Source organism: Pholis gunnellus (genome assembly GCF_910591455.1).
Source record: "Pholis gunnellus genome assembly, chromosome: 20".
Classification (NCBI taxonomy): domain Eukaryota; kingdom Metazoa; phylum Chordata; class Actinopteri; order Perciformes; family Pholidae; genus Pholis; species Pholis gunnellus.
In genome coordinates, this window is record NC_136547.1 from 15,591,656 (window position 1) to 16,105,012 (window position 513,357).

A 513,357-nucleotide genomic window follows, 5' to 3' on the forward strand; every position below is an offset into this window, starting at 1 on the left:
CTCTCTCTCTCTCTCTCTCTCTCTCTCTTTATTAATGATAGCAGGAAAAGGTCACATGATAAATGAGTGGCAAAAAAAATTCAGAGTGGGTCAGACTAGTGGGTTGCGGTTCTGAGTGGGGGCCCCCACCCCACTGAGAGAAAACAGTGTCCCCATTATGAATACTTCTGAATTACATTTCTACAACTCTGCAGAGAGAATTAAAGCGATTGCATAAAGATAAGTGGAAAAAGACAAAGAAAGAGAGAGCATGGAGTTAGAGATGGAGGTAAAAGAGTGACTAATGGGAGATCAAACAGTGCAAGTGAAAGAAAGAGAAAGGCAAGAACTGAAAAGAGAGGAGATGGGACAAGAGAAAAGAAAGACACCCCCCCCTCCACCACCTCTCCACACCCCTGAAGAGATGGAGTCAGGGAGTATATGAAAGAGAGAATTAGAATGTGACGGAGAGATAGCAGGCAGAGAGAAAGACTATTTGTCTCCTCTCTTGACACAATGGGATGATAATGCATTTTAATGACAAGACCTGAGACTGGTTTTATGAGGGGACGGACACTCACTCACACACACACACACACACACATACACACGTACGTACGCACGCACACACACACACACACAACAAGGGCACGGAAGCCATCACCCCTCACACCCTCTTAGCATATTCCTCGGTCAGAACCGAGGAAGCAGTTCACCGCGCTGGACATTATTCCCTGTTCAGACAGGCAGGCAGGGAGGGAAGCAGTTCTCAGTGAGAAATCAGCAGGAAACTATGGGAGAAGGCAATTTAGAAGCAATCAGAGGGAAATTTGAGGCGGATTAGGCCGAGGGCTTATAGGAGCGGGGACCCGACGCTGGATCCATCTGTCTATGAGAGGCCTTCATCAGCAGTCATCTCCTAGCTGGCCAAATCAATCTATTCTCTCTCCCTTACCTCCTTCCTTTCTATCCACTCTACTGTCCTTCCCTCTCTTCCACTTATCTCCCACTCCCCTCTTGTCCCACTCCCCAACATTTTACACTCAGGTTCAGAGAGACGGTCTTACCAAGAGCAAACTGCAAAACAAGAAAAAGGTAGGCGGCCGGTGTGTTGCTCAAGAGCAGATCAACAGCCAGGTGCCCATTTGATGCGCTCCCGAGCGCATCATAGAGCAGACGTTCAACCTATGATGTGTAGGCCGATAACCACTAGGCCTCTTTACCACAACCATTTCCCTCGCTCCCTTTCTTCCATTTCCTTAGTGAGAAAAAGGTGTCTGTGTGTCTGTCTGTGCTTATGTCAGTGTATGTGTATGCATGTGCTTGATCATACAGGCAATATGTGTGTAAATGATGAAGTGGGAGTTAATGTGAAATCTGTGGCAAAGCACAGACTGTACCTTAAAAAGATTGTCGGGCACACAGTAGCTATCTACTTCGAAATGAATTGATTCAGTCTCCAGACACTATTCGCCCAATTTCCTATATTATCTTCTTTCTATCATTTATCATACATCAGTTATCATTGAGACTCATTTATGAGGCCTATTTCATCTTTAGAGAATTCTCAGATGATAGAAAACTGATCTCTTCTGCTTTGGTATTACTTTTGACTGGCCCAATCTCAGAGCGGGCAGAGTTGAAATTGCTATAATATTCCCTCAGTTTCAGCGTGTTGCTGGCATAGTACTTTGTATTACAACAGGACAGTCATAGGGTTGATGAACAAGAAAAAAAAAACAAGTTCACTTTAAATGTTTAAACTCTATAAAGGAAACCTGTGACCTCTCGCAACACAGTGCTCACGGGCAAAGCACTGTAGTGCAGAAGGCCAAAGCCAGGGCTGCTCAGTAGTAGACTCTACAATTAATGGAATTTGAATTGCGATGACAATTTTGGCTTCCCACTGAGCCGAATTGACTGCTATATAGACGATTAAAATGTGTCCCTCGCTCATGTAAACTTCGCGGCTTATCAAATCTGCTTACTAAACAGCCATCCACACATTAGAGAGCAGATAGGCAAAACTAAAAGGCACTGAATTCGAGTGAAGAAGAACCTGAATTTTAAGTCTTATTTTGATGCAAAGATTTGTACATTAGCAGGAATGTAGAACAGCGTAGAAGGGAAAGCAGTGCTCCGACTATTTAATCTGCTCGCGCTTCACGTGTGTCTGTGTTTGTGTCTATGTGTGTGTGTGTAGTTGGAGGAGCTCGATAAATATAAATATTTAGTTTTATACCGGGTTTCGCAACGCATCCTTACCTCCAGATGACGTTAAACACGAGTGTCCGTTCTGGGCTGCTGTAGAAACATGGCGGTGCAAGATAGCGGACTCCGTGGAAGACGACCTGCTTCCTAGGAAGATATAAATGGCTTTTTCTAAGCTAAGGAAATCATAACAAATCTTAGTTATGGGTGTTTATACACTGATTAACACATAGTTATGAATATTATATTACATATCTGCCAATAAACCCCCCCTAAATGTTACACACTGTCCCTTTAAATCAATGAATAATCAAGATAAATAATCGTCATCTCATTATTGATCAAAATAATCTGGATTATTAATATTAGCCGTACCCAGTAGCCACCAAAACACGGCTGTGACAGCAATTCCCAAGTGCTAGTGCGTGCATTTGATTAACCTCTAATTGCAGCAAGCCCCAAGCTGTTAAGACTAATAAAGTTTTTAGTTAATCCTTCTTGTTATATGAAACAGTTTGACTAAACTGTCATCCACATTTTCCAAAATTAATTGGGGAAAAGTAGCAGAAAGGATCAAGTAGATTCTACTTGATCCTTTCTAAACTTCTACTTTACTTACAGTAAATGAGTTTTAATTGTGTTGTATTCATTCGGCCCTCTGCCATCCCCTCATGATGCATGAGGTTTACACACACAGATATGATTTGGTATATTTTCCGATATATATATTTTTTTTTTATTTGTAATAACAGCTTCATTGGAATCATTAATGTGGCAACAGATATGTGCTGCTAACATAATACAATCAACTCATAGCAATATAATTTCACTCACAGGTAATAAACAACAACCACAATGTGTTTCTGGACAATTGGTGCAAAGAGAACCAAAGCATATCTACTGTGCATTATCATTAAGTGTTTTAAATGTATTCTCAGTTGGCCATTCACAGCTACAAATGATGAACAACGCTTCAATGTGTCTAGCCGTAACAAACAGTGTACATCCTTCTCTACGTGATGATTTGAGCTAAATGCCGGTGTCATTAGCAGATGTTGGCTCATAGCTGGGAGGCACTGGTCATGCTTAACGGTTAGCGTTAAACTGCTAACGAAGCGCATGTGAAGCCATGCATACATGACATTTATTACATGAAACAACAACACCCGGGTGCTGCTTAGAGCAAGACACTGATCCCTCGTTGGATAATGCATAATTACCCCAGACGTTGTAGAACTGGTGCAGAGACACACTTACACGTACATGCACACACACACCGACACACTGATGCGGGAGGAGTCACCTTAACATAAGCACAGAGACACAAACATACACAGCCAATCACTGACTTAAGACAATCAAACTTTATCAATACTACATTAGAATAATTTACAAACAAACACAGGTCACATTGTGTCACACAAACACACACTCATGGTGAATCATGGTGGAGATGCTTTGATCGAAGGCACATTTCTTATGCTGTGTAGGCATTTGTGGATAGCATGTGGAGTGTGTTTTTATCCAAACCACCTGACAATACAGTCACACACACACGGTTACTAAATAGATCTCTCAGGGGAATTACACCCTATTTTTTATTACATAAGTGCTCAAACATTTTTCTAAATTGCCTTTGAATCCATCCCATATGTTTTGAAGCCACACACTGAAATTCATTAGCATTTATATTAAAGAGCTTAGTTGCTATGTTGCTATAAAAAGACAACGTAAATGATATAAAAGATAATGAGTAAAATAATGGGCCTGATTGAGAAAATAAGTGGTTGCGATGTTGTTTTTTTACAGTTTTATAAGTTGGGAAGTTTGTAAATGCTACAGAGGAATATTATTGTCAAGATTAAATGATATTGTTTTAATATCCTTAACTTTTCATTATTCCCATTCTCCTTAAAGAACAGCATCTAGGATGTAGGCAGATCTGCATGTTGCTCAGTCGTAAACATTGTTTTGTTATGAAAAGGATTCACAGACAGCAGTCACGCTCGGAGTTAAAGAGATCCCTATTTCTTTGTATGCCTTCAGGCTACAGTGATAGTGATCTCCTGCTGAGATGGAATTAGCCTTAAACTCATTTGCAGTGCCGTGACCTGGATTAGGGGAAAGGTGGGTCATGGCAGATATGCCATTGTCCTTATTAATATTCAATCAAACAATGGAGGCCGATATGCTAGAAAATCAAAGGCTCAGCAGGTGGGGACTCGTCTGAGTTCTCTTAGCATTGAGAAAGAAAAAGGATTACTGTGGTGATGATCAGTATGGCCACTACAAAAACTACTGAAACCACAAAGCACTTTCAACAACTTATACAATGCAACAATGAAAATATAGAGAGTAAAAGTTGAACCTGGTTGCAGAAATAAGTCAATGTAATACACAGTAGTCACAGTGCAGTATAATATTTTCTTGGTTTAAGAGAAAACGCTAACTTCTTTTTTTTTCTAAAGGAGAAAAATAAATAGTCTTTTTATATTCATGCTTCCATCTCACGTGCAAAACAACAAATCCAAAAAGTTAGCGGCGCACCTTTTGTAGATGACAGTTACATGTGCCACCTCTTAAATGAGACCGCTTAAATGACTCCGAGAAGCAGATTGCTTCCAGTCAACTCCTGCCTATATACAATAGATCTGCCGTGCTGCATAATCATTATTAAAGAATCACCGGATGTTTACGCGAGACAGAGGAGGGGAAAATAAGAGAGGTAGTGAAACAGAGAAGGAGTGTGCATAGCATGCGGAGGCCATTATTTCTGGCGTGCTCCAAGGCTGGGAGAATTAGAAAATATCATTCTGTCAGGGTGATTTGATAGTGCGATGAAAAATGTCAGAAGTGGAGATGACAAATCATGGTGCTGAGGAGAGGGGACTGGGAGACAGGGGATGTCATTTGTCATGAGTGCCATTTGACTGCACCCCTCTCCTCCTCCTCCCACCCATCTGCCTCCTCTTCCAAAGCTCACCCCTTCTATCGCCCCCCCCCCCCCCCCCCCCCCCCCCCCCACACACACACACACACTTCTAAACTTCCTCCTCTTTTACCTCGTTCGTTGTCTGCCTGTCTCTCCCTTCCTTTCCCTTTTCATTGTAATGATCTATTTGAACACATTCTACCTCATCTTTCTTCATCCTCCCTCTCATGCACCCCCCACTCTGCCTGCCCCCCCCCCCCCAACATTACCTCAGCTTTCCATCTACTAGCATTAACAGCAGTACAGTAGTTCTAACTTTGTAAAGATTTAACCCATTTGTGACTCAGCGCACAAGGAATGATATTTATTTATATGTTTTGTTTTCCCATCCTTGTCTCCGTATCTTTTCCCCCCTCATCTGCAGTGGCATTCAGAGTAAAGCGCATTCATAGACGGAAGCACACACCCACACTTCACATAAATACAGACACACGAATGCATGGTCAAAATGCCAAGCCTGGTGACATTCCAGCATTTTATTTTTAAATTAAAAAAAATGTGACATGTGGCAACTGACCCGAAAATCTGAAGAAAAAAAAGCTCTTTGAACGGATCACACACTCCAGTGTAACATCATTTGCAGTGATTATTAAGAAAATTCACTCATACTCCTTTTTCTCCTGCTGATTGTGTCTCCCTCATTGCCTTCAATTCACCCTCTCTCTCCTACGGTACACCGTGCCCTCCCTCCCTCCCTCACCCGTCTTTCCCCCTTGTTCCCCTCCTTGGCCCATCAAACCCCTCCTTCCACTGTAGCCTCAAGGTGCTATGTATCTGTGTGTGTATGAAAGAGAGAGAGATGCCGAGAAAAAGAACGCGCATACATGCATGCATAAATATGTGTAGACATGGGTGTATGTGTAGATCGGCTATTCCTATACAGTATCTGTGTGTGCATATATGGGTATGAATATCTATGTTCAATTTTGTTTCAGGAGGGAGGCAGGGTGTGTGGGAGGGGTGGGGGTGGGGTGTTTGCTTTGTTGGGTCTGGCCATCCTCAGTGTAGCGTGGTCTGTAGCACCGTCCAGGGCCTTAATGCTGGGGTAATTAAGGAACAGCTTCAAGGTTGCATGGACACAAGACAATCCAGGCCTAATGAAGTATCGATCGGCCGTATAGGGGCCCATGCTTGGACTAAGACAAGCTGACATTCATTTAGAGCAGGGCCACTGCAGGGAGAGCAAACACACACTCACACACACACACACAGCACACATCACAAAAGCAGGCTGATGACAATATAAGAGACTCAACGGCACTCGGTTTTAATCACATGGGAAACAATGAAGAGCCTCGTTTAGAGCCGCCGGGTTTATCTGTGTGCATATAAGTGTGTGCTCACATGTGTGTGTGTGTGTGTCCCTCCATCTCCCTATCACACTCTGTACAACCAATAGGAGTCTCAAAGCAATCTCCCAGTGAAAACAGTACTGATTATACCAATGATGATTATGGTGATAATGATCGTCCTACCATCAGCCCGGTCTTTACTGTCTGTTGTGAATAAAGAAAACGTGTCACACCTTACAATCAATGTCATCACCATCTTTTTTCGACAGGATGGTAATAACCCAATTCAGATTTTCTCAACCTATTATATTTACATTTTAATTTTCTCACATTTAGTGAAGTCTGACAACCTCATCGAATGCAATCTGAGCTCGGGCTGCACAACATGATACCCATATGGACTTTTGTCAATTACTGTAGGTGGATATAGATCTGTCAGCGGAGCAGCTCCTGAATCTACATTGATGTCATCATCACAAGTGTTATCTTTTCTTCAATAAAGAGACGATAGACACATTTTTTCCCCTTGTGTTCTGGACAGTTGGTCGACAGCGTTAGTGAATCACAGTGAGTGAGCAGGTACATTTGCGCTTTCAGAGTCTTGCTCAGGGACACTTTGACCCGACACATGGCGGCTGCCGGCACAGTGGCCAGAAATCACATTGGCTTTTTTTTTGTTCTTTTTTTTTTTACGAAATTGTCACCATTCATACCTGCCGTTTCAAAAAGTATGACATATACTCTTGATACTTTTCCCCAAAAAGCTTAACGTGTGCAGCAGGACTCGGCTGGACTTTGGCCTGTATCTTTCATTCACTGCTGCATGCTGTCTACTCACAGGCCTGCGTATTATATTATATTCCAATAAAGAAAGTTTTAGCCGTCAAATGTGACTTCACTCTATAGTTGCAACAATGACTTGCTGTATAGAAACAATCTGTGTACCGTGTAAAAACACAAACACAAGTAATCAGAAATCTATCATCACATATCAATCTGACTGACCTTAACTGACTCCAACTGTGTCTGAATACATATACATGAATGGGTGCGTGCGTGTGTCTGTGTGTGTGAGCAGCCATAGGGTCCACTGTTACAGTTCCCACCTCAGCCAGAGGCTTGATGATTATGTCTCTGATTGACATATGCTTGGATTCACATCTATTGGCCTACTTCTGCACTGATTGAAGACTTGACTTCTCATCTCCAGACAACTTTATCAAGGCAGTAATGGTCAGACAATCAGACTGACAGACAGAGACAAAAGAATAAAGAGGAGAGAGAGAGAGACAGGGACACAGAGAGGACGGGTTGAACATGAATGATCTTGATTGTAATGGGTATAAGTGCTGTTTTTCTTGAAAACGTTGATGCAAAGACCCTAAATCTCCCTCCCTCCCTCTCTCTCTCTCTCCCACTCTCTCTCTGTTCACACACATACATGCATAAAAAAACATGTTAAACCATGGCAAAAAATAATAATCTGAGTACAACTTTGCCATTATAACATTCATAATTGCACAAAAACTGCACAGCTTGCACTCTTTACTCCCACAACAATAGAGCTACATGTTCAGTGCATATTATTTCTCGTCCTTGCATTCAAATGTATTTAAATGAGAGATGTTTAGATCCACTCCGCGCTGGCATAACAGTCCAATGCTGAGACCAAGTTATATCTACAACCATGATTTTGAGGACATAACCCCACTCTCACCCCCGCAGTCCAAGCAACTTTTAAACCTGCCGTTAAAGCGCTGACTTCACATTACCATGCCTCCCCCCCCTTCCCTTGATCTGGCGGCGTACTGTGAATTTTTGAGCAGCGCCAAAATGCTCTCATTTTAACTGATCGCTCCAATCATATGCAAATGTGGCAGGCAGGTGGGGGGATATCTTTCAGCGGTAATTGGCGGTTTTCTAATGGAGACTTCGGGTGTCAGTTGGAAATATGTTTTAAGCCTTAATGAGTTTTGACGGGTCAGATCAGAAAGCGCCTGGCACGCAACTGTGTGTCTGTGTGTACATGCTGGTGTGCGCCTGTGCACGTGTCTACGCCGCCACGCAGAACCTGATGCATTTTTAAACAGCGCCAATTACCCCACATAGTGAGTTTCACTGAAACATTTTTATTGTGTAATACCCGGCACGTATAGAGACATCAGGATTCATTATACTCACAGTCGCAGCCAGGTGATATCCAAGGTAATCCAGAACAAAAGGGGGGAGCGACTCAAAACGGATGCTAAATGCAACTGACTCGGGAGGGTCAAATATAACCTTTCATATGATAATAACATGCACTCACACCGTCGCAACTTCGTAGAACTCATTTCAGATGTTTCATAAAAATGTAAAAATAAAATAAAGGATACTTGATCAGAGCGTTTTAAAAAGCAAGTAGCCTTTTTATGCGTTCGGGAAAAACTAACATTACACAGATACACATATGATAGGACTGATATCATATGTCACGGATGCATAAACATCAAGCCTGGCTGTTATAAATTGATTCAAAGGTATGTCTGTTTCTGTCCGTAAAAGTTTAGTATCCATAGCCTAACCGTGAAGTTTTGCCACGAAACATCCAACAATTATTCATTTTGCATTGGTCAAAATGTATGAACATCCGAAATCTCCCATTAATATGCATGTGTCGCTATCCCTTCAATTTACAAAGCAACTTATCATTTTGCCCGGCAATAAAAGTGCAGCAGAGGCAACAGATTGCCGTGACACTCCAAGTGGTTTTAGATTTATTGTGCATAATAAACACATGAGCAGGTTTTGAATGAAATCATCCCATGCATCTACATCTAGTTTTACTTTATCTGTAGTGGGTGCATGTATAAACGAACGGCTGAGTAGACGGCGGTACTTCTGCACTCTGATAGATCATAAATCATGTGAATTATAAATCATGGTTTGTTTGGACGTAGGGGAGGGGGGCTGAGGAGTGAAACTGCTGTCCAGTTTATAAAAGTGTGCATTAATAAGAGACGGCCTGCTGGGTGGTCGTAAATACAGAAACATGAGGTCGCAGCTGATGATTTGGATTTGGAGAATCAGATGATGACTGATTCTGCAGAGGGAACGGCTGCGAAGGTTTCTTCTATACTGGCATCACGGAAAAGGACAAATCTAAAACATTACGTAGTCTTTGGATGTGTTTGTGACCAGCAACAGCTCTTTCACAAAGCTGTAATCCCAAGAGAACAACACTGTGACTTAGTGGACTGAATATGACGAGTTCAGTGTGGTTATTCCCTTTTAAAAGTCACATTGATGGTCAGAAGGACGGGATTTGTTTTCTTGTCGATGCATGTGTCCTGTGTCTTATAGTTCCATTTTACCGTTAAGGTAAAAAAGGGTTTTCTTTTTAACTCCTGCAGCAGGACTTTTCTGTGCTCCTCAGTGAAATTCATTCATCAAAACGTTTTCTCCGGGTTCTCCGGCTGTCTGTAGCAGTCCACAGACATGCGGCTTAGGTTAGTTGCTGACTCTACATTTACAGGTTGAATGTTAGCGTAAGAGTCGTTGTCCTATGTTAACCCCCACACCCTGAATAGAATGAGTACAGATAGTGGATGAATGACTGTAAATGAATTGCTAAACACTATTCTTAAAGTTGTTGAGGAACATTATATCACTAAAGACTGCAGCCTGCAATCAAGGCTCTGTGCAACTGAAGAGTTCAAAGCGTGTATTTAGCAGTACTTTGCTAAACAAACCTCCATGTCAATTTATGCCATGTGGAAAAAGTAGGACAGCATAATCCTTAGCACAAACCCAATCTGGAAGATCTGAAGAGTGCGTGATTAATTCTTTGGTATTAATCATGTAATTCTTTCATATAAAACAAAGCTTAAGCCTTATTTGCTAAGATATTTGACCTTGGCAGAGAGTTAAGACATTACAGCTTGGATTTAAAATGCATCTAAAGATTAAAAATGATGGTTGACTATTACTGAAGATTATAAATCCAAGGAAAATTGCTTTTTCATTATGAAACAAAACTGATTTTAGAAGGGAGCTGCAGGGTCAGGTGGTATATGAGGTGACAACGTGAACTACAATCCCGCATACATTTAGTGATGGATAGGAAGTTTAGATGGAAGACACGACGGTCCTTTGTGTTTTGTATATATATTTTCATAATTTGCGCCCCCCCCACCCCCCCACACACACATTTCTCTCTTTTACCCAAGCATGGAAATTAAAGTAATACCCTTGTAAGAGAAACAAGATTTGTTCTAAATTTATGCTTCACTGCTTGAGGCTACGCGGCACCTCAGACACAGCGAGTTTATTTGATCTGCGCTCGTTGAGGGGAAAAAATCCTTTATGACTATCAAATGTGTCTCACTCTTTCCCCGTGAATCTTGTTTACCATTGCTGCCGTGTGTTTATCTGTGAATGGAAATGACTCTGGAGACACCATGCACTTCTTTGCCCCGACAACAACACATATTGCTTTCATTTCATGGTCTTTACAGAAAGTGGGAAAAAAGCAAAGTGAAAGTACAAGGTCGTTTTCAAAGACACCAGTTTTATAATTCATGCTGAAGATAGGTGCGGGTCTTCAACTTGAACCAGGGGCCTCGCAAAATCTTTTATTTCAATTCAATGGTCTCACAGTTCATATCTCGGGGGGGGGTCCCTTCAATAGGAACCCCTGTGTTCTATTCACAGAAGTATAATAATCAAACTGATCATTAAATAAGTAAACAACTTCCCACAGCACAAGAAACACTAAAGCTCTTGTTCAGGTTATACAACAGTCAATAATCTCATTGCTTTTGAACTGCCACAAACTGCATCCCACACACTCATTATAACTCACCTGTGATCAGCCCTGTGTTGCATAATCCAAACACACACACACACACAAACACACACACACACACACACACACACACATAATCCATTTGATGTCAATAACATCTTCACCGAACCTTTGATAAAATGGCCGACAGCAGCCTGGTTTTATAAAATGTTGTCATTTTATCTGTTTTATTCATCTATTTCAACATTTAGTTTTTTTGGGGGGGATTCTTGCAATCAATCAATAGTTGTTTTGTTTTTATAATTTCACTTGAAAAAAATTAAAGTTCAGTACATCTCTCTCAACATCACAGCCTTTGTGATAATGAATGGAACTAAACCTAACGAGAAACCACCCGATATGAATACAATACAGGCAGACTAAGTGTCAGAAAGACAACTTACCACTACATTTGAAGATACATTTGGTTTCATTGGCCTTGATTCATGTGTAACCTTTGGCTTGGTGCATTATAAGCATAAACCTATGAAATTGTACTTATTTGGATTGAAGATTAAATAACTGCATGTTAACATGAAGATGATAGATTTAGTTTTGCATTCAGCTGATGAGTTTGATAATGACAGAATATCGTTGTTATCATAGTGGACGTTATTGTTGTGCTCCTCCGTCTCTTAGGCAGTCAGGGCTGTAAACAGAAGGATTAAAGATTACGTTGGCTGGTAATAGGGTTCCACTTCAAGGAATCACTGGGAAACGTCACTTAACCTATAAATTGCAAAATTTCCATTCAAATAATGGAACCCTGTTTTTGTTTGAATTACATTTTTTGTATTAATTTCTGCCGTTTGTAACTCTCAAAGTGGTGTTTCTCTCAGATGTTGGGGGTTGACTTTGAAGGATGGGGCGTTTGCGGTGTAAAGAAGCGAGGCCTGGCCTCTGAAGCAGATGAGCCCAGGGGACAGCTCGACACGACACGCACAAACAACTTGTGTTGACCTTGTGGCTCTGGGCAAAAGGCCTTCAAGGTATATATGCAAACGTGCGCAGACGGCTCAAAAAGAAGAGTCTGCTTTTGAAGTGAAGTGTGTGTTTGCTAGTGTGTATGTGTGTGTGTGTTTGTGTGTGTGTGTGTGTGGGTAGGGGCAGTGTGCAATTTTCAAAAGCAACCAAGGATACCCATAGGCCTGAATTCTATGAAGCTCTTTGATATGAGCATCTCAGAGTGTTTATAATTACAAACAAACCCGATCATGATTAAAACATTGCTACAGAGCACAGAGGTGGCCAGGGAGAACTGATCTGACCCAGACTGTGTGTGTGTGTGTGTGTGTTTGTGTGTACATGTACCTACAGTATGTGTGTGTGTGTGTGTGTATGTGTGTGTGTGTGTGTGTGTGAGCATGAGCTTGGCATCGCAGCAACAGGGGTGGCCTTAGATCTCCCGTTGACATCATCAACTGTCGCCAACGTGAAGGCGAGCCGTAAAGACATGCGATCAGCATGTCACACCTGGAGGGCTGACAGCCAACAGCGCTCATGTCTCTCAGCATGTATATTACGTGTGTGTGTGTGTGTGTGTGTGTGTGTGTGTGCGTGTGTGTGTCTACGTGTGTTTTTCATCATGGCCATGTTTCAAACAGAGCATGTTTCAAAGGGACGACTAATCCTCAGAAATGAGGCATGAGATCAATATTCCCATGTTTAATTGGATGCCGACTGATTTGGCTCAGAAATAGTCGGCACGACATCCTTCTGTCATGGCAATAGAGGCCCACATGTCTGCCAATTTGACTCAGGAAAGCGTGGAAGAAAAAGGGAGACCAACAGACAGGCAGACAGACAGAGAAAGTAAAAAAAGAGTGGAATTGGGACTTGACTTCAAAGTGTTAGGACATTATGATTGCTCCAGCCATTTAAGGAGTGGTTGGGGAAAGAGGAACGCCTCAGGGGGTCGTCCCATCATCATATGCCCCACTTGCCGCTGTGATTTGGTGATTTTTGTCCGGAAGCCATGTTTTGAGAGGAGCAGGAGGGAGTTTGGGAGGGGGTGGGGGGGGGGGGGGGGAGGGGGGGGGGCTGAAGAGAAAGGAGGGGAAGAAGCCAAGGACAGAAGGAGTCAGGAGATGAAGATGGGTGGTTGGGGAGGAGTGTCCAGGACCACTGTCAAATGGTTGAGGTGTTACCATGGCGACAGTAATGAAGGGTCTCAGGACACCCTCGGGGGATGGAGGAGGAGGGGCCTGGGCGGGGGCGGAGGAGGGAGACGGGTGAGTGATGTTGAAGAGGAAGAGGGGGGTAAGAAGTTGAAAGCTGGAGAGGGAGAAAATATATAAGAGGCCTGCAGGCCTTTTTTTATGCTCAGACAAACCTGACTATGTTGACACACATTATGCTACAATGCTGTCATGGAAATGTACTCTATGATGTGATGTTAACATTCACACATCACATAATTCTGTATAAACTGTTCAGAAAAAGCACAACTCTGGTGTGCTTGCACGGTTGTCCGCAATGCATTTGCCACAGCACACTGAATAAAATCTGCTGAATACCCGGGTTATTTGGAGTAAAAAGTAATCATGCATGTGTCAATATGTTTGGATTTAAACTGGATTAAGTCTCGTATAAATGTGAAATCTATCATTGCACATTGTAACATCAGTGGTAAAAGAGAACAAATACACAAATTCACTTTTAATAGCCAACCAAAATTAGAAGCACTGATTTACTTTATTCCCAAAGACTATTTTCAGAGAGCCGTCTCCCTTCACACCCGCCTCCTGTTCTCACACCTGCTGCTGTTATAATCTTATTTTGTTTTCAAGGCTCTCACCTTTGCACGATTCAGACCGATTCTATTTTCACACTAATTATTGGTTGTTTACTACAGGCCTAAAATGTATAACTATGGTCATCTGATAAACAACAGTATGACAACAACTTTCTTTTAATGAGTATTTAATAGTATTTATATATATGAGTATTTAATGAGTTATTTAAAAAGTTTCTTTGCGTTTTACAAGTTGCTGGCTTGTACAGGCACAAAGAGACATGTAGTACAAACATGCTCACAGCTTACATTATCAAGCTTCGAGGGAAGCAGTCCTTAACAAGAATCAGACCGTTTCCATGCTTAGTTAACATAATGAACATACTGTAGCTATCGGCCCCATGAACTCTGGCTCTGGGGTTTAAGAGGGCCGTGGTCCTGCTGCTGGTCAGTTTCCACATGTCAAAGGTAGTAATAGGTTTTAATAAGCCCGCTTCTCCGGGTGAGAGACTAAACTTCTAAATCTGGCACGGGCTGAGAAAGATGAAGAACCTCTGGCTTAAAATAAGCATGACTTCTTCAAGCCAGGGTGACCCACAAATAAAGTGTCTGGGAAAATGTACCCTTTGTAAACATGTTGTATATAGCATGTGTGTTAGATCACAGGGCGCGAAGGGACATGACAGCCGTTAACCGTGTTTCCAATAAATTGTCAGGCAAAACGTTTGAAATGTCTCAAAACTAATGTGAATTAGGCGTTTTTCCATCAGCTGGTTTGGAGCAAACAAGGTTTCCAGCCGGAAACAGAACAAGTCGCCTTGGCCATCGAACCCATCTACAATAGGAACATGGAGAGAGGTCTTCGGGAATTAGTTTGAATTAGGCAAGCTTTAATTTTTCTGTGTAATGTTTCATGCTGACCAGAGACGAAGAGGAGCATTAACCCGTAATGGGAATATCCGGGAGGATGCCGACGGCGGATACAGCCAGTCAGTCATGTGAGTTAAGTGTTCGCTATGTCAGAACTGATTTTATAACTAATTCGCATGAACCCTTTTTCAATAAAAGATAAATCAATCTCAAGAAAAAGAAAGTGATGTTTCCATACAGCTTTTCTAATGCGATACCTCTGAATGGAAACACACTATTGTTACCTCACCATGTGATTTGTCACTGTGGTCAACAAAGAGCAATGCTTTAAAATATACATTTTGTCATTTCATCTATATCTATTGATATAATACATATTATCTAATAAACCTTAGTTTGATAGTCAACAAAAAGTACAAGTTTAACTTACTGTCTCTGGCTGCAGACTTGTGATCCATAAAGATGATTTTATAGAAAAACTAAATACAAACTAAGCTCATGATCAAGATAAACATGAGTTTTTAATGAACGCATACAACTCTGATTTATAATTTACACTTTCATCTGCAACAAACTTTTATCAGTATGCCTGTACAGTAGAGGGAGATTAAAGCCTCTAGCTTACCAACATTGCATCTTATGATTAGTAATGTGCTCAAGTATCTCTGCCCAGAGGTGAAACAAATAAATAGATGTAAAATAAACACACAAACACAAAAAAAGAAGAGCATGCTATTGCAATAATATGCATTTTTATTTGATATACTGTAATGAGATGTGCATTTGTTGCTGCCTGTAAAGCCGTCTAAGAGCCAATAATCTTGCCCTGGAGGAGATCTTTAGCTGAACTTGAGCTGATCTCACTGTGTGATCTCAGTAAAAGTCTAAACAGATCCACACGGCTCTGTGCAGCCTGAGATCCCTCATCGCTCATCGATCGAGTGATCAATACCTGGACATGTGGGTATTGACGAGGGTAATGATGATAGCTACACCACCGCACAGCCACACACACACACACTCTATGGAAATACAGTATGTACACACACATACCTCAGACTGGCTCACACTACACACACTTGCAGTCTTACCAAACTGACCTCAAAAGGCAACTTCGGAGCAGAGAAGGATTTAAGCTCACATGAGTTCTTAATGTGTGTGTGTGTCTGTTTGTCTGTGTGAGTAAGCCTGAATATACCGTGCACGTACAGGTGCAGTGTGTGTGTGTGTGTGTGTGTGTGTGTGTGTGTGTCATAACAAATAAACAGCACAATGGTTATTATAGACTTTCCAAGGCACCGCTTTATTTGCTCTATAGTGACCCTGACATGGCAGTGAGTGACATTCATCGACTAGCTGACCCAGACGGACTCAGACCATAAGACGTGAGAATTTGAATCCATCAGTCACTTTCTTCCTGCTTTTATTTACTGTGACAATAGATTCCCCCAAATAGAAGAAGAAAAAAAATATGAATGCCTGCTGCTGCTCTTTAAGAGTCCATTGAAAACAGTTGGCCTCAACTACCAGTTTAGACCAAAACTGGGTCATGGGTCTGTTTTTGGCAGGTCCCCACTGGACAAAAGAAGCAATATATTTTAATGAGTCCCAGCTCCATGATAACAGATTAAACTACTCATTTTTGTCCTGGAAAGTTTAGAGACCTCTGCTCAGAACGGGTCAAATAGGATTGAGTTTTAGAGCGCCGTTTTATCCTACTTGGAGCACTGGACTAAAAAGGCTGAAGCATTCGGTGCTATCCAGTGAGGACGTTTACTGTTCTCCTTCATGTTGGAATTGAATTTAACAGTTATACAGCTCAACTCTTTCATCACAATTCCTCCAGGGAACAGGCTTTTGGTGGTGACTGGCAGAAGTTAAATTAAGGAATCTAAATCACTTTTCTTTTCAAGTTAAAACAAGCCCTACAAATGATTTAAAAACAGTATTTCACCCTGCTCTAAAAAATAAAATGTAGAGGTAAATTGAGATTTACAGAAGACGTGGCAAAATTAAACATATTTGGGAGGTGCAAAAGGTGTGCACTCATCACCAATCAGAAAATGTCCTCACAGTGAAAAAGGAGGGCACCTTAATTCATTAAAATAATCTCGGCGTGTCTTCATGTTGGTTTGAGCCGTGACACACATCAAGGCATTGTTCAGGGAGGCCCAATAAAAGCAACACTGACTTAACAGGCAATTGTGTCTGTCTTGCTGCGAGCGCACTCTTAGTCACGGACAGTGAGTTTATTGGGCGGATCAGTGTCAGGAGCACATGCACACACACACACACACACACACACACACACACGCTGCTTTAATAAGTCCACACTTTAATTTAGGCCCCGTCACTACAATGAGGCTTCCAACATCAGACAGCAAATTGTTCTTGTTCAATGAAAAAAAAACATCCTGTCTTCTTGTCTGGAAAGAAAGACTGGCGGACAAAACAAAACAAGGAGGGGGGGGAAGACAGTGAGTGTGCAGCCATGTGTGTGTGTATTAGGGCATGGATGTGTTTGTGTGTTTGTGTGTATGTGTGCACGTGCGTGGACGGAGCAGGGACAGGGAGTTGCAGTGTGTGCATCCACCACATTGCACACCTGGTGCTTCTACATATTTATACACGCATGTGTTTGTTTCTGTATGTATATGCATATGAGTGTACTTGTGCAGGTTTTCAAACTATCAGGCGGGTGTGTAAGAGCACTCCAGGCAGGAGTTTGTGTGGGTGTGTGTGTGGGGGGTGCTCAATGTCTCTACAGCCTCTTGAATATGTTCAGTTAAATAAGCCGATTGTTCTTTAAAAGCTTAATCAAACCCTAATTAGCATAGCTGTAATTGCACTTGCCTCGTGGCTGTGGCCCATTGACATGGATTCCCATGTTAATTATTGTAATTGCCTCGCTAATGCTATGAATACTTCAAAGTTATGCAAATTGTGATGATGAGTAATCCACCAAGTGTTTGAAATGGCTGTCATTATACACACATGCGCACACACACATGGCATGGACCAGCTGATTGAGAATTGTTGGATGTGTTTCTTTCTAATGGTAACACTCACATTGACACTCAGGTGAAGATATAACACACAGACATATTCAGACTCATTGAACACACGTACACTAGCACACACAAGTTAAGACAAAAGGGACACACACAGGCACTAACATTAACTAACAACCCCCCCGCCTACACACCATCGAACACTCAGATCAAAGTGTTAAATCATAAAGATGAGAAGCTCTCAAAGAGTCTAACACTTCAAGCAGGGTGGTGGTTGTATTAGTACAAAGAATTAATGAGGGCGCACAAATACACTAACCCTCTCACTCACAAAGTCACACACACACACACACACACACACACACACACACACACAAACACACTCTCCATGGCAGAGACGCAGCATGTTGGACTATTCTATGGACTAATTACCCTTGGTTCATCTCTCTCATCTCTCTTACTCACTCACTCACTCCCTCACACACACACACACACACACACACACACATCAATGAAGGCCTGTTGACTGCTGTAATCCCATGCTAATACTCCAGGGAGTCAAATCAATGTGACCCCACAGTCTTTGTGCATAAAGCGGTGCTATAATGAGGTTCGTGTTGGAACACGACGCGTGTGCACACACACACAAACACTTGCTTTTGCACAAAGGTTGATCTCGCGCTCTCTCTCTGAAGATTAATGACTAAGTAAATGGATGGTCGCTATAAAAGTGTGCGTGTTCGTGTACTGAAAATGTAAGAAGTCCATTTGCAAAACATAACAAATGTCAACAGTGTGCAGCTGCAGGCAAAGTGTCTGACCATCACAGACAACATTTTCACACCCATTGAATTGATGCTTGTTCAACAGAACAGAAAGTTCGATAGACAACAAAGTTAAAAACAAGACCGACGTTTCTAACAATATACAGTGTGCTCTATTTCTAAATAAAATGCATTCCTAAACTGAATTGCATATGTCATACTAAAGCTCTATTGTATATACATTCAAGTTCAAGTGCATTCTTTTCACATGTGCTTTTCAGTGAGCGCACATACAGCCGAGCATATTTGCATAATGTGTACTGTAGTCATTTGGTCACTTGCAAATACAATATCCCAGACATGCTTAGAATGGATGGTTAAATTAGGGACCAAAGGGCAACAAGTTTTCTTACCCTTGTGTTCATAAATTAAATTACATTCTGGTGCTTAGAATCACATTCCCAGATTGCTTTCACAGGTTTCCTAAACAACTGTATATATATATATATAGTAAACCACTCTGTACTGTACATTGATTAACGTCGGATGTACAATTTCCTGGATGTAATGAATATAATATCATGCTTTTACAGCTAATTCTGTTTTCTGTAGATGAAAGTACTTCTTTATCACAACTCTTCACACAATAGTATCTTGTGTTGCTATCATATTGACATTTGTGTAATGTCATCTCAATAGCGGCAGCAGTATTCCAACAGGAATGGTCACTGTGGTGTAGATAGAGACCGCAAAGAAAGAGGGCACACACATATATCCACTACATACACACAAAATCATATACATACATAGACACATGCGTCACCCACCCACACACACACACACACACACACACACACACATAGTGACACAGTCCACACGGACAGCTCCCAGGAGAGTGCCACTACAACTTCCACCACTTTATTATTGGTCAATTTGGAGGCTTCTTTCACGGGGGTGACATGGCTTAGGAGATGTCACAGCCCAACCAATCAATACCACTCTGAAAGCTCAGGACCCACAGCCAGAGTGTGTGGTTGTGCGTGCGTGCGTGCGTGCGTGTGTGCGCGCGTGTGTGTGTGTGTGTGTGTGTGAGTTGCTGAAAGCTGCAGCAGCTGCGGCTGGACTCTCCCCTTCTGACCTGTTTACCGGACAGTAATTACATGGGAAGAGACGTCCGTCCAGCTCCTGCTGACCAGCTCAACTAATGAAGTAACACACAGACGGATAGGCAAAGATAAGGGCAGTCAGGAAGACAGGACAGACAAACAGATGGCAAGATATATGGATAGATACAGAAAAAGATAGTATCTGTGTACTTGTGCTATGGATGCTTTGTTCGCAGGCCTGTGTGTCTGCATATGCGCTTGTGAACGTGTGCATGTGCATTCATGTACGTCTTGCACATACCTATGTGCGCTTACTTTTGCCATGTAGCCTGTGGCAGGATAGGCCTGACTAGTGGATGAACAAGCCTCACAGCATGCAATCCCCGGCGTGAGTTTCCTTGACAAACCTATTGATTCCATGGATTTCCACCCAAAGTTGTGATAATGATACATCATGGACGGATTTGGCAGGACAGACTGCTGGGAGAGGAGGTGGCAAAGCAATTTGCAGCTGTAAAGTCTAAAGGGGGGACTCTGATTACTAATACCCCAACGAAAGAAAAAGAGAAGGAGAAATATATCCCTTCATCTCTCTGTCCATCCCTCTATCCCGCTCTCCTTGGGTGTCTTGTTTCCTGGTGTGTCGATATGGATGTATGAATTTGTTACAGATGGTTCTGGCACAATGGATTGGCTTTGCTGCTTTGTTAAGGATAAGGGCTGCGCAGGCATCATAGACTTTGCTGTGTTTAGCGTGTGAGCAGCAAGAATAGAGCTCATAGATAAACCCATTGTACGTATGTGTGCCGTTTTTCTTTTCAAGGCTCAGAGCATCTTATCTTAGCGGCTCAATCCCGAGGTGTTTTGCAATATTAAAACTATATTTCACTTTCGGGCTGAAAGGTATTTTAAATAAATGTATGAGTTCTTCTTTCCCCACTACACCGCTGTACATTGTTGTACATCAGCTGTGAGATTTAACAGCACATACTTTTTTGGAGTTGTAGATTCCAGAAGTGATGCAATACGTTCAGTGTGGCAAATCACTCTCCTTCAGGATATTAAGATGAAGGTTTCTAGGTATGACACAATGTGAGCTCCAAGTTTAAGGTGCATCATTTCATGTAGTTTTTGTTTGTATCTTAGTTGTCTGGCATGTATGGAACAGGGGCAGTTGTGCTCCAGCCAGGGCAGGTTAATTTGAGTTTATAATGTAATTCGGAGAAAAACCTTACAGTATTGGAACATAATCCCCATGAGTGAAAGTATACCCGAATGACTTTTAATTCAGAGCTCCTGAATAAAAATAACTATCTTTTAAGCCTCTTAAAAATGCAGAAAAATTACATTTGTGATGCGCCGGTGCAAAAACACAAGTTTGCATGAAAGGCAATAATTTAAGGCCCATATTTCACTCTGATTAAAAACCTAAGCAGCGATTATAGCGTCTACTCAGCAATCTTCTCTGACATCAAGGCATGTTTTTTCCTCATTCTAATCCACTACATTATAATTATTCAGTCATTTCAACTTTCATAGGGGAAAAATAATCATCTTTTGGTTATGCAAATGATTGGGCCGTTGAAAAGGCCTTCCTTGGCAGATGGCTGGTATTTAAAATGGGGTATGTGGTCATTTGGGTATTTCTGTCATAAAATAGATCTTTGATTTAATGAAATAGGGGCTTAGGCTCATTCTGAAGAACAAACAATACAATTACTTTATAACCACCATCTCTGATTAGAGTAAGTATATTGTGTCTGTGTGTACATCCATGTGTGAACACTTCCGTTCTGCTGCATTTTATTCAACACTTGGGTGACCCACATACACATGCTTAATCACAATTTGCTTAGTATCTGATTGCAATTATTGATGTGCCTTGTTATTTGTTCACCCTCAATCACTTCTGCAGTGTCATCTGAAATTCATTGCAAAACAGATTGTAGAACAGCACTTTTCTTTTTTTCGTACTCTTTCCAAATTATGAAACAAAATGGTATAGACAAAGGTGCTGTTTTTTTTCCTCTTATATTTAGTCCTCAGTCATAAAAGAACAAAGTCTCCAACCCCTTTGTCTTTAACAGAGAGTCTAGCTGCCAGTTGGTTATCCAATCCCCAGCCGTTACAGCCAAATCAGGATAATAACACCTCCCTTTATACCAAATGACCGCAGCGTGGGACTGCCAGCTAAAATTAATTCCACCTCTGACCAGAGGCGAGAATACCCCACTGCTTAACCCCCTCTACACACTCACACACCCACAAACACACACGTAAGCTCTTACACACACACACACACACACACACACACACACACAAACACACACACACTTAAGCACTTACACGCACACGCAGGCTGATGCATGCATGCACACAAGCACAAATACTGAATATGGAGCAGTCCTCATTTGCACTCGCTGCTCACTATTCAGTCTTGATCACAAGCCTGACAGCAGACACCAAGCTGCAGCATTTGGCCCGAGCTGTTGTGCGTTTAAGCAAATCGGTTTCTTCTTCTTATCCGTCTCTGTAATCTAACACTAAACTTTAAAATTATTAAATAACAAACGAAAAGTTACAAATTGCATACAGATTGGGGAGACGAGCTAAATGTGGCCTTCTTGTGTCTTTCGAGTCAAACATCAAATGATCAAGACGAGTCACAAAGACGCAGCCTGTCATCTCAGACCTTGATTTGCTTTCACATGGACTGCTCACCAGAATGGAAACTTTTAACTGTCCCAAAACGCCCATGTTTGAAAACTATTCATACAATGCATAAACTATATAAAAAGCACCAACAGGATATTCTGTGAAGAGGTACTGTATGCTGCTGCTCCTGCTCAGCACAAAGCCTGTTAAAATGTCTACGTATTGAATGGAACACTTGATACCACAGCATTAGCTCCCCTCTCCAGCAATATTGATTTACAACATCGATATAGGCTGGCTCCCTCTTAATACATTTAAACTCTAAAAACAGCAATATGTCACAGCTACTTGACTGTGATTCTTCAAAATAAACACGATGTTCTAAAAACACTGCATGATGCGTGTCTCTTTAGACCCTTGGGTTTTGTTTTATTCTGGCTGGTTGTTAAGTGACCTTTTGTTAACTCATATTTAAGTGACATTCGTTCTCCTGTCTCGGGGCACACTTTGTCTTTGTTACCAAGTGTTGAAACTATTCAAATTTCTATGTTCTTCATGCTTCGCACAATCATCGAACCAATAGAGGCTCTGCCTTCTGCGGCCTTTAAGGTGTTTATGCGCAGACAGAGGTAGCAAATGATCAAGATTCATTGCTGTTCATTTGTCTTCACAAAACCAGAGGAAAGGAGTCCAGCTGCTGCCAAATTTGATTCAGGGCTCGGTGATTTTCTGATGAAGATTTAGAGGATATGAGTAGTGGGAGGTGACTTTTAGGATTCTAACTTGTTTATATGCATAATTAGACGCAGGAAGCCACAAACAGAATTATTATACGATTATGTTGTGTGAGAGCATGACTCTAAACTATGATATCAGTCAGGTTGGGAAAACGTGTGTGTGTGTGTGTGTGTGTGTGTGGTGTGTGTGCGCCACCCAGGCGTGTATGTGTTATTTCTAGGGCAAGTCTAAACTCTGTCATGTTGATTAGCTGTAGGTGTTAACACACTAGATGCTGCCTCCTCTCATTCTCTTTCTGACTGATCAATGTCGCTCTCTGTCTGGCTTCCTCTTGATTTCCTCGCTCCTCTCCATTCTCTCTTTGTCTCTCCACTAGATAAAGCCATTTTATAATTATATATTTTTTTTATTTTATTTTTTTATTTGTTGACCAAATACATTTTGTTAGAGACTCAGACCATGAAAAAAAAATATTTAACTGTAAAGTGTGTACGTGTATAAAGATTTTGGGGCACAGTTTTGTGATGATATTTCAAATTGTTGCTAATTGTTCCTTTTCAGCTGCCAGAGGGTTACAAGCATGCAGGCGTCAACAGATTGTATCCTCTCAGCTGACAGCCTCCCACCAACTGCCTTTGTGCCTCTGCCACTTGACATCTCCATCCGCTGTGTGTGATGATGTAAATAATTACACTCAATTAGCACTTAATTAACAATGCTGAAACAAAAGGACAAGTCCCTGGGCGCAGCTCGTCTTCTCTCTCTCCAGCTCACTGTGCATTGCTCTCTCTCTCTCTCGCTCTCTCTCGCTACACACACACACACACATCAGGGAAAACAAAACATGTCAGCTTTTGACAATGTGCCATCTGTCCTGGAGCCAACAGATAGGCTTAGACACACGCACACACAGATACAGCCCCTCAGCGCCCATAAGACATGCAGAAACACTAATCGGGTCCTTAGGCGAACATAATTACAGCTTGCCATGTTAATTACCTAACAATTAGCGGCCGTCTCTTCCAAGGGGCAATCAATGAATTAGCTTGTGATTCCCATGTTGAGTTGGCAGAGAAGCCCTCCCCATTCACGCTCTCCTCACTTCTCCCAATTACTCTTTGTCACTTTTTCTACACTCCCACACATACTGTACATGTCCAATACATAAGGTATATCAGCATCTACATGGCACAGAAAATAGGAATTAATTCACACTGTGCCCAATTAGCTTATTTCATATCCCAAGGGTGGATTGTAAAAACGGTTTGCACCTTCAGTTAGCAAAGTGGTCAAGAATTCCATTTCCCCTTCTCTATATGCACCTAACGCCTGAGGGCAGCAGTTTAAAATTCAATGTAGAAATAGGCTGAGGGAAGAAACGGTAAAAAAATAATCACAATGGAGGAAATTGAACAAATTGGGTGTCTTGTATTGCTCTTTGTCTTTGTAATTCCCGCTCGTTATCGAATGAATAATGAGAAAATCTTGCTGCTGTGATGCGAAATATGAATCTCAATGCCAATTTTGATTGGAAACAAATTGGTGAAGCAGGTGCAGTGCTGAGACTAATGATCAATAAAAAAAACCTCATATTTCATCATTTTTAGAGGACCAAAAAAGCTATCAGTTTGAAAAATGTGCACCCTTTACCAGAGAAATCATCCATCACTGCTCCTATTGAATTTCCCATATTAAAACTCCAATATGGAAGTCATATAGGCTGATAACGCTATCAGATTGAAAATTGAGAAAAATTCACCTCCTGCCGATAAATGTATACCAAGGATTAGTGCACTTGGATGGTTGCTTCCTCAATAAAAAAGCAAAGCAAACGGTTGACCTCTTAGAAGGTAAACAAACCTTTTGCTTTCTCTTGTTGCACTCAAGCCAAGTCGAGCAGTAACAGCATAACTAAAACACTCTCTATGCACCACCGAGCTCCTATATGTGCAAACCAACAGCACACGTATAGACCCACACATTATTTGATGTATATAATTGAATTGTGCCTCTTTCTCTCACCCTTATAGAAATTTTTATTACTCTCATTACTCTTCATATTGCACTGGATATTACTGTGGATATTAGAGCAGTACAGATTGGCCTTTAGCTTTTTTTATTACCGAAATCTGAGGCTGGCCACATGCGTTGGTAATTCATTCATCCTGATTGCCTTGTGTTATATCTATATGTTAGTGCAATACGTATCGGCCTGCCTGTTGTAGGAGCTGCTGGTGACATATATTATATACCATGAAATGAAGAAATGACTGGCATATACTTATTTATAAACATCCTGCTAAGTAGGGCTGAAAACATTCCAAAATGGACACACATTCTTTCTTTCTCTCGCCCTCTTTCAGCACCACCATCACAGACCACAGTGGCCACGCTAGTCCAAGCCACAGACAGCTCTCTAATGGGCCCGGCTGTCTCCTTCTTAATTTGCTGAAATTGCAAAATCAATAGGTGTAGTCGTAGCCGCCCGCTCCCTGTTTTAGTGGGAAAAGATAAAGTCTATGGGAAGGCAATCTTCACTTTCAATTTGCTCCCTGTTCAGCATCGAGGCCGAAGTGCTTATCACTCTACTTAAAGAGACCGTATGCCTGTCTCGTGGTGGGAAGTACTGGTGGACAGGCAAGAGTTCCATTCAGTGTACCGGACAGCTTGAAAAACACAGTCACAATCATAATTTTCTGATCTGCAGTACAGCCCAAATAATATCTGCATTATTAATTATTGTCTGTTGTACAAATTTGGACCAAAATACTTTGGAAGCAAAAATAAGTTGTAGGTTAAATACTGGTCGTTTTTTAATCTTTCAGTAGATTTTGGATTGGACTGTGGATTCAACTTCTATCAATATAGATGCTCCACCTACAACTATTGCTCTCTGGATGTGAAAACTTCAATGCAAGACTCTTCTGAACTCTAAGGCGGGGGGGGGGGGCGGGTCTTCTAATTCCAAGCTCACAGGGATTATGTGACAACATCTTGGCTAAATCCTTTACTGTAAGATCTGTTGCAATGTGTCACTGGAATTCTAGTTTTCCATGAGAGAGCAATCCCAACATTCAGAGACAGAGTCATCACCTGCGCTGGTGTTCAATGGTTGACTGTTTTAGTGCATGTCATTACATTAGAGCGGGCTTTCATGCATGTGTTTGAAGATATGGCTCTGAGGATAGATGCATGTGAATGCACATTTGCAAGAGAGAGTGTAGATGGTGCGCATTTACGTGTGTGTGTTTTCAGAGACGTGTGCTCTAAGCAGCTCTTGTCAGTAGGATCTTTTGTCTCAGCGAGCCTGGTCGTCCTTTCCTAATCTCCTCTTGATGCTGCATTTACCCATAATCCTTTCTTTCATTAACTGCCCTCCTCGTACAGCGCCACCTTTATTGCAGTCTTTCACTTTCTAATTGCAAAGAGACAAGAGCAGGGGGAGGTGTGTGTGTGTGTGTGTGTGTGTGTGTGTGTGTGTGTGTGTGTGTGTGTGTGTGTGTGTGTGTGTGTGTGTGTGTGTGTGTGTGTGTGTGTGTGTGTGTGTGTGTGTGTGTGTGTGTGTGTGTGCTGTAAAGAGAGCCTGGCTGGCTGGTGGATGCATTCAGAGCATCTGCATCAGAAGTTGTATTTGCGGAGGCCAGACCATAACTGAGGGAAAAGGGAAGGACAGAGGGTGTGGGTGGGGTGGGCTTTGTGGTTGATTGCAAAAATAATTTCAAATGTTGTAAAAAGAGCTTAAAGAAATTTTAATCTTGATATTAAGAACATTATATGACGGAGTTAAGAGGGTCACCGCCATGGCTGCTCTTGGCAGGAAATCCATAGAAATTAGAAACAGGATTTTGATGATGAAGATGAGACAGGAGGGGGGTGGGGGGGGCAGTTAATGTGTGTGCTTGTAGTACCACCATTATAAGTACAATCGTACCAATTCGCAGAATTTTCTAATTACTTTGCGACTTCAAAACATTTTTCAAATCATCCCACATTATAATACAATAAGCAGATTTACCGGAAGAGAGGAGGAGAGACAGAGGGAGAGAGAGAAAGAGCAGCTACAAGAGAGGAGAGGAGAGGGGAGGGAATAGAAAATGTTTCCAAAACATCCACTGGTGGGTTGCATTTTAAAAATTTTGTTTTTGTGTTGTTAGCACGAAGCAAAAAGAAGGGAGGGTGGAAAGGAAAAAGGGGGAGGGAGAGGAATAAGAGAGGAGAGAGGTTCAATTTTGAAAACACTCGTACTGATGCATATTTATGACCGTGCGTCATAAATGCACTTTATGATAAGGCAAATAATTCACACAGCGCATCACAGACATCACTTTAACATATTCTATAAGCAGAGTTAAAGAACGCCTTGTTTGCTGTTTCCCATTTCACAATAACGCTTCCAACAATAGCCCCCCTCTCCGTCCTCCCCACCTGCTCCCCCCAGCCCGTCTCTCTCTTCCACCAATGAAACAGCGGCTTCAGTGAGGCCTATACTTGGTTACACACTGGCCCCTATTGGTAGTCTTACCACTCGGCCAGATCTAAAGTGATGCATGCAAATGGGCAGAGTTGCATTTCTACAAATGGTCAAGCCATTTTTATTTTGTGTATTTGAGACTAAAAGTAGCATCTGTCACATGATGCTATTTTTATTATGTTGTGATTACATTTTTTAAATTAAATTGACAAACGACAGGATATAAAGAAAGGGACTGCCACATAAATGATACGGAAATGACACTTGAATTCGTATATATGGTATGTTTTTTTTTTAATGTTATATCTCACTCATGTATTGAAATGAATAGTTTTAATATTGATTTTCTTCCCCTCATACTGTCATTTTCTTTTTCTTTTTTTTCAACCCAGACATAAATATTTGTTCAGGTCTGAGGGAATGAATATCACTGTCAGAAACATGGAAATTGATCTCAACAGTAATATCCCTCAATTAATGTTGGGAGTTCTCTTTTTCCAGGGAGGAACAGTGCGTCAGTACATTTCTGCAGCTAAATACATGATTATACTTAAGCCCCTGTAGTTAGGTGTGCCCAATTTCCACACACTAACACAGAAGGAACACAAGGTCACACACAGAGAGTCGGGGAGGAATGGGCAGAAATGGAGGACAGAGTGAAAGACGAAGAAATTAAGTTTTTTGTTACACCGTTTTGAAAGACATTCTAGATGAGTGATCATGAAATAATGAACTTGTTCCCCTTTCTTTGGTGATGGACTCATATTTACATTTACCATAAACATCCGGGATTTAGGAAGTAGAAGAAAAATACCAGAAATTTCACAAACTTCAAAACATTTAAAAAAATTCAACTTTCTCATTATAGCCTTTATTATGGCATATTTATATTTCTGCATTTTGGACCTTTAGCTGAACGAAACAAGATATTTGAAGATGTCACCTTCGGGCATGGGAAGTTGCAATGGGCACATTTTAAATTTGTTTAAAAATCTCATTAAAATGATGAATTGAAATAACATTAGGCGATTGAGAAAGGAAATAAACGTGAGTTGCAGCTTCAAACTTAAATGGCAATTTAGTGCGAGATGATAAGGATTTTGCAGCTGTGGTAACTTTTGTTTTAATTTCCAGGATTTTTGCATTAATGGGAAGAAGCACCTTGATTTTCTATACACTCAACTCACTTGATTAGAAAAAAAACAGACATTTCTGCCGAGATATTTAATCTGAATGGTTTGTCAATTGATTTTCCAGAAAATATACTTACAACACCATGCATGTCAATATCATTATATGAAATTATATATACTGGGATTTAAGATTTGCTCCATATTGCCCCATCTTTGTCAAAATAAATAGAGGTCTCTAAATCAAGAAAAAACGTATGCAACGTTTTTCTTTTTTTCAAAAATGTAAAAGAAATAAGATTGAGAGGATTTTCAGGATTATTCTGTAAAGTTGAATCAGCCCTATTTAGTCCACAAAATACTTTCTCTGCTTTAGTTTTATTTCCACACTACTTTCAAATTACTACCACAATAATCTAAAAAGGTCCAGAACAATTTCTTAGTCATTATATTTCCTCTTAAGACATCTGCTGTGAAACTGTTCCGACAATAATAAAGATTTCTGACTGTGGCATTGAAAGGCAGACGTAAACAAAAGCAATGCAGAAGTTGTCAAAAAGGCCTTCTTTCATGCACGGCAGTGAGATTGCATTTGTCACCACACATGCAAAGGGCACACACACACACGCACACACACATTTATCCTCAGCTTCTCACACCGAACAAAAACACCAAATGTATACATCAATACAGCCATATATTTGGTTTGCTCTGACAGCTTTTCAACAGTTACTCTTCCCTATGCAAATGAGTCGAGTCTCTCCCACTCCCAATCGTGGTGAAGTGATATGAGCCGCTGAATATAAATGATTGGGAATGATTGATAGACCCTCCCACTTGCCGCCCTCCACAGACAGATAGAAATTCAGACAGACATATGCATCTCTCTTGCTCCTTCCTTGCTTTTTCTTTCTCCGTCTCTCGCTCACGCCATCTCTGTCTCACCCACTCCCTTGCTAATCCACTCAGTCACACAGTTATACACGTAAAAACATGCTAATTGTCAACAAGTTAGAAACCATTAATCATGCTTTAACTCAGCCCTGTGAGCCAGGATAACCAGTCAATAATAAAACTCATGCACTCAATATCAATCTCAGTTTAGGTTCCAACCAGTCTCAAAAACTATGTGCAATCTTTGCTATAATTAGTATATATATAAAATATTTCCCCTGTCGTAATTTATGAGAGAAGCCGACAGAAAGAACAACGATATTTTGATGACTAGCTTAGTGAGAAGTTGAACATCAACTCTGCAGACTACAGGACATGACCGGTATACATGAATAAATCAACTCAATGGACCATGAGAGTTTTCAATAAGTCACTGCAGCCATTTTAAATCCCTCAAGGTGTCAACTTTCCTCCACATTGAGCCTTAACGTGTGACAAGTAACTGCTGAAAAATCCATCCAACTGGTTCGGCACCATCCCGACTGACAGCACAACTCACCTGACTGTTCGGTGCATTCAATTTGACTGCAGCTCTACCGTACCTGTGCATGCACTTGCTGGGATCTTTTCCTGACAAAGCAGCAAAGCTATGAAGAAACAAGACCCGTACTCAAGAGGGCCAAACTCGAGCAGGGGGCCTCTTTAAAACACACACAAGAATGAGAGCGTTTACAATGAGAAAGAAACCACACGGCTAAGACTGGGAATATACAATGAAGAGAGAAAAAATAAGAGATAAGGCTATATGGTACACACGGCATGCCGACGCAGACAAACACCAAATATCTACAATAGAATGTATTTACCCGACTGTTTCCATCCGTTCCCTTTCCCAAATGCCCGACTGGCCAGGTGTGTGTATGTCAGTGTGTGTGTGAGCTACCGTTGGAGGGTCTGTGTGTGATTTCTTTCAGACAGGAGACTGGAAATGGGGTAGAAGCCATTACACTGAGAGAATCACCCAGAGCACCCCGAAATGAGGGGCAGGGGCCTGTCAGCACGCATGGATGTGTGTGTGTGTGCGTGTGTGTGCGCGTGTGTGTAGACAGGGTCCAGCCGGTGACCTTCTTCCAATGAGCCCCCCATGATTTATTTACTGTGCCCTTATCCAACCTCTGCCTGCACACACACACACACACACACACACACACACACACACACACACACACAAACACATGATTTCTAGTATTTCAGCGATAAGCTAGAATCTGCAAATGTGGCTTTTTTCACTCAGGACAGGACAGGCAGGAGAAAATGGTGTTTGGTGCGAGGAGAACAGATCTGTCACCCTATCTCTTACTGCAGTAGCATCTTATTTTCCCCTCCATTTCTCGTCTCTCTCTCTCTGTCCTCTCCTCGTTTTAGCTCCTTCTCCAGAGCCAACGTCTGCCTCTCACCCTTATTCTCCCATTCTCGCCCTCGCTGCGCCTTCCCCTCTCACATTTTGTACCGCCCCGCCCGGACGAGTCTAGATGCCATCTCCCGCTTTTCACCCTTTCCTTCTTCTTTTCTCTTTTTCTCTCTCATTCATTCGTTTCCTGTCTCCCTCGTTTTCCCTCTCTCTGTCTCTCTCTGCGAGGGGGGTGGGGTTTAGCTGTCGTGGAGCGAGATGAATTTCAGATTGCTGTCGGGCAGCACAGAGCGCTCTCATTGGACAGAATAAGCCAGGGAGGAGAGGCAAAGGCTCCAGAAAAGAAGAAAAAAAAAATGACAATTTTTTTTTTTTCATTGGCTGCATATGACCATAATTGCACCCCCCCCCCCCCTCCCCCACTCTGTTTCCCTCTCTCAGCAGAGCAGCAGCAGGCTATAATTTGAACCACCGGAGCCAATTATGCAGATTAGCTGGCCCCAGGTTGACCAATGACCTTCTCCCATCGTTTACATTTGTTTACAATATGCAAATCACCTCTGGGTTCAAAAACTTGCTAGAGGGTGTCAAAACACCTATAGGCTAACGTTGTACTGCCACAAAAACACCTCACCCCCTGGCAGCTCCCCCACGCTCCCCCACGAGAATGAACAAGCGCAAATGAAACAGAAACAACTTAGCAGGAGATGCTGTTTGATGAAGTGTTTGCGGTGTTTTGTACAATGATGACTTCAATTAATATCGCAGGGTCTTGTGCTGAACTTCATGGCACCAAGTTAATTCCAATATGTAAAAAAAACTCTTGTAATCTTGCTTTGTCTTCACATCCTCTGCTCTTTCCTTCCTTCCTTCTACACACTAGCCTTCTCTTCCTTCTCTTCCTCCCTCCCTCCCTCCCTCAATCCATGTCAACTTCTCTCCATTCATGCCCCTCCTTCCTTCAGCCCCCTCCACCACCCACCTCCCCCCGTTGGTACAGAGATGGAAGCTGGTCTGTCTAATTAGCTGTATGGTTTACCTTGGCTCAGTGGGGCCTGGCTGCCTTAGCCGGGTTTAAACAGGGAGATGGACGGGCTGAAACGCTGAAACCCTAGACTGTAATTAGAGACAGGCTCACTGAGGGCACACCACTGCTGACACAGAGCCTCTGTTCCACCGAGCGCACACACACACACACACACACACACACACACACACACACTAGGGAAAGCTTGGAAGGTGAACACACACACAAGCTGGTGGCATACATACACACAAAATGCATGAAAACAAAAGGTGTGGGCATTAAGTGCACCCATCCATCCAGGCATGGTCACTGGCAGAAAAACACACATCCATATGCAGAGAGCTGGCGTGCACTCCTGCCAACAAACAGGAGTGTTTCTGTGTCCCTGACACACACACTCCACCGTATGGTTCGAAATATACATGAGTGCTCTCATTTGGTTCCATCTTTCTTATTCCAACTCATATTTTTGCGGTTTATTTTACTGTGTTACAGCAAGATGTCCCCAAAACACAGTACCAATTATGTCTTTCCCCTCACCTCATCTATTCTAGCCTGCTCTCCACCACTCTGTCCTTTTTTTAATACTCTCTTGCCCACCCCCCCCCCCCCCCCCCCCAAACCATCTCATCCGATGATTTATTACATTTTTTCTTATGATTTTAATTGTCCCTCTATGATTGTATGCTTTGTGGTAGGACCCATTTCTATTTTCTCTCGCTGGGCAGATTAAAAACACACACCACCGCAAAACGGCCAAAGACAAGACACACACAGTCAATGTCACACACGAGCATGCATGCACGTCTGCAGCTGGAAGTGTTGTGTTTATTCCCCTCAAAGTTAACTTCATCAAAACAAGGAACAAAGAGACAGAGCCAATCAATGAAATTCCTTAATGAAAACTGAAATGCATTTTATTCTTTTCTAATTACACGCATTGTAGCTTATAATTGAAAGGGGTGTATCAGGACTTGAGATTACTTCACACTTGTGCATGTGTGGCTCTCTGGCTCTCTGCATGTGTGTGTATTGTTGCAGTGTATGTGTGTAAAAGGAGTCAGAGAGAGACAGGCATACAAAGACAAGAAGATGGAGCTGAATGTGGAGACAAAAGTGATATCAGGAGAGGACAGAGGGAGAGGGTAAAATGAGAGACAAACAGAGAAATATGAAGCAATGGATTGTATCAAGATCTATTTTTCTCTGGTATTATACTGCCCCCCTCTGTTCATGCACAGAACAACAGTTACTGTCAGTCTGAGGCGTGTGTGATGAGACCTTCTGTCCCACATCTTTTCAACTAACAGCATTCACACAAACTAAACAGTCACACTGCATCAAGACTACATGGGTAACTTTGATTTGAGTTCATAGTTTGACAGTATAAACTAGATTTGGTTGAGTTTATTGACTTCCCAAGGGAAAGATCTTGGCAGAGAACTCAACAGCGAAGACAGAGTCATCACGGAGGAAAAAAATGTGTGAAGCCAAAAGAAAGATTGATTAGACTTTATTTTTCTCAATACTTTTTTTTCCCTTTTTATCTGTCTAAAAATGTGGTGTTTTGTCATGAATTCATGTCAGCACAACAAACCTGCTGTTACATTTCATTGCCAAATTGTGATTGTTGTTCTTGAGATTAAAGTGGACCGTTGTAAAGAGAGCATGTACTTACAGGTGTCATAGTGTTTTAATGTGTTGTGACAACTGCAAGGCACTGCCATCAACATTGTGCATACCGAAAGTACAGACAGACACCTCGTATTCTTTTAGGCGTCGTTCACCCGCAATCAAACAGAGGATGATTAAAGAAAGGTAGATCTGATGGGCCTGTGAAGGAGCGTGTGTGTGTGTGTGTGTGTGTGTGTGTGTGTGTGTGTGTGTGTGTGTGTGTGTGTGTTTGAGAGTACTGTTTGCCATCTGGCCCTAACTGCCCCACAATAACAAATGTTCCAGCTTTCTGATTGGGCAATTAAAAGCAGCAGGGGCACTGTGTTGACGGGTGAGAGTGTGACATCCATCATCTGAAACAATCGGCCCCTACCAAGTAGAGGTGGGTATATATATATATATATATATATATATATGTGTGTATGCGTGTGTATGTGTGTGCATGAAATGGGTTCTTCAAACTAACCCAAGCCCCCTGTGTCTTTATAATAACTCCATGAAATCAAACACACAACTCCTTATTCCCAGGTGATGCACAGTAGCCAGTGGCATCAAAAAAGAAGAGGAATAAAAAAAGAAAATCAATAATGACCATGTGACCAAACCAGGAAATGCTTGGATAAAGGGCCAGGTTTGGTAGAAATCTCACGAAAAAAAACCTCATGGACACACATGACTGCGGTAGAGTCTGCTGGTTGCTGAACATGAGGTACACCCGTGTTACTGTGTACTGTCATGTTGGCAGTTACTGCGAAAGAACTATTGGGAATTTTCAAGGATTTTCCTGAGGACCTGAGCTGAGATTTCTTGTTGCTGGCATCTAGAGGCCATTAGAGGAACTGTAGCTTGAGGAACTTCACTTCTATCCCCCATCACGCTAACATGCTGACGGATTCAGTGTTTTTAGCTGAGCTAGACCAGAGAATATTTGGTTAAAACAGATCGGTGATGTTTTGCCTTCATTACTCTCCTTGAAGTTTGCTGGAAGTGCTCTGATTAATTGGCATGCAGTTAGCACACTAGTCATAAATGAGTTTTAATGAAAACTCAACTCCTGGCATTTGCTCCCAGTGTTCCTCAATACTGCTGTGTGGTGGATCTAATTTAGAGTCAAAAGTAACTGATAAATATTTAGAGATCCTATAAAGTGTTAAATTTGATGTGGTGGTAAGGGGTAGACTGATGCTATCATAACTTAAGTATAAATTATATAAATAGATCATTGTATAAATCTGTTAGTTTGAAGATTTGCTATACCTTCCAAAGATCAAGAGATATGGAGCCACAAATGAAGTCCACTTGATTACGCCGTCAACTATGATCTAAAAGCAAACCATCATTGAGAGTTGATGTGTACTTATTATAGAAACTGTGTGAAGGAAAGTGCTCCCAGACACAATGAACAGAAATAAGTCATATGAGCGAATATTACTAATTTGACAAGTTTCGAGTGCGTCTTTGGTATGCAAAAGATGTACTATATTTAAAAATTAAAAATAAGTTCATAAGATTCAGTGCATATCCATGAAGGACTTATACTTTCTGCAATGCATAAATGAAGCTCAGTATCAAAGTGGAGCCTTAGTCTTAGCTGTTGATTGTCTAAGAGCATAATTAATACAGCAACTAATCCAATGTGCCATCTAGCCAACCCAGAAACGTCCAATCACATTTGCTGCTTCAGCTGGGGTTTGAAGCTGCTCAAAGCCTGAGTCCTCAGCTGAGGAGCTCTGAGACCACTGAGTAAGGCACTAATCATGACACCATTAACTAAGAAAACACTGGGAATTAGTCAGATGAGGGGAAAGTTGTGCTTCTCCACAGAGCTTTTGTTTAGTTAATTCCCTGTTGACAGCCAAGTGCTCCACTTGCCTGGAGAAAACTTCCTTGAGAGGGAAAGATTACTTTTTATCCCTAATTAAGGCAGCTTATTTGCATAGCTCACCAAGTCATAATATATGTTAATGTGCATTTACATTGGAGAGCGCTGCGTAGGCAGTTAATGTGGCCTAAATATGTCCATAAATATTATTTTCTAATGTTATTTTAAGCCTTATCGTGCATCTTTTATATATATATATTATATGTTTACTATTTCTCTTCATGGTGTTCTTAGTCTCTCAGGTCTTGCTCAATTACACTGAAGTATGGATTACTTACAGCAACTCACATGGCATCTGCAATCAGAATATAACTCAAAACATAACCCAAATCATTGAAGTTGTAGGTCTGTGGTAGATGTGGTTGGGGTAAAATGTAAATACTGTTCAGTGTTTGGGATGAGGACAAGATATTCCAATGCAATTTGCGTGTGTGTGTGTGTGTGTGTGTGTGTGTGTGTGTGTTTACTTTGCCAGCAGACCATCCTGCAGACCAATCAACCACTGAAGAGGAAAGTTTCAAATGATACTATTAAATGAGAGGAAGAATATCACAACTGTGTTTTCAGTGAATCTCTCACGGACTGAACAAATCCTAATGCCTAACGAATGCAGCAATGGAATAGAAGGACCTGCCTCATGTCAGCAGGTTTCTGCACAACTGGGTTTGTTTGGAAAAAACACTCATCTTTATCAGCAGAAAAGGAAAACAATAAAGCTTTTTGTACCAGAGATGCATATGTTGCAGTAATCATAAGTGGCCACAACGTGGAATGTCCTAACTGGCCGCGAGCAATGCTTTGAGCATAACTTTTGTCGGACACAAAAAGTGCACTCGGTAGAGTGCAGATCTACTGCAGGTCTACTTTTTGACACTACGTGTGTAAACGTGCAGTTAATGCCCAATAAAAAAAAGGCAATCCCACAACCACGGGAAGTTCTTGAGCATGCAGCCATAGCTGACCACACAAAACATTCTGCGGTCTGCTGCAACAGGATGAAGAATTAGCCTTGGACAGACACGGAGGTGCACAACATCGATCAGCGATCGCGTGATTCTCCTGGCGAAGATAACAAACGCGTCACATAGTTAACATAAAGCTGTCAACACCCTTCCAGAGCAGTCAAGTTAGCAGTGATAAAGACCAAAATGTATAGTATATTGGGCAACCAAATTGGTAGGAAAGAGTAGAAAACACAAAAAATAAAAAATAGATTCAATTTTATAAGAGGAGCACAGAATTGCGGGTTGTTGATACTAATTGACTCATTCTATTCATTCCTATGTCTCGATTCCACTGAAGTAAAGTGGATGCAAGGTCTATGATCTTTCCCTTCTCTCTGGTCATTTGCAAGCCTCACTTATCTTTCCCTGAGTGATTTCATTTGGCTTTGAGTGGTTCTGAGAGGAGAATAACAGCAGATGAGGCCAACTTAAAAAACCAGGTATCTCAGAATTTCCTGTCCTCTTTATGGATATTAAGTTTAGTATTCTCAAGCGAGCAAGGCTCTTCTGAGCTATCGCAAATGGTAAAAAGCTGGGGCATTCTGTTTTTACACAAAGAAAGAGAAGAAGGGAGGCAGAGATGGGGAGAGCAGCAAATGCGGTACATGAAAACAATAAGCACTTCCCTCTCAATCTGGGGTAGTGTCAGAGCGGTTTTCTGGTAATTGGCTTTGCCTAAAAAGATGGGGAGATTGAAGAATGCAGCAAAGATGATAGAGAAAGAAGAACAGGCCTTCATTTTACAGAACATGGGGACAGGAGCACTAGAACAACAACCGACCGTTTTCTCCTCGAGTGCTCTCTCGTTTGATTACCCCTCGTGCCCTCCCCTCCACTTCTCTTCCTGCCCATGAGCAGTGATTTGTGTGCCTTTCTGTAGCATTTGGGTTTCAACACCGGGAAGTCTGAGCCACAAAGGGCAATGTGCATGCATCTGTGTATGCGCTTGTCCACAGCTACAACTAAGAGGATATGCGTGCACTCGCTTCTGTGCATGCCTGCACAGAAGCGTGACCGTGTGTCCACAAACTTTTCTGTTTCCACCCATGTGGCAGAGTTAGAGACCATATTCCATCTTCAAAACATACGGCAGCACCGTCAAATGAGTCACCCCTTTCATCTGCTTCCACTGCTCTCGGTTACTCCAGCTTCCACGCCTTGCCTAATGGATTTTCAAATGCAGGTACACGATTTCTTTCAAGACTTGACAGGCATTTTCCTTTGTGTTTAGAGATGGGGATCAGGCCCTGAGTGGTTCGCTGGTGATGGTGTTGTTGAAAGATTCTGCATACAGAGTAGAAACATTTTCCCTGAACTTGTTTGGAAAGGCCAAATGTGAGCCTGCATGCACATTTTTCACATCTGGCCAAACAAAGGTAATAAAAGCAACTCTGAAATACTTCTGTCTTTCTCATATGTACAGTTTTTGTTTGTTGTGGGCTATATTCTTGTATTGAATAGTGGACTGCATATAAAAAGGTGTGTCAGACAGAAGCAGAAGATGACTGTTCAGGATCTTCTCTCAGTATTTTTTTCAAAACGTAAATTATCAGAAAAAGTGGAAAAGCACAAATCCCATTACTGATGGTTACAATTGGAGTTTCACAATGCAGGATAACAGCTCCTATCCGGCTTTTAAGCTAGATCTTACTTAATATTATTAAAAGTACAGATTCGCTATGTTGTTATAAAATAATAATTTTGCTTTGACAATTTCCTACATTTTGACTACCTTCTCATAATAAAAACTCATTCTAATACGAGTCATTTCAAGTCTGGAGAAAACAATGAGTGTGGTCATTTTGCTCAACGGTTTCTTCCAGAATGTTGCACTACTATGCAGTAGACTCTAGAATATGTGCAGACATCATTGACTGTAAATGTATAGCATGAAGCCATTATGGTCAGCATCAGATAAGCTGTGACAAGCTGACTTGCGGTGCCAAATTCGTGTTAAAACCTGGATGTAATTGACTGTGATTTCCAACTGCCCTCTCTAAGCCAGCACGGCACAGTCTCCTAATTAACTAGAGAGCACTGACAGCCTGGTGCCACCTCCATTTGGTCCCCACTTGAAACGAGTGCCATGTCCTGAGGGTTCCTGTCAGACCTCGTGCTCCGTGAATGGTATGACATGTCCCTTCATGTCTCCAGTCATATCTCTCTCTCTACTATTTTCTTCTAATCATGCTCAGGAAGAAAACGAGAGTGCGTTTGGCTGGAAGGAAGAAACAGACTGCGTCTAGTGTACATGTGTGTGTGAGAGATATAAAAATGAGAGAGAGAGAGAGAGAGAGAGAGAGAGAGATGTTCATAATATTGTCGTCTTATCTGTCTCTCTGTACTTCATTATCTGCTTGGCCTGGGGAGTGATGTCTTCCTAAATCAGCACTGCTGCAGCCTGCGGGCTGCCACCACCGCCTTCACACTTATTGCAACACACAATCAGCAACATCATTTATTACACACACACACACACACACACACACAGACAATTAAAACCTTCAGAACTCCTGAATAATAAAAGGCAATATACATGCACAATCTGTTGAACACATTCAGACTAGTAAAGGAAAAAAAGGCAGGGAGCTGTCGCCCTGATGCAAGGCTTGTGAGGCAGACAGAAGAAAGAAATATGAAGAAAATGTCCAGTACGTATAGTGGAGCAACCATCTAGCAGATAGGAGCGTGTCACTAATGGAATAACTAGATTGGTAAAACCCCATTAATTGTGCTGAGGGTGATGAGGTTTAATTGAGAACAAGGACCAGGTCACTCAGAGAAAGGCTTTTCAATATTTTTATGAAGCTGGAGGGGGAAATTACAGCAAGATGATGTTGAGGCTCATTTAAAGGGCGAGTCCAACCTTACACAGTATTGACGTAGCTCAGCTGGTGGATTAATATCTTTAAAGCTTTCAAAGTATATTAAACTCCTAGTCTGTGCCAGTTTAATGAATTCCACTTTGAGAATAAATAACCCAGTAGCGATGATTGGCTACATGCTGGCTACAATGTTGCACCTTGTTAGATCTACTGCTAGGGAGAATTAAACTATGAGTTTAAAAGGAGCTGTATTTAACATTCTCAATATTATTATAGCAGCAAACAACTATTTGCTATGTAAAGATATAGTGGAGTAATGTCTACCTGAGCAAAAGAATGAAGTCGCTCCCCCTCTGTCATGTTGTTATTCAAGCTTCTTTTAAAGCATTTTTAGTGCATGTGAGCGTGCTCCACTGGTTAGCTCACGGCCGCTGTTCTGTACTGCTCTGATACAGCAGCTACAGCTGATAATGACGTCCCGAACAAGTGTAGCACACATCCATCTTAAATGGGGTCGACCCGAACAGACCCAAAGAGAGAGAGAGAGAACACCAACACTGGCAGCTGAATTATGCACCACCAATTATTGAGTAGCCACAGTCAAAAGGTAGCAATACTCCCTGTTGTGTTTCAAAATAGACATTTTCCTTCTGCAATAACTATGACCGGACTCAGGTCCCAATCAGATATCGGACACTAGGAACCATGTGGACCCCTGGAGTATGAAATAATAATGAAATAAAACGATTCATTATGGATTCATAAAAAATGAAACATTTTATATAGAGTAAAGAAGTGTAGATATCTGCTCTCATATTGGTATCACCTCTCAAGAAATGGAAAGATGATACATCACTATGAGCACTAACTGAACTTCAGCACACAATGGGTTTTTGGGCTCAATTAGTTTATCGATTTAGGTGACAAAGAATGACGTTCTATTATAATTTCAGGATGAAATATCTATTTTGAGCAGTTATATCTAATGCTAGTCATTCCAAAGGGGGTGAAAAGAGCTTGAGAAAGCGTCCAGTGGAGCAGCTTCAGTTTGTCTTGATGATATATTGATAAAACCTCACTTGTCTTTCAAGCTTGGAGAGACTTGTGTATCTTAACGCTGACCTGTGGGAATAGCATGTGAATTTAGTTTCACGTTACAATGTTGCTTGTAAGTGAAGGGTGCCCTTTCCCTGCAGGTTGCTCTATGGCAGTAAAGAGTGCCAAGGTTGGACCACTTCACGAGTAAACTAGACCCTGCTTGATTTATTGAACGTTACGTTCTTGAATGCAGTGCCACCCAATGCCATTCCCCAAAAATGTCTCATTCCTGTGCACCAACTTTGCATTGATCAAAAACTACCCGACTGAGTTCAGACAATATAATAAGATGATTGTCATTAACGGCATGAGGAAGACTACAATACAGAGCCAATATGTATACAAAATGTTGGGCTTGACTGGGTTGTAAAAAAATGTATTAAAAAGGAAGAGTGTGTAATATTTAGGGGGATTAATTGGCAGCAATGGAATATAATATTCATAACTATGTTATAATCAGTTTTCGTTAGCTTAAAAAAGCCATTTATTTCTTCCTAGGGAGCGTCTTCCACTGTCATGTTTCCACAGCATCCCAGAATGGACACAAATTGAAGGACTGATAAGCCCCGACGTTAATATTAGGACTTTAAATTGTTTTGATGTCACTTATTATCATGCTGCAGCGCGCATTTGCTCTGCTCTCTCTGTCGGGCTGAGCTCCTCCAACTACACACACACAGCACAAGCAGAGAGGCTGCCGTGGTGAAGTGAACCAGGTGAAGTGAAGGATACTTGTTGACGGCAACTACGCTTGTTACTGTACGTGCAATAACAGATTTGCGAGTAAAAAGCCAATACTTTATCAATACATCTGTGAACATGTAAAACGGAAGTTAAACCTAATTCAATCGGCCAGCGCCGCTATGTTTATACAAGCACAGCACGCACGATCGGCCAAAAACTTCATTTATTTTATTAACATATTACAACTGTTTCCAGTGAAATATTAATGACTTTATATAGTGACTTTGTTGTTGTAAACATAACTGTAATGTAATTGTAAACATTACTGTCGCTGCTCTAGAAACAATATTTATAATTTTTCTGAATCCTGTTCTGAATTGTCATGTAGAAAAGCAGAGTATTGATAAGAGTAGCTTATAGCTGTACTGACATCCTAAAGATAACTCTACTTACCTAAAGGCCACCGTAGTTCTCCAACACGATTACAAAGGCAGGGCTGAGCAGAGAGGTAATTAGCTGGTTGCAATCTGCAACACATCAGTAGATGTCATTGCGTCTTACACACTGGGCCTTTTATTCTTGAATTGAGTGATCATCCGTATTAAACATATAACTTGATCTAAAATTAGGGCTGAACAATTAATCCAAATTGTATCCAAATTGCATGATGGCCCACTGCAATTTTTAAATCTCAGGACGCACAATTTTTGTTAAAAGCGGAATGTCTTTGAAAATATGATTATAAAATGAAATATTGTTGTGCTGCAGAGAGGGTCTGGCATACACATCATATTCTACAGATTTAAAAAAAAACGTTTGTTTGGTACAAACCCCCGCAAAAATCATAACGTTATCATTTGTTTTTTCAATGAAAATGAGAATAACGATGTAAAAAATGTAATTCCATCTAATATTTTAAATTCGAATTAGATATTGTTTCATAATATTTCAGCCCTGTCTAAAATCTCTATCTATCTTGTCACCTTCCCTTGTGATACTTTTTAATAAAAGCCAGAGCACCACTTTTAAGTTTAGACACGTTTGTTGTTGTTGTTTTAAACCCACCGTTAAACCTTGGACAACCTATCGCTCTCCCCACTGCTGTGACACAGAGTACACTGACGTTGGCACTTAAATTTAGGAGAAGGACTTTTGTCCTTTCCTGACAACTGACTCTTGAAGTCCCCTCAATTACCCTTCACTAAACCTGGATTTACAGAAAGACATTTGTCAAAAAACTGCAAAAACATCCCTCCAGAGCAGAAGTATTTAGTGTGTTTTGCTAAATCTCTGTGCCACACTGCAGGATCCGTCGAGTAGTTTGAGGTGCATCACAATCAGCCTAATTGGACAGGTGTTTGCAAGCCATTATGATACTAAACCGTTGTGTCAGTAGAAGAGCCCCAAAACAGCAAGATGCCCCCAAAAACCTGCTGAAGGATTAGCTCGGTTGTTAAGATGGGAGAGTCGGCTTTTACGTGTCAGAGTTGAGAGAAATTAAGATAGGGGAGAGAAACACAGAGCGAAAGAGAGGGAGGGAGATTAAAGAAGAGCAGCACTCTCAGTGTGTGGTAAGCCACAGTCATCTCTTGTCAGCCACCCCTGGTGGGAGTATATGTACCCCACACAGAGAAACAGAGACAGACATTAACACTCCACTCAACCTCAAACGACTCATTTACCCAAAGAATTTATATACACACACATACACACACACACACACACACACACAGAGAGAGAAAACAGTCACTTGCGCCCTTTTACAAGTGGAGTCCATCAACATATGCAAAATAGGTCTTTAAACATAACTGCACATTTGCAACAAAAATTGCGGTCTTTGTTAATTGTGATTTATTTATTAATCTAGTTGGTCCTCAGAGCTAAAGATAGCGTATTTTGTTCAACCAACAGTCAAATACATCTCATTTTAAATGATATGAAAACAGACAAAAGCAGCAAAGCCTCACATTTGACAACCACAGTATGTTTGGCAGTTTTGCTTGATAAATGACTCAAACCACGAATAAATTATCATAGTAAGTTTTCATCATCCAATATAAACTTTTAGCATTTAGAAATAATCCCTCATGATTTAATCGAACCCACAAGTGATTCCTGAAGCAATATAAGAGTCAACGTAAGGGGTGAAAGGTCAAACTGGAAGATAAAGAAGTTCTCTCCTTGGAGTTATAGAGTGATCAGGAACACACTTATCCACCTCTAAAGAGATGTACACAAATGCATACTGAAACACACACACAGTAACACATATCTCATCTTATTATTGTATGATGCACACAAGCCTGGAGTGAGGCACTCATTGAATAGATACTTACTGATTTCACCTAAATTACATTTACTGTAGGGCCATTTCAGACTCTCAACAACTCACTCATGTCACATCTCCATTACAAGCACCTAAACCCTACCATGAACACACACACACACACACACACACACACACACACACACACACACACAGCTTCAATCTTCAATGCGCCACATGCACAAACGCACAACGTACCCTCTCCCCACCATTCCAAGCTCTCCTAAATGACCTCATGAAGTAGGGTGAGGCTCTTCACACATCTAGCAACAGTGGTGGAAACAGAGCAAAATATCCCCTCATTGATCGGTTGACGACACCCATAAGGTCAACAAGGCAGCGTTCACAGCAGGCTGAATGGCCCGAAAAAGGTCCTGTTGACAACCGATGAGCAAGTGAGAAACTCTCAGTACTCCAATGAGATGAGCTAATAGCTGGTGAGTAATTTCAAGCATTGGAAGAGAGATTATTTTTCTTCTTTCCTTTATGTCTAGCATAACTCATGTGTCTGGTTTGTCTGATAAACTGCTGATCTTTGGTAATTTGATGCAATTTAATAGGACTGGTTTTTATGTAGTTATTGATCACATCATTTATACAGTACAACCCTTAAATATGTGCTCTTTTCCTGTTCAAGTCCTGCCCCAGGCCTACAATAATGTTGCCTTTCTGTAACCATTGGCGTATAGAGTGGTACAGGGGTGACACATTTGTGTAGGCCATGCCTGGAAGTTAGCATCGCACTTGCCAAAAAGGCAATGGGATTTTTCCATCTGATTTTGGATTCATAAGTCTATGATGCATTTTGTGCAGCAAGATAATCTTCACAAATAAACACCACTTGAATGATGTTTGAAGCATGAATGCAATCAGCAGAAGTAAAAAGCTAACGCTAGGCTATAACTAAACTACACCCTGGTCGTATGAGAGCAAGTATACAACAAGGCTGTAAAGGCGGACTAGTCGGCGGCGTCTCATTTACCCACTTGTTAGCAACCACCTTTATTAAAACATGTAAGAGCTTTAAAATCCACCACTGGGGTATTTACTGACGCAATAGCTGTCCACATAAACAGCTGGCATTTAACTAGCACCATACATACACATGGTAACGCAATTTTCTTTCCTTCCACCTTACCCATGTAACGACAGTGCTCTGTTAACATTATGCTCTGCCAACTTGCTGCTCATGCTGCACAGTGTTAGCATCTCTCTGCCACGCATAATCAACAGTCTCTGTTACTACTCTGACATCTTCAAACTGCTCTATAAATGCGAGTTTGTGGCAGGAAAAACAAATCAGAGGATAATTGAGCATTGCTTTTTTGACGGGTAGACGTGTGATTGAAATGTTTAGAGGGATAGAATAGTGACCTCAAATATAATTGAATATATAACAAAGTTCACAATCTTCCTCAGTATCTAGTACTTTTGGCTCATGTTTTGGGTATGAGTGATGCTGGAGATGATCTAGAATATCACAGTAATGGTGTGTTTGGGTCTTGGCAGAAAAAGGGTGTTGCGATCATATCATTTCCTGCATGAATTGCATCACTGCTTTGCTATTTTGCATGGAAATCAACCACAGTTGATTTTTATATTAACTTCAATTATGTTTCACACATAAAACTGATATAAATTTGATAACAGCTGGAGACCATTTACTGATGCACTGTGTATGAACATTCATCATTTACAATTAAACGTAGCCACTATGTACCATTTTGAATCAACATGGGTACTTTTTCTATCAATGGAACCTCTAGCCATTTCCTAAATGCTCTTAGTAAGTAAGTATCTGCCAAGAAAAGAACAATGTCATTTGTAGCAAATACAAAGGGGTTCCTCCTGATTCGAGAGGCTGGAAGCTATTGATATCTTATAGCTCTATCAGCTCATGACTTTCTGCATTTTCAGTGAAGGTAGTTGTAATATCACCATAACTTCAGAATGTGTAATCACGCGCCCTGCAAGGCACTTTTGTTCAGGTTTTGGCAGATGAACATTTGACATCTAATTCACCATGTGTTCATGGATTTAGATTTCCTGGATACCCAGGATGTATTCATTTCTTTGTGTGCGCGTGTGTGAGCACATGCTAGGGCATCTGTGCATTGTGTGTGTTTGCATGCATGTGTGTCACTAGGGTAATTAGAAATAGGAGGACGGGTGAGATCAAAGCAGGCACTTTACACTCTCCGTTTCAATTCTGATGTGAGTGTGTGTGTGTGTGTGTGTGTGTGTGTGTGTGTGTGTGTGTCAGCGTGTGAGTGCGTGTGCGCTTGTGTGATGATCTCCTCCAAGCTTTGATGCTGTAAGCTCCGCCGGTTAATGTACTACGGATAAAAATACTACACCATGTAATCTGGCATTTATCCCTCGAGAGCAGAAGCCCAAAATGTGACACATGTCAAGAGTAAGGAGGTATAGAAAAAAGGGGAGAAGAAGAACAAGCGGGGGGAGAAGAGGAGGAGTCATGGAAGTAAGAGACCAAAAGACTTTTAGTTCTTCTTCCTCTGCTCAGATGATTCAGAGATTGACAGAGATTTTTAACTGTGCAGAACATTTTCCATTAATTATTAGAATTAATTCAGCATAGTAAAATGAAATACAACGCTAAGACAGAGACACCCAGTTCCTTAGAGATGCATTACAAGTGTCCTTATAGACTCTTCAGAGCTAATGCAACACATTACAGGCGGCAAAGACGGAGCCAGTCCTCGAATTGAGTGACATGAACTTTATGTATTAAGAGAAGAGATCCACATTTTTTTATCTCTCTAATGTTAACTGTGACAGGTTTTGATATACGTGTACAACTAGGGCCCAAGTTCAGCACATAAATAGTTTTGCAATACTGCACACACACACACACACACACACACACACACACGTATACACATTATATAATATGCTGATGTATGCTTGCATTCAGAAACATAACAACTTGGTGGTCTCATAATTCCCACCAGGACAGCTCAAAATAGAAATGTCATCCCATGATGACCATCATAAGGCTATACTGTACCAATGATTTAGAGTAAGCTACAGTTCAACACTGAACCAGTGCTCACTTATTAGTGGAGAGACAGGGAAAGAGTAAGCAATGCCATTAGAACATACAGTAGAAGCAGCATCTGTGATGAGAAAGAAGCTCACTGCACCTGCGCTGAAAAGGCATCGCAGCACAACACAAGAACGCCAATGTGATCAAATGTGATGCTTCAGCAAAGAGTAGCCTGCACAATATCTCAGAAACTGCACCGTGACCAGTGTGCGACAGCGTGCTTACATCCACCGTAAGCGAGGCAGGAAACGAGCCGAGCTGCCACAATAGCAACAATAACACAAGACTTCATAGTCCACCGACACCTCGGGACTATTGCTGGTTAGCATCACAGCAAGCGTCCAAATGAAACATAATATATACATGCAGTTCCTTACCTGTTAGAAGTGATGTAGTCTGGATATCTAGCAGCAGTATGTTCCTCTCGGGTCGATAAAGTCAAAAGTTAGTAAACTAACATTATTGCTTTGCATGGCACCTGCTGAGGCATCACAAACCTTCGGAAGCATTGTGCACCTTTTTAAATGTTGTCCTTTTCGTTTCGCCGTGTCCTTAACTCGTCTCCTGAAATCCTCCATGATGAATGTTACGTCCGACGACGGCCCAACGATGGCCCCCGCGTGACTTTTACCCTCACGGCAAAACTCTTTGGTGTTCTTGTAGAATAATACGAAAAAGTAATTTAAAAAGTAATTTTACATTACGTGTGGCTCCGTGGATTTAAATGTCCAAGCAAATCACGGTAACGAAGAATGCGGACGGGTGGAATGCAGCTTTTAGCTACTTTTGCTACTTTTTTTAATTACCTAATTACTTGCACCTGTTCTCTTTCTGCTATTAAGTCAGAATGGCTGCTTTGAAACTGGCCTATCAAACAATCATGACAAAAAACTAGACAAATTAAAACCAATTTCAAAAAGAGGCTCTATGTTTCATTACTTATTTATTACGTTTTTATGAATTTAAATGAATGAATTTTTTTAATTTATAATTTTAGCTGAGGTTAAACTAATTAAAACATTAGCAATTGTGATATTAGGTTTAAGTTCTGCTTTTGTTAATACCAAAAAGGACATTTATTGCAATTTAACTCTTTATAGGAATATTTTGACATTTCTTACTGAGGGTTACGTGAAAAGTCAGTTTGTTTGTAGTATGGTACGTTTTTATTGTAGTTGATTATGAGGCTATCAGCCTGTAAACAAGGGAAAACAGGCAGCCTGAATCTGTCCAAAGGAAACCAAATCCGCCCACTAGGATACATGTTGTAGTGACAATCAGCCGTTTTATGGGGGTGATGTTAAGGCCAAACAAATAATGCTAATGCTAAGGTCTAGTTAGCTCATTGCGGACGGTTGTTTCACTACTAACCATACAAACGTGTGGTATCAATCTTCTCATGCAACTCTTGGCAAGACAGCGCATAAGCACATTTCCCAAAATGTCAAGAGTTTCCAGTAACTAACTATTTAGTAGCAATGGGCAACCACACGGCAGGGCCAGGGGAACCACTTCTGAGGCTATGTAAAGTCAACAGGAACTATTACGTCAAATTCACAGTGAACGACAGCGTTGTTGAATAGATATTCTCATTCAGCAGGTTGGGAATAGGGAGGACCATGTCTTAAAACGTTGGCAGGCGAATAAATGAGCATTGAGGTCTATCTACCTGAGATAGAAGAGACCTGTGCTAATGAAGAGGGAAATGAGAGAGCGAGTGTGTGAGTGAGCGAGACAGCCAGTGTGTGGGTGTTTGAGGTATCAAGTGTGTGACTGAGCGAACAAGTGAGGGAGAGTGAGCCTCCACAGAGCTACCTATCAGGGATGGGAGAAAAAGATAGTTAGGCGTGAAGACCATACGTCAATGGGGCCTAATTGAGCGCTTCTCCTTCCTTCTCCACTTGCTACTGACACATCGCCCCAGGGCCTATTGGGAGATCGCCGGCTTCACGTCACGTAGAAAACGAGAGCGATGGATGATAAGGGGAGCAGAGGATAATGCTCGCTGTTTCTCCTTCCCTGGGTTCTCGCCCACAGCCCTTGTGACTTCAGGCTGATGTTTCCCTAACTTTTGAAGAAGCGAAGTTTGCCAACTCAGCTTTCTCCTAAACACTGCAAATGGTTTTGGCCTGAAGGCTCGAGTAGCAGAATTGTGACCACAGAACTGCTCTATCAAATACCTGGACAGGCTATGAAAACCTGGGCAGAAGATTGGAAGAATATACTCCTCTTTAGCAAGACACTGAAACTGAAATTCTAGTAGAGTATGTGTTAATGGCAAAGATAATCCAAAGGTTGTCTCTGCTCAAAATGTGTAACCCGCGTAACTAAGAGATATCGAGACATATTTACGTCATTCACCCTCTAATAACAGCTGTCATTCCACCAGTTGGGGAATCTATCTTTTCCTTCTCGTGTTTCAAGTGGTCATGTCTGCTGCTAGAGATGAGGTTGAACGTTCATGTCCCACATATTTCTTTGGGACAGACCACCAGTGAAGATAAATACAGCCTTTGAGTCCAGTAATGTGGCATGACTCATTTAAGGTCACCAAAATAGACTTTTTTTTGGATTTTCCTATACTTAGGGTCATGCAGCACAGACAACGCAGAATGACATGTCCTTAGAACTGTCTAATGAATAAGTTAACTGGTCATTTATATTGCTGTTTAACATGCTTGCTTTGTTTGTAAAGGTTATATAAGACAAGATGAGTCTTAAAGACACTGCACTTACCCAGTAACAGGAGTTTGTTTTGTCCCAGTGCTACCTACAAATGTTTTAAGTCACATATGTATTGTTACAAAAGATATAACAGTTTGCAACCATGTTAGTTTGGGTAAATAACCCAACAGTGTTATGAAAAATAACTCATTAAATTATTAACACTGGGTCAAAACAACCCATTGTCTTTGGAGGTTTTCTACCAATGGTAAAGTTAAATCTGTATTGCAATAAGGGTTCATTTAAGCAACATTAAACTCAGCTGATCATGATGATAATAAATAAAATAAAAATCGCATTTAAACTGATACCTGAATAAGGCCTCTGAAAAAAGACACAAGCTATTCAACCAATTTATTAGATTATTTTCAATTGGAATAACTTTCATACTGTCATATCATTACAGTGTGCGACTATGGAATGAAAGCTTCCAAACATAAATGCTGAATACATCATAGAACAGATTTTGTCAGACCATTTGAGCAATGAGAAGCAGGTGGAGTGCAGAGCAAGGTTGAGAGGTGTGCACACAATACACACTCACATACATAGACACACACACACACACACACACACACACCTACACACACACACACACAAACTGCTTTGTTCCCCCGGGTAGACCATGGAGCCGTCAAAACCACTCTGATTCTGAATTAGCTCTGATTGGCTGTCATTGCAGTGTGTCCCACACAGCTGAGACCACTCAAAACCACACACACACACATACACACACACACACACACACACACACACACTCACACAAACACACTTTTATGGTCTGGGTATCATGTTTCACTAAACTGCTGAGTTCTCTAGGCTGTAACTAGGGCTGTTTTAGGAGCTGTGGTTGAGTATAAATGTGTGTGTGTGCTCACATCTGTCTATATGACTGCAGTAAATGCATGTATTTTATTTATTCCAATTTTCAGATGGTTTGGCAGTTTGTCCTGCCTTTTGCAACCTTTAGATATTCTCTGAGGATCTACACTAGGCTATAATACATTTTGACATATTTCACATATTTCACAACAACAATCTACCCGAACATCAGTTCAGTGCAGTTCAGTATCTGGTGAAATGGTTCTGTGTCACCACTGCAGAATTCATGCAAAAAGTCTTGGATCTGTTGAGTGAACTTCTCAAGAGAGAGTAAAGGAAAGCATTTGTTTTAACATTGTACTCATCTATTTAATTAAGAAATGATATGGATGTTCACATAAACGTTGCTCTGACACCGCAAGCATGCATGCTAAGTAAAAAGCGGGTCCAAAGAAAGCAGACCCGCCCACCTCCAAAGGGATTCACAGTGCCAGCAAAGACTTGTGTGGCTAAATCAGCGGGGTATACCGGTCTTGCTAGCTCAGTTTGGGTTGGATGTCCATCCAACAAGCCTACTTCTCTGGTTAGAAATGTGTCTTGGTAAGCATCATTCCTATTCTGAAACTCAAGCTGGGAGCAGCAAAAATAAGCAAAAGAGAAAGTGGGAGGAGGTGTAAAAAGAAGAAAAAAAAGAGAAAAGATTCTATTAAAATGTGCAAAACCAAAGCTGGATTCCATCTATACAGGCCTCGGTGTCAGGTTTCTCTATGAAAAGCAGCACATCTATCCAAAAGGGTGCCACTAAAAACGGAAAGCAGTACTCTCTAAGAAAGAGACACACGTGCAGTAACATGCATAAACAAACTCATCAATGCACATGGTCATGCGCGTAATATGTGCGTGTGTGTGTGTGTTTGTTGTAGGATCCTGTATGGATCCTACAACACAGGCATGCAAAGTAATCTCAGGAAGCAATTTCTCTTCTAGTGCGGCGTGGTTCTTTTTTTATTGGTGATGCATGACTAACCTCTACTGGCGATATACAAGACTGCACTCATCATATTTATAGGTACAACTCCCAACCAATAACCTAATGTGTGCCCACTGGTGGTTTGGTCACTCTAGTTCTCAATACACCAAACTTTTCACAATGATTTTTACAGTAATTACCTGTATTACACCTTATATTTACTCCAAATAGTAAGTAATTAAGTATGTGATCTTTGAAAATAGTTCCTCCTCACCATCCTGTCTTACCACAAACCGCTATTAAAACGTCTGGAGCTGGAGAAATGCACATGTATTATTCTAGTTTTTGAAGGGTTCAGCTTTTATGTTTGCCATCACAAGACTTTTAGTCAGAATTATGATTTAAGCAAACATTTGACATCTTGGTTGGCAGTTCAGTCGAGCGCCAACATCAACATATTAACCATGTATATCACATAACTGAAGCAGTAACGAAAACAAAAGAGGAATTCACATGGTAAACACAATGGGCCATAGTAAATGGTTCAAACAGGCAAATATGGGACAAAGGAACATCTCCGACAAAGTCCTGGGAAAATGTTAGGGAATGTGGGAACATTTGCTTATTTATTTTACCCTCCCCCCTACAGCAGTGTCAGCAGCACCGCTTAAAGCCATGGCTTACATAGATAGTATTAGCTGTTGGATGTAGCATTGAATCAATTGCAAGCCCCACTTAGCCTCAGCGAACCTTGATTTAGACTCACTGTATACCGGTGAGAATAGATTGGAATGATATACTGTATGAAGACTAACACATTTTATATTTGTGGTGGTGAAGAAGAAAATCCTCAGTGCTTTGCTGTATAGACAATCACATAAACTGAAACTTTACTGTATTTGCTTTTATTGTATTGCAGTTACTAAACCAGAAAAATATACAATCTGAAAAAACACAGTCAGTATAGGCACAGAGGACGCTGCCACCAGACAGCTTACTTTCAGCTCTCTTTCCACCACACAAGCAACCCCTTAAATTGAACACAGAGTTCTTTTCAAGGAGCAAACCCTAAACCCAAGGCTCCAATTTGAGTTTAAACAACTAGTGTTTTTCATGTTAGACAACACTTGCATTTAAATGACAAAATTCCAATCCACACTTTCAGGGATGGTTCATGGATTATATGGAGCAGCATTGCCTCCAGGGGCCAATAACAGAGATTTGTTTGGGACCAATTTGACGGTCTATTAAACCAGATTATTCTGTTCAGCCATGGTTTACACTGCACCTTTAAACCCATTTGCAGTGTCTTGCTAAAATAACACAAGTGCCACTAGAGGTCACCATTTGTGAGGTTTTAACATATCCTGTTGCACGTTTGGTTGAAACGAGTTCATGAGGGAAGCTTGTTATGGGTGCAATTTGAATGGCCTTCGAGGTTGGTGAATGGATCTTAAGTTAAATTGTATTTACCTCTGGTTAATGCGAGACTACTTGTTATTACAGAATAATGTGCTAAGCAAACAGCTGTGGAAATTTAGTGTTTTCAAGCAAAGTGTTGAAATAATACTAGCAATATTAAACTATGATTATACAGAAAACATTTATGCTATTTGATTTTAAGCCAAGGCCTTCTATTTTAAATACTGATTTATTGTTGCTGCATATTTTTCTAAAGTTTCTCTGTGCAAATCAAAAGCTATGTGAGGTCAGAATGTACCTCAGCTGGAAGGAACCATAGGGTGAGATAGACGGGAACTAATTTCAATCCACGAGAGTCAACCCTTCCTCAGCAGCTCTCTGACGTTTAGCATATTATGTTGCAGTCTCTGACGTTGCTGTTCAAGTTGTTGCAGAATGAGACAAACCTTTCCTCTCATTCATATGTCCTTCCTTCTCTTTGCATTAGGTTCTTAAAACAGTCATCAAACCAGTTCTGAACAGCATCACTTCATTTGTTTGTTTGGCTATAAATTCAAAATATTCAGAGGCTTTGACATGAATGCCGCCTCTGTTCATCAGTTATGGGTGATATGGTCACATGACATTAACACTGGCTGCTTTGTTTGATGTCACATGAACGTCATGTATCTTCATGCTGCTTATGTAGTCTTCATTTTCTGGCCCTAAAACAGTTATTCAGTTGAGCAATTATAAAATTAAGACAAAAAACACAAAACTGTATTAAAATGTAAAGAAATTTGAACAAATTTGGTAAAAATGGTGGTCCTGGCATCATCATATCTCCCAGATCAACACTGTGAGCAACAGCACGTTTCCCCCATAAGTCTGTAGATAGGTGGTCCTTTTATTCACACTGAAACTAAAATACTACCTCCATGTCACACCGCACCCTTCAGCGTATCTCTCAGGTGCTTAAAGTGTGAAACCTGCATACACATTTGGATGTGGCAACTGATTTAGGATAAGGTGGTTTTCTGTCAACCCATCTGCATAGTGGCTGGGACTTTTGCTAACTCACATGAGCATACAACATAATACATTAATACAGTGCTGAACTGGAACAGCTGGTTTGTGACGGCATTGTTGCTGCTGCGAACAAAGTCAAGTTGGGCGTGTTCAGTGAAGCCGACACCCCTTCCCGTTAGTATGCATAGAACTAGTTATTTCATTTTGATGACACCTTCTAGTGACATTTCACAGGACTGCCGCTGACGGAAATACCCTAAATCCTGTTTAGCAACAGTGGCAACAGATATAACCTCAGGGACGTCAATGCGTTTCAAGGAGCAAATAAGTTTGGGATGTATCTCAGAATTATTCCAAAGGATCTGGCTGAGGAAGTCTATCAGGGTTGAGAACGTCTGCTAGGTTCTGTGAGGACTTCTTTAAGGGTTGTGGGTAACCTGCTGGTTTGCCAAGTTTCAGCACATGGGAGAAGTTGGCCCTCAGGGCTTTCTGCCAGAATGGGTTCATTTGAACCCAAATCATGATATGTTTCTATACCTAACCAAGTGAGTTTGTTTACTAAAACCAAGGAGAATTCTGGCATAAAGGGCTTTCTCTCAGAAAGCCCTGAAGTCAAACTTCTTCCATGTGCCAAGTTTCACAAAGGACACTCAGGACATCCGATACTGTCAATCCCCCACCACTAGAGGGCCCAGTTTGACAACAAAAGGAAGCATTATTATATTATTCAAAGTAGTTGTACTGTATTTTTAAAAAAAAAGAAATGTATTATCCATTAAGTAAGTCATTTATTTGTCATGGTACAATACTTTTGTATTTGGTTATTGTTTCAAATAAACTAACACCACTCTTAAACTTGGTAGATAATATAGAAATAAAAGGAACCAATATAATAGTTTTATAGTCATACTCAGACACACAGCAATAAACTTTCAATTGAATCATTGAGCCGTTAGATCTGGGAAACGTAAGAGGAAACAAATGGGAAAAAAAGCATAATGAATTATTAACAACAGGTGTGAGGCCCAACCTGCTCAGCTGACGGGAACAAGGAAGCAGCCCCCAGGTGAAGGAAAAACCTGTTGGGTTGCTCTTCTGTTTGGGAAACCTTTGACTTGCAAAGAGAGATGCAGGTAGCAGAGCTGTAGCAGAGCGGTTAAGTGTACAGTACTCAACTCCAGGGCTCGCAAAAATGATGCAAAAAACCTTTACAGGACTGGTCCTTGTAGCTTTTTTCAGTGTGGCATGTTTTGTTGTGCTTCTATATACCAACGGAGACCACACTTCATATATTTTTTCAAAGCAACTTCAGATTTTAAATGGAAACCACACACGTTCCCAAGAGGTAAAAGAACTTCTTCAAACCACAACTAAAGTCCTAAGTGTCACTCACGCAGAGACACAGACGCCAACCACTGAGAGCAAGCCTTTGGCACGCTGCCCTGACACCCCTCCAGACCTTGTGGGTCCATTGCTTATAGAGTTTGATTCCAAACGGACTTTGGATGAGGTGAGAGGACTGATCGGTCCTACACTTCGGGAAGGAGGACGGCACAAGCCACCAGACTGTATTGCCCTACAGAAGGTAGGTGAAGGAATGGAGAGAGAAATCAATATTTGAAGAGAATAATTGGAACAGTTTACCATGATTTTAGATACTTGGAATCTATTCTACTCAAATGTCAAAACTTGTAGGTAAACTTGTAAGTAAACTTGAGTGAAGTAGGTCTATTTGTATAAAGTAAGAACATAATGATAGGTAAATCAACAACGACTTGTAAGGCTTATTTTTGTATGTCCACTATGTCTATATACAGAGATCAGCACAGTGCAAATGGTAGGTGCATTATTACACAGATGATTGACAGGTTTTGACACAGTTTTATTCCATCGGACGCAATGTTCCTGCCATAAGAGCTCACAGATCCTGCTGCTGTGTTTGCACATTGCTGTATTTCACCATGCAAATACAGTGAAATCATTTAAGAGTCATTTAAGTCTCTCTTTCATGTGACTCAGGCAACGCCCATGAGCCTGTCGTGATACTGGGCTTGTATTTACGTCAGTTTTTCTCGGGTGTGTATTTAGCATTCAATTCTATATCTAACACATGGTGACGTGTTATCGATTGCTTAATTTTTCTTCGTTCTATTTACTCTTCTTTGAAAAAGATTTATCTGAAAACAGAGAGGATAAGTTGCAGTGCACTTTATAAGTAGGCCCACCATTTGAACTCACTTAAAAAATACTTCCCCACATTCTATAATTCAATGCTATCAGACGTACTCATATTATAAGGGTTTTATGGATTTTACACATTTTATAAGTTTAATTCACTAAAAGGAAAAACACCAAAATCATGATTGGGTTAAAGCCAACTAACTTATTTCATTTGTTTAGGTGGCGATCATCATCGCATTCCGCAATCGGCATGAGCACCTTATTCATTTGCTGCATTACATCCATCCTATATTGATACGACAGCAGTTGGACTACACAGTGTATGTCATCAACCAGGATGGAGAAGGCGTGTTCAACCGGGCTAAACTGATGAATGCAGGCTACGTGGAAGCAATGAAGGAATACGATTTTGACTGCTTTGTCTTCTCTGACGTGGATTTGGTTCCGATGGATGACCGTAACTACTATCGATGTTTTGACAATCCTCGACACTTGGCTGTGGCTATGGACAAATTTAACTTCCACTTACCCTACGGCAGTTACTTTGGTGGAGTGTCTGCGTTGTCTAAGAGCCAATTCTTGAAGATTAACGGCTTCCCAAACACGTACTGGGGCTGGGGTGGGGAGGACGACGATATCTACGGCCGAGTTCACTACCGTGGCATGTCCATTTCTCGACCTGACGCGGTGAAGGGAAGGTACAGGATGATCAAACACAGCAGAGACTTGCACAATGAGGCTAATCCAAAGAATCCTGGTAAACTGAGGCAAACCAAACTAACCATGGATAAAGATGGACTTAATTCTCTCAAATACACAGTCAAGGAGATTAAGAAGGATATACTGTACACTTATATCAATGTGGATATTGAGGCTCCGCTAAAACATGGTAAATGAATGAGGATGGAACCTGTGGCTCTTGGACTGCTGTTGACCATAGATTCATTGGTGGTTCAGTCTCAAACAAAAGTTCTTAAAACCTCTCGGGCAACTTGGTGTCTTGGTGTAGGGTTCTATGCAAACCCGTGTGTGTGTGTGTGTGTGTGTGTGTGTGTGTGTGTGTGTGTGTGTGTGTGTGTGTGTGTGTGTCTAAGCGAACTACAGTGTACATAATAAATACCAAGTAGAGAGGTTCTTTTCAGTTTTTTCTCAGTTGCTTTGGCACAATCCTGACACAACACACACACAATTGAAATGTAAAAGCACATGTTTCTTTAAAGGTATACTGTGAAGCATGGAGCTACTCTTAGTGATGGATCCAGAGACAATAACAGTCAACAGTTTGCTCAAGAAGAAGGAACGATGGCGGTTTGGACAAGTGGACACATCCATTTGTTTTGTATGCATTACAAAAGAAAATATATATATATATATATATATATATATATATATATATATATATATATATATATATATATATAAGGGGTATTCTATTTGTATTGCGTCATTTACACAATATTTTTCTAAATGGTAATGATTTTGTATTGAGACAATTTTCTTCACTTTACAATACAGTAACAATCTTTTTGTATTTGACATTACTGTAAGTTCTCAATGAACATGCGTGCCAAAATGAAAAGGGGAAAGATGCACAGGTTGATGTATCCTATTTATTTTAGGAAGATGGGTTTACTGCTTTAAGTTGTACATGGGCTTTTGCCACAAAGTCGTGTTCTACATAACACATGTGGTGATTTAACTTTGTTTTGTGAACTGTAATAATGTTTGAGAAAATGTCCTAAGCTATTGAGAAGAACTGTAATGACATGTATGGCCACTATGGTCCAGCACTGAGCTTGCCCGTGAACATCAAAACTAAATGAATCTTGTAATAACGATATGTCTTAACTATAAGCGTCTTTCAAGTCACCCAGGGACACTTAAGAAATAAGGCAGTCAATGACAATAAAAGATGACAGTGGAAAGAAAATGTTGTATGCTTGCTCAGTGACATTTTGCTTGCAAACCGGAACATCCCTAACAAACATTATTTACCATACCACCACTCTATACACTATAAAACAATATTTCACCAAATGGAAAGTTTTCTGGCTGTCAGTTGCAGTTTTGATCTTTGCTGGGGTGTATTAAGTTCTGCAAGGCTTCTGTTATAATTGTCTTGGCTCATATCAGGTAACGTGGATTAGAAACACTTGTTGTAACCACAGTGAAAGCAGGAAAAGTATCCGAAGTAACATAATAAGGGCATTTCAGAAATGACGTATGTAGTTGTTGTTTTTTCTAATTCCTTTTATTTTCTAAAATAAGACTTTAAACTGTGTTCCAGTTTAGTTTTCTGTGTCACTTACACTCTTCCTCCTCAGGGTTAGAAAGAGCTGGAATGACCTGTTTGAGTACAGTCTCCAACTCATATCAGAGTCAGGTTCCCTTTCTAGCAACAGTTACAGTTGGAGGCCCTAGGGGTTAGAGAAATATGACCTGACAAGCCAGTCTTGCAGTATATCTTTTAAAAAGAGTATTTTACAGCCCAGAAAATACACACTTACAAACACAAGCAAACATATGGAGTGTGTAGCCCTGTCTGCCCAATCTTCAAAGGAATTCTTCCGGATTGTTGCTCTTGCACCTTACTGTCTTCAATCTGTCCGTGTTGAACTTCCCTCCATCTGTCTGTTGTCACCTGTCTGTCTGTCTGTCTTGAAATTGCCGGTCGACCCTCATCTACCTGCATACATGTCTTTTATTGTTGTTTAGCTGTGTCTGACTGACTTATACATCATATACCCTGCATGCTTTTGTTTTGTGCCTCTGGCATGGATGTTTTATAGTGTCTAACAATGCAGCATAATGTCTTTAGTCCATGGTTTTATTTAACATCGTAATCTCTAATTTGATTTGCTTTGTGTGTTTTGAATTTGAGAGCCTCTGTGTTGCATGTCTTGTTTGTACTTGACAATGTAGTATAAGAGTCTCCTGAATGATGATACTACTTATATAGTATATTTTCACTTCTTTCATTGTTTCTGCGCGCATTGTAAAGGGTCAATATTGCATAAATTTGTAAATTTAATCTTATATTCTGTTTATAGGTTTACTTTGTAACATCTGCCTTGGGACTACAGATGAAAAATAGCCTCTTGGCTAACTCTGGCTCATTTACAGCAATGTGTGCATTGTCCCTTGTCAAATAAACCAATAAATACAATTTATTGGGCTACACATCCCACTTTGGAAGGGGGACCAACTAATGTTAATGTTAATAATAAAGATGTTAATCTGGTAATTCCTTTCAAGTGTTCAATAGGGGAATTTATTTCTGAAATCAGGATACATAATAGCTGCACATGTGCGTCTCACAAAAGTTCAGTTATGGGAAAATGTATCAATGTTGAACGCTAAATTCAAGAAATTGTACTGTGTATCACACCATTAAATCACTCTCCTGACCTTGTATCCTTCAATGGGATTTATTTTGTAAAACATAATTTAATTCATATTCTACTTTGCTGCTCACAAGGTCCCATTCACTTTGGAACACATGTTTTCTGTCGCTTCATCCCTTCAAAGTCGGAATTTGTCATTTACCGGTAAACTGGTACACCCCACATTTGGCTGTGGTGCTAAAGCCATTCCCAGTGTCCCACTATTCTGCATGCTCCCGTCTTCCCATTCACAGAGGCAACAGCTTGTCTGCTGATGAATTATTGACAAGTGAAAGGATTACACAACAATGCCCTCAGAGGAACCGTGGCGTCATAGGAGAGGGAGCGAGAGAAGATGCGGTGGGGTAGAGGTATAGGGGAGGAAAAATGATGGTGGTAGTGGAGGTGATGCTGAGGGCTTCCCATGAGGTTGCAGAGGTGAAAACCGGTGGCACGAAGTGGAACCTCTAAATGACTTGTTGACGTGTGCTAAACGCCTGACTACAGTGTATGTGCTTGTGCACTACAACATGTAGGTTAGTGTGTGTTTTTATGTGTATAAATGTTCAACTTCAATCACGGTTCTCAGACACTGTGTCAGCAACCCCCCAAACACTCGCCCATCCTCCTTCCTGCCCAGCCCCCTCTTTTCATTGGTTGACCTAGTGGAGTTACTATGGGAACGACTGTAGAGAAGCTGCCATGAGAAATGTGGGGTACAGCTTTTGAATGGTGCTTAGTGCTCCATCACACACACACACGCACACACACACACATTTAACAGGGCAAGGAAGCCCTATACCTATCATCATATAATTTTTTTGGAAATATCAGTACGACTCTACTCCATGATAGTATTTTTCTCCACCAGCATCTGCATTTCAATTCTAGATTCAATTTCTGTTTATATGCAATATTATCTTCTATAAGATAAATGTCTATCTACTGCACTACTTTGCTTGGTAGTAAAATATAAACACCTAATTGAACACTAAAACAATATAGTTTCGTTAAAATGTCCGTAGCTTCAAATTGAAAATCACCAACTTAGCTTTGAACAAAACATCTTAAAATCAGCTGAAAGACATCCAAACATGAGCTGGAAAGTAGCTTATTACAACACACCCATGACTGATGATACAATAACCCAATGAAAAAGCACTCATACCGCTCATTTTAAAGACCATGCTACTTTTTAAAGAAGAAACAGCACCTTCCTATTCTTAAAAATAAAAAAGTAAAGCTTATAAGCAATAATTCACATAACAGTACAATTCACCCGTGTTCCTTCTCATGGGTTTGCCCATTATTTTGCCACTTCAGCCTCTTCTTGTTCTTGTGTAGCTTAGTTTAGCTGGGGGCTAATATCAGCTAATGCTAGCAAACAATAGACAGGTATTGCAGTACATTACTGAGTCAGTTTGCAGATCTAATGACTCTTCTCTTCTTGTGTTACTAATACAGAAAGCTTTAGCTGTACCATTATGTCGTTATTGCCACTTACGGCTGTTGTTCGTCAAAAGCTACACCAGCTGGCTAAAAGGCTTAATTCAAGACCATTGAAGCCAGACAAACCCTCACTCATATCTCGTTCTCTCACTTTTCCTTTGCATTTCTTTCTCACTCCCTCACAACTTTGCTCTCTTCAGCGGCTCATATAAGAGACACATTTTTCAGCACAAACTTAATCCTCCCTGTAGTGCACTTTATACCAGATTCATGCACCAAAACAAACACATACACACACAGGATCCAACATGGCTCACAATGAGGACGAGTGTCCACATCCAGCACACCGAGCAGCAGCAGATTAATGATGAGATCAGCCGAGGCACACGCGTGCGCGCACCAGCGCACACACCATTCCCACTGTCAGCATCACTAGCTTTGATCTGGTGGGCCGGTACAAGTGAGTGTTATGGTCTTACGTAAGGCTTTTACATAAACCTCAGTGTGCAGAAACAGAGAGAGAGAGAGAGAGAGAGAGAGAACTGGATAGAGGGAGGGGGGTTTGCTGCACCATTACAAAGGGGATTCGCACTGCACCAAATCCTCCTCCCACTACACATGCATTCGCACCCACACCACAACAACATATGAGCTTTCTCCATAACAACATGTGTCTTCCCCAAAACAATGAGACCCTCCCTTGCATCTATATTCAGGACACATAGAGGCAAACACACAGGTTCCATATCCACAGGCAACATCTGCCTGTCTTTGTCATCATTTTGGCTGGCTGTCCCCGTCTGTATGCATCTTAACCCCACTGGAGACCAACAGCAGACAATGAGACATCCATCAGGCTTTCATCTCAGCAATCAATAGAATGTATTGATAACCTATTGCTCCCAAGCCAAGCAGACCTCGCTCCACGTGTGACGCCACAACACAAATGCCACATGCTGCACATCAACAAAAGCACCCCTGTTTCGCACCCTCGCTCACTCCCAACCTACTCCTTGGAGATTCAAGCCACCAGGATGTGGGGGAGGAATGATGGAGGTGGGGTGGGGTGGGGTGGGGGGGGGGGGGGGGGGGGGGGTGATGAAAGAAGGACTCTATTTGATTTTGTTCTAATTATACGTCTGACCTTGAAGTGTATGGATTATTGTGTAAATGCGGTTACAAAGAGTCAGGAGCTCATCTATCAGCGCAAACAGTTTTATTCATTAAATATGAAAAGTGGAAAGATTTCACACTGTGAACAGACAGACGGTTAACAAAAAAAAAGGAAAACATAATGTGCTTTTCCATCACAGCAAATGACCACATAAAGGCCCAGATTTGTAATCAGAAGGAAAGGAGAGAAGCGTCTACAAAAACAATAACAAGGAACTGATCCAGATGGCAATATGACGGTCTCTGTGGTTGATGTGTTTAGGCCAGTGCAACGGATCAAGGTACCCAAACGTTGCTTTTCACTGTCGTACTTGGAAAAAGTGGAGAAACAAGTTCTACTAAAACACCAAACTGCAGCATGTGGGACAAAGATTTAATATTTAAACAAAAACCTGTTTAACATATGATCATTCCCTGTCCAGTTCATAGCGCCCTACTTTCTCTTAATCTTACCAGCAATATAATTTCATTGGTGACAGTGTCATAAAGTGAAATTATAATTTTTAGACTCTCAGGGCAACTGTTTTGGTTAACAATCAACAAGCGTCACCACAGCTGTTTACAAAAAAAAAATACTCTTTTTTTAAATTATTTTACCAGGAATACTTTAAAGGTTTAAATTGTTGCCCATTTCAATCATCCCAAAAACATCCATCCATCACTCTTTTGTCAATCAGTACTCCAAAGTAGGGAGAATGACAGCTTGCATACTAACTCTAAAGAGCAAAGAGCACAGTGTAGGATGAATGGACGTGATCCTTCTCTTTTATCGGAGGAGGAACACACTTACTGTAGACCTGGGTTCAGGTTACCCCATGGCCTGTCCTGCACTACACCACTAGAAGGTTGAAAAGATATCTGAACCTGGAACGGTGTTGTGGATCAATCATCGCATTCTAAATGAGACAGAAAGCTATCATGATCTAGAATGACCCTCAAGTGTCGGTTGGTATCGTTGTGGTTAGGATTAGAGAAAACTTGCATCATCTCGAATGTCTTTCCCCTCTCTGTAACTGAAGGGTAAGGAACACTCTGCTCTCTTTAACTTGTCTCACTGAATCACAGACAAAGGCCTTTCAGAACTGCAATACACCCCCTCGTTCTTAAAACAAGTGGTGCTTTGCGAGGCTCAACGAAGTCATTTTTCAGAGCGCGGGGGACTTAGAAAACAGTAAACGCCACCATTTGTGTTGCCCCCACAAAGGAGGGACAGAGAGGAAAAGAGACCAACACAGCTGACCAATGATCGCCAATGATACCAAGCTACATTCAGATTCACACACAGCTGTACAATGTTTGCAAGTACAACAGCATAATAGAGTGAGGGTGAAGCACTCTGAGCTGCTATAGCGTTAGTCCCCAAGTTTTGCTTTGCATTTGTTAGCTGCGATCCAGTTTATGTGACTCAGAAGTATGTTCTTTCTGGGTCACATCCTATTTTAAAACACTTGCAGGCATATTCTGGCTCTCTAAATCTGGCAGACAGCAAGGATGCCTCCCTGTCATCCACTCACAACAGCTTGTACAGTATGTTAGTAGTAAAGAACAGAAAGCAGAGCATTAAGAAGATGGTGCAGTCACAGTTTAAGATCCGAGCAGTATGACTTATGACGAAGGAGTCTACTGTATAGAAACAGTAGAAATCCAGTGAAGAAGAAAGTACTAACTTTAAAAAAAAAAATGGTTGTTTGTGCACGTGTCCTTGGAGAAGAAAGTCATCCAGTGTAGCTACGAAGACAGTGCCAAAGGTTGAACCGTGTGTGTAACTAAGGTCATTCAGTAATAGATGATGTTCCCTGACCTTCGTGCCTTGCATGTGTGGCACTGCATGCGGAGAGGGAGAGAAAATGTTTGTGTGCCTGTCTGAAATTGTATATGTTTGTGTGTGTGTGTGTGTATATTGAAGCATCAGTGCAAGGGATCCCTCCTGGTTGAGTATTGCGACAGTTCTGCAGGTTTTTCATTGGTTATTCAACAGTTGTAAATCCCAGAGATTGACATCCTATGGATGCACTTTGAGTGATGCAGTGCGGTATAAGTGAAATCCAGATGCAACAGGCTGAAGCCAAACTTAGTCCGTCCACAATAATAATAATAATAATAATAGACAGTCAAAACATAGAGGGTCTCCCCCTCCGAAAAAAAGAAAAGAAGATATTGTGAAGCCTTCTGTCGTGCAACTTTGCCACATTTGTTGCTGCAAAGTAGGTAAATAATAAAACCAGATCTCAGTGTTCATTTGTATTTTTGCACATACAGTTTAATAATCAGTGTGCAGTCAGAAAAAAAAAAACATCTTCAAAAAGCAAAAAAACAGCCAAACAAAAAATGGTGGGTTATTCCAGGCTGTGGGTCTCGTTGAGTCTGTTTCAGGGAAATGAGGAGGATTTTTTTAAAACTTTGGCTCTAAAATCAAAAGATTAGGAGGTAATTTGTTACAGATTAGACAAGAGGACAATTTTAGAAAAAAGAACATTGATTAGATTAGGTCCGTATAAGCAAATTATGTTATGCCGTGTGGTGTTCCATAACAAAAATGTAAAAGATAAAAGGTGCTCTGCTTTTTTCCTCTTTTTTTTGCAGTGTGCAATGAGCTGTCAAACTCTCAGCAGGTCAGGAGCTTTTCCAGGAAGTTACAAGGCAAATGTGTCTATGGCGAGTCCATGGATTGTCAAAAGTCAACCTCTTAAGTTCCCGTGAGGGCCGTGAAGTGTTAACCCCGCTTTTTGAGTCTCCTCGTGACTTTCTCAAGTGAACAAAACCACCTATTCTATCCCAGCCTGTCGTCAGCTAAAAACACTTGAGGAATGAGAGCTTTTATGATTTCAGAGGAATTTATAGGCTGTTAACTCTACAGCTCAACATTTTTCTTGGTCTGGGTCTTTTTGGCTCTGCATCAACAGCACTGAACTGATGTACACTCAAGTCTTTTAGTAAGCGGGCGAGAATCCCCCTATTTGACAGGTGCTACTTCTTGTGGGCACTTCCTCTGGTTGTGCAGCCGGGTTTGTTTCCAGAACGACGGACTGGCACCTTGGATACAGGGATTCTGGTGCGAGCCGGGGGAGGTTCCTGGGTCTTTGGTGGAGGGGATTCAGCCTCTAGAACAGACGAGAGGGCTGACTGGCTTACAGAGTGGGGGGGTGGGGAGGTTTGCTTGCTGCTTACTGGGATCTTGGATTCCCGAGGAAGGCTTGTGCTGCCTTTCATTGACTGGAAGGAGGAGGAGGAGGAGGAGGAAGGAGGAGTTGTTTGGGAGGTGGGGCTCAGTTTGTATTCAGTGGACGGAGAGGGAGTACTGTTTAGATCTTCATCTCCTTCCTCATCCTCTCCTACCTCTTCAGGGTCATTGTAGAGGTCGTACAGGTGGTCCCCGGAGCAACTATCGCGTGATAGGGCCGTCCTCTGGTTACGCTGCAGCCCGCTCTCGTCAGGTGTCGCTGTGGGCGTTGCGGAGGGTGTGTCCCAGTAACCCTCATCACTGAGTGGCTCTTTTTCTCCGGGTGATGTGGGATGACGGCCGTGTGTGTGAGGGATGGGGGGTTTAGCTGCCCGGCCTCCTGTTGCACCAACTACTGGAATCTTACTGAGCCCCAATGCCTTCACCGGGGGTAACTTGCGGTCTGCGCTCCTGTGGGCTGAGAGCAGGAGGCTGCTGGCGGGGTTGGACGGGGCACGAGGGGGATACGTAGAAGTCGGGGTGGTAGAGGGAGTTTGATGTGATCGAGGCAAAGCAGGGGAGTTGTCCCCTGTTGAAGGCAGCATGTGCCAGAGCCCCTGCATGTCTGCATCGTCCACTCCCTCTGGACTTGCCATTTCTTCCCCTCCGCCCATGTAGGCCACCACACCACTACCAGCTGGGTGCTGCTGTGGTGGAGGCGGTGCCCGGGCCCGGGCTGGGAGGGAAGAAGAAGGCACTGAGCTTGTGGGAACAGAGAACATGGGCTGGGTCAGGTGCGACGGTAGCTGGGGTTTGGTTGGGGAGCCACGAGACGTTGCACTGGTGATACCAACAGCTCTCCCAACGCCCGCTCCCACACTCCCGCCTCCTCCCCCACTGCTGCTGCTGCTGGTGCCACTGCCCCCGTTACCCGCTGGACCTTCCTCTTCCGCGTCAGCAATAATGTCACCACAGCCTGTCAGTGAATCAAAGCTCTTGAGGGATGTGACGTCAGTGAAGAGGAGAGAGCAGAGGCGGTCCACCGAAGGTTCTGAGGGTGGGTCACCCGTGCTGCAGCGATCCAACGGGGGTGTAGCGAGCGAGGGGGTGAGGCTGGATATTGAGGCTTTGGCTTTTTGGATGGGCGGGCGCAGTGGCGAGTCAGTGGGTGTGTAAGGAAAGGGAGAGTCTGGCTCAATAGATTGCCCTGGCATGGCAACACAGTGTGGGGGTGTCATGGTAACACTAGTAGTGGGAGTCTCCGGGTTAGGTGATGCCTCCGCATTCCCACAATCCACTTGGTGATGATGCGGAGGGGGTTCAAGGGTGAGCGTAATATCCTTCACCATTTCAGAGTCGGCAATATCCCCATCCTTCTCCGGCTTCCGCTCCACCTCTTCCCCCTCACCCTCGTTTGTTTTTTCCTTGCGTCTCCATCGCATGCTGCTAAAAAAGCCCTTTAGGCCCCTCCCTCTTCTAACAAGCCCTGCCCCTCCATTTTCACTCGACCTAAAAGTCCCACGTCGGAGTAGAGAGAAGAAACTCAGGGATTTGCTGAGGGACCTCACCGGCCCTGCCTCCAGGATAGCGAGCCCTTCCCCTCTCTGTCCATCCGCATCGTTATTAGAGCTCGTTAGTCCATCGTGGGTTTTGCTCCGAACGAGCTCTACCGATGCCGCCGAGCCATTTCCATTCAAAGAATTCCCATTGTCAGAATTCCCGTTGCTCCCGCTGTTTGTTGCCCCTTTGTTCCTGAAGGAGAAGAAGCTGGCCATGCCAGACCCGGTGCGCCGCTTTCCGAAGAGTTTGAAGGCAGCTTTGTTGATCTTCCCCGTGGGCTGGGGGTCACACTGAGGGGCCACAGGAGGCTCCACACACTCCGTCTGCACCTCCATTATCTAGCACTCTATCGTCTCCCTCAAGCTCTCCAGCAGCCTTTCTGTCCTCTCTCTCTCTCTCTCTCTCTGACCACACATACACTCACCCTCTCTCTATCTCTGTCTCTCTCTCTCTCTCCACCCTGTTGGCTGGTGCTCTTTCACTCCCACTCTGACTTGCTCTAACGCCAGCCTGCTGGTTTTCTCTCTCTGCTTGCCTCCCTCCCCTCCCTCTCTCTCTCTCTCTCTGTCTCTCTCTCACACACAGGCCCACACACACACATGCTGCTCCTTACTGTATCCATGGCAACTGGGTGGGCTAAGCAGCTTTCGTCAGACACGTTGGCGGGGCGCCAGTGTCTGTCCTCCACACCCTCCCCCCATCCTCATCCTCCTCTCTTCATCTACCTTCCCTGTCACCAATGCACTGTTTGCTCTTTTCTTTTAACTACTAGTTCATAAGCACCACATTCACTGCTTCCATCCATCCACCCCCTGTATGTGTGTCTGCGTGTGTTTATGTGTCCTAATGTGTTTGGTAAGCATGTAAAGATACACACCCATTAATGAATCACGACGGATTAGACACAGGCTCAATATGTTTATGAGCTTTCTGGATCATGAGACAGAGCGGAATGGCTAATTATAAAGACTTCTCACATCGAATCGTTTGGATTTGATGTTGTTTATCAATGTCTGTGGAAGAAAAATCTAACAAGTCAAAGCAAACTAGCACAAGTTTAAGTTTTTAATATTTTGAATAAGTTCTTAGCAGATTAGTCATACTGTGAGGTAAGTCATGTCAAAGCTTTGCGCAAATGGTAGCTTGACATTATAAATTTATCAGCATTACTTACTTGACCCAGTCCTGCGTGTATGGCTGTGAATGTTTGTGTGTGTGCGTGTGTGTGCGTGTGTGAGCATGGAAAAGCTCAAAGTAAACGATAATAACCATGTCAGAAGCCTGTATTAGAGGACTCAAATACAAGACCTGCTGATCAACAGTATGAGTGGGCTTAAGCGGGGATATGGATTTAGAAAAAAGCATTCCAGTGCTGTTGTGCGTGCACACACACACACGCACACACACACACACACACACACACAGCTCAGACATCCCTCAAATACAGTTTGTTCCAGACATATTGGCCATATGGCCCCAAGCCCTCATCCATATGGACACACAGTACCAGGTGTCTAAGAGCTAACACAACTGTCATCCTATCATCCTGTGTGTGTGTGTGTGTGTGTGTGTGTGTGTGTGTGTGTGTGTGTGCTCGCGCGCTTGTCCATGTGTTTGTAACCACTTATGCAGCCAACAGCACAATCTTTCTTTTTACATTAGCTATACTGTAAGCATCTACCATGGCAACAAGCAGAGTTTCTGTGGGCATGTAGAACAATGAAGTGTTCACTAACTGGAGGAAAAAGCAGTGTTTTGCCTCGTTTTCCTGTTGTCTTAAATATACATAATATATACGTAAAGTGTTTTAGATTTTACACTGTGTTAAGGAAACAATGATTAAACAAATGGGCAAAGATAATCTCTGTCTTCATTGAGTTGTTAAAGGATGCCCTGTAAAACAAAGACGAGATTTTAAATGGGCGATCCCCATATCTCTCCTGTTGAGCCATCGTTTATCTTTACCAAAATATATGTCATCCTCGTCTGCAGCTGATTCACCAGAGTTCCCTGAGCGTGTTCCACTGTGGGTGCTCTTTTAACTGCCTATTCTATCCTCCCAACCCCCCAATGAATCTCCCTGATACCCCGACCCACTTACAAACCTCCTCTCCCCTCCTTCCTTCCCTCCCCTGCTCCTTTTCTCTCTCCTCCTCCTCCTCCTCCTCCTCAGTTGCTTAGGGCACAGGCTCTCTTCTTCCAGCCCACTGCTATCAAACAATGTCTGCATTCATCCGCCCGAGGCAACACACACACACTCACAGACATGCTCACACCCACACAAACACATTTTGAGGGCTTCCCCAGAGTGGAGCGCTGAAGCATATCTTCCTTGTGCTGGCCCCCAATAAGAAAGATAATCTGTCCGCTCAGCCAACAAGTCAGTCACCCAGCCTGTCTGCCTGCCAGTCAGTCAGTCGCCTAGTGTGCAGGTTTTCAGGTACATCAGATACTCAAGCAGAATGCCCCACAGCCGTGCTAGCGGGTCAGCCGGCTGTTGGATGGACTTGAAACTGACTCTAAGCAGCAGATGGCTGGCCAAGACTGTAGACTTGTGAGTGGGCTCAGTTATCACATGATGAGACAAAGGATTTTGCTAAGTTCTTATATGGTGGAAATGCACATTGTCATTCTGCTTAAATCATTCCAACATCAGTAGGGCGTTATATTTGTATATTCAGGTAGATCTTGCAGCCTGTACTGGCCTTCATAATCTATTTGACAGTGCTGAATCAGGTTGGATTTGGTGGGAAAGCAACAGAGTGTAGAGGACAATACCTATTGACATTAACCCTTACACTTTGAGATAAATATTAGGCTTAACTATCAGAAAATGAAGATGCTACTCCCCTATGTAACGGTGGTCCACAAGCTTATTGTGGTCAATTCTACACAAACGCTAAAGAAAAAGTGCTTTTGTCACAACCAAATACAAATTTATTTCTCTAATTACTGTGAGCAAAACTATAGACACATGCACACAAGCAATAGAGGAAGCACACACCCTATACATCCCCCCCCCCACCCCCCAGCCCCATCTGTCTAAATAGGGTTCCCATTTCAGCCCCCTGAGTGAAGCTCAGTGCTAAGTGGGACAGTTAGAGGACATTTTCTCTCTCTGCCTCTCTTTCCTGCTTACTGTGTTTTCCAACAACGTGGCTTGTCTGAGTGTGCGTGCATAGTGTGAGTATCCTTTGCACTATATGCCTGCATGTGGCTGCTGAATTTGCTTTTACACTCTCCATGCTCTGCTGGCGAAGAAACAGGAGGCAAATGTTGATGCACTGTTAAAAGCACATGGGTGTATGTGTGCGTGGGAGAGGGAATGCATGAAACAATAGATTGATTGATGGACGACTATATTATAATAAGATACTGAACAACAGACGTATTCTTCATCTGGTGAGTGAATATGAGTTCATTCAAATAATATTCACAACCTGATTTTCCTGTATGTCATTATTTGCAATTAAAATAAAGGTGCACAGCCTAGGCAAAACAATTGCAGAGATGCAAAATGTCTAGCTTAACGAAATGCATTTGTCGTTTTTCTTCACTGCAGCTTTAGTTTCAGTGCACTCTGCTCCTCCTTGTCAAGCCTTTAAAGCATTCTACTGTCACCACATCATTCAATATCTTGATTTATTAAAGCTTGTTTCCTTGTCATTCAACTTTAATGACTGACAAATATGAGTTGGCCAATGCTGTCAAAGGTGAACATGATGCTACGAACACGTTCTACTTCACCACAGTGTTTACTTTGGCAAGGCAACTAACAGGTTACTGCGTCACCAGCCTGCGCAGGATAAAAACACCGGCTCAAATCATAGCATGCTACGTGCTAAAATGCATTCGGCAGGTCAATTGTCTGATATTCCCGCGACTGTACATGCTGTCACTCATACAAGGTAATAAGGGCATGACAAATTCAATAATCTTTGCCTCAATGGGCAATGCCTCACTCACCCTAACCAGTAATGTCAGCAGGTGTTTTAACTTTAGCAGATGATGAAAAACACCTGCTATGAACTTTTTTAGCTGGCGTGTTGTCACAAGAATAAATCAAGATGCGTGGCAATGTGTGACACATGTCAAAGATGAGACAAAATCAACAAAATAACATGTCAGCATTATAACAAGGCACAGGTGTAGCTGCTTGTCCATCGTTGGTCGGTTACACAGTGCAAACACACACCCAGTGTGTTCAGATCACACACACATTCTTCATTATTATCACTCTGTGTCCTGTTCATCAAGTTGTTTTAGGACACAGAGTCTTCCAGCTCCAGATTAAGCAATAGTGTGTGTGTGTGTGTGTCGGCGCACATGTTCATGTTTGTGTGTAAAGTATTAAAGCCTGAAGGATTACCCCCCCTGTGCTCTGTTGTTACTTTAGTAATCAACAGGGAGCCGTTCTAAGTGTTGTTGAGCCTTCTAAGTGCAGACTCCCCAACACTTTTACATTCCAAAGGCTGTAAACAATGTCTCTATGAGCATGTGGGCCCAAAGAACCCAAACTCAATAAAATACTCCCATAGTAGATGCATAAATTACAATAAAATAAATAATAATAATAACCAGAATAATTGTCTAATCCAGCTATGTTGATCTTTTCAATTAAATATTTTCGGTGACAACTTTTTCTGCACATTATTGACCGTTTTCGCAGCAGACTGTGGCTCATCATAGCATGAAAATCACATGTGTAAGTGAAAATATTAATGATGGCTCTGTTCCATTTAGGTTTACCAGTTCCAGAGTCCTGGTTTTATGTATGCCGGCTCAACACCTTCGCTTTTCCGACAAGTCCAAATTTCTGCCATGAAAGAGCTCTATACTCTCTCAATAATCAAAGAGCAAAAAACCCAAAGAGATGCGTCATGTAGCAGAGAAACACAAGTGAGTAGATGGATAAGTGTAGTTGCACTACAAACACACATGTGCATCCTGCATGTGCAACATCTACATACAGTGTGTGTATACGGTGAGCATATCAATGTGGACTCTCTGTATATGGACATTTTGCATGCTACTAGCGTTTATGTTGAGTGTAGGTACAGTAGTCCCTCCTTGTCCTCAGTAGTGTTCTCCCAGCATGGCGTGCAGTACTCTTCTGAATGATTCAAAGCCCTGGGAGAGCCCCCAGCTACTCAATATTTAATGTGAGGTAACATGCACAAGTAGGCTACAGGAAGACCTCTCCAACAGAGATGGTATTGACATAGTGTTAGAGGTGCATTAACCTGACTTACGGCTTTGTCAACATTACAAATAGAAAGCATGCATCATAGAAAGCATGCGTCACCATTGAAAGCTATGACACCTTAAGCAAATAATGATTGTTCTTATTAGTACTTTGATGTTGAAACTTGAATGAACACACCAATGCAAGCAACTCTAATAAATAAACCTACACTCGAAACAATTTCACTGTAAAATAATGGTAACTTACTGGCAGTAGGGACGCCAGTAATTCACGTTTTCTTTACGGTGAAGCTACCGTAATTTACTTTTACGGTATCTTACCATATATTGGATCACGTTATGTGATAGTAGGATAACTGGGTTTTACTGTGATTTTAAGGTATATGCCAGAATGTTACCGTTTATTTACAAAGGGTAATGCACCCCAATACTTTTGCATTTAATTCCCAACAAATAAAAGAATAAGAATAGACATTCTTCCAGGGATAGGTAACTACAGCTGAACAACAGTAGCATACCACTCCAGGGATAGGTCGATACCACTGAACAACAGTAGCATACCACTCCAGGGATAGGTACCTACCACTGAACAGTAGCATACCACTCCAGGGATAGGTACCTACCACTGAACAATAGTGACATACCACTCCAGGGATAGGTAAATACCACTGAACAACAGTAGCATACCACTCCAGGGATAGGTCGATACCACTGAACAACAGTAGCATACCACTCCAGGGATAGGTAAATACCGCTGAACAGTAGCATACCATCGGCCAGTTTAATTTCTCGGCGTCACTCCCTCAGACACTGAATTAAAATAGCATTAAGAGTGAAACACTGAATTAAAATAGTATCAAGAACAGTGTAATAGAACTGCATCACAGTCTAGCTTGTTAACGAGTCGTATACACATTTATAGTTAATTTGAACTGCATGAACTCACACATGAATGAAAACAATAAAGAGAGAGAACACCTTAAAAGAGGACTTGACTGCAGCGTCTGGCTGGTATCCTCAATCTCTGATGACGAGTGACTGTAAAACAAACAAAACGACATATACGACATCCAGGATAAACACACTTAAAATAAGCTTTGGGTGTGTAACTGTGGGTTCGCATGTGCCTCACATATGTTAACATATCAGTGCACTGTGACTTGCCTAAACGATGAGCTGATTACATTAGGTGACGAAATGAAGCTTAGACAATGGACTAACGTTAAACTGAGTTTGATCTGGTTTTAATGTTGCTCCTGAGATTACACACAGGTAACGTTACTGTTAGCGTTACCTCAACTGTTCATCGTCTTGAACACACGTCGTTGATTTCTGGTCCCCTCTACATTTTGATAATCGTCCTGTTTGCGGTCCTACTGTCGGTTCAATAATAGCACAAGTAAACACAAGTTAGGTTACTAACGTTACATTGTAATTGGTGATTAACTTTATTTATGTTAACTTAACTTGCTATGCTGTTAGCTAGCTAACTTTTCTAAGGCTAATTGAGCTCGAGCTAGCTAACATTACAGAGCTAGCTATCAAGCTAATATAACGAAACAGTGAAACATTATCTAAGATGTTAACAGTTCAATAATCATGAAGACAAAACAATATTGGACACTTTGAATTTCGGCTTATAAGTGTAACTTTACCTCGACTCCTCGGTTGATCTCCACATGGCTGCTCAGAAGGATGAACTGAAGCTGTGCTCCAAAGTCACGTTCAGGAGCAGTCGATCACGTCTTGAAACTCAACAGTGACTTTTAGGCAATGAACAGTTTGACTAATAAAAAATATTCTATCGTCATTACAGACACATTAACCTACAATAGACAGTACGATGTAGATGGATTGTGATTCACTGAACTTGTATAGAGAAGCATATTTCCATCACTTCACAGAAAATACTGTATTATGCTGATAAATTACAGTAGTCTGCTGTTATGGTTAATTTACATGTGAGGGATGGACATTTAACTGTATGTTACCGTTATTATGAAATACTGTAAGATACTGTTTTAAATCCACAGTAAATTTACAGCAATTCATTACAGTGTAACACTGTAAGTCAGAACTTGTTTGTGATTGAGATAAGGCCTAACAAAGCCTTGTTTGCACACCACGTTAATCAAACTAATGCATAGAAATGTCTAATCGAAAATGACGGTTAAATTGAACAGAAAAATAAGAAATTAGAGAAACCTTTGCGAGAACAAGAGAGTTGAAATATGAATGAAAAGTGAATTTAAGGTGGGCTAATAACCCTAATCTTCATTTTTCTAAATGTGTTTACTCTGTGCGTCACTTATTGTGTCCTTTTTCCTCTGATTGTAAAGAGAAAGGAGCTTTGGAGAAAGCTGACACACACTGCACTGCCAGTCCATCTTTATTGCAAGTTGTTGTAGCTCCTCATTGACATTGGTTCGTCTGAGGCGAGTGGCCACTTTGTCTGATTGCTGTGTGAATGTGTGTGTGCAAGCACAAAACTCTATTTATTTATTTACAGTATGTGAGGACGATAAAGAGAGTGGCGTTTCAGAAGAAACTAGTTCACTGCCAGTGCTGCCAGCACAAATTCCATAAAGTATGTAGAAGCACATAAAGTGGGGCCTCTGTTGTTGTGAAGTTAGCTTTGTTCCAATCAAATGAATGTAGATTATTATGAATTTGCAAAGACACACACACCTACAAAGACACAGTCTTTCTGCAGAAATCTGAGAGGAGGATATTTGCCTGTACAGGAAATTCAATCCAATAAAGATCAAATCCTTCCTGAGCTCCGATAAGAAGAAAATTTGCAACCTCGGTCTGGAATGAATTTATGATGGTCTTTAATAAAAACTGAGCCAACACACACACTCTGGCTTGAAAATAAATATGAAATTCAGACCTAAATTAACAATCCACATCCCGAGGGCAGTTCATCCAACCTGGTTAAAATAAGGGTGTATAAAAATGATAACGACAAATGACCAATAGGATTTTGGGATCAATGCACTTTAGTAAATCGGATTAGCTAATCAATGAGAGATGTAAAATAGGATTAAATGATCAATGAGGATGACAGTTAACAGCTGAACCTCTTCAGGGTCTGATCGTTAGAGTTTATTTGTCCATTGTGACAGTAATAGCTAAATGATCAGTGACTATATAAAAACTGCATTTAGTCAGTTAGAAGTAAAGCCAAATTGTGGCTCAGCATAGTTTCCAGCGCTAGATTATCTTTACTGATGTAGAATTTGATGTTTTATTTTTTTTCAATCAGTCACATTGAAGCAAAATCAGCTCAGGTCACAAATCAGATTAGGCTGGTTTCAAGCCTTTGGACCAGATGAAATATTACTGGTGCCAAAAAAGAGATTTTCTGTGGGTTTTCATGTGGAGAAATAAGAGTATTTGTTGAGAATATCGAGGTCATATGTTTAGGATTATATAAAAAGATGAACAAACTAGAAGAGTCACTATTTTTTTGGATGAATTTATTCTCTTTTTCTATTCATTAGTTCTCTATAGTGCTTTTCAACATTCATAAAAAAAACAAGCTTTTTTTCTTTCTATAGGTGCAGTATATGACATAATAATGACGCTTTCCATTGAGATTTAGACTATACACACATACAACTTCATTCATTCTGCCCATTCAGGACCATTGCGTAATCAGCAGGTTATCACATACAGAACGACGGCTTCGCCTTGCCACGCGCGCACACACACACACACACACTTTCAGTAAGCCGCGCCTTTCCCTCAGCATCCCACAATCCCCCTGTTTGGTCTCAGCAGGTCATGCGTGCCACTCCAAACTCCAGGCTGACAACCGCCGGCTCCTCTTTGGCCGACTCGCTGTTGTATGTCCCTTCCAGCTCTCCGTAGCTCTGCTTCCTGCTCTCGGTGCCGCTGCTGCCCTCCACTGTCTGCTCCGTGTCGGTACTCTCCGTGGCCTCCTCGCCCACCTCCTCTTCCTCCTGCTCTTCCTCCTGCTCGTCCTCCTCCTCCTCCTGTCGCTGCACCTCTTTGTGGTTTATGGGCGCCCCGAGAATGAGGGAATCGGGACGCGGCGGGATGCTGTTGGAGTTGGAGCGCTGATCTCTGGTGGGCGGAGGAGGGTCAGAGGTCACAATGGGGGTGACACCGAGCTGGTGGAGCCGCTGGAGAGACGACAAAGAGAACGACGTTTTCATTCAGAAATGCAACTTGTAAATGCAGTCATTTACTCTTCACTTGGTATCATTGATCTTGTTGCTGTTTTAGTTTTTTGTGAAAGCTTTTGTCTAAGTTGTCTTTAAGGATCCCCCATGGACACGAGATGGTGCATCTTAAGGGATTATTCCTAAGTAAGAATTTCCAATTTCCAAATAGTCTCTTTATAGATAATGACGTGTGTATGAACTCACATTCTCCAGTAATTGCAAAGTGCTCTCGGCCTTGCGGCTGTTCTCCCTCAGAGTTAGAACGGTTTTGAGGATAGACTGACGAGGGTGCATAGACCGGTCAAACTGGTGGTACATGTTCCTCCAGAACCTTGGAAACCAAAAGCATACGTAAGATGTCAGGGCCAATTGAAGAAAGGCATATGAAATATGTAACAATAGCAGGGGGGGGGGGGCCTGTACTGACTTGAAATGGTAGGGCATAGTGGAAGGCTCCAGCACGGGGTGTGTTTCAGAGTACGCAGTGCTGTAGAACGGATTCAGGTAGTTCTGTTTTTCACTCATTAGAAATGCCCACAGTGAGTGGGTCCGCTCTCTCAGCCTGAAATACAAAACAGCAGTTAGAGAGACACATAACACATTTAAAGACGAAGAAGGTTTTCAAATTGATTGATCTACTCTCTTGCTTTCACAAGTAAAAACGTACTTTTAGCCACTATTTAGCTGGTGTTTGACTCGCATACATCTGGACTCCCATTCATTGTTTCGACCCAAGTTCTCCCATTCATTATCATCCAACTCTCAACAATGCCCAACACTCATTTGAAACCATTGTTCCCAGCCACAGTTGAATCACAAATCTAAAAAGGGTCACTTAGGCATTTTTCAACCTGGACCATATTTTCCCCATGATTTTGTGTCGAAGTGACTGATGCGGGCAAGGATTTTTGAAATTGGTCGAGTAATGAGGGAGAACGCTGCAGACGGCAGCCGATAAACGGGCAGTGATGTTATCCTATTGGACATAACTGAGAGCAACCAGTTCAATGTGGCTTGATGGTGTGTGTCTGTTGCATGTACGGTGCATTTGTCAGAACTACGCGATTTACAATCCTCAATTGTGTTTGGTTTAGCCCGATACAGCACATGGATGTTTCCCACACAGGACAAAGGTGGGGCCCTTCTGGCTGTTCCAAAGTCGAGGCTCAAAACTAAAAAGGTGACATAAGGCTAAAAGAATCACTAATCTCTTTTCAATCACGTCCTAAAACCCATTTTTACAGACTGGCTTTGATGTGATGTCGTATTTTTACTGCTTTATTTAATTATTCTTATTTTATTGTATTTTCTTTCTTTCTTTGCTATATAAATAAAGTTATGATAATTCTGAAGGTTTGAACACACAGAAAAGTATTTGAAAATTCGATGTAGAATTGAGCGAGCACAGAAGTGTTATCCTTTATGTCGTTATCTGTGCAATAGAAGCAAGGCTGCACAGAAAAAAATGAACTTGGACTCACCGCAAGTCCTCTCTCTGTCTCTGATTGTTGCCAAGGAAGTTCCCATATTGACAGGAGTGGACGTGCTCATGAATCTGCAGCAGGAACCACTCGCTGAACTCAAATGCCTACAGGGGGGGGGGGGGGGGGGGGGTTATCATTAAATGAATACAATACGCACACTGCATATAAAACGCATACGTCTGCGTAAATACAGCACACGTCACGTAGCTCCCACACACCTGTGGGAACTGCTCTGTCAGCTGCCAGACACACTCCAGGAACTGAGTGAAGATGGGGGACACCTCCTTTGGATCCCCGTCCAACTGGTCACACCTAAGGGTAAACAATTCAAACACAGTAATAGTAACATGATAACCATTAAAGAACTAAGTAGTATAAATAGTACATACGCTGGCTTATTTGATCCAGTTGAAGCCTCACCTGTCGGCATACTTGTGGCCAAAGGAGATCCAGTCTTTCTCTATCAGCACCTAGACGACAAGTGTGAGGAAAGAGCACATTTGAAGCCAGAGAGACACTAATTAGCAGAAGAGTCGGCTCATATTATTTCACTAGTGCCAGACTGTGTGTGTGCATATGTGTGGTCGGTACCATGAAGCCCTTGACAGTGCGGTAGTAAGGGTCCATGAGCAGCGCCCCCAGTGAGCAGACCTGGGATGTTCTGTCCCATCCGTCTGAACAATGGACCAACACACTGGCTCCTTCCACCGTCACCGCCTGGGGTCAAAAGGTGAAGACAGACAGCAGAGGATTATGGCATTTAAAAAAAAAAAAATTATATTAAGATATAAAGATAGTAAGCAGTCCTTGACGAACTAGTGTAGTAGGGCCAGTGAGGTTTCGGTGGACAGACAAGTTTGAAAGAAGACAAAGATGATATATAATAATTGCTTTTATTGAGTGCTTTAAACCTTTGGTATATGCCGAATATTACGTTCAGATAAACACTTGCATATCTTCAATAAAAACAATGTTAATGTGCAAAGAAATTCATATCTAGAGAATCTAAAATCATGGAGCCAGGAAAGGGGAAACGCTCTACCTTGCTGAGGAAGATAGCTGCATCTATGACAGCCTTGATGTGCCGCAGCCAGCCGCAACTCTCCAGGCCAACCAGGTGGTCGCTCATGGAAAGAGACCGAGTCCCAATCACTGAGGAAAGAAACGTTCATCGACTACTTTGTTACCATTAAAGTGCCCCTTTATAATCTACGAAAAATGCAAAGGACATTTGTGTTTGTGCGGCAGCGTGTGTTAAACCTTCGAGCAATTTCTGCAGGCTGGTCCTCATTACGTGGATGTTTTCAATGCCAACAAACTGGAAGCGGATGTTGGAGTAGTTATCCTCGTTCTCGTAGCCTTTGCCCGCTGCTCGATTAGCTAGCGCATTCAACTGCGGCACAGAGAAAACACACAAACTAAATCATCTGCAACTCTGTCTTTCAAAACGTTTATGTAGCATTGAACCCAGTTCTACACACACACACAGCACATTTAAAGCATTTTTCAGAAGAAGGTTTCGGTTCGGCTGCTACCTTTGGCCTGGTATCCATGACGTAGACGAATCGGCTGTTGTGATTGGCCTTGCTGATGGCCTGCAGCATGCTCTCATCCTCTAAGCACCGCGCGCTGAACCCAGAGAGAGGCTGACTGCATCGACACACTGCCGCCTGTCAGGGTGAAAAAGAGTACGCTGATGAGAACAAAAATAATAAGTACTGCTGCTAAATTATCAACTAAAGCTGTAGCTTAGTAGCTGGAAAAATGTTGGCGTAGTCGTGACTGGTGAGGAGTCTGTGTGCGTCGTGAAAAGTCGATTCTCTTTTGTTTATTCATAGCCTCAGAGACCAAGGCAGTGCACACTCGAGGAAAAATAGTTTTCATCTTAAAATATTAAAATCCCCGCCACTGGTGTAGAAAAGAAAAGTACAGAGTGGACTGACTTAAATATTATTTATTTCCCATCTTGTATAATAGATTATTTAAAATGATTTTTTTAATCTCATTTTACCTTTTATAATGTGTTTCTGTCTCGATGCTTTTATTGTTTTAAGTGCTTTAAATTGTCTTGTTGCTGAAATGTGCTGTATAAATAAACTTGCCTTACATTTGGTACTACGCCCATCACTACCTTCCCCATGAAACTCACCTACAACTTAACAACTACACCTCCCATGAGTCTGCCAAAGCCAAAACAAAAACTAAATCTTTATTAAATCTTTATCAAACTGAAAAGGAGTTCAAATGTACTTTCTTAGTTTGCATTATGGACAGAAAACAGCAGTCTTTCAGCTTTGCAATCCTAAATAGATCAATGATAATGACTTATGTTGTTTTGTGTTACAGGATATAAGCTGTGCTATTCCTCACACTATGAAAAACACCAGATCAAGTCACAGTGCCATTGTTTGATTACAGAGTGTACACAGTGTGTTTGCATAATCAGGTGTGTCCACGTCAGAAAGAATGCGGGTAGGAGGACTGCTCTCTACTCAGACTTGTAGTAGTACTCAGACTTTACTAGAATGCCATAAAGCAGATTTCCATGTAATGTGCTGCCATTATTACGTAATCGCATCAAAATGTGTCTAGCACATTCATGCAACCGAGGTAATACAGCCTTTCATTTACATGAATTCTATGGCCGTTCCTCTAGCACGACACTGTGGCAAAGCTTTACATATTTCTACGTAAGACATTTAGAAAATCATTATTATTAATAGTAAGATAATGGTAAGTACACTGCAGCACTGACGGAAGAACACTTTCTTTTGAAAACCAATACTCGACCACACCTGCAGTCTATGGTAATTCTTATTTTCACATTCTCTCTACAAACCAAATAAAAGAAAATGTACGACACAACTGTAAAATGATACTCATACGGTACCTTCTTTTCTTGGTAGAAGTATGTGAGTACAGGAAAGCGTCCTTTGCTTCTGAACTTGGAACTCCCCACAATGATGGGCTTACTGGCTGTGATGGGAACATACAGGTCCCGTGGATATGTCTCACACACCTGGAGAACCAAACAACACATGCACACGTCACATACTGCCAGACGTCACCTGATTTGCGAGCATCAGAATTAGTATTACTCTGAACCGTGAAACATGGTACCTAAAATCATTAGGTCGATAGTTTTAGTAGTAAAAAGCTAATTATTGTACTCTTAAAAACTAATCTGTGCGTAAACATGTTGTGTTACATGTTAACAGTAATGGGACACATGCGCCCTCTGCTGGACATGTATGCATAATGTTTTCATAATGTGTTATACTGTCTAACTTGGTTCATACCATTACATGGTATGACCCGATTTCCTAAAATACCACCACACCCTTTATAGCCAGGTTATTACAACATCGAGGTGCCTTGCCTAATGTTTGAGCAGGCAAGCCTAGAACATGTACACAAAACACAATAACGTATTACCAAGTGTCTGAAAACACAACTTTACCATATGCATGATTATTTTTATTGATTTGTTTCCCTTTGTAATCATGTGACGTCAGCAAACTGTCTAATCCGTTGTCTTTGTTGCAGGTCGTGTTTATGGCACACAGAGCCGTGCCAAGGTTCAACAACAGACAGGAAGTCTAGCTTTAACTACTTTTTTTACTCAGTTATTTTTTCCTCATGTTTTGTTTCATCAATTTCTGTGCTTAAGCACATTTTACATAAAAGTCTTAACAAGACATACCATGAAACTGTAGAGACTGTGTGTGTGTGTGTGTTCCTCTTTTTCTCAGCACACAAAAGAAGCATTTATATCTGCAGCATCAGATGCAACAAAAATAAAGCACCAGGAATTGCCAAAATATTCTCCTCTTGAGGATTTGTCTCCAACGGTGTATTTCAATTTGGCGCTTCAGATGAAGAACACTTACGGTTGACAAGATACAGCTTACTATCTACCTTGTAGTCTCGGTTGACGTTTGTGAGCTGCCATTGGTCGCAGGGGACGCCCATCCTCTCAAACTCCGCCCCGAGGTCGATGATTTGCCACCCTTCCTCTCTCTGTTGGTCGTTCTGTTTGGGGTTGTAGGAGAACGCGTAGAGCTCCTCGTAGGATACTGCACCAAGGAAAAAGGGAAAGCAGAGAAGGAGCCTTAACGAAACTAAACGACACGGACGGACGGAGAAAAAGCACACAGACGAGCTGAAAAACCCACCAGGCCGCAGGAGACGCAGCAGCGAGCTGTAAATGTCGTGGCAATCTCTCTCTCTCTGTACCACGAAATGAACCAGCCTGAAGTTGCGACACTGGATGACCAGAGGACAGCCTGTGGTGGTCAGGGAGAGCTTCTCCACAGACGCTATATGGTGGTGCAAAATCTGCAGAGGGGGGGAGAAGCAAAGGGGCAAAAGAGAGGGACAGTTTGAATGAACTATGGCGCCTCGTAGGTTGTCAGTAGTCTGTATGTCCCTGGATACATCTAGATAACGGACTCCTCCTTATTCATTATCGGCTTTGGATACAAGTATAAACAACCACATTCAAAAGACATGAAGAGATGGTCAACATTATTTTCTGCACCTTCAGTAATGTCCTGTACACTAAAAACTATTAACTAGTGTAACACGCTTACCCACAAGTAACCTCAAACAAGATGACTTATAAGAAATAAGTTGGTTTACAAAGCAAAGCCAGAGTGTGAACGTTTAACTGTTTAAAAATGCCCAATTATACATCCTGGCACTTGTTCACCTGCCGCACACCTACATCTGTCATTAGGACGAATGAAGAGCATCTGACACCCATGTTCAAATCTTTGTAAAAAAGGAGCTTTTGTTAAATGGGCCTTCATGCCTGCTGTAGCATTTGAAGCTCCTAATAAAGATCCGTAAAGTAAATAAGAACGAGGAATAAACATTGAAAGATGCGCGAGGATTTCAGGAACAGGTACTTTGAACAGCAGTTTGCCAGATATTACCACATAATCATAAACGATTTGAATGCCACCATGACGTGCATCACCATGTTCTATGAGGGCACTGGCATCAGCATTGGTAACGACCAGTGAAACACACGCGCCGTTTAATATTGTATAAAGCACAATAGCATTCTAACTCTCTCTCTCGCTGACCAACAGACTAATTCTGCCTCCAGGACTACACACACATACAGTACGCTGGCACATGTTTACAGGCAACCTCCACGCAACCATAGCGCCGAATACACGCAGTGTACAGTAGGAGACAACGCTCGACAAGATACCACGGACAGAGAGGAAAAGAAAAACGTTCCCTTTTCTCAGCATGTAAAGCAGGAAGGATGGTGGGGAGGAGGTCGTGGCCCAGGATCCGCTTCACACAGCATTTTGGACCATGCCAAGCTTTTCAGAATGCAGACCAGAAAGTCCAACCGACAGTACTATTTCCACTCCATCATACAACAGGACACAAAGAAGTTTGACATTTCTTCCGTTGCCAGTGTAACAGTAAAAGAAAAAGGTGACTGTCAACTAATCAGGATGGCCTACCGACTGTTGCACCCAGACAACAATAACCCAGTGAGTTCTCACGGTGCGGTAACAGTAACAATTCTCTGTCTGTCGGAGGAAGAAAACCGGATACCTTGCGACTTTATAATGAGGCGTTTCAACCTCTACCCAACTTCCTCTTACCACACACACAAGCTTGCAAATCATCTCCTTTTGCCCAACACACCACCACCACCACCACCACCGCACACACACACACAATCCACCGGGTTGCAGACTTCTTTGTGGCGGTCACGTGCATGTCTCTTTAAAACTGGCTGCACATTCAGAGCCAAAGATTTCTGACGGAAGCAGCAGCAGCGATGATTTGGCAAGAAGCTACTGACAACATTACGCCACATAAGTCCTTCCAGGGTGTGTGAGTGCAAACATTGTACAGTACAGACTAAATGTTAATAAATAGGCTAAAAGCAAAAAGGTGGGGCACATGGAGTAGCTTGTTTCCACTGTAGACATCCTCCCAGTCTCCCTATGACCCTGCACTAGTGTGTCATACAACACTCCGCATGGTTGGCCTTACTGTAACCAAAAAAGGTGAATTGTGTAAGCAGCCTCCACCGAAACCACTCACCCAGATCTCCTGAGCGGCAGACGTCGAGTTGTTTGAGCTGCTCTCCACAAAGATGAGATGTGTCGCTGTGAGGTACAGCGTGCCATTGGTGGATTTGTTGCTGAAGCGATCCAACAGTCGCACCTGCTCCACCTGCAAAGACACACACACACACAAACCAGTAATAACAACATTAATGAGCAGTTCATGGTTCTTAAACGTCTTCAGCTGGGTGGATATACTGAAAAGGAAGGAAGGAAGGTGGGGTCTTGCTAACAGAAAATGGCTGTAAGTGGCGCTTGGCACCGGCTCCAGCTGGCACACTACCTAATCCGGACCACCTGGGCCCAACTTTCAACTGCCAGTCCCATTATAGAGCCACAAATGATTTCTGGGCCGTGGAAGAAAGTCTAATTATGGTTTTTGACTGAACATTGCGACCAATGTGATGTCAATGTGCACGAACCATCTGGGTCCTCATATTTTGTTTGACCAATTGCTGGCACCTCAACTCAAACGCAACTATTTTATTCCTCTATTTTCTCCTCTCCCAGTTATTGAAAAAGTATTCTCAAATGCTGCAGGTGTGTCGCCTTGCAGTGAGCCCAACTCATCCACGCACATAAACCAAGCAACATGTACTCAAGTCACACTTTTTCACTGGCCGTGAAGAAGAAAAAAAAAAAAGAAGTAAGCCGATCGTTACTGGCGACCTTTACCCTGTGTCTAATAGGCTAGTTTGACAGTTAGCAGCGACTGCAGAAAACAGTCCAAATAATCCATGATTCAGCACATTAGCAGTTCTCTGGTTGACTCAGACATCCTCTCCTTTGTTTCCGCTTTCCGGTCGTTCTCAGATACGATGAAATATTTGAGCCTGTCTCTGTCTCCCAGCATCCAACGGGACTCAGCTTTGGCATTGACGGGCTACTCCGCACATAGAAGTCAGGAATGTGTGTGTGTGTGTGTGTGTGTGTGTGTGTGTGTGAGTGTGAGTGAAACAAGTGAGTTAGTCACTTAAGAGAGTTGTTAATGTTTAATATCACGCAATCTCAGCTACGCTTCAAAGCACTTTGAATATTCACCAAATAGCTTGGAAATTGCATACTTTTTTTTCTCAGCTGACAACACATGTTTGCTTTCCTCCGCTGTCTTATTCAAGCAAACAACCCAGACGATTTGAGACAACAGGGCCACACCCAGTCTGCTTGCAAACACACCCACCTGATCCCGGCACATGACTTCCCTCATTCTATAGGACATGATGTATGACTATCCTGGAGCCTCCAAAGTCAGGTCACACGGCTTCCTTTCAACATGCACACCCTTCACATAATCACACACGTATATATGTATGTGTGCATATTTTAGGTGTGGGCCTAAAGCATGTCCCAAACTGGGAGCTATAGCAGCCTATGTAGGATATGTGTCGTTCATTTCTAGGGAAAGCCACCTGAGCCATTGGACACGGACACATGTTTTTTGTGTTGCTGTGTTGCCTTTGTGCTCCCAACATTCTGGATTTGAAGTAAACAATGATTATGAGCTTTAACCTGAAGGTATGGATCTCCATATTGGGTGAACAGTGTATGCAAAGCATCCTCGTAGTCGCCAATAGAAAACGGTTTTGTTGTTTTACGGGTGTGCGTGTGTGTGTGTGAGAGACATAAAGGGGCTTCCACTTGCATGTCGTTGTGCGACCCTGTCTTGTGACAACAAATGGACCTCGAACAATCAATCACTGTCTGAAGTATCCAACCCACAGACATCAACAGCCACTTTGTATCGTTTCTAGTGATGCTCTGCAAGGCCTGTCTGGTCTTCAGTAAGGGATTCCACAGTTTGGCAAAGCCCCAATCTTTGGTAGTTTTTAGGAGAACTGTCCAGATCATAAAAAGTGATTTAAAAACACAAACACTATCAGACATACGGGTATGTAGGCTACTGTGTATCTGATGGGTCCATCAATATGCCGTCATGGTTGAAGTTTGGTTTCAATAAAAAGGACTTGCAAGTAGTAGCTATTAGCAGTACAGGAAGAAAAACACACACACACAGCTCATTGATGCTCGTCACGTCTGACACTGGCTGCACCTCGTCGTGCTATCAGATCCACACACATTCAACGCGAGCCTTAACTTTGATATCTAGTGCACGTAAGCACACGAGAGAAAGCCCAACTAAGACGGGCCGAGCAGCTGACTTGTTTCCTATCCGTTTGCGATTAGCTGGAACTGTTAGCTACCTTTGGCGTTCGGATGTGCTCCATTTCACCGAGTCGGAACAGCTGTCAGCGACCGCAGAGCTTCACACGACGACGTACGGCGATGAATGTATCATTGATAACTCGTGGGCACAATTTGGTGCACAAATTGCGGGCGGTTTTGTCGGAGGCATACGATGTGTGTTTATTGTCAATTATTTGTACTCCTCCATCCGCGTAAAGATCCTGGCAATAACATCAGCACTTCACGTTGCGTACTTTTCAAAGTAAAAGCACGACTTCGTGTAACAACGTGGATCAAGAATGTATCCCACTAAGATGTATGTTTACGTTTGTTTTGGCACAAGCACAACGTTACCATTTAGGAGAGTGCGCCATGCATGCAAATACACTGAAGTAATAATGGTATTCAAAATAGATTTTTGTACTCATGCAGATCATGTAATCTTAAGGCCCCCAATTATTTCAGTTTATACTATTGTACCGGGGCAGTGGCCCGCTTTGCACACTTTGCAGCCTTTGATAAGATAAAACAATGATAACAAATTGCAAGGTAGAAAAAATATAGCAAAAATAGAGTCATGAGGGAATGAAGTTAGCAAGTATTACACAACAAACAAAAGTGTTTGCAATTAGTACAAGTGCAAACAGGAAAAATAAAAATGTAATGGTATGACAGATTCGCTTAATGTATATCACCATATATAAGCAGTATAACTATAGCTAAGACAGTTTATATCCGGTGTAAAACACAACTGAGTGAGTTAGAAAAGACTAACATTAAAACCAATAGAATAAAGAATAGAAATCTTTCTCAAATAAAATGGAGCAAGTTTATAATATAGAAAAAAATGACAAGTGGCAAAAAAATACTACAAAAAAAGAGATGGTGTGTCAGAGGGAAACAGTATTGTGCAGATAGGGTTTGAACATTATTTTACAAATACATGGGTGTTACCTGACCTGTTCAGCCTACTCTTTTCACAGGTCTCAAAAGGCGTGTTTTATTTTGAAAGCAAGGTCGGGTTTTTGTAAAGGGGTTGGACCTTGGTACCTTGCGCATGTGTGAGGCATCACGCGACACAAAAACAGCGTTTGGGACGATGGGGAATGTAGTTAAAAAAAAAACTTTACCCAAAATGCAATAGCTTTCAGGGAAATACCAGGCGGGGAATAGGAAAAGTAACACCATGCGAAAACTCATCCTGCGACATTTGACAGCTTTACAAATCTAAAAACATATTTGAGGGGCGCGAAAACACAACAAGACAGCTGAACATTTCCGGATTTGTCAATAGCATTATTTGGCGAAAAGCCGACATTTTGTATTGTGTGTTCAGTAAAGGCGACAGCGCGGATTTGGCCCTCACGCGGGCATCGTTCAAAGCTAACTAGCGCGTTAGCTGCGATGCTGGTTTGCTCCATGAGCGCCATCACGAGTGGCTGAAGACCGAATCGACAGTTGGTGTTTGAATGAGTACCTCGTGAGACAAAATGTCTGGCTTTAACTTTGGATCGGGGGCTCTTGGTTCCACCAACCCTGGTGGCGGATTTGCATTTGGGGCCCCAGCCAGGTAATTATACATTTCAAAAAGCCGACTTAGCTAACGTTAGCATAGCCCGAGTTGACCTGAGGTTAGCAGGTAACAGTTCTCATGACTTGATAACATTGTCTCGGTTCCTGTACGTTGTCTTTAAAGGTACAGCCGTTGGTGAAGAACATTGCTCTGGAAGTGAGGGTTGTTGCATCGTATAACGTTATTAATCAAACGAGAGAGACTATGAATGATTATTTTCCGTTCAAAGTTGTGTTCTTCTGTTGAGTAACGCTACTCTGCGTTTTGCCTCATTAGTGCACCTGCGGCCAACACGGGTGGCTTCTCGATCGGATCTGCTCTGGGATCAGCAGCCACGACCCTTGCCGCTCCCCCCAGCACCACTACCCCATCTCTTGGTCTTGGAGGCTCTCTCTTTGGTCAGAAACCTACTGGATTCTCTTTCAACACGCCTGCCTCAAGTAATAATGTCACACAGATAAAAGACAAACTAATTGCAAACAGTGACTTCCTGTTTGATTAACCTGTCTGCTAGATGCAGCCTTACATCTTATGTTATATGCACCGCTTATATTGTGATGTTCTCTTTTAGGCGCCGCTGCACCCACTGCAGGCCTTACGTTAGGTATGTTTGTGTTTCTGGGATATTTCTGAAGTAAGCTCTTGGAAAGTAAATACGGGTTATAACCTTTATTTCTCTGTACTTTCTCTCAGGTGCCCCAGCCGCCATGGCTGCGTCCACCGGCTTTAGCTTGGCCTTCAACAAGCCCACCGCCTCAGCGACACCCTTCTCCCTCACCGCCTCTTCCGCCCCGTCGTCTGTCTCTGCAGCGGCAGGTTTATCCTTTGGCTCTGTGCTGACGTCCACGGCTCCACAGCAGCCCGCAGCAGGCTTCGCCCTTGGTCTTGGCGGCGCAACAATGACCACAGCAGCAGCCTTGACGGGCCCGTCGCTGGGCGCGAGTCTCTTCTCCAACACTTTGGCGACGGGTGAGACGCAAACAGACGAGGTTAGAAGTAGTTCTCAGCCACAATATTGCACTGTGTAACCCAGTGTTTACGTTTACTTGGTGTTGCAGGTTTGGGTCAGACCACTCTTGGAGGAGGCGGGTTGACGCTGGGTTCTCTGTTGGCTGCGTCCACAGCAGTATCGGCGGCTCCGGCACCAAGCATGGGCCTGGGTGGGGTCGACTTCAGCACTTCCTCCGAGAGCAAAAGCGACACTTCTGGAGCCAATGCAAAGTAAGCATTGTTATTCATTAAATGGGAACACTAGAATTGTTCAGAACTGTACATGCTATATAGTGAAATACTATAAATAATATGATGAGAGGCTTTTAGTGGCTTCATATCCTGTTATGTATACCTGAACGGCAAGATTCATGACGAAATGCGTTCTCTTTCTCCCTCAGGGACAGTAAAGCGTTGAAAGATGAGAACCTGCCTCCAGTTATTTGTCAGGATGTCGAGAATTTCCAGTAAGTGTTGGTGTGTGTGTGTGTGTGTGTGTGTGTGTGTGTGTGTGTGTGTGTGTGTGTGTGTGTGTGTGTGTGTGTGTGTGTGTGTGTGTGTGTGTGTGTGTGTGTGTGTGTGTGTATATAATGTCACAGGATTTGATCCAGTGACCGTCAGGTCACATGCACGGGCACATTGTTTGGAGGAATTGTTACGTATTTGTGTATAGATCCAAATAATAACCTGTTTTATCAGTGGTGTTATTGTACCAAAATAGACTCATTTAGCCTGTGTGTTGTAAACTGGGCTCACCTTTCGTATGTCCAGGAGTTTTACCACAAATCCACATTTCACGTTGATTAAAAAACCCCCACAAATTGAGTAATTTCCAATTCTCTTTATTCTTCTTTTTTTTTTTTTATAGAAAATTTGTGAAAGACCAGAAACAAGTTCAGGAGGACATCAGCAGGATGTCATCTAAGGGCATTTCTAAAGTCCAGGATGACATAAAGAGCCTCAAACAGCTTCTCTCTGTCAGTGCCAGCGGCCTGCAGCGCCAAGCTCTGGCCATCGACAAGCTGAAGCTGGAGACAGCGCAGGTAAGAACAGTACACAGTCCTGACACATTTTAGATCGACTGTCAATGTGAGCATACATCACAATCATGTCATGACATCACATGTTGCATATTTTTAATTGCAAACTACTATATAATTTACAAGGAAATGCTCCAGTGGTACACCAAGATGGTTATGTGTTATTTTTATCTTAAAGTATATTTTTAGATAAATCTAGCTATAGCAGAGGGGACTCAAAATGAGAGGAACTTGATTGTCTAGATTGTTGTCCGTGTCTGAGGAGAGTGATCTCTTTCAAAGAGATTGCATCCTGAAGAGAGAGAGAGAGATATAAAATTGTGTCTCTTTGCTTTCCTCTTTTCCTTTGTTCTCAAGGAGCTGAAAAATGCAGACATAGCAATACGTACACAAAAGACTCCCCCTGGACTTCAGCATGAGAACACTGCTCCATCAGAGTAAGTAAGCCACCAGAAAGTAGTCCCTGAAGCAAATCAAAGGGTACAGCAGTGTCAGCTTCTTGGCATGTGAATGTGATATGCCCCTCCTGGCTAATATATCAGGTGTTTTCTATACATAACGGCTTCATTCGCCTTTCTGGATTCAACAGTGATTCATTATTTGAATTGTTTTCTGTGTTTAGTTATTTCCGTAGCCTGGTGGAGCAGTTTGAGGTGCAGTTGCAGCAGTACAGGCAGCAGATAGAGGAACTGGAGAACCACCTGACCACGCAGAGCAGCGGCTCCCACATCACTCCTCAGGGTAAGAGGACTTCTGTCTTTGTCATTTCCAGGTTTTAAATCGGCATTGACTAATATATTTTGCATAAACATTAAAGCCGATGATGGTGTCATGTGAAAGCGGTTGCTCACAGTGACAAACGGCAAATTCCTGATCTGCTTAGAACCAAGTTTAAACACACACATTAACGTGGAATTATAAAGACTCTCATTTCTGGTTCTTTCAGACCTGACCTTGGCCATGCAGAAGTTGTACCAGACGTTTGTAGCACAGGCTGCCCAGCTCCAGTCTGTTAATGAGAATGTCAAGGTCAGTTCTTTCCTAAAAATGATGTCCACATTGTCCAGATTCACAGCAAATTCTACTTCAAATGTATACACCATGTTAATCCTAGCCATCTTTTGTTTTACCCTTTGTTTGTATCTGATATCATAGATCTTGAAGCACCAGTACCTTTCCTACCGCCGGGCCTTCCTCGAAGACTCGACGGACGTCTTTGAATCCAAGCGGGCATCTAACAGGAAGTGGCAGAGTACTCCGCGGATCACCACTGGGCCCGCCCCCTTCTCCAGTGTGCCCAACGCTGCAGCGGTTGCAATGGCAGCCACGTTGACCCAGCAACAGCAGCCAACTCCAGGTCTGACTGCCTACAAGTTCTAGAGAGTTTTCCTCTTCTCACCTTAAAGTACAGGAGGGAGAGGAGAGACGGATGTTTAGAGAGGACAGGATGAGTGTTTTTTTTAAGGATGGGAGTGGAAAGGTCAAAAGGGGGACGGAGGAGGATTAGAAACAATTAAAACAACAAAAGCCTCAGCTGGTCCCGAGCTAACGTAGCTGTACTTTCTCTGATGAAAGAAACGCCGAGAGAAAGGCACAGACGAGATACATTTGTTACTTAACTCCGACAGGAAACCTTTGTACTGCCTTACCATCTTGTTATACTTGCACTTGAAAAAAAAAAAAGAGAGAAACTTCAAACCTACAAATGTCATACAAACCCTTTCAGTAATGCCAAGGACATAATAACGTACTTTACCTAATGTCTCTCTTTGCCCTCTCTAATAGTTAGAGCAGGTATATTATATATATATATATATATATATATATATATATATATATTATATAACGGGAGAAAAAGTCCAGCGATCTCAATTTTACTCACTTGAATCTTGAAGTTATGATTAGAGTTTTATTTAATGAATGCTTGAATTGAAGGTGGTCGTGTGAGGGGGTTAGACGCGTTAGTCGCTTGCTGTGCGATTAGGTCATTCAGATCTCTGCTGTTGTAGTTTGTTTTTGTTTAAGATTGTGTCTGGGTGATCAGTTGGTCCATAAGGTGTAAATTCATTATAAGGTAGCTCCTACTCTCTTCAGTCTAAGTGTCGAGAGCTCCCATTGATCACATGGCATGAGCTTACTTTACTGAATATACAGGACTCCTTTTTAACGCCATTGTTCATTGAAGCATGGAGTTTCTCTGGTTCGGGGTCTTACAGGACCCACCTTTATAAGCAACCGTACACTTCAATAGTTAAACTAAAGGCAACAGCAAGTACTATTTATTAATAGAAATGTAAGGTATATCCCTTAAATGTTCACATGATACATTATTTCCATCATCTGCCAGTAAAAACAAATATATTTATAAAGATTATCCAACACAGTATTATTATCCAGCATATGCAGACAGGTGAAGACTGATGTTTTTATTTCACATACTGCCTACTCACAGATTGGCATCAGAGGTGTGTTGGGTTGTTTTTTCATATATATATATATATATATATATATATATATATATATATATATATATATATATATATATATATATATATATATATATATATATGAAAAAACAACCCAACACACTAATGCTATATAACCGAATGAAGCTAGTCCTATTGTTTCAGTCATGTTAGCGCTCCATGGCACACAAATTCACTTTTATTCAACATTTTACGACTTTATTAAGAGTAGTGTCCGTAATGGTTGTTGCCACATCTCTGAGGTGTTAAACTAAATGTCAGCCTTTTTTGTAGGCTTTGGTTTGTAGGCCGTTTTACTGGTGTATCAGGGCACTCACTTGCTATGAGCTAACTAAGCTACTATGTATATTAGCATGTCTCTGCTGGCTGTTTTTTTTTTTCTTTTCTTGTAAAGTGTAGAAAAAATATAATTTAAACATTTGAGAGCAACATTTTAATTGGATGGGGTTGCAAAGGCAGCATGGTTTTAAATTCCTCACATTTTAATTTTGTATCTGCACATTTTTGCTTAGACTCACAGACAATGTATGTGGCTTACTTTTCAGTGTAGTAATATTTGAACATTCACATACCGTTGCTCTCTTAGCAGGACATGCAGTAGCTATTCTGAATTAGCATCTAGCTAATTTACGTACGTGCCAAGTCGGGATGGGAATAATTTACCATCCATTGCTTAATCCCAATTTGCAAAGAAGAGCCCCTCATGAACAAGTCCTATTGCCACAGTCGGTTATATCCACCCGTGTGGTAGAAGTGCACACTACCGTGGTGCCTGCTGAAGATACTTTTTTCTGTATTGCTTTTTATATTTTATTTCATACAAAGCCAAATCCATTTCTGATCATTTGTTTATTGTAACACTGTTTTCTGGGTATGCGAGCTGTCTAAAAAGGCTGCGTTGCACTGTAATTTATTTCAAACTCATAACAAATCTGTTAACCCCAGAGTTGGGTATAGGTTAAAGATTGCCTTTTCACTGTCAATTCCCATTCCTATTGCCAAATAGTGGTTAATAACTAGTATTTGACTCGTTCATTTCATTGACTAAGCCTCATCACAAATGATTGTCTTAGTCTCTTCAGTATTTATTGACCTATTTATTTCTATTTTATTTAATGCGTGTAACTCTTTGTGTAATTGGAATGACATAGTGGCAGGTGGCCAGTACCAAACACTAACCATGCAGCTGGATATACTTTGGGGGCGTAGATCGATTATTTTCGGCCAAAGGCTCGATCGGATTTGTGCCACAGAAGGTGAAAGGTGCCAAAAGACTCAGGACTGAAAATATATACTATTTAATAACCTGAACTGTAGTTTAAGCGAAGATATTGTCTTTCCTTTAGTGCTTTTGCTCTGTCTTAGAATGGAAGTGAGGCTCATGACCTTCTAAAATGGCCCCGGTCTCTGTCACGTATTGCTGGCCTTAACGAATCGGTGTGCTCATTGTTGTGAACAAATAGCTTACGTTTGTTTATGTTGAAGGCTCATTTTCAAAAGCCAACAGTGGTAAACATAGTTGGCATTACCTCACAGTTCAATACTACATCTGGTTGGTTCGGTTGTCTGTTACTTGATTTAAGCTAGATCACCTAAGGGCTACTGATCAGAGTAAAAGTAACAAGTGATTTCAGGTATTTTATCCAAGGCGCTGGTACTCTGTACGGACTTCTCTTTCTTGAGAAACTTTTGTAGAAATTCTACTTGGTTTGATTTCATTGGTTGAGTCCAGTTTGTTTGGCGGTTCAGGAAGGAGAGTGGTGGTTTCTGCTGCTCACACTGGTCCTTCGGTACCAGTAAGTTGCCAAACAAGACCCAGACAGACTGGTCAGGCTGTTGTGTGTACGTCTCTTTATTGCTTGGACTGTTATTTCCCACCCTTTTATGATGAAAGGTCTTTGAGTTGTATAGATTGAGATACTGGTGAGAATAGTTTTGTGCTCCGATATAAACTGGTGAGTTCGCTCTCCAGCACTGATCTGTATATTGATGCTAGACACAGTGGTGCTCGGTGAACCCAACCTAACTCCAGTCCTCTGTTAAACAACATTTTGTAGGATTGAGATTCTGTTGGCCAGATTCCCGAGTTGTCCAGAATTTGACAAATGACTTTTGTGTTATTTAGCTTACACTTTACCTTTTTTAGTCTTCCAAATCTCTACAGATGCACTTGGCACAGTAATGAAGTTTGGATGATGTAATACTTATTGATCTGTCGAAGCTGTTTGGACCTAGACGGTGATGGTGGCTATTAAGCCAGCGTGTTGGGTATCTGCTCAATATCTGTCAGTAATGTGTGTGCAAATGCTGACTGCTGTATTTCCTTGAATGCCGTTAGTGAAGGAATCAAAATGTGAATTTTGTATTTTTTTGGCGTATGATTGACACGGTACTAGCGCCAAAATTTGCCTCCAGTGCTCAACTCAATGTGAGTTATTCTGAAACGGAATGTTTCAGAGTTGTGTATATGGTATCTTACTCTTTCTGTGTGATGTTGAGCTTCAGCACAGCAGTTCTCTAAAATGAGTCCCAATGTTGGAAATCAGCTGTTGGCTGTCACAGACTGTTTTGAATGTTTTTATTCTCTCTTTATAGTTGCCGTGTGACCATTCATCATATGCTTACATTTAGCCTTTTTTGCAGTGGTTCATGTGGCTTGCAGGAGGTACTGTTGTGTTTTGGGGGATCTTTGTGATCTCTGAAAAGCGCTACATTTGCGAATGTTCATCTGAAAACTAGACTGAATCTCTCTACAATGTGTTAAAGAGTCACGTAGGTCAGACTTGATCCAGCGAAGAAAGGTGTTTGTAGCCTGGGATCATGTGTAGACTTATCCAAGGTGCAGCGTTTGTGTTTAATAAACAACCACCCGAAACATGGCTGTTACTTCTAAGAATACACTGGTGAAAAGTGTTTGAACACAAACCACGGAAGGTTATTCAGGATGGCCCAAAACGTGACCCCCATTGACTTCCACAGGCGGACTGTACCATGTCACTGAGTTTCCTTTATTTTGACCCGTTCACACTGAGGCAGCCTTAGATGCCAAATCCACCTTTCTTATCTAAATCTCGAGTGCTTTTACTTGCAGATGAATGTTTAAACCTATATAACCAATGCCTGTTGATACAGTATATCTAATATATAATATGGTGTGCCTTTTTTAATCTATACTCAATAATTGTGTTTTTTGACGTATGCTAGTTCATTCACTCTCAGAAATCTTAAAAAATTTGGAAACTTGTCAAATGCAGTAGCAGTTAGCAATTAACGATCAATCCTGTTCTAAACTGTTTGTTTGTGTTTTATGTAAGTGGAATTGCATATTTGACAATAAATCAATTTTTAAACAAAGAAACGTTTGTCCTTGTTTCTTTTTGACTGAAGTTGTTTTAACAATGCAGACTAATTGGAAACCTTATCAAATTTTATGACTTAAAAGAAACAAATTGCACAGAAGTAAAATAAGAGACAAGTTTCTGAGTGAAAGAACTAGCAGACCTTCTCCACAGTTTGTCAGCAGCATGAACACAAGTACTACTATGTTAAATTGCTTTTGTACAATCTATTGCAGACGTTCTGTATTTTTACAGATGCATTTAAAAACTTAAAAAAAATATTGTATTGGAAACCTACATATCTATAATTATTTTTTTTACCTTCACCACGCACACAAAATGCATTAAGAGGAGTAAAGCCTATGCTCTCTCTCTGTGCCTTAGGGACCCAGGCACCCTTGGGGGCAGGGTTTGGAAACCCCTTTGCCTCGGCAGTGGGCACTAGCTTGGGCTCTTCTACCCTTGGAGGTATTACCTCTGCCTTTATTTTTAAAATGAGTATTCCCTTTTGTTTCGCCCTTCCCTTGAACAGTTTACCATTTCCCACATGCCTCCTAGCTCTTGCCAAGCAGCCTTTCTGTTTGAGGTGTTTGTGTTCTCCTGTGTGAACGGTAGGGTGTGTGTGTGTGTGTGTGTCTGTGTGTCTGTCTGTGTCTGAGAGAGCGGTGCAGTTGTAGCTTGGCAGTGTTTTTCCTGTTCTTCCTTGTGCAAGAGTTGAAGTGCGTTCACACCACAAGTAAACTGAGCAACCACTTGCCACAGGTCACTGTGCCTTTTCACGTGACCGTTCTTTTTCCTTAATGAGGAGATATGTGGTCAAAGAAATTCCCCGAACTGTTATAATACAACAATGCTCTATCTTTTGGATGTCAACTGGCAAATCTTCTTGGCCACAACAGCCAGTTAAGAGTAACTTGGCAGCGTGGTAACAAGTGGTCTGAACGCACACCATGTTGGTGTCATAGTTGGTGTATTTGGTAAAAAAAACGTTCTCATGTTGTTTTCTTCCCTGTGGTCTTTGCTTTGCCATGCAGTGTACTGTGACTGTGAGTACTGTTTTGTTCTCCAGTCAGAAGTAAAGCTGCGTGTAGGGCTCTGTTGATTAGGTTGTGGCATTTGATTTGGGTAATTCTGTGTCTAATCAGATAGGTTTTTGTTAAAATTTTAGCTTTTTGTTCAAACTTTATATATTTTTATTTATATATATATACATATATACACATACACACACATATGGATGTTTCCACACTTCTGGATAAAAATACAGTAATTGAAGGATGTCAAACCAAATTTCAAGGGCTCTTACATAAACAAAATTCAAAGTATGACAGGCCAAGGTTGCAATTTGTTGACTCTCTTTTTTTTGGGGGGTTTCAAATAAAGGTTTGAACAGAATCTAAAATGTAAACCGAAAACTCTGATTTGACATGGAATGGCGCAGATATGTTTGCTAACGCCACCCTTTGTGTGCTCCCGAGCCAGTGCTCCTTTAGAATTAGATTCATTCCTAGTGTGGACTGTGTGCATAGCCCAAACTGACTTCCATGTCACTCTCTCCCACAGGTTTTGGTGGTGGGCCAGGATTTGGTGGGGTGGGGACTGGGGGGTCTTCTTTTGCCTTCTCCACCAGTAAGCCCACAGGAGGCAGTCTGAGTGCAGGTACATACATATTGTTCATACCCCCCTCGCACCCGCCCCCCCAAAAAAAACTTAGTACAGTCCTGAGTAGTCTTGTGTCTGCACGTGTCCCTCCTGAATTGAGATGTTCCTCTGAGCTATTATCCTCTGAGGTATCTATTTCATCGGAAGCGGTCGGACGAGCTTCCTGTATCAAGCTACTCGGAGCAATGTACAGATACATTATAATACGTTTCTCTGGTTTCCTCTCTGCTGTAAGTAGGTATTGCCGACAGCATGCTCCTTTATATAGTGTGGTAAGCCTTTTACACAAGTTTGGTGGCAGTTTGGCCAACAGGTTTTGGGATACGGGGTGTCACACCACGTGGACAAAATCTGTTCACAACTTGAATCTGTGTATCATATGGACATCCTTTATTTGCTCGATTGCTTTAGTTTTCTCTTAACATTTCTTATGTCTTCTTTTCTTTGTCCTGCGTCCCCTGTCTCCTGCTTTTCTAGGTTTTGGTAGCAGCAGCAGCTCGGGCTTTAACTTCAGTAACCCTGGCATCAACCCCTCGGCCGGCCTGACCTTTGGCGTTTCTAACCCAGCTGCTACAGGCTTTGGCGCAGCACCCCTCCTCCAGCTCAAGAAGCCCCCCGCTGGGAATAAAAGGGGCAAGAGATAGAACCAAAAACCCAAACCCTGTGACTGACCGGCTGACTAACGGGTATGTGGCGGGTAAGGCCTGGTCTCCCAAAAGCATATAAGGGCTTTATCGATCACCATCCAACGACAACACAAAGAACTTAAATCTGACTGTATTACTTTGGTCTAATCACTACTCGGCCACTCTGAATACATGTAGTAGACGGTGGAGTGTATGGAAAGATTCAAATGGTGTTTGCATCGTTTTAAACCTGATTTTGTGTCGACTCTATTATCTGTAGCGCTGCAATGCTTTTGGGAAAGCCAGCCATGGACAGAGCTGGGGTCAATTACAAATGGTTCAGTTTTCTGTGAGGACTTGCTTTTGTCTGAATATTGTACAAGACCGATGTGTTTTTGTGCTTTGAGGTGGACAGTGCAGTTGCTGTCGGATCGCATAACTGCACTTGAACGCCTCTCAAATGATGACTCGGCCTCAGCCTCGTCCAGGGAAGGAGGAGATAGCGTGAAGGGAAAGAAGTTCAGTTGGTTTGGAACAGTGTAGCCGCTGCCTACGGTGTCAATCGGAACTATTATCTGATCCCAGATAGTTGTTTTTTAGGCACAGGAGTGTCCAGGGTGGGTTTTTGGGGAAACAGTTTTATTTTTATATCAAGTGGAGAAAGAGATGACATATGGGAGGGGTAAAGGGCACTAGCACCTTGGGATAGTCCATTATCTAGTCCATGTAACCGGTGTTGTTTTGCTGAAGTCCATCCTTCTATCATTGTTTAAAAATTACTTTGAATCTGAAAGGGATTTTACGAGCAGATTCTAGCTACGCAAACTTCTACATGTGCTAGAATAAATGTGCACTCGTCGGTGTACATGACCTGGCAGTGATCCTGTGAATGTGCATGTGTGCCTATTGCACAAGTATGAATTTGTCTCTCTGGTCTGTCATCATTGCTGTCTTCTTCTGAGTGTCGGGGATGGTTGAGATGTTCTGCTTTTTTTAAATTGTCCATTTCTGTTTCGGTTACCAAATACTGGTAGTTGTACTATTGTTTTCTAATCACAATCTGTGTAAACTTGTATTTTCAAGAAGCTGTTTAATAATAAAATCTTCAAAGGATGTTTTGCCTGTTTATGGCAACACTTCAATAAATGTGCGTGTTGACACAGAATGGTGTCTGTCATGTGTTCGTCAGAATCTGTGTCACCTGGTGAAGGACAGTTTGGACTTAAATCTCACAATGAAGACAAGAGTCATGGTTGCGCCAGTTTTTACCACTTTTATGTCAACATTGCCATAGTCTGTACCCCTTACATCTTCCTTGGCAAAGTGTGTAGTGCCTATGTAAAATTGCAGACATGTTTTGAAGTTGTGCTGAATAAAAAAATTTTTTAAAAAGCCATGCAGATTGTCAGGTTTACCAGTTGTGGTCCCATTCTCTGACTTAATGGCGAATTGTCTTCAATTTCATCCTTTTATCTAACAGAACATAATACGTCCAAGCTTTCCTTCTCCATGACACATTATTTGTGTTAAGAGTGTTGTTTTTTTTAGCATTCCATTTCTCTTAAGTGGTATGGTACATAAGAATGTTTTTTATTAATGTTTGGAAGAGTAATGTTGAATTATTTCAGTATTGTCATTTTTTATGTCAAACAGGGTTTAAAAGTGAACTGTTCCTAACACAAGGGGGCGATATTGCGCTTCACGCGGCATTACAGCTACCCTAAAGAAACACGAGAAGAAGACTGTTGCTATGCGACGACGCTGCAATCAACATATTTTAGCCGCGTGTATTTTTCACACATTCATTATTCAACAATCCAGGTAACGTTAAAGTTTTTACAGTTCATTCAAAATAATGTCTTTCGGTTATGTGCGAACATTTGCCAACTTTAGGACCGTTAAGTATATGTGTGTGTGTGTGTGTGTGTGTGTGTATATATATAGCGTTAGTGTTTATCTTAATCGAGCCAATGAGACCTACAACAATAACGCTGGTTAGTAGGAAGTAGAAATGCTTTATTTACCAGTTTCTACCACGTCTAACGTTATAACTTCCGGTTAGCTGTTATAACGGTAACAAACACGGAGTCCTTCTTTGTTTCAGTAATTAACTTACTGTAAACTGCTAAACCTTCCGGGTGTATTTAGAGACATAACGCTGATAATGTGTTCGGCCTTTTACTTTCTTGCTGGCTTCTTCTCATTAAATTAACTCTAACGCTACCGAACTAAAGACAACTATTGCCATAAGAACGGCGTCGTCTCCTGGCTCCTCTATTATACAGGTGTGAATGCATCACACTGTTCTGTATATTAAAATGAGGAAATGCACATACCTGCAGATTGTCAAGCTTGTATCTCTTTGTAAAAGCTTTCACGGTCTTTACCTCCACATCCCTCTCAAACCTGAAACGGCACCATTATATCCGAAGAACCACAATTACATTTTTATGTTAATAGTGTGGTTATTATCACTGCCTAAAGTTTTAAGTACCTAGCGAGCTGCCACTTTCCCCCCATAGATTTGCTATCTGCTAATTGGACTATATTGCAATGTTTTATATTGCAGCCATGCCTCTTCCAGACACAATGTACTGTGCCCAGCAAATCAACATGCCTCCCCAGCTGCCGGACATCCTCAAAAACTTCACCAAGGCAGCCATCCGCACACAGCCCAAGGACCTGCTGCTGTGGTCTGCAGCGTAAGATTTAATGTGTGTCAGTGGTGGTTTGGTAGAGGGTTAGATGTGATTTATTTCCATCTTGATATCTCGAACACCATAAACAGTGTCTCCAGGCAGCATCACAGGCCCCCCTTTTCACCTATGCTGCTCTCATCTTTGCATGTATTGGCTGTAATTGAACCTCAGGGGGCTTCCGTGTCACTGCGGCGGTTAAACTATCTGACTTTCTCCAACTAACATAAAAAAAACAGAAGTACTAAATGGAATTTATATATAAAACGTCTGTTTGTTTTTTCTTCCCCTAAGGACAGTCATATCATCTGTTATTTTATTCGCCAATGTGGCTTGGCAGTGTTTACAGCAAAAGACAGTGAAAAGAGCCATATGGTGAAACAAAAACAAATGAAATGTCTCCTGGGTTACAAGATGTTTGTATGCTATCAAAGCAACACCAGGCTCTGTCGCTTCTCCGAGATAATCAAAGTCAAGCTGCCTCGAAATTCACTGCAAAACTATTATTTAGAGTTATTTAAACTGTGAGGTAAGATGAGCCAGTTTGCCCTTTAGTACAATGGGAATAAAACTGAAACACATGATTTTAAACTGATAATCCTCTTGAGAACTCATTCTAATGCCAATTTATGCATATTTTCACATAGTCTGCTTTTATCACTTTATTTGATTGGCATGGTTAGGAACCAGGGGAGATGAGTGGCAAGCAGGGTAAAGCTAAGCATACGTTTATTAATATATATGTGTGTGTGTGTCCTCTCAGATACTTCCATGCGCTGTCTGAAGGAAAGCCTCTGCCTGTGAAGGATAGACTGGAGATTAATGCCTCACATAAGACAGACACTGGGCTCACTCCTGGTCTACTCAAGACTCTCCACAAACAGGTGCTTCCTCTACAGCAGGACCACACCTGAAATAAATGATCACATAATCTTCATATTGTCGCTGTTGGAAGAAACACAATGTATTTTCCAGTTTGTTCTACTGTTTTGAAGCTGAATGTCCTGTTGAGGTTACATTTTTACTTCTTTCTTTTTTTTGGTGCATCTGCGTATTGCAGTGATGCTGTTTCCCCCATGTGCATGATTATATAGTTTAATGTTACCGTGAACCTATTTCACCTCACCTGGGGCATCTACTGGGATCTTAAGTGTGGTGGGTTCATTAAAATAACTTGATAGTTCATATTTCCTTAAAGGCCAACACTTAAGCAGCAGTCTTCACCTTGTCAGGTTGTTTTTCTGTCTTTATGGCAGCAATATTAGTATAACAGAGTTATTCATTTATTAAAACTGTTTAATTTACACAGTTTGAAAAAAGAAAAGTCTGCTAAGTTTATGGCCACAAATCGACCACGAATACAAAATTGTATTGTCTGTGGACATTATAGTAACACAGCGGTAATGAACTCCTCCTATGCCCTTATATCCTTGCTGTGTCCTAATTACATACATGAAAGTCCACCATCAGTAAAGGCAATCCTGCTTGATAGACAAAGGCTGTCTGATTCCTCGTTCAATAATGCAGTTTATTTCAACAAATAGTGCTGAATAATAACTCGTGATTCATCTGGTAAACTAGATAACCTCATTTATTTTCTCCCCCCACCACCACCACCACCTGCCACTCCCTCCACCCACTCCTAGCTGACCCCGTGTGAGACATGCAGCAAGGAGGACCTGCAGAAGAAATGGAAGGGTCTGTGTCTACCCGAGGATCAGCTGGAAGACCTGCTGGTGCTGGGCAGTTTTGACTCTGACATCGACTGGATGGAGTTTTTCGCGCTGGGCTGCGGTGCTCTGGGAGGGGTAAGATGTTATATAAGGCCAGATATAGATGCTAACACCACTTTATACCACTTCCTTTGAGCCTTAAAACCCACTGTGAGGCCAAGCACAGCTGGAGACCCTAAAAGATTATTTTTTCTTTCTTTTTTTGGTTCATCTCACAGTCCAGTCTTCTAGTGTTTAGACTAGATCCAGACATCTGTGATCCAGACTTCAAGGCCCATCAAGGTCCCCAGGCTCCCCAGATAAATCATCCTCTGACTACTTGAATCTTCGCAATGCTTTTAAGTAAATGATTTTGTTTCAAAGTAGCAGATAGAGCAGAGACAAAGAGAATACGTTGACGCACAGACAACTTGGCAGATGACGACTTTGCAGCTCAGCACTAACAACACAGTGTGCCCAGTGTCAGTAGTTTTGGAAAGGATGCTGCTGTGTGTGAGACTGTTGAACACTTTAACCACATGAGGGCAGCCATGTTCTACATGTTATTTTTTGTATTTTTGCAGCGTGTGCTTGTGATGCTCAAACGGGACGTGGTCGTCCTTGAATGCTGAGGGTGTGTTTTTGTAGCTTTGTGTGCCTATTGTCTGCTTCTCTGTGTTTCTGCAAAAAATGTTCTCAGACCCTCTTGAGTTCCCTTACTTTTGCCTGTGAGATCCTGACGGAGGACGGCGAGGGCGGTGCCGCGAGGATCCCGTTCACCACCTTTGTCAAACTCTACACCTACCTGGCTCACCTGGACGATGACATGACGAAGGACCACATCGATAAGTTCCTGAGCAGCCTGCAGGCACAAGTGTAGGTGCTGCGTGGGTGTTGTGTTGGTGTGCATGACAACTACTCTCACCTTCATAGCTGTCAATATGCTTAGAGGAAGGAAGCCTTCCTCGCTACATCGACATGCAATAAGCAGGGTGGATGTGGGCGGTGGAAAATTAGACTAGTTCATATGCATCACCGATAGAGATGCTACCTACTTGTCTTTTGTCAAACCGCATATTTGTCTCATTTGAATCAGTTCTCCTTGGATTCAGCTCCAGTCAAATCTCATGCTGTCTATGAAGATGGTCAGTCATAAGATAGATACAAGTAATAACTTGTAAGGTATGCTGCCAATATGTTTTCTGCAGTGATTACTTTGGACTTGCCCAACATTTCGGCCTGTGTGTGTGTGTGTCGGTAGGCTAAGACACACAGAGCGTTTGAGAGCTTAGCCAGATCGCTCGGACTCAGATGACGCCGTGAGATTGTAATATTCACTCTTGTGAAAATCCTTATGCTGCTGAGTAGAGCTGTTGCACTGATAAGACTGGTTTCTCTGCCCGACAGCGACAAGCAGAGCGGCATGATTCAGGTTTCCAACTTCAACATCAGGAGGAAGTGAGGGAAGAAGAGACAGAAAGCAATGGACGGACAGGAAGGAAGAGATAGAAACAACAAAACAACAGTGTTCAATTAATAAATGGGCAAGCTTATGCTCCTTCAAGCACAGCTGTTGTTTCATTACCTAGAAATTGGCCCCATTAATTGTTAGCGTCAGACACAGTGGATTATTATTCGTCATTGTCCAACAGAAAAAAGCTGCTATTTTGAGTCAGGTTGAAATCCTTTAATGAGCAGCAAGAGAGGCACAAAGCTGCCTTGTACAAACTGTCAGGTGGAGTGTGTGTGTATGCTTTTTACTGCCTGTTCCCTTACGTCTGGGTTAGCCAAAGTTAATTTATCATACACACAACCGATCAGCTGGCAGCCTCACCGCATTTGGCCTCTGTGCTGGCGTATTAATTTCACCAAGCAGACGAAAAAGAGGAGAGGTATGGAGATAAGCTCTGAGGGCACAAGAGCGTGATTTTCAATGCGTGTTAGAGATCTAAACCCCCCGTGTTTAGTTCACTGCTCCCTGCAATATTGGAAATGGGCAAATTCAAGTGCACACAGGGCCAAGGAATCTCTGAGGCGCACATAGAAATATCATGACCTTTATATATTATATATATATTTTCGACATATGGCTTTTTATGATTTATTTAAAAAGCAATTGACTATGGGTGTTTTCAACATAATATACTATGACTTGTTTGGACATACTATACTATAACGTTTTTGTGACATTTAAAAAAATACTTTAATATGACTTTTTTCTATACTAGCCTGTTTATGACATTTTTAAACGTACTTTTCTGTGACTTTTTTCGACATTTGTAACTATGACTTCTTTTAACGTTTAAACGTACTTCCCTATGACTTCTTTCGACTTGCTATACGATGACTATATTTGACATACTATACTATTACTTTTTTGTGACATTTAACAAAATACTTTATGACTTTTTCTAACGTAATATTCTGACTTTTTATCACATTTTTTTGTCATTCTTTACTATATTATACTATACTGTGACCTTTCTTTACATACTAAACTATTCATTTTTATGACTTTTTTCGACTTACTATACTCTGACTATAAAATACTATATACTATGACTTACTTTACTATATACTACATACTGTGACTTTTTTTGACATATTATACTATGACTTTTTTCAACATACTAAACGATGAAATCGTATGACTTTTTTTTTACATACTTTTTTTCATGTACAATACTATGACTTTTTTGAGTTAAAAAAAAAATACTTAATGTCTTTTTTCGACATACTACACTGTGACGTTTTTTGACATACTATACTATGGCTTTTAATGATTTTTCTACTACTCTATGAATCCTTTTTGGAAATATAATAATACTATATACTATGAGCTTTAAAATTGGAAAACAGGATGTTAGACAGAAACATCTAATGTGTATTACACCTGGGATTTGAACCGATGCAGGTTAAGAATCAAAGTTATTTTCACAACATTATATACCATAACTTTTTAAAATGTACTTTACAAAACATTTTTTTCGACATGCAATTGTTTGACTTTATCCGACATACTACACTCTGACGTATTACTTTTTAATTAACTTAGTTAAACATACTTTAATGTCACATTTTTCGACATACTAAACTATAACTTTTTGTGACTTTTTCAACATACTATAGAAAACATTTTTTCGACATTCTGACTATGACGTTTTTATGACTTTCTTCGACATACTAAACTCTGAATTCTTATGACTTATTTCGACATTCTATACACTTTACTGTGACTTTTTTGACATTTGTATGGCTTACTATACTATGCCTTTTTTATTATACTTTAATGAATACAATACGAGGACTTTTTATGGCATACTATACTATGACTATTTGATGACCATTTTCATGACCATACAGCACAGCTTCCACAACTGTGTGCTCCATTGTTTTAACTTGAATTATGATGTCATTACAAAGATGTCTGTTGCTTATCAATCTCTGCTCCAGGGTGGACCTTGTTGCACAACCCTTATTCTTTCCTCAAGTGTTGCTCATAACATCACATCTCCAGAGACCTGATGAATGTAGCAGAGCAGTGTGAAAGAGCCAGAAGAAGAGAGAGTGGACACGGAGGCTCCATTTTAGCATTGCTCTCGTTAGCTGTTGTGTAACAGGTTTCAGGGTAAGAATGAGGGAAAACATGATTCATGCTGTATTCTGAAGTTGCAAAACACAGATGTTTCATCACTCAGTTCTACCACTGTATTCAGAACAGCTGTACTCACTTTTCTTCACACCATTTACGAGGCAATTGGGTTGTATTATACGGATTGTACTGTTCAAAGGTATTTCATAGATGTCTAACAACATGCTTTGTTTTAGGGAGCTCCAATGTGGGATGATAAAACCTCTGGACTTCAGCCATTGGGAGGATATGGACTCAACTCCTTCTTATCTTTCAAACGTCACCAGAGAAACATCGAGAGCTGATTAAGAACGACGAAAGACAGAAATGATCAAGCTTTATGTGTAACATTGAAAGCTGAACCGAATCCTAAAGGATCGTTCGGTGGGTGCAGGATGCAGCATGTGTAAGTGAAAAGAATATACAATCACTTTGTATTTCAAGAGAGAAGTTGGAGGAGTTTTCCACTGATTTCTACACATTCTGGGATTTCAGTATCCTGCGGCCTTTAGAGGGCTGACATCTTAAGACACCTCTGAAGTGGCTTAATTTCACGGCTTCACCATTACAATGATATGTGTGTGTGTGTGTGTGTGTTAGGGGTCTTATTTGCTTAACAGTATAGATTTGATTCTATGTCATGTTTTTTGTGTATTTATTAGTAATACTGATTTCCCTATAGGGTCTAACAGCATTTGTGGAATATGATAACAATACATGAAGTTCATTTGTCCAGGCTGTATTCAGGAGTTGTTCTTACACACATGAACACACTTCACAAAAATAATCTAATTAAGGGTCATTTGTGGCTGATTAAAATGAGTAAATTACCCCTTGTGGACTATTAAATTTCTTCAACTGGAAGCAAACCTTTCTCTGTCCTTGATTAATGTGTTTATGTGATTAAGTGTTGTCCTATAGTTTATGAGTAGACCGTGTTGATTGTCCTGGCGTCATTATCTGATTAGCAATATGAAGTGTTTCTAATCAAGCTATTGATAATCACTACATTAGGCCTTTTGCCATGAAGTGGAAAACATGTTCAGGCAAATCTTAGATACAAGCAGCCCCGTTAAAAACCTTGTTCTAAACACTCAACACATTTTTGGTCACTTTAACATCCCACGCCTACACAAACCTAAACAGTTCAGTGCTTGTGTCAAGAGGAGACTCATAGGAGATCTTTGTATGGTACTCCTGCTTCAGGTATGCCATAGAAGAGGCCATGGTGTGTTGGGGTGTTTTGGCTGCTTGTGGTCTTTGGGGGTATAAATAAACGACTGAATGGGGGAAGGACAGCAGGAGCTTGCGTAAACCTACCCAACCAGGACCACGGTAATTTGCTCATTAGGTGCATGCGGGACGCAGGCATTTCTGAGCTATACTAAGAAAGACGATGCTAGAGAAGTGTATATATGATCAACTTTGAATAAAGACTTGTTCTTTGAATAAAGAATAAAGAAAAAAAGGCTTTCACAGAACTAGTTTCTCAGTGAAAAGGAACATTTTGCTGCTAATTATGTGGACATCCATTCTGTACTGATGATCAAAGACATATTTAACACAACCACTTCTGTGCACATTCGGCTAAGTGAGCCTGTCCCACCGTGCCTCAATGTTCGAGCAGCCTCAGCATGGGAGCTTCTGACTAGTAGACCCAGGGGCAGATTTAAAGTGGCTGTTAGAGTTGGGTCCTGACGACTGGTTGAAAATACCCAAAATGGCAACACATATTTTATCAAATAGCATGCAACAAAGAGACATACAAGACATCACCAGTCATACAAAATACTAATTAAACCTAACAGCGTTGGAGTACCGAGCTCTTGCTAAGTATAGTCGTTTAAAAAAGCCTTGAATATATAATAGAGCAGTAGCTCAGTATAGACCAGTACATGACACACACATACACATTTACAGAAGGGTTCTAGTGATTATTTGTCTTCTGTGCCCATTTGACTCTGCAAGTGATGACGACATGTGCACATAATAGAAGGTGATGCGTGTACATCAATGTGAACACAACAAAACTAGCCATACTACAGAACTCTACAATAACACTATATATTGCTGTGCAGCAGCAAGTATGGGGACATTGTACATGGGACAAATGGGATCATGTCTTCATATCAGCAGGCATCATCTGCCCCCATACTTGAATGAACCACAAATGTCCCGTCAGCTGTGTGTCGCTGACACTGGCCTCGGACCTAAAATGAACCTGTGAATGATCTAATGCAGCTAAAGAGTTCTCCTATATCAACCACCGGCCTTCTTAAGTAATTCATCATTTCCTTTCATTTTGCCAGCGATAAGTGTGGCCCACTAGCCTCACTTAGAGTGTCAAATAAACACTGTGAGCACTAGTGTTTTATTTCAAGTCATAATACAGCTGCCTTAACTTCATACAAAGCAATACAAAACTGAAATTGATGCGACGGGGAATAATATTGAGTAATATAAAAAGCAAACATGACTTGTAATGTGGTTAACAGTGTATTTGCAATGTTTTCAATTACATTTTGCAATATTGAGGCATCGAGAATTCTGTTGAATTCCTGCAATTGAATTGACTAATTATTCAGTTGTATCTTGTTAAACACTAGTTTATCACCGAGCAATATTATCCAATTTCCTTTTTACTGGCAGTGTTATTTGTTCTACTGCTCATTTCACTGAGTGGCCCTCGAAAACACAGCTTTGATACAGAATACATTATCAATAAATTAATAAAATATGAGCAACTGAAATCTTTCATTTTCACTCCAATAAAATGCGTCCGATTTTCAATCATGTATTTTACATTAAACTCTTAAAATGTGAACATTTTTACGTCAAAATGTTTCTTTGAGGATTTCAATATATTTTATTAAAAGTATTTATATATTTAGTAGGTCCACTCATCTTAAAGTTATGTGTCTAACAAAACAGCCTTGCAATAAATCCTATGTTCATTAGTGGATATAATGGTGGGTTGTTGTTATTTAGGAGATGTGGATTCAACTATATATCTATATTTTGTGGTTTATCGGAGTTGTATTCTGTTACACTGAGAGGGTTTTCTAACACATTATGTCTCCCCATTTTACATCAATAAGTAGACTAAGTGTAAGGAAATATTTTAGTGCAAATGCAAATAATGATGCGGGCATACTGACGATACCGGTATCAGAATAACACACTTCACGATACAAGATTTAGTGTGTTACAAGCCAGCTTCAACACATCAAAAATGGTGTTAACAACCTTCACACTAACCCTATACTCACAAAAATCCTTTTACCTCACTAAAATGTCAACCGAAGATGGAAAGTACTATTTTATCCCTACCTCCTCTGGTGATTGTGTCTGTGGCTTGACCAGACAGTAAAACATCTCACAGATATATATATATATATATATCTCTGGAAGTGCTAACACTGACTGTCACCCGCACAGCAGGAGACTGATACCATAGAGATGGAAGAGCCACAGGAGAGCCGGGCTCTCAGCTGGGGGTAGATGAAGGTACAATAATAATGGGTACACACAGGGACTGTTATGCACTCGGTTGTTCCACAGCAGCTGGTGTCAGCAAATTGATGTTATTAATTACTGATAGAAAAGGGAACATTCCCTGTAAATCAGTCTGTTGCCTGCAAGCGGAATATTTCGGAATGTAGATGGACACACGCCATCCAGTGACAGCAACTTATGATAATGTCTTTCTTTGGTGGTGACAACAACCAGATATATAAAAGCTTGGGTAACATCAAAATAGCAGGTGGTCAAACAGAGGTGGCATACTAATGCCTTTTCTATAGTTCCCTATTTTGGGGTTACTATTAGCCTAAATCATTTTGTAGTGTAGGATCTGGTCATGTTTTTTTCTAAAAAGATTATAAAAGATCTCGGTCGCTTATATTTTTGCCCACTAGATGAAAAACATTTATTTTCAATTAGCATGCATTTTCCATGAGATGTAACTGGTTATGTACACAAGCCAAACTCTCTCCATAGGTCAGTGCCAAGTAATGAAGCCCGATCTATGTCTCTATTATCTTAACTGGCCAGTGGCCAAGAAAATTAGAGAGAGAGAGAGGGAGGGAGAGAGAGAGAGAGAGAGAGAGAGAGAGAGAGAGCGAGAGAGAGAGAGAGAGAGAGAGCGAGAGGGAGGGAGGGAGAGGCTGAACAGAACGCAATGAGGGTGTAACTGTAAATCAACTCAGAATCGTAAATGGTCAATAATGTAACCCATGTGCCATACTCATTTTAATAATGCTCGTCCCTTAATTGTAACATAATCTGCCTTCTCTTTCTAAAGCAAAGTGACGATCTGTAGATATTCACATGACTCATCATAGGCGCTACAATGCTGGTTTCCCCTTGTGGGCTTTTATGAATCAGATGTAGAGTACCATCAATTCATGCACACTGGGGTTTTTCCCCTAAAGGGTTTTTTTTTTCGTTTTTCAGTTTCACTTGAAACTACAACACAAAAACGTGGTAGAAAGACGCAGAAACTAAACCATTTGCAAAATCATCATAATGTAAATAATATAAGGAAGTCACAAATCCCATATTCTAAGAATATTAAGGTTTACTGTAGGGTTGGGTTCAGCAGATAGATTAGAATTAATCTCGAGAAAGAGAGAGACAGGGGGTGAGAGAGAGAGAGAGAGCGAGAGAGAGAGAGAGAGAGAGAGAGAGAGAGAGAGAGGTCCCAGTCCCATCTAATCGGATTAGGCGACTATAGGTTACCAGGCTGCTGTCTCTCTCCGCCCTACATGGGACGGTCGTGTGCGCAGCACTCTTACTATCTGCTGGAGCGCCACTTTTTTTTTGCCAAAACCCGGAACGTATTTCCATTCACGTGTTTTTTGACCGAATAGCTGCAACTACAACGCAACGTGGTTTCGTTTTGGGTTCGCGCGAAAGAAGATTTCACTTCGTGGGGCGTTCAGGGTCTCAAACGTGCATTATGTCAACTCTTTGAAAATGACTAATCGTAACTGCACGCGCAACATGCTTAACTAGAAGGCCCATAGCGTACCACGGGTCAATGAGTTTGTGTAATTTAGGCTCCCATAGACGATACAAGTTACTTTTTTTAAGGGCAAGCTGCGATAGTTTGGTTCCGCTCTCCAGTCCCATGCCAGCGCCCCGCGAGCCAGGCTGCACTCTACCCCGAGGACAGTGCCCTAGGCTCGGGGGTTAGATGGTGCTGATCACGGACGACAGGGATGGAGGAGGCGTTTCGTCGGTCCGGGTTAAACAGCTCCATCAGCAGCATAAAGTCGGGGGAAACTTCATCCAGGTCCACCCGACTGTTGTCGAGGAGCCGCTGTCCAAATCTGACGACGAGAACTACCTGGGCTCGTGCGAGGAGGACGACGAAGAGGACGACGGCGGCGAGGAAGACGATGATGCATTCGAAGAAGTTGACTTTGAGGACTTGGAGGACTGTCGGAGTATCGCGTCGGACGACTCCTTCTACCCGCCGGACGACGTGTTCGCGGACTCGGAGCGCACCCCGTCTCCGGAAAGCCCGGAGCCGCTGTCCTTTTTCCAGGCGTGCTGCACCAACAACGCGGCTATCGTCCGGATAATGATGCGGCATGGAGTGAAGGAGGAGGCGGTCAACGAGAAGGATAGGAATAACAGGGTATGGCATGCAGCCCACTAGGACCACTTTTGAGTAAGCTAAACTTCACACAAGTAGCGTGATTTAGCTACTGTAATAGATTACTTTTTACTTTAACACAAAACAGACGGACTAAAGTTTTTAGTTCAGTAAAGTTAGCTGAATTGACTTTAATTTAACATGGTATTTTGTATGGAGAAGTTATGCAGCAAGTAGGCTTATGAAATGGTCTTGCTCAGGGGCACTACATCTTTTTTGTCTATTTAGTATCAAACTTTCTGGCCTCTCACTGAAATCTTAATTGCAACAATTAACAAACAATCAGTTAACAATCAAATATCCCCATGGGACTTAAAAAAGAGATGTGGGTTGAGTAGAGCCTGTTTGTTACCAGGTTGCCAGTTGGCTTGAGCAGGCCACATTTTAAATCTTCCACATGTTTTCTATATTTCCTTGGTTCCAATCATATTTATAAACTCACACCTCTACCCTGAATCATTTTTCATACCAAACTGGTATTTGCTGACAGGTCTGTCCATGTGTGTGTTGACTGACCTCAGTTTTGCAAGAGGGAGGAACTTCAAGCTCTATAAAAACACAGAAGTCTCACGGTTAGCAGAACACTCAATCCTCTGTGTGTGTGAGAGAGAGAGTGTGTGTGTGTGTGTGTGTGTGTGTGTGTGTGGTCTATGAGTGTGCGTCTGCATTTTCTTGCTCTGGATTTGGATTCCATGTGGTAGTCCGATGGTAAACACAGTAAATACCAATGAGAGGATGGCAATAGTGTGTCTGAGAGCAATTCAAAACCGTAGTAGCTACAAAATAATGACCGAAGATGCGTTTTAAAGCCATGAGTTAGTTGACTGATTTTGCAAACATTGGCATCAATAGCAATGTGTAATCGTTTATGTACAGCTTCGATCCGTTGACTTTAAATGATATGAACAAATTCATATTTTTCACTAAAGGCAATTTATCAAAAGAGTTGCCGCTTATTGGAAAATGATTGGACATCTTGTCCGCTGTGCAATCAAAGCACGCGTCCCCTTTATGTGCATCGCTTCACTCCTGCCAAAGTCCTGCAGCCCATGGGCGAAGAGATGAATCCATAATGATGGAACGCCAGACTAGTTTTCATTCATCTGGACATTTTGCTAATAATAATTGAATTTACTGGCAATAGGCAATATGCTGAGGACGGATATTTGGCCTTGTATCTTGTATATTTTTTTTTTTACCATTTTAGCCCTTTTTCTCATGACCAGCACTTTCTTTTTATACCTTCACATGTGGAAGATAACTGTAGTTTTCTACCATTGACAACCAAAGAGCTCCCGTAGAGAAGTTCGTAGAGTGCCATTGCAGTTTGCTTCGGCATTCGTGTGTGTTATTCATTTACTTTTCTCCTTTGAAAAAATTGTCCCCACCCATCTGTGTTTTCATATTACTGAGCTTACATCACAAATCTGCGTCTCTAACCTCGAGGCTACCCCCATCCATCCGAGTCCATCATCATCGCTCACCATCTGTCCCCCTCCTTATCCCCTCTGTTCGCATGTAACAGCTGATGAGGTCATGGGAGGGAAGAGTAGTAATGACATCATTGGAATGCAAAGATTTCTCTTCTCCTCTGTGTGACGTGCACAATAGATCGGATTCATTTGGTTGGCACGCCAAAAATGCTTGGATATAGCTTGTGTGTGTGTGTGTGTGTGTGTGTTTTACCCGTGTGTGTGTGTAGCAGTGAGCGCCAGTTATGTGTTTGCGTAGATAACCAGGATGTGTGCTGCAGTGCATTCGCCATTTGCTTTGCGATGACCTGCGACCTCAGGGATGTGCACGGACCCAGACACAATGCAGTTTAGGAAACCCCTCCAGTAGAAACACATGTTGATATGAATCTGTTAAGCTCGTTAGTGCTCGTGTTCAACATCCTGACACGCACGTCAACATCCGAACTGAGCCGACAGCCTGACAATGTGATGCGCAGACAGAGAGGGGTGTTACATCCCAGACTTGAATTTGACCAAGTACAGAATGTACACTATTTAAAATAGGCTATATTTGAGCTAAAAATGCTTGAGACGCAGAAACGTTTGTACTTTTTCCCCAGTCCAGCCAAAGTATTTGTCACACACACAAGAATGAGTTGCCTCTGTTTTCTGTGGTGCCTTTCATCAGGGAGGTCAGAGGTCAGGGTCAGCTGCAGAATGGCAGCCCAGAACCTGGAAGGGATTCTGTGTTTTACATGAAGCCACTTCAGCAAAGTCAATGCAGGCCTAATATTTCTTTTTTTAAATCTACTTCCCTGAACTTCTACTTGGCCCCATATAAATTGTTTTATTTATTAGCGGTTATCAAATAACAACAAATGTTTTTGCTGTATGACTTTTTATGACATACTACATAAATCCACATTAAACACACCAGGGCTTCATCGAATGATTTTTGGACTATTAATGACTTTTTAAAATCATACTACATATGACTTTACTATGACATTTTATGGCATACTTTGCCGTTACTTTTTACCATTTCTTTATGACTTTTATACGACATTTTATAATACTATATTATGACTTTTAAATCATTATTTGATGTCATACTAAACAATGACTGTTAATGACATTTGTACTACACTATGACTTTATTATACTTTATTATGACATTTTAATGACTTTTTAGGGCATACTCTGTAAAGGCAGATCATGGAGACATTTTCATTGTTCTAATCTAATATTGTCACATTGAACACCTATATAATATAATATAATATGACATGTTATGGCACACTATACTATGACTTTTTACTACATTGTTATGGCTTACTTTATTATGACTTTCTATGAAATTTTCTATGACATATTCAGATTTTTTATGACCTACATAAGAGACTGACCTTTAGCCCGGGGTTAATGGTAATTCGAGTAGTACCTTCACTGTCTGCTGCATAGAAAAACAAGTTCATTTTTAAGAGATGTGGGTAACATAAGACATAAGATGTGTGTGTTTTGATATCATATAACAAACGGTAACGGGAGAACGGGTTTTTGCAGCAAAGCATCTGCGAACGTCTGTTTGGCTCTTTGGTTAACAGCCGACACATAATTAAATCACATTAATATGGTCGCGATAAAAAGGGAATTGAACATCAACAATCCCTCCGGTGGACAAAATACCTGCAACATGGCAAGGATTAAGGATAAGACTCGCAGAGAGAGTAGAAATCAAGTCAGATAGCCTCAAGCAACATTCTGCAGAACATGAATCCGTGTGTCATAAGAGAAAAGACAAAGATAAAGTCACTGCCAAGCTTGCGTGTTGAAACCTGATTAACTGTAATCACGAATGACAAACTGTCCATGTTCCAACTAACACAGCCCGAATGCTAAACATAGCAAAGCAACCTAATGACAAGCCACCGTGTAGGTCATAAGTACGTGTATTTAATTTTCATTGTATATGATTACAGCACAGTAATTATAGACCGTCAGTGTCAGAATCCCGACAGTATCTTCTCGCTGTTGTGACTGTAATAGCGGATGTGTTGGATGAAATTTCCACAAACCATTGTTGTAAAAAATAAAAGATAAATGCAAGTCAGTGAACATCAGGATTATCTCAGGATTATGTCAATATGTATTAATATATCGATATCATCAGGCACCTCTGACCTTGTTTAGGGTAGAGTGTGCTGTCATGCTCACATGATAACTCAATAAATACGCAAGCGCACGCACACACACAGACACACACACACACACATAATTCAATCAATTTAAATGAGGCCACCCTGCTGGACTGTTCCCCCCCCCCCCCCCCCCTTCTCTTTCTCTCTGTCACTCACACTCACATACTCCCCGTCTAGAACACAATCAAACTTTCCAAACAGGGTGAGATCTGATGACGAACCAGGACCGATACAGTGCAGTGTAGACGACAGGCAACAGAGTCTACACAGAGTGTTTCAGACGGGCAGACCAACGCACATCAGCTATCAGGGCAACAGGCAAGATGACTAAATGAGGCACAGGCGGGGGGGGGGGGAGGGAGAGAGAGAGAAAGAGAGAGAGAGAGAGAGAGAGAGAAATTTGGCGCTGCAGATGGTAGCAAGCACGATGCTGCTAGCAAATACGGATGAGTGGAAAAATCAAAGCGACAGTCATACACATCTGATTTGATACAGCCATGTGAACACTCAGCTGCAGACAGGAGCACAGTTAAACAGGGAGGCTATTGACAGAAACATGGCCCAGTAAGTCTGTGTAAGTGCTTCTGGTGTATGTGATTGAGGGCGGTCTAGAGTGTATTTATTTGCCCGTGTGTGTGTGTGTGTGTGTCCTCGTACACAGAGATGTACTGTAAAGAGTGCAGCGTTTTATACTCGGTTTATGCAGGCCGCAGAGATACCGCTTGTCTGCCGCTTAGATGATATTGCTAAATTTAGCTTTGACCAGTATTTGGGAGAAGAAAAAAAAGATGCAGTTTGGATAAGCCCTTTTTTAAGAAACAAGAAGGAAGTTAGATCGGTTGATAAGTCACACTGAACCCACAAGGGAAGCAGACTCTGCTGTGGCGTAGAGGGCTAATTCTTGGCGTTATTAAACGTGCTTGGCTGTGGATGCTATGCTAGTGGTTTCTGTGTATGTGACAATGCTGCTACAGTTTTCATTAGATGGCATTCGCCATTTTCCAGGGCATAAAAAAGGCAGTTCATTGGGCTAATAAGGAAGTTCTTCAGAATCAGCTTTATTATTTATCAATTCAACCATGCATTTCTGAAGATGCTACGGTGCTATTGCAAACACATACTTTGGTCATGCTTAAAATAAATTGATTAAGAAGCAGTTAATAACGTTGTGGAGCTGGGAATCCTGGAGGTGTGGTGTCTATAAGGAACTTTCAGGGATACAGTTTGAGTCACACTCACTGGAGCCAATTATTATAGCACTCTCACATCAACTGTAGGTGCACAGTTACGCCTGTCTCCCTCCCCCTCTCTCTGTGTCGCCGACTGATACGGCTAAGCCTTTCTATTCCTAGCTCTGGATATTCCCCAGATTACTGTGTGTGTGTGTGTGTGTGTGTGTGTGTGTGCTTGTGTCTTTGTCTGTGTATGTCTGTCTATATGGGGTAATAATAAGTTGACCAGAATTAGTTTGTCTGTATTCAGACAGCATCAGAACCCACTGACCTTTATGGTAAATGCAGCTTTAGTTAAATTCAACTAAAATAAATATTCATTTATTCTAAGAAAATTTTAGTTTTTGACATTATGTACTTATTTGATGAAAATTGGCATTACCAAAAATACATTTGAGTTTTAAACTCACCAGAATGATGAATCCTCCCAAATTGTTGAGTGTTTTAGAGGGACAGACAGCTTAAATTGCTAATGTTTAGATAGTTATGTGATAGAAATAATGCTCCGTATCATTTATAGCCCATATGAATGCAAAAAAAAAAATCTTAATTCAGAGGAGCATGTTTCAGCGTTAGTTTAAGTATCAAGAGATAAAATATCACTCAACACCACAGGCCATTTGGGCTTCAAACATAACATATGCTACGTTATACTTAACTTTACGAGCTATTATCAAAGAAAATGTCAAGAAAAGCTGCACTTTCATCAAAGGCGAGTTTTGTGGGTAAAAATAAACTCAATTTAAGAGAGCGGCTACAATCCAGTGTAATGGAACAGAGGAGATTACAGTCAGAGAGGGCATATGTCTCCGTCCATCAGAATAAAGTAATGAAAGCTTTGAAATTGTCACAGTGTGCATCTTCATTTGGCCTACATACAAAATGCATAATCCTCCCAAAAACCATCGGTGTCGTAATCAAAGTCTCACTTTACATACTTCTGAATCTCACACACACATGCACTGCACACTCATCCATCCCTGGAAGTACCTCTCGTGATTGTTTCAGGGTCGTTGAGCTACCTGGTAGTGTTGTTATTTTTATCCCCTAAGCCTCACATTTAAGTCATCGAGTGGGCAATATTGTGTAGCACATGATTGTCTTTTCCCCGATTAATGTGCGTCCCCTGCAATTGCATGCTGTGTGTGCATTTCGCTGGTGCTCTTCTCTCAGATCGAGCCACTGGTTAAGTGCCTGCAGAGAGCCAATAGATGAAACAAAAAGTCCAGATAGTGTTGAGCAGAAAACTACAGCCTGGAAGAAACAGGTAAAAAAAAGTACGTTAAATGCTTGTGTGTGTTTGGGAAAAAAAGGTTCCTGGAGAAGACAGTGCCAGACGGCTGAGATTGCTCCAGACATGCTGCAGGGCATGCTGCTAAAGTACAGCACAGCAAGGCAGGAGGCTTGCCAAGAATGTGTGTGTGTGTATATGTGTGTGTGTGTGTGTGAGAGAGAGAGAGACATAGACAAGGTCAGCATGCGTGTGTCTAACCAGATAAAGCAATCTGGAGCTGTGCCAGTGTAAGTGAACGTCTTCCAGACAATCCATCAGTTGCTCCGCAGGACCTCTCTCCACCTCACCTCTCGCTATGCTACACAGCACCAACGTGACCACATCTCCAGCCGGCACGCTGCCCGGCTCCTTTCAGCCAACGGTTTAAGTTTAGTTCGTCTCACGGGTGAGAAAACAACAACATCTACTGTACATGTGCTGCACAGCCTGTCCTGCAGACTTAACCAAAATCCCTGTCTGATGCAGATTAGTAGAAATGAAGGCGGGGGGGGGGGGGGTGCAGATTTAAACTTTAGACTTTATTCTATTGCACACCTTGTCGGTATAATGTGTGTGTGTGTGTGTGTGTGTGTAGTAGGTAGACATGGGGGAGGTTGGCACCAATTTTGTATGTTGTCTATAAACGTCCGTGCCCTCTCTGTACTAATCTTCAGTCAGTATTATGTTTTGTTCATATCAGGGAGACAGAACTTTGGATCACATCCACAGCAGAGTTCAATGGAATAATTAACGGGAGTAACACGGTGTGCTCGGGCCAAGAGGTGCAAAGCGGCACGTAGGTTTTACTCGCGCTCTTGTGAAGAGAACATCATGTCACAGGAGAAGGTTCACCAATCAAGTCTGCTCTAGGAATGTCAAATGTGGAACAAATTGTCACAACTTACCTAAATATTATAATACTTCCCTCTTTGTAGCAAAGTTTGAATTGATTTCCTAAGTCTGATTATTAACTCTTTAGGTCTGATGTTCACAGCAACTGGCTGGTTATATTATCTGTTTTAATCGCCGTGCCTGTGCTGTAAAACTAGAAAAAAATAGAAACTGTTTTAACATCAAGAACATCGTGTATTTCACTAGTTCCAGTTGAAGGTGGATTTACGTGTAGTACATTACCTTTATGCCTGTGATGGAACAAAACAGAAGACAGAAGTTTTTTTTGTCCCTTCAGGTGTTTTTTAAGATCATTCTCATCACATTAATGCTATCATTTACATTTATCGACTTATTTGTGAATTCTGGCTTCTTGTATGAAAGCTCTGTATTTATCCACCTGTGCTCTGAGTGAGAGTGAAAGACATATCTTTCTGACAGAAACATATTTCATGTATAAACATACTGTGCACATGATATGTCAACTGAGAACTCTGTGTTCCCGAATCCAGCTTGCAGCTCCCCCCCCGTCTCTCCCCTGGTGGTGAACTTGTTTGTCTTGGCTAGTGAAGTGTGCACCTTCCAGAAAGTACCCAACTTTTACAGGATTTTTCCAGGACTACCGAAAACTCACACTCGCAGACTAACATTTGCGCATACGTCCGCACACATAAAAGGGTTCTTATTATACGAACGCACAAAAGTACACAACAACATCAGACGGGGACTCAGCTTGTTTTTCCACTCAGTTCAAGACGGTTCAGTTCTTAATGAAAAGACAACAGATGTCACCTTTATTTTTAAGGATATTAGTTTGGAAAGAGGTCTCCTGGTCTTCTGGTTTCTACCAGGCAGCAACCTCCGTTTCTGAGAAGTAAAGCCGATGCAGTCCCAAACACAGGAAGAAAAGAGAAGTTGGTCATAAGTGATGATTGAGAGGGATTATTTTAATATCAGTCCATACATTATTTCTGTTGCATATCACACCTTTAAGTCCTCTCCTGTCCCTTTTTGTCTCAGATAGGGCTGTTGGTCGCGTGTTACCAGGGTTATGTGGACGTCGTCATAGCGCTGTCTCAGTGTCCGTATCTGGATGTCAACTGGCAGGACAGCGAGGGAAACACAGCTCTCATCACTGCTGCTCAAGCAGGTAACACACACACACACATACACACACACACACACACACACATATAAACACAGCCGTATATCAGACCCTGGCTCAGTGAAATACACACAGGCTGGTTCAGAGCCCTGTTGCACACATGCTTGTACAGTTACAATTATATACACACAGGCAGTTTGGCACTCATACTGACACAGAACACACACACAGACTACTAGACTAAAAAACAGTAACTGTACGAAAGTGTTTTTTGAAACAGAAAGACCAGCGTATGGATGTGGATCTCGTGTGAATGCCTTGACTACAGACTGTGTTATAACGTACAGTAACAACCGTCCGTCCCTCTGTTCTTCAAGGCCACATAACGATCACCAACTACCTGCTCAACTACTACTCGGGGTTGGACATCGAGAGGAGGAACTGCCACGGCTTCACCGCACTGATGAAAGCGGCCATGCAGGGCAGGGTGGAATGCGTGCGCTCGCTCATGATGGCAGGTGAAGAAAATGTGTCTGATTGCACTAAAAGTTACAAAACTCTATCGCAATCAGAAAGGAGGATAAGTGTCGACTTCATACTCGCCTCTAGATGAAATGTGTCAAGATGTATTTCTTTGTAATTTGTTGCACACTCACACACACATCTATTAACTCTGTGAGGGTTGTATGACGGGTGGTGTGCACGAGTTGTCATGAGAACACCGAGACAGATAGCAAACTTTTATCTTCAGTCATTTCTTTGCTCTCCTCTTCTAATCTTTTAACCCGTATCTTTGTGTATCCACTATACCCGTTCTTTAACCTTTTTTTGTGCCACCACCAGGAGCTTCCCTGAATGCCAGGGACCTCGGCCGCCACTTCACTGCCAGAGAGTGGGCCTTCTTTACGGGCCGCTATGAAACTGCCTGGGTGATGACGCGCCTGATGGAACGGCCCTGCCCGCACCAGTACTGCGAGACATATAGGTAAACTCATCCTCTGTCATTCTAGCTATGTAGTCACCTCTGGACAGGTCTTTCTCAAAAGTAGCCTTGAGAGAGAGTCTATGACTTACTTCATGATGGTGAGAAGAGTAAACCCTACCTACCTGCTGTTGCTGCAGTGGATTTATATCAAATTTCTTTTCCCAGTCTAGAGTGGCCCCCGCTGGCATCGCTGGCGGCCAAAGCCCAGGAGCCCCGTGGCTGTCTGAAGCGCCTGTCTGACACCGTGAGGAACATCTTCAACATCTCGAACGTCACCAACCCCGAGGAGCAAGGTGTTATCGACCACATGGTTTCGATAACGACTGCCATGCGGAGCCCAGTCATTGCTGTGGCATGCCATACAGTGAGTAATTAGGCTCTAGATCGTGTTTACTCGTCATTATCAGCATCAAACAGTATCCCACCAGATCCATCAACCCAGACGCACATGTTCCTCAATTTCCCCCTCACTCCAACAAGCATTTTGTATGCTGAGATAAGGTTATGCGGGTAACTACTCTTTTTGATAGTTTTCTCTTTTAAAGCCGCTCTCCTCTGTATTATTCCAGTGTCTGTACACACTCAGCATAGTTGGAGGTATCAGAGCTCTCTTTCTTATCTTCAGATGGAGCCAGCCATTCTTGTACAATGTGGAAATCATTACTTCTCTTATTGTTCTTATCAAGCAGTAGAATAAAGTAGAACTATCGCTGCTGTTTCATAGAATCAATGTGCAAACAAACTGATGATAATATTGTGGTAATTGTGCTATTAGAGGATAAATCTGGTGCTAATTTATCTTTGCTTTAATCAATAAATTCTCTGCTTTTTCACGGGATTTGCACACAATAATTAAAGCATATAATTAACGGCAGCCTTATCTGGTAAGCAGGTTATTCATGCAAGATTACAAGCACTGCAATACTGCAAACAAAAGGGAAACTGAACAGAATTCTTCTAATTATTACTGCTATTGCTACTGCAGTGCTACAAATACTGATATTATAACAAGTAATACCAACCAGGGGCTGTTGTGTTTCAGGTGTGTCCGGACAGCCTCCCAAGTGTGGGCAAACGGCGGTATGCAGTCCCAGAGATCATCCGCCAGCAGCGCGCCAAGGACCTCCGCTCCATCAACCCTGACAGGGTGGACAGCCACCTCAAACTCTTCCAGAACTCCCGGGTCACACTGGTGGCCAAGAACTCAGCCGACCGCCGGGCCAGCCTTCAGGCCCAGAGCCTGGTGCCTCGACACCGGAGCTCCAGCCTGAGCACGGTGGCTTATAACGAGGCCCTGGAGCTGCGGAGAACCAGCCTGCTGCCCATGCACATGGTGCTGAGGAGGAGCAGCGTCAGGCCGGGGTTCAGCATTCCCAAAGTGAGGGTCTCCAAGGCCCCCACGCCCACGTACGAACCGGAGAAGATGCGGAGGAAGAGCAGCTTCAAAGACGGAGGGGGGCACCTGTTGCAACTACCAAAGTGGCGGTACAAGGAGCTAAAAGAAGAAAGGAGGAAAGCCGAGGACGCAGAGAGGAGGAGGCTGGAGGTTGTGACCAAGAGACACCTTGCTGCTGGGAAAAGGAAATAATATTGCCTCAGAAGATGCCATGTACACTTCAAAAGACTATTACGTTTCAGAGATTTGGCTTTAATATTTTTCTACAAGATATGAATAAGCAGATGTGTTCCTAAAAGAGGACAAAGGACTAAAGAGGCTGCAACGTTTGGGATGCTAGTTGGCCTCTTTAAAATGTCTGCTGCAGCTTTGACGGCATTAAATGCTCAACGCTCAGTGTCCTTCATGATGTCAAGCAGTGATTACCCAGGGGATTTGATACTTGAAATGCTGTTAATTAACTTATTTTTCATATTTATTGCTTTTTGATGGATGGCCTAGTCTATATTTGATTAAGCTTTGGGTGTTGAATACAGCAGTGTTTTTACACTGAGTTAAGCTGTATCGGAGTAGAGGACACTTATTGACACAAACTCTCTCAAACTGTAAGCACAGCAGAAATCAGTGGAGAATACCAATAGGTGTGTCATATTGACTGAGAAAGCTAAACATAAGCTTATATATATATATATATATATATATATATAAATAATGTCATTTGACAGCAATATTTCAGACGCTTTTTGTTCTGCTTTACAAAGACTTACCCATGAATGTATTTACGTATACATTTTATATGAGATTTGAATGCTTTTTGATGAGAAACTTTGTATTTTTGATGAAATATAGACACATACTGATTTACAGCTATGTTTTCTAGTCTTAACGCTCGAGACCAACACTGAAATGTGAAGCACTATTACTATCTCAAATGTTTACATTGCAAAAGCCCATTCATCGCGCCGAATGCGCCTCTGAGACTGAATTTGGTGTGTACAGGGTATATTGATACACTTATAATTTCAAATGCCTCCACTATGTTCTGTTGGAAAGTTAATAACAAATTGATGGGATTTTTTTGTACTCTTCTAGATTTCCATTAAACATTTTATGAGGTTTAATCTATTAGCAATTGCAGAAGGGTGAGCCACGGCCAATATGACAGTATAAGTAGAATTGAAGTGATAATCCCGAACATGTGGGACCCTCTGATAAAAAAAACAGTCGACCCATTATTGCGCAATAGGTCCGCTCCCCGTTTTAACATTAGAACAGTGAAAATAATGGCCGTGAGTTTAAAACGCACAGAGCCACGGGCAGAGCAGGGATATTGTCAGAGCGCAATTTCACGGTCCCAACTCCTCATGGCTATTGCGGCGTAAGTGTCATCCACAAGTGTGTGTCTAATAAACATGGTGATGAGTTGCTTTGGGTTTACAAGGACACTTCGCAACAGAATCATTTCTCCAAATAAACCTCGTTGACTTCAGCGCGACGACCAAACTGCAGTGAGTTCTGCACTTAAAAACTGGAAGTGGATTAACACGTTTAGCATCAACATGAGGAAATGTTTCATGTGAAAATAGCTTTATGCTGGCAATGCAGTATCATGGCCAACAAACGTCTACTGTCTGCAGTTTGTTATGAGGCAATGAATAAAAACTACATTCCTTCGGAATAGACTTCTGTGTTAGTGTTTTGTGATTCAACATGAAGCATTTTCACCAGGCTTCTGCAGGATTTCTGTGAACTGGAGAAACTTTAGATACATCGCATACTTATATTTATGACAGGGCAAGTCATATCAATCATCTATTCCAAGTTCACTCATACAGAGTGTGGAGGAATGAACATTAGTGGGTTGTGTGTGTGTGGGAGAGAGACACAAAACCTATGAGCTCCGAATGCATCAAGTAATATTTAGGCCATGGTTGTAGCTCAAACAGCTGTTGGCTTAGATTGTAACCTGAGATTATGAGGCGCAACAGGCTTGGTCAGCGATTCCCCTCCCGCCCTCCTCCCACACTCTGACCCACATCCCTCATAATAGATATTCAGAAGTGGCCAAATAAACAGGGCCCTATCCACTGATAGTAAGGCAGCTATTATGTCATGCCATGAAGGCTGGGATTCAGACAGGGTGACCTGTGGGGGGGGGGATTCTTAGTTGGGGCCCTCTGCTGGTTGGTTTTAGTACAACACGTAAAGATGTCTGCATGTAAAATGGAGTATATCTACAACAAGTGGCATTGACATGAAGTGTATCGATTACATAAATTGCTTATTATCAGAACAATTATGTCATATCACATAGAACTATTGCATTGTTTGTACTTCTTTACACGATTTGTGAGTAAAATGTCACCTTTGTGTTACTTTTTACACGTGGCTTTTTTAGATTAACACAATATTGCAGCTTCATAGGTTATATGATGTGGCAGTTATTACACTGTCACCGCAGATAGTTGTCAAATCTTAAATATGATAATTAATAACAAAAAAAAACATATATGTGCCATGAAATAATCAAGAAGTAAGATGAAGCAATCTGTGCGTAGCAGAATGTAAGTGCTACTCGGAAGTTGAAAAAGAAAATTATAGTTGATTTAGTTATTTAATTGCTCAAGAAAATCAGAAGCTTTATTTGTAAAAAATGCATGCTCAAAAATATGATCCTCACGGTCACAATGACCATATATTCTTAGGCTTAGCAAGAACGAAGTGTACTCTTTCCCTGTGCTGAAGGTATGAGAGCCATTTCATTTCATTTCTTTTTTTAAAGTATTCTGTGAAATGATACTGTGATGCAATCAAGGATAAAGTAGGCCCCTCTTAATGAATTCCATTTCTGAAATGCTGAAAAAGTATGAATAAATAAAAATGTCTCACAATTAAATCAGCATCAGAATGATCTCCAACGTGTGAACTAAAAATGAACTGCAAGTGGCGGCGCTATCACTGATAAAAAGTGAGGAAAACTAGGCAGAGAGAAGCTCTCTGACAGAAGAAAAACCTCTCTCAGGAGGTTTGAGAACACCAAACGGTACTGCATTATACTTTCTGTTAGACATTTTTAGGAACGACACTACAGAAAATAGGTTAGTTTCACATAAAAATCCTGTCAATGCTGTTTGAGGAGTGAGATCGTATGATGCGATGCTTGGAATATGAAAAACAAGCAGTTTGGTTTTTGGTGAAACCGGAGCCAAAATGTCACCGTCCTTTTTGTCATTTCAACCCTGATGCCTTTCCAAAAATGTCCTGACCTAAATGACTGAAACACCCTTTACTCCCACTGGTGCCTGTTGACTGAGTAAACCTCAGCATTGGTGGAATGTTCGCAGGCGGCTGTGTCAGAGAAATGACCAGTCTCAACTAGCTGAAGCCAGTTTTAATGTTCCTAAGGACCTCAGGCTAACAGCTGGTGGTGTGTACTCAGGGCTAATAAAGTGACCCTAAATGACGACTTGGGTAAAGTGCCTTAAACTGTAACCTTGACTGTTTTTTATGGAAGAAAAATAAACTACAAAAACATGATTCTCTCCTAAATATATCCACATATTGCTCATGGGTACCTGTTTGCTGTAGGCACTAGTACAGAGACCAGAACAGACCACTGAGCCAGTCAATGAGTGGGTCTACCAGCTTAAACACAGCCGTCACTCTAAAGACTTCAGACATGTGAAAAGCTGAACCTACATTCCTATTATTTGATATTTAATAGACGTCAATCCAGAAGGCAAACTTAAAGAGACCATGTAATTAAACGTAATAGGTTTTCCAAAGCACTTTAGCACATTTGTACGGGCTGTCATAGTTACAGGTGAAGAATTCTTTGCAGTGTGACTAATATACTGTGCTAAATACTGACTTAATGTTAACTAGCCACACTAGCAGTAGCATGCTATCAGAGTATTTAAGAATAAATCTTGATCCGATTGACCTTCATTCTCATAGAACTAGAGATTCCTGAGCACGGGCAGTATAATACATTTTTAGCAGCGTCTCGCTCTCATTCTGTTCTCCCAGTCAGTCTAATGCGGCACGGCAGGGGATGAGAGTTCTGCCACATTGAGAGAACTATATAAAACCATGGAGAGTCAAGGAGATTGTGCCTGCTTTAATGGGGTGTTACAGCTTGCTGACAGAGGCTCGCACCAACTAAGCCTGCACTGGCTGGTTTATTGGGCTAACATAAACTGACAGAACACCTGGTTGCAGATGCTTGTGTAAAGATGGATTACACGCACTAACACCTGGTGCATGCTGTGTGTGTGTGTGTGTGTGTGTGTGTGTGTGAGAGAGAGCGAGAGCAGAGGGAAGAAAAACAGTGGACAGCTCTTGGAGAGATGCTTCGGTTTCATTTCAAAACCACCACCTGAGCCTTAATCCCTCAGCGCAGGGCGCTAATTCACCATGGGATGCTCAAATACTCTCGGTAAGGTGCAGCACACAATCAGTCAAGTAGGACTACTTTGAACCTCAGAACTGCGTCACTGGCCGACTGAAAACCTTTTTTTTTTTTTTACATGACAAATTCCACAAACCCAGTCTCAAGACAAGTTTTCATCAAGTCATCCCTCATTTCATTCAAATAAAAACAGCACTTTCTTCCAAGATAGTATATATCTTTATTTACTATGACAACCACACCTAATACCCAAGTCCACGCAATGGCTAAAGATTTATACAATTTGAACAATTTCCTCAAGAAAAAGAACAGAGAAAAATAAAACTCTTTTAAACTTCTTTAAATTAACATCGGAAATCATTCCTTCTTGGCAAGATACATTTCTCTCTCTTTCTTTCTTTCCTGGAAACCTGAACATTAGTGTTGCAACAAATGACACTTGAGTGTAAGGGGATGGGTGATTAAGGATAAGGGTGGTGTGTGTGCCTGTGTGTATTGATATTTTGGGGAGCTGATGCAGATTATTATACCTGCGGATATCCTGGCAAGTACAAATCAATGTATTGTCCTTGATCACTGACAAACTGTCACATAGTCAACATATTTGTTCTATGGCACGTGTTTTGCCCAGCGATCGCCTCGTCACCTTCAGCGAACAGTTAAGAGCCTCCCTACTTTCTGAGCTGCTTCTCTGCAATGCTTTGATCGGCAATGGTGATGTTCAGGCTCAAGTTAATACGAACACAAAGCATCCTGCAGCTGCTTCACAGTATCTTAAGATTTCATCACATTTCTGGATACATTTTCATTCCAGTTGACTCTGGTGCGACGCAAAGAAAATGTAAATCCATGCGAGTCAAATGAGACAGAAAAAAAAATCCTGAGCAATGAGGCACTGATGGGATACTGTTACCGTGAAGCGGGTTGAGTTTGCATTCAAATTAACATTGCCACGGAAGGATGGGCTTTATTACAGCTCCGACAAGGCAGGGTAAAATAGAGAGCAGATCAAAGATCTGTAAGACTCGTCTCTATTAAATAAAAAGGTAAGAACGGTGACAGAGAGGAAACTGTAGAAAAGGCTCAACAGACTTTGCTATGGCCCAAAAGCTATACAAGCGTTTGCTAGAAGCGTAGCTAGCCTTCTTCAGTCACGACACTAACGGCATGCATCAAGTAGATACGTAGGTAAGGACAGCCACCATAACAGAGAAGTGGGCAATTTTGATGCATCTCATTGGTTCTTCTTATTGGGCATCGATAATATTGAAATGGCCAAATGCTTGTCAAACTTGCCAGTGACCTCAGCGTTAGGGCTAATGATTGGTCGACGCCGTCCTGCAATTAGCTACTTTTCCTCTCTGGCTCATTGCTGTACCGTGCAATTTGGCAACAGTCTCAGTGAACCACACATCGAAACTGCGTTTTGCATTTGAGAAGCTGCTCTCTGTGTTCTTTTTTTGGTTTGTGTTGATCAAAGTAAAACTGGCGACCACCTCCTGATTTAATTGATTGGTTCTTTTTTTTTTTTTTTTGGTCTTGAAGATCATAGGTAGAAGGCTGGAGCTTAGGCTGAGGTGATTGGTTGGCCTGATTGATAGGTTGCTGTGAATGGCTGTTTGCTGTGATGCGGTAATGGTTGGCACATCGCCCCCCCCCCCCAGACTCAGATCTGATCCTAGAATGATAATTATAAAAAAGACCACCCGCCCATGCATACCACCTTAAGACTGTACAGCTGTCAAAACTATTTCTCTTAAGGAGAGGACACAAAAGTGCAGAACTTGTAGTGCAGCACCAAAGCAGCAGTGGGGTGTGAAGATTTGAACTTCTACGATGGCTGTATTCGCATTGTATTCAGTTGCTGATAAATTTCTCATATATGGTAACGAAAAACTACTCCGATTATTTAGAGGAGATCTGGTGCCTGGTGGGGAAACATCTTCATCCTGTCCGTTCCATGGGGGAAGGCCGGCTGGTGGATGGTGAGCGTCGCCATTGTCGCCTGCTGCCTATAGTTCACTTGCGGGGCTGGTGGATGTGCTGGTTGATGTGCTGAGTGGCCGGCAGCTTGGAGACACAAGGCTGGGGCTTCTGATGAGCCACCTGGGCGGCCGCGGGGGTGAAGTCCTTATCCCCCTGAACAGAACACAGTCAGTCAAAAGTCTTTAAGGGCACGATAATGCAACGCATTGTTCACAGGAAAATTACGATCGAAGCAAAAGCTTTACAGAAGATACGGCGCACGAGTTTCGCTGCATTGTACCTGCTGCAAATCTACTAACATACAGTACGGCAAATATCCATCAATCTGAGGTTAGCTATTAAACAGTAGGATAGTGATTGTCACCAGTAAGAGGCTCATTATCAAACAGACAAAACATGTGTGAGAACGTATGTTTGTAATACAAAGTTTTGCAGTTTGTTTCAGAGCCCTTTAAGCCCCATTTTTAAATCCTCCTTTCCCTCCGATAATCAGAACAATGAGGAAATCCCTGAGAGTGAAGGGTAGAGTACGGGGCACTCATCCGTCCCCGCTAATGTGCTCTGCAACCTCAATCTCCTATTCCAAGAAAAACACCCAAAAAACAGACGCTCGCTTCTAAATCGGGTCGAAGCAGGAATTCGATTATTCACAGGGGAATGCTGAATTTTAATCAGACTTACTACAATCATTCCTCCCTTCTTTCTTTTTTATCTTTACCTGCCAGCATTCTCAGCCATCTTGCTCAATGTTTCTTTTCTTTCTCACATCTTTATTTTCCTCACCTTAATTCAACAGTTGTTGTTTTTTTCCAGGCTACACTTCTCTCTCACCTTCTCCCCCCCCCGATCCCATTTGTGAGAGAAAACATGAGTTCAAGTGGGGAGATGAGATTCATAAGCAAATGCATTGCACATAACATTCATTACATTTTAACGTTATTAACGGATTAACGTTGAAAGTTTTAATTCTCTCGTATTCTAGTTTAGCTGCTTGTGTCCAGGTGTTGCCATAATAATGTTAATACTCCATCATAAACAAAATGACAGAACGAATGGTTTCCTCATTATCGGATTTCTTAGGATGTCCATATGGAGACATTTGCATAAGCAAACAAACACTGCCTGCCTGTCTGTCTGAACCTCGAGCTGCACTTCACTACCATCCTATCCTTGCTTGACCCTAATCCTCTCTGTATGTGTTGGTTTTGTACTGTATGCAAGGCTGTGCACTAGCTCTGCTGCATGTGTGTGTGTGTGTGTGTGTAGGTGGGCACAAAACAATTACAGTGCGTGTGCGTTTCTTTCATTTAAAGCCAATTCCACAGCTAACTGGATGGGATGTGGATGGATTTGACCTCCTATTGCCCTTGTTCTCTCTTCTGAAGCTCAAAGCTTCTCTCTCCTCCATCTCCCTCCTCCTGCAGAGGTATGGGAGGGAATGCAACTAATTACCGGTATTATTGCACCAAACTGTGAACAGAAGTCATGATGATTGGCAAGTCTGGCTTCCTACCTCCTTTTTATACCATTTAGTACACAGCTAAAATACACATTATCGGTAAAGACACAAAACATGCTCCAAAAGGAAGACATCTTAGAAAATGGAAGATTTAAACTACTCTTTTTTTTTTTTTTTTTACATCGATGTGGCTCAAGAAAATATATCGCTTAAGTTTCTTGAATTGCATCCAATGTGGGTTTCTTCCGCTAAATTATTCTAAAGAAAACTGTCTTACCCAACATGCATTTAGCTATGTACCCAATAGGCTAAGATGTACTTCTCAACAATGTATTTTTACTTGGATTTCATGAATATAACTGTCTGCGTATAATAAAAAAAACAAACATAATAAGCATTAACATACTTGTCTTGTCTTGAGATATCCTGTCCCTGATTTTTTGCTGAGGTATGATGACTTAATTTGACACTGGGATAACGGTGTGAGGTTTTTTTGGGGAAGGTAAAGAATCTGATCCCAGCAGGCAGGAGGACACGTGCTCTGAACCACAAAACCCAACTCTGGACAGGAGGACGGAATACATGCAGTACCCTAAATAACTGCCTCGCATTAGATGAACACCGAAAGACCTGAGAATCCCATTCTGTCCTTTAAAGAGAAAGAAAAGATAGAAAATATATAGCCGGGAAAAAAAAAAAAAAAAGAAGTCTCAGCAGGCTACAAAATGCACACACACTGAAGTGTTTCACTTGGCTCCTAAAAGGCTTTTCTGAGGCTTTGTGCAGTGCTAGCCTCTGGGTTTGATGGCAGTGATAGAGGGCGAATGGAAAGGCTAGAGGAGGATCGGGGGATAAATGGAAGGCCTGCCACCTTGCTGATATCACTGCAATCTTCCGCAAACAATCTGCCTGGTGTGACACACACACACACACACACACACACACACACACACACACACACACACACACACACACACACACACACACACACACACACACACACACACACACACACACACACACACACACACACACACACACACACACACACACACACACACACACACACACACACGGCAGAACTCAAGGACGCTTTTTCACACACAAACACACACATATCTATGCTCCAACACTACATCCCAATACATACAGTCGAAAACAAACAAGTCCTTCCACAGACTTTGACCCACTTTTCAAAGTGGCAGGTCAAGCCTACACACACACACATACAATTTTCAATCCAGAAGTGTCTATATTTTCTATCTTTTTTTACTTTATCTTCAGGCTGGGAAGACAGGAAATTGTGAAATGAATGACACTTTTCACTGATGTGTTCCATGTTTAAGTTGCTGGCCTGCATATCATTGATTTATATATAAAAACAGCTTTTAAACAGACAAACTATCAATCAAACTCACAGCATCATCTTTAATTATAGATATTTGATTCCTGATGGCAACCCTTCTTTACTTTAGAACAATCTTCCCTCTGTTGGTACCCTCAACCCTTTCTTCTCTTGTTCTGCCTTGTGATTCCTTTTCTCTCTCTTATTCAGTCTCAGCACTAAGCCTCCACCTCTCCCTGCAGACCTCATGTCCCAGATATAAACCACCTTATCATGCCTATTTCAACACTACTGGTGGTCTTTGTCTGTGTGTGTGTGCGCGTGTGTGTGTGTCTCACCTTTGTCACCACTCCAGACACGATCACGGGGACCTTTGGTGGACTAAAAAGGAGAACAAAAGAAAAAGAGAGAGAATAATATAATGAAGATTTGTAGAGTTCATAACAATATACAATTCAGTAAGTGTGCGTCCAGTGCTTTATTCTGTGGTGATTGGGTTTGTAATTTAATCGTATTTTGAGCCGGCTAAGGGTGCGTCTCGCTGTATGGCCATGTTTACAAAAACTTTACCAATCTGGCCACTTCAAAACCTCCAAAAGTGACACTGTGCAAAAAATTTGAAAACCCCAAGTTGTCAAAACACATAATATCCACAGTCTTACTCTCTCTGGCAACACACACACACACACACACACACACACACACACACCGGATGGACCTGCCAGCAGCCTAAATAGCTCCCATTCATCCTGGCCAAACACTGGGGCTCAGAGCTTCTGGGTGGAAAGCATGACAGGCGAGAGGAAGGGAGGCAAGGGGGAGAAAGCTGAGGCTATGACAGGAAAAGAGAGTTAAAGAGGAGGAGGCTGATAAAAAGGAAAGGATTTGGAAAGAAGGAGATGAAAAAGAAGCGGGGGAAGGAAGGAGGGACGGGGGGGGGGGTGAAGCCAGGTCAGGGCAGATGGAGGGGAGAGTGGAAGAGGCGAGAGGGCAGGGAGGACAGCGGAACAAAATACCTATATAATAACAGACTGTGAGAGGAGAAAAAAAAGATGGAGGAGAGAGGGAGGCAAGCGCTCACTCAGACATGGAGAAACAGAATGGATGGAGGAAGAGAAAAAGGATGAGGAGGAGGAATGCGGAACCCGAGGAAAGTATCGACCTTGACATGACAAACGAGCGCCGTCTAATTTTACAGCGTCGTCTCCCCCCCCCCACCCGGCAAAAGAGTACAGTTGTTGTTGCCACCTTCAAAACTCCACTCAAAGACATTAGCTATAGGAGCGAGCATGTCCAACTTACGGCGTACCTCATTAACAACATAAATATGTTGAAAAGTCGAAGAGTTCCTCACAGAGACCGCAAACTGCAGCCTCAGCAGAGAGAACCCAGGCACTCGGAAAACAACATTTGAAACATCTGCTACTTTCTTATTTATTTTATGATCCATGCACAACTTTTTAATCGCAATCAATTAAGAGTTATGGATTTTCAACACATCTGGCTAACCTCCCTCCCTGCAATCAACATCTTGGCACTGAATAGTCTGCTGCTACTTATCTTAATGAGAGTATATACACCTTGCTATTAAATTAATGCTGGGATATGTTGAAATCTCGCTGATCATTTCCTCACGAGCTACTTGTCATAATAACGTGGGGTTGAGAGGTTCTCTATTAGCAAGTCAATTAACTATATGGCATATTAGCGCCGCGAGTGTTCCTCATTCAAATGAATGCTTTTGCTAGCTTGCCGCTAACATTTGACTAGGCTGTAGAGTTTTAAAAAATGTTGAGGTTATCTGAGGAACAAGTAGGGGAATAAAACGTGCATATGGCAAGCGCTAGATGAAGAAAAATAAAAACAGAAGTGTGAATAATGCTAACAGGAAATTCATGATTCATTCACATTTATGTGCAAGAACCTGGAGGCTGAACTTTCCTCTTAAACACAACTGTCATAGCGAGAAGTATCTGCTTTCATTACACACATAGTTAAGTGAAAAATGGCATGTTAGCAATACAGGATAGCAGATTTCCAAATGTATTCAAACAGGCACGTCTAGCTCTAAGCAAGCTCATTAGCATTCAGCTGCTACAGCCCCGTGAAGCTGTTTTTCTGAAACACAAATGTAGAAACTCTCTTTGAATATCTTTTCACAATGTTTTCTGCTATAAATAGTCATTTATACTTGTGTTTTACACACAGCACAAGGTACAGTAGCTTCACTTTTCAATTTCCATTGAAGCTACATTGAGCTGAGACGCAGTGGGGTTGAGGCGAACATTCACCCAAAGCTGGATATGTATTCCCATGCTGAGAGAGCGTGGGCTGGTATTCACCTCACGCTGGGTCATCACATGTCTGTATTCTATCGAGTGTCGATCTCCAGTGTGCAATCTGAAGATAAAGCCTGAAATATTGAAAACAGACTTCAAAGGGAGGGGAGGTATGAAAAAAAATAAAGAATCGGCACTGCATTTTAAAGCATGCATGGCAACAAAGTTTGCACGTTGTTGCTAGGATAGGGCATGAAGGCTAGAGAGACAGAGAGCATACATATGAGACATGACTAGACAGACGGACAGGAGTGTAAGCCTGTCAGAGGAACAGCTAACAAGCATCTAACTCCTTCAAAAAATTATTTTATTTTTAAAATCAGATAATGAGCAAGACGAGAGCTTTTCACCTGACTGCTAATGAGAGGATACGACACAAACGATATGCCACCGACACCTATTTTTCATCTGTTCAATCCGTATGGCAAAATGAGAAAGAGAAGCCCAGAGAAGGGCACACAGAGAAAGAAACCATAAGTGAGGGTGAGGAGAGACAGGGCGAGCCTGCAGGGGGCAGTAGAGAGCTGTAAGGAGTCTTTGGGAGGAGTCGCTTTGTGCCAGGCGAGTTAAAGAGTCAGAGGGAAGGAGAGAAAGAACGAAGGAGAAAAAGAGAGAGGTAGACACAGAATGCTAATTACTCAAAGATTTAAACGTACATTAATGTTGTGGTGTGTTCTTCCCTGTCTTTAGCTCTGAAGCCACACCCCACCCATCGCTCTTTGCTTCAGCAGAGCACGAAGTTTGTTGCCGTGGGCGAGGTGGTGGTTGCCATAGAGACTGATGCATGTTGCCCGTGCCCGTCTCCGCTCCTCCTCCTCCTCCTCCCTACCCACCCTCGCTCTCTCTTTCCTCTCAACTTTTTCGCCATGAGCTGTCAGCTTACTGCACATTTCGCAACAGTTCCTACATTCAGGATATGTGCGCAGCGACTTAGTGAAGCGTGCACACACACCGCTCTTTTTCCAAGGCTCTGGAACATATCCACCTCTCACCAAAAAACATGTAGGAGAGGTGACACGAGGCCTACGATCACCTTCCATTCTTCCAGTTTGTTTTTACAAATGAAGCCAACCGTCGCCGTGCGAGCAGTTCATAAACCACGTGTTCACGTTTAAAAAGAACGCAGCAATATGTTAAGTGATTGTGTTCATCTCTTCACCTCCGTCTCCCTCTCTCCTGCTTCTCTAACTCTCACTGCAACGTCACACTTTTACACGGTGGAGGAAACATGGATTTACAGTCAGTGGGCGGGGGAGCCTCTGCTGGGTCACCAGCTTGCTCTGGCTTATGCCTCCCCCCCCCCCTTTTTTTTTTTTTGCCTGCATCTCACCCCTTCCAACTTGTCCGCTACTACTCCCTCTCTTCTACCGAGTAAAACCTTTCCTCTTTCGCATCTTCACACCGCCATGGATGGCATCTCTCGCTTTCCATACCATCATAATTCTCCCCTCTCATCCTCGCCATAATCCCGGCCACATATCTCGCCCCCTTTGCCCCATCTGTCCATCTCGGCTAGATTGGCTACGGCAGGTGTTCCCCTGACTACAACGCTTCACTGGCTGCTGCTAATGCGAAATTTACCCAGTAGCCACCTGCTAGACGTCCATCAGCGTGACAGGGACAGACAGAGTGTGCGCGAGTGAGAGAGTTTCACGGACTGCATTTACTGATGGAGTGCAGTTACTCAGCCTCTCTTTTAGGATGGGCTGACAGGTCATTTCTTTAGTTAAAGATAAACATTTCACGGGCGGACGGTAAACCTGCATTTACACAGCCAGGCCAAGAGGAGTTTATCAAGCTAAAAAAGGACTGAAATTGTTTTCCTCAGTGATTAAATGCACTATTTGTGACTAATATATTTTCACAGCCCAAGGAATGATTCGTCTTCTTTGACGGCAAGCTCTAAAAGGAAACATTTGGAGGAATAAATACTCTGGCAACTAGTAAACCCTGTGTGGCTCTGGTGAGACAACTGGCCAGTTTACACACGAGGGAAAAGGGTCAGACATATTTAAAACCACAACATCCTATATTGGATTTAAAAAGCATACATTCAGTCATCGTATCAGTGCAGCATCTTATAACACATTCACCACTTTAAGACTGCAATGCAAGGAATAAAGGGAATAATACAATCACAAAAGTGTCCTCTTTCTCAAGCAGGCCTCCACCCTTGAGAAGTGTAAGCCACGCTCGCGTGTTGTTTTTGTGTTTCTACTCGACCTCACTTTTTTTGCTCCGTCTACTATTGCCACTCACCTCGGCACAAAGGAAAGGGGAGCAACAGGAAATGACTTAATGCCACCGACAGGCTTGATACTATTCCTGCTCTGAAATACAGGAAAATACCCAAACAACACGCACAGTGGATGCAATGTATATCGCTGTGTGTGCGTGTGTGTCTAAAGTACAGGCACACAGAATATCTTGACAGTTGGCAACGTTCTTGAACCCTGCTCTCGGCTACGCACTGCTCGTCAGTTCTCATTTATCACCTCTGATTAGCACTAACACACACACACAAACGCACACACACTAACTGATATGCGGAGTGAATACGCCACCTGTACCAACATTCACGAGTCTTGAGTAGACGTATGTGGGTGTAGAAGCAAATGCACAATTACACTGAAAATAAGCAACAACTTGCACCACCTCAGTGAGTGACCTGAGTAGAAACAAACATGTAAAAACAAAAACACGCTAATATGAAAGCACAATTATTGTCGCTCGCATATAGCGCCGGGCTGATGTTAAACATGCAAACCAAGGCTGCTTAGAGCAAACAATAGCGACTGCTGAATGGGCTGGTCCAGTTAATGCTGTAATTATGCAGTAATTATGTTGTTTACCGAATTCGCTGGCAACAGCACCCAACAAGTCTGCTGCAAAACTGCCCACAGCACAGCCTTACAGAACAGTGGAAGAGCCGAAATTGCTTAGTTGACAATTTGCAGGGTGCGTGTTTGACTGTAATTTACAACATACGAATCAGTCATTTTGCATCTTTTTAGTTTTTTTGTCTCTCTCTATGGCCATTTTGCACCACTGTGGTCCTTTAGTCTCTCTCTGTAGTCATTTTGTGTCTCTTCGTAGTCATTTGATTGACTCAATCAGAAATGTTATGGCCACCTAAGACTCACAGGGGCCTCCTCACCCCTTGGGCCCCTGCATCGTAGGCCCTTTGCAGTGATCTTTCCGTGACTGTGTGGGTGTTGTACCTGCTGCTGAGGTACTCCTCCTCGTCCTCCTCGTCCTCCTCATTTTTCTGTGGTGGTTCTGGAACAGCTGTCGGCTGGTGCTTCTGCACTATCCTCATACCTCCTGCTTTTACTGAAACACACCGAGGGACACACATGCACACTGTTTACCAGATGAACGGAAACAATTAGCAGATTTCATTAATGATGAAACAGCTGATCAAAATAGTGAGAAAATACAAAGATCCCAGATATTGATATACAACTAAAAACCATTATACGTGTTTGGATGGTAAATACTTCGCACTGTAGTGGCCATGTAACCGTTAGGGACTTCAACTTTATAATAAACTTCAATGCATGACTTCTATATTGTTTACAGACCTGTCCTACTTTTAAGTAGCACGGTGAATATAATGAGTTAGAAACCTGTCCCTCAACTAAAAGACCAAGGCTAGACCGTCTGTGTGGTGGCAAGCAGCCATCCTGATGAAGTGTCCTTGCGCAAGTCCTGGAATTGTAAACAGCAAATTAGTCAGCTGACCGTGACCTCTGACCCCACTGCAGAGGGGCTGGTTGTATGATTGAGATTGTCAATGGTCTCCATTGTTCTTCAGTCTGCATTGATACACCTGCATGTTTGTTGCAGACTGAGTCCCACGCGCTCTGGGCCTCCCACTTATCACAGATTGGGTACGAGGGGCATTCGTTATCTTACTGTGCAATCACTCCTGCAGCTGCTGCGGCCCCGTGACCTGCCACATACGCTCATGTCCACGTACACCTAAACTGCCCTTTCCTCCGCCTACAGACTGGAGCCTATAGGACCTACACGTCATCGCCGTTCAACAGCATTAACCGCTACGTTGTAACTAAAACCTTTACGTTAGACGGTGATTACCAATCGCTACAATAACGCCAGGTTTGATAACGATGTTGCAAGATCTCACGCCAACCCGGAAGTAATGAAAATGTGCGAAATTGAGAAATACGGCAGATTGCGCTGCATGCAAAGACACGGTGTCATTCGCTGGCAACTGCGAATGTAGTGACTGCATGAGTATTAATCATCAATATGTGATTTGTTTTCGGTAGAAACACAGGCCTGGTTAAAAGGAAGCTTTCAAAAACAACACATCAGCAGCACAAGGAGCTGTACCTGCAGGGAGATGTCCTCCTTTGGTTTCCACTTTCTCCTTCGGCGGCGAAGACATGTCTACTGATCTGGAGTCTGCAGCGAGAAGAACCCGGAGCGTCTGACAAACACAATTCCTGATTTATTCTGCCTGAAATTGTGGACTACACTTCACTCTGTAACGTCAACGTGGCTTCTTTTTTTTTTCTCTCCCTGAGCAAATTGTTTAGGAACGATGCGTGATGACGTAGCAGAAACGGAAGGACGTAAGGGGCGTGCTGACGTCGGCCGTAGCCAGCGTCTATGTGCAATCCGCAATCTGAGGATGTGAATTGCTATGTTTTTTTAAATTGATGAACACATAGCAGTCGAGTATTTCAGATAAGACCTGAATATAACAGAGTACATAATATAACCTATATTAAAAAAGAACAATCCCCTGATTTCAAATGTCATTATTAGCATTCATATTATCATCATCATCATCATTATTATTGTAATTACTATTACTATCATATCGAAAACATTTTTTTAAATTTAGTTATGTCTAGTCTAAATGTAAATTTGTATATATATATGTGTGTGTGTGTGTGTGTGTGTGTGTGTGTGTGTGTGTGTGTGTGTGTGTGTGTGTGTGTGTGTGTGTGTGTGTGTGTGTGTGTGTGTGTCCACAAAGGAGCTGTCAACAAAGCCTGTATCAGGTGCTTCGTGACAGAAAATGACATATTTAGTTGAGCTCACAAAGTAATGCCTGATCATATATTATGCAAATTATGTTAATTGTGGGAATAAATACTGTTGTGCACCAATTGATACATTATTTAAATAAGAGCAGTTTGCAAAAGTTGAAGGACACTATTTTAAGTGCCTAGTAGCTCTCCCTCTACACAGCCTCAAAGACTGACGCATATATAAAGCCGAGACCTCTTCTAATGAAGCAGCCAGTTTCCATCTCTCACCTTTAAGCCCACTGTCGTGCCAAACCAGCAGCAGCAAAGGCATCAACAGGATGAGCAATAAAAGGCAAAAGAGACAATCCAACAGAAAGAAAAGACAAAACTGCGCTGTGTGTGTGTGTGACAGTGGTGACCTCTCTGACCACCTACTTTCTGTTTCCGCGCTCTAAGTCCACAGTGGCTCATTAACTGGCTAACGTGACAGTGTCATTGCAGCAAAGGTTTTACAGACAACCGAAAAAAGTAAAATATGAAACTATGGATAGTTTCAACTATCTGACTAACACTAGAAGATTGAGAGCATATACTGTATGTGCAGAGTCAATTATGGCCACATCTCTATGTGTGTTAATGGTGGTGGAGCAGCAGCTTTAATTTATTGTTGTCTATACTGCAATGTGCATTATGTAATAGTTTCTAGGAACAATGAATCTGATGAGTGTGCATAAATCTACAGTACATCTAAGCTCGTGTGATTGTGTGTGAGAGTGAGTGGTCACAGCGATGCGTGTAGACCAATTGATACCTGAAGTGGCAGCTGCGTAGTTCACCATCAGCAGAAGTAATGTTCGCTGCACTCAGTCCACACACACACACACACACACACACACACACACACACACACACACACACACACACACACACACACACACACACACCCACACACACAGAGAAAGTCATTCAGCTGCACAAACAACATTTTTAATTGAGTATATTTGAATTATTTATTGACATACACGACAAGAAAATTATTAAGAATACAGATGCATTCTGATAATTTCCAAGAAATACACACACACACTGCTGATGAGCAATTGGATTTGGCAGAGGAGAGGTGGTCCCAGCATCACATTTGTCCTCAAAGGGCAGAAATCTGTTGCCAGGGCACTAGTGTCCCTGGGGAGAGTGTTGACAACCAATCAAAAAGGCCAGGAGTTCACTCACAGGTCAGGAAGCAGTCTGCTGATAAAAGGATGAATTGTGATTTCTAATTAAAATGTTTGGGCTTTGTTAACTCTTATTTAACAAGACAAGTTGAGATGCCATTCTTACTGACAACAGTAGCCTAGGGGAGTATTTCTGGCACAGACGGACAACGGTGATTATATGAAACCCTAAATTAACGGGGCACTACACAGATTTAGCAGTGCACTTCAATACAGTTGTTGAACTTGTGAGAGAAAAACTTTAAAAAAGCTAAAAATGAAAGCACCAGAGGCCAAGTTATTCAGACTTTTAGTCTTTATATAAGTCTTCATCCTACATTTCCCATAATGCAACTTGACACCATCTTTTGTTCGACTCCCCATGCCTGATGCTCGCTTTGTATTAAAAATGTGGGTGCTCCAATCCTAAACTGGGATGGTGTTACAAATTATTTATAGAATATCAACCAGCCCTTGAAGTGCATCCCTGCCACCATTGTGTATGTGCTTCTGTGGTTCTGCTTAAAAAATGCATACATCCAGCATACATCCAGGACGGCGTGCATGTGAGTGTGTGTGCATATGTGGCCACTAGATGGAAGAATGCAGCTTTACTGCATTAGAGAAGCATCAATTGTGTAAGTGGTAGTTTGTGTCCTGCAGGACATCGCTGTCACTCCAACAAAGCTTGGCTTATGGTGTCCCAGAAAAACTGAAGAGTCACTGATAGAAACTGCACAACTGAAAACCAAAAGATACAGAGCTCCACATCCAGCTCTTATGTTCCTCCTTCTCACACTATCTTTCTCTTTTTGTGTCACTCTCCTTTCACCCTTTTTTCTGTTCCTCGCTTTTTGCTCTCTCTGATATACACACACATGCAAGACCGAGAGAGAGGGAGAGCATTCATTACTCAGAGTGAAAATACATGGCACACATTCAAACTGCCATGGGTGAAATCCTCTTCAGAAGTCAGTGATCTCAACACCTGCCCATGGCTGATATGAATGTGCATGTGTGTGTGCGTGTGTGTGTTGCCTGGGCCTTTGAGAGGAGCACTCTCAATGACGGCTTACAGGGAGACAGAATGAGGACGTCACAGGTGAGTGAATTTGCTCAAACTGACAGGTGTGTACACATATACACACACATTTGTTCTCACACACACTTGCGATCATGCCTCTGACATGTACATACTCTTTCTCTCTCCGTGTCACACACATACACACACACACACACACACACACGCTGCTGAAGCTCTGTGGGAGCCAGCTGGGTCCTCTGCAGCAGCACTATCACACATGAATAACCAGGGCTTCTTCTCTGCTCTGCAGCATTGACTATTCGATACCCGACAGGACGCCTTATGGTGTGTGTGTGTGTGTGTGTGTGTGTTAGTGTGTGCATGTGACAGAGAACCATCCATACGAGCGTACACTTACTTGCATGTGTCCATGTCAATCACGGTCAAACTGACACAGGGTGGAAAGTGAGGTAAGGAAAGAGAGAAGAAGCGGTGCAACAAGCCGATTGATTAGCATTGATGCAGGGCTTTATTGATCAACAGAGGTACTCCCTTTGCTCTCGTTCCACAAGGAGGCTGAGGTCAAGTTTAGTATGGAAACAGTAAATCTAGAGCCTGTTTTGCTCACGAGCACTTAGAAAACCCAGATACTTACTGTGAGGGCAGTCCTCCAGCTGCCTCAAGACAGTGTGCACCCGAGGTAGCCATCATTTTAATGGCAGCACAGAGAGTGCAAAATACTCACTCATCTCTGTATGGTTTTGGTGTTATTGATGGATTTCGCTGCGTAAAATAATTCTTGGTAAGGCTCAAATTGAAACATCCTGCCATTTCCCGCAAGGTGTAAATGAACCATGACAACACCCATGTCAAACAGCAGTAAACGTCTTGCTGTGGAGAGGCTCCCCGACATTTATTTTTTCTTATTTTGTTGCTTAGCCGGTAAATGGAGCAGACTTTATGACAGCAGGGCAAATGAGAAACGAGAGGCACATGTTGGCTGCTACTGCTCTGGAGTCCTGTTTGTCTGCAAAAGCCTGCTTTTATGCCTTCTCCACTCTTGTACTTTACCTCTCCAATCATCTCTCTCGACGTTTGTAATTTTGCGTCCATAATCACACCCCATACTTCTCCTTACCTTCCGGTGCAGCTCCCCAGTCATCTCTAGAAAGAGGCAAAGTGTAGCACACCCTATAAGCCAGTAAAACGCGTGCTTTTCTTATTTGAAAAAGAATGCAGTATAAAAAAAAACATTTTTTAACCTGTCTTGCAATGGCAGACAGAGACAGTTGGCAAATAGCTGGTGCATATATGGAGCATTTAGCAGCTACTGAACCTCTTCATTTGAACTGTAGATTGTCCCTGAACAGGGCTCTAATTTCAGCTGCCAGCTGTTGCAGGCCCATTTGACACACACCTTTTCTTCATTATTATTTCTTATTGAATCATAACTCAATAAACTAATTTGAAGTTTTCTAAAGTCCTTGACTTCTTCTTCTGCTGATACTCACGTTGTTTACTCTATGCTACCTGAACGTTCTTGATCATATCAAAAGTTTCCACTTGCCACCCCATGTCTTCTCTACCCTTCTTTTCCTACCTTTCCCTCGTTCATCCTACTTTCCTTCCTTTCACCTTCGTTCTCCTTCAGGCTCCGCCCTTCCCTTTCAGATGAGAGCAATAATTTCTCAAGGTCTATCTGTGGCACGCAGTGGCTGCATGGAGCCTCACTTCTTCTTAAACACAAATTGATTTCACGCTCAAATCCTCAAGAGTATAAATCACAGACCCCTCCACCTGCTCCCCACTACATCCCCGTCTCCCTTTTCGCCTACATCTCACTGTGTCCCCCCCCCCCCTTCACAGCCTCCCCGGCTTTCTGCTGACATGCACCTATACGCTCACATGCATATGTACACACACATACGCACACTTCTGAGTCTCGCCTGAGGTGTGTGACGGCTGAATGGGCAGGGAGCCTATGAGAATTAGAGGGCGAGAAAGCTGGGAGTGAAACAGTGAAGGCCGGAGGCATCTGCAGGGTGGAACCGGGCAGTTTCTAGAGAGGTCGTGTGCGTAGGAAAATTGAGGATTTATATTTTCATGCCACATTAGGTTACACCAGCCTTCCACAATGGGACTATGCTCAAACAGAGGAGGCATGCCTCTATTGTGAAGGCTAATAATCAACGCAATGGCGTTATTACCGAACACTGCATTTCACAGGCCTAGACAGCATCAAAGAAGGAGAGGGGAGAGGGAGAGAAGGGGGAGACATGAATTCCAATGGATTGTAACAAATGCTCAGCCTCACTCATTTAACATGCTTCAAGTTTCGCTCAATCTCAGGATGAATATCTGGATGAGTGGGATGAAAGTCGGAGGGGGCGACATGAATAGGGAACAAGACGAAGGGAAAAATACAAAATGGGAAATTCCATTACTGCATCTTTGATGTCTGTCCACTGTCACTTACGTGAGAATAGAGCCTGGTGGATGAAGGAGCCCTTGAATTGGCTTCACGTCTCTGAATTACACTATTAACACCACTCTACCCACACCTCTCTGAGGCAACATCACAGCGCCCTGTCATGTTTGTACATGCTTATCACTGCTGCACTGTGTAAGGTAAGTACATTAACTGTACGGCATCAGAAAGGGATCATTATCAGCGGAAGTGTGAATAGGAATGATATCCAGAGTATTATCTTACAACATGTTCCCGCACGCCTGCAAGATGCCACGCCAGCAAGATGTTGACAGTGTTGCTTGTCAGCCAAGGGACACAACGGTGTTAAATTGTCTGCGTTAAAACAGAATTTTTTGACACTGTTTTGGCTTTGTGTTACATCTCGGATGTACAGCGCACAATACACAATACTACTGCATGTACGTAGGCCTATATTATGGCTTTAAAATATAAATATGAAAGTATATTATATTGTATTATTGTTGTTTGTGCTCCAGCTCATGCCGGCATGAAATCAAATTGAACACGTGTCAAATCTGTGCCTCTTAAAATTGTGGTGGTGTTTTATTTGACTTGATCATATTTTAAGCCGTTTTTTAAAAGTCTGGCGGAGAAAGCTAAAGAGGGCTGTGGAAAGGGAAATGTTCTGGCATCATGCTATTAACGCGTCAAAGCCACCTCAAGCACTTTCGAAAAAATAGACTGAAAGAGCGAGCACAAAGGTGAATTAATCTAAAGCACATCAAAGTGTGTCAGATTAACCCGCACCACACACCAAATCATTCACTTTTCCTTGTGAGACAAACACTCTATACAATGTACATGTGAAGAAAACATCAGCTGCTAATTAAGGAAAGAACTGGACATCTCTTGTCTAAAACAGCAGTGGAGACCATTGTGTTTGATTGCAAAGAGTCTTTTTTTATTTTTCCTCGTGTTCAAGTACGGTACGGTCCTCTCTCAGCAGGGTCATCTAAGAAGCATGGACACACAATAAACACACAACTCACACCAGAGCATCTTCAGGTGGGATTTCTCTTTTGTCTCGATTGGGGGGGGGGGGGGGGGGGGGCCCGATCAGCAGCTTCCATGTTTAGGTCAAGTGAACAAGAGTCCTGTTGTACACCACATAATCATTTTTTATCTGCGAACATTTGTTGCATTTAGTGACACTGACATCTGCACATAAAAATTATATATATATATTTATATTTATATTCATATATTCATAGATTTGTCATTCTATATCAACAATTCATTCTAGTGATTTTTACCTTTTGATGTTGTAAAACTGGACAAACTGTCGGTAGGAATGCCTTGTTTGGACATTGATTTACACAGGAACGCACGCGCACATACACGCAACAGAGGCACACGCACACACTACTACACACATGCATGCATAGATACGCTCGCTCAAGTTTTACGTGTACGCACACGGGCCACACATTCTGTCACATACATGCACACGTACACAAACGCACGCACACACGTGTCCCAACACACGCACACCCACACATGCTCAGCCAACACAGAGAGGCAGGTCTGTACATCTATGGGAGGAAGATGTTACCCATGATCCCCAGCAATAAGTACGGCTTTACCTGATCAAAACACAAGAAAATAAAAGTTACGAACAGCAGAGGGAGTCACCCATCCATGGTCTGTAAACCTCGACAGAATGTCCCTTTAAAGTCCTTTAGGACTGGTCCATGGGGTGTCAAAGTTTGGCACTATGTCATGTCTCTCTCTCCCTCTATCTCTTACTGTACACTGAAATGTACAATAGACACGGTGGCTCTTGTCAGACGGACCAGTTTTTTTATGCACAAGTGATTATGAGAAACCACGGAAAGTTGACACGGTCAAACATATGAGCTCCCTAAAAGGAAAAGACAACCCTTTCCCGAAGACAGAGAGTGTGCTTTGAACATACACATGTTTTCTCTTCGGCAGTGAAAAAGCACTTTTGTTGACAGGGACTCGGGAGCGATACTGCTCTGCCAATCTGATGCTCTGGCAGCCTTGAACTGCTGCTCCTGCCGTTTGGGCATGTCCACGATGAAATTTATTTCATGGAGGGAGAAAAAACACAAACACTGCAGGGTTTCCTCTCCGGCTTGGAAAAGGGCAAAACAAAGGTGTCCACTGACATCCATCATGGCGATGTCTGTCTTTTCTGCTTCTTGTGTTTTTTTTTTCACGTATTTTTGTTGCTTTTGTTGTTTCAGTCAGTAGTCAGTCACGGGAAAAAAAAAAAATTCACATTTTCACAAGTGGCCCCATCAAAAACATGTGTAATATACACACTTTATCACCTTTGAACTGTACACAAAATAAAAATGCTGTAGTGAAAGTGAAAATTTAGAAAAGTACAAATAAAAAAAGCTGTGAAAGAATGATGAGAAAAAAGAAGTCTATTGAAGATGACATTCCTTGAAAACAAATTCAGAAGCCTACGTAGGCAGCAAGGCCATTGCAACAAAAAAACAGGAAGAGGGGGGATAGGGATAAAGCAGTGCTACGTTTGTCACACATCCACTCCTTGCCTTGTGCCTGATGTGATATCATTTTTTTCTGTGCTTTTATTCCTCCTGACCTCCGCAAGAAACCCTCATGCCATCTTTGTCTCTCCTCTCTGTCTTTAACAAAAGGTCAGGCCACTTCCTGCTCTTACAGAGTAAGAGCTCACCCTCGTCCGCTCCCCATTATTTCTTGATCCCATCTCTCTCCTCTTCTCTAGGTCTCTGTATACTCCCTCCACTGGGTCATTTTCTATCTTCCTATATTCTCCTGCCCACTTCTCTCTCAGCCTTTTAAACACACTTCTTCATATCTATTCCCCCCCGTATCCACTCAAGGGTGCAATGGAGCTGGAGAAATAAAGCTGTCTGAAAAAAAAAAAAAAAAAAAAAAGCCCGGAAAATGTCTGCATGCACATGCACAGTGTCTCTTTGTCACTCGACCTGACTTGATTTCTTAACCCAATCTAGCTCTGTCTTCCCCCTTAATTTAGAGAACACACATTTCCTGCCACTGGCTATAAGATTTCAACATGCCACTTACTGTCATCTTGTGTTAAATCTGCTGTTGATCGCTTGCAAAAAATAATCCCTTTCACACACGCACACACAGACTCTCTCTGGCCCCCTCCATCGTCATAGTCTAACTAAACCCAGGAGTCAGGCGAGGCCGGGTAGTGGCTGGTCTCGTAGTTCAGTTCACTGTAAGGCCGAGAGGCCGAGTAGAAGTCTACGTAGTTGCCGGTGGATTTGAGGCCCAGATGCATGCGCAGGTCCTCCCTCGGGTCTCGGGGCGGTCCAGTGGAGCTTGGAGGCTGCTGGGGTTGGGCCTGAGGCTGGGCCTGCGCCTGGACCTGAGGCTGTGGCTGGGATGGAGGTGGTGGAGGTACCTGGTCCTCGAAGTAGACCTCACTGAAGCTCCGACTCTGGCTGTGAGGTGGAGGCTGCGGCGGCTGAGGCTGGGGGAAGGAAGGAGGGGGAGGGTAGGGGTCGTAGTCCTTTAACACGGCTGCTGATGGGCTGTCCTGCTGGGGCTGGGGGGGCATGACGCAGGGCTGGGCCGGAGCCTGGTGGGGGAGCAGTGGAAGTGGGGTAAAAGTGGTAGGTGCAGCAAGCAAGAATGAAGAGTCATCAGGAAGGGAGATAAAGGTGGAGAGATGGAGAGGAGAGTGGCAGGTAGAGAGCTCATGGGGGAGACATTTTTGAAAAGGCGGGTAGTACAGTTAAAAAGGCTCGGATAGGAATCAGTTGGGAAGGGACTCATGCTGTGAATTCTCTATCACATGCAGGTACTGAAGGAGGCAATTCAGCTTGAACACTGTAACTCTCACAGGCTAGTTGTGTATGTGTATGGTTATTTAGTATAGTTTAACTGCCAAGTGAGTGTCTTTCCCGACAACGGAACGATATTGAACTATTTAACTATGTACAAAGTACATATATCAATACATTAAAAAAAAATCGTGTCTTCCTAGTCAAAGGCTATGCTACTTTCTGTCACCCCTCCCTCTTCCCCAGCAGCGTCATTAAACAGAGGCAAATAATTAGCGCAATCAACCGAGCTAATCATTTTAATTGGCAGTCGGGTGTTGCTTTAGGTTGCAGTGGTTTGGGTCCGACTGAGCTGAGGGCGTGTCTCCGTAGCACACTCTGCCAGTGCGTCTCTTATCACAGTCAGACACCTTCTGTGTGCATTTGTGTGTGCACCTCTTCCATCCTGCTGCTATCTCTCCTAATAACCACCTTGTCGTGACAGGATATGTCAATTTATGAGACCCCTGACGACAGGCACGCACTGTTAAAACCTGCTGTGCTGGTGTGCACATATAAACGTGTAAGGGCGTAGTACATTTATAGACTCCTATTGCTCACCTGGTTTTGCTTGATGTCATCACTGGCGGTCAGGTAAGAGTTTCGGAACAATGTAGATGTTCCACAGGATACTTGAACTGGATAGAAAGGAAGATAGAAATAAAAAAGAAAGACAACACCTTTAGTGAAAGATACTAGCTTCACTGCTACTGCTCATAATAATAATAATAATTCATAGACCAACACAATTGTGGGAAACTGCACAATTAGGCTTAATCACAAATCTGTTAATTAAACCCCAAATCTTCCTAGAGTTTGTCTAAAAGTCGGGCAATTAGTCTGTCCCTAGTGCCCTCAAGAGAACACTGTGAGAGAAAGACAAAAGAACAGAGAATGGACGAATAGAAAAGAGACCAATAGATAGAAGGAGACGCAATGGACGGAAGAGAGGAAGAAAAAGAAACAAAGAGTGAGTGGAGAGATAGTAAGAGAGCAGTGCAGAAAGACACTGAAAGGGACGTCTGGCAAAGATAGAGAAAAATCTAAGTGTGCGAGTAAGAGAAGAAAAAGTAGTGTGGGGTCAAAAAAGAAAGACAGATAAGGGGAGAAAGCAAGAGGTGAAATAGGGAAAGATAAAGAGGGGGATGAAATCAAATAATTTAATTCTTCTGTGTCTCTCCATCACACGCACGCACCTGCCATGCCGTCTTTCCGGGATGTGTGCTCTCCTTTGTTGCTATGGAAACCAGCGTTGGTTGCCGTGGAATCATAGTCCATCTTGCGTTCCTTCAGACTCATCATCTCTCTGGGGGAGGCTGGAGCGCTCGCTACACACACACACACACAAAATAATGAGCAATAAACCCTGAACAGCATGTAGCTTCACACTCTATGTGCTTATGTGTGTGTGTGTGTGTCTCAGTCTTTCAAGGTGCACAGTCATTATTCATCATTTAGCTTGTCAGCATAAAGGGTCACCTCCAGCATGTTAAAGGACTCCTGGGAATTCACACACACACGCACACACACACACACACACACACACACACACACGCACACACACACACACACACACACACACACACACACACACACACACACACACACACACACACCAGTTTTTGGACACATTATTCGAATATCATTTTCTCAATTCTGACAATGTATTCCTTTTTTCTGGTTGACTTGAACAATGTTATGACTGGCAACGTAACCCCAACTCTTGCATGGAAGCAGGCCATTGTGATGCCGTAAATTCTATGACATGTTAAAAATAATCGCGACGGGGTTCAGATTCCAAAGTTTCAAGTTTAAGTATGAAAGAAGAGTACAGTTTACAGTTGTGGTCCCAAACATTTTTTGTCAAACCCAGACTCGTCACGATCAAACACGTCATCAACACCACCCATCATGTCCCCAATGAGCTCGTTTGAATAGAAACTGGATGTTATTTAACTCTATTAACTATAAAAGCAATCTTTTTTTTCACACAAAACATGGTGATTGTGGACTTGTTGATGTTTACGCTTTAGTCGTTTTTGATTGCTCCGCTTGTTTGCTGACTAGTTTGGATCCGATCTCAATCTCAGCAGGCAGAGTTATGACTGATGCCAGATGTGTAGTTGGCCAATGCGATCACATGTGTGTGTGTGTGTGTGCTTTTACCAACTGTACTGTTACCTTTACAGCACAGCTGAGCTGGATGGCTGATTTCTCTTCAAAGGCCATCCTATTGGAATTTCAAATATATTTCCTTTAAACCTTTTACTTTTTCTATGTCTGTCACTTTCTCAAGCCTTTAGCCCCGATCTATTTTACACACATGAATGCATCACCAGACGCATGCCTGTGTGCACCCATACATGCACAGGCGAGGGCAGACCCAGCACACATACTGTACATACAATGTTTTTTTTCCCTTCATTCACACCCCCCCCCCCACACACACACATACACAGGCAGCACGTCACAATGTAATCCCCTTATAGCATACTTAAAGCGCTACTTAGTCCCTGTTATCTTGACATATTGAATTGCCACAATCCTGCCTACCTGTGCATCAGCTCCTAAACTGCCTGTAAACCCACCATACTTACAGAATATAAATATATACAGTATATGCTGTATATATATATATACATATACATATATAAAGGCTTTTGTTGTGTTGGAATCTCACTTTATCTATTCAAATACTAAAGGACTAACTTTTTTAATCCAACTCTACAACTCTTGACATTGACAGCAAGGTTGCATTCCGACCTCTAATCGGTTCCCTGGCTTTTTTGCGTCTTACCAATATATTTGATCATGCACACACAGAAATGTAAACGTGATTGTCGAGTACCTGGTTGGGGTGAATTAAATTACAAACATTTAGTAGAGCAAGATAAACAGGGGACGACAGGAGCTACAGGCTACTATCATGTTTTGACACATTTGATGTTGAATTTCTAGAATTTGTCACCTCCGCAGCGAATCCCATTAAGGTGGATGCTCAACCCCGTCACAGGCACCGTCGGAGACACTGCCATCACTACTGGTTATGGTTACAGTGGGGACCTGGCTTGTAACTGCTGGATATAAGCAACTGAGAGACTCGTTCTATCAGCACAAGGCACAGCGGTACCCTGTGGGGGCCATGATGGATGCAAAGGTATGTCTCTCCCTTTGTCTCCCTCTGTCATCCTCGAAGCCTGCATCCTCCCCTATGTCTTTCACAGTTTTTTGTTTTTTTTACTCTCTCCTCACACTAACTCTTTCACTCCTCCTCTCCCAGCGTGCCTGCACGCCATCATTACTCCTTCTGCTTTGATCCATCTCTAAGGGGCCGGATTGCAGTCTGGAGCGTATGCAGAGAGGAGATACAGATGCATGTGGGTGTGTGTGTATGTGTGAGAGAGTGTGTGTGTGTGTGTGTGTGTGTGTGTGTGTGTGTGCATTGAGGCCGCCTCTAAAGAGTGAGAGATCAGAGGGAGAGGTGAGAAGAAAGTCGGATTACTGCAGAGGAGGAGGAGAAGAATGAAGCGGGTGAGCGAGAAGGGGCGGAAGAGTGGAGAGGCAAAGGGGGAGACGAGGAGTGCAGAGGGGAGGAGCAGGAGAGAAAATGGGAGTCATTTCCGTTTCCCATTCCCCCCCTCCTCTCCAATATACTACAGACATCCACAAATTTCTCTACGCACTATGATCTCAAAACTGCTTATTTTCAATGTCGCTGGCCAAAGTCAAATCCTCATCCTTCACTTCCTCCTCACTGCATTAACCATCCCTCAATCCCTAATTCTTCTTGCCTCCTTGCTTTTTCTCTTTATCTCCCTCTCTGTTTATCTCACCCCTCCCTCTTTCTGTCTCGCTCACACACACACACACACACACACACACACACACACACACACACACACACACACGCACACACACACAAATACACTGTGTTTCTCCCCCTCCCTCACTCCCTCTGTCTCTCCCTCTTTTAGCTGGGTCCTTGAAGACCTCTCTAAGCCGAGAGGAAGGAAAAGTACTTTTCTGCCTCATCAGCTTGCTAAGCCCAGTGTAGAGAAAGCACAGCTAAAGGCTCTTCAACTACTGATGCTAACAGCTAATGCTAATGCACCCTTTGCTAAGCATGAAGGCCAATGGGCTCAAGCTAAAGGCTAATGATAATCATACTTTACAGCATGAAAGCCTGTGGTTGGTGAGCACTGACGCTAACAGCCACTTAGCCCTGATGTAAAGGCTGATGGACTGGTAAATGTTGATGCTACTGGCTAATGTCTAAATTATAGCTCATTAGAATCCATGTGTGACCTGTACCTTCTGGTTGTACTCATGTCCCAAACACATGTGCACATATGTACGGTTAGTTGTATCCTCACACTTTTTGCTGGACTAAATTAATTCCCTAACAAGGGGCTAAGATGAGAACAAGAATCTATAACTCTCAAGACATTAGCCTGAATTTAGACCGTTTTTAATCTTAACTCAAAATTAAACACTTTTTAAGAAGGAAATCTCACTTTGCAAAACCGTCCTTAGTTGGAAGTCATTAAACTGAAACTGGTTGTTAAAAGAGACAGGGTACAAGAAGGAAATCAGACACGCACACTAACACATACATAATCTCTGTATTGTAAGTGTCATAAGTTCCTCACCAGAGCGGTTATTTGGGGACGTCCTAACAGGGGAGACGGAGGGAGTTCGTGAGGAGGAGTAGGGCCTCTGTCGGTCTCTCTCTATCGTTGAGGCAGAGCCCACAAAGTGATACTGGGAGTAACCATCCTGCAAAGAGAACACACAAAAACAAAGTTTAACTAACTGCACAAACTCAAAATTCAATATTCAATACATTTTTACTGCAACACATATCGACCATTATACAGAGATCAGGTAAAAGGGGACCACAGAAGCGTGTGCATTTCCATTTTAAGTATTTCAAACAAACACTTTTGCAACGTCTGTATTTTTATGAGAGCGATGGCATGTTGTATATGGCAGGAATAAGTGTATTTTTTAAATTACTTTTACTTAATCAGTCATCCCAAACCCTATAGGTAAGATACAGATTCACTCCGGACACTTTAGGAAAATAAATATTTCTTTAAACTATTCATGTAAAATCATTCATTAATCTTCTACGTTGGAGCACTCTGTCTAACTGATTTGTAACTTCCAATGGACACATAAGAAACACAAACTTTTTAAAACAATCTCAAGGACAAGTGTGCAGTAGAAAGTAGCACTACAACAACCGCTAATACACTGATTCAGCATTGATGAAGCACAGAACTATATTTGCAGTGTGGTTTCAAGACAAAGCCCTCCATGTACCCATGTTGTAGCCCTTAATCCTTCAAAAGAACATTTAAAGGCCAGTTTTAGGGACAATTGTGCGAGTCAAAAATGTATTCTGGACATTAAAGGACACTGACAAACACCCACACATGCACATACAAACGTCCGCACAGCACAAATCCACACACTGAGCATAGTGAAGATCCCACTGTCCTTGTAGAAAAGAATGAATACAACTAAAAACTCCACAAGCATAATTACTGCCAAACCAATCAGTATTGGTTTAGCAGTGATTGGAGCAAAGCCCTTTTCATAAAAATGGATTATGAAAGTCAACAATCACAGAGCTGGAACCAAATTCAATTTAGCATTAAGATAATTGGGTACCTCGGAAAGCAAAGCACAAGCATGTGATAAAAGCTAACGCAGACATGTTCCATCATAGGTTTACTGCCTGAGGGCCTCGGCTCAGGAGTGGGAAAAACTGGTTAGACTGCGAGGAGAGCTGAAGCACTTCGGTGCAGTTAGACTGGAGAGGAGGAGACGGAGGGGAGGAGAACGAGACGACTGAGAGTTGGAGGAGATGAGGCAGAGAGAGGGGGAGGAGGGACAGACAGGGTAGAAGCTGAGGGAGACAAAAGATGACAGGAAGTAATGAGAGCAAGGAGGAGGAGGAGGAGGAGGGAGAGTAATGACGGGAGAGTAAAGATAGCAAGAGGAGGAGAGAGGTAACGAGGAGAGGCACAGATGGAGAGACAGTCAGCCAGGGACAGAGAGAGAAGTAGGCTGGACTGAGCACAGTCCCATTTCCTACCCTGACTCCTATTTCCTGGCACAGCACTGAGGACTAATAGAAAGCTGGATCCTCTGACACACAGTGGTTCAAAGGTAGCTCCCCCCCCCCCTCATCTATTTATCCACCACTCCTTCAATCTTCTCACTCACCTTGTTTTACGTTCCCCATTTGGAGCATTTGGACACTGTCAAACTGTCATGCTTCTCAAATGAACACAGTTACTGAATATTGAATGATGAATGGATTTTGCAGAGTGATGTGTGCAGTCTGCTCTCTGTACATGGGGTCCAGGAATGATCCACAGGGGTCCTTAAGCCCCCCCACCAAGCAAAATGCAAAATGAGGACTACATTAAGCTTTACAATAATTGAATTTGCAAGAACGGTCACAACCAGAGAAGAACGCATAGAAGAGAATATATAAAAATCTATTTAAATGGCTGTCATAGCCGTATGTTTCACACTTATCTCTCCACATAATGAACTTTACACCTCAATCTTAATATAGAAAGTAGCTTTCAGATTGGAAACATCATTATATACCACACCATCTGACAGTATGATATTCTTCATCAGCTTGTTCCAGCTCTTCATTGATTTTATGATGTGTAATATGTTCAATATTCATCAACATTTCATAAATGCAGGACTCAATCACTCAGAGCAGGTCCAATGAAAAAGGTCATTACTTTTAAACGGGGGTTGGAAAAGAAGATCAGTCTAGAATAAAGCAGAGGCATCCAAAAATCACTAGGCTAAGGCAGTCCAAAACACATAACACAAAAACACACTCAATTTACCACCAGGAATACATGAGGAGAGAAGGCTGGGGCGCAAGACATTGAAGTATAGAGAAACAAAAAACAGGTGGGGAAAAAAGAAGAAAGGTAAAAGAAAGTAAAAGAAGACATGACACATGTGGAGAGTGACAAGCTACAAACAAACCCCCTGAGACCGTGTGACAGCGACTAGTTTCTTTTGCATCATTTTACAGCATATCCAAGATGCAATGCTTGTTCAGTGTAAGTGTGTACTGTGGAACCGAACATTGTCAGCTACCTATATGCCCCCACCCCTTTATCATGATCCACATCAGCTCCATCACCTGCTCTCTCGGATTCTCACCTATTTGCCTTGTCTTAACGGCTTCTCCTTCTCTTTCCACCCACTCCCCTCTTTCTCTCTCTCACACTCCTCTCAGTCCCTACTGTAAAAATGAGGAGAAAAAAAAAAAGAAAAAAGGTTGCTAGGCAACCATTTTGCCTGTTGCTCTCGCCATCGCCGGATGGTTAGTTGAAGGTCGCGGGACTGCGAGGTAAAAAGCGATTACTGCCCCAACAAATGAGGTGCGCGCGTGTGTGTGTGTGTGTGAGTCTGGCGGCGCTCATGCCAGACAGCAATTATGGCAAACATTGTAAAAGGTTACCCCGTGATGAGCGGTGGCTCCCCTCTGGGCCTCGTCCACCACTGAACATTGTCATTTTTTACAGTCCTTCAATCCGTTTCTCTCTCTCTCACTCATTTCACACACATTTTCAGATTTACAGTAGCGAGCCATTCACTCACACACTTATCCTCACCGGAATAATGTGCCTCTGACCTTTGCATTCTATATTTTAGTTGCTTGTGGTTCTGCGGATTAAGGAATTGCCCTTTTATTCCACCGTTGCATTTGTTGTAAATGGCCAAGGACACTGTGAGACAGGCTATCTCTACACACCCCATCTCCTCTCTCTCTGTCTCTTACTGTCTAATACAGGTGAACATCAGAGGGGAAACCAGGCTGAACACAGAAGCAGCTTCAGAGGCCTGCGGTTGGTTTGATGTCTACTGACGTTTTTCAAACGCTCATCTTCTTGTCGCTGACTTTTCCTGTTTACGCCGCGTGGCAGCGGAGGATGGATTCATTTTCGCTGCCTCATAGACGAGGAGCATCTTATCATTTCATTCTTCCAACACATCTTTGAAAGCACCGCGTGTTTGAGCTATTGCCAGAAATGCTAAAATCTATGAGAATTAATAATAGGAGGCTGGGTCTCGAAGTGGATAGCCACATTTTAATGTAAAACTAAACCAAATATTGGAAAGAATATACATAAAACCAAGCATTTATAAATACTTAAAAGTATTTGTTGTAATTTACTAGGAGCACCTATTGAGTAATGTTGGTTTCATTACAATCAGGTACAGTTTTACTAGCTTCATCGGTAGCAAATTAGGCCAGTCTATATTTTTAGGTATTCATTTTATTTTACAGGAACGTCCTGAGCATGTTGTGTGCAAGGATCCTGCGAAGCCCTAGGTTGTGCAATCAGCGACCTCACGCACAGATGTCTCACTCACTCACGTCACACATATGGAATTACACATCCCTGGAACATAGTGTAAATCTGTCACACATGTGACAAACATAGCATCTCTCTGACCCTGAACCCGATCTGTCATACGTGTGTGTGTTTGTGATTTGTGAGATGTAAGTGTGAGATATGAGGATGATGCGTGTGCCTGCCTGTGAGAGTGTGTGTGTGTGTGTGTGTGTGCGATAATTTATCAAGAAATGAGGCAAGGCAGCCCAAAAGAAATTGTGCAGGTTTATGAACAGGTTTATGACAAAGTGTAAATGTGTGTATATACAGTATGACATTCAGTGTTTAGCTAGTGTGCGAGTGAGACAGAGAGAGACAGAGAGAGAGAGAGAGAGAGAGAGAGAGCATATGTTTGTGTAAGTGAGACAGAGAATTTGGTCCTTCTGGTCCTATTAAGAATAGGTTTATTTACAAAGTGACCATGTTTCTAGTCCTTGTTTTCTCTAGAAATCCCCCCGTTGAACAGTAAAGCACATTTGTCGTTTACCTAAAAGATGACCTGTGGCTTCCCTCCCAGGAACTGCAGATGAAACACTACACGGACAGACACACACTCACACCACACACACACACTGAATGAGGACGCATCCTGTCAAATAATCCAAATAAACTTGGGTAAAAGTAGAGTTTTACTGCACCCAGGAGACTATTATAAATGATTTATCCTAAAGTCAGTGCTAGTGTTGCTACAAACAGATTTTGGCTTTGGTTTATTAATGACTGCTGCACCACTGATCTTTCAAGTCATCTCCGATGCTATTTTCATACCAAGTTACTGTTTATTTATGGGCCCTCAACTTTTCATTTTCGTGCGTTCAACAACTGCTGGGCAGCCCCGTTCTGTGTAATTCTCTTTTCTTTCTCCCTCTCTCTCAGCCTAGACTGCTCCCATGGCACTGCTGTAGGAAGTGATTAACTCCTCTTACTGCAGTTTGACAAAAAACACATTTTCAAAGAAACACACACACACACACACACACACACACACACACACACACACACACACACACACACACACACACACACACACACACACACACACACACGTACACACATTTGCAGACACAAACATGCATGTATGTTTCAAAATGCTCTCGTTAATTCAAAACTTCAAAGCAAACAATTATTTGCCAACACAGCTCAAACGGACTCACTATTGACCCAACACTTTTTGCCGCTGTCCAAAGCTACACACACAAACACACATACGACTCAAGCACGCTCATTTTCGAACTACAAAAATGTCAAGAATTCCCCTCACTTTCTTTCCTCCCTTCTTTCTTTCTTTCTCCTCTTTCGCCGCTCTCTCTCTCTCTCTTTCTCATTTGCTTTGGCTCACAAACATTTTGCAGAGACATCCAACTCCACTCTCGTCTAAATTGTATGCTAATCCGTGTTTGGATTGGAGACTAACAGGATTTTTGCTGCACCTAACACCCATGACCTAATACGTCATGCAGGGATACGAGCAGTAAAGTCACTTACTGCGCACTCTGGACTTGGGTGATAAAGTCAAAGTGTGGATCCTCGAACGCAAACCATTTCCACAGCTATAAAATTAGGCTGGATTGTCACTCAGCGGGCTGTGTTCACGCAATTCAGGAAGTAAACAGTCAGGTATGGCATCTATCAGCCTTTAAAAGTAATTTTTTAGAGTGACTGTATATACGTAGCGTTATGCAGCAGCTTTGCTAACCAAACTGCTTAAAAAGTGTGTTAGAGAATTTAAATTGTTTGCGCTGCATTTAATAAAAGTTGTTCACGATAACAACAACATTTCAACTGCAGCAAGATCTTGATCATTCAAAGAGTATGGATACAACTGAGGATATTACAACAGGAATACAGATGATATCTTTCTCCCCCCCCCCATTGAATTAATGTTTACATCATATCTGATCAAATGCGACAGATGCTAAGCTAATTTAGTTGTTCTAAAATGTGCATTTATCAATCTTAAGCAAGTTGTTTCTTTCCTTTAATAACTCTCGTTATCAAAACATAGTCTGGTAAAAAAAAAGGCCTCTTGAGGCAAAGAGGGGAGGGGTAAAAAAAATAAACAAATGAAGCAACCTTTGTCGGAGGCCAATGTCCTTCATGTCTGATCACTGGAGTGTTATGCCATCCAGTCGAGTGTAATGCTATCCAGTGGCAATGATTAGAGAAGTGTGAAGCAGATGAGGCTCCAAGGGGCCACATGGGGATACTGTTCAGTGTAATACTGGGGAGGAGAGGATGACGAATGAACAGAGGGACACAGTCGTCAGGATGAGGCGAGGACACGCTGATGCCGGGGGGGGGGCGGCCTGTCCTGAAGTGACTGCTGCAACAGTCAGAAGTTTTGGACTTGGACAGGAAGCCCACTACAGGATGATCATGCAACAAAGTCACTGGGATAGAATCTGGGTAGAATGTTGTTTGCTTGACTTGATAAGAAGGTGGGAGTGTTTTTTTTCTTTTTTTTACTCATTTCTAATGCATCAAAACATCCAAAAAAGTATGTCTTTAAATCATTTTTTTCCTCAGAACGACAGCTCACTCTTGTTGTTTGACAACATCTTTGAAAACTGAAGTGCAGGTACTTGAAATTCATGTAGGAAATCCATCACTATATCATCTGAGGAAAATAACACAAGATGAAATGACTTTTTGAAGTGAATCATGTTGTAGTTCTCAAATAATCTCTGTGTTCTGCTGAAGGTCCTCCAACAAAGATTCCACGTTAAAAGCTGAATATGGGACAATACGGTAACCATACTTCACCATAACACAATGAAATGCAACAACTTCCACAAAACTAGGGCTTCAGAAGGTACTCAACTACAGACTGTTCATTAGAAGTGTCACAGAGGTGTCATTTGTCGCAGGGCTGTGGTATTGTATGGCATTAGATTACACAAGTGGATAGAGTAAACTATTGTTCACACAAACGCATCTCAGATAAATCAACAAATCAACTTCGTTCTTTTATTTTCTCCCCACACGGAGATGAAAAACACACATCAAAGCCAAGGACACCTCGCTGGAATGTGCTACTTAATATTTCTACATATCTCATTGAGACTCATTGATTACGCCGCTAAAGTTTTAGTGCTCTGAATGGCGGATAACCTTGGTGGTAGATATTCTCTCGACAACACTCATTATTGACAAGTGAAAGGAACAGAACATCTGCCGTTACTTTTCAATGAAGTTGCAGGAGTGTCCGGGTATTTGTCATTTGAAATGGCACAAAAGAGGAGGAGAAATCTGGTTTCTACAGTGTTTGTGTGAGAGCGAAAGACAGAGATAAAAGAGTGCGTCAGAGTTGGAGCAGCACACACACACACACACACACCATTCATCATTTATCTATACACTTTGTATGGTTTCCTCACCTCTTGCTTGTTTGTGCCATTCTCCGTGAGCTCCAAGTTTGCTACCGCATTTTCGAGCTACAGTATCCTGGTAGCCAGCAGCATTAACACTGTTTTCGTCTTCATGATGGGCTCGATGTTAGCTTGTGTACGTGTGTTTGTGTGTTGGAAAAAAACAACAACCCAACAGGCTAGAGACTAACACAAAGTTATTGATCCACCTGCCTCTGTAAACACTGTTGCTCAGTTGTGATGGTGCCCGGCAGAACTCAATTATTTGTTTTTTTTTGGGAGGTGGTTATGACAAGACCTCAGGACCAAAGCGCGCACACGCACGATAAGCATTTGTGAAGACACCTACGAAGTGGCATAAACCACACAGGCTACATACAAATATGACACTGAGGTTGTTTAAAGGGAGATCTACTTTGATCATCTAACTATAAAGCACCGCTCAGCCCATCTACTTCACACTTAGTGGGTGTTTTGTTGGGGACCCCATGCAGTGCTTTTTTTTTCTAATTTGGTGCAATTTGGACGCGTGATACGTTCAATATGAATACACTTTGAACAAACACGCACACAGCTCTCTGCGCAACAGTGGAGGCGGAGCTTCAGGGGCTCTGCATACTCACACATGTCATTCGCAGCGGGCAATTCGTGGAAGGCTCATTGACTGCAGTTCACTTTTGCTGCTGGATAATGGATATAGCCTGCTAGTGCTAACGCCACATGGATGCTGGGTAACATTACAACCAAACACTTTCTTCTTCCCTAGAGCCAACGAGCACCAGCGGATAGCCTACACAGGAACAGCACCACTCGGCCTTTGAAACTCAATTTGTCTACGTTTTTGCCGTACTAATATATAACACTAATAGCATTGCTGCCAGCAAAATAACTCTCCTGAGCCTGAACTCAGGGCCAAGTCTCTCGGTGGTGTTAGACATATTATGCATGCGAGTCCCTCGGCTGTGTTCGAATTATTAAGTATGATTTCTGTTCACACCATGGGTTCACTGAGGTATGCAATGCTCAAGGTGTTCAAGGTGGAGCTTTTCATTCGTAATGCTAGTTAGCGAAAAAAATAGCGATTCATTATGTTTTAATTATTAAATATCTAGTGAGTTAAATCTAATTCTTCTATGTAACCAGTCTCTCTGTCAGGTAATGTCGCACTGCAATGTTTTCTTTTGAAGTAGAAGTACACTGTACGTACAGTATACAATTGAGTAGCATACTTTTTAATTTTGAGATACAATGAGTTAAAATAGCAACATAATAGTTAATATTTTCCACATCTAAACATCATAATAAATGGCTGTTAAGGTAGCTAACCTTGCCTAATGTTAAGGTTAGCAACCTGATGTCTTTTCCCGTAAACCAGACTGTACTGTGTGCAGCTCTTTGTATGAATTGTGTAAATGCATCTCACAGTAATAAAAATGATTCATCGTCATTTGTCTCCCAGTTGTATATTTTGTGAACATCAAATCAATGCCATACACTAGAAAAACTGCTGACTGATCGTGGTAGCTTCTGGCAAGCATTAGGAATGTCTGTCTAAGTTTTCGATTGCAGGGTGGAATTAGCTTAGCAGTCCCTTAAGACAGCATTGTTACACACCGAGTCTGGGACACAACGGCAAATCCTGACAAGTACTAGTCCTGACCAAGAAACAAGACACAATTTATCCAATGAGGTTTCACTTGGGTATCCAAGAACTTAGAGGTCGAACCAAAATCGTCAGCAAAATGCAGCTTACCGTTCAGATCTGAATAAATGATAACTTAAACTGTGTATCAGGAGTTTTTAGAATTGTTTCATTCAACACTTTCAGCAGAGAACCGTCCTCAACATCTGCTTCGGTGAAAGTGAAATGCCCCCATCGTTAAATAGTTCATCCTCAGATAGTTCAAGGCCAATATGCTATCTATAGCAATAACTTGTTTGAATTATAAAGATGCTCTGTGAAAAACCTCATATGAATAGCAAGTGTGCTTGCCAGCCAATTCAACATCACACTCAGTTTTTTGCCTAAGCATGTTACTTTTCTTGCTCCTTGAAAACAAAGGAGTATAATATTCTTTAAACTATTTTATAATTGATTCACATTACACATCAATGTCTCGATATCAAAGCCCTTCATCAGAGGATATTTGCAAAGCACTAATTAATTAACGGATGATGTCAATTTTATGGCAGCATTATGCTTCTAGCAAGACGTCTGATACTGTGAAGATGGATTTAATTGCGCTCCTTAAGGATAATGTTTTAGGTGTGAAATGAGTTAATCCACAACACACTGTATTGGGATGAATCCGTATGTGGACGTCACATTAGCTCTCACGAACTGTAGGTCTCCATCCTTCAACTAGTAGCCATACGTGTACATGATATTGGTAAGTAGAAGATGAATGGTAACGTTAAAATAGTGCCTGCTATGCAAAAATGATTTGTTGTGCAATAACGCAGTAGAGAGTGACACAAAGAGTTTAAGATGAACCGAGTACATGGTTGGTAAAACATCCTACCTTCTTGTAGAGGGAGCGCAGGTCTCTGTACTGCCACATACTGCTGAGGACCTGAGAGGCTGCCTTCACCACCTTTGCTGAGTGTCTGGAGATAGTGAGAGAAAAGAGAGAGAGAGAGAGAGAGAGAGAGTTATTTCTCCTGGACCACATTCCTTTGGATAAGGCTGCTATATGTTATTCTGCCCCCTGTCTTTACCAGCTGCGCAAAATGTGTGCAGGCTAGTGGCACTTGTGATGGCTCTAAGAGTTAAGAGGGCCATTGCTCATTTCAGCAGAGAATGATTTTCTATGCGCAAAAACTGAGAGCTTCCAGATGAGTTTAAAATGACCCTCTCTGCCATGCTAATGGTCCCATCCCTGCCACTTAGCTGAGAAATGACTCTAGTAGGAGTCAGTTCAGAAGCCCCGCCCTTCTAACAGCTAAAGAGGGAAGCAGAAGGGATGCTTATTATCCATTTGTCCACCAAAATTAACAAAAGTCCTCCGGAAAACAGCTTCAACCCGGGTTTTATTTTTTCCCAGTAAGAAGTACAGAGAGTATTTTTGAAGATTGAAATATTGCGCAATGGTATCAACAGGACGGTGTTTCACCAGCCTGCTAGAAACTCAATGCACTGGAATGTATCATAACATGCTAATCTCCACTGTTACATGAAAAAAATATTCAAACACTGAGACAAATCAACGATTTTTAATAGTGACCTCACTACTTTAAACATCATCAAGTTGTGTCGTTGTTTGTACGATGGGAATACATTTAGGCACTGACTGCTTCAAAGGCATAGCTCATACACCAATATCTATATAATTCTTTTTTTTTTATTCATTGTATTATTCAGCTTCTACTGTTTCAAATAAGTTGGTAAACAGTGGCTGTATATGGTGGTGCTATAATGGGCATTTTCCCAATCTCAAAGTGTGTAATTATGTGAATGTAGCATGGCACAGCTGATAAGGAGTATTTATCCTCAGTCTACCTACCCTGGGAAAATGAAGATGTGTGGGCCATTAGCAGCCAACTACACTCACTGTGAAATTTTCACTTATGACGGTGTCTTCCAGCACCTCATCTCTCTCTGTAATGGTGCCCTTGAGCGCCGCTCCCTAAATAGACTGCGACGTCTCTGCATAACAATAAATGAGCGGTTGACCTCTGTCTGATAACACTCTGGTGTCATTGCAACCCCTGACCTGGTAGTTGCCATAGCAGCTAGCCGAAACACCCTGCTTGGTGTCCCATGGTGACGGGAGTTATATTCCTGATGCGTCTTCCTTGTTCTGCAGACGTCTTTTTGTGGATGAATGCTCGAAGGCAGGAGCAGTTACGATAGATAGATGTGTGGCCACATAAAAGCCCTGCTAACCACTGACAGTACGGGAAGAGCTGAATGATAACTTTACGGGCACAGCAACACTAAACAACAGTATGTGTGGAATTTACATTAAGATTTAAGCTACTACAGTTATTTAGGGCTGGTTGTCCTTTAGCACGGGGAAAAGCCACTGGTCATTAGAGAGCTTTCTCATTTTGTCCTCTTGCTTATTCTACAAACTAATGTGGATGTACAATGTGGCATTAAGTTCACATTTTCCTCTTTGCATTTGCTTCTGCGTCAGACACCAATACTTCTACTGTGAAGGCAGAAAATGATCCCTGCTGAGATCTGGAAGACCGGTAAGGACATATAATCATTATGATCTAAAAACACGTCACAGCAGCGCAGGTATATCTGCTCTGTGGTTATAAATACATCCGACATACTTTTCCGTAAACTGTTATATCATTATCCTCACATTTTAATAGCATCCTTTGAGGGTTTTTGCTGAACCCAATTTGGGACTCCTGCAAATGCATTTCAAGTGGTTGTTAAGTAGCAGGGGATGGACTCTGTGTTGCTACTGTGGCTCAGTGGCATGCCAGTAACACTGTGGTTGCAGGTTTTATTCTCACTGGGACAAACCATGTAAAGAATATAGCCACTCATTGTACTGTAAGGTATTTTGAGTAAAGTAATCTAGCAAAACATGTTGTATTGTCTTCAGTGGTGAAAAATGTCTCGAAAAACGGTTTTCTCTAACATTAAAGCAATCGCACAAATCTGAACTTGTATTGGTATGGATAAAGATAACCCAATTTTGTGTTATGGCCTCAAAACGTTGGCCGACTCACTTGTCTCCTTTGCTGCGGGCAATGCCGATGAGTTTCTCGATGCCACCAGCATCACGCAGGGCTTTGGCGTTCTCCATGTTCTTGGTGATGACTTCGTGCAGTGCGCAGCAGATGGCAGTAACCGTATCGTCTGACATGGCCTTGCTGGGAGGGCCTGTGGTCCCACTGCTGGTGGCGTTATTGTTGCTGCTGCTGCTGCTGCAGCCTGGTAACCGATGGATCAAATCTCTCATGGCATATTTACCTGGGACAAAAAAAAACATCGGTCAAATGTTATTCTCTGCACATCCGCCCGTACTGTATATAGACAATTTAAGCATCATGAAAAGTTGTTCTAAAAATTGCCCTCGGATATTTTTTTTGTGATCGGTAGAAGAGACATACAGGGGCGACTGGACTGAGTTTCTTTTGAAAAACCATGCGTAGGGGCGAGTGTTAATATTTCCGATGATATTTCATATATCAATGCAAAGGGATTGTTTTTGACAAGTTTTTATGTTGAGTGTGGTTATGAATGACGAATTTAAAGTAGACAAATTCATTCAACTACCTCAACAACATACTTGACGGATACTTCAAAAGAGTGAGTTTGGATATCTCCACAAATCTTTAGTTTGAGGGGGCACACTGAAATCCACAGACGCAAACACACACTAAGGCAGACATGCTGAGAATCCAATAAAAGGGAGCGACTCGTGGTCTCTTTCTAAAAGGCTGGCATATGAAGAGAATGAAAAAAAGAAATTGACATTCAAAGAATGGTTCTAGTTGAGATCGAAGCGGCAAGAGAGTGGGAGTAATTAAGAAGTGCAGGAGATGCAGGCAGATAGGAAGCTGGGCGGAGCAGATGGAAGCAATAACGTTTGGAGTGAAGGGGACTTTAAGACAAAGTGGTGTCAGTATGGATCTCAAAGAGGAGATGACGGAAGTTGAGGACAAAACCACCTACATGTAACCTGAACTCACCCACACAGTCAGGTAGTCTAGACGAGAAATTAATCAATATCTCAAAAATATAGATTGTTTTGGAGAAGATGAAGTTTGTTGGCATATATTTAGATTAACATATTTGTACGTTAAGACAAATCATTTTCACACATATTACACTTTGACGAGTCAAATAGTAATCAGGTTCAATTGAGTGTTATTTCCCGCAGTGTTTCTGACTCAACTACTCCGACACTCCCACGAGAGAGTTTCCCATGAGAGGGAGATCATGAAAAGGACCGAGGACAGGGGCCAATAAAGAGAGCGAGAGATCAGGGCAAATAGGTGATGAGTGGAAGAATGGAAGACAGGAGAGGAATTGAAGAGATGAGAGGAAAGAGGAGATTGTGCTGACTGAAGTGGTGTGTGTGGAGATTCATCAAACACGAGCGGCAGTCAAGGGGTAAGAAATGCCTTGACCGTCGTAAAACTTGTCAATTACACTTGAATCATCTTGAACCCCCTGGGACGAAACCCACAGGTCACGCTCTAGGTGAAGTACCATCAATTTGGATGCAGAGGTGATTGTTGAATAATGAGTCAACAAAATCCACTCAATAGTACGGCTAGGACGAGCCCTCTTACCCCGATGCACATCAAGAAGGTGCACTTTAATCAACAGAGCATCGCCACACAAATGAATCAGTCGGTCATCTACGAGGCATGTCGAAGCATGCCATAAGCGGTGTGAGTGCATGCCAGATCTTAAGTGTTTTGTGTGAGTCCACATATATATATATATATATATATATTCCTTGCAGGCTGCACCGGTCGCTGTTGCAATCGGTGGATTTTTTAACTGCAACATAAAAAAGATGGTGTCTATGGTGTCCACTGGTAATGGTATCAGTTTTAATAACAGCCTCATCAACAGCTCTACAATCATCACATCGACACTATTGGATGTCTTTTAAAAGGTCGACTACTTCTGTGCTATTTGGCCGTTTGGTCGTCGAGAGCGGACGAGACATCAATTGACGGCTGGTATTTACTGTATTTTGGATTTATATAAATGAGCGTGATTAGTAATATTTCCTAAAGTCTTGAATGGAGGTTAAATTATTTATACTATATTTCTGAATTTCTAGAATGATACAAATCACCATCACTTTGAGACCAAATAAAAAAGAAAACAGGAGCTTTGTTTTCTGCAGAATGCACTTCCATTTCAGCTCCTAAAACCTTGTTAGAATGATTCTAAAGTAACAGCATGTGAACATGAACGTGACAGATGATGAGACGAGTCACTGGTGCAGCTCAACACAGTTCACTCACTGACACTACTTGATCCAAACCTGAGTTTCATTTATTTTAAGAATGACAAAATGATCTGAAGTGAACGCTGCTGTTCACTTCCTGCTCGCTCTGAGACATTTAGTCACCAGACTTCTGTCACTTTGGTTGTCGTTAAAAAAATACTCGTGACATGTAGCAGTGTTATCATGGAGACGGAAATCTAGGATTCTTTGTTAACCGTTGTGCCCCACTTTGAAAAAAACTCTGGTGTCGTTAGAGGACAAAACTATTATATATTATTATTATTTTCCACTTTCACTGTGTTAAATCTTTCAACCAACATCAGTCTTGATCATAACTACCAAGCGTTTGTTTATTTTGGGGATTTTAAATTTAAATACCAGTCTGTTTACATAATGTGATTGTCTATTAAAAAGAAACACAAAATTAATTTGTTTCCATATACTATCTTTTCTTGGGAGGGATTATCAGAGGCTTGGATGTGTCAATGATTAGTAACATTGATTTTGGTGCATTGTTATTTTTTGCTCAGATTTATAAAAAAACTCCGTCTTGGTACCTTTGAGGACAAACACGTCCTCTAGTTTAATGGCTTTAAAAATACAAGATTATATTGTATGTATATATTTTCCACTTTGACCAAGTTAATTGTTTTAACCAACATCATTCCTGATCATAACTACCAAATATTCATTCATTTTCACAATAGTAACGCTTTAAACGCCAGGTTTTGTGATGATGCGACTACTTCTTAAATTAAAAAACACATTCCGGATTATAAATGCTCTGCAGAAATTTCATTTTTGTATTCCTTCACAGCAGTCATATGTCAGTGATAAGCAACACTATCTATTTTGATGGATTATTCCAAAAATCCACATTATTGCTTTTTTTATTACCCCTATTACCGTTCAAAGTTTTGAGGCTTCTGATTATTAAAACCCTTCAAAGTTGTTACCTTCTAACAGTCTATTCCCTTATTTTGATCAAGACATGAAGCAAAAATAGCTCAAAAGATCACTTTGAACAACGGCCATGAGAGACACTAGCTGTCAGCTCATATGGAATCACACACACACGCGCACACACACACACACACACACACACACACACACACGTACAACATATAATGTACACTGTATACACAGTCAGATTCAATGACAGACACACAAGCCACACTCCTGCGTTGGTCTGCAAGCCCACACACACACACACACACACACACACACACACACACACACACACACACACACACACACACACACACACACACACACACACACACACACACACACACACACACACACTGATGCTAACTCTTTCCATAAGGATAGAGTTGGTAGTTAATTGGCCAAGTGTTATCTCAGGCTGGCAGGCTGAACAGAGGTTAAGCGGTCATTGTCTTTTGGCTGTGAGGACAAAATTAAGCTGCATCCTAAGAGGGAGACTCATTATTTGACTGACTATTTTCCTGACTGATTTACTGGCTGATGACTGACTGATTAATTTACTTTCTTCCTTGATTTAATGATCCGACTAATTTACGAGTGAGTGACTGGCTTATTTACTGACTGACTGCCAGAGAATTTACTGTGTGAATGATTGAGTGACTAACTGATAAAGTGTCTAATTTGACTGTAGGGAATTAAGTAATAATAAAATGTGGGTGAAGACTATACACAAAAATGTTAAATCTGTTGGAGGCATCCTATTAGATGTGTTTATAGTATTTTCTGCTTACAGGCAGATGCTCTGATAAACTGCTGTCAGCATTTCCCTGAAATATGCTTACACGCGCGTGCATGTGTGTGTGTGTGTGTGTGTGTCTACACAGGTGTGTGCATGCATATCCCTATCAGTCTCCGCAACGTCATCACATTTTTTCCCACAGGGGGCAAGTGCTTAACAGAGAAGATGATATGGCAGGAGAGACAGGAAGCGAGGTTGAAGGAGGAGGGGGAAACAGCATAGTGGTCAGCCATGTTTGAGAGACTGGAAAGAGGAAGAAGAGGAACAAAAGGAATGACTGAAGGACAGAGAAACCAAGTAAAGTAAGAGAAGAATCAGCCTGCAAATACATTAGCGTATGCTGAGACGAATGCAATGTGAAACGCCTTGATCGCTGAAGAATGAAACGGAGAGGTCTTTGTTATTTCCAACCCTTTTAATAACACACCTTGTTAGAGGTAGACCGATAATTACTGAGTGCTAAGAAGCATGACTGAAAGCCCCACACACACACACACACACGCACACACACACACCTCACCTTGACAATACACACACATACAGCAATGCATGCACCCCAACACATGTCTCGCGCGAACATACACATCGCTCATTATCTGGTTGTTTGTTTTGGGGATATTTCTTTTGGTTAGTTTTGATGTGAGATGTTTTTGTAAAACACTTTTATTTTTTTCTAATCTGAACCTCGCAATGTCATTTTTTGTCTCTAGGGGTTTTAGAGTTTTATCATAGCGGAAATATTAATACTATATACAAAAATAAATAGCAACGGCCAAACTTAAATAAACTAAAGCAAAGCTGTGTGCAGACATCACTTAAGTCAAATAAAATCTGGCCTCTTTCCTACATCTATGAAACCAGAGCCTGCAAGTAGCGTATTGATAAATTATAGATTCATATAAACGAGAGGGAGTTGCAGCACTTTCCTAATGTCAATGCAAAATTTAACACATCTTAAAAGCAAAATCTTTTGATGTTCTCATTACCCTGAAGAAGACATTTCTATTTTTATTTTTAATTCCAACTAAATATATAATTTTTTTCTCTCAAGGCCATATTTAAGTTTTTGGTATTTAGTTGATGATTAATCTAAATTTGAGAGAATGAGTACGGCTGAATAGAAAGTATAACCAATCAGTATACTGTAGTACATACAACCAGAAGCCCCGGCTACGTGTCAAAGCCGGAAACCTCATGGAAGAACTATTCCTGTAACCTCACGGTGATCACAGGTAGTGACGCAGGAAGGAAAGGAATAAAAGAGCCGTGGAGCAAATTCAAATGTATTTTTTATGAGTAGGTGGCGACTCCTTCTACTCTAAAGTCCTACTGTGACACAGACAGCACCTCTACATGCTGGAGTGCAATCTCCCCTCATCTTCTTTCTCCGCCACTGAAATGTGAGCCACACCTGGAACATGTCCTCAAGGAGAGAAACAAGCCCTGCGCTGATCACTGCACAGTCTAATAAACCTGTATTACACAACTCCTCCAATATAGCCATCTTCACCTGGGAGGCAGTGATGGTAATGTGTTCCTGGGCCGCATTCCCTCATGTGTCGCTAACTTCCGCTGAGCAAGGCCATGCTTCATCAGGGCCATAATGGCTGATTTGATTTAAAGAGATCCAATTACCCTCAACAATCGAGTGATTTGATTGTTTACTGACGGAGAAGGGAGAGTGTTATCGAAGTAAAATTGGAGGTAATTGTCTCAGGGAGATGTGGGGAAAGATGAAACGGCTTGATTGGTTACGGCGTCCAACTGTCTGAGAATAAAGGTTATCAGTGACTGGGTTGAGGTCCCCGCTGTGGGCTGCTATATTCTAACTGGTTACAAAAGCTTCTGTCTATATATATTCAGGTGAATATCGTGTGTGAATACTATCTTTGTCTTAACAGGTCAAGCACTTAAAATGATGTTACCACAAGGTGTTGATTTGATATCAGTTAACATGAACTGTATAGTGTATAATAACAATGTGTCACAGCTGTCACATTGAAATATTCAGTGACAAAGCGAGTGTTTCAGTGCCTTTTCTTTGATCTGTGTGAGTTTCCTGGGGTAATTTAATCAGTAGTACATCACATCATCAACAGGGGGCGCCAGATTCACAGCAGTGGGAATATTTCTTTATTGAAAACATGAAAATTATGGTCCTTGGATGTCAGCCTCAACGAGTTAAAGACAAGACACCAGAATTATATCAACACACAAACCCTGGAGATGCTCTTAATCATCAATATTGCCATTAAGGGGAAGGGAGGGGCCTTTTATGGGCACCAATTTGACTTACTTCCCCCTTACTTAAATACAAATCATAAAATAATTAAAGTATTATAATGAGTTCTGGATCATGGGCTCATTTGGAGAGGAGCCACAAAAAAGTAGGACTATCACTAACATACTGCACACACACACACACACACACACACACACACACACACACACACACACACACACACACACACACACACACACACACACACACACACACACACACACACACACACACACACACTCACATTCTCATAAAGCTAAAATAGATATAAATGACACGCAAAGACAGTCTGGCTCCCCGCTGCAATGTGAGGTGTATTCCTTTTAGCTTATGAATAAATAAATATAGAAATTAATAAATAATGCAGAGGAGAGTACAAACAGATGAAGCGCAGCAGGTTTAAGCTGGCCAGAAATGGAGGTAAATTGGAAGCGGCATGCCGTCGCTTCCCTGTCATAAAATATTCTGCCGTCTTGTGTTTGGTGCTTTTCACACCAGTTATATCTCGCCCTCTGTGTGCCTCTTTGATGTCTATGGGTGACGGGTTTACAGCGTGAGAGAGAGAGAGAGGGAGGGAGGAAAGGCGGGGACCCCCCCCCCCCCCCTCCTGCTTTGAGAGAACTTGTGGCTTCATTAAAGACATTTTACTGTCATGGAGGAGAAGATACCGGCTTGGGAATACGTAGATGCCTGTACACAAACCTCCGCTGTTCATGCACACACTCACAGTGACGATGAATCGAGCATTCCCATTGTGGAGGCTCGATAAAGTTACACTGTACAGCTTCTCCATGATGACTAGTTGTAGTTAAAAGAAAACTCATATATCTCATGACAGCCCTTTCTATTTCTCTTCACTGCTCTCTGTTTCTATTTCTCTGTCTGTCGTGCTCCCAGTCTGGCACAGTGGAGGACGGAGGATGCCACGAGAGAACAAAGTGCGCTGATGAAAGACATGCCAGACCCTCAAACACAAGAGATTCGTTCTGAAGGCGACACAGAGACATTTCGTAAAATACCACTGCAACAGGGACCGAGAAGTGTGTCAACTTCGCGTGAGTCAGTGGACTGGGCCACTCTGTCTTTCCGCCCGCTAGCTTCCCAAAGTTGTTTAAGCTCAACACAGTGCAATCTGTTTACAGGGCCTGCAAAATGTGTAAAAACTGGCACGGGGATGAGGAGAACACAAAATGGACATTCTCTGGTGATCTGAAAATATTTGGTGTGGCCAGGAATCCACAAAGTAAGCACGTAAATGTCATTAGTGCAACCTTCCAAACTACTAATGTGTTTGTGTTTGTGAGTGTGTATGTGTGTGTGAATAAAATGTTTCGATTAAAGGCTTGGAAGCGGTGAGTTTTCTGTGTGTGAAAACAACTCATTTGGTCTTTGCAAAAAGAAATGATGTACGTGATTATTTGTGCTGCATTCGTACTTAAGAGCTGTCCACTTGTGATGGGATCAACCCCGCCCAGGTGTTAACAGGGCCACGCGCACGCATACACACCCATTTGCAATCATGATGTCATCAATGCGAGACACAAAGAGTGAGAGCCTGCGTGAGAGGGAAGGAGAGGCGGTATGAGCTCATGTCTGAAACGACACGGAGAGGAGACGGAGAGGGAGGGGTGGGGTGTGGGATAAAGGGACGAGAGGTGGAGAAGGAGGAAGGAAAAGAAACAAAGACACAGAATGAGATGGAGATAAATGGAGTTAATATTCCTGCTGTGGACAAGAAGGGGTGGGCACAACATTGTAAAGTGAAAATGAGGAGAGTGGGAATGGGGGCTTAAACCAATAGGAGGTGTAATGTGACCAGAGAAGAAGACAAAGAAACAGGACGAGAGAAGAAGAAAGGAGAAATGTAGAGAAGGTGGAAGTGGACGAGTCATTTTCTTTCTTTGAAGTTTTAATGTTTTGCTTTTATCATTATTCATCATTTTAGAATATGTGATCATCAGTACTGATTTTGTTAAGGTGTCTTCTGTAACCAGTGAGCAGAGCGAACGGGTTATCAGTGCTCTAGGTTTCCTTGATGTCTCTGTGTCAAGCTAAAAGAAATGTCTGTGCTTCTTCATGAGTGAATATCACTCATGCTTAAAAGTCTCAATGTTTTGATTCCCTAATCATTGATTTGTAGATTGATATATAATCAAATGCAATACTAAAGGATTAAAACAACTTTGAGACACTTAAATAACCCGAATCAATATATTTCATGAATAAAGTATGATTCGTTTGTTTAAAAAGCGTCACTCAAAAGCTTTCACATCCAACTTTGCATTACTATATATTACATATTCAATGCAATCCCCAGTATACTGCAGGACTTCGCATTAGGATTTCATGTGTGGAATTTAAATTAAACCCTTGCTGCAGAATCCAGAAACTCAATTAGATGTAGTAGTTGGAACCAGTCACTTCATACAAAACACTACATTAATTCATTAACTGTCTTAAATTAATAGAGATTTTTAATTAATCACTTTTTTTCATTAAACAGTAATTCTGGCTTGGTTTTGGTTGCGGGCACTGCACGTGTTTATGGGAGCCTTTACTAAATGGGTGCTGTGTTTGAAAAAAAACACAGCGTCTTTTTTGTCATTGCAGTGCTGTTCCCAATTCATGTGTGTCAAATTACCATCTGTAAGTAAATGGGGAGGAATTGCGCTGACAGACGCTGTAGCAGTGAATGGGACTCATTTATTGCTACACAGGCATACAGTACATTATGCAAATCAAAAAACTATGAAGGAGGTGAAATCAGGAGAGAGACAAAAAAACCGTTGACAGACGAGAGGCATGATTTTCAGTGGCATCAATATGCCCCTAAATCCCATTACAGAGAGATTGGAATACAAGCACATATGTGGTTACAGTAGGTCTTTAGCTCACTCTTCAGTTTTATCTTCCACCCTTATTCGTTCTGCCTCGCCTGACTTGGCCTCTCTCTGCTCTTTTCCTCTTTCCTCCTCTAGTCTTGTACCGCTCTTGCTCCTTCCCTCTTCCTTGTCTCGCTGCCATCCAGTGCTTTTCCAGAGGATTTGACACTCCGAGGTTATTGTGAGCGAAAGATGATTCTCATCTCCGCTCGCTCTGCCGAGCGAAGCCCCATTCCCCCACGCTGATGCTGCCAAACTCACCGACACTAACAGCTTATGACACACTAGCATGAAGATTTGGTTTTTCATTTCCATTTCAGAGGTGATTTACTCTAGATTAGCCATGCACAATGGTATTACAATTAGGTGGAACTTGAATCTGACAAAGCCCCACAAACTGCTCTGTGAAATCGCTTTGTTTCTTCTGGTTAAACGGTTGTTTTGCAGAAGTGCACGGTGTAAAGAAAAATGGCTTTGACTCGGAGTCACTGTGGTGAATAAAGCTTGTGAACATGGGCCAAATGGGGCTTGTCTCTTAGGAGTGCCTGGCCTCTACCTCTTTTCTGTCGACATGTATCAAACCCCACCTTGCCAAGAGCAAAGGCTCAACCCTGACTGATCCCTCACACTTTTCTCCTCCTCCCTCCATTTTCCCTCTTCATCTCGGAGGCTTTCTGTGATTCTGTGACATTGTGTGTCATTAACTCTGACTGTTGCTTTCTGGCTCATTTGCCATGCGGATGTCTCGACACTTAGGAAGAGAAGTTGATGTGCCAGCTGCTTTTGAGTGTAAACCGATGATTTATTCCACTGATACTGATCAATTTTACGAGATCTTAATAACGTCTGATGGCTAAACCGAGCCAGGTTGCCGTCACTGTCTTATTCCCTGAATCAACAACCCATGCTGCAGCTCCATGCAGTTTCCATCTGCTTTAAGCTAATTATTTATGTTTGCCAGGCAGTAAAACCACAACAGTGTTGGTTCATATAAAATCGTAGCCAAAAAGAGACACAAATTACCAGTGCAGCATCGAGCAATAAAAGCTGATATTTATTTTAATTTGTTGGGAAACTAATCAGGGCGGGGCAGACAATCTAAAAGGCTGGAAAACACACAAAGACAGAAATCAAAGCTAAACATTTCACATGAGGAATGAGAAATGTTTGGCAGAAGAGAGAATGTGATTTTTTGGCTTAACGAAGCTTTAATTCATCTAGTTTTTGAATATTCTAACCAAATTGAATCAAGAACTTCCTGTGTCACAGTAACCTATTAACTACATTAGACGGTGAATAGTATGTTTTATGTTCACTGCATGACTGTCAAAATGGCAACAATTTCCCCTCAAGATCTCAGTTTATTTGCAGCAGTGTATCTATTTTGAATCAAATCTGTCAGCACCTCCCTGATCACTACAGGAGAACGACGATCTGCAATGCTCCTAATTATCTCTCTCTCTATTATATACAGTCTCTTTATTCGCCTCCATCACCCTATCTCTGTCTTATTTGCTGTGTCTTGAGTCTCAGAAATAACACTGTGAGAGCTAATCACACGCAGGCCTTAAACCATGTTACCCTGCAGCCAAATAAGTCAAGCCTGTATTTCAAATGAAAATGCCAAAAACAGTTGAATTGATTTTCCCAGAGAATTTGTATGTAATTACTTTATTCAATCATGCCTGTGTGTTTTGCTTGCCTTTCTGTCTATGAGGCACACATGCATTACAGAGTCTACCTCTCTTTCCATAACTCTCCTCTCTGCTAATGACAATAAAAGATGTTAAAATTGACCAATTACCTCTGATATTTAAATCAAAACATGTTAATGATTTCCAGAGCAAAACATAGACCGTAAAAGGTCAAAGGAAAGAATTGAATAAATCATGTCCGTATTTGGACTTTTACTTTAATTCTATTCAAATGAGTCATTTATTTTAATAAGAGAAAATGACTCAAACGTAATGTTAAGGCAGCTGAAACAGCATTTTGCCTGTAATATTACAACGCCCGATCTTATCAAACATTACACATTTATAAACTCTACCTGGCTGGTGGCAGGGGAATCACTAATACAGTGCAGTGACAATTCTGTTTGAGTTGATATATGGAATGAAAATGCATTTAAATGATGATGATAACAAAAAATCTAAGTTCAGCTGGATGTTTGTGCCAAATTTGAAGAAATGTCCTCCAGGGTTCTTGAGATATAGCGTTTCACGAGAATGGACCAGAAGGACGGACGTACAACCCAAAAACGGCTGTCGCCAGCACGGGGCTTCAAAAGATAAATGAACGCACCTGTGAGGATTTCTCCGCCACCTAACTTTATATTCAACAGCAGGTGCATTGAGTAAAAACAAACAAACACACAAACAAAAAGCAAAAGCCAATCAAATCAGGCTGATACATTTCTTTCAGCAAAGGCCTCAATTATCCTGTAATCTGCTGCTTGCGCCAGACAGACCTCATCCCTCGTATGGGCGTATTGAGCTTTGCCGGCAGCATTCCTGGTCGTCCTTACGACGCTCTGGCAAAGACCCAGAGAGGCTCCAGAAGCCCTCGCCTGAGACTGAGGGTAGCAGGGTTGCTATAGAAACCACTGAGCCCACCAGGAAGCCGAGAAACTCGGAGAAACCACAGACAGAAAGGTCGCTGTAACACGCGCCCGTACTATACACACACACAAACTCAAAGAGGTTTGTAGACACAGAAAGAAACGCTCATCATCAACAATAAGTGTCTTATTGTTTCAGGTTAACCGGTGATCCCTAGTCCCTGTGTGGTGATGCTGCCCGTCAGTTAGCCACACACTTGCTCTTTGAAGCCCAATGCAAGCCTTTGATTTGATCATATCTTCTGCTACAATACCTATCTTCCTCTCCTTTCAGACTTTCTCTCTTAACTTCACATGTTCTACCAGTTTATTTTATTCACCCACCGCATTGACTTCCCTCATTAGCCTAATTTTCTCACAACAAACACAACGTGGCCCTTTGTTGATTAAATTATAACGCATGGCTTCATCCACTAGTCAGAAAAAAAGACAAAAAAGACAACTATATTGCAGTAGTCTCAGCAACTAATCACACTTCTACCGTCATGGCATCGTAATGTTTGACATCTGTTGAGCCCTGTAAAAGCTCATTTGAAGTTTCAGCTCATTGTGTAGACTTGATCCTAGTTTGTGATTACCAATTAATGGTCTAAATCAGTGACAATGAATTTAACGTGCCAAAATCCCCCAGCAGCTCCAAAGTTGTGCACCTGGCTAGCATGGTGGAAGAAGCCAGGTGAGCCGTCATACTATGTTATCACGAGGTGACTACAGGCTGGCATTAGTGTTGAATTACTGCTGGCTACAGGCTCTTTACCCTTGACTTACATCACTTAAGCACAAGCTTGCATACAGTAAACAAGAGCAATGCGTTAGAAACCGGCTATGAGAGAATGCAATTAGAGATGTAAAGGGGCTTCAGGTTACTCTTTACAAACCTACAACAGAGACCACAACTGAGCATTACAGGGCATCAAGATTCAAAATGACAGTGATCCAGGCAATGATTTCATGTAACAGTTGGGGGGATGCTTCACCAACGAATAGAATCATAATTGGAAAAGCGTTTATCAGCACTCACCAATGAGCTCCTTGTTCCTGATGTCCAGGGCCATATTTCTGAGAGCGGTGGCCACGGCGCACACCACCTTGTCATTGTCTATCCTCAGTAACTCCACCAGGATGGGAAGGCCTTTCTCCTTACGTACAGCAGCCCGGATGTACACCGACCACTGACGGGGAGAAATCAGAGGGAAGGCTGTTAGATAGCAAACATGTTATTGCATGAATAGCAGCCTGGCAATAGTATAAAAAAACCATCCCACTGTGTATTTGTGGTGGAAATGAAACAGGAAGATTGTGGGAGTTTTGTGACAATTTGCAGCATTGTTAGGATCTAGAAAGTGAAGAAAATGTATATTTGTAAAACCTAGTTTTTACTAGGCGACAGCAATTACAATTATATCCACACAGCATGGTAAACAAAAGGCAGTGCACGGCAACAATACGGAAATGATTCTCTTTTGCTTGTGACCCTTGTTTGGTTCCCTTCCTAGGAACTCACCTTGCCTGTGCATTGTGTAACACATTTTTATTCCTCCACTGTCTTATCATCACTATGCTGACTACTTTCTTTCTTTCTTTCTTTCTTTCTTTCTTCAACCAGACAGACAGACTAACAGATCGGGGTTAAAGTGGTTGCAGTAGGAAAAAGGAAAAAAGAGACAGACGAAGCACGACGGTTGAGTGGGAAATGTTATATCCAGGGTTAATATGAGAGGGGCTGAGGCATTACACTGACTCACAAGTGATATACTGTAAGAGGGAAAATTACACGAACGATAGAGAAGAGTTTTGAGCTTGGAGACCACTCGGTCCTCCCTCAATAACTATCAAGCTACGCTTAAATGGACTACTGCTCGACCCTAAACGGCTAAAGTGGTGCCGCCTTGTGGGTCAACTGTAGAAAAATGGGGATGTGCCAAATAGCACCCAAGAATAGAGATTAGTAAGCAAAGTGTGAAGTGAAAAGAATATCCAAGGTATGTTAAGGTAAAACACATAATTGTTTTTCCTGAAGACCAAAAGGGGCAAACTATGGTTCAAATAATCATTTGAGGAAATAATTCACCCTTTGAGGGAAAGGAGGATACTGTATTAAATGTACGGTCTTAACCAAGAGCTAAGTAAGCAGAACGTAGAGGGAGTCAGCAGTACGCGAACACAGCTTCTTTGGAAACTGTTAGCAGCACTATTCTCAAAGTCAGGAGAGGAGACACAGCAAAGCACACACACACACACACACACATGCAGTAAGACCCCGAAATAGAAAATGGGATTTCCTGAAGACCACCTGCCTCCTTCTCCCTTGGCTTTCTATAGCCTCCTCGGCCATCTCCGCCTAGCTCTGTTTCTCTGTCCATTCCACCAGCAATGGAAACTCACAAAACCAAAACCAGATACACACAACTCCCACACACATTTTCAGAACCACAGAGGCATCCCTCTCAAACACAGTGCGCTACCTCGCCTGTTACTGAATCAGTTCAAGTTGTCATGTACGGCAAAAGTAAGCTAACCTTTTGACTGAGCATTATTGATCACGTAAACATTTCCATCAACATTCTCACACAGCCTGTTTACAACCAACAATGCCTGACGCAGTTTCCCAAGGTCATTCCCAGATTAAGCCCTCACACTTTCTGCCTTTTAGCCTCACACACCTCCCTCAAGGCTAAAGCTGCCTTCACCAATTTCTCCCAATATTGCCGCATGACTCATACATTATGACCATCTAGCTGTTTCCATCAGTCAGCTGCTGTTGAACCGTGGCTCTATTCCCTGGTGTGCTCAGGCTTGGAGCCTTTACATTATTACAGTAATTGCATTGCTGCTAAACAATATTATATACTATAGGACACACAAAACATGGGCTTGTGCTCGAAATATTTCAAAGTCAGCAGGATGGTGTAGCGAGCAAATAGAACATTATTCCAACCGATTGAGTTTTCGAGTTGTTTATCCTCTGTACTCTGTGGCATTTACTGCAACCGAATCAGCCTTTGAATTTGTATCAAGCCTGAGGTGAACTGGAACCAGGTGATCAAGGTTGAATTTTGTTCGCACACTCCCATCCTGTCTTGGTGTCCTTGTTGATATTAAACTCTTTGTTAACTTTTTGATGGATATATTCCTGCCATGGAAAATATCTTTTTTTTTATTCAGCAAGGTCATTCCGATTTATATTTGCCCATCCTGCAAAAAGCCATCCCTCTCTATGAATCTATCGATACCACATTACTTTTCAATGATCAGAAGCCAAGCCAGAGCTATGTACTGTACTACATCATTGTGTGTGAAAGGACAGTGTTTCAATGGCACAGAGGCTGGATGCAGAGCAGTTCTTGGTCACAGGCTGTGAGAGTTTAAAAAAAAGGACTCCGTCATCAGATAGGTAGCCTACGCACATAATCACATTCATGTACACACACACACACACACAGTAGTTTGTCTTACTTACAATATGAATACTGTTTAATCTGTGGTTTATCCACACAAATAATTGCTGTACAATTGTTTGCCGTTGCATTTAATGCACAGCGGAGAAAAGACAGATGAATCCCTTTCTTTCATACTAATGGACAATTAAATGGGTATAAATAAACACACTTACAGTTTCCTATGTTTACCTGCAACACCAGTGCTTGAATGTGGCTTTCAGCATATTTACCTGATTATACTCTCGGGCTATTTATGTGTGACAAAAAAAGTGAAGTGAACAAAAAAGACGGCAAAGCGGTTGGGAAACATTTCAAACCTAGCCGTTACCTTCCAGCTGCCTGCGGCCAGGTTCTGCAGAGCCCCGGCTGCTCCCTCCAGGGTGTCGGGGTTGGAGCATTCAGACAGCAGGGTGAGGTAGGGTTTGACGATGGTGGGGTGCCACAGCATCTGAACCCCTTTGGGAGGCTCCGCTGTGTCCGGAAAGGGCCCCACGCCATCCCACTGTGAAAGAGAAGACAGAGTTAATGATTTTTATGTTAAGCAAGGTGAGGCGCTAACCACTGGCGGCCTTATCTCTATAAACAGATTCTGCATTCAAATGCAGGATTTCATAGAAATTCTTTGGTTGAATGCAGGTAAATGGTCCTTGTGGCGAGTAAAAGAGGCAGAAGGCACCGAAGGCAGCGGCCAAAATGCAATCTCGTAACCTGACGGCTACCATCTGACGATGGTTTAGCTTTTTTTGTGGTTTAAAATTGACAACTGGTTACTTGAGGTCTCGCATCAAGTTACTAAGTCTTGGTCTGGATATCTGCTGGCTACACTAGAACAGAAATATATTTCGAGATTAATGGAAGTCAGGTGAAACATTGTTTTAGGGTTGTTGCACTAAACCTAGACCGTCACCCATTGGTTTGTGGACTATTGTTTTCAAGCCTCTAGTTCGTCATTTTGGCCATCGCCATCTTGGATATTTGCGACCGGAAGTGAGAGTAGAGGGTGGAGCTGAGTACAACAGATTTTAAGGCGACCAAAAGGTTCATGAACTGAAACACACGGGGAAAGTTGCAAGTCGAAAACACGGCCAACTCCAAAATCGGACAACGCCCGTGGCAGCAACCTGTCAAACACCAGGTGGCCACACCCTCAAGCATACCCTGATTTATCATCTATTTTAATTTAAAAGGGACCATATTCTACAAACTGCACATCATGCTGTGTTGAAGAAGACTTGAAACTGATTGAGACAATAAACTCATTACCTTGTTTACTGATGTACTAAATCAAGTGAGAAGTAGCTTCATTTTCTTACTTATATACAATTGGACTTCTTTTTGCAACCAGAGGAGTCACCCCCTGCTGGCTGTTAGAAAAAAAGTTGAAAGCACTTAATGTTGAAGAAATGTTGGTGAGTCTTCACTTAAGATACTTAAGCAGCATTCATTCAGTTTCCCTACTCGTCCCCTTTGCTTTTGGAAATTCATCTGATTCCATATCTGCAATATTCATGAAAGACAGATATCTGTGGATGGGTATTCTCATGTGTCTAAGTGCATGCATTACTACATCTTCATTCAGTACCCTCTGACCTATTACAAACTCAAAGAGACGCTGAGTAAATCGCTCCCTGTCGACATGCTTTGTAGGAAAGATTGGTAATGGAGGGGAGAAAGGGCAAAAAAAGAGAAGGCAAGAGATGCATGTGAAAACAGAGACTGTGAGAGAATGTTTCACTCCTACATTTGCTTTGAAAAATAAACCTAAAGCTCCATTCCCTTTTACCTCCATCCTCCTCCTCTCCTCCACTACAATGGAGTCTCTTGATGTTTGAACCTCTTTGTTGAGTGACATGCCCAGACCTCTTTCCCGTAGGCATGAACCCACAGCTAACTCTCTTTCTCTCTCTCCTGTTTGACATTAATATCCCCCCTCCCCTTTTCTCTCCTGTTGATTCCTTCTCCCTACCTCTCCCTTGACTTGTCTCTCTCTCTCTCTCTCTCGTTCTTTCTTGCTTGCCTCCATCACTCCCTAATTTCTTATTCTATTTCCATCCTTCTCTCTCCAGTTCTCAGCTTTTCCTCTCCCTATCGACCTTCTCGGTTTCGCTCTACTGCTTTCCCTCCTCCCCTGGTCTCATGGTAAACTAGGCTAGTGTGCGTCTTGAGAGAGGTGCGGTGGAGTGTGTATGTGTGTGTGTGTGCGTGTCCGTGTGTGACTGTGCGTGCGTGCATGTTTTTGTCTATACATAGATTCTCTTATCATAAAATCAAAGGCGTCTTTTTGGTTTGAAGTGTGCATAACAAGAGGCATCAACTCTTGCGCAGTAATGTACTTTCTGTTGCCTACAGACATCCTACATACTTAATCTGAATTTATGATGTTAATTTGTGTAACTAAAATGCTCCAATGATTAAGTGTATCAAAGATTTTCAAATGTATTTCCTTCAGTACAAGACACAAAAACATTTTTTTAAGAATGTGAATTTCCATATATCATTTCTTGTATCCTGTGCCTGCATGGTAAAGAATCGTAAAACACCAAAGCTGCCACATTCACTGCGGCTTGAGCTCCACATTGTCTGCTATGGGGATCAGGTTATTAAGTTGCAGGTGTGCAGCTTGACAATGCCAGTAAAATAAATGATACATTCACATTCAAGTTATCTGGTCAGACATCTGAATACCAATGTTATCTACTTAAGTGTGTGAGTGTGTGTGTGTGTTCCAGTATCCAATAGTGAGTGTTTAGGTCCAGTTCAGGCTCCCGTGCTGCTCCCTGGCCTTGCTGTCTTAACCTCTAATAAATGATTAAGGAGACTACATTGTAGTCTAACTGCTTGTGTCTCTCTCTCACTCAGTTTCTCTATCCATCTCTCTCTCCCTTCTGCCTGGTTTCTTCCCTTCATCATTTCCTTGTCTCTCGCTCTCTCTCTCTCTCTCTCTCTGACCCAGTCTTATGGCTCCAACCCTCCTCTTTCCGTCTGTGCCTGTCTGTCTCTCACAACTAATCAAATCAAGAGGCAGGAAAGAGGAAAGGAAAGATGTACAGAATAGAATCAAGAATACAATTAAAAAATGTTTAAACCACAATGCTAAGAAAGCCTGGCAAGGACTACACATTATCACAGGTTATAAACCTAAATACATACCATGCAGCCATTGCATTATTCTGTATTAGTTAATGACTTGATCCATTTGTTTTCAGAATCAGAATCAGAATCAGAACCGTTTATTGCCATGGTATGTTGAACATACAAGGAATTTGACATGACGGGAAGGTGCTTAACATTTAACAATCAACAACAATCAGTGCAAGTAGAAACATATTAAAATTTACAGGGGGATATAAAATAAAGTAAGATATAAAATAAAGTGAAACATACAATAAGGATGAAATATAAAATAAAGTGAAATATAAAATAAAGTGCACAAACGAACAGATAACAGGACTATAAACAAGTAAGATGTGTAGTGTAAAAGTGTCGTGTGAAATAGAAGGGATCGAAGGGATGCAGGGGAGTGACCGGTAGGAATTTTTCCTGGGGATGACAGTCAGTGGGGGTCCCGGGCTCTGTTATTGAGCCCGACTGCGGAAGGGAAGAAGCTGTTCATGTGTCGGGAGGTCTTGGTCCTGATGGACCTCAGCCTCCTGCCAGATGGGAGTGGCACGAACAGTTTTTGTCCAGGGTGAGAGGGGTCGGCTACAATCTTTCTTGCTCGCTTCAGGGTCCTTGAAGCGAACAAGTCCTGGAGGGACGACAGATTGCAGCCAATCACCCTCTCAGCAGAGCGAATGATGCGCTGCAGCCTGCCCTTGTCCTTGGCAGTGGCTGCAGCGTACCAGACCGTGATGGACTCAATGATGGCTGTGTAGAAGTGCACCATCATTGTCTTTGGCAGGTTGAATTTCTTCAGCTGCCTCAGGAAGTACATCCTCTGCTGAGCCTTCTTTGTGATGGAGCTGATGTTCAGCTCCCACTTGAGGTCCTGGGATATGATGGAGCCCAGGAAGCGGAAGGACTCCACCGCGTCGACGGGGGAGTCACACAGGGTGATAGGGGCTGGTGGGGCTGCGTTCTTCCGGAAATGGGGCTGTGGGGGATGGAGTCAGGGCTGCCCCATTGTCCATCAAAGCGACAGTAGAACTCGTTCAACTCGTCTGTCAGGCGGAGGTCATTCATGGAGTGTGAGGCCTTTGGCTTGTAATTAGTGATCTGTCTGAGGCCTCTCCAGACAGAAGCAGAGTCGTTTGCTGAGAGCTGGTGTTGAAGTTTCTCAGAGTACAGTCGTTTAGCATCTCTCACCGCCTTACTAAACCTGTACTTGTCCCCACTCTTAAATGCCTGTTCCTTTTGCAGCCTTAGCTGTCTGAGTTCCGCTGTAAACCAGGGTTTGTCGTTGTTATAACTCACCCTGGTGCTTGATGGAACACAGCTGTCCTCACAGAAGCTGATGTATGAAGTCACAGCCTCTGTGTAGTCATCCAGACTGTTGGTAGCAGTCCTGAACACATCCCAGTCTGTACGGTCCAAGCACGCCCGAAGATCCTCCAGAGCTTCACTGGCCCATTTCTTGAATTTCCTCACCACAGGTTTACAGAGCTTGAATACCACTGAGTGTCTCCACTTACACCTTTTTTTAAGTATGCAGATTATACAGTCTTGGTGGTTTTGAAGATAAGGTATAGGGAACTATACATTAAATGGTGTTCTGGCAATTTTCCTGAGGTCAATGTGACTAAAGCAATGGACATGGTCATAGATTTTAGACGTAGAAGAGGTGAAGTCCCACTCACCAAGGTTAATAATAAACCCATCAAAAGAGTTAATACATACAAATACTTAGGGATAGAAATTGATGACCAGCCATGAATGTGCTACTGCAAAGTTACCTTGCATCACAGCTGGATTCTCACAAAGTCACACGATCACGTGAGAATCACAGGATAATATATCAAACAAAAATCCATCTTGTCAAACTTCAAGTACCTAAAGAGGTTAGCGTATAAGCTGCAATAGCATCAGTTATATCAGAACTGGAGAATATTTTCTTATTGAAAGAAGAGCTTAAAGTGGCACTGAAGGCTTCTCTTTATTAGAAAAGATGTTTTTGTTCTTCTCCCGACAGGCTTCGTCCAAAGTTTGATTGACAGATGGTTCGTGCAATCTCCTTCCAAGTATTTCTTTAAAGTGGCTGCCCTTTCCCAAACAGTTTCCAATGACAGCTTCTGAGATGGTTCAGGTTAACTGCAAAGGTCAAAAATCGACAACAGCGAATGTTCTTCCAAGGGAAACTGTACAGTACAGTGTCTTAGAACTGTTTTACAAACCCATCCCACCAAGTATCCTGTCCTTTGGCCTTATTTTTGTGTTTGGTAACATGCACAACCAAGATCAAAATAGGTTACACAGCATGATCAAGTTGGTGTGTGGGGTCATTGGGGCATTATTATGAATCCCACAGCTTTTCTCTGCAAGCCCCGGCCTGTGTAGCATTCAGGCGCTAGGATTGGCCAGGCGTCCGTCCTCGCTGAGGTATCAGTAACCTGAAATGCTCAGGTCCTATGCCCTGATCAATGGGCTATCCTGACCCTAACTACTTGAGGTCAATGCCTAACCTCAACCAATTTTCTCTGCATCAACAATCTACACAGATTCTTGCCAAGAAATGCAGTGGGATACATATATACACGTCACTGGATGTGACCAGATGTCAGCTGCTCAGTTGTGTAAAGATCTCATTCTGAGTAAGGCTGATTGCATCCTCAGTGAAGTGACCCGACTCAACCTCTACACTACAGGTTCCAACTAAGCTATTTGGGGCAAAGGAAGGATGCTGCATGGGAAAATAAGAGCAGCAAGGTTCAGAAAGCGCTTTGTTGCTTCAGTAATTAGACTTCCAAAAGAGAGGGACAGTCCAAAAACATAGAATGTGATGTTGTTTTGGACAGAGCTATGTGGAATTGAAATTCTTATGCAGTACTTGTATGGTGCAATATATTTTTTAGTTGATTATAATGTTGATGTAGTCTATTTATTAGTGTGTGTGTGTGTCAGCGTATGTTAGATCGAGGGTGCTTGGAATTGCTCTAGGTGTGTGTGTGTCTCTCTCATAGCAAGAGTTCTACTATCCCACCTAATTCAGAAAGGTTCTGATAGAGTTTTGTCCGTTTTGTTGTGTAAAGCTTTTAAAATGTACTATATTAAAACTTTCTCTCTTCCTTTCTCCTCTCTCTCTCTCTCTCTCTCTCTCTCTCTCTCCGTCTGTGCATATGGGTGTCAGGTGTTTCAAGATACAAATGACAATTGGAAAGAGCAAAAGAGACAGTGTAGCAATGAGTTGCATTAGCTTGGAGACCCAATGGCTAGTAATGGATGAAATAAAACAAAACAAAGCTCTGGGTCTCAGGTGTGGTTTTGGTCTCAAATATCAGTCCAGTTAAGTATGGTTGGGTATTAAGGGTGCAAGTACGGGCTGTGTTTGTGTCTCGGTTTTGGGCCCATGGACAATTTTGACATCGACACAACATAGTCTAAGAGTGTGCTTTTGACTTCAGGAAAACATGCAGTCTCGTCCATGGAGAGAAGTCCACCTCTACCTTAACAGACTTGAAAAGTGCATAAGAGAGTAGACCGCAGGGAAGGGGGAGAGCAAAATCCAACTGAGAATGATGAAGCTTTTAACCTGAAAAGTTAGGTTAAAGAAAAAAACTTCTTGGCCCATGTATCGGCTTATGAGCCAATACATTATAAAAGAAGCCAAAGGTTTTCAACTCAGCATGCATAATACTCTGTGATGTGTGATTTCCATCCCTCTTTTCCATTATTTACCACACACAACCCTGTTGAAGGCACGGCTACTTCAACCACTCACACCGCGTTCCTGCTTCATCATGAAAGCGGTCTTCTTTTTTCACCCATGTGTAAACATGCAGATGGGGGACAAATTAAAGTCAAATCCAGAATAAACAAGTGGAGAGGCGAAGGCACAAGGGTTCATATGGCCTTTCCAGTCACATGATCTCAACCAAATTGACCACCTATGAAAGAATTTGGACTGGTGTGGTAGACTGCGCTCTCCACAGACATCATCTATACTCCAAACGAGGAAGAGGGGTGTTCGTTTCGCCACAAATAGTTCCACAAACTTGTGGAATTTTTGCTAGAGCACTGAAGCTATTCTAGTCAAAACTATATTTTAAGGTATAGACGCACATTTTTCCATTCACTGTATTCATTCCATCAAGTTATATAATAGTTATTTACTCATCACTTCTGTCCTTACCTGATCGGCCCCCTTCTTTTTCTTCTTCTTCTTGCCCCAGCAGCCAGAGCTCTCTCCATCGCGGCCGTTGGCGTCACAAAGCAGGCCGTCCAGCTCCTCTAAACCCCCTTGCTGGCCCTTGGACGTCTCGGCAGCCAAGCGGTACGACAGGTTTCTCAGGATGCAAACACAGTTCTCTACAGTCTGGAGATAAAGCGAGTCGGGAGAGATGAAGTGAATTAGGAGGAAGAAAAGGTAGGGAGAGGGTCGAGGGGATTAAAAAACACAGATATGAATGAATAAAGTGATAAAGTTGAGGTGGAAGATTTGTGTTTGAAGCCATTTAATGAAACATCTCGCTTGAAAACACAGCATAACGTAAAGTCAAAGCACGCTGCTAAAAACCGCCCACCCACACGTTTACACTATCGGCCTTCCACCCCCACCCACGAGCCAGGCAGACGGAGAGAGTGAGAGACGGAAAGCGACAGAAAGGAAAGAAGAAAGATAATCTCACAGGTAATATGCCTCTGAATTTTGTTAGCTCCGACTTTGAAATGAGATTAGAAGAAACTCAAGCAAATGAGGAAAAATGACAAGCCCAATATATTGTATCACACCCCATTAAACACCAAGTTTAGAGGCGAACCCGCTGCGCCTGTGTGTGTGTGTGTGCATGAGAGCAAACAAATTCTTACAGGGAACGGTGTCTATGCTTAAGTGTGCACTTTCACCGAGCGTGCGTACTTGCGTGCGTGTGTTTAGTATCACTGAGAAAGGGGAGTCATCGAGTCAGCAGAGTGGAAATTAACAAAGACAAATCATCAATCTTCTCCCTGTCTGACCGTTGGTTTACACAAAAAAAGAACCAAGGAGTATAATTGAACAGCCTCAAGAGATGCAACAAACAAAACAATGTCTCACTCCAGCGAGCTGCAGTCATGTCTGAAATCCGATTCACATGCTATTATAGAACGATGTCGGAGAAGTTTTATTTACAATTTACTTTGACATTTCATATTTCGATCTGTTATTTCACATTCATTCAGTACCCTGTTCTTTCCAGCTGCAGGGTTTTAGGGGACAAAAATACTTTCAAAATGATTATGTAGTACTTCTTGTCTCCGCACCAAGGGTCAGAGGTAGGGGCCAGATACCGAACAGCAACCTTCCAACAAAAATTCCATTCTTATTCATTATATAAGATTCTACACAGCAAAACGCATACGATACGACAGCCATTGATGTTGATAAAAGGCTTTGTGTGTATGACCTTGTGCTTCTTTCCACACTGTGCTCTTAGAATATACTTGTCCATGACACTCCTCCGGGACACTAGATGACATCCATTAATGGATTTACAGTATACTTCTCCCTGCAGTAGCAACCGCATTTAATGCAAGCTGTTAAATAACAGCATCATAAAATCTATAAAATGTCAGCATCATATTGGATGTGAATGTAGAATGATGAGCTAGTCTATTAGGTCTTGTACCATCATGTCAAATGACTGTATCAGCTATGTTAATGCGTTCTTAGCTGTGTGCAGCTTCATACTGTGAAACCTATTTAAATGTCTCTAAAGCTTCCTCACATCAGTGCAATCCCTTGCAGCATTATAGATTGTGTTTAATGGGACAATTGACTATAAAACATAATTGTCATATAGTGGATATTCCTCTGATCTTGCACATTTCTGTCTGGATCTGTGAACATGAAAGGCAGAGAGGACAGAGCGGAGACTGTCTAGATGATCAAAATGCAAATCCTGAAGGATGCTGAGAGCACAAACTGAGTTGGAACTGACTATACAAGCATATAGGCACAAAAACTGGTTGGTAATCAGTGATAATGTTACTTTAACAACCTCAGCGTGTGTTTTCAAATCATTTCCGCTTAGACTGAAAAGAATTTGAACAAAGTAGAGGTAAAGTGGATCAATCAGTTTTTTAACTCCTTGAGCTCTACTATATTTTGTGGCAAGTATATTCAATGCCAGACCAGATTAACCTCCCACCTAAACAGGCAGATGAGTAGAGAATGTAAGGTGGCAGTCTGGGCAACGCACGTGTGCAAAAATGAAGCAAAAAAGGGCAGTACAAAACGAGCACATGGCTAATGTGCGTCGCTATTTCAGCAGTGGCCACGTGCTGGTTCACCTGCCAATCAGTCTTTGTTACTGAGGTGACATCAGTACTCCTCTGGTGACTGCCGTCAGATGGTGAAGAAGGGCGGGCGGTTAAGCAGTGATTAAAGATGGCCATTTAGAGAAGCTGGGAGACAGGGAGACCTTGAGAAGTCAGCCATCCACAACATTGTTTATGTAGTATTGACTGGCCCCCACATACTCATGAGCACACATACAGTATACGCTCCACACCAACGTGAACGCGTCCTCACACAGTAAAACACAAAGTGAACATAAACCCGATCAACTTTGACTACTGGCAGAGGTACATTGGCAGCAGGAAGTGCTGCAACACTTTGAATTCGAAAGCTTTAATTTATCCTGAATAAAATGTGTTGATGAACTGCACGCTCCTTGAAAACTAATATTCATCTTCCTTGTGGAAGCTGGCAATGAAAGGAGGTTGTTGTTTTTTTATTTTTTAATTATTATTACTTCTCACCTCCTGTGCAATGAGAACAATTCAGCAATTTGTCTGTGTCTACAAGAGAGGGTATGAGGCACGCTTTCTCTCTTGCAGCCCAACTTCATGTTTAAGTTTGAAAATTCACATTTACTGCCTGACAATCTTTTCATTAATGCATTTATACAGTCATGCACATTACATAACACAAGCTAAGATGCTCACACACACACACACACACACAGACACACACACACCTTGCTGTCGATCTCGCTGCTGCCCAGAGAGGTCTGGATGACGTAGAGCAGAGCATCTGTCAGGCCGTCACACTCCCTCATCCTTCGTCTCGCCTCCTCACCGGCGGAGCTTACATTCCTGCAACACAGATACAAAGAACACTGATCAGAGTCTGTGTGTTTGAGTCTGTGTGTTTGAGTCTGTGTGTTTGAGTCTGTGTGTTTGCCAAACAGAAAGAAAAAGAAAAAGAAATGAGAAGAGTAAGAGAGTTGGCGAGGAGGGAAGATAAGACAGGGAGACAGATGAAAGAAAAAAGAAAGCTGGTAACGACGGGTGTAGAAAGACAGAGAGAGAGAGAGAGAGAGAGAGAGAGAGAGAGAGAGAGAGAGAGAGAGAGAGAGAGACAGAGAGAGCGAGAGAGAGAGAGAGAGATACTGTTAAACCTGGCAGCTCTCCCGAAACTAAACAATTGAAAATGGAACATTAAAATTCTGGATACATCTCAATCTATGCCCCGAAGGCTCGCTTCAATTTAAAGCACTTGACTAGAGTCCAAAAAAAAGAGGAGGGAGAATAAAAAAAAAGCCGCTTTAGTCAGACAGTTGGTTGCTGAACTTCACAGCCAACACTCACACCAACGCTGCTTTGATAATTTCGCAATATTGTAACATTTATTATTAGCAGCTTTGCCAATGTGATGCACGAAAATAATGAATAGAATTTGAGTTGAACTGAAGGTACAGGTGGGTGGTGTTGGGTTGGATTTGTTTGGGTTTTCAACATGGAGCTGTCTGTGATGCAGACATTGACTCATTTGGCTGTGTCAATAGAATAGATATGAAACCGAGGTGAATGGTACCAGATAGACTATTAGATTGAACATTTCATTTCCTTTCCCGAACACAAGAATGAAAACACACAGCTAAATGTTTATAGAACTTCACACTTGATTTAAAGTCACACAATATTATCCATTGACCAGAGCATAACAGTGCTTACATTGCAGTTACTGACTCTACAGGGATTACTGATGATGCTGTATGATTTATGTAAATTCAGTAGGAAATATTTTGAAAATTGAGAGTACATCTATTTTACATTGAATAACAACTTGGAAGGGAGCCATGCCAGCAATAGGAGACGATATAATTTTGACATATAGTATACACTTTGTGTTTTCATGGTGCTATAAAGACAAAATAGCAGGCAGGTTAGTGCTCAAACACACCGCTTTTTTCCAACAAGTTCCTGGAGTTAGGTTTCCAAAGAAAGCTTTAAGAAAATAGAAAAGCAAGACATGCTTTTTAAGCGTGTCTCTGTGTGTATCGTGCTGTGGGCAGCCTTTAGGGAAATCAATATTCGAGCCATAGCAGGCATAGTGACGTATGTGTGTCTGTCTAAATAATAAATACCAACGTGACAAATGTATACACAGTCTTAACATCTCATTGTCACAACCACGCAATATATTTCCTTAGCGTAGTCACAATGTGCAAAATCAATCCTTGTAAATTCGGTTCATAGAGACGATGGAAGGAGAGTGCTGTCCTCTAAAATTGTTATATTGCACAATAGTGTCGCTATTAGTGTAGTGATAGTTATAGAGTGGGAATACATTGCTCTATTGGCTGTCTCAGTATTCATTTCTGTGCGTTTTTTTGACTGAGGATGGATCAATTTATCACTTTGTGTTTGGATGATGTCTGCTTGTGAGCTTCCTTAAGACTTTACCCAGTAGTTTTAAACATAACTTGATCATATAAATCAATATTATCAATATTAGTATTAATATTATCAAAGCACAAATCTGTTTCTCGTGGCTAAGTCTCTAAAAGTTGAGTTCTTGGAGTTTGCAAATATGTCAGTGTCCATTACGGCTTTGTGCTGCAACACAACTGTGGGAATATACAGCCACAGCTTCTATGCTTATTACATCTCTGTATTTATAGGCTGGTGTTACACACTGGACCTTTATTTAAGGACCATACTGCAGTATAACCTCCATTACCGATAAGGGGGGCATGGGTACAGATGACAAGACAAAGAGAGCAAGAAATCAGAAATAATTAACAAACCAATTAATAAAGTTTTGCAACGTGAGTTAAAACAACTTTCTTTAAAGGGTGAAATGTCAAGAAAACACACGAGACGGACAATAGAGACAACGCGATGGCGTGAACGAATAAGTTCATCCATCGCATTGGCATTATAAAGAGATCACGGCTGCTTCCCCACTCTATGAGATGAGGTCAATCATTTATTGTACTGATGAGAAAGAGAGAAACGAGTGAGAGAGAGGAAGACACGGGAACTCAATTAAAACTTCCAAGAGAAGGTCAAGTCATTTTCACCCGCGCTGAATGCTAATGGAGAAAACAAGCTTAGCAGAGACACAATTCTCCGCCGAGTCAATAGAAAACAACAGAACAGCGAAAAACACTTCACCTTGACTAATGTTTAAGCAGCGAAGACAGGAGGCGGGTGGGTGGGAGAGTGAGAGGGTGGAATATGTATTGCTTTAAACGCTCACCCTTGAATACGTTGACTACTGAGATTCGCATCAAGTTTTTTTATCTGATGCCTTATCATGGGTGGAGGTGAAGGCACCTGGCTGTGCGACATAAATGTTTCACAAAGAGAACTTAAACAAAACGGTGATGTTCGCCAGTATTGATGTACACTGTAGAGACAGAATGAGTGCCTGAAGATGCCCTTGCTTCTGTTGTCAATAGATTAGACAAGAATGTAATGTTCTTAAAAAGTTTTTTAAAGACTGGGATGTACTTAGACTATACATTATACTGAGCAATGCTGAAAAATAAGTTTTAATCCTTTCTGACCAGATTTTGTAGAAGCACAATTCTGCAAGAGTATGTTCTATTTGTTGCTCAAATTGTATTCAACACAAAAATAAAAGCTATAAATATCTTTATTTTGCATTTCCATAACACCCTCATGTTTTTTTTCAGACTGAAAATGATTATCACAGACCAATGACATCCCAGCCAGTGGTGCAATAATCCCATCGGGTGTGGGAATAGTTCATTTTGTCGAATGATTTCATCCATGGCCCTGCTAAACAACGAGGAGCGAAGCCAGATCCCGACGGAATCCATTGATGTTTGTAAAATAGAAAGCAATGCTCTATGCTTTTATGCTTCCAAATATTAGACACATTATATAGCGTATAGCAGATGTATAAAAGAAAGCAATAATGTCCATGTACTCTCAATACATTCAAGGTCCCTACCGCTTGTTAGTTGCTAAAATCCTAAATTTCTGTGCAATCTTTTTAATACCTAGGAATGACAATTATTCTGATGTTGAATACATGTGTTAGTGTGGAAAGGCATGTACACAGCTGCCCCATGGAGATGAACATTGTGAGTGTGTTTGTGTGTAGTCGCAAGAAAGAGTGCGTGAACGTGTCTGTGTGAGTGTGTGTGTGTGTGCTTGCTGTCTTTGCACATGTGCTTGTTAGTCTAGTGGTTCTGTAATGAAGCATGAAATATTGTGCCTTTCTGCAACACGCCTTGCCTTCTGTGCTAGTTATTGGCAAGCACAGTGAGGCCAGAATTTCTTATGCAAAAAAAATAGCCTGCTAACTTTTTCTGTTTTATTTTCTTCTGGGTGTAATGTGTCCTCGGGCATTCTCACATCTTGCCATGTTGCATCACGAAAATATTCAAATAATGCTTGTTTGTTTGAGCCAGCTTCCTCACTCTAACATAAGGGATTTATGGGCCATGGTAACATAATCTGAGCGTATGGCTATCGCTCAGAGAGAGCTGATCAGATGACATATTTCATAAGAAGATGAAGGATGAGTATGGAAGGTGACATTTTAAGCAATGAGTCTGTGCATGAACTAAAAAAAAACACTTTACTGAGAGAGGGCATGTGTGCACCTACATGCTGGTTTTACCTCTGTGTGTGTGTATGTGAGTGTGTAAGTGACGGTTTATGTGAATGCCCGTAAATTTAACTGGTAATGTCGACTATTTAACGAGTCCATTACTGGCTTGCACTTAATCCTATCTGATGTCACTCCTCATTAATTCAGTCTAACTCATTAGCCTGCCATGTTAAATAATTACCTACTGAGCAAAAAGACACCGTACTAGATTAAGCATCCCATTTAGGATGTAAAAGTTGTTATTTTAGCTGCCGTAAAGTAAAAGGAAAGTGCCACTGGTGCTGGTGCTAAAGAGTAAGCCGTTTCCCAACTTAACCTCAGAATTATTTTGAAAATACATAGTGTACTAGTCCTAATAGTAACGTATGGCTTTTAATGTTAACGTCCAGTATTTTCTGTCTTCCTGAAGCATAATAAACAACATTTGGTTTCTTTTTATGGGACTATTTTTGTCGTAAACATGGTGTGAAAGTGCTGTGGGAATACAACAAAAATATTAAAATATTAATCAGAGCGCTGCTGGGCCGGCATCATTAGATGTAGAGATTTGAAAAAAGATCTTTGAAACAAATGAATGAAGAAACTGAAAAGAGTTAACTGAATTGACTGCGTATAGGACAGTAATTCATGTATTTAATATTTTGGGTATAAGTCTGTCGTTGGCTGCGCTCTCGCAGCATTCTCCTCCATTTCCACTGTATGCGCAAAGGCACCGTCAATGCATCTTGCGCTTAGCGCCACCCATGACGATTGTGTTGGGTAAGAAAGACAAACAAGCCAGGATTCCCCGCTAACGGAACGATAATGTGTGGAGACAGACCTTTCTTTCGCGCCTTCACAGCACTGTGGAGGTAGATCTGGCACAAAGGTAAGATAAAGGCATGAAGGCATACATCTTTAGAGAATTGATTAAGAAATGATATATCAGTTATTTCTTTTTCAAAAAGAGAGGTTCTGCCCAGAACAAATACAGCCTTCTTTTTTTGGCCCCTTGCTTTAAGTCTACTTGTATACAAGTTAAGTGCCTTGCTTGTATCATCAAACCTTTAGGCTACACTCTATCTCTTTTGATTGACTGATTTGGTCCATTACATGAAAAGTGAAAATGTAATTTGAATATGGCATTGCTCTGGTTTGTATGTGTCTCGTCTCAATAAAAAATATAATGTACATAATCACAATAAAAACATTCAGAAGGGTAAAATGGTAAACAACACATTGATATTTTCTGAAAAGTAGCAGCCACACATAAGGGAGAAAAACTTTACTAACAAGCTTCCTGGTATCTGCAGGAGTTGGCTTGGCAGTCATTAAAGCACGGCAAAAGTTGACCTTGTTTTTCACCAATTAGGCCTACAATCTTTTAAAGATACTGGACAGGTTATACATTTTTTAGTCAACATTGATTTTCCTCTCCAGGGTGCAAAAGCGTACCGTACTAGAGAGTCGCTGAGTAAATCACATGTTAGTCACTACTCTACAGGTTTGTGAGGGTTCATGCAACATGTATACGGGAAAGATGTCAACTTGAGTGAGTCTTGGACAGACGGCTCTCTAATGTTGTCCAAGGAACAAATGGCCACTGAGTGACTTTGTCTCAAACAGCTGGTGTGTGGTAGCTCTGCACAAATATTGGATGGTGTGTGTGTGTGTGTGTGTGTGTGTATGTGAGGGGGCAGCAGAGGGTCATCACCAGATGGAGTGCACAAGCCTACAAACCAATTGATATCAATGAAATATGGAAACAAAGTCATTCGTGACCACCTACTCCTTATTCTTTATTCATCTGATAACTTATTCTACTGCTCTGCCACAACTGTGGGTGTTTGAAAGGAAGCAAAATGAATGTGTTTATGAGTGTGTGATGCTGACTAGTACACACACACACACACACACACACACACACACACACACACACACACACACATATATAGAGACTGTGTGCATAGCGTGGAGGCAGCAGGTTTTCTCCAGCTTGGCTGTAAACCAACAACCTGCAGGGAGGTAAACAGCCCCTGAATGGGGGATATGGAAACCCCTTCACAGGAGACCTTGTGTCAGGCCTGATAACACTGTGTGTGTGCGTGTGTATGTGTGTGTGTGTGTGAATAGGAGAGGGAACTTTAATGCCCGCCACCCGATTAGACAACATATGGGTCTATCAGCATCATTAACTGCTTGGCCCACAGTTAATATATGCACACATGAACACACAAACATACATGAAAATAGACCCAAACACACACTCACACACACACACACAGACACGTAATCGAAACACCTGATGCCCTGACACCAGTTCACTCTTATTATCATATGCAACTCCCCCATGCCGGCTGTGATTTCTGAGATTGATTCAGTTTAATGCCTTTGTTTTTCAGTGGGAACGAAAGCGTGCGCACACTCACACATGTGCATATACAGTACATACCCATATACAAGCGGACTGTACAGGCGCATATGCCCTCAAACACACACAAAATAAACATAGACATAGACCAGTGCACACAAAGGCATGTACACACTCTCGTGCAGTGCACGGACACAGAAACGCACACAGCGAAGGAACAATGAGTGAGGTGAGAGGTCTGAAATTGAGCTGATGTACACTGGGACCTGAACCAGTTTAACCCCCCAAGAACAGACACTGTGATAGAAAACAACCCTGGTGAGCAGCAGAAACACCTTCATTACTCTGTGTGTCTCAGCTCCCTTCTTTGAGATCCCGTTAGTCTTGTTCACCACTTTCTCTCCGCTCTTATCTTTGAAACTTCTGGTCCTCTTCTCCTCTACTCTCCCGTCCTCCTTCTCCTTTACCGGCTTTTTCAATTCGATCTGTACCCTCACAGTGTGGAGCAGTGCTCTGACAGAATCGTTTGTCTGCATCTTCAGAGGTACACACACACACACACACTGGAGTCCCATAAACACCTTAGTGAGTTAGGAAATAATAAACTTGACACAAAAGTGGAAAGTCTACAGATATCACTGGCAAAAACTGATACTGTAACTTAATTTTAAAGTTCAAGGCAATACATCTTGCTTTGGGGTAAACAAACAACTAAAAGAAACTCAAATGCTCTGATTTCCATACTAAACAAATCTTGGTGAAATCTAGGCAGCATTTAGTGCGAGTCTCCTCATGCACAACATTAAATACATTACTTTTTAAATAAACTGTTCCCTCAAATCACAAAAAACATATCCCCATGTACCCCTACTGGTATCAAGCCATGCAGATGGGGAGAGATTTTATTTCAAGACTTTTTAGATATCTGAGACGTCTGTCGCCACCGCAGTACAGTGGGGGAGAATTTAGTTTGTGATATGCAAAGAATTTTCAATTCTTTGCACATCAACATTTGAAAAACTCAAAAAGCTCAAAAGCAAGCTGTTCTCCATCCACATCAATAGATACCAAAAGGGCCTTTTTTTGTGATTCAACCCTTTAGATTTGCCTCCTCTTTTCTGGTGTCATGAACAACACTTAGTCATTGCCAAGTACTTACTGTGGGTATTACTAAACCTCCGACATGCATGACACGTAATGAAGACCCATTTCAACTCATTTGGCCTTAAACAGCAAACAAATTCAAAGAAAATGTGATTCTTTTTTTTCCGTATTTACAAAATGTAGCTTAAATATACTCAACTCATTACCTCTGATGCAAGAGTGCTACCTTTTCCAACTCCGAATGGGAATACATTTCATTGATATTAAACTTTTAAGGCATGACTTTATAATCACCATCACCTATATTCTGTACTCAGTTATATACACCCAGATTTGTTTCTCTTAAATAATGGTTTTCTCTAACAAAGAACTTCTTTTGATACTGCATATCATCGTAATAACCTATTGAACCACCTTCTCAATCCCCTGTTGTCATTCCCATCCACACACAGGTGGACAAATTATTTGTTACAGTTAACAAGAACCTGTACAAATGCAATAATGCAAAACAGTTCACAAAATACATCCCAGCAAAAATGCAACAATGTAACTTTCCCAAATGAATATCTATTGCAAATGCAAAGCAATCAGTGGACAGAATTAGACATGTACAGGTGTTTGTGATATCCAGTTATTGTGTATAATCATCTTGTCCAGTACCACAGGCCCCGTGACAGTTCCTGTGCTATTCCATTACAATTCTGACAACACAAGCCGGTGAGTTTTATAACAAAAATCTCAGCTGGATTTTATCTTCAAAACGCTTATTTAATTACATCCAAAGCAATTCACCTGGCACTGAGCGCTGTGGTTAAAATTTAGAATAGATATCAAAGTGGTGTACTTCAGAAAGCGGTAGGTCCTCTGAGGTGATGTACAACAGTAGTGCAGCAAAAACACAGAAATATACAAGAGCTATGTTGCTGTTATGTCTGAGATAGTTTCACTGTTGAAATGAAAAACAATTGATAAAGGTTAGTGTCTTCAAAAGAGAAGTGCTAGTGTCTTCCAGCCGACTGGCAGAAGATGTTTATTTATGTCCAAGAAATCGGACTTAAAAGCATCCACAACCAGAAGCGTGCAAATATTCATAATTACACATTTTGGATGTTTGGAGAGACCACAATTATGCAAGCTGGTATTTATATTTAAAGTGATCACAAATGGAACAATTACCGGAGCAATTGGAAGCCTTGACTTTGGTACGTCGATTGCATGCACACAATGTAGCACCTAACTCACACAATTATGTGAATTACAAAGAAAAGCCTGTTGGTGACATCTTCAGAATGGCTTCGAAATGCTTTAGAGAGACATTCAATAGGCGGAGATAAGCGTTCCAAACAGCTTGAGAGAAGCTCGGCAAAGCGAGTGGGGTGAGGTTTAATCCAGAGGCTGCTGGTGGTTGATTGAGTGCACAACTCAAAGAGAGACAGCCAAGTGGACATGGAGTTTTTTTTCTGAACCGTTTCAGCCCTCTGTGGAGTTTGTGTGAGAGTGTGTGTACATAGACAAACAAATGTTGCTGTATAGGATCGAGAACCAGAGCTCCTTTTCTGTGCTTAGGACATATAAGTGAAATGTACACAGACAGAATTAAAAATCACAATTAGGTTGATCATTTTCTGGATTCAACAAAAGATGACTTAGGTGTGTATCAAAGAGCTAATGTTGCTACAAGGTGAACTTGAAAATGAATCGACCAATGTTACATTGGATGTACAGTAGACTTTTTTACACTGTTAATTACACATGGGGATTTTTTTCTGTGAATCCAATGAACACATGTCTTTTTTAAAAAAGATGCCAGGATTAGTTTAAAAATAGTCTTCTGACTGTAAGTTATGCGTTCCATTAAAACTGACATGTTTACTGCAATATGTCGAAAAGAAGGTGAGGTGAGGCTGAAGTAACATGAGCAGCTGTGTTAATGTAACAGATGGACACACTAGCAATGTTGTATGTAAACTATAAAAGGTTTACAATCTGATAAATCAAAGTTGATTGAGCACAAGTTGAGTGAACTTCTCAGATTTCTGTCCAAAAAAAAACACAGGGATCGACAAATCTATAAGCTGCGCTTCATTGTTTCAAGCATTAGCAATTATAGGGAACATACTTCATCACAATGAACCAAAACGAGAAGTCTTGACACACAAAGGACATACAATTGGAGGAGTTTCTATGGTTACCATCACACGTTAGCGAGAGAGATAGATAGGGAGAGAGAGGAACAAATGTGCACTGTGTTCATAGTTTGTGAATATATGCATCTATAATCACACAGCAGTGAACATTCAAAAGAGACAACATTCATTCTTACACACAATGAAGTTGTCTCATTACGGTGAATCTCAGCAACAAAGAAACACAAGAAAACGATAGTGGAAACACTTTGCTGTATTCTTACAAATGAGAGGCGAGATTAAAGGATTAAAGGAAGAGAGAGAGGAAGAAAAAAAGAGGATATGATTGTCTATGATAAGAGCGTATATGTGTGTGTGTGTGTGTGTGTGTGGGCTGCTTTTACCTGAGACAGCCTGTAGCGTTGCGCAGCACCTGTGAGGTATGAAGATGGAGCTTGCGGTCATCATGGTGATTGGGGGAGGAGTCCCAGTCAGAGTGGGGTATGATGACGCTATTGGTGAGAACGGCCAGGGCGTCCTGGATGATCGGCATCTTCAGAGCATCACATGACGACAGGTTCCAGAGCACACCTGCACACACACACACACACACACACACACACACACACACACACACACACACACACACACACACACACACGCACGCAGAGAGAAACACACATGAGGATGTATTTAATTTCTTTGTAAACAAGTGTTAAATGGAAAACAAAGTAATTATGTACTTAATGTTAATTACATCAATTTAATCAAGATTGTTAATTTTCCATTTGCCGACAGAGGAAAACAAATTTTCCCAAATCGTGCTCGTCAAGTATAAACTCAATCTATTTCTTCTGGCAACATAACTATTCAGCATGTAAAACTCATAACTTGACTACTAAAAAAATCTATCTTTGTAGGGTTTCCTACAGCACACAGCGTGAATTTTTTGCATTCTTTCTATTAATGTTCCTGTCAAATCTGTGTTCTCAGAACACAGCTATGTGAGGATGGCACTCTTTTCACCTCTTCACTTCCCTCCGTTACTATTCCCCATGTCATTCATCAGCACATATTTGTATAACATTTTAAAGCAAATGGCTCCATTAACCTCCCAGAGATGTCATAGCAAATATTGTATTTTATGAGGTCAGTGCTGTTTAAGTATGTCCCTCAGATTTAAGAAATCAAAACAACCCCAAACTTTTCTAACCGTCTGCTTTATGTTACCGATCCAAGCGTGACCTTTCTGCGGCACTGGAACTTCACGAATGAAGTGTGGAGGTGCATCAGTACCGGCAATGTGGGACAAAAATGCCACCCACTCCTTTATTCTGGACTCCGACTCTACAATCTACCTGATACCTTGTGATATCTGATGAAATGAATTAGTTTGTTGGTCCAGGCGGAAAGCCAACTGTCCAACCTAGTGCATCATTTATCACACACTGTGGGAACACAGGCGCACACACATATACACAAATACACCCTAAGCATATGCAGAGTTAATCAGTAGAAGTATGCAGCTCCATGCACACAAGTTGGCAAGAAACACTTTGAAGTTTGTACTATGTACACAAGGATACTTTCAATCACCTGCAAGGGCAAACATACTGTACACACAGTGCATTCTAACAGTAACACTTAATCACATACAGTATGGGTGCACACACACACACACACACACGCACACACACACACAACTATTTTCTTTCTTCTTGTCAGATGGAATACCAGATGCCTCTCCGCAGACGGGTGACAGCATTAGCCTTGTTGGTCAGCTGTGACACACTTGTGCACATGCGAACCACACATTCAACCACACAGGCTTCATCAGTATTCTTGCATTCTCCGTAAGTTAATTAGTCCTCGCTGCTTGCGCTGGTCGCCCCTACCGAGACAGCGAGAGATACAAAAACAGATATAGCAGCAAAACAATAAGATAACAATGTGTGATACAGTGGGTGACAGAGATAAAAGACGCAGAACTGGAAAATAATGAGTGGGGAAAAGGAAGCTGGAGGAGCTGAGTGATGCTTTAGGGAGAGAGGATCGTAGTGAGAGGACGGAGGAGACATGCAACACGTATTTAATATGACAAACTATAAAAAGCTGCCGTGTTGAAGGTCACCATCGCTCACGTATTAGGTGTCAGACTCCAGATGTCGCAGGTCCCGGATGAGAGATGTCATTCATTTGCACAGTTACCACACAAATACAATATGGCTGCAACTCTAGACACTAATTGCTCCCTACGCAATGGGCCGTGTTCACAGAGGCTGTCAGCCGGCTAAAAGATGTCCTGTTCATTCCACAATACAATGTGCTTGTTAGATGTGAATGTAAACGGAACATAAGAGTGGCAGGGAAGTGCACAGTAGTGAGACAGCAGAAAGATAGTATGTGTCACCTGAAACAACAGCAATACTGGACAAGAGCAAGACACTGACGGGCGTATTCGCAAAGTATGGATTGCGGCCGCTGATAGCACCATGAACCGCGTACAACTTGCAACCGCTGTATGCCCCGTCTCAAGGTCTCATTCACAAGAGATATTGGACGAATAATAGGGCGTATATAGTACCACAGAATTTGCTCAACTTATGTCCGGCTTATAGGAGAGAAAGTAAAGTAAACGGTATAGTAAAAAGATGGAGATCGAGAAATGGGCCTTACAATAAGGCCCATTCCTCTATCTAAACTGGGTTTCATAATGAAAATCTGAAAATGACAGACGGAGGGATTGGAGTAGAATCAGGCCAAGAGAAAGACAGGAAATGAGAAAACACGAGAAAGAGGGAATAATATTAAAGAGTTTTAAAAGGGAAGAACAAAACAAGACGCAACAAGCAGCGCTACTGCTGTCCTGTTGCTCACGTCTGTCTTTGCTTATGCCTGTTTTTGCGAAGCTGTTCTGTAATTGTTTGTTTTTGCTTTGTTGAACCATAATTTGCTTTTACTGCAGCTCATGTCTGTGTCGTGTTTTTGTCTGTCTGTGATTTGTTTTGACTGTAATTGATATGCCTTGTATCACGATTATTTCTTTAAACGTGTTTCTTGATTTTAGGCTGCCAACTCCACACGTGGGAAGGGACTAGTGACGAAAACTAGCCTCCCGGCTAATCTGGCAATATTTACAATAATGTTTATCAGAGGGAAAGGAAATTAATGAGAGTCAAAGAGGGAGAGAGGAATATTCAAATGAAGTAGAAAAAAACCAAGTCTAACCAAGTATTAAGACAAAGAGTGTGTGGGAAAAATTGAAAAGAGAAAAAGAAGGCGTGAAAGAGGGCGACAAATATGTGTATGTGTGTGTGTGTGTGTGTACCAAAGAGACTGTGAGAGGACAAGAAGAGGAGGGTGATAATAAGGCGATGACCTTGTATGATGTTTGGCAGCAATCAAGTACTCACACTCAGGCTGTGTGTGTGTGTGTGTGTGTTTGTGGGAGCGTGGCAACATTTGCCTTCGCTTTCACTAATCAGCCTCTTGTTTCACTTCTCAAGATTCTCTCTTTTTCCTCTCAATCTCTCCTCTCACAGGCTCCTTTCAAACCAAGCTAACAGCTCAAACATCCACAAACACAGATACACTCGGTGGCACACATATTGGGCAAAACACTTCCAGACATCTCTTTCTTCCTGTGTCGGTCTACTTCTCAAGTGGTGAGTGTTGTCAGTGTGTGATTGCAATCATGCTAAAACAGTGTTGTCTGATGACAAAAAACCTGTCTGAAGGCTTGCAAAGGAACTGGCACACAGCTGCCTTTATTTGGCTTCTCCAGCCAATGCACACACACAACACACACCAAGGATGTGAGAGGGTGGGGTTAGGATGTTAATCTTTTGCGGATAGCGTTGAAGACAAAGATCAAGCAGAATGAGGAAACACAAAGGAATAGAATCCTCAGTGTTTTCCGGGGCGAGGACGTTGTTTCTGCCAGTTTCTGCCACTGTCGAGGTTGACACACACACACACACATATACACGCACGCACACACACTCGCCCACACACACACCTGCCAGCTCTAGAAACATAGATCTGAAATGCGCCGCTAAACCCAGTGTCCTTATGACTATAACATCAGGTGAGCAATAGACAATGATGTCACCCAGCTGGAGCCTTTATGAACGTGTGTGTGTGTGTGGGTTTTCTTCCTTCCTCTCTCTCTGTCTTCATCTTTCCTTCCCTCCTCTGACTAGTTCCCCTCAGACGCTTGACGGACAGTTTCCTAGGAGCCGGGTGGTTTGGGGGAAATGAGGAGATGATTGCATGAATTCATGAATAAATGAGAGTGTGACTTGTAAGGGGAGAGTGAGGCCTGTTAGGCCTCAAGTGGCGATGTTTTATTAAACAGCCTTCATCTGTGCGACTCTATGTGAATTAGTTAGCCGTGGGGTCACAACCCGGTGATGAGTAAAGCCAGAGACGACAAATTACATTTCTAATGTGTCTACAGAAATCTGTGATAGAAAAATCAAAAAAAGAAATTGATTTGGGATAATAGTTTAGGTGACATGATGTTAACAATTGTTGACCTGACCCCAGGGTCGAACAACTTAACATCCTGCAGTCGGTTTGTCAGCTCTAGTCCTGTATCGTGGGTAAATTGTCACTGCTTACACAGGGGGGGGGGGGTTTAAATCCCACCAGGGCCTCCCACAGCGAAAATACTGAAGAGACATTTCTGCAGGACACTACCAATTTTATAGCACAGCAGCAGCAAAAGAAAAAGAGTCATCCTGAGGAAGGCATCCTGCTTCCCCACAGGAATCACTGTAATGACTGTGATGGAGCCCTGTCCTCAAGCATTTCTGACAGAAGGTTATGAGCTTTGGCAAATAGTATAACAGTAGTGTGAACATGGTGATTTGGACATCTACGGGCAGCGGGGACTCATGCCTTGAAGTAACAGAAGGCAAAGTGAATCATTTTCAGCTAAACATTAATCAAAAGGTACATTTGTCTCCAAAAACAGTTGTATCTTAAGAGTAATACAGTGAAGATGTTTGCACAAATGCCTGCATTTTGAACACATGACTTCCCTCAGCAGTTGCTTCTCAGCCCAGAGCAGACAGCAGCAGCTGCAGCAGCAGGGGGATGCCATGGTCCACTGCTTCAAGGTGAGCCCATGAGTAAGGATAGCATCTCCTATTGACACTCAAAGCCTGTGCATCGACCAGACTTTGACTGACAGGCCCGGAAGCCTTGACTTCGTCCTATCTACCCCACGCTTAGACCCAGGAAGCCAATAAAGCTTGTCTATATTTAAACTTCAGAACCAACAGGGAGATAGGGTAAATTGTTGAGGCAAGGTTTTCCGGTCACCCAAAGAAAAAAGGAAGTATGCCCTGTCTCATTTCCCCAGACCCAAACAGATTCTTTAATCACAGGGAATAGGGAAGTGCTTTGACGAAGCTGACAACACAGAGGCAGTAATGAGGAAGCTGATTTGTTATGACTCTAGTACAACCACTTCTTCTCGAGCCCAGCAGTTGAAGATTGTCTCTATTGATGTAATTTGAGTAGGCACCACTGCCCCTGATGAACCTCACCAACTGCCATTTGCTTGCTTTCAAATCATTTAGCCACCAATTAGTAATGAAGGTCAAGCTCCGAGAGGAAAGCAATTTGGCATTAGATCCAATGCCTTCCTGTTTCGTATCGCTGCAGAGGATATTTGCAGCAATGGCCTGAGAAAGGAGTTCCTCCACATTCACGCTGACTCGTCTGGTAGCTGCGCTTCACAGCGGCAGTCCAAAGCATTTACAGGTTGAGTCCAACAGCATTAGAACTATAGATGTTAGAGGAGGAGCGAATGCTCCTTCATAATGTTCCTGACTTCCGTTTTCCCGTCAGCACTAGGATCTCACCCAAAGATCTTATAACTGCTTTTTGCCAGCAAAAATATTCTCCCCTAATTCTTTTTTTTTAAACAATCAAAATTGTGGCCAAACCAACTCATACCTCAAGCTGGACACTGATTTACAAGGACAAGAAACAACATCCAACAAAATCACCAGGCAGTAGTCAACTGTATTTGGAGAAGTATTTGCAATTTGGCTTTTGTCCATCTTTTGTATCACAGAGCACTTTCAACCTGTACACATTCAGTTTGACTTATTCAATGTGTGTAGTTACTGGTCATTTTCTAAACACAATGGAACGTAATCTGAACACAAGCATTGTTCCACTGTGCACACATTCTTGGCGAAATTGATGCTTTTGATGTTGTTGCCTTTGCATGTCCGCCTTCTACCACATACTGGCTTAATGATCTGACATCTTTTCCATCGTTGGAAAAGGTGAAATGCTCCATTAGAGTTATATTGCCAATTTCTACAAAAGATGGCCGCCTATTTTCTCACATGTAAATAAGCTTTCCTCTCTGACCCCCGGCAGATTCTCGATGCAGCTGTTCTTTGAAGCAGGCACCTTAAGCATCCTTCTTATTGTACTTCCCTCCCTATTTTATTTCATTTTATTGACTTTGTGTGTGTGTGTTTTATTTATTATTTATGCGTTTCTTCTCTTTGGTTGGGTTGGGTGGGGGGTGGTTAAAGGAAAGTGTTTTTATCTCTGTCTTAAAGCAAATAAGGGGAAAAGATTTTGATACATTTGTAGTAGGTACTGGATTCCAACAAACAATGTATGGCAAAAAATAGATGCATTGAATTCAAACAGTTTCAATGGACAATGCAACATAAACAAATCATTTTAACACACTGTACTCATTGTCTCTATTTCTCAGAAGAAACATTCAAAACACACTCCCTAATTGAATTACAGAGTCATTACGCAACAGTTTTGAGCAGTAAATTAGAGCCCAGACAGGTGTTCCGTGAGGCAAATGAAGATAGACTTCAAAATATAGCTGTACTGGCATGAAAGCAATTGAAATGTGGAGTGCAATGCTAAGTGCCACAGTGAACAGACAACAGGGAAGAGTCATGCATGACACTGATTCACTCAGCCAGCAGCAGGGGAGGGCAAGACAGAGAAGGGCAAAGGCTGGAAGAGTCAGGGAAAGAGAGAGGGATGGTACACTTTCAGAGTGTGTGTGTGTTTCTGCAGGAGGACTATTTATGAAAGTCAGAGCTCAAAATATGATGCAGTGTGACTCGCGGTGCAATTTATTCATTCGTTAAACTGCTTACAGACCGCACATAAACACACGCACACTCCATTTCCAAGCTGTGTTTTTAATCTCTTAGTCTCTCCAGTGCTGTGGTGATATTCTTCAAGGTGCCAGAGTGTCCCTGTCGATGAAGTCTGGTGACTGCCATAACTGACTTCTTTATCTGGAATAAAAACAAAATGTCCTGATTGTTTTCCCTTCCTATATTCTTCTTTCCTCCCTTTGTTTAGTCGGTCCCCCCTTCCGTCTTTTTCATCCTTCCTACTAATCCTCACTTCCATCCCATTTGTTGCCAATTTTTCCCTCATTATTCCCTCTCTTCCTCTTCCTTCCCCTTTTCTTCCAATTGTATTTCACCATCTACAATAACAATATAATAATAAGAAAAGCTTACTTCCTTCTCCATCCACCTGCATGTCTCTAACTATCCTTCCATTTCCAGCCTCCGTCCACCCCGTTATAGCGGTGTCAATAACAATGAATGATTCTAGAAATATAAACCACCTCCTTCCTTCCTTTCCTACATTGTAAATTATTAATCTTTTTTTATGTCTCCACCATTCTTCAGTGGGCCATTATCAGTATTTCAGGGACCTGTAGAGAGAGAGACTGAACCCCTCGCTGGCTGTCATTGTTGTGATCCGCCGGGTCCTCTTCTCCTCAATAGAGCGAGAGACCCATGAGGATGCGTCTAGGGATGGATGTTTGAGTGTGTGTGTGTGTGTGTGTGTGTGCGCTTGAAGATGAGCTTCGTCCTGCTGAGATAAAAGGGGGTCAGAAGTCAAATTGAACATGAAGGGGCACCACCGACTTCATCTCAGTATTCTTTGTGTGCATGTGTGATTTTGTGTGTTCCTGTGTGTCGGTTTGACTCTGTGTGTGTGTGTGTGTGTGTGTGTGAATGAGCGCGATTGCACTTTATCTTTAGGAATGTCCAATCCTCTAGCGCAAGCTCTCTTATCTCCGAACTAACCTGGTGCAACAAAGTGGGCTTTTGTCTGAGCAAAGAGCGAGAAACAATGGTGCAGATACATACAGCCCCGGCTCAATGTGATGCATGACACTGAGCCGCATAGAAGGCCAGCATGCGTGCAAATAAAAGAGAGAAAAGAAGGGTGTGAAGAGGAGAGAGAACGACACAAGGACATAGGTGGAGGAGAAAAGGAAAGTAGAAGAAATGAGATGACAAAAGAGGAGAGAAGGAGAGAGGACAAGGATTGCCCGGTTCCGTCATGGGAGCGACATGCTCGTAGCGCACCGTGGGAGAACTGCTCATTGGAACATCTGCTGGGCTGCTTTCATTCCCACCTATCACAGCTCACAGCTCACCCAATTCATTTAAGTAACACAGGTTTTAACCTTTCGACTAAATCCTGTGACACATATGGCCAAACACGATTCACACGCACACACATGCGCAACACTGCAGTTCATCATTATTACCTGTCCTGAGGCTGTAGAACCAATGCCATGCTGGGAAATAACTGTAGCTGCACATTTGGATTACACATACAGTAAGCTTGAGGTGGTGTATGTGTGTGAGCATCTGTGCATCTTCGTTAAGCAGAGAGGGACGCAGTGCTTGTGTTAGTGTTTGCTGCAGCACTAAAGGGCCTCTGGTAGAATATTAAATTCTTAGTGGGAGGCATATTGCAAAATATTTCGGGGGGAGAAATGGAGATCAAATTATAGCAGCTCATGTAATGTCTGTTTGCTTAGGTGGGTGTTCAAATTTAATCCATACATCTTTTGCCTACACAGATATTTGTGTTCCTCTCCACAATAAGTGCTGCACATCTGAGAGTGGTTGCGTGAGTGTGTGTGTATATGCTTGTGCGTCTCTATGTTTGTGTCCGTGGGTGTGTGCACTGCTGTATGTCTCCAGTGCACTGGCTAACTTGTTCTGCTCATGCCCTCCAGGTTAAGACAAGTTTGACCAGTGATAAACCACCACCCTCGCTGGTCAGGACTTAAATGCTACACACACATTTCTTTGCGATTGTTTGCAGGCACCCAGGCAAAAAAGAAAAAAAACAGAGCCAAACTTTGATTGAATAACTACATAAACTGTTGAAAAGAGAGGGCACAGAACAAAACACTTCTCAAGAGAAATTATGTTGAAAATAGTCCTATTAATCTGTTGAGGCGAGCTGTGATTGAATGTAAAATATCATTCAAGGTGGAATGCTAAATTGTTAAGCATCTGAAGGAGCTAAAGATGAACAGCCCATGGTTTCTGCATTAGTGAATAGTAACACTTTGTGAAGAATATTCTTTCACTGAATGTATACATGCTCCAGGACTACTGGCTGTCAAGGCCAAATTAAACTTTAATACAATGAGGCGAACATGTAATAAAAAAGTGTGTGTTTGTTGCAAGGAGTGTGTGCGTCCAAATATTAAGTGTTCAATCAGTAATCAGCAGCAACATCCTTGCAATGCGCATAGGTACACAGGTGCATATGATGACACAGATTTGTCATAATTGTGAGTGCATATGGCAGCTTTAGTGATCCTCACATCTTCGCATAGCAAATTCAATCCACAGACCAGCACACACACACACACACACACATCCACACACCATTATAACCTTTCCTCAGGCCAAAAGAGCAGAGTCTTGCTGGAGAATAACTGCAGCTACACCATGGGTGAGTATATATATATATATATATATATATATATATATATATATATATATATATATGTATTCGTGCAAGGAAGATTAGGTGTAAATTTAGCCACAGCTACAGTACCTGTGACCAGCTCTCTGATCTCCACATCTCCAGTTTTCCTCAGCAGGCGGACCAAGGCAGGAATCCCGCCGCAGTTCTTCAGGGCCACTTTGTTCTCATCGTTGGCCTTGCCGTACACCAGGTTCCTCAGGGCTCCGCAGGCGCTACGGTGAACTTCACTCATCCTGTGGTCCAGTAGGTCGACGAGCAGCTGGATGCCTCCCTGTCTGCGGATCTGAGGATCAAAGAAAATGAATAACAAAAATAAAAACCCGTCATAGACTCACATAGTACACACTCCGCCACCAGAAGAATGTTCGACAAAATGGTCAACAGTTGTCAATGCAATAGCTACTTATGTATGTTCCGCATGTGTGTGTGTGTGTGTGCGTGGCCTATAGTATCTGTCAGTCCTGCCAATAAGATGAACAACCCAGTGTGTACTAATTAAAGATACTACGACACAGCTAATGACGCTTAATTACACTGGTGAGGGAAGGAAAAGAGCGGTGACACCTGCTTTGCTTATAATCCAACAAAACATAGCGCAATATTTGCTTTGGCTTGTCTTCTGCGTGTCTGTCTCTCATCCTGCTTCTCAACATTTTCCAATTTCTACATGTCTGTTTCGCTACTGACACTTTCTGCTACTGCTTACTGAGAAGGAAAATAGTTCGGAGACACAACTGCTTCTTAAAATAGACAACTAAGGCGAAAAGTGAGTATGATTTATACAATATTTATGATTGAAATGGGTAAGTATAAAAGCTAAACTTTAAATTATGATAGATTGTATTAGAAACCAGGAGTTTATTTATAATAGCGAAGAGACATGTGTGATCCCTGCTATTGAAAACTCAGTCAAAAGACCTCAAAGCACGCGGGAAACTTTTCATGGATAAGAAAACAAAAAGAATATACTGTACTGTGTGATGCACACACACATTCTGCATCTTTTAACTGAATGCCATGTTTACACATTTTCGAATTCAGTTTTAAATCACAGTTTTAGACAAACATCAAACTCAAAGATGCATAAACTGTGAATATATATCTACATAACATAAATATAAAAATCTAAAGAAATTGGCCACTTACAAATAAAACACCTTTTATAGCATAATTTTATCCTCTACTCCTTTAACAATACTGACAACATTTTAAAAGAGATTCCAGATTGTATTTTTCAGAAGGCAGACCATTGTTTCACTTTGTAATTGTAAAATATAATCAAAGGATTATGACACACTGGACTTAACACTGCTTTGTAAAACGTAAACGTAGAAGCCTGCTTCCAGACATCTGCATCTCAGATTTGTTCAGTGATTCAAATATAAATGAATGAAGTGAAAATAAATGTCAATTCAGTGTGATTATCAGGCTATAAACTTAATGTTACGGGTTAAAACTAGAAAATACTAGTTACTGTTTTTACCAAGTAGTCTTACCAGTCATACCAACCGAGTGGCTGGTAGGACTCCCCAAACACCCTTAATAGCAGGCTCACCAGGCTATATCAAACATGTTCATGTATTTTATGCAAGCATCACCTTGACTCACCTATGTCACTCTTCTGGGCTCGTTTTAATGTCTGCTACCAAGAAGCAGGCGCAGCATAATCAAATTTAAGGTATTTCAACAAGTGGCCTCAGATTTCAAACTCTCCAAACTGCTCATGTAACCACTCTTCTCTTTGTATTCAATGTAAATACACACACACAGGCACACACACACACACACACACACACACACAGAGAGAGAAACAAACAAGCCAAATCAGTGCTGATTTATGATTATATCCTGATTCTGTGAGACAAGACCATCGGGGCCGTTAGCCCAGTGGGGATCACATTGAGGGCACTCGGGTGTTACACATTATGCCTTCCCCCTATGGTGTTACCCATAATGCCTTCCCACCGTGGCGATACACGCATTGCCTTCTCCCTATGCTGGTGCTTTTTAAACCCTCCCACATCGCTTCTCCTCTGCAGGGATCTTCATCGGCCTTAGGGGGCCAAAGAGCTTACAGCAAGCCGTGTTTAGTCCAATCGACAGGGGTGTAGTACTAATCACCAGAAACAGGCTGCTGTGATCACCAGGAGACTAACACGAACATGGACAGAGCAACTAGTGTGTGTGTGTGAATGTGTGCGTGTGTGTGTGTGTGTGTTAGAGGAAGACTGAGAGAGAGAAAGCCTGTCTTTCATGCCGTCACTTTTATTGAATATCTGAAGTACAGCAACAGGCAGAGTTACTCATCCAGATAACTGGAAAAAACAGTTTTTCACAGTTGACTGCATAATCAGGCTTCTTGAAAACCTCTTTTATTTTTCTGCACGTTCTCCCACATCAAGCACGTGTACTAGAAAATGATTCTTAGTGTATGTTTAATCGTGAGGCACAAGACGGTTGGAGTGTACCAAGCAGACATGTTGACAGGGACAGTAAAGTGCAATGAATAGACTTTCCCGTGATTTTCCCTGGCACCCATTGTTTTGTCTCCTGTGGAAACCACAAGCATTTGGCGCGAGTAAGAAAAAAAAGGAAAAGAACAACAAACACACACATCTGAATGAGTGTTTACAAGTGCAATTTAACTTTGATTTATTCATCCTGAAAGCAAATGATAAATGCGGGCCAGGTGGGGAGAGAGAATGACTGTGAAAGGAGGGAAAGAAAGCATAAGAAAGTGATGGAGGGCAGGGAGAGGATGGAGGCGTTTGATGACACAGCAGGAGTTTATCGAGCAAAATGACTTTGCTTATCTATTCAATTAAAATGGATTAAGGGATGCAGTGAATGGCAAACTAACCTTGCACCACTGGCCACACAATTTCCTCAACCTGATTTGTTGTCCCTCTTATGCCCTCCAGGCCTCACCTCTGCTCCTCTCCTCCATCCTCTGCTCCCCTCCCCTTTTCCCGGGACTGATCTCTGCTCCTTTCCTCTCCTCCTCCTCCCTCTGCTCCCCTCCCCTTTTCCCGGTACTGATCTCTGCTCCTCTCCTCTTCTCCTCCATCCTCTGCTCCTCTTCCCTTTTCCCGGTACTGATCTCTGCTCCTCTCCTCTTCTCCTCCATCCTCTGCTCCCCTTACCTTCTCCCGGTACTGATCTCTGCTCCTCTCCTCTTCTCCTCCATCCTCTGCTCCCCTTACCTTCTCCCGGTACTGATCTCTGCTCCTCTCCCCTCTCCTCTTTATGCCTGTGTCACAGTTAATCTATTATTCCATAAAACCCATAGTACTATTACTTTGCATTGCCTCTGAGCTACCTACAAGGCTCGACAATACCCCTGCGCCCGTTCCTCTATTTCATGTAAAGAAGATTAGAAGCGCAGATTGATTTGTCTTTGTCTCCTGCTGTTCCGCGGCGGCCACGGCTATTGGTAACCCATAACGACAGCATTGCCGTGGTAACAGTTAGCAGCGGTGACAGCTGGGATTGTGGGAATCAGAGGTGCCGGCGCCGTAAAAAGCTGGCAGCGCGACAAACGGGGCGACACATACTGAAATTGGTGGCACGTGAAGCCTAAGAAGTGTGTTCCTAGTCATCACATATGGAACGTCAACAGTAATCAGCAGCACCGCCAAGATAGTTTACTGCTTGCATGTCGTGTGAGAGGACACAGGGTGAAGATGTGTCACACCTTTCAACCTCATGCAGGCATACACACACACACACACAGGCAAGGGGTTTTGTTTTTACCTGACGCTTAGCCTCGGGCTAACTGAATTTTAGAGCCTTTCAACCTTCGGGCTAATTAAGTTCCTGGCCCGAGGCTAACATTTCCCTCTGGAGCCTTCTAAACTGGGCCAAACATGTCATTAACCTATGGCTCCCTAATATTGTTCTGAGGCACGGACAAAGCTAATTTTGCAGCAGTATCAACAGTAAGATCGCCAACTGTGAAAATGTACCTTGACAAATACACTAGAGGCTCTACTCTGTTGCTTGAAGATTACGGCAACAGGAGAAAACACAAACCACTACTCTTGGCAGCAGGGGACAGGGAAAGTGCTTAATAATCCCAGTGTGTGATTGTGCATGCATGTGCTTTGGTAGGCGGGTGGTCCCCAGTGGTTTCATACTCGCATATGACCAATAATTCAGATGTAGATCCATTACAAAAGGGCATTTTTGACACCAGATTATTGTCCGGTGACAGGAAAATGATGGATTAGTCATTTTACAAATCATCCAAAAGCTCTCAGCGTTCTAGATCACGGAACCGAGGAGAGCAAACCGGGGGCATTCTCTAAAGGTTACCTGCAGGGCGGGAAAACCCAGAGGCAAGGGATTACCAGCTGTTTTGCTGAAGTGACGAGAAAACAACTTCATGGATGGAAGAGGCTTTTCTCTTCCAGAAATATAGCTTTTTATGTCAAACAATGTAAAAAAGGTATTTTGAATTAAAGTAGTCATTGATGACTCTGTCTGGATATTGTTGCCAGTGGTGAGAATTGACACTGGGATTAAAAATAAACCTTGCTTTTACACTCACACGCTATTTCACACAGTAATCAGAGTGGAAAATTGCATATACAGCATGCGCTGTGTAGAGAGGGACAGAAGCATGCAATATTATTACAGTATTTGCCATGGATCATTCGCTGTGTCTTTCTCATCTTTCATGTTGATCTCTGTTGAACAGACATTCACAGTTTGCACAGTTCATGGTCTAAAAATCTGAAATAAGATTTATTTTACCATATTGACTCATCGTTTGTCAAAAACAAACTGTAAAACACTGAGAATAAACAGCAATTCTCACTGCGATAGATTCTTATCCAGTCTCCAGTAAGAACCCTGTATTTACAATAATAATAATAATCAGGCGGGTCTGCTGTAAAGAAAAACAGAAAGAAAACATTTCATACACAAAAACGGTGGGAGGAGGAGAAATTAAGGTAACTGATGACAAAATCAAGCGGTAGAGGCAGACAGTAATATGTGAGGTGTGAACGAAACAAAATGGATACGTGTAAGAGAGAGAGAGAGAGAGAGAGAGAGAGAGAGAGAGAGAGAGAAAGAGAGGGGAGAGAGAGAGAGGGGAGAGTGGGGTTAGGGGTGTGACACAGAGTCAGGGGGCACGTTCCTCTCCCCTTAACCGGTCTGTTGGATAAATGGATATCGACAAGGCTGCTACACAAAATGAATTACTGATGTGACTGAACTTTAGTCTGACACAGTGTGTGTGTGTGTGTGTGTGTGTGTGTGTGTGTGCTTGTGTGACGGTGTAGCTAAAGGGGATGCATGAGCTGACATGTCAAGAGGCTTGGGAGCATGTATGTACTGTGTGTTCGAAGAATAGGTGACGGTTTGCAAGTGTGCACCTCAGTATGTGTGTATGTGTGTGTGTGTGTATATGTGTCTGGAGCAGCTATGAAGGAGGCTGAAAAGGAATATGCCCACCTGCTGAAAAGGAATATGCCCAACAAGCATACGTGAAGGCACTCAACATAAATTCATGACCTTAAACATACTAACACATTCTCACAAACAGACACACTTGCGCTCTCACACACCAACTTGAAACCTCCAGAGACAGAAAACCAAAGACTGCGTTCTTGTTACCTGCCCTGATAGCAGTAAGCCGTATTTTCTTGTTTTCTCTATGTTGTCCTTTCCCTCCCTACCACCTCTGTCTCTCCCCCTCTCTGTGCCCCTACAGAGTATCTCTTTAGCGACAAATAGCAGCCATGTTGTGGCTGTGTCTAGCTGCTCAGCGTGTCCCCTGCCATCTGTGTCTATCTGGCTAACTGAAAATAAGAGAGAAGCCTTTAGTCTTCAGTGCTTATAACAAATAGCTACCATCTAAGTTCATAATGCATGTTACTGTAAGTTAGATGGCCCATCTTACATACAAGCTATGCTGTTTGATTGATCCTCTTACATGTCAATTCAAGAACAAAGAGCTTGTTTCAAAAATAGCATTAAGTAATAGTTTATCAAAACTGATGGAGGCTTTTATTACTGTCACTTTATGAAAGTAATGAGCTCCCCTTAACCGTTTCTTAATAAAAGGGCTTTAAGTAAGCAGCTCTAAAATCACAGGAGTTGACAGCGTATTGCTTGAAGACATCCAATTAGAAGAAAGAATTTTTTTTTTCATGCGACTATGTAATATCCTCAAATATAGGGAGTGCTGTCACCTACGTCATTTCACATTGTCAATTATGGGCTTAACTGACCTGCCACACAAAATGATCATCGTTTGATTTAATTTTGTGGCAATTACTATTTTGTAAGAGTTGCTGTCCATTTTTTTTAATGACATCTCTAGCTCTGTCATGAAAAGCATTGGTAGATAAACAATGAAAATACATATATATGAATAACCATCAACAATTGCGTTTTGCATTTGTTGATTAAGTGGGTGCCTACACGAGACAAGACACACCTGTGAAACTCAAACCAGGGGGAGCAGCGGCACTGCAGAACAGAACTACGACATGTGACCCCTAAAAGGAAAAGCGCTCCCAGGTACAGAGGATCTCCTTGTGCTTTTAGGAAACATCAACAGTCTGCCAAGTTTTGGCAAAAGAATATCTAAATGCATTAACTGTCCTCTTATTATTTTTAATATTCTGTGACATCTGCTGTGATATGAATCCCTGGGTAATAGAAGCTGCCAATGACATGCATATTCAACTACTGCTGTCGAAGGTTATTTTTAAAAACAGACAAGCTTACAGATTTGAACACACACGCACACACACACACACACACACACACACACACACACACACACACACACACACACACACACACACACACACACACACACACACACACACACACAAACACACACAACAGTACTTTTATAACGTGAGCTTTGAGAGAATTACAGTAACTATTGCTAGAAGGCTGCGTGACATCCCTTTTTAACTGACACAGCTGATGTGTCATGCATTCAACACTGTGTTCAAAATGTTTTTTTTTTTAATGAATAACAATAGGACATTTGAGGTACATTAGATGTGAAATATTGCAATGGCATTTTTCTGCAGCAAAATCACTACTCTGCTCTGCACCCAAAAGTAATCAATCAATTTTGATTACTTTATACAAAAATAGCCATATTTGCAAGAAGAAGAACTGTACCCTTCCCAATCAGCTGATTGGAATGCCTGCGCCAATAGAGACAAGTGATGGAAATTCCTTGCCCACGGAGCTACGTTAAATATAACTGTATGTGCACTTCATGTGAAGTAAACAATAAAATCATCAATCTAAAAAGAACCAATTAACAGCAGCAATTTGTCTTTCGTTTTGTAATGTTGGTAGTCTTAATGAAGCCCGAGCATTTTCAGGGTGTTTTTGCCCGGCCACATTCTAACTCATTACTCATTATTTTTCAATGCATTTGAAATGCATTTTTTGATTAATCTATTTAACAAAAAATGGAAAAAAGCAATCTATATATATAGCATGTTTCCAAGTGCCAAGAAGTGTTACCAATATTGGGAAAAAGGAGAGGCTCTACATGCTTGAAGTAAAGAATCTTGAAGTATTTCCATTTATAAACTACCTCTTACATCTTATCCTCTCTTCCCTCCAAAACTTTTCCATTTTACATGCGTAAACAGTCTGCATTTCAAGAAAAGTTTCACTGCATTTTTGTTACATGACTGCTGGTTTCTTAGAAGAGTAATTTAGGGCTGCCCAGTTGCACAGAATTTAATGTTGTTTACAAGATCTGGTTCGTACAAAGTATTTATTTTTGGGGCAATTTTAAATGAGACATGTAGAATAAAGTGATTTTGAAATTCATTATTCCTGAAGGAAGTGTTTGTCACACCTGATTTGTTCATTGACTATTGGAAACTTGAAAATCCAGCAATAGGTTGTGTTTTTGCAAGTTTCAAGCTATAATAAAGAGTGTATTTTAGATGATTTTTCAAAGAAAACATTCCTTTCAAACCTGCCGGCGGGTTGTGGGGTTGAGATGGTTGTCAATGAAATGTCTGTCTAGTCTCGACATTAAATTCAAACAGCGAGGGCCAGGACTGAGAAGTCGATGGGTGGATGAGGAAAAGAAAGAATTATTACTGATTTATCACAGAACTGCATCAAGTCAAGTCCTACTGCTACTTGGATATCTCTGCCTCTCAGAATAAACAACACATCATTTCTTTGCCTGCTCGTAGAAACGAGAGCCAAAGTCAAACTTAATGTCCCTGCATATGTTTTGTAGCCTTTGTAACAGAACAAAACCGTTTACTCTTCAATCCTGAAACTTGACAAGACGAGAATAAGCTCCATCACAATAAGTGAAGATCCACCAAGATACGTAAGAGGTTCACAAGTTAAGGAAACTTCAATAGCCCATTCACACACTCTCTTATGAAGCTCATGCAATCTTTATTTTGCTCTGAAACTTTCTTTTAAATCTTCTTTGGTTGAAATTGAATGAATACTGCAAGATATAAAGAAGATCTAAGAAAGAATGACGTAAATGAGAGTCAAGATGTTCCAACTTGGGCTCCATCATTGATGTGATGGCGCTACAATTCATACACAAATCTGCGCTACAGCCTCTTCAGTTGATCAAACTTGATACGATTAAAGGCGCTGAGTTTTGCAAACAGCAAAAATAAAGTCAATACTAAACTCTATGAAGAGATGCACTATTTTATTGGAAAAAATACAAAAGCAAACACTATTGGTAACAAAGGATTCATTGCTTTTTTCCCTGGGTAATAGGGTTTTGAAATTTATTTATTAATCATAACAAAACAAATTCATTACTCTCATCACAGTATAAAAAAAAACATCTTGCTTCATTCCAACAATGGGATCTTTACCCAAACTAATATCCCGTATCTGGCTTAGTGATCGTCTGTCAAGTTTATTTTTCATTAAAAACTATTTAAGAAATACGGTCGAGCGCACATTTCTGTGTGCGTCTCACTGCATTAGAGTGTGCATGCTGCATTTTGTCATTGTATACACACATTTCAATGTGTGAAAGCCTGCTTATATTTGATGTTATGCGAAGCATCAATTTTGGCTGGTTGATATCACTTAGAGATTTAATTTGTGTAAATAGTGTTTAGCGACGCCTTGGTCCCTGGACGAGACAGATGAAGACAGGGCAAAGCATCCACTGTCATAACACATGTTGCTATTTTCTCCATTGTTGGATACCTCCATTAGGCAATAATTACACCCATTACAAAAGACACGTACACTTAGGTTTCTTTCAGAGCTACGTGGATGAGGGGGTGGGAGTAGAGTGAGATGTTTTTGCATGTAAGTGTGATTTTTTTATCTATATATGTGTGTATATCATTATTTACGAGGGTGGTTCGGTGTGGATGGATATGGCTGCGTCTATGTGTTTGATTGCCTAATTTGCAGATAGTTCATATTCATTCTTCAGGTTTCTTTCCTTTTTTTCCAGGATGCATTTAGAGCTTTTAGGATTGTGTTTTAGCTACGTTTGCGTACCGTATCTGTGCACATCATGCTGGTGCTTGTTCCTTTGCATGTGTGTGTGTGTCAATGAGGATTTTAGCAATGCGGCATCACACTGAGGCTGCAGAAGCAGCTATTGATCGACTGTACTGAAATTGTTTTTAGTAAAGAAAATAAAAGGTCAATTCCTTAGCCTTTAGGTGCTGGTAAATTGATTCTGAAGGTGACGTAGGGTGGGTGAGGTGTGTGAGTTGAAAAAAAGAGATTGTGTGTCCGTGGATTTGGATTCGAGTGCATCTGCATGTCTGGCTGCCAGTGTTTCAGAGCACCACTAGTCTTATTAAAGGGTTTGGAAAGTTCCAAAGGGACTTCCCTCCAAAATTGCTTTTGAGAGACAAACCTGAGACTTTGGGGCTAATTGAACTTTACTGCCACTATAGATACTACTCAATAAAAGGCACAGTTTAGGGACAGAGAGTGCAGCAAGCTTTATCATGCCGACCATCAGTGTGAAACTGGTTAGTTAAAGCAGTATTTCTTGAAAGCCACTGCAGGACAATGCAAAACAGCCTGAGCTATTACGACTACAACTCAGAAGAAGGTATTCACTTTTTTATGGCTTTTATCATCAAAATTACAATCATTTCCTTCTCTACTACACTGATCTGAATCAAATACAACACACACACACACACACACACACACACACACACACAGATACAAACCTCGGCTTTGATCTTGTTGTCTCCGAAGCAGAGATGCTGTAGGTAGGCTGCAGCATTGGATTGCACCGATGGGAACTGGTGCTGTAACATCTGGATAACCTCTGGCAGCTCCGGATCTCTCCACCCGAACTCTCTGCAGAGAGAGAGAGACAGACAGACACTTTGATTCCTGCAGCACTTTAACAAAGCATCTCACCAAAACACCGGAGATTACCTGAAAGTAGTCCAATAAAATCACAGACTCCTTTCCCCAACATGCCCAGAGCTACACGTATTCACACGCTCACTTACATGGTTACATAGTGTACAGAGAGAGACAGACGTATAGATAAAAAGGCGGAACATGAAGGAGAGAGAGATTGAAATGGAAAAATCCACTTTGTTTCATTTTCAACCAAAGAGCTCTCCTCTTATGGGAGAGAGCTTTACAAGATAAGCATACATTGGGAAAAAAACGATACAAATCATACACTGGATGCCCAATTGGGCAAAACATTGTCATTCCCACCCACCACAGGCAGCGGAATGAGAGCAAGTGGAGATGACGACAGCATCCATGAACACTTTTACAAATAAATAGAGAAAAATCAGGCTCAAATGGTATTTACACACAACTCAAGGGGAATTTGGGTTTCCTTGAAAAACAACACCGTGAGTCTTTTACAGTCTTTCCACTCTATGGCTAGGTGATTTGATATGAAGTGAGTTCATAAAAGCTTTATATTGGGGTATTTAAGATACGCCAAGTAGCCAAGTGTGACATACAAAAGCATAGTTTGACTGGCAACTGCATATTGCAGTGATGACTATAGAATGTTTTGAACATGGTGCTTGGCAAACAACAACATCCTATAGATTACCACGCTGAAGAGCAACCTGAAAGCCGTCTGAATGACCTTGATGTAGTGAAACACACTGCAAGCAAGTTAAATAAATGTTAAGAGTTGAGCCCCCACAAGTCCCAAAATGGTTTTGAGTAAACTTAGAAAATGATGTAAAAAGTTTTGAAGAATTGCACAGCGCAGCATTACTGCTGTCTGCAGTGTGAGTGGTGTGAGTTATGTTCTATACTTTCTACCATTAGGAATTTACACTCCTATGAGCACACTGGACAAAGTGAAATAAATGTTTTGTCCCTTGGTAATACCCAGGAAATGGTCTACTTTATTGTATTATCCCCTGCTGATAATTGTTTTGCTACGGTCCCCCAAATGAGAAAATTATGACTGTGCGAGAAAGTGTGTGTACACGCGTGCAAGAGTGTGTGTCCGCAATCTACTGTAATATTTTCTCCAATAACCACTCTGTGAGCTGTTTCTCTGTTACTTCCTCACTCTCCTTCCCCCTCTCTGCCTCTTTATCGCAACGCTTTCAGAAAACTGTCGACTCTCAACATGATCCGAAGAAAACCTGCGTTGAAATTTTGCCGCTCCCATCGATTGTGGTGCTCGAGGATCGATTTTGTTGTTTCTGCCGTCATGCTCGCTGTTCTCTGCCAAAATGCGGCTCAATGTATAATCACCCATGGAGCTATCGTTGATTCATTTTGCCTCCTAGCTCAGCCTACCCAAACATGAAAATGTGGTAAATACGGGACAATTGCAGAGTTCAAATTGATGGGGTGGGGGATTGCGAGTGCGACTGAAGTTTTTTTGCAGGAGAAAATGAAGCCTCGACACCGCACTCTCATCTCTGTCAGATGAAGTAAATGCGGCCTATGAAACATCTGTGAAAAGCAGAGTGTTCACGGGGAGTAAACGTGGCCCTTAAAGATAACGCAAGCGCCAGCGTGGACGGCTCTTTATCTGCCGAATGATAAGTGTTCATTCAGCCAGAAAGCAGGACTGAAGGAGGGAGGTAGAGGAGAGATAGAGAGAGAGAGGGAGGAAGAGGGAGGGATTCCCAAGGCATTTAGGGGATTTAGGAGGAGAGACCCTCAAACAACACCCTTTAAATCACACAGCCAGATACCATCAGGCCAGTCTGTTTGTTTATGTGTGTGCGTGTGTGTGCGTATGTGTGTGTGTGTGTGTGAGTGTGTGGTAAGATTAAGATAGGATCATGATGTGTGTTTATGTGGACACAATTGCCCCAGTGCCGTTCATCTCTGTGTGAGTTTGTGTCCATCAGTGTGTGTGTGTGTGTGCACAAGTGATTTCATATTCATCCTTGTCTGCGCTTCAGAGTACATATGTATCTGATTTTACTGTGCGTGTGTGTGTGTGTGTGTGTGTGTGTGTGTGTGTGTGTCATCAATCCCCTGCAGCCTCCCAGCTCTGTCAGTGTGGTTAATAGAAAGCAGAGTGATCTGCTGATAAGATAAGCATCATGGCTCGCCATTAATTAAAAACCCCTGGTAGGGAGAGAGAGAGACGGTGTGAGAGGAACAGAGCAGGGGAGAGAAAGAGGGAGACGGAGTGAAACACAGAGGGAGAATGACAATGAGGATGCAGAATTGAGGGGAAAAAACAGAGTGTTCGAAGGCAACTGTGGGTACAACGGGCAAGAGGAAGCCGGTAGGAGATGGAAAAATGAAAAAAAGGCATAGAGAAAGACGAAAACAACCCTCAGATGAGATGCCAGTCATGTCAACACAGGTGCTAATGAGAGCTACAGCCCTGGTAGACGCTCCACAAGGCGACAAGTCAATGACGTGAAACAGCGGGATGCAAAATGTGACAGAAGAGTGGAACACATGAAAATGTAAGGATTATCAAAGGATTTCTTTTTTTTTCATATCGCTCTCTTTTCATGTCCAGGCCTCATGAGGCAGCTCAACGTCGATCTGAAATCCCAACATGCCCACTGATACATGTATACATACATGTACACATACACAGTGATAAGCAAAGCTCATTTACTCTTAAAAACACTAATTGGATACACACACACACAGAGTGGTGATGTTTGCTTTCGATGATTTGGATTCCTCTGGAGAGGGAAGCTGAATCTTGAGGGAGACATAAGTGAAAGCATTACATCTTCCCTCTGTTGCACCATTCATTGTCATGTTCCCCGTATCCCTGAACTCTGACGAATGAAATGGAAAAGTGTGGAAGGATGACTTATGTAATAGAGGATGTGTTAAATAATGCCCAAACAAATGATGAGTGCCTTTGGGTTATGACGTTTAGTAACTGGTGTCCATGAAGAGTCAAACTGCACATAAAGGCAGCTGAGTAGAATGGCCTAGTATACAGTCACTATGAACTATGCATTTATACCTGTCCCCGGATATACAAAACATTAAAGCAACATACGATTAAACACACAACACACACACACACACACACACACTATGTGAACGAGCAAATGGGCAGCTGGGTGACATTCCCTAAAGATAAGAACTGATTTAGGAGTTATGACATGTCAAATCTGCGTGGTCTCTGACATCTGCTGGTGAAAAGCAAGGTGCTGAACTGATCATCTGCTACTGGTTGGTATACATGCATTTCAGATTTATTTTAGGCCTTCACACAGACTTAGGTTTGTTGTTTTGAAGAGGCTTCCGTCCTACTTTAGCCTCTGGTATTAAAACATAATGGGGAGATGTGTGAAATTTGAGTGTGCTGTAAACAGCTTCACCGCTTTTCCTGCAATACTGAAATGCATTCGCCATGACACCGGTTACCACAGGTGTTGTAAGACAAACCAGGACTGAAAGCTTATTTTGGTTTTAATAAGGTCAAGACCATCAGTAAGATATGACATCAAATCATAATAATTCAAACAATAACCTGTTCCAGCAACAACCTTTGCAAATTCAAAAATGCATAACTGTCGTGCTGCATTTATTTGATGTAATTCACTATCTTCACAACAGCGTAATATGCGGTGCATGATCGGAAACACAGGGGAACATGATTTGTGTCTCCGAGCCCAAATCACATCCATCAGCAGGGACCACAATGCATCTGGAGTGACAGCTCCACACAGGAAGCCTGTCCCGCTGGCCTTAATCTGATTGGACAAGGCCTGTCATGTCTGGTAACTGATTGGATGGTCAGCAATGGACGGACTGGCAGTGTGCATACCAAAGCAGATGCTAATTAGGACTTGAACATCAATCTTCATCACTGTGTTGGGATGGAGGGGGGCAGAGAGAGAGAGAGAGAGAGAGAGAGAGAGAGAGAGAGAGAGAGAGAGAGAGAGAGAGAGAGAGAGAGAGAGAGGGCAAGTGTGGGAGGGAGAGAGCAAAAAAAGCAGGAAAAACACAAGAAAGAGAAAATGCAATTTAAGTAATTTACTGCATTGGTGATCAAATTCTCGTGCTACTTGAGAGGAGCTGAATACGAGTTTGATTAGGACAGAGTAGCAAATAGCAAAAAAGTAGCAAAAAACACACTTTTCAAATATTGCCTATTAAATCATTTTAGCAGTCCATGCTCACCTTTTTCCTAAGCCTTCTCTTTCTTTTTTTATCTCTCTCTATGTGCATCCTCTCTTTTCCTCCTACTACACATTTTCTACCGTATCTTTTTGTATTTCCTCCCCATGGATGCCAATAATCTAAGGGAATTGCAAATGAATGTGTCCATGCGTCCACAGTATGTGTTAGTGTGGTTTGGATGAAAAGTACATCTTGGACTTCTTTAAACAGGACTGTAAGTTGGGTGTGCTTCTCTATTCACATGTGTATGCATGTGTGTGTGTGTGTGTGTGTGAATCCTTCAGTATGCATCTTCAGGTGGAGTGCTTTAGTCAAGGTAACGTCAATACAAAGAAGAGACTTCAGCAATTTCACCAATAAACAGCAGCCAGAATCAGGTACAGGTGAAGATGCACAAGCATCGACTCAAAGTGCAGTGCCGGGTCTCTTTAATTAAAACTTAATTAAGATGCTATCTAGGAAAATAGCCAAGTCTCTTGATGTGTCCTTCTGACAGAGCTTGTAAGATAAGTTGAAGTTTCTCTTTGGCACATAAAACAGGGCGGTGGGATTCATCTCAAGTACAGAAGGTGGTGCTGGTAGACATGGGCAAGGATTAAAGATGTATCTAAAGATATTTCTTTTTTTACCTCACAACCTACTGCTTCACAGTCGAAGTTAATTTATTGATTTATTCAAACAAAAACAGTATCACACTTGCCATAATATATTAGTTTCTTGTCTTGTCTCGATCCAATATGTTTTCGTAAGATATCATATGAACCATATGAGGATACGTTGTCATATAACAACTGCCATAACATAATCGTAAAAACTACCCTTGAATTCACAATTCTATGTCAAGATTGATACCATTGACTTTATGCTACTGATTTATATAAGTATAAAACATGGCAGCCCACTTTTTGCTGAGACCTGACCTGAAGCAGATGAAGAGCAGAATATGCTTCCTCAGTCACTGTAAATGTGTCGATTTTGTGCATCACATAAAGCTTTATGCAGATACAATATTATTGATGTATCCACACAAAATCATTATGGGTACTAGCTTTAACTTGTGTACAAAACTGAGACGCATAAGCAGCCCACCATGGCTTTAGGAGCAGTTGCGTATGCAGAGCAACTACAAACAACTTGACAAATGACTGCAATATCATTTCTGTGTTATCTTGGCTGAATGGCCTTTAGCAATATCGCATGTTCTGCACATGCTCTTCTCTCTGTGTGGAGCTCTGTTGCAGCTGGAAGAACTGAACACAAATCCACGCAACAGTAAAGGGGATCAGTGAAAGGTGGGGGAAGAGAGAGGGGGATGCTCCTAATAGTTCGGCAGACAAATGGATAGATAGAGATGAGTGGATGGACCCTGGGATGAAACCAATCCAGAAATAAACAAAAAAAATATTGGTGGTGATTCAGCTGCAATGAAAACATCCCATCTTCTGTCACCTTCCTCCTCCTCCTTACCGACCGCTCCCTAGTTACTGATGGACAAATTGAAATGACTCTGGTAATCAAAGATCACCTCTCTCCATGGATGTAGAAAAGTGAGCTGGTAGTATTAGTATTAGTGCAAAGGAGAGAAATGATGAATGGAATAGAATGGATGGAGGAAGAGCCGTCTCGTCATCTCTACAGAGCCTCACAGTATACCGCGGTGTTAAAATTGCCGTTTGCCTTTTGCTTATTTACAGTATTGAAAATGCGAGGGTTTGCTTCAATTAGCACATCCATGAAACCAAACAGTCTGCGTTGATGATCACAGAACATTATTTTAAAAGCTCACAGATGATGTTATTTTTTATTTAGTAGTTCATTTAACACACTATAGTACTTTGAACTCGAACATGTATTTTGTTATTTAATTCTGCTTTCATTCCTCTATGATTCATTGTAAATTATAATAATAATGGTTTTACCAGAAAATGTCATACCATCACTTTAGTATGAGAGCCCACAAATAACTATCTCCTTCTTCTTTACCTCCTTTTGTCTGCATGTAGCACCATCCCTGTTTCCCTTTATTTGCCTCCTTCTCTTTCCTAGACGAGTCTGGAGTTTTTTTTGTTTTTTTTTTATCGGAAGACCACGCAGCAACCACACAGACGATGAGAAAATCAATACGCTTTCTCTATGGCTGGGAGTAGGAGGCTCAGGAGGTTGAATTAAAGCGAACAAAGGACGGAGGGAGAAGAATGATACTGACTAACATGAATGGGGACCGAGACAGAGATGATGGTGGGAAAAGAGCTGGTGATACAATGTACTGTATGTCAAGAGCAACCTAAGAGACAACTCGAGCAATTCTAATTTAAATATTATTATGTTATATACTATTATATATTACACATCCTATTTTTTACAATCATCATTATAGTATATTGTATAGTGCATGCTTGTCCATTTTATGTACAGAACAAAGTAGAAAAAGTAAAAAAAACTTGTTGCATTCATCAACGTGAAAGGCTAAATTATTCAAGCCTGATTGGCAAAAGAATCATGGTCCTTCACCGAGTACCAAAAAATAGCCCAAAAATGTATTTGATGAGGTAAAAAATGTCTTTATCTTTATCTGCTTTCTAGTTCTTCAAGCAGGGAAATCTTTTTTCTTAATAGCATGATTTTCAAGTAGGAAAGTGCACTTCATCTACAATTCCTGTACAAGTCCTAGGATGGTAGGAGGAGTGATTATGCATGAGGTGTCAAATCCGAATGAGACTTCACTCTCACTTTTTTATCTTTGAATGTTCATTTGGATCTGTTCTGTTCTTTCACCGTAACGCTGTCCATTGAACTGATCTACTGCCCACGTACTCTTTTCTTATAGCACTTTATGAATGTTGCCTTTTTCTACTCTTTACCCCGTTTCATAATTTCCTCTGGATAAGTGTGTCTACTTGAAAATGCAGAAAAATGTCATTTAGGAGTGGTTTCTTTTGTAAGAGGCTGGCTTCAGTGGGGCTGCTGAAGGGGAGCATTAGTGTGCAGGGCCATGGAGCGATTTGCCGGGGTAAGGAAAACACAAACGTCGCCACTAGTCCTTGCAATTAGCTGAACGCACAGAATCGGAGGCCAAATCGAACATGGCATTAAGCTGACAGACAGGTGTTCCTTTAGATACACACCCAGTCAAAGGGTCTGCGCACACGCACATTCACAGCGCATTGAATATATACACGAGCTGCAGTTAAGCAAAGGTGCGTGCACTCACATGCACATACAATGATTCAACATTCAATAATACATACCCACACAAGCGCAAACTCTTGCATATTGCATATGCACTGAAGGCACACAAACACGCACTGCAAACGTGCAAATAAACACATATTCACACCGCTATTATCCCACCTTTGCTGATCGGTAATTTTCAGCCCGGTGGCACTATTCCCTCGTTACACGGTGCAATTACTGGATGTTTACAAAGCCAAACAATAGGCCAGTGAAACATACACTCAGTCAAACATTCATTAAACAGGCCAATAGAAACTGAGGTGACTTGGACCATTACTATGTATCACTTGCTCCCTCATTAAGATCGAGCTGTGTATTCTACTGTATCCAAAGCAGGAATAAGGCACAATCTGATTTCTCTAAGAACATCTCTACAATCCCAAAAACAATTTGGTTGTCGTGCCATGGAGTATAGTAAAACCCCATAGTTTTGCATTACTGTGTATCCCTATAAGGAGGTCTGTTCATTATCAAAACAGTTTAAGTTTGGAGGGTTGTTGGCTGATAATGGTTGGTTTTCCTTACTCTCCTATTTGGATCAATCATCTACACATCAAGGAAAAGTAGAAGATAAGTGGACCTCATTAGGGAACTCTAGCATTAACTCCACTGTTCCACAAAGATGGTCCTGATGACGACATGTGATGTAAAGTTTTACTAGAAAGAATTTGTATTAATAGTACTAATTTAACAATCCTGACCGACAAAAGGTTTTTTTATTTTTTCTCTTACCCCCGTCAAAGATCCAAGCAGCACCAGTGAAGATTTGGTGTGTGAAGCACAGTTTTGTACCCCGATTTTAAGATGTGACACGGGCCCTTTATAGACTGGGGTGGGTTTTTGCACGGATTGATGAAAGAACTGACATCAGTGAGCCACAAATCAGCAGAATGCACTGCAATGGTGTCCGAAGTAAGATACAAGACTGCGAAGAGCCACTCAAACTTCAGCAATGATACAACACAAGTGAACAAATCGACCAATCAAACCCCCATCCACTACACTCAGCCAATCATAGTGCAGGCAGAAGATTAAGCTGTTGGATGAAGGAGAGCCTGCTGAAAAATTACTGTCCCATTGTCTCTTGATTTGCTAGCTGAGATGCAATCATGTCAGTCTGCTCCGGCCTCTGAACGACAAATTGGAAAGGTGAGCTATTTTTACTGTGATGTTGCTAATGATGATGCTAGCCTGTGCTATGTGTGTGTGTGTGTGTGTGTGTGTGTGTGTGTGCATGACCAACAAGTATGCCTCATCCCTGATGAAGGTGCCACAAACTGTCAGTTTGTGTGTCTGTCTGCATCACACAAGCACAAATTATCCAGAATTATTCTGCCATGTGAATATCACACTGATAAGGTCAAGATGGATATTGGCACGGTCGACAGCTTTATATATATGTGTGTGTGTGTGTGTGTGTGTGTAACACATTCATCTACTGTCAGACTCACTTTTCAGAGGCAGACATTTAGTATTGAGGTCAAGGACCTGCCCTGACATTAAACAACAGAGATGAAAACATGTACACACTCAAAAGCACGACACACAAACACTTTCTTTCTCTTCCTCGGGTTGTATTTTTATTTCCTCTCTCTCTCACACACACACACACACACACACACACACACACACACACACACACACACACACACACACACAGACAAACACACGTACACACCTGTGAATCCTTCATACTGGCCGCACAAACTAGGAGTAAATTCAGTACAGCACTGAGGCTCCCCACCTCGCAAAAACATTTTGGTCACACACACCTTGTTTTTATTTATTTCCCTCTCCCCTTGGAGTGGACGCCACGGCGACAAGCTGCAAAGCTCGAATAAAAGCAGCGGATGGTTAAAAGATGAGGTTAAGACAGAAAGCTGTGTGAGGGACACTGACATTTCCAGTGTGCTGAGTGTGTAATGGGCCCTAAACTCTAGGCAACATCAACACACACCAACAGAACACACACAAACACACACTAGCAGATGTCAACTGTCTGAACCATGATTGCTTTGTTCCTGCCATTACCAACACAGTTTTCATGTACTATGTGTGTGTGTGTGTGTGTGTTTGTCACCTCGATAATGGAAATTGGGTTTCTCCTTAACAGGATGTTTAAAAAACCAGGTTATTGCAGAAAACAACCCGGTTATTTAAGTGCATGTAAATACACCGGCTCACTCCCTTTGAGTGTGTCTTAATGGCTTCTTTTGTTGTGTCACCTCTAAAGTGAACTTTGATGGGTATTATTGAGTTTTTTTTTAAAATACTTATGATTTAACGTTTTGGTTCTCTAACAAGAACAAATTAAGAAAAATAACTTCACAGAGAGGCTCTGGTTTAAGTCCCATGGAGCTGTGGTCGGCCCACTCAGTAATATATGCATGTCGACAGCTATTAAAGCAGCCAGGAGCAGCATTTTCCCCTTTGCACCTTGAAATAATCCCTATACATTTTTACTAACAAAATCCAGAGTCCAAGGTCTGCTGTTGCAAACGTTTCCAAACAATTAGTTTAAAGAACGGGTAGCTGTGCAGCTCTTATATATCTAATCCAAAATGGCTCCATAATTCAGTTTGATTTGCCTCTGCCCAGACATTACAGGGTAATTATGAACTTAGCTTACATGTCACCTTGATGTGACTAAACTCTCCGTGGGCACTGTGTGAGTGCGGGTGTGGGCATATTCATATATTGCAATTGCCTTGTGTGCAGCGTGTTTGGTTTGTGTGTGTGTGTCAGAGAGATAGTGTAATAAGCGAGGTGACGCAAGAGGGAAGACAAACTAATAAACCAGTGATTAGCTCACGCACCTGCTATTCTCATCAGATCAGACTGGGGTAATAATACAGCACAGAGAAGTGGTAGCAGTACTGTATTTGCTAAAAGCCCATAAGGGCGCTGACAATGAAGATGACGACATTTAGGGTAAGAAGATGGCAGCGATGAAATATGAATATGACAACAAAACATGAGGAATGATGGAGGCAGTGACAAACACGATGTGATCACGACATCTCATGCATCTGAGATTTATAGTCGCAATGATTGTGACGTTGTTCAGGCATTGGAGCACTAGATATGACTACTTCTACTATGTAAGTGCAGGACACAAAGCAGATGATGATAATAGGGATTAGAATGATTGGAATGACTCTGGTGAGGTACCTCCGATGATTATATTGACGGTGGGGAATGTGGTGTCAGACAGAAATGGCCAGTTGCATTTAAAGATTTTTGAAATGGTTCACGTGAAAACGCGTGTGCTTAAGCACTCACACACATAAAAGCAACCTTCAAAAGCGGATTAAGTGCGACTAAAAGCAGTCATCCACTCGAAGGATCGGAGGGGATGGAGGAAAGAGAGGAATAGAGACATTACATGCTGAATCGCCAAACATGGCTCATGCAGTACGACGGAGTGCAGACTATATTCACACTGGGTTCACTCGGCATAAAGTGAAATGAAATACTTCCCAGCGCTATGTACCCAACTATACAAACACCGGCTCCCTCCTTAGGGGGATGTAGGTGAAGGCTATGGCGGTGTATTTTCCACCTTTTCTAATCAGTTTGATCTGAGGTTTGGGTGGATTTGCTGCCTTATATTCACTGAGCAACCTTTCAATGACACAGACGACTGCATTCTCCAAAGTGGTATCATTTGGTGAGAGGAATTATATTTTAAACATGTTCACCCATCCTTGTTAAATGATTGCTGCCATGAAAGTAAAACCCATGACGGAATTGGAGTGAAATTATTACAGAGCAATACCTGTTTGACAGCTCTGTGACAGAAAACAATGAACCAAAAATATTTTTCTGAATGTACTTTCACCGAGAACACTGAGGTTTACTGTATATCTTCTAATATACCTTGGCTAATACTCTACGCTTAGGTTGCATTTACACTGGCAGCATGGCAATTGAACCAATTAGTACTCCTACTCCTTAGAAAGACAGTTCATTCTGACAGTATCAAGTGCAACATGGCACAGAACTGGCAGAAAGATTTGCCCACAATATTGATCCATCCTGAAGTGAATATGAGGTCTGTGGTTCACGAGATGCAGGTCCAGGCAGCAAATTGCATTCCAACACTGCAAAATCAGTGAAGTGATTCAGGCAAATGCACAAAAGGTACGAAATGTACATCGGGGAAAAGCCAACACGATCCCACGTGGCACATGGTGCACATTACAGCACGGGCCAATGCCCAGAGAAACACACACACACACACACACATGTACACAACACACACCTTTACTAAGAGGGGTACGACTACACCAACAACCTTGTCTGATGCCTCATAGCATCTATTCTTCAATTCGCCATTCTCTCTCTCTCTCTCTCTCTCTCTCTCTCTCTCTCTCTCCTTTTCCTGTTTTCCCTCGATATCTCTATCTTTCACTCTCTCCCTGCCATCATGTGTCTGGCTGACAGGGTGACCTTCATTGATATTATGAGGTGAAAGCACATGCACGGGTGCAAAACAGAAATGCACACGCAGATGCAAACATACACAAAGGACTACTGTCAGCACGGTGAGTAGAGCCTTAGGGATCACCTCAAACCCTGAAGCAAAAAAGGGGTAGAAAGATTGATAGAGGGGGAGAGAGCTAGAAGGAAAGAGAGAACGTGTGGGAGAGAGTGGAAGGGATTCAAAAAAGAGGAGAAGAATAGAGGAGAACTGTGTGTTTAGAGAGAAAACACAGCAGGTGCAGGATGAATGCCTACACCTCCCAACCCATCATCACTGTCGCCCCTTCTCTACCTGCAGAAGTGTGATGGAGAGATGGAGAGAAACGGAGCGATGGATGCATGATAGAGGAGTGTTTCTACATTGAGTCAACATCCTGAGGATGCATGAGAGTTATTCCGTCATGACTCTGCAGAACACAAGTGTGTGTGTGTGTGTGTGGGGGGGGGGGTCTATGATCAAAACAGGAGAGTTTCCAGGGATGAGAATAAATAATGTACACTACACTATTTTCACGGTGGATAGCTGTTTCTCCACATAGTCAGTAACTATTTGGGGGAGTCTGTGGGCATGAATGTTTTTCCAGAAAGGCCCTAATCCACACTCACACAATCTGATCTGGTGGACAGTGAGCAGCCCTGCTTAAGCAGTTGAGGGGTTAAGGGCCTTCCTCAAGGGCACTACAGTGGTGCGTGCGTGGTCAGGAGGGAGGTTCAAGTGCCGTTTCACCTCACCTATCCAGACTTTTCTTGACAGTCTGGGGATCGAAGCGATGACCTTCCAGTCACAAGCCTGTGATCTCGCAAGTTTAAATGCAGCTTATGGAGTTTTTCTTACAACATGTCTTTTGCCCCTCTCCATTCCACTACAGTATTGACAGTAACTCTGCCATTTAAAGGGCCTCACTGGAGAATTTAAGTGTCAACATGTTATTGGAGTATCTGAGCCAAGAAGCAAAGTGGAATCTCACGGCGCGCAAAAAGAGAGCAGTAACTTACAACAACAGCATGTCGCTGATAAAAAGTGAGCATACTTTGCTGTGACTTGTGAAAAAATAGCATGCTAATCCTCCCTAGCCCAGATGCTGCTGCTGTTTTTATCCTTATGTAGAGTTTGCAACACAAGTGTGAGTCAGTCACCTATATTTAGCATGTCAAGGAGAAAGTAGAAAAAGATGAAATATAATATTGGTTTGAGCTTCTGTGCGCATATGTATGTGTGAGTTGGTATGTAAGTGTTGTATATTAGGAAACGCACTTCCACAGGGATGTATTTTGAGATTATTGTACCACGCAAGCGCTTTTGCACCTCTGCAGCTGGCGGATGCCGACATGGCAGCTTGGCTAAATGTGATCGCCTAAGAAAGTACTCTCATCATAATTTAAAATGATGTAACTTTCACTTTTGTTTGCCTTTGCAGAAGTTACCTTTTTATTTATGAAACTTGTTTCTTTTCTTCACTTTTCTTATGTCAAACTGCTTTCTTATTCTTCCCCTCTTTATTTCTGTTCTCTTAATTTGAGCTGTATTTAAGTTCACTGGACATAACTCAGTCCCCATGAGTACAATAACAAGCATTCCAAAGGTCAACATTCCTCTCCTGGACATGAGATATACAAGTCACTGACCTTAACATCTGCAGCCCCATGGAAGAGTGAGCCTGGCGCAAAGATAGCAGTGGCATGCAAGATGTACAACTGCTTGACATTAATGCCTGTGGTGGATGTTAATAAAAGAGGTAATTAAAGAGAAGATACATTTCTCTGAGTGCAAGGTCGATAGTTCATGCGAGACTTCGCTGAAGTTCAAGGGGAAATAAAACTTAGTAGCTCTGTCCCATGAGGGTAGTTATAGTGATAGCACTGTGCTACACATGTAACTGAGTTCTGTTAGGTGTAGCCTATACTCACACTGAGTGGTACCCGGAGATCCACGTAGAGAAGCTGGAGTATGGACTCATCATACAGATAAAGTGCTGAGAAACATCTTTGTTCTGAAGCCAAAAAGAAATGCTTTGAAAAGTTCTTAAGCACACAAATCAACAAGACCTTTATTCTCCCTCAATAATAACAAACATGTTGAAATACTCTACAATGAATTAATACCGTAATAGTATTACTTATTGTAAAAACACGTAAAAGAAATACTTTAAATTTCGATTTGTTTCAAATCAAATTTTTTTTTTATAAGTACATAAATACATGTTAAGATGAAGATTATCAGTGTATCAATCTGTTAACATTGATATTTATGGTAATATTTGTGCTCCCAGTGTACCATTCAGTCAGTAGATGGAGTACGGTTAAGCAGGGTTGCTCTCAAGTGTGTGCTAGAGGAGAGGCGAGGTGAAGTGAGGCGTGAGGAGGAGAGAAGATATACTGTAGTTCTGCTGGTGTGACATTTTCCCATAATCCCTCCCAAATGCCGCCAGTGTCATGAGACAGAGCAGCAGGGAGGAGGTGGGAGGAGGAGATGGAAAGCATCTATCGCCATACTTTTGGGTGTGAAGCGGCTTAAAAAAAAAAATCATGTATCAACCTATTTTCATCCCCTATAGATCAGCTCTAGCACTGAATAGGTGCATTTCCATGTGTGTGCCTGTTCCCGTGTATGTGTGTGTGTGAAAAGGCTTGATGGATGTTAATCGAAGAAATGTTCGTGGCAGTAATTACCATAAAAAACAATAATGCAATGATTGAATCAAAAGATGACAGATGACAGATTCATTAACAGCTGCACGCATCAGCGTGCACACACACACACACACACACACTGAGGACATGTCCTTCAACCACTGAAACTGTGAAAGCAGCAATTAATTCCATGCTTTCTATTCTGATTTCTCTCTGCCTGACAGCCGAATATCCTCTAATTGTTAGCCTTTACCTCTGCGTATGTTTGATTTATGTGCCACTTGTTTCCATGTACCTACATGGCTGAATGTTAATGTTGGTACAAGTGTGTCTCTGTTGTCTGTTTCAACCCCCTAATTCACATGTATCTGTCTGTATCACTTTGGTCTATCCTTCAATCCCCAAGGCCCTCAGATTTAGGATGAAGCTTACCGTAGCAGTGAAGAAGAGACGCCGGGTTGTTATCATCCCAAGGTCACACACAAACACACACACACACACACACACACACACACACACACACACCCATGCACACGTGCACAAACAGATAGGCCACCCCAGAAAAGGAAAATAACTACAATGGGCAATTTACCCAGAACAGGCAGGGATGATGGCCAGGGCACAGATGCACACACACACACACACACACACACACACACACACACACACACACACACACACACACACACAGCTGTGCCTCAGGGCCAAGGTTCTGGCAATGCATCATTACCCTCCCTTGGAGGTGATTCCATATCCCAGCATGCATTTCTCATGTGGAGAGGAAATTACCCCTGGGCCGTGCTGAGAGCCAATAGAGTGTGTCCTCTCTCCTCTATCTGTCTCTCTCGCTTCCTTCCTCCCTCTTTCTTTAAATCCCCCGATCCCTCTGTGACTGTGCCTCTCACACCCCTACTGCCCCCCCCCCCCTCCCTTGCTCTCGCTCCCAGAGTCATCCAGTTACAAACCCATTGTTTCATCTTTCTTTATCTTCCTCTCATTGCCACTTCATTTGTTTCTCTCCTTTTTTTTCTGTTTCATGATCGAACACAGATTAATAACAAAGGACAAAAAGGACTGACTGGTACCCTCCATTTCTCTTTTAGTCAAGCAGTTGATCTTGGTGAGGTTAAACTCTTAAAATCAGAGTTCCCCCTCTAAGAACCTTAGGTATCCCCTCGGAAGGTATCTTCCGGAGTGTATCTTTCAATAACTCTGTTTCGTTAACTAAAGATTCATATGCAAGCAACATAAATGAATAAATACTAATATCCACGATTAACAAAACAAGAGATTATTTTTTAATCTGAGTCACCAGGAAGCTGCTACATACACGTTTTTTAATTTGTATTTAATGTCCCATAATATGCTCATGAAAAATGCTAATTTTCAAAAGAAACGCAGTGAGGATCCATTGCCACAGCAATGTGCAATCCTCTGGTCTGGTTACATTATTTGAAATGTACCTGTCAAAGGACATCCTCAATCAGCAATGTATTCTTCTACAGTCCCATATAAGAATAGCAAACACGACATGTTTTGTATTTTATTGTATGTTTTGCTCTGTATTATATTTAACTCGTAACATTTTATGAATGAAATGTTTGTATAGCTTTATCTACTTTGCTAGAGTGACCCTGCGTAGTCACAGGTCAGAAATAGTCCATGCTTGTTAGGGTGCACTATGTGTAGTTAGAACAAGTAGTACAAGCAGCAGCAGCAGCACAGTGTAACAGTAGTAGAAAGGCTCACACTTGATCCCTCTCCATGGTGCTGAAACTTTACAATCCCAATGGAGCTTTGAGTCTCTGTCCATGGTGCTGAAGCATTCTCTCTCCCCACAAGCACACATTGGATTAAATGTACACAAATGGCTGCATTTCAACAATATTTCCCTTTTTATTCTTACCATGGCATCTTTTCATTACTTTTCCCTAAATTCTATCGATCAGAATATACCAATATAAGCCAGAATATGGCATGACAAAATTAAACAACCTAAATGTTTGTATGTATCGAGTACACTTAATGGGCCACACACTAATTATCTGTCTCTCATGCTTATTAGCATGCTTGCTGTGGAAAACCACAGAACATGCATGAAATGTTGTTGAAACATCAAACTGGGCAGCTCACTGACTATGTAAATGTAGCAATCTGAAACATCGTTTTAAAAATATTACTACCTTTGAAACACTAACCCCCAACATTATAGGAAAGTGAGAATGCCAAAAGCACAATTGTCTTAATTGAAAGCACTGTCTATGTAAAGAAACAGCGGTGAAAATATTTGTGGAAGGAGCAATCCAGAGAAGAAGCATAACATGAATGCAAGATGAAGGTAGTGTGTGTTACAAACAAACTGCCCATCAAGAGCACCACTGAACACGGAGAACACCATTACATTCAGACTGCTGGACCTGTTCAACTGCCACAGCTTAGAACACGGCACAGCAGAGAACTACTCCACTTGAAGCCAAAGAAACATTATCTGTGTCCAGTTTACACAATAGAAATCCCCAGGTGCATCGTACGGTAAACGGTGTACTGCTGAGGTGCGTGTGCCTTACTTCCACTTAAGTGAGTGAGGGATTTCCTGTCTGAATATAATCCTATGGTCAAGACCTATCACCCAGGCGCACACACACACACACACACACACACAGGCTGCCAGTGCCTTGATTTCCATCTAAAGTAGGTGGCCCATCTGTAGAGTCATACATAAACCATATGTATCCAACACACAGAGCAATGCACTTGTGCAAGCAGACAGCAGTTTACAAGAGGGGAATGCAAGCCGCTACGTTTCTCATTCGCACACACGTGCACACAGATAAACATAAACACAAGTGCCCAACTGACATCAGGCGTAATCACCAAATCTCTCTGTGCCTCTTGAGGAGATGCACATACATGGACATGTTATCGTCCTATAGACTGTGTGACACCTGGGGAATGCAATGCATCAGTTCTATGCTGTCACAGATGAATGCTAGACATATACACGTGCATGCAAATACACACACACACACACACACACACACACAGACACAGCGTCTCCACCGCCCTGCCTTTGTCACAGCCTTCGACGCACAAACACACACACACTCGTCCCATTCACACGCTCACACACGCTCAAACACTCCTACAAACAGAGTCACCGCTGACCATAGCAGATTGTCCATAAATAGAGCGATGTGTTTGGGCTATGAGCCAACAAACACAGTCATTAAATAGCGAGCGTTGACAATGACATGTCACACCAGATGACATCATATCAACTGTAAATAGCAATTTCATGTCAGCAGCTCTATTGCATCTAACACATAACGGGGGCACAGGGGGTATTTATTTCTTCAAACATCACTAGAACTACGACCACTATTGCTTAGGGGGAATACATGTTGGACTTGTGGAGATGGTGCGAGTTTGATTTAAATGAGGGGAGTTTGATTTATCTTTACTCTCGTAGGGTTGTGTCTACGTTTCAGGCTGAGTGAGTGTTTGGTGAGATAAGACAAGCAATCCTCATTTCTGCAACGCTGGATTCTCGTCACTGCAAAAACCTGTTCATGATGTGTTTCGCTTTCTAACTGGCTTCCTAACCTCCTAGTGCAAGCTTTGTAACAATAACCAACCTACCTCCTTGGTCCCGTCCTCCCTAAGCTAATGTTCATCTCTCTGTCTCTCCCGTCCTTACTCTCAAACGCCTACTATGCCCATGCATCGATCCCTCAAGGTACGTCTCCCTTATTCCCGAAACAAATGTCTCTCTGTGCTTTCTCCCCTCACTTAACATTCTCCTAATCCTCTTTATTTGTTCCTTTTTCTTTTCCTTCATTATTGTTTTTTGCTTTCCCGTCACACACTCCCTACTTCTATTGGTTCCATGTGCTCAACATTTTCTTCTTCATCTTGCTCCCTACATTGTTTCTTAAGATTCAATTTAAGAAGGAAACTCCGTGGGGGTAAGAATCTCTTTTCGCAAAGTGAGCTTAAAGGAAAACACCTATCTACATTATGCTCTAACTCTCTCCTTACTCAATCTTGCCCATTCTTTCTCCTATACATTCACCTTTCTCCATCCTGATATTCATCTATCATCCTCCATTTGTTCTACATAATCCCCCTCATCCCTTTATTTCCCACCCTCTTCTCTTCCTGTGCCTCCTTTCTCCCCTCCTTCCCTCCTCTTCTGCTGTGTTCATTTACCTCGCTTCCTTTGACTTCATCTTCACAACTCCCTCCACCCCTCCCTTTATCTATCTTATCTCCCTCTCTTCACTCCCATCCATTAGCAGTTATTGAGTTTTCCCTTTGTGTTGCTGTCATCACCTCTGCTCTACCGTGCTCACTCTTCTGCAACTGTAATGGCCCCTAACCGTGTTACTAGCTGCCATGCGGACACACGCACGCACGCACGCACACACACACACACACACACACACACACACACACACGTTAGGCAAAGAGTGTGCTGCTGAGTTATGAAAAAATACAGTCTTCTCACAAACACATGCTGCGCACTTACGCAGACATTAAAACACACAGAGCCATCACCTCTGCCCTCACTCAGGGTGTTCTTTGTATCTGATTGATGCTAACTCATTTCACACTTCATGTAAGCTCAGCTAAGTCCAATTATAGCAAGAGAGAGAGAGAGTGAAGCTCGAGTAGGAGGCTATTTAACCTTATGACATAGATACATGTAACACATAGTTTAAATGCAATGATATTAAGAATAGAGGATTATATCCAGCTATCTATATATATCTATATCTATATATCTATCTATGTCTATATCTACATCTATATATATATATATATATATATATATATTAGAAGAAAATGTGAAAGGTCCTCTCGAGACCCACTGGTTAAGTTTGTCCGTTCTGGGCTACTGTAGAAACAGAAGAGCTATTGTAACTCAATGGGAACTTTCTGGTGAAATAAAAGAATAAAAACATGACGGACTCCACGAAGAGTCCGATATTGACTGATACTGAGGCATTTAAGCACATTTAGGTGTACATGTGAATTGTCCCTTTCAAGTTGTAGTCAGAACAATGTGGCAATTTGTTTTATAGGGATACAGTTTTGGGGACTGGAATACAAACATGCAGAGTTGCTATTAAATCCACTCATTAAAACATTTTCTTTTTTTATGCACTTTGGCTACCTGTTGTTGTAAATGACCCCGCCCTCCCCTGACTCCAGCTAGTAAAGTCTAAACTGTTAAATAGTCATGAATAACTTTGTAACTTTTAATTAAATAAGGTTTTATTGAACTCTGCGGGGAACATGCAACACACAAAGGCGCTCTCGGAATATTGGGACCAAGCACAAAATGGGTTTGGGACTAGGTTTTAATATTTACATTGTCTAAAATACATGACTCTGCAAAATGCGAAGCTCGAACCAGGATCTGCATTGTATGCAGAGCCTCAGTTTTAAAAGTTAACACAGTAATGAAAAATAGCTAAACTTGAACCTGCTGTGACTACAGTTGCTCTAATGTAAATAGCATTCACATAGTTTACTCTCCACCCATTGTTTGTCAGTTCTAGATGAAAATATACAACAAAGGGTTGCGTTGGTGTGTTTTCAGAACATCAATCATTTCTCCATTTAAGATAAATTATATATTTAAAAGGTTTTGGCACAGAACGCACCAGGGGGGTGTGATGTAAATGTTAGCTATAGAAAGCCCCGCAGGTATATTACATCAATATTAGACTGTTACAGACTGCTGTTATCCATATTGTGGTGAACCAGAAACAAATGAAAAGGTTGATAAAACTCCATAGAAGTTATGTGCAATGCAAAAACAGTGAGACTAAACTAGAGCACTTAACGTTTAAATGTGTTCACTGCCTTTGTTCAATCAGCTTAGACAGTAAAGGTAGCAACGATTTAAAAGCTGTCATCCACATTGTAGAGTAATGAATGGCAGCAAAGCCTTGCGTCTCTTCCTCACAACGTGTCTTTGATAAACTTATTTCTATCTTAAATTGGAAATGTTTTTAGTTGTTGTTGTGCTTTTGTCACAAATCTGGCTGGTGTATTGTAGATACACCCTGCAGAAAACAAAACATATTACTCCTTTGCCTCTTGCTGAATTCAGATACGAGTTTCTGTGTATACAAGCATCACAGTACAGGAGACAAACAACAGTGCGAACACCAAAAGGCTTCACAGACGTGTTGTGAATATGAAGGGATACTATTTTTCACTATGAGGGGACAACATTAGAGATAACATGTGTTTGTGTGAAACGAGAAGACCGTCTTGAGCCAGTCAATCAGATTACATTATTAATAAACCATCATGCCCTAATTATCAGATCCTTTATACAACTTCACAAGACTGAAGAATCTTGAGGAGGATTGTATGTTCATCTGACTGTGCGCATGTCATTCAGCCACTCTCTCTCTTCCTTTGCTATTGTTTGAAATAATTCTCTTTCCCATCCTCTCTCTCTCTCTCTCTTATTCTGTCTTTCATCTCTTTCTCAGTCTTTCTCACCCGTTCTCTCTCTCTCTCTCTCTCTCTTGCTCACTCTCTCTCTCTCCTTCTCCTGTGATTGATAGCTGCTGCTGAGACTTGATCCACTCACGTCTCACTCAGTCCCTCTCGCTCTGTAATTAAAGGAATTATATATCAAGAGTCCTGTGAAATATATATAAATGAAGTAGGGAGAGTGAGCTTTGCTTAATTGCCGAGAGAAGAGGATGGAAGTGATCACAGCCCAGTAGGACTCTTTTAAACACAACGTGACACTGAGGGAGGCGAAATGTAGCTTCTAAAGCAACCGGTGTGTGACACTCTATTACATTATTTTTTTTTTTTCCATTGCGAAGGGGGCTGATATAGAAAAAAATAAGTCGTGTCGCTGAGCAAAAACAAGTTGACCATGGCTCAATTGTTGACGCAATGTGACATCCGCCACCACACTGAGTGGGCAAGCGCATGTTCCAGGCACATTTGTTTTGTCTGGGAAACATGGTAATTCTGCTGTTTACCTCACGCCAGTCTAGAAGGCGGATAAATTGTGGTTGACAAACAATCATGAACTTTTGAGAGTTGTAATATTCTTCCTCATAGTTTTGTAAATCGCTGTGCAGTGTTTTGGTATCTGATAAGCTTCCAAACTCATGAATCTATGAGTCAAACCAGCCTTTCTGGATTGTATTTCATTCTAACAACCAGTACCTGAAGCAACACGGACTCATCCACACAGCCCCCGACATGATTTTAATGCAGTGCTGTGTTCAGCCTGATCTAAGGGAGAGCCTGGAAAGAAACTGGTGGAGTGTGGAGTTGGGTGAATACTGTAGTATCTGTAGCTGCAATTGCTATCACAAAGGTTATTCTCATGCATACTGTATATCGATACACAGATGAGTATAGTATACCCCTTCTGTACCTGTTGGAGCAGAACGACTTTAATATCACTATGACTGGAATATTGATTTGTGTATATATGCCAGCAAGTGCGTTTGTGTGTGTTATGTGTGTTATGTATTCTACACATTTTTTGTACCATCAGACAAAAATATGGTATGTAAAGGTTAGGGTTAACGTGAGGCTCAGGGGAATGAATGTAAGTGCACATGCTGTGGTCCAGTGAACCCCATGAAACACACACACACACATACACACACACACACACACACCCCTTTCATCCTACCTGGGGTCTTTCTGAATAGAGTCGATGGAAGGTGAGCGCTGCAGGCTGCCTTCAGGCGGCAGGGCTGGTCCGGACTTGCTGTAGGGCGATTCCACCACTGAGGGGCAGTACTGCAGGGTGCGATAGGGGTCCGCCACATAGGGGTCTGAGCCATACACATCTCCGCCACCTCCGCTTGAGGTGTAGCCTGGTCCCACTGTGGCGTAGTTGTTGGTCCCGCCACGGCCGTAGTTCCCTGTCCCTGTGCCGTGACTTCCTGTGCGCTGCAAAGGGGCGGAGTCGACACCGGGGGAGGAGGGAGCTATGGTGGGAAAGTAGGGACAGAGGACATAACTTAGGACCTGGTCATGGAAACGCTGGGAAAGGTCTGCAGGGCAGAGGAGGGGACAGAATGAGAAGCGGGGAGGACGGGAGAAAAAGACACAAGCAAAGGTGAGGGGAAAAGCACAGGAGATGAGAAAGGAGAAAGGAGAGGAGAGGAGAGGAGAGGACAGCAGAGGCAGGAAGGCGCAGACATGAACAGGTTGTTGGGAAAAGACAAACGCATCTCCATATGGATGCACGAATATTGGCCACATGCCCAGGATTAACAACATGGACCAATGTTCAACAGAGGGGAGGATTGAAGAGAGAAAAAGAGAAAAGTAGACAAAAGTTGTGTAGGCAAAAGTTTTAGATAATTTGAATAGCTGCTGAAATCAATGTGTACGACAACAAACAGCTGAAAATATGAACAATAAACTTTTGATCAAATATGCTTACAAGCTATTACGTGGTTTTTGTCTGTATACTATTTTGGAAGCCATGCAATATTTATACAATGCATACAAATCCTGAAGAAAAAGTTCAATAACATTTTTAAGAATAGATTGATTTAAATAAACAGAAATACTTGAGATCAACAATGCAATGGTTCTACTCCAATGTGAGGTACGTTAGTCTCATAAAAACCCACCGAGGGTTTGTAAGCAATGTTAGTTTGTCACTCAAATGACTCATTAGCCTGCCATTCCCATGCAATGAAAATTTGGAACTTTGCTCGTAAGCCTATTTGCAGGTAGCTAGAGGACAATTGCAGAAACTTTTTCCTCACAGTGACATCTGCCTGGTGAGCAATAAGGAGAGAAAAATACATAAAAAAAGAAAAGAAAGTAAAACACCAAGCTATCTCTCTTTAGAGTGAGATTGAAATTGAATGGGGATTTGCTTGGGGGGTGTAAGCAGACTGCAGGGGCACAGTAGCTGTCACCTTCCCTCCCCGTCGCATCAGGGCGGTGGATCGGTGATATATCAAGGTGTTAATGTGAGTCTGGGGGCCTTGTTTCTCTGGCTGTAAAAACACTGAAACAGACGGCGTCATCTGTCATTAAAACCAAGGTATGTGTACACAGATAACACACATGTACACACATGCAAAAACACCATCAATGTGTTCTTCGGAGAGTATGCGATAAATCACAGAGCCTTCGAAATCAATACGTGGCCATGTGTTTGACTGGGGCTTTAGCACAGGCCAACGAGCCTCCTCTCACAAAGAGAGTTAGCCTTTAAAACGGAGTCTGGATGGGCAAGTGCACACAAACGGTACTCGACATGGAAAAACACACATTCACACATTATACAAGTCACCGCACACGTCGATACAAAAACAACAAAAGGATGGAGGTTGTGTGAATGTGAGGTTTACTGTCTCATTGTTGTGTGACGAGCAAAGTTGCTCTTTAGCGGTGTATTGAGTGGTGGTATTTACTTGACCTTCACAACCCTCTTACACACGTCTGATCTGTCCAACCTATTTGGTGCATCTTTAACAATCATCTTTCAAAAGCTCTTATTTAAATTCTTCTCACAGAGTCTGGTAAACTCCATTAGTCGGCCCACCAGAGGCACAAGGAACCTTTTGAATGATGTAACCACATTTGCATATTTGTATTTCCTAACTCTAAAATCAGGTTGAAAAGGAAAAAAATTCTTTGCCAGCCCAGACATTGAAAAATTCAACTTCCAGACTCTGCCCTGAAATGCCCATGAGGCTAAAGGCTGGGTGAGCTCTTCTACTGACGCCCCAACGATCGAAAGAATTAGGCATGGGCAGAGAAACAGTAAGAGATGCTGGGACAAGAGAGGAAAACTGCAGAGAGATGAGGGATGAAGCTGCAGCCAAACCAGAGGGAAGAGGGATGGAACAAGAGGCCGTGGAGTTAGCGACATACAGCCGCGTAGAACAAAGGGTATAGGAGGGTAATGAAGCGGAGTTACTCCAATCAGCAGAAAATCCCAGTCTTTTCTGTACTCTTTGAATGGTGTCTGTGGGGTGTCTGTCCTTCAGAACGTCTCATTAGTAGCCGGGGCTTTAGGCTAACTCCACCAGAGTCAGTGTGCGCTCACCGAGACACTTGACACCCAAATAGGATGAACCTCAGAGCCAAAGAGGGGGGGGAGGCAGAACAGTGAAAAGAAGAGAGAGAGAAAACATATAAAAGTGGCTTGTCAAATTATTTTTATAGCCTGTGCTGTAGGCACTGAATAGGGATCTCTTCGGGTACACGCTGAAAAAATAAAGGGGAATGAAAAATAAATCACAAATGATAGAGAGAGATGGTAGGGAACACGAAAACAGAGAAATCCCCCCAAAAATTGTCCTACCAAATTACTGTTGACGTCTGTTCTTTTGTTTTCACATTCTCTGACTTTGTATTCAGCTTTCCCGCACCTCTTTATGCATTCCATTTTCTTCTTCACTCAATCTTTGTGTCTGCTCTCACTCTCTTCTCCTCCTATCTCAAGTAAATGGAGTGCCGCTGAATTTATCATTTGCTCTGTTAATGGTGTGTCCCGACTGATGACTTGACCTTTGGGGCCACTACTGCCAGACAGAAATCAGCGTGTGGGTGCCTGTTTATGCATGGGTGTGTGTAATGGTGTGTGTATTCCCTGTGTGTGTGTGTGTGTGTGTGTGTGTGTGCATGTATTCATGTCCTTGTGAACCAGTCGGGGTTTTAGACCTTTGGCATTTTTGACCAGTGTTAAAACACTGTCAGTTGGGATTGAAGTTTAAGATTATAATTAAACTACATTTAGGTTTAAATATCACAAAACAATTTAAAAGTTTAAAGTTCAGGTGTATGGAAAAACAAAAATGAATGGTCTATAGTAAGGCAAACATACGTGTGTATGAGAGTCAGAGGGTGTGTCTTTCATGAATTAAAAGAGTAGCATGAGGCACTGCGCCGTCTCATGAAATGCAACACACATGCGCCGACACGCACATGCGCGCTCCACTAACACCTCTCACACTTAACGCTCTGGCGGCGGGAAATTGTGTTGGGAGACGAAAATATAAGGGCGGGTGTGTCTTTGTATTCCCCAGCTTCGGCGTGGAGTAAACAAATCGCGGCTCTGCTCCTGCTGGCAGATTAGCGACTGGAAAGGAAACTCTATTAGTCATTTGACACAGTGATACCTCTGCAATTAGCCAGCCGGCCGAGGGGCCGGCTAGCTAAGAGCGGGACTGACGTTTTCTTTGGGCTGCTGAGACAAGGGAGCCCTCGCTGAATGTACAAGAGATGGAGGAAAATAGGAGGCAGGGAAAGAGAGAAAAAAAAAAACTAGAGGGAGATCAAACCAATCAGCCAAGCTTCCCATGTCCATCCTCCCTTCTTATTCTTCCATCTCTGCCTCTATTTTCTTCAACCCTACTCTGTCTCTGTCACTCCCTTTTCTTCATCACTCCCTTGCCCTTTTCTCCTTTCTTCCCCGCTCTAGACGTATCCCTCCATCCATCTTTCTTTTACTCACCCATCTACTCTGAAACCTTCCCTTTCAATCCCTCCTTTTCTCTCCCTCTCTCCCTCTACATCATCCATTCATTTCATCCCCCCCCACCCCTTTCTTCCCTAACACCCGTCCGTCTCTCTATCGCTCTCCCTCCATTGTGGTTGTAGTAGACTATGTGATCAGAGCTGAGGACATGTCCTTTCTCTCGACACGCTTCAGCGCTCAGCACGATTACACAAAACCCCTCACAGTCTCTATCCCTCTCACATACGCACACTCGCAGGGGCACGCACGAGCACACAAACACAGATTTCTAAATATGCCAGTGATTGACATGGACTAAACATGCGTGCCTGTAACACATCTTTTTCTAATGCTTTAAGGTCATCCAACAACATGCACACACAACCTTGCCGACAGCAGCCACGGGTGAAGCAAACACGCACACGCGCACACAAAAACACACACTGCTTGAATGTGGAGGAGAGTAAGGATTAGTTTCTCCCTCTGTTTATCCCTGGGAGATCCTCCTGGCCAACACACAGCTCTTGATGTTCCTGAGCTGGAAGCACTGAAGGACACACATATACACACACACACACACTCCCTTTTGCACATTCAGTATCAAGTATACAGCGTTTTACAGTGTGGGAGCTGTAGGACACTTGGCTCTATGAGTCAAGGTGCCATGTCTTTCTCCGAGCTTGCTACTTAGACACAGCGAGGGGCCCCAGGCCAGTGGCTGCTGCTAAATGTTCATGCTGCGGAAGGACAATGGTGAAAGTCATGAAAAGTCCAACCGAAGGATGGTCCATTTGGCATACAGCCACTGCACGTTACACACTCATGTATGGCACCAAGACAAAAAAAAAAGTCTAATGATGTCTAATGTAACATTTTGAAATACCTTGTTTTTAATAGATACAATACAAGTTAACTTGACTTGTTGCTGTTGCTAAGAACATCTTCTAGCCTCACAAATTGCTTTATGGCATAAAGCCAATATCTGAGACCAATATCCTGGAAAAACAAGACACCACCATTTGGGTGCTTCACAGAATCTACACTAAATGATCCCAGTTATAGGAAACATGGCCGTTCAGTTGTTAGCACTGTTGCCTTATGGCAAAGGATTGGAATCTGAGAGCTCGGGCCTTTGTGTATTGCGTTTATGTGGATGTCTTCCGGGTGCTCCTTTTCCCAACCACAGCCCAAAGAGATGCAAGTGAGGTGGACTGGGCACTCTTTATCACCCCCGGTGCATGTGAACCCTTCTCCCCTGTGTGTTACCTGCCTCTCTCCAGTATGCTGCAGCCCCCCACAACCCTGAATAAGATAAGATGGATGGATGGATTTCACACTTAACTTGAACGTGACTTACATTTGAGCTTGATTCAGTCTAAATAATATAGTGACAGTGAAACGGTTTGAGAGAAAGAGGGCTAAAAGGATTGTTGATGTTAAAGATATCCACAGTTGTGAGGGCAGGTTATTTATATGCATTCATGGTACAATACGGGACAGTGGGGAGACAAAGCGCAACCACGGAGGCAATAAGCAATGTATATAATGATAAACTGTGAATCAATTAAAGAATGGAACAGCAGATATGAAGGTTTCGTTGTCATTTAATAAAGACAGTCATTGCTGTCTTTTGTGCTGACTTCCAGTGTATCGGTGTGATCTCTGAGGACAAAAACAAATGAATGTTTCTTTCTCCAGTTATGAAATCATTACTGCTGATAAAACAGAGAATATGCTAATCATGTATACTGAGATAGCATAGGACACAAGTAGAATGTGCTGATGTGTGCGCGTTTCTGTGCACGCTTTGTGCACGTGTGGTATGAACAGTATTAGAGGACACTGGTGTGTGTGTGTGTGTGCATGTGCACTTGTGAACACACAGAGAGAGGGTGGTGCTGGGGTGACTAGCACCAACTTCACTTAAACCTACATTTAGGAAGCGCCATATGTTTTCGCAAGGGAAAGAATTTGTGCTGATCTGGAGAGTAAGTCAGATGCTTTGAGCTGGTAATTAAAGCTTTCTGAGGCTTCAGCAGAAACTCACTGTAAATACTGTACAAGTTTAAGCCACTACATAAGTAACCTGGAATACACTTAGAAATTGAGTTGTTGTCCACTATCACACCACTAAGTTGAACGGTACTGTCGGTCATAGTTGCATTGCCTGTCAGAGTTCAGTCTTTCTGTTAAAAAGCAGACTGCAGCAGACATTATTATGCACATGAATGTGCAGAGGAATAAATCACTTTTCCATTTCCTTCCTTTCACCTCTCCTTCTTTTGTCCCCTTTCCTTCCTTCCTTCATTTCCTGTTTCAAAATGTTATCATCAAACTGCTAAGATGAGTCATATACTGGACATTTAAGCATCACTTTATAAGTAACAGCACATTTACAAATACTTTTTCGCTGTTGTTGAACCGACCGTAGGTTCATTAAAAGATCAGCAGGATCAGGAGCCAAGCTGAAATTGATCCTGGCCAAACAAATCTAATCTGACCTGGCGACAGAGCGAGCCTGATGAGCGACACACTAAAGTGTCTTGGAGGACACTTCAGACAAAAGGTCCAACAATGCCGCAGTGCTTTAGTTCCCTACTAACTGGTGATTTAGGGCTACTGAGACTGGTCAATTCCTCATGCTACTCACTCTGCCCCCATTTCAACCATGCACTCGCTACCATCGGTAACACATGACCATTCCTACAAGTAAAAAGAAAGTAATAACTACCATTATTACTTGTGATATAATATATACATTTCTATTTTATGAAACTTTGTCTAAACAATGTCTTGTGGCCATTCGATAAAATGTATATGTATGCTTCTACATGTATGCACACTTTTTAATATGAGTTTAAAAAAGGTACAAATAATGTTTAAATCGTTGAAGTAACGCTCTCAAAGGTTTTCATTTAAAGTAAATCTATCTACCGCTGAATGAGGTAACACACTGGTGATTGAGCCTGTGGCACGCTAATGGAAGCCCTTGCACTTCGCAGCATTACAAACTGCAGTGTCTGTAGTGGAATAATCACAAGCGGCGACATTGTTTAGATCTCTGGGAAGTGAGATCTTAAAGCACACCTGCAATAAAAGATTATCGCCATGTAGATGAAAGAAACGAGAATGAGACGCAGATCTTTGAGATTGTAACTATGAAAATCCATCAGTCATATCCGTATAAATGAACACACACACACACACAGTCCAAGTGACTATAATTGGTATCACAAACCCCATTTGGGGTGGGGACATATGCTTCCTTTTCTCTTAAGGATCTGTCACTTTCTCTATTCAATAGTAACCCTGAACTTTTCCTGCCTACTGGTCAGAAGAGAAGCAGGAGAGCTGCATCCCCTCTCCCGTCCTCTTCGTCTTTACCTCCTCTCTTGGGCTTGTTTTTTTTCTCTCGCTCTAATCTCTCTCCTCCATCACGCTCTCTGCTCTGTCCCCCTCATTAGGATGTCAGATCTCATTACAGAAGTAACACAGCAGATTTAAAGGGGAAAGCAGATTGGTTTAATGGTTTGATGCAAAGCCTTCCTCATATTTCATCTTCTCCTTTTTACTGTGCACGTGTAGGCCTACCGTATGTGTGCACATTCACACTCACAAAGGAGCCGGTGCTAAAGAGCTGCAATTTTAAGCGAAAATAATCCTGCTATGGTTTCGAGAAACATAACACACACACGCACACACACACAAATACACACATACACACGCACGTGCGCGCGCGCTTATGTGAACTGATCACTTGTCTTGGGAACTGCATGGATTTAATCGCAGGAACCTAATGTTAAGAAGTGTGTGTTCACATATTCTGTGATTCTTGCAAACACCATAGCCCTCCCTGCATTTATCCAAAAATAGACAGAAAAGAAAACACGCTATGTTACCAGAGAGTAATTATTCATCTGCAACAATCCGCGGCCATCCTCATTTAGAAGAGGAGTCAGAAAAACAAGGCTATAGACACCGTGGCAGAGGCTGAGCTGCATCAGCCCAAAAAGAGATGCCCAAACATCAAAGATTATGCCAAGAATGTACACAGACAACATTTTTTTTTTTTAAATCAGCCTCTGGACTGACCCGGGAATGGTTTATCGAAAGTAAAGTTTAGAATATCCAAGAACAGGCTCTTAATTTGAAAAGCTCTTGGAGTGGATGCAGCATAAAACACTGTCCATGGTGTTGTCTGGTTAGCAGTTGATAAGGTATAAACACTCTAACAAAACCACAGGGCTGGCCAGAGCATTGTTTCCAAAAATGTGACGTAAAATGCATAGAAAGTCGGACTCAAAATGCAAATTCTCAATTGTTCCCGTAACACTTTGCATCATATGCGTATCTAGTTCTGTTAATGGCTGAGACAATATAACCTTGTTTTTACCACGGCTCAGTGATTAATGGTTGTGGACGAATTTATGTCTGTCTCCTTCAAAGATACTGGAGGGAGCAATGTTAAACTACATAACAGTCCTTATCAACAGCCATAGCTCAACCTGGCTACTAGATGCACCTAACAAATAGTCGTGGCAATGAATCTACCCATTCTCTCTGTCGCTACCTGAGCTACATGCGGGTCTGATGATAAGCCATTAAAGAGAAAAAGTGCCACATCCATTCAGAGCTGATGCTATTCCCAGTGGTCAGAGTCATTAATACAGACCAAGATAGCTTTGATGAAACAAGGAGGGAGGGTAGAAAGGCAAACACGTAAGACCACAGGCAGGAGGGGAGGAAGAAAAGGGGAGCAAGCAAGGAGGGAAGGTCAGAGGAAAGGAGGGAGGAAGAAGAGAGGAGGAGGGCATGAAAAAAGATGTCACTGCTCTCTGAATAAGTAGACAATAAAATAAAGAGAAGGGTAGAAATGCATATAAAAGGGTAGAAAATAGTAAGAGGCAGAAGGAATGAGAGGTCACTAAAGAGAATAGAGAGAGCATTACTGATGTCAGAAACAGGGAGGATGTAAAGAAACAAACAAAAACAACGTGACAAACTGCACACAATATCTTTTTGGAAAAAATAAACAAATGTGTAAACCACATCCTGAGGCTTTTTTATTTCATGCTGCGATTCATCTTTGTAGCAGAATGAATGTGTATGGATGTGTGTGTGTGTGTGTGTGTGTGTGTGTGTGTTAGAGATGCTGTGACCATGCAGGAATAATCGCTGAAAATAGGCCACATTAACCTGCAGTCCTCTGGGGCGCTGGCCTGGTTTAATCCTAGAATGAAACGTTGCTCGCTGCCTACACACATGCATAGTGCAAAAAATCCAGACAGACACACTCATACTTGCACAATAATATGGTGCTGTGCGTGGATGTGTGGGTGTGCTGGGTAGATAGGAAAAGAGGATGAAGAGGTTAAGACAGCAGTTAGTGAGAATACGGTAACTGAAGAAGGGTGTGTGCATGAGAGAGAGAGGGCTTGGCCATGATACAGACATACACACAGTCAAACAGATGGAGCAGATGTTTCATAGAAACCTTTTTAGATTTTCTCAGTTGTATTTACTGGAGATGTGGTGACAATACTGTTGATGTAACACAGCCTGGCCAGGCGAACAATGAACTTCGAAGTGAACTGAGCTGTGAAGAGTACGGAGGAATGGAAACTGAGCAGACAGACAGGTTAACCAATTGACAGTTTTCTAAACTGGACCTGACCGAATTGTCAAGTGTGTTGTCAAACTGCTGTCCACTCCGCTGCAGTAAGAACGCCGGCAGACTGACAGGTCTGCTGGTTTTCTTACTACATGAGTCCCAAGTTACTCAAAATAGAAAATAAATCCTCAGCAATGAGCCCCACTGTTAAAAACAATTGCAGTAAATGTGTATTGAGGGTAGTGAAAAACAATGTTCACCATCTGGTTGTTGACCAGACATTTGACCTCTACAAACTCACAAATGTTGATTCAATCTGGAGTTGACCACACTATGTGTCTGTTTTACTTGCTTCTTCTTCGTGTCCTGTTTGCTCCCTATTTACTTCCACCTGTCTCTCTGTCCTCAACTGGAAACTATTAAAAAAAACAGTGCATGAACAATTACAGTCACTTAAATGGCTTTTGTTGTATCATGCGGCTCCTCTTCATAGTTAAGTGTCCAGTTAAGTAATGTGAAGGCCCACGCTCTCAATGAATACTGTGAGCTTCATTTCACTGCAAGTGCCTGGTTTAAATTGGCCTTGAATTAGCCCGACACTGTGCACCGTATATATAGACCCACTGACTACAAATTTAAGTTTGAAACACACACGCAAACGTCTCCATTCTCGTTCCACCGCAGGAATGACTTATAGCATTAATTACATTGATCTATGCCAGTTTAATGAACCAATAATGTGAGCCTGCCATTGCTAAGAAAAGGCGCTATGACATAATTAATGACTTACCGCTCACCATGTCAGCACAGCCCTTATCAGTTCACTATGTGCCATCACTCTGTGCTATTATGAATCCTTATTAGACAACCTCCTAGTCACTGCGCAGACTATTAACATGAATTTTAAAACATGCTGCGCCAAGGCCAAGCCTTAATTCAACAGCCCAGTGACTTGAAGGCGCGGTTCATCTTCGGTGTGTGGATTTACCACGGCAGTTACATTGGGCCAAGAACACAAGGGGGAAAATATACTCTAACGGAGGATTTAGTTTAAACAACATGAGACAATTAAAATACTGTATCATAGGAGAAGCGTATTGTAAACCTCAAGCGTTGCAATTAAATGTACACAGTCTAATCCACAGTCTATTGATTTTTGTAGCTGCAGTACAAATTCCCTTTGTGAGCTTTCTCATACCCATCTATTGAAACAAATACAAGGCGCAGTAAATTATAGATAGCAGTGGATCCTCTCTGTACACTTCTGAGGAGCACTTGTTTAATTAAGTCCTGCTTGCAAAGACAATCGCTGTATGAATAGTTCAGGATTTCACTGACAGCTATCAGAGCACTGCAATGTGCTTCACAAGCTACTACTCTGTGTTTAAAGGCAACTCCCGCTCCTCTTAAGTGAGTCAAACTGATCAACTCAAACGCTGGTCGAGAGTGGCACATTTAGTGCTATGATTCTGACCCAAATGCTAATGATAGCTATTAAGGCTAGGCTGGTTAATGACATTGAGGGAGCTGTGAACGTGGCGTGACCGACTTGGGTGTTTTCATGTGGGTATGATACGGTAATGGGATTACCATGGCGTACCTAAACCCACATTGAGATAAACTCAATGAGACCCTATTAAAAACACATTGCTGGCAACAATGGAGTTACGTAGAGAGCGGGTGTGACTGTGTGTGTGTGTGTGTGACTTTGAGAGAAAATGTGACCAACTGTGCTTCATTCCCAACTGCAAAAAAAGTAACCCCAACAAAAGGGTCATCGATGGCTTTATTCTCTGTTATGCACTTTCTCCATTTGTCCCTGGGTTGGATGGAGTTGTTGGAAATGTGCACGAGTAACTACAAAGCATAAAAAAAACGAGTATAAACCAAAACAGGAAAAGGGCTGCAACATTCAACTCATGTGGGGAAAAATATGTCCTAATGTGTGTTGTTGCATCTTTACATCATTTATACCTGACACTGGGTAAGCGAGCATCAATAAACATGAGGCGAATGCATGCTGCTGTGTGACGTGAAATGACGTAAATGGATGTAAATTTAGCTCCTAATGAACACATCATTTGCCTCCTCAGACAAGTTTGTCCCAGCTCCATTATTATGTTTCCATAAAGGCAGATTCAAGTCAGACCTTGCTGTCCTTCTGCAGTGCCTGCAGGGAAGGGGGTCTTTTTCACAAGGACATTGGTCAAAAGTATGCCTTTAAGTGAGAAGTTTCAAACTTAAAAACAAATATACACAGCATATGAAGTTAAAAAACACACAAAAAAAATGCTAAAATTAAACTCCATAGCTGTAACTAATTATACAAATGCAGGGACGGCCTTACCGGTGTTGTTGCGATAGGGGCCTGTGTCCGGCCCCTGGCTCTGGCTAAGACTCCTCATGGGGCCCTTGTTGTGGTAGACACGTTCTTCATAGATGGGATCAATGTGGTGCTCTGGGGACCCCAAGGGCCGAAGGGGCTCCTGACTGTGCTGACTACTGTAGGAGCCACGAGAGCCTGGAGAAAAGAGAGAGAGAGAGGAAAAAAAGATGTAAGGAAGATAGGTAGAGAGGATGAAAGAAGGAGGATAAAACGAGGGAAAGGCAAATTGCAAGACGGGGTACGGTACAGGAGGTAAGGAAGGGTGGTACATGGGAATTAAACAGATGGACTTTAAAGAAAAATTAAGGAAAGAAATAGAGGAAGGGAAGCTGGGTTCCATTTTTATGCACGGAATGGAAAGATAGTGTAATGGGAAGGCAGTGATAGGCACCACAGAGGATGGAGAGGGTCGAAACTAGGTATACAGAGGATTTGAAAGAAAGCGAATAAAGCAGAAGACGATGTGTACACACGAGAGACAAGGTAAAAGAAAAGGAACAGGTGTGGAGATGATGGCTGAAAGACTGTAACAGTAATGATGAGAGGGAAGCAAAGGAGAGGAACACAGCACTCGACAACAAAAAGCAGGCCTCTGTCTTTAGACATGTCCATTTTAACCCCGTACCATGTTTTTTAGCCGGCATAGAGTGAGTGTTACAAGGCACCAAGTGACAGATAGCACACTATTTATATGGTGGACACATAAGGTTGATGTGTGTGTGTGTGTGTGTGTGTGTGTGTGTGTGTGTGTGTGTGTGTGGGGGGGGGTAGGGAAAGCGGTGAGTTAGTGACGCACCAAGTCAAAGTAGAGAAAGAAATGACAGAAAAATAAAGAGACATGCATAGCAACACATGAGATAGGAAGAAATAGGCAGATATAAAGAGAGGCAGAGAAAGAGGATCAAGAGAAAGGGATGCCTCTGTATTTCATTTTTTTAATCTCCAAGGAACACATTGCTGGTCGTCAGCTATAAAATAATGAGATGTAGTGTCCCCCCTCTTGCTCCGTGTCTGGCAGGAATCCCACAGACACAGGGCAAGGAAGACATTGACAGCAGGCATTTGTTCATTACATTACCCAGCAGAACAATTGTAAGGCCTCCCTCTGAAAACACGGAGCTTAATTAAAATTAGGAAGGAGAAGAAAAGGAGGGGGACTGGGGGAATAGGACAATGAGTTAGCAGGGCTTGGGTGACATAGCAGTCAAAAGAAGTGCACCCACTCATATATACACAGCTATGACTGAGGGGAAGAGAGATCTTCCAGTCGAGCTAACGTTGGTTCATATCGCATTAGCCCTCAATCGATGGAAAGTCACGTGCCAAGCATTTTCCAGCCGAAGAAGGGGGATGAGTGCAGAGCTTCAAGACTCGGGATTCAGACCTCGGTGTGTATCCGCCATCAACTTAACCTCACAAGCCTTCAGATCATATCAGAAGGCAAAGCATGTGAGGCCTAGTCATCTCAGTATAGGATCAAGTGCATACAGTACCATGTAGCCATGCTCTAGTTTTTGTTGCGGCTTAGGATCTGTGTCTTTTTCTTGTTTTATACGTCCAATAAAGCAGACAAGTCCAAGAGAGTATTGTAAAGCTGAATGATAGTGAATACTCAAACAGAAATACACAGCGGGAATCTGTTACCCTAAACCTCCTTTATCGAACAGCCTACGATAGGATGGTGCGAGCACCTTTCAGGATGAACAAAAGCCTGCCTGCATTTCCTGTACTATACACAATGGAAAATGATAAAGCAGCGGTGGGCCTCATTATACCTGTTTTGAGCATGACTGTGGCAAAGAAGCTATTGCGTTTTGTGTGCTGTCCTCCTTTCAACAGGGAGGTGAACGGACTTGCCGGTTTACCTCCTTGCTAATGAAAAGGTAGGCTGTCACACTCTGCTAGCCAGCAGCGGAGAGGGCAAACCGAAAGACAGAGTCGGAATAAGACGGTGAGAAAAGAAGGAAAAGGAGATGGAGATAATTTGAGAAAATGACAGAAATGGATGGCCATTGAGCTCAATTGAAATGAGGCGAATTTGGAGACAGATAGAGGAACACCAAGCAAGAAACAGGCAGAGATGGTCAGCATATTCATTAAGGAGTGCTAATTAGAGTCGTGGACACACCCATTAACGGCATGACTCATCCCAGCTCTCTCTCTCTCTCTCTTCCTTCATCCCTTTCATCTTTGAAGTCTCGGGGAGTCGGTTTTTATTTCTTTATTCATTTATTTTTTGAACTCACAAGGGCCCACTGGTGGATGAACTGACCTCTTTCTTTCAAAGGGAGAGAGAACTTTAAGAAGAGAAGATAGAATGATGCAGAGAGAGAGAAATAGACAGATGCCCTCCCATGATATTTTATTCTGTAAAATATTTAAAAAGGATAAGAAAATGTAAAAACCAACTCTGGTCCCTTGGTGCCTCTGTGCTGTTTGTATAGTTAACAAGAAAGCAAACTAAATGTCACACCTGCAGTAAAGCGCCTTCATGTGTAACCATGTACAGCACCTACTGTCATTTTACCAAGAAAGTATCATATTGGTCCAACAATTTTCTGGGCCGATCAAATCAGAAATAAAACACAACTATAAAAAATGTCGAAGGCATCACAGTTGTGCCAGAGGCTTCAATGTCAACCACCAGTCAGTGGTAATGATGAAGCTTAAAGAGCTTCATTTCTACTCCATGTTATGCTATTGTGTCACTATTGCAAAATTTAGAAACAGTGGACTGTATCACTCAGGCCCTTCAAGCGGGAAGCACAGAGAGGACATTTTTGGTTTTTTTAGGCGATTTCGGTTTTTACGCAGCTTAACTCCACTGTAGATGAGGTGCTACAGAGCTGTTAGGTGCCTCTCCAAACAAGCCAGCCACATGAACTCTTCTGTGTTTTTCTTCCAGGAGGATGTTGCCCACTGAGAATAAGCTCACCTCTCACTCAAAGTATCGCCAAATTATTCTTGGTTGGTAGGATTTTAGAAATATGGTGAGTCCTAGAAATTTCAGACAAGTATTCAAAGCACATGAAAGCAAATTCTGATGAACATATGACCAAGGTCTGTTATTTATAGTGACAGGCAGATCTCCATGGGTTCCTTGGGTACTCGTCCTGTTCAGCCTCGTCCTTTCCTTTCTTCTTCATTTAAAGTCTTCAGAAGAGATGAAACCACAGGCACTGCTTCAAGATCCCAGTTATGCCCTCAGGGTAAAGCATGAAGGTCATGTTCTTCATCAATATAGCTCCGAGTTTAAAGGGCTAATCATTTAACTCACGCCGGAGCTTCAAAACACTACCACCTGGTTCAATCAGGATTAATCACGTCAAATAAATCTTTAACCCGCATGAAAAATCTAAAAAAATAAATAAACCTGTGGCAAAGGAGGCTGTAACAGAGGCATTACAAATGGTGAAGCTCTTTACTATACTAAGCTCACAGAATGTCCATATTTACATTGAAGAAGAAGAAAAAATAAATAAAAAGAAGAATTAAAAAATCAACACAGATTTCCAAAATTGGTTTAAACCCTTAAAGTATTAGAGAGAAGGAACATTGACATTTGTCTGCATTTACATGACTTTGTAATCATGAATGAATATTTTTGTAATTACATGACATTTTAGTAAAGCCAAATGAAAAAGGAAGGCTATCTAAAACTACTTTTAGTCTGAATGGCACTTGTAATACAAGCCTTGAAAATTAAAAGTCCTTGAAACAATAGTTTATCTATCATTGAAACAGGCACAAACAGAGAACCTCAAATGAAATTGTACACACTGGACCATTAAAAGTTTCCACAACACAGTTTCATTTTCAGTTTGATATTCAGCCAACTCAATTTTGCAGAGTCAAGAGAGAAAGCCATTAACTTGTCAATGCAGCTGCAGGGGCAAATAAAAATCTGTTGCTGCATGTACTGAGAGACCAGTGTCATCCTAATACATTCAGCTCCCAGAGACAGTAAATAGATCTTATTTGACAACACAATTAGACTCAGCATCACGTTAATCTCCTTAAAGCAGGTCTCTGTCTGGTAGTCACAACACACCTGTTCATAAGCAGTTTAAAGTACACAAATGAAACTGCAGAACAGCGAGCGCATGTTCTTTATAAAGGGCAGCCACGAAGAAGAAGTGCTGCGATATATGGAGTAGATAACTCTAAGATACCAACCACAACACATCGATGTGCTTATCAAAAGATTGACTAATTCATTAGACTTGAATGTAGAACTGGACTTTCTTAGAATGGCCATGATGAGGTATATTGAAATGTACGCGTGGATGTTAAGACGGCATGAGTGCGTGAACTCCCACCTGCCAGACTGCCAGGCCTCTGCAGTGTAGCCGTAGCGTAGAGCTCGTGGGAGATCTTGTACTGGTCAGAAGCGTGGTGAGCTGCCAGTCGTTTGGGAGACAGAGTGGCATAGCTCCCTATGCCCGAACTCATCTGCAAAGACAAGAGGTTTTTTTGTTGTTGTTACTTTCAAATATTATAAATTCACTCATTGTAAATGATCTATTGGTGAAATACTTCTTGTAAGATTACAATGTTTTGGCAGCTAAATATGTAAAATATTTGTCAATATCCAAGTGAGGCTTATAAATTCAAATGTTTCACTATGTGTGAACCATGTGACCACTTAGAGTTAGGAATGTAATTTTCATTGAAAACACCCATTCACAAAATACTTTTCATCACGCTACAGTGTGAGATATTGAACATAAGCAACCAACAAATTTACCTCAGGCTCCAGGGTTTAGATAAGGTGCTATTTGAAGATTACCCACTGGATGAAGTTTAATTGACATGTATAGATTTTTGTCTGAAGATATGACTCAATCTGTAATTGATCTGGAGGTACAGTAACGCCATTCTTTGTCATGATTAAAGATCCGACAAAGCACAAAATGAAATAATCTTTGATCGAACAACCAGCCGGTTAGCATCAATTCAATCAGACTACACAATATCATAGTTACATAGAATGGTATGACTGTCAATTACTGTTCAAGAAATACCAATACTGGGCATTAGCACTGTAAATATTGTACATTGAAATATAATCTTTGTACTATTATGCTGCTTATATTAGCTATTGAATATGCTCCCTTTAGGTAACATCATCAGAGAATCTTATCCTAATTTTCACAGTTGCTCTGATGATACGCAGCTGTATATTACGCTTGAGCCTGAGGATGACAATGCCTTGTGTCCCATGACTACTGGGATGGCTGCAGAAAAAAATTGTATGAGCGTTAACTTCTTGAAACTAAGCAAATATAAAACTAAAATACACATACATTTTCACACATAAAGAAGGCAATCAAAACAGCTTTTTATTACTTAAGAATGATTGCCAACGTTCGGCTCTCAGATCTTCTATAACACTGCTGGGTCTTTAAATACTAAATACACACAATTATACGCACAAGAGAAAAAAGGCAGCACAGCTTGCTTCAAAATGATCGAATACCCTACCGAACGCTTTAAGAGATGTGGACTCTGTAAACTTTATTAATCGACAACTGAAAAATGTGGCCTATAATTTATGACATTTCAATTATTATTATTATACAGATATATATATATTTCTTTTTATATATTTTTTTTCCACTAATTATCTCATTTGTATTATTCTTGGTGGTCTTATTTCACTGTTTATCTACCTGTGTTATATATATATTTTTGTAAAGTACTTTGAGCTAACAGCTTTTGCATTAAAAGTGAAGTTTTTATCACTATTATTATTGTTTTAACTCTACTACAGTTGCAGCTGCCTTGGTTTCACTCATTAGCAATGTATTACTATCAGTAGCATTTGCAATGCAATGTGAATGCAGGGTGCGCATAAAAAAGTTGGCACCTAATACTCCGGTAAGACTGTAACATCCTGTACCTGGTGAAGAGGGGACGATGATGAGCCGGCCCCTCCCCCCGCTGCTGTAGAGTTGGGTGGAGATGCGACCCTCAGGGGAGACCCGCCCCCTCCTGCAGTTGTCACAGCAGCTGTGGTGCTGCAAGACAAAATCACATATACTGTAAAAACAATGCTTGTATGTGACTATGTTATAGTCACTGCATGCCGAAAGGCACTCCAAAGGTAATTCTCCTTTCCATTCTCATCTGTTCAATTACAGTCACTCATTGTGTATTTATCTCTCCTCTCTTACTGTCTGTAAAACCTATGAATGAGACTAATGTGTTAAATACAGTCATCGCCTTTTTCCACCTTCAAACACATCAGTGTTAACACACCAATACATCAAAGTCAATAGCAATGTCACAGTCACTGTGGTTTTCTACCTGTATGACTTGGCCAGTCGATTAGCAGGAGACTGTTTGCTGGGAGAGGAGGAGGAAGGCAGGCGCTGAGTGGTAGAGTACCCCGGAGCATCGGAGGCTGATCCCAGCCGTTGAAGTTTACCTGGGGAACCGGGTCCTGAGCCTCCACCTCCTCCAGACAGAGGGGAACTGACACGCTGGGTGGGTAAGGTGGAGCTGGAGTAGTAGATCCCTGGAGAACATGGTAAGGGAGAGAGAATTCAACAGACGGGGGAAAGCAAAAGAATGAGTTAGAAATGTAGCGATGCTTGCAACAGTCAGCCTGGGTGGGGGTCTTAAAAAGGATGTCGCCTAGGAACTCTATAGCTCCGCTGGGGGACTTCAATATTCACATGGTTAACAATGGAGAAACCAGGAGGAAAATGGTTGGCCCGGGTGCTGTTTTGTTATTGGACTTCTGTGCTCATCATGGATTGGCCATAACATTATAACATGTTTTGATCATTGGGTGTTTCATAAGTGTACTTGGTAGATGCCTTAGGCCAAAGATCAATGATCGACTTTGTGGTAGTATCATCAGATCTGTAGCCCTACCATGAGAGAGAATTATACATACTGCAGGCTCGAAAAAAAAACATTCTGCTAGTGGCAAGTTCTTTTGTTCCAATTCTCATGCATGTCTGTCAGCGTCTCCAAATGTCAGCTCTGTGTATTCACAGTGAGTTCTTACCTGACCCTGCCCCAGTTTGTGATTGTTGCTGCTGGGCAGCACGGCTAGATGTCACCTGAGGGGATGTGGGGTAACACAGAGCAGGAGATGGAAGAGGAGTCGTGACAGGGAACACGGGATGAATAGAGTGAGGGATTAGTGGCGGAGGGAGAAGTTGGGAGGAGGGAAAGGGAGAGACAGAGTTAATAAAAACTGTATAAAAAAAGAAGAAAGAGTAGTGGCCATCAAAAACTTTTTCATGCACAATGAGTAGAGTCAAGCCTTTGAGGAGCTCGTACTGAAATCCCAACAGAAATCAGAGGGTGATTCAAACAGACTCATAGAAGCAGGCAGAGAAGGCCTAGGAGTTCAGCAGACTGAAATCATTTCTCATGAAGCCTTGATTCACCACCTACTCAAAGTGGAGGGAAAGATTACACAGTCCGTCGTGTATCCATGTCTTAATATTTATCATCTGTCATCTCGTAAACCACAATATTCACAAATACTTTAAATATCTGAATCGTATACAAAAATCAGACAAAACATAGAGACAAAGACATTTGTTTTTAAATTACTTGTATTGATTTTTGTAACATATAGAAAGCTATGAATGTTATACAATGTAAGTCACAAAATCTTAGTCTTGGACCGATTTTAAAGGAGGTCAGAGGAAAAAAACAGTCCCGCTACCTACAGTTTTGACTGAAAAATGCAATTAATTCCTAAAAAGGTTGTGCCAGTGTGTGAGGCAAAGTTAGAGCATGAGAAGCCTTTCTACCACACATCACATGCTGGTCCATCCTAATATATCCTCCTTAGTCTCCAGAGGCAGTCGGGGAGAGCATATGCCGGTGCTCCACTGAGTCTCATATAGCCTTATGTTGATGCTTAAAGCTGTAAATGGGTAGGGAGACACTTGGGGGGATGTCACTTCAATGAAAATAGCTGGTCCACCATAAAAGCTTGCCCACCGTCCTCTACTGGCACGCATTACGTATAATACGATAGGGAGCGGAGCGTTTGACGGTATTGAATAACATTTGGAATACTCTCAATTTCATACACATCAGGAGAGACTAACAAATACCAATGTACACGGTTGAGTGTTCGACATTATCTTTATCTGCTGTGCATATCTGATTCTGTTTCTGTGAAATTGTATAAATCAAGCCCGAGACACACTTAAACACACATGGAAAGACGTATGCAAACACACACTTACAAATGTAAATGACCGCAGACATATGATCATCCAATAACCAGTGTCTCACAACATGCCAACACACATCCATCAACAATCTAGAGTACAAGGCTATACGTTTGTACATAACAGGTTGCAGGTTTGTATCTTTGCAGGTGTACAATTGTGCAGAAAGACTATAGAAAAAAGCATTCCTGCTCAGCAAACCTCCCTTGGGATAAATAAAGCATCACACTCACAGGCACATCATCTCCAATTATGTTGTGAAAGGCAGTTTCTGGTTATATTTCCCTGCTTTGCGAGGAGCTAAAGCGTGTCTGCGGAAGACAACAGGCTTTTGGTTCCAGCACTGCTTTGTTTGCAGAGGGGTCATGGAAAACTGATTTATCTCTGGTTGAGTGGATTAGCGGTCTCTTTCACAAAACCTGACACACAGTTTATGGAGGCAGGTAGAGTACCAGAGACAAGGAGACACCGAAAACGAAAAATAGAAAATTGGTAAAACGAGGAACTGGTAAAATACACAGTGAGCTATGGTGGTTTCTATATGTCGTCTTACATGTTCCTGACTCAGTAACATGCATACACTTTGTCGATGTGTTGTCTATATGTCAAAGCGCTTATAAAAGGGTACAGTATAGCATTCGACCTTGAGTTGTGGATACACCCTGATCTCAACACACAATAAGTAAACCATGATGGAAGCTGTAACTTAACCTGGCTTAACTACAAAGGATGGGCTGAATTCTACTCTCAAACCAAAAACCCTTGATGTACTGGCAGAATTATTACCACAGTCAAAATCTGTGGCCATGAAGTCAGTGATTTAATAGTGGTTTGTATTTAAAATCAACTGTGAGCGCACTAGAGTCCTGTGCAGTTTGGCCACTACCAACCGCTACCTCAGCGTGTGTGTCAGCTCATGCCCGCAACCGCAAAAATTCCCTTAATAAGTTAGTCAATAACAATTATGTCAATACCACATAATGATATTTGTGTTTTTGATAAAACAGCACCCCTGCCGGCATCTCCAATAACAATTGACTATGTCCACTTCTATGCTTGCACCATATTTTGCCCCATTTATCTCTTTTTCCAACTCTTTCTACTACTTCAGCGGCCCCTTTATAGAAAGTTAAGCCAAGAATGCAGTTTAGGTCCTTGCCATTTATCAAGCAATGCTGTTCAGCTCCCAGCAATACATGAAGCAGTACAGTCCAGCTTCCAGCTTTTCAAACAATGCAGTTTAGCTCCTGGCTGTCAATCCAGCCTTACAGCTCAGCGCCAGCTTCTCAGCATTCAGTCAAATAGTACTCTCTAGTTTTCAACTTTCCTCTAGAAAAGAGGAAAGCTGGTGTTACCAAGACGTATTACATATATGTAAATAGCATAACTCAAACTGCCGTAATTGCTATAAAACACGGGCACATTTTAGTTTATACAATCCTCTCAGGCTAATGTCCTGCTTACTTAAGCTGGAAGTTTTTTGTTTTGCAAAGCAGTCATAATCTTAGGTCGCACAAATGGCTTCAGTTTAAAGTATCTTCACCATCAGTACAGAGGCGGGCAAAACAAGCCTGTTCCACTATGGTCCTTTATCCTGGAATGATCTGAAGGCAAAGCTTAACCTTGAGACCCTTATCTCTTTAAATGATTTGTAACTTAGAATAATGGAAGAGGTCACTGCTCGCTGCAGTTTCTTACATCAACAGAATTTAAAATTTCAAACAAACACATGTGCTGTCTCGTGAATGGACTGCATTATGTAATGTATGTTTCTTCTACCTATTGTTGCTGCTGGAACAACAGCTTATTAGATACAGTCTTTAAAAATACTTAAGTATCTGAAATGTCAACGCAACCTATGATAAGTGCACATGAAAGTGTGATAAATGAACATTGTCACTTGATGTTTTTGTTTGAGGGCACATGGAAAAGGTTTTTTATCAAATGTGTCTTGAAACAGTCAGAGATAAATATTACACGGTATTTGAGCTGCTATCCAGACGAGTGTGCACCGTAAAAACCTTCTATATAAGTCCCCTGTGTTGGTTTAGTAGGTTATGAAGCCAAGTGAGAGATCTAAGGCTGATGAGCGGCGGGCCACAAAACTGAGTTTAAGAACCCTATAAATACTTGATCTTACGTGATTGTGTTTTAGAATGCATATGTGCTACAGTCATCGTGATGCAAAGTGAGACAGAAGTGGACTTCTGACTGATAAAGAGGTGAGCAATTAAATGAATAGATAAACAGATGGATGGGTGACTCACCGAGTAAATAAATGATGAGTATAGATGACTTGTTGGCTGAGTTCACTAATAAATAGAAAGCCTGGCAGACTGTGTGAGGGAGAGCACTTTCTCCATCCCCTTCTATGTCACCCTGCAGTTCTGCTTCTCTTCTCCTCCAGTAAAACACTGGGATGTTTGAGGTGCCATGTATCCATGCATTATTAAAGCAGGTCCTCTCAGGGTTATAAATACCCCTCAGAAGAGAAGTAACCCTCTCACTCTCCCTGAAACAGTCACTTGTGCAAACTTTTGTACACACGTGGAGTGCAAATTAACACCCCCCCTGTGCATATGCATGTGCACATGCCTGGAAGCACACTAACAAAAAAAACCTGCATGTGCTGCACATGCATGCAAACCGCACCTGTCTATCAGCACTGGCTTGCGTAAAGCTATTCATGAGCAACAAGCCCCGTTGACAACACTGGCCCCATTGCACTGACAAGCCCAAAACATCAGAAAGGAGGGTACAGACACACACACACACACACACACACACACACACACACACACACACACCGATGTTCACATAGACAGAGATGGTGAGCAGAGAGGACAGGGAGGGAAAACGGGGGGGAGAGAAAAGAGGACGGGAACACTGCAATACAAGGGGAACAGAGGACAAGAAATAATTCAGAATTCAGACTACAGACAATAAAAACTCCCTTTGCCTTATCTCTCCATCCATCTAAAGCACATGCCTGTCTATCTGTTTTTTTATCTTTCGGTGTTTGCCTCAAGTATGTCTTACTTATCAAGGGAAGGAATGGGAGCTCTCTCTGAAACCATCTCTTTAATGACTGTTGGGACGGTTGGGAGGGGGGGGAAATGAATGAATGTGTTCACAAAGACAAATTCCCTTCCCTTCACCTTCCTCTCCTTTCTCTTTCAAAGGACACAGGAACACGGGTACACAAACACACAAACACAGATTTTCACACACACATGGCAAACCAGAAACTAACACAACACAAAAAGAACCCACCAGTTCACGTCATCGACACCTTATTGAAAACATGCATAGGCTCTTCAAAGATATAACAAATGTATTCTAAGAGCTGTAACCCTTGTTAAATAATGCTCTGGTTTATAAATATTGACCTTAAATATTCCCTCTTACTTTCATTTCATAAACATCTATCACAAATGGATAATTTGCCCCAGACACCAGCGATGCATTTGAATGAAGCACTGCAGCTGCTCACTGATTTCGCAGATACGTGCGTCTCTGTTTCAAAGTACACATCTGTGTGTGTATTGCCATTGAAATATTAAGGACGTGGAAATTGGAAATAATTGGCTCCTGTAGGCTGGAAGGTAATTAGGTGGGTTTTCTCTCTTCATCAGCACACTGCTGTGATTAATATGTGACTTTATCTTCAGCTTTATTTTTCAAGTCCTTATAAACAAGACACTTGCTGAGATTTCTCTGTGTGCATTTAATCATCTCCTCATTTTGAGTATCTGATTTCCCTCTAAACAGCTTTGAGGAACTTGTCTAACCCCGTGTCTAACCTCCTCCCAAATACAGACAAATATGCTATGGATTGCTTCAAAAGCCAGTTACAGTGACTCAGCCACTTCAGTAAGACTAACAAAATGGGATTCTACATAAATATGTACTTCAACACACTGAACAACTGGACCCAACTGTGATGTCAAACAAATCCGCATTTGGTGAGCGCACTGAGAGTTGCATGTAGCTGGAGAAGCGCTATGCAAGATAGTGGGTAATAAGAAAGGGGGTAAAGGAAAAAGAAAGGCAATGTTCGCTCAGAGGACACCAGAGGAGCTAAAAAAAATCAGCATATACAGTACATCTCAACTCTTTTTCTCGGTATGCCTTCCATGAGCAAAAGCACAATGCAGCTGATATAAACAGTGGAGAAAACTCACTTCAGGTGAGTTACTTTCAGAGTCAAAGTCCTTAGACGCCAATTATTGAATTGTCTGGCCATCAGTGTACTTTAAAGTTTTCAGACACAGACACTAAAGTTTACACAAATGGACTGTGTTAGACTTCGTCGTTTTTTTTCATCATCATCATCACACTTCCACGCATCCTCAGTAGCATCTATGTACAGCAGTGTTTCCTACCTGGTTGTAGCTGTGCACGGCTCCTCCAACCTGCCCGCTGCGCTGAGGAGTTGCTGCGGAGATGCTGTCGCTACGGGCGAGGGTCTGGTTGCTATGGTAGCTGGCAGAGTACTGGAGCGAAGCCTCCGGGGTGGAGTTGAGCTGCAAGGAACTCTGGGAAAGAAGAGCCGGTCCTACCGACAGAGAGAGAGAGAGAGAGAGAGAAGAGTTGTGTATGGTTGGGCAGTTGGTGGGGGTTGAGTTGAGTTTGTGCATGTGTGTGTGTGTGTGTGTGTGTTCATGCGTGTGTGCGTGTCCATGTATAGTGAGAGAGTGAGCAGAGAGAGATTAAGAGTGAGAAAGAGAGGGGGCGTGAAGGGGGGCGATTGAGAGGCGAAGAGTGAAATGGGGAAGAGAGAGAGAGAGAGAGAGAGAGAGAGAGAGAGAGAGAGAGCAGCAATTTAGAACAGATAGTGCAGCAGTGCAGCACTCCGTGAGTTGGAGATGGCATACATAATTTATTAGCAGAGGGAAAGAGAAACAGAGGAAAAGAGAGAATGGGAGGAGGAGGAGGAGCAGGGAGATGGAGAGGATGGAAAGAGGAGGGCTGAGAAGAAGAAAGTTGTAATAGATGGAACACCTAATAACTTGATTTGCTACCTCCATGTTCACTTTTTACCTCGTTCTGTCGACTTGAGCAAAACTTCCCTTGACCCCTTGTGGGAGACATAAGGACGTTCTGGTTAGGAATGAATCACTTCAGATTGTCTTATTTCTTTTGTTGTTTAGTAACCTTTGCAGGATATTAGAATATGGCGTCATAAATCTCATTGGCGGGAGTACACTCCGTTCACCTTCTCATGCTGTGCACACGGAGCTTATATTGATCGGGAATGAGAACATCACAAGGCAGTTTGTAATACGAACCGTCTCCCAGACTGTGTCTAGAGTGATGAGTTTAACCGAAGGAAACAGTTTGAAACCACTCGATAGCCGGTGGCATTTGTGTGAGCCGTTATTTAGGTTACCATGGCGTGTGTTTGTTAGTGTGGTTTTGTTGTATTGAAGAGCAGTTAGGTCTGTGACCTGTTCACTCAGCGCTGTATACATATTTCATTATGTTGCTATTTTTATCCTCTCCGAATACAAATATGTTCAATATGTGTAGTTGCAGTTATGAAGTGTAAGGACGTGAAAACTATGATGTCTCTGGGTTTTTTTTTCATACTTTCCAAATTCCAGATTTCTAAATATCATGAATATGTCCTTTTAAGTCTACAATGAGTGTCTTCCCCAGAGCTCACTGGCATGTTAGTTTCTTCTTTCACCCAAAATAACAAAGACCCCCTCACTATTATTATTCTCCCTTATCTGTTCGCTTGCTCTCTCTCTCTCTCTCTCTCTCTCTCTCTCTCTCTCTCTTCCCCCAGAATTCCTTTCTCCTTGTGAGTCTGTGCGCTGTGAACCAAGATCAACTCCTCTGCTTCTTGCCTTCACAAAAGACTTGTCTTTTCTCATCTCAATTCATCCCTTGCTTTTTATGAATTATTAAACAGCACTTTGAGTTACGCAGACTGAGTGGGTGCTTCCGAACTCATCATTGCTCGGCCTTGGTGTTTGTTATATTGTGTGCGCTGTGCGACAATAAAACTGTGTGCGTCTGTTTTTCGGCGTTCATAAGTGTGACGCAAAGCGTGTTTGTGACGATTGGAAAGTCATTAGGCCGGTCGATGGGGAAATTGTTATTGTGTCTAGGAGCTCATGTGTTTGTGCACGTGTACATGTAAGCACACGATGTGTGTTCACTGTTTGCGTGTGTGATTATGTGTGTACGAGTGAGAGGGTGAAAGGAAAACCACTGTCGCTCGTCACTGTTTGAGTCTCATAGAGTCTCCGTTCAGCAGCTCAGTCAAATCATGAGCATCGTATTCTCATTCATCTCTATCTTTATTCTATATGTGATCTACATTTACCCACAGACATTCCACACACAAGCACACAAGGAGTTATACGTTTTAAGATAGCACAATACACCAAGGGCCCACAGTAATTTCCTTGAGAAGTATAGATTCATGATGTTATCTTTTTTTGTGAGGTTGTGACTCCGAGCACTTATTTATGTGTATTTGTGCGGCTCTGTTGTGACACCTTACCAACGACAGCATCAGCTGAAGGCAAAAAGCCTCCCCGTTTAGTGCCACCTTTCACTGAAGACAGCGACATGTCACTATTCTGTGTATTTATTTACCACTAAGCTATTTGCAGCGCTACCATTTTGGGGGGAAAAAACACATACACACCCAAATAGCTCCGCTGAATTTATCTGCACCCACACATTGGGATGCTTTTGGTAGAAATCCATTTGCAAAATGGGGAAAACAGCCGGATATGGAGCACCCACAATAAGAGTGCTCACAATGAGAGCGGCATCTATTTGGACTTGGATAAAGCAGGAGTGACAGCAGGAGGATTCAGGCACTTCCTACAAACATGATAAGAATCAAAGTATCTGACACGTCGCCCCACTGTTTTGCATGTGCTTAAAACATTCAACCTGTTCAATAGTAAATATTCCAAACCAGTTTTCAGTTTTAATTTTATTTTCCAGTGTTCTATCCTGTCCAGTGATTATGCAATCCTCCACACGCAACTTGTGATCTGTGCACTCTGTATAAGCAGATGCATGTGCTATATAGTGCATACCACATATAGGTGCTCCACACTAGCTGGCCAATTCTAATAGCAGTATATTATGTGAGTACACTCTTCAAGTAGAAATGGGCTGAGCTGGTTCTTAAAATGCCATCCATTACAGCGATGTCCACTATTAAAAAGGTCACCGGACAATAAGTGAAATGGGAATGCAGTGTTCCAAAACCAATGACCTGCAAAGAAAATGCCAAGCACATTTAACAGATCTCATACACGGGCTGCCCTTCAATCCCTGTTTGAATTGGTTTATCAGAATACAAGGCCTACAGGATGGAAAAGCTGCTTGGAGCTGGACGGTCGTTGGTACAAATCCAGGAGCAGCGCGGTGTGTTAATGTGTCCTCTGCCTGGCCGTGATGCGTTTGTCTCCACATCAAAAGGTGCAATTACATTTGTATCCGCCCATAGAAGAACATGTGTAGTTATGAATTAGGCCTAAAAGTCCTTGGTTTTGGAGTCAGCTATATGTAATAATTGACTACGTTAACCTCTCAGTGCCAAACTACAAAGCTGAACTCTTACCCTGTGAGAAAATGCTTTGCGCTAAATTTGTATATGTAAAGAATATATTCACATTTTGAAATACTTGCTTAATCTAACTATAATGTCTAATCTGGAGCAAAATCCCTCCCTGGACTCAATTTGCTTATTGTAAGTAGAAATGAAATTTGAGTGAGAACTCAATATTAACATGGGGAATTGCTGCACTTAGGCCAGATATATAATGGCCGAAGGGACTAATAAGAGAACATTTTCTCATTTCCTTTCAGGAAAACAAAAATAATTACAAAACAATACACGCCATAATCCTTCCGTAGTTAAACCAACCACAGGCACTGGTTTTATTAAGATTGCCTGGATGTTCCTTCCCCCATAGTCACTCGTTTTAAGGAGAGACTGTGTGTGACAATTAAGAATGATATTTATATTCCTCTTGAGCCAGTAAAAGCGTTGTTTACCCTTTCTGAAGTGCCCGCTAGAGTTGAGCAGAGTATACCTTGATTTTGATCTATAATGTGTTAACAAAGAAAACAACTAATTCCCTCTCTACAAATCAAATCAAATCAATTCAAATAAACATAAAAATGTGAAAGTCAAATTAAATTCTGTTTGTACCTTAATGTTCTTAGACTGAAATTGTATTTCGTTGGGGTTAAAGTTTTGAGCTGGTCTGAGTCAAGTCAATACCACAAAACACACACACACACACACACACACACACACACACACACACACACACACATACACACACAATGATGCTGATGAAGACACTTACGTTCTCCACTGTCGAGTATCCCTGATTCCTGGAGGGAGCGAATGCAGGAATCCACCAACTCCAAACCAGTGGTCAACTCGTCCTCGATATCCTTTTGTCCATCGGCTGCTAAGGGGAAAAGAGGATGAGGATGTAAGCGGATGATGAATGATAAAAACAGGCACAGAGTGTATGCTTTTGGTCTGGAAATTATGCAAATGAACACTGGCTATAAAATCCAACAGTTTTGGTCTGGCACCACTTTGACATTCTGATATGTATTTGAGATTGTGATTATGTCTCTGTGTGAATGTGTGTGCGTCTGTGTGTCTGTGTGCGTGTGTGTGTTGCAAATCATCTTTTAATCTTTCAGGTATGTTGACAGGTGCTGCTGCCCATATATTACTGGGCCACTGGTGTAAATTCAAAATGTTCCTTGACACACAATCGTCCTAGTCTGTCAATCTGACACGAGGCGGACCAGGCCTTGTTGGTGACGGGGCAATAAATCTAACCCTGAACTCAAGATGTGTGGCAAACATAAAACCCCAGATATTCTTTGAGTGCTTGTATGTGTGACCAGTCTAGAATTTAAGTTAGACAACAGCAGTGAGAAGGTTTGGAGTCAGATCTTTTAACGTGTGCGCAGTATGAGCATGTGTGTGTACAAACATTCATAGGTAGGGTTAGGGTTAGGTTTAGGGTTCGGTCAATTTACCTTGAGCGTTCCAGCGAAACTGCTCATCTGTTGAACTGCAAAAGAAGGATGTAGTTAATAACAAGATTAAAAAAAAGAGCAACAATAATAGCATACAAGAAAGTTGCAGCATACCAGCAGTATTTTGAAATCTGTTTTAAAAAAAGGCAGATTACAATATATGAGGGACAGTAAAATATATTTAAAAAGAAGACAAACCTGTTGAATCTCATTTGCATTGAATGTACTGACATTCCAAAATGAGACATTCACAATGTTGAATGTCAATATTTTTATATTTGTAAAATATGTAAATCATACACTGCCAACATAAACAACTAATATGCTGAAAGGAACTGCCGATGGCCTACATTTATTTTATATTCGACAGAGTAATAAATAAATAAAGACTCACTTCTAAATGTCATTTTGTTTGTTAGACAGCAACAGTTCAATTATTTATAACTTCTTTTACAAATCTAACATTTCACAAAATTAGGTCCTGCGAATTAAGGTTACAGGCCTTTTATAAATGGATAGTGTTGTATACACTATACACAACTACACAAAGACACACACACACACACACACACACACATTCACGCACATGGACACACATGGCAAACGAGACTTTGTTCACACTCTCTTCATGGCTGTCAATTGATCGGTGATTGATGGGGGGTTGAACGGGGAGAACACGACAAAGAGGAAGTAGAAGGAGACAGACGGGCAGAAAGGTAAAGTTAGCGATGAGTATTGAGCCGCCTGCAGTGTGATCAATGCAGACACGGACAGACTAACTGATACATATAGACTCTTTCATCTGACTTCATCCACACCATTAGACAGGCTGTCTGGACTAGTTGGCTTGTGTCTGCGTTTGTCCCATTTAGACTGCTTGGTATTCCATATGCCCGACCTTCTAATTGCAGGTCTCTGTGCGTGTGTACCTTGGGTGTTATTGTTCAATTTGTGTCTAAAGTGCTTGTGCGCCTTCATGTGTGTACAAGCTTATTGAGGTATATGAGAACGAGTGAATACATTAGCATGTGTTTATCTGTCTATTTGTCTTGTTCGCAGAGATGGCAGTGGTCTTTCGGAGATGGGCATGTTCTAAACAAGTTTCATATTGATTTTAAAGCAGGCTGTGGTTCATCTCTGCCATGGAGACAGGCAAGGGGGGAGGTTATAAAGGCAAAGAGAATCACATCTATGTGGTACTAACTTTGTTACTTGAATGTAGCCGAAATATAAGTTTTGTTCGATGATTTTTCATATTCAGTCAGCCTGTTACACAGTTTGGCCGGCTACTGCCCTTGCGGAACCTCGGGACCTGTGCCGTTGACAGGACAGCTGGTTCCAAAGCGTGACGACCACAGCAGAGGTCAGAGTTGGTGAGGACTGAACGGATGGACGCTTCAGCGGCGCTTAAGAGCCACTGAGTCCCAAAGTGGCTCCATATGGGGTTTTAGATATAAACAAAAGAGAGAAGCTTTATGCTTTCTATTGAAATAGGAATCAATATTAACTATGAGCCTACAGTTAATAGCCGTGTGTGTCTTGCATTTTCATCTTGCCCTCAGGATGCAGCTTGTCCTGTGAAAGTAATTATCACGTTACTGCTCATCACTGTGATGTACTTGTGTAGCGCTAAAGAAGGGACGGGCAGGAATGCAGGAAAAGTCTGATCAGTTACAAATGACCAAAGTAGAAATTGAATCACCTAATTATCAAATTACAGCAACATGGGAGAAAAAGTTCAACGGGTAAATCCACTTGAATTAAGCAATAGGCTAGTATTTTTCTACTTTATTAGGATACAGTAACGGTTTCAATGCTTTTTACATTTACTACCGTTTAATCTTTTTACCTGCCCACCCACTTACTCTAAATTGTATCTTTTGATTAGCGCTCTGCACGTTTCCTTTTATTTCAGTGATTTTCGTAACCAAAAGCATGCAATCAAAATGAGTCATTGTAGAATCTGCGTAATAAAGCCAACAGCTCAATGGACCCTTTTCCTCATTTGACTACATTCAGAGGAACACTGTTTGATCAATTACTCTCCAGCTGAGACTGACTTTGACTGATGTAAGAAAGGATCAATTGCAAGCAAAAATGAAAACTTTAGGAGATTACAGTTTACTAGGCTAATGTAAAACTGTCATTGTTAGGGCAGCAACAGTCTGAAGGATTAACACGGGGTTGTGACCAAAAGGTCATTGGTTCAAACGCCTGGACCAGCAGAGAAAATTAAAATAAGGCAATTAATCCCCAGTTGCTTCTCTGTGGTGAATATTATAAAAGTGTGGTTGCACTGTGTAGCTTCCCTTTGTGAATTAATTTGACTGTCTGAATATGAATTAGGATTATGCTCAACAATTCTTTGCTCGACAGAAAATTGTCAAAATAAATACTCACAAGGCTGAGCTTTTCTGCTGTGGGATAGCAAGTTCTCTGCCACGGGCCATACACAGTTTCTCTATTATAGATTAAACTCTGCCTGTTTGTATTTAACTATGCTTCTGATTCTTGTTACATGAAAAGGAATGTGTTAAAAGCAAAAAAAGAAAACACCTTCATCTTTCAGCTGCCATTAGTGTCATTTGCTGGTTTTAGCAAACTGGTTTTACAGAACTGATTCTGGGACAGTATTAAACGTTTTATACTAAACTGCAGGAACTGGAGTAATGGCTTTTAAAGAGAGAGAGAGAGAGAGAGAGAGAGAGAGAGAGAGAGAGAGAGAGAGAGAGAGAGAGAGCGAGAGAGAGAGAGAGAGAGAGTGCTGAAGAGCTTAGGTAACACTGGCATCACATACACAAACAAAACGACAAAGACAACAGTGAAGGAGAATGATAACAAGGTGGTGGAGGAACTGTTCCTTCATGTGCCTGCTGGAAATACAACGGGATGAGAGAAGCAAACATTGTGTCACTTTGTTAAAGTGTACTTGATTAGGGAGAGAAAGCGAGGCGAGAGAGAGAAAGAAGACTTTGCATGAGAGAGCTGACAGACAGGAGAACGAGACCTAATAAGCACAGCATTATTCCACAACGCTGCACACTCTCGCCTGCGATGCCACAACACCGGCGAGGCAGGGCCTCTCTTTTAACAGTGATCCTGTATTAAAGGGACATTTCGAAGTCACTACTCCCCTCTCAACTGCCAAATCAACAGACAGCGTCCTCTGCCGTTTCGCGGGAAATCCACATGTACACGTACCCACACTATCTATTTAGCATTCACAAACATATAGACTGGAAGATACATATGGTGTCCGATAGTCCCAACTTGTGCATCGGTGTGTGTGTGTGTGTGTGTGTGTGTGTGTGTGTGTGTGTGTGTGTGTGTGTGTGTGTGTGTTTATCTCTCATGAGAATGTGGAGTATAACTGCTCAAAGTATTCTGCTATCAAAAATAAGACATAAACACAAACAAACAAACAAACTCTCTGGTGGTATGGTAGCCTTGTGGTAACAGAAATACTTTTATTTACCAATTAGAGATCAGCTACAGCACAGTAATGTGTGTGTGAGTGTGTGTGTGAGTGAGTGTGTGTGTGTGTAAATACATGCACTTAATACGGCTGTGTTATGTTTACTCTTGTACTAAAGAGATTTTGCCAAAAAAAAGTGAACAAAACTGACAGTTGAGTTTTGAATTGTAAGTACACCAATAAAAAACAGGTAAACATGTTGTTCATGTGTCTAAAGTTAAAGTATGTAGCCATCCAGAGAGGAATCATAGCAGCAACATCCTTCATGACTCATTAGTCCTAAGCTTAGAGAGCATTACTCTGAAAGGGTTTCACACTGCCACACACGGTTCTGCTCAAATCCTCCAGCAGCCTCACCCAGATAGATGCACTTAAGAACACTTGCCCGTCCTGATAAGGCCGTCAGTGTGGCTGTGTATGTACGCTACACACTTCACATAACACTAGACTAATACACACAAGCACACATTCTACAGGTAAGGCACTCAGCTGACAATTCTGCACAGAGCAACTTTGACTGGCCTTTTGGTACATGCACATACACACACACACACTGACATATATGTACAGACATTGTAAATACATACACACCTAAACTGATACACATTGATAAAAAAAGCACCTATGCACACAATGTGTCAAACATTGAAGTGAGAGCGATTCACGTCGTTGATAATTGCTATCTTTTTGTGTTGTAGAGAGGAACAAATGGCAGGCTTGGCGTGCAGTCCTGGGCTATTTCATTATTGCCAGCGCTAAAGCAAGAACCTAATAGACCATGATGCCCCATCTGACATTTACCAATGCCTCAGCAAGAAGTTGCCCTAAATACATCCTGGCGCTCCCAAAACCTAATCCTTAAAGGCATGAATCCATATTTTGTCATCGTGTGGAACAAGGGATGTTAATTCATTTCAATTTCATGTGATTACCTAGCAAGTATAAGATAGGTAGTAGACAGCCTGTCTGATTTTATACAGCACAAAGTCCCTGCTCACGCCCTGCTGAGAGGGACAGAAAAGATTCACCTGAATGAGACAGACCTCTTCCAGTTTTCAGGATTTTCAACTCATTGGACACGACTCTCCAGCTGAGGAGCGGTAGCCCTCCTCACTGGATTACCCTGTTTTCTGACCTTTGCAAATTACCAGTTGTACGGGCAACTGCTGTTAATCATGGCTGAAATAAACCTGAATAATAAAAAAACATTGAAGCTAAACAAGGGTCATTACAAAGCAGTCTGGCCTATTTAATAGACCTTTTTCATTAGGCTATAAACCTAATAATTAGCTTCGAATGGGGCTCTTCCCCTTATATATATATATATATATATACATATATATATATACAGAGAGAGAGAGAGAGAGAGATGGGGGGAGGGGGGTGCAGCACCAATTAACTAGTGCACTTTCCAGCAATTGCATTTGATGAATCACAAATAAATTGCTAAAAAAACAAACAAAGCAAAATTATACCCGATGACCTCTGCCTACTTGTGGATTCATTGTTCAATTCAATGTTTGTTTAATAGATGGTGCGTTAGATTATAAAATGAAGTATTGGTTTCCGGAATGCCTAAATCAATCGTGCACATATGTATATTCTGCTTATATACTCAAGGACATTCAAAACATGTTGATGCAGAAATCTAGGAACTGCACACGGGTTGAACGATTATCAAACATATCAGCATTTCAACGATTTATGCGAAAATTTATTTTAATAATCATGTGTACCAGTATGCGCATTGGTCAGGGAAAATTACTAATGCACCTTGAATTAAAAAAACAACATGATACTCAATATATATACTATATATATGCAAACAACTTGACTGACAGATCATTTCAATGCTGACAAAATGTGGAAGAAGCCGCTGTACTACAGGGCACTAAATACTGTAGATGGTATTAATAAAAACAAGAAAGAAATCTATGAAATTATCCAGAGATTACCATAAACCTCAGTGATGGGTATGGTTCTTTACTCAATTAGAGATCTTTGTTCTTTCATCCAATTTAAACTTTGCTTAGCATGACACACTGAAATATTTCCAGTAGGGTTCACAAGCTGACTGTTCACAAGCAAACATTCACACGTCCACTGACCTATTGACCGCCTTGCTTACAAAGAGAATATCTTCAAATCTAGAGTGAAGGTTGGTCTGAAGACATACAACTGAATTACAGTATTGGACAATGCAGAACCAGAGAACCGATACGGTGTGAAACTTTTGGGAGCTTCCATGTGACATAGCCGACTCTTTCCAGGGAGGAAAAATGCAAGGTAATGTTCGGCAAAATTGTGCCGACTCACTTTAATGCTTGGAGGTGCCTCGGGATCCACTCAATCTATTTTGTAGATCTGTCTGTTGTACAGACACTTATCTACCCACTGGTGGTTGTCAAAAACAACAGTTTTGTACTTCATCATCGTCAGCATGGCAGTGTGACACTATAACTGTAATCTGTCAATCAAGGCAGAGAAGTGGGCTTTTATGGTGCGTACAGGATGTGTGTGTGTGCGTGTGTGGGTGTGTGTGTGTTTGAGAGAGAGATTTGAAATGGGCTTTGTGTTGGGAGTGGGCGAAATGACAATGAGACTGAACAGAATCAACACAAAACTACATCACACACACAAGACTAACACAGAAATATGTCAAGGCGTTATGGCTGAAAAGCAAAATGTGTGTTTGTTTATGTATGTCTACGTTGACTATATACAGCATGCGTCTCTCTGGATATGTGTGTGCATGTACATACCCATGTGTGAGCTCTCTGATACTCTATTCAGAGAGCAGTCTATTGTGCTAACAACAAGGCCGAGGACAAACTTTTGTGGATATGACAGCTGAGTGACGGTTCAACGGTCGGGCTGGAAGAGAATCGTCTCGTCAAAGTGTTCACTGAATTGACTTTTAAAACTTGACTACTGACAGCTGCAACAAAAACCCCATATTCCGAAAAAACAACAAAGACAAAACAATGCAACAATGGAAGTTCAATGGCGACATTTCAGCTCTCTGCAGCTTTCTCCTCTCCCAGCTCCTTTCAAGTCCTGTGCACTGTTATCCAGATGTTTAGCCTACAATCTGTAGCAGACTAGTGTGTGTTATAGAACTACAACCACAGTGGACCAACTCCGTTATCATCCAGCTTTATTCTCATGCAAACACACACAGAACATGTGTTTGTTCTGTAGTTAGAAAATAAAAAAACACAATGCATGTCTCTACTACTTATCTAGTGTCTAGTATTTTATAGAACAGAAAATGAATAAACTCTTTTATGTTCAAGGTTTACAGAGCATGCCAAAGATTGATTGTTTGCTTTTGAAAGATTGCCAAGAAGATAATGAAGGCCCTGATCCGTCAAACAAAGACTGGACGTCCATTGAAACTCCTGGAGAAGGACTTCGGCGAGCATCCTCAACAGAGGACTTCTCTGTTTCTTTCACAAAGGGATACTTTTTCATGAATGTTCAAACAATTCAAACAATTTGCAGCAACTGAAACATTTTAAAAAGCCCCTTGTTAGATGGAGTACACACAATGCACGTGCTTACTCTGCAATATCAGACTGCGCAGGGCCACGTATGCATGTTTCTCAAGTGTGTACGAGTGTGTCTGCATGCATGCAGTCTGAAACGCACATTCATACAGTTACTTGTGTGTGTGTGTGTGTGTACACATGCACAAAATGTGGGTTTCCACACTGAGCAGCACCTGCTGGTTGCACTATTTCAACTCAGGAACATCTGCTGTGTGTGTCTAAATCACCAAGCTATTATAGTTATTATGATAGGTGGGATATCGCAGTTTTGCACCGGCACAGATAATGACAGAACACCTCCATGCATAATTCACCAGGGACTGGAGGCCTGACACTGGGTGTGCCCTGTATTATTGTACTCCACGCAGACAGGGACTGTCTAATATTTATACTCGTGTAAAATGGCTCACTGCAGCAAGAACTGTTATGACATGGTATTGAACTGGAGATTAAAAGCTCTACTGCACACATTATGAAATGTTAGAAAAAAAAGTTTCGCTTTTGGCAGATTATTGAACAGTATAATAAAAGTTGTAATGTCTACTCATTGAGCTATACAGAAAGTTTATTTCGACATATTAGTCCTATTCGTGATGGCATATGCTTGAACCTCATGATTAAAGTAGAGTATTCTAACCTTTGCTTCACCTTTGATACAATGAGTACACTATTACGTAAGAGCTGCTTTGTGGTGTTTGTTGGTTTGTACATTCTACTTTTTTTTTAATAAGCAGCGCACCGTTTGCTTTTTAAATCAAGCAGAGACCCAGGAGCCCTATAAGGGGAAATGTATTACATGCATGTGCACAGCAGGCAGTTTAGTAGTGAGTTAATCAAGACACATACTGTACAGTACCGTAGTAAGTAAAGCAATCAATTACAAAGCTGCAGGCTGATACATTGAGCATCCATATACCAGGAATAGATGGGCTGGCCTCTCATACCTTGCCTTGTTCAACAGGTTTTGCATTTTCTATTTGCATTACATGGTATGCATTGTTTCAACAGTTACAAAGTGGTTTAAAGCAAAAATAACAATTCAACAAATCCATCGACAGTATTAAATGAAAGCCATGCTCTGCCTCCTTGACTGAACCACAATCACGTGTGACAAAGTAGCCGTGATATTAGCATAACAGTCGCAATTTACATATGAATAATAATACCACAGGCTGCTAAGTACACCAGCAAATTAAAGTCGAAAGGACAAATGACGTATCAGCACGCTGCTGGCCCGCAAAAACTCAACTCAGATAACAGTAGCTCCCCGACAACAAATCAACAGTGGCTCTCCAGCACAGTGGCTGTAAGTATTTTATAAGAACTGTATTTCTACAAAAAAATGCATTTTCAAATGTTTACAGCTGGAGACGAGCAGGAGAAAGAGCATCTACTAAAATGATATGTGATGTCAACCCCAATGAGCATACTCACACACCACTGTATTACAGGTAGAAGCAATTATTAGACAAACAGCATGGGATAAACACAGATTACAGAGGCCCAAGATGAAAACACAGCAATCATAATTTGTCAATTGTGTTGCTGGCTCACAGTGAGAGACAGTTTGGCCTCACCCAGTGGGAGTCACTGGTGATTGATTCTACATGTAGCAATGTCACTGGCTCGAACTGAGATCTGAACAGTGTGCATTCAATCATCTGAACATTTGGAAGACTTGTTGTTTACAAAGCGGAATGTGCGCTCGGATCATATATTCCAATGTTTCCCTGTGAATCTTCTGTTGTATTGTGACCCAACATTTCATGCTGTCAAAAGAAATGATATATCATTTTCATGAAGCGATGGAACGCCTTCGTAACTTTTTCAGCTTCTTTTAGCGATTTCACACTTTTTCTCCTCCTATTTACATCCACCCGAATCTGTTGCTTTCAGCTGGGTGGAAGGAGGTACGTGCTCTGTATGCGTGTACATGTGATTACCCGAGTCATATTTCATTTAAACAACAAGCAAAATCACCCCACCGTCTGTATCTTGTGACCTAAATAAATTGTAATCTCCTGCAGCCCGTCAGGGACTGTGAAACTCAAACGCATATGTCAATATGACACAGTAACACACAGACTCACACTCAAGGGCAGTAGTGTGATGTCATGGGTGGATAGGACATCACAGAGCTTTGGGCACTGAAGCAGTTGACGGTCTAAATCACTCATTCCCTGGAGGATAATCTAACCAATGATTTAGTGGGAGTCACCGAGTCACTCTCAGCAGCTTCCACTCCAGTGGAGGGATATATTAGTGTGTGTGTGTGTGTGTGTGTGTGTGTGTACAGTATTCGTGTGAGCATGCAAGGAGGGGAGAGGTTATTCCCATTACACTCGCTCTCTCTTTGAGGCCCCCATGAGACCAATTACCAATACTCTGTGGCTTCACACACACACACACACGCACACTTGTAATCTTACACCACATAGGAACTGTCGCTGCTTGACTGTGTGATCACATAATGGCTCAACATGAGCTTCATACTTTGAATATATTCAGAATTCAGGAGAAACCACTTGAAGGGCGGCATAGTTTTTATTAAAAAACACACACAAGCACACGCGGAGAAAATGACGTGACTTAACTCACATTAAGCGCAATATTCAACGTGTCAGATCAGAGGAAACGGGGGCAAATGTTAGCTGAGAAAACGGTGGATGACACTAATGCTGTGTAAACTTGTAATAGGTCAGCGCGATGAACACACAAATCTACAAGAAGCTTCTTTATTTTTGCCTCTTGCCCAGTTTATTACATCGGAACAGACACTAATCTTGTTACAGAGCACAGGGAGCTTTGTGTCTAAGCTTGATCTGCGAGTTTACTCTGGTCACTTAGCACAACTCCGCACGCCAATGTTGTTGCAAGAATCCAACTTCGGGATGATTTATTCTGTCAATATGGCATTTGTTGGATTTTAAAGAGGCTGTAAGTGGACACATTGTACTCCTCACAATAGCAAGCTCCTGGGATGCATTTCATCTTTTTTTTTTCACATTTCCCATTCAACCCATTCCCACAGAGTCAAACAAGTTGTGTCTAAAAACAATACGGTGGTCATGTACTGTATACTAATTTGTTGCTGGACCTATCACTCATCTGTTTCACAGTCCTCTACTACTGTAATTAATGATATAGACAGCTAATGTTCCACAGCAGGGTATGGCCTCCTTAAAATGAATCATTTTCATATCCTATTACACAAATAACATGGTGTAGGTGAGCGTGTAGGCGTGTACAACAATTAGGCTGTTCACCAAGCCTACATGAATTATACATACGGTATGTAGGAAGGTATGCGTGTGGATGCTTCATGGATTGATGGGAATGATGTGACAGTGGGGACCCTGGAGCTGAGGTTTTAATTAACTGGTAGGAGAGGAGCTGGCTGGTCTGGCTATCACAATATATCACTATGTCTGGTCCGCAAGAACACACGCACACGCGCGCGCACACACACACACACACACACTCAAAGGCCATCTGGCTAACAGGGTGCAGCTAACTTGTGTGTGATTCTCATGTCTCTTTTTTTCCTGCAAGCATTTTAAAGTTGTTGATTCTTAGCATTGTGCAGGCTGTTTTTAATGGGTGCCAAATGTGTAAAAGTCAACATTTGCTAACATCTTGAAAAAACAGAGGCACAAAAAAGATGTTAAGATTCAGTGATATGAAGTTTGTATGGGAAAATATGTCAGTGTCTAGGTTATTTCTTGGCTGTTTCCAATTCTTTAATTTCCATTTTCTCAGATCTTATCCGCAAACACAGACAGAAAAACACAGAAAGCATGTCCTTCCATTGATTTTACTCTCATTCCTTAACAAGAAATCCAATCAATTTTTTAAAATCATGTCCATTAAATGTGAGAGCAGAGAGAAATATTTTCTTTATGCATGACAAAATTGAAGCAGCTACCACGCCTCCAGCTTGCCCTTCAGTTATTGACTCCAGCAAATCCGTGATTTTACTGTTTTGATTTGTGATGTTTCATTTAAGGCAACCATTTATTTGTAGTCTACAGCTCACTTTCTGAGTGACCACACTCATGGATAAAAGTGTCTCATCTGAAATGACACCTGCACACTGTTTGTGTCCGTCTGTATTTTGAATACATTGTAAGTTTTATTATTCATAACTTTTTTTTGGGAAATTGCTAGAAGAATGGGATGAAAATAATAAGAGAGACCGTGTTAATGTCAGTGGTACCTGGGGTTAATAAGTGTGAATTGTATTGTTATTCAGTGTCATCTCCATGCTCTGTGTTACTATTTCAAGATTTGCTCTATTTGATGCAATACACTGTGTATTTATTTTTCCGAGCTTTGTTTTTAACAAGACATATTACTGTAACGAGTTCTCGTGAAGAAGATCCCTTTTAAGTGACCAAGAACCCGTCATTTTCATCTCCGTTCATTATGACACTTTGGCCATCCACTTTAAAAACCTTAGGGCATTCCTGCAATATGAAGCAGAGAAAGAAAAAAGGAAAAACAAAGTTTGACATTTTCACTGCACCTATAAAACTGACCATCAATTTACACTACAGCCACTTTCTTTGCTCTCTGTTTTATCTTGATTCATCTCATCGAGAGAGGACAGCACAGAAACGGCCTTTTGTTGTGTGGAAAATAGCCGGGAGAGGTACCTGAGGGCTGGAACCTCAGAGCAGATGCCGACATCAGTATGTTGAAGATAACAAAAAATAAGATAATAAAAATAAAAAAATAAAACATACAATAAAACCAGAATAAGCCAATTCAGACAAACGTATGTTTTATAACACGATTGCTTGGGTTGGTTACGCTGGAATAATGACAGTTGTCTTGTGAGTGATTATGAAAACACTTTTCCAGTGTGACGTGTGTTAATGCTTCATGCAGGTTCCAGTTTATGAAGCCATTTATCATGAGTAAGTCTCACAGCACTGGAGATAAAAACACAAAAAAGGAGACAGGACAAGGAAGAAAATATATATAAAAATAGCACATGGCTAAACAAATGTCCACTGTTATTACAAATCAATATCTACACTAAAAAGCTTTAAATACATTAAGGGTTAATATGGGAACAATGTACATTCACAAGGGATTTCACACTTACCCTACTCTTTGCATCGCTCATATACAAGTTGAAATACAAACAATCTCCACAGGAATTCATCTGGATTATGTACATGTTAAATCATCGAGGTGACTCTCACCACCCAGGATACTGACTGACTCATTGGGTTACAATGCAAACAAAAATCGATTTGGGAGCATCCGGAGCAGGTGATAAAAGTCACAATGAAAAGTGGAATCACAGCATCCGATTATGGCTCTTGGGACTCTGCCTCCACATCCAACCCCTGGCCCAAAGGAAATAAACTTGCAAGCTGTACTGTGTTAATCTAAATCCTCTATGAAGTCTTTGTGGGAATATGATACTTTGTGCAGCACAGCGCAGTGCAGTGCATGCACTACTTTCTGTTTCAATGATTGAATCCAATCAATCACTGGTCTTTCTGTTTGCCTTCAAACTGCTGAAGGCTTTTGTATTCACATAGTCACCAGAAGTAAGAATGCACAGTAAAGGTTTGGAAACTGAAGAGACAGTTTGTCTTTCTTTGTCGATTTTTGTCCTCTTCAAAGTGTTGGTAATGACAAAGTGTTGGTGTGGCTCACAAAGTTTAAGTGAGGAACTTAGGCTTGTGAAAAGAAGAGGCCAGGCACAGATGTGTGCAAGCAGATAAGACACCAAAACAACCGGTCCCTGGCGCACACGCACACAAACACACACAACCTATCAACCACATAGTCTTCACTATAAAACCGTCTTCTCAAACTGCTCCAGGCATTGATTCCTTTAGCCTCAGGGTATGATGCCTTGAGAGGACAAACTCCCTTGCATTCGCTCTCTCTTACTTGCCCTCTTAGTCTCTCTGTCTGTCTCTCTCTCCTACACACACACACACACACACACAGAGCTTCCTGAGGCCCTCTAGCACCCACTCGTTTGAGGACATCAGTAAGAGGACAAGAACTTGAAAGCAGCCATGTTTAAAAGCCCCACATGTTAATTTCTATGCGCACATTCTCTTCATTACTGCCTCTGCTTCCAGCTTGTCCTTTAACCCGAAATATTCTTTGAGCGATATCTCCGCTTGCTGACATCAACTCTTCATCTCTTACCTCAATCGCTCACCTATCCTCTTCTTTATTCTCACCCATTCTTCTTTATTCTCTTCAATCTTCTTCCCTCATATCTGCTATTATCTCCTTTCTTTCTCTCGCCTTCCTCTCTCTGTCTCTCCGAGTCTCTAGACATTACCATCGACAACATCACCTGATCTAAAGATATCCAGCGGATGTAAACGAGACGGCTGGTTGAGCCTACTTGAACAAAAAGCTGCATTTATCTTTGTCAGTGGAGTATCAAACCTCTCATGTCCTGTTCCCTTCATTCCCTTTAGCCAACACATGTGGTCCAGGTGTCCTTTTTCTATGTTGGTTTTATACTGCACAGCGAAGTCATGTATAATTAATGAAAATATATCAAATCCCAAGATCTCTCTTGCCCACAAAATATCCATAAAGGGTAGAAATAGGTACATAAAAATATACTGCATTGGAATGCTTAAACTTTCAGATGAGGTTATACTTTGTCAATCCCAGTAGAGGCATACTGTTGAGTATATCACCACACATTCATTGCATTGTCATTTTTTTGTAATGCATCTCCATGTTTTTTTTATCATAACTGTTATGAATTACAGTTTGTGTTTTTTGAAACCGGCTTTCTTAAACCCTGTTAAATGGAAACCTTTTGTCACACTGTCACCACACACACACTCAAACACAGAAAAAAACATGCCTACAAGACGGCAGACGGAGAGGTGGGCAGGCAGGGCGTCTCACATGCGTGATCCTGCGCACACACACACACACAAGCATTGCATATTAAAAAGCCACCGTAATAACCTGTCAAGCTTTCTGAGAGTGTGGCCAACAAAACATCTCGGGCACCTCTGTATGGATGAATGCGCACACGCCTTTTTCTCAGCTATTCTCGTTGAATTGACAGCAAAGCAGAGACCATAATCCCACATAAATGCATGCTAATAACTGCCTACACGGATACACACACACACACACACACACATACTCACTCAGAATAATTATAAGCTTCAAAAGGAGTGCTAAACCAAATTATGCACACACACTGAAAGTTTTACGTGATGAGTTCAGGGTAACTTCACCGCAAAGTGGAGCCCCTTCGGCACCGATCAGGCAAAAACACATCAGCATTGGTGATGAGGAGTAGCAACGAAAAAACACATTGTTTCTTGGACTAACAAGGCACCGATGAACACATTAACAAATCAAATCAGGAACATATGTATCACCTTGTTTTGACCTATAATTTACGGCGCTCCCCTGGGACAAATCATTGTGATTTAGAAAATGCCAAATGCAGCAGCAAGATGCATCATATTCCTACATTTTGTCTGATGAATAACCGATGGATGAGTGACAAACCCACTACACACTGACACCATATTATCATGGGGTACTATTATGGCTATTCCAGTAAAAAAACAAAAAAAAATGTGTTCAAATAGCCATCAGGTGTCCTATTATATAAGCTCTGGGGAGACATTACCTTGCACAGCATTTGTTAATAAGCTCATTTCTCTTCTGTCTCTCTGTGCTTCTCGCCCGCTTTTCTCTGTTCCATCTCCACAACTTTTTGGAATCAGTGTCTTTCTTGCTCTTCCTTTTTTTTCCATATCTCTCTGCCTGTGTTTTGTCTCAGTGTTCCTCTCTCAGTTTCTTTCTGTCACACTCTCACTCTCTCTCTCTCTCTGCCTGCCTTTCTGGCATCATTTGGTTGGTTCTTATCTATTCTCACCACTATCTGGTGTTGGGGGAAGATAAGCATGCATTTGCATGTTTAATGAACCAAACACCCCCGATTCCCCTCAGCATGAGGACGCACACATACACACGGGTGCACAGATACACACATGCACATGCATGCACACGCTGCTGCTGTTGGCCCTCAAGGCCTCCGTCTCCTTGCCACTGACATGGAGTCCCCAGCTGCTGACTCCTACAGGAATAAACATGGTCTATCTATCCACCTTCACATCTACAGCTAGAATGACAGGGGGGGACATCATTTCATAGCAGAGAGGAAATGATATGACATATTGGAAAGAAACAACAAAACCATAACGACAGGGTATAAAGTAACAGGATGTCACGGGCAAACAGGGATACCCAGGGAAGCTCCGCTGAGGCCACAATGCCATTAGAATTAGACAATCTCACTTTTTCTCTGCGCAAAATTCAGAAATCAGTCAGGCATATTTTGAGAAAAAATACCCTCAGGATACCCTGAGTTCTACAATCACAAAGATTGTCAACAAATCTAAATATTGTTATTGTAATAGCAGCACCCCATTTGTTTTCACATTTTGGCAGATTGTCTCTCTACGCTAAACGTTTAGAAGAGGCAGGGCATCCACTGTTCTGGCTTCTGTTCAAGAGATCAGACTCTGACTGACTGGACAAACACGATTTAAGCTCTGAGTATACTTGGCATACATTTGCTGTACTTAGGTGTCCCTGAGCAACAATCAATCCCTAAATCCCTGCCCTTCAGTGTTGTTCTTTAGTGGACTCTGACCTTTGACTTCCTTGTTGAGGATGCTGAGATAAAGGGGCATTTTTTTCAATGGCAACATCAAATATCCGAATGCTATCAAATAAGGAAACGCAAAGCCAAAGGTAGGGTTTCTCCATATACAGTGAAATGCGTCTTGTGAAGAAAAAGAAATCCACCCACTAAAATGTGAAAAGTCAAGATGTAATTTAGGAGCAAACACAGATAGATAGAGGGAGAGGTGAAACAACACGGGGAGAGGCAGACAGAAAGATAGACAGTGGTGACGAGAGCGGTGTGAGAGATGTCGCCACCTGCCACCATTTTTCTCCTCTCCCCTTGGAAATGCATCATCAGTCATTAAGGGGGAGCATAACTCGCGGTATCATCATCACTCACACAGACACACACACACACACACATACACATACACAGGCCCAAAACACAAGGCGTATTTTAAGGTATAATGCAGCGGCCTATAATGTGAGTTATCTCTATGCAGCATTTTGCTGAGCTTATAAAACTGCCTGCAGCTAATGGTGTGATGGATCCCTCTATTATCACCCAACGCAGGAGACGAGAGTGGGGCATAGTGAGATAAAGGAATGTAATTGGATAGTATTTTAGCCGTGGCAAAAACAGGAGGGTGGTCAGGGACAGAAGGAGAGCACAGAGAGAACCTGTAAAAATAATACCTGCATGATGAAGTCTAAAAGCTGTTCGAATGTAATGGACTTTTCCAATATATTAAATCCAACATGACACTGAAATCACCTGTGTGTGTAACGTGTGTCTGTAAAAATAATTTGAAACCAATGTGATGCAAGAATGTAGTGAAAGAATGATTAGAATATACTGTGTTCATAGAGTAAAGCATGATAAAATGTTAAAAGACACTTTAATTCAAACCACACTTTAATTGAGTCATGCACAGAGGCCAACTTTGACAACAGAACAAACTTTGAATAGAAAATGCAAAAAAACCCCGAATGAAGCAATGCCAGCAACCAACGTTCTGTGGATGGCAATGTCATTTCTATGACATTTGATCCAGCAGTAATTGTTTGCCACAGGATCATTCATAATAACCTTTCATGGTCACATAGGTTGCTCTCTTTGGACCTGGCTAGATCACGATGGTAACTTATGCAGCACATCTAAGCTGCTCGGGCCAGAAGTATAGATTCCCTTGGTAGGGAGAGAGTATTTACAGAACAAACGAATCCGACAATATTCTCTATGAGCAACACAGTACAGTAGATTCTCAACTGAGGGAATACGTTATATATGCAAACTTGTTAAGCCATAACATTACGTTATTACAGTTAGAGACTACTGTGTGCTGGAAATCTCATTTTGATTTATATCAACATTTTAGATTTTACATGGCACAGCTATGACACAGGATTATGTTTTCATGCTTGGTGCCGATATGCTGCCAAGTCTGTTTTACACAGCTGGTATCGCAGCCAATAGAACAGCGATTAGAAAACTGTCAATACAAATCATTTCACTTTGATTTGGCCAAAGACTAAAGTGATTTGCAGTTGCATTAAGAGTGCATTGAGTGGTAAAATAAATATATTGACTTATGAATTTACATAAGTAGCATGCTTTTCTCCCAGCATTTCTCTCTGGCTTCATTAGCATCAACAGTGGTGCTTTTCGCTGTAGTAATTTGTTTATGTTCTTCATAGTTATCCACTGTGATGACCTGTTCCTCTTTTTGTGAGGTAGAAGACTCAAATGACATGCAAAATGCCCTCAATACCGCTCAGACTACGAATGGAGAATGCTTCCAATGCCAAAATAAGAGAGAACAAAAAAGGAGTTAGAGCAAGTTAGAAAGAAAAAAAAGCTTAGTTTAATGACAGACAAGCAGAGGACTTTTTCGAATTGTTTCTGGCACTCTCCGTGTGTCTGGGGTCTATTTGCAGCTGTGATCAACTCTTGGGTGCAGGGTGAGAGGAAATGTGCGGGCATGTGTGTGGGTATGTTCACACACGCGGCACAAAGACTGGCACTGGTCCCTGCTGGTGTGGAACTAAATGTCACAGCTTGATTAGAATAAATAGTCCTATACGGGCTCCGGGACTGGGCACCAACGCACAGCAGGGCAAGCATGTGTGTGTGGTGACTCATTGCTTTTGTTCTCTCTCTCTCTCTCTCTCTCTCTCTCTCTCTCTCATATAGAGACACTCAGGCCTTACCTTTCTCTGACCTACCCGAGGGGTCTTTGGGCAGATGTGAACGTCTGAACAGCACAAACAGAAAGCTGTTACTGCCTCAGGACATGAACTTTACACCCTCCCTCCCTTCCTCCCCCTCTCTCTTTCACTCACACTCACACACTTTTGTCTCAGAATCTGTATCTCTGTGTATCTGTTCAATATGTTAACTTGGCATTAAAGTTAGGTACACGCTAGTTCTGCAGCATATACAACATGACATGCAAACGGCTGAATAAAAACACACGCATACACACACCACCAATGTCCCTGTATCCAGCATTTGCTTTGTTCCAACAGGTGTGTGTATGAATACATGTGTCTGGTGCGGATGCCCTTGCTCATGCACATGCATGCAGGCATTTGGGGTTCACAATGGGGCCGCAGTCCGCCATAGCCTGCTGCATATATTCATTTCAGTGCGAGTGCAGAAATATGAACATTAGTTAACTTTTATGAAGTGATTTTGTTATCTTTCTTTCCCCCTGCATTGCAATTCTTCATTGCATAAACCATCAACAGCAGCATAAATATCAGTGACGCCTGAAGCAAGGATCTGTCTGTTTGCAAAATAGACGTAATCCACATGCTTCAACCCGTGAGCGTCATAAATACATGACAGCGGGATACATAAATGATTTGGCCAAAGGGAATGTCTGGTTAACAGAGCTAGCACAGAGTGATTATCTCTCTCACTCTCTCTCTCTCACACACACACACACACACTTATACACGTACTACATATAGTTGTTCCAATAGATTCTTTACTGCAAATAAGTGAATACACAGAGACAGTTCAGTCTGTTAGCACAGTGGTAATACAGTGAAGTCGAATTATATTTGTAAAACATGATGATGAAAACTAGAGAGGATAGTGAGATAGATATGTAGAGCAAGAGCAGGAACAACGTGAGAGACAAGGAGACAATGGGGACAAGCAAAGACACACACACACACACACACACACACACACAGATAGAGAGAGAGAGAGAGAGAGAGAGAGAGAGAGAGAGAGAGAGGGGATAATGAAAATGAAAAATAATAAATCAATGAACCTATTCTGTTAGTTGCCTCAGGGTAATGAAAGCTCTTTATTAGCCATCTATCCCTTTCTCTATCCCTTCCCTCCTATCTCTCTGTCTCTCTGTCCCTCACTCTTCCTGGGTTGCTTTCCCCGCCCCCAGGATTGATATACTCTCCATCTTTCCACTAAACGCTAACAATTCCATTAAGCACAACAAAACACTCATTTAGAGGTCACATTTGTTTCGCTCAACTTCACTTGTCATCTGCATACCAACTGAGGGGCTGCCTGCCTCGGCTTGGATTCCTATTATCTGACATGACCTTTCTGCTTTATAATAATTGGCGAATCATAATGGACTTGCTTCTCCCTTTTTCTTTAATGACATGGCTTTACAACAACTGCACTCTGTCTCTTTTTTCACTGTGCATTATTTGCTCTAAAGCATAACTAATCGCTGTAATATCTACAATTCGTCATCTTTCATATCACGCATAAATACTCCATGACAGTAGCCACAATGCATCAAGCCGGTAGTATATTTGCTAGCAGTCAGTGTAATATGACAACAACATAAATACATGTATCCATAATCTTGTAAGTGACATCATATATATTGCCTGGATAATCTACAGCATTGCCCCAAGTCATGATTAGCTTAGTAGCCAGCAACACATTATTTCCTTAACAGTTCATCGAGCAGTGCTTTACTGCACCAATAATGTGTCCCAGACTGCCCAGCAAGGTCACGGCAAGGTAGAGGACGGCCATGGGACCTTTAATGATCTGGATCTGTCTAGGAGTTGTACATTTATCTGCCTTACGTCTCAGTAAACACTGGTGAGGCACTCGTAAAACACGTTCTACAATCTGCTGGACAATTTTGATGGAGAATTTATTGCATTGTTCATGAAGAAACAGACGTGATATGAGCACTGAGAAGCCATCGCCAAAGTTCAGAACAAACGTTTTACTGCAATAGGTTGCAATGAAATAGATGAGAGCAGCTACTGACGGTGGCTTTGTAAAACTGGAGCAAATCAGTTTAAAAGTAATTCCAGTGATTTGGCCTCGTACAGTTCAGGTTTCATTTGATACCATGATCAACTGATTTACAACCCTAAAAATTGATGGATGTATGGAATGTATAGAAAACTGTTATTGTCGCTGGAAGTTTTACACCACGCTTCTATGCTAAAACCCCAGTTCTCTGAGTTTTGACCGATATATCTCCTCTTAATCCTGCTATGGTATGCTGCATATAACGGCGACTGTGGCGAAGTGGATAGCAGGGTTCAATCAGAGGATTGGCGGTTCGATCCCTGGCTCAGGCTCCACTAGTTGCATGTTGATGTGTCCTGTATAGCTGAGCCTACGGTGTAGAATTGTGATAGAATCTGAATTGTAAGTCGCTTTGGATAAAAGCGTCTGCAAAAATGACTGTAATGTAATGTAACAGGCAAGCAACACGTCACAATCAATTATTATAATCACCTTCTTCTAGTTACTTATCGTGGTGAAATGATCTCTATTTGCAGGAAAAACTGACACAACTACATTGCCACATCCTCTTCTTAATCTTAGATAATTTGGCCCTGTATCACTGTTTGTTTTGGCATATCTGTAATGGTGAATAATATATGAATACTAATTAAAATACACATATCCATACATTCTGTGGTTTACCCCTTTAAAAGAGCACTGAAGGCTTGAGCTGCACAGCCAGTCAGGCAGAAAAAACAGCAGGAGCAAATGTTTCCCACTGGCTGCCACTTACCACTAATGTTAGAAAAATGATAAATGAGTCCCGGCATGGTGTTTGGAGTCGACGTGTTTGCGTGTGAATGTGTATGTGCTGCCCGTGTGTGTTTCCTTCCTGTAAAGTGTTGTGTCGCATGCCAACATTTCACAGTGTGAACAGATGTTAGCCAGTAATGCCCTGGGTTTCTGCACCACAATCAGGCAATTTTTTTAGGGTCCTCAGCTCTGACGAGGAGTCCGTGGAGATGCCTGAATCGCTTTATCGAGCGGAACACAACTATGGACACGCAGGCTCGCAGCGGCTGCCAAGAACACACAGAGACACGCAAACACAAACACAGCCCTCGCTCCAAGCATGTGCAATACAAACCAACAAACAGAGAGCATACAAAAACCCACACACCTGGAATAATAATACACACACAGGCACACACAAAACTACAGGGTACCAGGTAGCTTGTGCTCATAAGTTGGCTTTCACCCTGATAGACTTCTAACAGAGTAATGGACCCACTGCATATGGTGGCTGCAGCTTAAAGCCAACAGGAAACCTTTTAATAGAGAATATAGACTGTCATGAGAGGAGAAACATAACTTTAGAATGATGAGATGAGAGTAAGATTTTCAGAAAATGTCAAATAAATGCTATGTAGAATATTTAAAAGACCCCTAAGTGTTATCTGTTTGTAGCTGTCTACATTTTTCCTCCCAATCCAACTCCCTTGTTTGCCTTCCTTCATTTGTACCTTGTGCTTTATTATAACACCTATTCACTCAGAGCCAGCCACTGCACTCTATATTTAGCTGCTGCCTGTCACTGAGACCCTGATGAAGGGGAGGAAAATGAGTGGTGATGTTGGAGACCATGGGAAAGGTTAGCACTGTCTCTTTGAATAGCATCAGTCTTTCTCTGATCATTCCTAGTTATATTGCAGACACTAATATCTATACTTAGGCTTAGGAAAAAAAACAAAAAAAATCAGACCTTGTTGGAATCTGCATAAAGGATAGTGTCAATCAAAATGACGTAAAAAATAAAAGCATAAAAGGGAAGACAAATGCACATCACACGTTTTTAGTTGACACGCATTGACAAACTTGAGAGCACACAGGGATGGATGTGGACTCAGTGGCATATAGTGAGCTGTCAGCAGACAAAAGCTTAGCTAAGCCAATCCTCTATATCTGATGTGATAATCGTAAGATGATGCAACCATGAGACAGCAGACTTGACAGCAAACAGGCTATTGCTGCACAGGCAGATGAACAAGCAGAGATTCGCACAAGCATAAGGCAAATGCATCCAAACAGATGCACAAGTTCAGATAAAACCATGGTGAAGTGTTTCTCTCAATGACTTTTACTATATGCTGAGGACATGAAGACTTCAGATGATGCTGCCAGTAAGGAATAGAACACAAAATATTGTACATAACATGTAAGTGACAAGCCATATGTTGGGTTTAAGTGGAAGATAAAGCTCATCCAAGAGTTTAAATGCGCTGATAAACTATTTAAGTAAGTCCAGACAAGCAATCTGGAGGACTCCATCAAGACAGAATCTCACGTCTTTGCTTTCTCAGCTACATCATTAAAAAGTACTGACGGAGCTGTCCAACATCAAAAATAGTATATGTGAATTGGCTTGACATAGGGCTAATAAGGAAAACAAATCAGAGTTAAGAGGAAAAAGAGGAGTGGAAGATGAACTGAAACCTTTGAATAATCAATGCAAATACATACATATATGGAAGGCTGATTCAATCTGAATTGAACTTTTCAGTGTTATCTGTTTTATTTTGGAGCCAACTATTTTATCTAATAACAAATCCATCATAGTTTACATTTATTAACTTCAAATACTGTGGGAGACCAGTATTATAGTAAGTAAGAACAGTCTCACATGATAGTGAGGACTTGCCTAAGGATTACAATTAAATCGAATATAAGCCACAAATCGAATAAACAATATTGAGTTTAGTCACTGGTAAAATATTTCTAAGGGGATTTCACCAATATACTGTACATGTTAAACACTCAGTGACTTTGTCTTTGATGTTGGTTTGGTGCTGGTTATTTGTAAATGACTATCCTAGCAAATGAAATAATATAACTTCAACGCAAACACAGGAAGCAAACCTCTAAACTTTCAAAAAGTCTCATCTGAGACTCAGCTGGATCAAGTAGAATGAACTGGGAAGGTTCAAAAGTGCCTTTTCTTTCCAGCGTGCTCTGTTTCCTTGCTCCCCCCCACTCAGGGTTGTGTACTTATGAAATAAGCTGCCTGAGGGAGTCAGAGGAATGCTGAATTTGTATGAACCTGACTCTTTGACATCACAGCAAAATTCCTGCAAACAGAAAAACATACACGCGCACACACAAAACTCCGCAAAATAACTTTCTGACAAACTTTACTTTCAGTCAAGGAATTCTATTTACAGGCAGGCTAAGCCTGTATCAAGGAGAATGTGAAGGGACAGTGATTTAGTGAGAGGAGAGGGGCAGATACTGAACTCAAGGTTTGAGATGTTAGCATAAAATTCAAAATTAGCATGCTAGTCGCGTTCATCTCCTCTCCTTCATCCACCCTTCCCTCATCTTTGCTCCCTCTTTCATTAAGAGCTCTCTTTCCCCCATCTGAAAATACAATTTGGCAACAGAAAGGTCAGACTTATAAATGGGGGACATAATTAAGTATTTTGAAGGCTTTCAGGGCTGTGGCTAACATTGCTAATTAATGCTGTAATGTGATTAAAGGGGTTCCAGGAAGAGTAATACTCAGGCTTGACCCGAGTCTCCGTGGCAAAGCAAAGTCTCGAAGAAGACTTTTTGAAACCATGTACATGTGTGGGTGAAAGTGTGTGTTATCACAACTTTGCCAAAGTTGCTGAGGCTTGTGTCTATGTGTCTGTTATCTCGAGCCCACGGCAGCTATAATATTGTGTCAGTTCTGTATGTGAGAGTGTGAATGCTTATGCATTTGTGAACAGCGTTATCGTATTCTGGCGTTGTTATGTCATGCGTCTGTCCATAAAGTGTGTGTGTAAAAGCTCCCCACAAGTGTTATTTTGCCCCATGTAACACTGTCGACGTGTATTTGTACTTGAGTGTGAGTGCATTTATCCCTGTGTGTGATTCCGCCTGCAACCTCAGTGTTGTCCCAATCCATCCAGCTGATAAATGCACCCAACAGCAGGGGGAAGACTGTTCTTTTCCAGTAGCATCACTCCACAGACCAGAGGAAAAAACACCCAGGGTGTGTATGCTTCGGTGTGTGTGTGTGTGTGGGGGGGGGGTTACAGGCATTTAATGGTGCAGTCAGCGTTAGTGTCATGAATGAAGCAGAACCTATTCCATCAAACTCTAAGTTAAGTTTCCACTTGTGCATGGGCAGTCGGGGGTGCCAGTTAGAGCCACACTTGCATGTACACAATCTTGTGTATGTTAAAGGCAAACACAATATATCTTTTACCTGACAGTGTCTTCTATCTGACAGTGTTTAAGGACACACCCATGAAGACATGTCCTTTCCACACAATAATCAGCCAATCACCACAAACAAAAGATGTTGACATTGTGTGTTAATTCATAACCCCACCCCACCCCACCCCACCCCACCACACACACACACACAGAGAGAAGCAGGGCTTCCATGTTACCTGATGCTGCTCATGCTGCCCGCCTCTGATCCCAGCTTGCATCTCTCCAGCTGGGTGGCGACAATCTGACGCTCAGCCTCAAGTTCCCTGGTCAGGCGTTCAAACTGAAGCTCCTGAAGAGATAGAGGAAGACAAAGTGTGCGTTAGACAGAGCAATACAGGGAGTAACAGAGGAAGCTGAGGTTCTGCTGGGGAGCTACTAGGTGTGAAAGTTTGGAACTGGTGCTAAAGGGCCTTCTGCCAGGAAATTGAGACACTGTCATTGCTTAATACTGTCTTTCTTTAACCTCTGATGCAAGTACTCCTATCTTTACTTCAGAGACATCAAAACAAAAACAAAAAAACTTATATATCCCATTTGCTTGGTCATTGATGGAAGCAGTGGGGTGTTACAACTATTAAAAGCTCAATATCCTTTTTCAATGTATGATAAGTAACCTTTGAAAGCCACCCAACAGCCCTGGAAAAGTATTTCAATGTGAATCACAAGTTGCTTTGGGAGTGCAACCTGCTCGTCTTGGGAGAAGTGAAGTATTGTCAGCCGCAGATCACGGAAACAGCTTAGGGCTGGATGACAGCTATGTGACAGCTAAAAATGAAGTGTGATCATTAACATGAACGTGATTGACAGCTGAGAAAAGGAGTGAGGCAGAGTGACTGGTTGAAAGTGTTCTAAATGTGTGAGCCAAAAAGTCTTTTAATCCCATCCGCTGTGAAGTGCAGGAGGGTTGTCAATTGGCATTCCACCTGAAACTGGGTTAAAAGCTGTACATCTGTCTAAAGAAGATTTTTGTGGAATTCCTGCATGAGATGTGTTTCTTATTTCCATAGGAGTTGTTTTCTAGTATTTGCCTTTACATACTTATTCACTATATAATATATAAATATTTTGTGAAAGCACCAATAGTCAACCCAAAATTATCGTTGCAATAACGATATCGATGTATTTGGTCAAGAAATATTGTGATACTATACAGTTAATCCTAACTGTATAGTGAGAGGAAAGAATATTACAAACATCAGATCACTGCAATACAACTCAACAACATGCATCCAATGCAAATTACTTTGCAATGCAAATAATGGAATTCAACTCTTTACATCACAATGGTTGGCATTAAGGAGTTTCAAAGTCCATTCTCATGGTTTTAGAAACTGTGGTGCCCAATGAAGACACTTGTTGGGTTGTTAGTTTTCTTTCGTCTGTCTGTCACTGTTGGGCACTGCTAGCTTAAGGCTTCATGGATGGAAGATTACCCCTGAATGCATTACCCAACCCTTTTTTGTGTGTTGCCGATGCATTAGCTATTTAAGTGGCTTACTGACAGTTCCATATCAGTCATCTAGCTATGAGCCAGACAGATGAGATTTCAAACCAGCATTCACTGTGTGTAAGTACGTGCACGCACATGTGCGTGCGTGTTGCATTCAAGTTAATCACAGCCACATGGAAGCAGATCAATAGTGCAGTAAACTCCACCCCACTGAAGATATTGTGCATGTCCGACCGAGTGCATGCGTGTATGTGGGACCCTGCGAGCGAGAGAGAGAGAGAGAGAGAGAGAGAGCGAGAGAGAGAGAGAGAGAGAGAGAGAGACTGTGAGAGCGAGATGTAGAGAAAGTGTATGCTGGTTTGATTGGTTTTCTCAAAGCCATTTGAAGCTCTGAATGTGTTGATCCCCAGTCGCTATCTCGAGTCTCTAACCTCAATCCCCTCTCCTCCCCAACACTACAGAGCACAATGCGATTCATCTCCCTCTCTCTGCCTCACCCCTTTTTCACGCACGCTTACAGCAACCACTTACTCATATGCACACCCGTTCTTTCCCTGGTTTTACACAATTTTAGGTCCATGCTTTCTCCTTCTTCTCTCTTCCTCATACACACACACACACACACACATGTGGGTGCCAGCCCCTGACACATACATATGTAGTACTAGCAGTAGTTTATTGATCTCATGGTAGGAAATTCCTTTACCACAAACGGTAAGGTATATGACATTGTGCAAGTTCACATAGAAATTGTTAATGAGTAAATCGTCACAATGGCACCTTCTTCCCATTCCTCTCTTATCTTCTCTCCATTCACCCAACCTCTCCTTGCTTTCCGCCATTCATTGTTCTACCGAACCTCCTCTCTTAGATTTTTTTCTTGCTCTACCTGCGACGAGATAAACCTCATACAGGTGAACAACAAAGTGGCGGGCTCAGCCACCCCTAAGATTTTCAAAGCACAGTGACTCTGGGAATTTGAGCAGGGTCTATTAAACCCCCTGGACCCGTAATTCTAAATTACAGCTTTGTTTGCCTCGCTTCAAAGCCCCGCTCCGCTCCCCACAGCAGACTACTTTGTCACCTTGTTTGCCACTGCTGCAACTGTTTTGAATCCTCAAGGTGTAAATGAAAATCCCTGCACCTAAAGAAGCATTATGCTAATTGATGATATGTAATACCTCAACTGTACAGTATCGTAAATGCCTTCTACGGTAATGCTTGAATGCAAAAACATATGGGAAACCTGTTAGGCTAGTTCTTGCATTTGGGTAAAATGCGTTCAAATATGCATAACCTTTTTTGTCACATTGTATTCATTCAAATCTTCTGCCTAAGGAAGAAGTGTGCAGTTCGACAAATGATGACTTTCAAAAGCACATTCCTGAATTGGCATAGTGTCTGTATGAGTGAGTTTAACTGTCCAATTGCACGCAGATGTGCATTCTGACTATAGCTCAAACTACAAGACAGCAAAGAACACATTTGAAGCCATCCTACTTAATGCAGGAATTAACAGAGGATGCTTCAATTAGTAGTTTAGAATGTATGTGATCTAGAGACCTACACCTCTCTCTTCATATTGCAAGTATGACTGTACATCGCTGTGTTGTGAACAGCCGTAAATTCTGATAAATAGCTGCTGCAATACCACAACAGTCAGCAACACTTGTTTCAATTTTGATGCTGTCATAATTACTACACTTAATGTTGTGTTTGAGAATAACTTATTTTGTTGAATTAGGCTTTTCCCAGAGCACACATCTGCCAGCTCCATAACATTTGACTCAGTAAAAGCTTACTCACTCGCCAGAGTGAGTAAATTCAAACTGACACAAACATAAAATCTACAGATGGAAAGTAAATTACTACGTACTGCCGATGTAAGGAAATATTCGAACAACATCCTGAGTTGAGTCCTTGTTTCAAGGTACTGACATAATGTAAATGTAACTGGAATGAAAAAAGAAGGTGTGAATTATGGGAAATATTAAAAGACAGAAAGGTGTATCGTATAACTTCACGCGCCACACAGCTGCCAAAAGCATTTTCTTGTCCTGCTAAAAGGAAGACAACAAAGCTGTATCTTTGCTGGAGACAACCACACTTTCAAATGTTACCTGAATGTCATCTCACCATAGTCCAACAATGCTGATGCTGCAGCACGATATAAACTTAACAATGTGATCCCACCAACGCTCAAATCGAGGGATAGGATTTGTCATAGTAACTGTTTTGATCACTCTGCGTGTGTGTTTTATGAAAAAGCCTGCTGTCCTGCCGATTCCACAAGTTGTAACCTAATTGCTAAAAAAAATAGTTTTGTGTTTAGTAGTATATTTTACCTGGATATGTGCATGGACCACAGCTCAATAATCCGAAACCGAGGAGATGGGATGAGTTTCAGCTGTTGCTCCTTTTGCTTTGTCTGTGTGGGATTCCACTAAGTCGTGCATGTGTCGTGCGCGTGTGTCACCGCCTCCCTCTCATGAATGAATAGGAGGCAGGAGGCAGAAAGCAGCGCCCACAGAGGTCTCTATGGCAACTGTAGAACCACATCCACCCCCCCACCCTCCCGGCGTTATGAATTAGGACCTGACTCCTCTCACACACAGCCCCTGCCCGTTCACATACCTGCACACAGAGGTGTCTGCGTATGTATTTGAGTCTGTCTCCTACAAAAAGCAGACCAAAACCTGAACGGAAGTGACCAGTCTCCTCAAGTTTCCTAGTGATCAGTATTTAGTTGACTGCCATCCCGGCATTTATTTCATTCGGCAATGTAGGCTTATTAGACGCCTGCACAGCCAGAAAATACAATGTTACAGCTCTGTGCGCTTCAACTCCTGCTTTCTGTATTACATCCGACACACAGCTGCTTTTGAAATTGAAACTGGAGGAAAGATTGGAGGAAATAAGACAGTATAAAAGTCAATCCCGCATGCATGTACAGTATAAAATATATTGTATGCGGACTTATTGTACATGCGACAAAATGCAGGATAACATAGCAGTGGCCCATGTATTAGAGCTTTAAATGGGATAAATGGCAGCCGTAGTTCTCTTTCCGTTTAAGCAAAATTCCCCACTTGCCACCATAAAGACACTGTGTGCTGTCTGCGCGTGATTGTCTGTGTGTGTCTAGAGATAAGGCCCAATCATTATAAAGTGGCCTATGGGCAGCTATTAACAGTGCTGTTTTTGGATGGGAGACAAAAGGCTATCAAATAGAGCTATGACCTTCTAGTTGAGAAGTAACTCTCTTTCGCTCCTTCATTCTTTCCCTCCCCTCCCTCAATCAGCAAAGAGGAATGAAAACAACGGAGATGAGATGAGTGGGAAAGGAGAGTGTGAATGGGAGCTGGTAAAAAGGTCACCCTCCTCTCCTCCGTCACTCCCATGAATATTAAAATTCCCCACATGGTAGCAATCACCCCCGTTCCTCCTTTCTAAACCTGCAGCTGTGGTTCATGTAGCCTAGGTATGGTTCAAATTTAGCTGAGATTCATTTCTGGCCCCCTCCCTCCCCCTTCTGCCCGTCTCGTCTGTCACTTTAATGAGTGTGAAAAGTCAACCGCGAGTCAGGGGAGGAGCAGCAGCAGGAGGGGGGGACAAGAACCGGAGGGCAGAAAAAACGGAGTAGAGGGAGAAAGCAAGGAAGAAAGACAGGAGACTGAGACGTCGCTGTTGATGACAGTCACATGAGAGGGTGGCCGAGGGAGGGACACCTGATCCACTCCCTCTGCGTGTGCATATGTGTGCGCAAGAAAGAGAGAACAAGAAAAAAAAGAAAGGAAACAGACGACCAGAATGGCCTGATCCTGTTTGTGACTCCTTTCTTTCTCAAACAATGTGGGTATTGTATGTCTGCGACTGCACTGGTTTACTGTTACTTGCTATGAGGCATGCGTGCTTATGTTCCTGTGCTTCTATCTTCGGGAGAACAAACTGTGAGTGAAGGCCAACTTTTTATTAATTAAAACTTGAATAGTATTTTCGTAGGTTTGCCCATCAGTTCTATTTGTTACGATCACGCTGTACTCGGTGAAGTGATTGCTGAGATTTGGGAAAAAAGGATGTAAACCAATTGAAAACAGTTTAGCCATATTATTTACCACTTTATGTTGAGACGAAAGTGAAGCCAAGAGGACGGCCGAAAGGAGTTACAGGCCGTCACAGGCTAAACTAGTCACACTAGTCACTCGACAGTCCACTTTGATCCAAGTTGTGACAAAATAAGAGCCGATTTCAGATTATGCGTTTGGTAAATTAACAGGAATATAAGGAAAGAAAGTACAGTCAGTGGGGGGTCCTCATATAGAGAGAAGAACAGGAACATGTGTATGTGTGTTTGCGTGCAAGTGCGCCTGCAATGGTTGTGCATCACTGTTCATGCGTGTGCATGTGTGTGTAGGTGTGTACACAGGTGCTCTAGCCATCTGGCAAATGGTGATACTAGACAAAGAACTATTACACAGCTCGTTCTGGCTTCATTCTGCATCAACCTAGCTCATTAACACATATCGTTTTCAATAACACATGATTCATTATTGTGGTACACCAGGGATACTAGTCCTTCCTTTTGCTGCGACGACTGGCCTTTTCTGTACAAGCGACCTTCTAATGAAATTGAATTCACATTAGCAGCAATACCTGATGGGTGTTCTTTGGTGTGATTATGGGTATGGCAGTAATGCAATGTACAGCAGCACACCAGGCCTACTGATGTTAACAGTAAGGGATGATGGTGCATAAGCAACACAAATACACACAAACAACACGCGCACACACGAGTACGACTACAACTACCATCAATACCAATTACAATAATAATGACAATAAAAGAGCCCATTATTTGGAAAATGAATGCAATTTTGTCATTGAACTCACAACATGAAACTGTCCTAGAACAACTACAGGCAAGCCCAAACCAAGAATGCATTAAGACACTGCTCTCAGGGTCTCATTCATCCTGGTCGGATAACTCACAGATGAGGGTGTGAAATAACCCAAATAAGAAAAGATTAAAGTTGAATTCTGTAGGATGTTTCCAGTAATGTTGAACTTGGTTCAAAGTAAACAGAAAAAAGAGGAGGTTGAGGAACTGAAAGCAGACAGTTAAAGTGTTTAGGCTGCAATAGTGTTGTTTACTTATACTGCAAATAAATATTTAACTCTATTTGCCTTAATGATTTGACATGATGTTTCAAAACAGCCGAACCATAAAGTATTCATACCTAAATAACAAACATGTAATTTATCAGTTCACTTAAAAATAACTCATGTTAGCGTTCTTACTCATGGCAATACATTAAATCTGACATTTAAGGTTCTCTTTACGGGACTCAGATCACCAATAAAAGCAGCAAACAACTATTTGCAATGAAGAGATATAGTGGAGTCATTTCTACTCCAAGAACTCCAAGAATCGGTTTACTGTAATTTTCACAGTGAACTTCTTTGGCAATGAGAGAAAATGTCTCACAAAGACGATGGTAAGACAAGACTGATATAAAGACAGCTACACTAAAGCTGCTCCACTGGCAAGTATTACTTTATGGATAAAGCGACATTACCCAAGTAAGAGTGTCGAAATGGCAGTAATACAAAGAAGAAAAGTGCTTTTCAAAGTCACAGCTGAAACACTCTTTAGACACCTCTCAAGTAGTTTTGTAGTCAATACAGTGGCTTTGGGCTTTGTGTGCTGTTAAGGTCTGGGTTCTCTGGTTTCTCTTTGTGGAGCACGGAGTGGATGATGCATACAAATACTGACTTGGCCCAAATCATAGAGGAAATCCCTGTCAAGTCCGTTTTGGGCCTGATTTTGGCCTAATTGAATTGCGGGGGTTGTTAGAAAAACAGCCTTAGAAGAACACATTTGACTGTACATGGAGCTATGTAAAGAGATCTTTTGTCGGGGATGGATGACGATCCTTCTTTCATAACGGATGCTCATTTGAATTCTGTCTGTTTTTTCTAAGAAGGCAGCTGACAGGAGGTTTTGGCAAAATAGATTGTTTCAGCCTCTCCCTTTCCATTAGTAACATAAGGTATTTTTGAATATTTATTTCATTGTTCCTGAGTTCAAATCATGTTTTAAATGGGTTACATCTAACGTATGAGTAATAAGAAAAAAAATAGGACGTCACTATTAATCTAATTAAAGTGTTGTAAAATGGTGATTCATTCACTCTCAAAGGAGAACTTGTAACCTTTGCTCAAAGTGGTGTAGAAGACTTCATAACCACCTTGGATGTTTTGCTCTGAGTTTGGAGTATTTTTGTTTCTACTCAAACTTTCAGTGTGAGTCCTAGTCCTGCTTCTGAGTTGTTTGATAAATATGAGCCCAGGATTAAAATATCTCTGGTCCACCCAAAAGAGGAACTCAGGAAAACAGCTTCAAAGACGGGACAAATCAAAGAGCCCCATCACTAAACAGTTGAAAATAAGGCATTCACGAGGCTGGGTCCAGGCTAACGGTTTGTCAAGAGATGAAAAACACTGAACATATTTAACCTATTTTTATAGATAAAACCTCTAAACTACTTGTGTACCACTAGTGACAACCAGAAGAATCAGCTGTATCTGTTTGGATTTGGGATTCTAATGCTCCTTTAAAAAAAACTGCACAGACCTGAAATGTATGACTGCCAACAGCTGTGCCATAACAGTTTTATATGCATTATAAATATTCAACACACAAACACAGCACTACTCTGACAGATCTCTCCTCGTTAAATTATTTAAGGGCTCAGTGGGCAAAAATGAAATCATCTCACTCTTAGTCTCCAATTTCACTCTCTCCCTCACGCTGTCACTCTTTCGCAATCTCTCCTCCTCGTTCCAGGACGTCTGTCTCTTTTTCTTTGTGTTTGTGAGTTTGGGCCTGTGTGCTGTAAATAGAAATCCCTGAGCAGAGAAAAATGTTTTAGGGGGATTTTAAACAGAAGGGGATGTCGGCCTGGTTAATGCATACATGCAGAAACACACACACGGAGATCTCTGTGCTAATTATGGCCATAGCATAGCTTTGGTCTGTCAGAGTTACGTAAGACTAGAACAAAATGAGAGGGAACACTGAAAATGAGGCAACGTTTGGAGATGGAATGATGGGCAAAAAAAGACGACCCATTCTTCCTCCTGAGCCAACGCGCCCCCTATTTGATTAGCATATGATGTCACTAGTGGTGAGGCTGTAGAATGCATCCAATTGAATACACCTCTGCTCACCCCTCCCTTTCCAAGAATGTTGGAGAACTGCAGTGGCCTTCAGGTAACGTAAAAGGCTCTCTCAGGGTCAGTGTTCGGTTCGTCGGTTCTGAGTCACTGTAGAAACATGGCGGTGCAACATGGCGGACTCCGCGAAGAGGACCCGCTCCCCATGTACATATGAAGGGCTCATTCTAAGTTAGCAAAAACACAATGATTCCTAGTGTCATGTGCACTATATACACTAATGACAACATAGTTATGAATAGTATATTATATTTCTGCAAGTAAATCCCATTGAACACTGGTCCATTAATGCTCATGTGCAAAACAAAGTCTCCTCGTTGCTGACCTTCAAAGACTGTTTCACACTGCAACATTAAATCTGTTTTTGCATTGTCTTAACTTGAGTGCACCTGTTGTTCTCTGGCCTTTTTAAAAGTCTGGTCCTTGTGCCATGCTGTTTTGCAAACACAGATAGAAATGGTCATTGTCAAAACTCTGTAGGAGCGCAATCTAATTGGCAGTCCCCTGAAAAATCGCCTTAGCAGCGGCCTTTGTTAATGTCATTTGGTTAAGCCTATTTCGCCGAGCTCTTGAATGCCTTTGTGTGTGCATTGGTGTGTGTTTGATTGAATGTCGGTGAAGTGCTACAGTGATTAACTCCTTCATGATTAACTGTCAAGAGTAACAAATTTAGTTTTTACAAGTGGAGTGCAAACTAATGTCTCTGAATACTGTGAAACGGTTCTACTGTATTCAACTTGTGATGAATTGTCTAATTAGTGTACATTATATAAGCAAGGCAATTCACTATACTGTTCCCATTGTAAATACTCTCATCCTTTGTATTTCCCTTTTCTCTCTTGTAAATGGCCAGTTCAATAATGCTCTGGTGGTACGGTATGTAATATTAAATAATATCTTAATTTACAGAGAAGTTCGGTTCTATAGCGTTCCTTGGCTGCTACCAACAGAACCATTTCTACTAAGGAGCCTCCCTTCTGTTGGTGTCAGATTGATGGGGTGGTAATAATACATTGATTAAAAAAAAATGAAGAAACCGCTTCTTTCATTTCCGTGACATTTATTGAGACCACATTTATTCTTAGACGAAATAAATGTCACCAGTGTGAGAAGCACAAAATGTGTTCCATGTTTGTTTGTTTTTTCATTAGTTAGGCTATCACTATCTGACAGCCTGATGTACTGTGTGTGCAACTTGAGGAAAAAGATCAATGGTTTTAAGAGATCAGTTGTTTTTTTTCTTTATTTTTTACTTTCAGTATCTTCTTTCCCAGTTCAAGCCAGGAAAAGACTATGAAACGTCTGGCCCTGGACCCTGCTGTATTATAATGACCACACAACTTTTTAAACTCTGAAACCTTTGACAAAGAGTAGGCTGGTTACGAAGCTGATCTCCCTTCATATTAAAAACAAACGTTACTTTGCAAACACTTCTTGATCGAGGCCATATTTCAAAATGAATGCAATTGTTAATTCCCACAGATACTAAAGTCTAATTAATTAAGTGATACATGTACGAGTTGATCTCATATCATCCAATCCAAGTTTTCTTTCCTTATTTAATTATTATGTAAATCCTGGGATGAATCCATCAGTTGGTTTTAGTTTGTAGTCAATTATCAAGTCATTTGGCAACAAAATCCAGATCCATCAATAAGGGTCTTGGTTTAAAATAAGATAATGTCCAATTAGTTAACTTCGTTATATATATATAGATATTAATGTCAATTGAATTAATATGTAAGGGTATATCGCAAAAGTCATATAAATGCACAGTTTTTAAATGATTGTATTTTACATATGGACAACAGAAAGGATAGTTGAAAAGGATTAACGTCAAGACAGCGTGGAGGCTAGCGAGTCTGGAATATAGCCCAGAGGTTGTCAGTTTTAATTCTTAGACTGGTTTAGAAAAATTCATCAAATCACTTCTCCATCTTTTAATCTGGCCTAACTAGGTCTAAAGCATTTGATAAGCCACCGTGTGTGTGTGTGTATGTGTCTGTGAGTGTTCTCATGCACATGCGTGCAAAGGTCCCATGCACGTGTAAGTGTTGGCTGTTGGCTCCATGACAGCGTAGAAGACAGCATGATTGGGTTCACACTCAGTGAGTATGGGTTCGGGCACAGACAAAATGTCACTTGGAAAATGTCACTGCCTAAATGCCATTGCAGCTCTGTGTGGCCTGTGTGTGTGTGTGTGTGTGTGTGTGTGTGTGTGTGTGTGTGTGCGTGCGTGTGTCTTTGTTTGGGTGGGTGCAGGTGTATACAAGCTCTATACAAACTTGTCCAGTTGGCAGCATCTCCTTGTCCGACAATGTAGCGATGTACGAATGGTTAAGTGTTTTCCAAATTCGCTGATGAATCTGCAGTGTTGTGGATATTGTGGATATTGGCAGACACAACATCTGGCTTCAATTGACATCTCGTTGAGCTCATGTACTGCACATTTTGGCATACATTTTAAATAAATACCCAGAAATGCTTGTTAATTTGATGTCCAGCTTTTATGTAAGCGTTTCAATATGAGAATTGTGTCGCAGGCTGCAGAACATGTTATTTGGAACATGTTGAGTTAGAAAAAACAACATACTACTAATTATAAGTATATACTCAAAGTATTTTAGAACGTAAAATATATATATTCCATTTGACATTCAAGAGACACCATTTATTCAGGTGTTGTGGCCTGAAGATAAATGGCTTGTAACCAGCAGGCTGCAATTTTGAATTTCTCAGACCAGCTGGGAAATTCTGGGCAAGTAAAGTGAATGTGTAAACACTGTGCCTTCTCTAAAACACTTACTGGCAGTGTGCCCTTGAGCAGGGCACTCTCTGTACTGCCTCCAGTGAAGCAGCTCAGTGATATAAAGTATAGCATTAGATTGTGGCTGTTTTGGGCAGCTGCCAGGTGAGACTCAGTGCAAGTGCATGAATATGAAGTAGGGGGTGATGCTGTAAAAAAGCAAGCGTGCTCAGCAAAACCTTTCCATGAACAAATGGATTTAAGAAAAACAAACACACAAAATTATTCACCCAGCAAGTGTCTTCCCTGCATTCTTTGTCAGCTCTTTCCCCTCCTGTCCTCTATCTCGACCACATGATGTGACAGGGGACTCCAGAGAGGCCCCAAAGGTCATCCATCCGCTGGCAATCACAAACACTTGTTTTGATAGATTAGCCCGTGCAAGCACACGCAAACCCTTGCACAGATCCGGGCCGACATGTGCAGACACATACACAAGGGCCTGCTCAAACGATGCACATAAGATTGGTTTAAAAGGAAGGAGAGCCGATGTCCAGCTGAAATTATAAAAGCAACAAAGTGTTCAGCTTAACTCTGAGCAAAGACAAAGTAGTCAAGACAAGTAGTGTATAAATGCCTGCTGATCAGCCTCGTTTCCGAAACTACATTGTGAGTTCCATTTCAAGGGAAATGTATTTAGTCGTGGATTATTTTGGCTTTTGACGTAGCACAAATAAGTCTCGAGTGAGTCAGCCAACGTCCGCACAGGGAGGGCGTCAGTGGGGTGGATGGGTTAAAAAACACAAGGCTTTCACCCAGGACCCTGTCGGTGTCCCAGTGTGAACAAACTACTTGTGTTGCCTAAACATGACCATGTAGTATTTTTGTAGCCAAAACTTAACTTCAATTTCGTAGTAATTTTAAATGAGAAAATATGTATCCCTAGAAACGTACTTGAGAGTTTAATTGAATGGAAACATTATTCTGTAGGAGACAAGGTTGTGCTGACAGGCAACGTTTCATACATTAATGCAGCTACAGCCAATAAGCCCGAAGGCTAATACATTAATTTGTACAAAAGACAGCAGTTGACCACTTTATTATTTAATAGAAGATACAAGGTACAGTCAATGATGAGCCTTTTATGAGCACAATAATGGAACAAAGGGACATGTGGGACATGTGTCCTTTTACACTGTCCTCTTAAAATGGTAGCGATGAAGAGTAAGCGCAGTTAGCGCACACACATCCACACACAAACACACAGGGAACGAGTGCAAGCGCCACCACTGGAACAGTGCGTCAACGCTACACCCACTGTAGTTTTGTTCGTGTTGAAAAGGAGAGAAAGGGAAGCAGGTCGCTGGCTACTGAACCGTTGATAGAGGCTGCAAGTGGGTTTAGGTCTGTGTAATCCCATGTGTACTGTACAATAGAATGCCGTCTGTGTGTGTGTTCCTCAGTCTGGCTAAATTGTCTGTTTGTCTGTGCAATTGAAAGTATATACAGTACGTTTTTCCTCTGCCGTGGAGAGTGGGTATGAGTACAGCGCCTGTGTGTGTGTGCGCAGGTACGCATCAGCATTTGAGTATGCGTGACTGTGCGTATGACAGATACAGTATGTAATTCCTTAAGCCTAAACCAGAGCGACAAGCATGACAATGATCAAATCGCAGACAGGCCCTTCGGCACAGTTTTCTATGATGGGCAAAGGGCTTAACGAGCGTCTCTGCCAGCTCCTTTCTTTGGAGTTCATTCACAGCGTTAAAATAAAGCATTCTCATTTCCTGCAAATCAGAGGTGTGTGGCCCATTGAATGCTGAGTGAATCGACACGGACACAATGAAACCTAGCATGTTGCGGGGTTAAAAGCGTATACTAACTTGTGCGAGTGAGAGAGAGAGAGAGAGAGAGAGAGAGAGAGAGAGAGAGAGAGAGATCCAGTCAGTAATTGCCGTAAACTGGTGAAATTATTCTTCATACTTTGCTGAACCCTCACCGCTTCCTCCTCCCCCTCTCCACTTCATGTGTAGGTAACTGCAAGTGCTTGTGATCGTCATAGGGAAATGTCAAGTGCTCCTTTTCATTTGGAAGATAGCGGCCTTGTGAGGAGCGCTTTCTGTGTTGACAAAAATGTCACTTCTATCAAGCTTTAATCCTCCCGGGGCTCCACTTGACCGGTCATCTCATTACCTTTATAACGCCGAAGATGCCAGGGAGCCAATTCATATCGTCTTGGCTTTCGCTATTTTTGTTTCATCTTTTAAACACAACATTTAAGAATAACGACTTGATGTCATTGCATTCAAAGCTGTTCTAAAATATGTGATAAATGTACTGCAACAGCGTCATACAGTAATTAGTTGACATGCTCTATTTGTTATTGAGAACAAGGCAATTGTGTGGACTATTAGCCTCCATGTATATTTTATAAAAGTGTGTGCAGGCAATGGAATGTCAACCATTGTCATTCATGTTCTAATAGTGTTTATATGAGTAACCTATTCAATTTGAACCTCACAGTGTTTCCTTGGCACAGTCACAATATCAGTTCTACCATGAAATGTGAGAGTTTTATAAAACTGAATGGGAAATCAGATTAACCGCTTGTTTTCAGTGAATGGTAAGCTTTGATGATTCACCGCTCTGAGAGGCGTTATTTTTCTGCCGGGACGCAGCGCTGAGCAAACTGCCATTTGCCACCACGTGAGAAGGCTCCCATAAATCTGCCGCTGCCCCTCATCTCTAAATCAAACAAATTAAATACATCAAGAGATTTATTGTTGCTTTTAAACTACTCGGATGAGCTTAATAGCAGGCAGTGACGGGCGTGTTTGGGGCCTTGAGATACCCTGAGTGGGTGGGAGAAACTATACTACCGCCTGACTCCTACTTTTGAAGATGATGCTGTGATCTCTGTAAGAAAAGGCTTGATGAATTCGTCATAACAATAAACTAATTCATTGCTAAGATGTAAATCATTGTTCATGTAAGTAGACTTGCGTTGCAACTGCATTGGTGGATTCAGCCATAATGCTGCTTAACGGCAGCTGCTGACAATGAGTAAGTTCTCTGCAGAGGTGGACTCAGTGTGCTACCTCTCCACACAGTCGTGAACAACTGGCACGTGTGTGTGTGTGTGTGAGCATGCCAGTATCCGTATGCACCAAGTGCCAAGTGCAGAAAATACTTTAATATTATCAGTAGATTCTGAGCGGCAGTTTGACTCCTTATTGAATTAGTAATTTATGTTGCTCCTGCTAAATATATCACTGTGATAGAACCCTTAAAAAGAATTTCCACACCAAATCATTTGCAAAAATGCCTCCTGCTTTCCTGTAGAGCTCAGAATCGCTGTCCATGGTGCTGATCCTGGCACCGCAAGGAATGCACACATGTAAGAAAGCAGTGAATTCTGTATTTGACACACTGAGTGTAATGCTGTGTCTGGGCAGTGGGCACCACTTGATTATTTTAGTTTCATCTTAGTCATCTCTGAAGATGTAGCACCCTAACTGATCATCCCCTGTAAGACCAAAAGTAACTAACGCATAGTGTGTGTGTGTGTGTGTGTGTGTGTGTGTGTGTGAGAAAAGGGAAAATAAGGTAAGATATTAATAAAAAAGGTGAGAGATCAATAAATATGATAAACCAGGATCACTTCTTGCTAGACCTGGCTGTAGGCAGGATATTTGTTGGTGTTAAAATGTCTTTAACACACCTTGTGCTGAAAGTATCAACTTACATGTTGTCCCATCTCTACGCGGAGACGTGTTGTGTTACAACGTGTCCTTCTCAGGATTGCTAAATTGCTTTAACAGGTATGATCACGGTGTGGGCAAAGTGTGCACTGCGTATACCTCGAGGTACGCAGTAATTCCTGTTTTTTAGGACTTCTATTTCTCCCATTTGCTCCTCTTTTGATGTGAACACTGTGATCGAGGTGGATCAGAGACGACACTGAAAATGGGAGGTTGACAAACGACCGCGCTCAGATGAACACACGGACCAAAAAAACGGCGCAGAACCGCAGAAAAAAAGCCTTCGGCTCTACACACACATTCAGAAAAACATGTATAACAACGCAAAGCAGCGGTTAGATGAAACAAACCAGAGCACACTCACATGGAATGCATTGCTCTCCCTAAGTATCAGTAGCATAGATAGTAATCACCCAAACATATTCACACACACAGAGACACGCCTCCCTATATGGTACATTTGTTGACTACATCTCTGGCCTTTGAGCGTGTCTTCTCATTTGTGGGTTGTGTACACAAACAGATGTAATCTCTGAAGGCAAACAGAGAGCTGGCGACTGCACCACTAATTGGCAGCAGAGAGGCTGTCACTGAGTGGAAGACGAACACTGTAGCCATGTCATCTCATTAGAAAGAGAAGGGGGGGGGGGGTCTGAATGCAAATTAGTGGCACACAAACAATCACAAATGCGTAAATACATGCACATATATGCATAGAAGTCCTGCATTTAAATGTATAATTAGTCAATGAGTCATTTGCATGTTTGAGTCAATCAAAGAGTGAAACATTGCAACCACTGCTGGCATGTGCTCTTTATCCTCCATACCATCTCTAAACCAAATACATTCACAATAGCAAAAAAAAAACAACATTGTTATCTCTCAGATTTCTCTTCAATTTGCTTTTCTGATAAAAAAGAAATCCCCCTTGATCACTTCTGCACCTGCAAGTTGGTCTAGTAAAGAAAAACATGTACCCACGGGAGTGAATGAATACAGTAGTAGTTTTAAAAAGAAATTAGAGACCGGTAACCAGATTTTCACTGTGTTGGATGCAGAGATTCATATCAGATCAACTCTTATATTGCTCGCTCTAGGCAGGATATGTGGAAAAGTCTTTGTGGGCTCAATATCTCTCAGAGGATTTATGAATCAAATCCATGAGTCAACACAGGTGGCAAACTAGGCAGCGAATTGCCTACTGTCATGTCTCCAAGGAAATAAAGAAACATTTTAAATTGCATTCACCCGATGACAGTCCCATCATCATCAACACAAAAAGCTAAAAGATATTTGCTGTAGTTTGGTGTCTGGTTGAAACGATTTGTTTTGGATGTGGCCATTCATGTGAGTCAAAAATGGGGTTTCCAAGTTGTAGCATGAATGAAAGCAATATATGCATTTAGAGTCATTCCCACCTATTCAACACGTCCTCTTATTGTCTATTTCACTGTCCCTTTGTATTATATGTTATTATCTTGTCTTGTATTGGTACAGTGTATAAATTTTATGTACTCTTTATTGTACTTGGTGATTTCATTTTAATTTTGATCAAGGATGTAGAACAAAGTGCACAACGAGGGCAAAGTTTACACGGACCACAGGATATTCAGACTAGATCTCCATCATTAAATAAATCCAAGTTACACTGATTGAACTAATACAAAATATTGGTTTGATTTTGTGCGAAAGCCGACCACCACAGAACCCATAATGTCTCCACATTAATGTGCATTTTGCTTTTCAAAAGGTAAAGATAATCTCACACTTTAAAATTAAAGAGGTGGATGAATTTATCTGGGTTTACCTTCCAGAGCTTCAAATCCCTAATACTTAAGATTAAAAATACAACTTCAACTAATCTTTCTGCAGGTTTTATCTTATGTCTGCATTGAAGCAACTTGGTGAATCTGGATTACACTCTCAAAGATTCCTGTAAAGCAGAGAGCTTTATCTATTCAGTATGTAGTGAGCGCCCAACATCCTCTATCCTGGCCGCTTATATGTACATATATGAAATGGTACTCATGGACACGTTTGTGAATGTATTCATGTGTATCCTTGTTTGTGACCATATGTTCACACTGTCAAGACCCTTCGAGGCCTGTTTGTTTCATATGACACAAAAAAAAGCTTGTCGATTTGAGAAATGACATGCAGCGGCCAACTTTGGTGGCTCACCGTGCTGCATTACCAGGCTGAGTGTTACTCCAGTGTATCTATATACAAACATGTGTGTGTGTGTGTGTGTGTGTGTGTGTGTGTGTGTGTGTGTGTGTGTTTACGCCTTAGAAAGAGCGAGAGGAGGTTGTTAACTGTCAAATTTTTCTCTCCACTCTGCAATGCATCATTAGGTAGAAACATGGCTCCTGGCCCCCCTATGAGCAAGATGAAGGCTCGGAGGGACTGATGGGAGAAAGGGAAGGGAGGACGATAGCGAGAGAATGATAAAAAAAAAGAGGAGAGCAGAGGGGAGGAAAAGCTGCAGTGGATGACAGCAGGGGGGGTTATGTACACAGATGAGATGCGAGAAAGCCAGATACAGAGGAGAGTTATCTAGAAAGGGAGCCAGAATGAGAGGAGGAGGGAGGGAAGAAATGCAAACGGAGGTGGAGAGAAAGAAACATGATTGATTCCCGCCATTCATTTCTGATTTGAATACTTTATGTTTAACAATGTAACTCTCAGTTTCGCAAGTTCTGCTTCTGTTTTTTTCTCCAAATTGTGTATTTGGGTGTATGTCTGAGCTTAAGGCTGTGATGGGAACAATTTCACAGTCTAAACCAGTCTCACTTCTCAGATTATCCGCAAGATTTTGAAAATCTTAAAGCAGCCAGAACACCAAACACACTCTAAACCTATGTATGTGTATGCGTGTACATACACGTGTGTGTATTTCTATGTAAAGTATGTGTGTAAATGCGTGTGCACAGTGTTTGTGTGGTATCCTTTTAACGCTGTCACCCACTGAGAGAGTTGTTCATGGTGGAGGTTACCCACAGTGCATCGCTCTGTCAGTAATCATGGGGGGGTTGATGACTCACTGTCATCTCTTTGATGCACAGCATCACATTGCTTTTGTCTTTCCCGCTACTCTGAGAAGAAGTAAGAGAACAGAGAAACGGGGAGAGAGGAGAGAAGAGTTACGGGGAGATGAGGGGATTTGAGAAACGAAGAGGAGAGAAATAGATGGAGAGAAGGGTGGAGGGAGAGAGAGAGAGAGAGAGAGGTGAAGGACGGACTATAAAGAATGTCTGCTTTAGATGCAGTTTGTTCCTTAGATTTGTCATCTGACACCATCCCTCACACTCAGCACTTTTAGTGGAGAGGGACTGCTGAGTGCTACCCCTGGAGAGGTGGGGAGAGCACAGACACACCAGCTCACATAGACATCTACTCGCACAAATGCACAGGTAGCATCTTCACAGTGTTGAGCTGAAGTTTCAAGTTCTAAAAACATACGGAAATGCTCCTGTATCCCTGTATGAAACCAGACTGTCAATAGCAACGCCTTTATTAAGCACAATTAATTAAATAAAGCACCATAGCTTGATGTCTTATCCCTTACATGAGCGACTGAGCTGAGCATAATGCATGTTTCTGAAAAGTGTACAAGTTTCTCATCCTTGGCCAGAGAAGCATGGAAAGAGGTCACCAAGACAAGACTTTGGTTGACAACCAAACCAGAGCCAAGTTCAACACGCCATCTGCCAAGACAAAACATCGAGCATCTCTATACAAACCAGCGGCCATAATCATCCTTCTGCTCCTCAGCTTAGACATTAAATGTGCCTCTAAATAAACCCAAAGCTTTTAAGGGAGACCAAAAGAGAAGTGGTAAAATCACAAACAGCTGCCTGCCACAGACACCGCTTAATAAATGGAAATACGCTGACTATCAAACGTAGAATTACAGAAAATAAACTGCAAAAGATATGAAATACCTATCACCTATTGTAAACGTTTATCTTTTTCGTCACCCTCCTCAAGTTGATCCAGCGAGCAGAGAGAAGAGCTGTCACAGTGCCTGAACAAACTGTCATCTAATCACTTGGGTTTATGACTTCTCATTTTGTGACTGGCTGTTAGTGATTATGGCATTATTGATCAAAGCTGTCAGAAACCTTCAGGTAAATTACACTTTGAACACGTCCTCAACCGCCAACCTCTTGTGGGAAGGTGAGCCGCAAAACCACTTCATATACTCCGGTTCTTAAAGCAGTCTCTGTGCAATCTAGTTTGTTCAAACAGTTCAGCCTGTGAGGAGTGGAAATATAATTTCATAAATCCTCTCTAAATTAAAACATGAAGGAGCGGGTATTGACGGAAGAGAGTTAATCCTGCTGTGAATAGGGACAGGAGTGGGCTATGGAAAAATAAATAATATCGGCAGAATTAAGACGCGGTCCACTGTATGCACAGCAGACTAAAGGCAAACAGTTCCTTACTGTACACTTATATATAAATGCATGCATTTACAGAAATACTTGTGAGGACATCAGTACAGTATAGAAATAAGATGCAATACTGTATAAACAAACACTTACTGTAGATATATATATAAACTGATGCCCACACTCGCATATGCAGGCTCTTTAAGGTGTTTTTTTTTCCACTTTACTCCCCTCCTTATTCTTCTTAAAATGTAATTTCCTAAAACACTATGAATGCAGAATGACATTCATGAGCCAGTAAATGACCTTCAAGCGTACTGCAGCTCCGTGAGAAAAAAAAAAAAAAAAAAAGAGAAAGAAAGAAAAACAAAAGGCAAGGCAATAAATCTGTTTCATTCTGAGTGGATGGTTGAGTCTGCTGCTCTGTGCGGGGTTATTGCTTTGCAAACCCATGCTGCTGATATATGGAATGGGTGGATATAGTTGGAGTGAGGTCGTTGATATGTTTATTGAAATGCCACTGTGAGTTGTGGGTGTGTACAAACTCTAGCCTGAAGAGGGCTGTAAGATGACTCAGCTTAATTGTGCGTGTTTGTTCGTGCTATGTACCAATCTCCTGCGTTATGTCAGCCCTGAGTTAAAACGAATTTGCACATGATTCATAGTGATGCTTTTAAAGAATCGTATAATGGAAGATGCCAGGAATTCAGCATATAGGAAAGTACAATGTGTGCCAAGGCAACGGTATATATGTGCGAGAGATTTTATACCACTGTGTTACTGGTTAAATTCAACCTGGAAATACTTCTCTCTGGACATCATGAACTTTATATCGCACAACAACTGTATAGCAAGAAAAACACAAGGTTGAATAACACGAGGACTCGTGCATACTATACACAACCTCATATTGTACTTTGCTCTCCTCTGTTTTCTTTATGATGTCTAGAGATGTTTTCGGTTCATTTATGAAGGTCGAATCTCAATCCTGTCACAGCAGAGATGAGGCCAAAAGCAAGATGAATACTTGAATAAGTCTAAGAATACCTTATACACACACATCTGCTGGTGAGGCAGACCAAACATCACTTTCTTTTATCCATTTAACAGAAGAGAAGTAGGAAGCAGCGGATACCAATCTGGTCGATCGCCCCACATATTAACAAACAGCATTCCAAATATGCATGAATGAGCAGATAATGTCCCTTCTTTGAATGCATACACATTTCAGGAGCCATTATTACTTCTGCTTATTGTCTCCGAGTTATTTGAGAAGACAATAATATCTGTCCAGCTATAGCAAGTGGCCACACAACAATGTGTTTCCATTCCCATTACTATTGTCTCTTTCTTGTAGGATTCTTTACTGTAGTGATTAAAAAGTTGCATTCACTAAGTCTTGTTTGGGTACATTTAGATGCACACAATAATGGCAGAGCTGTGAATGAGAGGAAAGCAATAGTAAATTGAAACTGTTCCCGACTACATAAACTGAGAGCTCCATATAATGATCCCTCTGCTGCTCAATCCCCCTTTAATGCAAGCAGGTTCATTCTGAGACAACAAAATATTGAACACTACAAAAATGGTAAAAGGCTGGGATACCTCTGCTGGCTTTTGAGGAAAATAGAGCTCTAAGAACGACTGGGAAGTGCCATTAACATCTGTCATGCATTTAAATGAATATACTTCACAGATGGTGCTTGACTTTTTCTAATATTGTTTATTATATTCTATCTGAAGCACTCATATCCCATATGTCTAGATAACAGCAACTATATGGGGGTTCAAGCCACAGATGAGAGCTATAAGACGCCTGATGAAGAGCAAAAAAGTGATTCAGGAGTTAGCTGATGTGATTACCATCGAGCCCACCTCTCCTTTCCCACCATGCTCCCGATTTCATGTTAGGTGGTGTTAGGTGAAAAGAGCAGCCTTTCAGGGCCTCTGTTATCAAATTAAGACCTAAATGGAGAGCACTTTACCTTTTAGCATTTGTTCCATAATGGGAGAGGACATGAGAGAAGACAATAAGGGATGGAGATTCATGCTAGTGCAAGCACACGTGTGTGTGTGTGTGAGTGTGTGTGTGTGTGTGTGTGTGTGTGTGTGTATCTTTGCACATAATACAACAAAGCAAATGGCCAGATAAAATGAATCCACATTCCGTCATATTCATCTTGTGCTTCGTTCTGCAATCCTCTGAGATCCTGGTTCGCCTGTATCTCAGCTTGTCCTAAATCTCTTAATTCCTTACTTGTTTCTCCTTTTGACTTCCGTTATCCATCTATTCACTCACTCGCATTCATATAGCGTCTTTCTAGTCTTCTGATCACTAAAAGTGTTTTACACTCCATCATTTACCTTTGTTCACTCACACACTGATGGCACAGCCTTCAGTATCTTGCCCAAGGACACTTCCGACAGGAATCGGGGAATCGAACCGCCGATCTTCCGATTAGCGCCCGATCTCTTGCGCCACAGCCGCCCAATCCACCCATCTATCTGTATTACCATGCAAATGCATTTCACACATAAGTGCTTATCTGTCAGACTCCCTTACCAGCTATGATTCATATCAAGTCGCCACCTGCTGCCAGGGTCTTCACAGAGTAGCCCATCATCACAGCCATCAAGGTACAGGTTGTTTTAGTATTCATTTGATCTGAAATACTAAAGTGTCATATTTCATCAGTCATCACTGTACCTAATAATGCTGCTTGATTGTTGTGACTATTTTAACTTAATTAAAAAAGTGTCTTTGTTTGTTTGTTTCTGGAATAGTCTCGTTGAATGTGTATTTCTATGGCAAAGAAAATAAAGTATTTGTAATCACAAACAAACGCTTAGCTTTATTTTTGCTTTAGCTACAGTAGCTTCTTATTTTCCTCTTGGTTCCCATCTTTTCCCCTAATTAGCTTTTTGTCATTCCTTCCAATATTCATCCCTGTCTCCTTCATACATCATTCACCCTTCTATCTCCTGTATTCAGATAGTTTCTTCGGAATTGCATTCTATTTCTGTCACACGTATTTCACCTTTCTATCCATCTCAAGTGCTGAGCTCCTTCCTCTGATACTTCCTGCCACCTTCCCTTCTGACCACCCTTATTTCCTTCCATCCATCCACTGATCCTTTCTTGATCTTTCTCTTCTGTCTCACACCCAGCCTTTTCTTAATTTGCTCTTGTCTTCCTTCAGAGACGGTGAATATACAAATCCCTTTTCCTTGTTGTTTCTTCGATGCTGGGCTACTACTGTTTTGTGAGGCCAATTATAATACGATAAAATATGCTTGAGTCCAGATGTCGCTTTGCCGCAGTAGATGAGCTACAGTCCCTGAAAAGGTTTCCCTCCTCGAGTTTGTGATGGGGATTATGCATATGTAAACAATGGGACTAAGCCTTGTAGACGGGGTGTGTGTGTGTGTGAGTGAGTGAGTGAGTGAGTGAGTGAGAGAGAGAGAGAGAGAGAGAGAGAGAGAGAGAGCATGTGCAAGTGCATGTGCATGCATACTGTAAGTGTGTAAGTGCCCGTTAGTGTGCATGTTAGCAGGACTCTCAGGAGACTGTATGAGCCATAAACATCAGAGACTTCATACGGTTGTAAAAAAAGAGGGAGAGAGAGGAAGAAGACATGCAACATATGTGCTTTCTCACACACACACACACACAGATGTCTCCATGATCATTTCCCTGTTGGACACTAATCCACAAATGCACACGTGTGTACAGCAAATTCAACACTGAGGATTAAAAGACAGAAAGAAATGTCATCAAATCCTTCTGGTAGATACATATGTATTTCAGCAGGGGATTGTGGGTTGCCGAGTGCATCCATGCGCTCTTGGCTAGCACACGCAAGCGCATGCATCGGAAAAAGCTAAGCACACGCCACAAAAGGTTGAAACTCCCTTCCTCCAGAAATAACTTGCCATGTCGTTGACACAATGTAGAGTGACACATTGTGCCGTCTGCTGGCTTACCTTTGGCCAGCCGGGCCCATGAGGCAAACACTCAGTCTGCACCTCCACCCCATCTCTCTGTCTCTGCTTCTGAGTCACGCTCTGTCATTCTTCTCCTGTTTCTTCCTCCTCAGTTCCTCACTCGCTCCCTCTTCATCCATCTACCCTGCCCTGCCATCTCTCCTTAAATCAGTGCCATCACAACACGCTCTAATGTGTCCCTCTCTCTTTCTCATAGCCTCGGCCCCTACTCTACTCAATTCCCAACTCCTTTGTCTCATTTTTGTTATCTTTCACTTCTATTCTCATAAGGGACTTTTCTTTAGTCTCTGTGTCCCTAATTATTCCTACACTCTCTGCAATGATCTGATTGCAAAAGCTTTATGACCCTGTCTGTATCCATGGCATGTAACAGCATGGCATTCCTGTATGTGCGTGACAGATCGGAGGCAGAGGGAAACAAAAATAGAGAGGGGCAGGGAAGGAAGGAAATGTGGAAGAGAAGAGGAGACCAGAGGAAGTAGGTGTGGGAGCAAAGGTGAGGAAATGCAATGGGATGAGAGCTGAAGAAAGGCGAGGAAAGGTGAGGAGGCAGCAAAGAGTGCTGACATTGAGTTCAGGCGAGCTCACTGGAAAAAGACCTCAGCTCGTTTCAGGATCAAGAGTATCTTTGCTAAAGCTAAAGCTGCCTTCACAGGATAGGAAATTAGCTTTACGCTCACCACAAGTTAGGGCGCAGAGTCCTGTGGAGGCAAAGTGCAGCGCAGGTATGATATGTCATCAAAAAGTGGGCAAGGAAGCTTTTTAATGTTTCCAGGCAACAACAGCAGCAGTTGTTTTCTCCTTGGTTGCACTTTGAATGGTCAGCTGCAACCAGGGTCAAAGTTGCAATTATCTTAACTTTGAGCGCAGCTATCAGTGGCAATTGCAAGCGCTCCCCTCATAGGAAAACAATGGCACAGCAAGCGTCCACCGCTGATCACGTGTGGCTTTACAGTCCTGTACTCTCTTCTGTTCATCTGAATCTGTGTGCAGATTCGGTAACATGCGCGCCCACCCACCTGGTCATTCATGTCATTAGGAAATGCGTATACCATTGATGGCTCTACTTTCTCATTTGGCCGTAATTGGCTGTTTCAATGTGCAAATGTCAGCGGAAATTCTAGGTTGGAGTTAATGAGCATTGACTGATCAGTGACAGACCTCCAATTACAGCAAAGTATGCCATTTGGCTAAAAAGCTTCTTCATTCTGCATGATTTGCAAAGCGCATGTTTGAGAAAATGTTTGAGATGTAGTCCCTCTGTGAACCAGAACTATTTGACCTGAAAGCCAGCTGAAGTTTTAAAAAAACTTGTTGAAATCGTCAGTCGTTGGGAGCACTAAAGTCAAATGAACATACTCAGAGCTGTTTGTCCTAACCCGGACTAGTTGTGTTCATAGCACAGCTGTGGGAGGACGCTTTCTTCCACCTACTTGAGGAAGAAAATGACACATTTCTGAAAGGCACATCTTCTGAAACACTAACAATGACTCTCTTATTCCCATTTTGTCCAGAACCATTGCTCTTGTTTTAATTGGTTATGCAGGTGTCATTTGCTCTCTCTCTCTCTCTCTCTAAATCCCCTATCTCATTCACTTAATAACTACTAATTTTCTTCAACTGTTGTTGTGCTGTGATTGGCTTTGGCAGCAGTGCATGTTAAGCGTCTCTGGCTCAGCACCGGCAATCCTGCATGTTGCCACATTTCTCCATATTAGATTGAGTCTGCTGGCCTATTGGGTTATTGAACGTTTATTAAATGGTCTTTTTGAGGACAGATGTTGGTCTCTATCCATGAAAAGCCAGGGTACACCCGCTCACAACAAAGCAACAAGTAGCACCTGGAAGAAGCTTTGAATTTTGTTCCTGAGATATTCCACTCTTTTGGTTATTGACTCTGTGCGCCTCTTCTATAGTGATAGCTACTGAGTCTTGTGTGTCAATGTCTCTCAGAAAATGACAGTAAGAGATTTTCTCCTCTCTCTCTATCAGCATCCCCTGACAGTCTAGCTCTCTCTCTCTCTTTTTGTTCTCTCTTTGCCTTGTCTACTTCCATCTGTGGTTTCCAGACCCTGGAAGACTGTTGGCTCCATTGCCAAACTTCGAGTGATCTGCAGACCGAGTTTTAAATGTTTAATGCCGCGTTGACAGACCCAGTCCCCAGCCATCCATCTGGGAGGGCCAATGCAGGCTGGTTCAGGGTGAATGCCTCACCTTTCAAAGACAGATTACAGATGCACACAGACCCTGATCAAGAGCTCCAAAAGGTGAGGGAATAAATCTCCCCTGACGGGGAGGTTGTGTTGGCCTTTACACCCCATATGGCAATGGAGGTGAGGGGGCAAAGTTGGTATGAGCCAGGCCACCTGAGGGAGGGAGAGGGAAGCAATAGAGGAAGGGAAAATGACAGAAAAAGCACTGTGGTTGGCAAAGAGAGCAGGAGAGAAAAAAGACGAAGACAAGTGAAAGAGACTAATGGTGGAATGGAGATGAATGGTTACAAAGGGAGCGCAATAAAAGATAACAGACAGACGGATGAAAGGAGAATGGGGAGAAGGAAGTGTGTGGGGGAAAAAAAGAGACAAGAAAAAATGAGAGAGACAAAGCGGCAGAGGATGGTTAAGACAGAGTCTGATACGGTCATGGAAGCAAGTTCAGAAAAGTTTTAGAAAGCCATTACACAGCATGGGACAACATCAAGCACATAAGCAGAAGAAATAGAAATGACGTTAAGTTAAGGGGGGAAAAGCAACAAAACTGATTGATGACTGACAAGTTACTGGCAGCCCACTCAAGCTGACTTGAACCACAGAGACATAAGGCAGATGAACGAGAGGATAGGGACGAGAGAGAGAAGGAGGTAGACAACGGCGAGAAAGAAAAAGGGTAGAGAGTTTTAAAAAGTCAAAGATTGTGGGTGGCGATACAAAACGGGGAAAATAAATGACAAAAAAAGGAAACAGGAAGAATACCGAACAACATGGAATGGAGTCTGGAGAGAGACAGCGGGTGGAAAGCAGTGGAGGGGTTAGAGGTTGATACACATGGGGACAGAGAGGGGGGGAGGCAGGTGGGAACAGCCAGGGGAAGGTTAAGACAAGGAGGACGAGAATAAGAATGGAGAGATGAGAAGTGGGGAAAGAATCTGAGAAAACCCAAGAGATGGGGGGAAAAAAGGAAGGAGACAGAACATTTTTAGAACATCTCTACTGACATTTACATTTAGGCCAGACTTGGTAGAGCTGCTACCATGGACATATCCCACTGACAATATGACATTTCCACCCCAAAGGTGCTAGGAGAGAAGAGTAAAAAAGAGCAAATGAGGTTTCACCCTCTACCACCACTAAAATATTCAAGAATCAGTCCAGAAACAGAGTTCAAAGGGAATTCCTGTATGATGACACGACCTGTCAAAACTCAGTTGATCACTCCCAGAGGAGAGGAGTAGGGAAATAAAACACGTCTTTGGAAAATTCCCATCTTGGCAATTCATTCAATTTTGTCAAAGTATAATAAATCAGAAATAAATGTATGTGGATATTTGGTGGCAGAGGTGTTAAAATTGAATTGCATATCTTCTGCGATCAGGGGACTTTAAGACAGAATGTAAGTCAAAAAATATTGCTTACTAACAGAGACAACAGACGTGCAATACTCAGTTTCCTCAAGATGTTAATGGAAAAATGATATCAAATGATATTAATCAAATTCCATTCGCCCACCCGCCTCCAGCCAACTGGCAATGATGGATTTAAGCACAAAGTAATGATGGGCACATTTAGCAGAGACAATTTCTATGGCAACCACAAATTACTTCCCCATAAACAACAACAACAACGACAGTGACAAACGCAGGCAGGCTCATTAGAGATGGTTAGATGCACATCTCCAAATGCCGCAAAGCACTCTGGGTGGATGGGGGCCGGAGGGAGGGGGGGGGCGAAAGGGTATGATGCATTTGCAACTCCAGAACCTCATTTATTCCATACAGACAGAGTGCAATGAGAGAATGAAACACAGGAATGAATGATGGGTGGAGATGCAATGGAGCAATGAGGGGAGAAAGGAAGAAAGCATGAGAAAACGACAAGAAAGACTGAGAGCAAGGGAGAGAGAAAGAGAGATGGAGTGATCTGCCTTATTTCCGAGACAACTCCAATGACAGAGCCATTCTTCATTAGCCAGTCTCTTTACAGTGTATATGTCAACCCTGGCGGCCAGACAACTGCAGAGGAGTGTGATCATAATTTATCTATTTAGAATGCCAAGGGGAGAAGGCTACGGTGCCGTGCAAAGCTGTTAGCTGAGCTTTCCTGCTGCGCTGTGCTGTGTAGTGCAGTGACATATTACACTGAACGTGATAGCTGAAGTCAAAAATAAACTTCGCAGAAGAGCATATGGAGATGTGATGTTGCATATAGAAGGCACAACACCATGCGTCATATGCTGAGGACATAATTCTATATAATATGCCAGGAATGTGGTCAAGTGTATGACTCATAAAACAACTCTATCCGTGCAAGAGATATACTCCTGCAGTGAATACCACTCCCTTCAACTACCTCTGCCTTTTTTTTTTAACAACAACCAAACGGTATTCAGAGCACTAATGTAGCCAGGATGGGTGCTTAACATGTTACCATGTTTTGATCAAACTGGAGAAGTATCTCTCAAATATGAACTGCAGAAGCAAAGCTTACCATATTTGAAAGAGGAAATAAATGTTATTCAGAGTTGATGTATTAAAATCACATTGATAAAACCAGTGTGCACCGATGTATTTTATCATTTAACATTTGACTGGTCAGGAAAGAGCGATCAACTTAGTCTGACCAAAAGACAGGAACGTGTAGTTTGCGTGTTGTAGTATGATGTGCAGCAGAGTCTGGCTGGACAGTACGCTCACTGACTTTATAGGAGTGTTGTAGGACTGGATTGAAATGGTCTGTCAACACAATTTGATTGCAGACCAACAGGCAGGTTCATACGTTCCCTCAAGTGTGTCCTCTACAGTAAATTCAGTCAGTTCAAAGCCAGCGCGGTAGTTCGACGAGCAAAAACGGGTTTGACAGGAGAAAACAAATGAGTAACACTCTACCCTCCCAAAACAATTATCACAGAAGTGCCCTTAAGCAAGGCAACTGACCCCCATCCACCCCAGATGACCAGCTCAGGGTCCAGCAGTCGAGGACTGTTTGTACTCTAGTGCTCCCAGGTGTGAGTGTGTCCCAATTCAGAGGCTGGATCAACTGAAGGACAAGACCCATAAACTGGGTCCTTCACAGGACCTAAAAGCCAGAATGACCCGGTTCATCCTTGCCTAATGAGATGGTGTATACTCACTGATGTCCAAATTAACGATGCATTCAAGCATTTCTTGCCCCCTCATTAAGTAAATTATTTCAGGATGAATACAACAAAGTTACACTTAAATTCGCCAAAAGTGTAAATACCACTGAGAAAGTGGGACAAATGAGTGATTCCCGAGATTACTATATGAGTTATGTTTCATCTAATAAAAGATGATGGATGACAAATAGTGTACAATGTGAATGGCAAATATATCCATATCAATTCCATTTCTATAGAATGCTCTGTCAGTGTTAACAAGAACAGTGGCATTTTTGTCGGGCTGTCATTATTTACAACCTGCAGTGACTTTTTAATTGGTCTAAATCAAGTGATACACTTGCCGGTTACTGATTACAGCCATAGTGTGACATGGTTCCATGATATTTCCCAACTCCACAAATTGGGAATTGACTGGGGCCCAATGGATTATGGGATACACGCGACTGCAAAGGATATATCGGGAGTCCCCTCTAAATTCAAGCTAAAGAGGGCAGCATATCTAACGCTGTGTCAGCTCTTAATGACATATTTGTTCTTAATAACAGGCTTTAAAGGATCCGACAAACAGTAACTTTATGGTGGAGCACGTCACAATTAGCAAGCAATCCCTGGATAAATAAGCTGAAAAAAATGCCAGTGAACTGATAAAAACGTGGGCATTTTCTGAGCTCTTTGCCTCCCCAGCTCTTTAATGACTCTTTCCATCACGGAGTAATCTTTCCATTTTCTCATTTTCAGATCGATAGGGACTGAGGGAGAATGAAAGGCCTATTTCCTCTCAAATAGGGATAAAGCTTAACCACATGGGGCCGTCTCATGTTTTCTAATCACGTCAGCCAGACTACAGGACCAGATGAAGTGGCACCAAGTGTAAAGAAGGAGTCAATCTTTGAATTGTAGTACACAGACTAAAGTTAAAATGATTCCAGTCTGCTAAAAAAAGAAGAGCCGTATCTGTTTAAGGGATAAAAATAACATTGTATCATTAGTACAGTGCAATTTTAGAGGCAGAGTGGGCGTAAACAGAGGGAGCCGCTTCACTGAAGTAGTTAAACAATGAAGCTTGAAAAGGGAAAGCAGTGTGGAGCCTGTATGGGAAAGGTACCCTTCAACCCCCCCCCCCCCCCCTCCTCAACAGCATCTGCTGTGTCTGTGGCGGTTTTGTGAAATTGGGGAGAGGAGGATGGAACAACTGAAGGACTTAGCAACAATGTTTCTCCACTTCTATCCAACAGTAACATCTCCCCTTGGTGACCCCAACACTTAGTGTTGCCTGTAAACAAAGGGCCCTGACAGATACTTTTCAATTAATCAATGCTTTTCTCACACATCATCGTGCAGTTTCCCAGAGTCTCGCTCATAGCCCCTGGGTGCTACCTCACTCCAACATTACCACGATTACAAACCGATTTTAAGTCAATCTTACACTGCATTAGCTGAGTTTTGTTTTACAGAATAATCCTGGAAGAGTCACGTTTGTTGCCTCATACTGGCAGCTATCCAACAGACCATTATTGTTCAAGGAATGAGAGTTAGAGGCTATCTGAAAAAGAATTGTGCCATTAGCATGAAAGATACAGGCTACCTGCAGGTATTCTAATTTAATATGTTATTAGCATTCAAGATGCACATGAATCCTCTGGCTATTGCAATATTAGCATTCAGCATATTGCTAACAAGTTCATCAGCATGCAGGCAAATGCAAGCCTGAGCTAGGGTTGAGGCTCAGGTAGCATTAGCATGCAGTAGGTAGTGGGACTTTGTGTGGAGGGAGGAGGGTGCCGGCTACTAAGTGATTAGCTGGAAGAGCTCTCACTTCACATGCAGGATCAGCATTGGGCTCTGTCACAGCGTTAAAGGCTAATGAAACAGAACCCAGGTGAGGGAGGAGAAATAAGTGGCAGAGCCATGATCACACACTCATAATGGAGGTCTCACAGTCCTTCTCACACTAAATTCAAGCAGAGATGCACGAATACAGCACTCAGTTTCTTTTGTTTCATGCAGGTACGGGCATATGGACGCACAGTTTACTTCAATTACGTAAAAAGTAATCACAGATACTCATACACAACCACACACACATCTCAGGGGGTGGGGGCGTTTTGGCAGTAACCAGCCTGTTTACGAGTGCATAATCCAAGGTCTCTGTGATTAAAATAGCTCCAAAGCGCTCCTGACACTCCATTACCCAGCATGCCCCGGGTGAGGCAGGATTGTACATATTGATTTCACGCCTCATTAAACTTGCTGTCTAACAATGTCATTGTTCCTCCTGGTTCTACAGGATTCTGCATCGTTCAGAAATGACCAGGTATAACTCTGGGAGGGGACAGTGGACACATAACAAATGAACACATTAATATGGCGTCTGGGCTTGTTGGAGCATTATGGGGAAACCTTGGCAGGCTGCAGACTTTTGACCCAGTTTTCTTGTGTTTGTAGTTGCTATTAACAAACTTTGCTCCCATCACTGAGCAGTTAGAGCATAATCTTTCAAAACAAAAAAAAGTTATTTTATTTTCCCTCGCGTTTATGAATGAAGTGACCCCAGTACAACACCAATAACAACAGAGAGGGCTTGGTGTATCACTGTAAAATAAACATGATTTTTGCCTCTCATAGTTTAGTTTTTCTCATAGATAAAAATAATGATTAACCTTAAGGTAAGGGATTGGACATTCCAAAATCAGTGTTTTGCAGCTGCAAGGAGGAAGTGTCACTGTGCCTGGCATACAGAGTTCTCATGCAAAGCACAGCACTTTCAGATGTTTAACATTTTTTAAATAATTATTCTTCATCGGCTCTGATGGAAAAGTTTTCACTCTGTGGTTGTTATTTCCTGAGAAATTTGTTTTCGTTTTTTTGGTGGGCTTCCAAGAAGTCTTAAGAGTGTTTGAAATGGATCATTTGTCCCCGCCACAGAGAGTGTACAAACAGCATTGTACTGCGATTCCCTTTTCACTGATTGACCTTCAAACGGTAATTGGCAAGTCTGGTTTGGTAGTTGTCTCGGGGTGCTGGGTATTGGATGGTTGCCACTGAAGCTCCACTCTCTCCCTCTCTATTCTTTCTCTCGTGCCCTCTCTTCCTCTTTTTCTTCATTTCTAATTTAATTCATTCACCAAACAATAACATTCTCCAAATATTTGCATCTTCTACCTGGGCCCTCTATCCGTTCCCTCTCTCTCTCTCTCTCTCATCTCACATCTTCTTACCTCTTCTCACCCCACTTCTCTCTCTCCACTGAAACGCATCCCTTGCACGATTTTCCTGTTTCATCTCATCGCTCTTGCTTCTTCTCTCTCTTCCTGCTCCCTCTCTCTCTTTGGCCCAAAGCATGGCAGCTGCAGTAGCATGTAGCCTGCCAGCTGCCAGTTATGATGATGGTGACAGTACAGTGGGGGTGCTGGCTGGGTGATGTTGACTAAATGGAACATTGCAGCACCACTGGCACACACAAACTCAAGCTCATGCACGTGTGCACGCACGCACACAACAACAGCGCCAAAGAGCACAACAGCCTTCGGGCCAACTAATAATTCTTCCCCAGCCACAGCCAGGGTAAGACAGCTGAACACCACCCTTTTCTGCCCCAACCTCCCACAGATGCTCTCTCAGTTAGTAAATGGCAAGGGGATACCGCTACCATGACAAACCTCCCGCTCAAGCATGCATAAAAAAAATGTTACAAGTCACCTTGGCAGCTTTTAGCTTCATCTAAAAGCCAGGAGTCATCATCAGGAATATGATTCTTACATACATTAACATTTGGGAGTGAATCAAGTGTTCTGAATGCCGCAGAAACATACTTTAAGATTGAATACACTGCACAGCACTGCTCTCTACTGAATGAATGGCCGAGTAGGCAACTGCTGAAAACCTGCTTCACTGCAGTAAGAACGTTTTGGCTCCACAGTGTAATCCAATATCGGTGTGTGAGTGTGTGTGTGTGTGTGTGTGTGTGTGTGTGTGTGTGTGTGTGTGTGTGTGTGTGCTTGTGTAGATGTGTATGTAAAAAGCATCCATGTCTCCCATTCTTTCCTGCTGAGTGTGTTTACTGGCAGAGCTGGACGACTTCCTTCCTACCAAACAGACAACCATCTCTAAGATTGCGGTGTACTCATCCACAAGACTTTCACAAACACACACACACACACACACACACACACACACACAGGTAGGCAAGCAGGCATAGACCACAGCCATGCTGCATGCACAGAAGAGCATTTACTGTACATACAATATGTTCCATTAGTCCAGTCACACACACACACACACACACACACACACACCGTTTTCCACACACAGAGACCAGAATGTATGCCCGCTGGCTAAATGATCTGTTCCTACACTGGCACAGTGAAAGAGACAAATTCTGAAGGACACTGAGGACACACAGAGTGAAAGAGGCACGGAACCCAATTTTCAGCCTGAAAACCACTGGCAGAGGGGCTGGCAGATAGGTTGAAAGCACAAAAAGCTTTGAACCAGCACATCCACTCTCTGAATGTGCTGTCAAAGTTCTAACTGGAAGGGGGTACGACAGTGTCATTTCAGAGCCACAGCAGAAAGAGAACACTTTACGCAGTTATGGCAGCGAGAAACCCTACAATTTCCCGTTTCTTTTGCAAACATTGAAAGTTGAGCTGGGCAATAAATCCGTTTTATAAATTAGTTTGAATTCATGGTTTCGGATGATGTAAAAAAGAAAAGGAAAATCGATTTTCACTTCAACTCGGGTAATTACTGTACAGAACTGTCAGCGATTCCCTGAGCTCTTCGGGTTCTTGCGCAAGTTCCCTTCAGACACAGGTAAAATATTAACATGGCAGCACACGCAATAAAAGTGAGGAGTTGGTTTCCAAAAAAGGCACCGGCTCCTCAGCAGCCTCGAAAAAAAAACACACTGTCCGCTTTAAAGTTTGTCTAAAGTCTGTGGCAACTAAAAGTAGCAACACGACAAATATATTCCAGCATCTCCAAGGCGCACAGCCGAATGGGAGGAGAGTGGAGCGCTGTGCTAAAGAGCAGGTAACATTAACTGCAGGTAACATTAGCGGAATCGTCTTCTAACAGTATCCGATATGAGAAGAATTAGCGCAAATTCACAATAACATGTAAATGTGAACAATGAGGGTTGGTGCAACTTTATAATTTCTTTGATTTTGGAAAAGCTCGGTGTTTTTTAAAGGGAAAAAATTGAATCAAATCATAAAGCAGATGTGATATGAAAAACTCTGAGCTTATATTTTTGTGCATATCACCCAGCCTTAACTGAAGGTTAACATAGTCTTTCAAATCCTTTCACAACTGCTGTGAACTGGAATATACTTTTTCCCATGTTTGTGACATGTTTTCAGGACACACAAGGTTTCTCATCAGCTGCTTTATTTGACAGCTGTGGGTGTGTGGGAGGACTTGTTTCCTCCCCATCACTCTGACCCTGAAACTGAGTTATTTGTCACATCTGAAAAACACAGCAATCAACCCCAGCGATAGACAGGGTATCGATAAAGGGAAAAGGAGAGAAAAGGAGAGGCTGAGAAAAAAGGTGAGGCGTGAAAAGACACACAACTACACAAGTTTACTTTCAGAGCAAGTTGTACACAACACACAGACACCGGCACAGAAGCAACTCCTGCGTGTTGAAAATATGTACGGTCAATAACCTGATCAGTGGTTAAGCTTAGTGAGAGCATATTAACAAGACGAAGGTTTTCAGCTCATTCTAAAGGCCAATGAAATGCACGTAAACTCCTGCATAGAAAAGGAGTCTGGAGAATAACTGGCAGGCTAGAGGATAGAATACATTACCCTCTTGGCTCTGAAAAAGACCTTGCTCCTTTGAAAATGAAAGCCTTCATCAGTGGTGAACCCTTGATAACTCAACGGGCTTATAGAAACTTTCAGCTAATAAACTCAAAGCAGGAGCAACACAATGTAGTGAAACAACAATATGCAGAAAAGGCGTGCAAAGTATTTGTGTAAATGCGGAAAAGGAAGTATATGTCAAAGATAACAATGATGACAGTGATGGCTACAACTACGTCCTCAATGACCCTGAAAATATTAACGATGACAATGAATATTGAAAAGGTCAAAAATATGAGATGTTTAAGATTGAAAGCCAAATCCGTGTTTGCTATACAGTACGCAATAATGAGTTGTTTTTTACGCTTTTCCAAAAGAACTTATGAGCTAATTTTGTGTGATTTCTTGTAAAGAAACTCAGTTTTACAGTCCCGTCGATTAAATAAACTAAGTTATTAGTCTACAAAATCCTATGAGAGTTATAGTCAATTAAGAATGTCTTTGGTCGAGGACAGCCCTAAAGTCTTCAACGCTACGTTAAGAAAAGAAGGAAAACACATTATAGAGAAAAAGGTAGGCTGACGACAAATAAAAACAGCCAGAGCCCTTTTCAGCAACAACAACTAAAAGCTAATAAAAGCACAAAAATAATTACATAACCAATGTAAAAGACTAATCTCATTCCACTTCATTAAGAACGCAGCATCCAGACATAAAAAAAACCCTCTTAAATCAAGAAGCCAGCTGAATCTAAGAAAAATAAAACAGTTTTTCCAGCACCCTAAAAAATATAATTTTTCCAAAAGATTTCTTTCTGTGACTGCTCCATAACTTATCATGTTTACCGGCGTTTTCTGGCTCTAAAGAGTGCATAATTGTTTACCAACCCAGAACACCAAATGACCATAATCTATGAATAATAGAATGTAATTTGAAAATAATAAATTGGCAAGATGATGAAATGTGGAGATGAAGAAAGCATTACCTCTTTTAAACCAGAGCATTTTTCTTAGGAAAGATTAATTGGCTGCTGAGAGAAAATATAACAACTTTCATTAAACTCGTTATAGGTGGAATCATTAAATCATAGCATCAGTCAGGGATAAAGCAAAACATGAACTACATGCAGATTATAATTTAGCAAGAAGCAAGGTGAAATTGCCAGGGCTTATTCCAGAAACAGAGCAGGACATTAACTTCGGCTAAATGAAAATATGCAGAAAACTGATAGATTGTAGAGCAAATCAGCACCGGTTAAATTGGTCTCTGTGGAGCTCTCCTGAGGCAAGACATGATGCAACATAGTGCAAAGCATTTTGAGAAACTCAAATGGCCCCAACTGTACCACAGAAGCTGTTAGATATGAAAGATCTAACAAAGGAGATAGCCAGTTGACATTCATCTGAGATTGTGGAGATTTAGCATGAAGCATATTTCCTTCATTCATATAATTTGACCCATTTGTGGACTTAAAACGGGTAGCTCACAGGGTGCAGCATATTATAAGTATCATAGTGCAGCATAATGAAATGAAACATTTGTGAATATGGGTAATAGATTTTTCAGCTTTAGTTTTTGCAGATGGCTTCTTATTGATTCGGTTATGAGTTTCAAAACACAATATAACTTCATCAGGGGAGGGTCCTCAAAAACAACAAACATAGATGGGGACGTTGGTGCTTTGGAAGGGACACATGGCACACCTTCAGCAACCCACAGGCCGACAGAGGGGGTTGATGACTGTAGTACACAGATAGCTTGCCATGCCAAGATCCAGACCCGTCGTTCCGGGCGAGCCCCCAATCAGACGAACACCAGGTTTTAAGACTAGTCTCCCCAAACAGCAGAGGGCCACACACACAAAGAGAGATTTCGTGGCAACTATGGCATACCCGGGATTTTCAGCTGTATTGACTCTGAATGGAGGCTTTAACTCATTTAGTAGTTGGGGGAGGCAGTTTATTTTTGGCACTATTGGGCAAAAAGTCCGTAATAACCTTTCAGCATATAGTAATGTGAGTGGTACCCCAGGGTAGGCAGTTTTCCAACAGACCAACAGAATTTCCTCCTCCTGCAGCTTTCCTCTCTCCCTCTCGGTGTTCTACTCACCCCAAACAAGCTCGGGCCTTTGCAAACGCTTTATAAAGTAATCTTTACGTCATCATCCGTCATACAGTAAGTTACCTGTACGAATGCTAGTAATTCAGTTCAATCATCTTCCCGATCATTGTTGTGATCCTGATGCCGTTATATAGTTGCAATTCTATGACAATTACCATCTCTTTGCAAACTTGCGGGCCTGTAAAGGCCTTTGGGATGACATACTGTGATTTGAGGCTCTAGCGAACTCAAATATCGGGGACGTCTTTCAGAAATGGAGAGAAACTGTTGCTAATCGTTTAGCCTTCTGCTTACCGTGAGCTCACAGATGGAGAGAAAATGATACTTTCAATGAGCTACTGCCATAACGACCAAAGGCGTGAGCAGAAGGCTAAGCTATTAGCAACGTGTTCTCTTCATCATTGAAATGCTTCACCAATCTTCTTTTTTTGGACTCTCTTTTTGATTAGTCCGTCTTCCTTTTTTGGGTTGCTTTGCAGTGTAGGCAGTCGTTGTCAATAGTGGGAAAGCGACTTTTCCTGCAGCATATTCCGCAGTTTAATTAATAAGGCTTTCACCAAACGGAAAAGAAAAGTCAATCGGTGCGCATTCTCTCTGAAATGACCTGTGGTTGACTGAAGTCTCCTGTCACGGGTTCGTTTTTTCAAAAGCCTGAAAACAGCCGAAAGGTTATTTTGGAATTTGTGCCCAGTGTTGCCGTAAACAAACTGCCTTCCCCAGCTTTAATATTCAGGTTGTGTGCGATGTAGACATGAAATTAATTGATGTGGCGGTGCGAAGGTATGGATCTGCCCATAGGCATGATGAATGCATTTCGAGTGAGAGCACACTATGCACACATGAGGAGGGACGGATCTCTGGCATAATGCTTGGAAACATTGGCTACACTTTAAAAAGTGGATGATGACACCTGCCACCTTCCCCCGGACAGAACAGGAAAGGCAGTACAACTATATGCACTCACAGACAAGGTCAATCATCCCTGGAGTGCTCAACCGCAGGTGTATCTGGCTTATGTTTAGGTTAATTATGAAACATATCCACTCTGTTTATTTTAGCCAACACTTCAACTGGTTATCAGAGAACAAGGCTGTGGGATGATGCATAGCTACTGCATTTATTTCATTCCACTGTTTGCACAGTGAAATCAGGATGGCGCCAGAGAGGGCATGCACCATCATTTGTGCAACAGCTGTACGGCACAACATTTGCAGAGCTAAGAGAATGCATCTCCCATTAGAGAATTTGGGACAAGTGGGAGCAGAGGTGGAACATAACAGGGAACAAGCTGCCGAGGAGGATGTCACGGCTCGTCTCATCAAAAGCAAAAGAATTCGGCTGATCAACCTCTGAAAGAATTTGGCAAAATCTGGCCTGTGTCTTTACCCTAGAGATCAACCCCATGGTCCAAATGAAGAGACAGCATGTTTATCTAGGTCCTGGCAGAAAAACACATGTACACAGCTTGTAAATAAATACATCTTGAGTCTTGATAAAATTGTGTCGTTATGATATAAAATAAGATTGCTGATAGATGTTTACATTTTTATACAGATGCGTGGGATTTATTCAGGGATTTATACAGTATTTATTTAGATGCATTGGATTATTTAGATGTATACGGCAGCATTCTCGCTTGTGTATTTTTACATTTATATAACTGCATGTACAATATTTTTACACTTGAATAAACAATAATCAAATGCAGAGACAGTTTTTAACCAATATGTTAGGAGTAGTTACATTTACACAGTTACATTTACAACCGGCCCTTTGAGGGCGACCGTGATGCTGATGTGGCCCAGAGTGAAGATGAGTTTGAGACCCCTGACCTAGACCGATTGGCAGTAAGGTGCTAAGTGCCGTCACTCATAATTAGGTTTTATACTTTGCACAGCGCAGTTATGCATTATAATGTCTAATGCAGCATTTTTGTTTTATTCTCTTTCACTGGTATCAAATGTGTCTATTTAATATGTCTCTGAGAGTGAAAAAGTGGCTAATTTTACTGTCAGTCCTGCATTAACACTTAAGAGTCAGGGCAGCTTACTCATGAGTGAAGCTTCAGTGTCTTATTTTTTTGAAGCAAATGGAAAGAATTGAATTAAGCTGCAGGTAAGTATCGGTGGTGTTGCGTCCTTGTGTTTTCATGAATGCAGTGTGTTTCTTTTATTCATTGTCTGAATAAAGTCTTATCACCAACCATTATGTAAAATATGGACATGGGAGAATAAATCAGATGCTTGTTCAATGACTTTTCTCTGGTGACGCATCTGCTTTGAGTTCAGACAAAAAAGGAGAGATATACAGTACAAACATAATATTCAGCATAGTAACATGTTTGTGTCATCTCAGTTATACTTAAGATCCATTCTGTTTCACAAATGAGGATTTTCTGGCCCAATAACTGGCAAAGAAAACAGCAAGTAAGCCAAAATCAGGGCTTTAAAACATCTCTTTATAAATCTAGGAATGGTGTCACAGACAGTCTATGCTGCCATCTTCTCTGTACTCTGACTGAACAATGCAAAAAGTAATTGTAAAACTAATTTCCTTTCTAATTGTGTCATATTCTTAAAATCATTCAGGGCTAACAGGGCTGGTTGGAAATCATGTCTTTAACATCAACCACATGTCACGTTTTACCAGCAACACACACACGTAGACACACACACACACACACACACACACACACACTTACAAGCAGACAGATGGCGTCTACTAAATGATCCAAGCCATGTGTGTATCCTCGATGGCGCATCATCGTGGAGAGAGATGTGTGTTAGGCATGATAATGTGCCGCAATGGGAGTGAGCCTGCTGGGTTACTGGAGTAATATGCAGACACACACACACACACACACACACACACACACACACACACACACACACCTGGACAAAGGATGTGAGAGCTATATTTAGAGTTAACCTTTCATCACACATTTACATCATGCATATATTACACACTGGGTGGAAATCAATGAAAAATATCTTAAGATATGTTGATAGAAGAACATATCAAAACTATCACAGAATACCACACTTCTGAGTTGTACATACCATCAATTATTATGTGCAGTAATTAATGTGTGCCCGGTGTGGAAATGTATTATTCATGAAATATCATGGTGTTGTGCAAACACATCTGCTGAAAGCAAGTGTATGTGAATCTACATACACACTACCTTATCTACAAGCAACACTATGGGACCACAAACAAAAGAACGGCTATACGGACTGCAGGTGGTGGGAGGCTGAAGAAGCAACTTTGTGTCTCCTGAAATTCTAGGAACTGAGGTAAAAACATAGTTTCCAGTTTTCGGAAACACGTTGGCGCATGTTCGTTTTGAAAGAGCAACGTCACTCAGTCAGTGACAGACTTTCATGTCTTAAGGGCTGGCTTCCGCTTTGCAGCCAAAAACAGACGGCTCTTTTTTTTCCCTCTTTGGCAGTTTTGGCGGCACCTTTCCCGGTGCGTTGTGCTGATTACGATACAGCGCCACCACGACGGCGGTAATGACGCAGTATACACCACAGCAATAGAGTTACGTACATTTTCAACTCGCTACCTATCAATGTTGCATTAGTAAGGTGTTTATCAGTGAAGTTGCATGGATCTGAATAAATCTGGCTAGCTTCAATGATTCGGGAATGTCAGAGCACTGATGCATTTTCGGACAGGGAGAAATACATTCCAGCAGTCACTGCAGTATTCCTCCCCCCCAAGGCTTATTTAGGCTTATTGTAACATAAAAACCCATGTTGTTGAAAAGCTGGATGCAAAGGCATTCCTCTTGCCTTTTGATGATTGAACAAGGAACTCATTTGGAATGCTCAGATCATTATTCCTCAAGGGAGTATAGTTTTTACAGCTGTCGCACTGCAGAGGGAAATAAGGCTTCAACAATGGCTATGTGTCTGTGATGTGTTCCCTTTTGGGTAACTTCCGTACATTTTCTCTCCCAGCAGGGGGGCTGCGGGTTCAAATCTGGTCCAAAGCATGGATCTGACTAAACCCTGCATGGTTCAGTGATTCAGTAATGTGAGAGCACTGAGAGCTTCTCAAGTAGAGGAAAAAAAAACACACAAATGAATGCCATTTGCAAGGGGGAAAAAAAAGCGTAATTGCCATCAGCACTTGTCCTTCGGTCGGTACGGGTAAATGGAATGTTTCGTGGTATTAAATTAAGGAGAACTTGAGAGTCAATGTAGATAGGCAAAATGATAAATCTATTGCGTATTGCACTTGCTGATGAGCTAAATCCAAATTAAACAGAATTCAATTATACAAAGGAATAAGACCAAGGTTAAACACAAATCACTAATTGAATTAGTGAGAAGCTTCCAATGGAAAACATTACAATCATTATTGTCCTGCACCCAACTCCCTCCTTATGCACACCAAACCAACCCACCCATCCTGACTTGCATATCCCATCTGCCCTTTCTTCTCTCCCATCTCTACGTGCTGCTTTCCTTCCCTTCTGCCCAACTTGAAGCCAGACAGCATCGCGACTCTGCCTGACCTCTTGCAGCGCTGCAGCTACCTTCCAACGTTCCCCGTCGAGTAATTGCCTTGATTTTAATGACTTTTTCAATTATGTCTAGTTGGCTACAGCTCTCGCCCCGTAATCTCCATCATTTCCATCCATTACACTCCAGAATTCCCTTGGCAGTAATCAATCTTTGGTTTCTTTTAAATACTTTAAGGCAGCCGAGTGCCTTTTTTCCCCTGAATAACAGTGACAACCTCCTCATAGCAAGCTGTTCAAGGGCTATAAGGGGCGAGAAGAGGAAAGAGCCGGAGGGGCCACCAAAAGCGAAAATTTGCCTTTCTTATCAAAGTTAAACACATTACAGGTTTGGCACGTGAACAACACACATGTACATTGGAGGGTTCCTACCTGCTCTTTGACAGAGGCGAGGATGGAGGAGGTCGTCTCTGTCTCGGATCTGTCTCCATTGGATGCTGGCATCACGGGGGCAACCATGGCCCCCTTCTCCTGCTCTGCAGGCTGCTCTGGCACCGGCATTGCTAATGTGAACAAACCCACACAAAGAAGAACCGTGATTCAACTGAAGTTTTAAGCAGTAATCAAACTAAAATGGGGTGAGTAAAAATGGGTCATATCTATATCAAGTTGTTAAGCCTACAGTCAGCTCAATGAATCTACTTTGTTTAAAGTCCTCTGTAGCTCCGTATCGCTCTAAGCTCTAAATCAGCCAACTCTAGATCAGCGGTCCAATCAAATGCAAAGGATTTGATTTGAATAAACCTTTTGGAACTGTTTACTGCTCAAATATTTTTTTATTTATATAAATACGTATTGTTAAGCAGTGGTATTTATAGTGGAAAGATAAGCCCAAGGTAACAGTTGTTCTGTCTTCTTTTCTCGTCGGTGGCTGTGATGACGTGCTCACTTGTACAATCAGATTTGCCACAGTAGATATGAGATGCTACTTAAAAATCAGCAGTATATGAATCTGTTGACGGAGGCAGACCACAACTGATGTTGTTAGGTGAACACAATGCATGGAAGCGTACGGGAACCAGTTAGTTTAAAAATCAGTATACAGCTTTCTGTGCAGCCTCCTTCGATCTCGGTTTCTCCTGCTGTGCGTGTAGGGTTGCTAATTTCCACTAGTAGAAAGTACATGTTTCGTTGAAGTATGTTTGTTTATTAGGCCTAATAGTAATTTGTATTTGATTGCAATATTTACCGGTGCGTACGATTGCCTGCTGATAGCTACCAACATCTCTGAAACTGCTCATTCTGCTGACAAACAGGTGATCCTAGCTTCAAACAAAGGCGACACAAGTCAGCCATGCAGTGACGGTTCATTCAATGCTTAGGACTAATGCTTCAATTTAGATTAATTGTAAAAATAACGTGTTAAAAAACGTAAATGAATGCTTATGACAAGTATGTCTTTCTTCATTCAAAAAATGTCTAAATAGGTCTATTTGGGAATAAAACAATTTATTGATCTGTCATGCCACCTTTTGGTATTTATATTCAATGCTTAATCATGTTCCATAATAATGTAATGTTTGATTAAATCAGACTTAACATATTTCTGCCTCCCCTCAAAGTCTTTATGCCACCCCATGAATATGTTTCTAGATCTGCCACTGTGTCGACAGTACTGTGAATACAGTGGATACTTGACTGAATACCAAAGCCTGGAGTCTAAATAAAACCAGCAATTAGTCTGCAACACACACCGCATCACACTTCTCACCTGTGTCCCTGCCAGTATGTCACTTCACAAATAGGGGTCCTGGTAGACTCATTAAAATGTGATGCTCCACTTATCACGATTTGAATTACATTATTCAGGATAGAGGAAAGTGACGCGTGTCTCTGACTAGTTAAGTTCAATGAAGTGAGACTCTCTTGCAATTGAAAAAAAAACAAAAGCATAACATTTGGTTCTTCAACCGTCATCAAACACCACCTCGCCAACTGTAACAATACAATAATATCAGTACTGCATGAATGGATATGTCTTTTCTCTTTGCTGAAATTCACCATAAGGGATGGATGCACTATGGGTGACAGATCATTTGACACTTCTAAATTGAGCCATGTATGAAATGTAAAATGTGCTTCTTCCCATTTATTGGAATAGTTTGAAACGATCAATAAAAGCCTCCGTGGCTCTTTCCTGTGTGAGCTAAGAGCACAGAGAGAGAGAGAGAGAGAGAGAGAGAGAGAGAGAGAGAGAGAGAGATAAAAAGTCAGAGAAATCAGGAAATTGGTCTGCAAGTTTTAGAGAGAACAGACCGTGGGGACGGGGTTTTGTCAATACAGTAGCCCAAGCTTCAGTGGAACACTAAATAATGAACTGATTGAGAGTGGGATTTGATAATGGAGTCTCTTACTTTGCAATTTGCCACGAGTCTCTGCACTTAACTTTTCACGTTTGATGGGAAGATCCAAAGCTGCGCTAGCTTTGGTTACACCCACTCATTCTTGAAAGCACACATTGCTGCAAGTACATGTCTGCAGTGCAAATTCAGTCATATATTTTATTGGTGTTTTACAATTTAAAGCAGGTTTTTTTTCCGAGCAAATATTTACAGTAATGCATTTAGAGCTAATAAGACAGACGCTGAGGGTATGTGAGCCATTAGCGTCAGGCAAGTAAGCTTACAAAGTCAGTGAGGGATCCAGACAGCCTGCAAATCAAACAGCCAGTCAGTTTATCAGCCAGTCAGCTAGCCAACAGACAGACAGCAGGCCAGACAGGGTGGTGTCGGTAAATAAAAGATGCTAGCGAGATGGCCCGCAGATGGTTATTTTCACTCTCACTGACAAACACCACGACTGTGTCTGGCATCTCCCCTCCTGGGTGGAGATGAGTCACCAGAGTTTGGCTCCCGAGCAACCAGAACCCCAGCAAAGACCATATCACACCAGCTGGATGACTGCCATCCTCTTGAACGAGCCAAATATACAAGTCAGAGGGGAGAGGAAGGACTCACCTCACCGTCATCGTGGAACACCTCCGGCAATGCAGCGAATGAACCAATGCTCCATCAATAATTTAATCTCTAGCTCCTTGGCAACAGTTTCGTGCTGTGGTGTTTCGGTTTCGGTTCAACAAACCATCCCATTACGTCTGTAGAACTCAAACCTACAGTATTTTGAAATAGGCATGACAGACCTTTTCTATTGCAGGAAAATCACAGGTGTGACTAATAACGTTAATGGCGGCTTCATTCCATTTAGCTGTGTCAGTAAGCAATGCCAGAACGCCAGTCTGCACAATGCCAGAGACCCTGCATTGGCACACCTAAATGAAATGCAGCCGCTGTTAGTTACACCCGTTTTGTCGCAATGGCTGCACCCACTGGTTGTGTGTTTTGTCTGTTTAGCGCTGATACTTGTCGAGGCAAAACTCAAATCATAATTGCTTTCCGAGTTTTGCATTAACTGACACTGAGGAACTGGCTCATCAGACAACCCATCCCAAGGCTTTCTGACACTATATTCACAATATTCATTAAACAGACAAAGCCACAAATACAGTGACATTTTGTAAACGAAGCAAGCTGTGAGTGATTTTGGTAAGTGAATTCTTATAGCCAAATACAGGAAGAAGAAAATAAATCCTGATCCAAACCCAGGAGCAAAGCAGTTTTTGAGCCTCTGCATACAACAATACGAATCATTGTGAACCATTTATCGCCTGAGAAAGCCAGCGATTCATATTTAGAGAAGGCACAAACCCTTTGTGATTAGTGTCCAGACAGGTGATGTGTTCAGAAAACAGACAAAATTGCCTCCCTGTATATTGGCTGCTTCAGAGGTAATCCCAGTGCCAACACGTTCGGCATCAAATGTCACAATACTCCACCGCCCCGGTGTTCTTCCTGGGTTATTGTCGGCAGGCACAGTCGAGCTGCTATTGAATAGATGTGTTACGTCCTGCAGGGTACAATGTAACAGGAGCCTCAGTTTAGAAAGGGGCTTTTTGTAGCTCTGGGGAAACAGTTAATTGCAGTACATTCTGGCTGATTTGAGTTGGGCGCAGCATCCCGTTGAACTGAGTAGGAATGATGGCCTGACATTTCATTTGGCTCCGGCCTAGATAAGACACGAAAAACTCAGACAAAGTCTCCTGTGTCTGACAGCATGGTAGAGGACCCAGCTATTGGCAGAGTTCCTTTGAGAACAAAGTGTAAACAACAAAAGAAAAACTTCCAACAGGTCAACCAGTCAAAGAATTACTGTATCTTACTCTGTATATCTTGCAGGCATATGTTTCCTTTTTCAGACTCAACAAGAACTGGATATTCAAAGAATATGCACTTATTTTGTACATTATTGGTCGGCACATCGGCATCTCTCCGCAGTTGTTTTTCAATCCATTATCCATCTACTGCATCAATGCTTCACTTCATTTGTATTTGTATAATTTGCATTTTACATATTTTCTATTTGAAAACAGCTTTAGTTCAATGACACTACCATTATCTTTGTAGTTCCACCGTGGAATATATGCTGAGGTGGATAAAGAGTTCAGCCAAATAAGGATCGGTATTGGGGGCCAATCAGGGCATATTTTAATGAATTGACAATTCTGTTTGCTCATGTAGCACTTTATGAATAAGGTGGGCCTAATTTAGAAGGCTCCAGCTGTTATTTCACTGTGTTACATATATATTTAATCAACATTAAGGTTGAGTATCGGATCAGACTAGCTATAGGCAGGACAAAAAAACGAGATCCTATTTTGAGAATGAAATGATGTCATATAATACAACTGAGATTAATTTGGATTGCGAAAAATATGCTTTATATTTGCTTGTAAATTAAGATTTCGATAAATATATTTGATAAACCAATCTACCAATCCACTATACTAAATGCAGAAACATTGGTTGAGTGTTTTTGGGCTTTTAGCATTAGGTTTAAAGGCTTAAATGACAGAAATCTCATCACTTAGTTTCCAGGTTTTATGCAGAATTGCTCATTTAAATAAAATGTGGGCGATTGGTCTACTTTGTTCTTACCGTCTGCTCACAATAGGTCAATTTTACAGTAGCCATTTTGACATGTCATTGCAGGGTAAACACAGGTGTTCCGTTTATGTGGGCCAGAGCCCAGATATTGTCCATTCTGCCTCACTGGAATGGCTTTGACACACTAAATAGAACGGGACCGTCATTATTTTAATCAATTACACCGGTGTTCACCCTGCAATGTCCTGTCAAAATGGCTGCTGTGAAAAGAACCTATTAAAATAAAGTACTTCTGCTCCACACACAGACAAAAACACAAGCATGTTGGTACAAACACAGAGGTGACTCACACCTTGAGTCATAGGATTTGACAGGACGGACACCTCTGACCCATGCTCACACCACAACCTGACAGGCCTCCACACCTGCCCCCTTCCGGCTGAGCACACCTTACATGTGCGTGCTCACACTAAAACCACACACCCATAAACACACATTTGGCCCATTCACACACCTTCCTCTGAGGTTCAGTGAGGTGTCCTTTCCCTCTACCCTGTGACCTGTCAGCTGTCTGACTTCAAGCCTTGTTGGCTCGGCTGCGCTGCCCTGCTCTCCACTCTGCTCTCCACTCTGACCTTAACTTCTCTTTTCATCCTCTTTTCCTCCTTTTCTTTCTCTTCTAACTTTTTTAAATCTTATTGTCTGGCCCGCAGTTTGCAGCAAACTGTCTCCCATGGTTGCAATACGCAATGCTAACGGATTATTAGAGGACAAATACTCAACAATTTTAGTGTCTCCTGAATAAAAGTAGTGACTAGTTCAAAATGCGATTGGTAGTGGTTTAATTTTATAATCTTTAGCGGTTTAGGGACCCATACAGTATATGTGCATCGAAATTCAACACAGGTGCCCGATTGCATTTCTACTTGTAGCTGGTATTAATAATTAATACTAAATGCACTTTCAGAGTTTCTTCGTACTTTGTCTCTTTTAGTCAGATCTCCTGTTCCATCCCCAGGCCACGTCCCAAGTATTGCGTGATGAGGAAGCCATTGCCCTCTGCATGCTTGAGTGAGGACTCGGAACACAGTCAAAAGTGTGCTTCTCCCCTTCACATCAAATGACACTGTTGAAATACTAACAAGGCTTTGAAATGCAATCCCGGGTGGAAAGAATTGTATAATGTGTATACAAAAAGAAGGAGCTTCCTCAGGGATGTGACATGTCGTTGAATCCTCCTGCAGAAGAAATTATTTATTATATTGATGCATGTTATAATTATGTTTCACTCTATGTGTGTGTCTAAGTGTGGTTATTCATCAAATGTGCAGCGGTGGAATTATTCATCAATTATTATCTTTGCAATAATATATGTTCTCTATTTCTTTGCAGTGGTGGTAATTATTCATCAAATCATTATTTGTGCAAAAGGCATGCACCCTAGTGGACTATGCACACACTGTAACGAAACGGAAACTGTCAAACCTGTGCTGATAGACTGCAACAGGTATGATGAAGAAAGAAGGGGAATAATATCGGGACTAATTGATTGAAAACACAAGATTGCATTGGGGAATCTGCTCGGAAACCATGGAAATTGCACAATCTTCTAATGAATTGCTTCAGAGTAACAGAAATAATGAAGATAATTTACGAGGGATTTTTTTTTGCCTGTCAATCTACTGCTCCACACTCCAGGAAAGTTAGCTAAAACGGGCGGATAAACTGGTGCCACATGTGTCACAATGTTCCACATCCATGTTAAAAAAAGTGTTCAATAATATTTCAACTTTGCAGTAGCTGTGCAGAGGCCCAATGAAGACTAACGGATATTGCGGTCTTGTTCGAGACAGCGCTAATTTTTGCTGAGCTGCTTTATACCTGGAGCTAACCAATTGATCCTCAGAAGGACTCCATCTAGTGACTAGACTGATTTCCTTAACCTACAATAAAGGCCAAAACTACAATCAAGGACAGAACTTCCACTATCACATGGTATACAGCTGTGGCCATTTGAGGATAGGTCATTGAAGAGACCAACTTATATTCAGTTAAGAATTCAAAGTGGTTGAGCAATGGAGTCCCAAATGAATGCTTTATAAAAATATGAAAAATGAAATTTAATTGCCTGTCCTGTACTGTATCCTGACTGTTTTAACAGTGAAGTACCTACTCAGCACGGTCTACAATTAATTTGATAACAGCTTAAGTACAACAGTTTAAAGCATCACACTGCCATAAGTTTTACACTGGACTTCCAAAGAATAATGCTTCCACTGGATACACTTAACACTATTGAATATCATGGTACGAGAGTGATCACCTGTGTTCATTACTCATTTGATTTTCAAGGTAACAAACTGCTTGGTCTATAATTCATGTAGACACGCCCTTTATTCATACTGCAGACATTTCCTATATTTTCCAGAAAGCGTCCAGAACCCTTTTTGTATTCAGGTGTGACTTATTCATGTCTGTGGAAGAAGCAGGAAGAATAGTGAAAGCAGAAAGAGAAGTTGTATGTTCACGGAGCCAGAGTTGGTCTTTTTACTGATGTAACATGCTTTGTGGCTGCATTAAACTGTTGAGGCAAGAGGACATGTCATCTTTCTGTCTTTTACAATGGATTACTGCCGAGAGGCTGTCAGCGAAATCTGATGTTTACCACTAATGTTTCAGAAAGCAGATTCTTTTTCTTCTTCTGCGCTGGATATATGAGGCATGTCATTTCAGCCGGTCACTGTGTCTTAAATCAAGCATTTCACTGCAGCCCAGAAACACGAGGTACATTTCAAAAAGAGTTTTCGCAGATTTAGCTGTGGCTCTGTTCCAGATAGAATTGAGAAAGAATTACAATTTGATGTCCATAAGTATAAATTAGATAAGATTTGGGGAAAAAAAGAGGAAAAGCATATCACATAGAGGATATTTGTATCAGTTTTGTTCTGCCAAAAACAGTGTTTTTTCATAAATGACTATTTGTTTTGTGATTTATTTGGTTAAGGTTAAAAATTAAAAGTGCAATTTCCAAGATTGGGAGCATTTCTATTCCCTCTCAACAGCTTACATGTGAGCCATCAGCTCACAGCGTTAACAGTGCAAACTACACAAAAGTGCTCACAGAGCTAACAGTGTTTACCTAAGGGGGTATCGGAGGGTGGTCGCTGTCGGTCGGGAGCGCCTCATCAGCTGTAACCGCCGTATAAAAGCAGTGCAGAGCAGCGGACATGAGCAAACCAGTGGGGCACGCTCACGTGCACAAACATCCACTAAAAGCATGCACGGCCGGCCCGGCTATGTCAACAAAGCATAAGCTCAATTAACAACACACACAAAGGGAGAGTGACTTCATTTTCTGCTCAGGTGGACATTACTCCACTATATCTTTACACAGCAAATAGTTGTTTGCTGCTATATTAATGTTCAGAATGTTAAATACAGATCCTTTCAGAATCGTTGGCTGATTCTGTTTCAGTGTAACAAGTTCACTGAAGTTCATGAACACTATATATTTGTGTATGTGCATAACAGCTGGAGTGCAGAAGTCAAAACTTTTGTTTCAGACATCAATAAGTATAAAACAAATATCCACTTCTAATACGTTTGGAACTAGTTACAATTCAGAGTTGGTTCTTGAGCCCAAGCCTTGATCTAGGGCTTGTACTCTCTCAGGACCAGCTCTATTAAGAAAACACACAAAACAAAAAGACTCTTCTTGTGCACTGGTTAGAGTCAGTATTCAGTCAGTATTTCCTTTGACAAGCTTAAATTGGCCTCACAGGAGCTAATACACTGCCACACATCTCAAAGACAAATATTTCTGTGTGATATGGCTATTCATGCATATTAGACCACAGGATGACACAAATCCACCCTCTGAAAAAATTCTGGTTTTTGATGGGGTGTCTCTTGAACCCGCAAGCATTCAAATAAAGAGAAGGCACATGCACCTGCTCACAGGCACTCAGCTATTAGTGACGTATTCCACTGGGTCTAAGTGCTGTCTATCTATTGCTGTTAAACATTATGCTCCATTAAAATTGACTCATGCCAATCTGTTCATTTAATTAGAATTTCAAATACAATTTGATGGCTATCAAATCTGTATAGTTCCATATGAAGCAAACGTTCCTTTAATCCTGTTTCTGAAACTCAAAATGAGAGACATGTAAATTGGACTTGATAGATATGTCAGACTTTCTGAGTTTTGATTGCAACTCATTAAGCTGTGTGCACTTCACCGACATCCTCAAGAGTTCAAATAATAATTGTCCCAAACAGACGGCTAATAATGCTAATGTCATCAGAATAAGGGCAAAGCCTGGAAGATGCAGAAATAATAATTATAATTCCCACATGCAATTTCCCCAGCCAATCACTCCTGAATTCCAAACACTGTTTTGCCTTTCAAAAATGATTCCCAAAAGTCTGACACATATGAATGTCTTGGATGATTGATAGCTCCAATTCACCTCCATGTAACGTCTAATATTAAACTCTGAATAATGCATTGTTCAGTTAGCACTGCGGAGAGATGGAGAGGTTGTGTGGCACATTCATGTGGAGAAACATGCACACGAACATGCACACCACATCGCAACTCACAATGTACGCCTGTGTGGGCACATCCACATTTTTAAATATGCAGACACACCCACAACCAAAAATAGACACAATATTCTCTTGTGCAGAATTGCTATGAACTGAGAGACATCAGAAGAATACAAAATATTTTAACACTCTCCATAACTGACAACAAACAACATTTCTGTGAGTTTTGATCTCGTAAACCTTGTATGATAAAATAAACGCTTTCTTTGATTTTATTTGATTTTTACATCCAATGATTTAGTCTGAAAGGGGCCATTCCTGGAACTGTAATGGTCCAAACCTTTATGTAGTCAAAGATGTTAAAACCCAAGGGAAATATGTTTTAGATATAATAATTTTTATTTCATCGTTCCAGACTAACATGAGCAGAATTCCTAGTAGGCACCACTTGAGACTTAAAAACTCTCCAGAGATCCTTGTTTTTGTTGTTTGGAGAAAACATGTATGATGACAACTTCCTGTGTCTTTAATATGAATTAAAGATTAGAGTTTACCCGCAAACCAAATATTGGTGTCAGTCACAAATAAAATATGGTGTATTCCCATGGCTCCATCATTCCATTGTAGGATTGTGTTTAAGTCTAAACCAAAATACCAGGAATTACACCATCATATGTCATTTCCATATTTGTGCATGGAGTGCACATTCACTTACAAATGCATACGCACACATTCATCACAAATATAAATCATTCATGTACCGTATATGTCTATAAATAAATATATTCATGCATGTGTACAAATCAGTGCAAATTTACAAATAACCACACAATTATCCAAAGATGAGTTGCATGGCTTGGAAGCATGTAGTTGCTTATGCAGTCCCAGACTAAATGGAACAAAATTGTTATGTCCATCCGACGTCTTGAAAATGCATATTGACGGTTTGTCAAGCACATATTCCCTCAGAGAAATAAACAAACTGAAAACCCCCCAGAAGAGGCGATACCAGAGCACAGAGCGAGACTAGAGGTGGGTGTGGTTCACGGCTCCAGTAGCTCCACTGATTCAGGAGGCTGGTCACAGACAACTGGGATCTAATGCCTCAGGCCTGTTTCGCTCGCTTTCAAAAGCCCCAGTGCGAGCAGTCAACAGAGACAGCAACATTGATTATTTCAATCAATACCTCTAGCTGTTACTACTATAGCTATAGCATTTATATTATATACTCTTCTGTATTACTCTAAGTACACCCGTTTTTTTGTTAAGTCCTCTGTAGCAAATATTAATATTCAGTGGGTTTCTCTTAGAGGAGAAAAAAGCTAATATATTTTCTTTTTTTGTTGTTTTTGTAGCCCGGAGCACTGAATGTGCAGTGCATACACACACACACACACACACACACACACACACACATATATACGGTATGCACACAGCTCAGTCTGGCAGTTGGGAAGCAGCGAGATGGTTGACCTAGATTGGGTGCCGGGTTTGAAGACATGCAGTAGTAACCATCTGCATACAAAGTCAGAAATCTCTACTTCGACAGTCAGAGAAATCAGAAAAGACAGGTTTCTATAGAAATTATTCAAACTTTTTTCCTGTCACAAAATGTTGTAAACTTTCTTCCCTACAGTCTGGTTTTTTTTTCTTTGTTTTGGCGTAAGGAAGATAGGAAGAAGTAGAGTGGGGGGAAAAAAGACAGAGGTCCCCACCGTGGTGTCATTTGTTCCCAGACACACTACATAGCTCTACAGGTAGAGGGGTGAAGCTGAATGGTAATTAGGAATGTGTTACTTCAAAACACACATCATTTTGAAAGAAATATGGAACCGTTTGCAAATGAATTCGATGTTCTGAAAATAAGAAGTTGGCTCTCGATTGTACGCTACAAATTGCCATGAAGCATCTCATTCTGCATAAATGCAGGCACATTTCAATCGCGGTGTCACGATGCGTCATGTCTCACAAGCTTCATCACATTTGGACCAAGTGGGATCTGAGACATTATATTTGACTTACAAATTTTGATGGCACCCTTATTAGTCCGCTGGCAATAACCTTGACTTGAAAATGTTTTGAATCCAAACCTCAACCTGACTGTATCTCAGTAAAGAGTCAAAGACATGACAATGCAAGCAAACACTGGTGAGGGGGAAAAATAGGGATAAAGCTTTTGGTGATTCCAAATGCAACATTGTGCCTAGTGCCTGGAAACAATGACTGCTCATAAGCAGGTTTCAACACCTTGACTGGCAGAGTACTAGATACCATGGCTTGTTAACAGGACTGATATCAAATTATCGCCTCCCAAAGACAGAGCTGTCAGCAGGGAGGCACCGTGCCACCGTAAATGTGTAGAAAATAGTAGAGTATGTGAGGAAGAGAGGTTAAGTGATCAGGTGGATAAGGAGTGGAAAAAAGGGTCGAAGATTAGACAAGAGGACATAAGATGAAAGGGTAGAAACAAGATAAAGGAGAGTGTAGGAGAGAAGGTGGGAGGAAATCAGGCATTTCCTTTCCTGAGCCTCAACTCTTTCTTTTGTCTCACACCTCCTCCTGACTCCCTTCACACCTGTCAGAACAATGTGCACCTGATAATCTCCTTATAATCAGCATGCTGCCAACTACACACACGCACACAGGATACAAACAAACAGTCCTCTTTCCTTTGCAGCCTGACACTCACCAAACCAATTTTCTCGACAAAGTGGAAAATCACGCATGGGGTAAGAGGAGCAAGAGCTGTAACAAAGTTGTGTTTGAGACAATAAGTGACAGGGTTTATGGGGAAATGTGCTCTTCCGTTAATGATAATAGCTTTTTGTGAGAGAGGGCATAGTAGTCAGATGTATTGCCTGTACAATATCAATTGTTGATTTGATGCTTAAACACAATACACCTGCACGGCACAGCTCTACCTTGAAGTTCAGATAGTTGTCCACCCATTCGCATTTGTCACACTTCACTGACTGAATGATCCGTATGACATGGTCCAGTGATGCTGCCCAGAGCTTCTGGATTAGCCCAGAGTCATGCCATCATCCAGGATCATTTGTCTCAACATCAGTCAGTCTGTCAGCCACCAGGCCAGGCATTAGTCCTCTCTGTCTCTCTTTTTTTTTCTATCTATTTCACGATGTCCTTCCTCACTACTGTGAAGAAAGACCACATAATCATATTCTTTATCCCTTTTATTCTCCGATTTACGTATATAGCTGGATATGTTCGTTTCATATATTACGTATGCATTGTGACAGTACAGGAAGCACACTACTTGCAATGGAATATTGCATGAGCAGGAACCCATTTCATATGCTGAGAGACTGTGCATTCCCTGAAGCATGCAAATGCATGCATATAATGATGTGCACTATCCCCAAATCCATTTATAGCAATGGAAATACAGTCCGTCTTATAAGAAGGACAGAGGAGTTAATGCTAGCAACTAGCCGCTGCCTGGGGGAAGGCTACTCATGGCTCCCACTGTTTCTTTACAATCACTGAAAGCTTCCTTTATGTCTCAGAAGAAATTGTCCTGGACTTGCAATCCTGTAAGGTAACACAACGCATTATGCATTCCGCAGTGTTTGCAAACCTTTGAAAATTTGCCAATGCATAGAATCGGCTGTGACACTGGGAAGGAAAGTAGTCTTTATTTAGTCCTAAGACTTGGCAGCATATCACAGTTTTCTATATTTTGCCTGCCTCTACATTTCAAGGTAAATGTTTTACAGTGAAACGTTAACACTTTTCCCGCTTGTTGCCCTAACCTACAAGTACTGTTAAGGATGTTAGGAAGTATGGAGAACATGGCCAGCATGACCCTGTTGCACTTGCTTTACAAATATCTTAATTATACAGTGGCAAGTGTGACTGCTTCCTCCAAACTTATTTCTTTCTTTCCATGTACAGTGCAACGATCTACATTTGTATGACTCCTCTCTTTCTGGTAGAGCTACACAGGAAATAATTACTTTCACTGTAATGTGCTTTTGTGTTTCTGTTAAAATTATTATTTTTATGCCTCAGGTCCAGCACGATCCAGCTGGCCCTGCTAGAATAAATTAAGCATCATTACCCCCCTTGCCCAAAAGCACAGCCAAATGTGGCTTGTTCAGGCTGAGGCCACCCCGAGCAGTTCAAAAAAACCTTCATTAATGTAATTGAGAGGAGAGTCTGGCTTCACGGCTATGGGCAACTAGTTCCAAAACAAACCTTGCTATTTTGGAAACTGATTGACATTAATAATGAGTGCGCTTTGGCTGGCTCTTTGAGACCCTGTAGTGAAAATCAGGCTGGTGATAGCCAATGCTGGACATAAAAGCTCCAAATATAACTGCAGACACCAGCTATTTGCTATGAAGGGACATCCTGGAGCTGTCCGTGGTGCTGAAAAACACTGCCGCCCCATTGTTTCTCTCCCTGTGCGCATGAGACAGAAGTATTCAAAAGGAGCCTCAGCCTTTGACATAGCGAATAAAGCACAATACACCGATGAAAGTCATTAAGGATCATACATCCTATGTATTATGTCTATCAACTCGAGACATAACTAGGTGAAGTGAATCTGTCATTTTTTGTTTCCTCTATGTCTCCCCTCCCGATACAATCAATATACAAGTTGAAATCTTCAGGAAGAGAGCTACTCTGAATAAAATTATAGTGTATATATATATAAATGCTCACACTGTACATTCAAATACAGTATGAGCATGTTATCCCTCTGAAGTGCTTGAAATTCAAGGGAAATGCCAACGTGCGTCACTCTTAAGTCATCACTCACACATGTCTGCACAATTGTCATCTGAGCCACTGAGTTTGTAGAGCACTAACCTGGTAATGCTTGAGATCACGTGCACTCCCAGCACCTCTGACAGGTGGCGGGATAGCGTGACTGATTGCAACGGGGTGCTTTGAAAGGCAGCATATCCCCTCTTAAACACTTATTCGAGACGCGGAGAGGAAGAGCGGGAAAGTGTGCGACAGACTAAGACATTAGACAGAGCGAGGGTACAGTGGGCCCAGTTTATAACCTTGGCTGCGATAGTCATCACAAGCTGTCTTGTGATGATGTGAAGATATGATTGGCATTCAAAAGGTGATAGGGGGCCAACATTTACCTGGGTGTTATCTCTGAGACAGCAGGCCTGAGTCGGTCTGTGATGTAATGAAAGAGTGCAGAACCGAAAGGGAGAGTGATATATAGGACCAAAGAGAAATGGGTGGTCGATTCATTTCCGACTGTTTTACATACTGTATAATATACAGTATAGATGAGAATGTTACGGTTCAAGCAGAAACACACACACACACACACACACACACACACACACACACACACACAAAAAGGACTTCAACAAACCCGTCCTCTGCACTCATTTCTGCCTCCTTCTGAGATAGCTTCCAGTTGTTTTTTCTTCTTGTTGGCATTTCCCCCCCCCCCCCTCCATTTAAATAAGTAGGACATCTACTTGGAGAGCGGGAGATCAAAACTGACAGGTCAGTATTCTAAACAAGCTGGATGGATAAAGGAGACAAAGAGGGAGAGGATACGAGAAGAAGCAAGAAAGGAAACGACAGCGATGGCGAAAGAAGACACGAAAAGAGGGAACGAGAAGGAGAGAAAGACAGAGGGAGCGAGAGAAGACTTCACAGACACCCCGCTGCAGTCTGATAACCACGTGAGCCTCTGTGAGTTTCAAACGCAATCTGCTTGCACATGCACTCACACAAACGCACACAGTGTATTTAAATTGGTGACATAACAATCTGTTTTAGAAACCAAAATAGATCCATATGTACAGTGTATATACACTGCCTCACTAGTTTGAATCCAGCGACCACCTGGGAAAATCTGCATGGGAAAGTAAATTCATAAAGTTGCCCCTCCCCATTCTACTTTCACTTGCTCTTGAACACAGCAGTAACCCTGGTGATACTCTCTAGCGACCGGCAACACAAATAGCAGCTACCAGTAGTTAACACTTTATTTCCCAGAATGTCATCTGTGGTACTTTAATATTGATTCGTTTTAAGATGCAATTAACACATTGATCCTTCACATAAAGTTACCGTAGTGCACAGCGGCTTCAAATGCAGATATTGGGACTCCACCAGCAGCTCACCACAGTATAAAGTCGTGTTATTTCCATTCTTAGCGGAGGCTTCTGTTGACTGCAGACCTCGCCACAGAAACCTATGAAGCTACAATGCAGAGGCTGTGCTGTGGCATGACAGGAAGAGTATACCCCAGAGAGGTGGCTAAGTGTGGCCGGAAGCTGTTGAGAACACACATCCTACCCTTCACAACCTTGACATTTAATGCATAATATACATGAGATGACGGACAGCCAAGCAAACGCAAACACCCACATGCAGACACATGCGCACACTGCCATTAGTATTGCGTGTTACAAAAGCTATTCAGCACTTACACATAAGAGCTATGAAACCACCTGTAAGTAAAGATCAGAGAGTAAATCACTGGCTTTCAATATTTTAAGTGCTTCTGCTGGCTTCATCAAATGCCTGCATTACAATCGTAAAAACTGTCTTAAGGGATAAACCTGCCAGAACACAGGACAAACTCAACTGAATACAGAAAGAAGAAGAAGAAGAAGAAGAAGAAGAAGAAGAAGAAGAAGAAGAAGAAGAAGAAGAAGAAGAAGAAGAAAGGTTGAAATGCATGGATGCGTATTTGGAAATTGATTGTTTTCACCTCTTAAAAAGGTGTCTGAGTCGCAATTGCAAGTCAGTAAAACAGGTAGAACTTTGCAGTGGATGCCAATTCTTTAAGGGAAGATTACTTCTACTTGTTATATTCCTTATCACAAGCGTCAGCAGTTCAGTTCATTGAATGTATCCCACTGCTAGCCGTATCAGTATAAGTTCCTTAAATTTACGACACCATCAATTCTTCACAGAGGTTTACTGTATGCATCTAACACATGCATCTAAGACAAAGAATATATGTGTTCGACATGGTGTGATGAGAATTAAAATAGATTTAAATTATACTGAGAGCATCGGATGTGTGATGTATGTGAACAGTTGACACCTAATTGTCCCGCGCATACATGGATGTGAGGGCACACATGGAAGGCAGGGATGTTATTTTCATGCTCTTCCAGCTGTGCGGAGCTGAAAATCTTCTCGCTGGTAGTCTTTGATCCCACTGTGATGCCGTAGATCTGTCAGAGGAAGGGAGATCCCACTGGGACTGTGCAGCCTCAGTCCTATTAACATAACGTCATCCCGCTCTACGCTCCCTCTCTTCCTTTTTACGCTGTCACTATCTCTATGCCTCCATCCATCTCTCCATTTGAGGGTCTTCATCGCTCCCTTCCCTACCCTCTCTCCTCTCTTTCTGCATTTTCTTTCATGGGCTGCTGTCGTGTCTTCTCTTTCGAAGACAATCATCTTCTGCATAGAGCACACCGCTGCTGCAAACGGCGTGTCTGAATGTCTTTTACTGTTTTGTAATGTAAATCAATGGGCATCCAAATTCTCATTTGTTTTGTATCTCTATACCATCTTTTCGTTTGCTGCAGCATCGGCCATGCAGCATCTGTCACATCATTACCAGCAGTATAATAACATGATTCTATATGTCTGACATGTGAATGTGTGTGTGTGTGTGTGTGTGTGTGTGTGTGTGTGTGTACATGTGTATGCAGTGTGTGCGGGGGGGGGAAAAACTGTTGCTGCGCTGGCATTTCTGTTCTATGCTGTTGTCCTTTTCTCCTCCTTATCAGCCACTGAACACATTCCTCCAGACAAATACATGAGCAGTGTGTGTGCATGTTTGTGTCTGTGTGTGTGTTAGCCATAATTGCAACTGTTTGTTTGGCAATGCCTGAATAAGTGCGGAACATCATGAGCAAGTTTGTGTGTGTGTGTGTGTCTGTCAGTGCAATAGAGGGAGATAGGGCTACCGAGAGAGAGAGAGAGAGAGAGAGAGAGAGAGAGAGAGAGAGAGAGAGAGAGAGAGAGAGAGAGAGAGAGTGAAAGATAAAGCCATTCAGTGCTCGCTCTCTCTGGGTCCAAAGCCCTTGGGTGTCGCAGAAGAGTTCCACTGTGTTAATCTCTATGTAATAACTGAATCACAGAGAAAACAATAGAGCTCTCCGTCCCTTTTCACAAGCCAAAAGGCCTTGGGGCAGCTGGTTAGTGTCTATCTGTGTGGTTGTGTACAGAATGTGCACATGCACACGTGTATGCCTGAAAATTGAAAGCCCAGACTATAGAGCGCTCTGGTTGATCTGAATAAAGCGAGCGAGGATAGGAGATGTCTCCTGCTGAATCCTGACTCACGCTTACCACGAAAACAAACAGAGACGGGGCGGAACATTCAATTCATTATAAATCCAATGCATTGTGTAGGAATAATGCATTTAAAAAAAAAAGAAACAGAGCAATGATCAGAGCGTACAGCTCGCAATGTGACTTTCAGAGATGCTGTGTCAAGTCGATTCCCTGCTACTCCACTGTCACTCATTAAAAAGGCATTCAGGATATTGTTCCTCTTTCTTTCCCTCCGTTCGTCTGAGATGCGATCGGGCTTTTAGTATCTGCTATTGCTGCAGGAGACATATGGGACCTCAGTGAGTTGTTAACCTCCTGGCTTTACTGTGCCCTCTACTACTGCCTGTGTGTGGGTGATATATTGGACAGAGACAGACAGAAAGATACATAGCTTGCTTCAGAAAGTGAGAGAAAAGGGCAACGCACAATTATCTATTCGTCCACCAATGTAGCTCACCAAGAAGCTATCATACAGCTGGGTGTCTTCAAAAATGAATAAGTAAAAAAAAAAAAAAAAAAAGCTGAAAGGGTAGAACTATGAAACAATGAAATATAATTATAAGTAATGATTGACAATGCAAGACCCGAGCATCAACATCTTTAGCTGTTGCTGTGGCGGCCATTGTATCCGTATGCTGGCTTGCTAGAATGTGGGGACACATTATCATAAAACATATGAAGGGGCCTGATAGGACAAGATAAAGTCATACGGTCATAACATGGCAGTAAACATAAATTAACACATATTAATAAATAAGAACACGTGTATATGAGTAAGAATATATCAAAGTCTGCAGCAGATTACCACGCTATATGTTTGTAATTATTGGCTAGCTACCATCAGAAATCTGTGTGGTTGATGGGAGTGATCCAGATTGCCTTTCAGCCATTTGTCCTTCTTTTTGTTCTCTCTTGTCGACACGACAAAACTGCAGTTGCAAAACACCTTCACACGGAGGAGAAGAAGAGGGAGAAGACGCGGGGGAAGAAGAAGAAGAAGATTAAGAAGAAGAAGAGACTCGTGGGAGCTACTCTGTAAGTCTCGAGAAAATCACACTACTTTTTCCTCTGCGTTTGAATGCACACCGCATCACACCCACATGCCCCGACTAAATTACTGCTAGACACTACAGAAAAATATCTCACTGTCGTAAAAGGCAGCAGGAATAATCAAAAGCAAAAATGAACAACATGGTGATTTTTTTGCAGTCATAAATATTGAAGTATTTACCTTGGCTGGAAGATGTTGGTTATGTTTATTTAACATTAAGGGAGTTTAGACACCTGAATGAATTTACATCAGGAAGTAAATTTTAGCTTCTTGCTTTTTGTTGTTTGCCTTGTTGTCCTATCATGTCCACGGCTTGGCAACTAGAGAAATACTAGACAACACACAATAACTATGAACGCACTTTAGAGTTTGCCATTTAATGGCATTATGGATTTTGCTTTGACCTCATTTGGTTTAGAGACTTGAGGTTACTCTGTTATAAAATCATGGCACCCCCTCATCAGTATGTATGACAGACTGCTACTACAAAAAAAATTCATTTCAAATTCATATGTTCCCTTCAACAGGTCCTAATGATACAGCTTTAATGATAGATCAGTTCCCTTCTCTCTAGGCCACAGGTAATGAGATATTGCCGATGTGTAATGTATATACATGAGTTTGTCACATTAATTAATAAATGTAAAAAATAAATATGAATGAAAATGAAAAATGGATAGCAGCCGAGCCAGGGGAATTACACATACCGGTATATAATAAATTCTCAAAGATTAGGGAGAGAAATACATTTTGTATTGTCAGAATGACAGCATGCTCTGCTAAGTCTAAACAGTCACTCGCATTTGCACTGCAACTGCATACAATATCTATATGTGTATTATTGATCAAACAGAATCAGTACTTCTTCTTGCTGTACTTTGATGTACACCTCTCAAAGTCTAATCCCCTCCTTCTACTGGCCCATTATCGCTCCATCCCTCTATGCTGTCATAGCAACCAACCAGCCCAGCTAACAGTTACCACGGCTTCTCTACAACTGGACCTCGATGGCACCCTGGACTCTTGCTGGTAACCTGCTGACCCTCAATTTACCCTGCAGTGTCGTATGGGACCAAGACGGAAAACAAGACAGTGGGCGTATGTTTTATCAACTGGTGCAGTGGGATACATTCACCGTGTGTGTGTGTGTGTGTGTGTGTGTGAGTGCAACACATGCACACGTACAGTATGTGCAAGAGGCAGACACAGCATGGTGCCATCTCCACTGAGCCCCCCACCAGTCGGCCGACAAAGAGTGTCCACAGCTGGGCATGAAGCTGAGGGCGGTGAGCCTCCGCTGGGGAGGCTGGTGGAGAACTCTGTGCTCTCTCTGGTCTCCTGCTGTCTTAAAGAATGTGCCGTAATGGGAGAACGAGTAACATTGCCTGACTAAACGCCAATGGAAATTCAATTCGCCGCACAGCATGACATGCAGAACATCCTACGCCGTATACAAAACATAAAAGTGTACATTGGTGTGCTTCCATTGTGCCGCCGCGTGTGTGGTTGCATCAAATGTGTCTCGTTCACAAAATTAACTTCACTGACCCATCAAAATCACACTATGGGGGGGAGAGGAATTGACTCCTTCTAAAACAGGGTTTGTTGCAATACTTTCTTGGTAGAAGACGTGGAGATGATGTAACGCTTTGAAAGACTTGACGGGGTCTAACCCCCCCCCCACCACCACACACACACACACACACCGTCATAACAGCTTAAGGTTTGCCGTGCTAGGAGGCAAAGAACCCCCAAAAGATCAAAGTCAGACACCTCGCTGTGCCTTTGGTTTCATTAGACCTTGTGATCCCACAACAGTTCAACAAACTTGCCATGCATCTGTGAAGAAAAGGTTCAAATCAGTGTTTCATTTTTCTTTTTTAACCCTAGCAGAATAAAAATGAGTATAACTTTTATTTCTTATTTTGTAAAGAAGACAGATTTTCCTTATAAACACACACTTGGTGTACTATGTGAGAAAAGGTAAAAGACAAAGGCGTCCAGGTGAATTGGGAGTCGCTCTTCCAACTGAAAAAAAGGGGGTTCAAGCGCTCAAAAAAGTACATATTCACACATTTGAAGTGTGTTTGATCAAGACACTGAATGCCTCCCAGCTCATGGGACGCCATCCTGTAGCTAAGTCTAACCTCTGACCTTCTGAAGGGGCAGTGCGGTATAATGGTAGTGAACATAATGAGACCTATTCCTGACCCAGCACACAATGGGATTCATAAATGGTAAATGCCATACAGAAGAACAAAAATCACAACTATGCAATTTAAATGTCACCTTTTCAATGTGGAAACTCTAATATTGACCATCTACCAGAAATAAGGCTGAAGATAAGGTAACCTGCCTGTAATAAATGTAATCCACAGCTTTGCTTGCTGTGCCTGCGAAATCAATATCCTTTTATCCATCTATTGGAGAGACCCGTATAGTCCATTTCAGTATGAAAACGTCTCTGAGCCAAAGGTTGCTTTGCAGGGACACACTGAGAAAACATATCATTCTATGTCTAGAGTGCAGGTCAAATTAGTTGAATTAATATCACATGAGCAAACTGGTAGCAGTGCAGCAGGGAGATACTAAGTCAACCCTCCCACCTCCATGGTGTGTCTGTGAGTGTGTGCACAATTCCCTGGCTGCAAAGTGGATTGTTGTTGCAACTCTAGCGTATATAATCAATTGTTTGTCTCTTGGTTTTAGAATATGTGTCATCTTGTCTATCTGCAGTCCTCAGAGAGAAAGCAAGGGGGAAAAGAGAGATGAGCGTGACAGAAATGGTGTGTGTGTGTGTGTCTGTGAGTGTGTGTGTGTGGGGGATTTGTGCGATTTCTGTGCATTTCTGGGAATCTGCGAGTCTTTTTTTTTTTTTTCTCAATCCCTTTCATAGGCCTCTCTCTCTGACAAATAAAGATGTTCACCACAAATCTCTGGCACAAGCCCAGAGCCGGCAGATTTTGAGCCTAATTGGCCTAAACAACAGCGAGGGGTATCTTGTCTTTGCAAATGACTGTAGCAATTTGTTAAGAATGTGTTTAGAACCTTCAGCAAATATAACTTAACCCTTAAACTGAGCAAAGTAACGCATTGCAGATACGACACCATCTGGATAAGCCATTGACAGAAGACCATGATGGCATTAGAAAATACCAGGTCACCATTACTTTGTTACATGTTTCTTTATTTTCTTTCTTTAAATGAAGCATTGTCAATAACCCAAGCAAGACCTGTTTTTTTCAGTCTCACTCTCTGAGTCTAGCTGTTGGTTAAAACGATCAAACCACCTCCGCTCCTCTGATCTTCTCTTGGTCAGTGTGCCTTCTGTCACGTCTGTAGCATTGAACAGTAATGACACTGGCATGCCAAGGCAGCCTTATTCTGTTTTTGCTGTCCGCTGCTAAGATACAGTACCACACATATCTCCAACAGACCCAGCAGAATCCAGCCATAATTGGTACGCAAAACAGTGAGGGGTGGCTAGGCTTCGAGAACATTTCATAAAAAGCCTTTGGGCAACGTTTTCTTTTCTTCTTTTTTTTTTTTTTTTTTAACCATTTCACGATTGAAAACATTCCAGAACACAAAATGTTTTTCACTCCGTTTCTCTGGAGCAAGAGAGACAGCAAAGCTGCTGATGTACTACTGTGGTGCCACTGCGTACATACGCCGTTAAGAGATTCATGAGCTGCACAATATCTAAGTTAATTTATATGCGGATATCAACAGAGAGTTGCTTGATGAATTATACATAGCAGATGCAAGCCACAGAAGACAGATGAGTGAAATTAATGTGCAGCTCTAGATCCTTGCCACTGTTGGGATCTGTACTGTATAACCATGCAGGAGATATCACAGACGATGAAGAAGTAATATCGAATGCTATTTATGAGGCAATCTGATGCCAAATGAGTAATCAGGGCATTTTCCATTGCTAAGAAAAAATGGCAGAATTCTCTACATCCCTATTAAACTCTATATATTTAGAAGAAAGTTGGGGAAAACAAGATTTCAGAGTTTATTTTACTGCAGTCTAGGTGTGTAGACCACTGAGCCTCCAAACAACTTGAGCAAGAATCCTCAGCTTCAGGAGAGCTGTAGGGACAGGAGACATGAGGTACATCCCAAGTCTCTTATTTGTCATTTCCTCGCCCCTCAATCCTCGCTTGAACCGGAAGTTGTTCCTCATCACCATTTTCCACGCGAGGCTGATAATCCGTGTTGGGTTTGATATCAGTAACATCATTTTCCCCGAAACATTTAGCCTAATAAATACTTTCCAGGTTTAAAAAAAGAAAAAGAAATCATATTCTGGGTCATTTAATAATGATTTCACGATCAGAATATCAATAAATACAGACGAGGAATACGTAAGACAAACGCAATCTGCCAGTAGAAATCGATCCTGCGCTTATAAACAGGACACACGATACGTGGGTGTCTTTTGTTAGTATTAGTACAGTTCACGTGTGCCGACACAAACTCCATCAAAAGTCTCTCCAGCTATTAGAGCCGACTGACAGCTGATCCAGCTGTGATCGCCGTTCGCCGTCATCACCAACGGACGTCGCTTCGTGTGGCGCTACAGAGGACAGGACAGGTCTCATTCCTCTAAAAACACATTTCCTCGTTTCCTCTCTCCTCGCAAGTGAGTGAACGTGGGCGCAATTAAGAGACTTGGGATGCTCCCATGGTTGGTTTAGGAATAGTATTCTCCTGTTTGCCATTTAAAGCCACCCCCACTGCAAACTAGAGAGAATTACAAGGGGAGTTCATTGACAAAGGAGCAACAGTATGCATTTGAATTCCATACAGATTTATTTGGATCTTGACTGTGATACACGGATGTTGGCTGTTAAACAACACATTGTGTTATATTTAGCATCCCAAAGACAGAAGCGGAAGGGGCACATTAAGAGATTTGAACACATTTTAAAAGGTAAAAATGACAAAAATGATTACCGGTAGTAATGTAAAAGGACCACTTGTAATTGGGGGAACAGATTACAAAAAAACAAGCTTTCCCCACAGACACCTCACAGTAAAATAAGAAAAATGCTATATTTACCCATCATCCAGCTTGTTGGATTTCATTACAAAGTACCTCCAGCATCCGCTGCATGCTTACGTACAGATCTTAACATGAAGCATTCCTCTTCCTGATGTCTTTTATATATAATTCATGGCCCACCACCAGCTTCACAACAAAACATGCACCTTCATCTTTATCATTCTTTACTCCTGAATAACTTCATGTTCCTGTGGCTCTCTGCAGCACAACCGTTCACAGGAGTTCCACTTGTATTTTAATCTGAAAAACACCCAAGAGAAAGAAAACCTGTTGAAAGAAAGGATTTTGTAGTCAGGCGTGATGTATAACAAAGGATGCCTCAGGAGGAACTGGGCATAAGTTTAAAAATAAGAAGAATATTAGGAGGGAGCGCATACCGCTTAAACTGACACAAGCTTTACTCGGAACAAGCACAATGTGTAGCTAGACAGAAAACCTGGCTTTGTTAGCTCAGGGACTGTGAAATGAAATCGAATAATGTGGACAGCGGGAGCCAAGGCTCGGCCGAGAATGTAGCGCTCCAGTGTCAACACACATCAATAAACAACCTAATAAAAAGCCCTGCGGTCAAAACATTATTTCTGCCGCCCCTCTTCTTTCAGACGTGCTGATAACACTCGCAGCTAAATCTTCACGTACAAATTGTACTCTGTGGTCTGTGTCCGACAGGTGGTTGCTGCGAGTTCAGTCGGCATGTCATGTAACGCTGCCATTTTGCAGCACCTCTCACCTTCTGTCTCGTCTTCCTCTCATGTTGCCCTATTCCTTTCGCTGCTTCTGATCTCTGATGTCACTCTCTGCCACTATACCGTCTTCTTTCTTCTGCGGTTGATCGAGGTGGACACAAATCCACATGAATCCATTCTCACACACACACACACACACACACACACACACAAACCACACACCAGGCCAATAAAATAAGGTGGCTCGATCCATTATTGGTCTGATTCTTATCTCTTTCTGTCTATGTCGTTCCCATCATTTCCATTAAATCCTTTTCTGTGGATGTGAGGGGGCATTTGATTGACAGGTGGAAGTAGCCACAGCATTACACAGCTGATAAGGATCGGTGTGAGCTGCTGATGGGCTGTCCGCTGATCCGCCCGCAGGCATCAGGTGTGGTATTTATACCACTTGGCTGGCCTCAAGCTTTTAAGATGAAACACCACTGTGTATGTGTGTGTGTGTGTGTGTGTGTGTGTGTGTGTGTGTGTGTGTGTGTGTGATCAAGGATTACCCAAGATCTTGTCAGTGAGATAAAGAAAAACAAAGTAACTGATACATGGAAAGTGTAGGTTATATTTTATACATGACAGAGGTATGTTTCACAAACCTCATGGTATATTGCATGCCTTAGTTAAGATTACAAATATGTATTTTTGATTATGGGGTGAACTGTCCATTTAAATGACATATATTTTTATCAATACTATATACATTTCTTGCAGGTAATTAGGATTAAAACAGCTTTATTCATAAAATGCCACGTCCGTCTGACAAGCCTTGTAGACTAATGTTCGAATGTAGGCTAATGTTCTTTTCGCGAACAATGACGGCAAATGGAGAAAACGAGTGAACCATGCTGGACTGATAACCATGACAGCAAACCAGCTATGAAGGAAGCATTTAGTCTTCAATGTAAGATGGAAAAATCATGGATAATGATAACGATTTTACTGTGACTTCAAATGCAAATGCCTCACAGCACTGCAAATGAAGAGAACCATCCACGATGTGGATTAAGATAAGGCTACATGGGTTGCGTTTGAATTTTTCAGAATCAGTATAGATGATACTTCAAAATGGTTCAAACTTGATTTTTATTCTTAAAGTGTCAATCAATAAAAGCTGCAGTTGTAGCACTCACATTTCCAGAGTCCAAATTGCAGCAGCTAATATGTCCCTTGCCTACAGATGGAGCACACGCTCAAGGGCTGCAGGTGTGAAAAGGGCTGGCTCTGTAACTCTGCTGTTGGATGATACTAGCCGGACCTGATTTCACGCGCTACACATCAATGACACTGTGTGTCCCTGTGTTGACAGAGAAAAGCAATGATGTGCACGTTAAAAGAACAGACAAGACATAAAACGCGCACACACACACACACACACACATCCAGGCGCAGGTGTTCATATCCCATCAAACATGTTATTTCCCACTTGACCAGCTAGAAAGCTAATGTTGCTGTGCAAGATTGTACACGATGCCAACAACAATATTCCTCCCCGCTACCTGCCACGCAACATGTCATTACGCCAATATGCATCTCTCTCTCTCTCTCTCTGTCTGTCTCTCCCTCTCGCGCTCACATTTTCTCCTTCACCTGAGACACTTGTTTCATATCTCTTCTTAGCATTTTTGGACACACTTTCTAATTACTTTCTCACACTTAAGGGACCAGAGTGCAGGTTCAGCGAGCAAAAAGAGCACGATTCGATGTTTTAGCCACTAACCATGCAAGAGGAACGAACAGGTAGACGTAGGCTTCCCAACCTGCGGACTCAAGAATTCTGATGATGAATGGCCAATAAAGATCACAATCACACACATGCTCTAACGGGCCCACTTCCACAGTCATACATGCACACGCCAACTCTGGGCTACATACTCGCCCAGGGAAATCAAGATGATCCGCGCTCCAGCTATGGCTTCTCTTTGATGCTCAATTAACTCAGGCAGACCTGACTAGCTGAGCCAATTATTAATTCAGCTTAGCAAGTACGGTGTGGAGGGCACAGAGGTGATGTCATGGCTAGGCAAACACAGAGGCACTGCTCCCACTGTTGGGCCTGCACTAAACATATACCATTAAGTTTTAATATGCAGCGTTTTCATCTTTGACACTAGTAAATATAGCATGGCTCGGTTTCTTCGTCACATGCTGGTTTCTTTTCCTTCACACCTTTCTGTCACTTCTTGCTTTTGATGATTCCTGATCACTCACTCAGCACTCCCTGCTTCTTCCACTCGCCACTGCTTATAAACACATCTCACTCCCCAACAAGCTGTCAATGGCTCTTCATTTTCCACCTATCTGTCTTTCACTTTTCACCTCATCTCCCATCTCGTTTTTACTCCTTCCTGTGAAGTCCCTCTTCGTTCCACCTGCATTCTTAACCCCCTCTCTCTTCATTTTGTTTTATCACATTAGTTATTTCCTTTCTGCTTTTTCTTTCTTTCTTCGTTTCTCCCTGCGTTAAAGACGGAAGGGAATGAGGGTGGATAATGGAGTGGAGGGAGAGGAGGATGGCAGTGGGCTGACAGAGGGAGTCCCATCTGCAGTGAGCTCATTAGAAGATGGGAGGAGTATCGGCGGCAGAAACACACTAGTAGGCATCCACACACACTACTCTCTCTATGTCTGTCGCTCTAAGACACACACACACACACACACACACACACACACACACACACACACACACACACACACATATTGCTGCCTTGCTGGACTCATTCCAACACTGACACATCGCTACCTCTCTCTCTCTCTCTCTGTCTTCTTCCTGCTGCGCTTCTCAAAGTCCTGCTCTCATTTATCACTACAATATACAATACACAGCAATTGGTGACTGGTTTTATCTTTTACCGCCTTCCAGTACTATGAGCCCATATATTTTTACTACACGTGGTATCAGTGGAAATCGAGCCATAAATCCAAAGCATTGTTAAAGCTGGACAACTTTTCTTCTTTTCTTTCCTTACTTTCTTTTGCAGTGATTGATTACTGATAGGAAGATTAAACACTGAGGGAGACTTTAGAAAGCTGAATCCCGAGGATACACTAATGGTGCTGGGAACATGAAAAAAAAGAGGTCAAGTCATATCAGCAGAAAGCCTGTCTATAGGCAAGGCAAGGCAAGGCTTATGTGTATCTTATTCAACTGATGCACCAACATTTGTCATTGCTTCCCCTTCCTCGCAAAGAGGCCAAAAGGTCAGCAACAAACCGACATCCTTTGACCTGCAAGGAATTCTGTGTCCTGCTCAAGGACACTCAAGTGATAAAAATGAGGCCTTGACTCCAGACCTTTTGGTTGAACGAAAGGATCCCCTAATAAATACACCACAGTGAGTGAGTGGGTGACATGAAGCCACTTCAATCATGCTCAACCAGCTGTGTCTGCTGGTCAAAAGGTGAAAAAAAAGATGTTCTGGTTGCTCATACGCGTACTTAAAAGGAGCAGTGTGTAGGATTTGGTGGCATCTAGTGTTGAGGCTGCAGATTGCAACCAACTGAATACCTTTTCCTACGTCCAAGCGTGTTGGACGTAAAAGCGTCAAAGGCTCTCTCTAGATCCAGTGTTTAATTCCGTAATTTGTCCGTTCTGGGCTACTGTAGAATCACGGCAGTGCAACATGGGCGTACTCCTTGGAAGAGGACCTGCTCCCTATGTAGATATAAAGGGTTGAAAAAAACAAAAACAGTCCAGTATTTCACTTTAAAGCTGCTGGGTATAATATAAGAAATCAGAAAGGCTCACTGTTGTTACTCTGGTTAATAATAGTAAAGAAAGCAATGACACTTAAGACTACTTCATGACTGACTCACATGGACACACTCCAGCACAGAGGTACAACATCTAGACTATCACCTGGACATCCCCGTACGATAGCTATGTTGAGAGCACTGGACAGCACCCTTGAGGGAAAGAAGAGTAATATTACAGGTTTAATGATGCGTAACATGTATGTAATCTTGTAACAATCCCACAGTAATGGGGGTATTGTAAAAGTGTCCATTAGCAGTGGCACATCAGTGTTTTGTATGTCATTAAACAAGCTCATAAGCACCTAGTCGCCGACGTAAGCATCACGGCGGCTGATTGATGAGCACACTGAAGCTGTCAGTTAGCACCTCCCCTGTGTCCATGAATGTGCTATCAATGCAATCGGTAAGTATGGTTCAAGTGTTAGCCAGTGGCCTGAGGCCCATTCAAACTGCATTCTAGTGAAGGTACGGAAGCCAACATGAACAACATATAGCTCATAACAGAGCTCAAGGACATCAAAGCGTTAAAAGCAAAGCATTCCTTCTTCTTGATGGTGTTTCATATTCTATCGTTGTCTATAGGCTGTTTTTGTTTCTTTGTTGTAATAGATAGAAAGGACAATACATACGGACAAGTCTCCATTATAGAAAATAGCTCTTTGTGTGTGTTTTAGGAGAAAAGGTCATAACCTAGAGCTGAATGTCATATCAGCCAGTAACTAGACCGCTAATAAAAGATACACAGTCAATATAACTATAGCTTTTTTTTCTCCAACTCATATTGACAAATGAGCAGCATCAGATGTTGCCTCTGGGCTTGTGTCACACCTCAAAGAAGTGCCATATTTGCCAATGGGCCTCATAGCTCCCTTGAGGAAAGACATTTGTGCATTTTAAACAAGTCATGTGACCCAATATTCAGGTTCTCACAAACAAATGAAAACAATCCGCTATTGGGAAGACGGACCGTGCCGTCATTTGTTCAACATTGCTGAATCAAAATGTATTCCGACAGGGATGTGGGGTGTATCTTTGATGTTAAAATGATAAATGTCCACTTTCAGGTGAGGTCAAAGGTCAGGTTTCTGTTTCGAAAGGAATCCCTGGACGTGGCAGAAATTCATTCACTTGCTCGTTGAGATACTGCCGGTGTAGGACAGTCTCCCTGCTCACTACGCTGTCTTACATATTGCATAAATTATGAAAAATTCCTGGAACAAGTGAAAGTAGAAGGATTGGAAACAGTCCCATCCCACTGAAAGATCCCTGTCTTGTTATCAAGTATATGATGAAATCATATACTTGATAATCAAATCGGAAGATCAAATTTCATTGCTGACATGGACATTTTACGATTCTCAAAGTCACTGCACCACAGTTACCGTACCGTATGCTAAAGCGTTACCGTACACGCCGAACGGAGCTACTTTTCAGCCTGGAAAGATGGTTTCGATGTCAATCCCTTCAGCACACAATTGGGCAAAGCACCCAGACATCAAAGCAGACTTTTGGAAGGGGAGTTCAAACCTCTCTTGATCTCAGTCTTTGCTCATTTCACGTGTCAAGAAGTGGCCTACAGCATGGTGTAACACACTCGAATGACAAAGTTTGACAGTCCCAGAATGGTGTTTGATCCGTTACACCATCAACACCGAACCACACCCCACATTCGCTCTCTATTGAAAATACATTTCATAACAGTTACAGTTTTTTCCAAATCCTCCCTGACCCTGCTCTGCTACGGGGAGTATGATTCAAACTCTTCCCTCCCTTCATCAGCACTACCAGCTCATCCGGGCAGCTCTTTGGACGGTCATCAGCACTCCATCCTGTGGACGCCTGCCAGTAGCCCCTCCGTCCGATCAATAGGCACCGGCGGCTAGCTTTCCCCCCTTTGCTCTCTCTCTCCCAGTCTTTCGCTCCCATTCTCTCGGCTACCACAGTATAAAGACTGTTCTGTTCTGCAGGCGCAGCATAGTGATTAGGCATTAGGCCTGCGCTGCTGTGTGAATTAGCTTAATCTGTGTCTGCGATGAAGGACGAGGCTTTTCATGCCCACTGGAGACATTCGCTGGACATAAAAGAAGCTAATCTTCAGGAAATTTAGAGAGGGGTTGGAGAGTGTGTGTGTGTTTGTGTGTGTGTGTGTGTCTGAGGGAGGCAGAGATTGCACAAGAACTGTTGAGACAGTTCCCACAGTGATAGGTCTTTTCTAATACTATTTATCCTTCAACAATAAAAAAAAATCTATTGAAGTGCTTGAAGATCTGTGGCTCTTGGGCAAGGCGTCTGATGTACCGGCATCACTGAAAGTCCAGGAAAAGTGGATGACGTGCTGGTTGAAACGGACTGAGCAGTGGTCGTCTGTGGAGGACGTGGCGTGTGTCTGGTCCTTTTACCTGCACCAGAGGTCAGTTTGAGGGGAATAGGAAGGGATTGTATTCTCCTTGTTACATGGCTGCTTACCTGGCCACGAAGGAAGCGGCCCAACCTATAAATCTCAAGGATTTAATGCGATATGGACCTGAGCATCCCTTTCCCTCTGCTGCCCATCATGCACCTGCACAAGTGCTGACATGGACTAGGCTGAACATGTACCCACAGCATGCCTAACAGCAGCAGCCCCAGCCCCCCTCCTCCTCCTCCTCCTCCTCCTCCTCCTCCTCCTCCTCCTCCACATCATCAGCCGGATATATTGTACGCCCTTGACAAATTGCCAGCGCAGAATCCCCCTCCTGCAAACGTCTATTGATCAAAGCACAAGTACGGTTGTGGGAACGGTATGGTCTTACCCATACTTATCCTTGTATCACCTCTCATGCTCCAGCAGATTACAGACAAAAGGCAATTCCATACAACTTGGTGGGTATCAGCAGACAATGAGATGTATGAGTATTAGTGCAACTATAACACCTGAGGCACCTGTTTGGTCCAATGACAAATCATATACATAACATCATGTACAGGTATTTCTTTAAGGATATAACAACAATGTAACTTCTGTTTGTGAATGGAAACAATCATCATCTGGCGACCAAGAGCAACCCTTTTGTTTACACACCTCTAGAGCACTTTTACGCACAACTGATGGTGAATTTGGGTCAGCAGTCAAATGGAGCCAAATATCTGCGGTGATCTGAGCACAGTCGGTCTGTTTCTAAAAGGACTTCGCAGCGAGCTTGTAATCACTGTCAAACCAGCAGTTTCTCCAAATCACCCACCACGCACGACCAAAAAGGTCATATTCAGATTTCTTGATTTTGCAAAACTACGTCCCACTTTTTGGAACAATGAGCGACCACAAACACAGGGCGATTGAAGACCTGTCACCTTCTACCTCTGCGGGGAAATAACGCGATGACTTACCGAAGTGTGATCCTGGCCACTGTCAGCGTCCGGCTTCCCCTCGTTTCCCTTCTGCCCCTGGTCCGCCTCTCTCTCTCTCAAGTCAAACCGCAGTGTGCACAGTTCAGATCGCGACGGAGCGGTGCGCCTTTTCGCTGCGTCCAGAGTTGCCGGGGATGGCGACCATTTGCCGGGATCCTGGGACGGGGGTGCAAGGCTGAGGCATCCGCAGGGAGGAGGAGGAGGCGGGATGTGGAGGTAGGCGGGAGGAGGAAGAGGCGAGGCGCTGGGTACGAAAGCGAGAGAGAAAGAAAGCAAGACAGAGAGATGGAGAGAGACGGGAGAGCAGCAAAGCACTGCAGCGACGGGGAGGCAACACCGCCGGAGAGGAGGCAGACAGCAGCTCTCTGTCTCGCTCTCGCACACGCACGTGCGTGCACGCGCAGCATGGCCATCGTACAAGGATACGGAGCGCCATCTTCAGGTGGCGCGTGGTAGGAAGTGGTTGGGAGTTGTCTCGCTCAATAAAGGTGTGTCATATGAGCATATTCACATTAAGATTTCTTAGTTTCTTGTTGTCATTGTAGCTCCATAGCAAACACGTACGACATTGCACCCTCAATGTGGCTGATGTATTTCCCAATTCTGCAGCCTCGCAAGTGCTGTGTGCATGTAAGCGTCTCTTAGAAGGTCATCCATGGCACCAATTACTCCCTTGTAAAAAACACCCCTTTCACACAGACCAACACAGAGGCACTCATGTATTCCCTGGAGGCCAACCCTAACTTAACCATGGCTATAAGCACTGCATGCCGAACCCTCAACCTAACTTTAACCCTTAACAAAAACACTGTTGTAATACTAAAATTCAGTTTCCTTATACAGATGTGATTTGTGTGCCCAAATGGGAACTGATTCCCCATATGTGACACAGATATTTTCCCGGAAAATCACAGACAACAACCCCCCTACCCGCATTTGCACACATGCACACTCCATGGCAACCAGATCCCTGTTGGCTTATGATGATGATGATGATGATGATATCACCTGACCTGCACTCCATCATCTTTCCAGCCCTCTATCCCCTTCACTTTTCACACATACACATCTAGTTTCACAAGGTCAAGAATAGCTGAGTATTTCGTATCTGTGGCTATATCATACAGTAGCCTATATCAGTTCTGTTGGCTCAAATATATTGTGGATTTTTTTCTCTCTCTTAATTCAATTTGTTCACTGTCTGCTTACATTAAAACATCTTCATTATGTTGAAATATGGCCATTGTGCACACAGTGTCTCTTTTGTTTCCTTTTTTAATGTGACTGTCTCAAGATAATCGTCTTTTCTTTATCTTTAATCAAATGTGTTTTATCACATTTTACACTTCCCGCAGTGCTGATTTGTTTTTTCTTCTTTTTATTGTATTTATCTTTTTAAGCTGCACAGCGAAATTATATATTTACCATCCAAATTAGTTTGTAGTGTTGGATAATATGTTATTATAGTGCTGGGATTGAAGAAATATTGCATAGTAAAACAAAAATAAAAAAGACATAATGATGAGCCATGCCACTTATACACACAGTTACTATGTTTTTCTTGGTAATTTAACATACAGCAATATCATGGAAGAAACAGCAGTTTGGAATAAACAGCATGGTGAGTGTAGCTGCACAGGCAGAGAAATGTGCCCCATACAGAAACCCAAATGTCATTTACCCGCATTGAGAAAGTGGCTTTTAGATCAAAATAGATTGAACAATGTAACTGGGTTTCTTGGTTGATTTACAAACCATTCAAAATACAGATATCCTCAGTTTGTGACCAGAAAGAATGACCAGCAGGATACATGTGGGTGGGAATGGTACCACTTCTGGAGGGCAATGACATTTGCAGCAGAGCAAAGATAAACAATGACACATAACAATATAACAATAAAGTCTATGAAAAGATGTAAACAGATGTGACTGTAAAAACTAACAGGATTACATAAAGATATAGTTTTGCTTATGTTCAGTGACCAGCAGAACAGTGGTTTGCTCTCAATGAAAACTCCCTGGATAAATAAAGGTTTTAAAAAAAGGAAAACATCATTTTCTAACATGCTCATCAGGAAATCTCAGTCACTATATTCATCTCTGTACCAGCAGCCATGGCTTTTAGAGCACTGCTGACACTTTTGAAAACTGGTCGCTGGTGAATCTCGTTAATTATCACCATTCATCTGTCTTTTAGTTTCATTCATTTACAGCAGGAGGCTTTTCTGTCAGCTTTCACTGCCTGTTTGATTTCTCTTTTTGTTTTGTTTTTCCTGCACTGTCATTAATGAATTGTTTGTGTTTGTGGTTTTCATCCTGAACATATGGACAAAACAGACGTGATTCACTTGGTTATTCCATCATCCCATAATAGCATTGAAAGCCAAAAGGGAATTTGAAAGATACATTCTAAAATCCCTCCCATATTGCCAATTATTTTAATTTTTATATTTTGCGTATCTCTGCCTGCTGTTTAACAGCCTGTTAACTGACTGGGAACTGATTCTTACGAGCTTAAAAAACAGCAGATAAAATATAAAATAAAATGAGTAGGGTCAATTTGAGCTGATAAAAATGGTTGTAAACTGTTTTTTTTTCTATCTTATAATAGGTTTCCACTATTTATTGAGTGTGTGCACACATGCATGTTTGAAGACAAACCACTAGATGGTGCCACTTAGCTGAGATACGAATTGTTACGAGTTGACAAAAGTCTCCAGATTCAAGGGTCTCTGCAAGCTTATGCAGATTTATTCTTATGTTTCTTTTCTCCCACAGTATCCAGTTAGGGCTTACAGATGCCACTACAGTACATCCTGTTTGCATGTTCCTCTGTACTCCTCAGTCTTGTATGTGCATTTAGTGTATCCACAATTCTGAGTGCCTGTGCACTGAAGGTCATGCTATGAAAGGAGTTTATAAATAGATCATTACAAATGTGTTCCATGCTGTTACACATGAAACGCAGCTGTAGTAATGTCTATCCCTTGAGATGTTTATGTAAAGCATTATATAATTGTGTTTCCACCTTTCTGCTGCCACATTGTTCAGTCACTTCATTGGCATGCCTGTGAAGATTTTTCTCAAAAACCCGCGATGGATAAAACGGAAACTTGTGACCATGGACATTTAGTCCTGTTGGACTCTAATGGTCACCGCATGAATGTGAAAACCGAGGGAAGAAAAAAGAAAAAGAAAGCAACTTTCCACCAAATGTAAAGTGTGGCACAGTCCACTTGTTGGTGCACAGCATTGATTAAAGTGCTGTTTTGTTCCATTTTTTAAGAATCATTCCATCAGATTACTTTTGGAAAAACAGACTGGGTCACTCCACACTCACCCTCAAACACACGCACACTCAAGATGAAAGTTACATTCGATGCAACATATAGATTTAACAATGGGTTTTTGAAAAGCATACGACTGCTTTTTAATTTACACAAAAATATGGTGAGGGACAGAGAAATATAGAGTTTTAAGAAAAAAGGTAAATGCAATATGGTTTGGCATCGAGGACATGTTTCCCATTACTCCCCAAGAAAACCTATTGAGCAGCAGGTGAGAGATCACTGCCAATCTCCCATCAGGGATTGGAGGAACAGAACCCGTGGCTGGATGCTGGGGAGGTCAAGAGAGCAAACAAAAAAAACGCATTCAGCACGGCAGAGAAGTGAGGCCAAAGCAGAGAAGAAGCGGGAGCAACAGCATCCGAAAGCTGCATCATTAGAGTGCAGAGCGGAGAGAGCAGGTAAACACAGGGGTGCATATGAGCCGGGTAATTAGGCTGGAGTTTTCTTAAGTGGGGAATATATCGACTTCTGTCAAAGTTTTCACACACTTTATTGATGAGCGTGAAACACCTATAGCTGCAAGGAAAAGCCCAGAGGATACTTTTGTAGTAAACTGTCAGAGTGAGAGATATATACTTGGCCAAATGTGTGTAGTCATGTGAAAGTTACGTTACTCTCTTTACCAAACCGTAGGGATTAATTAGCTGCTATAAGAGCCATCACTCGTCTGCGATCAATTGCCATTCAATTTTGGCTGCAGAGATTTCCTCCCATTCAGCCATAGGAGCATCAGTGAGGTTGTGCATTGACGCCTGCCGATGAGGGTGATCCCATTCACCCCAAAGGTGTTGGATGAGGTGGAGGTAAACGCATATGTGCAGGCCAATCAAGTCCTTTGCTTTGTGCATGCGGTCATTATCACGTTGAAATGGGAAAGGGCCTGTCCCAAACTGTTCCCAAAATAAAGTTGGGGGTGCTCTAGTGTCTCCCACATAATGTAATTTTGCTCCACATATTTTGCCCATTTGTTTGAATTAGCATAGAAATTATCAAGATATGGACATAAAGGTTGGTTTTTTTTGTGACGTCACAGTGACCTTTGACCTTGCCAGCGCAGAGGCACACATAAATGTGAATGATGCAAAGAGCGAGACTCTGTACTAAGATACAACAAAGAAGGAAGAGAGACTTTCAAATTCCTTTTTTTTTTCCACTCCAACTGCGTGTTAAACTTTCCCATTCATAAAATGTGTTGCAACTAAGTTTACGAGAAATGGTCTCGGTAATGTAGCTTTCAGTCAAGAATATGAAGCAACAGTCTATTCCAGGATGTCTGTTCAGAGGCACGCCCACATGTCTATCTGCGTCTGGGAAAAGCTGCTTACAGTACACGGGTATGTGCACAAAATATTGGCTGCAATAGCAAAATTGGAACAGATGACTAAATGTCATGTTTCCCACTCTGTCAGACTGCCTGCTTTGTACAGTTTATGTTTTGCTGACAAGAAACAATTATTACAACTATTCATGGCGGCAACACTTTATCAATATTTGTCACTAGAGATAGAGAAGATACATATGAGGTGATCAATAACGCTTTACACCACTTACAAACGATTAAAGAAGGCACTGAATAAGTACACGAGTCTCCTGAATGATGATACTACTTATATGAATATTCTCACTTCTTTCACTGTTTGTGCACCCTCTGTAAAGGGTCAATATTGTATAACCTTGTAAATGTAATCTTATATTCTGTTTTTAGGTTTACTTTGTAACATGTGATGATGTCCAGGTAGCATGATGTAGCTTTATTATACATTGAACAATAAGATAAGAGGGGTGTTATGATCAGCTTGCTGGCGAACAATAAACAGGTGACACACAACAAATGGACTTGTAACTGGTATTTATTGAAGAAAATATTATAAAAGCAGCAAGATAGTTACAATCATGCTGGCTTCTTTATACAACCTTTTCTCCAAGTACAGACAAATTGAGATGAAAATGTATTCAGAGGTAGTTTGATTGTTAACTTTGATAACAAATTCTAAAGTGACTTTACTTATGGATGTGATATGAATGTTTACTTAATCCACCCTGTATGTTGCACCTACTATTGTTTATAAAGGTTGCTGTACGGCAACTGACTCTGAAGTCACAGATGCCTCTTCCCACAATCAATCCACGCTTTACCACACAGAGAAAAAACACAACTTTGACAAAAAGAAAACCTACTGTACGGTCATAGTGATGGCTTGTCTCTCTCAAGAAAGTTTCGTATTCTGATGGCATGAAGTGATCGGAACACCAGTGACCGCCTGAATAGTAAGAAAAACAGAGTTATCATGGTCAGCGTGGAACAGTATGTATGCTCTGTAGTAAATGAGCTGAAAAAAAGCCAAAATGCTCGTTTGCTTATTTAATGACTCAATACAGCAAAATACAACACAGACTCTACCACTCCCATACATTTCCTCTCAACATTTTGAGCTGTTCAGCCGCTGACATCCACAGCTCTCTCACCACTTTCCATCTGGTTTTAGAAAAACCCAAACTAGATCCTATTTTCCTGTAAAACACATCAGGCCCTTTTCAAAATCACATAAATTCCTAAAATTAATTGAACTCAGCGGCAGCTTGCAATTTGTCAATAGAAAAGTGCCATACAAATAAAGTTAATTATCATTAATATACCACAGAAGTATAAGGGCCGCTGTAATTAACTATCAAATATTCAACCTGTTAAGAGGGATGCCTTACATTATCATTTGTCTTTTGTTAGATCATTTGTTGTAAGCACAAATTACTCTTTCAAATACGTTCCCGCGTTTGCTCTATCCTACGTGCAGTAATTGCAGTACTAGAAAGAAGTCGCAAAGCATGTTATGAACACAGCACAGCATACAAGCTGTATTTGACAACCTGGAAATACTTGACTACACTCCCATCAGCACATTGCAAACCGACCAATTGAAGTCCACGGTGGTCGAAAAAGGATTTGCAGTGCTTTAGGCACTTGTTCCGATGTTTGACAAGTATACTCAACATTACAGAAGGATACACAAAATGGAAATAATGGTCACCCAGAGGGGAAAGTTTGCCTCAGCGCACAGATGATAACCACAGACAATCAATGTGAAAACAGTGTAACGTTTCAAACAACTCTGATACTCTGCATCTCTGTAAACCGCACACATAGTTTGTAAGTGAATCACAACGCACCAGGGAACAAGAGCGATCTTGCCGTGAAACATCATCTGTGTGTTTGATTGCAGTTGTTGTGGTTACCCCGGTCATGTTCTGGGTCCCACGGTTGTAATGCTTCAGGACACCACTGTCATGATCTGATGGATGTCTTTAATTACTGCGGGCGCCAAAGCTGTAAAAACACACACACAAAAACATGCAATTTTTTTCCCATAAAAGCAAGCAGAACACCAATGCACAGGTAGCAGCGCTTGTGCCAAAAATAGCAACAGTAATTAAGTAGACACATACCACCACTTTACAAGTCATTCATCCTCATTCCCGAATGCATGCTACAAGCTGTGGTAAACAAACAAACACAGCCTACGTCCAAAACACGCTTGAAACTTAATTACAAAACAGTTATTGTTGCAGAATTTGAACAAAGGGGAAAGGACGACTAACACTCACTCCTGGAATTGAGCAAGGCACACTTGGCACACTTACTGACTGCAACAGTGCTGTTGTGATTTATACAGCAGCCCTCATTGTCAACAGTGTGTATAGGCAGGGTTTGGCTGAATTAGAGCATTTGAATGAATGAGCGGTTCCAACAATCATTCAATCAGCCTAAAGACAGCTGTTTATATTATAGCAGAACAGACGGTTCTATATTTTAAGATATTTTACCCGAAATTGTAAATGAGTGTATGTGGAAAGAAACTGCCCACCGTATGATTGCATAAGGGTTAAAACCCAGTAGTCGCTAAGCATTCAAAAAAAAATGTTTTCACGTTGAAACGTCAACGTTTTCCACGTTAATTCATCTGAGAGTAAAGTGAAACCTCTGCTGGTACTGGTGAGGACGGAAGTAAAATCACATGCCAGCGTTACGCAGGACGTGGTAAACGACTGTAACATTAATCACTGTGCTAAAAAAACCAAAACACTCCCGGAACCGCTGGAATAGTGAGAGGACCATTGCGTTTGAGGGCAAAAGTCAGACAATATTGACCATCTGAGCAGCAATGAAGACCCGAGAGAATAAGTCCCTTTCACTTCTGGCTTGCGGTGAATATAAATGAAGAATGACCAATGGTAAGTAATTTGCGTACAGCGTGGTGTAGGTTAACTCCAGTGGCCGAAAGTGGTGACGCACCTACTTCATTTTACATTAAACACACCAAATTCTAGCCGAATGAAAGTCGAAGTCGGGTCAGTGTTTAGCGGGGTTTGATGAAGCACACATGCAAAGTCTGCGCCAACGTGCACAGCAGAGTAGTGAACCGTTTTCGCAACTCACCGTGAGACGACAACAATTGCATCCGTCCACTTGCGTTCTCCGCGGAGCGACTGGCTGATTTACTGAATGTTAGAGTATTAAAGGGCTTTTCCAAACAGGGGATTTCCGTGTGAATAAATAACTCCCTACCTGCCAGTCAGAAGGAAACTGAAAGTTTTGGGATTTACGGCAATTGGCTTCTGGTTTACAGGAATTATAGACTCGGGTAGGACCGCTTTAAATTCTACGTAGCCGATCAAACAAGTTGGATTGAGATGATGATTCATTCATGCGAAAGTACTTATACTAAAATGTAATATATATATATATATATTGCATCACAAGTTCTGCATTCAACGTTTTACTTGGGTAAGAAGTAATAAAAGAAAAGTGAGAAAAAAAAGTCATGATAAAGCTTTTTAATATTATATTCGGTTGTTGTGTTTGGGGATTCTGTGTGTTCACGTGTGAACAGCATTATGATCTTGTGTTTTTTTTAACGTGTGGCTGCTTCCAATTGTTTATTGTAGGTCAAGTCTCAGGTCTTTGAGGGGCAAGTCCAAGTCAAGTCTCAGGTCTCTTATTGTGATGAGTGCTTTATCATCGGCTGCATGCCATCCGTTCTGCTTAGAAAACTGCATAGCTATATCTAAGGAATTCAAAAGCATGTGCTGTATCATCATCATCATTCCTTTATCTATTTACATACAGTATTAATATTGTTGTTGTCACCTTACTGAAATGATCATTTCTGATACCATAATGCTAATTCAAAAGACATTGAAGGCATAAAATCCTTATTACATGATGAATAGCCTATAACAACGCACATGTAATCTGGTGCACTTTGAGAGCAAAATGAAGACGCATCTATGAGGAACTTTGTGCTCTTGTAAATAATGAAATCATAATCACAGTGGTTGTATAGATATTATTGGTGATTACGCGGCAAAAAAGTCACACCCACAAAGCATGGTAAACGGGACGGGGACCTGTAGAGCTCACGGTCGGAGCAACAAGCCACCTCAATCCCGGGCCGGCCTCGTCCCACCGTCTGGGAGAGGTCCATCTAAAGGGTCCTCCGACTCCGAGCGACCCGACCCACGACTGTTAAATTGAGTAATGCGTATGACAACAACATCCCCCCTAATCATTCTATATAAACCTGAGACGAGTGGCGAGAAGAGAACACTGTGAGTGAGTGGAGGCGGGGCTATGTGAGAGATGTGCAGGTGTGTGTGCAGGTGTTTGTGGCAGATGGCTGTTAGAGAAGAGAGCTGGTGAGAGCGATGCTGGTACTGGTGTAGTGTGGAGCAACTCCTCAAGGTTAAGATAACACGGACCGTTTACATAGTTACACAAGGTCAAAAGCTCATGTTGTTGTTCCAGTCAGAAGTAGGCAACCACATATACTAGCTTTTTTTTTTTGTTAAAGTTTAGGCATGTTTTGGTGGGGAGTTTTCCGTGTACATAACTATATTTCCTTATAGTACTTCTTTTCCATTACGAAACTTTAGGTCACAAAACCATAATAACAGTTGTAAAACAGAACTTTTTTGAAATGCAACCAACTCATCGACGCATAATGACAATGAAATAACAAATTCTTGCATCTTTTCACAGAATGAGTAATGGGAAAGGAAAATCACAGAGGGCAGTAGAGATGTTTCTGTGTTGCTGCAAGTGATGTGGATAACGCGATAGTTATGTATTGTAACTCAAGTTTCTATGAGTAAAGGCATAGCCCTCTACCAGCTAGAGCTATTGGTTTCCACCCCTGTGCCACACTGCACTGCACGGGCCCCACTTACCTCTGCACTTGTGACATAACAGCCGTTCAACCATTCTGCTCCTAAATTAAACCAGCATTTCTTCATCTGGCACATTTAACACTGAATGAGTCAGAGAGGACTCAGATACATCTCGCAGATTGAAACGGATGAAACGGCACAAAGAAGCCCAGGAGGCCTCTCAATCTCTTAGCCATTGTCAGGGCTAGGAGGAGCGTTGTCATGAGTGAAAGCATCTTGAGAGAGAATTTGACTATATGCTCAAAAGGGGGACCAAAAGTGGGACCCTTTTGGACTGTTTCCCCACCAGCAGCTGCACCATGGTCGGGAACCATGTCACACTTTTAGGTTCTGGTGACACCAGAGTGTTCACAATGAGCAGTGTGCATTTTATCATGAGGCGAACAGATCCACCTTTTGCCTTTCCCACAACATCTGAACGAGTTTCCATTCGTTGTGGAACACAACTTCGTCTGCTGCGTGGTTCTATACCCGGGGGATGTACACTGCTCTGATGACCACAGCAGAAGGCTCCTGGCTATTTCAGCTGCCAGGCTTAGCGTATACGCTGCCCTGGTGGTTGATGTACACTGCCGCTGTCATGTTATCTGTCCTCGCCATTAGTCTTTTTGTAGGCTGAGGAGCAAAGTGCTTTAGCACTTTCAGTACTGCGGACAGCTCCAGACAGAGGATTTCCCCCCACACATCTTGAGACTGGCACATCCCACCCCATCCAGAGAGGGATGGGTCTTTGTAAACTGTTTATGTGTGACATCGCTCTCCCAAGAGGAACCCCTGATGAGTTAACACAGGTTGTTTTTTTTACAGTATGCTAGGTCTGACTGCAGTGAGGGAGGGATGGTCAGGGGTGGACTGGGCCAGCCACTGGCTCTAACCATGAGGGCCCGCAAATGAACTAAGCTATCAAATAAAAGAGTTGGAGTAACTTCACTATTTCCAGCTGCGATGTAGTGAAGTTTAAAGTGAAAATATTAAAGTAAAATATAAGTACAGTACTTCAAAACTGTACCTGAATGTACTGTAATGACAGTCCTATGGTTTGAAATGATGGTAGCAGGGATGTTTTGTCCGGCTGGGGTATTTGGATGCGTCTTTTATGAAGTGCGAGTTCACACTAGGGGCCACTTGATATGATCCTTATGGGTCAATACTAATAATAAATGAGATTTGTCTCAGCAATTGTGATTTAGACTGCAGGAACGAAGCTGTGCTAAAATGAATAGATGTTAAAGGCCAAGTGTTATTGAGGTTCCTCACATGAACAATGTTTAACTGTATTACATGCAAACATGTTTTGGATTAGTCGACTGACCTGTCTGTCTGTTTCTCTCCCTGTATGCCTCACACTATTACTATAAACTCTCAGCCTCTTCTCTGCATCAGTCTCCTTGCTCTACTGCTTCTACCTCTATCTCTGTCCTGTAACAGCAAAGCGCCTCCAACAGACGTTCAACACCATTACAAGACCATCGTTCAAACTGTTATCAACAACGCAGTAAGATACCAATTCTGTTTATTTGATATATTTATTTTATCCCTCTTTCTTTTCACATTATTAGGAGGTTTCGGTTAGGAAATGTGCAGCCAGGCATAGAAAGAATAAAGCTGGTTTGAACATGTTTGGGCAGGAAAAAGAGACAGACGACAATTTCAGTAACTGAAGCAGTGGTCTTTGGAAATTGGCCATTGTGTATTATTCAAAGTTTAGACAGTTGCTCAAAATATTACTGTGGAACCATTATGCAGATTACATTAATACATTTGAAAAGAGTGCTTTTGCTTCAAGGTCTCGATGGGAATATTTGACAGCATCAGGAGGACCGTTTTAAGTAAATTGTCTGTGTACCGTATGGAGAACCCTTTCCACTGGGTACAACATGCATGCTTAAGCTTAAATTGCAAATACATCACAATCTTGATAAAAAAAAGATGTCAAAATAATGTAAAAATAACCTAAAAACATGATGTGAAAGTGTTTCCTATACATAAATAACAAAAGTGCACACTTCTATAAAATCTTCTATATTGCTAATATGTACCCCTGTAATACTTGTATCCACTCAAGGATGGAATTATCGCAACCATGCTGCAAAACTCATCCTGCCCAGCCCTGAAACAAAAGCTACATAACTGCACATCAGCCAACGTGGTGAGTAATAGTTATTTGGTTTTTGACTGATGTCTCTTTCCTTTTGATTTAGTGATTTGCTTGGTATGTAATTTAGTAATGCTTGAAATATTATCAAAAATGTACACTGGTGACCATAGAAACCTGCTCGTCCTTTGGTATTTACATGCACAGCTAAACGCAACAGTAACTCTGTGTCCACATGAACACATAAATGAAACTCACTGCCACAGTGTTAGTGAATTGTGTGGTGAACATTCAAGTAAAATGACATTAATGACATTAATGACCAGACCAAAGAAGAGATTTGCTGAAAGGAGTACCCACACATCATTTAACCAACTGCATGAAGAACTGCTTTTCGCACAGACGGTGTACACTGTATGACTCAAATACCTCTATTCAGCAGGATGTTCTGAGCACCTTGCACTTCCTAACCTGCAAAATGAAGATTTTAAGCATATCCCACACAGATCGACTGGTCAAGTTCGTCCTAAACTCGTTACAATGCACTTGTCTCGAGAAACCGGTAAGTCTCGGCACATTCCCTTGTTAAAAATCTAAATGATCTTAATAACTGTAGATTTTTCTTTGGAGGGGGCAGCTTCTTAGGTGACCAACCTAAGAAACATATTCTTTCAGTTTCTTTGTGTGGGAATTTGGTTTGTCATGTCTAACTGGCAAGGACAGTGGAATGTTGGCAGGCTGTAGTGTTTCTTTTTTTCCCACCCAATGGGTGACTCAGTTATACAGCCTATTGGCTGTGTGAGTGTATCCAAACGTGATCCTATTTTACACTAGTTTACTTGGTGCCAGGCAGAGATGAGCTACAGCAGAAAATGTGCCCGCAGAAGGTGAGGACCACTACAATGAAGACACTTGTGAAAGTGTGTCGGAACTTTGGCTTATTAGGATGCAGTAAAAAATATAACATGTTGGGAGTTGGATTTTGATTCCCCCCAGATTTCACGGGAAACCACACCCTCTTTATCCCCGGATCAGTTTAGACAACCTGTCCTTCATTTTGAACAGTGTCAGATCAGAATCAAATTTGATGATTCAGACACATCGTTGAAGTCTGAGTCATACAGCGGAGCAAACCAGGGCCTCTTTAGAGCCGCAGGCTTTGCCAGACGAGTACAAGTTTAAAATACTGGCTGACGTGGTTGGTTTGGAACTTTTCTTTAAGGCTGCCCTTTTGCATTTGACGAACACACTGTACTTTGATCAAACCCCATATATGGTAGAAGCAGAATGGTATTCTGTGATTACAGTCAGGGTTGTCAAAGGTCAGACATTGATTTGTCTGAGAAAGACCGTGGAGTGAGTCTCGTTTCACTTTATGTTGATAAGAGATAAATAAGCATTAATAAGATGTGTATTGCAGTGATAAAGCATATCACTTTATGATTTAGCATTATACCTAACCGATGTTCATGAGATCATGGAGCTAAACTCCGCACAGTATAAGGGCTCAACACTAATTTGCACATTGTGTTTGTGTGTTGACTTCCGTTGACCAGACCAAAGAACCCATCGTGAGGTCGACGATGAGGACAACGAGACACAGAAGAAACAAGCAGAAAATAAGCAGGAGGGAGACTAAAAGACTTTGCAAAGCCGAGGCAATCATGTCTGCCATGACCACATGCTACCAGCTGCTGAACACTATATTAATGGACCTGAGACCAAACCCAAGTTAATTGTGAAGCAAAGTACTCGCACTTCCTGCCATTTACGCAGTCCTTCATTGGATTACTGAAGGTAATTTACTACTTCATTTAAGCTATATATCCTGTCAAGTACCAGTATATCTCTCCTGCAACTGTTTTGGATGTTGTGTGACTACGGACTCTTCAGATAAGTTTCCAAGCTAAACAAACACAAAGCTATTAAGCTAACTGGAAAAGAATGTCCCACGATCGTCCAACATAGTGAACTCTATGTGCAGAAGAATGTCTTAAGGACTCGACCAAAAGGTGCACGATGCACGGAAGGTGTATTCAAAAAAGGAAGGTGTATTCAAAAAAGGTAAACTGTAAAATGTAAAGCTACAAACATGCAGCTAAAAGTATGTTTTCAAGCCATTAGTTTGCAGAGAATATGCTATGAACATTTACTTGCACTTAGCGATGCCAGTTCAAGCATGAGCAGGAAATATTAAGGTGCTCAAATACAGTTTTACTTTCACTTTGGAGTAGAATGACTAGCGCTGGCACACCTTTCTTATTTCTCGTTTGTCTGGAGGTTGTTTTAGGCCGTGTGTCAAGTCATTGGTACTTAAAATGATAGTGTTGATTGATGTGTTAAAAGCACATCTTGCCACAGATGGCTGAGTTCAGTTCACACACACCTGGCTCGGTTCTGGGATACATCCAAGAAGCTCTCCTGTCAAACTCACCTGGTGCTTTGATTAATTATGCCTGCATGCCTGCTTAATCCTATCAGCATTGTGCTGCCGATTGGGGAGCCAAATGTGTAGTTTTATATCATTTTTAAATAGGCCTTTTGTTCGTTTGTATGTATCAGAAATGCAACAAAAAATCAGCATGCAGCTTTTGCCCCAACAGCTATTTTCTGATCCTGTCATTGACCGTACATAATGCATTATCATGTAGTTAATTGCTGTCACAGCCGTCTTCATAGACATGTATTGATGGTGGACATACATGCCGTCTGTATCCAGGCTAACAGCTGTTGTATCAGCGCAGGAAAGCACACCTGTCCAGTCTGTTTAAGCATTTCTTGTCATGTAACATAAATATAACTTCTCAAAGGACCCAAAGATGATCATACTTAATCACTCTTAAGAGTGTGACGGTTAATGAGCATTACATATGCAACCTCAAGGAGAGGCCTTTCCTTCTTAGCGTCCCACCTGTAAATTAACTGTGTGGGCTCATAAATAGAGTCATGTCAAGGAGCGAGATCAACAGTACCCGTACAGGGCATTTAAAGTGACTGTAGTGTTGCTGTACTATTGACCCTAAATACCTAAATTCACTGAATACTGGCAGAACAGAAGAGCTTTCAAGGAAAAAAAATGCGCTGCTAGGTTTCATCCAGAGAAAAACATTTTAATTCCATAAAGCATTAACAAAAGAGATGCAGTCATTGTTCATTCAGTAAAATGAAAAATAAATAATTAATTGCATTGTATAAAATGAGGGGGGAATAAACGGGTTTGAGTTAATGCTACATTTGTGTAGAAAAGTCAGGCCTATGAGGGTAACATTAAGACAGCTGGAAACAAATGTTGCCTCTACAAGACATCCTTAAAAAGGGAGCACTGACCTTTTTAACACCCGGTTCATTTTTGGACTGGTCCCTGTCGAAACAAGGTGATATCTTTCCAAAACTTACAACACACTTTTAAAAAAACCACACTGTTTTCTTCAGTAGTCAATCATATTGCACTTCAATAAGAACATTTTTTTTTTTTTTTTAGAGAGGAAGCAGAGACAAATGGGATTAAGGAATGCATTTCAGATCACGGTTGAGATACAGAAGTAATCACACCCTCCAATGAGTCACCCAACATTAACCCTTTACCTCCGCATTCCCATTTTACGACCCACCTCTTCGCTATTAGCCAATCTCTCACTCATCTGTACTCTCTTCTAAAGGATGCACCAATGGCTTTCAGTTGCTGATAGTGACTCTGCTAAACATAATTATTGTCCAGCAACAATAAAATTAGTAATAAAATGATTACTCTAGTTTCACGGCAATAATGTTCATCCGTGTGCTGTGGTGGAATCAGCCGCGGTGCCGTAACAGCAGCAAGAAGGAGGTTAACTGAAAAATAATGATCTGAATGGGTTGTTGTTGATCTGCCAGGTAATGATATCATGAACCGTAACACAGTTTGACACAACTTTATACCACATCAGTTTTGCCACTCAAAGCCATCAGCCACAATACACAGCAATCGTAGTGACTAAATGCAAAATGAATTAAGGTTATGGTTATTATATTTATGTTATGAAGATGTCAGAGTGTGGACTAATCAAAAATGTGTATACTATGAAGCAGGAAGCACTGAAGAAATGTGAATAAAGTGGCATGGACCAGCAGATTCCACGACACCGCACCGTGGGGTCTTTTGCCGACGATTACACCACTTCACTGCCGTGAAATTAGACCCAGAAGCGTGAAAATACAGACGGATTAGCTTTGTCAAACCTCTCCAGTGCTAGTTTGAATACCAGTGCATCCCCATATATTTCTAGTTTCTCCCTCTGCTGACTGCCATCAGATACACATCTTCCTGACCCCACACTCGCAGCAGAATTTGGCGGATTCAACCGGGTACTTGGTCCCACAAGCATGACAGAACTTGTTCTTCATCCCACCGTTGTCAACCACGTCATCGACGTCATTCCTGCGAAATTCAACAAAGATGACCGAGCAGCAACGTTGGAAACTAAGTACATCACGTTGTTATTACTGATATTTCAGTGCGGGGCTGATGATACTGTTGATAACAGATTATTAAGGGTTTGAATAATGTAGGGATTTTAAATACTCTATAAACGCCTTGCTCACTGTATTATGAGTATTATTTCAGTTAAGTTGAGATAGTACAATATGCAAACAAATACATAACTTCAAATGAAGTCAATATTTTAGTGTTAACATGTCAGTTTGATGATAAAATGCTGAAGCTTTCCTACAAGGTGTACTTCAAGCACTTCATGGTGAATGTATGAGACATGTGTTAGCTTCATTTTGTATTAAATGTCAGCATTACTATCACCCAAGTAAACAGAACCTGTAGCTGTACGGATTGCATTATTATTCACATCATATTTATGCGCTAGACTGCGCACATTAAGCGCCATTCAGTAGCCTGTTATATAAACTAAAGTTACTGAATGGGACCGGAATGTCCTCTATCTGTATGCAATACTCCAATAAAGCACAAGAGGGCAGGATGGTTTACATCAACTGTATGGTAGTTTGTTTTGATTCATTCTCGTGTTTCTATTTTTAGCACACCTATTAGTGAACTGGCTCACCTAGATATGCAGGGGTCTACTTTCTTCTTGTTCATTGCTGTTCCCGGCTGAGGGGTCCTCACAGAGCCATAGCCGGAGCCCCCACCTCGAGTCTTACTTCCCACACTGAGAGGACAAACAGAAGGAGACGAAAGACAAGGATGTGTAAAATGCAAACCACTTGGGTTTGTAAAGACAGTTTAGAGTTTAAAACTGGAACTTTCAGGTTCAAAACTCACATTTGAGTTGACCCACTGTATTCATAGATGTAACCCGCTATTCTTATGAAGCCATCAATTAAGTCAATCATAGTGTTAACCATAGCTTCACATGAGCACTGTGAGTGAGCACTGACCCTGATGGAGGGCTTGTGAGGCCAGAGGGATTACTCCTCACTGAACTTGCAGAAGAGACCTTACTAGATGGGATCCCTAGAGCAAAAGAGAGAAAAGAGAAGCCTGAGTCATTTCATAATAAAAAAAATATATATATACAGAACTGTCAGATGTGAACACAACGCCCCGCGATGCACGATCAACAGAGCTGTGCCCGTACCAGAGGGCTGTCCGAGGCCTGATCTCTGGGGTAAACGAGAGGAGGTTGAAGGGATGGCTGACACAGCAGGACAGTTGGCCTTCTTTACAGGGGCAGGAGGCTTGGTCTGAGAGAGAGAGAGAGAGAGAGAGAGAGAGAGAGAGAGAGAGAGAGAGAGAGAGAGAGAGAGAGAGAGAGTGAGAAAGAGAGAGCGAGAGAGCGAGAGAGCGATGGAGAGAGAATGGAAAATAAATAAGTAGCCTTCATAAAACAAAAATGATTGTGGGATCAGACACACAGGTCGTGTATCACTATGCTATAGTTTTTATAAACAAGGGCAGACCATAATGTACAATGCATGGAGTGTGGTTCGGCTTTACAAACCGGTATAAAGATGTGTTGTTAACTGTTGTGAGGAAGAAAATGTGAGAGTTGAAAACACGGATCCACAGTAAATGTATTAAAAAATGGCCCACTGGGAAACAATGTTTTCTCATTATGATGGGGAAAAAAAGCCAAAAAACGATTTGGACCCTGCTGTTTTTATTGGCTTCCAAATTGCCGGTAATTCTACGGCTGCTGCAAAGTGGGCGTCTAACAAAGGTAATAACGGAAAAGGAGAATTATGACAGCACTTCTTAAAATGTAAAGAATTGTAAATAACATGAGATTGAGAATTGGCTGCGTAGCTATCTACACATACACTCGAATCAATATGAATAATGTGGGTAAACACAGCTGTTCTAATTAGGAGATGAAAGCTGCATGTGCATTGTATCATAAATATTATTTTTTTTGCAGTGCACTTTTCAATGTTTTATGTTTAGAACAACCAGATTTGCAATGGGAAATGAATGCTGTATGTAATGCTGGATTTAGAAAGAAACGGTCATTTAGAAAATTCAACCAAAGTCAACTTAAGCAAAATAATATTTTCCAACAGAAACACAAACTGTCTGTTCGTGTGCACACAAATGTAGCGGTGCAGTGTGTGCATGAGTGTACCGGTGTGCGACCAGGAGGCTTCTTGGCATCTCCTAACTTGCCCTTGGCTGGCATTCGGGCAGCCTGCTCCTGGCAGAACTTGATGTGTCTGTCAGCTGCACCCTGGTTGAACCTCCGCTGACAGTGAGGACACTTGACATAGTCTGAAGACAAGACAGGTTAGTGAGAAAATACACATAAAACCTCTCAAGTGACCTGAATCCTGTATATAGAGAGACTTGTAAGTACTGCGAAGTGGGGAAGGTCTGCCTTGTACGTGTGGTTTTCTTTTCTCTTGCAACTGCAAACTCAATAAGTTACATTTTGACATTCTGAGGCAGAAACATTTCCAGGCCATCTTTATAATTTGTCAGTACAGTTTTCTACTTTCACCTGTTTAAAACAGCACTGGTAAGGAGCTAATTTGTTCATTGTAAAGAGTTACTTACCAGTAAGCAGTACACATAAACAGTCAAAGTGTGTTACTGTCATTCTTCTGTTCCTTGCTTAATTCCTCTATGTGTTACCTGGGTCATAAGTAGGAGGAGGAGGTGGAGGTAATGGTCCGCCATCCTTCATGACCTGAGTGATGACCTTAGCAGCCCGGATGGTAGCGATGAAGTCCTCATGTTTTTTGCGCCAGTTGGACGGCTTCTTTGGAGGCTCTGACTGGCAGGAGGAAACACAGAGCGGATGTGCTGTTACACCAGCGTGTTTTTAATGCTCATTCCTTTTCACCACAACCTGAGAGAGCTATTGACGCTGTCATGGTAAACCTCATAACTGTCATTCAGAGAATGTGCCCACTGAAAACTGGATGTTTTGAAAATACGGTCGCCCAAGTGTCTCTCGTTACTCTCTATTTTAAAAGATCAAAAAGTAAGAACATGTTACTGTGCACCAGGATGCCCCAGAACAATGATGTTCTTATTTAAGCCTGGAAATTCCTATAATTTAACTCGTGATGATTTGAGGTGATGACAGAAGTAGTTCACTGAGTGTCCTCTGAGCTGTTTCTGTGGCAACATGTTAGCCCTTCTGGCACTGAACGTCTTCTTCCCAGTTAATTAAGCATGTGTGCCTGACAAACCAGGAGGATTTTGGGAGAACTGGAGCTAATTTTCTTTTATTCCCTCTAACCATACACCGGTTACAGCATATTCCTCAAGACCTTGACTGTGTGATACATTTCTATATAACTGTTTATTCTGATAACTCAATCAAACATGTTATCATTATGGGCTCTTAATTAAGTATTTCCAAATTGCCCCATCATGTGTGGTACAAAAAGAATCACGTAATAATGTTCTGTGATGTCCTGTTCATGCCAGGAAACTGTGAATACTGTTATTCCACAGGGAGTGTGAGTGTGCAGCAGTTAGTTGAAGCAAAGACCATAGAAAGAAGAAAACAATTTATACATATACATATATATATATGTATATGTATACATGCCAGGCAACAGACATCTAACTGGACACAATTCAAATCACAAGGATCAGAAAAGTGTTGGTTTATCAGAATTACCTGAAAGGAACAGTGTGTGAGATTTAGAGCCATCTAGTGGTGCGGTTGCAAATTGCAACCAACTGCACATCCCTCAGCTCAGTAACTAACAGAACTACGGTGGCCTTCAGGTACGGATAGGTATCTTTAGGATTTTAGTACAAGGAGCCACTATTAAACCATTAAACTTCTAAATATTGGTTCTAGAGCAGCAACAGTTATGTTTACAACAGCAAAGCCACTATGCAAAGTCACTAATAACTTGGAAAATGTCCACAAATAAATAGCATTCCTGAGTGAGGTTTATAAATGATAATAATGAAGAACACAAGTATCACATACAGTAGTATGTTATTCCTCCTGTCCTCTGTCCTGGCTGCTTTGTCTCAGCCAGCAGAGAAGTTTACAAGAACAAACTAAGACAAACAGACAGACAGACAAAAAAAACAAAATGCTTTCGGCCGAGCTCTGTATTCTTAAGGTGAGTTGTCAAAGAGTAAGAGAATAAGTCTACAACAGGTTCAAAAGAATCAGTGCAGCTTAAGAAGATAGGGGATCATACTGTCAACACAGTAATGTTTAAAGAAAATGAAATTATAATGGCTACATAAGAGGTTTAGTTGTGGAAAGTACCACAGAAGAAAGGACAAATAAAAAAAAAGAGGAATCAACTTACTTTCCCAGTAGAAGATGAACCTTGTGACTGAAATACAATTGAAAGCGCCTACATTTATATAGGCTGCATTTTACATGTTCAAATGTCATGAAACTGTTTTCGGACAGAGATTCCACACGGATATGTACAACTTTGAGCATTTTTTCTCTTCCTATTAAATCAAATTTACCCCCCCCCCTCCTCCTAAGGTGTAGTCTTACCTTTGGTTTGAGGGGTTTGAGCGTGGGGAGGTCTGTACCCTCAGCTCTCTGTCGGCTAGAGTCAAAAACCTTCCTCTTTTTGGTTGCTGACTTTTGGCAGATTTTCGCATGCCTTTGCTGTAGTGAGAGAAAACAAGATGCACAGGACACAACAACTACACAAACGTAATGTGTCTCGACATGTTTTTGGGAAACATTTGAGATCTGTGCCTCTCTATTACCCTATCTGCCATGTTCTCTCAATCACAATTCAAAACTTATATTATTCTTTGTTGTTTTGAAAGAGTCATATGTGATTTCTGTGACAGCTGTGAAGTAAAGAATGCAAAACATCTTTCAAGGAAAACCTAACTACAAACTACAAATACACACACATGCCAACAAATGCATAACACATTATTTGACAGCTAATTTGGTTGAGTGCTTGTAGAAGTGCACACATGTGTGTATTGGCATCACAGGAAAAATATATGTTCCATTAACTTATTGAGATCATTGTAGCTTTTATGTGATAAAACCCATCTCTGTATTATGATTTAGTCACGTTAGCAAAACACAGACAGTAATGATGATAGAAAATATAGTGGTATTAATGAACATATGCATCATATTTGCCTTGGTGAGGGTTTTAAATCATGTAGACTAAAATCTTACATGTATAAGATGTATAATTTTTTTTTTACCAGGACTTTAGGGAGGAAGGATCTGTTACAGGTCTCGCATTGAGTCAGTTCCCCAGCAGGAGGAGCATCACTGTCTGCAAGAATAAAAGATGCAATTCTGGTTATAATGAAGAAAGTTTAATATCACAGAAAACATGAATGCACCACAGCTGGCCACCTTTATCAGCTGTACACAAACATTGGGTTTGTTGAAACAGACCATAGGCGACAAAACATAGCAGTTAAATGCTAAACGTTATGTTCTCTCACATACATGTAATACTGTTGTTCCCACAATGGCAGAACGGTACGGCAGACGCTAATACCTACATTTAACGGCTAACTGCACGACTGTGCTAATTGATGTCACGGTTCTTTAGGTAGCAGCATGCTAACACTGGATAGCTCCTATGGCTAATGTAGGGATCACACCCATTCAGAGACAGTCGGAGCTAGCTTCATCTTCGGCCCTGACGTTACCTAGCACTACTTAGGCTAAATCCCCCACACACACACAAAGAGGTCGCTGACAAAAATGTAATGCTAACGCAGTGATGTTTCTGTCAAATTGAAATAATGAAAATGGAGAGGCTGTAAGCTCGACTTTGCCACGAAACATCGAAATAAATAAACACATAAACGGCAATTTCGTTCACCTTCAAATTCTTCCATCATTAGGTTATCCCTCGTCTGATGCTGCTGTTGTTACAGCCGGCCAAAAGTAGCAAGTGGAAGTGAGAGGATTCACCACTATTCACTTCCGGCTTCGGTAAAATACGGAGGACACAGTCACAAATTGCTAACATCAACTCTAGTTTTCCAGAACATTTACAATTGCAATGCATGCGGAATGTAGCATTATTTAAGGTCTTTTTAAGTTACTGATAGTGCTTTGACAACTACACATTTAGGAGGTTCCTCTTGTATATGCAAAATATAGCTATGTCTTATTTTGGTCGTGTTGTATTACGATGATTTTCTCATATTAGTTCATGGATGTATCATATATATACAGTTCTATACAATTATTCATATTCAGTTCGTAGGATCTTCCCTATGACAATATAATTCGGGTCTGTCGATCTAACGGACAGTGGTTTTCATTCGCTGGAATTGAGAGTGATGCATCTTGACATTGCTGATCTTTGGCTTCCAATAGCAACTGGATTGTGTGGTGCCGCTTCATGTGCTAACATCCGAGTATTTCATTGGATGTTACCGCACGGTCCAGCCCGTATATACATTATACTGAAATCTAGTAAGTTCTGGAGCTGCAAGGGCCGAACAACAACTTTAGCTTGATTCAGTGATGTAATAAGTAGAAAGGTACTCGTTAGCATATAAGATATAAAAAGATGTATTTATTTTTATGTGTGAAAATGTGTGATTGAATTATGTAGGATACACTTCCTACATAATTCAATCACATTTTTACAAATTGGTTGGTCTTTCTATGTCAACCTTGTCTGCTGACGGACCTCACTGTGATCATAGCTCCCAAACAATGAAACTAGTGTATTCCCTTGTTGCATTTGTTGGCTCAAACACTTTCCCAGGGCACTCGGAAGTTCCCAGTTTGGCATATTGAGCACATGTGTCATCTGAATGAAGTAATTCACCGCCAGATGCTAACTGGCTATGGCCTCTCTGCCTTCATCACAACAAGACCACTGTTCTCACACTGGCTCTCTGCTCTATGTGATCTCCCTCTCTCTCTCTGTCTGTCTGTCTAACACACAAACACACACACACACGTTGTGATGAATACATAATCTGTAAATTTGGGAAAACATTGGTGCTCCACAATGAATTGTTAAGACACAGTGAACAGATACTAATTATTAAGCTCCTCTCTTGTGGAACCAGCTTCAGTGTCAGTCCGAGGGGCAGACACACTCACCACATTTAAGAGCAGGCTTAAGACTTTCCTCTTTGATAACGCTTATAGTTAGGGCTGGTTTAGGTTTACCTTGGACCAGCCCTTAGGTATGCTGCTATAGGCCTAGACTGCCGGGGGACTTCCTAAGATACACTGAGCTCCTCTCCCCTCTTCTCTCTCTCTCTACTTCTGTATGAATTCATGTCCCATTCGTGCACATTACTAACTTTGCTTCTTCCCACAAGTACTTGTTAAACATACATGCCACTAATATGCACAATATCAATTAGTAAAGTTACATCAAGTTTCTACTTTAACAAAACAAAATGGATCAGGTCACGTGACTCTCAAACACGACAGGAGACTGTGAGTCACAATGTAATGTTAGTTGTATTATTTGAGCTCATATGGATTTGGATATATTCCTCTTAAAGTTCTATTTAATGTCAGTGTGTGCAGCGGAGGACTGTTGAGGACCTGATGGAGACTCTGAGGTAAGACCTGTTCTCAGCAGGGACCTGAATGTTCCATCATTACCATGTTTACCAAAATGTGCATTTTTCTAAATTCACGGAAAACATTGATCAGTGAGAAAAGCAGAAATCTCTGCTTTCACTCGAAGAAATCTCCCCCAAAACACCTTCAAACGAGGATTTTTTGCATCAGGAACTTTGTGACCTACTGTCAAAGGTTTGAAAACTTTTTGCAGGAAAGAAGTTAGATTTATATACTTTCTCCACCAATGTTCTTTTGTGTTTCTCTATGTATTTCACCATAGAGACTTTCTGAACAGATGTTTGTGCTAACATTGATAATATTTTAGTTATCAGAGTATATTAATCCACTAGGACTGACTTTTGAGTGTTGAGACCAAGTTTAAACAAGTTTATCTGAACTAAAGCTGCTTTCTTGGTTAGCTAACGGTAGCTTTATAGACCCGACCGTCCAGCATTAGCTTACACTGAGAAATACTAATACAAATATTGTTTCAATACATTTATATAACTTCCAGGTGATACAGATCATAAGTGAGGCACACATGATAATAATCCATATTAACTCACAATTCACACATACTTGTGATATTTTTCATATATGAGGCTATTTTACACATAGTTGTTCATAAATGTGTCACTTTTATGTCTTCGTGCCCTGAATATTAACACGATGAACAGCAGAGAGTGAAACAACCACTAGAAGATATTTTTTATCGAAAACGTGCTGATATGTTTCTGACTTTTAGTCAATCAGCAAGACAGCTTTAAATTGACTACTCGTGCTACTGATCCTTTCAATGTGATATGTGATTTGAGAAATGACCATGATGTGGATCAGTGGTCTGAGGGTTGTGTGTGTTTTTACCCTCAGATGGCACGGTGCAACGGCGTCCAGGTCCCGGACCCTTACCGGCCCAACGTCTTACGGATTAGAGGACCAGCCTCCCTGATGGGCTCCTCACCTAGTGCCCCACCTGGACCCCCACCAGATTACAACCCTGGCAGCACGGATACAGTCCCTCCAACCAGGATCAGGGTAAGAACACCAAGAACCTGAACGTCACACAGTTATTTTAACACTTTGATAAGTTTCTTTCATCATCTCCCATTGAGACTCATATTCCGAATGTGCTGTGTACGTCCAAAGAAGAAGAAAATGGTTAGCTCACTTGTACTGTTTTTGGACGGTGTGTTTGGCTAGCAGCTAACAGAACTGCCTGCAGAGACAGATTTGTATTTTTATTTTTAAACCTTCAGGTGGGACGACGCTTCACATGGAGGACTTTCCTCATCCCGGACCCCAACCGCCCCGGCGCCCCACGGATCATCCTCCGTAGGATCCCAGCCTCACGACACAGGACTAGCTCCTCCACTCGCTGTGACCCATCCCCTCCCTCCTCTTGTGTCTTCTCCACTCCTATTTCTTCTCCCTCTTCTTCTAGCTCCTCTTCTCCCTCTTCATGTTAAAATGTAATAAGTAAAGTAACTCATTCATTTTAGGTTGTTAAAGCTTAAAGTAACCGAGTTTAGGCAAATCATGTCATTGCAGTAAACTGTAGTATAGTTAACTCAAAATCAATTCAGACAACTTAAATATATGTGTAAAGTTAACTCAAAACCACTAATTAGGTTGACTATAAATTGTCAATTCAGACAACTTAAAGATCTGAGTTATATTAAGTCAGCAGTACTAATAAGAACAAGTTATCCTTACAAGTCCAAGCATTCACATTACTAGGAAATTATCAGGAAACCGATGACCTTAAAATTCTCAAGTAAGCTGAACTACAAACTGTAAGTTGCTGAAACAAAAGATAGGCAACAGTTGTAATGGAAGACAGTTTATTTTTACGAAAAACAAATGTCTTTTTATCCTCAGGCAGTTTGTTAACTTCAAACTAAGTGCTAACAAAATGCCACATTAAGTTATGAAATAGAACAACAGATCTTATGTCGCTCTTATAATGTAAAAAATTGAAACAAATGCATTTTTTGGAACGCAGACCATAGTTCACTATGATTAACACAGTTTTGTTAGTCTTGTTTAACAGTTTAAAGCAGCAGTTCACTTTTACAAAAACACCTTTTTAATTACAGTTGTTCAAACTGTCACTATATCCTGACATTAAGGGAAGAGACAGACAGACTGAAAAAAACAGATTCATCTGCTTCCTTTTAGTGCTCACACACACAATGAATATATTTGTGCCTCACAGCAAAACAAGGCTCCACAAAATCAACCAATCGGAGCATTGAAGAGACGCAGCCACAAACAGGAAGCTAGATTCAGATATTTTTAGATAATCAAGTAAAAGAATATCCTGCAGAGTAAATACTGCATTTATTGATTGATTGATCATTTAATTCACTGAATGTTTGCAAAAGCTAATATTAAATAATATGGATTTCCAAAAGGGCTGGTGTTTACATATAAGGATGATATTTCAAATGGAACAATAAAAGCAAAAATTGAAATACAACAGAATGTAGATGGGCCTGAGGACAACGGGTTGATGCAGTAGCATCACAACACTAAGTGAAATAGAAAGAACCCTTTGGTGGCATCTGCTGTCTTTCCATAGGGTCAAGTCACAGCTTCACCCCATCCAAAACTCAAATACCTTCAATAATAAAAAAACCACAACCTAACGGGTGTTGGCTGAACACCCTCACCTGTCTAGAGGGGTTCTATTTATAACTTCTATGACCAAATTAAGTTTAATACGTGGTTAAACACAACCATATTCTGACCTAGGCATGTCTCTGCAAAATTTTCTCGCCGGTATTACTTCCCTAACACACTGCTCACATACTGCTCACACCCGTATTACAGATTTGCGTGATCAGTGCATCAAAATGTAAAGTATAGCAGCACTGATTCAGGCTGAGTGGAAGAGAAGTAACCAATACCAAAAGATGAACAAAAGGAACGCATTAGATGGATTGGGCATCCTGTGGTGTCAGATATATTTAATTCCACACCACAGGCCTGTGATGTGGAATTCACAGGATTCACAAGAGTATCATTTCTTATTTTCAGATAAGATAACTTGTGTTCCATTTGTCTTTTAGGGAGAGGAGAGGTTTTCAAATGCCCTTTATTGATCCAGGAGACACCAGATCACTGTCACATCATCAATTCCAAAAAATAAAACAACTCATCCGAGCCCTGACTTTTTCATGCCGTACTATGCTGTTTTACTTCACATTAAAAAGGGCTTTATTTTGAAAATAAATGTGCCCGGAAGTCGCTGTATTCTGGCATTGGCTTGACGTTGGTAAATCCTCTGCCCTGTGTGGAATTCCAGAGTGGCATTCAAGCTGATGTGATTAACCCCTGCGACTACTGGGAAGCCCGTCAACCCAAACAGGTATCATGCTGATAATGATAATAGTAGGAATAGAGTGTGCATGCCCGGCATCGTAATTCAATGTGTAATGTTCACCATGCAGACTGCGTTAACTGGCACTGACTGATCTCAATGGGAGTCCTTGTTAACGGTGACAGACATATTGTTGAAGATGTTTTTAATTATTAGAAACAAATTGAGCATGTCGATCTTCCTGCGCCATTAATGGCATGTCTATTTATAAAGGTTAGGTCTTTACTGTGATTTATTAGAGAACACTTGATGCGCCTCCACTTAGCCCTTAATATGACATTATTTGAAAACTGCTCAAATAAAAAGGTTTGCAATGGACTAATGACAGCTCTACAGAATCATGGCATGTAATTGGCTACGTTGTTAACCCTGTCACACACACACACACCTAGTTAGAATAACATTGGTTTAAGTTTGTGCGACTCGATTCCTTCACTCCCCAGACACTTTTCTGTTTAGACAACTAATCAAAAAGGTAGCAGACCAGGAGCACTTTTTTTAGTTAGTGACAGAGAGGACAGAGCACTCTGGCCTGCTGTCTTATTCAGGGTTTTGATTTGGAAACATTTGTTTGGAGTATGTACTAGATATATTTTTGTTCAGGCCAGCTGCGCGCTAGTTCCCCCTTGGGAGCGAGGCAGTAACTACAGCAGAGCTTGCCTCTGCAAAGGCAGGACACACACTCTCTGCACACACGCAATTTATATTCTGCTTCACGGGGGCAACAGCGTGACTAAATTATGTGAACTGTCAATTAATATTTCATGGAATATGGGCATTTGAAATGCAATGCCAAGAATGTTTCGTCACTTTTGGCTACAAATAAAATGACCTCTTCAGTCTAAAATATCTCAATTATATTTTTTATATATTTTTTATATTTCAATTAATGTATTAACCCCAGAGCTCATTTGTGTTTCAGCAAGATTTCTGCTCATGTTCAAAACTTTCCGCACTGAGAAGTTGTAATATCGAGAAACAAAAACGGACCAGTTGGATTTTGGTTTGAACACATACAATTTTCCATTTATCCTCTAAAAGGGTCCAACGATATAGTCTTTATCATGCTCTCTGCAACTCTCTGCTTTTACATTGGAGAACAATCATCCTTTGTCTCTTGCGTCCCCATGTTGAGGCCCAATTGTATATATGGACACCGTCTGTTGAGTATTGCCCGTCTTTACACCATTTTCAGAATGACAGCTGAGTGGGAGCATGCTCAGATGATGACATAGGAGGCATCCAGAAATAGTCATGGTCAATCACAGTCTGCTCGGCTCTGGAAATATCCACAAATGGATGCGAGAGCGAAGGTCATTTTTGATCAATTTTCCTATTAGTTAAAACCCCAATATTTAGAACAGAGTAAAAACAAAAATCAAACAATTCAAAAGGGGATGTTACATCTCAGTAATGCCCGTTTGTCTTTGTATTCTTACAAGTGTATACATACAAATAAAATATAATTTTAATTAGTGAAAATTTGCTGAAAGGCAGCCTCACCCAGGCAGATTAATACAGCGTGTTAGATTCTCAACAGAGGGGTTTAACCTAAATCTCTGGCAACACGCTCCCTCCCTGCTCCATGGATGACATTTGAATACAGTACTGTCCTCCCTTGTGCCATAATTAGCCCTTTGAGTGGATGTTTATGGTTGCTGAATTGAATCAGTTCAACAGCACCCTGAATTGTGTTTCCACACAACCACTGCCCGGTAGCCTATTCTTTCTGCAAAACCTGTCTCCTCTGTGGTTTCGCCTGTACCCTAGACTGAGATTAAAATAGATTAATCAGGGATTAGGTCATAAAATAGGAGGAGGGAGGGACGTATCGAATTAGTGCATGGGTAACCCTCTGTGCCACTGTCTTCATGTCAACATAAACTGACTATGCATCCATTGCGCAAAGCTGGTTAGGATAAACTGTGCCAATTCTCAGCATTCCAGTCGTTTTCCTAAAAAACAAATGTAGCACGTGTTGATTTGTGTGTGTCCGTGTGTACCTGTGCTGCCGCGTGCGCCGCAAGGCCCTGCTATGGTGACGCGTGTCAGCGATGATGGATGTGGAGGCGACCTTTGAGGACTTTTTCTCCTCTCGGCGGTCCGGCCGCAGGAACGCCATCCACGATATCCCAGCAGCCCCCGGAGTAGTGGAGGGACCCGCTGACCTGTCACAGAGTCTGGCACTGCTCGATATCAACAAGCCAGGTGAGAAGCAACACTTCGGCGATCTGACAAAGGAATAAAGGAGGTGCACTGTTGCGAGTAACTGATGCCGGTGAGGAGATGTGCCCGGTAATCTCAAAATGAGGAAAGTGGAAACTGGTGTGTAGATGGATCAGGTGATTGGGAAAAGAGGGAAATTCCAGGGGCATTTGGTGGATGGATGGAAAATGGCATTAAAGGAGCCTTGGGGGTATTGGAAATGTGGCTGAAGAGAGGGACATAGTGTCAGAATGAGCAGCAATATGCGTGTGAGTGAAGCAGACATTGTGACACACATTTCCACTGGGGCCACGCTCAACAATTTAATAGGAAAATGTTACAAACAATAAAATATGTTGCAATCCATCAATAGTATGACTTGTGCATGCACACTGGACATTGCAGTGTCATTGTTGATACTACCACCAGGGGATGCCAAACGACTGAAGTTTTCATTTTTGTATACAGCTATTTATTGCAAGAATTGGTATTGAATGAATACAAAACATGCCAAGGGAGGAAAAGCATTGACAAAATGAAAGTCCCCGTCCACTCAAAAATGTGTTGAGCTTCAGTATACAAGTGTGTAATGTGGAAACTTGCAACCTCCAGTTGCACACTGAGAATTGTTTTTTTCAGTGAAGTAGGTGACATCTTATGTCTGGTGCTTTGACTTTTTAAAGGAACAATATTTGCATATAAGTTATAATTCTATCCATTATGCTGAATCTGGGTCTGTCCTGGGTGTTTCCCAACATTCACGCTGACGGGTGGGAATCCCACTGGCCTCACCTGCAAAGCACTATATATAGGTTGATGTCCTAGATCCCTGTGCCAAGTCTTACGTCTGTGTTGTGTTCTTTGCACTTGTGACCTGTTAAGCAACTAACATAATCTGGGTTTTTTTCAATGAAAGAAAGGGGGTAGATATTATGTTAAGATTTTTTTTCAGAATCAAATTAGTATTCAAAACAGTATATTTACATGACTTAAATGTTAACATGAGCCTTTGTGAGTTGATTCTTCACTGGTTCTACCTTGGTGAATGCTGTTCCTGCTGTTTACTTACTTACTCGCTGATTTACCCCAACCTCATTCGCATCGCTGACTTCACAAGTAGTTACTAATGCATGAAACTGAATGTCTGTCCCTCTCTGTCCCTCTTCCTCTCTGTCTGTTAGGTGATGAGGGAGAAAACACTGAGAAAAGCCAGGGCTCTCCAGCTAAAGAAGAGGAGACTCAAGCTGACGGCAGCTAAAGACACAAAGACATTTGTGGACTCAAACAACCGCTTCTTCTTGTGTCCCTGATCCCCGAATGCTATAGGCCTCCAACTGGCCACTTGCATCTAATGGCTGTGAACAGACGCCGCAAATCCTCTACTGCCACCCTCCCGACATCAGGAAGTCATTGCTATTTTCCCTTTTGAACTTGGGTGTGTTCCAATTTCCTTAAAAAGCCTCCTTTTCATGCTACCTTTCCTTCATGGCTGCTGATGTGAGATTAGATGCGATGCATGGTGAACACAGCATGAACTCGAAAACCAAAAACCTTCCCAGTTTAACTGTCATAGTCCTGAAAGGAAAAGGAGGGAAGAGGAAAGAGGACAATCACGTTTTTTGGGGCAGGCGTTAGTGTTTCCACTAAATTAGAATGTTGTCTTCCCTCCCCTCATCGCCAGTGATGTGACTGAAACGCTTGCAGGGAACCGAGGACAGTGATTGGACACCTACTCTTTCTCTGCTCTCCTTGCTGCACACGTGTGCTCCCACTATCAGTTCTCACGGTTGACTATTTCTATATCTCCCTTAATGATGTTCTTGTTTATTTTGGGCAATGGATCTCCCAGCAAATATATATACATATCATATCTATCTATTGAATTTCGGGTGAACTTGCTGGACGTTATGTTAGAATTGCACTCCAGTGTTTTCAAAGTTAAACTGAACATCAGGTGTGATTTCTCAGAAACCACTGATTCAATTGGAAAGAAATGTGTGTAAATAACGCTGCAATCTGACACTATTAATCGTACATTGATTGGTCAGACAGGGCCCGTCCAAATCAGGATAAACACAGGACGTACAGCGTTTAGTCAGAGACAGTATTGGTCTGCTCTTTCACTCTGTCAACATGATCAAGGCCAAAGGCGAAGCAAAATGAAACAGAACATAGCTGTTCTGTTTCATTGGCTGGCCCCGTTGTTTCTTGTTTTGCTCCTGCACACTGACCCCGTAACCTTGCAAATATAAACCAGCCCTTTTTGTGCCAATTTATATAATCTCTGCTTCCATTCCTCTGATGTGTTTTCATGTTCCATCTTTAATCCTTAATGTTTCTGAGTAAATGTATTTTGCCAGGCTCATTATAATCCTGACCTCAACAAACACCTACGACCTAATTACATTCGCTTCCAGATTGCACAGTTTATTAATATATAACTGGATAGGTACTGTGGTTAAAGGGCTCTGTGATGTTGTAAGATATTATGTTGAGTTGCTAAGTGAAGGCTCTGAGTTACCTTAAGTGCTCTCTAGGAAGCAGTGTTCCAGTGGACGTGGAGCTTTTATTGTGTCGGCTATAACTGAAGAAGAGGAAAAGGGAAAATGTGCTGCAGTGTTTTGTGTTGAAGAGGAGTAAAGTTGTTGCCATCTTGGTGCAGACTATGGAACCCTGTGTTATTATTTTATTCCCATTCTAAAGTATAGGGGCAACATAAGTCTACAATGTAATTGATATTGTCATTACAGGCCTATTCCATTCAATTTAAACTGTTTTTATTATGTTTTACAAAAGATAGTCTCATTAAAGCTCTTGTGGTGTTAATATTGGGTTCTGCAATAGAACAGACAGCCGGACCTAAACCCTGATAAAACTTTGTTTTTAAAGTTATGCAGTAGCCAGTAATCAAAATAATACTGAATGATGCATTTCATTTCCTATGCTTCTCTCACACCTTCTGTTTGACTTTTGACCCTAAGAAAGGTGAGGCTGCGAAGAAACAATAGTGAATCGGCAAACTTATCAAACTTAACATTCATTCCTCGTCAGCCTGTCCAAATAAATTGGGCAAATAAAGCTTTAACCACATTAAACTTAGCTTTATTAAATGTTAGGTCTCTAGTATGATCATACTAGGTTATTGAGAAGCTATTTGCTCAGGGTATTTGACAACAGATGAGAAACTGTACCTAAAGAGATCATTTTGATTGTGACTGTGAGTCTGGAGTGTTGGTTGGGTTCATTATCATAATCTTATGTAAATGAGGAATGGGAGCACGTCTCAGAAATGTAAATTTTTTTATTTTATTATGAAAAGAATAAGCACAAATACAATGATCTCACAGCAGTACAATACAATAATGTGGACTACATACCAAATAGTGATATACATGCTTAAACAACATTTTAATCCATGCAAAAATCCAAAAAATAAATCTTTTTTTAAATAAACACACCAATAAAAATTTGTTTTGCAAATTTGTTTTGACACAATCCTATAATTTTACAGAGATGAGGTAACCAATTAAACCATGTACATCCTCAAAACACGCTATTCAGCAGAGTGTTTTTGACTGTTTTACATGCAAAGAGCTGACTAATTTTCTTGTGGGATGAAAAGCCCATGCATATCCCTGTTGAGCGTTGCGTCCACGTTTGCTCGGGCTACTTCTTTGAACGTTCTGCCATCAAGAACCAGGAGAAAACTAGACTGGCCTGGATTGGAGTTGATGACTGATGCTAGGACAACACCTGTTATTGGAGGGAAAGAGGTTATTGTTAGAGCGCAAAGCAGAATGTAAAAAATCGAAGGATTCACCTCAAATTACGACTGGTTTTACGATCTCAATACAGATGCAATCAGTGAGGGATCTTATCTTTATAGGCTGATATTCCCATCCATTTGTTCTCTAGCTGTATAGTAGCATGTACACACCACACATGCCATACACCACACAGTATTCTCACCATCATCTTCTGACTCTCCATTTGGTTTGGGGATGAACACAGGCTCTGACGGCAGGCAGTTGTCTTCACTCCAGTAAACCCTTTCCTTGGTCTCTGTGTCTAACTTGGCAATCTGGAGCAAACAAATAGATTAGGAAAAAGAATTAAGATTTACTCAGCCTGTACAAACAGCTTATAACAAAGCACTAAAACCCCAAGTATCTGATAACATTTTCAGAAGGGTTGTGATCTGCAATTATTTACAGACATACCAGAGGGCAGAGAGGCCACTTAATTATATATTATATTTTTAATTCTAAAAGGTTTGGGCGCTATGTTGAAAGGGAAATCTAATAAATAAAACAACGGCATGTCAATGCTGTTTTGACATGTTGACTTTTTAAAAAAGTTTTCAGTCATTTAAGAAATTGCCAAATATTCAGAGTGCTTATCTTACACAAGCAAAGCGCCTGTGCAGTACTTTGCCCCAACTGCAAGCCATATACTTACAAAAGAGCTGTAATGTTTTAAAATAGACCTTGTCACTATCAGTAGGCAGAAGGAACTGGCTTCAACTCTTTTACTTGGAGTCGCCTAACCTGCATGTCTTCAGGCTGTAACTGTAAGAGGAAACCGGAGCCATGTCAGCATGTAGTCAACTAAATATTGTTAGTTCTTACTGCAAATCATTGTGGGTGCTTAAAACAAGGCAAAAATCTCACCTCAATCATGATCTGCTTAAACTTTTCAGATTTGAATAAAAATAGACTTGGCATGTTCGCATATACAATGTTATATATTTTCCTTGGGTATGTAAATATTACAATTACAACATACAACTTCACCTGTTTAATGGATGAGCCTGACACATCTGATTGGTAGTGTGACCACTATTCACTGGCATAACGTTTTATACTTTTACTTTAGCTCGTGCTGCTTTTTATTCCATATCACAAGCACCATACAAATTCAAAGAAATGCCAGAGCTCTCTTCTGTTGTTGGAATTCTGCATCACGTGGGAATGAACAAAAATATTGAATTGTCTGAACAAGGAAGTTTCCTTTTGTTCCTTCCTCTTTGTTGTCACGATTCCTCCGGACTGTGGATATGCACGAGACACAAGGGAAGCTCATGACTTTGAAGCTTTACAGAGTTGATCACCTCTTTCCATTGTTTCAGGTACCTTGATGTACAAGTGTGCCCAGGAGAAAGGATGTGTGGGTATTGCAACCAGAGCCAAGAAGTGGTTGGTCTTTGTTGGGGCAACCACTAATTCTCACATCATCAAAGTGTTTCCTACCGTCTGTTGCATCAACTGGTAATTGTCACTTCTGCGCTGTGCTTCCTACCTTTGTATAAACAATGCTGCCAGGAAGAATCTGTTTCCTAATAGCCCCGTGTTTAAAAGCTGTTCTTCAAGAGTCTGCAAGTTTCGGTTCTCTCTCGGCAAATAAAACTAAGAGACAGACTAAAGACAGATGTTTCCACCGGTTCTGTTGCGCAATAGCCAAATTAAAAACAATGGGTAACGTTACCTCTTTTGCCAGAACAGACTCCTCCACACAGTTCCCGTAGACAAACCGATGCTTCTTGCAGTTGAAGTCATAATTCATTCGTGGTAATTCAAGACCTGATGGAAATAAAATGACAGTTTTTGTGTGTTGTATGAACAAATGAATTACTCTTCAAGACCCATTGTAGTAAATACTTTAACAATAATTGCTTGACTTGCTCTGAGTGTCTTTTTGAGTGGCATTGGTTTTTACCTTCACAGAAAACCTCTCCTTGGCACATCAGTTTGCCTTCTTTCTCCTTCACAGCACTGGCAGTCGTGTACTTTAGTTTCACCAAGTCCTCTCCAACTGCCACGCCCTGAAAAACACAGTTAAAGAAATTCAAAATGAAGTGTTAGAGGAACGTCTTCTCTCAATTTCAGGATGAAATCAACTCGACTTTTTGTTAAAAACCCCACCTTGTCGGACTGGATGGGAAGTGCAAATCGTTTGTAGCTTGGTCTGGAGTAGCCATCATTTTGGAACCCGGAGCCTTCCTTCAGCTTGCTCAGGTAGAACATTTCATAAAGGCTGTTGTCATTGTAGGCGATGACATCGAAGACCACGTGACCGTCGTCCTCAAAAGCATTCACGTGATGGTAGACGACCATTGTTCGAGTGTAGTACTTTGTCTCGAGCACTTTGCCAGTCTTTCTGTCTATCAGGTGGATCAGAGTCTATTGAAGACAGACCGTCACAGTTATGTTAACCCAGGTTTTCTGTCCGTAACGCTGGTAGACTAGTACAGACTTCATACTTAGTTCAGTAGTTTGAATATACAGAGTGACATACAAGACAATAAATGAAACACAGTGACCACGTACATTGTCCTCAGGGCAGAACTTCATGCAGCTCGCCCAGTTGACTCCCCTCATGTACGCCGTGGCCATCTTGAGGATGTCCAGTTTGAGAGGCTGCTCGATGAAGATGAAGTAGTTGTCCGTAATGCCGAAGCTGTGGTAGTAGCTTGGTGAGAGCAGGGAGCGGCAGGGGACTGTACAGATCACCTCCACATTCTTCAGTGCGGGGCCGTCCTTGTCTTTGTCTGAAGGTTTCAAGTAAAGAGCAAAAGTTAAAGAAGAAGACACTTCAAATTGTGTCAATGCATTGTTTTCATTTCGTTGGCCTTGAAGTGATTAATCTAACACTTTGTCTGCGAAAATATTTTAATGCTGAGAAGTGTGGACTGCACTGCATTGAAATTCAGGGAAGGAGCCAATACCAGCAGGCACATTTCACCTTGGCTGTACTTCATCTGATCCTCCCGTCCAATCAAACATTTGCATAATCGTGTGCTGTAACTTTACAGCTGATATGGAGAGAAAGCACTGAGGTGTCAGTGCAACGCTGAGCGGGTTATGAGGTTGACGTACCTTTCTCGGGAACAGCAGGGACTTTGAACAGTATGTATTTCGTCTTGGCCTTCTCTGCTATTGAAGTCCCGATGTTGTAGGCGTTGCCCTCTTTGTCATAGTGCGGATGGGACGAAGCCAAGTTTATCGGCAGGTACTTCATGTAGTCCACCTGTGTGTTCAGCAAATCATGAGCTCCGAGATCAACTCTTCACTTGGATGTGTGCTAATAGTGATCATTGGTGAGTAAGGTCAGCGTATGACTGTACCTTGTCCAGAGTTTCCAGTGTCCCAGGATCAATCTTGCGGATGTAGTTGGTCTCCGAGGTGGCGTAGTAGTCCTTTCCGTATTTAATGAAATTGCTTGCGCCGTTGTCAGTGAAGTCGGGCACTGTGTGGTTGAGAAAGGTAATCGCCCTGAAAAGGAAGAAGAAATGCTATATATTGGAAAGGTGGGTAGGGGGTCATCCAACACAAAAGAGCAATTGGGCTCCGACTGAGGGGCAGTGTGTGACTCATTTGTGTCTCAATGATAAATTCACAACATGAAGAGACACAGCAGAGGATTTATCGCAATACTTTTCTCTTGTGACTCTCACAAGACTCTCAAAAGGATTTTCATATTGCAGACACACACGCACACACACACGCGCACACACACACACACACACACACACACACACACACACACACACACACACACACACACACACACACACACACACTTTGAGAGACATGTCGTTAGTGTATTGCAGATGTTACAGAAGAAGTTTTAAGATTAATATAATGCACTGTTACATAAAAAATAAACAATGGAAACTCAAACTCAAAGCAAAAACATTTTGCGACTATATTATACGTTTTTAAAGATATAAAGTAAGGCTACAACAATGATGCATGAGAGGAATAACTAAAAAGGTGAGATGTGGTTTGAATAAAATAAGAGAATGCTTACTTAAAAATGAAATTCTTGCTTGGGTCTGGGTAGGCCATTGTTCCCATTTCAGACACAACTATCCTGTTTGCAGCCATGTTGGCTGTGTAGGTGTCACTTCTGAGAAATCTGCTTCTGTAAGTCACTTCACCTGAAAGAAAAACATGTGCGTGCGTTTAGTGTCTCTTCACAGATATGTGAATGATAATACACGACAAAACAACACCAACCATCTTTAAAGGCGAAGCTGTTCATGATGGCCATCCCATCGCACCAGTGGTCGTAACTGGTGACCCCCACAGAAAAGATCCCGGGGCCATTGCGCAGCAGCGTGCCTTGCAGCCAGCTGGGAATACTCCCTAAACGCCAAGCAGCGCAGAAAACCACCAAACCGTCAGAGATGTAATAAAAGTCAGTGCATGTGTCGGTTACTCAATGAGTGTACAAACTCGACCTACCTTTTACTTCTGCCTTGCAGGGCTCCGGGCTCTCCTCTGCGTTCTTGGCATAGTTCGTAGTCATGTTTGCTGAAAGCGCAGTGAATAACACGCGGAGATGTCTGGATAAATACTGTGGTCAACAGCAGCGCAAACCACTCCTTTTAAAGCTGCTGTGTGTCTTGGGGGGCTGGCAAAGCTGTGCGGTGACGGCGTCCTCTGTCCTCTCTTTTATTGAAATGTTGCTGTAGATTTCTCCGAAATGTTGCAGCTGAAAACAATTCCTGCTTCACCTTTGGCTCGTCTCCAGATATCGTATAATCCGCAATCCACTTTTATTGATCACCACCGTGTGCTTTTTTTTATTATCTTATAGCTGAATGGGAGACTGATTGTGTCGACTCACGAGAATGCTTGTTTTATTTATGTTTTTTTGTTTTTTTTACTCAAATGAGCTTTATTATATTGTAGTTTTGAAACAGAAAATGTGCCCACAGGGGGCTCTTAGTGTCATCTATAACATATTTCCTCATATAAATCAATGGAAAAGTTCTGCTCTTTCTACTTGATGACATCATAAATTTGAGTTTTAGCATTCTAGTTTTGGGATTTGGGAAAGAGTTGTTTATGTTATCTGACATTTCTGGACTGTCTTAGAGGATAGGAACATTTTAAAATGGGCATAATTTCCTTTTAAATTAGCCTGGGTCCAGGCTACAAGGCTAATGACACCAATGATTCTCTCCAGGAAAAGTCGGGGCCCTGTATGCAGCTAGTCTTCTCAATTCCTGTCCTGATAGTTTATAGAAAAGGAAAGGTGAGGCTGCAAACAAACAACAGTAAATCTGCAAACTTAACAAATTTAACATTCATTCCTCGTCAGCCTGTCCCAATAAATTGGGCAAATAAAGCTTTAAACACATTAAAATTAGCTTTATTAAATGTCAGCTCTCTGTCAGGAAAAACATTTTTAATCAATGATTATATTGTTAGGCACAAACTGGACTTTTTGTTTATAAACTGAAACTTGGTTAGACTAAGATAACAGTGCAGCTGTTCTTATTGAATCAAAACCTCCCAACTTCAGTTTCATGAGTGAAACAAGAACACTTAAGAAAGGAGGTGGATTTGCTATTTTATTTAATGATCCTCTTCAATGCAAGCAGATGTCCTTTGGTCATTTTACTTCTTTTGAACATGTGGCTCTCGATTCCACTCAAGCTTTATTCCTAAACATTTACAAACCACCAGAACAACGTCCCAGAAAGCTGCAGGTCTGCTGAGACCCTCAGCTCCTTTAAATCAAGATTGAAGACTTTTCTGTTTGCTGCTCAATATTAATTGAATCAGATTCAAGGATATTAATCATTTCCCTGCATTTCTTCATTTTACTACTGTTTTTTATTTCTTAAACTGCACTGCAACTTTTATTCTATTTTTAGCTTTTTAATGTTTTAATGACTGTTTAATCGATGTTTTTAATTGTTTTTAAATCTCCTTTTCTTTTGCCTTATGTTTTGATGCTTTTAATGGTTTTATGTGAAGCCTTTGAATTGCCTTGTTGTTTAAATGTGCTATACAAATGAACTTTAAGAAGGTCCTTTAAGGTTATCTATCTGCTTTGGTTAAGTAATTGTAATTTTGCTTGATGGATTTACATCACTGGAAAGCATGTGGACCTTTGGTTCATATATAACTCTACAGGTCATTTCATTCTGTGTCATTATTTTTCTTGGAAGGATGAGGACTGACTCAGATTACTACTTGATAATACTTGGAAAGACATGCAGTTTATGATGGCAAACCAATAACTGAAAAAGTAATAATAATAAATCATATCGGTACGTTAAAGTCCACATGCACATCACCTCCAAGGGTAAATAGACGAATATCCTGTCTGTGTCACAGAATAACCAGCTGATGAGATTCTGCACCTAAGCCCTGTTGTTAGGAACGATAATGAAGTGTGGCATCATAGAGTATAATTGGGAGTTAAAAAAATAGGCCGTTACTTATATTTTTAAGTTTAACGTTCAAACAGTAAAATAAGGTTTGATGCTTGTGTGGATTCGAATGTTCGCTTGCGGAAGACGTTACTCACAGGTAGATATCTATATCTAGATACATAGAGCCTTGAGGACGTAAATGTGGTTCAACCAGAAACAACAAGTGCAATATTGGGGAATCTACTTTTAAAGCAGAGCTAAACATTTTTTTAAGAAATTGACATATGTAATACAAAATTATAGTAACATATAATACAACTCGTCAGTTTTGTGACATCTGGCATATTAGTTTATTAGTTCATAGTTCACTACCCCCGCCATGAGCTAGCCGGTGGGGCTCACATGCACTAACGGGCACTAAAAGGCAGGCCCGGCGCCCCGGATATGTAAACAAATCGCAGAGAAACCCAGATCACAACACACACACAGACGAATTGTAACTTCATTCTCTGCTCAGGTAGACATTGCTCCACTATATCTTTACATAACAAATAGTTGTTTGCTGCTATATTAATGCTTTGAATGTCGAATAAACTCTAGAGAACCAACAATGTATGATACAATTGTCATTAAATAGTATTCAATACTCAATTTGATGAAGGGCCGAGCTTTCTGTCAAGTTGTAACTTTTCAACAACGAAATGATTTAGAAGTTTATCATGAATGCAACAATGTGATTTAAGCAAATATACTTTGAAACAAGCTAATAAACAGATGAGGAGCATCAAGCAGAGATAAGAACTAGGCGCACTTAAGGTTTTGTGGTTTGCCAGTGACACAAAAACACAAACAAGTTGTTCTGCATGGAAGAGACTAAAGGAAGAGAATAGAGGGAGAGAAGTGATACCTTTCTCCCTCTCAGTCGGAAGTTTAAGTGAACAGCAGAAGAGGAGACACATTTGGATGGCACATTGGTAGTACGGTGAACTTGTTTTATCCTTTTCATTGATGAGGACTAGAAAAAACAACAGCCCCACTGCAGGATACAGTGGCTGCAGATATGGCATGGGGAGGCCAGAGAATTGAATTACATGGCAACACTGTCCTCCAGTGGCCCGTGTGAGGTGAATGTTAGTGTTAAAACATTATTATGTATATTGGTTTATTTTGACAAAAAAATAAAATAAATGTTTTTAAGACCTTTGAACGCCTACACTTACTTATGTGAGCAGGGTACATACATTACAGTGTTTAGTCAAGCATGCGTGCATTATCCGAGACCTCTGACATCTGGAAATCTTTCCGTGTTATTACTTTTCTGGGCATTCTGTAAAATGAACAATGCCTTTGCCATGTAAAGTGGCAGTTTGATTGTTGTCTGATGTCAATTGGTGCTCTATGTGGGGTTGTTAAGCTGCCATCAAATATGACTCTTAAGAAATTGTATCCCACTAAGAACATTAGTAACTGCCAGGAAAAAGTCAGCCATGAAACGGACAAAAGTAAAATTCACTAAATACGTTAATGACATGGAATATTTTCAGTACTGCTTCATCGAGGCAAATGGTATCTCATGAGCACAATTAAGACAATGTCTTCAAATGATGGGATGTTTACACTAATTAGACTTTTTTACGTTAACAAGTTGCAACATGAAATCCATATGAGACATTAGACGCTCATTGATTGTGTTTTAAGCTGCCAAAGATGTTAGATCCCGAATGACACACATCACATCCGTTAATTTGGTATTTATTGTAAAGAACAAATGAAAATGTAAATGACAAATATATTTTCTCTCCTCCAATACATTCATAGAATGTCACTTAACACTCCCACCGACTCACATCTCTCCCCATACAACATTCAGAACACCAGCAGCACCTGTATTACCATAGCATCGGCATTGTTTTTATGTCTACTTCTCTTGGATTAATAAATTAAAGACAATGGTGCGCATACAATGCAAGATGCTCATAGGATTCAGGTTTATTTGCACTTCCCAGATTGTTATAGACGGTCCTGATTAGTATTCAAGTATTCCCTTACTGATCCTTTATGTGCTGGATATTATACTAAATATCTGCTTTATGATGTTTCCAACGCATCATTATCATCATCTGTGGATTACATTATGTGGCACAGTACAAGAATAACGTTTCAGTAAACATTATGTACGTGTACTAGAAAAAAAAGAAAAAAGAAAAGAGAACAAAAGGTTGTCTTGCAAATGTATATGCTATTTTGTTTACAGTGCAATCCCCATGCAATACAACATGCAGTTACAGAGGGTGCATGAAGTAGACGACCATACTGGCCATGCATGACCTCGCCTGGTTTCCCTTTAACTCCAGTGAAATATTAACACATCCTGACTCTTTTCCAAGATGTGAGACCGTGATGATCCACTCGAGTCCATCCTGTTCTAAACACACTGCCCGTAATCGAATGGCGTACGTGACAGGAGTATTTCACACCGTCACACCACGCCAAACGACACCGAGCCTCGTCCTCCTGTGACTAGCAACAGCGTGCAGAGACGGGTACGTGCAGAGAATTGGTCTGATCCATCACATCGTGGCTGCAAGTTGGCACTGTATTAAAAATGCTCATGGATGTGAAAAAAAACCCCAAAACATAACAAAACAAAAGCACTAAAACAACCAGCCTTAACAAATCTCTTGGTTTAACATTTGAAACAAAAGGCCAAACAATCACATTAGACAGGCATCAGACTTGGAACACACCATCTTTTCTTTTCTTTTTTTTGGGGGGGGGGGGGGGGGGGGGTGTAACAAAGTATTCAGTGTGCAATCATGAGTTGTTTTAAAAAGGCAACAAAATCAAATGCTGAACATAGCAAGGCGTATTTTCAAAACTAGCAATCCCCGTTTCTGTTTCACAAAACATTTGAAGATAGCTTTTGATGTACAGCTCATACAAAGATACATTTACAATGAAAATTCAAGTACATGTTCCGTAAATCATCGATGAATTGCAACTTTTAAATAAAAACAAATGATAGGCCTACATTTGTCTTAAAACGAGATTTGTTCCTGTGTTCAGTGTTGTACGATGATTGACAGCTTTGACAGCAGAACGATGCTTAGGAAAACAATAATAACGTGAATCTTTAAGTTTCCATACATTCCTGTCCACTGGGGGGGGGGGGGAGCACACAATCCTTGTAATCAAGCTGATGAATAAATATGGGAGTGTACATTATGTTTAACAGCGGATTGGAAATCATGGTTAACATGAGGCAGAAGCTTTATCCATCACAATGTTCTAAAACTGCAAAATACTTTTTTTTGACACGTACAGAACCATTACCCTCTGAAACACTGATTATTGTCCTTGATCATCAAACTTAAAATCTGCAAAAAAAAAATTATTTAGTCAAATGAATGTGTTGAACTCGTGTACAGAGTTCAATTCGCTGGCTAATCGCCGAATTCCTTCACGGTAAACACACACAGCAGCATGCAGCTTGTTGGCAAATGTTGCCCCGGGGGGGTAAATTTGAACAGCTTGTGCCTAAAAAGATATCAAAAATAGGAAGTGTGAATGTTATATAAACTTAAGGTCAACACCTGTTGCTAAAGGAGTGTCAGATTTCCCACTAAGCCTCTTAGCATAGAAGTCCTTCAAAGCAGCTGCTCTTTGTCTGTACTCTGTGTTTATTATTCTGTTTGTCTATGACACTGATTCCGAATCAGCACTCCAGGTCAGTTTGACCCTTTAACATGCACCGCACAATGTGAATAAATGACAGCTCCCGCAAAACCGTGTCAACAACTAATCTTTGTTAACAAAATGTCATTTTCTTTTTTTTTTCTTTTCCCAGTGTGGAATTTCAGGTTGTATACACATTAAAGGAAAATTGTCGCCTCAATTTTATTAAGGACAACAAATGTTCTTGCATTGCTTCACGTCAGCGTACAAACACAGCATTGACATTCGGTTCCCCTTTTAGCATTTCTAGGGTATTCTGTACACCAGCATCCTTTTCATTAAAAACAACAACTGTTTGTAAGTTTGAAAACTAATTTGCCTCGACCCCAGCAAGACAAAATAAATAGACAACATACAGTGTACCGGGGCCCTATCAACCCTACATTGTATAAATTACACCATTCAAATGCAACCAAGACTCACGATGTCAGATAAACTTCTCTTAACTGAACGGCAGTGGCTGAGTTATTAACGGTGTAATTCTGGGATTGAATATAATAATACTCTTCTGTTGGGCACAAAGTATGTAAAGAACGGTATACACTTTTTGACAATTTGTGGTTGGGCCAAGAGTCCATTGTCCCAGGACTCTTTTGTGTCGTGGTAAATTGTTCCAAGAGAACAATAATTGGCCGTGCACACGGTATTGCTGACAGTTCATTTCATGGCTTCGGGGACGGCCAGTTCAACGGTCCATCTCAAGTGACTCAATTTCCCTCGTTACATTCGGTCCTGTGATATCACTCTTCCCAGGTGCGACGGGTAAGTGTCCGAGCTGCCGCTCCCCGACGCGCTGAGAGTGACGTCATTGTGTCTCTGCTGTGGCTTTCTCACCACTGACACCCTGTCTCCTTTATTCCGTCTTCCCATTCTCCTGAGGCGTGCCGGCTTTGCTCTGGCGTGCCGAACGCAGCACCTTGTAGCAGCCGCGGGCAATCTTGTGCATCCACATAATGTTCATGATGTCCAAGCAGATACTGGAGCAGATCCAGGCTACACGGCCACCCCAGGGCACCAGGTAGAAAGCCTCAGTGCCATAGACCGCATACATACGAATGTAGTAGACTGGCATGACGGCGATGCGGACCATGAAAAAGACTACTGCCATGGCAACGCCATTCGCCATGTTGGGCCGGGAGGACTTGGGATAACCTAGTACCTCAAAGAACCAGCTGAAACACAACACATGGTTAAGAAAAAGTGTCTGGCAGGATATGTACATGTTGAAGACAATCACGAGTAGCTTGACGCTTTACATAAACAGTTAGCGGCCTGTTGTTTTAAGTGTCTAATCTAATCCGAACACAGAGAGAACATCCAAGAAGCAATGGATTGCCTTCATGTAATTTAAATTCTGATTAAATTCTAATTTAAGTTCTGAAATTGAATAAAAGCCCAGGTCATTAGTAAACAGGTACCTACCGCTGGTTCACACAGGGTGTAGAAAACTCAGCAAGCAGACGGAAGTTGGCAAAATAAGGCAACATTCCTTCGCCCTGGAAGAACAAGGTAAGAACAGGAAGACAACAAAACATGAAAGGGACAAAAACAAGACGAGTCATTTGGATCAGCAGGCATGAAGCTGATGTACCGCCTGCTCCTCAGAGTAACTAGGTAATCAATGTCTCCAATCTTCAGACATAACCATATGATATTTCAAGACATACTTTTTTTTGTGTGGGGAACTCAAAGATTAAAATTAGATGACGTACTTCCCAAATATAGACCTATTTGGCAGATCTAAGAAAAGAGCCTTCTCCTTCAGGGCACACAATTAGTCTTCAGCTAAAATTAGACTGCTCTTTAATTTGACTTTCCTAATGATTCATTCCCCTCATCTATTGTGAGCAGAAACTAGTCCATACTATAAAAGGAGCAAAATAACAGATTAACTGTAATGCATTGTGATCCAAGTCAGTTGTTCACACTAAGGGCTTGTTGACACAGTTGTCTTTAAATCAAAAGGGTTCATTCCCTGGGGAGCATGAATGTGCTGAGCACATTTAATCAATCTGTTTGAGTATCAGATATCTTTGGAGTGATGTTGACATTTTTGCTTGAAATTGGCACAATTGTTAACAAAATGGACATAGTTCATCCTCTTAGGAGTATGAACAATTTAAGGATTCATTCTATGGAGACCAAGAATACTCAGCGAATAAATCATCCTCACGGAAACTTAAATATTATTGGGAAAATCCAACACCTTGTATGTTGATGTCCAATCACTGTTGATTGTAAATGTCATTGAAGCAATTCTTTCCAATTATTTGCATTGCCCGTGAGCTTCTGATGCCTAGAGGGTCCCCGTCAGAACATATCCTCTTCCACAGCTAATGCTACCAGAACCTCTGCTGCAGTTCTCCAGGCACATACTCTGGGTAAACACAACTGTATATCAGAGTAAGCCAAAACACTGTAAAATGTATCCACGTCCTTAACATGCCCTGCAGTCATGTTTTGGGTTGCCGTCTTTGCTGTTGGAAACGTAGCTAGTTTGCAATACAAGCGAAGAAAACAAGGAAGTTCTGCTTTTGAGCGACAAAAGCGGAGAACAGAAATCCAGGCTGAAATAGCCTGTAGGCCTTCCTTTCCACTAACGGCGTCACTGTCGTGTCAAATGATGCCACTGAATGCAGAAGATAAACACATTTTGCAACTGCAAACTCCAAGTTTTCTCAGTCAATATAGCTGCACACTGAGGAATGTGTTGCTTCAATCGAATACATGTACCACCGACACTAATTGGACGTCCACATAAAGAGGTGGTGAATTTTCATGTTAAAGTCAAATTCAATGAAAACATAGTAACTCCAAGAGAACACGAGATATATTTACCAACCATCATTGGGCCTGTTTTTATAGAGACAATAAATGGCTTTGCCTGAAAAAGCAAAAAGTCAACATGTAGTATTGGCCGCATAAAGTGACTGCTACTGCTAACTCACATTTAATGTCTTCAAACATACTGGGAAGACCACACTGCACTGCAGTTCATCTGAGGAACATCTCGACATTTAAGAGGGTTTTGAGCAAATATCAACACAGCACAGGCTTTGATACATTTGATGTACAACCATACATACATTCAGCCAGCCACTATTTAAAAAGGAGCAACCAGAAGCCATGCAGAGTAAAAAGCGATACGTTTAACTGCCAAACATGTCGTTGTTTAGAAGATCAGGGCCTGAATTCCATGCTGTATGAGATCATCTTCAGCAGGTTTGTACCTGAACTCAAAACTGGATTATGAGTGCTGGAAACTATTCCTAATGAAGCTAAACACAGTTGCAATATTACAAAGGCACAAACTAGAAATATTGGTTTCTGACCTGGACAGAAGCCACTGTGAGGCCCTTGAGTGATCCTACCATGGGATAAGCTTAAATCGATTGATTTCTGTTCCAATTGAAAAATTTTCCGCTGCTGCTAAATAGAATGAAGATGATCTTACAACCGAGATGCTTTCAGGACTCCCCATCTTAAATAGTGTTGATTAAAATTAGCCATTAGCCAGATACATTTGTGTAATGACTGAAAAACTGAATTATACTGCTGTGATCTACATCTTAATTGCAATTAAAATAGTTGGATTTTGAATTTTGTGTCTAACTCATGACTGTAAAAATTAAGCACAGAAGCCAAACTCAGAATTAAGAGACAAATCACAGCATTCAATTTCACCGACAGACCCACCAAGAACTTCAGGGTTATTTGGCTAGTGGCCAGGCTTTAACTGCATTTACAGGTAGACTTACCGTCAGGGCTGAAATAAAAGCTGGACATTAAAACATACTTACTATGTGACACAAACAGGGTAATCTGCATTGCAGTTTTTGTACCGTATGATTTGAACTTTCCACCTAGCATGAGGAATACTAGTACCTCTAGGAACTGGTAAGTCCATACTGTGACTGGGCATCATATCTGCTCAGTGTAACACAACAGCAATAGTAGCAGACAAGACAGGAAAAGGAAAGTCCCCATCTAGACCAAGACCTGCTCTGGGTTTTCTAAATGACACACAACCATTTTGGTAGTTTTTGCATGAACGGGGACGACACAGTCCGACTTGATGTTGGCAGTTTTTGCATGTAGGGTTTGAAGAGGGGCTATTTGTGTTAAAGTCAGCGGAGGACACAGAGACAGAAAGACAGACAGATATTTTAGAAGAAAAAGAAAAAAAGATGCAACCACAATGGGAAGCAAATAAGAAGCAACATTTACAACACTGAGAAGAAAGCATGCATGTGCATGTAATAATTACACAGCAGTTAATACATTATATTTTTGGTTAGGCTGTGCTTGACTGTTAAAAACACATAGAAAATACAGATTATTGCTGTCGAAGAAAAAAAAAAATCATACTATTACTTGAACACTGTTTCTGTTGTCACCAAGCCATTAGTGAACGATTAATCAATAATCAAAACATACCAACAAGCTTATGACATTAAGCTGATCTGAAGTTTGCTTTCAATCTAAGTCAATTCAATCAGGCCTTCATTTGGCTGTGTGCCGCAGGGTTTATTCATATTTTGAGTAGAATTTATTGTGTATTTGACATGAAAACGTCCACATAAACACACCCAACACATTAACTAATAAGACTTTGACAACATACGACACATTTGACTAAATACAAAACTAAATCAAATCAAAATGACATCAAGGGTTAACCACTTTTATTGGGGTTTTACCGCAAATTTAATATGGCTACAGTGATGTGGCTCACAATATGTTTTCTAACGCGGAGCATTCATTCTGTTTTCCCACATGAATTTCAGATCCAGTCTAAGGAAACATTCATGAGTGTCCAGTAACAGTATGGCCTACTTCGTTTCAGTTATCTAATTTATACATTGCTCTGTTTCTCCAAATGAAAGGCTGGATTTACAGTCGGTTATGAATCACATATTTAATGTAATTATTGTTTGGATGCAGAAATGTGGAAAAGTGATATTCCTCATTATCAATGCAATGAAGACAGGCACTAATATCAGATATTTCACATTAAAGAAGATGAAATCTGTAAATCCATCCAGTGACTGGAGTGTAGTTAGGGGTCAAATGTAAATCTTGACTGCGAGGTTTACACCAAAAAAAACATCGTTTTTTACTGCTTTCTGGCAACGTAAAAAAGGTTAAATCCAAGAATAGTTAAAGTATGGGGACTCAGGCAGAGCAATGCACACTTAGTGTTCTTTTGCATTTTCCTCTCTATAGAAAATACAGAGCACGTATTCTAGGGAACCACACTGAAGTTTGCTTAACTCAAATAAAATGGGTATAAAAGGAAACTTTTAATAGCATTAACAACAGTAATTCTGTAAACTCAGAGTACATCTGACAGAATACATTCAACATGGCATGGCTATCTGGTGATGCACTATCATCTCGGGGGTCATGTGGATGACATTATTTGAGTTTTTCCCTCATCGGGGAATCTCAGGAGGAGTGTAAGGAAGAGAAAGAAGAGGCAGAACTGGCACAATAACAGACAGGCGGCAGGTAATGTAGATAGGCAGGGAAGTAATTAAGAAAGTTAAATACTGTTTGCTATAGCATGCACAGTGACAAGATAAGGAGCCCTGCCCGTGTAGAATGCTTCAGAACTGCAAGCATGCACACGGTGGTTACAGTTTAGCATACAGCTGCGCTAAGCTCAACTTGCGCCGGATTCATACAACATTTAAGAGGGGGGTCAGTAAAACAGAAAGCACAGAAATTGTAAGGGCAAGGTGAGGGGGGGGGGGAGGGGTCATCAGCCAGTACCATCATTGAGCATTCCATGCAAAAAATACCATAGTCATTCATCTCCATAATATTTATCAACAGATCCTGGCGACCTAGAGGGTTTCAGATCGAACCAAGAGTGAACAGCACTGCCCATAAATGCTGAGTACATTAAACTGTCTCCATATCAGAGGACTTGGGACATTATCATCAGGCTAATGTCAATAACCACAGCTGATTTCGTAATAGTGATAAGAGAGTGACACCATCATGTATTTTTGATAAGATTGCTTTTTATAGTGCAGCTTTAACGATCGCTAAACCTGAGTGAAATGTCAAACTAACCTGAAACCTACAGTCATGTTATTCCTGCAATCCTCACATCATTTAAACTTGCCATTTCCCCGGGCAGGTTAAAGAATACAACCGCTTAGCACTTGCACGTCCTCGGAACGCCAAAACTGTGCAGGGAAACAGTTCTGGAGAGACTGTAACTCACCGACTAGCGCAGTACTCAAGCACTTTATTTCACTTCCACTGAAAGAGATGAAGCCAATGAGGTGGACTTCGAACATCCGTATGGTTTCCTTCTCTGATGCGACTGTACAGTTTAGGGTACAGTTTCACTTGTCGCACTTACTGTACTTGCCTTGTGCATATTCAACCAAAGTATATGAGCTGCATGGAGACACTTGCTGAATGGTGGCTAAGTTAGGTAAAAGGCCCAGCTTGACAGGACACAGCTGTTCACCCTTGGTTTGTCTCCTTCCCATCTTGCCTGCACGTTCTGCTATTGGACAATAGGGCACTCACCAGTACATAGTAGTAAGCATACAACGCTGCCAGATGGTGAACTACAAAAAATTTGTCGCCTATCGCCTTCCAATAGTAAAATATCAGCAGCAGATCTGGAAGACAGAAGCACAGGGGGAGAGAGAGAGAGATAACATCCTTTCATGAGTGAAATCAAAACATTTGAAGTACATAAAACTGAACAGGACCACACTGAAAAATTTAAAATGTTATATTTTATACGCCAAAACTCAAGTGAGTTCTCCAAGCATGAAGTTATCCCATCGTATTACATGCATGTTCTTCTGGTCTCATTTTCACAACCATTATCTGGCTAAACTGTATGTTTCTCTTACCAGATATGAGGTAGCCTGTTGTGATGCCAACATTAGTCTTCACCAATGTAGGGTCTCCCCTATTGAACAAAAACACATTTGGTTTTACAGGGTTTACGAGTCTCCATATGCACACTGCCATTCAAAAGGTTCAGAATCCCCGGCCACAAAAGTTTGATTGGTTATTTGTCAGGTGGCAGAGAAGACTAGAAGTGCTTTTAGGATGTAGAAAGTCCTCTTTACAAATAGATGTTATTTTGTATGAAGGGTTTCCTGAAAAAGTTACGTTTTGTACATGGAGAACAAAACGCTGTGCAATGATCTAACCATGCTGACAATGAAATAAGAGTAGAGGTGGGCGGTGTACCGGTTTCATCCTCGTCACCATCGTCACGTTCGGCCACAACATGGACTTCAAAATACCGTCTTTGCGCAGTTTTTGCACACACACAGGGACGAGGGAGATACAACACCCAATGAACTACGCTTGTTCCCTTTCATCGATTAACAATACAAATAGAAGGATAGTCCAGAGTTAGCAATAGTCAGCTGAACATACTGTGGACTTGCAAATCACAGATTAAACCTATTCAACCGAACCAATGGGTGGACTGCAGAGAGCCCAAAATATCTTGAGCACAATTGTGTTTCAATAATGATCGAAGGTCACTTTTCTTTTTTAATTATGCCTGTCGAGCTGTCCATGCTAGTACAGCACATACAGTTCACATTAAGGGTGGAAGATTTACGGCTTGGAATTCCTTGTTATCTTTGAAACAATGGGTGTTTGATTTCACACACAAGCAGGTTTTTCATTTCCAGATTTGATCAGCTCTAGCCAGCACTAGCTCCTTGAGCTGGCTGAAAACAATGTCTCCTGTTGACTTTATGATAATTCCAGAGAACTTGTTTTAAAACGAGAACCATATAAAAAGATCTTGGACATGAACTTGACCACTATATGTAGTATAATATATTGCTAAGAGACTAAAGCTAAAGCGCAGGATAGCTTTTCAGCTCTCGAGTCATAGTTCAGTTGGCTAACTAGAAATGTAATAAAATTGTTATTTCAAACATACATTTAGGCTTTCGTGTTCATATTTCTAAACAGTACGCTGGACTTTACAACAGAACAAACACGAGTTTTGAGAAACGTAACTATCTTTAGTGATGGGCTTGGCTCCAGGTCTTGGAGTGCTAATGTTATCCTCAACTCTGATATCGGCGATAGAGTCTTGGCTCCATCACAGTGGATGTGACCGTTTGAAACGGGGGTTTTCCTAACATAAGCTCTAAAACACACATAATAATGAAGTTAGCTATATGCTAACGGTACCCCTTGATCTGTTGGAAAAAAACTCACACAGCACACTGTATAAAATGACAAAAAAAAAAAAAAAAAGTATGGAAAGTAAAGGTTAAAAAACATGCAATTCACAGCCAAACTCTCACCAGACTGGGTCTTCATTGACAGCATCATCAAAGAACAAGATGTAGAGACAGAAGATTCCCACCAACAGTGCGTGAAACGTTGACACCGTCCTGAAATGAAAACCAAAACACACACACACACACAGCCGTGATGATTGTCTCCTGTCTGACAGGAGCAGGACTGACACATTGTGTGCTCAATAAGCTTGCCAAAGGAATATTGAGTATCTCTCTCAATTCATGCGGCTCGTGTGGTTTTAGACGACGGCGTGTCATCTTTTTTGTCCTCACAGTGAATCAACTGATTGCCTGTCACGGCTGCACACAGATTCCGACCAATTAGACTAAGAGATTAAACACTGCTGAAGGGTCAGGGCGGAGCGGCACACAGTCCCAGTCGGTCACTGAGGCAGTGAGACAGTCTGCCAGTTCTCAGCAGTCAGTCAGGAAGACACAATGACAGCCACACTGCATATAAGACTGTTTTCGACAGAATCTGTAAAGTCACGAGCCTCAGAAAAGGCTCCCCGCAGCCCGGGTCCAGCTCCACTAATCCTTCACTTTCATTTGCTCATAAACCATGTGACCATTTCAATATCACAAGTGCTCTCGTTAGTAATAAACTTAATATGAGGGGAAATAAAAAAACGAGTGATTCATGCAAGTTGGAGTTCGCCCGCTGGACATCTTTCAATCTACAGCACGGCTTTCACTGTACTCACAGTGCTCAAAGATCACAGCCTGTCTGTCTGTCTCACTCAAGACACAAAACACTTTTTGCTCCAGCCAATTTGTTCTAACCAGTATCTGCAATGTTCCCATAACAAGTTAGCAGAAAAAAACACGACACTTGGTTGTCGTTTAGATCAAATAGTTCATCAGTCTGAACACTGTGCCCTTGAAGCATTCCTACTCGTCCGTCCATTTTGACTGACGAACTGTGAGGATAAAAGGGTATATTATCGCTTCAGTAAAATACCACGGCCATGCTTTACAATCTGTAAAATCTACGGTCCTTGTTAAATGTTAAAATGATGAGGTTAAACTGACACAAATGCACAGAGGAATGTGAGAACAAAACGTTTCCACTGAGTTTCCATCATGCTGCCGGCACCTTGAAAACAGCGGCATGTGGAGCAAACACACAATGATCCCACTAGTGAGTCAGATACTAGTCTGACAGGAAATATGTGGTTTGACTGAAACAAAACCCCTCGGGCCAACATCTGAACTGAGAGCAGTGCTGCACTCTCTGCTGCATGCCACACGTACATATTCAGACTCATCGTGGGCATAATTGTGTGTCACGTCACCTTGAGTTCCATTCCACCCTCTGCTTGTCGCTGAGAATGAGGAAGCCGGGGCTGATGCGCGTGGACGTCCAGGGGCTGAATTTGTGGAAGAGCCACTGGAAGGTGAAGAAACTGATCACCGAGATGGCGAGAATAAACTGGTTGAATGGATCCATGGCCACCCAACCTGACTGTGGGGGGATGGAGGGAAAGAAGGTAAAAGGTTAGAAATGCTCAGTTGTTTCATCACAATATTCTGAAACCTTAAAAGTTAACCAGAGAAACGGGAGGGGGGGGGGGGGGTGATTACCAGCTATCAAAGATATCAACTCTGCTCCATCAGCTTCTCTACATCTTTACAGCCTCTACCAAAACACTGGCTGAAACAAACGCATTAAGATAAGATAATGTATTACCTTCTGGGTCTGTGTTACAGAGGAAGCGTGGCTCTTTAGACGGAAGACAAGCACGTGAACACGCACTGTGCGCTGAAACCAGTCCTTGTGGTTTCACACACAGCTTCTAAACCCGCACACACACACACACACACCTCCCTTCCCAGGAAGCCGTGCAACAACAATGGGCATGCTGATCTACTGCATCTATTACCCAGTAAACTTCCAAAAAGCTGTGTGCATTTTTTAACTGGCCCTGAGCTTCGCTTTGTTTGCTTTTAACACACACACCCAAGTACCAGTGACCTATGATCCACAAAAGGTATGTGCAATGCAGCTGCATGCAGAGTTTACCTAAATAGCCCTTCTCCCGTTATATCGGTCCAGTTTGCATGAGATTTAACAATGCACATTATGGCTGGATTGATTTCAACAGAATGAAGTGTCAGAGCAAATACTATGATACCAATATAACTTTCGAAATGCAACATTAAAGAGACGTATCTCACAGCTCTACTTTTTCTCTTAATGGGAGGCTGGTATCTCAGCTTTGCCGTTAGAGCATCCGAAATGGAAACAGGTCAGCCATGTGTTGGAAAATGTGAGTGGAGCATGGGCACATGGTATAAAGGGAGATCAGCATGGGATGGTTCAATAAAATCAATTTCATATTGATACTTTAATTCAAAATCAAAATCTAGGCCTCGAAGTAGCGTGACGTGTAGTAGAACGAACGCCACATACTAAATCTATTTCATCCCATCTATATTTGGAACAAAAGCAAGTGTTGTCTATAAGACGACAAAGATCCAAAAAATGAGCGGCTCTGCAGGCCCACTGGCTCGCAGCCAGTAAATGTATGTCAGTGACTGAGGTCCACCGCAGCCTCTGTGAGTCCAGACCACTGAACTGTTTCATGAGTGTTGCCTGGGGGCCATGTGCATACGGACTGATTTGACTGTTGCCAGCTCAGTAAACTTTACAGACATATTTACGTCTCCCAATTAAAGCAACAGAGTGCACACATCTCCGTCCCTGGAGCTCTGGCCTTGGGGATTATATACCTGCCTTTGTTCCGGCATTACGCCTTAAGAAATGCTCAAGGACAACAACGGTGTGCCTCACTGGAAAGTCACCAGTGACCTGAGCTGCCAATTCCACAGAGCCCACTCCTTCAGCATGCATGTAAAGCATCAAAGTGAGCACAAGTACTTTAATGTACTGCAAGGCAGAAAGACTTTTGTTATTAGAGGGATACTTCCATACTGTGATTTTAACTGAGGGGATACATAGATATCTGATTGTTTTGTGTACACACCTGTTTGTATTCTGCACGTTGCCACGTGGGACCCTGTTGCCAAGGGCAAACGGTTACAAAGGTCAACTTGAGGATACAGGAAAAATAAATAAATAGCTGAAGCACCGTGGTGAACAGAGCACCACTACAAACAAAAAACCTGACTTTTAACATTTGGGTATATTTGTCAAGGGTGTTTCATAAGCGAAGACTTACACATATTAAATCCCTGAAAATAAACTGTGATTTAGCTGAGGTTGCAATGAGCTGATGACACGCTAGGTTGTTTTTATTGCCCTTGATTCAATAAACCAGTAGTGATAATTAAACAAAGGGGGGGGGGGCAGAAACTATAACCTCCAATCAGGACTCATGCAACGCATCACAACAGACAATTATTTTGAAAACACCCCAACATTATTCCGTTTGCCCTCAGAGCACACTGTAGTCACTAAGGCACAGAGCAGACGTGCTTATCTGGAAATGTATTTGGCTATGACAAGGTTATGACTTTAGAGGATTCACCTTCAAACTAAGAAGTGTTATTGTCAACCATTAAGATGGAGCAGGGCATGTTTGGGCACGGTAGACCTACATTGTCTGTCAAATGACGTCCTCATTTTCATTTTAGAGTTCCCTAACAGGTTTTGCTTAAAAGGTTGTTTTGGCACGCGCCATATATGTCCTTAACCACGTAAGGTGAAAATGCGCTTGCGTAAGACGGGGTAGACTTTTTCTCCCGTTTTTTTTTTTTTTTAAAGAGGAAACGATATCCCCCCCACGAAAATAACTCAGCTATGTGCATCACGTTGCATTTCGGAGATGCTTGATCACAATCGATCGCCCCGGAGCAAAACGAATGATCAACCAAGTGCCCACGGTGGTTTAAAGCGACGGATATTATGGCACGCTCAAGGCCAATGACCGCCGCATTGGCCGGGAACAGCTGCTGTTGCTGGGAAATGTGTTGAAGGGAAGAAAAAACAACAACAACACCGGCCCGGTCGTGTGTCTTGCGTACCAGCCATAGATAATGTGCAAAATATGAGACGGGCCTACCTTATGACGTTCATTAAGATGATCTGCAGCCGCTCTCTCTCAACTGGTTATGGTGTCCAGGGTCGTTTGCGAAACCGTGTATGTTGAGTCAAAGCAACAGCCATGTCCAGACATATTTTTTTGGGATAAACAACACGAGCCCGCCTCCCCGGCTCCCGCTCCGCGCACACGCTAACGACAACTCGCGGGGGACGCGGCGGGGCCGGAGCTCCGTGTCTGCGGCAGCTTCGCGGTGTTTATCGAGAAGCCCATCCAACACGAAACGTGCATAATTGCAGAGGTGCTGCTCGACGCTCGATTACAGGGACGATTGCGGGTATTGGTGTGTAAGAGGCATCTCTCTCTCTCTCTCTCTCTCTCTCTCTCTCTCTCTCTCTCTCTCTCTTTCTCTCTCTCTCTCTCTCTCTCTCTCTCTCATATATTTAGGGCTCGAATTACAGCTGAATTCTTAAAGACACACTCCCGTGCACACTGCCACAGTGGTCCGCCCAAGAACACACTCACTGTGTCTATTTATAGCCACGGCTTGTTGAACTGATCCAGGGTACATCAGCGAACTGTAGGCATGGCGCACCGGTCCTGGTATATCCGGGCCCTTCACTGACACCGCTCAATCTTTTGCATTCCTCTTGTTTTGTCATTATTTGTCTGCTGCATGGCCTAACAAGTGACCCAGATGGCTACTGTTTGAGAATTGGTGAGACAGAATCAGAGTTTCAGCTCCCAGTGTCTTCCCCTGTCCCTTCTCAGATGTCAGCCACAGAGCAGAGTCCACCCAAACACATTGCCAGAGGGAAGGTGACAGATTGAATGACCAGTGACAGCAATTTAAAATATCTATAAATCAAATGAGCAAGACCGGGGTATTTACAGCATAGAGATATGCCTTGATCCCAATCAACAGAGCACTCACACTTGATAATAGGCCATGTGAAAATTGCAATTTTGGAATTCATTGTTAAGAGTATTTTTTGCTGTAAAAGAAGTGCCAGCTATTAGCCTCATATCTGTGTTCTCAACCTCCCTGCTGCTGGAAAACTTTAACTCTGACATCCAAGCGAACATGAGGAGATACTGCTTTAAGTTAAACAGTGGCAATAAGCATCTGCTGGGCTTCGTGTAAAGACGGCACACATATTGGTTTGTTTGTAACATGCAGGTTGGTCTTTCAGCTGTGATGAGCACATTTCAGGGTCAAACAAGCGCTACATATCAATTGTGCGGCCAAGGACAATGTCCTCGCCGTTGAGGTGGAATTTTTCTCAATATCCCAAATGGCTGCTTTCTGAGAATGAATTTCTAAAGCTGCATTTCAGTCAGGCAAGAACTGGATGAACTGGATTGGATGAACCACTCACAGTAAAGGACCATGTCGTGACATTTGGAGGAATCAAAGGCTATGACACAGTTCAGCACGCCAAAGACTGGTGGCTTGGAATGGTGCTGTCTATTGATCTGAAGCATCATCTCAGAGACTTTCCCAGGACATCCTGATCAACTCGTTTGGCTGGGTGTAGTTCGGTAGAAATAAAATAGTTCCTACATCAAAATCCTCATAACAAAGTCTGTGGATTATCTCGATATTATATATATATTATGATATAATATGCATTTTTGATTAGGGGTGAACTGTCCCTTTATTAAAATGCAACAAGCACCTCACATGGAGGTTTGTGGTTCAACCATGCAAGGTGCCACCTGCCCATCAGGATTCTAACTAACCATTGTGACTCATTCATAGGAGGATTGAAGGACGACCTGCTCCTCCCAGTCGCCACAGTTGTCAAAGCCATATTTTCATCCCTGCAAAAAGTGGCCTTGTAGATTATTTCGGGGGACACACTGGGCAGTATGATCTCAGAAATATAACTTCTTGAAAATCATTAAAAAAGGTAAAATATATAATTTTTATTATTCATATGGAAATAAAAAATTAAGAAACATGCATTGGTATAAATACAGTAGGATCATCATACAAATTACTTGTAAAAAACAAACAAAAAGCAGCTCATGGAAGCTTCCACTGTAACAGTTCCTTTAGTTGGTGGAGAACAACCATGTGCTTGTCATGTAAAAACATATCATTTTGATCGTATTGTACTGAACAAAGGAGAAGTCAAAGCAAAGTAACCACATATACATTAAACCACATGAACATGTACTTTGGTCGATAAACAAAAAGCTACGCCAAGAGGCAAGATGATAAATGCATCCATCAGTGGACTGAATCATTCAGACGTAGTATGGAGTACGCTGTGAAATGTAAAAGCAGCTTTGGTGATCAATGTGGAATAGTCAGTTCAACTAAAACCATTGAATTAGTGGTAATAAAAGCAATGCAATGAAAGCTAGCGGACCAAAGCAGCACAATGATCAATCAGTTAGGGTGACTAAACGCCTCGTAAGTGTGTGTACCATGGATTCTTTCTTCCCGACACCTACGTGCTTCCACATCGGTATATTTTCCTCACCAGAGACAGTTCGGCGTTGTATATAGATACAGGCAGCTCTTAAAAATATAGATAATATGCATGTCAAAAATACTGAGCCACTAACTTCTTTGAGAAGTTCTGAGTTGATCATGGATCATGTCCTCACTGTCATCATCCAACTACAACTTCGAAGCAAAATGTACAAATATCACAATGTTGTGCCTCAGTAAAAGTCATTCTTCTTCATGCTCATTTAACCAACTCCTGACATAGAAAATAACAAGCTAGATCCTAACTATGTTTTAATAGAGCTTCATTGCTGAGCCTGTGGTGACACTATTCTAAACCCGGCACAGCAATCCATTCAAAAAAAATGACTGGTTATCACCATTGAGTGCATAATGACACTCCAATTGAAATTGTTTATGTGATGGTGCGGCTTGGATTATTAGTGTTATACACCATGTAAGTAATAGCACCTTGTAGCTACATTAGAAGCTTGCAGTAAATAGAAGTGCACGCTAAACAGGCACTTCTAAGCACACGTGTGTATAAATTCACACATGATCATGTGATGCACGCGTGCACATCCGTGCACACAGTTCAGACCTGAGAATGCCACAGTAATGATGCATGAAATTAGATGGGAAAAAAGTGGAAAATTTAAATACATTTGCTACTATTTTTACTAAATGAATATGCATTATTTATTCTGTACACAGAAACATTGTTTAAAATGATCAGAACAGAAACTGTATAAATCAAACCCATCTCAAGATAGATGACACGCTCTTCCATGACGTGTTCAAATTGTTCAGGCTCTGCATGGCACTCAGCGTTTCCTAACACAACTACTGTTATGCATTCCTAGTTGATGTTGATAATGACATACTATAGAGCTCAAACTGGCTGACTCAGCATCACTTTATCCAATGGTATCTCCACATTAAAAGTCTTTTTGTAAAAAGCTTCTTATAGCTAAAAGAAAGGAGCTGCTGAGTCACAGTCTGCTCTTCTCTGAAGAAAATGGGTTGTAAAAAGCTCATATCAAATATATATTTAACGTGTTTATCCTTTACACTTAGGCGAAACCTTGAGGTACACCTGAACTCACTCCAAGGCACATCGGTGCACCAGAGCACATTTTAGAGCTCCTGAAGCTTATAACATCTCTGGGATTGCATAGAAACTGTTCAAATTATTATCTTGTATCTGCCCACAAGTTCACATGAATGCTCCACATATTATTACAAACTCTGCCCATCTTGCACATGAGGCGGATAAACGACAGTAAAATGATCTTGAGTAACTCGGGGGCTGCTGTCTCTACACAACAGAAACCGTGTTCATTCTTCAACAAAGATGAGAATAACGTCCATCCGAAAACTGAAAAAGTCCAAGGATAAAAAAAAAAGAAAGGAATAGAAAGCTTAGTCACAGCCCATTGGCACGTCCCGCTCCTTCACTACACCATGAACTGGGTGTAACCCTCAGCGCCCGTGACGATCACATCCATCCAGATCCTCATGGCCTCCGGAGAGGGAGCCACCATGTAGTAGACTCTGTCATGAGTCTTCACACTGAAGGTCAGGGAGGGATTTGGGCTCTGAGGTGGAGGATGCAACGAGAACAGTGGGAGGAAAAATGAGACGGGGAATGATGAATGGTGAGTGGGAGACAGAAAGAGGTGAGACAGAATTTTACACGTAAATTAGAAGATAATAAATCGTACTTTTCAGGACGGGAGTATTTTGCATGCATTGCTTTTGTAGCAAAATATCTACACATACCTTATGTGCATTCTTCAAGTGGTCGTAATACACTTCTTCAATAGCTTGGAAGTAGATGACTCCTTTAAGCTTGGCTTCATGCTTGTCTGCAGAAGACAAAATGTGTGTAAAGGTGCTGGAACGCGTTCACTTGTATTCATTCAGTATTGGTCTATATTTCAAATGCATGTCAAATATAGGAAATACAAACTGTTAAATGCATTTAAATATATCTGTAAAATGCATGTGTGTGTGGGCCTCTATCTATGCGGATGCTCTGTACACATTTGCATCTTTATGTGGTAGTTTGTGTGTGTGTGTGTGCACCATGTGACCTACAGTACCTGAGTAGTAGGAGAGCGTGCGTCGGTTGCGGTCAAAGACGAACCAGCGCTTCTTCCAGGTTTTGATTTTGCCTCCCATTTTGATCAAGTAGCCCCGGCACGTCTTCTCAGAGATGGATAAGTGGAAGCATGTGTCTGTGCTGTGGCCCGCCGACTCAATGTGAGCTCGCAGGTCGAAGTCGTCCTTTCGCACCGGCAGGTACCGTGTTAGCGGCCGGGACTGGAGAGAAAAAGAGTGAACGGGTTCATTGGAAAGGAGAGGGAATTAGTTCAAGTGCATTTATAGCGGCTTTTGTGTTTTTCGATGTAATTCATATGAATCATGCAGATGTAAATCATATGTTATGGATTAAAGATTCTTTCTTCGGCTGCCAACAGTTCGTGGTCCAGGCGAAAGAAGAAAAAAAAGATGATGGATGAGGCTTATGCTGAGAACCGTCAGCAAGTTCAAAAGGATCGTTTGGGTAAAATTACAGCCTGACAAATCTTTTTTTCCAGTTGAGAGAAAGCTTTATTCATTCACTTTTTCATAACGCTGCACTGGTTGCGATAGGGGTAAGTACAGGTGATTAAACAACATGCCGTGCCAAAGAATAATCACATGTTAATAATAATAATAATAATAAACACAAATCTTTCATGCTTTTATGTTTAGTTTCTCTTCCGTACCTGTGCCCTCTGTTTTTCTCTCAGTTTCACCTCCCGGTCGATGAGTTTCTGGCGTCTGCTGGTCTCCTCCTGTAGTCTTTTCTCCAGGTCCTCCCGTCTTTTCCTCTCCTCATCCAGTGCCTGCTTTCGCACTTCCATCTCTTGCTCCTGAGGAATAATAGAAATTGTTCACAGAATGAATGTCAAATTATGTCATTTCTGAAGATTTGTCTATTGAAAGTACTGCCACTGTGTTTTTATGTTTGGGGATTTATCACAAAGCCAAATAAAGGGACAACATGTGTGCTGATATATACACATGGCCTGTCTACCAATAACAAAACAGTAAAACAGTGAAACAAAGGATGGTGTTGTCTCATAGTGACCTTGTATTCAATGAGGCGGCTCTTCTCTGCCTGGGCTTCTCTCAGCAGACGCTCCATCTCCTCTAGCTTGGCCATATTTGAAGTACTGGCACTGCAGCAAACAAGCACATACAGCAAACATCAGAGGAAAAAAAAGCAGAAAAATACTTGTTTTCGTCACAAACAGTCAAGGAAAACAAGCTGTGAGCACAGGCTGCTCAGAAGGCCGTATTCTTTTCACCACAAAACAAGATCTGAGAATAGAGCCAGTTTCACAGTTCTGGAGTGTCTTTTCAAGAGACGCTCACAGTAAATTTATCTTCTTAGGAAACTTAGATGCCTTGGTGTTAGTCACCAGATTTCTAGTGTACAAAACTATTGTTGAGTCTTTTAACTTTTCACCCTCCTGCTTGGTAAGGACACCTAAACTGTGGATCTAAGAATAAACTCCCTAGGAGTGTGTCAGTGGCATGCAAAATAGTTGGGAAACCCCAAAAGGGGATGAGGAAGAATCTCCTGGCAGAGTCCACCCTCGCTGCAGCCAGTTAGAGCTCTGGGAAGCACTATAGAGCGGCTGTACTCAATCACTGGGCCGGGGCCCAATGGTGGCCCTCAGAGCTCCATCTAGTGGGCTGCAGAGGAACTGCAATATGGTGAGATTGTAACTCACCATATTGCAATATGGTGAGATTGAATTAAAATATTTTGGGGGGGGGGGGGGGGGGCACAAAATGGATCATTTGAAACGAAAAAACGATGTGGGAGACAGTCCTGCATCAGTAAAACCTCCAAAGTGTGTTGAGGAAATAAGGCATGTGCATACATTACATTATCATTCATGATGGCAGGCAGTGATGAAAGTGGCATAACACACATTTACAGCTCAGTTTATTGTTTTCACCTTTTTTGTCATGTTGTGTTTTTACTCTTGTTTATTTGGGAAGGTGGTCCTCAGTACTTTTTTAACAATCAGAAGTCTGCCTTAAGTTACAAAAGGTCTCAACCTTTAAAGTATAAAATGCAAATTTCGTTCAAAAAACTTGGATTCTGGACCCATGCAATGAGCTGTTCACAATATGAATTAGGCACAGTACTGAAGGACCCAAAGAGCACCTGTGTGTGATTACCACAAAGACCCGGCAGCAACTTCTACTGCATTTACTTTTCTATTCTGACTCCATTCAGACTTTACCACGTGTTGTTTCAGGGGTTACATTTACTGAGAATGTTTCGGAAAAAAAAAGGCTACACTCCCCTGAGAATACTCCTGATTATTTACTGTTTGTGTTTGCTGAATCAAAGAGGAAATCCATTAAGAAAGGAAGCCTGGATGTCAAAGCAATCTAAGGATCAGACCATCTCTTTTTCCCCTCTAAGCGTCTCTAGAAGACGTTCTGACTCTCTGCTGTGTCTTCAGTGTAGAGCAGCAGGCCGAGTCTAGCTTCAGGTCTCTCAGACTGCAGATGGTCTACATATGACATGCATTCTTCACTGACATCACAGGGAAGGGATTTGTGCATTCGTTTGTCATGTTAAACAGTATTTTTCCCTCTTTCTCTACCTTGATGCACACACACACACACACACACACACACACACACACACACACACACACACACACACACACACACACACACACACACACACACACACACACACACACACACACACACACACACACACACACACACACACACACACACACACACACACAGAGCCAGAATGAAAATGGATACCCAGTGTTGATCTGTGATGATGTCACAACATTGTTAAGATGAATGGTACACAGACTCAATCTAAACAAGGAAGGAAGGGAGGGAGGGTAAGAGAGAGCGGTAGCGTACCCCAAGTAACCCAAAAGAGAGAGAGAAGAAATAAATTGGAGGGAGGGTATGAAAAAATGAAGAAAAAATAAGAGAAAGCGGGTAAAAGCAAATGCTTTCCCGCTCGCATGTACTCTTTTCATAATCGGCTGCCAGTTTTGTATAACATATGATATTTTGGCATCATTTTAATTTTGGATGTGAATACAAAAAACATGTAGGTACGGATGAAAATTGAAATGCCAATGTAAACGTAAAATATCACGGGTGTGCTTAAAAATAAATCGGTATCTGTGATTACATTTTGTGCCATATATTTTAGTCTACTACTTGCATTTAGACTCAAACTAACCTTCCACTATTCATCCCGTTTCCATTAATCCGACCTCACTGTAACATCCATCCTTTCCTCTCTTCCTCCCACCACCTTTCCATTTTCTTACCTCAATCGATGAGAGGTAATCACGCTCATAGTCATCATAGACCAGCCCAGTTCTATCTATTCAAGTATTTTGGATTACTTGAGAAGAACTTTATTTCTCTTGCTGCAACAGTTGTATCTCCAGAAAACGGAACACATCCCTGACAGAAGGTTCTCTCATAAAACAACTTTTTGTCCAGCACTGATCCAGGTTTCAACACGCGCGTCTTCCGATCCAACTGGAACCATACTGAGGATCACAGAGCTCAATCTGCAAGTGGTTTGGGGCTGTGCAAATTCTGTCTTCAGAAACCAGACCATACCATTTAGAGGAACAAGAGGAGGGGAGACAAAAGACAGATGCGACGGATGTAAAAGCGGCAAGAAGGAAAGCAAGCACACATGGGTTTAGTCCGGATGGGGGGGTGGACCCCTAAATCACACTCATGCTGGTTTGCTCAGTTCATCTGAACCTGAGGGGGTTGACTGTGAACACACACACACACACACACACACGCACACACACACCTTCATGTTTTCCGTCTTCCGTAACCTGACCCACAGAACACTAATCAAGAGTCCCCCTTAACTCACTCAGTTCTACACATCTGAGGGACCATGAAAAGCGGGAAACCTTTGCACTGCAGCTCCACATACTTTTTAAATTAACTCACTTTCTGCTCTCTTTGTGCCCCCCCCCCATTTGTACAGTCAATGTTCCATATTATGAACACAAAAGGAACATTATTGTGGCGTCGCGTTGTCATATTTCAACTTTTCAACTATTCACTTCTGTCTTCATCTGTCAGATTTCTCAAATCATTCTGAGAAAGTGAAGAAAGTAGCAGTGAGTAATGTTCATACTCCTATTGATGGCCACAGACATACTGTACATACACGTGTGTGTCCATGCACACCATCTGGAGACACCTACCTGGAGACATTATCAGGTGAACAAGCAGAGATGCTGGTTTCAATGGAGTCCGTGCTATCCACGCTCATTGTGTCAAAGGCCTGGTTGTCGCGGTACCCGAAGGCATCGAGGTAGACGTTGTTCTGGGATGCTGCTCGTGAGCCGGGCTGACCTGGAGACACACACACACACAGAAAGAGAAATAAACAACAACATTAGCATTGACTAACGTTATGTATTCTCCTTATGCACGCGTGCATTCTTGTGTTGTACCCGTCTCGGTCACTTCATCTGGCACGACCGTTTGCCCAGATGGCTTCAATTTTGGATCACAATGCCCCGCCACTGTGAAACGCTCTTATGCGTTCAGGGAAAAATAAATTCACACCTTATTGGTGTAACTAATACAAGTCCAGTGAATAAAACGTGTCCAAAAAGTAAGACTCCCCAAACAAACAAACGGTCTGCAAAATGAGTGCAGCACAGCAGAGTCCTAAACGCAGTTTAGGCCGTCCAAAGATGTCTGGAAAGAAATGAGATGTCCTCAGAAGTAGGAGGAGGAATGACGACAATAATGATGGTGCAGATACTTTAAAGATAGACTAACTCAGCCTCTGGGTACAGGAAGAAACACACACAAAAAAAACCTGATACCATCTGCACCATGCAGCAGACCCGCCCATCTGATGAGCCAGATCAAGGGACCGAAGGGACTGAGGGGCCAGATACCCACGTAGCAGTGTCCGGGAAAAACAGCAGTAATCTTACAACACAATCTAAAACAATTTTTTTTTCAGCATGTCTGTCGTACAAAAGAGCGACAATGAAAGAGCTATAGGAACGGTCAAAATTGGTTTGGTGCATGTGGTTAGTTTGCACTCGAGTAATTACTTTTTCATTCAAAATATTAAGACCATATACACATTGAAGTTGACATGGAAAGAAGGCACAGGGTCCTTGAGTTAGCAGACCATCCTTTATCTTTCAGCAGTTAAATATGCGTTCAAAACTACACGTCAGCATTCATCCAAACAGAGGGCAACGGGATTCTACTCTGTGGTGAATGAAAAGCACATTTTCTTCATGATGGGAAATGGCTGGTTGACGTTTGTGGCAGGAAGTTGACTGAGAAGAAATCTACTTCTAAGCAGCTTGTTTTGTCACAACCCTTTTACTAACTAACAGAATACTATCAAAGTGTTTTACTCAAACCGGTACCTCTGTTTTACTCCCTCACACAAGACACACACACACAATACTCTACACCACTTGTTGGAGCAGCCCTCCTCCACTTACATTCCTGCACTATCTCCACTGACACGTAAACAAATGAGAAACTTTGTGATCCAACTAAACACGACGACGTGCACAAACAAAAAGGGTAGATAGTCTTTGTAAGTGAAGTTACATGTACTCCCATATATCTGTGCACAAAACAAGTACTCTCTTTATCCGTGTATATGGTTTCTAAGTAAGTGTGTAAGTATATGTTTGTATACCTTTATGCAGACGGCGAGATTCAGTGTCCTTGTTGGAAATGGAGAATATTCTTGGGAGAATGCTGCCACAACTTGTGCTCTGTACCAGGGGATGATGGGCCTAACACAAAGACCAAGAAGAGACCAAACCTTTAAGGTTTTAGTAATTTAAAAAAAATCTGGTTTGCATCTTTAAATGACACAATATCTGTAATTATAATACACAATACAAAAAACACAGAGCAAGCCAAAGTATGACATCATCGTCATTCATGCGTACATGTACATCTATATTCATGTGTACCTTGGTTGGGAAGCTGCGTCCCAGTGTTGCACACATAAACTGGGGGGTCATGGTGGGGGTGGTTCTCTTCCTGGGTAATGTGTCACTTAGATGGGAACCGCCTTCTCTGTCAGACCTCTTCTTCTCTTCCAGCAAACGGAAATGCTGATAAAACACACACACACACACACACACACAGAGGGGAAGGCATGTACACAGTTAATTGACTATTGATTATGCGTCATATTCATTCAACCCAATGAAATTAATGAGCAAAATGATCCGATTTCATTGTAGGTCATATAACACGGTCCCACTGCTTCAAGGAAAAGTAAGTTTCTGTGTGTGGGATTTATTGTTAAATGTTGTACTTACACTTTTTTTGTTTTATTAAGAATATCAACAAAAAGACAATGTAGCAAACAACAATGCATACTCCAATTCTTTAATCCATATTTATTAATTTCAGCCATATAAATAAATTCTAAGTATTTCATACGAGTGTGAGATGGGATAGGAGGGAGGATCAGCTTTCTTAATTGTGCACTAAAACCAAATTTACCTGAACAATTATCAATGATTTACTATAATCAGCAGCAATCAATCAAAGCAACGGTGTAAACTGTGCGTCTGGTTTTGTGTTTGTCACGTAAAAACGGACAAACACAAAGTTGCTGATACACACACACACACACACACACACAGAAAGAGACACTCGCATTACCTGCCTGTGTCGGTGGTGGTGTTTTTTGACAGGGAGGGGAGGTGGGGGAGAGTCAGGGAGGGGAGAGGGGTCTCTGTATGACACCATGTTCTCTGGCCAATGCACAGAGGGTGTTTTGGGGAGGGGACGGGGATAGAAGTGGGAAGAAGAAGAAGAGGAGGAAGAGGAGAGACAGTCGGCAGGTGAGGATGAATGGCAGAGCTTTGAAAAGAAGAAAGGATTATTGTCAGAAAAACTGAAACGGTGCAAAAGAAGGAAGGGAAATTGAGGGAAACACTTTCACACACTCACACACACTTTGCATAATCTACGTCTACGCGAGCCCTTAACACCACTACACACACACCTCATCCTCCGGTGGTTTGGGGGTGTCGTCGTCAGGGGAGGAGTTTGCCTCGGACTCAGGAAAGGCATTGGCCAGAGTGGGGGCAAGGGCGGGTTTAGGGTCCGCCCCGAGCTGTGAGTAAAGCTTATTGATTTCACTGACTGTGACATAGCCCTGGAAAGTGTCATGTAGAGAAAGGGGGGGGGGGGGAGAAAGAAGGGGTGAGGCATAGCATGACGTGAGTCAGCCATATTAATGACAAACGTTTTAGTAGTTTTATTAGTTGTTAGACTGATGCAGAATTTGGTTGCAATTTTGGCAATTTCAAAGCAAAAAGTGGAACAACAAGTCTTGTGACTTGGAAGTAAGTTACTTAGACACTGTACGGGTAACATTCATTCAGTGGTTTACATACGGCAATAGGCATTATAACAAGGTTACCGCAGTATTAATACATAAGTGAGTATAAGTTGTGCATAGAATTAATGAAAACGGTCTCAATTTCCTGTAACCTATATTGCAGGGACTTGCAGTTACAACGAGATACTGTAAGGAGAAAAACAGAATAAAGGAACGAAGGACAGGAAGGAAGGATGAGATGGATTAAAAAAGAGAAGGGGAAATATTAGTGAAATAAGCCAAAAGTACCTCTGCATTCTTGAGAGAAATAGAGGAGAGGAGGGATGCGAGGGCGCACAAGTTGACTGGAGGAGGAGAAATTGCGGCAGAGGTTGTGTCACGGTAGCGATCACTAACAGACTGACACACATCAGCCAGAGAGGCTGTTTCCTAGCAGAGAAGGAAACCCCACGGTTATAAATGATGGAAGTCCTGCTCACTTGAAGAGCCTTAAGGAGTTCAAAGAGGAGGACTGTCGATCAAACCTACCTCCCTGAGACTGAAACCTCGGCCACCAGTGAGGTCAGCGTATTTTCTTTCCAGCATGGTGATGTTTTCTTTCTCCTAAAAAACAGAACAAGGAAACAAAAACAATGCTAAAAACCACAAAATGAACCACTTCTTGATCGCTTTTGCTTTTCATTCACACACACAGGAGGCCTGGATGGTCACATGCATACACATGCAAACATGGATATCTTCGTACCCTTTGCAGCATTGCTTCGAGGGTGCTCCTCTCCTTCAAGAAGCTCTCCTTCTCTCGCTGAGCCTGCTGGGTAATCTGTGTTGCCTGCTTCTTCAGAGTTAACAGTCGTTCCTGAAAGAAAAACAAAACCAGCTTGTTACGTGTTTTTAGGCAAAACTACGAAAATACACAAGTCTGCATGCTTTTCAAACCACTTTAAACAGAGATTCAGCTTGTTACCTTGCGAGTGACAGTGCTCCGCTGGTAGTCTGCGATGTCCCGGAGAAGCTGTTGCGTATGGATCTCCTTCTCCTCGTCCTGCCTGCTCTCTCTCTCCAGTTGCTGAAACTCCAGGTCCTCAAAACGCTTCGACTCTGCATCGAGCACCTCACAGTCCTGACACACAAACACACACACACACACACACACACACACACACACAAGAACACAGGTAAACAGGCAAGCCAAAAGAAAACATGTGTGTGTACAGGACAGCCTTAACTAGACATACCGTTATAGCACATACACTTAAACATGCAAGATGCAGGTTAACAAAAAAAAAGCGAATGACTTGTCCGTCTCCACGTGTCAGCCCTGTGATTGACTGGAAGCCTGTGAAGGGTGAACCTCTGCCTCTCACCCAATGTCAGCTGGGTTGGATAAATAATGGCTGGATGGATGTAGGGCTGCACGATTATGGCCTTAAATGATCATTAAAATAGTTTAAGGTGTAGCCTTAGATCGCATGCCCAAACGTCAGCGTAGTTCTATAATAGCCAAACAGGTCTTAAAGCTCTTGAGATACTATATACACCAACAGGATCAACCCTTCTGGTGAAATGAGGAGACATAGAAACCTAAAGAGTGAGACGGTGAGAAGAGAACAAGAACATGAACCAGGTAAAGATCAAAAGGTGGCCGTGGGTTGAAATTGTGTGCATATTCACATGCAAGTTCAAGTACGCGAGCATCACGTGTCTCTTTTCCAGAATATGTTCATGCGAACACCGGTCTACATATGCTGCATGTTTTGAGTGTCAATATGCGGCGTACTCATGCACAGCTGTTGTGTTTCCCACTAATGTGGAGTTCTATGCTTGTCCGGTGTTTACACACTTTAGTACATTTCTTCCTGTGAATGCGTTTGATGTAGGTGATGTGTGTGTTCGTACTGACCCTGGCCAGCTGCTCCTGCAGGGGCTCCTTGGTGGCCTCAGGGCAGCTGTCCAGCTGGGAGCGCTGCTCACACACAACCTGAGCCAACCTCTCTACTCTGCCCCTCTCTGCCTGTAGCAACTCGCACGCCTGGCATACACACATGTACACGACACAGAGACGCACAGACACGCCCGCACGCACATACATGTGCACGTTTGTTGATGTGCACGACAGACAACGGAAACGGAGACACACATCCACACGGGGACAGAGAGAGGATGGCAGCGTTAGTGGGACTGGGGAGCCACAGTTAGTCACTACGGCGACCAGGTCAGCAAGATTAGCCTAGAGGTTAGGGAGGGGAGGGCAAGCTGGAGAAAAAAAAACATCTACCAAAGAGATGGAGGACTGGGGAGGACAGTAGGAATGGAGGTAGTATGATGGAGTGTCATGAGCTCTTTCTCCTCTGTTTGTTTGAATGGAAAGGACTGATGGGATGGATGAGAAGGAATGGCTCAGTAGACTGACAGTCCTCTCTATAAATAACACAACATATACACGCGCGCTTCAACGCTCGTCTATCTGATCGCTCCGTCTCTCTTTTCTCCCCCGTCTCACTCAGTATCACGACGAGGTTTTGTATCATATACAGTATCTACCAGCTGTGTGTGGTCCAAGGAAATCTGCCAACCAGGGTGGGACCCAATCCGACAGAGGGGAACGTCCAAACGCTAAACCAAAGCATGTACTCGCAAACGCCCACATACCGACGACAAATTCAATCCGTTTATGCACTCCCCACCCTGTCAATGTTACCATATACTGGTCAAAGACACACACACACACACACACGTTCACCCACACCCACGGTCGTCCCGCAGGAGCGTGTGTAAGACGGGATCACTTGGTGACCACTATACCCTGGGCAGTATTAGCAGATATATATTTGGACCGGAGACAGCATAAGCGGGATTAACGCCTACCGGTTAGTCACATGACCCCTACATGTATGAGAGTCTCAGAGCAGTGTGTGTATTTTCATAACCAAACGTCATAGGAAGGGAAATGTTGCTTGTTACAAGCCACGTTCGGTGTACAACACTTGTGTTTCTCCCCGATGCACAATAATAACGTCACTTTCCAGCCCTTTCGGCAAAGAAACACAAACAATGTGCAGAAGATGCATCATCAAGCGCCTCGTCTGTTGATGAATGCTCTCTGCTCTTGGTCTCTGCGTCAGCCACTGTGACCTCTTGTCTGGTCTCTCATTGTTTTACAATGAAGCACAGCCTGTTAGATACCTTGTCTTTTTCCTGCTGGGACTTGGTCTCCAGGTCAGCCATCTTGTTGTGAATTGCTTCCAGAGCCTCTTTCTCCTGCTGGAGAGCAGCGACCTCCGACTCCTGCTCAGCCTCCACCAGAGCTCGCTCAAGCTCCACCTTGGATAAATGCACACCAGTAAGTAAGCCATTTCTAGTGACTTTGGGTTTATCCTTACTTTTATTAAAACCTGTATGTAACACAACCCAATACAGTGTGAACATGTTACTGATGTGTTCCTCATTTCTCTTTAAAAATAGGACTTCTAGACTTATTATTAAACCATGAATTGTTAAGATGGCCATTTTTGCTGCAGCGGCACCAAATCGCCCTTCGCTCCGTCTTCTCTTTACCTCTTGGGCAGATTCATCCATTTGGTTGTCCAGCTCTTTGATCTTCTGCTCCAGCTCCTCCATGTTGTTCAGCACCTGGATCCTCTCCTCTTCCACGCGCCTCACTTCCTCCTCTGAAGGCCTCACTTCCTGTCTGCGGCGACGAGCGGCGTCATCTATAGCCTGGTAACACCATCATTAACAGATTGAACCATTTTCAAGATGCAGTTCAAACTTGATTAGAGCCAATATTGGGGTTTTATAGTCACTGGTTGTAATAGTGATCGCTGACACCACCATTTAAATAATGAGGTGACATCAAGTGGAAATAGGGGCACCAACAGTATTTGTAAGTGCAGAACAAAATAATCTATATCTTACATTATTGCTAAATAATGTTTTCATTCGGAGTACTAAACACTGGTTTGCTGTGGTGAAGCAGTACTTCCTCTGGGCACTGAAAATGTCAAAATAAAATGTGGGAAGACACAATCACACATACTAACACCAGCTGTCCATTCTGAATTTGTAACACTTAGCCTGCTCTAACCTAATAAATGGTCTGTAAATATCTGCCATCTGCGTACGTGAAGGATGTGTATGTTGATAGACTGCAACTGTAAATCCATATGCTCTGCTGCTTAACTACAGAATGACAGAATAACTATATAGAGATCTTATTCACCACCGTGTGCACTCTCAGGTCTGTCTTGCGCCCCGTCTCTCTTGCTCTTTTCTTTATAATTTACACTGTGTAGCATTTAGGGAGAGCTATTGGCAGAAATGTAATCTATTATTAAGAAGTATTTTGTCTTTAGTGTATAATCACTTGAAAACATGTTTTGGTTACCTTAGTACGTGTGGAGCGGGACAAACCAAACTGGCTCTAGATAGGGCCATTTGCAGCTACTGATGTGATATTGTATGAGTGCGTATAAATGTGTAGAAACAAATCCCTTGTACCTCATTGGTCCTCTGTGCACGTGGAGAAGGTGAAGGGGCGAAGCTTCGCAGGCTGACGGCGGGGGATTCCGCCCTGTTGTCTCGGTGGCCGCTGCTGCGCCTCCGTCGTACCTGTAGGTCATCATCATAGTAACCGTTCTCTGATCCAAGGGAGGCCATGTGTCCGTTCCTCGTTGTTCCGTTAGTGGCTGAAGAGTCTGAAAAGACAGATGGTGCATCGTCGTCGTCGACGTCGTCGTCGTCGTTCAGTTGAAGCTTCTCGAGCTCCTGGTTGATCTTCTGGAGATCCGACACAGCTGAAGTGGGACTTGTAGCTGCGCCTCCTCCATCTCTGGCAGACCGGCCCAGCTCCGAACACAGAGACAGGATGGTCTCTAGCCGCTGTCGCTCCTGAGATGAGCATGCACGCGCACACACACACACACACACACACACACACACACAAGTACATGAGTTACAGTATATGCCAGAAATTCATGGTAGCTACCTTGAATAACAAACCCAAAAGTCCCCACCATGTTTTAATCTACTGCATTTTAGGAACAGAGTTTTGGGGTGCTACACAAACACAGTATAACCATGTTATTAAAAAAAACCCATTGTATATAGAGCCCTATGGTGGTGCTGGATTACGAGGTGAGCTATATATCAAACGTGGAAAAACAGAGCATGTTATTTCAGATCATACCTAAATTCCAGTTACATTTCTATTAGTCAGACGTTAACTCAATACCAGTAAACAACACAATTTGTTATACTGATTCTGACATTCAAATTGGTTAAAAGAAGAAGCACAAATTGAACGTTCTGTTATGTTCCAAACTAGAGAGAAGTCACAACAGCTCAGCTGGTATTACTTCTTTCCATCATGAAATCAAGTTTCCAATGCCAAGTTACCTGGGGAAGCATCGCAGAAGTGAATCGCTTCAGTTAAAATGTCCTTGTTTAAGTCCAAAATACACTCCTGTTTTGTTTGTAATTTACATCCTCTACTGTAAAATTGTAAAATCTCGTTGGGAAATCTCTGGAGCGAGAGATCCCTTTTCCACAGTTCTGTCTGCTCAAACTCAGCTCTATGGGGAGCTACAGAGGCTGCAGAGGGTCAAAATATACCCTCAGAGGTTCAGCAGTAGCTTCTCTGGAGGGAGAAATATAAACCCACACAGCAAGCCCGTGTAAGTAATATCAGAGGCGGAAAGAAGGAGGTTAGAAAAAAGCGAACATGAGACAGAGGTGTGTGAATGTGTTCGCGTGTGTGAGTGAGAGATATAGAGAGAGAGTAAGCTAATGAGAAGCTGGACAGCTGTCAACTCCAGGTCATGACTCCAAACACAGGAACGTGTGTGTGTGTGTGTGTGTGTGTGTGTGTGTATGGCTGCGGAGGAAACAGGACACTTTCCAGGGAAATGTGCTCTAGGAAGGAATCTGAACCAGGTGAAGTTTGGACTATCAGTCTGATTAGAAGAGAGACATCATATTTAAGAGAAACATATAGCGCTGCACATTATATTGCTCATAATTTATCCCATTATTTTAAAAATTAAATATAAAAAGTAATTTAATCAATAGAAATATGAATAATATGAATAAGTGACCACAGTACAAATTGTTTACCAGCGGAATAATCTTTTGTATGCATGTGTGTGTGAGTGCATATAGTGTGTAATGTGAACCAGGAGCTGAGGCAAAACGAGCCTGTGTCAGTTTGTCACCTTGTTCTATTCTGATGGACACAAGCCTCTGTGGAGCCTTTATAGTAATCAGCTTTCAACTAGAGAGAGAGCCGGAGAGAGAGAGAGAGAGAGAGAGAGAGAGAGAGAGAGAGAGAGAGAGAGAGAGAGAGAGAGAGAGAGAGAGAGAGAGAGAGAGAGAGAGAGAGAGAGAGAGAGAGAGAGAGAGAGAGAGGACACACCGAAAGAACTGAGCTGTATAGAATAAAATAATAGCTGAAGCTTTGGCCTGACACATAGTGGACAAACGGAGGAATTCAAGTATGTTGGCCTCTGACCTGCAGTGCTTCTCAGGTGAAATAAAGCCTTTTGTAATGGTAATAGCAAAAGGAAAAGAGAGAGTTATCTCACTCTAGCTCTTAATCTCTCTTTTTCTCCTTTTCCCGTCATTTATTCCTCATGATCACCTTCCAGTGCTCTCTTATTAGTAGCAACCATTACAGTCCTGCACTTTTTAATTCTGTCAATTCTACGATAAAACTATTTACAGCGACAAGACAAAGTCGCTTTGCTAAATGCCGAATTCTATATATGGACTGATGGAATATAATCTAAACATATCCAAACCTCACCAAATACATCTAAACTGTACATCCTAACTGACACAATAGGCGATCGTGTTAGCTTTAAGCAATTGTTCTTGTGTTTCCCTTCCTTTCGTTGCTGTCAAAACCCCAAAATAGCCATTTATGCACACAACCTAATAACATCAACAGTATGGAATGAACGCAGGTTTCCTGTTCTACCACTAGAGGGCAGACAAGATTAAGACAAAGCCTTCCTGAGCTCAGCCTTGAACTCAGATGCTGCTATTGGCTTTCTTTCAATATCTGATCAGAACTGTTATTAACTGTTAATTATCAAACATTCAGAGCTATTATTAAAAAAAAAAGATTAAAGTTACGGCAAGGAACTTTTAACTGGTTATGAAATTATTACTCTTGCCTCTATATGAAGTAAACAAGATCATCAGAATTGACTTTATAATAACCATAGTTTTTACAGTAAAATATAGAAACTCAGATCACTCTTTGATTAAAACAATTTGAATACATCATTAAACATGCCTAACAGGTGGCTGCTATCCATTACACTGGGGCACAAACTAAAAACAAATGCATTTAAATCAAACCACATCATATGAAGCGTGGCTGGGTTTCATGTTCTATCTCGCTATAGTCGAGTAGGTTAAAGCCACTGAGAAGCTCGTGAAACATAATTTGGTTTGTACAGCATCCAGAAAACTCTTTCTCACAGCTCAAGAGACACCCGATGACTGAGCTGAACCCGGCTACGTGAAAGAGAAAGACATTTAAAGAGGGAACGATGGCGGGATTATGAGTCCAGCTGTCATTATATGTTGAGCATCTGTGTGTTTATCCACCTGCTGCACTACAACTCTGCTCTCTAATCTTCCTGGTTGCTCTAACCAACATCTGACTGATGTGTTCTGTGGCTCTTCAGTGGTCCGAACCGCACTGGGCGGACCTCCAGATGACTGACTTAAACACGCACCGCACATACACAAACACACAAATGACCCAAGTACGGGGTTAAGAATAGTCCTGTTAGTATGGGCTAACTGCCAGAGGCATCTGTGGAGTGGTGAACCCACTCTCTCTCTCTCTGTGTGTATGCATGTGTGTGTGTGTGTGTTTGTGTGCTAAGCTCCCTGGGAGAGTATGTTTGAGGGCACGAGGAGGAGTTTGGTGTGAAGGGAGGCATTCCATTTTTTGTGTGATTGCATGTTGTACGCAAAACAGAAACCTTACACGGCCAATTTAAACCTGATACCCCAATCTTCTTTCAGTGTCCGCAATGGCAACACGCTGTTCACCTGTCAAAGGTCTGTAAGTCTGTAAGTCTGTAAGCTAATTTACACATTATACACCAGATACGGTCTGTATCACAGGTTATAGCTACATAGCGAGACAGTGCCATCTGATCTGAATGGCAACATGTTGCAACAGTTGTGTGCTCAGTTCAAACGCACTCAAACTCACCAGCCTTTCCACCTCCTGCTCACGGAGTCTCTCGTCTTTTTGGTGCTGATGATAGTCGGTCAGTTCCTCCTTCCCGCTCAGTGAGCTGATGCTCCCCCTTCTTTCCCTGAAACCTCCTGGTGGGGTCACTCCTGCCTTTCCGAACGACTGCCTCCGCTCGCCCAGCCCCATCCCAGCTTCCAGGCCTGCCTTCCCAAATGAAGACCTCCTCTCTCCAAGTCCGAGCCCCAGGGAACCGGTGAGCTCGAGGTCTACCCCTCGCCTCTCCCTCTCCCCATAAGACAGGCCCACTCCTGCGGACGATCCACGGCTTACCAGCCGTTCCAGTTCGGGAGGGCTGGAACTCGTGGAGCCCACAGAGCTAGTGGAAGTCAGGCTGAGCTTTTTGGCCACACGAGGAGAAGAGGAGCCCCCCGTCCTGGATGGGATGGTCACATCGGGGGGAGTGGGTGTGGAAGAGACGGTGGCCGTAGTGGAGGGCAGGTTCTTGGGGGAGGAGAGGGAGATAGACACAACGCTTTCTCCCTGATTTGCGCTCTGAATTTGATGCCTGTTGGAGGAAAGCTGGCTTGATTTACTGGGGTTGTGGTTGATGTCAGGGCTGGCATTCTGACTGTTGTTGTAATGCTCTTTGCTAAATTTGTAACCGCCGGCAACATCGGATCGCCGCGGGGGCAGCGTTGACAAGGTCAGGGCTCCGTTGTTGTTGTCACGGGGAGATTGGGAGGGGCAGAGACGTGGCAGCGAGCGACTGTGCTCTCCTACCATCATCCCATTCAGCGAGCCTGCCGAGTATTTCCGGGTTCTACTGCTGGGCGCCGGCTCTTGGCTGCCGTAGCTACGGCGGCCAAGACGGGGGCTCGAGGGCATGCTGGCTGCACCTCCTGTTGATGGAGCGCGGGATGAGGAGGAGGGGGGCGGAAGAGAGAGGAGGAAGCCGTTGCTACCGTCAACAGAGGCGGAGGAGCCGCCGCCGTTCCATGTGGACAGCAAAGAAGAAGAGGAGCCCGGGTTGTGCAGCCGTCGGCCGTCGCTTATGCCGAGGTTGTCCTGGTGGCGACTGCCCGAGTTGCGGGAGGCCAGAGAAGAAGAAGAAGAAGAAGGGTCGGACCGTCGCCCGGGAGAAAAAGAGGGAGCCGATTTCAAAGACATGGGTGCACGATCCGAGCTGTAGAACCGCCTCGCCTGGTCCTGATAGGCTGATGAGGACGTGGCAGGACTCGTGGTAGGTGTGGTGGGGGGAGACTGAGAGATAGAATGGAAAAATGTATACATTATAACTGAAAATACTTAAAAATGCTATTTCATCATAATATCAAATGCACATAAAATATGATAAGTGGTAGATAAATATAATGAGAAGATAATGGTGAGGCTTTAGTATATAAACTTAAAGCTGTGACAGAAGCTGTCGTAAAAACACTGTAGTATAGCCCAGCATGATGTGTATGTTCTGCTTAGCCATGTTTGGCCTTGTACATAATGAGTAAACCCCGGTTAGCCCTTTTTAGCCCAAGACAAACATGCAGGCTAACCATATAAACTCTTATAAGCCCAGTTGGAGTATGACGTAGAAGGCGGAATGATAAATCCTGAAGTTGAGCTAAATGATGTCTGACCTGTGTCACGCTGAAGTAGGAGGGGTTCGCATTCCCGTTGGCTCTCAGGCTGTTCTCCAGGGCGATCTTCTTGCGCTGCAGGGTGTCCATCAAGTCCCGGAGCTCAGACGCAGACCGCATGCCCCGAGCACTGTTGGTGCCGCCCACCACCGCATGGCTATAGTCACTGCTAAACTTCAAGTAGTCTGAGGGAAAGAGATATCATGTAAAATAAATTAAATGAATAATAAGGGGAAAGCGTAGATACACCAAATACAGGTGAACATTGAGGAGTATGAGAAACGCTGATTTAAATAAATATATAAATGGGGAAGCAGAGAGGAGCTGGAGGGAAATTGAGTTAAGAGAAAAAAACAAAAGACAAAAGCGCTATGGCAATAAGCAATATGGAGTCACAAGAAAAGAAGACGGGAGAAGAGGGAAAATGATGACAGAAAGAGAGAGAGAGAAAGAGAGAGAGAGAGAGAGGCTGTGTATGTACCTGAAGCTGCAGCTATTCATAGAGGGGCTGATGGCAGAACAAACCCAAACCACACAATCTGCAGCTGGCAGCGAATCACCCAGAATAGGAGTTAACACTCTCTCTCACACACACACACACACACACACACACAGACACACACACACACTCTCTCTCTCTTGCACAAAACCATCCATTAGCTCCAAAACAAACATTTTAAATCGAACTCGACTTAGAACTCGAACTGTTCCTGAGAGTAAGATTTTGGGAAACGAAAAAAAAAAACCCACAAAATATTCTGGAATACCCTCGAGAGGCCCCCGCCCTACCTACAGCCTTCTATTTAAAGCAGCTTCAGCAGTAAGAGGGTCTTTTTCCAAACCTCAACTGAGTCAGGAAGATTTAGCAGGAAGGAAGTCAAAACTAAAACAAATCAAACAAAAATAAATATGTCTGCGTGGTCAAATATTGCTGAGGTCAGCAGGAGTATTGTTGATTAATAGCACTATTTCTACTTTTCTGTGCAGAAAAAGAAAACACACCCTCCTTATATATTCTCCTGTCATCAGGAACACAGGTAAAACACTAGGAAGAGGGTAGTAGAACGCAATGTGTCAGAAACCTGCCGAGTGTTTTCAATTTATCTGTGGCTTTATGTGGAAAAGGAACTATTATAATGTTCAAGCTGAGACCACCCAGTGTTTAACCGTCACACACACGCCCACACACACAAAAAAAGCTTTCCTACAACTCACAACTGTAGCTCGGCCTGAGAGAAACACACACAAGTGTACTTCCCATGTGTACATATGCCAAGAGTGCACATGTGTGTTGAAGAATTTCAGCACGGTTGGAAACATTCAACTACTGCTGCTCAGCCGAGTTGTATTGTTAGAGAAACTGGAGCACCGAAAGTGCACCTCGTAGCTGAATAACAGCCTGTGTGAGGAAAATGTCAAACCCTACATGGTGGAGAGAAATGGGGCAGAAAATGAAAGACATCATAAGATCTAGACACACACACACACGCACACACACACACACAGACACGCAGGGTGTTTGTGTCCATACATGGGCAGATTTATACTGGAGGCCTGGCGTGCATCAAGTCCGTTCTATCGTGACTATTCTCCTCAATGCCCGGCTCGTTTTGCTTTGTGCGAGAGTCTTCCCCTTAGGTGCACGTGCAGAGTGTGAGTCTTGGCAATCTGGAGGATAAAGGTCAAGATTTTGGCTGCCTGTGAAAACAAGTTTTCCAAAGTGTGTGTGTGTGTGTGTGTGTGTGTGTGTGTGACAGAGAGATGTAAGTCATCTCTACAAAAACATCAGAGAAGCAGGGGAGAGAGGAGTGCATTCCTTACATCTAGGAGTTTCAAGAGCAAGGATTCCACTGATTATGGCGCACACACACACACACACACACACACACACACACACACACACACACACACACACACACACACACACACACCTTGCTCCAAGCCCGATCAATCACTAAGGAGACAGCGGAGTCCAGCTGTATCGCCATGGAAATGGACAGGCACCAGATGACAATAACATTCCTATATGCTTTGAATTTACGTTCTTAGCATGTGTGTGACAGTGAGAGTATATGTTTAGGAAATACTGAGAGGACGGCTGAACTCTACCCTTCAGCCTGTCAAATGTGTGTAACAGACATACTCAAGACCAACATGCCAATCTCACACACACCTGTCTAGGTCGTGTGTACCTGTAACTATACCCTGAGATCCCTGTCAGGGCATAGGACTGAATGTAGTTGTGGGGACAGATGTTGCGTGAGGAGAATAAGCTGGTGAAAAACTACAAAGGAAGAATAGGTGAGAAGCAGATGGAATAGATGAGCAGACAGATGAAGGAGGGAGGGAGGTGGAAGGGGAGATGGTGATGTGGCGGAACAAAGAGAGAGGAGAAACAAAGGAAAAAGAGCAGGGATCAAGTACAGGTCATGGGTCAGAGAAGGGGTTTGTGTGTGTGTGTGTGTGTGTGTGTACCTGTGTTGTAGGCTAAAGCTGACACGGGGCTCTTTTGTGGAAGCATGCTCTTCATTCTGCTTGCCTCCTCGGGATGGTTGAACCGGAAGAAATAGGACTTACCCAGACACAGGGAATAACCTGGAGAGAGAACACACAGACACGTAAGGTAAAACATACGAGACCATGGTAACAAACGGCACGCTATAGTATGTATGAAGAGGCAGTAGTTATTTTTTATTCACAGCTAGAAACACACTTGCACACTCTCGGGCACAGCCGGCCGTTCTGGACCACAGTGTTTGCTCTGGCCATCAATTAGGCTGAGAGGGCCAGGTATTAAACAAGATGTCAGGGTCACAACCTCTGTAATACACACAGACAGCCACAGCTGTCCAAATACCTCAGAAGGGAAGGGAAGGGAGACAGCAGTGCTGACACACACACGCACGCACACACACCCAGAAGATCCTATGCAGGAAAAGTGAAAAAAGTTGAAAGACAGCAGAAAACAAATGAAACGACTTCACTGGTGCAAAGAGGACAACAAAGAGGAGAGAAGATCACAAGACTGGCTAATAAACAAAGAGTTCCCCTTTCATTTGTCTGTCTTCTCACACACACACACAACCTCTTTGCTCTCTCCATTCTTTCAGCCCCCCTTCCCCCCCGCCCAGAAGGTTCAGATAAGCATTACAGTAAACCCCCACAATGTTAGCATGTGTGTAAAAGGCTAAAAAAGCACCTCCTTAATAGCTCCATTGCAGTTACATCAGATTCCTTGGACCTGAGGTCAGACACAGCCACTGAGGCAAGAAAGGGGGGGGGGGGGGGGGGGGTGTAGCAAGAGGGCGAATGGAAAAAGACTGAATGGAAAAATGTCAATAATGTTTTTCTTTCTTTTGCCTTCTCTCGTTCTCATCTCACTTTGTGTGCTGTTCTTTCTCACTCTCGGCCTTATGTCCAGTTTCACAAACACCTCCGCTGAAGAGTTGAGCTCACGGCCAAAATGTTGCGGTGACCGGTTAGCTAAGTCGTATCTGTCTAGACGTTGCCTTGGCAGATTTCTTTTGCCTTCAAAGCTGTAATTTCTCCGCACAGGGGGGGAAACCTGAGTGCTGTGGTGAGGTGGAGCTAACACCACACACACACACACACACACACACACACACACGAAAACAACTGTAAGAAATGTTTAGTCTACACAGCTGGACTGTGAACTTCTCAAATACATACCCATGTAAACACAATCTTGCAGGTTTGGAGCGCAAACTGTGAAGCAGTGGCATCATGACAGAGAGATCAAAAGATGTGTGTTTTTAAATATAATTACAGAAAAACAGACACACAGACACACACACACACACACGTGTCATATGTGTGGTAATGATCTAATAATATGTGTTTCTCATCGCCGGACTTGATTAATGTGTTTGCGTCAAAATGTTGTACATGCTCTGTGAATCTGTGTGGAGACATGTCTCCTAACAGTGTCTGCCTAATGACTCACAGTAACTCGCAGTATTTAGCAGAGAAGCAAACACACACACACACACACACACACACACACACACACTTTGCCAGCAGTCAGCTCTTGTAAAAATCTAATTTCCTACCCTCAATAGCCTCACCATGTGCCACCTTTAAAGTGGAGGGTAAAATGTGTCGCCATGACTTGTTCACAGCCCCCGCCCCCCCCCCCCCCCCCCCCCCCCCCCCCCCCCCCCCCGCCGAACTAATTTCCTCTCAGTGCTTCTTAGCTAACGAACAACTACTAGCTAATCCTGCCGTCCTTCAGCATGAACAAATACAAGCAGTACGTGTGTGTACGTGTGTGTGTGTTTGTGACAGATAAACAAAGAAAGGATGAGAAATTCACAAGTTGTACTTGTATATTTATAAAAACCTGATGATTCAACCTTTGCGCCGCTTCTTGCTTTCTCAAACAAACACCGGATTACTGCAAACCTTTTCTTAACCCTTGCTCCTAAAATCCATCTGTGATAAGATTACAAGGGAACAGCATCCGCCACATTCAATAAAATGAAATGCTAATCCTAACTGCTTGCACACAAACTAAATTTAAGTCTGCTGTCCTAAATAGATTGCAGATGAACACATGCCAACTCCCTTTAACCTACACACACACACACACACACACAGACATACCATCCAACAAAACACGTTTAATCTAATTTACGTGTTCACTTGTTTACCAGCAAATTGAATTTGCCTCCCACGTCAAAGCATCCCCCCCCCCCCGACACACACACACACACACGCACACACATACATATGGAGAGACCCTCTCCAACAACAAGAAAACTGGAAATTAGTCTGTACACACATTTATAGGATAATTTAAAGTGTGTGCTCTACAAAGGCAGACCTCAGAGTCTTTGAGGGCACAGATGTAGGAGCTGTATCACGGCTGGAGCCAATTTTTGTTTCCATGTAGATCTGAGCGACCCAAACTACACTCTCACCGCAGTGTTTGGGAAGAGGAAACTGAAAACGGTTTCTCTATTTGGTTAACATAAGTGGAGGAATTGCCAAATTGAGACCATTAGGTTAGAATGAAAAATAAACCTAATGCAGAGATCCCATGTCGAACTATTTCTTGGATGAAACTCACCTTACTTACCTGCTAACTGGTCAGGTTTGCCAAGTAATCAAAGAAATCTAAAGTAATCACCACAAATGTCCAAAACGGGTTGCCTTCAAAATGTTGCTGTAATCTCTTAAATCTTTATGGTACTGAACAAAGACTGAGTTTACTCATTCATGAAAAGATGCATACACACAAGGTCCCAGTGGGAGTGTTAATAGGCCTCAAAACCACAAATGAACCCCCTCTGGGGCACAAGGGTCCAGCAGTAACATCATAAAAACAAAAAAACAGACTGGTCTTTCTCAGGGGACTCATTGTAGATTAGTTTAGACACACACACACACACACACACACACACACACACACACACACACACACACACACACACACACACACACACACACACACACACACACACACACACACACACACACACACACACACACACACACACACACACACATATATATAATCTAGCTCTTCACCAGAGTCTCAGTAGATATCTTCTCTGCTTCATCTCAAATGTCATCCACAAAGCATCAACCTATCGACACACAAAGAGGACAACCATGGTATATAAACTATAATCTATCAGAATGAAAAGAAATAAAAGTTTAACAGAAACACCATGAAAACTGATAACAAAGGATTTATACCGTATTCATCTGGTTTAAAGATTGTTCTCTTCTTTTAAGTCCCTATTTCTTCTGCCTGCTCATGGCAGGCAGAAGAAATACTTGTGAACACAATAACATCCATGACAATGAGGCCGGTTTTGTTTCCAGGTGTCAGGTATCAGGTATCCTGACCACGGAGCCTGTCCTCACAGCCGTGGGCTGCTTCTCTTTGTCACGTGCACTCACACCACACCGGTCTGTAAACTTGCAGGCTCATTTAAGATCCACCAAAAGCTGCAGACAATATACTACAGCCAACAGGTGGTGATGAAACGCCTCCAAAAGATGGCTGGCCATATGAATATTTCACCACTCAGTGGCTTTGATCACAGGAGGAGCAGCAATAATTAATATATCCTCTATTTAAACTGGCTTTACAGTCGTATAGCAGTTATTATTATTAATATGATTACCATTGATTTAGGGGGACAGACTCAATTTGTATCTGTGATGGCTTGCATTGCAGCCAATCAGAAAGGAGGAAGGGACATCAATAATGATCAGCTGATGAGCCTACAGTATGCAGGACTGATACAAGCAGCCAACTGTGCTCATACGACAAGGTTCAAATGAACAAACGTATCGATTGGTGGGAATAACATTGAGCAACCTCTTCAGAGAGCCCGAGAGTCTGGTTTTAATACAGTGTGTTCATAAAACACATGAGCGCGCGCGCAGATGTTGGTTTGAATGTGAATCAGCCATCCTTTACGTAACTGTGTGTGAGAGAGAGAGACAGTAAAAACCAAAACCCGATTCAAACACACTCACCACGTATGGGCAACAAACAGACAGACTACCTCCAAAACAAACTACAACTATCCTACTAGGTGTTAAGCGTCGTAAATTAGTAACGTTCGCCTACAATACACGAACCTTAGTTCATTCAAGTAAAACGTATAGTGGGGTAAAGCCATATATAAGGTGGTACAGCCTAAGTATGAAATAAGCCTAACTCAAAAAGGTGCAGTGCAGTTAAGTAGAGTAAATGCATTTACATGTAACGTGTTACTTTTGTTGAAAGTTAACTTTCTAGCTACATTTAAATCCGTTACTTACCTTTTGAGTCCCATTCAGTGAGCACGTTTCACGACAATAACAGCTATTTTCTTTCTTTTAACGTCTAACAAATGATAATGACCAGACCTTAAATTCACTTTTTTTTCTATAAAAGTAAAACGCAGTGTAGCTAGAGTCCTGGCGGTGCCTGTGTTGTTGTCTGTCTCTGTCTCTCCTGCGAGCCGCCTCCTCGCCCGTCTTGACTGCGTGTGTAAGAAAGTTCACTGATTTACCATCCACGAGTCAGAGTACGGGACTGTACCAACTCGCGGTAAAAAGGGGTAAGAGGTTCACGATTCACGAGAGCAGACTATTTAACATACAGTCGAGGAATACAATAGCAATGTTGAAGTTTCAGATATTTAAAACGCAAAAATGAAAGAGAAGAAAACACCATTTTGAGTAGTTAAAACCATATGTAAACTAACAGTGTAATACGCTATTACCCTAATCTAGATTTGGTAGGTTCAAGAGCTATTAGACAGTGAGTTATTTGGTGGACGCCCCCTCAGCTTTTCTTTGTCTACCTATTATTTTCTCTCTCTTTTCTTTGAAATACCTTGGACCAGTGTAACCTCAAAACAGCTGGACAATAGCTACTGACTTTAACAACCTGGTGGCTTGCTTAGATTATAATGGCAAACCAATTCATGCTGCAATTAATTAATTTGACTTGAGACAAAGCAACAGTGGAGAAGGGGCAGAGAATAGTTTGGGAGTAAGCCAGACAGACTGACTGGCTATATAAAAATGGAAGATTCTGGGAGGGAGTGAAGCAAGCAAGAAAAAATAAAAAAAAGCTTTTTAAATTCCCCCCCAAGCCTCAGTTAAGGGTAGTCTCTTCTAAGAAGAAGAAAGCCTGTAGTTATACTGCTCGTTTGTAACTGTTGTGATTGGCGTACAATGACTTCTATTGTCATCATTGCAAATCTGTTATTATGCTGTATGGACATATTCAACAAGTGACTTCCAGCTGTTCAAGTTAGTAAAAAGTGAAACTGATGTGATTCCAGGTCAAGCTCCGAAGTCCCAAATACAGAACAGATCACTTCCTAAACACAGCTAATCATCTCCAGGCTGCTCCACAGTGTGCATGAGTATGTGTGTGTGTGTGTGTGTGTGTTTCTGTGTGTGGTTAGACAACTCATCCAAGAGGATTTGAGGCCAGAGGATATTCCTGAAAGATGTTCTCTCTCTCCATAATTTTCCAAACCGTGCCCTTTTGACCTTTTTTTTTTAACCCCTTTTTTCTCTTTCAGTCCTTCTCTCCACCCCTGCGACTTCACAAAGCCCTAGCCTCGTGTGTAGACACACCAAGATGATGTCAATATTTGAATCAGCCCGGCACAGCGGGAAGATAAATAGGCCTGTCAATATTTAACTGGAAATGGCCAGGCCACAATGAGAAGGGTTCACAGAAAGGATGGATACATGGAGAAGGAGAAGCCAGGTGCAAAAAAACAGTCAAACAAGGAGTGCTGTGCATCCATGTAAAGGAGAAGGGAATTTGGGGGAAGAGAGAAGAAGATAGAGGGCAGACAGATGAAAGATCAGGATACTGGCTGACAAAAAACAGACACATGGTGGACAGAATGCTAAAAAAATAAATGCGTTAGAATTTGGGAGGATCCTCAGTTTGTTTGTGTGTGTGTATGTGTGTGTGTGTTCTGCAAGTCTTCTGCAGTCTCCTATAACAGAATTTGATGTGCAGGGTTCTCTCTGCCGTTGCTGGAAGCGGTGACTCACTGTAGCAGCTAGCTGTTCCAAACCACAAGGAATTAAACCAAACCAGAGGTTCACGCACATCCACTACATCATTCAAAACACATACGCAAACACGTGGAAATGCTCACACACACACACACACACACACACACACACACACACACACACACACACACACACACACACACCATACATTTATGTGAAATACACACACACAAACACAAACATACTGTACACCGTGCTGTTCATGCGCGTCAGCACAACGTTAACTGTACCCATATGACTCTATGCACAAACTGAAAGGAATGCAGGTTAACCGAACCACAAACTAACCACTCTCTCTTTTTTTCACACACAGGGGAGTTGTTTAACACTGAAAGTGTGCACACTCAATGAAATGAAGTCGACTTTCACTCCACCAGTAGGTGGCAGTATATCAAACATGTACATGTGTGTGTGCCTGGTTGTGCACAAGCAAATGAAATACCTGATGTAGAGTGTGTGGGCCTTCTTAAATACAGTCTATTGTATGGGTCCTCCCTGAGAGTTGACTGAGTTATACTGTGTGTGTGCGTGTGTGTGTTTGTGTGTGTGTGTGTGCATATCTTACCCTGTGTGAGTGGTGTGGGCACAGTGACCTGTGCTCCATCCAGACTGCAGAGGTGACCGCAGGGGTCCAGGGTCACCACCCCTCCTGTGTCACAGGTAATGATGAGAAAGTAGGGGATCAGTACACCTTCGGTTTAAAGTAAAGCAGCTAAAGTTTCGACGTCATCCTTCACTCAGAAGTTCTTCCCTGTTGAAAGATGCCATCTAACTACACTACCACGTTTAATTATAACAAGCACACAAAGCCATGCTATTTCCATCTTCACTACAGGGCTTTGGTCTGAATGCTTGGTGTAGTAATTATACAGGATGTGTCACATAGGAACAAAAAAAAACATCAGGGCAATCAATCACTGTCTCTTCAAAGATAACTGTCTTTTCATTCACACAATACACTGACAAAGTATTGAAAGATATCCATCTTAATAGTTCACTCAATGCTATATTTATCTTGAAACATTATTATTGAAACAAATTAAAGATTGTGCTGGTGAGATATGCTAATTCTAACAGATTCTGTTGTAGTTTTGTTAAAATAAGCCTTTTAAAACACACAGATGCCTCTTGATTTTTATACTGTATTTAGCGGATCATCTCTTTTCGGCTTTGACAAAATGTTTTCAAATATTGTAATCTCACTATTTTTTATTCAAAAGCCTTCTTAAAATAAATGAGTCATTGGCCAACACAACGTACAGATGTAAACTGGGTAGAACTCTTGGTACACACTTGTCAGTCCCGAAATGACAACTGTTTAATTCAGAGGCCTGGCTTATAATATGAATTCATTTTGTGCTGAGTGAACTGACATCAACCTTCATTGAAGATCAGACAGTGCTCTGCCTCGATGCCAGGACCCTGGATAGTGATGTCTTGAGGAATTGGAGCATCTTCTCGGCCGATGCGAGTCACCCCTGAAACATCAAGCAATATGCAAATAGGAATGATAGAAACGCAAAAGTACAATTGTCTTTTTGAACCACATGGGCGGTCTGTGATCCACACTTTAAAGGGGCACTTCAGTATTGTCAATTTCAACTGCTTCTTCTTTTTCAGTCGACATATTCTGGAGAAAAATAGACCCTCAGTTCTCCTAAAATGGCCTGTTCACATGGTTGGCATTCCTCACTGAAATGGACGGGCACGCAGAGCTGGGAGAATGTGAAAGTGTGTAGAGGTTACGCAAGAAACATGATGACGTAGAACATGAAATGTCACATTGCTGACTTTACCTTACGTATCATTTTAATACTATCCACTGTGTAATATCGTAAAACATTTTCTTCACACTGTAGTTAATATTCTCATACTTGCCGCAGCTTAAATCAATCCATCTATCGCAATCTTTGAACAGCACTGCTCTCCTGGCTGAGGAGGCAAAACAAAAAGAGTCTGTCTCTCTGTATCAGGAACACAATGAGAGCTTTGTGATCCACACGAGACATGTTAACTCTGAAAGTGTATGTGAGAGTCATGAGTGTTATCTAAGGACAGATACTTACTTAAATTGAATGCTTTTAATCTAATGTCAGATTCCGTCTGCAGGCTATTGAATTCTAATCAGTAGTACAAGCTTGTTTTTCACTATATCATGTTGTAGATCTCATTATCTTCGCTCCTATCGCTTTGCTGTCATGTGTTTGGCCAACTTGCTGGAATAATAATTAAGCTATGGCACCTGTGGCTTGCTGATTCAATGAATGTATGTTTGTCTGCATGTGTGTGTGTGTGTGTGTGTGTGTGTGTGTCTGTGTATGAAAGAGAGGGGTGAAGAGTGATTGAGGGAGAATGAGTGCAAGACACCTGTGGATGGCTGATGAAAGAGATACTATTAATACTCATGTGTTTTTGGCCGTGCTTGAACTGATTTGAATACTTCTCTAAGGAATAGTGTGGAGTTCAGTCTTTCAGTTTACTGAGTACTTTCTGTCTGTTGTAGAAGACGCTGTCATGAAACCATGTAGTTTGAGTCATCTCTGTTTTATAGCTGTGTTGGATCGCAGTCTGCTAGCGCAGTGCTGTCCTCGTTTTTGTACGTTTAAATGTGGGTTCAGCCTGCGCACCAACCAATAAGTGGGGTAATTTTCCTCCCCAATGACAATAAAAATAAATAACCAGGGATGTGGATGTAGTAATTTGTTTAACTACATGTTTTCAGTCTAAGGGAGCCCTGTGGGAGGAAGTAGTGTTAACTCCTTGTTTGACTTTATTGCGACCCAGCATAGTATCACTTTCCCCTATCATAGTGCCCCCTCCACACACACACACACACACACACACACACACACACATATCCATACACACACACACTGCTCCAGTAACATGGAAATGAAGCGATGGATGGGCAGGGAGAGGGCAAACAAGGGGAGAGGCAGAGAAACAAAGCATTGAAGGAGGGAAAAAGAGGGAGGGGAGGGAGGGGAGGGAGGGGAGGGGAATGCAAAGGTCTAGTTCCACCATCGATGACAGCTTTACATGACTCATAAAATATATATGATCCTGGGCATTGGGAAGAGGAATGGCAATACTGTATGACCCGGTATTCTTAACCCAGTGAGTATGTGTTTCTATGCTATATCTGTGTGTGTGTGTGTGTGTGTGTGTTACCTTCTTTTAGTGGCAGCAGGGTGATTGCCACACTGAGCCTCCCACTGCCCAGGCTCACCAGATGCGGTGTGTCTGCCTGGACCTTCAGCCCATTCCCTGTGTCAATCAGGTCCAGAGGCGGAGACTACAAGCATCAGTCAGATTGGAAAGGTAGGTTTCACTCACAGTGTCTTTATCATTATTATAATCTTCACTCTCGGAAGACTAGAAAAACATGGACCACCATTAAAATGTACCCTTAAAATCCTTCTGCAAAATGCTCAATATATATATTTTCTTTTATTAATTTAACTTATAGATGACTTAAAATGCTTGTGTGTGTTTGCGTATATTCTCTCACCTTCGGTTCCACCGGAGAAATTTGATCTGACTCTGGCTGAAACATCATCTCACAGTCCTGCAGAATGGATGAGAGAGGAGGTGAAATCAGCTCAGACCGCACACCTAGTTATAAATTATTCATGATAGTATTTTATGTTCTGTTGTCTTTTCATCGTTCTGTACATTCATTCATCAACATCTCATTATACATAAAAAAAATGGGGTCTATGTCCATACGTATACACTACACACCAGGGTCATACAAGTACACAAAAGTTGTAGGCATCTGCATAAATGATTATGCCCAGCTACACTCAAATACATGCACATACGCGCACACACACCCACACACACACACACACACACACACACAAAGAAAAAACAACAGGGCATTGCATGCCCAGCTGCTGCCACATGAGAGGGACTCTCCGTGTGAAAGTGTTCCAAGGGGAAAATAGCCCTTGAGAGGAATAAATGCTCACAAACACACAAACACACGCACACACACACACACACACACACACACACACACACACACACACACACACACACACACACAACCTCGGAATAGCAAAAGCACCAGTATACTGTTTGTTTCTTCATTGTGGGGTGTAATATACATTTCAGCCTCTGAGGGCCACTAGCGGGACTTTAGTGCCATTGCTGTTCTTATTTTGTATTAGTTGAGTGGAGTCCAATATAAAGAAAACATTTTTCAGGGTAAGAACAAGAAGGAAGCCATGAGAAAACTCGGAAATAGCAGAGCAGGATTAGACTGGCATACAAGGAAGAGAATGGCAAACTATAAAGAGGAATGAAAACAGAGCGAGATAAAAAATGTGTATGCGTTTGAATAAACACGCTCAGATCGAGTGCCAAGGACAACCCCTGCAGTACCCTATAATTCAATAAAGGAAAACAGTCTTGCTTCTACACACACACACACACACACACACACACACACACACACACACACGCACAAACACCCAGATGGATGAGTGAAATGCTCCTCACCAAAGCAGAGATGATTACAGCATATGGGAAACCACCCCAACCACATCTCCTTTTGCACCTTCTGTCATCTCTTGCCTCTCTTCCTCTTCTCTCTCCATGTTATCCTGTAATAATCCTAGATAATATACATTATCGACCTCACACAGGTTTCAATATTAGTATCTCATTTGTTTTCAATATCTAATTCTTCAACAGTTTTTCCAACTCTTCAACCTTCTTGTCTTTTCTTCTTCTCTGCCTTCCTTCATTTCTACTTTCTGTGCCCCATCCTCCTGTCTTTTTAATCTCACTGTCCTCTCTTTTATATCCTTTCCTCCAATCACCAGCATAGGAAGCGCAAATCCAAGTCAGCTCCATACCACTTCCTCTAATTCAGCGGCAACTTCCTCTCTGAGGTCACTTCCTTTGCTGCTTTGACACCCGTATTGCTTTTAAACACACACACACATACACACACACTTGCTATTCTTCCCAATTCAGCTGCCCTTGTAACCCCTATGCACACACACACACACACACACACACACACACACACAAACACATCCACAAATGAAGTCACGCATCAGCTCTTTTTGTTATCGCATAAAGACATAGGGCCCCACATTCCACAGATTTCTTTTCTTCTTCTCTGGTGTAGACAAAACAAACACACGGTGTATGATGGCAAGAACATAAGCTCAAGAACATCAGCTGGACAAATACATAGAGGAGATGCAGATTTAAAGTTCAACGGGAACTGTTGTTTGTATAATGACAAGACTTTTCCCTCTTCTTTTTCTATCTTTTCCTCCCACTTCCTTCCTGTATGTCCTTTCCTGCCTACTTGACTCTCCCCTTCTGTTTTATATTCTTTACTCCATCATTTCACCTCAGTGTCTTCCTTATTTTCCATGGCCCCCCTCTCTTCTTCTTTCACCAGGCGAGCTCCAGTTTAGGCAGGTCAAGACACGCATTTGTGTTGTTGTGTTCTAGTTCAAGCAGAGCAGTGAAGTGTGTCATCCCCCTTCTAGACTTTTCACCAAAACTGATGCTGTCTGGGCCACTGGATTAGAGAGCTATGCGATTACTGGATGGCCTAGGTATATTTGCAGGTTTGTAGAGAAACATGTGAACACACAATATAATGATGAATATTTGTTAAGACCTTTGCTGTTATTTCCCTATAACTAATATATAAAGCTGCTCTAGTCATAGATTTAGATGTAATACTTTAAACAGATGACAAATGTGAATATGACAGTGTTTAAATGTTCTTACAATTGCTCAGGTGTCTACACTTGGTGTACACTGTACAGTTACGTCTCTGGAACAACATTCATTTGACAGGATAATAGTAATATTTCATAATTTATGTAAATAAATAGTATCAAGTTAAGGTAACATGTAACATATGAAGCAGACTGAGGGAAGTCCCGTAGAGTAAACGTCACAAACTAACTCCTTGAATGGAAGGACAAACTTTCAATGAAAGAAATATCCTGTGCAGCCCTGAACCACTTTTAATACTAACTTTAATCCCAAATCTGTTTTACACCTGAAGTAGCCCTTTAAATAATTGAAAACCATCTAAAACAACTTCATACATACAATGTTTTTAAAATCACTAAGACATAAGTAAAGAAAATGGGCATGCATGCACATCTCTCTTTGATCCCATCTGTTGGACGGCTGAGTCTCCCCAAATGCTAAGCATGCCCTGCAGCTTGAGACAGAGATGGAGATAGAAAAATGGGGTGACGGAAAAAGAGAGAGTGATGGAAGGAAGAAAGAAATAAAGAAAGAAAGAAAGAGGACTCATAAAACCAGAAGGACATTCTCTATTTCAAGGATTTTCTGTTTCATTTCATTCATTTTCTTCAGCCTCTGCTTTTATCCCTCTGTCCAGTCCCTCTGTTTGTATTTCCTCTACATCTGTTTGTTCTTTCTCTCTGTTTCAATTTCCTTCTTCGTTGTTGTTGTTGTTGCTGCTGTCTGTTTCTGTGGCAGGCTGCATTCTCACAACCACATCTCAGGACATCTCAGCGTGTTGTTAATAACACTGATTTGGAACACACTTTCTTTAGTGTGTTCCAAATCAGTGTTATTGATTGTTTAGTCACTTGCATGTGTGTGTGTCTGTCAAAAACAGCGAGGTCATGATCTTGGATTGAATCGTGAACATGGCAGTTACTCTGAATTAAAAAAATAGAAGAAGAGCACAATGTGCAACAGACAAATCATCAGGATTCTTCTACTTTAACTGCAGATATTCCATGCTGGCCATCTGCTTCTTCAGTGTGTGTGGCTGCTTTATTTAAGTAGCTTACATTGGCCTTAGGCTAGAGGGTGTTTCAAGTCCAGCAGCTCCACAGGGTGATATATTGACCAACTAATGGAGATGAGGGGGGGGATAACAATACATCTAGTTACAATCAAAGTGACTGTTAAGCCCACTTGCTACAAAAATAAAATCTGGGTGGTTTCACGTGGAAAAAAGACACTTTTGTATAGACCACATGAGTTCGGGGTACTTTACTCATTTGGTCTCGACACTCTTTGCAAGACTATGAAAGGCTGGAATCGTCACATCTGTTGCTTCGCTTCCTGTTTGCATCTTTTTTACATCCATATGCAGCCTGGGCAACTCCTAACGAAAGGACTCCATGATCATTAAGACAGCCAATGATTTACATAATGCTGGTTTTGGAAGTGTTTTCCGTGTCTTTGGGTTTTGGAAGCAAGTGTTTGTGATGCAGTATGAATTATGTGATTGCATGTATTGAGTTGATGTGCTTAATATCTGTGTATTGTACAGGGTTCATGTGCATGCTTGGGTGTCATACGTATGGTGTATGTCAGCTCCTTGGTTAATCAGTACTCCTATAGCCCAATCTGTTCAGAATAACACATCTTCTTTCTTCTCATGTGCTCTCAGTCCCGTCTCTGTCCATTTACTTTGGAATATTACTTGTATCTCATTTGTTTGCGAACGCTGTCTTCCCACCTAGTTTCCTTTCCCATGCATTTGACGTGTTTTATCTGCCATTTAAGTGTTAAATGCTGTCTGTACTCCTCTCTCTGTCTTTATCTCTCTCTTTCTCCATCCCTCTGTCTCTCATGCCCTCCCCTTACATTCCAGCATGACCCTCTCCTCCGCCCACCTGACAAAGCCAGCATTGTATCGCAGATGCTGTTTAATATGGAGTCCCTCTCTCTGTGTCCCTCTTATGGAGCAACACAGGGGGCTAAATGGGGTTATCTTCCTCCCTTCTCCTCACTACACTCTGTGTTCTGTGCGCAATAATTTCTTCAACTAAACTTTAAGTATGCCTTACGCATGCAGACACGCCACAGACGTCAACATACCCACGCACACAACAAACACATGCATCTTTTCGGACATAAAATACTGCTCTTCTCTGTTACTTGTCCAGTTAAATCTACTTCATTGTTTGTGGGTGAGTGTGTTTATGTCTTTGATTGAGTGTGTGTGTGTGTTTCCATGCATGTGTGTTTGTGTGTGTGTTTTAGTGAAAACTCTGCCAGCTGATTAACACAACTTAGCCTTGAACCCCTGCTATCACACAACAAACATCCAGCGGCATTGTTCTTCAACTCAAACTCTCTCACACTCAAGTGAACGTTTTCTCTTCGTCATTACACCCAAATGCAAGATCCTCACAGGAAAGAAAGTCCATTGTTGTTGCAGCTGACTCAAATTCGGAGGAAACTCGAATTTCTATGGAGGGTGTGTGTGTCTTTGGAAAAGCCCAGATTACCTTCACTGCCATATGGAGGGGATCGACTGATGTTTGGGCTTCTGAGGTGCCGGATATGACAGAGAGACAAGGAGGGACAGTGAACTAGTAGAGGGACATATATAACCCACATTTAACATAGCTCACAGAGTGAAATCAACTGTGAGTGCTGAAGAAGAAGAAAAATGCAAGGCAGAAAACAAACCCAGTCTGTCAGGGAAACAAAAAAAAGATAATGAATAAAAACACAGACTAAAGAATCCAGAGAGGGAAGGAAAAGAGATTAATGGTGGACCAATAAAAGTTTCCCCAAGTTGCACCTCTGTCCTCCTAACAACATGGGATCTTACTCTGCACTGATGAAAATCCAAGCACATACCTGGTATATACATAAACAGTACACACTGTGGAGGGAATCTTGACAATACAGAGAAAAATGATTTACTTCAGCATACAAATTATCCTCACAAGTGCTGTGTGTGCACTTCTATCACAGTTCTTAAGTCTGGTACAGTGTGAGTCTAGCTCATAACATGATTGGTATGTTGAGTCCACGTGACAGAACAGTTGTATCCTCCTGGTTTCCACATCATGGACAGAGCCAGCTTGACCGGTATAATGGTTTTAACATAGCTTATTATTCTATATGTTAAAATAGAATGTTTTTTCAGCATCTTAAACACAGATGTGTTGCTGCAAAGTGCCGTGGTTGGATAAATCCACAATTACCACTCAGCCGAGTGGAGAGCCGGGCTGTCTTTCAATTAGAGGGTTGGCGGTTCGAACCCTGGCCTCGGTGCCACTGATTGCATGTCGATGTGTCCTTGAGCAAGACACTTAACCCCCAAAATTGCTCCTGTGCCTACGGTATGATGGCATTTGGATAAAAGCGTCAGCTAAATGACTGTAATGTAATCAATTTAATAGCATCCCTTTACACACTCACATACCACAAACATGCATACTCTTCATCCATACATAATAATTATACATTATCTGATATGTTAAAGAGGTACGTGGTGATAAGACTAACAGTTCTGAATGTTGCCACTTGGTGTGATTTCTTAAAGTTCCTGGTTGATTTCCAAGTTCTGCCACATGATTGGCTGCATTAAGGGGGAAGCAACATGTAATGCTGCGATGAACTCATGCACCTATAGAACAAGTGAGTCATGGAATAATACTAGCTTGTGCCATGGACTGAGGTATCCACTGAGGTATTCTTTAAGTTTGTTTGTGTCAAAATGTAGCTTGCTCGTACACTCACACACTAACAATATCCCAAACCACTCATGACCAGTCAAAATCAGTCACTGCTCTGATTTGTCCTCTTATAAAGGCCTCCTTATTTAAATATCTTAAAAAATCCAATATAAACGTCATGCACTGTAATATCTGAAGTTGTTCTAACTTGTAAAAAATCTATAGTTAAGTTTACTAAAATATTGTTGTATTTACCTAATTTTGTGATGGGGTTCCAACTTAAAAACAGCAATCCTGAGGAATCCACTTGTTCATTCTAATAGTGTTTCTTTATTGGTCTTTATCCTCATCATAGTAATTTATAATATGCACACATTTTTAAAGTGGGGACTTTTAATCAGTAGCCGAGAAACAAACAAAACTTTCCCTGTATTGTATTTGCCGAGAACAAAATGTGTAATTGAAGTCGGATAAAATGTAACTTATCTCAGCTCATAAGAAACAAACTCTGTAAAGAACTCCCTGAGCTGTGGATTAAACACCAGTGGCTGTTGAAACACCCATTAAGGAGATTGAATAAATTTAAAGGCACACACACATTTAAATCATAAACAAATGGGAACTCTGTAATTCTACCCACATGGAATCGCGCTCACCATTATTGAAGCAGGACTGGCCACCTCTGTCATCGCGCAGAAAAGGACGCAAACTGCTCCAAGATCCCGAAGGTATTCTGTCACTTATTCTGTCACAAGTCTCTTTCTCGACAGCGAATGCATTTTCCTTTGCAGCATGAGCAACCAGCGGATGTCTAGGAGATACTTTTAATCCTCTGTGATATTCACACACACATACACGCACACAAAACACACGCTCCAAACGTACACAAACGTAAAAAGCCGGCGGGTTCAGCCAATTGCGACGTGTGGAGGAATGCAGCAACAGCTGGAAGTGGAGCTGGAGCGGCAGCAAGGGGAGGGAGTCTCTCTCTCTCTCTCTCTCTCTCTCTCTCTCTCTCTCTCTCTCTCTCAAACACACTGACACATAGACACAGAGCCTAACGTGCAGGTGTTAACGGACCACCTTCACTTGACCTCTCATTCTTACTGGCTCAAAGAGAGAAGCCTTTAGGCTGACAAAGAGAGGGAGAGAAGGGGAGAGAGGGAGAAAAAGAGAGGGAGAGAGCGAGAGCTTTCCTTCAGACCTACTTGGCAGCAATGATAAAAGGCCACGATAAGAAGCATGATTAGCTGATATTACAACAGGAATGCAGTCTAGTCTCCATTCGCATGACACAATGCAGTCCCAATACTGGTGGTTTTGATTCATTCAGTCTATGGAGACAGACCCAGACTGGTGCACAACAAAACGGCATAACTCCCATCATGCAGCAGGTTGATAAAGGTAAATAAAATGCAAGTGCCTTCCCTTGTGAGAAAAACAAACAAACCTATAACCCTTTTCAAATGATAGGCCTATTGCAAAATACATCCGTATGAATAAAGTATGGGTTAATGGCGGGAAGATACAAATAGCTACACATAAAACACACAAAATCTGTTTCAACAAAATTGTATTCATGATGTTTTTAGTTTTTTTTATTCTCACCAACATATCTGTTTCCACAGGGAAAACACACAATACAATGTGCATTGGTCAATTGATGCTTATCCTTGATCCTTGTTCTGTCGAATGCTGCCCATGTGGAACTGTGAGTATTAAAGCATCGGCTGGCTGCTCTTTGTATAAGTTATGTGCACCATCTGAAAAATCTCAGCTACATGTACGGTCATGCGTCGGTCTGAAGACATCATGGAGCCAGCACGTCTGTATCAAAGGCAGGCAATTTCATCCGGCAGAGGTTCGTGCATTCTCCACCGTTCACAACCGAGGTGACATAAAACAACAACATGCATTATGCAGAACTATAATATGATCTAAGTCATGCAGAATTTTGTTTAGGCTACGCACACGGATCACAACTGAAGCGTAATGCCGGGTGTGTTGTTATGGTTGGAAAATGATAAATGTAGTCTTGAAAGTGGCCAACTGGTTAGGACTGAGGCCAAGGAGGGTTTGCGGGCACACACACACACACACACACACACACACACACACACACACAACAGCAGGATTATCTTATCTCCCAGGCACCGCATGGATCGCTTTGTGGATAAACAGGAAGAGAGCTTGTGCCCTGCTCCACTTTCTCCACTGCTCCTCAGCTCTAGGACGCCCATTATGTGTACAGATCTACTGGCCAAGAGTATATAAAGGTTTTGAACCCACAGAATTACATATCCCAAGTGTGAATCTGCAAATTACAAGTTCACAAGTTCACAAACCCAACTGTGTTTACGGAGGATCAAGGATAAAGGAGGGGGAAAAAAGAGACATAGGCCAGACGAAAAACGGAAAAAGTGTATGGGGAAATGAATGCTGTCTATTATGATACATCAGCTTTTGTCTGTGAACGAACATCAGCCTTTTCTAAAGTTTGCTTTCATATGGCAACATGTCATGGCTTTTGGGTAATTTTAGGTCTCAACTCAACAGTAACAGATGCATCTTTAAAAAGCCTTAAAAACAGAACAGCTAAATGTTATCAGGATAACGCTCCCTGAAAATGGTCTCGCAGTTCCTTTCAACTTTCTCTCTTGTGTAGTGTAGAAGCTATACAGTTACTATGCCTCCATGGTTGCTTTGTTAGCACGAGAGCTGCTAAGCTTTCCCATTGACATCATCCCAGGAGCCCGCCGAACGTTTGACAGCATTCCTGAGTGAATTCCACATCTCCCATGTGACCCCAGGAGGCTGAGCAGGAACTCTGGAGGGATTCCAACCGGTGTTCGGAGACCCTGCAGTGGGGAGACACAGTTTCCTTTAGAAAAATGCATCTTACTTACTTTTCTTTTAACAGCCATAACTTAATTCTACCAGTCTACTGTACTAGAAAGCCTGTGAAACAGTATCTGAACCACTTAACACCAGTACTCCGACAGATCATTTAATCTCTGGGAAATCCCTGGTATCATAATTGATGTGGGGCTTTGAGGATTTGAGTGGGTAAAACTATTTAACCCACATGCTTTTTTGAATATCATCTTAATGACAGATGATCGCATGACATGGACACCGCTTGTGGCTTAAGCGTAAGTGAGGTGTATTTTCAGTCGTCTGGTGGTTCACCTCTTCAAGTCTTGTCAAGTCTCTCTCTTTCTCTCTTTCCCACATTCTGTCAGAGGCATGATCATCATAAGATACAGTGTCATGTGTTTTTACAGCTGGTTCAATACTGTCGTCATCGTGGTCTAAAAGAGAACACTAACAAATCTGTATGTAATGAATGTTACTGACCTGGTCCACTTGGGTCACTGACGTCACTTAACACCAGGGATAGAGCCGTGGTTAAATGAACTAAAACTCACAAGTGTATTTGCAGAGTAACCTTTTCTATGCTGACATAAATGGCTTTCCACGAATAGTTGCACATCTCATTTGAACGCAAACACACCACTCAGCCAAGGCATGAGTGTGATGGTATAACTGCCGCTGGACTGACAAAACAAAGTCTCATTAAAGGCTGGAAACTTCCCATGTATTTGTCTGTGATGAAGCCAAGTGACAACTGTTTGCTATAACTTGTGGTGCAATAGTGGAGGGGGCTGACGTTTTGAAATAAGGGGAGAGAGAAATGACGTTATGGGACTTAAATGTTCTACTCGAATACTGGTCTACTTAGACTGTGGTGCCCAACCAATCCAAAAAAAATACTTTTGGAGAGCTGTGTGCCAATGTTTGCTCCACTTTTTGGCAAAGACTGTTTGTAGAATAACAGAATCTCGGTTGACAAACAGACACACACACACACACATAAGCACAAAGGCTGTAGGATTACTTTAGGACTTTATTGGGAGATCATGCTTGAGTTGTCGTCTTCTCCTTTGAAACCTGGGAAGCCAGCAGGGATACAGAGGAGGGAGAGAGGGAGAGAGAAAGAGAGAGGACCAATCCAAACAACAAAAGGAATGCTCTCCATCAGTTAGAGCTGCTGCTCTCTGCTCTCCCACTTGCCTGCCATGGTATGTGTAATTACTCCACAATTAAAGTGCCTGTGCTTGTGACTGTGTGTGTGTGTGTGTGTTAGGGTGTGAGAGATTTGCAGTGCTTGGTGACCGCCAACCATGTCAACAATGTGGCCTGGACAGAACAGGCCATTTCACACAAGTGAGTCAGGGAGTGAAAAAAAAGAAGGGCAGAGTTGAAAAGAAAACATTTTACTTTCCTGTTAGATGCTGCTGCTGCTGGTGAAGGAAACAAAGCAGATGTTCGGATATCTCTCTCTGCGTCCTCCATTTTTTTCTGTTTCTAGTTGAACTTTCTCTTACTTTCCTCTCTACCGTCTTAGTGCCTCTGCTTTGTAAATCACTTTGCGTCTTCTTCTGCAGTCTGTCTCTCCTCCTCTCCTTCCCTACTCTGACCACAGGAATGCAGGGCGACTGTCACTGCAGCACTATCCATGTCGTGCATAATCACAGGGCCCACAGAGCACACACACACAAACACGTACACTAACGCACACAGAGGCATTTCAGACTACAACAAGGTGGACATTTCTTTACCCTTGCTATTTCTACATGTAGTATACACGGTCAGTCTTATGGAGCCCGATGCAGACTTGACACATGCTGGACATGCTCATATATTGTATACTGTTAGTGCTCTTCTATGCATTTCCCAACATACTTTTACTGTCCTAGGAAATTGTTTCCATTCCTGCATCTCTAAATATGAAGGCTGAAAAAAACAAAACATTTAAAGCTGTGTGCATGGGTGCACATTTCATGAGTATTGTGGCACAAGTTCCACACATATTTGGCTTTTGCCTCTGCCCCTCCCTTAAAGGTGCCACTGTTTACATAAACTTTATAGCCCAACTATATGTACTAAGACTAACACAGTGGGCTCTGTTTTCACAATGCATGACATTGCTTAAAATAGAAACAGAAATACTGCACTTTTTACTGTTGAAAAAACACCATGTGCATAGTTTAAAACCCAACATTAGAATACTGGCCAAATGTTTACAATAGTGAATGGAATGTAAACGAATCCACTGTCATAATGTCGGGGATTTACCTTCACAATCCTCTAACATAATGTTGGATGTATTAGTAGTCTGTAGTAGTACCTTAAAAACCTAGGACTGCAGTGTTTCAAAAAGCAAAAGAATTACGCAAAATAGGATCCTGGTTTTCATCATAATAAAATAAAATCTGTAATGTGATCAGAACATGTGAAAAACAAGGACAACAATTGTATCATTGTTCAGGCCACAGGTAGCTGAGAGTCTTTTTCTGCATGGTGACCTGTGCGGCATTGCCTTTAAATAGTACCAATGTGGTATATTTCCGGTTTCCCCCCCAAAGAGAATATAGAGAAATGAGTCAAATAGCTAAAGCTGTGTTATGACAGCATTTGGTTGACGTTATGATGATGGTAATATAAGCTCCAGCTCATTTCCCTCTTTTGGACTTGATGATGTTGGGGGTGAAAAAGTCGTCTGCAACCCAAACTGTGATGTTTTAAAGGTTTTGTGTCGTACGAGGGTCCCTGTCTCATATAGTATCCCTGTGTAACTGGGTTCTGAAGTGCCCTTGAGCAAGGCAATGATACCTTGTTGGCTAAAGAAACACCTTTTTGCCAGCTGATGATAATAAAAAAAAACTAAAAAAATGTATCAAAGCAATATAACACATTATTATTGAAAATACATAATTGGGACTCCAACATTATGGAACAACTGTATATCCAACAACGATGGAGGAATCTGTCTTCCGACCTCCACCACACCGCGGGGTCCACACATATTTGTCCTGTTGTGCAAACATGTGTCATCTCCGTTTAGGATCCTGTTCAGGCAACAGCAGGTTGTTGAGTTTGATGACAATGTTGGCAAAGTCGGTGAGCTCCACAAAGTCAGAGGTGATGATGTTGACCCCCTCCTCCCCCGGCCTCTGAGCCTCAACCCAGGACATGATGGTTGGCAGGTTTCTAGAACCAGCAAAGAAGAGAGTTTGTATTAGAAGGCAAAAAAATGACACCCCTATTTTTGTTACACTGAATCACTTGAATTAAACTGTTCCACTGGCCTTGCGAACATATCAATATTTTAACAAAATATCTAGGGCCAAGTTTCCGTCTCTAAGGGTTATAGTTATGGCTTTATCGTTGCCAGACTCCAATCAGTTGTTCCTTGCCTGAATGTCCGTCTGTCCACCAAATTTAATGACAAGCTGCTGATAAGCTTTTGAGATACAGTATCTTGATGTGGGAGAAAACGGTACGGATGGAAAAAGGGTTAAAGTGAGTGATGTTTGTGTCTGTCTGTCTGTTAGTCAGTGTGGGAGTTCTTTACCACCATTGTTTCAAAATCATTGCTTTGCATTCAAATACTTTCTGTTATGGTTCTTGGCATAGAGGCACAAACACACACAAAGACTGTGCCATGTCTCTGTAGCTGTATCACTTCCAACACCCTTAAATTCTCCACTGTGTTTGAGCCGCCAGCAGAACAAAACCAGGAAGTCAGAATGTTTAACCAGCGGTGATAAACAATCCCTTTTCCTCGGAAGTGCAAAATTAGGCCGCCTCCTGTCTCGCCAGAGAGTCCGTCCAGGAGTTTTATACCCCAGCATCAGTGGCTGTTTCTCTCACTTTTGAGGGTATGGTGGGTATGTACTCTGAGTCAGGATTTCCTCTGTCATTTCTACTAAAAGCTTTGGCTCAACAAGCTAGATGGCTGCTGGAGTTGCGCAGATAATTTTAGTCCGTGCATAGGAAGTAAAATCTCTTATCTGAGAGATGAAATGGGTTTCTGTTTGATCCTTCATAGTTTGGAAATGGATAAAAAGGATTATAGCTAATCCTTAGTTAAATAAACCAGTGAGGTGACAGAATTTTGTAACAGAGACGTCAAACTTGAAGGTGCATGCTTAGACAGATTCTTATAGGCGGTATCCTGTTATAAGTAGAAGAAACATCCACACTGGTTTTTAATGCTACACTGCATTATCCATCAGAGGGTGTGGTGAGTAACAGATACACAAACAGCTGTGCCAATCACAGGGAAGCATGAGTAACAATAGGTCAACAAATGTACAGAGGCTTCTTCAGGAAATCATATTGTTGTCTAGATGGGCGCAGCATGGCACGACGTGAACACACAGCACCACAAATCTGCAGCCACACACAGACGTTTTATCTATTTAATTTATACAATGATGATAGATATAAATAAAGAAATGTTGAGGAAGCCACCTAATCTATTTCAGTTTTAATTCTAATGTATCTTATGCCATAAATTCAAACATTTACATCATATTTATAAATGGGAAACAACAGCGTTTACACCGTCATGCATTTCAAGAATAGAACATGAAACGCCAGTTGTGTAAAGGAGGTAATGACACACAGCCATTGACTGGTTGGAGAGTGATTCTTTAAAATGGCTTATTTTAATTATTTGCATCATTCTCTTATTACGTTGCATTTGCTCCAAGTGTTTAGTTTGCTCTTGTTGATAAGGCCCTTTTTCAAGAGCATGAGCAAAGATGAAGATCCTCTTTACTGCAGGCATTTGTAGCATTTACTGTACTGCCCTCTACTGGCCGCATGCCTAAGTAATGAAACGGACATGAGCAAAAGAGAAGCAGACAAGGTCCAAAGGTGCATGAGCACATATATGCTCACCAATGCTTAGACACATGTTTAATAGCAAGGTATATGTAAAGCTTAATGTATCCAAACTACCAAAAAAGTTGACATTGTAATGCATGTATTCACATATACAAAACCTTCATAAAATACCCCAAACGTATAGTGACTGACCTTTCCACCAGGTAGCTGCGCAGCCCCCAGACCAGGCCCTTGGCCACGGTGTTAACTTTGGGTGTGAGGATGGCCTGAGACACGTGGAAGGAGCCCTGCTTGGCCCTTTCCCTCAGCGTAGTTTCCAGGAACTAGACAGGAGAATGTCAAACACACACAGTTGAAACACAGCAAATGTCATCGAAAGCACCCCTTGATGTGAGGTGTGTGAGGAGTGACACAGCTGGTGTAGTTGATGTCTAAACTGGAGATTATTTAGCTTGAATCCTACATCTTGTAAAAATAGCAAATCACAGTTATATTTGTATTGATTTTCCGCTGAATGGGATGAAAGAAGTAGACATGGGCCTTCATGGTGAGTAGTTTTCAGAGCCATTGTTGTTTTTTCTGACCTGTGTGAGCTTGTTGGGTTGGGTGGTGTTCGCCCAGGGAGCGGGGATCTTGTTTCCCGGCCACATGACAGGAATGCCCTGAGCAGATGGATGATGGTAGAACACAATCACCTGAGGAGAAAAGCAAATGAAAGACAGCGAATAGATAAGTTTAAAAGACTACACAACTGATTGGGTGTCTCAATGACACTTTTAACAAGAAAGATGGCTGGAGCTGGTTATTGTGCAAATCTATCCTCTGTACACTCTCTCTCCTACTCCTTTGCCAACTAAGCCAGTCACAGATTAGGGTCATAGGAGCAGGAGTTAAACAGATAGCATCGGAATGAGACACGGACATGCACGGAGAACCACGAGGAAACAAAATCGCACCTAAAACAGGAAGCACACTCACATGAATGTGCATGTGGAGCTTCTCGTGTCCACATATATAAGTATGCGTGTATATAAAAAGAAATGAATGAAGACAGACCAAAATGAAGAGTGCGAGATGAGGCAATCAAGGAAGAAATGTAGGGAAAGCCCCCCAAAAGATGATTGAAGAGAAATGGAACGAGAATGTGAAGAAAGGATCAATGCTAAACCATGAAAGACGGAAATGATGGAAGAAGGGTTAATGGGATGATGTCCTCACTAATTGACTAATTGAGGATTACCTGTCCACAGGGGTTAAGTGGGCTGTCCAATAAACACACGCCTCCATGCCGCTTTTACTTGTACATGTATATGAGCTTTAAATAGCCTGAGATCACCGGAGTCAATACACACACACACACACAAGAAAACTAGTTGGAAGTGAAAAAATATTTGTTTTGAAATGTTTCGAGGAACGTTGTACGTTCACTTTCATGGATGAATTCTGATCTCACCTGGTATTTGTTTTGCCAGAGGTAGTCCAGAGTGATGCTCTCCACTGCACAGATGTTACACAGCTTGCTGCCAAACACTTCCTTGAGCATGTTGATGAGGTACACATGATGCTCTGCTCCCATTGCATAGTAGTGGTTGAAGTCAAGAAACACTACCTAAATCATCCAAACATCCGAATCACATAAGTGTGCCAACGCCTTTTATCTATGACCATGCTTGTGTATCTGTGCTTTCTTCAAATTGTATTTCATGAAGGACACTACGAAAAGCGCTTCTCACCTCTTTCCTGTGTCGGTTTAAGAAGGAGTTGATTTCTAACAAGCCATCGCACACCTGTGGGGGAGAACAGAGGTACGAAAGGTTGGAGGTACTTTCCTGCATCGAACCTAAAAGGTCTCCCCGTGTCACACGGGGGACAGGCACATGTCAGAAACCCTCATTTCTGAAGAGGGATGCTTCCAACTAAACTCACAACCTTTGATCCCCGTTCAAGGGCATCTCCATCCCACTACTGACAACATGGGACGGTAGCAGAACACATTCTCTGCTCATGCTGTTGGACGAAATAAAGGACAGACATCTGAATAAGAGGAACTATTGGAAAACACGTTCAAATGTACTTTTGATTATTTGAGGACTTCAGACATCTGATCCATGAAAGACAAAAATGTTAAACATTGACGGATAATACTGGACTGTGACTGATTAAATCAAACATATTTAAATCACAATAAGAAACAGCAGGAGATCGTAGCCTAATGATGCAAGCGTTTAAATGTCAGTATACTCCACTGCTCACCTTGTGTCCAAACAGGCCATGGATGAAGTAGATCTCATTTCCCTGCTCTCCTGGTTTGGAGGAGACCCGGAGATCAAAGTAGCGAATTCCTGCCTCCAGCTGCTCTTTAAATGTCAGGTTCTAGGAATACAGGCATGATATATTACATTATAACAACTGGCCACAAAACCCAGATTTTCTGGCCAAAATAAATCATTGAATATGTCATCTGCAAGCTATCTGGCTCCAGAGATGGTTAGGTTTGTATATGTCACTGATCTGAACTTAGCACCTGGGTCATGGACCACTTCACCATGACCTTCTTGGCCAAGACGCTGAACATGGTGGCGAGGTACTTCACGTATACCTTCTGGTCGGGTCCCACAGGAGCGTGCACATCTACCCAGTAGGTGAACGAATCGTGGGACCCTGCAAGAGAGATGATAATGATGAGGAGAAAAGAAAAATGAACAGATCACATCCAATTTTCAACCGTGCAGCTTTGTTATCTTCCCGAAGTGTACAGTGATGGACAGAAGAAAAGACGCGGAGATACCCAAACGTCTTTACGCACGGACATATAGCTCACCTGGCACGGCGAGGTGTTTGAGCGGCATGGCACTGAGCATGGAGGGGAGCGAACCCATCCAGTCGGCATTGACATCGCCGATCCCCGCAGGTCGGGTCTTCATTTCAATATCAGTTTGTCAACCCCCCCCCCCCCCCCCCCCCCCCCCGCCCCCGCCTCAGGAAACCGCTTTCCAGTGCACATGCAATCCCGGTGACGGAATCCCGTGCGCTCCCAACAGGTAAAAACTACAGCGGATCATCTTGCGATGTCTCAGTTAATCTAGGCAACACATAGGACCGGTTTAAGACGTCCTGTGACTCGCACCAGATCGAGTATGACCCGTTTCCTCGCCCGGTTGTCGGTAGGTTATTGCCTGCGCGTCGCGGTGCACAGTTCTCCAGCCGGCGAACCAGGCATCCGCTGACGAGACCGACCAGCGGGTAGCTAACGACCGTGATAATCCTCTTAGAGCAAAATTCTCCTCGTTATCCCCTTCTCCAGCTTCTTGGCTTTACCTGCCTCATGTGTGTGTGTGTGTGCGTGTGTGTGAGTGTGTGTGTGTGTGTGTGAAGACCATCCCCTGGACACACGCAAACACACAAACGCAGGGTCCAGACAGATAGGTGACAGATTGGAAAGTTGTCTCAATTGTAGGCGGATTTGTTGTGGTCTAGAATCAGCAACCCGTGACTCAGGCTGCAAGGATGAATGCTCATAAAGCATTATTTAGCACATATGGATCATTGTTTGCGACCTCTGAGACAATGGGGAGGACAAAACTAGGCTAAAGTTGATGCTTCGACATCAAAAGGTGTGTGTTCATGCTTTGGTCAGTTCTATTCCTTTATATCACATGGATTCATTACGTTTAACTGCCCGGTTGGACATGGCGCGTATGGCTTGGTGTAGTCGACTTATTAGGCCACAAAGGGCTACAAAGAAACAAATTCCAACATAAATAGCCATTAATAATAAACTACTGAAACGCGTCTTTGCCGCTCTCTATTGGCCGCTATGAAAAACCACGGCCCGACAGCTCCATCTATTGGTGCAGCGCGTGGATTACAGCTGTGTCCAAAGAGGTGGTCGAGTGAAGAGCTCTCACACTTGTCACGTTTTTTGTCATCCCAAATATCAGTGTTGTGATTGCTCTGGAATAAAAGGGACACGTGTTTGGCAGATTTTTTTTCAGTTCAATCAGCTGTGTTTTGGGAACAAATTATTCATCCTTGTCAATTTTGGTGTGGAGCTTACTGTATAAATAGCGTAGAGTTCATAAAAAAAAACCCTTCACCTGTGGCTGTAGTTCCTGTTTTGTGTTGGCTGTTTGAAATCACTTTGTCAGACTTTAAATACTTTAGGACACAAAATGACTTCATGGAATATTATTATCAAGACAACTGAAAGTTAATTCAATTCTCAATTTCGTTGTGGGCAAGGCTTTACACTTCCGCAGTCCCACAAAGCATTGCGCCCGCAAAGCCACTCGTCCCCTGGCAACTTAAACAAGCGTTGCGTTTGTGTGTGCGTTTCCATGGGGAGCAGTCACGCGCGCACACACGCGCCCTTATCGTAAGAACTAGGTTTAGATACTACGTGCATTTTAACTGAAGAATCGTCGTGTTATCTGCAGGACCAGACAACAGCCGAGCAACGGAACTACACCACTAAATGGTGAGTTTAAAATAAAGAAGGAAATCATTGCAAACAGAAGAATGGGCCAGAATAAAGGGGGCCAGGGAGTTGCTCTGTCAAAGCTGACATGTCAATAACAAATGTTTCTCTAGTTTTGATGTTTTCCTGATGAAACAAGGTTCCACTGTTTATTATTGGCTACAGAAGTTTAAGCTGGTTCATCAAAGCTGCTATTTCTTTAGAGTTAGGCTGACGTCTTGTTTTATGGATAGCATGCTGTGTGTTATGTTGTGTGCATGACAGCAGAGTTACATATGGGAAGCAATAAAGTACACCTTTCTTTTACCAAGTAGGCCTAGGACTTATTACATATTAAAGGAACATGATCAAATGTAACTGTTTCCTTTCCACTGTCAGGTTTGTGTCTGCGTTTGTTTTCAATATAATTGACCTTGAATAGCCTGCTAATGTCCTGTGGCCTGGACAGGCTACATCTTAATTCCCTTTAAATCCCTCTACAACAGATTGCCATATGTGAAAGCTGAGTACAAGCCAGCAGTCCAAGACTTGTCTTACTGCTTATTGTTTCAGTGAGGCTGGAATATCAAGGAGGGTTTTTGTTTAGAGAAATCATTTCTACTTTGCAGTGGAAAATAAAGTATAAATTGAGGAGTATATATAGACTACGGCATGCAAAAATGATGACAAATCTTCAAACATTTACACATTTGTAATTGCACCGATGATTCATCCATTCAGTGATTATCAGGAGTCATTGAGCAGTTTGGGCATTCTCTTTAGATGCGAGTTCCTGGCCCCATCCAATGAATCAAACACACATCTCATTTTGTTCAGCTGCCCTCGGCTTATCTGCAAACTGCATTTCCTTTAACCTAATAAAGCAGTCTGTTAGGAGACAGGTTCTAATACACTTCATTTAAGTGTTAAAATCCTTACACCCAAATGCTCACAATCATTTGGCTTTTATTGCTTAGAATTTGTGTATGCATTTCAGTATTTACAACCAGGAAAGCCAAAAATGACAGGGTTTAATTTCACTACGCATATTATGTCAGAGTATGCATTGGGTTCTTTGGTCAAGTCTTAGTTACACGCAGGGCGACTGCTGTTTAACCAGCATTTAGAGCAGCATGTTGCTACAGAACAGTGACCAGCTATGCATTTAAAAGGAAAATAAAGCATATCATGTCACTAAGTATGAAAATCGCTGTTTGTGTTTCCTAGTCCTTTGTCTGAATCTACAATGTAAGAGAGTGATCACTGTGGCGCCAATCAAATCCTCTTGACAGACGCTGTGCTTGGGGAAGGTAGTGGATGCCAGTAAGCATGATGGTGATGTAACATCCTATTTACATCCCTGTGGGCCTAATCTGCCTAGGGCTAGCTTTGTCATCTCCCTTGGGTGGTCATGTTGGAGCCTCTTACTAGTGTGACACACACCTAATCCTCCTCACTGAGAGAAAAACAAGAAATGGTTGTCGCTTTTCTTTGTCCTCAGATCTATAAAAAAAAAATCCTGTATAGTGGGGATTATCCAGGAGTGGGTAAAGCTTCTAACTGTTGTGAGATTTGCGGCATTTGTAGTTGACTGGTGGTGATGTTTCTTTTCTTCAATGTCACCAAAGGATCCAAAAGGCACGGTGTCAACTCTTGGCTGATCACCAGGATCCAACCTCTCCAACAGCGGATCAGTTACTGCAAGATGAGTTTGGATCTTCAAGAATTGGTGAGCGTCGTGACACAGTGGCCGAAGATTTGAACTCTTCTCGAGAAGAGGCCGGCGAAAGACATTTGGTCAATGAATCTGCGGTGTGTTTCCTCAACTTGTTTTATGCAGGAGGAACGTTAACAAGCTGATGACACCGTCTTGAGAGATGATGAATCGCTACACCACCCTGAGGCAGCTGGGTGACGGCACCTACGGCAGCGTGCTGATGGGGAGAAGCAACGAGTCCGGAGAACTGGTGGCTATCAAGAGGTGAGGATGGTGATCATTTTTAAAATGTAAATATAGTTTCTCAGGGCAATATATTTGTATAATATGAATATTGTGTGGGAGTTTGGTTATTTTGATATAGTGACGTAGCTTCAATATTTACTCTCACCAGTTTAAAAGGCTGCTTTACATTTTAGTGAAGCTATACAGTTGGCTGTTTTCACAGCATGTCCTAGCAGGGTAAACACAGGTGTCATTGGTAAATTTAATTATTAAGGCCACACTGTAATCTGTGTGTCAAAGCCATTCCAGTGAGCCAACCTGCACAATACCAGAGCATAAATGAGCAGGGCCATAATTCATGTCATTAATCACACATGTGTTAGCCCTGCAATGACATGTCAAAATGGCTGCTGTGAAAAGGGAAATTAATAAACTTGGTATTAATTGTGTCAAAGTCCATGTTGTGTACCCCTACTTTATAAAAAATATAATGTAAAAGCACCAATAATCACCCCCAAAATATCATCCAATTATTGATAGCAAGAAATGTAATAAACAATGCTGTGTTATTTCATTGTGACAATATTAGAGTAGAGTAGAGACTATATGATGTATTTGTTCCAATTTCCCATGTACACATTTATTTTTAATAATGTATCTCTAATGTTGACCCACCATAACAGTTCTACAGAGCAGATGTACTTCATATACTACTATAGAAGTATATTTAGTATACTGTCATATTTTGCTCTGGATAAATGTCATGCTCGTGGTTTCCTGCCATCACCAGGCCAAACAAACCAGCTTACATGCCTTTGTTTGAGCAGCATGGCAGCAGGGTTCAATAATAGATGAGAAACCGTGGAGATGCGTCCACCGGTTGATCATTTGGTTACCATGCAAGACAATACATGTGGTGACGGTGAAAGGGAGTGAAAGTAGAGGGAGTGTGTCAGGTTGCCGACATTGTGAAAGGGACCAACGAAACTGGCAGGTGTCCAGAGAAGAGGAAAAAAGATATCTGCACATTCTGTAACTCTTAAATAACTCCGGTTGGAGGGAGCGGCAACGGTGATCAGAGGAGATAAGCCATCGTACAGGTGTCCCGTATAACAGCTGCCGTGTGGTTTTTAATGTACATAGTAACACATACTCGATACAACTGACAATACAGCCATTGAGTATGTATTTCACACTTAATTCAAGTAGATAAGAAAAACAATAAAGCCTATACGGTCCAGAATGGCAATTCATATCACTTTACATTCTAGAGCTTTTGCTGGTTTTGTTCTTGAAATGAAATGACCTGAAATTAGAGACACCTAAAAAAAATAAATGAGCTGAATTATTGATAAAGACACACAAAAGAATTGTATGAAGACGGGGACTCTACTGTATGTTTGGTGTAATTTATATGCCCTGCAAATGTGTTGCCCTCCATTCTTTAGCTGATGTATATCTGACCTGTACTCCAAATGTAATGTCTCTGTTTCTCTCCCAGAATGAAGAGGAAGTTTTATTCATGGGAAGAATGTATGAACCTAAGAGAGGTCAAGGTAAGGATGGTGATACTTTGGACAGGTTATGGGACAGCTTTTGGCTGCTTCCAGAGCAGAAAATATATTTTTATTGGCAAGATAATGCTGTGTGATTTAAGCGATAATGTACGACAGCTCCGTTAACACCGCTGACAGTTGGCTTTCTTAGTGCATCTTCGCATTTAAAATATTGCAAATCAACTCTGTAACCCGTGCTTTAAAAATGTCACACACTGAAATAATGATCGGGAGCGGTAATTAATGTTCTACACATTAAAAAAAAATGCTGCAGTCTCTTTATTGTGCACTTAAAGTTACTACCTCCCATTACCCTTAACTACCCGCAGGCATTTTCTGATTCACAATTGCAAAGATTTTATGTATTTGTGTGTGATTACATGAGTGCCATCATTCTTACCCTTTTCCACGACTTGTCACACCAGTCTCTGAAGAAGCTGAACCATGCGAATGTGGTGAAACTGAAGGAGGTAATCAGAGAGAACGACCACCTCTACTTTGTCTTTGAGTATATGAAGGAGAACCTCTACCAGCTTATGAAGGACAGGTAAGAAGAGCAATACCACACTTTTGCCAGGCGAATGTCTTTAGAAGGTGTATAACACAGCGGCCTAGTTTGATGCCATTACCAGAACACAAAAGGAGTTTCCAAATGTCAGCATCTGGTCAGAGTGGTCTCTGGAGCACAAGTGGAATATTTCCTATTTCTGTCAACACACCTCGCTCTCATAAGTTGCCGTGCAATAGGCTCTTCTTTGAACACAGCTGCCACTAGACTAACACCTTCTCGGGGGGGGGAGCTCTGATGTTTTTGCTAGTTTGGAAACCCCAGGTGTACCCTGCACTTACACTCACGTGGGTTTGTCATCCGTGTTGTTTTTTTCAGCATTGTCTTTCCAGTTAGTTTGCGTGTACAAAGTCAAGCAATGTGTATGCAATGATGCTTGCATTAGCTAGGCTCATGAGAATTCTGTCAATTTTATGTTTACAGAAGAAAGTTGTTCCCTGAATCAGTGATAAGAAACATAAGCTTTCAGATTTTACAAGGCCTGTCATTTATTCACAAACATGGTAGGTGTGCCGTGTTCCCTTCATGCCTTGCAATTGCATGAGAGTGGCAGCACACTGCAAGATTCAGTGATGAAACGTGAAAACTTTAAAAGCTATGAAATATGGAATATGTTAACCAAAGAGCTGAATTGTCAAACTGGTGATTCATTTATCAGAATCTTGTAGTTTGTGAACCCTTCATCACTGTCTCATCTAACTCACTGGTCTGCATTTCTATAACTAATGGATGTGTGCAAGTTTTAAGAATATTACAGGAAACTCAATTTAAACTTGTGCATGCGTAAATGCGAGCAAACATTCACAGCCAGTCTGTATTTGCCTTACAGTACATGCTTCCACACATCCAGGGAGCTCATGCTTTTTCAGGATTTCTCTTCCTTTTAACTGCTTTTGCTGAATTTCTCTTTTACCCCCCCTTTCCTTTCTTTTCTTTGCATCTCTTTGGTCGACTGTTAAGAGAGAATAAGAAGTTCTCAGAGAACGAAATTAGGAACATCATGTTTCAAGTGGTGTCTGGGTTGGCTTTTGTACACAAGCATGGTAAGATGCTTTACTCTATCATTCCTTACCTGTGTAAAAGTAGCACGACATTTCAGTAGTTTGTTTGGGTGTATATTGTAAAAAAAAAGCCTTGTAATTTAGTGTGACCCTCAGATAAGACACCACAAGGGCGACAGGAATCCCGGAGCGCAGAATACAGACAGGGATTAATACAGGTTACAGGAATACAAGGAATTTAACTTAATCCGTCGAGTAGATATACTGCAGGCTGATGAAGCAGGTGTGCAGGTTTGGAGGGCTGATTAGCTGATTGCCGACAGGTGTGTATGATGAGCAGAGTCGGAGTGCAGGGAGAGCCAGGAGGACAACGTCCGCACACAGACACAGACGGGGGAGCAGGTGCTGGAAACACAGTACAGAGGGGAATGCAAGGAACACTAGGAAGTGTTAAGCTGGATAAGCACGGCCATGGCTGTGACAGTTAATACTGTAACTGCTAAATGCACCGATAACGTTTGTATTTAGAGGCGTTCCCTTTCATATCTATGTGGTGGATAAAGTACTGTACAAGCAAGATTAGGTAACTAAAATAGCTTGGTTAAGGTTAGAGAAACACTGTTGCCATGGTTGAATAATGACAATGTCAATGTTGAACACTCAACATACTCAACATACTTCAAACATGGGCCACTGCTCTCGAAGGCAAATATACACCCATTCAGCAGCTCCCCAGTTTTCCTTTTTCTTGTGCTATCTGAGTTTTGTGCAGCATTTGCAATGAATATAAAATGTAGAATAGTTGCATATGATTGTAATGTGGTCATTTGGCCATTGTATAGAGTTGACTCTGTACACAGTAGCTCAACTTGATGTTAAACCTCGCCACAGGTTTCTTTCATCGAGACATGAAGCCGGAGAATCTGCTGTGCATGGGTCCAGAACTGGTCAAAATAGCAGATTTTGGACTGGCCCGAGAGATCCGCTCCAAACCCCCCTACACAGACTACGTATCTACCAGATGGTGAGAGTAGTGTCCGGGCGTCAGTAGCCTTCTAAGACACGGAGAAGAGCTTATGCATCAGTTACAGTGTGATACACCAGACGAGCGCTTCTGCCTTGTAAAATTCACATTATGCTTTTTGTTCATGTGGATATGCAGTACGAGTTGTCGGCTGGTTTATTTGAGTGTGTTTTCTGTCCAGGTACCGGGCTCCAGAGGTCCTGCTCAGGTCCTCTACCTACAGCTCTCCTATTGACCTGTGGGCTGTGGGCTGCATCATGGCTGAGCTCTACACTCTCAGACCTCTTTTCCCGGGGAACAGTGAAGTGGATGAGATCTTTAAGGTCTGCCAAGTCCTAGGCACCGTCAAAAAGGTGAGAAGAAACTGAATGGAGTGAGGTGGGAACAAGTGACCTTTATTCAGGGTTTTACCTGTGTTAAAAATTAGCCAAATCCTATCATTGGGGATATTTTTTCAATTAAGTCCTTTACAAAGTAAATCCATATGTAGGCAAAGAGCAGTGTTGCCCTCTCTGAACAATTGGCAGACATACGTTCAAAGACTTTCCCCAAATCCATAACTATTTCCTCTGATTGCTAAGCAGGGAGCGGTCAAAGCCAATTTATGGTATGTCCTGGTCTTGAACTGGTATGCGACCTCAACCACAAGGGCAGTAACCAGTAACCAACCACTTATGTACTGTATATGTTCCATTGTTCATGGATGTATTGCATGTATCATGGTTATAAAAGTGTATTAGCGCACAAGAGGGGAAAAGTGATAAATATAATAATGAACAACATCTGATTGTTTCTTTCCTTAGACGGATTGGTCAGAGGGCCACCAACTAGCGTCTGCTATGAACTTTCGCTTTCCCCAATGTGTGCCGACCCACCTGAAGACCCTCATCCCCAATGCCAGCAATGAGGCTATCGCCCTGATGAGGGACCTGCTGCAGTGGGACCCCAAAAAAAGACCCACTGCTGTACAGGTAGGCAAAACCAAACCTAAAGGTCAGGTTATACAGTAAGAAGTCAAGGCTTCATTTGCCACGTCTGGTCAATGTAAATGCCATTTATTAAGAGTGAAAGCCTTCTGTACCATAAATCAGCACATATGGTGACAAAGCATCATATGTCTGCGATTGGCCGAAGTATTACCTGTGATCCAATGACACATTTGGACACACTTGGGCACACTTTAATTTTTAAACCTAAAAAAAAACTACCTGTCCTCAGAGAGGTCATTTCAACTACAGTGCAAGACTCACCACTACATGCGGATTATCTCTTGTCCCAATACTGAGATTGCATTAGCATGCTAATCCCAGTCATTTGACTTCATTCACCCTACCGCTGCAAAATGTGCTTCCACTGCCCGTGTGCTCTGCGCTGCATAATGATATCATTTACAACACATGGTCATTACATAGGTAGACATAATTATCATTCCACTGTTGGATCGCTCTGTGGTCCCTTAGTAGGAAACACCTTTCCAGAGGGAGTGACGATGCTTTTCCATTCCCTGCTTACAAAGCACCCAGGTGTAAGATACACATCTAGTTTCAGCCAGTTCTAAGGAAACAATTAAAATGCTTTTTAAACTTACTTAAGTCATTGACTCTAGCGATGTGGAGCACATACGGTTGCAGACTATTCTGAACAACAATGCTGTTTTCCTTTCTCTGCCTGTGTAGGCCCTGCGTTACCCGTACTTCCAGGTAGGCCAGATCTTAGGGCCTCGCCCTCAGAGCCAGGAGATCAAGAAGGTCCAGGCCAGGCCGCCGGCCCAGAAGCAGGTCTCAGAGTCCAAGGCTGATCCTCAGCAGTCTTCCTCTGAGTCCAAAGCCTCCACATCCTCCTCCAGAAACCAACATCAACAGCCTCTTCAGCAGATTCCCCTTCCCCAAACTGAGAGTAAACCAGGAGGCCTCAGCCATGCAGTGAGTGCCTTCATGCAAATCAGACCTTTATTTATTGTATTTCATGTTATAGATCTTCTAAGGAGAAGGACTTGTAAGACAATTGTATTGTCTTCATCTGCAGAAAGCAGCGTCGCTGGGCAGCGAGAACGGTGGTGGTGGTGGTGGTGGTGGTGGTGGTGGGACGGGGGTGCTGAAGAGTGGCCGTCGTCGCTGGGTCCAGACAGTGGCCAAGACCTCAGACAGCTGGGAGGAATCCGACCCGCCAGAAACCGCCGCCTCCCACTCCAAGAAACCCAGCCTGGGGAACGCAGAGGAGGAGGGGAGCCTGAAGGAGCACCGCCCACAGTAGGTGCTTTGAGGTCCTAACAGGACTGGATTTGCAATTTGGAAGAAAAAAAAATGTAAGCATTGACACTGCAACAGTGCATTGCAGAGCGCCACAATATGTGTTAAATGTAGCTGTCTCATGTGTTATTTGAGACGATAGTTGTGAAGGATTGTCATATGGTGTAGTTTAAAGCATGATCTATGCACATGCAATATTTTCTGCCCAATCTGCATCAATTATTTGATAAAACTTGATGGGATGCACTTCTCTCCAACAAATTAGGTGCTGTTTGCCCTTCAAATGTCTGGTCTCTGTTTTCAGGCCCAAGGAGCAGAAACCTCTGTATTCCTTCAGCACAGTCACTAAGCTACCCAACAATGTTAAGATTGGCCAAATGGACTCTAATCTCCCAGGATCTGCTGCACGGCAGCACTATCTGAGCCAGTCACGATACCTGCCAGGTAGGACTGCATGACTAACTGCCAATTGGGTAATCTTTATCAATGGAAAGAGGTCATCAAAACGTAGTGTTATACAAGCAATCGGAACATTCTTTTATAACATCTGCTTTTATACAAATGTATATGCTTTCTTTTATCTATGTAAGGTGATTTATTGCCAAGCATGACTGCTGGTAGATTTAATTACCTTTTGATAAATGGCCTACACGTCCACTAACACAGATGTCAATAAATATTGGTCATTAAAACAGGGATCGTCCTCATACCCAAAAAAAAAACAATCAGGCACCATTGCATTCACCTGAAGCCACCTGATCATAACATATATTTATGTTGCTTTAAGGGTTGATCGGCAAGAATCAGACTTGTGGAGATAAGGAGTTGAGTGCTTTGACGCTGCGGGACTTGTGGGAGAAGTCCTCAAACACTGTAAATAAACCGCTTGCTCCTATTGGAGGAGGATTATCCGTCACCAGAGACAACGCGGGTAAGGACTAACGTCTAATACAGAGGTGTTAAGAGGTTTGATGGAGTGTGCAGTGGGACGGGGCTCGGGTTCCCAGATGTTAGAGGAATCCTATCTCATTTAGCGATAAGGGGTAATGCCAGCACCGCGACTCACTTTCTTTCGCCATGCAGTGGAAACCTGGCGACTGTCAGTGTCACGTACTGTTACATAATATGACACTTTGTGCCACAAAGGGAACGAAATGCTAATGATGCAGCTAATGTCTCCTGATCAGTAGTTATGGAGCCCTTGAAAAAAAAAAGCAGTGTCGGGAGTGAGCCTAAGTGTCTGCGGCTTGAGAGAAGGGAGACTACTATAAATCATTTGTCATGCAGACAGACACGCAATATGTGTCCCCGCTGTGCTCTCCTCTTCTGTCTCTTTCTTTCACTGTCTCTCCCTCACTGTTGCTTATTCATGAGATTAAGGCTGTCGGTGGAAGATCAAGTGCTCCTTAAATTGCCCCCCCCCCCCCCCCCCCACGCTCATTTGTCCCACCTCCCAACACTTACACACAAACACACACCAACGTTTGTTTTGATACACTTATGAATTCACCTCATGAATGTATTTTTTTTTTTCTTATTTAAATCATGAAAAAGTAGTACCGTTCTTTTTGCTTTGTCTCGTTCTGTCAACTTTCAGCTGAGATGCAGCTTCGTCAGTGATAACATGTGCATGATATTTTTCTTCTTCTTCTTTCTCTCTGATTGCATGCATATCTCCTCCGACTCTACTATTTGGTGCGAGACTAGAAGAGAATGCCTCTAAATGTGAGGATAGCCCGCCAGAGAAAACTGTTGTTAAAGAGAGAACACTGGAGAAAATCGATCTCTCCAAAGGTATTTCACCGAGATGACTTCACGTGAACTGCTTTGTTGTATTTCACAGTTGGAAGCTATGTTGTGAATTGACTTAACTCTTAAGTTGCTATGCTGAAGCTCTTTTGTGTCTACCAACATTGTGGTTGTAGTTGTAGTTGGCTGATACAACAAGCTTCAGGTATTCACCCAGTGACTTATTAACATGCGAAAGAAAACTGCTGCTAAAGGCTCAGCAGGAGACAAGGGTACAAATACACAGTTTAACCAGAGAACTAAGAACTCCAGTGGCTAAATAGATGTTAAATTGCACTACAACCACAACAACTTCGTAAAGGAACAATGAGGCTTTCCACTAATTACACTGATAACCATCTGTGGCTGCTGGTGAGGCAGATCGATGGAGACGCCGGGGAAGCTGAATGACTTCAATCACACGGCCTTAGTCATTTGTTTGGGTCCTCAGTAGCTGTTGCATATGCAGTAGCTACTTCACACACGTCCACACAAATCATTTGTATCAGTAAAGCCAAGTGTGAGAACATCTATTGGGTGTGTTTACGAACGTTTTCTTCATTTGCGCCGATTTTGTGTTTTAAATGGCGCACATTGTTACAGCTTATATGATACATGGAGGCTGTAACATTAAAAAAACATAACAAATAAAAACCCTTGAACTGTGTCTTTCTCCTCTTCTAGGGAACTTTGTAAGCACCAAATACAACCTCTCTGGTGGTTATATCCCTTCAGTCCAAAAGAAAGAGGTGGGCTCAGTGGGGCAGAGAATCCAGCTTGCCCCTTTGGCTGGCCAGCACGCAAGTAAGCTTTTATTCCATCCACGTGAAGCTGACAAAATGATTCTTGATACTTGTGGGTCGGATAACCTCCCCTCGTATCCGGCTCAGAAGGTTGCACTCATCAAATCTTAAAACATCTATGTATTCTGTAAGAATAACCGCCCTCTTGTGTGGCCGTCCAGTACTCGGCCATCATGCCGTGCCTGACAATTCCTGCTCCTTTACACTATTCAGTTTCCAGTTTCTTGCTGGCACTATTTCCATCCAAGCTCTCACTCACTGGCACTGTGTTTCTCCTCTTTTCTTTTCACTCTTTCAGTCAATCTGTCTTCTTCTCCTGATAATAAAAAAGACAGATCGAAATCTGCAAAGCCCAAGCCCATATCCGACTCATCTTTGAGCGAAACTAATGAAGGTATTGCCGTTAGAATAGTTGCTATTAGGCTTTTTGTTGATTTTTTTTTATGATTCTGGCGTGATTACTTGTGTTGATAGCGGAAAAAAAGATGTCCTGTACCTTTGCTGCTACCAACAATACCGGTGTTGTATTTACTTTTGATGCCATTTTATAAGCTGGTGTCGGTGTGTAAAGACAGATACCTGACTATATAGATAGTGCATTATCACTGTATATATTGGAGACAAAATGACTGAAAGGCTTGTTCCTCCAGATTACGAGGGCTGGAAGAGGAGGGCAGACAGAACTCAGATGAAGGGGAGCAGCTACTCGGCCCTGGGGAAAACTTCCGGTAATCTCCTGACCAGAGCTCCCGCCGTGCAGCCTGTCCACGGCAGGGTGGACTGGACGTCCAAATACGGTGGAACTCGGTAGTTCAGAAAGAAGGCCATGCAGCTTCTACCGCCTGTTGGGACTGTTGCCTATAGTGGTATACATATTTGGCAGGAAGTTAAGCCTAAACACACTCCAACCTGGGGGGAAATGCTGTATGTCCCCTGAAACAATACGGCGGTAGATCTGGTAGAGGACAAAAAGTAGTCACACAAGATGTTCCTTCCCACGTTCTTCAAGGAGACATTTTCCTGCCACAATGGCATCACTTTGTTCCCAGTGATGCACCTGTAAGTGTGCATGGAGTCTGTATGTTTTGACGGTGACGGTTGCCATGATGCTGAACCAAGACGGATCCTGTCTGCTTGATAATCCCACTGCTTTCCTGAAGCAGCCAGTGTGAGCCAATTATGCTGTTAGTGTTGGGGTACTGCGAGTAGGATTTAATTGTAGCACAACTTTTCATTTTTTGTACTCATTGTCAAGTATTGTTTTACTACTGATGACAAAGCGTAATCAGTAATTCATTAACAGCTCCTGCAATGGTATGTTCCCTCTGCTTGTATTCCCATAACAAAATCTTCAGTGTAATGGCTACAAAAAGGATTACTTCAACTTCCTGTGTACCACTGCACACCTCTTTGTATTATTAACTGAGCATTTTGTAAACCTTTTATACAAATAAATACATGAAAGTTCATAATGCATTTGCTCAAAAAGGACAAGACGACCGTTCCTTTTATATAAACAAGGTACTATATTTCATCCGTTACAAAATGACATTAACAAATGCTGACAGGAAGCTCCTGAAACAGAAGAGGATGGGGTGCGCATCAGAATCTCGACTCCATCAGGACTCCTGCGGTTTCTGGAGCAATGTCATACCAAGCTTCCCCACCATCAGAAGACTGGAAGCAGAAAGAAAAAGGACATGTCACATCCCTGAATATGTTTGTGTGCGAGTCATATGAATGGCATGGAATGGATACCTTGCTGCAGCCATCAAGCCGGCTGGCATGAACTTCCTGGATCCGTAGAACCTCTTTCCCATGACGGCAGTCAGAGCTCCGGATGTAGCTGGAAGACACCGTGTGGCGGATAATGTCAGTGGAGGATATACAATCAGAGTGCAACACATCACTGTTAACTTATCCACTATATACACTCGTCACATAGTTTATCTCCATCCAACACAGGCACGCTACACAGTATAGTCCCAGTATACTAACCGAGGGACACCCAAATATTTTTGGGGTCGTTGGAGATCTGGTAGGCACCAAAACCTGCGAGGCCACCGAAGAGAAGACCCGCAGCAAGGGAGGGTTTACTGCCTTAAAGAAAAAACACACAGCAGATCAACACCTGCACCTGAGAGCATAGACTGGTGTGTTATGGGAGTAAAGTATTTCAGTTTCATAGTACAGAATTTAATGAATGGAGATACTTAGAAGGCAATTAGGTATACGTTTTAAAGATTGTGGTTATCCTAATTCTTCTTACTGGAAATTGAGGGATGCGATGCTATGTCAAAGAAAGACAAGCAAGCAAAGACCACAGCAAATATCATTGCAATCTAAAAATACATTTTAAAAAGTGCTCTACATACCTGCTTTCACAAAACCAATGACTCCCCCGGATGCAATAAGGGCTCCATATCCATATCCGACCCAATCCGTAGACATGTTGGACACCTGCAAGGGCAACAGTGAGCGAACAAACCTAATATTGTTTTTTCACGGTGAGTATTGAACTTACAGATGTAAAAAATACCCAAAGGAATGTCTGAGGGCTGCGACACAGAGCTGTCATAGAAAACTAGCTGAGGCAATACAAGATATAGAAACAATGTTTCATCTGAGGAAGTGTTCCTCCACTGTTACACAGCTGCGTTCGTCTGTTTTTGACTACAAACCGTTACATTGTGGCCCAACTCCAAGGTGCATGTGTGTGTCTGGATTTTAAGATTAAGCTAGCTGCTGTACAGTTTTAGCAAGCGCACCAGGAGCACAGACAAGTAACACACGTGCATCGCTAACACGAAGGTTCACAGAATATATAACCTACGCCATTGTTTTGTGTAACAATTTTAGCTTTATCAAGTCTGATATTGTCACAAAAGAAAGCTTGAAACGCAAATGAAGCCACATACAACCTTGCTCTTTCAGTTTGTCCTCTGTCACAACCAACGGCAGCCTGTTCTCCACCGAGCACAAATTATTGGTGCACATAACACGCGCCACGGTGCCTGATGGGAAATGTAGGCCCTATTGCTTGGGAGGCAAGTGCTGCGTTCACGAGAGGCGGAATTTTTACAAACAATGATAATAAATTAACAATAAATGGCAATATATATTTAAGATACATTCCATTCTTAATGTTTATTAAACGTAGTATATTGTACATAAGATATTATGATGCCCTTATGTTTGTCTCTGCAGGCAGAACAATTTCAAACCATCCAGCATTGCCGTGTGTGTACGATTAGTGATTAATTAATGTGTGACATAATCATTCTATTTATTTGTCGCATATAATTTGATACTGCCACCTCCTGAGATTAATTCTGGGCCCCTGAGCAAAGCTTCCCCATCTGTTTCCACATCGATGTGCATTAGTCAACAGACCATCATTTCAAAGTAAATTCCTCTCAGGATTATCATCTATGAGGACCTTTGTTGTTTTTCCTATGCTGTTGTTGCGGAACAAACAGGTAACTAGTTTATGACATAACAGTGAAGTTAACTAGGCCTTGCAGGACCTCAGAGGACCGTTGATGGTCGTCAGACACCAGAGTGGGACCCTTTATTTTTACCACCACAAGATGGCACCACAGGATTAGATTAAGTTGTGTTGAAGACATACCACCAACATATCTAAACTATAACTGGACTTGATTGTGTTCTCCCCTTTTCACTATATTTTGCTTTACATTCAGAGAAAAATACACACAATATCACCTGTAACTGCATCAGAATATGTGTGTTTCACTATTGGAGTCTTGTTGGGTGATCACCGTGAAAATGGACAGGTTTAGTCTTTGGAACTGTGATTAGTGTTCATAAAGAAAACAGGTGGATTAAGGTCAAAATATAAAGAAAAAGGCTGAACTAAACCCAATGAATGTCGTCTATTTAATTTAAAACCTGAGTGATACACCTGACATTTGCCTGAATTCTGACCCGTGGCTATATTTTTATACTTCACTAATTTGAACATGTTCCTTTTAACCACCTGCTATTTTTTATTTATTTTTGACTGGCATCGGTTTGGCAGTTCCACTTACTGGAATGCTCGCTGCGCACACATTCTCATTTGGTTTCAATTACCTGCAATATTGTTTTAAATCCATCTCCGGAAGCAAGGTGGCGCTATAATACAATGGATCACCCTTGGGAAGCAGCGTTTCCTACAATGGGCCTGAAACCTTCTCACTCAACAGACACCCATTGCGTGATCTCACGGAGCTACGTGGGGATTCTGTACCGGGATAGCACCGTCCTCAGCAGGCTGACACGTCCAGCTGGAGCGAGTCTGCAACAACAAAAAGTATGCTGAAAATCAAGCTGGGCATCTTTTCAAAGATAATTTTCCAACTTCTAAATAACAACTCGTGGGGGGACAAGGAATCAGTCCCATCGCCGACCAATACTTCAATACAACAAGGGAAGGAGGAGAGAAAATAAAGTAGAACAAATTGTCAATGGACCGCGTAATTTACGCAGTTTATGTCTCAGCATGTTTTTGAACGAGACACGGACCAGTACCACACACCCACTCACCCACGCACACACAACACCACCAATACCTAATGAATACAGAAAATATTACTTATAATAATAATAATAATAATAATAATAATAATTACAACAATAATTACAAATAATAATAATAATGTATTGTAATTTGTATACATGTGAATGGCTGTACACATTGCCTCGGGGGCAGCCGTTGCCGACGCCTATTAAACACAGCTCGCAGTTTTTAGGAAGCTGAACGTTGCCGGAGGCCCAGTGCGATGGTGGAAGTGGTTTCAAACCAAGCTCCAGACAAACAGGCTGGATATCCAAAGGGGACCCCGCTCCTGTCTGAGAGTAACCCACTCTCAGACAGCTCTGCTTTAAAACTTACTCCTCCCTTAGTGCGCAGAGCCCCAAACAATATTTCGGATCCCCCCCACCCCCCCACCCCCCTCTCCTTTGTCCAGTCCTGGTGAGGTCTTTATAGCTGCAGGTATTGTGTGTGTAGTTAAAATGTGTTCGCCTTTGAAGTCAAACATGAAGGCTTGTTTTAAATATTAACACTGCAAAAAAAAAATCTATAGATCCAATGCGGAATTATGCAATTGCACAAAAATAACACAATTATAAAGGATTTATAGGAGAAAATGCAAAAAAAGAGGTGTATTTTTTCCGTCAAAAGTGTATCCAATAATCTCAGTGTATGCATTAAATATGTTTAATATAAAGGGTTTGATGTAGTGAGGGAACCGACGTGCAGCTGCCAGCGACGTGCTGTCTGCATGTGTGTGTGCTCTGTCAGGGACTTGAAAGAGGACAAAAAGGGGTTTTGGACTAAAGCTTCGACCATTATCACCCATGTGAGCGCACGTGTTGCTCTCCTCTGTGGATGTGTGTGTGTGTGTGTGTGTGTGTGTGTGTGTGTCTGTTAGTATGCGTGCGTGTGTGAGACAGAGAGAGGGAGAGCTCATTCGCTCTTGGCCCGAGGGGTCTACATAAGTATGTATTAGAAATAAACAGTGGATAAATAAATAATGACCCTCACAATAGCTGGGTAGCTTTCTGTGTAGAAGTAATGATGTTGGCAGTTAACCTTCAAGTTTTTAACTTGACACAGTTTCATTTGCAGTGAGAATTCATGTTTTCTAGACAAAACAGTAAAGAAGAAGAAAAAAGGAAAGATAACTATCAAACATATTATAATTTAATATAACTTTACTTTGGTCCATACTATTTAATTATCTTGTTTTACTCTCTAATAAGTCATATGTATTAATTCAGTTGTACCATAAATGAAGGGGAAAGTAAACCACATCATAGCTTTTCACACTTTTTATAAAGTAAATTCACCTGATGTAAAGAAGTGAACATTCGATTAAAATGTATATTTTAAATGTAACAGCTTAAATTGAAACTTTCCTGCAAATATAATATATATTTCTTATTTATAGCAATGGCTGGGATTAGACTAGTGCTGGCTGGTATCTCAGAGTTTCCTCAACAAGTAATGTCGAGCTTTCTTTTTCTTTCGTTTTATAATTTATTGTTTCATAAAAACTCATTGAATTGTCTTTGAAGACAAAAGAGGCCTACCCAGCTTTAGACAAAATAGGCTGTTTAACTCTTCCCAGGTAGCTTCTCCTTTCTCGTCCACATCCGGAGCATTGCGCATGCGTCACCAGGTGGCTCTGCACCGTTTTTTTATGGCCAGGTGAGACGATCCGGTCAGGTAAAAAAAAAAAAGAAGAAAAAAAGCAAAGGTTTAGTTTGGGACCGAAGGCTCAATGAGATAGACACGGCACCGGATCGACCAAAAACCACCAAAAGCAGCAGAAGACAAAGAATGTCAATTATGGGCAAAATGGGAGAATGGCAGGTATGTGCTGCTTACTTTAAGACAAAGACACGGCGGTGAAAATCCATGAAAACTGTCAAAGTGTCGACTTGTTGTAGGAAGAGGCTGCTCTCGTGAAATCTTTTGTAAAGAGAGGTGGTGCAGGTAGTTTAGAGACGCATAGCTTTAATCCGTCAGGAGATCATACAAAGAAGTTCTTTTATTTTGGAAAACTCTGTAGCCTCACAGCCATCTCGTAGTTTTTACCGTGGAAGCCCGAGGATGTTGATCGCATGTTGTTATAGGCTGTAATGACTGCACACGCCTTTCAGACGCACGGTCATGTCTTTGATCATAAATTAGAAATGTGTGGAAACAAGACACGAGATGTGGTTTTGTCCAAAGTGGAGTATTGTTTATATATTAAACGCAGCCCTTATCCTACAAATGTGTCGTTGCGCCTTTGAGGTGAGATCTGACTTTTCATAATATGCAGCCTGCACTTGGCATATATTCACAGCGGTTCCACGTTCGCATTACATGTTCTCAACTCACAAGTTACAAAGCATCCCATGGTGGACTTAAAGAGTCTGGTATCGCCACTGAAACCATGGCCTTGTTTTGTGAGTTGTGGGGGGTTAAAGAGACGACCTGCTGAAACAGAAAACTTTAGTTTCACTCGTTTAAAAAAAAAAGAAAAAAAGAGAGAAAAAACGACCATCACTACAGACAACCAGGCCAGAAAGACACTCGCATAGCTGTCATTGTCAGCCAGTTTCATCGCTCCATTCTCATTAATAGCCTAACTACTTGCAAAAAGGCACTCCACCAAAAATGGTAATCCAGGTTTTTAAACGAGAGGAGCCAACGCCTTAAAGAGCTGGCGACCTGTCTGCTGACCCACGACCTGCTGAGGTGAAGGCTCGGCCGGCGACAGGGCAGAGCCAGGCTCCCCGAGCCGCTCATTCAAATGAAACAAGGCCATGTTGTTGTGTTAATTATTTACATCCCCCCCCACCCCCCAAACCCTGCGCCCTTACAGGTAGTCAATGGACCTGTAGAGCCGCTCCGAATGGCTCACCCTTTTAACATAACATTAGAAGAATAGCCTCTCAAGGTCTCCACTCTCAATGGGATTAAAATAACAGTTTGAGAGTTAAAAAAAAATAATATCAAGGTTGGCAACAAAGTGTGTGGCAGGGTTGCATTTGCATAGGTCTGCTGTCCTAGAAAAGTAATGGATAAGACACTGGGATGTGCAGGACTGAGTCAGTGCACTTCAACCAAAAATAAGTGATTTTTATAGCAAAGACATCTGCAAAACATTTTTTTTATCATGCAAATTTAACGTTAAAATAGAATTTCGGAGTCTTTTGTCGAGCCTCGACTTGTAGAAACCGTCCCAGGTGCATGCAGATCCCCATGCATGGCGGTACCCTCCTCCCCCCTCAACAAACAGTCACACACACACACACACACACCTCACTGAACAGTAGGAATAATAAGCATGTGTAGCGTCTTGCTGCTTTAGCTTTTACCTGTGCGTTGTCCATTGGTGTTGTGTGAGCAGATGGGGGGGAATCAAACGGCTGTTGATATGCTAATGAGGCCCTGTGCCAGTGTTATTACAGAGCTGCTCCAGCCCTTCACTTCCACCATTAGAGGGAGACCTCAGAGCGCAAGACAGACAGAAGCCCACAGCTTCAATAAAAGTAGTTTTTCTGAGCGGGGAGCACAATTCACTGAGTGAAAACAAGACTAAGGCGATACCACTCAATATCCACCTCAACAATCCATGAAAATGCTTTGGAAATTAACTGATAACATTAAATATGAAGATTGCGAGGTAAGGGGCTCCTCTTTGATTTGTTTAATTTAATTTAACTTTTGATTTTTTTTTTAAAGATGATCATTTCAGGGGTGTGTTGTATTTTTTTTATTCAAATATATCATTATTCTGACAGCTGTTAGTGAACACATTTAATTCAAGTGCAGAAAGGAATAGATCCATGTTTTTTAAAATTAATTTCATAGGTTGCTCTTTTTGTGTATTTGTGTAGAGTAAAATTAGAAGTTAACAGTAATAATAATGAATAATACGAATAATAATATAAATTATAAGAATTATAACAACAACAATAATACTACTAATAATTATAATAACAAGTTGGCATTATGTCAATAACAGCTTTATTTAAAATGTTAGTTGCATGAGTAAATTCACACCAGTTATTTATTTGTTTTCTTTCTTTAAATTCCCATAAAAAAAAATTAGATCCAAGAAATGACTCGTGGAAACTTTAAAAATAATATACACCATGCATTTAATTAAAATAAATATGTTCGACTAAATGGCAGATGAAAGCTCCAACACAGCCTGCTTCATTCACTGCTCAAATGGCATGGACATTTACCCCTCAGTTTTAATTTATTTGAAATATGAGCCGTTAGAATATGCGTGTGTGCCTGTACGTGTGGAGTGCATGCGCTGACTGATTGTTGTTATGGCCATAGACAAAGTTTGGCAGTAATATCAGGGACTTGTTTAGCAGTGGAGAAGCCGGTCGAACGTGTTTCCACCCGCGTCCTGAGAGGAGGGCCGGCCGGGAGTAGGACAACAAAAGCTGGGCACCTCCTGCGTTCATGTTGTGGTGTTTCTTTTTTATTGCTTTTTTTTATTCACAGGCAAGGTTTTCCCGCTGGTGGATTCTAAGAACATATCAAATACACAATCGAAATCCGGTCACAGCCCGGTGTTTCATTATTTAAAAAAAAATAAATGTGTGATGAGGCAGCTGAGCTGTTTTAGCCGCGTGTAAAAGTTGGGTAAGAGCGCCGGATCCGCGCGGCCCTGTCATATAGACTTGGGGGAATTTATTTTTCTCCGTCTTTTCCGGGTTTTCAAATTATAAAGTTAGCCGGGTGCGACTCTGGCTTTTTTTTTTTGGAGTCGAAGAGGAACCGGTGGATTAATTCGGCGGAGACAGAGGAGAGAAAAGAGACCCATTGTGGACAGCGCGCTGTCGGAGTCTGAGGTGGAAAACAAAGAGGCGAGCGGTAGAAATGAGCCGCTCGGAATGCCCATAACGTCGTCTGCTGGATTTTCACCCAGTTCAGAGGTGCACGTTGTTTCCTTCCATGGCTTCTTCCCCCTGTCTGTAGTCCACCCTCCCTTCATTCCTATGTCTTTCTTTCACTTTTGCGCTTTGGCCCTGGGACCCTTTTAAAATGCCCCCCCCCCTTTCCCCCCCTCCCTCTCTCTCTGATTCGTCAGACGGGGAGTGAGTGTCCCTCTTTTTGTCTCTCTCTCTCTCCACTCCCTCCACAGTCTCTCACTCCCTCTCTCTCTCTCTCTCTCTCTCTCTCTCTCTCTCACTCCCTCTCTCCCCATCTCTGATTAGATATACTGATTCCTCCTTTCAATGGACGTCATTTAAGCGCAGACTCCTGCCTTGAGTTGCGTCCTCCGCTTCACGCCCGATTTCCGACCATTCTTTCCTCATTGTTAAGTATTCCTGCAATATTAATAGTCATGAACGCGTTCTATTAGGAGTCCGAGAGGGAGACGAAGAAGCGGCTCTTTTGCTAATATGAGCTCGAGCGAGGGGACGGCAGCACTGTGATATAGAAGCCAGGAGAGCAGGAGAGAAAAAGAGGGTTTACCAAGAGAAACTTTCCAACCCAAATCCGCCGGCACCGCCGAATATCTGCTTTTTTTTTTTAGACCCACGTGAAGGGCAGCGGGGATCTAACCGTTTATTTCTGATGGATTATCGTCCTGCTTCTGTGGCACATATCTGATCGCCGGGGCCATCGTGATCTTTTCAGGAGAGAAGAGTCTTTTCGGGGGGCTTACATTTTTTTTTGTTTTGCTGGTTAATTGCCTTTGCTCGCCCCCCTCCCAGAAAAAAGAAACACTCAAAAGTGTTTTTGAACTGATCATTGAGTGGCACCAAAAATCCTTTCAAATGTTAGTGCACAGTTTTTCCGCGATGGTAAGTTGCTAAATCTCCGTGTCAGATACTTAGAATGTGTTTGCATATCAGATTGTGTTATAATACTTATTTTCGCTTATTCATATTTTAATAATCCTGCATGCTTAAAAACGGTGGGACACACTGGAGAAGTGTTGAAATAATACAAGGCTCCGGTTATTTATTTGAGGGCATTCCCATCTACGGAATTTCGATGTTTTTATTTGACAATTTACTCATACCCGTTTATTATCACGTGTTTGTATTTCTAAAACTTTGCAGACAGGTATTATTCGGAGCGTGAGCTTGTTGTGTTTGCTGTTTAAAATCCACCAGGACGACTTCTTCAGATAATAGGCTACAGATTCCACACTCAGGCCATATTTGATAAAGCCCCAGCATAAGCCCAGAGCCTTCTGCAGTTAAAACAAAGAGGGGGAAATGCGATCATTTATGGTTGTGTGTTTTTTTTAAATGTATTTAGGCTAAGCACTTTTCTCCCTGTCCTCCCCTGCCAGGACCGTCACGACGGCACCAGCAATGGGACAGCCAGGCTACCTCAGCTGGGCGGCGTGGGCCAGAGTCCCTACACGAGCGCCCCTCCGCTCTCCCACACACCGAACTCGGACTTCCAGCCCCCGTACTTCCCTCCGCCCTACCAGCCCATCTACCCGCAGTCTCAGGACCCGTACTCGCACGTCAACGACCCGTACTCCCTCAACTCCCTGCACGCCCAGCAGCAGCCGCAGCACCCGGGCTGGCCGGGCCAGAGGCAGAGTCAGGAGAGCGGCCTGCTGCACCAGCACCGCGGCTTGCCCCACCAGCTGTGCCGGGAGTACCGCAGAGAAGTGCTCCTACCGTCCGGCCATGGCATCGATACGGGACTGTCGGACTCTATCTCTCTCCATGGAATACCTCACTCTTTAGACGACGTTCAGGTGAGGCAGCATTTACCCGAGTCTCTTTTTGGCTTAGCCCATTCTGTTAAAAAAAATAAAAAAGGGTCATTAATCATGGCACAGTGGGTTACCAGCACTAGTGTATTTTGAATTAATATAATCACTTACAATAATAAAAGTAACGGTATTGTTTTTATTTAAAATGAATTGTTATTAGCCCACTATTTGTTCAAGCAAACCATAATTAGGTTACTATTTATCTTTATATTATAAGGGTATTTGTAAACGTGTTTATTATTATTATTAGTATCATTATTATTATTATCATTAATATTATTTTTGTTGTTTAATAAATGTGCAAAGGATGACACGCATTAAATGAGTCTCTATTTTTTACTGCTTGAAAAAATAGCATGACATTATTTTTTTCCAATGTTGTCGAATAATTTCAAATCAAACAGCACAATTTAGCCTCATAATATCCACTAATAAAATATCGGTAGAAAAAAATTGGACATGAAAATGCTTTCATCTGCCAAATTCGATGGTGTTTTTGCTCCATACTATCACTGGAATCTAATTAAATGAGATAGATAAATAAATAAAAAAGCGCCCGTATTTCCACACGGATCTCCTCGTGTCGTCTGACTCTATTTGATTTTTCAGTTTAAAAGCAGACGACGCTCGCCGTTCTCTGCTGCAAACAATCACATTATAATACCCCGAACGGGAGAATTGAGTTTGGTGGATTGAGTTTAGGTAATCGCTGTACGATTACTAAAGATGCATGATAAATGAGCGCCGAAAATTGTCTATAACCCTCAATTCTTATTTAGAGGACTCATCCCAGTTTTTAATCAGAAACAAACACCAATAATCCTCTAATTAGTTCATAGGCCTTTAATAGGCTGCGCCGCCGTAATTACTATCCAATCTAGATTAGAAGTTTCCTTGTGAGTAGAGCCAATATGAGGGCGAAATTAGGTCAGGATTATGGGGCGACACAGCTTCGTTATTTAAGTCTGACTTTGTGATCTGGTGTAACGCGTCCATCAGTGCAACCCGCTGAAAACAGTCGTGGACAATAATAACAGGTATATGGGCCTCCGAGAGCCTCCATGTTGGGTGATTGTGGCCGCTAATTGTGTCAGGCTTTGTTCGTGCGCAGCATCGTGAGTTGCATTCACTTACACACGCGACTGAGGCTGATATTTTCCTGCCTTTGTGCTAAAATTGTCCTTTTTCTTTTTTTTTGCATGTGTGTCGTAGTCTGTTGATGATCAAGGAATTCACATTCCCGACCAGACTGTAATTAAAAAAGGTAAGCAATTTCCTCCGAGATATCATGCATGTTTCTGCAAGCTGCACACCACTAGGCTACGCGCGCGCACACACACACACACACACACACACACACACACACACACACACACACACACACACACACACACACACACACACACACACACACACACACCATTCTGCTCGAGAGACCCCGATGCAATGCGGTAATGCCTGACTGATCCTAATACGCAGTAGCCTATTTTTCATTACATGGTTTCCAAGTGCATCAAACTGGCTGCACCTTTTTTTTTTCTTCTCCCCCCTCTTCTCGCTGATGGAATTTACTGTCAGCGTTTCAGAGCGGCGGGGAGATGAGTGGAGCTGGTGGGCTTTGTAGGCCCGTGGTATTGATGGACAAAGATTCAGGCCTATAGACGATCCTGGCACTTCAGTGGGGAAAGCCAATAGCTGCAATCACACTGCATGGTCAAATTTAAAATGGAAGTTGGTAGCGCTGGATGGAGGTCTTAGTGTGTGGATGGTACTCATTTCCTCATTTTGGTGGGGAATCAAAGCTCGGCTTGGAAAAAGCACTGAGTGATCAGGCGATGGTTGTTGGATAATAATATTCTTATATATTTGCTGTTACATTTATATCATCGTTGATACAACACGAGCAGGCCTTTTTTTCTTGTTCGGGTTTTAAAGCGTGTTGTCAGGTCAAATTAGAACTCACTAGACTAGATATGGGGCGATTTTTCTTTCCCTTTCCGTCTTTTTTTTCTTCTTCTCCATTCTCTCTATTTTGAGTCTGTCTATCTGCGCATCAACATGATAATTGGCTTCTTATATTAGTAATCTCAAGAGTTCGTTTAACTCCTATTGTCTCTATTAGGCTCCCCTGAGCCATTAATGTCACAAGTGATCTATCCAAAGGCGCACAGTCCCCTTTGTCTCCGGTTACTGCACACCAAAACGGTGTAAAGCCCAGTAGTGCTGGGAACCCCCACCCCCCCACCCCCACCCCCGGGTTGAAATCACACACGGGCGATTTTGCTGGATACCGTGGATATGTCAAAATAGGTAGACTTTAACCAAATCTCTCGGTTGGTGTGTGGCGGCTTTGTGCAGAGTCGATCCATGGTGCGCAAAAAAAATAGAATGAACGAGCGCTGAGACGCTGGAGATCCTCGCTGTCCGCCTTCTGAGATCCCCACAAATAGATGTTGACCGCGGTGCTTTTTCAGATAAAGAATAGACGGATGAAAAATGTTCAGAATTTCGCACACGCGTGTAGTGGAGCGACAATTATGCCACACACGAATCCTGATGTTGCTGATTCCACAATGCACACATACATTTGTACTATTAATATTATTGTATTGACATGCTGCAGGCCTCCATCAGACACTTTTCTCTCATGTCCTTGTTGCTGAAAGTGTACACATGTGGTGCTAAACTCTAAATCCGGGGCCTAAACCCCCCCCCCCCCCCCTTCTCATTTAGTTAAGTCTCTGCATTGCATGAAATTCACTGAGCACGGTCTCTCTCTGTTTCTCTCCCTCCTTCCTTTCTCTCCATCCCACCATCCCCTCCTCTCTCTACCGTGGCTATAGGTCCAGTGTCTTTATCCAAGAACAACAACATCTCCGCCATCCCCTTAAATAAGGACGGTCTTTTCGGAGGGGTGGTAAACCCCAACGAGGTGTTCTGCTCTGTTCCGGGTCGCCTGTCCCTCCTCAGCTCCACATCAAAGTACAAGGTCACGGTAGCAGAGGTGCAGAGACGCCTCTCGCCGCCCGAGTGCCTCAACGCCTCTCTGCTGGGCGGGGTACTGAGGAGGTGAGTTCGACTGGAAAGCTGCAAAAAAAAAAAAAAATCTTGTTACCTGTCTCTGTGTGTGTGTGTGTGTGTGTGTATGAGTGTGAACTCGCTCCCTCTACTCCTATCCATTCTCTCTGTGAGCGTGCATCTCTCTCTCTCTTCTCTGTACCAAGAATAATTAAAATCGACCAACCATGACACCTAGCTCCTGCATTTAAAGCAGGAGGGGTCTGTTAAATTCCATATTAACTTCCCTAGCGCACTAGATCTCCCTCTCTCTCTCTCTCTCCCTCTCTCTCTCTCTCTCTCTCTCCATCTCTCTCTCTCTCTCTCTCCCTCTCTCTCAAATTAATGTAGGCCTAGTCTGTTTCAACCCCAGCTCTATAGGCCCAGTGAAGGCATTACACATGAAAACATTGGTCTCCAGTGAACTGTCTGCTGAAGTGCTGTAGACACGCAGCCAGTAATAGTACTGCCTATTAAGCAGGGCTTTATTTATTCATTTTGTACAGTATTTGTCTGCCGGTGAAAAGGCTGGGCTCTTTTACTATTATTTATAGCTTTTATGAGACATGTAATGGAGGGCAAAGCCAGCCAAATTCAGCCCATTCACCTTTTAATTAGCGACAAAGAGCTGAGCCACATTTACCAGCCGACGTATGATGTAAATATCATCTCTGCATTGTGGAAAGCATCATCAAAATTCTAACATGAAAGGACATACTCATTGCAAATATTGGACAATGTACATGTGACTTTTTGCCTGTAAGTCCAAACCACAGTTTCCCCACAAATTCACGACAGTTTTGCATATTTTATATATTCAAATGTCTGTTCTGTTCTGTCACAGGGCAAAGTCTAAGAATGGAGGAAGATCCTTGAGGGAGAAACTGGATAAAATCGGCCTGAATCTACCTGCGGGCAGGCGCAAGGCAGCCAACGTCACCTTGCTGACGTCACTAGTCGAAGGTAAGTCGTGAGCCGTAAATCTCGTTTCCCACTCTTGTTGCTCCCGCGATACCAGGTGCTTCCAAAATGTTTTTTTCTCTCTCTCTCTCTTTCTTTCTCTCTGTGTGTTGGAAATCAGCATATGCGCTCATCCGTGTAATGTGGACCGACTTTGCCTCGCAAGTAATAAAGCATGAAGGATGTGCGTGTGTGTGTGTGTGTGTGTGTGTGTGTGTGTGTGTGTGTGTGTGTGTGTATGTGTGTGTGGATAGAGAGAGAGAGAGAGAGAGAGAGAAAGAGAGAGAATGGGGCTGGTGATTCTCGTGGCTTTGCAGCGTTTGGCCTTCGCTTTCAGGAGCCCACTTGCAGGTCCACGGCTGGCCTAGTTTATACACTGGATGAATTTGTGTTGAAGTCCAGTTAATTATTGAGTGCTGCTTGTTTATTGGGCACCGCTGAGCTGCTTCACCTCATGGATGAGAAGTCGATTGATTTATTAACCCCGCGTTGTTTCAAACATTATTACAGCCCGGGTATGGCAGCGCAGGGCTGATTTTTAATGGTGACTTAATTCTTTCGTTAATAGCTTCCCATGCTTTGGTTGTCAGTGAAGAGTTTTGTTGCATGCAAATGAAATTGGCTCTGACCTATTGGGAGCTATATGTGTTGCGCCTATTAAAGAATAAATTAGTCGACGGTGGCGCGCTGAAAAGATGCATTTTACGCGACTGGATGAATCCGTTTTGCTTGCAGAGTTGAACCTTATTATTCAGTGCAGTGGTATTTTGTGCGCTGTGGGTTTTCCAAAGGTGAAAGCCCGCGATGGTTCATTGGTCCCTGTTAATCATTATTGCAAGAGAGGGCCGAATGCAATGTTCACTGCGCTTGGTAGAAATGTGGTCCCGTATTGTAATGAGCCTGGAGAAATGTATGATTCTGGGTAATAAAGGGGTGGTGGCGGCACGTGTGGAGGTGGTGGACGGCAGAGGGTGGGAGAAGGCGGCCGGTTATTTAGTGAAGGGACACTGCGTTTGCAGAAGTGCTGTCATTGTTTATGATCCGCTCCATTTTATGGAAACGAGTTTACTGGACTTGAGCTTTGATGCTAATTGGCGCATGCGTTCTTCCGGAGTGGAGGCTTATGGGCAGGAAGCCCCGCAGTAAAAACTCAACTGCTTCAGGAAATTAAAAGCAAAGACTTGGGGAGAAAAAAAAGAGAGAAAGAAATTCAACCAACAACAGAAGCGAGCTCGGGCTCGGACAGAATAAAAGTTGTGATGCTCACAGTGTGCATAGACAAAGTGAGATTTAGGGATAGCCATTTCAAATTGCTTCCCCATGCCTCTGTGATCGGCTGGACTTTCAATAATGCGCAGGCATTGGTAATCAATGACATGGTGTTAAGCATGACGCTCCGTCTATATTTCATATCCACTTATGGTTCCCCCCTCCATCTTTAACCGTTCTCACGGTATGGAGGACAGAGCTTGACGTGTATTGACAGCTCGCAGGCCTGTTTTTATTATTATTTAATTATTATTTCTAGGGTATTTTTGTTGTTATCATCATTAGTGTTGTTGTGAAGGCACAGGTGCTATAACCCTGCTGTCTGCACGCGCTGCTCAGATCAGATTAAATCATGTGTTAGTCCAAGCAGGGAGTGTGTGAACTGCTCTGTATTTGATGTAGCCATATTTATTAATAAGCAAACACATTCGACCTCTTATTTTTTTTTCTTTCTTTCTCAGGCGAAGCAGTTCATCTTGCCAGGGATTTTGGTTATGTATGCGAGACCGAGTTTCCAGCCAAGGCAGTAGCTGAATATGTAAACCGTCAGCATTCCGACCCAAACGAACAAGTCCAAAGAAAAAACATGCTATTGGCCACAAAGTAAGTGTTGTTATCACGTTTCACTGTGTCACACCAAATGCATCCCAGTCTGTGCCACTGTTTGTGTGGGTGTGTTTATTTCACACTCGCGCACACATACACATAACTCATTTCTTTTCTTTCTTTTTCTTACTAAAATGCAATTTTCATGTGGGCCACAATTTCTTTATGTGGTTTTTGAACAAATACAAATTGTATACACTATATGTCAGATGTGTGCTCATCATAAAATACGTTGTCATAATTGCGCCATGCCAATATCAGTCCTAATATTAATTAATACCCTTTTTTTATTTGGATGCACACTTTTATATGTCACATCTCTGCTAATTATAGATTTTATTCGGACACTTATTTTCTTATTATTACATGCGATTCAATATTATATCATACATCATAATTAAAATTCGTCTCGTGCAGATGAATGTGCTGCTGTTGGTCTGTTGACTGAGCCTTTCCCTCATCTGCACGCACAGCTGCATTTAGTGTGCCTTTGTGATTTCTTCGACAGTGACACATAGCTGGTTCACCTGCAGCGCAACCATTGGCTTTGGTTATTTTTTACTATGCATTAACTGAAACATGGGGACTCCTTAAATGACCTGCATATAATATTGATGACGGGCTGCTATAATCAAACAGCTGTTTACTATAACCGCTTATTACAGGCTGTTTGAGTGTTATACAAATAAATGCCGACGCTATGAAATTAAAAGTTCAATGATAGAAACTTTTAATGGTAGAATGCAATGTATATATTTTAAAAATATCTGAGATATTCTACACACATTCATAGTGTACTGCATGTAAGCAAGATGTATAGAGGAAGGTGTTTGAGGTGGTTTGAGGGAATAACAGCATCGTTATTGTTTTATTGGTGTTTAGGCCTATTTGATAATCAGCTCCTGAAGTTTCAAAGTTTACATTGCAAAAATCTTCTCTTAAAATCTTCTTAATAGAAGTAAGATCTCCTGCCACTGAGCTCAGAGATTAACGTCCACCTGTTTGTAGCCTCAGGACATTTTCTTTTGTGATAAATTCTGAAAACAAAGCAGAGTAAGAAACACAGTTTCAGTCCACTAATAAATGTTGTCAACACATTTTTTCACTTTTCACTTACTTTAAGAAGTTAAGAATTTACAACCCAGTAGCACTGACTGATCATAAAATGGTGATTTTTGCAGTATGCCCCGTTTTATTTGTATTTATTTATTTTTTTGCATTAAAATGCATGCATATATTTATGATATGCTGGCTTGGTGATTAACTCGCCGCTCTATTAATCTCTTTATAGGCAAGTCTGCAAAGAGTTCACAGACCTGCTGTCCCAGGACCGCTCGCCGCTTGGAAACTCACGGCCGCAGCCCATTCTTGAACCGGGAATCCAGAGCTGTTTGACCCACTTCAGTCTAATTTCGCACGGTTTCGGGACCCCGGCACTGTGCGCGGCAGTCACGGCCCTGCAGAACTATCTGACCGAGGCTATCAAAGCCATGGACAAAATGTACCTCAACAACAACCCCAACAGTCACTCAGATAACGGCACTAAAGGCGACAAAGACGAGAAGCACAGAAAGTGATGTTTCCATCCCACCTTTCACCGAGGGCCAAACCCCAGGGCCCTTCTTGTACACCGGCCCCCACACCCCTCCGCCTCGCCCCGGCCCACCCACACCCATCCAATATAAATATTATAAATACCTTATAAATACTATTGATAAAGTTAAACGTGCCACTTTCTGATCTTGCGCGGTTTTACATGTTTTGTTTTTACATCCCACTTTGGATTCACGAGGAAACGACGCAAGAATCTTCTTCTTCTTCTTCCAACACCTGAACCATATGAAATGTTATTTTAAAAAAAGAAAAGAAAAGAAAAAAAAGCTGCAGAGGAACAGCTCCAGGGCGAGGAAAAGGTGTATTGCCTCAGCCAGAGGACTTTTTATGTACTCCCCTTATTTTTTATGAGCTGCAACGAATGGACTGAAATCCAGCGACCCCTCTATATCTCAATTTTACGATTGTGACAAAAAAACGAAGCGAAAAGAGGATGAATTCTTATCAGTATTGTGAATAATAAACTTGAAAAACAAAGAGAAATTCCACAGAGCTCCATGTCATGACTTCAGTTGTAGACTCTCACTCTCTCCAAGCGACCAACTTGAACTTTTTGAATTTCAACACGATTCGCGGTTATATAAGGGAATCAGTGTTCATGTATGTATATATTTATTTATGTGTAATTTAATGGGAATTGTAAATATGGTGCGTCTGTTGAAACTTCTTTTTTTTATTTATCTGGTGCCTCCTGTTTTAGTGGGTTTAAATATTCGGTTAGTTCTTCATGTGATTTTATGGTTCTTAGAAAACAGAAGTTTGGGGTATTTTTCATTTCTCTGGGATATTTCAATTCAGCCCTCTTGTAGCATGTTGAGGCGACATTGAAGCAAGTGAACAAATTGAATAGAAATAAACTTCCATTTCTCTCTATATATATCATCCTTATTCAGTTTCTTTCTTTAAATTTGAGACAGAGCATAGGTGAGACCCTGAGGAGAACTGTTTGTTTTTGTGTTCCTATTTTCGTTTTTATACAAGCTTTTATGTGTTGTGCCAATCAGAATACGTTTCACCTCTTGTTCTCTCCTTGAAGCACCATAAAAGCAATAAATGGAATATTGTCTTTTTTTTTAAATGTTGAAAGACATTCAAAAAAACATTTTTGGGACCACCTGATATCTTGTTATGTCCGAAAATGTCCAAAATTGGAGGCGGTTTTAGCTGTATTGTATAGACATGTGCTGGCAATAGTTCCCATGCCTGTCAATGTATTATAGTCCTTTGTTGCCCAGAAAAAAATAAATATTTGATACGCTTCATCTCGATATTTATTCATATCTTTTAATTTTTTATTCACTGCTTGATACGCCCGGGTGTTTTTTCTTTTTTCTTTTTTGGTCTTAGCATTTTTTTTTTCCATTCTGAATGGCTACAGTAATTGAGTTTAAGTCTCCCCTGACGATTGCTCCTTGCAATAAGCAGCTGAACTCATTGTTTCCCTCAAGTATAATACAAAAAAAAAATCTTACTTTAAACTCCCTAGTTCAGAGCACAGGATCTTATGCAGGCCAAATGGCTCACAACAATGGATATACTCGCGTTTGAAGTGTGCAGCGCCACCCCTCCAGCTAAAACCCTCTGAGATGTATATAGGCCTGGTGTGCAATGTTTGGTTGTTATAGGCTATATTTGGCTCTCCCCCGTTTATTCTGTGCTGGAGCCTTATTCAAAGATATGCATCAAATATTTGTTGTTTGCCTCTCCGTGTAATCAATGAACAATCTGCGCGCAGTAGGCTGGATTTTAATCCATATTCCGTGATATAATTAGGCCTATAACGCTTCCATAAAGAATATCCTCCTCTAGCTGGTCTTTGGTCTCATTTCGTTGTGTTTGGCTGAGTGAGTCCATAAATGTGGCCATCACGCAGGCTGTAATAGCAAATCTGAGGCTGGCCTTTGCTTTCTTTTGCGCGCAGAGCTGCAGAGAGCAGGCCGTTGCATAACATTTGAGTTGAGTTTGATTGTATATTGATGGCGTGGCACCTATAGCTCGAAATCAATCTCGTCTGGAGCATGAATCAGTCTGGTGATATATGCATCTTGCTGTTGTTGTTACTTTTTTGCTTCTCCTATTTCACTGTCTGGTAACCATGTAGTTTAAAATATTGTAACACTGGGCGACCCCCCTCCGTTTCTCTCTCTCTCTCTCTCTCTCTCTCTCTCTCTCTCTCTCTCTCTCTCTCTCTCTCTCTCTCTCCTCCTCAGCAGCCATATTTATTATCTGCATGATTTTCGGGCCCTGGTTTAATTCTGAGGCAGTTGTTTTGCAGGAGGGTGAGTGAAGCCTAACTGTACATGTCCTTGGCATAATTGCGATGCACAGTGCTGGAGCAGGTGAAGCGAGGCATTGTCTGTCAGGCCCTGTTTTTGTTGGCTCAGTCTTCAGATTGTGTGTGGGATCCTGTCCTCAGGCACAATAGCTCACTCATAAAGGGGAGAGACTACCCGGCTGCTCCTGCTATGGTGGATGTGAAGGAGGGAGGGGGGGGGGGGGGGGGGGTAGCATAAATAGTCACTTTAAGGGAAAACAATCGTATTAAAACAGCATTCATTGGTATTAGCGAAAAAAGGAAGCCCCTCGCGTGTGTCATTAATGCTAATGTTGTTTAATAAATGTATCGGCGTTTTGCTTGAATGAAAACAGGTTTTTTTCAGGGTGAAACGAACGCATTAGAAATAGGGGTGTCTGTGACAATGGCGGATATTTGTGCGTGTTATTAGTACGAGACGAGAGGATCGCAAGGCCTGTAATTGTGTCCTTCTGTGTAATGGCATTGGAGTGTTAAAGAAACTCCAAATCCCATTGTGTGCCGTTTGTTTACACTGATACTCGCCTATAATTTGCATACCTTTTTTTTTCATACAAAATTGTAATTTTACCCTAATTTGATCTGAAACAGGTAGAGGTAGTTTCTCGTATTGCCTCACAGCAAAAGTCATTTGCAAAATAAAAAAAAACAAAAAAACAAGGAGGTGAAATTTGATGAGCCAGTCAGCAACACCCAGCTGAATTTGGCTAATTCAATCCATAACTGCTGCTTGTCTCAACTAAAGCAATTACAGCTGATTCCCGTATAGTAATTAATAAGTGTTAGGCCTGTTGTTATCAAATATTCTGCAGGATATGCGAAATGAAATATATGCTAGGGGTTAGAGTGATGTTGTGTGATTAAGCGTCTTCTGCAGATGACGATGCGAAAGAAGTGTGGATCCCTCTCTATTCATTTCATACATTTCCCTGCTGGTAAAGGCAGGTTCAGTGAGCTGGCGCTCTGTTGATATTTATAGTTTGTAGCAGAGAGGTAATGAAGGCCAAACAGACAGACTCAGTTGAACCACCTCACACTTGCTTCTGGCACCAATCTCACTTAAAATCAAAAGCTGCAGCACCAACGTTTGCATCGAGGATGACTGCGGAGCTTGAATTGATGCTCGTGTGCAAATACTGTATTTACTGTATTTATCTTTTTCAGACTACTCGCCTTCTATTGATCACTGTCCGTTGAACTTTTCATCTTCGACCAGCTGCACTCATCAGTCCTGTGCAAATGTGTCCCATCCGCTTTACGCGCCAGCAGTAACATCTGGGGGTCAGAAAGTATTTAGTTGGTGCTGCTGAAGTCATCGCTTGGGTGAAAGGAGTGTCTGCATGGCCTAATTACCCTGTAGCACCATGGCTGCAACGGTCTGCACTGTAACGCTCGCAGGCAATGCTTTGGAGCTGCTTGCCTGCATGCATGGGAAGATATAGGGCAACAGCGATTCGTTCGCTGCGCCGCCACAAATGTTATATTGGTGTGATTGGGATTTGATTTAAGCCCAGCTGGCCCCTTGACATTTAAACGGAGCGATCTGATGGAGATGGAAGTCGTTGTTTTTAAGATGATCAGTCATTGCGCATGTACTTTGATACAAAAAAAGTACGCCTTTGCAGAGGATTAGTGTCCAGTCACACACAATGCTGGAAAGTTTTGCCTTATTGATGGAACAGAGATGCTTTGATGGAGGATTTTTAATTGACTCCAGAACACTAAGAGAGACAAAGTCTTACACCATGGAAAGCAGATGGTCACTTTATCGATACAATTTCTGCAAACACAGGGGCCGTGTATTACGGCTACTTGTGGCACATTTGTTGCGAACAGCGCGTTTCAAACTGCCGGCTTAATAGTGAGTGCTTGGACAAGACGCAGGGTTCCTCAAAATGACATATGATACGGTTATTGGTGCAATCGAATTATGTGACTTTAAAGTTTGCAATGAAGCGCAAAATGGCTAATTGACCTCAACTCTGACATTAGCCATAATTTGGGCCTTTGCCCCCCCCCCCCCCCCTCTCCCGCCTGGCGCTGACCCCCCTATGGGCCCCTTGCCCACTTCTGTGAGCCAGGGCTAAGAAGCCAAGAGAGGTCAATGACTCCACCAAATCATCAAATCACCCTTGATTACTTGAGACATTAGGTAATCGATTAGAAAACATTAAGTGACTTTGAATAAACAAAGCGACTCCTGATAGGCGCTGCTCAATAACTCCGCCACAATGTGGCTCATTCACAAAAAGGAGAGGTGTTTGATTGGTTGTCATCTGCAAGGAAGAACACGTGCACCTCTTCACACGCACGCGCGTACAACTACACTCTGAAAGGGCTTGGCACTTTGAAAAGGCTTTATAAACAATAAATAATGTTAGTTGACAGGAATAATTGTTGTCCTCTATAGTCTGAGGACTAAGGTTTGCAACTTCATGGGCTTGTGTATCCCCAAATATTTGAAAAAAAAGGCGGATTAAAATTGTGTTAATGTTCCTGCACTTGGTTGATGCCGTTTTATATTCTAGTTTCAGTCATTCTCTCTCACTGTGTGTCTCTCCCTGCATCCTCTGCAGTCAGCCAGGGGGGGAGTGTCGCCCCGGGCCAAACATATGCTTCTTTCCATTGCACTAATCCAAATGCAGCGTGGAGGAATAATTGCTCGAGTGGCCGTGGCTTCGCAGGGGCTTTGTCCCTCACTGGCTCCCGTCAACCAGGCACACGCCATTTCAATCAACTCTCTCTCTCTCTCTCTCCCTCTCCCTATCTCTTTCTCTGTATCAAACCCCAGACCTTTTTATCAAACCAAACCCTCACGCTTCATAAAAACACAGCCACATCCTTTAAAAAGCGTTTTTTTGTTTATTTTTTTATTTCCCCCTCATGTTGTTGTTGCTGTCAGGTCATCTCATTTGGAGCACCATCTTCATTAATATTGACAGGGCATCACGTTGGCAGGCTTTATTGGCAAAACGGTCGCATGAGCAATGAGTACAAATAAGAATGAAAATGTTGGTGACTATTTTAGACCAGCATTATTCAGGCAAGAAGGGTAAATCTACTTGGTCATCCAACCAAGTTGACATAGCTCATTATAACTTGCATTGTTTACTGCAGAGCAGGGGCTGTAATGTGCTGTTAGAGACAGACAAAAATGGAGTGACAAATGACAAGATCTGCGGAGTTTCACAGATGTTACTGAAACCTCGAGGCGTTTGGATCGAATCTAAAATGCTAAAGGGCCAATTTAAAGTAAGCTCTACTCTAGAGAAGTAGTATTAAATTAGTAAAAGTATTAGGATATAGTAATAACAATTAAAACATTATTATAACAATAATAATAATAATAATAATAATAATAATAATAATAATAATAATATTAATAATAATAATAATAATAACAATAATAATAATAATACTAAGAATAAGAAAAATACCAGACTGACTTATTTAATTTAACTTCACTTAATTTTAAATGAATATGATTTGAACATTTGGGGAACACATTGGGACATCTGAGAAATGTTCATGTCAATCCGCCCCAGGGTGCCAGGGTTTTCTATCTGACTTTAAATTATTGGGTTCATTATAAAACGTGATTCGATAAGGAAACTAAATTGTCTGCTCCCCTGTGATGAATTTATAAACATACAAAGTTTGTCCTGCAAGTGCGGAAAGCAGCCAGATGAACGTGCACATTGGCCGGTGTTGTTGTGTTCTGCATAAACAGACACCCGGTGCTTTGACACCCCGTGACATTCTTTGCCTTATTTTCTGTGAATCGACGATGGAAAATTCACTCTAGTAAAAGGGAGCATTTGCCAGGAAATCACATATTTCCACGGATAAGGGATGAAATAAGACAGAAAGGAGGGGGGGGGGGGGGGGGGGGTAGTAGCAGCGGAGAGCTGTGGATGTCTGACTGAATTAATAGACATGATAATTTCACACTATTTCATAGTGAGCTATCTGTTCCATCACAGCAAAATAAAAGGGTCACTGCGCAGCTGTGGCAAAGCCCAAGCGTTATTATGAAGTTTGATGATAGACCCCCACCCTTTCTTTCTTTCTTTCCCTCTCTCTCTTTTTTTCCCTTCTCTCCGGTACTTTGCTTCGGGCCAGCAATAGCTCGGGGCCACGCCGGTGCCTCCCCATGATAAAGGACTTATACTCTGTCTGTGCGCAAAGAAAGCCGCAGCAGCTTCTCTCTCTCCCGAACCTAATCAACTCACTGGCTTGGCCCTTTAACGATTGGTATACACCCCCCGCCCTCTCTTTCTCCATCCCTCTCTTTTTCTCTTTCTGTCTCCCTTTTCTCTCTGTGACTAACTGCACATTTTGGTGGACATTCATTTACCCTTACGCCTCAAATACAACTTTATTAATAACAACAACAATACTACTATGTATAATAATATAAATTATATATATATATAAAGTGCATATATATATTTATATATAAAGTGCATATATATAGACCTTATAAGGTCACTTTAAATTCACCCGAAGTTGTTATTCAGAACGGAAGCCATTTCTTTCTTACTTTTTGACTCCTACGCATTTTGTTGGACGCACTTTTTCATCCAGCTGCTCAGAAACCGATTTTAGGAAGAAAACCATGTCTGTTCTCAGAATCTAAGGAGAAGTTGAATATATGTTTTTTTGTTCCTACACAAATGTATATTTGTTTCCCAAAATAATAAAACGAGAGGAAGAAATTCATAAAGAAACAGGACACACACTGAACATAATGTGGACCTCTTCCCCTGCAGCTTCCAGGTTGATAGGGTCCTAAAACTCTAATGCCAGGTGATAAGGCCCATTCTGTCCATATGGGTATGCTTCTGCCTCCAGGTCAGCCAGTTTCAACTTCATCAAGGAAAGAAACACTTGTGCAGTTTATTCTTCAATGTAAAGAGTCAGACTGATGATGGGTGCTAAATCCCACAAATACCACTATTTAATATTTGAAAATGTTTTTTTTTCCTTCCTCTTTTTCTCTTAGGTTCTTTTGGAATTAGTTTGATAAAAAGTGGACAAAAATCTCTCTACACTTTGACTTATTTATATGACAACAAATGCCAATTATTTGTTTATGCATGAAGAAGTGTGACTGAACAGACATGACCATAACGGAATCATTACCCTTCATTTTACTCAGCTGTATTTATTCTGCCTATCTCCCATATCTTTCTACTTTCTGTCATGCTAAAATAGGTTCCATTGTTTAGCCTACAATTCCACGCATAATAGAGTGGAAAACCCTGCGAAACAGTATATAGATATTGTTAAAAGGAAGTGACCCTTGTGAACTTTATCCAGTATTATATACCTTTTTATTCACTTATAATGAATCAGCATTTGGAACTAAATGAATAAAATGTGCTAAAATAACATGTAACAGTAGGTGCAAGACAGTCCTTTGTTATTATCCTATTGCTTGAAAAAAATCTGCCATTTCAGGCAATACATCACTTTTCTTTTCGTTTAGAAATCTTAAGAATAATAATAGAATAAGATACACTTCAAATGATGGGATTCTGATCATTTAATCTTCATACATTGAGACTCTTTTTCACACCGGTTTTCTCTTAGTTGTTAGACTGTTCTGCTAAGTTGCTGAGCTGTTGTAACTGTATTTTTTCACTTTGCAACACAACATGGCTGATCGTGAGACTATTGCAGTGTTACCAGATAAATTGTGTGAGTTCCATGAGGGGGAAAGCGTATTTTGCACCATGTCCATCTTCATTGCTTGTTAGTTAAACTTAATCTCACATATGAACTGTTCATGGCAGTGCAGAAAAACGATACAGTTTTTTTTTTATTGTCATTTTAAGCAGATCCTGTGAGCAGCTGATAACAACGCAGGATACTTTACGATAAACAGCCACATTATTAGTTTAAAGGAGAGTCTTGTATATGGTTGAGAGAGTTAGAGAGCTTGGTCTGGCCTCCTAGAGCCTGTGAAGAAATGGTTTTGATCTTACCACAGGCTAAACACTGCCAACAGGACTTGACATTGCAGAACAATTTCCCAATTACCTTTTGACATGCATATTGACACAAACGCGCAAAACTGTAATTTTCCCTCTGAATTTGTTAGCTTGAGGGGCTCACTTTCATGCCAGTGGATTGTCAGATGTGCTGCTCTCTCTCCCTCTGTGTCTCATACTCACTATCTCTCTCTCTTTTTCCCAGTATGCTTACATGTGAGTGTCCAGAAAAAGGATTCCCTACTGACAGCTGAAAAATGGAAAAGACCATTTTCAAAATGGAGGAAAAAAATTATAAACTCGCATTAAGCCTTTCTTAGGAGGAAACGTGTTTTCTGCCAATATTTAAATCTAGTTGAAGTTTGCATTCAAGTTCTTATATATGTGTGTTTGCGTTTTTGGGCTTGATTATATTTTTTAAAAATCTGTAAAAAAGTTTGTATTTTTTTCACTCATGGTTCATGGTTTTTGGAAGCTTAACGGATGTAAATGTGATCCGATGGTTTGCTTCCACAAACAAGTTTCATCTAATACCATTGAACACTTGTGTGCCAAAAACCTCAACCTTTCCCGATAAACTTTGAGAAGCTCACAAACATGTTGTCTCTCCATTGTCAATCTCAAGGTTCTGGCCAAACTCAACATGCCAGTTGACACTGAAATGCCATAATCACTGGGATGTTTTCCTGCGTTTGAGATGTCCAGGCAGCAAAGAGAAGAGAGAGGACGATGGCCGTGTCATCATGAGCTTGTCATCGCGTTCGGCTTGATTGGCACATGCTAGGCCAGATTACAGGAGCTGGTGTTGATGGAGGCTCAGCCTCAGACCTCCCAGCCGTCTGCTACCAGGAACCCCCCCCGAAAACTGGGTCAGACTTGGGCTTGGCTCTGCCCCGAGCCCCTTCGCCCCAGCGTTAGTCCCAATGCAAGTGCTGTGGAAGAAGAGGATCAAGCCTTAGGCCTCGGATGAAGGCCAAAGTCCAAGCCGGTATTTCAGCAATCCTTTCCAAAAACAGAATCATGTATTATAGCCTTCT

General features: G+C 41.9%; 16 protein-coding genes across 22 annotated transcripts; 6 read left to right on the top strand and 10 right to left on the bottom strand.

Annotated features, from left to right (window-relative positions):
* Nucleotides 1–54,744: 54,744 nt before the first annotated feature.
* On the top strand, nt 54,745–57,115 carry LOC306712007 (beta-1,4-galactosyltransferase 1-like). Its single transcript, XM_079181099.1, has 2 exons — nt 54,745–55,201; nt 56,017–57,115. The coding sequence occupies exons 1-2, from the start codon at nt 54,809–54,811 to the stop codon at nt 56,692–56,694; spliced, it is 1,071 nt and encodes a 356-aa protein (XP_079037225.1). The 5' UTR covers nt 54,745–54,808; the 3' UTR covers nt 56,695–57,115.
* Nucleotides 57,116–64,769: 7,654 nt separating this feature from the next.
* amer2 (APC membrane recruitment protein 2) lies at nt 64,770–66,857 on the bottom strand (the record flags this gene model as incomplete). The annotated part of the gene is made up of 1 exon (XM_079181758.1): nt 64,770–66,857. One exon carries the CDS (start codon nt 66,855–66,857, stop codon nt 64,770–64,772), a length of 2,088 nt encoding a protein of 695 aa, XP_079037884.1.
* An 8,344-nt stretch (nt 66,858–75,201) lies between these two features.
* Nucleotides 75,202–85,904, bottom strand: mtmr6 (myotubularin related protein 6). The gene is made up of 15 exons (XM_079181803.1): nt 85,707–85,904; nt 83,483–83,614; nt 81,580–81,742; nt 81,323–81,480; nt 80,295–80,423; nt 78,940–79,074; nt 78,665–78,797; nt 78,447–78,556; nt 77,996–78,121; nt 77,825–77,874; nt 77,623–77,716; nt 77,402–77,508; nt 76,348–76,482; nt 76,125–76,251; nt 75,202–75,878 (listed from the first exon to the last, which is right to left on the bottom strand). Exons 1-15 carry the CDS (start codon nt 85,728–85,730, stop codon nt 75,507–75,509), a joined length of 1,995 nt encoding a protein of 664 aa, XP_079037929.1. The 5' UTR covers nt 85,731–85,904; the 3' UTR covers nt 75,202–75,506.
* A 942-nt stretch (nt 85,905–86,846) lies between these two features.
* On the top strand, nt 86,847–98,770 carry nup58 (nucleoporin 58). Of its 3 annotated transcripts, none has more exons than XM_079181257.1 (13): nt 86,847–87,259; nt 87,539–87,702; nt 87,834–87,866; nt 87,956–88,231; nt 88,321–88,483; nt 88,654–88,719; nt 89,121–89,295; nt 89,650–89,729; nt 89,915–90,033; nt 90,239–90,321; nt 90,448–90,649; nt 95,501–95,584; nt 97,256–98,770. In XM_079181257.1, the coding sequence occupies exons 1-13, from the start codon at nt 87,180–87,182 to the stop codon at nt 97,420–97,422; spliced, it is 1,692 nt and encodes a 563-aa protein (XP_079037383.1). In that variant the 5' UTR covers nt 86,847–87,179; the 3' UTR covers nt 97,423–98,770. The 3 variants fall into 3 exon arrangements, with proteins under 3 accessions (XP_079037383.1, XP_079037384.1, XP_079037385.1); XM_079181258.1 differs by having other exon boundaries at nt 87,539–87,660; XM_079181259.1 differs by lacking the exon at nt 95,501–95,584.
* Nucleotides 98,771–99,975: 1,205 nt separating this feature from the next.
* On the top strand, nt 99,976–103,274 carry ropn1l (rhophilin associated tail protein 1-like; the record flags this gene model as incomplete). The annotated part of the gene is made up of 5 exons (XM_079181617.1): nt 99,976–100,106; nt 100,864–100,984; nt 101,747–101,908; nt 102,513–102,688; nt 103,220–103,274. The coding sequence occupies 5 exons, from the start codon at nt 99,976–99,978 to the stop codon at nt 103,272–103,274; spliced, it is 645 nt and encodes a 214-aa protein (XP_079037743.1).
* Nucleotides 103,275–110,640: 7,366 nt separating this feature from the next.
* On the top strand, nt 110,641–123,041 carry ankrd33ba (ankyrin repeat domain 33ba; the record flags this gene model as incomplete). Its single annotated transcript, XM_079181094.1, has 6 exons — nt 110,641–111,087; nt 119,174–119,303; nt 119,636–119,776; nt 120,102–120,243; nt 120,409–120,607; nt 121,286–123,041. The coding sequence occupies 6 exons, from the start codon at nt 110,641–110,643 to the stop codon at nt 121,829–121,831; spliced, it is 1,605 nt and encodes a 534-aa protein (XP_079037220.1). The 3' UTR covers nt 121,832–123,041.
* A 4,525-nt stretch (nt 123,042–127,566) lies between these two features.
* On the bottom strand, nt 127,567–137,745 carry dap (death-associated protein). Its single transcript, XM_079181411.1, has 4 exons — nt 137,539–137,745; nt 136,401–136,512; nt 131,179–131,221; nt 127,567–128,189 (listed from the first exon to the last, which is right to left on the bottom strand). Exons 1-4 carry the CDS (start codon nt 137,591–137,593, stop codon nt 128,070–128,072), a joined length of 330 nt encoding a protein of 109 aa, XP_079037537.1. The 5' UTR covers nt 137,594–137,745; the 3' UTR covers nt 127,567–128,069.
* Nucleotides 137,746–146,059: 8,314 nt separating this feature from the next.
* ctnnd2a (catenin (cadherin-associated protein), delta 2a) lies at nt 146,060–374,745 on the bottom strand (the record flags this gene model as incomplete). Its single annotated transcript, XM_079181443.1, has 27 exons — nt 374,712–374,745; nt 373,445–373,601; nt 372,458–372,540; nt 335,499–335,629; nt 293,890–294,002; nt 269,536–269,570; nt 268,839–268,943; nt 264,873–265,045; nt 259,299–259,353; nt 258,590–258,800; nt 258,183–258,300; nt 256,600–256,732; nt 252,242–252,415; nt 240,483–240,849; nt 218,056–218,188; nt 207,932–208,145; nt 198,442–198,628; nt 188,562–188,679; nt 185,735–185,917; nt 178,778–178,951; nt 176,031–176,181; nt 163,234–163,477; nt 161,064–161,148; nt 151,373–151,499; nt 147,920–148,051; nt 147,285–147,361; nt 146,060–146,479 (listed from the first exon to the last, which is right to left on the bottom strand). The coding sequence occupies exons 4-27, from the start codon at nt 335,625–335,627 to the stop codon at nt 146,060–146,062; spliced, it is 3,858 nt and encodes a 1,285-aa protein (XP_079037569.1). The 5' UTR covers nt 335,628–335,629; nt 372,458–372,540; nt 373,445–373,601; nt 374,712–374,745.
* Nucleotides 374,746–380,157: 5,412 nt separating this feature from the next.
* zc2hc1a (zinc finger, C2HC-type containing 1A) lies at nt 380,158–389,683 on the bottom strand (the record flags this gene model as incomplete). The annotated part of the gene is made up of 9 exons (XM_079181157.1): nt 380,158–383,013; nt 383,651–383,755; nt 383,985–384,060; nt 384,185–384,290; nt 385,169–385,311; nt 385,675–385,816; nt 387,330–387,356; nt 387,530–387,751; nt 389,675–389,683. The coding sequence occupies 9 exons, from the start codon at nt 389,681–389,683 to the stop codon at nt 382,884–382,886; spliced, it is 960 nt and encodes a 319-aa protein (XP_079037283.1). The 3' UTR covers nt 380,158–382,883.
* Nucleotides 389,684–399,438: 9,755 nt separating this feature from the next.
* Nucleotides 399,439–404,576, bottom strand: bco1 (beta-carotene oxygenase 1). Its single transcript, XM_079181890.1, has 11 exons — nt 404,402–404,576; nt 404,174–404,302; nt 403,965–404,094; nt 403,279–403,426; nt 403,031–403,181; nt 402,482–402,702; nt 402,077–402,334; nt 401,871–401,976; nt 401,640–401,734; nt 400,125–400,236; nt 399,439–399,908 (listed from the first exon to the last, which is right to left on the bottom strand). The coding sequence occupies exons 1-11, from the start codon at nt 404,463–404,465 to the stop codon at nt 399,754–399,756; spliced, it is 1,569 nt and encodes a 522-aa protein (XP_079038016.1). The 5' UTR covers nt 404,466–404,576; the 3' UTR covers nt 399,439–399,753.
* A 4,527-nt stretch (nt 404,577–409,103) lies between these two features.
* On the bottom strand, nt 409,104–423,032 carry tlcd4a (TLC domain containing 4a). The gene is made up of 7 exons (XM_079181070.1): nt 422,399–423,032; nt 419,669–419,838; nt 418,377–418,466; nt 416,946–417,004; nt 416,611–416,705; nt 411,484–411,557; nt 409,104–411,233 (listed from the first exon to the last, which is right to left on the bottom strand). Exons 2-7 carry the CDS (start codon nt 419,821–419,823, stop codon nt 410,915–410,917), a joined length of 792 nt encoding a protein of 263 aa, XP_079037196.1. The 5' UTR covers nt 419,824–419,838; nt 422,399–423,032; the 3' UTR covers nt 409,104–410,914.
* Nucleotides 423,033–424,347: 1,315 nt separating this feature from the next.
* On the bottom strand, nt 424,348–462,838 carry phldb2b (pleckstrin homology-like domain, family B, member 2b; the record flags this gene model as incomplete). The annotated part of the gene is made up of 25 exons (XM_079181629.1): nt 424,348–426,436; nt 426,621–426,706; nt 426,944–427,163; nt 427,613–427,759; nt 427,978–428,068; nt 431,135–431,285; nt 432,613–432,712; nt 432,896–433,039; nt 433,599–433,799; nt 433,945–434,097; nt 434,812–434,886; nt 435,029–435,139; nt 435,248–435,403; nt 436,184–436,312; nt 437,467–437,604; nt 437,839–438,000; nt 438,781–439,170; nt 442,514–443,758; nt 444,133–444,317; nt 446,608–446,727; nt 453,269–453,352; nt 454,083–454,181; nt 455,875–455,998; nt 456,215–456,271; nt 462,806–462,838. 25 exons carry the CDS (start codon nt 462,836–462,838, stop codon nt 426,296–426,298), a joined length of 4,542 nt encoding a protein of 1,513 aa, XP_079037755.1. The 3' UTR covers nt 424,348–426,295.
* A 5,205-nt stretch (nt 462,839–468,043) lies between these two features.
* On the bottom strand, nt 468,044–472,771 carry plcxd2 (phosphatidylinositol-specific phospholipase C, X domain containing 2; the record flags this gene model as incomplete). Its single annotated transcript, XM_079181759.1, has 8 exons — nt 468,044–468,203; nt 470,040–470,170; nt 470,432–470,542; nt 471,301–471,456; nt 471,581–471,634; nt 472,101–472,220; nt 472,372–472,508; nt 472,669–472,771. The coding sequence occupies 8 exons, from the start codon at nt 472,769–472,771 to the stop codon at nt 468,044–468,046; spliced, it is 972 nt and encodes a 323-aa protein (XP_079037885.1).
* Nucleotides 472,772–476,180: 3,409 nt separating this feature from the next.
* mak (male germ cell-associated kinase) lies at nt 476,181–486,045 on the top strand (the record flags this gene model as incomplete). The annotated part of the gene is made up of 15 exons (XM_079181235.1): nt 476,181–476,284; nt 477,747–477,801; nt 478,227–478,348; nt 479,330–479,412; nt 480,262–480,394; nt 480,576–480,747; nt 481,198–481,365; nt 482,071–482,316; nt 482,420–482,643; nt 482,948–483,087; nt 483,431–483,574; nt 484,351–484,437; nt 485,116–485,235; nt 485,533–485,628; nt 485,885–486,045. The coding sequence occupies 15 exons, from the start codon at nt 476,181–476,183 to the stop codon at nt 486,043–486,045; spliced, it is 2,055 nt and encodes a 684-aa protein (XP_079037361.1).
* A 697-nt stretch (nt 486,046–486,742) lies between these two features.
* tmem14ca (transmembrane protein 14Ca) lies at nt 486,743–488,226 on the bottom strand. 2 transcript variants are annotated; one of them, XM_079181589.1, is made up of 5 exons: nt 488,156–488,226; nt 487,610–487,694; nt 487,233–487,334; nt 486,993–487,080; nt 486,743–486,911 (listed from the first exon to the last, which is right to left on the bottom strand). In XM_079181589.1, the coding sequence occupies exons 2-5, from the start codon at nt 487,683–487,685 to the stop codon at nt 486,854–486,856; spliced, it is 324 nt and encodes a 107-aa protein (XP_079037715.1). In that variant the 5' UTR covers nt 487,686–487,694; nt 488,156–488,226; the 3' UTR covers nt 486,743–486,853. The 2 variants fall into 2 exon arrangements, with proteins under 2 accessions (XP_079037715.1, XP_079037716.1); XM_079181590.1 differs by having other exon boundaries at nt 488,153–488,219.
* Nucleotides 488,227–491,324: 3,098 nt separating this feature from the next.
* On the top strand, nt 491,325–505,266 carry tfap2a (transcription factor AP-2 alpha). Of its 4 annotated transcripts, none has more exons than XM_079181962.1 (7): nt 491,325–491,616; nt 496,067–496,486; nt 497,717–497,768; nt 499,348–499,573; nt 500,406–500,524; nt 502,252–502,393; nt 503,688–505,266. In XM_079181962.1, exons 1-7 carry the CDS (start codon nt 491,584–491,586, stop codon nt 503,971–503,973), a joined length of 1,278 nt encoding a protein of 425 aa, XP_079038088.1. In that variant the 5' UTR covers nt 491,325–491,583; the 3' UTR covers nt 503,974–505,266. The 4 variants fall into 4 exon arrangements, with proteins under 4 accessions (XP_079038088.1, XP_079038086.1, XP_079038087.1 ...); XM_079181960.1 differs by lacking the exon at nt 491,325–491,616 and adding an exon at nt 493,326–493,420; XM_079181961.1 differs by lacking the exon at nt 491,325–491,616 and adding an exon at nt 493,326–493,420 and having other exon boundaries at nt 499,354–499,573.
* Nucleotides 505,267–513,357: the final 8,091 nt, after the last annotated feature.

Coding starts and splice junctions, on each gene's coding strand:
- LOC306712007 (XM_079181099.1), top strand. CDS start 54,809: ATGATGCAAAAAACCTTTACAGGACTGGTCCTTGTAGCTTTTTTCAGT. Junction 55,202..56,016: donor ACTGTATTGCCCTACAGAAG/GTAGGTGAAGGA, acceptor TCATTTGTTTAG/GTGGCGATCATCATCGCATT.
- mtmr6 (XM_079181803.1), bottom strand. CDS start 85,730: ATGGAGCACATCCGAACGCCAAAG. Junction 79,075..80,294: donor ACTTCTACCAAGAAAAGAAG/GTACCGTATGAG, acceptor TCACCCTGACAG/GCGGCAGTGTGTCGATGCAG. Junction 76,252..76,347: donor ACTATGCCCTACCATTTCAA/GTCAGTACAGGC, acceptor TTGGTTTCCAAG/GTTCTGGAGGAACATGTACC.
- nup58 (XM_079181257.1), top strand. CDS start 87,180: ATGTCTGGCTTTAACTTTGGATCGGGGGCTCTTGGTTCCACCAACCCT. Junction 88,484..88,653: donor ACTTCTGGAGCCAATGCAAA/GTAAGCATTGTT, acceptor TTTCTCCCTCAG/GGACAGTAAAGCGTTGAAAG. Junction 88,720..89,120: donor CAGGATGTCGAGAATTTCCA/GTAAGTGTTGGT, acceptor TTTTTTTTATAG/AAAATTTGTGAAAGACCAGA.
- dap (XM_079181411.1), bottom strand. CDS start 137,593: ATGTCTTCGCCGCCGAAGGAGAAAGTGGAAACCAAAGGAGGACATCTC. Junction 136,513..137,538: donor AGGAGGACATCTCCCTGCAG/GTACAGCTCCTT, acceptor GGTGTGTTTCAG/TAAAAGCAGGAGGTATGAGG. Junction 128,190..131,178: donor TGTCTGGAGTGGTGACAAAG/GTGAGACACACA, acceptor TGTTCTGTTCAG/GGGGATAAGGACTTCACCCC.
- bco1 (XM_079181890.1), bottom strand. CDS start 404,465: ATGACTACGAACTATGCCAAGAACGCAGAGGAGAGCCCGGAGCCCTGC. Junction 404,095..404,173: donor CAGCTTCGCCTTTAAAGATG/GTTGGTGTTGTT, acceptor TTTTTCTTTCAG/GTGAAGTGACTTACAGAAGC. Junction 403,182..403,278: donor CACTGGAAACTCTGGACAAG/GTACAGTCATAC, acceptor CTGAACACACAG/GTGGACTACATGAAGTACCT.
- tlcd4a (XM_079181070.1), bottom strand. CDS start 419,823: ATGGATCCATTCAACCAGTTTATTCTCGCCATCTCGGTGATCAGTTTC. Junction 416,706..416,945: donor AACAGGCTACCTCATATCTG/GTAAGAGAAACA, acceptor TCTGTCTTCCAG/ATCTGCTGCTGATATTTTAC. Junction 411,558..416,610: donor ATGCTTACTACTATGTACTG/GTGAGTGCCCTA, acceptor TTGTTCTTCCAG/GGCGAAGGAATGTTGCCTTA.
- tmem14ca (XM_079181589.1), bottom strand. CDS start 487,685: ATGTCTACGGATTGGGTCGGATATGGATATGGAGCCCTTATTGCATCC. Junction 487,335..487,609: donor CATTGGTTTTGTGAAAGCAG/GTATGTAGAGCA, acceptor TTTTTCTTTAAG/GCAGTAAACCCTCCCTTGCT. Junction 486,912..486,992: donor GGCTTGATGGCTGCAGCAAG/GTATCCATTCCA, acceptor TTCTGCTTCCAG/TCTTCTGATGGTGGGGAAGC.
- tfap2a (XM_079181960.1), top strand. CDS start 493,370: ATGAAAATGCTTTGGAAATTAACTGATAACATTAAATATGAAGATTGC. Junction 493,421..496,066: donor TTAAATATGAAGATTGCGAG/GTAAGGGGCTCC, acceptor CTCCCCTGCCAG/GACCGTCACGACGGCACCAG. Junction 502,394..503,687: donor AACATGCTATTGGCCACAAA/GTAAGTGTTGTT, acceptor ATCTCTTTATAG/GCAAGTCTGCAAAGAGTTCA.